Raw genomic sequence first — 521,165 nt, forward strand, 5'->3', positions numbered from 1 at the left:
CCCCTTAGTGTCCCTTAGTCTGTCCTCTCCCCTCCTGGTGAAGGTGCGCTCTCTGGAGTATGAGAGGCTGGGCACGGGGAGGACCTCTCTCCTTAGTATCCCTTAGTCTGTCCTCTCCCCCCTGGTGAAGGTGCGCTCTCTGGAGTATGAGAGGCTGGGCACGGGGAGGACCTCTCTCCTTAGTATCCCTTAGTCTGTCCTCTCCCCTCCTGGTGAAGGTGCGCTCTCTGGAGTATGAGAGGCTGGGCACGGGGAGGGCCTCTCTCCTTAGTGTCCCTTAGTCTGTCCTCTCCCTCCTGGTGAAGGTGCGCTCTCTGGAGTATGAGAGGCTGGGCACGGGGAGGGCCTCTCTCCTTAGTGTCCGTTAGTCTGTCATCTCCTCTCTTGGTGAAGGTGCGTTCTCTGGAGTATGAGAGGCTCGGCACGGGGAGGGCCTCTCTCCTTAGTATCCCTTAGTCTGTCCTCTCCCTCCTGGTGAAGGTGCGCTCTCTGGAGTATGAGAGGCTGGGCACGGGGAGGGCCTCTCTCCTTAGTGTCCGTTAGTCTGTCCTCTCCCCCCTGGTGAAGGTGCGCTCTCTGGAGTATGAGAGGCTGGGCACGGGGAGGACCTCTCTCCTTAGTGTCCCTTAGTCTGTCCTCTCCCCTCCTGGTGAAGGTGCGCTCTCTGGAGTATGAGGGGCTGGGCACGGGGAGGACCTCTTTCCTTAGTGTCCCTTAGTCTGTCCTCTCCCCCCCTGGTGAAGGTGCGCTCTCTGGAGTATGAGAGGCTGGGCACGGGGAGGGCCTCTCTCCTTAGTGTCCGTTAGTCTGTCCTCTCCCCCCTGGTGAAGGTGCGCTCTCTGGAGTATGAGAGGCTGGGCACGGGGAGGGCCTCTCTCCTTAGTTTCTCTTAGTCTTTCCTCTCCCCTCCTGGTGAAGGTGCGCTCTCTGGAGTATGAGAGGCTGGGCACGGGGAGGACCTCTCTCCTTAGTGTCCCTTAGTCTGTCCTCTCCCTCCTGGTGAAGGTGCGCTCTCTGGAGTATGAGAGGCTGGGCACGGGGAGGGCCTCTCTCCTTAGTGTCCCTTAGTCTGTCCTCTCCCTCCTGGTGAAGGTGCGCTCTCTGGAGTATGAGGGGCTGGGCACGGGGAGGACCTCTCTCCTTAGTGTCCCTTAGTCTGTCATCTCCCTCCTGGTGAAGGTGCGCTCTCTGGAGTATGAGAGGCTGGGCACGGGGAGGGCCTCTCTCCTTAGTATCCCTTAGTCTGTCCTCTCCCTCCTGGTGAAGGTGCACTCTCTGGAGTATGAGAGGCTGGGCACGGGGAGGACCTCTCTCCTTAGTGTCCCTTAGTCTGCCCTCTCCCTCCTGGTGAAGGTGCGCTCTCTGGAGCATGAGAGGCTGGGCACGGGGAGGACCTCTCTCCTTAGTGTCCCTTAGTCTGTCCTCTCCCCTCCTGGTGAAGGTGCGCTCTCTGGAGCATGAGAGGCTGGGCACGGGGAGGACCTCTCTCCTTAGTGTCCCTTAGTCTGTCCTCTCCCCTCCTGGTGAAGGTGCGCTCTCTGGAGTATGAGAGGCTGGGCACGGGGAGGGCCTCTCTCCTTAGTGTCCCTTAGTCTGTCCTCTCCCTCCTGGTGAAGGTGCGCTCTCTGGAGTATGAGGGGCTGGGCACGGGGAGGGCCTCTCTCCTTAGTGTCCCTTAGTCTGTCATCTCCTCTCTTGGTGAAGGTGCGTTCTCTGGAGTATGAGAGGCTCGGCACGGGGAGGGGGTTTCTTAGTTTTTTTATGTTCTCCACAAGGATACAAAATGGGTTTATTAGTTCATGAGAATCTATCCTCCTGACAACCACCCAGCTTTCCCAGTGAAAGATGTAACAAAAACTTTAGCAAGGATTTTCCTTACTTTCTTCTTACGATATCTTCTTTGGCTCCTTGCACACCTGGGCTGTTCCTGGGGATAGCATACAGCCGGGTGCAGGGAGCGCTCCTCACCCCTCCCCTCTCCATAGGAAGCCAGACGCACTGGACCCAGTACAGTGAACAATAATCCCATTCAAATGAGTGACTGTATTGTCCATTGATGTGAATGTGGCCGTGTGCTACCTATACAGTGCGGTACGGGGAGCACATATAAAAAAAGTTTGTGTGCAAAGGGGCCTTATCCTTTGTGACCCGGAGGCAAGGAACATGAAGAGCCGGGAGCCGCTGACACTTGAGAGTGCCTCTTTAAGAATGAATAGGGAGCGCAGGATGGGCAGGGCTGGGACGCAGCAGCTATTAATACGTTGTGTCCTTCGCTTCCAGTCACACAGGAGGCTCGGGCTGCAGACAGGGACCTCGCTCCCCCAAGATGCTGCACTGACGGGAGCTGCTACTGCGGACATATGCCCGGCACAGGTAGGTACCAGGGCACTGCCCATATCACTGGGACACTCCATTACTACATATAGTGAACCCCTGGCTACATCTTCCAGTAGTGTCAGACATTGCAGACAGCCTCATACTCAGTGCTGTACACCTGTAGCTCAGGAGGGTCCGGGCTTGGGGTCAGGGTCTTGGACCGTCCTCAGGTTCGGAGCAGAATTCTGTAGGTAAAGGTGTAGGATTAGTGCTGATGGCGGAGACTCTGGCATCTGGGTTATTGGGAGATTAGAAGTTTATCCAGGGACATAATCTCTAAAGCCGCCCGAGCCCAGAGGTGCCAAGTGCCGCTCAGCCACGGGGTGTAAGGATTCCATCCTAAATGTCTGCTCTGTGTCTATAAGTATCCGTGCAAGATGGGTCTGTATCTCCAAGACAGTATCACACATGATAAGCTTAGATACAATGTCCCGGCAGACAGTATCTCACATGATAGGCTTAGATACAATGTCTCGGCGGACAGTATCACACATGATAGGCTTAGATACAATGTCTCTGGGGACAGTATCACACATGAAAGGCTTAGATACAATGTCTCTGGGGACAGTATCACACATGAAAGGCTTAGATACAATGTCTCTGGGGACAGTATCACACATGAAAGGCTTAGATACAATGTCTCGGGGGACAGTATCACACATGAAAGGCTTAGATACAATGTCTCTGGGGACAGTATCACACATGAAAGGCTTAGATACAATGTCTCGGGGGACAGTATCACACATGATAGGCTTAGATACAATGTATCAGCGGACAATATCACACATGAAAGGCTTAGATACAATGTATCAGCGGACAGTATCACACATGATACACTCAGAATGGTTCAATGGACAGTGTCACACATGATAGGTTTAGATACAAGGGATCAGTGGACAGTATCACACATGAAAGGCTTAGATACAATGGCTCAGTGGACAGTAACACACATAATTGTTTTAGATACAAGAGCCCGGTAGAAAGTATCACACATGAAAGGCTTAGATACAATGTCTCGGGGGACAGTATCTCACATGATACACTCAGTATGGTTCAGTGAACGGTGTCACACATGATATGAGGGCAGGCAGTATCACATAGGATAGGATTAGATACACAGCTCAGCGATACGAGGGCAGGCAGTATCACATAGGATAGGATTAGATACACAGCTCAGCGATACGAGGGCAGGCAGTATCACATAGGATAGGATTAGATACACAGCTCAGCGATACGAGGGCAGGCAGTATCACATAGGATAGGATTAGATACACAGCTCAGCGATACGAGGGCAGGCAGTATCACATAGGATAGGATTAGATACACAGCTCAGCGATACGAGGGCAGGCAGTGTCACATAGGATAGGATTAGATACACAGCTCAGCGATACGAGGGCAGGCAGTATCACATAGGATAGGATTAGATACACAGCTCAGCGATACGAGGGCAGGCAGTGTCACATAGGATAGGATTAGATACACAGCTCAGCGATACGAGGGCAGGCAGTATCACATAGGATAGGATTAGATACACAGCTCAGCGATACGAGGGCAGGCAGTATCACATAGGATAGGATTAGATACACAGCTCAGCGATACGAGGGCAGGCAGTATCACATAGGATAGGATTAGATACACAGCTCAGCGATGCGAGGGCAGGCAGTATCACATAGGATAGGATTAGATACACAGCTCAGCGATACGAGGGCAGGCAGTATCACATAGGATAGGATTAGATACACAGCTCAGCGATACGAGGGCAGGCAGTATCACATAGGATAGGATTAGATACACAGCTCAGCGATACGAGGGCAGGCAGTATCACATAGGATAGGATTAGATACACAGCTCAGCGATACGAGGGCAGGCAGTATCACATAGGATAGGATTAGATACACAGCTCAGCGATACGAGGGCAGGCAGTATCACATAGGATAGGATTAGATACACAGCTCAGCGATACGAGGGCAGGCAGTATCACATAGGATAGGATTAGATACACAGCTCAGCGATACGAGGGCAGGCAGTATCACATAGGATAGGATTAGATACACAGCTCAGCGATACGAGGGCAGGCAGTATCACATAGGATAGGATTAGATACACACCTCAGCGATACGAGGGCAGGCAGTATCACATAGGATAGGATTAGATACACAGCTCAGCGATACGAGGGCAGGCAGTATCACATAGGATAGGATTAGATACACAGCTCAGCGATACGAGGGCAGGCAGTATCACATAGGATAGGATTAGATACACAGCTCAGCGATACGAGGGCAGGCAGTATCACATAGGATAGGATTAGATACACAGCTCAGCGATACGAGGGCAGGCAGTGTCACATAGGATAGGATTAGATACACAGCTCAGCGATACGAGGGCAGGCAGTGTCACATAGGATAGGATTAGATACACAGCTCAGCGATACGAGGGCAGGCAGTATCACATAGGATAGGATTAGATACACAGCTCAGCGATACGAGGGCAGGCAGTATCACATAGGATAGGATTAGATACACAGCTCAGCGATACGAGGGCAGGCAGTATCACATAGGATAGGATTAGATACACAGCTCAGCGATACGAGGGCAGGCAGTATCACATAGGATAGGATTAGATACACAGCTCAGCGATACGAGGGCAGGCAGTATCACATAGGATAGGATTAGATACACAGCTCAGCGATACGAGGGCAGGCAGTATCACATAGGATAGGATTAGATACACAGCTCAGCGATACGAGGGCAGGCAGTATCACATAGGATAGGATTAGATACACAGCTCAGCGATACGAGGGCAGGCAGTGTCACATAGGATAGGATTAGATACACAGCTCAGCGATACGAGGGCAGGCAGTATCACATAGGATAGGATTAGATACACAGCTCAGCGATACGAGGGCAGGCAGTATCACATAGGATAGGATTAGATACACAGCTCAGCGATACGAGGGCAGGCAGTATCACATAGGATAGGATTAGATACACAGCTCAGCGATACGAGGGCAGGCAGTATCACATAGGATAGGATTAGATACACAGCTCAGCGATACGAGGGCAGGCAGTATCACATAGGATAGGATTAGATACACAGCTCAGCGATACGAGGGCAGGCAGTATCACATAGGATAGGATTAGATACACAGCTCAGCGATACGAGGGCAGGCAGTATCACATAGGATAGGATTAGATACACAGCTCAGCGATACGAGGGCAGGCAGTATCACATAGGATAGGATTAGATACACAGCTCAGCGATACGAGGGCAGGCAGTATCACATAGGATAGGATTAGATACACAGCTCAGCGATACGAGGGCAGGCAGTATCACATAGGATAGGATTAGATACACAGCTCAGCGATACGAGGGCAGGCAGTATCACATAGGATAGGATTAGATACACAGCTCAGCGATACGAGGGCAGGCAGTATCACATAGGATAGGATTAGATACACAGCTCAGCGATACGAGGGCAGGCAGTATCACATAGGATAGGATTAGATACACAGCTCAGCGATACGAGGGCAGGCAGTATCACATAGGATAGGATTAGATACACAGCTCAGCGATACGAGGGCAGGCAGTATCACATAGGATAGGATTAGATACACAGCTCAGCGATACGAGGGCAGGCAGTATCACATAGGATAGGATTAGATACACAGCTCAGCGATACGAGGGCAGGCAGTATCACATAGGATAGGATTAGATACACAGCTCAGCGATACGAGGGCAGGCAGTATCACATAGGATAGGATTAGATACACAGCTCAGCGATACGAGGGCAGGCAGTATCACATAGGATAGGATTAGATACACAGCTCAGCGATACGAGGGCAGGCAGTATCACATAGGATAGGATTAGATACACAGCTCAGCGATACGAGGGCAGGCAGTATCACATAGGATAGGATTAGATACACAGCTCAGCGATACGAGGGCAGGCAGTATCACATAGGATAGGATTAGATACACAGCTCAGCGATACGAGGGCAGGCAGTATCACATAGGATAGGATTAGATACACAGCTCAGCGATACGAGGGCAGGCAGTATCACATAGGATAGGATTAGATACACAGCTCAGCGATACGAGGGCAGGCAGTATCACATAGGATAGGATTAGATACACAGCTCAGCGATACGAGGGCAGGCAGTATCACATAGGATAGGATTAGATACACAGCTCAGCGATGCGAGGGCAGGCAGTATCACATAGGATAGGATTAGATACACAGCTCAGCGATGCGAGGGCAGGCAGTATCACATAGGATAGGATTAGATACACAGCTCAGCGATACGAGGGCAGGCAGTATCACATAGGATAGGATTAGATACACAGCTCAGCGATACGAGGGCAGGCAGTATCACATAGGATAGGATTAGATACACAGCTCAGCGATACGAGGGCAGGCAGTATCACATAGGATAGGATTAGATACACAGCTCAGCGATACGAGGGCAGGCAGTATCACATAGGATAGGATTAGATACACAGCTCAGCGATACGAGGGCAGGCAGTATCACATAGGATAGGATTAGATACACAGCTCAGCGATACGAGGGCAGGCAGTATCACATAGGATAGGATTAGATAAACAGCTCAGCGATACAAGGGCAGGCAGTATCACATAGGATAGGATTAGATACACAGCTCAGCGATACGAGGGCAGGCAGTATCACATAGGATAGGATTAGATACACAGCTCAGCGATGCGAGGGCAGGCAGTGTCACATAGGATAGGATTAGATACACAGCTCAGCGATGCTAGGGCAGGCAGTATCACATAGGATAGGATTAGATACACAGCTCAGCGATACGAGGGCAGGCAGTATCACATAGGATAGGATTAGATACACAGCTCAGCGATACGAGGGCAGGCAGTATCACATAGGATAGGATTAGATACACAGCTCAGCGATACGAGGGCAGGCAGTATCACATAGGATAGGATTAGATACACAGCTCAGCGATACGAGGGCAGGCAGTATCACATAGGATAGGATTAGATACACAGCTCAGCGATACGAGGGCAGGCAGTATCACATAGGATAGGATTAGATACACAGCTCAGCGATGCGAGGGCAGGCAGTGTCACATAGGATAGGATTAGATACACAGCTCAGCGATACGAGGGCAGGCAGTATCACATAGGATAGGATTAGATACACAGCTCAGCGATACGAGGGCAGGCAGTATCACATAGGATAGGATTAGATACACAGCTCAGCGATACGAGGGCAGGCAGTATCACATAGGATAGGATTAGATACACAGCTCAGCGATACGAGGGCAGGCAGTATCACATAGGATAGGATTAGATACACAGCTCAGCGATACGAGGGCAGGCAGTATCACATAGGATAGGATTAGATACACAGCTCAGCGATACGAGGGCAGGCAGTATCACATAGGATAGGATTAGATACACAGCTCAGCGATACGAGGGCAGGCAGTATCACATAGGATAGGATTAGATACACAGCTCAGCGATACGAGAGCAGGCAGTATCACATAGGATAGGATTAGATACACAGCTCAGCGATACGAGGGCAGGCAGTATGACATAGGATAGGATTAGATACACAGCTCAGCGATACGAGGGCAGGCAGTATCACATAGGATAGGATTAGATACACAGCTCAGCGATACGAGGGCAGGCAGTATCACATAGGATAGGATTAGATACACAGCTCAGCGATACGAGGGCAGGCAGTATCACATAGGATAGGATTAGATACACAGCTCAGCGATGCTAGGGCAGGCAGTATCACATAGGATAGGATTAGATACACAGCTCAGCGATACAAGGGCAGGCAGTATCACATAGGATAGGATTAGATACACAGCTCAGCGATACGAGGGCAGGCAGTATCACATAGGATAGGATTAGATACACAGCTCAGCGATACGAGGGCAGGCAGTATCACATAGGATAGGATTAGATACACAGCTCAGCGATGCGAGGGCAGGCAGTATCACATAGGATAGGATTAGATACACAGCTCAGCGATACAAGGGCAGGCAGTATCACATAGGATAGGATTAGATACACAGCTCAGCGATACGAGGGCAGGCAGTATCACATAGGATAGGATTAGATACACAGCTCAGCGATACGAGGGCAGGCAGTATCACATAGGATAGGATTAGATACACAGCTCAGCGATACAAGGGCAGGCAGTATCACATAGGATAGGATTAGATACACAGCTCAGCGATACGAGGGCAGGCAGTATCACATAGGATAGGATTAGATACACAGCTCAGCGATACGAGGGCAGGCAGTATCACATAGGATAGGATTAGATACACAGCTCAGCGATGCGAGGGCAGGCAGTATCACATAGGATAGGATTAGATACACAGCTCAGCGATACAAGGGCAGGCAGTATCACATAGGATAGGATTAGATACACAGCTCAGCGATACGAGGGCAGGCAGTATCACATAGGATAGGATTAGATACACAGCTCAGCGATACGAGGGCAGGCAGTATCACATAGGATAGGATTAGATACACAGCTCAGCGATACGAGGGCAGGCAGTATCACATAGGATAGGATTAGATACACAGCTCAGCGATACGAGGGCAGGCAGTATCACATAGGATAGGATTAGATACACAGCTCAGCGATACGAGGGCAGGCAGTATCACATAGGATAGGATTAGATACACAGCTCAGCGATGCGAGGGCAGGCAGTATCACATAGGATAGGATTAGATACACAGCTCAGCGATACAAGGGCAGGCAGTATCACATAGGATAGGATTAGATACACAGCTCAGCGATACGAGGGCAGGCAGTATCACATAGGATAGGATTAGATACACAGCTCAGCGATACGAGGGCAGGCAGTATCACATAGGATAGGATTAGATACACAGCTCAGCGATACGAGGGCAGGCAGTATCACATAGGATAGGATTAGATACACAGCTCAGCCATACCAGGGCAGGCAGTATCACATAGGATAGGATTAGATACACAGCTCAGCGATACAAGGGCAGGCAGTATCACATAGGATAGGATTAGATACACAGCTCAGCGATACAAGGGCAGGCAGTATCACATAGGATAGGATTAGATACACAGCTCAGCGATACGAGGGCAGGCAGTATCACATAGGATAGGATTAGATACACAGCTCAGCGATACGAGGGCAGGCAGTATCACATAGGATAGGATTAGATACACAGCTCAGCGATACAAGGGCAGGCAGTATCACATAGGATAGGATTAGATACACAGCTCAGCGATACGAGGGCAGGCAGTATCACATAGGATAGGATTAGATACACAGCTCAGCGATCCGAGGGCAGGCAGTATCACATAGGATAGGATTAGATACACAGCTCAGCGATCCGAGGGCAGGCAGTATCACATAGGATAGGATTAGATACACAGCTCAGCGATACGAGGGCAGGCAGTATCACATAGGATAGGATTAGATACACAGCTCAGCGATACAAGGGCAGGCAGTATCACATAGGATAGGATTAGATACACAGCTCAGCGATACGAGGGCAGGCAGTATCACATAGGATAGGATTAGATACACAGCTCAGCGATACGAGGGCAGGCAGTATCACATAGGATAGGATTAGATACACAGCTCAGCGATACGAGGGCAGGCAGTATCACATAGGATAGGATTAGATACACAGCTCAGCGATACAAGGGCAGGCAGTATCACATAGGATAGGATTAGATACACAGCTCAGCGATACGAGGGCAGGCAGTATCACATAGGATAGGATTAGATACACAGCTCAGCGATACGAGGGCAGGCAGTATCACATAGGATAGGATTAGATACACAGCTCAGCGATACGAGGGCAGGCAGTATCACATAGGATAGGATTAGATACACAGCTCAGCGATACGAGGGCAGGCAGTATCACATAGGATAGGATTAGATACACAGCTCAGCGATACGAGGGCAGGCAGTATCACATAGGATAGGATTAGATACACAGCTCAGCGATACGAGGGCAGGCAGTATCACATAGGATAGGATTAGATACACAGCTCAGCGATACGAGGGCAGGCAGTATCACATAGGATAGGATTAGATACACAGCTCAGCGATACGAGGGCAGGCAGTATCACATAGGATAGGATTAGATACACAGCTCAGCGATACGAGGGCAGGCAGTATCACATAGGATAGGATTAGATACACAGCTCAGCGATGCGAGGGCAGGCAGTATCACATAGGATAGGATTAGATACACAGCTCAGCGATGCGAGGGCAGGCAGTATCACATAGGATAGGATTAGATACACAGCTCAGCGATACGAGGGCAGGCAGTATCACATAGGATAGGATTAGATACACAGCTCAGCGATACGAGGGCAGGCAGTATCACATAGGATAGGATTAGATACACAGCTCAGCGATACAAGGGCAGGCAGTATCACATAGGATAGGATTAGATACACAGCTCAGCGATACGAGGGCAGGCAGTATCACATAGGATAGGATTAGATACACAGCTCAGCGATACGAGGGCAGGCAGTATCACATAGGATAGGATTAGATACACAGCTCAGCGATACGAGGGCAGGCAGTATCACATAGGATAGGATTAGATACACAGCTCAGCGATACGAGGGCAGGCAGTATCACATAGGATAGGATTAGATACACAGCTCAGCGATACGAGGGCAGGCAGTATCACATAGGATAGGATTAGATACACAGCTCAGCGATACGAGGGCAGGCAGTATCACATAGGATAGGATTAGATACACAGCTCAGCGATACGAGGGCAGGCAGTATCACATAGGATAGGATTAGATACACAGCTCAGCGATACGAGGGCAGGCAGTATCACATAGGATAGGATTAGATACACAGCTCAGCGATGCGAGGGCAGGCAGTATCACATAGGATAGGATTAGATACACAGCTCAGCGATGCGAGGGCAGGCAGTATCACATAGGATAGGATTAGATACACAGCTCAGCGATACGAGGGCAGGCAGTATCACATAGGATAGGATTAGATACACAGCTCAGCGATACGAGGGCAGGCAGTATCACATAGGATAGGATTAGATACACAGCTCAGCGATACGAGGGCAGGCAGTATCACATAGGATAGGATTAGATACACAGCTCAGCGATCCGAGGGCAGGCAGTATCACATAGGATAGGATTAGATACACAGCTCAGCGATACGAGGGCAGGCAGTATCACATAGGATAGGATTAGATACACAGCTCAGCGATACAAGGGCAGGCAGTATCACATAGGATAGGATTAGATACACAGCTCAGCGATACGAGGGCAGGCAGTATCACATAGGATAGGATTAGATACACAGCTCAGCGATACGAGGGCAGGCAGTATCACATAGGATAGGATTAGATACACAGCTCAGCGATACGAGGGCAGGCAGTATCACATAGGATAGGATTAGATACACAGCTCAGCGATACAAGGGCAGGCAGTATCACATAGGATAGGATTAGATACACAGCTCAGCGATACGAGGGCAGGCAGTATCACATAGGATAGGATTAGATACACAGCTCAGCGATACGAGGGCAGGCAGTATCACATAGGATAGGATTAGATACACAGCTCAGCGATACGAGGGCAGGCAGTATCACATAGGATAGGATTAGATACACAGCTCAGCGATACGAGGGCAGGCAGTATCACATAGGATAGGATTAGATACACAGCTCAGCGATACGAGGGCAGGCAGTATCACATAGGATAGGATTAGATACACAGCTCAGCGATACGAGGGCAGGCAGTATCACATAGGATAGGATTAGATACACAGCTCAGCGATACGAGGGCAGGCAGTATCACATAGGATAGGATTAGATACACAGCTCAGCGATACGAGGGCAGGCAGTATCACATAGGATAGGATTAGATACACAGCTCAGCGATGCGAGGGCAGGCAGTATCACATAGGATAGGATTAGATACACAGCTCAGCGATGCGAGGGCAGGCAGTATCACATAGGATAGGATTAGATACACAGCTCAGCGATACGAGGGCAGGCAGTATCACATAGGATAGGATTAGATACACAGCTCAGCGATACGAGGGCAGGCAGTATCACATAGGATAGGATTAGATACACAGCTCAGCGATACGAGGGCAGGCAGTATCACATAGGATAGGATTAGATACACAGCTCAGCGATACGAGGGCAGGCAGTATCACATAGGATAGGATTAGATACACAGCTCAGCGATACGAGGGCAGGCAGTATCACATAGGATAGGATTAGATACACAGCTCAGCGATGCTAGGGCAGGCAGTATCACATAGGATAGGATTAGATACACAGCTCAGCGATACAAGGGCAGGCAGTATCACATAGGATAGGATTAGATACACAGCTCAGCGATACGAGGGCAGGCAGTATCACATAGGATAGGATTAGATACACAGCTCAGCGATACGAGGGCAGGCAGTATCACATAGGATAGGATTAGATACACAGCTCAGCGATACGAGGGCAGGCAGTATCACATAGGATAGGATTAGATACACAGCTCAGCGATACGAGGGCAGGCAGTATCACATAGGATAGGATTAGATACACAGCTCAGCGATACAAGGGCAGGCAGTATCACATAGGATAGGATTAGATACACAGCTCAGCGATACGAGGGCAGGCAGTATCACATAGGATAGGATTAGATACACAGCTCAGCGATACGAGGGCAGGCAGTATCACATAGGATAGGATTAGATACACAGCTCAGCGATACGAGGGCAGGCAGTATCACATAGGATAGGATTAGATACACAGCTCAGCGATACGAGGGCAGGCAGTATCACATAGGATAGGATTAGATACACAGCTCAGCGATGCGAGGGCAGGCAGTGTCACATAGGATAGGATTAGATACACAGCTCAGCGATACGAGGGCAGGCAGTATCACATAGGATAGGATTAGATACACAGCTCAGCGATACAAGGGCAGGCAGTATCACATAGGATAGGATTAGATACACAGCTCAGCGATACAAGGGCAGGCAGTATCACATAGGATAGGATTAGATACACAGCTCAGCGATACGAGGGCAGGCAGTATCACATAGGATAGGATTAGATACACAGCTCAGCGATACGAGGGCAGGCAGTATCACATAGGATAGGATTAGATACACAGCTCAGCGATGCGAGGGCAGGCAGTGTCACATAGGATAGGATTAGATACACAGCTCAGCGATACGAGGGCAGGCAGTGTCACATAGGATAGGATTAGATACACAGCTCAGCGATACGAGGGCAGGCAGTGTCACATAGGATAGGATTAGATACACAGCTCAGCGATACGAGGGCAGGCAGTGTCACATAGGATAGGATTAGATACACAGCTCAGCGATACGAGGGCAGGCAGTGTCACATAGGATAGGATTAGATACACAGCTCAGCGATACGAGGGCAGGCAGTGTCACATAGGATAGGATTAGATACACAGCTCAGCGATACGAGGGCAGGCAGTATCACATAGGATAGGATTAGATACACAGCTCAGCGATACGAGGGCAGGCAGTATCACATAGGATAGGATTAGATACACAGCTCAGCGATACGAGGGCAGGCAGTATCACATAGGATAGGATTAGATACACAGCTCAGCGATACGAGGGCAGGCAGTATCACATAGGATAGGATTAGATACACAGCTCAGCGATACGAGGGCAGGCAGTATCACATAGGATAGGATTAGATACACAGCTCAGCGATACGAGGGCAGGCAGTATCACATAGGATAGGATTAGATACACAGCTCAGCGATACGAGGGCAGGCAGTATCACATAGGATAGGATTAGATACACAGCTCAGCGATACGAGGGCAGGCAGTATCACATAGGATAGGATTAGATACACAGCTCAGCGATACGAGAGCAGGCAGTATCACATAGGATAGGATTAGATACACAGCTCAGCGATACGAGGGCAGGCAGTATCACATAGGATAGGATTAGATACACAGCTCAGCGATACGAGGGCAGGCAGTATCACATAGGATAGGATTAGATACACAGCTCAGCGATGCGAGGGCAGGCAGTATCACATAGGATAGGATTAGATACACAGCTCAGCGATCCGAGGGCAGGCAGTATCACATAGGATAGGATTAGATACACAGCTCAGCGATCCGAGGGCAGGCAGTATCACATAGGATAGGATTAGATACACAGCTCAGCGATCCGAGGGCAGGCAGTATCACATAGGATAGGATTAGATACACAGCTCAGCGATCCGAGGGCAGGCAGTATCACATAGGATAGGATTAGATACACAGCTCAGCGATACGAGGGCAGGCAGTATCACATAGGATAGGATTAGATACACAGCTCAGCGATACGAGGGCAGGCAGTATCACATAGGATAGGATTAGATACACAGCTCAGCGATACGAGGGCAGGCAGTATCACATAGGATAGGATTAGATACACAGCTCAGCGATGCGAGGGCAGGCAGTGTCACATAGGATAGGATTAGATACACAGCTCAGCGATACGAGGGCAGGCAGTATCACATAGGATAGGATTAGATACACAGCTCAGCGATACGAGGGCAGGCAGTATCACATAGGATAGGATTAGATACACAGCTCAGCGATGCGAGGGCAGGCAGTGTCACATAGGATAGGATTAGATACACAGCTCAGCGATACGAGGGCAGGCAGTATCACATAGGATAGGATTAGATACACAGCTCAGCGATACGAGGGCAGGCAGTATCACATAGGATAGGATTAGATACACAGCTCAGCGATACGAGGGCAGGCAGTGTCACATAGGATAGGATTAGATACACAGCTCAGCGATACGAGGGCAGGCAGTATCACATAGGATAGGATTAGATACACAGCTCAGCGATACGAGGGCAGGCAGTATCACATAGGATAGGATTAGATACACAGCTCAGCGATACGAGGGCAGGCAGTATCACATAGGATAGGATTAGATACACAGCTCAGCGATACGAGGGCAGGCAGTATCACATAGGATAGGATTAGATACACAGCTCAGCGATGCGAGGGCAGGCAGTGTCACATAGGATAGGATTAGATACACAGCTCAGCGATACGAGGGCAGGCAGTATCACATAGGATAGGATTAGATACACAGCTCAGCGATACGAGGGCAGGCAGTATCACATAGGATAGGATTAGATACACAGCTCAGCGATACGAGGGCAGGCAGTGTCACATAGGATAGGATTAGATACACAGCTCAGCGATACGAGGGCAGGCAGTATCACATAGGATAGGATTAGATACACAGCTCAGCGATACGAGGGCAGGCAGTATCACATAGGATAGGATTAGATACACAGCTCAGCGATACGAGGGCAGGCAGTGTCACATAGGATAGGATTAGATACACAGCTCAGCGATACGAGGGCAGGCAGTATCACATAGGATAGGATTAGATACACAGCTCAGCGATACGAGGGCAGGCAGTATCACATAGGATAGGATTAGATACACAGCTCAGCGATACGAGGGCAGGCAGTATCACATAGGATAGGATTAGATACACAGCTCAGCGATACAAGGGCAGGCAGTATCACATAGGATAGGATTAGATACACAGCTCAGCGATACGAGGGCAGGCAGTATCACATAGGATAGGATTAGATACACAGCTCAGCGATACGAGGGCAGGCAGTATCACATAGGATAGGATTAGATACACAGCTCAGCGATACGAGGGCAGGCAGTATCACATAGGATAGGATTAGATACACAGCTCAGCGATACGAGGGCAGGCAGTATCACATAGGATAGGATTAGATACACAGCTCAGCGATACGAGGGCAGGCAGTATCACATAGGATAGGATTAGATACACAGCTCAGCGATACGAGGGCAGGCAGTGTCACATAGGATAGGATTAGATACACAGCTCAGCGATACGAGGGCAGGCAGTATCACATAGGATAGGATTAGATACACAGCTCAGCGATACGAGGGCAGGCAGTGTCACATAGGATAGGATTAGATACACAGCTCAGCGATACGAGGGCAGGCATTTATCAATATTGGCGCAGGATGAGCGATATCATTTTGACAAGGATATAAGTTTGTGGCGCACGGGATTCATGATTTGGCGCACAAATAAAAGGGCTTAGAACTGTTTCCCCATTCATGAAGGTGAAATAAGACTCGCTGGTCCAGCTTTTAGCTGCTGTGTGAGCCGAAAATTGTGCCAGAAAAGTGTTGTATTCACAAGCATGCGCCCAAAAAGAGGAAAGATGAGTGTCGGAAAATCAGCAATAACGTGATGCTGACACTTTATAAATAAGGCGCAAAGAGGGAAAAAAATTCCGCCAGTTTCTGTTTGAATGTTGATAATAAATGCCCCCCATTGTATCAGTGGACAGTATCTCACATGAGAGGCTTAGATACAATGTCTCGGCGGACAGTATTACACATGAGAGGCTTAGATACAATGTCTCGGCGGACAGTATCACACATGAGAGGCTTAGATACAATGTCTCGGCGGACAGTGTCACACATGATAGGTTTAGATACAAAGGCTCAGTGGACAGTATCACACATGGTAGGTTTAGATACAAGGGCTTAGTGGACAGTATCACACGTGAGAGGCTTAGATACAATGTCTCAGTGGACAGTATCACATGTGATAGGTTTAGATACAAGGGCTCAGTGGACAGTATCACACATGATAGGTTTAGATACAAGGGCTCAGTGGACAGTATCACACATGATAGGTTTAGATACAAGGGCACAGTGGACAGTATCGCACATGATAGGCTTAGATACAAGGGCTCAGTGGACAGTGTCACACATGATAGGTTTAGATACAAGGGCACAGTGGACAGTATCACACATGGTAGGCTTAGATACAAGGGCTCAGTGGACAGTGTCACACATGATAGGTTTAGATACAAGGGCTCAGTGGACAGTATCACACATGGTAGGCTTAGATACAAGGGCTCAGTGGACCGTATCACACATGGTAGGCTTAGATACAAGGGCTCAGTGGACAGTATCACACATGATAGGTTTAGATACAAGGGCACAGTGGACAGTATCACACATGATAGGCTTAGATACAAGGGCTCAGTGGACAGTATCACACATGATAGGCTTAGATACAAGGGCTCAGTGGACAGTATCACACATGGTAGGCTTAGATACAAGGGCTCAGTGGACAGTATCACACATGGTAGGCTTAGATACAAGGGCTCAGTGGACAGTATCACACATGGTAGGCTTAGATACAAGGGCGCAGTGGACAGAATCACACATGGTAGGCTTAGATACAAGGGCTCAGTGGACCGTATCACACGTTAAAGGCTTAGATACAAGGGCTCAGTGGACCGTATCACACGTTAAAGGCTTAGATACAAGGGCTCAGTGGACAGTATCACACCTGATAGGCTTAGATACAAGGGCACAGTGGACCATATCACACATGATAGGTTTAGATACAAGGGCTCAGTGGACAGTATCACACATGGTAGGCTTAGATACAAGGGCTCAGTGGACAGTATCACACATGGTAGGCTTAGATACAAGGGCTCAGTGGACAGTATCACACATGGTAGGCTTAGATACAAGGGCTCAGTGGACAGTATCACACATGGTAGGCTTAGATACAAGGGCGCAGTGGACAGAATCACACATGGTAGGCTTAGATACAAGGGCTCAGTGGACCGTATCACACATTAAAGGCTTAGATACAAGGGCTCAGTGGACAGTGCCACCACGCATGATAGGCTTAGATACAAGGGCACAGTGGACCATATCACACATGATAGGTTTAGATACAAGGGCTCAGTGGACAGTATCACACATGGTAGGCTTAGATACAAGGGCACAGTGGACCGTATCACACATGATAGGGTTAGATACAAGGGCTCAGTGGACAGTATCACACATGGTAGGCTTAGATACAAGGGCACAGTGGACCATATCACACATGATAGGTTTAGATACAAGGGCTCAGTGGACAGTATCACACATGGTAGGCTTAGATACAAGGGCACAGTGGACCGTATCACACATGGTAGGCTTAGATACAAGGGCACAGTGGACCGTATCACACATGGTAGGCTTAGATACAAGGGCTCAGTGGACAGTATCACACATGGTAGGCTTAGATACAAGGGCTCAGTGGACAGTATCACACATGATAGGTTTAGATACAAGGGCTCAGTGGACAGTATCACACATGGTAGGCTTAGATACAAGGGCACAGTGGACCGTATCACACATGGTAGGCTTAGATACAAGGGCACAGTGGACCGTATCACACATGGTAGGCTTAGATACAAGGGCTCAGTGGACAGTATCACACATGGTAGGCTTAGATACAAGGGCACAGTGGACCGTATCACACATGATAGGGTTAGATACAAAGTCTAACAAGACACTATTAAATATGATAGGTTCAGAAACGCTGATTCTGCACACAGTGTGAAACATGATGAGCTTAGATACAACACGCAGGGACAGTATTAAACTTGGGAGACTTAGATACAATAATAACTCTTAATAATTAATTTTTATTTAATAAATAATCATATTCTATTGTGCAGTACAGATCATGGGGATATATACAAACAATATAAGACTTAGATACAGCAGCTAATCAGCATTTAGATACAGAGACTCGATTAAGATACACAGCACAGCAGACAGGATCACATATAAAAGGGATCGGTATACCAGTCAACTGCCAGTATCACATGACAGGATTAGATACACAGCTCAGCAGACAGTATCACACAGGATAAGATTAGATACTCAGCTCAGCAGAGAGTATCACACCGGATAGGATTAGATACGCATCTCAGCAGGCAGTATCACAAAGGATAGGATTAGATACTCAGCTCAGCAGGCAGTATCACACAGGATAGGATTAGATACTCAGCTCAGCAGGCAGTATCATGCAGGAGAGGATTAGATACACAGCTCAGCAGGCTGTATCACACAGGAGAGGATTAGATACACAGCTCAGCAGACAGTATCACACAGGATAGGATTAGATACACAGATCAGCAGGCAGTATCAGATAGGAAAGGATTAGATACGCAGTTCGGAATCCAGTATCACAAAGGATAGGATTAGATACTCAGCTCAGCAGGCAGTATCACACAGGATAGGATTATATACACAGCTCAGCAGGCAGTATCACACAGGATGGGATTAGATACACAGCTCAGCAGCCAGTATCACACAGGATAGGATTAGATACACAGCTCAGCAGACAGTATCACACATGATAGGATTAGATACACAGCTCAGCAGGCAGTATCACACAGGATAGGATTAGATACACAGCTCAGCAGGCAGTATCACACAGGATAGGATTAGATACACAGCTCAGCAGACAGTATCACACAGGATAGGATTAGATACACAGCTCAGCAGACAGTATCACACAGGATAGGATTAGATACACAGCTCAGCAGACAGTATCACACATGATAGGATTAGATACACAGCTCAGCAGGCAGTATCACACAGGATAGGATTAGATACACAGCTCAGCAGGCAGTATCACACAGGATAGGATTAGATACACAGCTCAGCAGACAGTATCACACAGGATAGGATTAGATACACAGCTCAGCAGACAGTATCACACAGGATAGGATTAGATACACAGCTCGGCAGGCAGTATCACACAGGATAGGATTAGATACGCAGCTCGGCAGGCAGTATCACACAGGATAGGATTAGATACACAGCTCGGCAGGCAGAATCACACAGGATAGGATTAGATACGCAGCTCGGCAGGCAGTATCACACAGGATAGGATTAGATACGCAGCTCGGCAGGCAGTATCACACAGGATAGGATTAGATACACAGCTCGGCAGGCAGTATCACACAGGATAGGATTAGATACGCAGCTCGGCAGGCAGTATCAGATAGGAAAGGATTAGATACGCAGATCGGCAGGCAGTATCACACAGGATAGGATTAGATACACAGCTCAGCAGGCAGTATCAGATAGGAAAGGATTAGATACGCAGATCGGCAGGCAGTATCACACAGGATAGGATTAGATACGCAGCTCGGCAGCCAGTATCAGACATGCAATTTAGAGCCGCAAGCAGAAATATACATGATAACTGCCATTTAACCCCTTTATGATGCTGTCTATTCTGACCGCAGCATCTCAGGCATTTGTTGGCACGTGGCTGCCTTTTTTACCCTGTTCTCTGGCATGACAATAGGCAGAGCGTAACAGGACATTGGTAAACTGGTAAAACAATAAAATACTGTAACACAGAGGAATTATCAGACACTTTGTGAACAAGTGACCCCATGTGCAAACTTTACCCAACTTTATACAATTTTAGGATTTTATTATTATTTTATATAAAAATAAACAGTAAAAAATCTCCCCAGCATCACATTAGATAACAATATAGAAATATTATATGACGTAAAAAAAACATCACATTGCCCAAATCACCGCTTTTGGAAATTCCTTCCTTTCATTACTATGGATGTTTTAGATTTAAAGAGAACCCGTCATGCAAAATAACCCCCCTAAACTAAATATATTTTCATAAACTGCCATTAGAGAGCATTGCCTCTATCCCTTCATTGTCCCTCTACATGCCTGTAACCCTAAGCAATGAGGTCCTAAAGCTGTATGCAAATGACCTGTGAAATGTCCAATGAAGCATTAGCATATTCAAGCTGTCCAGCTTATTCATGAGTGGGAGGCACAGCCACACCCCCAGTGCATGACTGACAGCCTGTATAATGATGTGAGGCTGTCTAATGATGTGCTTCCTGGTGCTGGCGCCCCCTGCAGCCTGTGTGTGTATAGGAGAGATACACCTATACACATGACTGACAGCCTGTATAATGATGTGAGGCTGTATAATGATGTGCTTCCTGGTGCTGGTACTCCCTGCAGCCTGTGTGTATGAGATACACCTATACACATGACTGACAGCCTGTATAATGATGTGAGGCTGTATAATGATGTGCTTCCTGGTTCTGGTGGACCCTGCAGCCTGTGTGTATGAGATACACCTATACACATGACTGACAGCCTGTATAATGGTGTGAGGCTGTATAATGATGTGCTTCCTGGTGCTGGTGGCCACGCCCCCAGTGCATGACTGACAGCCTGTATAATGATGTGGGGCTGTATAATGATGTGCTTCCTGGTGCTGGTGGCCACACCCCCAGTGCATGACTGACAGCCTGTATAATGATGTGGGGCTGTATAACGATGTGCTTCCTGGTGCTGGCGCCCCCTGCAGCCTGTGTGTGTATAGGAGAGATACACCTATACACATGACTGACAGCCTGTATAATGGTGTGAGGTATAATGGTGTAATGGCTCCTCCATGTACTTCCTGGTGCTGGCGCTCCCTGCAGCCTGTGTGTGTATGAGATACTCCTATACACATGACTGACAGCCTGTATAATGATGTGAGGTATAATGGTGTAATGGCTCCTCCATGTGCCTCCTGGTGCTGGTGACCCCTGCAGCCTGTGTGTGTATAGGAGAGATACACCTATACACATGACTGACAGCCTGTATAATGATGTGGGGCTGTATAACGATGTGCTTCCTGGTGCTGGTGACCCCTGCAGCCTGTGTGTGTATAGGAGAGATACACCTATACACATGACTGACAGTCTGTATAATGATGTGAGGTATAATGGTGTAATGGCTCCTCCATGTGCTTCCTGGTGCTGGTGACCCCTGCAGCCTGTGTGTGTATAGGAGAGATACACCTATACACATGACTGACAGCCTGTATAATGATGTGAGGTATAATGGTGTAATGGCTCCTCCATGTGCTTCCTGGTGCTGGTGCCCCCTGCAGCCTTTGTGTATGAGATACTCCTATACACATGACTGACAGCCTGTATAATGATGTGAGGTATAATGGTGTAATGGCTCCTCCTGGTGCTGATGCCCCCTGCAGCCTGTGTGTGTATGAGATACTCCTATACACATGACTGACAGCCTGTATAATGATGTGAGGTATAATGGTGTAATGGCTCCTCCATGTGCTTCCTGTTGCTGGTGCCCCCTGCAGCCTGTGTGTATGAGATACTCCTATACACATGACTGACAGCCTGTATAATGGTGTGAGGTATAATGGTGTAATGGCTCCTCCATGTGCTTCCTGGTGCTGGTGCCCCCTGCAGCCTTTGTGTATGAGATACTCCTATACACATGACTGACAGCCTGTATAATGATGTGAGGTATAATGGTGTAATGGCTCCTCCTGGTGCTGATGCCCCCTGCAGCCTGTGTGTGTATGAGATACTCCTATACACATGACTGACAGCCTGTATAATGATGTGAGGTATAATGGTGTAATGGCTCCTCCATGTGCTTCCTGTTGCTGGTGCCCCCTGCAGCCTGTGTGTATGAGATACTCCTATACACATGACTGACAGCCTGTATAATGGTGTGAGGCTGTATAATGATGTGCTTCCTGGTGCTGGTGGCCACACCCCCTGTGCATGACTGACAGCCTGTATAATGATGTGGGGCTGTATAATGATGTGCTTCCTGGTGCTGGTGGCCACACCCCCAGTGCATGACTGACAGCCTGTATAATGATGTGGGGCTGTATAATGATGTGCTTCCTGGTGCTGGCGCCCCCTGCAGCCTGTGTGTGTATAGGAGAGATACACCTATACACATGACTGACAGCCTGTATAATGGTGTGAGGCTGTATAATGATGTGCTTCCTGGTGCTGGTGGCCACACCCCCAGTGCATGACTGACAGCCTGTATAATGATGTGAGGCTGTATAATGATGTGCTTCCTGGTGCTGGTGGCCACGCCCCCTGCAGCCTGTGCATGTGTGTGTGTATAGGAGAGATACAGCAGCTCCAGGCAGCCATGTTACAGCAGAACATGTCAGGTACTTGTGTAGCTGATGTCTGTGTCTCTCACCTGTATATTAGGAGGATGCAGCATGTCAGCAGATGCAGCACACACACCAGCAATGCTTTACTATACATTACACACAGACCTGAGCAGGGGGAGGAGAGGGGAGGGGGAACAGGGGTGACATCACTGCCTCTGACCATGTGACCAGCCTCATTTACATAATAAAGAATAGATGATTTTACAATGAATAATGTATGAAATAACTAGATAAAGGCTGGGATGGGATCCTTGTGAGCTGCTCCAACAGGTAGAGGTGACAGGACAAGTGACACAGACCTGATGACAGGTGTCCTTTAAGTAAATCTCAATCTTTCCTTCAATTTCCAGGAGGGAAATGGTCACCTGGGTAATGGCTGCTGGCTGCAGGGATTAATGGGTTAACAGTAAAGGCACAGGGGCAAATAATAAGGGCATCAGTCAGCAGCAGACGTCTGGTGACATTTGTTTCTACATTGCAGCAAAAGTAAAATAAGAGACTGATGTGTTGTGGCTCCATGGCATATAGATGATACAAAAGAGACTAAGCTAGGGGTGTGGCCATAGACTTTACTATCGAAAGCAACGCCCGCTATATTTATACAATACCAAAGACAATCCACTTGTCTGGCACTTTTTGATTTATGATTTTTCTATTTTTGATCCAAAACTTTGGTGGTATTCCATGGCATATAGGCACAATAGCGCCCTGCACTCCTGTGAGATAGATTTCAGCTTCTGGAAGTAAACATGAAGGTTTCCATTCCCTGACAGCAAGCGATAAACCAGGGACACTTACTCATAGATTCATGCACAATGCAATCTACTATTTGTTATCAATGACCTCTTTCCCACTAGAATCAACTATTAAAATTATGCTAATGAGTTAGAAGGGCTCTGGGGTTACCAGAGTCCCCCTCAAATTGTAGCTTCACATGCTGTTACACTGAACTTTGCATCAGGTAGACGGAGAGGGGAAGTAGGGGGGAGCAGGGAAGGAGACAGTGGGGCTCATTTACTTACCCGGTCCAGTCGCAATCCAGAGGCGCGTTCTCCGCCCGAGGATTTGGGTCTGCCGGCATTCACGAAGATCGTGCGCCTGAGTACCCGCAGGTGTCGCTGCTGCGCCGAGGTCCGCCGGAGTTCACCTGCTTCTTCCTGGTGCACGTGAGTGTTTGATCTTGCGACACAAATGGCTTTTTAAATTCCGCTTTTTTTCCGAATCCGTCGGGTTGTCCGACGGCCACGCCCCCCCCACCCCCCCCGATTTCTGTCGGGTGCGCCAAAATCCCGGCGGAATTCGTCGCAAAGCGGAAAAATTCGGGAAACCCGACTGAAATGTGCGAATCCGACCCTTAGTAAATGAGCCCCAGTGTAGGAGGAGCTTTGGTAATGCCCCATGAGCCTTCTCCCTTATTAGCATAATTATAATAGTTGATTTTAGAAGATTTCCACAGCCACTGTGCCTGGATCTATGAGTAATGTCTCTGGTTTACCATGGATTTTGATAGGAGATTTAATTTAATAAATGGAAAACTTGCAGATATGTAAATAGTAACAACCAGAAAAGATACAATGTATCCATGTATGGAAATACATGGGGTTTACCCCCGGCTTCAGCGTAGCTCACAATGGTATCAGATTTGCGGGATGTTCCCAGATTTTGGATTTTCATCAAGAGTTATTATAATACCATGTATTATAATGATTGGGGGAATTAAAGGGGCATTACACTATGTTGGGGGGCACCATAACTGCATGTTACATAGGGGAGGTGCTTATAGTGTATGTGGCCACAAATGGACTGGGTGAGATGGGGTCATGTGTGCTGAGGGTTTGCCCCCTTTACATCCTCTCGTAGCTGAGGGTTTGCTGCAGTGTATGCCTATCCCCTGCTCAGTATGGGATTATTATAGGATCATCCTCGGTAACTGCCGGATAATCCCATTCCAATGTCTGGTCCTATTCATTCACACTGGCAGCTCGTAGCAGTGACTGATGGATACGGCGGTGATTTATACGTCTTGTTGTAGAAGTCATGAGTAATCAGAAGACAAATCATTACGATTGTTCCTGCAGCTGACACATCTCATACATCTCCCCGCATCCCGGAATCCGGACTAATCAAATTCCCTTACTTATAGCAAAGGCGCGGCCTGTATCCTGGCTACAGCCATAGTGTCCCTCCAGCTGCTGTGGAATCCAGGGCACGCTGGGAGTTGTAGTTACCCAACAAGCCATATGTAGCGGACGATTTATTGACTTGGTTTAGGACGACTATCCCCATGGATGAGCCCCTAAATAGATGTCCATAGGGACTTATAAGTTGCTGACATTAAATGACAGTGTAACACTGCTGTGCTCTTGGCTCTCTGCTCTGATCTTCTCCATAGCTCATCCTTTCTGTTGGGAATAAAGTCTGTAGTAAGATTCTGAATGAATACTACATGAGACACTCAGAGCAGAAGAAGGGGATGTGGGCTGCTCAGGAGCAGCACAGCAGTGTGAGGAGCTGCCTCCATCAGGGGTTGGACATACCTCGGTGAAGCTACAATCCTGGAATATAAATGCATATTTTACAGTCCTGCTGCTACCGACAATATAAACATGTCTGATTACACATCTCTCCAGGGCAACACAAAAAAAAAAACATTTAAGGGGAGCACAGAGCAAAGCAGTGTGAGGACACATCCCCAGTACACTGGGAAAAGCTACAATCCTTGAATGTACAATATACAAAAAGGTATGATGACACATCTCTCCAGGGCAATACGAAAAAACCATCTAGGGGGAGCACAGAGCACAGCAGTGTGAGGACACATCCCCAGTGTACTTGGAGAAAATACAATCCTGGAATCTAAATCCATATTTCACAGTCCTGCTGCTACTTACAACATCACAAAGGTATGATTAAACAGCTCTCAAAGAACAATAATTGACATTGGCTGCAGAGAGCACAGAGCACAGCAGTGTAAGGACCCCCTTCCCAAAAGCTACAATGCTTGAATTTTAATCCATATTTCACAGTCCTGCTGCTACTTACAACATACACAAAGCTATGATTACACATCTCTACAGGGACAATAACTAACACTGGCTGCAGAGAGCACAGAGCACAGCAGTGTGAGGACTGATTACACATCTCTCCAGGGACAGTACATAACACTGGCTGCAGAGAGCAGAGAGCACAGCAGTGTGAGGTCTGATTACACATCTCTCCAGGGACAATACATAACACTGGCTGCAGAGAGCACAGAGCACAGCAGTGTGAGGTCTGATTACACATCTCTCCAGGGACAATACATAACACTGGCTGCAGAGAGCACAGAGCACAGCAGTGTGAGGACTGATTACACATCTCTCCAGGGACAGTACATAACACTGGCTGCAGAGAGCAGAGAGCACAGCAGTGTGAGGTCTGATTACACATCTCTCCAGGGACAATACATAACACTGGCTGCAGAGAGCACAGCAGTGTGAGGACTGATTACACATCTCTCCAGGGACAGTACATAACACTGGCTGCAGAAAGCACAGAGCACAGCAGTGTGAGGTCTGATTACACATCTCTCCAGGGAGAATACATAACACTGGCTGCAGAGAGCACAGAGCACAGCAGTGTGAGGTCTGATTACACATCTCTCCAGGGACAATACATAACACTGGCTGCAGAGAGCACAGAGCACAGCAGTGTGAGGTCTGATTACACATCTCTCCAGGGACAATACATAACACTGGCTGCAGAGAGCACAGAGCACAGCAGTGTGAGGTCTGATTACACATCTCTCCAGGGACAGTATATAACACTGGCTACAGAGAGCACAGAGCACAGCAGTGTGAGGTCTGATTACACATCTCTCCTGGGACAATACATAACACTGGCTGCAGAGAGCACAGAGCACAGCAGTGTGAGGTCTGATTACACATCTCTACAGGGACAATAACTAACACTGGCTGCAGAGAGCACAGAGCACAGCAGTGTGAGGTCTGATTACACATCTCTCCAGGGACAATACATAACACTGGCTGCACAGAGCACAGAGCACAGCAGTGTGAGGTCTGATTACACATCTCTCCAGGGACAATACATAACACTGGCTGCAGAGAGCACAGAGCACAGCAGTGTGAGGTGTGATTACACATCTCTCCAGGGACAATACATAACACTGGCTGCAGAGAGCACAGAGCACAGCAGTGTGAGGTGTGATTACACATCTCTCCAGGGACAATACATAACACTGGCTGCAGAGAGCACAGCAGTGTGAGGTCTGATTACACATCTCTCCAGGGAGAATACATAACACTGGCTGCAGAGAGCACAGAGCACAGCAGTGTGAGGTCTGATTACACATCTCTCCAGGGACAATACATAACACTGGCTGCAGAGAGCACAGAGCACAGCAGTGTGAGGTCTGATTACACATCTCTACAGGGACAATAACTAACACTGGCTGCAGAGAGCACAGAGCACAGCAGTGTGAGGTCTGATTACACATCTCTCCAGGGACAATACATAACACTGGCTGCACAGAGCACAGAGCACAGCAGTGTGAGGTCTGATTACACATCTCTCCAGGGACAATACATAACACTGGCTGCAGAGAGCACAGAGCACAGCAGTGTGAGGTGTGATTACACATCTCTCCAGGGACAATACATAACACTGGCTGCAGAGAGCACAGAGCACAGCAGTGTGAGGTGTGATTACACATCTCTCCAGGGACAATACATAACACTGGCTGCAGAGAGCACAGCAGTGTGAGGTCTGATTACACATCTCTCCAGGGAGAATACATAACACTGGCTGCAGAGAGCACAGAGCACAGCAGTGTGAGGTCTGATTACACATCTCTCCAGGGACAATACATAACACTGGCTGCAGAGAGCACAGAGCACAGCAGTGTGAGGTCTGATTACACATCTCTCCAGGGACAATACATAACACTGGCTGCAGAGAGCACAGAGCACAGCAGTGTGAGGTCTGATTACACATCTCTCCAGGGACAATACATAACACTGGCTGCAGAGAGCACAGAGCACAGCAGTGTGAGGTCTGATTACACATCTCTCCAGGGACAGTATATAACACTGGCTACAGAAAGCACAGAGCACAGCAGTGTGAGGTCTGATTACACATCTCTCCAGGGACAATACATAACACTGGCTGCAGAGAGCACAGAGCACAGCAGTGTGAGGTCTGATTACACATCTCTACAGGGACAATAACTAACACTGGCTGCAGAGAGCACAGAGCACAGCAGTGTGAGGTCTGATTACACATCTCTCCAGGGACAATACATAACACTGGCTGCAGAGAGCACAGAGCACAGCAGCGTGAGGTGTGATTACACATCTCTCCAGGGACAATACATAACACTGGCTGCAGAGAGCACAGAGCACAGCAGTGTGAGATCTGATTACACATCTGCCCAGGGACAATACATAACACTGGCTGCAGAGAGCACAGAGCACAGCAGTGTGAGGTCTGATTACACATCTCTCCAGGGACAATACATAACACTGGCTGCAGAGAGCACAGAGCACAGCAGTGTGAGGACACAATCCCAATGCAGATGCTACAATTCTGGATTATGAATCCATATTTCACAGTCCTGCTGTGTGCTGTGTGTTCCCTGCGACTCATTGTGGGATTTGTGTGCGGTTGATACTTTGTAAAAAAAACATTTAATCCAAAAACTTCAAATCAATCCGGAGAATCCCCTATAATTGAACAAATGTCATGAAATATTAACGATGATTATTCTTATTAATATTATAAACCGCATGTTGTGGCTATTAATGATTGCCCTGCCCGCCGTATAGTGCCGCCACATCCATCCCTCGCGTTCTGTTCCTCCGGCGATGCCTTTTAATGCAATTACACTAAATTCTGCCGTAAGTGCAGAAATAAATCACCCATAATGCACCAGTGACACAGCGACCTGCACAACGCCCCTGCTTTTATGGATCTAGTTACAAAAATAACAATGTAACAGCAAAATTAGATTCTGTAATACCGCCATATAGTGTCTTAGTAATAAGGGGACTTGTGCCATACGATGCAGTAATAATCCCACTGTAACCCCACATAAAACTTTACCGCACATATATGATATCATATGCATGGGATACTAAATCTTATCAGCATACAGTATGTAAATAATACCGCCACTGGGTCTTAGTGGAATTTTAGAAGTTGATGTTAGAAGTAAGGAGTCCATGGGAAACACATATAAGAAGATACCGCAGTCCCGGTGCCCGGATCTATGAGTATACGTCGGCGGTATATACGTCCCCCATACGGTTGCCATAAACACCTAAAATACCTGGATCTCAAAGTTTACTGATGCTAACACTAAAGGGAATCATATGTGGCCCCCGGCAGGTGATGGGCCCCTAGATTGTGATTAGTTACATATATTGGTCCAGGACGGTGCACTATGTGGCGGTAGATATTTTGGGAGATGTTATGTACAGCCCGTTCTTTCCTATTCTTTTTATTACTATGCGCCATTATTTTCATCCCTTCATATGTGGCGTCGTACATTATGCAGATCGCCCCAGAGTCATCCCGAGTATTGATCGTCTGCGCTCAGAGGAACGACTCGTGATCGATAGCACTCAGGTCCGATCCTGGAAAGTGCCGCCACATCTGCCGCCCTCATCCAAGACATCACTGCTGTATAACTAACCCCATGGCATCATGGCCTCTAGGAATGTATCACACCTGCAGAGCTTAGATACAAGAGAGAACAGATACACAGCCCCGGCAGACTGTATCACACCTGAAAAGCTTAGATACAGAGAGAACACATACACAGACTGTATCACACCTGCAAAGCTTAGATACAAGAGAGAACAGATACACAGACTGTATCACACCTGAAAAGCTTAGATACAAGAGAGAACAGATACACAGCCCCGGCAATCTGTATCACACCTGAAAAGCTTAGATACAGAGAGAACACATACATAGGCTGTATCACACCTGCAAAGCTTAGATACAAGAGAGAACAGATACACAGCCCCGGCAATCTGTATCACACCTGAAAAGCTTAGATACAGAGAGAACACATACATAGACTGTATCACACCTGCAAAGCTTAGATACAAGAGAGAACAGATACACAGACTGTATCACACCTGCAAAGCTTAGATACAAGAGAGAACAGATACACAGACTGTATCACGCCTGCAAAGCTTAGATACAAAGAGAACAGATACACAGACTGTATCACGCCTGCAAAGCTTAGATACAAGAGAGAACAGATACACAGACTGTATCACGCCTGCAAAGCTTAGATACAAGAGAGAACAGATACACAGCCCCAGCAGACTGTATCACGCTTGCAAAGCTTAGATACAGAGAGAACAGATACACAGACTGTATCACGCCTGAAAAGATTAGATACAAAGAGAACAGATACATAGCCCCAGCGGACTGTATCACGCCTGCAAAGTTTAGATACAAGAGAGAACAGATAAACAGCCCCAGCAGACGGTATCACGCTTGCAAAGCTTAGATACAGAGAGAACAGATACACAGACTGTATCACGCTTGCAAAGCTTAGATACAGAGAGAACAGATACACAGACTGTATCACGCCTGCAAAGCTTAGATACAGAGAGAACAGATACACAGCCCCAGCAGACTGTATCACACATGGAAAGCTTAGATAGAGAAGAGTATCACACCCAACACTCTTAGATACACAGACCCTATGTGTATCACACATAAAGAAATTAGATACAAAACCATTACAAATACATGGGCGCAGCAGACGGTATCACACAATAAGCTACAATGGGATAACTATAGCTCCGCATCAGAAGAGACAGTATCACCCAATATGTGCTTAGATACACTGGCTCGGCTACATGTGTAAGGTTTTGATACAGTCTCTGAGCAAATAGTATCAGACATAATAGGATAAAGTCTCATTTAAGAGCATAACACACAGATTAGATACACAGACCTCGTGCATAGTCTCTCCTATGACAGGCTTAGATACTGTTGCATAGCAAAGTGTATCACACATAATATAATTAGATACATGGCTCAGCAGACAGTATCACACAGGATAGGATTAGATTAGATACCTTCGCTCTGAAGACAGTATCATACATCTTAGGCTTAGATACACCAAGTCAGCAGAACTCTGACCCCGGAAAGTATTTATTATGAAGGGGAAGCAAAACATGATGGGAGTTGTAGTTCTGTGGGTTTTTTTTAGAAGGTGATTTTTAAGATTCTGCAAAATATCAGTTATGTATTATGATGTGCTGCAGCAGCTGTGATGTGCATGGTGATTTGTGCATTATAAGGTTCTGCAGCAGCTGAGGTGTCTTTTGTGAGGTGTGTATTATGATGATCTGCAGCAGCTGTGGTGTGTATTATGATGTTCTGCAGCAGCTGTGGTGTGTATTATGATGTCCTGCAGCAACTGTGGTGTGTATTATGATGTTCTGCGGCAGCTGAGGTGTGTATTATGAGGTTCTGCAGCAGCTGTGGTGTGTATTATGATGTTCTGCAGCAGCTGAGGTGTGTATTATGATGTTCTGCAGCAGCTGAGGTGTGTATTATGATGTTCTGCAGCAGCTGTGGTGTGTATTATGATGTTCTGCAGCAGCTGTGGTGTGTATTATGATGTTCTGCAGCAGCTGTGGTGTGTATTATGATGTTCTGCAGCAGCTGAGGTGTGTATTATGATGTTCTGCAGCAGCTGTGGTGTGTATTATGATGTTCTGCAGCAGCTGTGGTGTGTATTATGATGTTCTGCAGCAGCTGAGGTGTGTATTATGATGTTCTGCAGCAGCTGAGGTGTGTATTATGATGTTCTGCAGCAGCTGTGGTGTGTATAATGAGGTTCTGCAGCAGGTGAGGTGTGTATTATGATGTACTGCAGCAGCTGAGGTGTGTATTATGATGTTCTGCAGCAGCTGTGGTGTGTATTATGAGGTTCTGCAGCAGCTGTGGTGTGTATTATGATGTTCTGCAGCAGCTGAGGTGTGTATTATGATATTCTGCAGCTGCTGTGGTGTGTATTATGAGGTTCTGCAGCAGCTGTGGTGTACATTATGAGGTTCTGCAGCAGCTGTGGTGTGTATTATGAGGTTCTGCAGCAGCTGTGGTTTGTATTATGAGGTTCTGAAGCAGCTGTGGTGTGTATTTGATGTTCTGCAGCAGCTGAGGTGTGTATTATGATGTTCTGCAGCAGCTGTGGTGTGTATTATGAGGTTCTGCAGGAGCTGTGGTGTGTATTATGAGGTTCTGCAGCAGCTGAGGTGTGTATTATGAGGTTCTGCAGCAGCTGTGGTGTGTATTATGAGGTTCTGCAGCAGCTGTGGTTTGTATTATGAGGTTCTGAAGCAGCTGTGGTGTGTATTATGAGGTTCTGCAGCAGCTGTGGTGTGTATTATGATATTCTGCAGCAGCTGTGGTGTGTATTATGAGGTTCTGCAGCAGCTGTGGTGTGTATTATGAGGTTCTGCAGCAGCTGTGGTTTGTATTATGAGGTTCTGAAGCAGCTGTGGTGTGTATTATGATGTTCTGCAGCAGCTGTGGTGTGTATTATGAGGTTCTGCAGCAGCTGTGGTGTGTATTATGATGTTCTGCAGCAGCTGTGGTGTGTATTATGAGGTTCTGCAGCAGCTGTGGTGTGTATTATGAGGTTTTGCAGGTGTTCGCTCTTGGTCACATTGTACGGAGATGTTGATGTCTCCTCTCGGTGGTTGTAATCGGAGCCGTCTTTCCACTGCAGATACTCTGTTACTGTGTAACCCTGTACGTGTAGCACTCGGCCGTCACTCATCGGGTTGGGGTATTCCCTGTGCTGGTGGCTGGAGTCCTCCATGCTGAACATGCCGCTCCTTCTCCCCTTCCCCAGGAGACGCGCTCTCTGGACCCCTCCTAATTAAACGCCGGACAATGGCGAACGCCGCACGGAAAACTCATTAAGCCTCTGCTCATCGACGTGTGGGATACATGATCCAGACGGAGTCCTGAACCCTGGGAGGAGGCCAGCGCCCCCCCGTCAGGTCAGTCTCACCCAGGAACTGCAGCTAATAATAGAGCCGGAGCGTTCTAAGAGTCACATGTCATGTATATGGGGGTCCTCCGCACTGGAGATCGGGCACAGAGGAGTTATTAGGGGGGCACACAGGTTTCTGCACTCAGAACTGGCAGATAACAGAGAATAGATTGTATTCTTCACTGTACATTGGAGTATGTTATACCTGAGGGCACCAAGACTGGGAATGTGAACTGTACTACTCCACCACTGCATATGGGGGCACCATAGCTATTTTCTGGATACCAGTACACATGGCACACACAGGCCGGCATGACACCTCACATGGGGGGGGGTTCTGGCATTAAACTTGGGGAATCGGGCTGCCCCTATAGTTTGGAGTACTCCAGCTTACAATACGGGGGCACTCTAGCATTTCTCTACACATCACAGCATTTAGGCTGGCACTATATATAAGGGCGCCCTGGCACTAGCTATGGGGGCACTCAGACTGCCTTACACACTGTGGTACGCAGGTAATATGTATGGGGGTACTCTAGCTGTCACTACACATTGGAGTATACTGACCAGCCCTATACATGGCGACACTCTAACTGGCAATATACTTGGGGGCACCCAGGCTGCCAATACACATTGGAGAACCATGATTGGCACTATACTTGGGGGCACTCTGGCTGTCATTGTACATTGGAGAAGCATGCTTGGCACTATACATGGGGGCACTCTGGCTGTCATTATACATTGGAGAAGCATGCTTGGCACTATACATGGGGGGCACTCTAACTGGCACTATACTTGGGGGTACCCAGGCTGCCAATATACATTGTAGTGCTCTGGGGCTATGGGGGCACTCTGGCTGTCATTATACATTGGAGATGCATGCTTGGCACTATACATGGGGGCACTCTGGCTGTCATTATACATTGGAGAAGCATGCTTGGCACTATACATGGGGGCACTCTAACTGGCACTATACTTGGGGGTACCCAGGCTGCCAATATACATTGTAGTACTCTGGGGCTATGGGGGCACTCTGGCTGTCATTATACATTGGAGGTGCATGCTTGGCACTATACATGGGGGCACTCTGGCTGTCATTATACATTGGAGAAGCATGCTTGGCACTATACATGGGGGCACTCCAACTGGCACTATACTTGGGGGTACTCTGGCTGTCATTATACATTGGAGAAGCATGCTTGGCACTATACATGGGGGCACTCTAACTGGCACTATACTTGGGGGTACCCAGGCTGCCAATATACATTGTAGTACTCTGGGGCTATGGGGGCACTCTGGCTGTCATTATACATTGGAGAAGCATGCTTGGCACTATACATGGGGGCACTCTAACTGGCACTATACGTTGGGGCACCCAGGCTGCCAATACACATTGGAGAACCATGATTGGCACTATACATGGGGGCACTCTGGCTGTCATTATACATTGGAGAAGCATGCTTGGCACTATACATGGGGGCACTCTGGCTGTCATTATACATTGGAGAAGCATGCTTGGCACTATACATGGGGGCACTCTGGCTGTCATCATACATTGGAGAAGCATGCTTGGCACTATACATGGGGGCACTCTGGCTGTCATCATACATTGGAGAAGCATGCTTGGCACTATACATGGGGGCACCGAGGCTGCCAATACACATTGTAGTACACTGATACTATGTATGGGGGCACTCTGGCTGTCATTATACATTGGAGAAGCATGCTTGGCACTATACACGGGGGCACTCTGGCTGTCATCATACATTGGAGAAGCATGCTTGGCACTATACATGGGGGCACTCTGGCTGTCATCATACATTGGAGAAGCATGCTTGGCACTATACATGGGGGCACTCTGGCTGTCATTGTACATTGGAGAAGCATGCTTGGCACTATACATGGGGGCACTCTGGCTGTCATTGTACATTGGAGAAGCATGCTTGGCACTATACATGGGGGCACTCTGGCTGTCATTGTACATTGGAGAAGCATGCTTGGCACTATACATGGGGGCACTCTGGCTGTCATTATACATTGGAGAAGCATGCTTGGCACTATACATGGGGGCACTCTGGCTGTCATTGTACATTGGAGAAGCATGCTTGGCACTATACATGGGGGCACTCTGGCTGTCATTGTACATTGGAGAAGCATGCTTGGCACTATACTTGGGGGCACTCTGGCTGTCATTATACATTGGAGAAGCATGCTTGGCACTATACATGGGGGCACTCTGGCTGTCATCATACATTGGAGAAGCATGCTTGGCACTATACATGGGGGCACCGAGGCTGCCAATACACATTGTAGTACACTGATACTATGTATGGGGGCACTCTGGCTGTCATTGTACATTGGAGAAGCATGCTTGGCACTATACATGGGGGCACTCTGGCTGTCATTGTACATTGGAGAAGCATGCTTGGCACTATACATGGGGGCACTCTGGCTGTCATCATACATTGGAGAAGCATGCTTGGCACTATACATGGGGGCACTCTGGCTGTCATTGTACATTGGAGAAGCATGCTTGGCACTATACATGGGGGCACTCTGGCTGTCATTGTACATTGGAGAAGCATGCTTGGCACTATACTTGGGGGCACTCTGGCTGTCATTATACATTGGAGAAGCATGCTTGGCACTATACATGGGGGCACTCTGGCTGTCATCATACATTGGAGAAGCATGCTTGGCACTATACATGGGGGCACTCTGGCTGTCATTGTACATTGGAGAAGCATGCTTGGCACTATACATGGGGGCACTCTGGCTGTCATTGTACATTGGAGAAGCATGCTTGGCACTATACTTGGGGGCACTCTGGCTGTCATTATACATTGGAGAAGCATGCTTGGCACTATACATGGGGGCACTCTGGCTGTCATCATACATTGGAGAAGCATGCTTGGCACTATACATGGGGGCACCGAGGCTGCCAATACACATTGTAGTACACTGATACTATGTATGGGGGCACTCTGGCTGTCATTGTACATTGGAGAAGCATGCTTGGCACTATACATGGGGGCACTCTGGCTGTCATTGTACATTGGAGAAGCATGCTTGGCACTATACTTGGGGGCACTCTGGCTGTCATTGTACATTGGAGAAGCATGCTTGGCACTATACACGGGGGCACTCTGGCTGTCATTGTACATTGGAGAAGCATGCTTGGCACTATACACGGGGGCACTCTGGCTGTCATTGTACATTGGAGAAGCATGCTTGGCACTATACACGGGGGCACTCTGGCTGTCATTGTACATTGGAGAAGCATGCTTGGCACTATACATGGGGGCACTCTGGCTGTCATTGTACATTGGAGAAGCATGCTTGGCACTATACATGGGGGCACTCTGGCTGTCATTGTACATTGGAGAAGCATGCTTGGCACTATACACGGGGGCACTCTGGCTGTCATTGTACATTGGAGAAGCATGCTTGGCACTATACATGGGGGCACTAAACATTAAACTACTATGGCACTACACATGGGTAAACTCTTGGCTTTCACTACACATTGGATTACTGCGACTGGCACCATATATAGGGGCACTCTATCACTATACATAGCTACTACTAGATATAGGTGTGCTCTAGCTGCAAGTATGGACTGGCATTTTACAAATTTATACTTTTGATACCAATATAATATACTATGACTGGCACTGTAGAGTGGGCACTGGCACTAGCCATGGCACCTGCTGTCTGATCTGTGTAACTTCCCTCTCCTTGCATTGCAGATGCCGGCAGATCTTAGGGTGTAACGGGTACACGATGACCTCTCCGTGCTGCGCCCGTGAGTATCAGGTGGGTAGAGGGCAGTGCCATGTGTGCCAGTCTTCTCTCTGCTGATGTCCCTGTGTTTGCAGGTCTGCAGCTGGATGACAATCTGCAGCTAATGCAGGCTGGCTCCGTCATGAGGAAAGTAAAATCACGAAACTGGAAGAAGCAGCGATACTTCAAGCTCCAGGAGGATTGTATGACCATCTGGTACAAGTCCAAGAAGACGGGCAACACCAAGTCCACCTGTAAGTGGCAGCATGCCCAGGCATTAAGATAAAGGGGAACCACTGAAAAGTTCTGGAACTTTCTCATAGACGTTGGGGGAGATTTACTTACCTGTCCAACGAAGTTCCCCCGAAAGTGCATTGTCTGTGTGTAATTCGCTGTGCCCCATATCCTGCATGTGTCGCTTCCCCGCTCAGGTTCCCGGAGTTCACCTTCTTCTTCCTGGTGCATGTAAGTGCATTGTCTGTGTATAATACGCTGTGCGGGGAGTCACTAGGATCATGCCCCCGATATCCTGCATGTGTCGCTTCCCCGCTCAGATCCCTGGAGTTCACCTTCTTCTTCCTGGTGCATGTAAGTGCATTGTCCGTGTATAATGCGCTGTGCGGGGAGTCACTAAGATCCTGCACCCGATATCCTGCATGTGTCGCTTCCCCGCTCAGGTCCCCGGAGTTCACCTTCTTCTTCCTGGTGCATGTAAGTGTAATTGTCCATGTATAATGCGCTGTGCGGGGAGTCACTAAGATCGTGCCCCGATATCCTGCATGTGTCGCTTCCCCGCTCAGGTCCCCGGAGTTCACCTTCTTCCTGGTGCATGTAAGTGCATTGTCCGTGTATAATGCGCTGTGCGGGAGTCACTAAGATCCTGCGCCCGATATCCTGCATGTGTCGCTTCCCCGCTCAGGTCCCCGGAGTTCTCCTTCTTCTTCCTGGTGCATGTAAGTGCATTGTCCGTGTATAATGCGCTGTGCGGGGAGTCACTAAGATCCTGCATCTGATATACTGCATGTGTCGCTTCCCCGCTCAGGTCCCTGGAGTTCACCTTCTTCTTCCTGGTGCATGTAAGTGCATTGTCTGTGTATAATACCCTGTGCGGGGAGTCACTAAGATTGTGCACCCGATATCCTGCATGTGTCGCTTCCCCGCTCAGGTCCCTGGAGTTCACCTTCTTCTTCCTGGTGCATGTAAGTGCATTGTCCGTGTATAATGCGCTGTGCGGGGAGTCACTAAGATCCTGCGTCCGATATCCTGCATGTGTCGCTTCCCCGCTCAGGTCCCCGGAGTTCACCTTCTTCTTCCTGGTGCATGTAAGTGCATTGTCCGTGTATAATGCGCTGTGCGGGGAGTCACTAAGATCGTGCCCCGATATCCTGCATGTGTCGCTTCCCCGCTCAGCTCCTGGAGTTCACCTTCTTCTTCCTGGTGCATGTAAGTGCATTGTCCGTGTATAATGCGCTGTGCGGGGAGTCACTAAGACCGTGCACCCGATATCCTGCATGTGTCGCTTCCCCGCTCAGGTCCCCGGAGTTCACCTTCTTCTTCCTGGTGCATGTAAGTGCATTGTCCGTGTATAATGCGCTGTGCAGGGAGTCACTAAGATCCTGCACCCGGTATCCTGCATGTGTCGCTTCCCCGCTCAGGTCCCCGGAGTTCACCTTCTTCTTCCTGGTGCATGTAAGTGCATTGTCCGTGTATAATGCGCTGTGCGGGGAGTCACTAAGATCGTGCGCCCGATATCCTGCATGTGACGCTTCCCCGCTCAGGTCCCTGGAGTTCACCATCTTCTTCCTGGTGCATGTAAGTGCATTGTCCGTGTATAATGCGCTGTGCGGGGAGTCACTAAGATCCTGCACCTGATATCCTGCATGTGACGCTTCCCCGCTCAGGTCCCTGGAGTTCACCTTCTTCTTCCTGGTGCATGTAAGTGCATTGTCCGTGTATAATGCGCTGTGCGGGGAGTCACTAAGATCCTGCCCCCGATATCCTGCATGTGTCGCTTCCCCGCTCAGGTCCCCGGAGTTCTCCTTCTTCTTCCTGGTGCATGTAAGTGCATTGTCCGTGTATAATGCGCTGTGCGGGGAGTCACTAAGATCCTGCATCTGATATACTGCATGTGTCGCTTCCCCGCTCAGGTCCCTGGAGTTCACCTTCTTCTTCCTGGTGCATGTAAGTGCATTGTCTGTGTATAATACCCTGTGCGGGGAGTCACTAAGATTGTGCACCCGATATCCTGCATGTGTCGCTTCCCCGCTCAGGTCCCTGGAGTTCACCTTCTTCTTCCTGGTGCATGTAAGTGCATTGTCCGTGTATAATGCGCTGTGCGGGGAGTCACTAAGATCCTGCGTCCGATATCCTGCATGTGTCGCTTCCCCGCTCAGGTCCCCGGAGTTCACCTTCTTCTTCCTGGTGCATGTAAGTGCATTGTCCGTGTATAATGCGCTGTGCGGGGAGTCACTAAGATCGTGCCCCGATATCCTGCATGTGTCGCTTCCCCGCTCAGCTCCTGGAGTTCACCTTCTTCTTCCTGGTGCATGTAAGTGCATTGTCCGTGTATAATGCGCTGTGCGGGGAGTCACTAAGACCGTGCACCCGATATCCTGCATGTGTCGCTTCCCCGCTCAGGTCCCCGGAGTTCACCTTCTTCTTCCTGGTGCATGTAAGTGCATTGTCCGTGTATAATGCGCTGTGCAGGGAGTCACTAAGATCCTGCACCCGGTATCCTGCATGTGTCGCTTCCCCGCTCAGGTCCCCGGAGTTCACCTTCTTCTTCCTGGTGCATGTAAGTGCATTGTCCGTGTATAATGCGCTGTGCGGGGAGTCACTAAGATCGTGCGCCCGATATCCTGCATGTGACGCTTCCCCGCTCAGGTCCCTGGAGTTCACCATCTTCTTCCTGGTGCATGTAAGTGCATTGTCCGTGTATAATGCGCTGTGCGGGGAGTCACTAAGATCCTGCACCTGATATCCTGCATGTGACGCTTCCCCGCTCAGGTCCCTGGAGTTCACCTTCTTCTTCCTGGTGCATGTAAGTGCATTGTCCTGTGACACAATTTGAAATTTAAATCCCGCGCTTAGTCTAAATCAGTCGGATCGTCAGACGACACCCCCTCCCTCAATTTCACGTGAAAGCCTCTGCAGCTGCGCCAAAATCTGATTGTTTGCTACACAATCCCAGCACAGACACCTGTTAAATACCTGTGCGAGCCACGCAAATCCCGAAAACGTTGGAAAGTCTGGTGAAAAAGGGTCACGTGGACCTTTAGTAAATAAGCCCCGTTGTGTTTCAATTCTTCACCATTTTCAAGACCTCTGCTTGCTGTCATACATCGACATGGGAAATATTTCTTATATAACACACTGTATATGTCTCACAAATGATGGTTTGCCACAGTCGCATCCGCTCCAAACCATGTAGGCTGGGAAAAATATTTGCCTTTCAATACTAGAATTTTCCTCTTTGCTGACAGCAAGCAGAGATCTTGAAAATGTTGAATAATGGAAACTAAAAGTTTATTGGAAAGTTGCAGAACTTTTCTGTTACAGCCATGAAGTTTCCAGTCTTCAGTCTCCTCCTGGGTAGATGTTTCTGATAATATTGGCCTCCAGATAGTCGTTTGTTGGATCTTTGCTTTTTGGACGGAGATCAGATGTGGCGGTGAAGGCGTTATCAACGACTCCGCACTTCCATTACCTCGTCCCCACAGGCAGTAAAATGTAGAGCAGAGAGTTTTCTGCAGAGGTGAAGCCTTGCCAGGGATGTCCTGTGAGTCTGAGCTTCCAATAATCAGTCTGCAGGAGTAGTGGGGGGAGTAATAGTCTGCAAGCTCAGGGGCTCAGTGCACTGCGGAACCGGAGTTCATCCAAAAATGTGCATTACTGATAAATATCAGGAGAGATGTTTCCAATGTGACCGTCCGTGACTACATCACTATAGACAGAAACCTGCAAATAGCTAATTGTATCATTCTCAGCAGAATAGTGAGTGCAGCTCTGGGGTATAATACTGGATGTACAAACAGTCAGACTACAAACAGTTTGCCCGTAGTCTGTTACTATGGAAATAGATACATGTAAATGATAAAAATGAATGAATTGTTTTTGGATTGCGATGGGAATTTTGTAGATGAATTGAAGCCATGAAGATTTGTCGTTAAGCAGCCATGTTTTTCCTTGTAGTTTCCATCAGCGACATAGAGACGGTGCGGGAGGGGCATCAGTCGGAGGTGCTGCAGAGCATCGCAGATGAGTTTGAGGCCGAGCTTTGCTTCACCATTGTCTTCTATGGGCGCCGGGCAAACCTTGACCTGGTTGCAAACACGTCAGAGGAGGCTCAGAGCTGGATCCAGGGGCTGGAGAAACTCATCGAGACTGTGAGGAACATGGACCAGAAGGAAATCCTCGATCAGTATCCTTCACTATAAATCTACTATGGGGACTGCTAGAATAATATGGAGCAGCGCCATTCCCATGGGTCTGGATAGAATTAAAGGGGGTTTCCATTCCATAGTCCAGACTGGATGGGAAGTGCGGAGGATCAATCAGTGGACTCAGTGGTCACAGGAGAAAGAACAGTGATGAACCTGGGACCATTGAGGCCGGTGAATGTCCAGAGCGCTCGGTCACCCCTTTCTCCTTGACAAACCACCAGATGGATCTGTGACTGGTTCCAAAAAGCCGACAAGAACCGAGATGGGAGGATGAATTTCAAGGAGGTCCAGGATCTTCTGAAGATGATGAATGTGGACATGAACGAGCAGCACGCCTATCGTCTGTTTCAGGTAATGGGGGGGATACTTGTGCACTCCCAAGGCGGCCTCGTGCTGCACTGCTTTGGGTGCAATGAGTTATCAAGCCCCAGTTATTGGTAGTATTAGTAATATAAGCCAGAGGAGATATGGAACAGCTGAATGCACAGAGCACAGCAGTGTGAGGACACGCCCCCCAGTGCACTTTGAGAAGCTACAATCCTAGAATGTAAATTCATATATCACAGTCCTGCTGCTACTAACAACATACACAAAGGTCTGATCACACATCTTTCCAGGGACAATACCTAACATTGGCTGCAGTGATCACAGAGCACAGCAGTGTGAGGAAACGCCCACAGTGCACTTTGAGAAGCTACAATCCTAGAATGTAAATACATATATTACAGTCCTGCTGCTACTTACAACATACGCAAAGGTATAATTACACTTCTCTCCAGGGGCAATACCTAACACTGGCTGCAGAGATCACAGAGCACAGCAGTGTCAGGACACGCCCCCTAGTGCACTTTGAGAAGCTACATTCCTAGAATGTAAATACATATATTACAGTCCTGCTGCTACTAACAACATACACAAAGGTCTGATTATACATCTTTCCAGGGACAATACCTAACACTGGCTGCAGAGATCACAGAGCACAGCGGTGTCAGGACACGCCCCCAGTGCACTTTTAAAAACTTAAATACTGGAATATAAATCTATGTATCACAGTTCTGCTGTTACTTACAACATACACAAAGGTATAATTACACTTCTCTCCAGGGACAATACCTAGCATTGTCTGCAGAGAGCACAGAGCACAGCAGTGTGAGGTCACGCTCTCAGTGCGCTACAATCCAGGATTTTGATCTCCAGGGTTAATAACTAACACAGGCTGAAGATTTGCTGCTGCAGTTGTAGGGGATTATTGTCAGATGTCCAGTCATACGATTAGGGAGCAGAGCAACAACTCCTATCATTCTGTGATGAATAATGCAGGTATGTGACCCGGAATATCAATCCCTAGTAGACCGCCAGTGACCCGGCTGTGGTCACATGACCCTCAGCCAGTAAGATGGGAGATCATTACGATCCTAATTAGTCAGTAAGTAAGTGACCCCCATTTGGATTGTTTTGTGGGGGCGGCTGATACCTGGAACATATACTGAATAATAGAAGCAGACTTTGGACCCAACCTTTTAGTTACGGTGGTCGGATCTGGTGTGGATAAGGGGGCGACCAATAAGGCTCAATAGCGATAGATTTCTTCTCTAAAAGAGGAAGGAACTTGTAATCTGTAACATAATAAGAACATCGAGCCGCAACTATCAGAACTATTCATCTCAGAAACCCGATGCAGATCCGTCCGCAGCGCTCCTGCAGTTCTTGTACATGGACCCAGATGCATATATTTCTCATGAGGTTGGATCTTATACCGCCATATAGTGCACAGAAAGAGCATAGCTACCATTCAGCGTCTATATGGCCGCACTCTGGCCAAGTAACACCATTACCTAAATAACAGTGGGGCTCATTCACTAAGGGTCCTTTGGCCGCAATTCTGTTGGGTTTTTCCGATCATTTCGGATTAGCGCCGTTTTGCACTGAATTGCCCCGGGTTTTGGCGCACGCATCGTCGCCGGCTTGCATGCGACGGAAATCGGGGGGGGGGGGGGGGAGTGGCCGTTGGAAAACCAGATGGATTCGGAAAAACCGCAGTATTTAAAAAAAAAAAAATTATGTCGCTTGACACGCACTTACATGCACCAGGAAGAAGATGGTGAACTCCGGCGGACCTCGGCGCAGCAGCGACACATGCAGGATATCGGGCGACGACCTTAGTGAATCCCGACAGGACGCGAATCCACGTCGGACAACGCACCCCTGGATCACGAATGGACCGGGTAAGTAAATGAGCCCCAATGTCACACTACATAATAAATACTGCCATATAGGGCACAGTAAGAATACCGTACAGAGCTGCACAGTGGTAAGCCTTCACTAGTTACATGGCAATGTCACACTGCTAATAGTGAGATACCGAATAGTGCTACATAAAAGAAATACTGCCATATAGTGCACCGTATTGGCCGATCTAAATCTTGCTGTAAAATTAGACTAAGTAATTCTGATAAATATTTAATATTTAGGCCATCTGAAGCCATCGCCCCCTATGGCCAGGACATCCCTAAATAGTAGCATCACCACTAACCATGTATTGTAGATTGTAGCTCACGTTGCACACAAAAAATACCGTAAATACTTGCCAAAACTCTACCCCAAGTGTCAAATCCAACACTTTCCCATCCCCAAGCCTAAACATCCTTATATATATTCACCCAGAACACCCAATACCAATGTCCTAAGATTTACTCCTATACTACTGCTACATGAGCCGCGGCATCCCCAGCCCTGCCAGCGGCCATCACAGCACAGCTCATTATCATGTAGTAACATTGTCCAGACGAGTCTCTAAATATAGACCGAATATACTGCTGATATTATAGCGCGCCAGCAGTGTATAATAGTACCGCCATCTAGTCACATACTCAAGACGCATCACAGCAAAAACAAATCCTGTAATCTGACATTCATAGGGGGCAGTATTATAGTAGTTATATTCCTGTACATAGGGGGCAGTATTATAGTAGTTATATTCTTGTACATAGGGGGCAGTATTATAGTAGTTATATTCCTGTACATAGGGGGCAGTATTATAGTAGTTATATTCTTGTACATAGGGGGCAGTATTATAGTAGTTATATTCTTGTACATAGGGGGCAGTATTATAGTAGTTATATTCTTGTACATAGGGGGCAGTATTATAGTAGTTATATTCCTGTACATAGGGGGCAGTATTATAGTAGTTATATTCTTGTACATAGGGGAGTATTATAGTAGTTATATTCTTGTACATAGGGGACAGTATTATAGTAGTTATATTCTTGTACATAGGGGAGTATTATAGTAGTTATATTCTTGTACATAGGGGACAGTATTATAGTAGTTATATTCCTGTACATAGGGGGCAGTATTATAGTAGTTATATTCTTGTACATAGGGGGCAGTATTATAGTAGTTATATTCCTGTACATAGGGGGCAGTATTATAGTAGTTATATTCCTGTACATAGGGGGCAGTATTATAGTAGTTATATTCCTGTACATAGGGGGCAGTATTATAGTAGTTATATTCTTGTACATAGGGGGCAGTATTATAGTAGTTATATTCTTGTACATAGGGGGGCAGTATTATAGTAGTTATATTCTTGTACATAGGGGATAGTATTATAGTAGTTATATTCCTGTACATAGGGGATAGTATTATAGTAGTTATATTCTTGTACATAGGGGGCGGTATTATAGTAGTTATATTCCTGTACATAGGGGGCAGTATTATAGTAGTTATATTCTTGTACATACGGGCAGTATTATAGTAGTTATATTCCTGTACATAGGAGGCAGTATTATAGTAGTTATATTCCTGTACATAGGGGGCATTATTATAGTAGTTATATTCCTGTACATAGGGGGCAGTATTATAGTAGTTATATTCCTGTACATAGGAGGAAGTATTATAGTAGTTATATTCCTGTACATAGGGGGCAGTATTATAGTAGTTATATTCCTGTACATAGGGGGCAGTATTATAGTAGTTATATTCCTGTACATAGGAGGAAGTATTATAGTAGTTATATTCCTGTACATAGGGGGCAGTATTATAGTAGTTATATTCTTGTACATAGGGGGCAGTATTATAGTAGTTATATTCCTGTACATAGGGAGCAGTATTATAGTAGTTATATTCTTGTACATAGGGGGCAGTATTATAGTAGTTATATTCCTGTACATAGGGGGCAGTATTATAGTAGTTATATTCCTGTACATAGGGGGCGGTATTATAGTAGTTATATTCCTGTACATAGGGGGCAGTATTATAGTAGTTATATTCTTGTACATAGGGGGCAGTATTATAGTAGTTATATTCCTGTACATAGGGGGCAGTATTATAGTAGTTATATTCTTGTACATAGGGGGCAGTATTATAGTAGTTATATTCTTGTACATAGGGGGCAGTATTATAGTAGTTATATTCTTGTACATAGGGGGCAGTATTATAGTAATTATATTCTTGTACATAGGGGCAGTATTATAGTAGTTATATTCTTGTACATAGGGGGCAGTATTATAGTAGTTATATTCCTGTACATAGGGGGCAGTATTATAGTAGTTATACTCCTGTACATAGGGGGCAGTATTATAGTAGTTATATTCCTGTACATAGGGGGCAGTATTATAGTAGTTATATTCTTGTACATAGGGGGCAGTATTATAGTAGTTATATTCTTGTACATAGGGGGCAGTATTATAGTAGTTATATTCTTGTACATAGGGGGCAGTATTATAGTAATTATATTCTTGTACATAGGGGCAGTATTATAGTAGTTATATTCTTGTACATAGGGGGCAGTATTATAGTAGTTATATTCCTGTACATAGGGGGCAGTATTATAGTAGTTATACTCCTGTACATAGGGGGCAGTATTATAGTAGTTATATTCTTGTACATAGGGGGCAGTATTATAGTAGTTATATTCCTGTACATAGGGGGCAGTATTATAGTAGTTATATTCCTGTACATAGGGGGCAGTATTATAGTAGTTATATTCCTGTACATAGGGGGCAGTATTATAGTAGTTATATTCTTGTACATAGGGGGCAGTATTATAGTAGTTATATTCCTGTACATAGGGAGCAGTATTATAGTAGTTATATTCTTGTACATAGGGGGCAGTAGTATAGTAGTTATATTCCTGTACATAGGGGGCATTATTATAGTAGTTATACTCCTGTACATAGGGGGCAGTATTATAGTAGTTATATTCCTGTACATAGGGGCAGTATTATAGTAGTTATATTCTTGTACATAGGGGGCAGTATTATAGTAGTTATATTCTTGTACATAGGGGGCAGTATTATAGTAGTTATATTCCTGTACATAGGGGGCAGTATTATAGTTGTTATACTCCTGTACATAGGGGGCAGTATTATAGTAGTTATATTCCTGTACATAGGGGGCAGTATTATAGTAGTTATATTCCTGTACATAGGGGGCAGTATTATAGTAGTTATATCCTTGTACATAGGGGGCAGTATTATAGTAGTTATATTCCTGTACATAGGGAGCAGTATTATAGTAGTTATATTCTTGTACATAGTGGGCAGTATTATAGTAGTTATATTCCTGTACATAGGGGGCAGTATTATAGTAGTTATATTCCTGTACATAGGGGGCAGTATTATAGTAGTTATATTCCTGTACATAGGGGGCAGTATTATAGTAGTTATATTCTTGTACATAGGGGGCAGTATTATAGTAGTTATATTCTTGTACATAGGGGGCAGTATTATAGTAGTTATATTCCTGTACATAGGGGGCAGTATTATAGTAGTTATACTCCTGTACATAGGGGGCAGTATTATAGTAGTTATATTCTTGTACATAGGGGCAGTATTATAGTAGTTATATTCCTGTACATAGGGGGCAGTATTATAGTAGTTATATCCTTGTACATAGGGGGCAGTATTATAGTAGTTATATTCCTGTACATAGGGAGCAGTATTATAGTAGTTATATTCTTGTACATAGGGGGCAGTATTATAGTAGTTATATTCCTGTACATAGGGGGCAGTATTATAGTAGTTATATTCCTGTACATAGGGGGCGGTATTATAGTAGTTATATTCCTGTACATAGGGGGCAGTATTATAGTAGTTATATTCTTGTACATAGGGGGCAGTATTATAGTAGTTATATTCTTGTACATAGGGGGCAGTATTATAGTAGTTATATTCTTGTACATAGGGGGCAGTATTATAGTAGTTATATTCTTGTACATAGGGGCAGTATTATAGTAGTTATATTCTTGTACATAGGGGGCAGTATTATAGTAGTTATATTCCTGTACATAGGGGGCAGTATTATAGTAGTTATATTCCTGTACATAGGGGGCAGTATTATAGTAGTTATATTCCTGTACATAGGGGGCAGTATTATAGTAGTTATATTCTTGTACATAGGGGGCAGTATTATAGTAGTTATATTCCTGTACATAGGGGGCAGTATTATAGTAGTTATATTCTTGTACATAGGGGGCAGTATTATAGTAGTTATATTCTTGTACATAGGGGGCAGTATTATAGTAGTTATATTCTTGTACATAGGGGGCAGTATTATAGTAGGTATATTCTTGTACATAGGGGGCTGTATTATAGTAGTTATATTCCTGTACATAGGGGGCAGTATTATAGTAGTTATATTCCTGTACATAGGGGGCAGTATTATAGTAGTTATATTCTTGTACATAGGGGCAGTATTATAGTAGTTATATTCCTGTACATAGGGGGCAGTATTATAGTAGTTATATTCCTGTACATAGGGGCAGTATTATAGTAGTTATATTCCTGTACATAGGGGGCTGTATTATAGTAGTTATATTCTTGTACATAGGGGGCAGTATTATAGTAGTTATATTCTTGTACATAGGGGGCAGTATTATAGTAGTTATATTCCTGTACATAGGGGGCAGTATTATAGTAGTTATATTCTTGTACATAGGGGGCAGTTGTCACGGGTGGTCCCGCGACCCACATCGCGGGTCGCGGGCTCACCCGTGCCGCCCTGCCCCCGCCAGCGCGCCGCCAGCGCATCTCACCCGTCCCGGCTCCTGGCTCGCTCCCCTCCGCTGTGCGCGTGCGTCCCCGACTGCTAGGGCGCGCGCGGCACCTTCTCCAAATTTAAAGGGCCAGCGCGCCATTAATTGGCGCTGGCCATATTGCCCAATTCTTCATTAGCCTGCCTCTTCCTGTTACCCTTGCCGGATCTTTGTGCCTCATAGCCTTAGAGAAAGCTTACAAGCGATTATTCCTGCGTTCCTGTGTATTCCCGCGTTCACGTGTATTCCTGTGTGTTCCCGCTCCTGTGTCCTGTGTTACCCAAGTTCCTCCGTGTTGCTGTGTTCCGTGTGCCTGTGTTCCCGTTCCCACCTGCCTGGACCTCCTGTTGCTGACCCCGGACTTGGACCTGACGTTGCACCTCTGCCGCCTGCCCTGACCCTGTGCCTGGACCTGTCTACGAGATTGTCATCCGCTAAGGTACCTCGACCTCGGCTGCCACCGTGGGCTAGTCACACCTGGGAACGACCTAGTGGTATCCTGCCGCAACAAATCCAACCCGCTTTGCGGCAGGCTCTGGTGAATACCAGGTGCCGCTAGGCTCCGGTTCCGGGTGTTGGCTAGTTACATCTCCCGCGGTGGTCCAGAGGATCCACTGATCCTAACAGTAAGATCCGGCCATGGATCCCGCCGAGGCTCCTTCTCCCAGTCAGCCTGATCTTGCCACCATCGTGATCCACCAGTCCCGGCAGATTGCTGCACAACGGAATCAACTGGAGCAAGTCACCGCCATGCTGCAACAGCTGCTAGCTACCCAGCATCAGCAACAGTCTCCTGAGGTGGCCGCTGCGACTCCTGCTACCCCGGCTTATCTTCCTGCTGCTGAACCCAGGCTATGTCTCTCTTTGCCCGGCAAGTATGACGGGGATCCCAAGATGTGCAGGGGCTTCATCACCCAGTGCTCCCTGCACATAGAACTTATGCCGTCGCAATTTTCCACAGAGCGGTCCAAGGTGGCATTTGTCCTCAGCCTCCTTTCCGGGAAGGCCCTGGCCTGGGCTACTCCTCTTTGGGACAGGGACGACCCGGTTGTCGCTACCCTCTCGGAATTTCTGGCAGAGTTCCGGTCAGTCTTCGAGGAACCGGCCCGAGCTTCCTCTGCGGAGTCTGCATTATTGAACCTGCGCCAGGATAACTCATCTGTGGGAGAGTACGCAGTTCAGTTCCGCACCCTGGCTTCTGAACTTGCCTGGAACGATGCGGCCCTCATTGCTACCTTCAAGAAAGGACTTTCTGCGCAGGTCAAGGACGCGCTGGCAGCACGGGACCTGCCGTCAACTCTGAGTGGTCTAATCACCCTGGCCACTCAAATTGATGTGCGGTTTAAGGAGCGCGCTGAGGAACTACGCTCCGAGTACCCCCAAGGCCGTGTTAGACGTCTTCCTCGCCTGGCACCTGTATTCCAAAAGCCGCTTCAGCCCCCGGCTGAATCTTCTGCTGATGAACCTATGCAGGTGGACCGAGTCCGGCTTTCTCTACAAGAGCGTTCCAGGCGACGTCAGGAGAACCTGTGCATGTATTGTGCCAGCCCAGGGCACTTCGTCGGGGCTTGTCCTGTCCGCCCCCAACGTCCGGGAAACGCCAGCACCTAGGCTTCTCAGGAGAAGCGTTCCTAGGTGAGAATAAAGCTTCTCCACGCTTGACTCTCCCCGTACTCCTCAGCGTTGGCACTGGCACCCAGATCCAAGTTTCCGCCTTCCTGGATTCGGGCTCTACAGCGAACTTTATGGATGCTGCCCTGGTCTCCCAGCATCACTTCCCGGTGGTTCGTCTCAGGAAGCCATTGTCTATTGCCTCGGTCAGTGGCCAAATTCTCTCCGTGCTCATCCGGTTTCGCACAGAACCCCTGCTCCTGCAAGTTGGAGCATTACATAGAGAAAGACTGTCCTTTTTTGTGCTGCCCCAGTGCACTTCCACTCTCCTGCTGGGCCTCCCCTGGTTGCAACATCATGCCCCTGTTCTGGACTGGTCTTCTGGGGAGATTCTCCGTTGGGGGTCCGGATTGTTCATCACACTGTATGAAGGTTCTACATCCGCTCCCTGTCGGGACTTCTACCTTGTCTCCTAAGCCTTTGGGGGGGCTTCCCGCTCCATACCAGGACTTCGCGGATGTGTTCTCCAAGAAACAAGCTGAGACCCTTCCTCCACATCGTCCCTACGATTGCCCCATCGACCTGCTGCCTGGATCTTCTCCTCCTCGGGGTCGGGTGTACCCGCTCTCGGTACCTGAAACAGCCGCCATGTCCAAGTATGTCCAGGAGAATCTGCAAAGAGGCTTCATTCGCAAATCCGCCTCTCCGGCAGGCGCCGGCTTCTTTTTTGTCACCAAGAAAGATGGCTCTCTCCGCCCCTGTATTGACTATCGCGGTCTTAACAAAGTCACTGTTAAGAATCGCTATCCTCTGCCGCTGATCACGGAGCTGTTTGATCGCCTACGGGGTGCGAGAGTCTTTACCAAGCTGGATCTTCGTGGGGCCTACAATCTTATCCGCATCAGGAGGGGCGACGAATGGAAGACCGCCTTTAACACCCGTGATGGGCATTTTGAATATTTAGTTATGCCTTTCAGACTCTGTAATGCGCCAGCCGTTTTCCAAGAGTTTGTCAACGATATCTTCAGGGACTTATTGTACCGCTGTGTTGTGGTTTACCTGGATGACATCCTTGTGTATTCTGCTGACCTCGAGTCCCACCATTCCCATGTACGGCAAGTGCTTAGCCGCCTCAGGGCCAACCATCTCTACGCCAAACTGGAGAAGTGCCTGTTTCATCAAAAAAGCCTTCCATTCCTCGGCTACATTATTTCCGATAAAGGCTTGCAAATGGATCCTGACAAGTTATCTGTGGTTCTTCAGTGGCCACGCCCAGTGGGACTACGGGCTATTCAAAGATTCCTGGGCTTCGCAAATTATTATAGACAATTCATTCCTCACTTCTCGACTCTGGTAGCTCCTATGGTGGCGCTAACGAAGAAAGGTGTCAATTCTCGTGCCTGGCCCCAGCGGCTGACCAGGCCTTCACGAGACTAAAGTCTGCTTTTTCTTCTGCATCTGTCCTTACCAGACCAGATACCGAGAAGCCATTTTTTGTGGAGGTTGATGCCTCCTCCGTAGGAGCTGGAGCGGTCCTTACTCAGAAGGGGCCTAGGGGCCCTACTCTATCTTGCGGCTTCTTCTCCAAAATTTTCTCCCCTGCAGAGAAGAATTATTCTATTGGAGATCGTGAGCTTCTGGCCATCAAGCTTGCCTTGTAGGAGTGGCGTCATCTGTTGGAGGGAGCCAGATTTCCAGTCAGCATCTACACGGACCACAAGAACCTCCAATACCTACAGTCGGCTCAGCGGTTGAACCCGCGTCAAGCCCGGTGGTCTCTCTTCTTTTCCCGTTTTGACTTCCAAATCCATTTTCGCCGTGCCGAGAAAAACATCAAGGCTGACGCCTTGTCCCGTGCTTCGGATGTTATGGGGGAGGACTGTGCCCCGAGATACATCGTTCCTCCTGAGAGACTTGTGCTGGCAGCGCCGGTGGACCTCCGGCAATTACCTCCCGGCAAGACTTATGTGCGACCTGGACTTCGAAAGAGGATTCTGACCTGGGGACATTCCTCTCGTGTGGCTGGGCACCCTGGGGTGCAGCGCTCTGTGGTCCTAATTTCCCGATTCTATTGGTGGCCTGATTTGGTCAAGGACGTTCGGGATTTTGTGCGGTCCTGTATCTCTTGTGCTCGTAATAAGCCCTCACGACAAAAACCAGCTGGTCTTCTGTTGCCGTTACCCGTGCCTACCTGCCCGTGGTCTCACGTGGCTATGGACTTTATTACAGATCTGCCACCATCATCTGGCAATACCGTTATCTGGGTGGTAACCGACCGCTTTTCCAAAATGTCTCATTTTGTTCCTCTGCCAGGCCTGCCGTCTGCTCCACACCTTGCCAGCCAGTTCTTCACCCACATCTTTCGCCTACATGGACTTCCGTTGCACATCGTCTCGGACCGAGGGGTCCAGTTTGTCTCCCGCTTCTGGCGAGCCCTGTGTAAGCAACTGCAGATAAAACTGGACTTCTCTTCTGCGTACCATCCTCAGTCTAATGGACAGGTTGAAAGAGTTAACCAGACTCTGGGCTGTTACCTGCGTCACTTTGTCTCTGCCCGTCAGGATAACTGGTCCACTTTGCTACCTTGGGCAGAGTTCTCATATAACTCCCTGGATTCGGAGTCTGCTGGTGCATCACCCTTCTTTGTTCTATATGAAAGACATCCACGTCCACCCCTACCTCTCTCCATGTCTGCTGATGTTCCTGCTGTGGAAGAGTTGGTAACGGACCTTAAAGCTATTTGGGAACAGACTCGTCAGTCCCTGCTTCAGGCCTCTGCCCGCTCCAAGACTCAGGCCGATAAAAAACGCAGGTCTCCTCCCATCTTCTCTCCAGGGGATAAAGTGTGGCTGTCTTCAAAATATGTCCGGTTGAAGATTCCCAGCTACAAGCTTGGCCCTCGCTATCTGGGTCCATTTGAGGTGCTGAAGCGTATTAACCCTGCTGCCTATAAGCTGCGCCTTCCTCCCACCATGCGCATCCCGAACTCCTTTCATGTCTCCCTGCTCAAGCCTGTCATCTTGAATCGCTTCTCCCAGCAAGATCCTCCTCCTACTCCAGTGGCGGACTCTACCAACACCTATGAGGTAAAAGAGATCTTGGACATGAAGACGGTGAGGGGGAAGCGGTTCTTCTTGGTTGACTAGAGGGGGTTCGGGCCTGAAGAAAGGTCGTGGGAGCCAGAGGACAACATATTGGATCGTAGTCTTCTGCAGAGGTTCCTCCAGCCTAGGTGGAGGGGGGGGGGGGTACTGTCACGGGTGGTCCCGCGACCCACATCGCGGGTCGCGGGCTCACCCGTGCCGCCCTGCCCCCGCCAGTGCGCTGCCAGCGCATCTCACCCGTCCCGGCTCCTGGCTCGCTCCCCGACTGCTAGGGCGCGCACGTGGCACCTTCTCCAAATTTAAAGGGCCAGCGTGCCATTAATTGGCGCTGGCCATATTGCCCAATTCTTCATTAGCCTGCCTCTTCCTGTTAGCCTTGCCGGATCTTTGTGCCTCATAGCCTTAGAGAAAGCTTACAAGCGATTATTCCTGCGTTCCTGTGTATTCCTGCGTTCCCGTGTATTCCTGTGTGTTCCCGCTCCTGTGTCCTGTGTTACCCGAGTTCCTCCGTGTTGCTGTGTTCCGTGTGCCTGTGTTCCCGTTCCCACCTGCCTGGACCTCCTGTTGCTGACCCCGGACTTGGACCTGACGTTGCATCTCTGCCGCCTGCCCTGACCCTGTGCCTGGACCTGTCTACGAGATTGTCATCCGCTAAGGTACCTCGACCTCGGCTGCCACCGTGGGCTAGTCACACCTGGGAACGACCTAGTGGTATCCTGCCGCAGCAATTCCAACCCACTTTGCGGCGGGCTCTGGTGAATACCAGGTGCCGCTAGGCTCCGGTTCCGGGTGTTGGCTAGTTACATCTCCCGCGGTGGTCCAGAGGATCCACTGATCCTAACAGCAGTATTATAGTAGTTATATTCTTGTACATCGGGGCAGTATTATAGTAGTTGTAGTTATATTCCTGTACATAGGGGGCAGTATTATAGTAGTTATATTCCTGTACATAGGGGGCAGTATTATAGTAGTTATATTCTTGTACATAGGGGGCAGTATTATAGTAGTTATATTCTTGTACACAGGGGGCAGTATTATAGTAGTTATATTCTTGTACATAGGGGCAGTATTATAGTAGTTATATCCTTGTACATAGGGGGCAGTATTATAGTAGTTATATTCCTGTACATAGGGGGCAGTATTATAGTAGTTATATTCTTGTACATAGGGGGCAGTATTATAGTAGTTATATTCTTGTACATAGGGGGCAGTATTATAGTAGTTATATTCTTGTACATAGGGGGCAGTATTATAGTAGTTATATTCTTGTATATAGGGGGCAGTATTATAGTAGTTATATTCTTGTACATAGGGGGCAGTATTATAGTAGTTATATTCCTGTACATAGGGGGCAGTATTATAGTAGTTATATTCTTGTACATAGGGGCAGTATTATAGTAGTTATATCCTTGTACATAGGGGGCAGTATTATAGTAGTTATATTCTTGTACACAGGGGGCAGTATTATAGTAGTTATATTCTTGTACATAGGGGCAGTATTATAGTAGTTATATCCTTGTACATAGGGGGCAGTATTATAGTAGTTATATTCCTGTACATAGGGGGCAGTATTATAGTAGTTATATTCTTGTACATAGGGGGCAGTATTATAGTAGTTATATTCTTGTACATAGGGGGCAGTATTATAGTAGTTATATTCTTGTACATAGGGGGCAGTATTATAGTAGTTATATTCTTGTATATAGGGGGCAGTATTATAGTAGTTATATTCTTGTACATAGGGGGCAGTATTATAGTAGTTATATTCTTGTACATAGGGGGTTGTATTATAGTAGTTATATTCTTGTACATAGGGAGCAGTATTATAGTAGTTATATTCTTGTACATTGGGGCAGTATTATAGTAGTTATATTCCTGTACATAGGGGGCAGTATTATAGTAGTTATATTCCTGTACATAGGGGGCAGTATTATAGTAGTTATATCCTTGTACATAGGGGGAGTATTATAGTAGTTATATTCCTGTACATAGGGGCAGTATTATAGTAGTTATATTCCTGTACATAGGGGACAGTATTATAGTAGTTATATTCTTGTACATAGGGAGCAGTATTATAGTAGTTATATTCCTGTACATAGGGGGCAGTATTATAGTAGTTATATTCTTGTACATAGGGAGCAGTATTATAGTAGTTATATTCTTGTACATAGGGGGCAGTAGTATAGTAGTTATATCCCTGTACATAGGGGGCAGTATTATAGTAGTTATATTCTTGTACATAGGGGGCAGTATTATAGTAGTTATATTCTTGTACATAGGGGGCAGTGTTATAGTAGTTATATTCTTGTACATAGGGGCAGTATTATAGTAGTTATATTCCTGTACATAGGGGGCAGTATTATAGTAGTTATATTCCTGTACATAGGGGGCAGTATTATAGTAGTTATATCCTTGTACATAGGGGGAGTATTATAGTAGTTATATTCTTGTACATAGGGAGCAGTATTATAGTAGTTATATTCCTGTACATAGGGGGCAGTATTATAGTAGTTATATTCCTGTACATAGGGGGCAGTATTATAGTAGTTATATTCTTGTACATAGGGGGCAGTATTATAGTAGTTATATTCTTGTACATAGGGGGCAGTATTATAGTAGTTATATTCCTGTACATAGGGGGCAGTATTATAGTAGTTATATCCTTGTACATAGGGGGAGTATTATAGTAGTTATATTCCTGTACATAGGGGCAGTATTATAGTAGTTATATTCCTGTACATAGGGGACAGTATTATAGTAGTTATATTCTTGTACATAGGGGGCAGTATTATAGTAGTTATATTCTTGTACATAGGGGGCAGTATTATAGTAGTTATATTCTTGTACATAGGGGGCAGTATTATAGTAGTTATATTCTTGTACATAGGGGCAGTATTATAGTAGTTATATTCCTGTACATAGGGGGCAGTATTATAGTAGTTATATTCCTGTACATAGGGGGCAGTATTATAGTAGTTATATCCTTGTACATAGGGGGAGTATTATAGTAGTTATATTCCTGTACATAGGGGGCAGTATTATAGTAGTTATATCCTTGTACATAGGGGGAGTATTATAGTAGTTATATTCTTGTACATAAGGGGCAGTATTATAGTAGTTATATTCCTGTACATAGGGGACAGTATTATAGTAGTTATATTCCTGTACATAGGGGGCAGTATTATAGTAGTTATATTCTTGTACATAGGGGGCAGTATTATAGTAGTTATATTCTTGTACATAGTGGGCAGTATTATAGTAGTTATATTCTTGTACATAGGGGGCAGTATTATAGTAGTTATATTCTTGTACATAGGGGGTAGTATTATAGTAGTTATATTCTTGTACATAGGGGGCAGTATTATAGTAGTTATATTCCTGTACATAGGGGGCAGTATTATAGTAGTTATATTCCTGTACATAGGGGGCAGTATTATAGTAGTTATATTCCTGTACATAGGGGGCAGTATTATAGTAGTTATATTCCTGTACATAGGGGACAGTATTATAGTAGTTATATTCCTGTACATAGGGGGCAGTATTATAGTAGTTATATTCCTGTACATAGGGGGCAGTATTATAGTAGTTATATTCCTGTACATAGGGGGCAGTATTATAGTAGTTATATTCCTGTACATAGGGGCAGTATTATAGTAGTTATATTCTTGGATATAGGGGGCAGTATTATAGTAGTTATATTCCTGTACATAGGGGGCAGTATTATAGTAGTTATATTCTTGTACATAGGGGGGCAGTATTATAGTAGTTATATTCCTGTACATAGGGATAGTATTATAGTAGTTATATTCTTGTACATAGGGGCAGTATTATAGTAGTTATATTCTTGTACATAGGGGGCAGTATTATAGTAGTTATATTCCTGTACATAGGGGGCAGTATTATAGTAGTTATATCCCTGTACATAGGAGCAGTATTATAGTAGTTATATTCCTGTACATAGGGGGCAGTATTATAGTAGTTATATTCTTGTACATAGGGGGCAGTATTATAGTAGTTATATTCCTGTACATAGGGGGCAGTATTATAGTAGTTATATTCTTGTACATAGGGGGCAGTATTATAGTAGTTATATTCCTGTACATAGGGGGCAGTATTATAGTAGTTATATTCCTGTACATAGGGATAGTATTATAGTAGTTATATTCTTGTACATAGGGGGCAGTATTATAGTAGTTATATTCCTGTACATAGGGGGCAGTATTATAGTAGTTATATCCCTGTACATAGGGGGAAGTATTATAGTAGTTATATTCTTGTACATAGGGGGCAGTATTATAGTAGTTATATTCGTGTACATAGCGGCGGTATTATAGTAGTTATATTCCTGTACATAGGGGGCAGTATTATAGTAGTTATATTCCTGTACATAGGGGGCAGTATTATAGTAGTTATATTCCTGTACATAGGGGGCAGTATTATAGTAGTTATATTCCTGTACATAGGAGCAGTATTATAGTAGTTATATTCCTGTACATAGGGGGCAGTATTATAGTAGTTATATTCTTGTACATAGGGGGCAGTATTATAGTAGTTATATTCCTGTACATAGGGGGAAGTATTATAGTAGTTATATTCTTGTACATAGGGGGCAGTATTATAGTAGTTATATTCGTGTACATAGGGGGCAGTATTATAGTAGTTATATTCCTGTACATAGGGGGCAGTATTATAGTAGTTATATTCCTGTACATAGGGGGCAGTATTATAGTAGTTATATTCCTGTACATAGGGGACAGTATTATAGTAGTTATATTCCTGTACATAGGGGCAGTATTATAGTAGTTATATTCCTGTACATAGGGGGCAGTATTATAGTAGTTATATTCCTGTACATAGGGGGCAGTATTATAGTAGTTATATTCCTGTACATAGGGGCAGTATTATAGTAGTTATATTCTTGGATATAGGGGGCAGTATTATAGTAGTTATATTCCTGTACATAGGGGGCAGTATTATAGTAGTTATATTCTTGTACATAGGGGGGCAGTATTATAGTAGTTATATTCCTGTACATAGGGATAGTATTATAGTAGTTATATTCTTGTACATAGGGGGCAGTATTATAGTAGTTATATTCTTGTACATAGGGGGTAGTATTATAGTAGTTATATTCCTGTACATAGGGGGCAGTATTATAGTAGTTATATTCTTGTACATAGGGGGCAGTATTATAGTAGTTATATTCCTGTACATAGGGGGCAGTATTATAGTAGTTATATCCCTGTACATAGGGGGCAGTATTATAGTAGTTATATTCCTGTACATAGGGGGCAGTATTATAGTAGTTATATTCTTGTACATAGGGGGCAGTATTATAGTAGTTATATTCCTGTACATAGGGGGCAGTATTATAGTAGTTATATTCTTGTACATAGGGGGCAGTATTATAGTAGTTATATTCCTGTACATAGGGGGCAGTATTATAGTAGTTATATCCCTGTACATAGGAGCAGTATTATAGTAGTTATATTCCTGTACATAGGGGGCAGTATTATAGTAGTTATATTCTTGTACATAGGGGGCAGTATTATAGTAGTTATAGTCTTGTACATAGGGGGCAGTATTATAGTAGTTATATTCCTGTACATAGGAGGCAGTATTATAGTAGTTATATTCTTGTACATAGGGGGCAGCATTATAGTAGTTATATTCTTGTACATAGGGGGCAGTATTATAGTAGTTATATTCTTGTACATAGGGGGCAGTATTATAGTAGTTATATTCCTGTACATAGGGGGCAGTATTATAGTAGTTATATTCCTGTACATAGGGGGCAGTATTATAGTAGTTATATTCCTGTACATAGGGGACAGTATTATAGTAGTTATATTCCTGTACATAGGGGGCAGTATTATAGTAGTTATATTCTTGTACATAGGGAGCAGTATTATAGTAGTTATATTCTTGTACATAGGGGGCAGTATTATAGTAGTTATATTCTTGTACATAGGGGGCAGTATTATAGTAGTTATATTCCTGTACATAGGGGGCAGTATTATAGTATTTATTTTCCTGTACATAGGGGACAGTATTATAGTAGTTATATTCTTATACATAGGGGGCAGTATTATAGTTTTGCTCTTTGTTCCCTCAGATGGCTGATAAATCAGAGTCTGGGACCCTGGAAGGTGATGAGTTTGTGCTGTTCTATAAAGCTCTGACACAGAGAGATGATGTCCTAAAGATATTCCAGGACTTCTCTAAGGACGGTAAGAAGCTGACGCTGCTGGAGTTTGTAGATTTCTTGCATCAGGAGCAGCTTGAGACGGAGAACACTGAGGAGTTTGCTATGGATCTCATCGCTAGATATGAACCCTCAGAAACAGGTAAGAAATGAAAAGATTGGGACATAAATAAATATATTATAGATCAAAAATTAGAACATTCTTAATGTGTATTTTCTATTCGCATTACTGTTACTGTCTTCCCCTTGTCATCAGGGAAGTCATCAGGGAAGAATCCCAGTAGTAGTTATTCTGTTTTGCTACAGCACCCCCACAGGGGAATTGAAGAATTACACTTTCAGGTCCTCCAAGATATATGAAAATGGGACAACCCCTTTAATAAAACATTTAACTTATTTGTAGCTCAGAAGCTTCATGCACTGAGTATCGATGGCTTCCTGGCTTACCTGTGCTCCGTGGAGGGCTGTATCTTCAGTGTGAGCCATGTACCTCTGTACCAGGACATGTCGCAGCCGCTGTGCCATTACTTCATCTCCTCCTCACACAACACCTACCTGATGGAGGACCAGCTGCGGGGGCAGAGCAGTGTGGAGGGGTATATCAGGTGAGGGGCAGCAGGGATCCCCTGATTTCTATCATTGGGGTGAGGGATGTGGCTCATTCTGGATTTGTCTCATTCATTGCAGGGCATTAAAGAGGGGCTGCCGCTGCGTGGAGGTGGACACCTGGGACGGCCCCAATGGAGAACCCATTGTATATCATGGCCACACCTTCACCTCCAAAATCTTCTTCAAAGATGTTATATCAGCCATCAACAAGTATGCATTCAGGGTGTGTAGCTTATAAGAAAAGCTATTTGTATTGACCTGGGGGTAGGAAGGGGTTAAATGGTTGAAATAGGGTTATTTTTAGTAAATCCTGCCCAGGCACTAACACCAATGACCTGTCCTCACACTGCTGTGCTCTTCTCTTTCTGCATTAAACTGCTTAAATGCCATGTACCTATGCTCTGAGCAACCACTATATGAAACCAGAACCAGGCTAAGTGGATGAGCTGAGATGCAGTGCAATGCAGCAAACTAAAGGCACAGCAGTGTGAGGACACCTGATCCATAATCCAGGAATATGATTCCATAGTTAAAAAGTCCTGTTGGTACTATCATCATATACAAAGGTATGATTACACATTTCTCCAGGGACAATACAGAATGCTTTCTGCACAGAGAACAGCAGTGTGAGCTACAATTCTGGCATATAAATCAATATTTCACAGTCCTGCTGCTACTAACATGTAATTAAACAGCTCTCCTGGGCCTAACACTGTCTACATAGAGCTATAAGCACAGCAGTGTGAGGACACCCCCCCCCCCCCATGGTGCACATGGAAAATCTCCAATCCTGGAATATAAATCCATATTTCACAGTCCTGCTGCTACTAATATGTGATTAAACAGCTCTCCAGGGCCTAACACTGTCTACATAGAGCTAAGAGCACAGCAGTGTGAGGACACATCCCCAGTGCACGTGGAAAAATCTCCAATCCTGGAATATAAATCCATATTTCACAGTCCTGCTGCTACTAACATCATAGACAAAAGTACAATGTTTAAGTTTTTCATCACATTGGCTTCACTTTACATATAAGAAAGCGGAGCAGAACTATTAACACCGTGGATGCAGACATGATGGATTGTGGGAATACTTTTCAGCAGTGATTGGCTGACATTGGCGGGGTCATAGGTAGATGCACCAGTCTGTGTGTATGTCAGGGTGACTGCTATGTTATCAGTGATATCACGGGCCAGCAGCCAGGCGTCCGTGCTGCAGACACCGAGCGTCCGATGGTGTCATTACCACTTATCTACCACGCCGAGGCTCAGACGGAGGAAAGGCAATATGTCGTCTCCATGAATATTACATTGTTCCTTAAAAGTGAGATACAGTAAATGAGCAGGTGGTGAAAACACTCTCCCCGCAGTGGCTACAGTACACCTATGACTTATAGCGCTCTCCGCAGGTCTCAGACTACCCAGTCATCCTGTCCCTGGAGAACCACTGCAGCGTGGAGCAGCAGGACACTATGGCACAGCACCTGAAAAGCATTCTGGGAGAAAAACTGGTGACCAGAACACTGGATGGACGGGTACCGGTACAATTACCATCTCCGGAGGTAAGAAAGTCTACTGCTTCCAAACAAATACTATGGGGCACATTTACTTATTACCGTCCTGATGAGTTCCCCCAAAGTGCATTGTCCGTGTATAATGTGCTGTGCCGGGAGTCACTAAGATCCTGCGTCCGATATCCTGCATGTGTCTCTTCCCCGCTCAGGTCCCCGGAGTTCACCTTCTTCTTCCTGGTGCATGTAAGTGCATTGTCCGTGTATAATGCGCTGTGCGGGGAGTCACTAAGATTGTGCGCCCGATATCCTGCATGTGTCGCTTCCCCGCTCAGGTCCCTGGAGTTCACCTTCTTCCTCCTGGTGCATGTAAGTGCATTGTCCGTGTATAATGCGCTGTGCAGGGAGTCACTAAGATCCTGCGCCCGATATCCTGCATGTGTCGCTTCCCCACTCAGGTCCCCGGAGTTCACCTTCTTCTTCCTGGTGCATGTAAGTGCATTGTCCGTGTATAATGCGCTGTGCGGGGAGTCACTAAGATCCTGCACCCGGTATCCTCCATGTGTCGCTTCCCCGCTCAGGTCCCTGGAGTTCACCTTCTTCCTCCTGGTGCATGTAAGTGCATTGTCCGTGTATAATGCGCTGTGCGGGGAGTCACTAAGATCCTGCGCCCGATATCCTGCATGTGTCGCTTCCCCGCTCAGGTCCCTGGAGTTCACCTTCTTCCTCCTGGTGCATGTAAGTGCATTGTCCGTGTATAATGCGCTGTGCGGGGAGTCACTAAGATCCTGCGCCCGATATCCTGCATGTGTCGCTTCCCCACTCAGGTCCCCGGAGTTCACCTTCTTCTTCCTGGTGCATGTAAGTGCATTGTCCGTGTATAATGCGCTGTGCGGGGAGTCACTAAGATCCTGCGCCCGATATCCTGCATGTGTCGCTTCCCTGCTCAGGTCCCCGGAGTTCACCTTCTTCTTCCTGGTGCATGTAAGTGCATTGTTCGTGTATAATGCGCTGTGCGGGGAGTCACTAAAATTGTGCGCCCGATATCCTGCATGTGTCGCTTCCCCGCTCAGGTCCCCGGAGTTCACCTTCTTCTTCCTGGTGCATGTAAGTGCATTGTCCGTGTATAATGCGCTGTGCGGGGAGTCACTAAGATCCTGCGCCCGATATCCTGCATGTGCCGCTCTCCCGCTCAGGTCCCTGGAGTTCACCTTCTTCTTCCTGGTGCATGTAAGTGCATTGTCCGTGTATAATGAGCTGTGCTGGGAGTCACTAAGATCGTGTGCCCGATATCCTGCATGTGTCACTTCCCCGCTCAGGTCCCTGGAGTTCACCTTCTTCTTCCTGGTGCATGTAAGTGCACTGTCTGTGTATAATGCGCTGTGCGGGGAGTCACTAAGATCGTGAGACCGATATCCTGCATGTGTCGCTTCCCCGCTCAGGTCCCTGGAGTTCACCTTCTTCTTCCTGGTGCATGTAAGTGCACTGTCTGTGTATAATGCGCTGTGCGGGGAGTCACTAAGATCGCGCACCCGATATCCTGCATGTGCCGCTTCCCCGCTCAGGTCCCTGGAGTTCACCTTCTTCTTCCTGGTGCATGTAAGTGCACTGTCTGTGTATAATGCGCTGTGCGGGGAGTCACTAAGATCGTGAGACCGATATCCTGCATGTGTCGCTTCCCCGCTCAGGTCCCCAGAGTTCACCTTCTTCTTCCTGGTGCATGTAAGTTCTTGAGCTTCCGACACAATTTGAATGTTAAATCCTGTGCGCTGTCCGAATCAGTAGAATCGTCCAGTGGCCTGCGCCCTGATTTCTGTCGTATAAAGCAGCTCAGCTGCACCACAATCCGATCGCGTGCGACACAATCCCCAATTAAATACCCTTCACAGCGGCGCAAGTCCCGAAAACGACGGAAAATCAGACGAAAGTGCGTCCACAGACCTCTAGTAAAAAAGCCCCTATATGTAGGGGACAGAGTGGAAAGGTGTAACACATGACTGCAGGATCTGACTACACAGTGCTTGTTTGTAGTCTGTTACCATGGAGATGGATTAGACATATGTCTTCGATTCATATATAATTGAATATAGTAAATGGGAGTTATCGTCACTATGGTCCATGTGTATCCCCCGTTTACCCGCGTGATCACGGCTCTAGTCAATTCTATGGGACATCACCAGAAGGTGCACTCAGACATTTCCATCATTGAAGAGCGGTGGTCTCCAATCCTCCAATCTCATGGGGAGAACATGTCAGAACACTGTCCTCACACTGCTGTGCTCTTAGCTCTTTGCATTATTGCCATGTAACCAAAAGCCTGCTACACCTTTTACTTAGAGTAGAAGGGAGGAGCTGTGGCGCAGTCCAATGCGGTGAAGTAAGGGCACAGCAGTGTGAGGACACATGGGGCACTGGGGGTCCTCTTCTCATGATCACCCATTGTTTAGCCACTTACACTTATAGAATCCTCATAAACATTGTATCAGGAGTGAAGTCTGAATACTAATCGATTCTGATGGTCGGTGGAGCCCATTGGGGTCCACAAGTTACAAAACATCTCTGCTCACTAAGATCCACTAGTGATCTACTGACTGTCCTCATCTTCTCCTGTTCACACTATCTTCAGGAATTACGAGGGAAAATCATCCTGAAAGGAAAGAAAATCGGGAGACTGGAGGACTCCCTAGCGGAACCGTCTGAAGACCCTTCCATGGGAGAAATATCCGAGGAAGAAGATGGCGGCGAAGTGGACGAGGAGAACATCCGCAATGAAGACAAAAAGAGATCCAAGGCAGGTTCTATGTCAGTGATGGCGAACCTTTAAGAGGCCGAGTGCCCAAACTGCAACCCAAAACCCCCCTTATTTATGGCGAGGTGCCAACCAAAAATTAAAGCAGTAACTTACTGCTCCCTGTTCAACATCTTTCAATCATATTTGCCTCCTGAGGACAGCAACACAGTAGAAAGATGGAAATTTTCATCATTTTAGCTTCTTTCCAGTTTCCCTCTGTGCACAGAGAATCGTGGGGCCACCAGAAGGTCCTCCAAAAATAATTCTGCCCTGTCTATTCATTCTCCCTTTTCCTACAGTCCCAAGTAGAGAAGCAAGTATCAAAATATGTCTGAAAGCAGCATCTCTTAAGTTGCTTGGAACTGCAGGAAGATACTTTGAGTCCTGTCTGGTGCGCTGGGGTGATGGCCCGGGTGCCCACAGAAAGGGCTGTGAGTGCCGCCTCTGGCACCCGTGCCATAGGTTCGCCACCACTGTTCTATAGGACATTACATATTCATCTACACGGGCGGGGGGCCGACATATAGGACCCCTAACAATCATCTGTAATCATGACACAGCACGGGACGTCTCTCTAAGTTATGGGTGGCTTTAGTTGAAGACATTCTGACCAGTCTTATCCTTATGATACTACGTTATTTAAATTTTTCTGTAATTTTGTTGCCGGTATATTAGAAGTCCAAGGATCGCCTCTCCCAGGAATTATCTGACTGCATCATCTACTGTAAGAGCGTCCCCTTCGAGAGCTTCAGGCACTCTAGGACACACTACAAGCTCTACGAGATGTCCTCCTTCACCGAGTACAAAGCCCGGAAGCTCGTCAGAGAGCCAGGTGACCCAACTAGGGATGATGAGAGTATTAATCCGCAAGATCTGGAAGTAAGGCCTGAGCAATGGAATGTTCTATGAGCGTCTAATGTAATGTATAACTACAACTGTACAACGCAGAAAGGTAGAGAGACCAATTCATGCACCTGACCCAAAGATCACTGATGTTATTATCTGGTCTGTCTCTATTAATGGTATTTATTCACATGTAGAAACTTCAGTCCTTGGCTTTCCTGTAATTGTAGGGAATGAATTTGTTAGACACAATGCCTGGCAGCTGACACGGGTTTACCCGACGGGCCTGCGGACGGACTCCTCCAATTATAACCCTCAAGACATGTGGAACGTGGGATGTCAAATGGGTAAATTATTAAAAACCATAATACTGCCCCCTATGTACAAGAATATAACTACTATAATACTGCCCCTATGTACAGGAATATAACTACTATAATACTGCCCCCTATGTACAAGAATATAACTACTATAATACTGCCCCCTATGTACAAGAATATAACTACTATAATACTGCCCCTATGTACAAGAATATAACTACTATAATACTGGCCCCTATGTACAAGAATATAACTACTATAATACTGCCCCCTATGTACAAGAATATAACTACTATAATACTGCCCCCCTATGTACAGGAATATAACTACTATAATACTGCCCCCTATGTACAAGAATATAACTACTATAATACTGCCCCCTATGTACAGGAATATAACTACTATAATACTGCCCCCTATGTACAAGAATATAACTACTATAATACTGCCCCCTATGTACAAGAATATAACTACTATAATACTGCCCCCTATGTACAAGAATATAACTACTATAATACTGCCCCCTATGTACAGGAATATAACTACTATAATACCGCCCCCTATGTACAGGAATATAACTACTATAATACTGCCCCCTATGTACAGGAATATAACTACTATAATACTGCCCCCTATGTACAGGAATATAACTACTATAATACTGCCCCCTATGTACAGGAATATAACTACTATAATACTGCCCCCTATGTACAGGAATATAACTACTATAATACTGCCCCCTATGTACAGGAATATAACTACTATAATACTGCCCCCTATGTACAGGATTATAACTACTATAATACTGCCCCCTATGTACAAGAATATAACTACTATAATACTGCCCCCTATGTACAAGAATATAACTACTATAATACCGCCCCCTATGTACAGGAATATAACTACTATAATACTGCCCCCTATGTACAGGAATATAACTACTATAATACTGCCCCTATGTACAAAAATATAACTACTATAATACTACCCCCTATGTACAAGAATATAACTACGATAATACTGCCCCCTATGTACAAGAATATAACTACAATAATACTGCCCCCTATGTACAGGAATATAACTACTATAATACTGCCCCCTATGTACAGGAATATAACTACTATAATACTGCCCCCTATGTACAGGAATATAACTACTATAATACTGCCCCCTATGTACAAGAATATAACTACTATAATACTGCCCCCTATGTACAGGAATATAACTACTATAATACCGCCCCCTATGTACAGGAATATAACTACTATAATACTGCCCCCTATGTACAGGAATATAACTACTATAATACTGCCCCCTATGTACAGGAATATAACTACTATAATACTGCCCCCTATGTACAAGAATATAACTACTATAATACTGCCCCCTATGTACAAGAATATAACTACTATAATACCGCCCCCTATGTACAGGAATATAACTACTATAATACTGCCCCCTATGTACAGGAATATAACTACTATAATACCGCCCCCTATGTACAGGAATATAACTACTATAATACTGCCCCCTATGTACAAGAATATAACTACTATAATACTGCCCCCTATGTACAAGAATATAACTACTATAATACCGCCCCCTATGTACAGGAATATAACTACTATAATACTGCCCCCTATGTACAGGAATATAACTACTATAATACTGCCCCCTATGTACAGGGATATAACTACTATAATACTGCCCCCTATGTACAGGAATATAACTACTATAATACTGCCCCCTATGTACAAGAATATAACTACTATAATACCGCCCCCTATGTACAAGAATATAACTACTATAATACCGCCCCCTATGTACAGGAATATAACTACTATAATACTGCCCCCTATGTACAGGAATATAACTACTATAATACTGCCCCTATGTACAAGAATATAACTACTATAATACTGCCCCCTATGTACAAGAATATAACTACAATAATACTGCCCCCTATGTACAGGAATATAACTACTATAATACTGCCCCTATGTACAAGAATATAACTACGATAATACTGCCCCCTATGTACAAGAATATAACTACAATAATACTGCCCCCTATGTACAGGAATATAACTACTATAATACTGCCTCCTATGTACAAGAATATAACTACTATAATACTGCCCCCTATGTACAGGAATATAACTACTATAATACCGCCCCCTATGTACAAGAATATAACTACTATAATACCGCCCCCTATGTACAGGAATATAACTACTATAATACTGCCCCCTATGTACAGGAATATAACTACTATAATACTGCCCCTATGTACAAGAATATAACTACTATAATACTGCCCCCTATGTACAAGAATATAACTACTATAATACTGCCCCTATGTACAGGAATATAACTACTATAATACTGCTCCCTATGTACAGGAATATAACTACTATAATACTGCCCCCTATGTACAAGAATATAACTACTATAATACCGCCCCCTATGTACAGGAATATAACTACTATAATACTGCCCCCTATGTACAGGAATATAACTACTATAATACCGCTCCCTATGTACAGGAATATAACTACTATAATACTGCTCCCTATGTACAGGAATATAACTACTATAATACTGCCCCCTATGTACAAGAATATAACTACTATAATACTGCCCCCTATGTACAAGAATATAACTACTATAATACTGCCCCCTATGTACAAGAATATTACTACTATAATACTGCCCCCTATGTACAAGAATATAACTACTACAATACTGCCCCCTATGTACAGGAATATAACTACTATAATACTGCCCCCTATGTACAAGAATATAGCTACTATAATACTGCCCCCTATGTACAGGAATATAACTACTATAATACTGCCCCCTATGTACAAGAATATAACTACTATAATAGTGCCCCCTATGTACAGGAATATAACTACTATAATACTGCCCCCTATGTACAGGAATATAACTACTATAATACTGCCCCCTATGTACAGGAATATAACTACTATAATACTGCCCCCTATGTACAAGAATATAACTACTATAATACTGCCCCCTATGTACAGGAATATAACTACTATAATACTGCCCCCTATGTACAGGAATATAACTACTATAATACTGCCCCCATGTACAAGGATATAACTACTATAATACTGCCCCCTATGTACAAGAATATAACTACTATAATACTGCCCCCTATGTACAAGAATATAACTACTATAATACTGCCCCCTATGTACAGGAATATAACTACTATAATACTGCCCCCTATGTACAAGAATATAACTACTATAATACTGCCCCCTATGTACAAGAATATAACTACTATAATACTGCCCCCTATGTACAGGAATATAACTACTATAATAATGCCCCCTATGTACAGGAATATAACTACTATAATACTGCCCCCTATGTACAAGAATATAACTACTATAATACTGCCCCCTATGTACAGGAATATAACTACTATAATAATGCCCCCTATGTACAGGAATATAACTACTATAATACTGCCCCCTATGTACAAGAATATAACTACTATAATACTGCCTCTTATGTACAGGAATATAACTACTATAATACTGTCCCCTATGTACAAGAATATAACTACTATAATACTGCCCCCTATGTACAAGAATATAACTACTATAATACTGCCCCCTATGTACAAGAATATAACTACTATAATACTGCCCCCTATGTACAAGAATATAACTACTATAATACTGCCCCCTATGTACAAGAATATAACTACTATAATACTGCCCCCTATGTACAGGAATATAACTACTATAATACTGCCCCCTATGTACAAGAATATAACTACAATAATACTGCCCCCTATGTACAGGAATATAACTACTATAATACTGCCCCCTATGTACAAGAATATAACTACTATAATACTGCCCCCTATGTACAAGAATATAACTACTATAATACTGCCCCCTATGTACAAGAATATAACTACAATAATACTGCCCCCTATGTACAGGAATATAACTACTATAATACTGCCCCCTATGTACAAGAATATAACTACAATAATACTGCCCCCTATGTACAAGAATATAACTACTATAATACTGCCCCCTATGTACAAGAATATAACTACTATAATACTGCCCCCTATGTACAAGAATATAACTACTATAATACTGCCCCTGTACAAGAATATAACTACTATAATACTTCCCCCTATGTACAGGAATATAACTACTATAATACTGCCCCCTATGTACAAGAATATAACTACTATAATACTGCCCCCTATGTACAAGAATATAACTACTATAATACTGCCCCCTATGTACAGGGGTATAACTACTATAATACTGCCCCCTATGTACAGGGGTATAACTACTATAATACTGCCCCTGTACAAGAATATAACTACTATAATACTGCCCCCTATGTACAGGAATATAACTACTATAATACTGCCCCCTATGTACAGGAATATAACTACTATAATACTGCCCCCTATGTACAGGAATATAACTACTATAATACTGCCCCCTATGTACAAGAATATAACTACTATAATACTGCCCCCTATGTACAGGGGTATAACTACTATAATACTGCCCCCTATGTACAGGGGTATAACTACTATAATACTGCCCCTGTACAAGAATATAACTACTATAATACTGCCCCCTATGTACAGGAATATAACTACTATAATACTGCCCCCTATGTACAGGAATATAACTACTATAATACTGCCCCCTATGTACAGGAATATAACTACTATAATACTGCCCCCTATGTACAAGAATATAACTACAATAATACTGCCCCCTATGTACAGGAATATAACTACTATAATACTGCCCCCTATGTACAAGAATATAACTACTATAATACTGTCCCCTATGTACAAGAATATAACTACTATAATACTGCCCCCTATGTACAAGAATATAACTACAATAATACTGCCCCCTATGTACAGGAATATAACTACTATAATACTGCCCCCTATGTACAAGAATATAACTACAATAATACTGCCCCCTATGTACAAGAATATAACTACTATAATACTGCCCCCTATGTACAAGAATATAACTACTATAATACTGCCCCCTATGTACAAGAATATAACTACTATAATACTGCCCCTGTGTACAGGAATATAACTACTATAATACTGTCCCCTATGTACAGGAATATAACTATTATAATACTGCCCCCTATGTACAGGAATATAACTACTATAATACTGCCCCCTATGTACAAGAATATAACTAATATAATACTGCCCCCTATATACAGGAATATAACTACTATAATACTGCCCCCTATGTACAAGAATATAACTACTATAATACTGCCCCCTATGTACAGGAATATAACTACTATAATACTGCCCCCTATGTACAAGAATATAACTACTATAATACTGCCCCCTATGTACAGGGGTATAACTACTATAATACTGCCCCTGTACAAGAATATAACTACTATAATACTGCCCCCTATGTACAGGAATATAACTACTATAATACTGCCCCCTATGTACAAGAATATAACTACTATAATACTGCCCCCTATGTACAGGGGTATAACTACTATAATACTGCCCCCTATGTACAGGGGTATAACTACTATAATACTGCCCCTGTACAAGAATATAACTACTATAATACTGCCCCCTATGTACAGGAATATAACTACTATAATACTGCCCCCTATGTACAGGAATATAACTACTATAATACTGCCCCCTATGTACAGGAATATAACTACTATAATACTGCCCCCTATGTACAAGAATATAACTACTATAATACTGCCCCCTATGTACAGGGGTATAACTACTATAATACTGCCCCCTATGTACAGGGGTATAACTACTATAATACTGCCCCTGTACAAGAATATAACTACTATAATACTGCCCCCTATGTACAGGAATATAACTACTATAATACTGCCCCCTATGTACAGGAATATAACTACTATAATACTGCCCCCTATGTACAGGAATATAACTACTATAATACTGCCCCCTATGTACAGGAATATAACTACTATAATACTGCCCCCTATGTACAGGAATATAACTACTATAATACTGCCCCCTATGTACAAGAATATAACTACTATAATACTGCCCCCTATGTACAAGAATATAACTACTATAATACTGCCCCTATGTACAAGAATATAACTACTATAATACTGCCCCCTGTGTACAAGAATATAACTACTATAATACTGCCCCCTATGTACAGGAATATAACTACTATAATACCGCCCCCTATGTACAGGAATATAACTACTATAATACTGCCCCCTATGTACAAGAATATAACTACTATAATACTGCCCCCTATGTACAGGAATATAACTACTATAATACTGCCCCCTATGTACAAGAATATAACTACTATAATACTGCCCCCTATGTACAAGAATATAACTACTATAATACTGCCCCCTATGTACAAGAATATAACTACTATAATACTGCCCCCTATGTACAGGAATATAACTACTATAATACCGCCCCCTATGTACAGGAATATAACTACTATAATACTGCCCCCTATGTACAGGAATATAACTACTATAATACTGCCCCCTATGTACAGGAATATAACTACTATAATACTGCCCCCTATGTACAGGAATATAACTACTATAATACTGCCCCCTATGTACAGGAATATAACTACTATAATACTGCCCCCTATGTACAGGAATATAACTACTATAATACTGCCCCCTATGTACAGGATTATAACTACTATAATACTGCCCCCTATGTACAAGAATATAACTACTATAATACTGCCCCCTATGTACAAGAATATAACTACTATAATACCGCCCCCTATGTACAGGAATATAACTACTATAATACTGCCCCCTATGTACAGGAATATAACTACTATAATACTGCCCCTATGTACAAAAATATAACTACTATAATACTACCCCCTATGTACAAGAATATAACTACGATAATACTGCCCCCTATGTACAAGAATATAACTACAATAATACTGCCCCCTATGTACAGGAATATAACTACTATAATACTGCCCCCTATGTACAGGAATATAACTACTATAATACTGCCCCCTATGTACAGGAATATAACTACTATAATACTGCCCCCTATGTACAAGAATATAACTACTATAATACTGCCCCCTATGTACAGGAATATAACTACTATAATACCGCCCCCTATGTACAGGAATATAACTACTATAATACTGCCCCCTATGTACAGGAATATAACTACTATAATACTGCCCCCTATGTACAGGAATATAACTACTATAATACTGCCCCCTATGTACAAGAATATAACTACTATAATACTGCCCCCTATGTACAAGAATATAACTACTATAATACCGCCCCCTATGTACAGGAATATAACTACTATAATACTGCCCCCTATGTACAGGAATATAACTACTATAATACTGCCCCCTATGTACAGGAATATAACTACTATAATACTGCCCCCTATGTACAAGAATATAACTACTATAATACTGCCCCCTATGTACAAGAATATAACTACTATAATACCGCCCCCTATGTACAGGAATATAACTACTATAATACTGCCCCCTATGTACAGGAATATAACTACTATAATACTGCCCCCTATGTACAGGGATATAACTACTATAATACTGCCCCCTATGTACAGGAATATAACTACTATAATACTGCCCCCTATGTACAAGAATATAACTACTATAATACTGCCCCCTATGTACAAGAATATAACTACTATAATACCGCCCCCTATGTACAGGAATATAACTACTATAATACTGCCCCCTATGTACAGGAATATAACTACTATAATACTGCCCCTATGTACAAGAATATAACTACTATAATACTACCCCCTATGTACAAGAATATAACTACGATAATACTGCCCCCTATGTACAAGAATATAACTACAATAATACTGCCCCCTATGTACAGGAATATAACTACTATAATACTGCCTCCTATGTACAAGAATATAACTACTATAATACTGCCCCCTATGTACAGGAATATAACTACTATAATACCGCCCCCTATGTACAAGAATATAACTACTATAATACCGCCCCCTATGTACAGGAATATAACTACTATAATACTGCCCCCTATGTACAGGAATATAACTACTATAATACTGCCCCTATGTACAAGAATATAACTACTATAATACTGCCCCCTATGTACAAGAATATAACTACTATAATACTGCCCCTATGTACAGGAATATAACTACTATAATACTGCTCCCTATGTACAGGAATATAACTACTATAATACTGCCCCCTATGTACAAGAATATAACTACTATAATACCGCCCCCTATGTACAGGAATATAACTACTATAATACTGCCCCCTATGTACAGGAATATAACTACTATAATACTGCTCCCTATGTACAGGAATATAACTACTATAATACTGCTCCCTATGTACAGGAATATAACTACTATAATACTGCCCCCTATGTACAAGAATATAACTACTATAATACTGCCCCCTATGTACAAGAATATAACTACTATAATACTGCCCCCTATGTACAAGAATATTACTACTATAATACTGCCCCCTATGTACAAGAATATAACTACTACAATACTGCCCCCTATGTACAGGAATATAACTACTATAATACTGCCCCCTATGTACAAGAATATAGCTACTATAATACTGCCCCCTATGTACAGGAATATAACTACTATAATAGTGCCCCCTATGTACAAGAATATAACTACTATAATAGTGCCCCCTATGTACAGGAATATAACTACTATAATACTGCCCCCTATGTACAGGAATATAACTACTATAATACTGCCCCCTATGTACAGGAATATAACTACTATAATACTGCCCCCTATGTACAAGAATATAACTACTATAATACTGCCCCCTATGTACAGGAATATAACTACTATAATACTGCCCCCTATGTACAGGAATATAACTACTATAATACTGCCCCCATGTACAAGGATATAACTACTATAATACTGCCCCCTATGTACAAGAATATAACTACTATAATACTGCCCCCTATGTACAAGAATATAACTACTATAATACTGCCCCCTATGTACAGGAATATAACTACTATAATACTGCCCCCTATGTACAAGAATATAACTACTATAATACTGCCCCCTATGTACAAGAATATAACTACTATAATACTGCCCCCTATGTACAGGAATATAACTACTATAATAATGCCCCCTATGTACAGGAATATAACTACTATAATACTGCCCCCTATGTACAAGAATATAACTACTATAATACTGCCCCCTATGTACAGGAATATAACTACTATAATAATGCCCCCTATGTACAGGAATATAACTACTATAATACTGCCCCCTATGTACAAGAATATAACTACTATAATACTGCCTCTTATGTACAGGAATATAACTACTATAATACTGTCCCCTATGTACAAGAATATAACTACTATAATACTGCCCCCTATGTACAAGAATATAACTACTATAATACTGCCCCCTATGTACAAGAATATAACTACTATAATACTGCCCCCTATGTACAAGAATATAACTACTATAATACTGCCCCCTATGTACAAGAATATAACTACTATAATACTGCCCCCTATGTACAGGAATATAACTACTATAATACTGCCCCCTATGTACAAGAATATAACTACAATAATACTGCCCCCTATGTACAGGAATATAACTACTATAATACTGCCCCCTATGTACAAGAATATAACTACTATAATACTGCCCCCTATGTACAAGAATATAACTACTATAATACTGCCCCCTATGTACAAGAATATAACTACAATAATACTGCCCCCTATGTACAGGAATATAACTACTATAATATTGCCCCCTATGTACAAGAATATAACTACAATAATACTGCCCCCTATGTACAAGAATATAACTACTATAATACTGCCCCCTATGTACAAGAATATAACTACTATAATACTGCCCCCTATGTACAAGAATATAACTACTATAATACTGCCCCTGTACAAGAATATAACTACTATAATACTTCCCCCTATGTACAGGAATATAACTACTATAATACTGCCCCCTATGTACAAGAATATAACTACTATAATACTGCCCCCTATGTACAAGAATATAACTACTATAATACTGCCCCCTATGTACAGGGGTATAACTACTATAATACTGCCCCCTACGTACAGGGGTATAACTACTATAATACTGCCCCTGTACAAGAATATAACTACTATAATACTGCCCCCTATGTACAGGAATATAACTACTATAATACTGCCCCCTATGTACAGGAATATAACTACTATAATACTGCCCCCTATGTACAGGAATATAACTACTATAATACTGCCCCCTATGTACAAGAATATAACTACTATAATACTGCCCCCTATGTACAGGGGTATAACTACTATAATACTGCCCCCTATGTACAGGGGTATAACTACTATAATACTGCCCCTGTACAAGAATATAACTACTATAATACTGCCCCCTATGTACAGGAATATAACTACTATAATACTGCCCCCTATGTACAGGAATATAACTACTATAATACTGCCCCCTATGTACAGGAATATAACTACTATAATACTGCCCCCTATGTACAAGAATATAACTACAATAATACTGCCCCCTATGTACAGGAATATAACTACTATAATACTGCCCCCTATGTACAAGAATATAACTACTATAATACTGCCCCCTATGTACAAGAATATAACTACTATAATACTGCCCCCTATGTACAAGAATATAACTACAATAATACTGCCCCCTATGTACAGGAATATAACTACTATAATACTGCCCCCTATGTACAAGAATATAACTACAATAATACTGCCCCCTATGTACAAGAATATAACTACTATAATACTGCCCCCTATGTACAAGAATATAACTACTATAATACTGCCCCCTATGTACAAGAATATAACTACTATAATACTGCCCCTGTGTACAGGAATATAACTACTATAATACTGTCCCCTATGTACAGGAATATAACTATTATAATACTGCCCCCTATGTACAGGAATATAACTACTATAATACTGCCCCCTATGTACAAGAATATAACTAATATAATACTGCCCCCTATATACAGGAATATAACTACTATAATACTGCCCCCTATGTACAAGAATATAACTACTATAATACTGCCCCCTATGTACAGGAATATAACTACTATAATACTGCCCCCTATGTACAAGAATATAACTATTATAATACTGCCCCCTATGTACAGGAATATAACTACTATAATACTGCCCCCTATGTACAGGGGTATAACTACTATAATACTGCCCCTGTACAAGAATATAACTACTATAATACTGCCCCCTATGTACAGGAATATAACTACTATAATACTGCCCCCTATGTACAAGAATATAACTACTATAATACTGCCCCCTATGTACAGGGGTATAACTACTATAATACTGCCCCCTATGTACAGGGGTATAACTACTATAATACTGCCCCTGTACAAGAATATAACTACTATAATACTGCCCCCTATGTACAGGAATATAACTACTATAATACTGCCCCCTATGTACAGGAATATAACTACTATAATACTGCCCCCTATGTACAGGAATATAACTACTATAATACTGCCCCCTATGTACAAGAATATAACTACTATAATACTGCCCCCTATGTACAGGGGTATAACTACTATAATACTGCCCCCTATGTACAGGGGTATAACTACTATAATACTGCCCCTGTACAAGAATATAACTACTATAATACTGCCCCCTATGTACAGGAATATAACTACTATAATACTGCCCCCTATGTACAGGAATATAACTACTATAATACTGCCCCCTATGTACAGGAATATAACTACTATAATACTGCCCCCTATGTACAGGAATATAACTACTATAATACTGCCCCCTATGTACAGGAATATAACTACTATAATACTGCCCCCTATGTACAAGAATATAACTACTATAATACTGCCCCCTATGTACAAGAATATAACTACTATAATACTGCCCCCTATGTACAAGAATATAACTACTATAATACTGCCCCCTATGTACAAGAATATAACTACTATAATACTGCCCCCTATGTACAAGAATATAACTACTATAATACTGCCCCCTATGTACAAGAATATAACTACTATAATACTGCCCCCTATGTACAGGAATATAACTACTATAATACTGCCCCCTATGTACAAGAATATAACTACTATAATACTGCCCCCTATGTACAAGAATATAACTACTATAATACTGCCCCCTATGTACAGGAATATAACTACTATAATACTGCCCCCTATGTACAGGAATATAACTACTATAATACTGCCCCCTATGTACAAGAATATAACTACTATAATACTGCCCCCTATGTACAAGAATATAACTACTATAATACTGCCCCCTATGTACAAAAATATAACTACTATAATACTGCCCCCTATGTACAAGAATATAACTACTATAATACTGCCCCCTATGTACAAGAATATAACTACTATAATACTGCCCCCTATGTACAAGAATATAACTACTATAATACTGCCCCCTATGTACAGGAATATAACTACTATAATACTGCCCCCTATGTACAAGAATATAACTACTATAATACTGCCCCCTATGTACAAGAATATAACTACTATAATACTGCCCCCTATGTACAGGAATATAACTACTATAATACTGCTCCCTATGTACAGGAATATAACTACTATAATACTGCCCCCTATGTACAAGAATATAACTACTATAATACTGCCCCCTATGTACAGGAATATAACTACTATAATACTGCCCTCTATGTACAGGAATAATAATTATGATAACTATGTGGTATTTTTTCTTAGTGGCGCTCAATTTCCAGACAGCGGGAGTAGAGATGGATCTTAATGATGGACTCTTCCAGCAAAATGGACGCTGCGGTTACATTCTGAAACCTTCCTATATGAGACATGTAGAAACCAGGTTTAACCCTGATCTGCCACAAGACACTGAAGGCTACTCACCTCTCAGCCTGTCCATACTGGTAATATACATCTCCTCTAATACTGGGGCTGTAATAACTCAGTGAACCAAGATGTCCAGAAACAGTTTTTCCTTACAGAGACTGCCTATTAAGGCCACGATGTAGCCATGGAGGCTCCACTATGGGGAATCTGGGAAAATATGAAAAGTTTTCCAAGATGGGATAAGGAAAACCGCGCTTTTCTTTCGCTACCTTATAGAGCAGCTCCCTTGACATCAAGCATGACCTTCAGGAAGCCTATGACATGATGTGGGATTAAAACCAAACCAGTCTATCTATTCCAGAAGGAACAGACTCCCAGCTGTAGATGGCGCTGTACAATGTTTCGACCTGATTGGGTCTCCTCAGTACAGTGTAGGGTTTGGTTGGGTGAGAGGCTTGTGACTAGGGTCAGGAAGTAAGAATGCTCCTTACGGAAAATGGCAATTCAGTCCACCATGTAGGCGTGTGGAGTCTTATAGCCATGTAGCCTAGTTATAAGCCTAGTAGATTCTCCACTAGGACTCCACACGCCTACATGATGGACTTAATTGCCATTTTCCGTAAGGAGAACTCTTACTTCCTGACCCTAGTCACAAGCCTCTCACCCAACCGAACCCTACACTGTACTGAGGAGACCCAATCAGGTCGAAACATTGTACAGCGCCATCTACAGCTGGGAGTCTGTTCCTCCTGGAAAAGATAGACTGGTTTGGTTTTAATCCCACATCATGTCTTAGGCTTCCTGAAGGTCATGCTTGATGTCAAGGGAGCTGCCTTACAAAGTAGCTAAAAGAGGCGGGGTTTTCCTTATCCCATCCTGGAAAACTTTGCATATTTCCTCATATTACTATATACTTAGATGTCTATTGAACACTGGAATGACTTTGCAGGTGATCAGCGCTCAGCAACTGCCCAAGGATGAGAACAGTAAAGAGGCCTCCATTATAGATCCTCTGGTTCGGGTGGAGATATTTGGGGTACCCATTGACCAATCAAAGCAGGAGACCAAATACATAGAAAATAATGGTAAGTTCTAGAATGTCCCGTTATATTTATGTCCCGGATAGCAGGGACTGCAGCAATAGAACTGTGCACCCCACGAGGCCGAGTCCACCAGACACTATTGTATCTTCAGATCCAAAAAGAAACAAGTTTTCAAAAAATCGAGATAGAAAGATCGCGCCTTATCTTGTGTATACTGCTGATATGCACATCTATGTGTCCCCATCTGCCTCCTCTACTCTCAGGAGGTTATCAAGCAGACGAGGGAGAGAGAGAAAGCAGCGTAAAACGGGGGCAGCAGGATCTGACTACTACTATTTGTAGTCTGTAACCATGGAGACACATAACTGTAACATAACATTTCGTCTGTATACACACAACACAACCCCTTGGCTGGTCCTGTGTCCGACCGGACTCAGTAATGAGTATGGACGATGGCCACCTCCTAAACCATCGACCCCTGGAAGTAGGTCCTAGTATTCGCCAAATTTGGTTCCTTCTGCAGGACCTCTCATATCTGTGAATCCTATAGTTCTCCAAATTTACAGCGTATACGTATATATATTCGCTTTGTAAAGAGCATTAAGCGCAAGTTCAGGATTCATGTCCCCAGCATTGTGGTCTCCTAGTGAATCTGTAGTCTGCAGATCTCATGAATATTTCACCAGGCCGGCATAGGCGAGAGGTAACCCTACACCCATGTCTGTCCTTCCATCTAAAGGATTTAACCCCATGTGGTATGAGACGCTGCAATTCAAGATCCACGTGCCTGAGTTGGCCCTGGTGAGGTTTGTGGTAGAAGATTACGACAAGACGTCAAGAAATGATTTCATCGGACAGTACACCCTGCCCTTCAAGAGCGTCAAGTCAGGTGAGCGCCCATGCTGACCCCTGACCACTGCTGGCTATGATAGAAAGGTATCAGGACACACAGGACATAGCAGCTCGCTGTGTATGGGGGGGTGTAGTCACAGAGGGGTCAGAGGGCCCATGCTGACCCCTGACCACTGCTGGCTATGGTAGAAAGGTGTCAGGATACACAGGACATGGCAGCTCGCTGTGTATGGGGGGTGTAGTCACAGAGGGGTCAGAGCGCCCATGCTGACCCCTGACCACTGCTGGCTATGATAGAAAGGTGTCAGGATACACAGGACATGGCAGCTCGCTGTGTATGGGGGGTGTAGTCACAGAGGGGTCAGAGCGCCCATGCTGACCCCTGACCACTGCTGGCTATGGTAGAAAGGTGTCAGGATACACAGGACATGGCAGCTCGCTGTGTATGGGGGGTGTAGTCACACAGGGGTCAGAGCGCCCATGCTGACCCCTGACCACTGCTGGCTATGATAGAAAGGTGTCAGGATACACAGGACATGGCAGCTCGCTGTGTATGGGGGGTGTAGTCACACAGGGGTCAGAGCGCCCATGCTGACCCCTGACCACTGCTGGCTATGATAGAAAGGTGTCAGGATACACAGGACATGGCAGCTCGCTGTGTATGGGGGGTGTAGTCACAGAGGGGTCAGAGCGCCCATGCTGACCCCTGACCACTGCTGGCTATGGTAGAAAGGTGTCAGGACACACAGGACATGGCAGCTCGCTGTGTATGGGGGGTGTAGTCACAGAGGGGTCAGAGCGCCCATGCTGACCCCTGACCACTGCTGGCTATGATAGAAAGGTGTCAGGACACACAGGACATGGCTGCTCGCTGTGTATGGAGGATGTAGTCACAGAGAGGTCAGAGCGCCCATGCTGACCCCTGACCACTGCTGGCTATGATAGAAAGGTGTCAGGACACACAGGACATGGCAGCTCGCTGTGTATGGGGGGTGTAGTCACAGAGGGGTCAGAGCGCCCATGCTGACCCCTGACCACTGCTGGCTATGATAGAAAGGTGTCAGGGCACACAGGACATGGCTGCTCGCTGTGTATGGGGGTGTAGTCACAGAGGGGTCAGAGCGCCCATGCTGACCCCTGACCACTGCTGGCTATGATAGAAAGGTGTCAGGACACAGGACATGGCAGCTCGCTGTGTATGGGGGTGTAGTCACAGAGGGGTCAGAGCGCCCATGCTGACCCCTGACCACTGCTGGCTATGATAGAAAGGTGTCAGGACATGCAGGACATGGCAGCTCGCTGTGTATGGGGGTGTAGTCACAGAGGGGTCAGAGCTCCCATGCTGACCCCTGACCACTGCTGGCTATGATAGAAAGGTGTCAGGACACACAGGACATGGCAGCTCGCTGTGTATGGGGGGTGTAGTCACAGAGGGGTCAGAGCGCCCATGCTGACCCCTGACCACTGCTGGCTATGATAGAAAGGTGTCAGGACACACAGGACATGGCAGCTCGTTGTGTATGGGGGGTGTAGTCACAGAGGGGTCAGAGCGCCCATGCTGACCCCTGACCACTGCTGGCTATGGTAGAAAGGTGTCAGGATACACAGGACATGGCAGCTCGCTGTGTATGGGGCATGTAGTCACAGAGGGGTCAGAGCCCCCATGCTGACCCCTGACCACTGCCGGCTATGATAGAAAGGTGTCAGGACACAAACGGACATGGCAGCTCACTGTGTATGGGGGGTGTAGTCACAGAGAGGTCAGAGCGCCCATGCTGACCCCTGACCACTGCTGGCTATGATAGAAAGGTGTCAGGACACACAGGACATGGCAGCTCACTGTGTATGGGGGGTGTAGTCACAGAGGGGTCAGAGCGCCCATGCTGACCCCTGACCACTGCTGGCTATGATAGAAAGGTGTCAGGACACAGGACATGGCAGCTTGCTGTGTATGGGGGATGTAGTCACAGAGGGGTCAGAGCACCCATGCTGACCCCTGACCACTGCTGGCTATGATAGAAAGGTATCAGGACACACAGGACATGGAAGCTCGCTGTGTATGGGGGGTGTAGTCACAGAGGGGTCAGAGCGCCCATGCTGACCCCTGACCACTGCTGGCTATGATAGAAAGGTGTCAGGACACACAGGACATGGCAGCTCGCTGTGTATGGGGGGTGTAGTCACAGAGGGGTCAGAGCGCCCATGCTGACCCCTGACCACTGCTGGCTATGATAGAAAGGTGTCAGGACACACAGGACATGGCAGCTCGCTGTGTATGGAGGGTGTAGTCACAGAGGGGTCAGAGCACCCATGCTGACCCCTGACCACTGCTGGCTATGATAGAAAGGTGTCAGGACACACTGGACATGGCAGCTCACTGTGTGTGTGGGGATGTAGTCACAGAGGGGTCAGAGCTCCCATGCTGACCCCTGACCACTGCTGGCTATGATAGAAAGGTGTCAGGACACACAGGACATGGCCGCTCGCTGTGTATGGGGGGGGGGGGGTGTAGTCACAGAGGGGTCAGAGCGCCCATGCTGACCCCTGACCACTGCTGGCTATGATAGAAAGGTGTCAGGAAACAGGACATGGCAGCTCGCTGTGTATGGGGGATGTAGTCACAGAGGGGTCAGAGCGCCCATGCTGACCCCTGACCACTGCTGGCTATGATAGAAAGGTGTCAGGGCACACAGGACATGGCTGCTCGCTGTGTATGGGGGTGTAGTCACAGAGGGGTCAGAGCGCCCATGCTGACCCCTGACCACTGCTGGCTATGATAGAAAGGTGTCAGGACACAGGACATGGCAGCTCGCTGTGTATGGGGGTGTAGTCACAGAGGGGTCAGAGCGCCCATGCTGACCCCTGACCACTGCTGGCTATGATAGAAAGGTGTCAGGACACACAGGACATGGCAGCTCGCTGTGTATGGGGGATGTAGTCACAGAGGGGTCAGAGCGCCCATGCTGACCCCTGACCACTGCTGGCTATGATAGAAAGGTGTCAGGACACACAGGACATGGCAGCTCTCTGTGTATGGGGGGTGTAGTCACAAAGGGGTCAGAGCACCCATGCTGACCCCTGACCACTGCTGGCTATGATAGAAAGGTGTCAGGACACAGGACATGGCAGCTCGCTGTGTATGGGGGGTGAAGTCACAGAGGGGTCAGAGCACCAATGCTGACCCCTGACCACTGCTGGCTATGATAGAAAGGTGTCAGGACACAGGACATGGCAGCTCGCTGTGTATGGGGGGTGTAGTCACAGAGGGGTCAGAGCGCCCATGCTGACCCCTGACCACTGCTGGCTATGATAGAAAGGTGTCAGGACACACAGGACATGGCAGCTCGCTGTGTATGGGGGGTGTAGTCACAGAGGGGTCAGAGCACCCATGCTGACCCCTGACCACTGCTGGCTATGATAAAAAGGTGTCAGGACACAGGACATGGCAGCTCGCTGTGTATGGGGGGTGTAGTCACAGAGGGGTCAGAGCACCCATGCTGACCCCTGACCACTGCTGGCTATGATAGAAAGGTGTCAGGACACAGGACATGGCAGCTCGCTGTGTATGGGGGGTGTAGTCACAGAGGGGTCAGAGCGCCCATGCCGACCCCTGACCACTGCTGGCTATGATAGAAAGGTGTCAGGACACAGGACATGGCAGCTGGCTGTATATGGGGGATGTAGTCACAGAGAGGTCAGAGCGCCCATGCTGACCCCTGACCACTGCTGGCTATGATAGAAAGGTGTCAGGACACACAGGACATGGCAGCTCGCTGTGTATGGGGGGTGTAGTCACAGAGGGGTCAGAGCTCCCATGCTGACCCCTGATCACTGCTGGCTATGATAGAAAGGTGTCAGGACACACAGGACATGGCAGCTCGCTGTGTATGGGGGGTGTAGTCACAGAGAGGTCAGAGCACCCATGCTGACCCCTGACCACTGCTGGCTATGATAGAAAGGTGTCAGGACACACAGGACATGGCAGCTCGCTGTGTATGGGGGGTGTAGTCACAGAGGGGTCAGAGCGCCCATGCTGACCCCTGACCACTGCTGGCTATGATAGAAAGGTGTCAGGACACACAGGACATGGCAGCTCGCTGTGTATGGGGGGTGTAGTCACAGAGGGGTCAGAGCACCCATGCTGACCCCTGACCACTGCTGGCTATGATAGAAAGGTGTCAGGACACACAGGACATGGCAGCTCGCTGTGTATGGGGGGTGTAGTCACAGAGGGGTCAGAGCACCCATGCTGACCCCTGACCACTGCTGGCTATGATAGAAAGGTGTCAGGACACACAGGACATGGCAGCTCGCTGTGTATGGGGGGTGTAGTCACAGAGGGGTCAGAGCCCCCATGCTGACCCCTGACCACTGCTGGCTATGATAGAAAGGTGTCAGGACACACAGGACATGGCAGCTCGCTGTGTATGGGGGATGTAGTCACACAGGGGTCAGAGCGCCCATGCTGACCCCTGACCACTGCTGGCTATGATAGAAAGGTGTCAGGACACACAGGACATGGCAGCTCTCTGTGTATGGGGGGTGTAGTCACAAAGGGGTCAGAGCGCCCATGCTGACCCCTGACCACTGCTGGCTATGATAGAAAGGTGTCAGGACACAGGACATGGCAGCTCGCTGTGTATGGGGGGTGAAGTCACAGAGGGGTCAGAGCACCCATGCTGACCCCTGACCACTGCTGGCTATGATAGAAAGGTGTCAGGACACAGGACATGGCAGCTCGCTGTGTATGGGGGGTGTAGTCACAGAGGGGTCAGAGCGCCCATGCTGACCCCTGACCACTGCTGGCTATGATAGAAAGGTGTCAGGACACACAGGACATGGCAGCTCGCTGTGTATGGGGGGTGTAGTCACAGAGGGGTCAGAGCACCCATGCTGACCCCTGACCACTGCTGGCTATGATAGAAAGGTGTCAGGACACACAGGACATGGCAGCTCGCTGTGTATGGGGGGTGTAGTCACAGAGGGGTCAGAGCACCCATGCTGACCCCTGACCACTGCTGGCTATGATAGAAAGGTGTCAGGACACACAGGACATGGCAGCTCGCTGTGTATGGGGGGTGTAGTCACAGAGGGGTCAGAGCACCCATGCTGACCCCTGACCACTGCTGGCTATGATAGAAAGGTGTCAGGACACACAGGACATAGCAGCTCGCTGTGTATGGGGGTGTAGTCACAGAGGGGTCAGAGGTCCCATGCTGACCCCTGACCACTGCTGGCTATGATAGAAAGGTGTCAGGACACACAGGACATGGCAGCTCGCTGTGTATGGGGGGTGTAGTCACAGAGGGGTCAGAGCCCCCATGCTGACCCCTGACCACTGCTGGCTATGATAGAAAGGTGTCAGGACACACAGGACATGGCAGCTCGCTGTGTATGGGGGATGTAGTCACACAGGGGTCAGAGCGCCCATGCTGACCCCTGACCACTGCTGGCTATGATAGAAAGGTGTCAGGACACACAGGACATGGCAGCTCGCTGTGTATGGGGGATGTAGTCACAGAGGGGTCAGAGCCCCCATGCTGACCCCTGACCACTGCTGGCTATGATAGAAAGGTGTCAGGACACACAGGACATGGCAGCTCGCTGTGTATGGGGGTGTAGTCACAGAGGGGTCAGAGCACCCATGCTGACCCCTGACACACAGGACATGGCAGCTCGCTGTGTATGGGGGGTGTAGTCACAGAGGGGTCAGAGCACCCATGCCGACCCCTGACCACTGCTGGCTATGATAGAAAGGTGTCAGGACACACAGGACATGGCTGCTCGCTGTGTATGGGGGTGTAGTCACAGAGGGGTCAGAGCCCCCATGCTGACCCCTGACCACTGCTGGCTATGATAGAAAGGTGTCAGGACACACAGGACATGGCAGCTCGCTGTGTATGGGGGTGTAGTCACAGAGGGGTCAGAGCGCCCATGCTGACCCCTGACCACTGCTGGCTATGATAGAAAGGTGTCAGGACACAGGACATGGCAGCTCGCTGTGTATGGGGGTGTAGTCACAGAGGGGTCAGAGCGCCCATGCTGACCCCTGACCACTGCTGGCTATGATAGAAAGGTGTCAGGACACAGGACATGGCAGCTCGCTGTGTATGGGAGGTGTAGTCACAGAGGGGTCAGAGCGCCCATGCTGACCCCTGACCACTGCTGGCTATGATAGAAAGGTGTCAGGACACACAGGACATGGCAGCTCGCTGTGTATGGGGGATGTAGTCACAGAGGGGTCATAGCACCCATGCTGACCCCTGACCACTGCTGGCTATGATAGAAAGGTGTCAGGACACACAGGACATGGCAGCTCTCTGTGTATGGGGGGTGTAGTCACAAAGGGGTCAGAGCGCCCATGCTGACCCCTGACCACTGCTGGCTATGATAGAAAGGTGTCAGGACACAGGACATGGCAGCTCGCTGTGTATGGGGGGTGAAGTCACAGAGGGGTCAGAGCACCCATGCTGACCCCTGACCACTGCTGGCTATGATAGAAAGGTGTCAGGACACAGGACATGGCAGCTCGCTGTGTATGGGGGGTGTAGTCACAGAGGGGTCAGAGCGCCCATGCTGACCCCTGACCACTGCTGGCTATGATAGAAAGGTGTCAGGACACACAGATCATGGCAGCTCGCTGTGTATGGGGGGTGTAGTCACAGAGGGGTCAGAGCGCCCATGCTGACCCCTGACCACTGCTGGCTATGATAGAAAGGTGTCAGGACACACAGGACATGGCAGCTCGCTGTGTATGGGGGGTGTAGTCACAGAGGGGTCAGAGCACCCATGCTGATCCCTGACCACTGCTGGCTATGATAGAAAGGTGTCAGGACACACAGGACATGGCAGCTCGCTGTGTATGGGGGGTGTAGTCACAGAGGGGTCAGAGCACCCATGCTGACCCTTGACCACTGCTGGATATGATAGAAAGGTGTCAGGACACACAGGACATGGCAGCTCGCTGTGTATGGGGGGTGTAGTCACAGAGGGGTCAGAGCACCCATGCCGACCCCTGACCACTGCTGGCTATGATAGAAAGGTGTCAGGACACACAGGACATGGCAGCTCGCTGTGTATGGGGGGTGTAGTCACAGAGGGGTCAGAGCCCCCATGCTGACCCTTGACCACTGCCGGCTATGATAGAAAGGTGTCAGGACACACAGGATATGGCAGCTCGCTGTGTATGGGGGGTGTAGTTACAGAGGGGTCATAGTGCCCATGCTGACCCCTGACCACTGCTGGCTATGATAGAAAGGTGTCAGGACACAGGACATGGCAGCTCGCTGTGTATGGGGGTGTAGTCACAGAGGGGTCAGAGCTCCCATGCTGACCCCTGACCACTGCTGGCTATGATAGAAAGGTGTCAGGACACACAGGACATGGCAGCTCGCTGTGTATGGGGGGGGGTGTAGTCACAGAGGGGTCAGAGCTCCCATGCTGACCCCTGACCACTGCTGGCTATGGTAGAAAGGTGTCAGGACACACAGGACATGGCAGCTCGCTGTGTATGGGGGTGTAGTCACAGAGGGGTCAGAGCACCCATGCTGACCCCTGACCACTGCTGGCTATGATAGAAAGGTGTCAGGACACACAGGACATGGCAGCTTGCTGTGTATGGGGGATGTAGTCACAGAGGGGTCAGAGCCCCCATGCTGACCCCTGACCACTGCTGTCTATGATAGAAAGGTGTCAGGACACAGGACATGGCAGCTCGCTGTGTATGGGGGTGTAGTCACAGAGGGGTCAGAGCGCCCATGCTGACCCCTGACCACTGCTGGCTATGATAGAAAGGTGTCAGGACACACAGGACATGGCAGCTCGCTGTGTATGGTGGTGTAGTCACAGAGGGGTCAGAGCGCCCATGCTGACCCCTGACCACTGCTGGCTATGATAGAAAGGTGTCAGGACACACAGGACATGGCAGCTCGCTGTGTATGGGGGATGTAGTCACAGAGAGGTCAGAGCACCCATGCTGACCCCTGACCACTGCTGGCTATGATAGAAAGGTGTCAGGACACACAGGACATGGCAGCTCGCTGTGTATGGGGGATGTAGTCACAGAGGGGTCAGAGCCCCCATGCTGACCCCTGACCACTGCTGGCTATGATAGAAAGGTGTCAGGACACACAGGACATGGCAGCTCGCTGTGTATGGGGGTGTAGTCACAGAGGTGTCAGAGTGCCCATGCTGACCCCGACCACTGCTGGCTATGATAGAAAGGTGTCAGGACACACAGGACATGGCAGCTCGCTGTGTATGGGGGTGTAGTCACAGAGGGGTCAGAGCACCCATGCTGACCCCTGACCACTGCTGGCTATGATAGAAAGGTGTCAGGACACACAGGACATGGCAGCTCGCTGTGTATGGGGGTGTAGTCACAGAGGGGTCAGAGCACCCATGCTGACCCCTGACCACTGCTGGCTATGATAGAAAGGTGTCAGGACACACAGGACATGGCAGCTCACTGTGTATGGGGGGTGTAGTCACAGAGGGGTCAGAGCGCCCATGCTGACCCCTGACCACTGCTGGCTATGATAGAAAGGTGTCAGGACACACAGGACATGGCAGCTCGCTGTGTATGGGGGTGTAGTCACAGAGGGGTCAGAGCACCCATGCTGACCCCTGACCACTGCTGGCTATGATAGAAAGGTGTCAGGACACACAGGACATGGCAGCTCGCTGTGTATGGGGGTGTAGTCACAGAGGGGTCAGAGCACCCATGCTGACCCCTGACCACTGCTGGCTATGATAGAAAGGTGTCAGGACACACAGGACATGGCAGCTTGCTGTGTATGGGGGATGTAGTCACAGAGGGGTCAGAGCCCCCATGCTGACCCCTGACCACTGCTGGCTATGATAGAAAGGTGTCAGGACACACAGGACATGGCAGCTCGCTGTGTATGGTGGTGTAGTCACAGAGGGGTCAGAGCGCCCATGCTGACCCCTGACCACTGCTGGCTATGATAGAAAGGTGTCAGGACACACAGGACATGGCAGCTCGCTGTGTATGGGGGTGTAGTCACAGAGGGGTCAGAGCACCCATGCTGACCCCTGACCACTGCTGGCTATGATAGAAAGGTGTCAGGACACAGGACATGGCAGCTCGCTGTGTATGGGGGATGTAGTCACAGAGAGGTTAGAGCACCCATGCTGACCCCTGACCACTGCTGGCTATGATAGAAAGGTGTCAGTACATTACTTTTTAAAAATATTTATTTTGTGTTTTCTGCAGGTTACCGCCACGTCCATCTTCTTTCCAAGGACGGCACTAAAATCCCACCGGCTTCGCTGTTTGTTTACATCCGTATAACAGACATGTCCAATCCAGTGCAGGAAGCGGAGGGTTAATTGAGTCACAAGCCCCGCCTTACTGCTGTTGCATTATATTTTGCACTCCCCCACAGAACGCTACTTGTATATACTTGTATATTGTGTTATTTTTTTTACATATTTATTGTACAGTTGTATATTCGGTGCTATTTATTGTGCTGATTAACCTATGACGATAGTGTTACCGCCGTATCCCAAGCCACGTGCTGTACTGCGGTGCTGCCCCCTGCGGCATGAACAGTGTTAATGATTTTGCAATAGGAACTCTATTAATGGGGGTGTCCACTTTGCATATTGTGGGGGCCCCTTGCAGTAACGACAATTGATGGGACCCTAAATGTGCCCTATTTGGGTTTTTGTCAAGGGGTCCTCGTCATTGCCTACGTTATGGAGAAATTTTGCAAAAATCCACCGTAAAGTATTACACACCCTAATATTGTATTGATTGTGGGTTGAGGACATGTGATTTTCGTCTGGGTTCTGCTGTATAAAAATCATTGCAATACAGCCATCACCCTAAGGGGTATTCCAAAAACACCTTGGGGGTCATTTGCTAAGGGCCCGAATCGCGTTACACGAATATTTCCGATTTGCACGATTTTCCCTGAATTGCCTCGGGATTGTGTCGCATGCGATCGGATTGTGTCGCATCGGCGTTGGGTTGAACGCAACGGAAATCGGGGGGCGTGGCCGTAAGAAAACCCGACTGATTAGGAAAAACCGGCGCATTTAAAAAAAAAAGTGTCGCTTGACACACGCGCTTACCTGCACCCGGCCCGGCACTGAGAACTCCAGTGCATTCAGCGCAGCAGCGACACCTGGTGGACATCGGGCAAACTACCTTAGTGAATCGCTGGAAGCACCGAATCCGCCACAGAGAACGGATCGCGACAGGATCGGGTAAGTAAATCTGCCCCCTTGTGTACAGTCAGGGGTAGATTTACGTTTATGTGCCCCCATCCTTCAGATGTGTTATGGGCAAATCCACCTCTTTGCACAATAATTTAAAGATCCCCCTACAAAGGCGTCCCTTGTACATCAGTAACTTGGTTAGCTCCCCCTAGTGGAGACTAAACGCAGGCAGAATAGTGACTGCAACATTTTAGATGTTACAATCTTTTGGTTCCCTGTATCTTGACTGAAAGCTGCCAAATGGTGTGCACGGCTGTCAGGGGTCTAATAAAGACCCCCTAGGTGTGCCAATGGCTGTAATGCAATGCTTATGTCAGTGGGGCCGTAATAGGCTACAACCCTCTTCTCCGCCACCAAGTAGCCTTATTCTCAGATGTATTATTTTTTAGATACAAGACCTTGGCTGGACCTTGAGTGATGATTGTCATGTGTCTGTATCCTCCGCCTAGGAATCAGTGTGTGACATTGTTCTTTGTGATTATTAATGTCAAATATTCATTGTAATAATACGCATAGGTTGCACTTACCGTATGTTACCAGTAGTAGGTGTGCGGCTGTAGCTATCTGGGGCGGATCCCTTGCACTATATATCTGCACTTCTGGGTCCCATCGTCCTCTGTACCAAGTGGGACAAAGAACATGAATTGTCATCCAGATAATCAAACATCAGATATTACTGTATCTCTATAGGGCTCCTAATCATTGGGCTTCCTAAGCTGCCATTTTTTAACGTCTGACCCCAAATATTTCCCAATGATTTTTAAAAAAAAAAAAAAACATTTTAAATACGGTTTGTTTTCCCCTCAATACTTTTACATTATACATTCAATATTTCATAGATTTATGATATTTTAATTTCTCAAGGGACCGTAATGGGCACCCACCACAGCCCCCGAAACCAAATCTCAGGCTTGTCACTTTCTATCAAGTTTTTAACTTATTTCTTGTTAACATTTTAGCTTATTTAGTGAAGTTTTGGGCTGAATATTAGATTTTAAAAGCAATCTGCAGACGTTCCCCACACTACAGCATGCTACTTTATATCTTTATATCTTCCTTATTCAAGACTTAAAGTGCAGTTCCAGTCTTGAAGGCCAATTTGGAAAGGTGTTACAGTATTCCTATTCTTATACATTGGAGCAGTATTATCATAGAGTCTTGCACATAGGGGGCAGTATTGTACAGGTTATATTGACGAACACAGTAAAAGTTGTTATATTCTTGACTATAGGAGTCAGTTATTTAGTCTTCCATTACCATGGCTTTATGGGGTTTTTAAAGTGGTAAGAACTTTTTTTGGACTTTGTATAAAAGATTTAGAAGGAAGGAAAAGATAAAAGGACATTTGCTCCTAAACGATTGTTGCTGGGTCTTAAAGGGAACCTGTTACCAGGGACCTCATTTTCATTAGAGACAGATTGTAAAAGCCCATCCCCCTGCAGTGCACATCTGCCTCTCTGCCTTTTCTAAGCATTGGCATCACAATATAATTGTGTGTTATATCTTACTCTTGCATCCTGGCAAAATCCTGGGGTAGTCACAGGGGTTGGACTTTGGTTTGCATGCATTTCAAAAAACATGTGACTTGTCTGAGCTGCAGGCTGTCTCCATGTTTGTGCTCCTGTACAGCTTGTCCCTCCCCCACTGATGTCATCTCACCAGGCTGTGACCTCTGAGAAGAAGGAGGTGGAGCTTTACATGATCACAAAGGTGGGGGCCAAGCTCTGAGGAGGAAGTAACACAGAAAAGTCACATGTTGTTTTTTGAAATGCATCCAAACCAAAGTCCAACCCCTGTGACTACCCCAGGGAGCAAGGTAAGTTATAACACACAATTATATTGTAATGCAAATGCTCAGAAAAGGCAGATTTGCACTGCAGGTGGGATGCGCTTCTGCAACCTGCCTTTAGTGAAAATGAGGTCCCTGGTGACAGGTTCCCTTTAATAACAACTTTCAGCAGCCCCCATTTATGACCCCCAAATACCCTTTAAATGTTATTTATATGTTACTTTCTCCATACATTGTAATTGGAGTCTATATTCACTATGACTGGAACTGCCCTTTAAATGTTACCCTCCACCATCCATACATAACCGCTATGTGTTGCTGCCACTTGTTGTTCACGTAAAGGTATAGTTAATGATAGAAAAGCCATAGTAATATACTCTCTTACCAATACAGTATCTCACATAAGCAATGAATGTAACATATTGCTGTGGATGACTTGGGTTTTGCATGTTTGGCAGAATCTTCTTTGAGAATTGTCCACAAGGACAACTAGCACCAGGATGGAAGATTGTATGCAAATGAGCATGAGGGGCTCCATGCTCCATTAACACCGATGGAGCCTGAAGCCCCTCAGGTCCTTCACCCTGGTGGTCGATGACCTTTAAAGGGAACCTGTCATCAGATATTCGCCTAACAAACCACTACCAGTATGTTGTCCAGCTTCTAGATCATGACCCAGCTCGGTGGCATCATCCAGAAAATTAACTTTGAAGTTTAATGTAATTTAGATGTATGAAGTCAGGGAGGCGGAGAACTTACCAATGAAGTCAAGCTCTCCCTGCCTCTGCACACCTCCTCCCATGTGATTGACATCAGGCACCGCACCGGACAGGAGATCGGATCAATGATGTCCCTGGAAGCAAATCCAATCCATCAATTACAGTGAAGGGAGCATTTTAAGGCAGGGAGAGCTTGACTTCAGTGTTAAACTCTCCGCCTCCTTGACTTTATAAAACCAATTTACATCTCAAAATTGATTTTCTGGGTGATGCCACCGCACCAGGCCATGAGAAAATCATCATCTAGAAGCTGCTCAGCTGCTTGACAACATACGGCTGGTGGTTTATTAGGTCAATTTCTGATGACAGGTTCCCTTAAGATGCATCTTGTGTGATGTTGTCTTTCTGTTTGGCCATGGAATATTTTTAATAAAGTACCTTCTCCACGTCGGTCTCTGTCTTTTTGCTTCTTCAGGATGACAGCGGATCACGGTCCTACACTGGAAAACAGACAGAACACTCTCCTTAATGGCCGTCCTCTCTGTTGTGGACTATTTGTTGAATGATTTATATTTCCTGGAGCTTTTAGACTAAGAGCGATTTAAAGGGGGAACTTTCACCACTTCAATCAATTCCTTAAATAGACACCGTAAAACAGATTCCGGCGTAGTTAGAATTTTTTCCGTTGCCTCCACCATTCCCAGGCAATCATTATCGTTACTTGTGACATCCAATATGGTTATAGATTGTCAAGTGGGCGTTGCTGCGGTTAATTGCTCGAGCCTGGGACCGCCCATTTGACACTTAAGAGCATAAAAAACCATATTAGATGCCAAAACGGACAGCGCGGAGAGCCTGGGGAATAAAGGAGGCGAGAGAAAATATTCCAACTGTGCCGGAGTGAGTGGTGGAAGAGGTCAAAGGTCATATGTAAAAGGCAATGGAAAGGAATAGGGAACCTAGAATGGACACAATCACATAATAAAATTATTAAAAAAAAATTCTAAAAGGAAACTAAAAGATGTGTAAAAACAAGACCTGGATATTCCGATACACCGACAAGAAGCAGCAGCGTTATAGTCAGGAAGAAAAGAAACAAACAGCAACACGCGGAGATTTTTTAATTATTTATTTTATTATTTTTCTGCCTTTTGAACCCCTAAAAATTTTTGCCAGTCAAATATTAAAAAGGAACCTGTCAGCAGGTGTGACCATGTAGATTGCAACATTGTCCCTGGAGAGATGTGTAATCAGACCTTTGTGTGTGCTGTTAGTAGCAGCAGGACTGTGATATATGGTTTGTGTTCCACAATTATTGGTTCTGGGGGGGGGGGGGGGCACACTCTGCTTTTATTTGCTCATGTAGCAAGTTCTGGTTAAATACTACAGCAGTCAAAAGTCATCAGAGCCAAAGGGAAAGGCAGAGAACTAAGAGAACAACAGTGTGAGGACACAGCTCCAGTGCAGATTGTATTGTCACACTGCTGTGCTCTCCGCTCTCTGCTTTGAAACACTCTATAGGCACTCCCCTCTGTGTTAATACTGTAGTATGCAACCAGAAGCCCGCTACAGATATTACTCAGTGCAGTGGAGTGGGGCTTTGGAGAAGTTCAGCTTCAAGAGCACAGAGCGCAGCAGTGTGAGGACACACCCCCTAATGCACCTGAAGCAGCTACAATCCTGGAATATTAATCCACAGTCCTGCTGCACCAAGGTATAATTACACACCCCTCCAGGAACAATACCTAACCCTGGCTGCAGTATTCGCATGATCCCTATAAATTCCATAGGAACACCCAGGGAATCTCATCCCTCCTCTTCTCTTAATGAAAGGGAACTGGCCAGGCCGATTGGGACCCCAACGATTCCAGTAAATTCGGATCAAATCCAGTCTGATTAATACTGAAAAATGTGCAAATAAGAAAAAAAAAACATAAACCAATAATAATAATAAATACTTAGACATAATGCATGTTATTGGCTTTGAAAAAGAAATAAACCATGAAAGGAAAATAAAAACTGAGCAAAATTTGTGAGCACTAAGGAGGTGCTGGGCCTCTTAAAGGGGAGGTCTATGTACACATCCTGATCTACTGGGGCTTCACACTTATACATTTATCTTTCTCCCCTCCATATGTGGACTAGAACGACACTAGAATCTCAGCAGAGGAAGCCCTCGCTATTGCAAATCACAGGTAACGTTGCCCTTCACAGCGCCCCCCCCCCCCCAGGCGAGAGGTCCAAATCTCAGATATTACAGGTGCAATCTATCAATTTGGTTTCCTGCAGTCCAGACCATCCCCCAATCTCTGCACCTGCAGCTTTATTGACTAATAAACCAATACACAAAATATCTATGTCTCACTGTATACAGCTCCTGTGCGGGCCTATGCGTCTACATGGTTACAGACAACAGAATCTGTAGTCCTGTGTCCCCAACATAATAGGGGGGGGGAGCTGAAAACAGGAACACCTGACTGCAGGATTGTTTGTAGTCTGTAATCATGGAGATGCACAGGGGCGTATACACATTTGCATAAAATTTCCATAATTTTTTGTTTTCTAAGAAGAGAACAAAATGTAGAGGAAGCCCTAGATTCAGTCACTTAGGGGTTAATGTCCGGTTCCTCCTCCAGGTTGTCCATCGCATTCTGGGATCGGCTGAAACGTTGCATCGTGTCCATGGACAGAGAATAGATAGGGCTCCTTCCCGACGCCCTGGGTCAGGTCTGGGTTATTGGGGTGATGCCGCTGGATGTGTTTGACCACCTGGAACTTCTGCTTGGCCCGGTACGAGCAGTACTGGCAGAAGAACGGCTGCTGGTTGGTGTGGGTGAGGTAGTGGTGGCGCAGGCCGGCGGGCCAGCGGAAGCCTCGTTGACACACGTTGCAGACGTATGGTTTTTCCTCGCTGTGTTTTTTAAGATGAGTTTTGAGCAGGAAGCGAGTCTTGAAGGCTTTGCCGCACTGCTCACAGATGAAGGAACGCACGTCCCGGTGGCGGGTCTCCCGGTGCACCCGGAGGGCATCGGCTCTGTTGGTGCAATAGTCACATTCCTCACATTGGTATGGCTTCAGACCTGCAAATAACCACAGGAGACTATCAAGGTCCGGTGCCAATTTCTCTCCATAGCTGTACGGTCAAAGGTCAACTCATAACCAACATGAAAACTTTTATAGACAGTCAGGAAGGGGTAAAAATAAAGCCAACTCCCCCCCCCCCCCCCTCCTGGACCCCCACACCAACTTATATTGACACATTGGGGCACATTTACTTACCCGTCCCTTCGCGATCCCCTAGGTGTGTTGTCCGACGAGGATTCTGGTCTGCCAGGATTCACTAAGGTCATGCGCCTGATATCCTGCATGTGTCGCTTCCCCCACTGAGGTCCACCAGAGTTCACCTTCTTCTTGTGAGTGCTGTGAGTGCTTGCGACAAAATTAGCTTTTTAAATTCCGCGGTTTGTTCGAATGAGTCAGGTTGTCCGACGTCCACGCCCCCCGATTTCTGTCGCATGCAGGCTGGCACAGATGCGCCAAAATCTGATTGCGTGCACCAAAAACCAGGGGCAATTCAGGGCAAAACGGAAAAAAAAATCTCGAAACCCGACGACAATGCGTCCGACTGACCCATTTTATCCATAATTTACAATAAAGCAACTTTGTGAGCTAGGTCCTATTTTGCGTATACAGCTCTGACTACGCATACATTTGTCTGTAGTCTGTCGCCATGGAGAGGAGAATTGTAAAGTTGTAATCACAACCGATTGCAAAGTGGCTGCATATTTTAGAATGGGCAAAATGGGTAAAAACAAACAAACAAACATTCTCCTATTAATGTGAATAATGTTAGAAGGCTTAGTCTGACCTTGGACCATCAAGGTTTTTTAGAATCTGGCACCACTCTTGGGTTACCTGTGTGTTTGGTCATGTGATACTTGAGCTGGTTGACCCATTTGCATTTGTAGCCACATTCAGGGCACAGGTAGTTCTTCTCGTCTTTGTGGATGCGCATGTGGTACTACAGAAAAGAAAAAAAGCACAAGCTACTTTATATAGGTTGATAGCAATCACTTAAAGGGGTTGTCTAATTTGGAAATATTAAGGCTCCCCACACATACTGTGGTCCCCCCTGCTAGACTATTCCCCCCAGTATTACACATTCTCGAAAAGTCTACTTACTTTTAGACGTGAAGGGTCTGCGCATGCGTAAGTGCAGAGGTGACACTTGTACGGTTTTTCTCCTGTGTGGATCCGGCTATGCCATGTGATCTTCTGCTTATTCCGAGTGCTGTAGTCACAGTCTGAGCACTTGTAGACACGCGTGGCCCCGTGTCCTTTGACGTGATGGTCATACACAAGTTGATGTCGGCAAGAGAAAGAGCAGAATGGGCAGCGCAGGGGCGCCTGGTCCACCTCAGCACCAGGTAGGGGGCTGCTCTCATGCTCCTCCGCATAGTGGCTGATCAGCTGCTGGCGATCTTTGGTGGCATACTGGCACTGTTGGCAGTGGTGGGAAAAATGGGTTTTCCGATGTTCTTCCATCTGTTCCCGGCAAGAGAAGGTCTCCCTGCAGACGGTGCAGTCCAGCTGAGGGTGCTGCTTCTGAATATGGCATCGCAGTGTGGCCTGGCTGTGGCAGGAGAACTGGCACTGGAGACATTCATGAGTGGCCTTTTCTTGGTGTTTCCTCAGGCTGTGCTGCTTCAATGCAGCCTCAGAGCTGAAACTCGCCTGACAAACCGTGCAAGGGAAGACGGCCTCGCCGCTGTGGCAGCTGCCCATGTGCCGTACAACGTCATTCTGACTATACCCGCTATAATCACAGAGCTTACAGAAGTGAGTGGGCATCTTCTCGTGGACTCTCCTCTGGTGTAGTCTCAGTTTAGAGTTTGTGCCAAAGGTTCTGCTACAAGAATCGCAAGCTATCCGGCCGACCCCGGTGTGCAGAGACTCATGGGCTTCGAGGCGGTAACGCCTGGTGGTGCTGAAGTCACAATATCGGCAACAGTGAGGTTTGACGCCTTCGTGGCGGATGCGCACGTGCTGCTTCATGCATCGCGGCTGTTTGCAGGTGAAGTCGCATTGCTTGCACTGGAGCTGTACTCGACTCTGCGAATATTTCTTGTGCAGCTCTCGATGACGTTTTAGAGCTCCTGGGGACATGCATCGGAAAGAACACAAGGGGCACTGGAGCTCGCCAGGTTTTAAACAACCTTTCTTCTTGTGGGTTTTCATCGCTCGTTCTTGGGTGCAGGTAAAGGCGCAGGACGGGCAAGAAAGCCGTCGGATGATGGTTGAGTCATACAGGTTTTTGCCATCTCCTACACTTTCTTGAGCCTCTCGTTCTGGGTTTTGGATGCCTTCAACCATTTCTTCAGTATTCTCTAGTTCTAGAAGTGCCTCCTTTCTCAAAGTGGCCTCAGACTGTAGACATGGAAGCTTCTGCAACTCCGGGCAGTTCTGGTTGACATGAGATGTCATGGTGCACTCCCTGGAGCAAGAGTACGAGCACAGCGAGCAGTGAAACTTTCCTCCTTCAATTCGGTACTTCTCAACGACCAATGCAGAGCTTCTCTGATCACCGGAGGATAAAGATGCCACTGCACTTGCTTCCTCACTATCTAATAACCTTTCAGAAATATTTTTGTTACACTGATTTTGGAATAAACTATGACTTGAAGGTAAAGCTTCGTTAGGTTCAAATGATTCTTCAACTAAGCCTACACCTGCAAGACCATCTGTGATAGTAGTTTCTCTCTCGACCAATATGGCCGTCTTAAGACAAGTTCTTTTCTTTTTAGGCCTCATGGGGCACTTCTTGAGAACATGAGTATTAAGTCCCCTCTGCTGCTTGAAGCTGGCTCCACACTCCTTACACTCCAGAGACAATCTCCGCAGATGGCAGCCAGTCTTGGTGTGTTGAATGATGCTTCCTTCCTTCTTAGTGATGTAGGAACACTTCTCACATTTGTAAACCTGAGCGTTGGTCTGGACCACCAGCATCTGGACCCTCCCTTCCAAGACAAGTGTTTCTGCTTGCTCCTTATCCTGTTTCCTCAACGCCTTTAAGATGGACTCTGGCTGATTGCTCTCATCCACTGGTTCATCCAGAGAAACGGTGGTGGCTTCAACTTCTTCTACGTTGGTTTCATGAAGTTCGCCAGACTTGCATACTATGGTCAGCTGGACACCACCCTTCACAACATCTGCCCAGGACTCCTGCACTACCACTGGGATGTCTCCTGGTTGGAGTTCTAGATTTGCATTTACATGGACGGGCATCTCATCAGCTTTCTCATTGATTTCGCAGGGGGCCGAGTCTTGGTTATATTGTACGGTGATGCAGACTCTGCTTTCCACCTTCTCCTGATCATCCCCCACATGCGGATCTGCTTCTTCCTCATAATCTTGTCCACAGTTGACATGGTCCTCTACTGCCATGGACTCAGGGAAACAGAGAATTTCCTCTCTGGTAGGAAGAGGGTCTTCACAAGACTCTTTGGCTAAGAGTTCATTAGATTCGGTAAGCTCAAGCCTCACCGGGAAGTCCTCCATTTCTATGCTGCAGGTCTCTACTGGCTCAAGGGTAATGGCCGCCAGCAAGGACTCATCTGCTACTGACATCCCATTGTTTCCAGCTGGTTCAGTAAGACCATCAACCTGCAAGCATTCGGAGGTGTGATCACTGACGGTTTCCTCCACCGCTGCGCAGTTCCTATTCATCGCCTGTTTTTCGGCCGAGGAATCTTCTTTGTAAGGAAATAGCAAGTCCAGGCTTCTGTTCTCCTGCTGCTTGCTGGCGTACCTCTCCAACCATTCCTGATCGCCAGGTATGTATCCATGGGACTTACGCTTGTGGAAGAAGAGGCTGGTATTACTGAAGGTACGGAAGGGGCACAGGGCACAGCGGTACTCCCGGTGCTTTGTGTGTTTGCCATTCTCATGGTTGCGCAGCGTCTGCTTGTACCTCGTCTGGTAGCTGCAGTGCTGGCACTGGTACATGGGGACCTGGGAGGACTGGGAATGCTTTACTTGCATGTGTTTCTGAAGCTCAGTTTTACGTTTGCACCCGAATCCACAGATCTCACAGATGAGGGTCTTTCCCTGGTGTCGGAGCTTATGGCTGCTGAGCTGATCTGCCCGATGACAGCGGTAGGAGCACTGGTTACAATGGTACCTGATGAATAAAGAACAACAAATTGGATATAATTAAACAATCGGATATTCATATAATTCATTTATAACTTAAAGGGAACCTGTCATCAGAAATTGACCTAATAAACCAATAGCAGTATGTTGCCCGGCAGCTGAACACCTTCCAGATCATGTTTCTTTCATGACCCAGTGCGGTGGCTTCATCCAGAAAATCTACTTTAAAGTTGGTTGTATAAAGTCAAGGAGGCGGAGATTTTAACACTGAAGTCAAGCTCTCCCCGTCTCAAAGCCCCTTCATTTTAATTACTGGTCCTGCATCCAGGGACATCACTGACCAGATCTCATGAAGAACAATGCACAATGTCAATCACAGAGGAGGAGGCGATCAGAGTTAAACACTTCGCCTCCTGTTACAGCTCCCTTCAAAGTAGATTTTCTGGATGATGCCACCGCACTGGACCATGAAAGAAACAAAAACTAGAAGGCATTACACTGCCTGACAATATACTAGTAGTGGTTTATTAGATCAATTGATGACCGATTCCCTTTAAAGGGAACCTGTCACCAGGTTTCAGAACCCCATTACATATGTCTTTCTGCTTTCTCTATTACAATATAATTGTGTGTTATATCTCTGAAATATCATATGGGATGTAACTCAGGATCAGTACAGGATAAGTAATGTCATGTATGTACACAGTGACTGCACCAGCAGCAGAATAGTGAGTGCAGCTCTGGGGTATAATACAGGATGTAACTCAGGATCAGTACAGGATAAGTAATGTCATGTATGTACAGTGACTGCACCAGCAGCAGAATAGTGAGTGCAGCTCTGGAGTATAATACAGGATGTAACTCAGGATCAGTACAGAATAAGTAATGTCATGTATGTACACAGTAACTGCACCAGCAGCAGAATAGTGAGTGCAGCTCTGGAGTATAATACAGGATGTAACTCAGGATCAGTACAGGATAAGTAATGTCATGTATGTACACAGTGACTGCACCAGCAGCAGAATAGTGAGTGCAGCTCTGGAGTATAATACAGGATGTAACTCAGGATCAGTACAGGATAAGTAATGTCATGTATGTACACAGTGACTGCACCAGCAGCAGAATAGTGAGTGCAGCTCTGGGGTATAATACAGGATGTAACTCAGGATCAGTACAGGATAAGTAATGTCATGTATGTACACAGTGACTGCACCAGCAGCAGAATAGTGAGTGCAGCTCTGGAGTATAATACAGGATGTAACTCAGGATCAGTACAGGATAAGTAATGTCATGTATGTACAGTGACTGCACCAGCAGCAGAATAGTGAGTGCAGCTCTGGGGTATAATACAGGATGTAACTCAGGATCAGTACAGGATAAGTAATGTCATGTATGTACACAGTGACTGCACCAGCAGCAGAATAGTGAGTGCAGCTCTGGAGTATAATACAGGATGTAACTCAGGATCAGTACAGGATAAGTAATGTCATGTATGTACACAGTGACTGCACCAGCAGCAGAATAGTGAGTGCAGCTCTGGAGTATAATACAGGATGTAACTCAGGATCAGTACAGGATAAGTAATGTCATGTATGTACACAGTGACTGCACCAGCAGCAGAATAGTGAGTGCAGCTCTGGGGTATAATACAGGATGTAACTCAGGATCAGTACAGGATAAGTAATGTCATGTATGTACACAGTGACTGCACCAGCAGCAGAATAGTGAGTGCAGCTCTGGGGTATAATACAGGATGTAACTCAGGAGTTCATCACTCACCTGAGGTCCCCGCTGTGCTTGCGCATGTGCACGTTCAGGTAGTGTTTCCATTTAGTGATGTATCCGCATTCGGTGCACATGTAGTTCTTGTCCGTGGAGTGCGTCAGCATGTGTTTGGAGAGGTAACTGATGTCTCTGCACACAAAGTCACACTGGCTGCACTTGTGAGGCTTCTCCCCTGAGGGAAAAGAGAGAATATTAAATTCTAATGTCCCTGGTTGTGCAGAACTCTAGTGTTATAGAAAGGTTCTGCATGTCCCGGTACCTGTGTGCAGCAGCATGTGACGCATTAGCACCCTCTTATGAGCGGTGGCAAAGTGACAGTCTCTGCAGCGGTGGATCTTCTCGTTGGCGTGCATCTTGCCCACGTGGTCAGAGTATTCCACCGGGTTGAAGCTCTTGTAGGGGCAGAAGTGGCACAGCAGCTCCTCTTTGCCCGGATGGCCGCGCATCTTGTGTTTCCGGAAGACGTGTTTGTTGGAGCAGACAAAGTCGCACTCCTGGCAGTGGAAGGCGTAATGGTTCCTGCGGTGGAGCTCCATCTCCTCGCGGCTCCTGAAGAGTAAGGAGCAGGCGTGGTAGCGGCATTCCACCCCCTGAATCCCGTGGGCCTCCTTAAGGTGTCGCAGGAAGTCTTTGCGATCGGACAGGGCTTGGTCACATCCTTGCTCGAGGCATCGCATCTTCTGCTCCGTCTTGTGCCCCTTCATGTGGTCCTTCAGTGCTTGGCTCAGTTTAAAGGCTTCTTGGCACACGGGGCAGGAGTAGGTGTCGGAGTAGAAGTTGGATACTCCTTCGTGAATACTCGCCATGTGGCGATTGAGAGCGTTCTTCTCCACGGCGCTGTAGTCGCACAGGGGGCAGCGATGGACTTTCTCCCCGGCCTCCCGCATCATGTGGATCTTCAGCTTATTGCGGCTGGTGAAGAACTTGCCGCAGTTTGGACACTGAAGGTTCGGGTCAGGAAAGTGAAGATGGAGATGGTCGGCTAAGTGAGTCCGTTTCTTAAAGCATCGCTTGCACTCCGGGCACATGTGCGTCTTATACAGATGCTCCTTGTCATTCTCTATGTCTCCTACATACAGAGAGATGAACGGTTCAGAAAAACAGAGACAGAGATAGAAACAGAGACAGAGACGTCTGGACTGGAGATACAGGAAGGTAAAGAAATGAGCGGAACTGGATAATTATCTGCTGATCACATTTACAACCATTATGTAATTGTCTGTATCAATAATATGAAAGATGTGATTCATATCTTTAAAGGGAACCTGTCAGCACATTTGCACATACACAGCCAGTGACAGGTTCCTATAGAGCCCTAATAACGGACTGACCCCCTTCTTTTAGCTGAAAATAGTTTCGCTTACATCCACATATATCACCTGTTATCTTATAATACCTGGCATCAGAGGGGGGAGTGTCCTGCTCGTCCGGCCCCTCCCATCTAAATTCTACCCCCAAGCCTTATGCCTCCTTACTGGTCACAGTTCATATCATGTGACCAGAGTGACACCATCACAGGTCCTTTAGCCTCTTAACAAAAGCAAACTGTACCCCATGCACGTATCTGACCACATGAAGTCAAAGCGGCCTCCATGGACTTCTACTCCTCTCCATCCTCCATGGAGGTTGCTGTGATTTCATATAATCACATACATGGGAACTGTTTGCTATTATAATAAGGCTAAAGGACCTGCAATGATGTCACTGGTCACATGTCATGAATGTAACACAATGCACCATGTAAAAAAATTGACAAAATATTTCCCATCTGTACAAAGAGCTTTATGTGTCTATAGTTGAATATTAGCAGACGGTCCCTAAGTACAAGGAGGCAGAGCAGTGATGTGAAGAGACACAGAGCTGTCAGTCACAATAGTGGGGCGTGGCTCACTGCCAGCCTGAGAAAGAGTCACAGATACCAGACATAACTCACAAAAGATTAGAAAAAAAAGAATAAAAATTGTGTAACATGTAAACTCTAGACTTTACTCCGGATTGATTGCAGGCGTCACCTTTGCTTCCATAATAGTAATTGGATATGGTGCAGATATTAAACGTCCATTTCCACGCAGTAAAATTATGTAGCACTTTAATTAGATTTGTAAACGTTCTCCTACATGACAGGTTATATAATCAAAGCTGCAGGTACAATCTATAGCTCAAGAGTGTGGATCAATGCAAAAGACAGGGGATAACATGCGGGACCCCATACTATAACAAAAACAGGGGTCCTGCTGCCCGGCCTGTATGAAGCTGCAGGGGATAACATGGTGATCAGCAGCAGGAGTGTATGCATAGAGCCCCGCAGATGAGTTTCCATAGGACTGTAGAGGAGTCCTGCACAATGCCATAGACATGAGCAGCCCCTCATCTACTATCCAGGGGAAAGTGGAGAACATTTATACTTTGGACAACCCCTATAAAGAGGCTTTTCAGGACTAAACTGAGATAAGCAGATTTTTCATGGTGACTGCTAGAAGATCCTGTATCTTACGTGTAGCCTGCGGGCCACTTTCCGTGGCATTGTTCTGGTTTTCCTCATTGCTGTTCCTCTCTGGATTCTCCATCTCTACTCTCTGTGACATTTTTCGCCGTTTTTGCCCTCTAACCACAGCGGATGAATTGTGATTGGTGACATCTGAAAAACAGACACATAGAAAAGTGATAAAACAAAAGCAAAATATAACATAAAATAATCTGCATCGCGTGTACTGCGCCGATACATAATGATAAGTGATTGAGATATTATATAGGAACTTATAAACCATAGAAGGTTTCCACAAGGTCAGACAGGTCTATAAGGAGGAGCAGAGAGTAATACAGAGGACAGGGGACGGGTGCAGAAGGAGGAGCAGAGAGTAATACAGAGGACAGGGGACGGGTCTATAAGGAGGAGCAGAGAGTAATACAGGGGACGGGGGACGGGTGTAGAAGGAGGAGCAGAGAGTAATACAGAGGACAGGGGACGGGTCTATAAGGAGGAGCAGAGAGTAATACAGGGGACAGGGGACGGGTCTATAAGAAGGAGCAGAGAGTAATACAGGGGACAGGGGACGGGTCTATAAGGAGGAGCAGAGAGTAATACAGGGGACAGGGGACGGGTCTATAAGGAGGAGCAGAGAGTAATACAGAGGACAGGGGACGGGTGTAGGAGGAGGAGCACAGAGTAATACAGAGGACAGGGGACGGGTCTATAAGGAGGAGCAGAGAGTAATACAGGGGACGGGTCTATAAGGAGGAGCACAGAGTAATACAGAGGACAGGGGACGGGTCTATAAGGAGGAGCAGAGAGTAATACAGAGGACAGGGGACGGGTCTATAAGGAGGAGCAGAGAGTAATACAGAGGACAAGGGACGGGTCTATAAGGAGGAGCAGAGAGTAATACAGAGGACAGAGGACGGGTCTATAAGGAGGAGCAGAGAGTAATACAGGGGACAGGGGACGGGTCTACAAGGAGGAGCAGAGAGTAATACAGAGGACAGGGGACGGGTCCATAAGGAGGAGCAGAGAGTAATACAGGGGACGGGTCTATAAGGAGGAGCAGAGAGTAATACAGAGGACAGGGGACGGGTGCAGAAGGAGGAGCAGAGAGTAATACAGGGGACAGGGGACGGGTCTACAAGGAGGAGCAGAGAGTAATACAGAGGACAGGGGACGGGTCTATAAGGAGGAGCAGAGAGTAATACAGGGGACGGGTCTATAAGGAGGAGCAGAGAGTAATACAGAGGACGGGTCTATAAGGAGGAGCAGAGAGTAATACAGAGGACAGGGGACGGGTGTAGAAGGAGGAGCAGAGAGTAATACAGGGGACAGGGGACGGGTCTATAAGGAGGAGCAGAGAGTAATACAGGGGACGGGGGACGGGTGTAGAAGGAGGAGCAGAGAGTAATACAGAGGACAGGGGACGGGTCTATAAGGAGGAGCAGAGAGTAATACAGGGGACAGGGGACGGGTCTATAAGGAGGAGCAGAGAGTAATACAGAGGACAGGGGACGGGTGTAGGAGGAGGAGCACAGAGTAATACAGAGGACAGGGGACGGGTCTATAAGGAGGAGCAGAGAGTAATACAGGGGACGGGTCTATAAGGAGGAGCACAGAGCAATACAGAGGACAGGGGACGGGTCTATAAGGAGGAGCAGAGAGTAATACAGAGGACAAGGGACGGGTCTATAAGGAGGAGCAGAGAGTAATACAGGGGACGGGTCAATAAGGAGGAGCAGAGAGTAATACAGGGGACAGGGGACGGGTCTACAAGGAGGAGCAGAGAGTAATACAGAGGACAGGGGACGGGTGCAGAAGGAGGAGCAGAGAGTAATACAGGGGACAGGGGACGGGTCTATAAGGAGGAGCAGAGAGTAATACAGGGGACAGGGGACGGGTCTATACGGAGGAGCAGAGAGTAATACAGGGGACAGGGGACGGGTGCAGGAGGAGGAGCACAGAGTAATACAGAGGACAGGGGACGGGTCTATAAGGAGGAGCAGAGAGTAATACAGAGGACAGGGGACGGGTCTATAAGGAGGAGCAGAGAGTAATACAGGGGACAGGGGACGGGTGCAGAAGGAGGAGCAGAGAGTAATACAGAGGACAGGGGACGGGTGCAGAAGGAGGAGCAGAGAGTAATACAGGGGACAGGGGACGGGTCTATAAGGAGGAGCAGAGAGTAATACAGGGGACGGGTCTATAAGGAGGAGCAGAGAGTAATACAGGGGACGGGTCTATAAGGAGGAGCAGAGAGTAATACAGAGGACAGGGGACGGGTGCAGAAGGAGGAGCAGAGAGTAATACAGAGGACAGGGGACGGGTGCAGAAGGAGGAGCAGAGAGTAATACAGGGGACAGGGGACGGGTCTATAAGGAGGAGCACAGAGTAATACAGAGGACGGGTCTATAAGGAGGAGCACAGAGTAATACAGAGGACAGGGGACGGGTGTAGAAGGAGGAGCAGAGAGTAATACAGGGGACAGGGGACGGGTCTATAAGGAGGAGCAGAGAGTAATACAGGGGACGGGTCTATAAGGAGGAGCACAGAGTAATACAGAGGACAGGGGACGGGTCTATAAGGAGGAGCAGAGAGTAATACAGGGGACAGGGGACGGGTCTATAAGGAGGAGCAGAGAGTAATACAGGGGACAGGGGACGGGTCTATAAGGAGGAGCAGAGAGTAATACAGAGGACGGGTCTATAAGGAGGAGCAGAGAGTAATACAGAGGACGGGTCTATAAGGAGGAGCAGAGAGTAATACAGAGGACAGGGGACGGGTCTATAAGGAGGAGCAGAGAGTAATAAAGAGGACGGGTCTATAAGGAGGAGCAGAGAGTAATACAGAGGACAGGGGACGGGTGTAGAAGGAGGAGCAGAGAGTAATACAGAGGACAGGGGACGGGTCTATAAGGAGGAGCAGAGAGTAATACAGAGGACAGGGGACGGTCTATAAGGAGGAGCAGAGAGTAATACAGAGGACAGGGGACGGGTGTAGAAGGAGGAGCAGAGAGTAATACAGAGGACAGGGGACGGGTCTATAAGGAGGAGCAGAGAGTAATACAGAGGACAGGGGACGGGTCTATAAGGAGGAGCAGAGAGTAATACAGAGGACAGGGGACGGGTCTATAAGGAGGAGCAGAGAGTAATACAGAGGACGGGTCTATACGGAGGAGCAGAGAGTAATACAGAGGACAGGGGACGGGTCTATAAGGAGGAGCAGAGAGTAATACAGGGGACGGGTCTATAAGGAGGAGCAGAGAGTAATACAGGGGACGGGTCTATAAGGAGGAGCAGAGAGTAATACAGAGGACAGGGGACGGGTGCAGAAGGAGGAGCAGAGAGTAATACAGAGGACAGGGGACGGGTCTATACGGAGGAGCAGAGAGTAATACAGAGGACAGGGGACGGGTCTATACGGAGGAGCAGAGAGTAATACAGAGGACAAGGGACGGGTCTATAAGGAGGAGCAGAGAGTAATACAGGGGACAGGGGACGGGTCTATACGGAGGAGCAGAGAGTAATACAGAGGACAGGGGACGGGTCTATACGGAGGAGCAGAGAGTAATACAGAGGACAGGGGACGGGTGTAGGAGGAGGAGCACAGAGTAATACAGAGGACAGGGGACGGGTGTAGAAGGAGGAGCACAGAGTAATACAGAGGACAGGGGACGGGTGTAGAAGAAGGAGGAGCAGAGAGTAATACAGAGGACAGGGGACGGGTCTATAAGGAGGAGCAGAGAGTAATACAGAGGACAGGGGACGGGTGTAGAAGGAGTAGCAGAGAGTAATACAGAGGACAGGGGACGGGTGTAGAAGAAGGAGCACAGAGTAATACAGAGGACAGGGGACGGGTCTATAAGGAGGAGCAGAGAGTAATACAGGGGACAGGGGACGGGTCTATAAGGAGGAGCAGAGAGTAATATAGAGGACAGGGGACGGGTGTAGAAGGAGGAGCAGAGAGTAATACAGAGGACAGGGGACGGGTCTATAAGGAGGAGCAGAGAGTAATACAGAGGACAGGGGACGGGTCTATACGGAGGAGCAGAGAGTAATACAGAGGACAGGGGACGGTCTATAAGGAGGAGCAGAGAGTAATACAGGGGACAGGGGACGGGTGTAGAAGGAGGAGCAGAGAGTAATACAGAGGACAGGGGACGGGTCTATAAGGAGTAGCAGAGAGTAATACAGAGGACAGGGGACGGGTCTATAAGGAGGAGCAGAGAGTAATACAGAGGACAGGGGACGGGTCTATAAGGAGGAGCAGAGAGTAATACAGGGGACAGGGGACGGGTCTATAAGGAGGAGCAGAGAGTAATATAGAGGACAGGGGACGGGTGTAGAAGGAGGAGCAGAGAGTAATACAGAGGACAGGGGACGGGTCTATAAGGAGGAGCAGAGAGTAATACAGAGGACGGGTGTAAAAGGAGTAGCAGAGAGTAATACAGAGGACAGGGGACGGGTCTATAAGGAGGAGCAGAGAGTAATACAGAGGACAGGGGACGGGTCTATAAGGAGGAGCAGAGAGTAATATAGAGGACAGGGGACGGGTGTAGAAGGAGGAGCAGAGAGTAATACAGAGGACGGGTCTATAAGGAGGAGCAGAGAGTAATATAGAGGACAGGGGACGGGTGTAGAAGGAGGAGCAGAGAGTAATACAGAGGACAGGGGACGGGTCTATAAGGAGGAGCAGAGAGTAATACAGGGGACAGGGGATGGGTGTAGAAGGAGGAGCAGAGAGTAATACAGAGGACAGGGGACGGGTGTAGGAGGAGCAGAGAGTAATACAGAGGACAGGGGACGGGTGTAGAAGGAGGAGCACAGAGTAATACAGGGGACAGGGGATGGGTGTAGAAGGAGGAGCAGAGAGTAATACAGGGGACAGGGGATGGGTGTAGAAGGAGGAGCACAGAGTAATACAGGGGACAGGGGATGGGTGTAGAAGGAGGAGCAGAGAGTAATACAGAGGACAGGGGACGGGTGTAGAAGGAGGAGCACAGAGTAATACAGGGGACAGGGGATGGGTGTAGAAGGAGGAGCAGAGAGTAATACAGAGGACAGGGGAAGGGTGTAGGAGGAGCAGAGAGTAATACAGAGGACGGGTCTATAAGGAGGAGCAGAGAGTAATACAGAGGACAGGGGACGGGTGTAGAAGGAGGAGCAGAGAGTAATACAGAGGACAGGGGACGGGTGCAGAAGGAGGAGCAGAGAGTAATACAGAGGACAGGGGACGGGTGTAGGAGGAGCAGAGAGTAATACAGAGGACAGGGGACGGGTGTAGGAGGAGCAGAGAGTAATACAGAGGACAGGGGACGGGTCTATAAGGAGGAGCACAGAGTAATACAGAGGACAGGGGACGGGTGTAGAAGGAGGAGCAGAGAGTAATACAGAGGACAGGGGACGGGTGTAGAAGGAGGAGCAGAGAGTAATACAGAGGACAGGGGACGGGTCTATAAGGAGGAGCAGAGAGTAATACAGAGGACAGGGGACGGGTGTAGAAGGAGGAGCAGAGAGTAATACAGGGGACAGAGGACGGGTCTATACGGAGGAGCAGAGAGTAATACAGAGGACAGGGGACGGGTGTAGAAGGAGGAGCAGAGAGTAATACAGAGGACAGGGGACGGGTGTAGAAGGAGGAGCAGAGAGTAATACAGAGGACAGGGGACGGGTGTAGAAGGAGGAGCAGAGAGTAATACAGAGGACAGGGGACGGGTGCAGAAGGAGGAGCACAGAGTAATACAGAGGACGGGTCTATAAGGAGGAGCAGAGAGTAATACAGAGGACAGGGGACGGGTGTAGAAGGAGGAGCAGAGAGTAATACAGAGGACAGGGGACGGGTGCAGAAGGAGGAGCACAGAGTAATACAGAGGACGGGTCTATAAGGAGGAGCACAGAGTAATACAGAGGACAGGGGACGGGTGCAGAAGGAGGAGCACAGAGTAATACAGAGGACGGGTCTATAAGGAGGAGCACAGAGTAATACAGAGGACAGGGGACGGGTGTAGAAGGAGGAGCAGAGAGTAATACAGAGGACGGGTCTATAAGGAGGAGCAGAGAGTAATACAGGGGACAGAGGACGGGTCTATAAGGAGGAGCAGAGAGTAATACAGAGGACAGGGGACGGGTGTAGGAGGAGCAGAGAGTAATACAGAGGACAGGGGACGGGTCTATAAGGAGGAGCAGAGAGTAATACAGAGGACAGGGGACGGGTGTAGAAGGAGGAGCACAGAGTAATACAGAGGACAGGGGACGGGTGTAGGAGGAGCAGAGAGTAATACAGAGGACAGGGGACGGGTGTAGGAGGAGCAGAGAGTAATACAGAGGACAGGGGACGGGTGTAGGAGGAGCAGAGAGTAATACAGAGGACAGGGGACGGGTGTAGGAGGAGCAGAGAGTAATACAGAGGACAGGGGACGGGTGTAGGAGGAGCAGAGAGTATTATACAGGACAGTGAGACCAGAGGGGGAAGTAGAACCCTTTAAGGGGGGCAATCGATCCAGGTTTAACCCTCAGCCGCAACAAGGGGGCACTATCGATATCTTCCGGAAACTAGTAATGAAAGACATAGACGCGTTAATATACAAAAAAGAGAGCCAGAATATGACAGAACAAGAACGCAGGGCATTAGAAGACCTAAAGAAGAACGAGGGGCTGATAGTGAAATCAGCGGATAAAGGGGGCAATATAGTGATTATGGACAGTGCCTACTATAGGACGGAAGCCAATAGATTATTGGGCGACGAACGGACATACCGAAAATTAGATGGGGACCCCACTAATAAATATAGAGAACAATTAAAGACATTCCTGAGAACACAGGTAGAAAAGGGTATTCTATCCAAAAAAACAGCAGAGAGATTGTTACCCCTGTACCCCAAGAAGCCTGACTGGTATTTCTTGCCCAAAGTCCATAAAAGCCTAGAAAGACCCCCCGGTCGACCGATCGTGGCAGGCATTGGCTCGGTGACTGAGCCGCTGTCACAGTACATTGACTGGCTGCTGAGACCGATACTGAAAGACATCCCCTCGTATCTTAAGGACACGAACGATTTCCTGTCCTCCCTGAGTGAGCAGACCTGGCAAGATACGTGGCTTTTAGCATCTATTGATGTAGAAAGCTTATATACAAGAATACCACACAAAGAAGGAGTACAGGCAGTCCGAGATGTGGTCCAGAAAGCAGAGAAAGGAGAGGACTACACAAACTTTGTTTGTGGGGCTTTATATTTTATCCTATCCCACAACGCATTTGTTTTTGATGGAAACTGGTTTGTGCAGAGGGACGGGACTGCGATGGGCACTCCCGTCTCCTGCACATACGCAAATATATTCCTCGCAGTTTTTGAGAACATCTACATATATAGCGAAAGGAACCCATATGCTAAGTTCATCCAGATGTACCGAAGGTACGTGGATGATGTCTTTATATTGTGGTCTGGTACGAAAAATGAATTTAGGGAGATGGTGGACTCCCTTAATTTAGAGAATAACATGAATATGCTCTTTACACACACAATAAGTGACAAAGCTTTGGAGTTCTTGGACGTACTGGTTGAAATACAGGATGGGAGGATCACCACCTCCGTACATAGGAAAAAGACAGCTACGAACGCCCTCCTCCACTTCGACAGTTATCACCCTATGCATGTTAAACGGGCCATTCCTTACGGGCAGTTCCTCAGACTTAGGCGTATTAACAACACCGAGGAGGGATTCACAAGACAGGCAGGGGAACTAAAGGAGAGATTTTTGAGAAGGGGATACCCTGCCAAATTGGTGGACGAGGCTTATCAGAAAGTTAGAGAGAAGAGACAACAGGACTTATTAAGAAACACCAAAAGAAGTAATAGGGGGAAGAAAAGGAAACCCAACAAATTCTCCTTTACTTTTGAGTTCTCCCCCATGGCTGACCTCATAAAGAAAGCATTCAGAGACAACTGGCACGTGATAGAAAATGATAGGGACCTAGCTAAATTAGCGGAAGGTGGTCCAGTGGTGAGTTTCAGAAGGGGAAGGACTATTAGATCAGAATTGGTCAGTAGTGCCTATAGATCAGCACAGAGTAATTCTTGGTTGGAGAGAAACCCAATAGTGGGGAACTTTAGATGTGGAAGGTGTAAATGTTGCCCATATAACTCAGGAGAAAAAACGGTAGATTTTGGGGGCCTGAAAGTCAAAGTGAGAAGTTTTATTAACTGTAAAACCACATTCGTGGTATACGTCTTGAAATGTACTTGCCAGAGATATTATGTCGGGAAGACGATCAGGAATTTACATTTAAGAGTGAAAGAGCACCTCAGATCGATCGAAACTGGTGCAGGGGCCCCACGTCTCATACAGCATATTAGAGAGGAACATGGAGGGGACATTGGGACGCTTAAGTTCTCAGGCATAGAAGTGGTTAAAAACCCGGCCAAGGGAGGGGACAGACAGCGCCTCCTGCTACAAGCAGAGAGCAGATGGATTCTGCGCTCGGACGCTATGGGACCGGTGGGTCTTAATGACAAAATTGACTTTGGAGTTTTCTTATGATATTTAAAATACTATTCCCGTATGAAAATATAAATATATACTGTGTGATTTTAGTGACTTATTCAGGTGCATGATCGATTACTTTCATCACCTTTTTGCTTTTAATTATCACGGGATATGTATAGTTCACAGCCTTGTGTCTACTACCTGTTATTATGTCCATCTTGTTTATGCCAACAAGAATATTCTCATATAGGCTTCGTATCACCCTACTGGTCAGTGGTTCCAGCTCGCCTTTCCCCCCCCTCGATTCTCGCCGCTGATCCGCAGATGTGATGACGCCGCACCTGTATCCGTGGTAACGCGTCATGTGATCGGGAGGCGCGGCAGACGGAGAGGGAGTCACGTGATGCATCCCAAGCAGCTGAGCGTGCTAGGGGCGGTACGGCGTTCTAGCTTCCGGATGGAGGCATGGGACGCCTCGCCAGGCGCGTCGCTACACGGGAGCGATTGCACCACAGGATTGGCTGAGCTCCACGCACCTGGGTGAGTTTTAGCCTTTAGAGACGTGCTATTGGTGGAATATGTTATGTGAGGCAAGACACGCCTCTCGAACCGCAGGTGTTTTGAATAATTTGGTTGTCTGACACAATATTTATACCCCTCGTGAATGTATAGTCACTATGCACGGAGGCCGGAAGAAGCGCAGGCTACGCGAAACGGCCGTTGCCTTTATGTAGCATCACTCTCCACTTCCTCCCTTGCCTGTCCGATATTTTGTGAGTATCCCTATATGTTCAATAAAGAAGAATGATCCTTTTTACTGGATTTTGGTGAGTGCCTTCCTCTCTACATTACCTTGCTCGTTTCATTTTCTATTATACAGGACAGATGATGGGTGTAGGAGGAGCAGAGAGTAATACAGAGGACAGGGGACGGGTGTAGGAGGAGCAGAGAGTAATACAGAGGACAGGGGACGGGTGTAGGAGGAGCAGAGAGTAATACAGAGGACAGGGGACGGGTGTAGAAGGAGGAGCAGAGAGTAATACAGAGGACAGGGGACGGGTCTATAAGGAGGAGCAGAGAGTAATACAGGGGACAGGGGACGGGTCTATAAGGAGGAGCAGAGAGTAATACAGAGGACGGGTCTATAAGGAGGAGCAGAGAGTAATACAGAGGACAGGGGACGGGTGTAGAAGGAGCAGAGAGTAATACAGAGGACAGGGGACGGGTCTATAAGGAGGAGCACAGAGTAATACAGAGGACAGGGGACGGGTGTAGAAGGAGGAGCAGAGAGTAATACAGAGGACAGGGGACGGGTCTATAAGGAGGAGCAGAGAGTAATACAGAGGACAGGGGACGGGTCTATAAGGAGGAGCAGAGAGTAATACAGAGGACAGGGGACGGGTGTAGGAGGAGCAGAGAGTATTATACAGGACAGATGATGGGTGTAGTAGTGGTGACATAAATAAAACATTCATTGTAATAACTCGGCTGTGAGTGTGTCCTCACCATTCCCAGGAGCCTCCTGCCCGGGGCTAATTTCAGGCTCCGCAGAACTAACGTGAGATTTCTTGTGGTGGGAAAAAACCTTGGAGTTGGAGCTGAAGAAGTCGCACTGGTCACAGTGGAAGGGGAAGTGGCTGCGGAAGTGCAGGGACATCTCCTCGCGGCCGGGGAAGAGGAGACAGCATGCGCGGTGCGAGCAGGTCACCGGGGTCAGCCTGTGCTCCCGCCTCAGGTGAGACTGGAACTTTTTCAAGTTTTCAGCCACAAAGGGGCAGCCGCTCTGCCAGCACCGGACGTCCTGCACCGGGGGAGGGTGACCCCGAAAATGTTCCTTGAGTTCACTTGGGGTCTTGAAGTCAGTACCACATATGGGGCAGGTGAAGGCGGACTTCTTGCCCCGATGAGAGTTCTCCTCCTGCCGGATGACTTGGTCAGTGATGAGGATTTGGGATTCAGACATTGAGATTCTTGGACATTCTGGTATCGCTGAATCCCCAAGCTGATGGCAGATGTCCTGGGGCAGCAGACTGGCCACGGGCACCGCCGACTTACCTGTATAGAGAAAAAGGAAACTGCGTGGGTGACATTTTAAAGGGTGCGTCCAGGCCCATATACTACTGACCTATCCATAGAAGGGAAGACGTGTTACAGTGTGGCGGGGAGGCCCAAAGACGATGGACGGAGATGTCGTCCCCCCCCCCCCCCCATCTACTACCAGAGTGTGTACCAGGTGTCAACCACTCTGCAAAACTCTTTTATTCAATGTCTTATGGCCACAACTACTTACCAATCTCATCACAACATTCCCCATCACAGATCCCAAATATCTCCTGCTCAGCCGTATTCACAGGGGCAGCGTCATGCAGGGGAGAGTCCTTGTCCTGGATATAGACAGACTGAAGCTCCACTCTGTCCTCAGCCAGGGAATTATCTTCTAGAAAAACCTCCATCTGGCTCTGAGCAACTGGTAATGTCTGGAGAACCACTTCACATGAATGTCCACTCCAATCAGTGGCCACCAATAGCCTGGACTCCGACATTTCCTGCAAGGCAGCAGCTACACCCTCCAATATAGACTCACTGCAGCCTGGGGTATGGTAACTGAAAATATAGAAATTTATATATATCATCATGTATAATACTGCCCCCTATGTACAGGAAGATAACTACTATAATACTGCCCCCTATGTACAGGAATATAACTACTATAATACTGTCCCCTATGTACAGGAATATAACTACTATAATACTGCCCCCTATGTACAGGAATATAACTACTATAATACTGCCCCCTATGTACAAGAATATACCTACTATAATACTGCCCCCTATGTACAGGAATATAACTACTATAATACTGCCCCCTATGTACAGGAATATAACTACTATAATACTGCCCCCTATGTACAAGAATATAACTACTATAATACTGCCCCCTATGTACAGGAATATAACTACTATAATACTGCCCCCAATGTACAGGGATATAACTACTATAATACTGCCCCCTATGTACAAGAATATAACTACTATAATACTGCCCCCTATGTACAAGAATATAACTACTATAATACTGCCCCCTATGTACAGGGATATAACTACTATAATACTGCCCCCTATGTACAAGAATATACCTACTATAATACTGTCCCCTATGTACAAGAATATAACTACTATAATACTGCACCCTATGTACAGGAATATAACTACTATAATACTGCCCCCTATGTACAAGAATATAACTACTATAATACTGCCCCCTATGTACAAGAATATAACTACTATAATACTACCCCCTATGTACAGGAATATAACTACTATAATACTGCCCCCTATGTACAGGAATATAACTGCTATAATACTGCTCCCTATGTACAGGAATATAACTGCTATAATACTGCCTCCTATGTACAGGGATATAACTACTATAATACTGCCCCCTATGTACAGGAATATAACTACTATAATACTGCCTCCTATGTACAAGAATATAACTACTATAATACTGCCCCCTATGTACAGGAATATAACTACTATAATACTGCCTCCTATGTACAAGAATATAATTACTATAATACTGCCCCCTATGTACAAGAATATAACTACTATAATACTGCCCCCTATGTACAGGAATATAACTACTATAATACTGCCCCCTATGTACAGGAATATAACTACTATAATACTGCCCCCTATGTACAGGAATATAACTACTATAATACTGCTCCCTATAGAGCTGTATAGATATGACCGATGTTCCAGGACTGTACATATTGGGATCTCCCATTCTCTGGGTAGCAGATCTCCTCTCCTCATCCCCTTGTTACCCGGGCAACCGTTAGTACCTGATGTTTTGGGGCCCGTGGACATCTCTGCTTTAAGTCCCCCGGATCGTACAATTACAGTTATGTCGGAGGCTGCAGGGCACAATCCCCTCAGGTCACCTCCTCCTGCTGCCGCATTACTCCCGGCTCAGGAGCAGATCAGTAGCCGAAGCTGACACAGGTTTTGGAACGCAACCGGAAAATGTAGGTGGAACGCAGAGGAAGTAACGTGTACCACGTGACCCACCGCCTGTTAGCGGTGGCGAGGCATGGAACGCAGAGGCTGCAGGGGATGGAGTCGTGGAACGCATGGAGCCGGAAGTGGCGGACACATGCTGCACAGAGACTGGAGCAGGGAAGGAGCTGTGACCTCTGCACTGATAGGAGCCATCCAGTGACAGGTTGTACTGCACCCCCTGTGTGACACTCTGCTGGGAGAGGGGCACCAACATGTTATATGGAAACTGCGTTTAAATCTTTCTACCATAATTGTAATGTAGTAAATGTTACTATTTGTGTTATCTTTTATATTGTATCCACCAAAAATCATTCATCTCCACAGAGATTCTCCAAAACAAGAAATACCTTTTGAATTCAGGACATTTATGTGATAGGAATCTGAGATGGGGACATTTAAAAAAAAAAAAAATTTAGTATTTTATTTTAATGAAAACTTTGGAATAATATTGTTATTGCAATTCACCATTTTTGTCCAGGCCACGTTCGGATCATATCAACACGACATCTTGTGACTGTAACATCCGACTTACAGATAAGAAGGGAACCCGTCAGCAGGTGTGATTAGGTAGAATTTTCCCATTGTTGATGTGCAGTCATAGCTTTATGTATGGTAGTAGCAGCAGGACTGTGAAAATACGGATTTATACTCCAGGATTGTAACTTGGTGTGTGTCCTCCTACAGTATTCAACCAGAAACCTGTTGCAGCTTTTTCTTACAGCAGAGGAGATGAGCAATGGAGGTGGTTAAAGGAACACTCCAGGTAGAGCCTATTCATTGAATAATGCATGGTGCAGGATCTATATGGAGGATCATGACTCTAGGTTCTAGCACGGTTTCGGGATTTCAATGAAAACTTATCTTTCTCCTCCCTTCAGGCTTTGCACCATGTATTATGCAATGAATTAGCTTTGACAGGAGTGTTTCTTTAAAGGGGTTTTCCCACAAACGCAAGTTAGGTCCTATGCTGTGGACAGGGTCTAACTTGTTGATCAGTGGGGGTCTCAGTGCTGAGACCCCCACAGATCGCAAAAATGAGGAGTGCTGCTCTCAGCGATCTCCGTCAGCTCCATAGAGATTAATGGAGCAGAACGGTCATGCGTGGCTGTCTGCTCCATTAGTCCGATGGACCCCTCGTTTTCGTGATCTGTAGAGTTCTCAGCACTGATCAGCAAGTTAGTCCCTATCCTGTGTGTTCGAGGGAAAACCCCTGTAATGCAGAGAGGTAAGAGCACTGCAGTGTGATCACCAAAGTCACCAGTGCACCTGGTAAAGCTACAATCCTGGAATATAAATCCTTATTTCACTGTCCTGTTGCTACTAACAACATACACAAAGGTCTAATTACACATCTCTCCAGGGACAGTACATAACACTGGTTGCAGAGAGCACAGAGCACAGCAGTGTGAGGTCTGATTACATATCTCTCTAGGGACAATACATAACACTGGCTGCAGAGAGCACAGAGCACAGCAGTGTGAGGTCTGATTACACATCTCTCCAGGGACAATACATAACACTGGCTGCAGAGAGCACAGCAGTGTGAGGTCTGATTACACATCTCTCCAGGGACAGTACATAACACTGGCTGCAGAGAGCACAGAGCACAGCAGTGTGAGGTCTGATTACACATCTCTCCAGGGACAATACATAACACTGGCTGCAGAGAGCACAGAGCACAGCAGTGTGAGGTCTGATTACACATCTCTCCAGGGACAGTACATAACACTGGCTGCAGAGAGCACAGAGCACAGCAGTGTGAGGTCTGATTACACATCTCTCCAGGGACAATACCTAACACTGACTGCAGAGAGCACAGAGCACAGCAGTGTGAGGTCTGATTACACATCTCTCCAGGTACAATACATAACACTGGCTGCAGAGAGCACAGAGCACAGCAGTGTGAGGTCTGATTACACATCTCTCCAGGGACAATACATAACACTGGCTGCAGAGAGCACAGAGCACAGCAGTGTGAGGTCTGATTATACATCTCTCCAGAGACAATACATAACACTGACTGCAGAGAGCACAGAGCACAGCAGTGTGAGGTCTGATTACACATCTCTCCAGGGACAATACATAACACTGGCTGCAGAGAGCACAGAGCACAGCAGTGTGAGGTCTGATTACACATCTCTCCAGGGACAATACATAACACTGGATACAGAGAGCACAGAGCACAGCAGTGTGAGGTCTGATTACACATCTCTCCAGGGACAATACATAACACTGGCTGCAGAGAGCACAGAGCACAGCAGTGTGAGGTCTGATTACACATCTCTCCAGAGACAATACATAACACTGGCTGCAGAGAGCACAGAGCACAGCAGTGTGAGGTCTGATTACACATCTCTCCAGAGACAATACCTAAGACTAACTGCAGTCTACAAGGATATCGCTGCTGATGGGTTCCCTTTAGATCACTATTGATACCACATCACTCAGATCTACAGCCACCGGTCCACGCAGTTATATGACAATGATAAACCTAAGATATGACATCACTGCAGCCTTTGCAAGATATAGAAACTGCAGGAGGAATGAAAGGAGACCTGAAGAGGTAACGATAATAAGAAGCTTTCGCCCTGACAAATCTCTCCCTCTCTCCAGACAGGATGCTACAGAGGAGGTGACTGCAGCGCCATTGAATTTATCATTGGTAAAAAATGCCGCTATCAGATTTCCTGGCGGCTCTGAAGGACAACCCTTACTTTGGTGCAGGGTTTGGTCTGGTCGGTGTGGGCACAGCCTTGGCACTAGCCCGTAAAAGTGCCCAATTGGGGATGGTGGCCTTCAGGAGGCATTACATGATAACCCTGGAGGTCCCCAGTAAAGACAAGAGCTACCACTGGCTCCTGAGCTGGATCTCTCATCACGCCAAGCGCACCCAACACCTCAGCGTGGAGACGTCCTACCTACAGCACGAGAGCGGGCGCATCAGCACCAAGTTTGACTTTGTGCCCAGCCCTGGAAATCACTTCATATGGTAAGTGCTTCCGACTTCTCCTTGAAGTTGTCCCATCAATGTAGGAGAGAAGATGAGTGTCAGATCGCTGCAGATTTAACAACTGGGAACATGTGAAAGTCATAGAAGGGTCTTCATTAGAACAGATGCAGGTGGATCTACTGCTCATACTAAATGATCTTCCCATTCATTGAACTGGCCGAAAATTTTTAAAAGATTTTATTATGCAGCTAAATGTACTTATATAATCATCTCAGCACTACCAGGTGGAGGATTGTAACACATTTCCATGTTTTCCTAAGGTATCGAAATAAGTGGATTCGCATAGAGCGGAATCGTGAAAAACAGATGATTGACTTACACACCGGAACTCCCTGGGAATCTGTCACTTTTACTGCAATAGGGACCAATCGTGACATTTTCATCAACATCCTGCAGGAAGGTACAACTAAGGGAGTCTATTATACTCCTGTACTTTGTGCAAACGAATATAATTACTATAATAAAGCCTGTACGTTCAAGAAAATAACTACTATAATACTGCCCCCTATGTACAGGAATATAACTGCTATAATACTGCCCCCTATGTACAGGAATATAACTACTATAATACTGCCCCCTATGTACAATAATATAACTACTATAATACTGCCCCCTATGTACAGGAATATAACTACTATAATACTGCCCCCTATGTACAAGAATATAACTACTATAATACTGCCCCCTATGTACAGGAATATAACTACTATAATACTGCCCCCTATGTACAGGAATATAACTACTATAATACTGCCCCCTATGTACAGGAATATAACTACTATAATACTGCCCCCTATGTACAGGAATATAACTACTATAATACTGCCCCCTATGTACAGGAATATAACTACTATAATACTGCCCCCTATGTACAATAATATAACTACTATAATACTGCCCCCTATGTACAAGAATATAACTACTATAATACTGCCCCCTATGTACAAGAATATAACTACTATAATACTGCCCCCCTATGTACAGGAATATAACTACTATAATACTGCCCCCTATGTACAGGAATCTAACTACTATAATACTGCCCCCTATGTGCAGGAATATAACTACTATAATACTGCCCCCTATGTACAGGAATATAACTACTATAATACTGCCCCCTATGTACAGGAATATAACTACTATAATACTGCCCCCTATGTACAAGTATATAACTACGATAATACTGCCCCCTATGTACAAGAATATAACTACGATAATACTGTCCCCTATGTACAGGAATATAACTACTATAATACTGCCCCCTATATACAGGAATATAACTACTATAATACTGCCCCCTATGTACAGGAATATAACTACTATAATACTGCCCCCTATGTACAGGAATATAACTACTATAATACTGCCCCCTATGTACAGGAATATAACTACTATAATACTGCCCCCTATGTACAGGAATATAACTACTATAATACTGCCCCCTATATACAGGAATATAACTGCTATAATACTGCCCCTATATACAGGAATATAACTACTATAATACTGCCCCTATATACAGGAATATAACTACTATAATACTGCCCCCTATGTACAAGAATATAACTACTATAATACTGCCCCCTATGTACAGGAATATAACTACTATAATACTGCTCCCTATATACAAGAATATAACTACTATAATACTGCCTCCTATGTACAGGAATATAACTACTATAATACTGCTCCCTATGTACAAGAATATAACTACTATAATACTGCCCCCTATGTACAGGAATATAACTACTATAATACTGCCCCCTATGTACAGGAATATAACTACTATAATACTGCTCCCTATGTACAGGGATATAACTACTATAATACTGCCCCCTATGTACAGGAATATAACTACTATAATACTGCCCCCATGTACAGGAATATAACTACTATAATACTGCCCCCTATGTACAGGAATATAACTACTATAATACTGCCCCCTATGTACAGGAATATAACTACTATAATACTGCCCCCTATGTACAGGAATATAACTACTATAATACTGCCCCCTATGTACAGGAATATAACTACTATAATACTGCCCCTATGTACAAGAATATAACTACTATAATACTGCCCCCTATGTACAGGAATATAACTACTATAATACTGCCCCCTATGTACAGGAATATAACTACTATAATACTGCCCCCTATATACAGGAATATAACTACTATAATACTGCCCCCTATGTACAGGAATATAACTACTATAATACTGCCCCCTATGTACAAGAATATAACTACTATAATACTGCCCCCTATGTACAGGAATATAACTACTATAATACTGCCCCTATGTACAAGAATATAACTACTATAATACTGCCCCCTATGTACAAGAATATAACTACTATAATACTGCCCCCTATGTACAGGAATATAACTACTATAACACTGCCCCCTATGTACAAGAATATAACTACTATAATACTGCCCCCTATGTACAGGAATATAACTACTATAATACTGCCCCCTATGTACAGGGATATAACTACTATAATACTGCCCCCTATGTACAGGAATATAACTACTATAACACTGCCCCCTATGTACAGGAATATAACTACTATAACACTGCCCCCTATGTACAGGAATATAACTACTATAATACTGCCCCCTATGTACAAGAATATAACTACTATAATACTGCCCCCTATGTACAGGGATATAACTACTATAATACTGCCCCCTATGTACAGGAATATAACTACTATAATACTGAGCCCTATGTACAGGAATATAACTACTATAATACTGTCCCCTATGTACAAGAATATAACTACTATAATACTGCCCCCTATGTACAGGAATATAACTACTATAATACTGCCCCCTATGTACAGGAATATAACTACTATAATACTGCCCCTATGTACAAGAATATAATTTATTTCTTTGCTCCATGCAGCTAGAGAACTTGCTCTCCGCCAGCAGGAGGGGAAGACGATTATGTACACCGCTCTGGGCTCTGAATGGCGACCCTTTGGTTTCCCGAGGCGCCGGCGCCCTCTCACCTCTGTGGTGCTGGAAGAAGGAATTTCAGATAAGATTGTTCAGGATGTTAAAGGATTTATTGACAATCCCAAGTGGTACAGTGAGCGCGGTAAGTGGGGTGGGGGGGGGCTCTATAAACATATGGGGGTGCAGTATTTTATACATTGTGCTACTAGTATTTAATATTTCACTTACATTTGACTTATATTTCAGGAATCCCCTACAGAAGAGGATATCTCCTGTATGGGCCACCTGGGTGTGGGAAGAGCAGCTTCATGTAAGTGCCGTAATAGTTACAACTTGTCCATTGGTGCAGAGGAGAGGGGGGGATTTTTTTAACGTTCCTGTCCTGGTGGATGTATCATCTCAGCACAGCCCTGGCCGGAGAGCTGGAGTACAGCATCTGTCTAATGAGCCTGAGTGACAACAGCCTCTCCGACGATCGTCTCAATCACCTCCTGAGCGTCGCTCCGCAGCAGAGCATCATTCTCCTAGAAGACGTGGACGCTGCTTTTGTCAGTAGGGACCTGGCCAAAGAAAGTAAGTAACAGTGTAACACAGTCACTGTGTATATACATGACATTACTTATCCTGTACTGATCCTGAGTTACATCCTGTATTATACCCCAGAGCTGCACTCACTATTCTGCTGCTGGTGCAGTCACTGTGTACATACATGACATTACTTATCCTGTACTGATCCTGAGTTACATCCTGTATTATACCCCAGAGCTGCACTCACTATTCTGCTGCTGGTGCAGTCACTGTGTACATACATGACATTACTTATCCTGTACTGATCCTGAGTTACATCCTGTATTATACCCCAGAGCTGCACTCACTATTCTGCTGCTGGTGCAGTCACTGTGTACATACATGACATTACTTATCCTGTACTGAACCTGAGTTACATCCTGTATTATACCCCAGAGCTGCACTCACTATTCTGCTGCTGGTGCAGTCACTGTGTACATACATGACATTACTTATCCTGTACTGATCCTGAGTTACATCCTGTATTATACTCCAGAGCTGCACTCACTATTCTGCTGCTGCTGGTGCAGTCACTGTGTACATACATGACATTACTTATCCTGTACTGATCCTGAGTTACATCCTGTATTATACCCCAGAGCTGCACTCACTATTCTGCTGCTGGTGCAGTCACTGTGTACATACATGACATTACTTATCCTGTACTGATCCTGAGTTACATCCTGTATTATACCCCAGAGCTGCGCTCACTATTCTGCTGCTGGTGCAGTCACTGTGTACATACATGACATTACTTATCCTGTACTGATCCTGAGTTACATCCTGTATTATACCCCAGAGCTGCACTCACTATTCTGCTGCTAGTGCAGTCACTGTGTACATACATGACATTACTTATCCTGTACTGATCCTGAGTTACATCCTGTATTATACTCCAGAGCTGTACTCACTATTCTGCTGCTGGTGAGGTCACTGTGTACATACATGACATTACTTATCCTGTACTGATCCTGAGTTACATCCTGTATTATACCCCAGAGCTGCACTCACTATTCTGCTGCTGGTGCAGTCACTGTGTACATACATGACATTACTTATCCTGTACTGATCCTGAGTTACATCCTGTATTATACCCCAGAGCTGCACTCACTATTCTGCTGCTGGTGCAGTCACTGTGTACATACATGACATTACTTATCCTGTACTGATCCTGAGTTACTTCCTGTATTATACCCCAGAGCTGCACTCACTATTCTGCTGCTGGTGCAGTCACTGTGTACATACATGACATTACTTATCCTGTACTGATCCTGAGTCACATCCTGTATTATACTCCAGAGCTGCACTCACTATTCTGCTGCTGGTGCAGTCACTGTGTACATACATGACATTACTTATCCTGTACTGATCCTGAGTTACTTCCTGTATTATACCCCAGAGCTGCACTCACTATTCTGCTGCTGGTGCAGTCACTGTGTACATACATGACATTACTTATCCTGTACTGATCCTGAGTTACATCCTGTATTATACCCCAGAGCTGCACTCACTATTCTGCTGCTGGTGCAGTCACTGTGTACGTACATGTAATTACTTATCCTGTACTGATCCTGAGTTACATCCTGTATTATACTCCAGAGCTGCACTCACTATTCTGCTGCTGGTGCAGTCACTGTGTACATACATGACATTACTTATCCTGTACTGATCCTGAGTTACTTCCTGTATTATACCCCAGAGCTGCACTCACTATTCTGCTAAACATTTCTTCCCTTTATAGATCCCACTGCATATCAAGGATTTGGCCGGCTGACCTTCAGTGGTCTGTTAAACGCTCTGGATGGTGTCGCTTCTACTGAGGCTCGCATCGTATTCATGACAACAAATCACATTGACAGGTAGGAGGTGTTTACCCAATTCTACTTTTGTTTTGTTACTTTATGTAATTAGTTTGTGTCATGATCAAAGTTTTTAGGTGTGTAATGTTATGTAACTCATTATATTTTACGTTTTCTTGTCTTACACTGACCTGACACCATGTTACTTGTATTCTGTAGTCCCTTCCAGAGCTGCATTCAGAATTTTGCTGCTTTGTGGAAGCCATTACCTCTGTGCAGATGTAATTATTACATTCCCTGCACCACATCTTTGTGTATAGACACTGAACAAGCAGGAGGCAGCTGGGGAGTTGAGCTCCTCAGTGCTGGAAGTCTGAACGCAGCTTTGGATGTGACTAGAGTATAATAAGCTTTTCTGTATATGGCAGGAGTCCTTACCTCTGTGTGTGGCATTGTAGGTTGGACCCAGCGCTGATCCGTCCCGGCCGTGTGGATGTCAAGCAGTATATAGGACACTGCACCAGGTGGCAGCTGGCCCAGATGTTTGTGCGGTTTTACCCCGACCAGCCCAGCTCTGCCGCAGAGGAATTCGCGGACGCAGCGCTCATTGCCTTTAAGAAGATCAGTGCAGCCCAAATGCAAGGTCACTTCATGATGCACAAAAATGACCCGACGGCGGCCATTACTAACATCCACTCTCTGGCTGCATAATTGAACATCACTACTGTGTACAATGCCAATGCGAAGGTCTGGGCTCCCTTAAAGGGATGTTCCAGGTTATCGGTCAGCTGGTGTGACCATGCACTGTTGATCTTAGAGACATGTGCCATCATACTGTTAAGTATCTTGTGGGTAGCAGCAGAATTGTGATACATATGGATTTATATTCTATGATTGCAGCTTCTTCAACTGCACTGGGGGCAATTCCTCACACTGCTGTGCTCTGTGCAGCCAGTGTTCTGTATTGTCCTTGCAGAGAGATGTCTACTGAAATTATTTGTTATTATACTTTTGTGTATATAATATTGGTAGCAGCAGGACTGTGACATATTGATTTATTTTTGAGGAGTGCACTGGGGAGCGGGTCCTCACACTGCTGTGCTCTGTTCTCTCTAAGTTGAGCTTCTCTAAAGCCCCATTACTATGAGCAATGGCTGTAGCTTTGCGTACTACAATGATAACACAAAGAGGAGTGGCTCAATGCAGAGAGCTGAGAGCACAGCAGTGTGAGGACACACCCCTAATGCACCAGTCCAGCTACAATCTTGGAATATAAATCCATATAGCACAGTCCTGCTGCTACTAACAACTTACATAAAAGTCTATTTACACATCTCTCTGGGGACAATGTATCACAATAGCTGCAGTCTGTATGATCAGACCTGATGGTACATTTCCTTTAAGGAAGATTACGACTTTTATGTTTAAAATTTTGACTAAGGCCGCGAGACTCATTTTAGGAATGGAAGGAAAATTGAAAGCAACATTGCAAGTAAAAGGCGGCGCGATGCAGCGAGGATCGGAACATGTCATTTTTCTGATTTCCATTTTAGTAAATAGTGGAGTGCAGACATCAGATAATAATGGTCTCCTCCAATCAGCAGCCGCCAATCAGGACCAGAGGAGGCTCCAGGGTCCATTCCCAGTGACTGCGGAAAATTGTCCTGGAAAGAAACATTCTGTTCCAGGAGCAGCAACTATCAGCTGCCTCATAATGAGGTTTATTTATAGAATGTGACATTGTCCAATAAAATACCATTTATTATTAACAGGATTTATAGTCTTCTCTCTACTGACATCACATGTAGCCTGCACAGACCCTGGGGGGCAGAAGTATTATAGTAGTTATATTCCTGTACATAGGGGGCAGTATTATAGTAGTTATATTCTTGTACATAGGGGACAGTATTATAGTAGTTATATTCTTGTACATAGGGGGCAGTATTATAGTAGTTATATTCTTGTACATAGGGGGCAGTATTATAGTAGTTATATTCCTGTACATAGGGGGCAGTATTATAGTAGTTATATTCTTGTACATAGGGGGCAGTATTATAGTAGTTATATTCCTGTACATAGGGGGCAGTATTATAGTAGTTATATTCTTGTACATAGGGGGCAGTATTATAGTAGTTATATTCTTGTACATAGGGGGCAGTATTATAGTAGTTATATTCTTGTACATAGGGGGCAGTATTATAGTAGTTATATTCTTGTACATAGGGGGCAGTATTATAGTAGTTATATTCTTGTACATAGGGGGCAGTATTATAGTAGTTATATTCTTGTACATAGGGGGCAGTATTATAGTAGTTATATTCTTGTACATAGGGGGCAGTATTATAGTAGTTATATTCTTGTACATAGGGGGCAGTATTATAGTAGTTATATTCTTGTACATAGGGACAGTATTATAGTAGTTATATTCTTGTACATAGGGGGCAGTATTATAGTAGTTATATTCTTGTACATAGGGGGCAGTATTATAGTAGTTATATTCTTGTACATAGGGGGCAGTATTATAGTAGTTATATTCTTGTACATAGGGGGCAGTATTATAGTAGTTATATTCTTGTACATAGGGGGCAGTATTATAGTAGTTATATTCCTGTACATAGGGGGCAGTATTATAGTAGTTATATTCTTGTACATAGGGGCAGTATTATAGTAGTTATATTCTTGTACATAGGGGGGCAGTATTATAGTAGTTATATTCTTGTACATAGGGGGCAGTATTATAGTAGTTATATTCTTGTACATAGGGGGCAGTATTATAGTAGTTATATTCTTGTACATAGGGGGCAGTATTATAGTAGTTATATTCTTGCACATAGGGGGCAGTATTATAGTAGTTATATTCTTGTACATAGGGGGCAGTATTATAGTAGTTATATTCCTGTACATAGGGGGCAGTATTATAGTAGTTATATTCTTGTACATAGGGGGCAGTATTATAGTAGTTATATTCCTGTACATAGGGGGCAGTATTATAGTAGTTATATTCTTGTACATAGGGGGCAGTATTATAGTAGTTATATTCTTGTACATAGGGGGCAGTATTATAGTAGTTATATTCTTGTACATAGGGGGCAGTATTATAGTAGTTATATTCTTGTACATAAGGGGCAGTATTATAGTAGTTATATTCCTGTACATAGGGGGCAGTATTATAGTAGTTATATTCTTGTACATAGGGGGCAGTATTATAGTAGTTATATTCTTGTACATAGGAGGCAGTATTATAGTAGTTATATTCTTGTACATAAGGGGCAGTATTATAGTAGTTATATTCCTGTACATAGGGGGCAGTATTGTAGTAGTTATATTCTTGTACATAGGGGGCAGTATTATAGTAGTTATATTCTTGTACATAGGGGGCAGTATTGTAGTAGTTATATTCCTGTACATAGGGGGCAGTATTATAGTAGTTATATTCTTGTACATAGGGGGCAGTATTATAGTAGTTATATTCTTGTACATAGGGGGCAGTATTATAGTAGTTATATTCTTGTACATAGGGGGCAGTATTATAGTAGTTATATTCTTGTACATAGGGGGCAGTATTATAGTAGTTATATTCTTGTACATAGGGGGCAGTATTGTAGTAGTTATATTCCTGTACATAGGGGGCAGTATTATAGTAGTTATATTCTTGTACATAGGGGGCAGTATTATAGTAGTTATATTCTTGTACATAGGGGGCAGTATTATAGTAGTTATATTCTTGTACATAGGGGGCAGTATTATAGTAGTTATATTCTTGTACATAGGGGGCAGTATTATAGTAGTTATATTCTTGTACATAGGGGGCAGTATTGTAGTAGTTATATTCCTGTACATAGGGGGCAGTATTGTAGTAGTTATATTCTTGTACATAGGGGGCAGTATTATAGTAGTTATATTCTTGTACATAGGGGGCAGTATTGTAGTAGTTATATTCCTGTACATAGGGGGCAGTATTATAGTAGTTATATTCTTGTACATAGGGGGCAGTATTATAGTAGTTATATTCTTGTACATAGGGGGCAGTATTATAGTAGTTATATTCTTGTACATAGGGGGCAGTATTATAGTAGTTATATTCTTGTACATAGGGGGCAGTATTATAGTAGTTATATTCTTGTACATAGGGGGCAGTATTGTAGTAGTTATATTCCTGTACATAGGGGGCAGTATTATAGAAGAAAGTTAATCCTAGGCTGATGTGAAAAATCTCTGCTTCTCTAATCATCATAAGATATACTATCTGAATGAATGAGTTTATATTGTAACATCCTCAGTAGTCATGCTGTCAGGAGGTTTGTAGTTGCCCCCATAGTCTCTCCAGTCTCCACATCAGTAGAAAAAAAAATCTACCAGGATTTGTCTTCAGATTTTCTCTCCCCAGGATCACAATTTTTACCCTAACATTTAAAAAAAATTTTTATTACATTTTAATTTTTTTTGCGATCAATAAACTGCAGGTTAATTGGTCTTTGTGGCACGAGGACAACGCGGTTCTTTGGGTTCACATCCCCCAGCTTCGGGTCGGGCAGCACTTGGAACCTCCTTATTAACTAATGATTTAAAAGAGAACACAATCATCAGAAGTCTGTAATGTCACATTATTTGCAATCTTATATCTTTTACAATATTCTTTCCTAATACAAAACTTATCTGATGCAATAATATGGGAATTTAGGAGGATGGTTGATATGTCTTTCTCTAGCAACAAAAAGGAAAGCTGCGCCTCTAGCGCCACCTGTTGGAAGCTGTAACTCTACATTAGGTCACAAGTTAGAATGGAGCTAAAGGAGTATTTCATCTGCATGACCAGTTCCAGGGTTATTGTCCTTCATCAGTGCAGAGCAGAGGTCTGGGCTGTCAATGCTCTGTCTGATACATTGTAGCCGTCTCTATGCAGCTCACAGAGCATTGTCTAGACCGGATACTATTGTCTCCACTTCTCAGCTGAGAGCAGGAGGAGTTATGTACAGGGATACTACAGCTTTTCGTTTTCTATAACAGCAAGCAGAGGTCTGGAAATTAGCAAGGCATTGAAGGATTAAGTATATTGCAAAACTTCTCATTATGCATTTATAAGAGGGGGTTTCCAGAATGGGGGTAGGTTATATCTAAAGGATATAAGTTTTAAGTTTCAGGGCAGTGGGGGGTCTGACACACGGATCCTGGACTTATCAAACTGGCCAAAAGCTGTTCTGGGAATACAGGAAGGTGCAATCCACTGTATAGCAGCTATGCCAGGGCAATGCAATAGGTGCAGTACCCTGCACAGCCACTATACAGTGGATGGCGCTTATTCATGGGTCCATACAGATACAATACATAGCTCCAAAGCTGGAGGTTCTTTATCAGTGTGGGGTCCAGGTGTCAGACCCCCAACAATCCAATACCAGTAACTTAAGCTAAGCAGAGTTCATATTTATTTTCCTGAAACTGGAATCTCCCCTTTACAATCTATTTTGCTGGTGACCTCTGACCTGAGAAAGCACCAAGTGCATTTCCAGCTCCGCCACCCGACGCCCCAAACATCCTCTGACCCCGAAGCCAAAGGGTATAGAGCTGAAGGGGTGATGCCTGATGCCCTCGCTGCGCAGCCACCGCCGCGGGAGGAAGCGGTCAGGGTCAGGGAAGCTGCTCTCATCCCTGGAGAGGACGTAGTGACAGAGGAGGAACTGGGTCTGGAAGAGAAGAGACGGACGTCACCTCTATATCACTCTGTATGTGGTCACAGGACACTTTAGTATTTTTGTTTATTTTTATGGTGATTATTTTTTACAAAACTTACATTTTTGGGGAATATGTAGCCGTCTAGAACAACTTCCTTCTCTACTGTAACTCTGCCGTTCTCTGGAACCACTGGATACATCCTGAAAAATAATAGGGAAGGAAAATGTGTTTGGGTCAGTTTTAAGAGGGATGTAAACTCATACACTGGAGTGTGTCCCTCACACTGCTGTGTTCTGGGCTCTGTGCATTGATCTGCCTTTTAGACCCTTCCCATGGAGCTCAGTGACTGCTGTATTACTCAACTAGATGTCTGCAGATTGGCAGAGCTGAGGAACAGTTCAATATAGAGGGCTAAGAGCAAAGCAAGCCTAGAAGAAGCTGCCATCCTATATTTCAGAGCCCAACTGCTGCTTCTCATAACATACACAGATTTATATTCCAGGATTGTAGCTGGACTGGAGCATTGGGGGGTGTCCTTACACTGCTGTGCTCTCAGTTCTCTGCATTAAGCCACTCTACAACAGGTGACAGTTTTATAGTGTCGGGAGTGAAGTTCAGCCGGCAGATGGGAAGTCCTGGCATCATATTTGGGTATAAAGAAGGGCTCCCATTGTGTACGGTGTGTGTTGTTTGTGGGATCGGGGCATCGGGCCAACATATGGGCTCATTTCCACACGCTGCAATCGCTCTTGTGCATTCAGGCCTAACACTGCCTGCAGACTGCCTGGTCACAACTCTGACTGTTTGCTTTTAGGGTAAATGGGTCAGAGCTGTAATACTTATCACACCCGGTGGACAATGGTCATTTCATTTACTTACCGCAGGGTCTCCTTGATAACTGCTTTCAGCAGGGGCATTTTGGAGATATCATCAGTGCCTGGAATAGTATCCCCCGGAATAACCCGGGTCACCTCCTCGTACAGAGACTGCTGAGCCTCGGGGTTCTTTGCCAGTTGATATAAGACCCAGGTCAGTGTATTAGACGTCTAGGATAAGAACATAGAGATGACATCAATATTGCTTCTACTTGGAGGTCGTGATGGATCCTGCAGGGGTGGACCAGGGTCTCATGATAGATCCTGCAGGGGTGGACCAGGGTCTCATGATAGATCCTGCAGGGGTGGACCAGGGTCTCATGATAGATTCTGCAGGGGTGGACCAGGGTCTCATGATAGATCCTGCAGGGGTGGACCAGGGTCTCATGATACATCCTGCAGGGGTGGACCAGGGTCTCATGATAGATCCTGCAGGGGTGGACCAGGGTCTCATGATAGATCCTGCAGGGGTGGACCAGGGTCTCATGATACATCCTGCAGGAGTGGACCAGGGTCTCATGATACATCCTGCAGGGGTGGACCAGGGTCTCATGATAGATCCTGCAGGGGTGGACCAGGGTCTCATGATACATCCTGCAGGGGTGGACCAGGGTCTCATGATAGATCCTGCAGGGGTGGACCAGGGTCTCATGATAGATCCTGCAGGGGTGGACCAGGGTCTCATGATACATCCTGCAGGGGTGGACCAGGGTCTCATGATACATCCTGCAGGAGTGGACCAGGGTCTCATGATAGATCCTGCAGGAGTGGACCAGGGTCTCATGATAGATCCTGCAGGGGTGGACCAGGGTCTCATGATAGATCCTGCAGGAGTGGACCAGGGTCTCATGATACATCCTGCAGGGGTGGACCAGGGTCTCATGATACATCCTGCAGGGGTGGACCAGGGTCTCATGATAGATCCTGCAGGGGTGGACCAGGGTCTCATGATAGATCCTGCAGGGGTGGACCAGGGTCTCATGATAGATCCTGCAGGGGTGGACCAGGGTCTCATGATACATCCTGCAGGAGTGGACCAGGGTCTCATGATAGATCCTGCAGGAGTGGACCAGGGTCTCATGATAGATCCTGCAGGGGTGGACCAGGGTCTCATGATAGATCCTGCAGGAGTGGACCAGGGTCTCATGATACATCCTGCAGGAGTGGACCAGGGTCTCATGATAGATCCTGCAGGAGTGGACCAGGGTCTCATGATAGATCCTGCAGGAGTGGACCAGGGTCTCATGATACATCCTGCAGGGGTGGACCAGGGTCTCGTGATAGATCCTGCAGTGGTGGACCAGGGTCTCATGATAGATCCTGCAGGGGTGGACCAAGGTTTCATGATAGATCCTGCAGGGGTGGACCAGGGTCTCATGATAGATCCTGCAGGGGTGGACCAGGGTCTCATGATACATCCTGCAGGGGTTGACCAGGGTCTCATGATAGATCCTGCAGGGGTGGACCAGGGTCTCATGATAGATCCTGCAGGGGTGGACCAGGGTCTCATGATACATCCTGCAGGGGTGGACCAGGGTCTCATGATAGATCCTGCAGGGGTGGACCAGGGTCTCATGATAGATCCTGCAGGGGTGGACCAGGGTCTCATGATACATCCTGCAGGGGTGGACCAGGGTCTCATGATACATCCTGCAGGGGTGGACCAGGGTCTCATGATAGATCCTGCAGGGGTGGACCAGGGTCTCATGATAGATCCTGCAGGGGTGGACCAGGGTCTCATGATAGATCCTGCAGGGGTGGACCAGGGTCTCATGATACATCCTGCAGGGGTGGACCAGGGTCTCATGATAGATCCTGCAGGGGTGGACCAGGGTCTCATGATAGATCCTGCAGGAGTGGACAAGGGTTTCATGATAGATCCTGCAGGGGTGGACCAGGGTCTCATGATACATCCTGCAGGGGTGGACCAGGGTCTCATGATACATCCTGCAGGGGTGGACTAGGGTCTCATGATAGATCCTGCAGGGGTGGACCAGGGTCTCATGATACATCCTGCAGGGGTGGACCAGGGTCTCATGATACATCCTGCAGGGGTGGACCAGGGTCTCATGATACATCCTGCAGGGGTGGACCAAGGTTTCATGATACATCCTGCAGGGGTGGACCAGGGTCTCATGATAGATCCTGCAGGGGTGGACCAGGGTCTCATGATAGATCATGCAGGGGTGGACCAGGGTCTCATGATAGATCATGCAGGGGTGGACCAGGGTCTCATGATAGATCCTGCAGGGGTGGACCAGGGTCTCATGATACATCCTGCAGGGGTGGACCAGGGTCTCATGATAGATCCTGCAGGGGTGGACCAGGGTCTCATGATAGATCCTGCAGGAGTGGACAAGGGTTTCATGATACATCCTGCAGGGGTGGACCAGGGTCTCATGATACATCCTGCAGGGGTGGACCAGGGTCTCATGATACATCCTGCAGGGGTGGACCAAGGTTTCATGATACATCCTGCAGGGGTGGACCAAGGTTTCATGATAAATCCTGCAGGGGTGGATCAGGGTCTCATGATAGATCCTGCAGGGGTGGACCAGGGTCTCATGATACATCCTGCAGGGGTGGACCAGGGTCTCATGATAGATCCTGCAGGGGTGGACCAGGGTCTCATGATACATCCTGCAGGGGTGGACCAGGGTCTCATGATAGATCCTGCAGGGGTGGACCAGGGTCTCATGATAGATCCTGCAGGGGTGGACCAAGGTTTCATGATACATCCTGCAGGGGTGGACCAGGGTCTCATGATAGATCCTGCAGGGGTGGACCAGGGTCTCATGATAGATCCTGCAGGGGTGGACCAGGGTCTCATGATACATCCTGCAGGGGTGGACCAGGGTCTCATGATAGATCCTGCAGGGGTGGACCAGGGTCTCATGATAGATCCTGCAGGGGTGGACCAGGGTCTCATGATACATCCTGCAGGGGTGGACCAGGGTCTCATGATACATCCTGCAGGGGTGGACCAGGGTCTCATGATAGATCCTGCAGGGGTGGACCAGGGTCTCATGATAGATCCTGCAGGGGTGGACCAGGGTCTCATGATAGATCCTGCAGGGGTGGACCAGGGTCTCATGATACATCCTGCAGGGGTGGACCAGGGTCTCATGATAGATCCTGCAGGGGTGGACCAGGGTCTCATGATAGATCCTGCAGGAGTGGACAAGGGTTTCATGATAGATCCTGCAGGGGTGGACCAGGGTCTCATGATACATCCTGCAGGGGTGGACCAGGGTCTCATGATACATCCTGCAGGGGTGGACTAGGGTCTCATGATAGATCCTGCAGGGGTGGACCAGGGTCTCATGATACATCCTGCAGGGGTGGACCAGGGTCTCATGATACATCCTGCAGGGGTGGACCAGGGTCTCATGATACATCCTGCAGGGGTGGACCAAGGTTTCATGATACATCCTGCAGGGGTGGACCAGGGTCTCATGATAGATCCTGCAGGGGTGGACCAGGGTCTCATGATAGATCATGCAGGGGTGGACCAGGGTCTCATGATAGATCCTGCAGGGGTGGACCAGGGTCTCATGATACATCCTGCAGGGGTGGACCAGGGTCTCATGATAGATCCTGCAGGGGTGGACCAGGGTCTCATGATAGATCCTGCAGGAGTGGACAAGGGTTTCATGATACATCCTGCAGGGGTGGACCAGGGTCTCATGATACATCCTGCAGGGGTGGACCAGGGTCTCATGATACATCCTGCAGGGGTGGACCAAGGTTTCATGATAGATCCTGCAGGGGTGGACCAAGGTTTCATGATAAATCCTGCAGGGGTGGATCAGGGTCTCATGATAGATCCTGCAGGGGTGGACCAGGGTCTCATGATACATCCTGCAGGGGTGGACCAGGGTCTCATGATAGATCCTGCAGGGGTGGACCAGGGTCTCATGATACATCCTGCAGGGGTGGACCAGGGTCTCATGATAGATCCTGCAGGGGTGGACCAGGGTCTCATGATAGATCCTGCAGGGGTGGACCAAGGTTTCATGATACATCCTGCAGGGGTGGACCAGGGTCTCATGATAGATCCTGCAGGAGTGGACCAGGGTCTCATGATACATCCTGCAGGGGTGGACTAGGGTCTCATGATAGATCCTGCAGGGGTGGACCAGGGTCTCATGATAGATTCTGCAGGGGTGGACCAGGGTCTCATGATAGATCCTGCAGGGGTGGACCAAGGTTTCATGATACATCCTGCAGGAGTGGACCAGGGTCTCATGATAGATCCTGCAGGGGTGGACCAGGGTCTCATGATAGATCCTGCAGGGGTGGACCAGGGTCTCATGATAGATCCTGCAGGGGTGGACCAGGGTCTCATGATACATCCTGCAGGGGTGGACCAGGGTCTCATGATACATCCTGCAGGGGTGGACCAGGGTCTCATGATAGATCCTGCAGGGGTGGACCAGGGTCTCATGATAGATCCTGCAGGGGTGGACCAAGGTTTCATGATACATCCTGCAGGAGTGGACCAGGGTCTCATGATAGATCCTGCAGGGGTGGACCAGGGTCTCATGATAGATCCTGCAGGGGTGGACCAGGGTCTCATGATAGATCCTGCAGGGGTGGACCAGGGTCTCATGATAGATCCTGCAGGGGTGGACTAGGGTCTCATGATAGATCCTGCAGGGGTGGACCAGGGTCTCATGATAGATCCTGCAGGGGTGGACCAGGGTCTCATGATAGATCCTGCAGGGGTGGACCAGGGTCTCATGATTCATCCTGCAGGGGTGGACCAGGGTCTCATGATACATCCTGCAGGGGTGGACCAGGGTCTCATGATAGATCCTGCAGGGGTGGACCAGGGTCTCATGATAGATCCTGCAGGAGTGGACCAGGGTCTCATGATAGATCCTGCAGGGGTGGACCAAGGTTTCATGATAGATCCTGCAGGGGTGGACCCACCAGAAGGTCATAATAGATCCTGCAGGGGTGGATCAGGTTCTCATGATAGATCCTGCAGGGGTGGACCAAGGTTTCATGATAAATCCTGCAGGGGTGGATCAGGGTCTCATGATAGATCCTGCAGGGGTTGGACCTGGGGGTGATAATAGATCCTGCAGGGGTGGACCAGGGTCTCATGATAGATCCTGCAGGGGTGGACCAGGGTCTCATGATAGATCCTGCAGGGGTGGACCAGGGTCTCATGATAGATCCTGCAGGGGTGGACCAGGGTCTCATGATAGATCCTGCAGGGGTGGACCAGGGTCTCATGATACATCCTGCAGGGGTGGACCAGGGTCTCATGATAGATCCTGCAGGGGTGGACCAGGGTCTCATGATAGATCCTGCAGGGGTGGACCAAGGTTTCATGATACATCCTGCAGGAGTGGACCAGGGTCTCATGATAGATCCTGCAGGGGTGGACCAGGGTCTCATGATAGATCCTGCAGGGGTGGACCAGGGTCTCATGATAGATCCTGCAGGGGTGGACCAGGGTCTCATGATAGATCCTGCAGGGGTGGACTAGGGTCTCATGATAGATCCTGCAGGGGTGGACCAGGGTCTCATGATAGATCCTGCAGGGGTGGACCAGGGTCTCATGATAGATCCTGCAGGGGTGGACCAGGGTCTCATGATTCATCCTGCAGGGGTGGACCAGGGTCTCATGATACATCCTGCAGGGGTGGACCAGGGTCTCATGATAGATCCTGCAGGGGTGGACCAGGGTCTCATGATAGATCCTGCAGGAGTGGACCAGGGTCTCATGATAGATCCTGCAGGGGTGGACCAAGGTTTCATGATAGATCCTGCAGGGGTGGACCCACCAGAAGGTCATAATAGATCCTGCAGGGGTGGATCAGGTTCTCATGATAGATCCTGCAGGGGTGGACCAAGGTTTCATGATAAATCCTGCAGGGGTGGATCAGGGTCTCATGATAGATCCTGCAGGGGTTGGACCTGGGGGTGATAATAGATCCTGCAGGGGTGGACCAGGGTCTCATGATAGATCCTACAGTGGTGGACCAGGGGGCCATGATAGATCCTGCAGGGGTTGGACCTGGGGGTGATGATAGATCCTGCAGGGGTTGGACCTGGGGGTGATGATAGATCCTGCAGGGGTGGACCAGGGTCTCATGATAGATCCTGCAGGGGTGGACCAGGGTCTCATGATAGATCCTGCAGGGGTGGACCAGGGTCTCATGATAGATCCTGCAGGGGTGGACCAGGGTCTCATGATACATCCTGCAGGGGTTGGACCTGGGGGTGATGATAGATCCTGCAGGGGTGGACCTGGGGGTGATGATAGATCCTGCAGGGGTTGGACCAGGGGGTGATGATAGATCCTGCAGGGGTTAGACCTGGGGGTGATGATAGATCCTGCAGGGGTGGACCAGGGGGTGATGATAGATCCTGCAGTGGTGGACCAGGGGTTCATGATAAATCCTTCAGGTGTGGACCATGGGGTCTATCACTGATTGACTGGTGATTTTCCTTGGGGGATTGTAGAGTTAGTACCAGGTTCTTGAGCCTAAGAGAGTACATAGTGGGGGGGGCTGGGTATAGATTTTGCACTTGGACTCTTGATCTACAAGTGACTTCTCTATGTCCAATATTACAAACCGTGTCCACGCCAGCCTGTAGCATCTCTGGCAGAGCCCCATAGATCCCCTTCATATCCAAATTCCCACTGGTGAGCAGATGCGTGAGATAAGCTCCTCCCAGGTCATCGCCGCTCTGGAGACGTTCTTCAATGTCCGCTTTTTTCTTATTAATTAATTTTGTGGCTAGAAATCATGTGACAATACATAAATATTAGCTGAACTAAAGTTTTAAAAAATATTTTATAAATACTTGTATTTATTTTTTTTGATTCAATCTTTTTTTTAATTGTTTAACTTTTTGGAGACATTTATCTTAAACAAACATATATTCCTAATTTATTTTTGAGTATTTAAAAATATAATATTCAAAAAAATAATACAAATAAATTATCAGTAGATTAAAATGGACAAATGTTTGTGGCTGATATTAACTTTTTTTTTTTTTTTAAATATCTTTTTCAATTTTTAAAAATATTTTTTTAATTTTTTAAGAAAAAATATTATTAATTTTAACACCTAAATGCGAATAATGTGAAATAATAAAAAAAAATTTTTAAATTGTAAAAATTCTAAAAAAGATGACGATGAACATGGACAATTGTTGCTATAGTCAATAATGACTTTTTGGAGAACTTTTATGAGACATTTATCTAAAAATTTTCTATAAATTAGCTTTTTATTTTTTTTTAGATTTTTTTTATATTAAAAACTCCTGTATATTAATGTATAAACATAAAAATTAAATATAAATTAAAAGGTCTAAAAATATTTACAAAATAAAAAATTTTAGGAATGAATTACAATTTAATTCCTAAAAATTCTTGTTTACACTTATCTTAAAATATTCTATAAATCAGTGTCTTCTGTAATTTTTTTTTTAATATTATAAAAATATTTAATAAATAAATGGAAACCGATAGATTTAAAATTAAAAAAAAAAATATTAAAACATTTTACAAATGAGGATGAATGAAAAAGATTCATTTATTCTATTCTTTTCCACTCCTTGGGTCACATGACTCATTGTCACTCACCATAATTAAATATAATGTCCCAGGATTCCAGGAATCGCCCCCAGTACGGCAGCCACCCCCAGGCCCATCTCGGCAGCCGCTCCAGCACACTCTGACTTTCTAGCATTATGGTGATGGAGTTGATGAATTTCTGGTTTTCCTCAGGTATATCTTTACTTAAACATCCGAGGCGAGTCTCAAATATCACAGTACTTATACCTGGACACACAAATGACCAAGATGAAGATTCATTGTATCAACTCTCCCTCTTTGTGCTATTTAATGATGTCGCCCTCTAATCCTACTGCATTTGTGATTTCCGCACCATCCCCTGTGTCCTATGCAATCAGTGCTGATAGTTTTGCTAATGCCAACTAGGCTCTCTACTGACAGGTGGGCGGTGCCAGACTGTCTCCTCCCACCTGACAGTTGAGAACCAGGAGATGAAATACAGTATATCCATCATCCAGGCTTGAAATACTTAAAGAGGACCTGTCACCCATAATTTCGGCAATAGGAGATATTACCAAAGTAAGCAGCTGCTAGTGCCTGAACAAACGCAGCAGTGTTAGAGTGATAGCGATACCGGAAACCTCCCATAACGCTGGCCAACACTGCGGCGGGGTACAATGTAATGCCTCTTCCCCGGACTGCCCCGCTCGCTCCATAGGCCGGCGGTGACTGCTGCGCGTGATGCGGCAGTCACCGCCCCTAACCACGCCCCAACTCCGCCCCCTCATGAATACGTCGGACAGCTTTGCAAGCGGTCCGACGATTACATTGTACCCCGCTGCAGTGTTGGATAGCGTTACCGGAGGTTTCCGGTAACACTATCCTTCTAACACAGCGGCGTTTGTTCAAGCACTAGCAGCTGCTTACTTTAGTAATATCTCCTATTGCCGAAATTATGGGTGCCGACCAACTAAAAAAAAACATCGTAGCATGGGTTAAAAGCAAAAAAACCTTTTCCTTTTTGACAGTAAAGTACCCAAAAAACTAAAACTAAAGTAGTGATTCATTGAGAACGGTGAAGGATAGAGAAAAAACTTCTAATTGCACCAGAATTCAGGCCCCTTTAGTTATTTGGAATCACAACGGGGGCGTAACCTGTGGATAAGCCATAAAGGTCTAAGATAGGAATATCCCTTTAAGAGATGCTGAATTTCGGCACTTACTTTCGAAGGCAAATTTATACATCAGGCCGGCAATGTTTTCCACCATGTGCCCCGATGGACTCTGTGCTCTGACCTCTTCGATCTTGTTGAACAGATCAGGGATGATCTCGTTCAGGGAGTCGGCGTAGTGCGCGGCATCGGTGGGTTTCAGCATCTTCTGGTTGAGGGCTGAACGCTGGGTCTGCCACTGGTGCCCCTCTCTATAGTCAGCAGCAAGCACAGGGTTAATCTCTTCCCACCACAAGCACCATTCTCCATTCTCTGCTGCAATCCCATAATGCCTCAGCACAGCACAATATGGTCAGGTAGAAAGTACTGATACCCAGTAGATAGTCTTGTCTTATAAGGAGGACAGGGTCATTTTCTCTATATTTTCCTTAATGATCTTAAAGGAAACCTATCATTTGTTTTATGCTATATCTTGTTTGATCCCTGATCCAAGTAGTTTTGCTCAAAAAACAATTATAAAATTCAGGACCTTGGAAAAGCTGGGTGCAGACATAAACACATTACACGGAGCTTCCTGAACTGTCTAGACATGACTAATCAACCTGAGCTGGATGACTCATACACAGCAGCTGGGGGATGGTGCAGCAATTGATTACTTCTACCTGCCAGGGATAACACAATGGGGCTTATTTACTAAAGGTCGTGGATCGCACTTTCGTCGGTTGGTTTGCTGGTTTCGGGATTTGCGCAGCTTTGACAGGTATTTAATAGGGGTTTGTGCTGGGATTGTGTTACACGCGATCAGATTGTGGCGCAGCTATGCTGCTTTCTTGCAACAGAGGTCGGAAGGTGGGCCGTCTGACGATCCGACTGATTTGGACTGAGAGCAGGATTTAGGTTTCAAATTGTGTCGCAAGACAATGCACTTACATGCACCAGGAAGAAGATGGTGAACTCCGGGGACCTGAGCGGGGAAGCACACACATGCAGGATATCGGGTGGACGATCTTAGTGACTCCCCGCACAGCGCATTATACACGGACAATGCACTTACATGCACCAGGAAGAAGAAGGTGAACTCCGGGGACCTGAGCGGGGAAGCACACACATACAGGATATCGGGAGCACGATCTTAGTGACTCCCCGCACAGCGCATTATACACGGACAATGCACTTACATGCACCAGGAAGAAGAAGGTGAACTCCGGGGACCTGAGCGGGGAAGCGACACATGCAGGATATCGGACGCATGATCTTAGTGACTCCCCGCACAGCGCATTATACACGGACAATGCACTTACATGCACCAGGAAGAAGAAGGTGAACTCCGGGGACCTGAGCGGGGAAGCGACACATGCAGGATATCGGGCGCATGATCTTAGTGACTCCTCGCACAACCCATTATACACGGACAGTGCACTTACATGCACCAGGAAGAAGATGGTGAACTCCGGGGACCTGAGCGGGGAAGCACACACATACAGGATATCGGGAGCACGATCTTAGTGACTCCCCGCACAGCGCATTATACACGGACAATGCACTTACATGCACCAGGAAGAAGAAGGTGAACTCCGGGGACCTGAGCGGGGAAGCGACACATGCAGGATATCGGGGGCTCGATCTCAGTGACTCCCCCGCACAGCGCATTATACACGGACAATGCACTTACATGCACCAGGAAGAAGAAGGTGAACTCCGGAGACCAGAGCGGGGAAGAGACACATGCAGGATATCGGCGCACGATCTTAGTGACTCCCCGCACAGCGCATTATACACGGACAATGCACTTACATGCACCAGGAAAAAGAAGGTGAACTCCGGGGACCTGAGCGGGGAAGCGACACATGCAGGATATCTGGCGCAGGATCTTAGTGACTCCCCGCACAGCGCATTATACACGGACAATGCACTTACATGCACCAGGAAGAAGAAGGTGAACTCCGGGGACCTGAGCGGGGAAGTGACACATGCAGGATATCGGGCGCAGGATCTTAGTGACTCCCCGCACAGCGCATTATACACGGACAATGCACTTACATGCACCAGGAAGAAGAAGGTGAACTCCGGGGACCTGAGCGGGGAAGCGACACATGCAGGATATTGGACACAGGATCTTAGTGACTCGCCGCACAGCATATTATACACCAATAATGCACTTACATGCACCAGGAAGAAGAAGGTGAACTCCGGGGACCTGAGCGGGGAAGCGACACATGCAGGATATCGGGCGCAGGATCTTAATGACTCCCCGCACAGCGCATTATACACGGACAATGCACTTACATGCACCAGGAAGAAGAAGGTGAACTCCGGGGACCTGAGCGGGGAAGTGACACATGCAGGATATCGGGTGCAGGATCTTAGTGACTCCCCGCACAGCGCATTATACACGGACAATGCACTTACATGCACCAGGAAGAAGAAGGTGAACTCCGGGGACCTGAGCGGGGAAGCGACAAATGCAGGATATCTGGCGCAGGATCTTAGTGACTCCCCGCACAGTGCATTATACACGGACAATGCACTTACATGCACCAGGAAGAAGAAGGTGAACTCCGGGGACCTGAGCGGGGAAGCGACACATGCAGGATATCGGTCGCAGGATCTTATTGACTCCCCGCACAGCGCATTATACACGGACAATGCACTTACATGCACCAGGAAGAAGAAGGTGAACTCCGGGGACCTGAGCGGGGAAGTGACACATGCAGGATATCTGGCGCAGGATCTTAGTGACTCCCCGCACAGCGCATTATACACGGACAATGCACTTACATGCACCAGGAAGAAGAAGGTGAACTCCGGAAACCTGAGCGGGGAAGAGACACATGCAGGATATCAGGCGCAAGATCTTAGTGACTCCCCGCACAGCGCATTATACACGGACAATGCACTTACATGCACCAGGAAGAAGGAGGTGAACTCCGGGGACCTGAGCGGGGAAGCGACACATGCAGGATATTGGACACAGGATCTTAGTGACTCGCCGCACAGCATATTATACACCAATAATGCACTTACATGCACCAGGAAGAAGAAGGTGAACTCCGGGGACCTGAGCGGGGAAGCGACACATGGAGGATATCTGGCGCAGGATCTTAGTGACTCCCCGCACAGCGCATTATACACGGACAATGCACTTACATGCACCAGGAAGAAGAAGGTGAACTCCGGGGACCTGAGCGGGGAAGCAACACATGCAGGATATTGGGCGCACGATCTTAGTAACTCCCCGTACAGCGCATTATACACGGACAATGCACTTACATGCACCAGGAAGAAGAAGGTGAACTCCGGGGACCTGAGCGGGGAAGCAACACATGCAGGATATTGGACGCAGGATCTTAGTGACTCTCCGCACAGCGCATTATACACGGACAATGCACTTACATGCACCAGGAAGAAGAAGGTGAACTCCGGGGACCTGAGCGGGGAAGCAACACATGCAGGATATTGGACGCAGGATCTTAGTGACTCCCCGCACAGCACATTATACACGGCCAATGCACTTACATGCACCAGGAAGAAGAAGGTGAACTCCGGGGACCTGAGCGGGGAAGCGACACATGCAGGATATCGAGCGCACGATCTTAGTAACTCCCCGTACAGCGCATTATACACGGACAATGCACTTACATGCACCAGGAAGAAGAAGGTGAACTCCGGGGACCAGAGCGGGGAAGAGACACATGCAGGATATTGGACGCAGGATCTTAGTGACTCTCCGCACAGCGCATTATACACGGACAATGCACTTACATGCACCAGGAAGAAGAAGGTGAACTCCGGGGACCTGAGCGGGGAAGCAACACATGCAGGATATTGGACGCAGGATCTTAGTGACTCTCCGCACAGCGCATTATACACGGACAATGCACTTACATGCACCAGGAAGAAGAAGGTGAACTCCGGGGACCTGAGTGGGGAAGCGACACATGCAGGATATCGGGTGCGCGATCTTAGTGACTCCCCGCACAGCGTATTATACACGGACAATGCACTTACATGCACCAGGAAGAAGAAGGTGAACTCCGGGGACCTGAGCGGGGAAGCGACACATGCAGGATATCGGACGCAGGATCTTAGTGACTCCCCGCACAGCGCATTATACACAGACAATGCACTTACATGCACCAGGAAGAAGAAGGTGAACTCCGGGGACCTGAGTGGAGAAGAGACACATGCAGGATAACAGGCGCAGGATCTTAGTGACAATGCACTTTCTGTGAACTCTTCGGACTCGGTAAGTAAATGTGCCCCATTGACGTATTCTCGGCTTATGCTGGGCAGGACAATGCTGGAGCAGTACATAATTGGGGTGGTAGGAGAAGCGCTGGAGCAGCCACAGGATCAACAGAGCCTCTTTATCATAATTTGATAATTGTTTTTTGAGCAAAACCGTTCGGATCCGGGATTAAACAAGATATGTTTCTGCATCATTGTAGTTCCAACAAAGTCATCTACCTTGTAATATATAATGTTATGAGTGGAAGCAGTCTTATCAGCAGGTAAGTCCTAGCAGCTATAAGTTGGATCATACGATTCAACTGGAGAGAGAATCCCATGAGCTTATATAATGTCACATCACAGAATTATCCTTCCAAGTAACATTTCATTAACTATATCTCAAGTGTAAAGCTGTAGGGGGAGGCCCACGTTACCTATAGGGAGTTGTATAATCCCCATGGGATGGTCCATATATACAACACCCCAAGCAGCATTGGGGACATTGACCCTCCGATCCCTCATACTCACTCGGTCAATGGTCCGTAGGGATACCCCCTAAGGTCCCGGTGCTCCTTCCACAGATTGATGTCTGCCCTCATTGGATACTTTCCTTCTTGCTTTAATAAAGCCTCCAGGAGTTGAGGACTGGCTATACTGACCAGGCGATGGTCTCCTATGTTCCACACCCACATGGGTCCATACTTCTTTTTCAGTTTTACCTTAAAAAACAATAAATAAAAAATCCTCGAAAGTAAAATATTAGAAACATCAAAAAAAACAAATATTTGTCTTTGACCTCGGCTTGTTATCTGACTCTTCTCCTGACTTATCCCCTGTTCTCCCAGATTGTGGTAACTCTGTAGCTACTCCGGCTATATGATAGCACTGTACTACAAGTATTGGAATATACAAGGTAAGTGACATCACCATTACTGAGAGAGGTCATCCCAGGGTAGGAGGGATCACAGTCTTGTCCTGGGATGACCTCTGCACATAGACCTGCTGGCTGCCCGCCATGTAGTGCTGATATGTATCACATTGGATGGGAAGCAATAAAATACATGGATTTTGCTCCTATTCAGAATGAGAAGACCTGACCCGGGTGATGGGGGGAGCTGTGACCTGGGATGATATTTTGCATGTGGTGCCCTTTGTCCCCTCTATGATTTGGCTGCAGTCTGTACGAGCCTGGTATTGATCTTGTGCTTGGCTGTGCCTACCTGTTAGGTTAGTGAATAGAAAAATAATGATTTGTATAAAGGCAGATAGTCTGGGAGAGAGAAGAATATAGCGATGGCCGCACAGGTGCAGCACCGCCCCATTCATACAGGGAAGACCTATGGGTCCCAATCTGTACATTGCCCCAGCCTGAGCCCTTGTGCCTCCCGCAATGATAAGGCAATGATTGACATGGTCAGCAAAGATCTCTTTGGAACCTTTTATCCAGTTCTAGGACTCCATTACATTTACTGGGGGAGAAAGAGGGAAGGTAAATCATATATTAAAATTATTATAATGGGCCAAAACGGAGGATTCATTCCCAAAGGGACGTTGTCTAGCTCTGCCCCATTAGTACAGGGCTATAATCTGTGGCCTCAGCTTAGCTGCGTCGTCTAATCTACCGTCCTGTCTCATTTTAAGGCTGCTGCAACATCCATCATATTTTACACTGCAGCTCAACTTCAGCTGCTATGCACACTCACAGCACGGAGAGACAGACAAGGTTATAGCAAAGACTGAGATTAAGAGGGCATCACTAAGACGAGGGGAGGACCTTAGGTATTGTCCCTGGAGAGATGTGTAATCAGACCTTTGTGTATGGTGTAGGGCAGCGATGGCAAACCTTTTAGAGACCGAGTGCCCAAACTACAACCAAGACCCGCTTATTTATCGCATAGTGCCAACACAGAAATTTAATTCATGATTTATACTCCCTTCTCTGTCACAGCTTTCATTGATACCAGCCCCTGAGGACACCGATAAAGCAGAAAATAGAAGACATTTGGATGATCATTGTAGTTTCCCTCCAGGGTCCCATAAACAAGAAGAATTGTCAGGGCCGGAGCAGGAGCTACAATAATCCAGATCTGTCCGCACCTTCCCATTCCTCCAGTAGTCCCAGGTAGCACTGTCACTTTAAAATAGCAAGTCCTGGGCTGTCTGGGACTGCAGGAAGATACCTGGAGTCCTCTCTGGTGATGGCCTGAGTGCCCACAGAGAGGGCTCCGAGTGCCACCTCTGACACCAGTGCCATAGGTTAGCCATCACTGGTGTAGGGTATCCTAAACACTGCCTGGAAGTATTGTCCTTGAATATTGTAGCAGCAGGACTGTGAAATATGCATGTATATAGAGGATGAGTTGCGGATGAGTTGTGATTGGGGATCAATGTTTCAGGAAATAGAAAGTGAAATCACTTATCCAGGAGAAAGACAAAGACCTCCTCCAGATGTGGCATTTGTGTATCCAAATCTTACTTCAATAAGTGATCGCAGGAGAAGTTTGTGTGTTGGGTTTGGAAATGCAATGCGGTGTCCCAGCGCTTGGACTGTGTAACTTGCGCCAATGTTGTGTCATTCTGCACATTACAGTTTCGCTGTCGTCTGCAGTGTGTGTGATACAGAGTTGTGTCATTTGTGGTTTATTGTACATTTACTCTTCGTTCTTCTAACAGTTTCTTATCTTTTCAACCTCTTTGCACCATTATCCCAACCAAGCCTGGTATATACCCAGGGGCGTAACTAGGAAAGACGGGGCCCATAGCAGACTTCTCCCCCTCCCCACTTTAAAATATGCATATTACACTCACATATATATATATATATATATATATACACACACATTTATACACATAAACATCCAGTTCTGCACTCATACACACACATTTATACACTTTCACACACAACATATAGTGCCACTTTCACACACATCACATATACACCCACATATAGTGCCATATACAGACGTACAGCATATATACATCAGATAGATGTTATATACATATTATGTACATATAATGGTGCACATCCTTCATTCTTTAGTTTTAGCTTGGATGACGGGGCCCCCTGACACTGTGGGCCCCATAGCGACTGTTATGGCTGCTACCACTGTAGTTACGCCCTTGTATATACCGTATACCCGCTACTATCACAAAGGATTCTTTATACCAGATTGTATCCGTATCTGTATCGCACTGGATTTCTGTTTCTTCCTGCTGGAATTCCTTGCTCTTGGCTGAACCCTATTTACTCACCTTACGATAATAAGTGTTTTATCATTATCTCTTGTGGACGTGGGCTGAGTTTAGGCAGGGATTACCCGAGGCAACCTCTGGCAGAAGAGGAGAACCTTCCAGCGCACCTACAGAGCTCCGAGTAAGATTTGTGTGGAAACCCTGCGTCATATTGATTGTAAAGTTACTATACGTCTCCCTGCACAGCTTGGCCTGAAGGTATGTTACATATCATTACATAGCTCTCTGGGGACTATATGTAATATTGGCTGCAGAGAGCGCAGCAGTGTGACCCCAGGGCCCATAGAGCAGCTACAATCCTGGAATATATAGTGCTGTGGTCACTCCTATAACTATATGGACTAGAACTGTTACCTTATAGGGTTAATCAGTATTTCAGCTGTATGGTTATATGGGCTGTCCCCGGGTTACATACAAGATAGGGGCCGTAGGTTTATTCTTAAGTTGAATGTGTATGCAAGTCGAAACTGTATATTTTATAATTGTAGATCCAGAAAAAAATTTTTTTTGTCGCAGTGACAATTGGAGTTTCAACATTTTTTGCTGTAATTGGACCAAGGATGATCAATAAAGCTTCATTACAGACTCCTTACAGCTGATTATTGCAGCCTGGGACTATAGTAACATCCAGAGAGGTCACCAGAGGTCACAGAGAGGGGGCAGAGGGGTCCGTCTGTAACTAGGGGTCGTCTGTAAGTCGGGTGTCCTTAAGTAGGGGACCTCCTGTAATTGATTTGGTATATAAAAGAAATATTATATGTTGGACTTTGCAGGATTTGCACCACTAACTCTGTCTCTTTAATGGATGTTTTAAGTCCTAGTGGCCATGTAATGTATCAAATAAATGTATATTTTGGATTAAATTTTAATTTATTTCATTTTTTCGGAGACATTCACTGCATAGTCTATCTCTAGGTGCGTATTGATTATATTTGTGATCTGGTCTGTAGGTATTTATAATACGTATTATTGGCTGCAGAGAGCACAGAGCGCAGCAATGTGACCCCCAGGGCCCTTAGAGAAGCTACAATCCAGTATAATTCACAGTCCTGCTGCTACACAAAGGTACGATTACACATCTCACGAGGGACAATACCTAACACAGGCTGCAGAGAGCACAGAGCACAGCAGTGGGAGGACACAGCCTGCAGTGCACTTGAAGAGGCTACAATCCTGGAATATAAATCCATAATTAACAGTCCTGCTGTTACTCACAGCATACACAAAGTTATGATTACACATTTCATTACGGCCAATACCTAACATTCACTGCAGAGAGCACAGAGCACAGCAGTGTGAGGGCATGTCCCTAAATGATTTGTAGAAGCTACAACCCTTGATTTATAAATCCATAAATCACAGTCCTGCTGCTACTTACAACATACACAAAGGTCTGATCACACATCTTTCCATGGACATTATCTCACACTGACTGCAGTCTGAATGGTCACTTTAACTCCTAAAATATTAAACAATTTTAATATTTTATGTTGAATCAATTTTATTGCAAATTACAAAACACAATGTAACAATTGTGCATAACATACAGAATACAATGTAAGATGTACACAGGGTCTGGGTCATTTGCTCACAATCAGAAGGGTCCGAGATAAGTGCCAAAAAACGAACCTCTTAAAATTTTATTATTTTAGTGGGTGAAACATTTTACATTATATGTACATGACATACAGTGAAAAATGTATCACCCACATATATAACAAAAGTATACAAACTTAGATCCTGAGTTATACACTCAGCTACGTGGGATTTACTGTCATGTCAGCTGTCCATTGTCCCTTCCCTTCCCCTGTCCCACGCTGTGTACATTAATAACTTTGCGGATCCGCCTGATTAATAACTTTGCGGATCCCCCTGATTAATAACTTTGCGGATCCCCCCGATTAATAACTTTGCGGATCCCCCTGATTAATAACTTTGCTGATCTCCCTGATTTATAAATTTGCTGATCCCTCTGATTAATAACTTCACTGATCCCCCTGGTTAATAACTTCGCTGATCCCCCTGATTAATAACTTTGCGGATCTCCCTGTTCAATAACTTTGCGGATCCCCCTGATTAATAACTTTGCGGATCCCCCTGATTAATAACTTTGCGGATCCCCCTGATTAATAACTTTGCTGTTCTCCCTGATTAATAACTTTGCGGATCCCCCTGATTAATAACTTCGCTGATCCCCCTGGTTAATAACTTCGCTGATCCCCCTGATTAATAACTTTGCGGATCTCCCTGTTCAATAACTTTGCGGATCCCCCTGATTAATAACTTTGCGGATCCCCCTGATTAATAACTTTGCGGATCCCCCTGATTAATAACTTTGCTGATCTCCTTGATTAATAACTTTGCGGATCCCCCTGATTAATAACTTTGCGGATCCCCCTGATTAATAACTTCGCTGATCCCCCTGGTTAATAACTTCGCTGATCCCCCTGATTAATAACTTTGCGGATCTCCCTGTTCAATAACTTTGCGGATCCCCCTGATTAATAACTTTGCTGATCCCCCTGATTAATAACTTTGCGGATCCCCCTGATTAATAACTTTGCTGATTTGCCTGATTAATAAGTTTACGGATGCCCCTGATTAATAACTTCGCTGATCCCCCTGGTTAATAACTTCGCTGATCCCCCTGATTAATAACTTTGCGGATCTCCCTGTTCAATAACTTTGCGGATCCCCCTGATTAATAACTTTGCGGATCCCCCTGATTAATAACTTTGCGGATCCCCCTGATTAATAACTTTGCTGATCTCCCTGATTAATAACTTTGCGGATCCCCCTGATTAATAACTTTGCGGATCCCCCTGATTAATAACTTCGGTGATCCCCCTGGTTAATAACTTCGCTGATCCCCCTGGTTAATAACTTCGCTGATCCCCCTGATTAATAACTTTGCGGATCTCCCTGTTCAATAACTTTGCGGATCCCCCTGATTAATAACTTTGCGGATCCCCCTGATTAATAACTTTGCGGATCCCCCTGATTAATAACTTTGCTGATCTCCCTGATTAATAACTTTGCGGATCCCCCTGATTAATAACTTTGCGGATCCCCCTGATTAATAACTTCGCTGATCCCCCTGGTTAATAACTTTGCTGATCCCCCTGATTAATAACTTTGCTGATCCCCCTGATTAATAACTTTGCTGACCCCCTGATTAATAACTTTGCTGATCCCCCTGATTAATAACTTCACTGATACCCATGATTAATAACTTTGCAGATCCCCCTGATTTCCCCATAGTTGTCATTGCTTCTCCTGTGACTTACCTCCAGCTCATGCATATAGAAGATGTAGCCCCTCAGCAATATCCAGTACAGTGACTCCAGCTGGCTGGGACCAGGTAAGTCATCAATAGTCTTTAGTCTTCCCCCATGATCCACCCGCACAGGTGAGACCCCCAGAGAGGCCTTGTACCTGACTGCAGGGCGCCTGGAGGAGGTTTGGAGCAGGGAGCGGGCGCCTCTGCCGAGCCTGACTGCCATCATCTTGTAGAACTGAATGTTTCCTCTGAACTGGCGATAACAAACACGGATCCTGCCCAGAACCAACCCCGGGATAAAGGGAGTGTTGTGTAATCCTACAATCACATGGAACCCTATATGTGCCCAGGACACGGGTGCTGTAATCGCCTCCATCTGTTTCGTAGGAATTCTGGGTGGGAAGTAACAGAATTGCCATTACATCAGTTGTTGTTCTGAGAATCAGAATTCTGAGGAGCAATTTTACTTGTTGTAATATTTTATTATAGAACGGAGGGAGATGGATTCCTGATTCCGCTTTTGTTTCTGGAATTATTTTCTTATGAAACGTGCAGGAAAGGAGGAGAGAAGAAGGAGGAGAGAAGGAGGAGAGGGAGGGAGCCAAGCTAGAAGGAAAGATTGGGAAAGAAGAGGCAGAGAGGGGAAGAGATTAGAGGAGGAGAGGAGACTATATATGGGAAAAGAGCATAATAGAGAGGCGTGGAGAGATAAGGGAGTGAGAGGAGAGGTGAGTACATGAAGGTAAGAGGAGCTCCAGAGCTGCACTCACTATTCTGCTGCTGGTGCAGTCACTGTGTACATACATGACATTACTTATCCTGTACTGATCCTGAGTTACATCCTGTATTATACCCCAGAGCTGCACTCACTATTCTGCTGCTGGTGCAGTCACTGTGTACATACATGACATTACTTATCCTGTACTGATCCTGAGTTACATCCTGTATTATACCCCAGAGCTGCACTCACTATTCTGCTGCTGGTGCAGTCACTGTGTATATACATGACATTACTTATCCTGTACTGATCCTGAGTTACATCCTGTATTATACTCCAGAGCTGCACTCACTATTCTGCTGCTGGTGCAGTCACTGTGTACATACATGACATTACTTATCCTGTAATGATCCTGAGATACATCCTGTATTATACCCCAGAGCTGCACTCACTATTCTGCTGCTGGTGCAGTCACTGTGTACATACATGACATTACTTATCCTGTACTGATCCTGAGTTACATCCTGTATTATACCCCAGAGCTGCACTCACTATTCTGCTGCTGGTGCAGTCACTGTGTATATACATGACATTACTTATCCTGTACTGATCCTGAGTTACATCCTGTATTATACCCCAGAGCTGCACTCACTATTCTGCTGCTGGTGCAGTCACTGTGTACATACATGACATTACTTATCCTGTACTGATCCTGAGTTACATCCTGTATTATACCCCAGAGCTGCACTCACTATTCTGCTGCTGGTGCAGTCACTGTGTACATACATGACATTACTTATCCTGTACTGATCCTGAGTTACATCCTGTATTATACTCCAGAGCTGCACTCACTATTCTGCTGCTGGTGCAGTCACTGTGTACATACATGACATTACTTATCCTGTAATGATCCTGAGATACATCCTGTATTATACCCCAGAGCTGCACTCACTATTCTGCTGCTGGTGCAGTCACTGTGTACATACATGACATTACTTATCCTGTACTGATCCTGAGTTACATCCTGTATTATACCCCAGAGCTGCACTCACTATTCTGCTGCTGGTGCAGTCACTGTGTATATACATGACATTACTGATCCTGTACTGATCCTGAGTTACATCCTGTATTATACCCCAGAGCTGCACTCACTATTCTGCTGGTGCAGTCACTGTGTACATACATGACATTACTTATCCTGTACTGATCCTGAGTTACATCCTCTATTATACCCCAGAGCTGCACTCACTATTCTGCTGCTGGTGCAGTCACTGTGTATATACATGACATTACTTATCCTGTACTGATCCTGAGTTACATCCTGTATTATACCCCAGAGCTGCACTCACTATTCTGCTGCAGGTGCAGTCACTGTGTACATACATGACATTACTTATCCTGTACTGATCCTGAGTTACATCCTGTATTATACCCCAGAGCTGCACTCACTATTCTGCTGCTGGTGCAGTCACTGTGTACATACATGACATTACTTGTCCTGTACTGATCCTGAGTTACATCCTGTATTATACCCCAAAGCTGCACTCACTATTCTGCTGCTGGTGTAGTCACTGTGTACATACATGACATTACTTATTCTGTACTGATCCTGAGTTGCATCCTGTATTATACTCCAGAGCTGCACTCACTATTCTGCTGCTGGTGCAGTCACTGTGTACATACATGACATTACTTATCCTGTACTGATCCTTAGTTACATCCTGTATTATACCCCAGAGCTGCACTCACTATTCTGCTGCTGGTGCAGTCACTGTGTACATACATGACATTACTTATCCTGTACTGATCCTGAGTTACATCCTGTATTATACCCCAGAGCTGCACTCACTACTCTGCTGCTGCAGTCACTGTGTACATACATGACATTACTTATCCTGTACTGATCCTGAGTTACATCCTGTATTATACCCCAGAGCTGCACTCACTATTCTGCTGCTGGTGCAGTCACTGTGTACATACATGACATTACTTCTCCTGTACTGATCCTGAGTTACATCCTGTATTATACCCCAGAGCTGCACTCACTATTCTGCTGCTGGTGCAGTCACTGTGTACATACATGACATTACTTATCCTGTACTGATCCTGAGTTACATCCTGTATTATACCCCAGAGCTGCACTCACTATTCTGCTGCTGGTGCAGTCACTGTGTACATACATGACATTACTTATCCTGTACTGATCCGGAGTTACATCCTGTATTATACCCCAGAGCTGCACTCACTATTCTGCTGCTGGTGCAGTCACTGTGTACATACATGACATTACTTATCCTGTACTGATCCGGAGTTACATCCTGTATTATACTCCAGAGCTGCACTCACTATTCTGCTGCTGGTGCAGTCACTGTGTACATACATGACATTACTTATCCTGTACTGATCCTGAGTTACATCCTGTATTATACTCCAGAGCTGCACTCACTATTCTTCTTTTCAGTGACTCCATCAGCGGAATAGAGAGTGCAGCTCTGTAGTCAAACTTTGTGTAATCTTTTAAGCCATGTGACAATCAGTTTGAAATAAAATTATCTTCTATTAAACTTCATATGTAGATTCTTCATCTTGTGAAAGTAAATGTCGTATTCGAAATCCCAGTGATGGAGGCTGCGCATTTATCATTAGCTTTGGTCATACTTAGATTCTTATGGATGTTTAACCTATTGTTTCCTAGTCCCGGTCTAAACAAGGAACAGCTTTTTCTTTTAATTTTGGGAATAAAAATCATTTTGTAGGAAAAATATTATTTTATTTCTTGAGACAAAATGTTTTTTATTTTACTTAGGATTTAGCAGAGTGTGACCTCATGTATACATCCTCCTCCTGTAGTGTTCTGCACAGTCCAGAGGAGATCCCATAGGAAACCCATGGTGCTCAGCTCCACCCGCCTGCGACTTTAGTAGCTTTCTTCTGCCGTCAGATCACTAGAGAGACGTTCTTTCCAGGAACTTAAGATTTATAGGTTTACTTGGAATAAGAACAATTCTTGCCATTGGTTTAATTTCTCCGATTTGAGGATCTGGCTGGATCTGATACTTCTTAATAATCTGATGATAAAGTGACATGAAGGCGTTAAACAAACAGCTACATGAAGGGTTACAATGGGAGAGATACATAGTAAATCAATTGAAATTCCAATATCAGCCGATTGCACACCGGTTATACTAAGCCCCGCCCATATTTTTTCTCTGTAGCACAAAAGGGGGAGTGGCTTACTGCCATTAAAGGGGTTGAATGGAGCAAAATGCTGAGCTTACACCTTGCTGCTCCCTTCACTACCAATATGACTTCAACAGAGAATGAATGGAGCAGCAGTGAGTATGATCCATTATTATAATTATAATAATTCCTTTATTTCTATAGCGCACACAGATTACGAAGCGCCGCACAGAACTTGCCAAATTGGCTCCTGTCCCCAATGGGGCTCACAATCTAATCATCCTACCAATATGTTTTGGAGTGTGGGAGGAAATTGGAGGAACCGGAGGAAACCCACACAAACACGGAGAGAACATACAAACTCTTTGAACATGTTGACCTTGATGGGACTTGAACCCAGGACCCCAGCACTGCAAGGCTGTAGAGCTAACCACTGAGCCACCGTGCTGCTTATCCATCACTCCAGACCATCAGGGCAAAGGGCCCCATTCTGCTGTTCAGCCCTTTAAATATCAGTATGTTATAACCTTTCCTGTGGATTGGTGGATAACACAGAGTTTGTGGTCAACCCCTTTAAGCTATTTTGCTCCATATACCAAGATCTATATGGACCACCAGTAGATAAGCCACTAGACCCAAGGCTTTGCAAGAAAATCTCATATAGGATTTTACCATTTCTGGCCATTATATGACTTCCATTTTGCAGCAGTTTTCTCCTTTACAGCCTATGCCAGACATTGCAACTAGTTCAACTCAACGGAGCTAAACACTAAGACCAAACACAGCCCATGGACAGTGCTGGTGCCATTTATGGGAGAGGAAGATTTCATTAAGGTAAGACTCGGCCATTGGATGATGGTAACTTACCCGTGACAAGGCCAAATGCATCTCTAGTTCAGCAATCCGTCGCCCGACACACGCCCTAATGCCATAGCCGAATGGGATGGAGCTGAACGGGTTATTTTTTATCCTCTGGTCTCGGAGCCAGCGCTGTGGGAGGAATTTGTTTGGTTCTGGAAAATTGTTCTCGTCTCGAGCTATGACGTAATGGTGCAAGGCAAAGAGGGTCTAAGGCAGGGAGAGAGAAAAACAAAATTGGGAGATGATTCGGATACACGGTGGTTGGTGCAGGTAAGAGCATATGCATAAGGGAACCCAATGAAGCTACTATAGGACTCTATTCACTCTCCTATGTGTAGCATGAGACTTGCTCCACCCAACTATCTACCAAGCCATGATTGGCAACTCTAGCTTGGGCCATCCCAAAAATCTAGGGTGTGATGGGGCAAATTTATACCAATAACGGGTATAGCTGCCCAACAAGGTCTACCTCTACTCTGTGTATATGACTGGGCCACAGATGTCCATATATGGACCAGGTTTACCCACAAAAGCAATGGAGATGCCACCAACTGGAGAAGGTCAACATGGCGCCCGGACTCACAAGTGACTTCATGCACTTACATCTTTGGGAAAAATGTAGTCACCGATGATGATCTCCTTCTCGACAGCTACTCTGGAATTAGTTGGGACGACTGGATACATCCTGGAGAACCAAGGCGGCACCATTAGCAGGACATTTTTATAATAATAATATCCCCAAAATTACCCGACTGTGACTTTAGAATCAGCACGGAAACAGTTGTCATTCTTGATAAGATCCATCAACCTGGATTACAACTTTTGGAACTGTGATAGCTGCTATTATTTGCCTCTTGAAGGGGTTTCCAGCTTATATGTATTGATGCCCTAAGGATAGGTCATACAGGGGCTTAACTACAGGGGTAGCAGCTGCTAAATTTTAAACCCTAAACTATCTTTAGCTAATACTAGACGACACTAAACTAGATCTTATCTAACTAATATGCAAATTTCTGGAGAGGCTACTGGGGCGTGGTGTAGCATTTCCATGGAGCAGCAGCAAAGTCTACTCCACACCCCAGTAGCCCGGTGGCCTCTCCTGTCCCTGCCTACCTGCTCGTCCTCATGAGTCTATGCAGAGCGCATGCTTAAAATGGCGTTGAGGAAGCGTAATCATGGAGGCAGCGCGTCAGAGAATGAGCAGGTAGGTAGGAACAGGAGAGGCTATTGGGGCGTGGAGTAGCCTTTGCTCCCGAACCATGAAGAGGCTACTCCACGCCCCAAAAGCCTTTCCAGAAATGTGCACATTAGTTAGATAATATGTGGTTTGGTGTGCATAGTAGTCTAGTATTAGATAGATTAGGGCTTAGGATATAGGTGGCAACCTACCATCAGATATACTTTAATAGGTAGATATCTGATGGTAGGTTTCCTTTAAGAGGAAGGGAGTGGGCATGCAGAAATCTGCTATTGGACCCAGCCTAGTTTTGCTCCTGAGGTCATCAAAATCAGATCAGTGGCGGTCCCGAGTACCGATCAGCTGCTTCTACAGATACTGTAATAACCCATAGGTACCCTGGGACTGAGGGGGTGACATGTATTACCTCATCAGCCAGAGATACCAGTCCATAAAATGGCTTCAGATGGAAGGTCATGTGATCTCTAAATGTCCATGAACAATCACCCTGCCAGGACCTTAATGTTATATTCATGAATACCATCCTAAGGTACTGGCAGGGCGATTGCTCATGAACAGATGAGATCACATGACCCTCCATCTGCGGCCATCTTTTGGTCAGAAATCTCTGGCTGATGAGGTAAAAGATAAGAGGACTTTACATATCAAGAAAGTGGAGGAGAACTATTAATAGATGTATATTGGTAAATGACCTAATATTCTGCCCCCCACACATTGCAAAAACATAAGGTAAAGTGGCTAAAATTGTCTAAAAGAAAAAAAAATATATATAAAAAATGGCAGATTAAAGAATCAAACCCACCTTAGTGTCTCCTTAATAATGGCCTTCAGCAGCGGCATCCTGGCGATATCATCAGCAGTGGGAATGGCGTCTCCGGGGACAATGGCTGACACCTCCTGATAGAGCGATTGCTGAGTTTCCTGGTCCTTTGCGAGGTGGAACAGGGCCCAGGATAAGGTGTTTGAGGTCTGAGATGAAGAAATATAAGGATATTATCACAGCAGTACAGATGAGAAAGCAGTCAGGATCTGGATATGGTCGGATGGTGTTCGGTGCAGGACAATTTTGGCCACAATTTAAATACAGTTAGGGCCAGAAATATTTGGACAGTGACACAATTTTCGCGAGTTGGGCTCCGCATGCCACCACATTGGATTTGAAATGAAACCTCTACAACAGAATTCAAGTGCAGATTGTAACGTTTAATTTGAAGGGTTGAACAAAAATATCTGATAGAAAATGTAGGAATTGTAGACATTTCTTTACAAACACTCCACATTTTAGGAGCTCAAAAGTAATTGGACAAATAAACATAACCCAAACAAAATATTTTGATTTTCAATATTATGTTGCGAATCCTTTGGAGGCAATCACTGGAACCCATGGACATCACCAAATGCTGGGTTTCCTCCTTCTTAATGCTTTGCCTTTACAGCCGCAGCCTTCAGGTCTTGCTTATTTCCGTCTTAAGTCTGGATTTGAGCAAGTGAAATGCATCTGGTGATTGACTTGGCCATTGCAGAATGTTCCACTTTTTTGCACTCATGAACTCCTGGGCAGCTTTGGCTGTATGCTTGGGGTCATTGACCATCTGTACTATGAAGCGCCGTCCGATCAACTTTGCAGCATTTGGCTGAATCTGGGCTGAAAGTATATCCCGGTGCACTCAGAATTCATCCGGATACTCTTGTCTGCTGTTATGTCATCAATAAACACAAGTGACCCAGTGCCATTGAAAGCCATGCATGCCCATGCCATCACGTTGCCTCCACCATGTGTTACAGAGGATGTGCTGCACCTTGGATCATGTGCCGTTCCCTTTCTTCTCCAAACTTTTTTCTTCCCATCATTCTGGTACAGGTTGATCTTTGTCTCATCTGTCCATGGAATACTTTTCCAGAACTGAGCTGGCTTCTTGAGGTGTTTCGGCAAATTTAATTCTGGCCTGTCTTTTTTTGGAATTGATGAATGGTTTGCATCTAGATGTGAACCCTTTGTATTTAGATGTGAACCCTTTGTATTTACTTTCATGGAGTCTTCTCTTTACTGTTGACTTAGAGACAGATACACGGACTTCACTGAGAGTGTTCTGGACTTCACTGAGAGCGTTCTGGACTTCACTGAGAGCGTTCTGGACTTCACTGAGAGCGTTCTGGACTTCACTGAGAGCGTTCTGGACTTCACTGAGAGCGTTCTGGACTTCACTGAGAGCGTTCTGGACTTCACTGAGAGCGTTCTGGACTTCACTGAGAGCGTTCTGGACTTCACTGAGAGCGTTCTGGACTTCACTGAGAGCGTTCTGGACTTCACTGAGAGCGTTCTGGACTTCACTGAGAGCGTTCTGGACTTCACTGAGAGCGTTCTGGACTTCACTGAGAGCGTTCTGGACTTCACTGAGAGTGTTCTGGACTTCACTGAGAGTGTTCTGGACTTCAGTTGATGTTGTGAACGGGTTCTTCTTCACCAAAGAAAGTATGCGGCGATCATCCACCACTGTTGTCATCCGTGGACGCCCAGGCCTTTTTGAGTTCCCAAGCTCACCAGTCAATTCCTGTTTTCTCAGAATGTACCTGACTGTTGATTTTGCTGCTCCAAGCATATCTGCTATCTCTCTGATGGATTTTTTCTTGGGCCGTTTTTACTAAGTGCGTTTTCAGATCGTTAAAAACGCATCAGATCGTTAAAAACGTTTTTTTTGAAAACGCATGCGTTTTTGTCCGTTTTTCATTGCGCAATTTCGGGAAAACGGACAAAAACGGATGCGTTTTCAAAAAACGCATGCGTTTTTAAAAAACGGATGCGTTTTTTAACGCATGCGTTTTTAACGATCTGAAAACGCACTTAGTAAAAACGGCCCAAAAACGGCCCAAAAACGGCCCAAAAACGCCATGTGTGTCTTCACCCTTAGGGGTCCATTGTCCAATTACTTTTGGTCCCTTGAAAAAGAGGAGGCTATGCATTACAGAGCTATGATTCCTAAACCCTTTCTCCGATTTGGTTGTGGAAACTCTCATATTGCAGCTGGGAGTGTGCACTTTCAGCCCATATTATATATAGAATTGTATTTCTGAACTTGTTTTTGTAAACAGCTAAAATAACAAAACTTGTGTCATGGGCCAGATCACGACACTATAGCAGAAATGAGAAAAGTGTGAATCCACTGTAACCAGTTTTCGATTTGCATTCCCCTGGTGGTTACTCTTTAACCTCTATGCAAAGATCTGGAGCCACCAGGTTGCTACTTCTTTAAAAGTTCCCAGTGTTGGTGACGGATTCTCTAGGACCAAGAGACTCCGGTGCAAAGTAATAGGGGTCAGACAGAGGGTCATCAGAAACAAGCCACCATCGTGCCAGGGGTGGCTTTAGAAAGGTCAAGTGTGAGACCATAGGTTGGCGGCCATCTGATTCGGATTTACGAATCTCAAGATTATCTTACCGTGTCCACTCCAGCGAATAGCAGCTCAGCAATGCTGCCGTACACTTCCTTCATGGTGAGTTTACCACTGGACAGCAGGTAGGTCAGGTACTCCCCCTGCACCTCCTCCCCCCGATCCAGACGCTCTTGTATCTTCTGCATCTTCTGGTCAATCAGATCGTTACCTAGGAAGGTTAGAGGGTTTTCAAAATTGAGCAAAGCTTTGAACTTATGAGTTATAGGACCTCCGTTATGTCCAGAAAAGGCTTTGCCAACCTCTAGCACTGGATTAAGCGGTGATAGAACTGACTGTAGCCAGTGGTTGGGTAGCATAAGCAGCACAGAGTATTTCAGGAGAAGAAGACTTCTCACATGATCACGGGACTGCATGTCACAAAGGAAGAGACAAGTCAAAGGAATGAAAGAAATAATATACACCAGCAGTGGAGAGCATATAAGCAGAGGAGTGTATTTATCTTCTAGAAGATTAATGATGGAGGGTTATATAGTTAAAGGAGCAGCATTTACCTACCTGGTCCTGTCGCGAACCAGTGGTGCGTTCTCTGCCGAAGATTCGGGTCTTCCGGCGATTCACTAAGGCAGTTCCCCCGATGTCCACTAGGTGTCGCTGCTGCGCTGAAGTCCGTCGGAATTCCCTGAACTCCACCAAGCTAGGCCGGGTGCAGGTAAGTGCGTGTCAAGCGACACATTTTTTATTTTAAATACGGCGGTTTCTCCGAATCCGACGGGTTTTCCGACAAGCACGCCCCTGATTTCTGTCGCGTGCATGCCGGCACCGATACGCCACAATCCGATCGCGTGCGCCAAAATCCCAGGGTAATTCAGGGCAAATCGACGCAAAACGGTAAAATTCGGGTAACCCGAAGTAAAAACGCAATTCGGGCCCTTAGTAAATGACCCCCATTATGTCTGAAAAATGAGCTGCTCTTATGGAGAACACTTATCTAGAGGGAACAGCAGGGTTCCCAGCAGAACTGAGTATTTCAGAAGAAATGCATTGGTCAGAAATCTGTAATGAAGTCTCTGAGCAAAAGTCTGCAACCGTCAAGCGGAGAGTCATGAGGAGGAGAGGGAAGGGAGGTAAGTGACAGGTCACAGAGTGAGAATGACATAGTAACATGTACAGGGTCCTTCAGCTGCGCAGAACATGAGTCTGCAGATTTTTGTAAGAGTTACAGAAAGTTACAGAATAGAATCAACAGGGTCTTGAGCAGTGCAGAGTATTTCAGGAGCGAAACTCGATCTTCTGGAAAACAGGCAGTTACTTTGTATAGCAGGAAGGACAGGGTCCCTGCAGCACAGAGGATGTCAGGAGATCAGTGTGTAGAGGGGTTAGATCATGAACATGGGTCCCTGCAGCACAGAGGATGTCAGGAGATCAGTGTGTAGAGGGGTTAGATCATGAACATGGGTCCCTGCAGCACAGAGGATGTCAGGAGATCAGTGTGTAGAGGGGTTAGATCATGAACATGGGTCCCTGCAGCACAGAGGATGTCAGGAGATCAGTGTGTAGAGGGGTTAGATCATGAACATGGGTCCCTGCAGCACAGAGGATGTCAGGAGATCAGTGTGTAGAGGGGTTAGATCATGAACATGGGTCCCAGCAGCACAGAGGATGTCAGGAGATCAGTGTGTAGAGGGGTTAGATCATGAACATGGGTCCCAGCAGCACAGAGGATGTCAGGAGATCAGTGTGTAGAGGGGTTAGATCATGAACATGGGTCCCTGCAGCACAGAGGATGTCAGGAGATCAGTGTGTAGAGGGGTTAGATCATGAACATGGGTCCCTGCAGCACAGAGGATGTCAGGAGATCAGTGTGTAGAGGGGTTAGATCATGAACATGGGTCCCTGCAGCACAGAGGATGTCAGGAGATCAGTGTGTAGAGGGGTTAGATCATGAACATGGGTCCCTGCAGCACAGAGGATGTCAGGAGATCAGTGTGTAGAGGGGTTAGATCATGAACATGGGTCCCAGCAGCACAGAGGATGTCAGGAGATCAGTGTGTAGAGGGGTTAGATCATGAACATGGGTCCCAGCAGCACAGAGGATGTCAGGAGATCAGTGTGTAGAGGGGTTAGATCATGAACATGGGTCCCTGCAGCACAAAGGATGTCAGATCAGTGTGTAGAGGGGTTAGATCATGAACATGGGTCCCAGCAGCACAGAGGATGTCAGGAGATCAGTGTGTAGAGGGGTTAGATCATGAACATGGGTCCCTGCAGCACAGAGGATGTCAGGAGATCAGTGTGTAGAGGGGTTAGATCATGAACATGGGTCCCAGCAGCACAGAGGATGTCAGGAGATCAGTGTGTAGAGGGGTTAGATCATGAACATGGGTCCCAGCAGCACAGAGGATGTCAGGAGATCAGTGTGTAGAGGGGTTAGATCATGAACATGGGTCCCTGCAGCACAGAGGATGTCAGGAGATCAGTGTGTAGAGGGGTTAGATCATGAACATGGGTCCCTGCAGCACAGAGGATGTCAGGAGATCAGTGTGTAGAGGGGTTAGATCATGAACATGGGTCCCTGCAGCACAGAGGATGTCAGGAGATCAGTGTGTAGAGGGGTTAGATCATGAACATGGGTCCCAGCAGCACAGAGGATGTCAGGAGATCAGTGTGTAGAGGGGTTAGATCATGAACATGGGTCCCAGCAGCACAGAGGATGTCAGGAGATCAGTGTGTAGAGGGGTTAGATCATGAACATGGGTCCCAGCAGCACAGAGGATGCCAGGAGATCAGTGTGTAGAGGGGTTAGATCATGAACATGGGTCCCTGCAGCACAGAGGATGTCAGGAGATCAGTGTGTAGAGGGGTTAGATCATGAACATGGGTCCCAGCAGCACAGAGGATGTCAGGAGATCAGTGTGTAGAGGGGTTAGATCATGAACATGGGTCCCTGCAGCACAGAGGATGTCAGGAGATCAGTGTGTAGAGGGGTTAGATCATGAACATGGGTCCCTGCAGCACAGAGGATGTCAGGAGATCAGTGTGTAGAGGGGTTAGATCATGAACATGGGTCCCTGCAGCACAGAGGATGTCAGGAGATCAGTGTGTAGAGGGGTTAGATCATGAACATGGGTCCCAGCAGCACAGAGGATGTCAGGAGATCAGTGTGTAGAGGGGTTAGATCATGAACATGGGTCCCAGCAGCACAGAGGATGTCAGGAGATCAGTGTGTAGAGGGGTTAGATCATGAACATGGGTCCCTGCAGCACAGAGGATGTCAGGAGATCAGTGTGTAGAGGGGTTAGATCATGAACATGGGTCCCTGCAGCACAGAGGATGTCAGGAGATCAGTGTGTAGAGGGGTTAGATCATGAACATGGGTCCCTGCAGCACAGAGGATGTCAGGAGATCAGTGTGTAGAGGGGTTAGATCATGAACATGGGTCCCAGCAGCACAGAGGATGTCAGGAGATCAGTGTGTAGAGGGGTTAGATCATGAACATGGGTCCCAGCAGCACAGAGGATGTCAGGAGATCAGTGTGTAGAGGGGTTAGATCATGAACATGGGTCCCTGCAGCACAGAGGATGTCAGGAGATCAGTGTGTAGAGGGGTTAGATCATGAACATGGGTCCCTGCAGCACAGAGGATGTCAGGAGATCAGTGTGTAGAGGGGTTAGATCATGAACATGGGTCCCAGCAGCACAGAGGATGTCAGGAGATCAGTGTGTAGAGGGGTTAGATCATGAACATGGGTCCCTGCAGCACAGAGGATGTCAGGAGATCAGTGTGTAGAGGGGTTAGATCATGAACATGGGTCCCTGCAGCACAGAGGATGTCAGGAGATCAGTGTGTAGAGGGGTTAGATCATGAACATGGGTCCCTGCAGCACAGAGGATGTCAGGAGATCAGTGTGTAGAGGGGTTAGATCATGAACATGGGTCCCAGCAGCACAGAGGATGTCAGGAGATCAGTGTGTAGAGGGGTTAGATCATGAACATGGGTCCCTGCAGCACAGAGGATGTCAGGAGATCAGTGTGTAGAGGGGTTAGATCATGAACATGGGTCCCAGCAGCACAGAGGATGTCAGGAGATCAGTGTGTAGAGGGGTTAGATCATGAACATGGGTCCCTGCAGCACAGAGGATGTCAGGAGATCAGTGTGTAGAGGGGTTAGATCATGAACATGGGTCCCTGCAGCACAGAGGATGTCAGGAGATCAGTGTGTAGAGGGGTTAGATCATGAACATGGGTCCCAGCAGCACAGAGGATGTCAGGAGATCAGTGTGTAGAGGGGTTAGATCATGAACATGGGTCCCTGCAGCACAGAGGATGTCAGGAGATCAGTGTGTAGAGGGGTTAGATCATGAACATGGGTCCCAGCAGCACAGAGGATGTCAGGAGATCAGTGTGTAGAGGGGTTAGATCATGAACATGGGTCCCTGCAGCACAAAGGATGTCAGATCAGTGTGTAGAGGGGTTAGATCATGAACATGGGTCCCAGCAGCACAGAGGATGTCAGGAGATCAGTGTGTAGAGGGGTTAGATCATGAACATGGGTCCCTGCAGCACAGAGGATGTCAGGAGATCAGTGTGTAGAGGGGTTAGATCATGAACATGGGTCCCTGCAGCACAGAGGATGTCAGGAGATCAGTGTGTAGAGGGGTTAGATCATGAACATGGGTCCCTGCAGCACAGAGGATGTCAGGAGATCAGTGTGTAGAGGGGTTAGATCATGAACATGGGTCCCAGCAGCACAGAGGATGTCAGGAGATCAGTGTGTAGAGGGGTTAGATCATGAACATGGGTCCCTGCAGCACAGAGGATGTCAGGAGATCAGTGTGTAGAGGGGTTAGATCATGAACATGGGTCCCTGCAGCACAGAGGATGTCAGGAGATCAGTGTGTAGAGGGGTTAGATCATGAACATGGGTCCCAGCAGCACAGAGGATGTCAGGAGATCAGTGTGTAGAGGGGTTAGATCATGAACATGGGTCCCTGCAGCACAGAGGATGTCAGGAGATCAGTGTGTAGAGGGGTTAGATCATGAACATGGGTCCCTGCAGCACAGAGGATGTCAGGAGATCAGTGTGTAGAGGGGTTAGATCATGAACATGGGTCCCTGCAGCACAGAGGATGTCAGGAGATCAGTGTGTAGAGGGGTTAGATCATGAACATGGGTCCCTGCAGCACAGAGGATGTCAGGAGATCAGTGTGTAGAGGGGTTAGATCATGAACATGGGTCCCAGCAGCACAGAGGATGTCAGGAGATCAGTGTGTAGAGGGGTTAGATCATGAACATGGGTCCCTGCAGCACAGAGGATGTCAGGAGATCAGTGTGTAGAGGGGTTAGATCATGAACATGGGTCCCAGCAGCACAGAGGATGTCAGGAGATCAGTGTGTAGAGGGGTTAGATCATGAACATGGGTCCCAGCAGCACAGAGGATGTCAGGAGATCAGTGTGTAGAGGGGTTAGATCATGAACATGGGTCCCTGCAGCACAGAGGATGTCAGGAGATCAGTGTGTAGATCTTGTAAGGGGTTAGATCATGAACATGGGTCCCAGCAGCACAGAGGATGTCAGGAGATCAGTGTGTAGAGGGGTTAGATCATGAACATGGGTCCCTGCAGCACAGAGGATGTCAGGAGATCAGTGTGTAGAGGGGTTAGATCATGAACATGGGTCCCTGCAGCACAGAGGATGTCAGGAGATCAGTGTGTAGAGGGGTTAGATCATGAACATGGGTCCCAGCAGCACAGAGGATGTCAGGAGATCCGTGTGTAGAGGGGTTAGATCATGAACATGGGTCCCAGCAGCACAGAGGATGTCAGGAGATCAGTGTGTAGAGGGGTTAGATCATGAACATGGGTCCCTGCAGCACAGAGGATGTCAGGAGATCAGTGTGTAGAGGGGTTAGATCATGAACATGGGTCCCTGCAGCACAGAGGATGTCAGGAGATCAGTGTGTAGAGGGGTTAGATCATGAACATGGGTCCCAGCAGCACAGAGGATGTCAGGAGATCAGTGTGTAGAGGGGTTAGATCATGAACATGGGTCCCTGCAGCACAGAGGATGTCAGGAGATCAGTGTGTAGAGGGGTTAGATCATGAACATGGGTCCCTGCAGCACAGAGGATGTCAGGAGATCAGTGTGTAGAGGGGTTAGATCATGAACATGGGTCCCAGCAGCACAGAGGATGTCAGGAGATCAGTGTGTAGAGGGGTTAGATCATGAACATGGGTCCCAGCAGCACAGAGGATGTCAGGAGATCAGTGTGTAGAGGGGTTAGATCATGAACATGGGTCCCTGCAGCACAGAGGATGTCAGGAGATCAGTGTGTAGAGGGGTTAGATCATGAACATGGGTCCCTGCAGCACAGAGGATGTCAGGAGATCAGTGTGTAGAGGGGTTAGATCATGAACATGGGTCCCTGCAGCACAGAGGATGTCAGGAGATCAGTGTGTAGAGGGGTTAGATCATGAACATGGGTCCCTGCAGCACAGAGTATGTCAGGAGATCAGTGTGTAGAGGGGTTAGATCATGAACATGGGTCCCAGCAGCACAGAGGATGTCAGGAGATCAGTGTGTAGAGGGGTTAGATCATGAACATGGGTCCCAGCAGCACAGAGGATGTCAGGAGATCAGTGTGTAGAGGGGTTAGATCATGAACATGGGTCCCAGCAGCACAGAGGATGTCAGGAGATCAGTGTGTAGAGGGGTTAGATCATGAACATGGGTCCCTGCAGCACAGAGGATGTCAGGAGATCAGTGTGTAGAGGGGTTAGATCATGAACATGGGTCCCTGCAGCACAGAGGATGTCAGGAGATCCGTGTGTAGATCTTGTAAGGGGTTAGATCATGAACATGGGTCCCGGCAGCACAGAGGATGTCAGGAGATCAGTGTGTAGAGGGGTTAGATCATGGACATGGGTCCCAGCAGCACAGAGGATGTCAGGAGATCCGTGTGTAGAGGGGTTAGATCATGAACATGGGTCCCAGCAGCACAGAGGATGTCAGGAGATCAGTGTGTAGAGGGGTTAGATCATGAACATGGGTCCCTGCAGCACAGAGGATGTCAGGAGATCAGTGTGTAGAGGGGTTAGATCATGAACATGGGTCCCTGCAGCACAGAGGATGTCAGGAGATCCGTGTGTAGAGGGGTTAGATCATGAACATGGGTCCCAGCAGCACAGAGGATGTCAGGAGATCAGTGTGTAGAGGGGTTAGATCATGAACATGGGTCCCTGCAGCACAGAGGATGTCAGGAGATCAGTGTGTAGAGGGGTTAGATCATGAACATGGGTCCCTGCAGCACAGAGGATGTCAGGAGATCAGTGTGTAGAGGGGTTAGATCATGAACATGGGTCCCAGCAGCACAGAGGATGTCAGGAGATCAGTGTGTAGAGGGGTTAGATCATGAACATGGGTCCCAGCAGCACAGAGGATGTCAGGAGATCAGTGTGTAGAGGGGTTAGATCATGAACATGGGTCCCTGCAGCACAGAGGATGTCAGGAGATCAGTGTGTAGAGGGGTTAGATCATGAACATGGGTCCCAGCAGCACAGAGGATGTCAGGAGATCAGTGTGTAGAGGGGTTAGATCATGAACATGGGTCCCTGCAGCACAGAGGATGTCAGGAGATCAGTGTGTAGAGGGGTTAGATCATGAACATGGGTCCCTGCAGCACAGAGGATGTCAGGAGATCAGTGTGTAGAGGGGTTAGATCATGAACATGGGTCCCAGCAGCACAGAGGATGTCAGGAGATCAGTGTGTAGAGGGGTTAGATCATGAACATGGGTCCCTGCAGCACAGAGGATGTCAGGAGATCAGTGTGTAGAGGGGTTAGATCATGAACATGGGTCCCAGCAGCACAGAGGATGTCAGGAGATCAGTGTGTAGAGGGGTTACATCATGAACATGGGTCCCTGCAGCACAGAGGATGTCAGGAGATCAGTGTGTAGAGGGGTTAGATCATGAACATGGGTCCCTGCAGCACAGAGGATGTCAGGAGATCAGTGTGTAGAGGGGTTAGATCATGAACATGGGTCCAAGCAGCACAGAGGATGTCAGGAGATCAGTGTGTAGAGGGGTTAGATCATGAACATGGGTCCCTGCAGCACAGAGGATGTCAGGAGATCAGTGTGTAGAGGGGTTAGATCATGAACATGGGTCCCTGCAGCACAGAGGATGTCAGGAGATCAGTGTGTAGAGGGGTTAGATCATGAACATGGGTCCCAGCAGCACAGAGGATGTCAGGAGATCAGTGTGTAGAGGGGTTAGATCATGAACATGGGTCCCTGCAGCACAGAGGATGTCAGGAGATCCGTGTGTAGAGGGGTTAGATCATGAACATGGGTCCCTGCAGCACAGAGGATGTCAGGAGATCAGTGTGTAGAGGGGTTAGATCATGAACATGGGTCCCAGCAGCACAGAGGATGTCAGGAGATCAGTGTGTAGAGGGGTTAGATCATGAACATGGGTCCCTGCAGCACAGAGGATGTCAGGAGATCAGTGTGTAGAGGGGTTAGATCATGAACATGGGTCCCAGCAGCACAGAGGATGTCAGGAGATCAGTGTGTAGAGGGGTTAGATCATGAACATGGGTCCCAGCAGCACAAAGTATTTCAGCACATAGATTGTGTCACACTTAGCATCTCCTCTACTGTAACTCACCAAACCCAAAGATATTGTCCCAGCTTTCTATGTACAATTTGTTGAAAGGTAAAATATTTTTGGTCCAAGCGGGGAAAACAGAGAGAAAGACGGAATATTTCAGCATGGCTCCTATGGAATCAATGAATTTCTTGGTCTTGGGAGGGATGTTCTTCTCTAAGCAGCCGATGCGCGTCTCAAAGAGAATGTAAGAAATTCCTAAAAATAGAAAAAAAAGCATCAGAGGAACATCCAAAAAATGTCGCTCCTATATTACCTGCACAGTCTGCATAATACAGGTATCATCCTGTTTGATAGAAATGGTGCTCAATGGGAACGTGTCCTCACACTGCTGTGCTCTGTGCCTCTCTATAAACAACATATACATACAAGATAGGGTCCATAGGTTTGTTCTTAAGTCGAATTTGTATGTAAGTGGAAACTGTATATTTTATAATTGTAGATACAGACAATTTTTTTTTTTTTTGCTCCAATTTCAAATTTTTTTGCTGTAATGAGACCAAGGATTATCAATAAAGCTTCATTACAGACACCTTACAGCTGATCATTGCAGCCTGGGACTATAGTAACATCCAGAGAGGTCACCAGAGGTCACAGGCGGCAGAGCGGTCTGTCTGTAACTATGGGTTGTCTGTAAGTCAGGTGTCCTTAAGTAGGGGACCGCCTGTACAACATTCCAAAAAAGGTAAAGTGACCACAAGCTATATCTCTCTCACCTTCAAACGCAAACCTGTAGAATACGTTTGCAATGTCATTGACCATGACCCCAGATGCTGATTCCTTCCTTATGTCCTCCAGGGTGTCCAGGAAATCGGTCACCACTTCATTCACCACCCCGGTGTACAGGACAGCCTCTGCTGGCTTCAGCATCCTCTTGTTGAGGGTGGAGCGTAGACTATGCCATCGGTGACCTTCCCTGCAGGAACACAATTTCCATGGTGTGTTATGTAATTTCCTAGTCCTGTTATGTAATGCTGCAGTGTTCACTATAATACTCAACATCTCTGCTGCGCACTCCCATATACCTGCATCCATTGGGTCCTAATGCTAGTTGTGTACCCAGCGCACATGCTAATGCCTTGTCTGTTTCTTAAAAGGCCAGTTCACTGATCACCAAACAGCCCTGGCTATTAAAATTTCTCCCATGAGAAGGTGCCTAACTTCCTAGTTTCTTGCAGAATGGCTCAGTTTCTGTGTTAGACCCCTCCCTGGTTATCAGATTCTGTGTCCGTCTTGTCTGTCTTAATCACCATATTGAATCCACTCCACCTGCCCTGAGATGAAACCCATCTACTATTGTGACTGTCTTCCCTGACCTTGGCTTGTCCCTTGACCACGTCACTGTCTGTTCCATTGGTGCCATGTATTGGCATTCGTCTGCTGTCCCTGAACAGAGACTACTCCAATGGGAAGTAATCTGATTGGAAGGCGATTACACAAAGCCCTTAGGAGTAGCCTCTCACCAAATCTGCCCCTCCCCCCCCCTCCTGCTAGGTTACAACCCTCTGCTTTTTCAGTATGTCTACAGAAACTCATAACCTACTCAGTAAAAGGCCCCATAGCCAAGTCTCGGAGTTCACGATAATCCCTCCATAGCTTCATGTCACTCCTCATTGGATACTTCCCCTCCTGACGCAGCACTGTCTCCAATAGTTCAACATCTGCAATATTCACAGTGGAGTACATTCCTAAGGAGGATTTCCATATTGGGCCGTACTTCTTCTTAAAGACAGACTGCAATACAAAATGGATAGTTTACTCCAGCAAAGAGGATATCAGGAGATCCATTGGTTGATATGGTAGTAATTTTAGAATGGTGAGATATATAATGTACATTAGTTACAGAGGGGTTCATCATAACTATATGGGTAGTCCAGAGTGCCTCATCCCAATGGGTACCGAGTACCTAAGTTTATCTCTCTTAACCACCACAATTTATTCTCGCATGACCCTATTTCAGTGGTGGCAAACCTATGGCACGGGTGCCAGAAGTGGCACTTGGAGCCATTTCTGTGGGCACTCAGAACATTGCCCCAGTTTACCAAATTGAGAAGGTGTGGACAGAGCTGCAATATCTTTGGAGGTCTTCCGGCTGGACTCACCATTCTTCCTCTACAGAGAGACCCTGGAGAGAAGCTACAATGAGAGTCTGAATTTGCCTTCCTTCTTTCAATTATATTGGTGGCTTCAGGGGCTGATAGATGTGGAAGAACAGGTAGCAATAAGTTACTGCTTAAGAAGCCATGTTGGCACTTCTGGGTAAATAAGTGGATTTAGCTTGTAGTTTGGGCACTCGGTCTATAAAAGGTTCACCATCACTGCCCTATTCTATTCTCCAAAACAATTCTTCATTAGGACAACTTTTAAATACAGTCCTGTGGGACCGCGATGGGCACCAACATGACCCCAATATATGAAAACATTCACATGGTGATTATTGTGAGTAATGTTGCATACTCCTACCCTTAAATAAAGCACAATCACAGTGGCCGAGATATATGAATGATATATTTGTTACTTGGGGGCACATGTATGATTTTTTTTCTAAATCTTCAGGACTTCTAAATTTATCTTTAATAGAAGTATACACTAACTAGTTTCCTGAAGTCATTGTTTATGCGAATGAACAGAAATTCATCTGTATTTTAATGTATGCACTGGGTATATCATATAGGATGAGAGGTGAGTCTTTATGAAAGTATTAAGGCTTTGGTCCCAGGATTCCTACCATTACTAATCATGGTGTAAAGGAGGGTAAAAAGAGACACTTAAGTAAAAACAGCTTGGGTTCTATACAACAGGATGTGCAAGTTTATCTGTGAAATTCCAGAAAAAGCAGATCCCTTGTAATAATACGTGTCCACGGGTTCAGTTTTTCAGATCCAGTTTTTGATGCACAAACCAGGAGTGGAGTGAAAATAGAGACGGAGCAGCTCTTCTTAATGATAGTCCTCTCCCATTATGATCCCCACCTGCTTTAAGCTTCAAAAACTGCATCTGAAAAACTGAACGTGTGGCTGCACCCTCAGATTTACAAGTGATAAGCTTGTCCATTACAAGTGAAGGGGCCGTGAAAACCCCTATAATAAACTGATGTTATTACCATTTATTTAACATAGTACACTGCATACATTTTAGGGCGCAGTCACGAAACGTTCCAGGAGCGGTTGCTGAATATTTGCATATTTGGACTTATTTCCAGAGGTTACAGGCACACATTGATGTAAACCTAAAGTAGTGAACCACAAATCCACATATACAGGCAGTCCCCTAATTAAGGACACCCGACTTACAGACAACCCCTTATTAAAGACGACCCCTCTGCTCCCTGTGACCTCTGGTGAAGCTCTCTGTATGCTTTACTATAGTCCCAGGCTGCAATAATCAGCTGTAAAGTGTCTGTACTGAAGATTTATTGATCATCCTTGGTAAAAATTTTGAAAATTCAATTGTCACATTCCCTAACCTCATATCTCTACACCCTCTGTTTGTCCCTTCTCTCTATGTAATCCCAATATCAATATATAGGCTGTAGGCCCATGCAATGAGTATATAGAGAGATGGCTAGGAAATGATGACTATGTTATTACTCTGTAATGTCTAATTTTGTCTATATATTCACCCAGATGTATATGCTGATGCTATTTTTATTTCCTATACCATATTCCATGGCCTAGAAATGGCGCTGGTGCGGTCAGACCTTGACTTGGTAATCGACTGGTTGTTGCCAAAACTTTAACCCAACACATCACATGACGTTGTCGGCGTCCAGTTGGGTTCTGCCATATCTGTAAACTTTGGTGGCAGTTTTAGAAGTTGGTAATACAGGTTGGTAGGCAGGAAGGCGCTCAGATGTCACCAGGGCTAATAGGAAGGTAGAATGGAGGATATACAGGGGCCAATGCTGAACCAAGGGGTGATACAAGCCGTAGCTTGAAGAATTGAAATTTTGGTAAAGAGGTGTATAGTACATGTATCATGTTTTTATATAATAGTGTAATCTGGAATAAGGTGGAAATCATTGTGAAGGGGCGCAGTATAAAAAAGGGGGGGGGGGGTATGATCATGTGGTTGGTCCTCAGTTACAGCATATGGAGCCATGGAGTCAACCAAGTGCAGACAGGTCCTGCCTGACATGTAGGTGTGGTGCACAGAAGGTGTGGTCCCCATGGGGTGAAATGTCAAGACTCCAGTCCGGCTCCTTATAAGTAATATAATATATAATTATCATGTATATATAATGAATTATACCTCTTGTGTCACCCCATCATCCTCATAGACTGTAAGCTCTTGTGTCGCCCCCTCATCCTCATAGACTGTAAGCTCTTGTGTCTCCCCCTCATCCTCATAGACTGTAAGCTCTTGTGTCTCCCCTCATCCTCATAGACTGTAAGCTCTTGTGTAATCTCCTCATCCTCATAGACTGTAAGCTCTTGTGTCCCCCCTCATCCTCATAGACGATAAGCTCTTGTGTCCCCCTCATCCTCATAGACTGTAAGCTCTTGTGTCATCCTCTCATCCTCATAGACTGTAAGCTCTTGTTAACCCTCATCCTCATAAACTGTAAGCTCTTGTGTCACCCCCTCATCCTCATAGACTGTAAGCTCTTGTGTCACCCCCTCATCCTCATAGACTGTAAGCTCTTGTGTCACCCCTCATCCTCATAGACTGTAAGCTCGTGTCATCCCCTCATCCCCATAGACTGTAAGCTCGTGTCCCCCCTCATCCTCATAGACTGTAAGCTCTTGTGTCACCCTCTCATCCTCATAGACTGTAAGCTCGTGTCACCTCCTCATCCTCATAGACTGTAAGCTCTTGTGTCACCCCCTCATCCTCATAGACTGTAAGCTCTTGTGTCACCCCTCATCCTCATAGACTGTAAGCTCTTGTGAGCAGAGAACTAGTGTCCCATATGACTGTTTGTACTGCGCTACAGAATTTGATGGCGCTATGTACATAAAGATTATTATTATTATTATTAATAATTCTGGATATGGGGGCTGGTTTGGAATCATAGAAAGTGCAGGTTTCGCCCTTATAGAAGTTCTCTAACACAAAGAAACAATGTAACAACAAAGTAAACAAAATGTAACTAAGTAACAGACATCCAATGACAGACCTGTATCTCCTGGCCATACAGTATGTAGCCCCTGATGAAGAACCAGTAGAGGTTGGTGAGGAGGGAAGGTCCAGGTAAATCATCGAAGGTCTTCATCTTCTTGTCCCCCTGTGTCACTCCAGCTGCTGCAGCCCCATGTAAGACTCTTGCCTGGGTCCTCCTGCATGTCTGCAGCAAGAGACTTCTGCCCCCCAGGTGATAGCAGCCCCTGACAGCAGCTCTGATCATGGCTGCAGAGGGGACAGCTCCTCCTGCACAGGGATATGGCTGCTCCTTGCTTCTTACATCAGTCCCCTCCCTCCTATAACCCTTTCATTGCCAAGTGCCTGCAGACCTGTGCGCCTTCCCCTGACCTCAGTGCTGCCATTACAGGGCGGTGGGTCATACAAACAAGAAAAGTAAGTACAAAGGAGAAGAACCAGTGACAGTATTGTATGATTTTTTTTTCACTTAAAGGGGAACTCCATGTTGCATTTCAAAAAATATAAAGGTATATATAGCAAACCCTTAAATATGTTTTAATATGAAAAGTGGCAGTGATCTCCAACATCTGGTTACAAAACTACCTAGGGCCAGATGAAGGGAGCCTGGGAGTTGTAGTAGGTAGGAGCTCGATTCATAATAAGGCAGCGTTCACATGGTGCAAAGTAAATAGTCCTAAAAGTGTCTGCAATTTATAATGTTGTGTTTGTAGTGTTCTGGAGCAATGTAACAGTTTTATACTAATCAGAGTTAATGGAGAGGATATGTCCCAAGAGTTTATAATATCCCACAGGGTGAGGAGTAACATGCTGATTTATTTGCATTTGGAGAAAGTTTGGACAAGCCCTTTAAGAACTTCCTGTTTTGCATTCTCAAAACTCAACATTTCAATGCAAATCCTGGTTGTTGAAGAGTTAAAGGAAGTGGAGCTTCCCCCCAGTGAGGGAAACAAAGATCACAACATAGCTGGGAGCCATCCAGAGGAGGCTGAGGGGAGTGCGAGCAGAGGAGGCTGAGGGGAGTGCGAGCAGAGGAGGCTGAGGGGAGTGCGAGCAGAGGCGGCTGAGGGGAGTGCGAGCAGAGGCGGCTGAGGGGAGTGCGAGCAGAGGCGGCTGAGGGGAGTGCGAGCAGAGGCGGCTGAGGGGAGTGCGAGCAGAGGCGGCTGAGGGGAGTGCGAGCAGAGGAGGCTGAGGGGAGTGCGAGCAGAGGAGGCTGAGGGGAGTGCGAGCAGAGGAGGCTGAGGGGAGTGCGAGCAGAGGCGGCTGAGGGGAGTGCGAGCAGAGGCGGCTGAGGGGAGTGCGAGCAGAGGAGGCTGAGGGGAGTGCGAGCAGAGGAGGCTGAGGGGAGTGCGAGCAGTGGAGGCTGAGGGGAGTGCGAGCAGAGGAGGCTGAGGGGAGTGCGAGCAGAGGCGGCTGAGGGGAGTGCGAGCAGAGGAGGCTGAGGGGAGTGCGAGCAGAGGAGGCTGAGGGGAGTGCGAGCAGAGGCGGCTGAGGGGAGTGCGAGCAGAGGAGGCTGAGGGGAGTGCGAGCAGAGGCGGCTGAGGGGAGTGCGAGCAGAGGAGGCTGAGGGGAGTGCGAGCAGAGGCGGCTGAGGGGAGTGCGAGCAGAGGCGGCTGAGGGGAGTGCGAGCAGAGGAGGCTGAGGGGAGTGCGAGCAGAGGCGGCTGAGGGGAGTGCGAGCAGAGGAGGCTGAGGGGAGTGCGAGCAGAGGCGGCTCAGGGGAGTGCGAGCAGAGGCGGCTCAGGGGAGTGCGAGCAGAGGCGGCTGAGGGGAGTGCGAGCAGAGGAGGCTCAGGGGAGTGCGAGCAGAGGAGGCTCAGGGGAGTGCGAGCAGAGGCGGCTCAGGGGAGTGCGAGCAGAGGCGGCTGAGGGGAGTGCGAGCAGAGGCGGCTGAGGGGAGTGCGAGCAGAGGAGGCTGAGGGGAGTGCGAGCAGAGGCGGCTGAGGGGAGTGCGAGCAGAGGAGGCTCAGGGGAGTGCGAGCAGAGGCGGCTCAGGGGAGTGCGAGCAGAGGCGGCTCAGGGGAGTGCGAGCAGAGGAGGCTCAGGGGAGTGCGAGCAGAGGAGGCTCAGGGGAGTGCGAGCAGAGGCGGCTCAGGGGAGTGCGAGCAGAGGAGGCTCAGGGGAGTGCGAGCAGAGGCGGCTCAGGGGAGTGCGAGCAGAGGCGGCTGAGGGGAGTGCGAGCAGAGGCGGCTGAGGGGAGTGCGAGCAGAGGCGGCTGAGGGGAGTGCGAGCAGAGGCGGCTGAGGGGAGTGCGAGCAGAGGCGGCTGAGGGGAGTGCGAGCAGAGGCGGCTGAGGGGAGTGCGAGCAGAGGCGGCTGAGGGGAGTGCGAGCAGAGGCGGCTGAGGGGAGTGCGAGCAGAGGCGGCTGAGGGGAGTGCGAGCAGAGGCGGCTGAGGGGAGTGCGAGCAGAGGCGGCTGAGGGGAGTGCGAGCAGAGGCGGCTGAGGGGAGTGCGAGCAGAGGCGGCTGAGGGGAGTGCGAGCAGAGGCGGCTGAGGGGAGTGCGAGCAGAGGCGGCTGAGGGGAGTGCGAGCAGAGGCGGCTGAGGGGAGTGCGAGCAGAGGCGGCTGAGGGGAGTGCGAGCAGAGGCGGCTGAGGGGAGTGCGAGCAGAGGCGGCTGAGGGGAGTGCGAGCAGAGGCGGCTGAGGGGAGTGCGAGCAGAGGCGGCTGAGGGGAGTGCGAGCAGAGGCGGCTGAGGGGAGTGCGAGCAGAGGCGGCTGAGGGGAGTGCGAGCAGAGGCGGCTGAGGGGAGTGCGAGCAGAGGCGGCTGAGGGGAGTGCGAGCAGAGGCGGCTGAGGGGAGTGCGAGCAGAGGCGGCTGAGGGGAGTGCGAGCAGAGGCGGCTGAGGGGAGTGCGAGCAGAGGCGGCTGAGGGGAGTGCGAGCAGAGGCGGCTGAGGGGAGTGCGAGCAGAGGCGGCTGAGGGGAGTGCGAGCAGAGGCGGCTGAGGGGAGTGCGAGCAGAGGCGGCTGAGGGGAGTGCGAGCAGAGGCGGCTGAGGGGAGTGCGAGCAGAGGCGGCTGAGGGGAGTGCGAGCAGAGGCGGCTGAGGGGAGTGCGAGCAGAGGCGGCTGAGGGGAGTGCGAGCAGAGGCGGCTGAGGGGAGTGCGAGCAGAGGCGGCTGAGGGGAGTGCGAGCAGAGGCGGCTGAGGGGAGTGCGAGCAGAGGCGGCTGAGGGGAGTGCGAGCAGAGGCGGCTGAGGGGAGTGCGAGCAGAGGCGGCTGAGGGGAGTGCGAGCAGAGGCGGCTGAGGGGAGTGCGAGCAGAGGCGGCTGAGGGGAGTGCGAGCAGAGGCGGCTGAGGGGAGTGCGAGCAGAGGCGGCTGAGGGGAGTGCGAGCAGAGGCGGCTGAGGGGAGTGCGAGCAGAGGCGGCTGAGGGGAGTGCGAGCAGAGGCGGCTGAGGGGAGTGCGAGCAGAGGCGGCTGAGGGGAGTGCGAGCAGAGGCGGCTGAGGGGAGTGCGAGCAGAGGCGGCTGAGGGGAGTGCGAGCAGAGGCGGCTGAGGGGAGTGCGAGCAGAGGCGGCTGAGGGGAGTGCGAGCAGAGGCGGCTGAGGGGAGTGCGAGCAGAGGCGGCTGAGGGGAGTGCGAGCAGAGGCGGCTGAGGGGAGTGCGAGCAGAGGCGGCTGAGGGGAGTGCGAGCAGTGGAGGCTGAGGGGAGTGCGAGCAGAGGCGGCTGAGGGGAGTGCGAGCAGAGGCGGCTGAGGGGAGTGCGAGCAGAGGCGGCTGAGGGGAGTGCGAGCAGAGGCGGCTGAGGGGAGTGCGAGCAGAGGCGGCTGAGGGGAGTGCGAGCAGAGGCGGCTGAGGGGAGTGCGAGCAGAGGCGGCTGAGGGGAGTGCGAGCAGAGGCGGCTCAGGGGAGTGCGAGCAGAGGCGGCTGAGGGGAGTGCGAGCAGAGGCGGCTGAGGGGAGTGCGAGCAGAGGCGGCTCAGGGGAGTGCGAGCAGAGGCGGCACTGAGTGTGAGCGGCTCTGCTGGGCTGTCATAGCTGCTGGACAGGATTCCTTCCAGGTCTGGTTCATGTTACATTGTGCAGGGAGGGGGTGACCTATGGCAGAGCTATGGGGGATCCTGCCTCTTGTGTAAGGCGCAGCCGCAGTGTTTGTATTTGATGGTGATATAGGAATAAAGATTATTATTATTATAGGGAACCAGTTGATGTTATAATTACAGGTTATTAATGTGTAATCACAGGTTCTATCCACCTGGAGGAATGACTGCGAGGGTTAATGGTCAGGTGAAGCTGATGACTACATCTAATTGTTAGAGAGACCCTATTTTCTCATGTATCTGATCTGATACATTGTAACAGACCTTCTGCTGCTGAGGTGCTTAGTTCAGAATGAATTGTCTAAACTGAGAACAATTGTAACAAAACCTCATCTGTGATAACTATTTTGTTTTTCAACCCCTAGATGTAATATGATTACAGGAGCCTGTCCGTGAGAAGGGTTCCAGAAGATCCCTTGAAGTGCTCCATGGGCATGGGTGCTAGTGTGTGTAGCACCCACTCCCTTGGAGCACTTCAGCCTAGAAGGCTGTCCTAGAAGTCCTAAAGGAGTTAATAAAGAACAGGCTGAGATGTGTACAGACTCTCCATAGAGATGGGGAACTTCAAGGGACTTGTGGGCCCTAATCTATCCTATTTCTGGGGGCCTCAATGGTCAGACCCCAGCATTAGTGCTGTGGGGGTATGTTGCTGCAGCTTCACATGCTGTTACACTGTCTCCCTATGCTCCCTCAGCACTTCCGTCTCTCTCTGAATTATGTAATCTTACATCAGAGGATGTTTCAGCACACAGTAGAAGCAGGGAAGTGCTCATGCACAGTGTAACAGCCTGTGAATCTACAACATGGAACTTCCCCCAGAGCCCATGAGGCTCATTAGCATAACGTTATACATTGATTTGATCTGGTTTATCCATGCTTCATTTTGATGGTAGGTCATGTGATGGACATGCAGGTGAAGAAGCAGTTATATCACACACCTCCTATTACTCTCTGTGATAATAACGGCTCGTGCACCAGTATGTCCATCACATCACAGGAACAGATTTCTATCCAGTGGAGTAAAAACAAAAGCTTCCTATAGCAGGACAGCAAGCAGAGATCTAGAAAAACGTGAGGAATTGATACAGAAAGGATATTGGAAAACTGTATAACTTTTCATCATTCAAACAATATTTGGTGAAAGTGGACAAGTGGTGCCTTCAAGTAACTGTCCGCCACCATATTTAACTGATAATTGTTATATCCCATAGATGTCGGATAGGGCATAAATAAAGAGTAGAGGAGGAGCCATAAGTCCTCATGTGAATACGGAGCCATTGGCTGCGCCACTTCTTTAGCGCTGCATGAGAAAAATAAAAAGCGAGTAAAAAAAAAAAATAGGTCACAAAGTGAAATTGAATAAGATTAGACATTGCCCTTTTAATACATTTGTTGCAGATCTCTTCTTTGCAAAACATATATCTACATGTAATCTTCTCTCAGCCAATCAGAAGACTTTATGGAGGTCACATGACACTACCTGAACTTCTTAAGGAGGAGAATAACAATGGCTTTTATTGCTCGTGGGGCAATGAGAGGTTGGTGAACTATTAGGGTGATGTCACACATGCCGTTTTTGGGCCGTTTTAAGCACGTTTTTGTCCGGTTTTCTGAATTTGCGGAATTAAAAACGGACAAAAACTAATGCATTTTTTACGATCTGAAAACGCACTAACTAAAAACAGCCTAAAAACACCATGTGTGACATCACCCTTAGGCACAGATGCAAAGACAGGACATTATGTGAGTACTCTGATCTTAAAGAGCCCAATCCTGGGGACACCGTCCCTTTAACATACTGAGCACAGGAGGCCATTTTTAGATTACGGTCTGGGATGTCTTTCCAGTAATTGCAGATTGAGTTGTTTCTGTGGGGCAAGGACCACACGGTCCACGGCTCTGATCTCCGGAGCACCGGGTTCTGGTCTCAGCTCGTATCTCTTAATAATCTGCAAATGAAGAAGAAAGTAATAAAGACGTGAATACAGAGCCCAGAACTGGTCCACCAAACAAATACAGAATCCTAAGTACACACCAAGAACATCTAATCAAATATAGACCCCGGACCCATAGACAGGCACAGGTCCATTCCAGAACCGCTAAATACTAACCTGAAAAAGTACAGACCATCTAAGCAAATACAAGTCAAGACCCATAAAAAAAGTACACACCCTGAGCACATAAATGCAGACCCCAGACAAAATACACTAAGGCCCCTTTTGACGCGCAGAACTTGCATTGCACTCTGACCCATTGTAATCAATGGGTCTTTTCAGACTTGCATTTTCTTTCACGCACACTCGCGCGTTTTTTTTTAAGAACGCACCATACAAGTCTATGGAGATGCATCAAAAACGCATCGCGCTCTGAGACACTTGCAAGTGCAGTGCGTTTTTCACGCATCAATTGCCATAGAAAAGATAGAGATCAGCCCTGAGTCCATTTCACGCGCATTTTCTGCGCATTGAAATTGCATTGAAAAAGTGCGTGAAAAACTGAGACACTGAACAAACTCTGACTGAAAACTGATTGAACTCTGATGCAAAATGTGCGTTTTTCACTGACCAAACCCTGATCGCCCCCTGATCAGACTCTGACGTGATCTGCAACGCAAGTGTGGAAGGGGCCTAAGACAAACTAATACACACACTCGACCCCACACCAGGTTCACCAAATAAATTCTGACCCCCTAAATACAGAAATCAGTTGACAACATTGTGCACACTTACTTACCCGTCCCGTTGACGCCGTCGATCCGGAATGTCCGATCAGGGTTCGGAGCTGCCGCGATTCACTAAGATCGAGCGCCCGATATCCTGCATGCGTCACTTCCCCGCTCAGGTCCCCGGAGTTCACCTTCTTCTTCCTGGTGCATGTAAGTGCATTGTCCGTGTATAATGCGCTGTGCAGGGAGTCACTAAGATCCTGCGCCCGATATCCTGCATGTGTCGCTTCCCCGCTCAGGTCCCTGGAGTTCACCTTCTTCTTCCTGGTGCATGTAAGTGCATTGTCCATGTATAATGCGCTGTGCGGGGAGTCACTAAGATCGTGCGCCTGATATCCTGCATGTGTCGCTTCCCCGCTCAGGTCCCCGGAGTTCACCTTCTTCTTCCTGGTGCATGTAAGTGCATTGTCTGTGTATAATGCGCTGTGCGGGGAGTCACTAAGATCCTGTGCCTGATATCCTGCATGTGTCGCTTCCCCTCTCAGGTCCCCGGAGTTCACCTTCTTCTTCCTGGTGCATGTAAGTGCATTGTCCGTGTATAATGCGCTGTGCGGGGAGTCACTAAGATCCTGCGCCCGATATCCTGCATGTGTCGCTTCCCCGCTCAGGTCCCCGGAGTTCACCTTCTGCTTCCTGGTGCATGTAAGTGCATTGTCCGTGTATAATGCGCTGTGCGGGGAGTCACTAAGATCGTGCTCCCGATATCCTGCATGTGTCGCTTCCCCGCTCAGGTCCCTGGAGTTCACCTTCTTCTTCCTGGTGCATGTAAGTGCATTGTCCGTGTATAATGCGCTGTGCGGGGAGTCACTAAGATCCTGCGCCCGATATCCTGCATGTGTCGCTTCCCCACTCAGGTCCCCGGAGTTCACCTTCTTCTTCCTGGTGCATGTAAGTGCATTGTCCGTGTATAATGCGCTGTGCGGGGAATCACTAAGATCGTGCACCCGATATCCTACATGTGTCGCTTCCCCACTCAGGTCCCCGGAGTTCACCTTCTTCTTCCTGGTGTATGTGTGTGCATTGTCCGTGTATAATGTGCTGTGCGGGGAGTCACTAAGATCCTGCGCCCGATATCCTGCATGTGTCGCTTCCCCACTCAGGTCCCCGGAGTTCACCTTCTTCTTCCTGGTGCATGTAAGTGCATTGTCCGTGTATAATGCGCTGTGCGGGGAGTCACTAAGATCGTGCACCCGATATCCTACATGTGTCGCTTCCCCGCTCAGGTCCCCCGAGTTCACCTTCTTCTTCCTGGTGAATGTAAGTGCATTGTCCGTGTATAATGCGCTGTGCGGGGAGTCACTAAGATCATGCGCCCGATATCCTGCATGTGTCACTTCCACGCTCAGGTCCCTGGAGTTCACCTTCTTCTTCCTGGTGCATGTAAGTGCATTGTCCATGTATAATGCGCTGTGCGGGGAGTCACTAAGATCCGTGCGCCCGATATCCTGCAGGTGTGGCTTCCCCGCTCAGGTCCCTGGAGTTCACCTTCTTCTTCCTGGTGCATGTAAGTGCATTGTCCATGTATAATGCGCTGTGCGGGGAGTCACTAAGATCGTACACCCGATATCCTGCATGTGTCGCTTCCCCACTCAGGTCCCTGGAGTTCACCTTCTTCTTCCTGGTGCATGTAAGTGCATTGTCCATGTATAATGCGCTGTGCGGGGAGTCACTAAGATCGTGCACCCGATATCCTGCATGTGTCGCTTCCCCGCTCAGGTCCCCGGAGTGAACCTTCTTCTTCCTGGTGAATGTAAGTGCATTGTCCGTGTATAATGCGCTGTGCGGGGAGTCACTAAGATCGTGCACCCGATATCCTGCATGTGTCGCTTCCCCACTCAGGTCCCCGGAGTTCACCTTCTTCTTCCTGGTGCATGTAAGTGCATTGTCCGTGTATAATGCGCTGTGCGGGGAGTCACTAAGATCCTGCGCCTGATATCCTGCATGTGTCGCTTCCCCACTCAGGTCCCCGGAGTTCACCTTCTTCTTCCTAGTGCATGTTAGTGCATTGTCCGTGTATAATGCGCTGTGCGGGGAGTCACTAAGATCCTGCGCCTGATATCCTGCATGTGTCGCTTCCCCACTCAGGTCCCCGGAGTTCACCTTCTTCTTCCTAGTGCATGTTAGTGCATTGTCCGTGTATAATGCGCTGTGCGGGGAGTCACTAAGATCCTGCGCCTGATATCCTGCATGTGTCGCTTCCCCGCTCAGGTCCCCGGAGTTCATCTTCTTCCTGGTGCATGTAAGTGTATTATCCGTGTATAATGCGCTGTGCGAGGAGTCACTAAGATCGTGCACCCGATATCCTGCATGTGTCGCTTCCCCACTCAGGTCCCCGGAGTTCACCTTCTTCTTCCTGGGGCATGTAAGTGCATTTTCCGTGTATAATGCGCTGTGCAGGGAATCACTAAGATCGTGCACCCGATATCCTGCATGTGTCGCTTCCCCGCTCAGGTCCCTGGATTTCACCTTCTTCCTGGTGCATGTAAGTGGATTGTCGGTGTAAAATGCGCTGTGCGGGGAGTCACTAAGATCCTGCACCCGATATCCTGCATGTGTCGCTTCCCCGCTCAGGTCCCTGGAGTTCACCTTCTTCTTCCTGGTGCATGTAAGTGCATTGTCCGTGTATAATGTGCTGTGCGGGGAGTCACTAAGATCCTGCACCTGATATCCTGCATGTGTCACTTCCCCGCTCAGGTCCTCAGAGTTCACCTTCTTCCTGGTGCATGTAAGTGCATTGTCCGTGTATAATGCGCTGTGCGGGGAGTCACTAAGATCGTGCGTCCGATATCCTGCATGTGTCGCTTCCCCGCTCAGGTCCCTGGAGTTCACCTTCTTCTTCCTGGTGCATGTAAGTGCATTGCCCGTGTATAATGCGCTGTGCGGGGAGTCACTAAGATCGTGGGCCCGATATCCTGCATGTGTCGCTTCCCCGCTCAGGTCCCTGGATTTCACCTTCTTCTTCCTGGTGCATGTAAGTGCATTGCCCGTGTATAATGCGCTGTGCGGGGAGTCACTAAGATCGTGCGTCCGATATCCTGCATGTGTCGCTTCCCCGCTCAGGTCCCTGGAGTTCACCTTCTTCTTCCTGGTGCATGTAAGTGCATTGTCCGTGTATAATGCGCTGTGCGGGGAGTCACTAAGATCGTGGGTCCGATATCCTGCATGTGTCGCTTCCCTGCTCAGGTCCCCGGAGTTCACCTTCTTCTTCCTGGTGCATGTAAGTGCTGATCTTGTGACACAATTTGCTCTTTAAATTACGCGGTTTGTCTGAATCAGTCGGGTTGTCCAACGTCCCCGCCCCCGATTTGTGTTGCATGCAAGATGGCGCCTATGCACCACAATCCGATCGCGTGCGCCAAAACCCCGGGGCAATTCAGGGCATAATGGTAAAAAGACGTGAAACCTGTCGAAAATGCAGCGTTCGGACCCTTAGTAAATGTGCCCCACTGTGTTACTATTCTCCTAAAAATGGCTCCATACACAGTTCGGCAGCACTGATTGGATGGTGTCTGTGTGGTACACACCCCATTGACAAGATAAATGGTAACACCCAGTTGTCCATCTACTCATGCATTTGCAGGAGGAATAACAATGGGACGACACAATCCAGATGTTTCATAATTGTCATTTCATGCATTTACTAGCACAGCAAATATCAGGAGGGAGCATAAGTCTAATTATAGAGGGTCCGTTCTTTACCACCGTCCCCCATATTGTAATTGGGGTCCCACCCCTCCTCATCAGGGCCCATCCTAATGGTGGTTTATTGATTTGTACTTACCCGGGATATTATCAGATACATTTCCAGTTCAGCAACTCGTCGCCCCACACAGGCTCTGACCCCGTACCCAAAAGGGATGGAGCTGAACGGGTTGTTCTTTACCCTTTGCTCCCGGAACCAGCGCTGGGGAATAAACTTTTTTGCTTCTGTGAAATTTTTCTCGTCTCGAGAGATTTCGTAGTGATTTAAAACGAAGAGGGTCTGAAAAAGAAGATGGAGATTATTTTCCCATCATTATCAATCCCATGATGCCTCAGCTGTGAATCAAGCAAACAAGCAACTATACAATTTGTGCCTTCTGGGAGGACAGTGGGGCACATTTACTTACCCGGTCCTGTTGTGATCCAGCGGCGGGTTCTCAGTCGAGGATTCGGGTCTTCCGGCAATTCACTAAGGTAGTGCGCCCGATGTCCACCAGGTGTCACTGCTGCGCTGAAGTCCGCCGGAGTTCACTATCCTGTGCAGGTAAGCGCATGCCAAGCGACACTTTTTTTTTTCCTTAAATTCAGCGGTTTTTCCGAATCCGTTGGGTTTTCTGCCAGCCATGCTGCCAACCCCCCCCCCCCCCCCCCCGATTTCCATCATGTGCATGCCGGCTCCGTTGCGACACAGTCCGATCGTGCGTGCGCCAAAAACCCGGGGCAATTCAGGGAAAGACGCCGCAAATTGGAAATATTCGGGAAACCCGACGAAAAAGAACGATTCGGGCCCTTAGTAAATAACCCCCATTGTGTTTATCATTCTCTCTTTATGTAAGTATATAGTGAGATAATCTGCATTGTCATTGTATATCATAACTGTGACAGGAGCCTATAGCAGTAGCTGTGATAGTAGTTGTATTTTCCGGCTATATTTATGTAGAAGAGTGGACTAAGTGGCTACTGCTCCTGTTTGTTAAATGTCCAGATAAAATGCTGTAGACATACGACAAGATGACATCTATTACTGCTACAGTATCGGTGGCACAATGATGCCATACTCACAACATGTGTAACATTGTAGTTGTCTCCCGCCAACAACAATGTTACACATATTGGGGCAGATTTACTTACCCGGTCCATTCGCGATCCAACGGCGTGTTCTCTGCGCTGGTTTCGGGTCTGACCGGGATTCATTAAGGTAGTTCCTCCGCCGTCCACCACGTGGCGCTGCTGCGGTGAAAAGCATCGGAACGTGCTGGAGTTCACCGAGCCGGGCTGAGTGAAGGTAAGTGCAAGCTCCGCAACAGATTTTTTTAAAAAAATGCGGCGGTTTTTCCGAATCTGCCGGGTTTTTGTTCGGCCACGCCCCCCCCCCCGATTTCCGTCGCGTGCATGCCAGTGCCGAAAATCGGCGAAATTGGCGCAAATCGGAAATATTCGGGTAACACGTCAGAAAAACGCGAATCGGGCCCTTAGTAAATGACCCCCGTTGTATGTTTTTTGAATAAAGCAACAAAAAGACACAAAGACTCTGGTGGGAGCCATTCTATTACTTTCTACAAAGTTTGTATTTTTCAAAGACTTTAGTGTCTCGGGGATAGTGACCCTCATGAGACAACACAAAGGCATATAATACAAGGGGGTGACCATAAGACTACAGGACCTAAATGTACAACTCAATACAGTTGAAATAAATTATTTTAGGAATCATCATCTAAAGGAAACCTACCAGTTAGAATGGTAGGTGTAAGCTGTAAGTACCGAGCACCAGCTCAGGGTGAGCTCAGGGTGAGCTGGTGCCGGTACTTACTTTCGTTAGTGTTATAAACCGCGGTATTGCGGTTTTAACACTTTTTAAACTTTAGAGCAGAAGGGGCTTCGGCGCTGCGTGCGCACGATCGTGTGAGCGCCTACATAGGAAATAGCGGAGACGTTGCGCACGCACGGTCGCGCGCAGCGCCGAAGCCTCTCCTGCTCTAAAGTTTAAAAAGTGTTAAAACCGCGATACCGCGGTTTATAACACTAACGAAAGTAGGTACCGGCACCAGCTCACCCTGAGCTCACCCTGAGCTGGTGCTCGGTACTTACAGCTTACACCTACCATTCTAAATGGTAGGTTTCCTTTAAAGAGGACCTGTCACCCAGAAATTGGGCACTAGGAGATGTTACTAAAGTAAGGAGCTTCTAGTGCTAAAACAAACACCGCAGTGTTAGAGTGATAGTGTTACCGGAAAGGAGCGTGGTACAATGTAATCGTTGGACCGCTTCAAAGCGGTCCGATGTATTCATGAGGAGGGCGGGATTAGGGGCGGTGACTGCGGCATGACGCGCGGCAGTCACCTCTGCCCTATGGAGCAAGCGGAGCGGTCCCGGGAAGAAGCAGCATCTCGGACTGCCCCCTCATGAATACATCGGACCGCTTTGAGAGCAGTCCAGCGTTTACATTGTACCCCGCTGTTTCCAATAACGCTATCATAGCACTGCAGCGTTTGTTGGAGCACAAGGAGCTGCTTACTTTAATAAGCAGCTCCTATTGCCGAATTTCTTGGTGACAGACTGCAAAAACCCTTTTGTTACCTGCAGTCATAGATTATGCCTCTACTTTCTCTTCTTGGCTACTTACAGAGTAGAAAGGAGAAGCAGGATCAGACTACATCAAGTCTGTCTGTAGTCTGTTGGTATAGAAACACATAAGTCGGCTTGAGAGCTGCATACACTTAATGTTCACAGATTCTAATGACAAAATATACCATTAATTGCTAAGTATTTATTATATTTTAGATGGTCCAATGAGTGCAATTGCCCCTTTTAAGAAAAAATTAAGACTAATAAATTGGGGGTCATTTATCAGGACTTCTATGCAAGAAAACTTGCGTATAAGCCCTAAAATAATGGGGGGTATATGGAGGGGAGTGAAGGGGGTGCACCATGTAAACGTTCACTAAAACTATGGCAGCCTAAGCCTCTTTATGTATCTGGCGGCGCTGGAGGGGGGGACTTTCACCATATGCCGGAGCACAATAAATCTTCCCCATCGTATCGGTAAAGGAGTAACATTTGTTGCTCTACTTACACCTTTAGGAAAGAAGTAATCTCCGATAATGACATCACTTTCCACGGCCAATCTGGAGTTGCCAGGCACAACAGGATACAGCCTAAAAAATTGAACGAAAGGAAAAAAAAAGTGAAATTTATGTAGAGCAGGGTCCACAAACTATGACCCGTGGGCTGGATGTGGCCACCGGAGGCCATTTATCCGCCATCCCGGGTCCATTGGCGGATCTTTGTACAGGTGGGCCCTAGGTGAAGATTGGCAGGTCAAAATAAAACCCTAAAACGCTACAGTCGCCTCTGGCTTCTTCTCCCCGTGGGTCCGCCATCTCCTCTTGCTGCCCGGGCACACACACTAAGACGTGGCAGGGTTGTGTCTATGTGCCATCATAGTGTTGTGCGTGGTCTGAGTCTCTCTGTGGACTTTTATGTAAAGGGAAGGGCCCTGCTGTGGATATTACATTGAATGGGGGCCCTGCTGTGGATATTACATTGAATGGGGGCCCTGCTGTGGATATTACATTGAATGGGGGCCCTGCTGTGGACATTACATTGAATGGGGGCCCTGCTGTGGACATTACATTGAATGGGGGCCCTGCTGTGGACATTACATTGAATGGGGGCCCTGCTGTGGATATTACATTGAATGGGGGCCCTGCTGTGGACATTACATTGAATGGGGGCCCTGCTGTGGACATTACATTGAATGGGGGCCCTGCTGTGGACATTACATTGAATGGGGGCCCTGCTGTGGACATTACATTGAATGGGGGCCCTGCTGTGGACATTACATTGAATGGGGGCCCTGCTGTGGACATTACATTGAATGGGGGCCCTGCTGTGGACATTACATTGAATGGGGGCCCTGCTGTGGACATTACATTGAATGGGGGACTCTGCTGTGGACATTTCTGTAAATGGGGGACTCTGCTGTGAACATTACATTGTAGGGCTGGGGCCCATGTGACACTCAATCTCCCACACCCCGGGTCCCCTGGTAGTGAGTGAGAGGAGCACAGGATTTAGACGCATGCTGTGCTCCTCTCACTCACTACCAGGGGACCCGGGGTGTGGGAGATTGAGTGTCACATGGGCCCCAGTCCGGCGGGGCCGGATTATCAATAGTGCTGCTGGAGCACCTGTGCACAGCAGCTCCTTTCATGATCTGACCCTCAGTGATTCAATAATTGCCTGCCAACGGTCTGAGGGACAGTGAACTGGCCCATTGTGTAAAAAGTTTGGGGACCCCTGATGTAGAGATTGTCACGGACAGGCCATTTTAGGAGACACCCAGTGCTCGGTGAATAATGCTATGGGGGGCTCCTGCAGCAGAGAGGAGGCACCAGGTATATTGACTATCCATGCCTTATATTTAGAGGAACACTTATAGAAGTGCCATTCCCAAGTGATCTCAAAGGGATCCTCGTTTGGTAACATAAAGGGACCCTGTCACCAGATTTTACCCCATTAAACCACCAGCCCGGCTATCTCCAGCCTTCCCATAGAAATGGATTGCCGCTTCAGCTATTAGTGAGAAGGGGACCCCTGTTTTCTGGATCCCGTTGGTGGGGGTCCTGGCAGTCAGACCCTCAATGATCTCCTGGTAATCCCCTATATTGTTCCCCATTACCTGTGTATTACCTGTACTGTATGAATCTCTCTATCCTCCCAGGATCTTAAAAGGAACCTGTCACCACATGTTTCACAAATACAGCTGATGGCAGGTTCCCATAGAGCCCTAATAACTAACTGACACCCTTCTTTTAGCTAAAAAGTCTTCCACTCCGATCCCCATATATTCAACTTTATAATTTCACCTGGTATCCAGGGATATCTGTAGTGAGTTGAGGTGGGCGTGGCCTCAGGCTGAATCCAGCAGCTCCTCCCCATGCTTTTTAGGTCACTAACATGACATCATCGCAGGTCCTTTAGCCTCCTAACATTACCGAACTGTACACCAAGCATATATCTCATGAAATCACAGCAGCCTTCATGGAGAGGAGTAATAATAACAATCTTTATGTATATAGCGCCATCAAATTCTGTAACACTTAGAAGTCCATGGAGGCTGCTGTGATTTTTTTTTATGTGGTCAGATATGTGCATGGGGTACAATTTGCTAATGTTAAGAGGCTAAAGGACCTGTGATGATGTCACCCTGGTCACTTGACATTAGGTCACGCCCCGACTCGCTCTATAGATCCCTAAATACCAGGCAAGTTTATGTTAGGTAAACAATTTTTAGCTGAAAGATGGGTGTTTGTTAGTTACTAGGTACCTGCCACTAGGGGTATTTGTGAAACATGTGGTGACAGGTTCCCTTTAATCCATGTAACTTAGTTTTGACATTTTACATGCTGATTGATTTCTATCATCTAATGTCTTTTTGGCCTCCCTTCCCCCCTCCAGTTTTAACCTTAATGTCTCCTTGACCACTGCCCTTAGAAGTGGCATCCTGGCAATATCATTCCCAGTAGGCACAGCATCGCCGGGCACAACAGACGTCACCTCCTGGTACAAGGCATCCTGGATGTCCGGGCTTCTGGAGAGCTCATACAAGCCAAAGGATAGAGTATTCGATGTCTAAAGAAGAGGAAAGGACAAAAACATCTTTAGTATTTTCATTTATGTGCAAATGTGCAACTTATACATGTCAGTAGTGATTTGTGGATGCAGCTTTGGGTGTGACTAGTGTGTAGGATGCAATTTAATGAAGGTGAAGCACAATATATCTAAAGGTAACAATAAAACTTGAAACGTTAGTGCCCCAGTATAACATATGTAATGGCGACAGTTTCCTCCCACAATCCATAACATACTGGTAGGTTGATAAGATTGTGAGCCCCATTGGGGACAGGGACTGATGTGACAATCTATGTGCAGCGCTGCGGCATCTGTGTGCGCTATATACATAAAGAATTATTATTATTAATTATTACCGTGTCCACTCCAGCAAGAAGCAGCTCAGCAATGCTGCCGTACACCTCCTTCATGGTGAGATTACCGCTGGACAGCAGGTAGGTCAGGTACTCCCCCTGCACCTCCTCCCCCCGATCCAAACGCTCTTGTATATTCTGCATCTTCTGGTCAATCAACTTGTTCCCTATAAAATGTATTCAAATATTTATTTTATGTTATTGTGGATTAAAGAATATGAAAGGTGCAGTGATGACAAAGAATTTGTGTATGTACAGTACAGGCAGTCCTCGGGTTACATACAAGATAGGGTTTGTTCTTAAGTTGAATTTGTATGTAAGTCGGAACTGTATATTTTATAATTGTAACCCAGACAGAACTTTTTTGGTCTCTGTGACAATTGGATTTTAAAAATGTTGGGTTGTCATAAGAACCAGGATTAACAATAAAGCTTCACTATAGACGCCTGTGATAACTGTTATAATTGTTTATTGTAGCCCAGGACTAAAGCACAATAAATTACCAAAATCCGGAGGTCCGTTTGTAACTAGGGGTCGTCTGTAAGTCGATTGTTCTTAAGTAGGGGACCGCCTGTATTGAGGTATATTATTTCTACAGTCACAATAAGAGCTGTGTTCAAGTCTAAATACTTCATTCCTAATAATCTACAAGAATATAACTACTATAATACTGCCCCCTATGTACAAGAATATAACTACTATAATACTGCCCCCCTATGTACAAGAATATAACTACTATAATACTGCCCCCTATGTACAGGAATATAACTACTATAATACTGCCCCCTATGTACAAGAATATAACTACTATAATACTGCCTCCTATGTACAGTAATATAACTACTATAATACTGCCCCCTATGTACAAGAATATAACTACTATAATACATCCCCCTATGTACAAGAATATAACTACTATAATACTGCCCCCTATGTACAAGAATATAACTACTATAATACTGCCCCCTATGTACAGGATATAACTACTATAATACTGCCCCCTATGTACAAGAATATAACTACTATAATACTGCCCCCCTATGTACAAGAATATATCTACTATAATACTGCCCCCAATGTACAAGAATATAACTACTATAATACTGCCCCCTATGTACAAGAATATAACTACTATAATACTGCCCCCTATGTACAAGTATATAACTACTATAATACTGCCCCCTATGTACAAGAATATAACTACTATAATACTGCCCCCTATGTACAAGAATATAACTACTATAATACTGCCCCCTATGTACAAGAATATAACTACTATAATACCGCCCCCTATGTACAAGAATATAACTACTATAATACTGCCCCCTATGTACAGGAATATAACTACTATAATACTGCTCCCTATGTACAAGAATATAACTACTATAATACTGCCCCCTATGTACCAGAATATAACTACTATAATACCGCCCCCTATGTACAAGAAGATAACTACTATAATACTGCCCTCTATGTGCAGGAATATAACTACTATAATACTGCCCCCTATGTACAGGAATATAACTACTATAATACTGCTCCCTATGTACAAGAATATAACTACTATAATACGGCCCCCTATGTACAAGAAGATAACTACTATAATACTGCCCCCTATGTACAAGAATATAACTACTATAATACTGCCCCCTATGTACAAGAATATAACTACTATTATACTGCCCCCTATGTACAAGAATATAACTACTATAATACTACCCCTATGTACAGGAATATAACTACTATAATACTGCCCCCTATGTACAGGAATATAACTACTATAATACTGCCCCCTATGTACAGGAATATAACTACTATAATACTACCCCTACTATGTACAGGAATATAACTACTATAATACTGCCCCCCTATGTACAGGAATATAACTACTACAATACTGCCCCCTATGTACAGGAATATAACTACTATAATACTGCCCCCTATGTACAAGAATATAACTACTATAATACTGCCCCCTATGTACAAGAATATAACTACTATAATACTGCCCCCTATGTACAGGAATATAACTACTATAATACTGCCCCCTATGTACAAAAATATAACTACTATAATACTGCCCCCTATGTACAAGAATATAACTACTATAATACTGCCCCCTATGTACAAGAATATAACTACTATAATACTGCCCCCTATGTACAAGAATATAACTACTATAATACTGCCCCCTATGTACAAGAATATAACTACTATAATACTGCCCCCTATGTACAGGAATATAACTACTATAATACTGCCCCTATGTACAGGAATATAACTACTATAATACTGCCCCCTATGTACAAAAATATAACTACTATAATACTGCCCCTATGTACAGGAATATAACTACTATAATACTGCCCCCTATGCACAAGAATATAACTACTATAATACTGCTCCCTATGTACAAGAATATAACTACTATAATACTGCCCCTATGTACAGGATATAACTACTATAATACTGCCCCCTATGTACAGGAATATAACTACTATAATACTGCCCCCTATGTACAGGAATATAACTACTATAATACTGCCCCCTATGTACAAGACTATAACTACTATAATACTGCCCCCTATGTACAGGAATATAACTACTATAATACTGCCCCCTATGTACAGGAATATAACTACTATAATACTGCCCCCTATGTACAAGAATATAACTACTATAATACTGCCCCCTATGTACAAGAATATAACTACTATAATACTGCCCCCTATGTACAGGAATATAACTACTATAATACTGCCCCCTATGTACAGGAATATAACTACTATAATACTGCCCCCTATGTACAAGAATATAACTACTATAATACTGCCCCCTATGTACAGGAATATAACTACTATAATACTGCCCCCTATGTACAGGAATATAACTACTATAATACTGCCCCCTATGTACAGGAATATAACTACTATAATACTGCCCCCTATGTACAGGAATATAACTACTATAATACTGCCCCCTATGTACAGGAATATAACTACTATAATACTGACCCCTATGTACAAGAATATAACTACTATAATACTGCCCCCTATGTACAGGAATATAACTACTATAATACTGCCCCCTATGTACAGGAATATAACTACTATAATACTGCCCCCTATGTACAGGAATATAACTACTATAATACTGCCCCCTATGTACAGGAATATAACTACTATAATACTGCCCCCTAAGTACAAGAATATAACTACTATAATACTGACCCCTATGTACAGGAAACTCACCGAATTCAAACATGATGTCCCAGCTCTGCACATATTTCTTCCAGTAAGGTAAGATGTTTTTGGTCCAGCTGGGCAGGATAGTCACGTGCATTGTGTACTTCAGCATATCTCCAACGGATTGAATGAACTTTTTGGTTTCTGGGGGGATGTCCTTCTGTAAACATCCTATACGGGTCTCAAACAAGATGTAGGATATTCCTGAAGGTAAGTGAGAGACAAGACAATCCATGACCTATATCCTTGTATACAAGTCGGTACTAGAAAAGTCCTGGAGTCAAAAGGAAGGCAAGTTACCGCCCCCTTGGCTAATATGAGCTCATTCTTACAAAAACTTTTAGGGCCATACCTACAACTTTTGGATGGATAAAAAACGTAGCCAAATTGATTGTGGCACAGCCGTACTCACAGAAGGTACTGACTGGCCCTCCTTAAAGGGGTTATGCCATGTTTCCATATCATCCCCTAGAAGCAGATGATTGGTAAAGATCCAACTATTGGGACCTCACGGATTATGAGAACTGGACCCCTAGCAAGAAGGGGAAGTAAGAAGGTCCCATTCTTCCTAATATGGAGGTATGTATTTAGCATGTGTCCTGCTGCTCCATTCAGTAGTATTGGAATGTCGTAAATTGCCCAGCACAGCGGGCAGGTATCTCTGGCACTACCATAGACAGTAAATGTGAGTATATGAGTTATCAGGCGCTGAGTGTATGAAACCTCTGTACTATTGAATAGAGTGGCATGACACATACTCAGCCTTCCACTCCATCGATTAGTAAAAATAGGATCCTCTTTCTTCAGATCCCTGGCGGAGCCAATTTTGTTCCCAGCAGTTACACCCTAATCGATCAGCTTGTTATCCCCTATTCTGCGGAAAGGCAATAACCTTCACCTCACCTTCAAAGGAGAACCTGTAGAGGGCATTAGATAAGTCGTTGACCATCACTCCTGATGGCGATGCCTTCCTCATATCATCCAGCATATCCAGGAAATCGGTCACCACCTCGTTGATCACCTCCGTGTAGAGCACGGCCTCCTTAGGTTTCAGCATCCTCTTATTGAGCACAGACCGCAGCGAGTGCCAGCGCTGCCCTGCCCTAAAGGAAAAGGTAACATATTATCAGGGCTGGATTATGGGGAGGGCCCCAGGGGTGAATGCCCCAGGGCCCCCACCACTTTACCTATAAGGGGCCCCCACCAGCAGTGTCTGACAGTCAGCTCATAGCTACAGATCGTTACTTGGTAGTGATTGTGTCCTATGTCTTATGTTACTGCCCTTGATGTACAAAAATGTCATTACTATAACACTTTCTCCTAAGTTCAGGAGTATCAGTGCCGTAATACTGTCCCAAAGTACACGAATAAACCAACATTAATAACTGCCAATGTGTCTATTACAACACTGTGTTGTCCGACAAAGATTCTGGTCCGACGCGATTCACTAAGGTCGTGTGTCCGATATCCTGCATGTGTCGCTTCCCCGCTCAGGTCCCTGGAGTTCACCTTCTTCTTACCGGTGTATGTAAGTGCTTATCTTGCGACACAATTAGTTTTTTAAATTCCGCGGTTTTTCCGAATCCGTTGGGTTGTCCGACGCCCCCCCCCCCCCCCCCCCCGATTTATGTCACGTGCATGCCGACACGGATGCGCCACAATCTGATCGCGTCCGCCAAAATCCCCGGGACAATTCAGGGCAAAATAGAAATATTCGGGAAACCCGACGAAAGTGCGGCGTTCGGACCCTTAGTAAATGAGCCCCATGGACTCGCCCGCTCCAAAGTCTTCACTTATTTCTTAACACCTTAACGTCATGTGACATACTAATTTTTTGTCGAGCAAGATCAATACTATTATAGATTTTTAGCCTGGGTTGAGACGGGTGTGTAAGTACAAAATGTGTGTGATTTGTTTTATTTTTAAAGCGGCAAAGGATTTTTGTGTGTTTGTGTTTTTTTTAACTTTTATTATTTACATAAACTTTATTTTTAAAGTTTTATACTTTAGTTTTATACTGCACTGCACAAATTATTAGTCCATTATCCTGTCCCATACTTACAGGCTTTCTATTAGGCCATAGAAAGCTACTACAGGCAGCCCCTGGGGTCCCTCAAAGGACCCCCTGTCTGCCTGGGATGTCATCAGCATCCATGACCGCTGCTGTGGGGTGATGATGGGTGCAGAGGGAGCTCGCTCCCTCAGCACCCACTTAGAAACTCACTCCCTCAGCATGCACTTATCTTCTGGGGGTGTCAGTGTATCTACAGGGGGTCTGGTATATATAAGAAATTGTGGGTGCCGCACATTCTATAATTTATTTGGGGGAATATATATAAGATGTTTTGTGTGGGAAATAGTGTGTTCAGTCATGTGAAGATAATACATATGCAGGATCACATTCCATTATACTGTGACTGTGGTTTTTTTTAGGGGCGCAGTGTGGAGATGTGCGGCACGGAGCTGGAGACATTTGGCAGGAAATTCAACCATGGCTGGGCAAAACCATAATTAAGTCCTGGTCCGGATGGAGCAGATTGTATTCTGTAAGGTACTAGATGCCACTAATGCCCGTGTCACTGACTTATACTAGTGTGAATGTGACCTGAGGGTCCAACCAGTTATTTGGTTTAGTGGGCAATTACTTCTCACTCAGAGAACCGAAGGTTCTGATTATTTTCACCTTGACATTACAGGATTTTGTGTAACTTGTGTTATGTTTGTCCAATATTTGAAGAGGACCTGTCGCCCTTAAAAAAACGCATTAGGAGCTGTTTACTAAAGTAAGGGTGTCAGGTCCTCTTTAAATTTATTTGGAGATCTGGAACATTTTAGTGTGACAAAGATCCAAAAGATTAAGAAATTATGAAGGGGGCAAGTACTACTGCCGTGACTGATATAATGCTGCCCCCTATGGATAACATAATGGATAAATAATTTATGTGATGTAACTTGACAATATCCTACTCTGTGAAGGGGCCTAATCCGAGGTCTCTAAGCCGCCTGTACATCTTCCAAATCTCCATGTCCAGCCTGACGGGATATTTTCCCTCTTGTCTCAGTACAGACTCTACTAGATCAACATCAGAGATGTTCACCGAAACGTATCGTCCTAGAGAGGATTTCCACATAGGACCATACTTCTTCTTGAAGATGTCCTGAGAATGAAACAAATTATATTATCAGAAAAACTTCAATGTTTTCATAGCTCCTACCTGAATGATGTCTCCTAAGCTGCCCCCTATGTACAAGAATATAACTACTATAATACCGCCCCCTATGTACAAGAATATAACTACTATAATACTGCCCCCTATGTACAGGAATATAACTACTATAATACTGCCCCCTATGTATAGGAATATACCTACTATAATACTCCCCCCTATGTACAAGAATATAACTACTATAATACTGCCCCCTATGTACAGGAATATAACTACTATAATACTGCCCTCTATGTACAAGAATATAACTACTATAATACTGCCCCCTATGTACAGGAATATAACTACTATAATACTGCCCCCTATGTACAAGAATATAACTACTATAATACTGCCCCCTATGTACAGGAATATAACTACTATAATACTGCCCCCTATGTACAGGAATATAACTACTATAATACTGCCCCCTATGTACAGGAATATAACTACTATAATACTGCCCCCTATGTACAGGAATATAACTACTATAATACTGCCCCCTATGTACAGGAATATAACTACTATAATACTGCCCCCTATGTACAGGAATATAACTACTATAATACTGCCCCCTATGTACAGGAATATAACTACTATAATACTGCCCCCTATGTACAGGAATATAACTACTATAATACTGCCCCCTATGTACAAGAATATAACTACTATAATACTGCCACCTATGTACAAGAATATAACTACTATAATACTGCCCCTATGTACAGGAATATAACTACTATAATACTGCCCCCTATGTACAGGAATATAACTACTATAATACTGCCCCCTATGTACAGGAATATAACTACTATAATACTGCTCCCTATGTACAAGAATATAACTACTATAATACTGCCCCCTATGTACAGGAATATAACTACTATAATACTGCCCCCTATGTACAGGAATATAACTACTATAATACTGCCCCCTATGTACAGGAATATAACTACTATAATACTGCCCCCTATGTACAGGAATATAACTACTATAATACTGCCCCCTATGTACAGGAATATAACTACTATAACACTGCCCCCTATGTACAGGAATATAACTACTATAATACTGCCCCCTATGTACAGGAATATAACTACTATAACACTGCCCCCTATGTACAAGAATATAACTACTATAATACTGCCCCCTATGTACAGGAATATAACTACTATAATACTGCCCCCTATGTACAAGAATATAACTACTATAATACTGCCCCCTATGTACAGGAATATAACTACTATAATACTGCCCCCTATGTACAGGAATATAACTACTATAATACTGCCCCTATGTACAGGAATATATCTACTATAATACTGCCCCCTATGTACAGGAATATAACTACTATAATACTGCCCCTATGTACAGGAATATATCTACTATAATACTGCTCCCTATGTACAGGAATATAACTACTATAATACTGCCCCCTATGTACAGGAATATAACTACTATAATACTGCCCCCTATGTACAAGAATAATAATCTTCAATATTAATAACACAGATGAGAAGTGTGAGAGATGATTGGCTGTCGCGATCCCTTCTTGTGATGACACTACCTGTAGCTCGTGGGTGTACATGAGATATCCTCTGAAGAACACCCAGTATATGTTGGTGAGGAGTGAGGGTCCGGGCAGGTCATTGAATGTCTTGTATTTCTTCCCCTCTTGCAGGGCTGTGACCCCCGTTGCACTCCTGTGCTGGGCCCCGGTGACCCCCGTTACACTCCTGTGCTGGGCCCCGGTGACCCCCGTTACACTCCTGTGCTTTGCCCCGGTGATCCCCGTTGCACTCCTGTGCTGGGCCCCGGTGACCCCCGTTACACTCCTGTGCTGGGCCCCGGTGACCCCCGTTACACTCCTGTGCTGGGCCCCTGTGACCCCGCATGCCCGCTGCAGTAGGCGTCCGCTTCCTTTGACCAGGTGGGCAGAGACACATTTGATAGCAGGGGGGATCATGGCGGCTCAGTGGTTAGATGTCCCTTCTCACTGCTCTCTGTAACACAGAACTATATTGCAGTTGCACCTGGCTGGATGCGCCTCCCATAGGTGACAGGGGACAGAGGTCAGACGCTCAGCTTACAGCGCTATAGACTTTGTTCTGCACTCGTTTCTCTGGTATTATATGTCGTTTTTACTACATTCATCTGCATATGTTTTATAAAGATCCCACATTGGCATAATGAGGAACCTAAGTGCGCTGAGATTACGCAGCACTGCACAGAGTTTGCCAAATCAGTCCCTGTCCCCAATGGGGCTCACAATCTAATCATCCTACCGGTATGTTTTGGATGGTGGGAGGAAACCGGAGGACCCAGAGGAAACCCACACAAACACGGAGAGAACATACAAACTCTTTGCAGATGTTTACCTGGATGGGACTTGAACCCAGGTCCTCAGCGCTGCAGGGCTGTAGTGCTAACCACTAATTTCATCTACTATGTATACAACAGAGATCACTGGAGAAATTAGAGAATAACACACAATTTCCTCAATGTCAAGGTCATCGTGTAGTCCTATATGAATATGTCCTTACATAAGAAGAGTAGTAGTCGTATTATAAGCTTATTCCCTTAATTGTATATATTCTAAAGTAGAGAATAAAAAAAGTGATCAAAATTAGAGAACACTTTCAGATACTTGCAAGTTATTGATATGAATCTGGCACCTGGTGCTAATTTCCTTAATTATCTGGAAAACCTTATTGACCCGGCACCTAACTTTCCAGGTTTCAGTGACTTTGGATGTTGTGCTTTTCCCAAGTGACTGAAACCCCCCTGCAGCAGGTTGTCCAGATGAAGGCCAAAGGTGTGACCCCTATCAGCCATAGCAAGACAAGTCGGTTGTCACAAGTCTGTGATTTCTAGAATTTAGCATCTTTATAACATCACACACTCACTCAAGTGCCCCAAGAAGGCTGCCCTCCCTTGAAAGACAAATGCAAGAGAGGACAGGATAATGCAGAGACTCTCCATGGGTAATCGTTTCATCAATGCAGCTGGAATTATTCGCCAGTTCAGCCCTGAACAAGGTAAGGATCTGTCTCGTCATACAATGTATCAATGTTTAAAGAGCGCTTGGACTGAAAGCCCACTGTGCAGTGACCATAGCGCTCATTAGCAGAAAGAATCAAAAGACTAGACTCACCTCTTCTGAGGAGCATGATGTGTGGACAGAGGAGAAGTGTCCACCGTTGATTTTAGTGATAAACACAAATTTATGTCTTTGGATCTGATGTGAAACATTGGGGCACATTTACTTACCCGGCCCATTCGCGATCCAGCGGCGCGTTCTCTGCACAGGATTCGGGTCCGGCTGGGATTTAAGATGGTAGTTCCTCCGCCGTCCACCAGATGGCGCTGCAGCGCCGAAAATAAACTTAACGCCCCGGAATGCACCATCCCATAGAAGGTGAAGGTGAGCGCTCCCCAAGCGACATATTTTCGGTTTTTAAATGCGGCGGTTTTTCCGAATACGTCGGGTTTTCGTTCGGCCACGCCCCCCCGATTTCTGTCGCGCGCATGCCGGCCCCGATGCGCCACAATCCGATCGCGTGCGCCAAAAACCCGGGGCAATTCATGTACAAGCGGCGCAAATCGGAAATATTCGGGTAACACGTCGGGAAAACGCGAATCGGGCCCTTAGTAAATGACCCCCATTATGTTTTTTGACCAACTGGGGAAAGACTGAACCCAAAGTGTATAGAGAAGTCAGTGAAAGGTGGTGGAGGAAGTGTCATGGTTTAGGAAATGTTATTTGCTGCAGAGTGCATGTGTATCACAACTTTCTTTTACACTTTATCAGCCAGCGCAGCCTGATACATACCCAATAGTAAACCTCTGGAAAATCATTGATGACAAAGTTATCATCAGGAAACCCACAACAGTCACAGAACTGTAGAATAAGGAGCAGATCCCAGCAGATCCGTGTAAGAGACCAGTGATGTCCTGTGCACAAAAGAAATGCAGTATGTGCTATGTGCAGTGTCCTGTGTAGTGTGCAGGGGGTGTACTATGTGCAGTGTCCTGTGTAGTGTGCAGGGGGTGTACTATGTGCAGTGTCCTGTGTAGTGTGCAGGGGGTGTACTATGTGCAGTGTCCTGTGTAGTGTGCAGGAGGCGCCAGATTCAGGATTTCTGGTGCACGTTCTTCATGAATCTGGCACCTCCTGCACTGCCCCAACAGAGTGCACAAACTTTTATTTGGTGCACGTTTAACATGGGGCGAGCTCCGGAACGCCCCCTTCAGTGCAGAAATTTCTGTTGTGTCGGGTATAGTGCACAATACAAATGTGTCACTGACACTTTATAGAACACGTGCAAGCTGTTTGCGCTGAAAAAAACAAGCATAGTCAGATGAAAAAATGGCGCAGCGGCTTTAATAAATGTAAGGCAATGGGACACATTTACTTACCCGGTCCTGTGTGATCCTCGATCCAGAATGTACGCCCGAATGCACATTGTCCTGTACCCAGCGTATCAGTGTGTCTCCGTCCTGTCCTCCAAGTGTCAATGTGTCATCATCCTGTACCCCAAGCCTCAGCATTTCATTTTCCAGTACCCCAAGTGTCAGTCTGCCTTTGTTCTGTACCCAAAATATCAGTGCGTCATTGTCCTGTAGCCCAAATATAAGTTTGTCATTGCTGTGCATTGGAAGTATCAGTTTGTCACTAAGTGTCATTATTCTGTACCCCAAGTGAGTGACTGTCCTGTACTGTCAGCAGACCATTGTCTCCTACCCCTAATGTAAGCTCCTTTTCTTTTATAACTTCTTCATATACTGTTTGCACAAAACCTTTCTCAAATTTTTTTGTGTGTAAATTTTATTTTTTAGCTTTATTCATAGTCATTTCACATTTTTCAGGTTTTCTTCTCCTGATCCTTGGAATCACATCACATTTGGAAAGGACAGGATCTTCCCGAATCATCTCTCTACGAACTCCAGGTTGATGGGTTTGCTGGGTACAAGGACAATCCTCACCATTGGTTTTATTTCTTCCCCTTGGGGCTTGTAGTGAACCTCAAACATCTTTATTATCTGCGAAATATATATAGAAAAAAAATCCAATTGTTATAGAAATTCTATGTGTAATGTCACGGGGAAATGTGATACGAATCCAGTCTATTCTTCACTCTCCCCACACTATTCTATCAGCTTTCTCCCCAGATCCCTGACATTACTAGATGCAAAAGGGTTAATAGTTTGGGTACTATTGCACTTTAAAGGAAACCTACCAGTTAGAATGGTAGGTGTAAGCTGTAAACACCGAGCCCCAGCTCAGGGTGAGCTCAGGGTGAGCTGGTGCCGGTGCTTAGTTTCGTTTTAAACTTTACAGCAGAAGCCGCTTCGGCGCTGCGCGCGACCGTGCGCGCACAACGCCTGCGGCATTTCCTATGTAGGCGTGCGCACGATCGTGCGCACGCAGCGCCGAAGCAGTTTCTGCTGTAAAGTTTAAAGAGTGTTAAAAGCGCGATACCGCGGTTTTAACACTAACTAAACTAAGCACCGGCACCAGCGCACCCTGAGCTCACCCTGAGCTGGTGCTCGGTGTTTACAGCTTACACCGATGATCTGAAATGGTAGGTTTCCTTTAATAGGGTTGGTGATCTGTACCTTTAAGATGTCTTCTCCCCCCTCTCCTGTTGCTTACCTAATGACGTCCTCTCCTCCTACAGGATGTGGGGCATTATATGGCTGATCACTCAATATTATCACCTTCTTTGAGGCGACACTCAAGCTGTCCCTCCCTCCTTATGTTATTGAGATGTTATATTTTTTTGTAATGTTTTTCCTTTCTATTTTATAGTTAATTTTTAAGTCACAGGCGTAATGGTAGAAGATGTGAGATGGTGGTTGCTCGGTTGGCCGACTTGCCAGCTAGGAGTCCAGCTGGGCATGCAGCTTCCAGAGCTCCCAAGTACCCGATTCGTGCATATTCCTGGGATAATATTTATAAATAATAAAGCTGTGACCTAATTTTCCACCCAGCAAGAAGTGTCTGTCATATTTTGGAAGTTACTTATACAGTTAAAGTTTACTGATATTTGTGTTACGGGTAATTTAAGTGCACTTACAGGTGGTTTACATAAGGTGTTGTGTTGCCTTCCAGTCTTCCTATGTGTGTAAGTAAGGAAATGTAGGAGAGCCTTCCAATCATTTACACATCACCCACTCTTGCCTTAGTTACATCCCTGTACTACTGCCCTCCCAGGACCTTCCACATCACAAACAAAACTTTACACCTAGTTTTTGGTGCCGCCTTTTGTTGTAGTTTTGCTTTTATGTAAGATAAAAGATATAATTTACTTACCCGAGCCAGAGCCAAATGCATCTCCAACTCAGCGATTCTCCTGCCAACGCATGCGCGGACCCCATACCCAAATGGAATGGAGCTGAAGGGGTGGTGCTTCATCCCTCCGCTGCGCAGCCATCTTTGTGGCAGGAACCTCTCTGGCTGCTCAAAGTTTTTCTCATCCCGGGAAATGGCATAGTGATTCAGAACAAAGAGAGTCTGTGGGATAAGAAGACCAAGAAGGAGGGGCGTTACTTGAGGGGGTGCAGAGGTTGCGGTCGCAACCGGGCCCAAGAGGATTAGGGGGCCCTCTCTCATGTGAGAAGACTATTACTATAAACCATACATTATAGTCGGGAGCCCGGCACCGACTTTGCACTGGGGCTCATCAGCTTCTATTTACGCCATTGCGAAGAAGGATAAGTACCTACCTACTACAAAGGCAATGACCCCAGTGCAAGTCCACATGATACTGCAGTGATGCCCTTGCGTCTGTCACATATTGTTAACCTACTCCCACCACTAGGAGGAGCTCAACTCATACACAAAGCTCCTGCCCAGTGCTGCAGCAGTTGTACATGTCTGTGTAGTAAGGTGCCCCTAGTGGTGGGGAATGGAACCTTAATTTGTAAAAAGGGAGAGACCAAGAAATATTTTCTCAAAATACTGTAAATCATATGAGGGATTAACTTTAATATTGAGGATGTTATTAGGATAACAGGGGAGCGGAGGGGCAAGTCATGCTGAACTTTGCATTTAGGGGTTGGTAGTAAGTTTTGCAGTTTTTAAAGAGAGTGTGCTATACTCCCATGTGTAGTGTATGGGAGACCTCATAGTAACCAGTCTCCAGCCTAAAATCACAGATAGAACCTGCAGGGGGAAAAACTGCTGCACAATGCAGGATACAAGTCTTATCATGAGGAGATGTAGTGTTACCATCTATAAGGTCAGGTGTGGTTTACAGGTCATGGGAATGATCTCAGACAACCCCTTTTAAGAGTTAAAGTCCAACAATAATTACCTCTTTTGGAAATAGATAATCTCCAATTGTCACCTCCTTCTCAGTTATAATTCTGCCATTGAACGGGACAACAGGATACAATCTGAAAAAGATATCCCAATATGTAACAGTCATCTCACATGTCTATATGCAGAAATGAAAGGCAGTAAGACACATGAAAGATATTTTGCACTGTTGAGGGTTTGGTACAATTGCATCCAGAATGGGAAAGCAGCTCTGGATGTGACTAGAGGATACAATGCAGAGTCACCATCCAGATGTCATTGCAGAATAAAAAGTTCTGAAAGTTTGTATTATACTTTGTGTTTCAATTCCATGTTATTCGTAAGAGCTCTGCTTGCTGTCAATAATTTTTATATCCACTAAGTGAAAACCTGCAAAGACCTAATATCAATACTGAGAGTTTGTCACAGATGTACGGAGTCTAAAAAATCCTCTGTGAGAAAAACTCATTAGCAGCACAAGTTACTCTCCTGTTCTGTTACAATGGGGCTTATTTACTAAGGGTCCCGCGGATCGCACTTTCAGCAGATTTTAGAATTTTTGGGGATTTGTGCCGCTGGGACAGGTATTTAGTGGGGGGATTGTGTCGTACGGGATTGGATCTTGAAGCAGCTGCGTTGCTTTCATGCGACCGAAATTGGGGGAGGGCCGTCGAAAGATCTGACTGATTCGGACTGAGAGCAGGATTTAATATTCAAATTGTGTCGCAAGCCCAAGCACGTACATGCACCAGAAAGAAAAGGTGAACCCCAGGGACCTGAGTGGGGAAGTGACACATGCAGGATATCGGCGCGCGATCCTAGTGACTCCCCGCACAGCGCATTATACACGGAAAATGCACTTACATGCACCAGGAAGAAGAAGGTGAACTCCGGGGACCTGAGCGGGGAAGTGACACATGCAGGATATCGGGCGCTCGATCTTAGTGACTCCCCGCACAGCGCATTATACACGGACAATGCACTTACATGCACCAGGAAGAAGAAGGTGAACTCTGGGGACCTGAGTGGGGAAGCGACACATGCAGCATGTCGGGAGCACGATCTTAGTGACTCCCCGCACAGCGCATTATACACGGACAATGCACTTACATGCACCAGGAAGAAGAAGGTGAACTCCGGGGACCTGAGCGGTGAAGTGACACATGCAGGATATCGGGCGCAGGATCTTAGTGACTCCCCGCACAGCGCATTATACATGGACAATGCACTTACATGCACCAGGGAGAAGAAGGTGAACTCCGGGGACCTGAGCGGAGAAGTGACACATGCAGGATATCGGGTGCATGATCTTAGTGACTCCCGCACAGCGCATTATACACGGACAATGCACTTACATGCACCAGGGAGAAGAAGGTGAACTCCAGGGACCTGAGCGGGGAAGTGACACATGCAGGATATCGGGCGCATGATCTTAGTGACTCCCGCACAGCGCATTATACACGGACAATGCACTTACATGCACCAGGGAGAAGAAGGTGAACTCCAGGGACCTGAGCGGGGAAGCGACACATGCAGGATATCGGGTGCACGATCTTAGTAACTCCCCGCACAGCAAATTATACACGGACAATGCACTTACATGCACCAGGAAGAAGAAGGTGAACTCCGGGGACCTGAGCGGGGAAGCGACACATGCAGGATATCGGGTGCACGATCTTAGTAACTCCCCGCACAGTGCATTATACACGGACAATGCACTTACATGCACCAGGAAGAAGAAGGTGAACTCCAGGGACCTGAGCGGGGAAGTGACACATGCAGGATATCGGGCGCAGGATCTTAGTGACTCCCCGCACAGCGCATTATACACGGACAATGCACTTACATGCACCAGGAAGAAGAAGGTGAACTCCAGGGACCTGAGCGGGGAAGCGACACATGCAGGATATCGGGTGCACGATCTTAGTAACTCCCCGCACAGTGCATTATACACGGACAATGCACTTACATGCCCCAGGAAGAAGAAGGTGAACTCCAGGGACCTGAGCGGGGAAGTGACACATGCAGGATATCGGGCGCAGAATCTTAGTGACTCCCCGCACAGCGCATTATACACGGACAATGCACTTACATGCACCAGGAAGAAGGAGGTGAACTCCGGGGACCTAAGCGGGGAAGCGACACATGCAGGATATCGGGCGCACGATCTTAGTGACTCCCCGCACAGCGCATTATACACGGACAATGCACTTACATGCACCAGGAAGAAGGAGGTGAACTCCGGGGACCTGAGCGGGGAAGCGACACATGCAGGATATCGGGCGCAGGATCTTTGTGACTCCCCGCACAGCGCATTATACACAGACAATGCACTTACATGCACCAGGAAGAAGAAGGTGAACTCCAGGGACCTGAGCGGGGAAGCGACACATGCAGGATATCGGGTGCACGATCTTAGTGACTCCCCGCACTGCGCATTATACACGGACAATGCACTTTCAATGAACTCCGCAGACCGGGTATGTAAATCTGCCCCAAAGTATCAGTGCAGGCAAATGTATCAGCGGATTGTTGCAGCATACCCTACTGGAGGGAAGGTTCAGGAGGAGCTACCTTAGGGTCTCTTTGATGACAGCCCTCAGTAATGGCATCTGACTGATATCATCGGCTGCAGGGATGCGATCCACAGGAACAGCCTTTGTAATCTCATCGTACAGGGAACGCTGGAGATCGGGGTCTTGTGCCAGATGATACAGAGACCAGGATAATGTGTTTGATGTCTGTAAGAAAGGAGAAAACATCAGAATTTAGGTTAACAAAATATGCAGGAAGTTGTGTGAAATGACACAGCTGCCCATCCCCCATTGACTACAGACTGTAGTCAGTGTGAGGTTAACATTGGCTTCTAAACTACATGTGGGATCAGACAGGAGGCGTATTTTGGGCAAAACAAGCTACTGCAGGTAATTTCCTAATAGTTTGATTACGCACAGTGTCCACGCCGGCCAGCAGCAGCTCGCACACGCTGCCGTACACCTCCGGTAAGCTGAGTTTTCCACTGGACAGTAGGTAGGTCAGATACTCTCCCTGCACCTCCTGCCCCTTCTCCAGCCGGGACTGGATCTCACTCATCTTCTTATCCACCAGCTTCTTTCCTGCAACAAATTACAAAACATATACAGTATATATAATAATTTCTATAGCGCGCACAGATAACACAGCGCTGCACAGAACTTGCCTAATCAGTCCCTGTCCCAGATGGGGCTCACAATCTAATCACCTACCAGTCTGTTTTGGAGTGTGGGAGGAAACCAGAGGACCCAGAGGAAACCCACACAAACACAGAGAGAACATACAAACTCTTTGCAGATGTTGACCCTGGGACTTGAACCGAGGTCCCAGGCGCTGCAAGGCTGTAGTGCTAACCACTGAGCCACCATGCATATACCCTTTTACGCTCCTCACAGGCTGCCATATACAGTGCCTTGATGGCAAACTGGGTACACATACTCTTCATCCACCCTAAAGGAAATCTATCATCAAAATCCATCCTGATAAACCAGGGACATTACTCATAGACCCAGGCACTGGGACTGTGGTGATCTTCTTATATTTGTCATCCATGGCCTCCTTCCTTCTAAAATCAACTTTTAAAATTATGCCAATAAGCCAGAAGGTCACTGGGGGGAAGGATGTTACCAGTGCCCTTTCATACTTTAGCTTCACAGGTTGTTGGTTTCTCCAGGGGTTGAGAAGACCTGCTCTGCTCATTGTAACAGCTATTGAAGCTGCAGCGTGGAGGGGCTCTGGAAACAGCACCCAGAATCCTTCAGGCTCATTAGCATAATCATAAAAGTTGATATTAGAAGGAAGGAGGCCATGGAGAGCAATGTATGAGAAGATCACCAGTCACTGTGCCCCACAGGGCCGGATTAAGGTTGGTGGGGGCCCCTGGGCGCAAAGTCTGGTGGAGGCCCCCATTGAGTGTAGCGTGCATACACGTCCTCCTGCTCACTTTCCACTATCCCAGCTGTAACACAGCTACATACAGCCGCCTCATCCCCAGTAACACAGCTACATACAGCCGCCTCATCCCCAGTAACACAGCTACATACAGCCGCCTCATCCCCAGTAACACAGCTACATACAGCCGCCTCATCCCCAGTAACACAGCTACATACAGCCGCCTCATCCCCAGTAACACAGCTACATACAGCCTCCTCACCCCCAGTAACCCAGCTACATACAGCCGCCTCATCCCCAGTAACACAGCTACATACAGCCACCTAGCCCCCAGTAACACAGCTACATACAGCCACCTAGCCCCCAGTAACACAGCTACATACAGCCGCCTCACCCCCAGTAACACAGCTACATACAGCCGCCTCACCCCCAGTAACACAGCTACATACAGCCGCCTCCCCCCCAGTAACACAGCTACATACACCCGCCTCACCCCCAGTAACACAGCTACATACAGCCGCCTCACCCCCAGTAACACAGCTACATACAGCCGCCTCACCCCCAGTAACACAGCTACATACAGCCGCCTCACCCCCAGTAACACAGCTACATACAGCCGCCTCATCCCCAGTAACACAGCTACATACAGCCGCCTCACCCCCAGTAACACAGCTACATACAGCCGCCTCACCCCCAGTAACACCGCTACATACAGCCGCATCACCCCCAGTAACACCGCTACATACAGCCGCCTCATCCCCAGTAACACAGCTACATACAGCCGCCTCATCCCCAGTAACACAGCTACATACAGCCGCCTCGCCCCCAGTAACACCGCTACATACAGCCGCCTCTTCCGTAGTAACACAGCTACATACAGCCGCCTCACCCCCAGTAACACAGCTACATACAGCCGCCTCATCCCCAGTAACACAGCTACATACAGCCGCCTCACCCCAGTAACACAGCTACATACAGCCGCCTCATCCCCAGTAACACAGCTACATACAGCCGCCTCATCCCCAGTAACACAGCTATATACAGCCGCCTCACCCCAGTAACACAGCTACATACAGCCGCCTCACCCCCAGTAACACAGCTACATACAGCCGCCTCACCCCCAGTAACACCGCTACATACAGCCGCATCACCCCCAGTAACACCGCTACATACAGCCGCCTCATCCCCAGTAACACAGCTACATACAGCCGCCTCATCCCCAGTAACACAGCTACATACAGCCGCCTCGCCCCCAGTAACACCGCTACATACAGCCGCCTCTTCCGTAGTAACACAGCTACATACAGCCGCCTCACCCCCAGTAACACAGCTACATACAGCCGCCTCATCCCCAGTAACACAGCTACATACAGCCGCCTCACCCCAGTAACACAGCTACATACAGCCGCCTCATCCCCAGTAACACAGCTACATACAGCCGCCTCATCCCCAGTAACACAGCTACATACAGCCGCCTCATCCCCAGTAACACAGCTACATACAGCCGCCTCACCGCCAGTAACACAGCTACATACAGCCGCCTCGCCCCCAGTAACACCGCTACATACAGCCGCCTCTTCCGTAGTAACACAGCTACATACAGCCGCCTCACCCCCAGTAACACAGCTACATACAGCCGCCTCATCCCCAGTAACACAGCTACATACAGCCGCCTCATCCCCAGTAACACAGCTACATACAGCCGCCTCATCCCCAGTAACACAGCTACATACAGCCGCCTCATCTCCAGTAACACAGCTATATACAGCCGCCTCACCCCAGTAACACAGCTACATACAGCCGCCTCACCCCCAGTAACACAGCTACATACAGCCGCCTCACCCCCAGTAACACCGCTACATACAGCCGCATCACCCCCAGTAACACCGCTACATACAGCCGCCTCATCCCCAGTAACACAGCTACATACAGCCGCCTCATCCCCAGTAACACAGCTACATACAGCCGCCTCGCCCCCAGTAACACCGCTACATACAGCCGCCTCTTCCGTAGTAACACAGCTACATACAGCCGCCTCACCCCCAGTAACACAGCTACATACAGCCGCCTCATCCCCAGTAACACAGCTACATACAGCCGCCTCACCCCAGTAACACAGCTACATACAGCCGCCTCATCCCCAGTAACACAGCTACATACAGCCGCCTCATCCCCAGTAACACAGCTACATACAGCCGCCTCACCCCCAGTAACACAGCTACATACAGCCGCCTCATCCCCAGTAACACAGCTACATACAGCCGCCTCATCCCCAGTAACACAGCTACATACAGCCGCCTCACCGCCAGTAACACAGCTACATACAGCCGCCTCGCCCCCAGTAACACCGCTACATACAGCCGCCTCTTCCGTAGTAACACAGCTACATACAGCCGCCTCACCCCCAGTAACACAGCTACATACAGCCGCCTCATCCCCAGTAACACAGCTACATACAGCCGCCTCATCCCCAGTAACACAGCTACATACAGCCGCCTCATCCCAGTAACACAGCTACATACAGCCGCCTCACCCCAGTAACACAGCTACATACAGCCGCCTCACCGCCAGTAACACAGCTACATACAGCCGCCTCGCCCCCAGTAACACCGCTACATACAGCCGCCTCTTCCGTAGTAACACAGCTACATACAGCCGCCTCACCCCCAGTAACACAGCTACATACAGCCGCCTCATCCCCAGTAACACAGCTACATACAGCCGCCTCATCCCCAGTAACACAGCTACATACAGCCGCCTCACCCCCAGTAACACAGCTACATACAGCCGCCTCATCCCCAGTAACACAGCTACATACAGCCGCCTCACCCCAGTAACACAGCTACATACAGCCGCCTCATCCCCAGTAACACAGCTACATACAGCCGCCTCATCCCCAGTAACACAGCTATATACAGCCGCCTCATCCCCAGTAACACAGCTACATACAGCCGCCTCATCCCCAGTAACACAGCTACATACAGCCGCCTCGCACCCAGTAACACAACTACATACAGCCACCTCAGCCCTAGTAACACAGCTACATACAGCCACCTCGCCCCCAGTAACACAGCTACATACAGCCGCCTCACCCCCAGTAACACATCTTTATATCTACCTTCACCCCTACCAGATATGCAGTCCCATGTAACATACACCTCAGCCCGCACAGCCACACACACACATTCACTGTATAGAGCATATACATACATACCATATACACAGCATATACAAAAACACACATCATATATATACATACATTTTAAGGTGTATATGCTGATATAAATGTATGCGTGTATAAATACATCTATGCATATATCCACAGCATATACATATATACACAGTAGATTCATATATACACATATATACACATATACACAGCATATACATATATACACATTTATACACAGCATATACACGGTAGATGCATATATACACATTTATACACAGTATATACATATTTAGGGCTCATTTACACGGCCGTCTGGGGGGACGTACATACGGCCGCAAATTTGCGGCCGCATATATGTCCCCATAGAGGGCAATGGCGGGCCGGCAGCGGTAGGGTGCTGATCCGCGCTGTACACCGCAAAAAGATAGAGCATGCTCTATCTTTTTACGAGTGTGCAGCCGTGCACCGCTGTTTTCTATGGAGGGAGAAGGGATCACCTCCTCCTCCTATCCAGCACATGGCGGTATGTCCGCATGGCGGGCATACCGCGTGTGAATGTACCCATACACAGTATATACACAGTAGATGCACATATACACAGTATATACGCAGTAGATACACATATACAGAGTATATACACAGTAGATGCACATATACAGAGTATATACACAGTAGATGCACATATACACAGTATATACGCAGTAGATACACATATACAGAGTATATACGCCGTAGATGCACATATACAGAGTATATACACAGTAGATGCACATATACAGAGTATATACACAGTAGATGCACATATACAGAGTATATACACAGTAGATGCACATATACAGAGTATATACACAGTAGATGCACATATACACAGTATATACGCAGTAGATGCACATATACAGAGTATATACACAGTAGATGCACATATACAGAGTATATACGCAGTAGATGCACATATACAGAGTATATACACAGTAGATGCACATATACACAGTATATACGCAGTAGATGCACATATACAGAGTATATACACAGTAGATGCACATATACAGAGTATATACACAGTAGATGCACATATACAGAGTATATACACAGTAGATGCACATATACAGAGTATATACACAGTAGATGCACATATACAGAGTATATACACAGTAGATGCACATATACAGAGTATATACACAGTAGATGCACATATACAGAGTATATACACAGTAGATGCACATATACAGAGTATATACGCAGTAGATGCACATATACAGAGTATATACACAGTAGATGCACATATACAGAGTATATACACAGTAGATGCACATATACAGAGTATATACACAGTAGATGCACATATACAGAGTATATACACAGTAGATGCACATATACAGAGTATATACGCAGTAGATGCACATATACAGAGTATATACGCAGTAGATGCACATATACAGAGTATATACACAGTAGATGCACATATACAGAGTATATACACAGTAGATGCACATATACAGAGTATATACGCAGTAGATGCACATATACAGAGTATATACACAGTAGATGCACATATACAGAGTATATACACAGTAGATGCACATATACAGAGTATATACACAGTAGATGCACATATACAGAGTATATACACAGTAGATGCACATATACAGAGTATATACACAGTAGATGCACATATACAGAGTATATACACAGTAGATGCACATATACACAGTATATACGCAGTAGATGCACATATACAGAGTATATACACAGTAGATGCACATATACAGAGTATATACGCAGTAGATGCACATATACAGAGTATATACGCAGTAGATGCACATATACACAGTATATACGCAGTAGATGCACAAATACAGAGTATATACACAGTAGATGCACATATACACAGTATATACGCAGTAGATGCACATATACAGAGTATATACGCAGTAGATGCACATATACAGAGTATATACACAGTAGATGCACATATACAGAGTATATACGCAGTAGATGCACATATACAGAGTATATACGCAGTAGATGCACATATACAGAGTATATACGCAGTAGATGCACATATACAGAGTATATACGCAGTAGATGCACATATACAGAGTATATACACAGTAGATGCACATATACAGAGTATATACACAGTAGATGCACATATACAGAGTATATACACAGTAGATGCACATATACAGAGTATATACACAGTAGATGCACATATACAGAGTATATACACAGTAGATGCACATATACAGAGTATATACACAGTAGATGCACATATACAGAGTATATACACAGTAGATGCACATATACAGAGTATATACACAGTAGATGCACATATACACAGTTTATACACAGTAGATGCACATATACACAGTTTATACACAGTAGATGCACATATACAGAGTATATACACAGTAGATGCACATATACACAGTTTATACACAGTAGATGCACATATACACAGTTTATACACAGTAGATGCACATATACACAGTTTATACACTGTACATACACATATACACTGTATATACACTGTACATACACATATACTCTGTATATACACATATACACTGTATATACATATATACACTGTATATACATATATATATACACCTACATATACACACACAAATACATATTTATATACATACATTTCCAGGTGACTGTTCGTGGTGTCAGACGGGTGTTCGAGCAGGGGTGGAGGGCGCGGGACGGACTGTTGCTTGTGCGGGGGGGGGGGGGGGCTGGGCGGACTGCTGCTTGTACCGGCGGGGGGGGGGGGGCGGACTGCTGCTTGTCCCGGCGCGGGGGGGGGGGCGGGCCGGACTTCTGCTTGTACGGGGGGGAGGGGGGGGAGGGGGGGGCGGGAGATAGGGGCGCGGACCGGACTGTTGCCTGTAAGGGCGCGCGGGGGGGAGGGGGGTCGCATGTTTGGCGGGGGAGGAGGGGGCGGGGGGACCGTGTTCGGGTGGGTGGAGTTGCTGAGGGTGGGTGATTTTTCGGGCGGGGGGCGGCGGGAGTTGCGTATTCGGCCGGGGGAGGGGAGCGGTGTTCTTCATCCAGGTGCTTTTTCCGGCGGGGGGGAGTTGCGGAGGGCGGGGGTGGCGCGAGTACTAGCGGGGCTGCTTGGATGGCCATGCGTGTGGGCGGGCGTGGAGGCGGTCAACTTTTCCGGGGGGGCGTGTGGCTCAGCCTTGCAGGGGAATAGGCGGAGGGCTGGCGTGGGGCGGTAGGCTTGAATATGCAAGCAGATGGGAGGGTGGGGAGGCTGTGACCTGTGCCGGGGGGCGGAAAGGTGGCACTAGCAGTCTCCTGTGCCGGGGATGCGGCCCGGCTTCAGGGAGATGTCGGCTCAGGAGGGGAGGCGCAGGGGGTGGCATCTGGTGGGGGCCCCCTGGGGGGGCAATATGGTGGGGGCCCCGGGGCTCGAGCCCCGGGAGCCCCGCCTATAATCCGGCCCTGGTGCCCCATGGTGATCACAGCTTTCATTTCTCAAACTGCTCTGGAAAAATGAAAGTTGTGCTCTGATTGGTTAGTACAAACATTCATCCAGATGATTCATGCGGCCTCTTGTTTTCCTATGATATTAGGAGGTTTAGTACTTTATATGCGATTTTTTGACATTTTCATTCAAATAGCAGGATTTACATTTTGGGGGACTCAAAAGGAGGAGCAATTTAGAAAATTGTCATTTGGGGGGGGGGGGGGGGGGATGGATTAATTCAGGCCAAAAAAAATCTGCATTCATTATGGATTAAATGACAAAATGCGCTGTTTTCGGCAAGTATTTTTTTTTACATTCACCATCCAAATCCAGTAAGGTGGTTTTTTTTTTTGTTTATTTGTGTTTTTTATCCTACTATACTACTAGATTGTTATGTATTTTTATGAAAATGTACTTTTATACAGGACTTTTACTTTATTTTAATTTATTTTCAAAGGTTTTAACTTTTTTTCACCGTTTTTACCTCATTTTATACTTGAACTTGCCGGGTTATCTGATTTTTTCCATGGCAGCTTTGGGGTCTTATGAGTTCCCTGGGGCTGCCCAGAGTCAGGATAGCCGGGAGGAGTGTGTTGGAAATATGACATGATGTGGCTTGAGACAGTTTAAGGGTCTTTGTGGACAGAGGAAGAACTAAGCCATAAATGCCTACATTGCCCCTAATAAAGATTGCAGAGACAGCTGCATGTGATTACAATGGACTGTGCTATTACACCTGGAGGCTGGGGCTATCCTGACCACACAGAGGACAGCTGCTTGTCATTGCCCCTGGGGATTCTTGCAGATCTTGTGGGAAACAAAGACTCAAGTTACTTGTCCTGCAAGTTTGTGTGATAAGAATATATTGACTCTACATCATCATTGGATTGGCCAAGACAGTGGTGGAGGTGGGATGATGGGCAAGTGTGTGTGGGATACGTGTGTATGTATATAAGATGGTATACAGATCTATAGTTAGAGCACTTCCTTCCCTACCATCTCTGTCCCTTAGTTAGTTTACCCTCTATGTATATTCCCCTGTATTGTACCCTTAATAAATCCCCTGTAAAGATCCATTGAATATTGTTGTTAATTTAATATTAACTGGCACCCCAAGACCAAGCAGATTTTACATTTGGCACCCCAGTCTGGACCTGTAATTTAAATTCTACAGAGAATCCATGTAAACATATCTGCGCTACTTCAATCTATGAATGGAATTTGGATCTTTGGTACAAAGAAAATCCTGGTAAGTAACAAGTTTTCATATTACATTACTATCTTTGATAAGCCAGGTTGTTTTATGTGAATGTATAGGAAGTCGCCTGTTGAGATTGTAGGTTAACGTTAAGTGTGAGCGGTTGTGTTTTAGTGTACAGAGGTAAAGTTGTAGGAAAAAGTGTGTTCCTTGATATAGCTGTACATTTTCCTAGATTGAATGAGTATAAAGGTGTAAGCAGTGTGTGTTTCGGAACGTTAGTATAGTAGATAATTACACAAACTGTGTTTGCTTAGTTTGTCATTTGTGTGTTTGTCAGTGTATTGTGGTAACAGAGATGGAACTTGTTCAAAAGTTTGTGAAAAAGTATTCCTCTGCTAGATACCAGTCATGTGCAGATGGGTCACTGGAGGAGCAATATAAGGAGCTGATGATGCAGTGTAAGGCCCATAATAAGAAGTTAGATAGGAAAGTGCTCAGTAAGAGAGGGAAGAAAGAAAGGTTGGGCAATGAAATTATGATGCTCATTAAGATGAAAGAATTGGCTGAGGTAAAGGAAGTAAATTGGTCCATACAAAGGCTCCAATGTAAGGAAAGTATAGACAGAATCAGTGACTCTGTGATTGAAATTTCTGCTAAAACAACTAGTGAGATGGATAATCTACAAGCAGAGGTGGATGAGCTGACTTTAAGAAATGAAGATTTGGATAAGCAGCTACATGAGTGTAGATTGAGTTCTGTATCTACTGAAACTCATACACAGTCCTTAGAAAGGGAGATCCATCAGAGGGACATGATAATTACCTCACTAAAGGGTCAGTTGTCTGAAACAATGGCCCAACTGTGTAAACAAGAAGAGCAGATCCGGTCCCTCCAAGTACAGAACCAGACCTGCCATAAAGCAGCAGATGTCTGCATTGTCACACCCGGGGGTTGGAGTGATGAACACAATCTAATACCTGCAGAAAAGTCTCCAACACTCACCATCCAGGATAGACTACATCTGTGTCAGGTCATTGGAGAATGGGATACAAATGAATCACCAATAATTGTATCCAATAAATTTGAAGCTGTGGTGAGGCAATACAACTTGTGTAATAAGGATGCCTGGTCTCTGCTCCAAGCATGGCTTCCTGGGCCTCTGGCCGCACAATTGTCATCTACACACATGGGAGATGATGATAGTGGTGCGGACTTAAGAAGGAAGGAATTGCAGCGTATCATGGGAGGGAGAGATGTAAGGGGTGAGAATACCATGAGAAGATATAGGTTCAGGACAGGTGATGACCCTCTTATTTTCTGTAACAAGTACCTGACCTTATTTAGGAGTGTTTACAACTGCCCGGATATGTCTCAGGATGACTCTGATTTCCTCTATTCAATGGCAAATCAGTGTAATGTGGATTACACCACAAAAATTGGCCTGAGGAATGCCACATCCCTAGAGAACTTTATTAATATACTCAGGGACTGGTGTGATGAGTCTGACAATAAGGATGAACCATCAGAATATCTGTCTACAGAGTACAGAGCTAGGAGGACGAGATATGTCCGGTATTGCTATGGATGTGGGAGGCCAGGACATATTAAACGTTTCTGTAATGTAAATTATGAAAACCATGAGACACATTATAATTCATTGCATGCAGAAATTGATGCCATTGAGCCTGAGACCAACCAGAGCACGGTGATCACGGAGACATGTGAGGAGGCCATGGCACCTCCTGGAAATAGCCACATAGAGACATGTGAGGAGGCCATGACACCTCCTGGAAATAGCCACATAGAGACATGTGAGGAGGCCATGACACCTCCTGGAAATAGCCACATAGAGACATGTGAGGAGGCCATGACACCTCCTGGGACTAGCCATACAGGGACACGTGAGGAGAATACATTACAGGCAAATAAGATTCCCAATACACACAGGGATAAGAAAAAACAGCCTCCCCCTCATGGCAAAGAGCGCAAGGAAGGTGCTAATGTCCCAGTGTACAATCCATGGGCAGGGCTGCCATTCTGGCTATTCTGGAGCTGGTCACAGATCGCCCTCCCCCTGCTAATAAACAGTGCACAGTACAGCAGCAGCATGGCTTATTAATGTGTGGCTATAGCGATATACATTATGAATGAATGGATTTGGAATTGTGTTAATGGTATGAATTGTTTGGTTTCTAACTATGTTTTCTTTCTCTTGTAGACTGGATTTCCTTTGTCACATGACTCCAGGACAAAGAAACTAACACTTTGTTTTGTTTCTACAGGTTCCATTCTTTGATCTCGTGTTTTACATATCTGTTTTGAGTATTGTTTGTGTGATAACTGTCATTGTGTTTTTGTTTTAGGCAACAAGGTGGTTGGCTGAAGAAACAAGTTATTAATATTGACATTTTTGTTTACAGGTCATAGAAAAGGTAGTATGTGAAAGATATTGTTTGTATCATGAATAATGGTTAAAGTTTTATGTTGTTACAAATAAAACCACGTGGTGTAATGAGCTCAAAGTTTATGAGGGTTAATTGTTTGCAAACAATTAAAAAAATGAAGTAACATCCCATTGTGATGTGTAGCTCCTGTATGTAATATAATTGTTGTTGTTTTTTGTGCTATGTCTGTTCTTTATCTTGTCCCATAGATGACCTTACTTAATCATTGACAGAAGAAGAATTGGAAACTGCCTGCTGTCCCACCCTAAAATGTGTAGAAGCTGAATTAGCTCTCATTATTTTATGTTGTCTGTTTGTGTTCTGTTAAATGTAGTATGTAAACCGTGTCAATACACATTTTTTTTGTTTAAGTTCCTGATGCTCAGGAATGTTGGATTTTATTTTATTATTTTTTTTTTCTCATTTTTTTTTATGAAGCATTTTTTTTTTCTTCCTTGATTAAAGTATTATTTTTTTATACAGTGTTTGGTACCATTTTGTGGTACCAAAGGGGCATGGTTTTAGAGAGTAATGCAGTAACAAAGGGGCAGACTATAGTGAATTCACATCAATATTTAATTTTTTTTTTTTTTATAAAAAAAAATATATAAATAAGGAGGATGAGGATCATTTGATATTTAGCTTTATTTTTTCCTGTTATGCATTTACCAGAGGACTGTAAACAAGACAGTCTCAGATACATTCTGATATGTAGATGTGTGCGTATATATATATATATATTTTTTAATTTAAGGTTTTTTCTCTGATACATTTGTCTCACTGGCAACTTAATTTTAAGTTTCTCAAACAAACTGCACGCTCCTTTATACCAGTAAAGCATCTAAATGAAGAACATAGGGTATTAAAAGCAGCATTCAGTTTGAATTTTTTTAATTTTAATGTTCTTAATCTATGTGTGTGTCTTCAAGATTGCGTAAAACATATAGTAATTAATGGCTCAGTATACGGTTACTATATAGTATATTGTATAATGCACAAGTAAGATTACCAATATAAGAGATTAGATGGACACCTACTCTAAAGGTTGATTAGTGGAATGACTTTTTTTTTTTTTTGCTATGTGTTTTATGCACTTGATATACTATTGGTTAATTTATAAGTCAGGACAATGGGAGACCTATATAAGGTGTGATATGAACATTTCTGTGGAGTGTAAATATAAAACCTGGTAAACTTACAGAATTAGATTTGGTAATGGGAAAAAGCTAAATGAAAGTTTATGTTTAAACTAAATATATTTGAAGTCAAGTAAATCTGGAAACCCTTAGATAAACCACCCTGCAAACTTCTACTTGAAATCAATCTTTGATTTACTATTGGTAATGTTTTATAGTTCTGTTTGGGTTTCCTTTTATGTAATTGCATATCTATAGCTTATGTTGATATCTAAGATGTTATTGCCAGCTTGCATTCTATATAACGTGGGATTTATATTTGCATATTGTAAATATGACAGTTATTAGCATATATGGAGATCTATATTTGTTGGATAATTGGTATAGATGGAAAAATGTCATTCAAGAAATGGATATGAGAATGAATGTGAGTGAATGGTGTGATGACCATTGGTGCCCTATCCCTTACCCATAAAACCTTCAACTACTTTGCCTTGAGGAAAAACCAGAAGAAGAAAGATCATTTCCACACCCAAAGAAGATAATGGTGGAGAAATGGATTTTATTTCTAAACGTGGTCTAATGGTTTGTGGGCCTTTCAGGCCCAAAGGGGCATAATGTTGGAAATATGACATGATGTGGCTTGAGACAGTTTAAGGGTCTTTGTGGACAGAGGAAGAACTAAGCCATAAATGCCTACATTGCCCCTAATAAAGATTGCAGAGACAGCTGCATGTGATTACAATGGACTGTGCTATTACACCTGGAGGCTGGGGCTATCCTGACCACACAGAGGACAGCTGCTTGTCATTGCCCCTGGGGATTCTTGCAGATCTTGTGGGAAACAAAGACTCAAGTTACTTGTCCTGCAAGTTTGTGTGATAAGAATATATTGACTCTACATCATCATTGGATTGGCCAAGACAGTGGTGGAGGTGGGATGATGGGCAAGTGTGTGTGGGATACGTGTGTATGTATATAAGATGGTATACAGATCTATAGTCAGAGCACTTCCTTCCCCACCGTCTCTCTGTCCCTTAGTTAGTTTACCCTCTATGTGTATTTCCCTGTATTGTACCCTTAATAAATCCCCTGTAAAGATCCATTGAATATTGTTGTTAATTTAATATTAACTGGCACCCCAAGACCAAGCAGATTTTACAAGTGTATGGTGGTTTATGGGAAGGGGTAAAGTCATTTGAGTTCTGATTGTTTGTGATGAAAGACTGTGGGACAGAGTTACCCGGTCCAGTCACGATCCCGCGGTGCGTTGTCCGACGAGGATTTGGAGCCGCCCCGATTCACGTAGCTTGTGCGCCCGAGTTCCTGTATCCGTCGCTTCTGTACTGAGGTCCCCGGAGTTCACCTGCTTCTTCCCGGGGTATGTAAGTGCTGATCTTGCGACACAATTCTGTTTTAAAATTTCGCGGTTTGTCCGAATCCATTGGGTTGTCCGACGGCCACGCCCCCGATTTCTGTCACGTGCAAGCTGGTGCCGATGCGCCAAAATCCGACCGCGTGCACCAAAATCCCGGGGTAATTCGGCGCAAAATGGAAATCGCCGGGAAACCCGACAAAAAGGCGTCCGGTGGACCCTTAGTAAATGAGCCCCTGTGTGTATTCCATAAGAACCAATCACGACACAGCTTTTGCTTCACTAGAGCAGCTTAAGCAATGAAACACAAGTGCTGATTGGTTGCTATGAAAAGCTGTGTGTAATCCCATAGCAACCAATAACAACACAAATATTATTTCACTAGAGCCATTTAAGGAATGAAAGCTGAGCTCTGATTGGTTGCTTTTTGCCTTTGCTTTGAGGCCGATTGTTTAGACTATAGGTGACAGGAAATACATTACACCCCCCAGTATCTGGTATTGGCGGTGATACGGTCACTGCTGAAGGGTCTGCACAGCAGTAGGGAGGTCCGGTGAGGGATTTTTAAAAATCTTTTTATCCCATTGGGGCATGCAGTTTTAAACAGACTGCTCAAAAAACGGTCCAAAAACAGGTTCAAAGCGCCACGTGTGACATCACCCTCAGGCCACGGTCTCACGTTCATAACACAACGTTAGTGCACGGGAGGCGGGCATTGTCCCATCACATATGCGTTTCCAGGGAAACACATGCTATCGATAACCAGGCCCCGATGCAGGGGCGTAACTCGGAGAGGCAGGGCCCCATAGCAGATGTTTGAATGGCGCCCTGTACACCCTTAGAAAATATACACATTTGTATACGCAAACATTTATTTATATTATATATTATGTATATAATGGTGCACATCTTCTATTCTTTAATGTGTCAGATCAGATGCCGGGGCCCCCTAACACTATGGGCCCCATGGCGGCTGCTATCGCTGTAGTTACGCCCCCGCCCCGGTGTATTGTTTTGTATAAATGCAAGACACCAGGGCCTAGTTATCCATCGCATGCGTTTCCCTGGAAACTATATGCAATCGGGCTGATGCCTGCCCCCCGTGTGCTAGCGTTGCTTTATGAACGCTGGCGCAACGTGTGACCGCGGCCTAAGGGAGGAGTTTATTTGGTTCTTATCTGTGAACTATAATAGTTATGGCGTCTGGGGTTGGTATAAAATTCAGCAGGTTATTAGGTCTTTGGTTACACTGGGATGTGATCTGATGTATGTTGTTGTTGTTGTTGTTGTTGTTGTATCTGTGGAGGTTGAGGTGTTAAAAATTTTTTTCGGAGTAAACGCAGCAGAAAACAGGAGAAGTTTGTGGTCTGGGAAGTCATGATGTCTATAATCAGATGATCCCACTTACCAAAATCAAAGATATTATCCCAGCCTTGAATGTATCGCTTCCAATATGGCAGAACCTTCCTCGTCCACACTGGCAGGTAGGTGACGTATGCCGAATTCTTTAGCATGAAGCCGATGGAGTCAATGAATTTCTGGGCCTCAGGAGGAATCTCTTTGCTCATGCCACCGATCCGCGTCTCAAATAGAATATAAGAGGCTCCTGAGATAAAGCGGAGACACATCAGGATCACGCAGTGTACGTCTGCTAGACCTGGCAAACTTCTCCAACTAAGGCTACATTCACACACACGTATGGGGGACGTATAGATGGCCGACGTATATACATCTCCTATAGCCGGAAATTGGTGCACAGCGCCATGCGGGAACGGTTCCGGAGCAGCACACGTGCGGCACCATACTGTTCCGTAGCTGGGAGAGAGCAAGAACATGTCTTATCTTTTTGCCGGAATACGGTGCCGTGCGCCATATATTACTATGGGGAAGGGCGGGGGCTCACTCCTCCTCCTCTCCCTGGCACCGACATGTGCCTGCCGTGCTAATGTAGGGCGGGCACACGTCTGTGTGAATGTAGCCTTACACAGGCCGTTTTCTTATTCTAGGCATTTCTCGAAATCACTGAGAATTTTTATACACAGGGACTGACAAAAACCTGTGCACACCCCAAACTTCTAACAGCGGAGAGTTTGTTACAGTGTTTCTCAGACAAGACAATCCAATATTGAATTATTTTTCTCCACTCTGAAACATTGTAACAAAACGTAACAAGCTTTGTACGGCTGAAGTACTTAACTGGCGAATTGTGTAGCCTGGGTACAATTGGAGCAAACCTGCAGCTGTGAGTAGTATTAGGTGTGTATAGGATTTTTGGCTACTGGAAGTTAATAAAACAGATTTTCCCGTTCAAGAGGTAAAGGTCTGGACTACACATTAGGGACACGTACATTGTGGAACATGATCCAAGTTAAAAGGATACTGGATAGTTGTGAAGGCCTTTTCTAAGAAGGGATTGAACCTAATCTTCACGACCAGGTATCTATCAGCTTTCTAGATAAGAGAGACCAGGGGCGTAACTTGAGGGGGTGCAGAGGTTGCGGTCGCACCCGGGCCCAAGAGGTTTAGGGGGGCCTTATGGTGTCACTTTCCCATATGAGAAGACTATTACTATAAACCACACATTATAGTCGGGGGCCTGGCACAGACTTTGCACTGGGGCCCCTCAGCTTCAAGTTACACCACTGATAGAGACCAACTACTCCCATCATTGTTACATCTTCCTTTGGATTCTCACCTTCAAAAGCAAATCTGTAGAAAACATTTGCGATGTCATTGACCGTGTTTCCGGACAGACTCTCTCTGCGCAGGTCCTGGATCCTCTCGATCAGGTCGGACACCACTTCGTTAATACTCCCGGCGTATAACTTGGCTTCTGAAGGCTTTAACATCTTTTTATTAAGGACGGTCCGGAGGGTTTGCCACCTGTGACCTTCCCTGAAGAGAGTTATAGGGAAGCTGTGATATATGGATTTATATTCCAGGATTGGAGTTTCTCCAAGTGCACCGGGGGTCTGTCCTCTAAGCTCTCTGCACAAAGCTGCTCCCCAGTCCCCCCTCCCCCCTGTCTTAGTAAAAACAATAGCAGCTATGATTATACACATCTCTCCAGGGACAATACCTAACACTGGATGCAGAGAGCACAGGCACAGGAGGGTGAGGAGAAGCTACAATCCTGGAATATAAAGCCATGTATCACTGTCATGCTGTTACTAGCAAAACACAAAGGTTTGATTACACATCTCTCCAGGGACAATACATAACACTGGCTGCAGAGAACACAGAGCACAGCAGTGTGAGGTCTGATTACACATCTCTCCAGAGCCAATACATAACACTGGCTGCAGAGAGCACAGAGCACAGCAGTGTGAGGTCTGATTACACATCTCTCCAGGGACAGTACATAACACTGGCTGCAGAGAGCACAGAGCACAGCAGTGTGAGGTCTGATTACACATCTCTCCAGGGACAATACATAACACTGGCTGCAGAGAGCACAGAGCACAGCAGTGTGAGGTCTGATTACACATCTCTCCAGGGACAATACATAACACTGGCTGCAGAGAGCACAGAGCACAGCAGTGTCAGGTCTGATTACACATCTCTCCAGGGACAATACATAACACTGGCTGCAGAGAGCACAGTGCACAGCAGTGTGAGGTCTGATTACACATCTCTCCAGAGCCAATACATAACACTGGCTGCAGAGAGCACAGAGCACAGCAGTGTGAGGTCTGATTACACATCTCTCCAGGGACAGTACATAACACTGGCTGCAGAGAGCACAGAGCACAGCAGTGTGAGGTCTGATTACACATCTCTCCAGGGACAATACATAACACGGGCTGCAGAGAGCACAGAGCACAGCAGTGTGAGGTCTGATTACACATCTCTCCAGGGACAGTACATAACACTGGCTGCAGAGAGCACAGAGCACAGCAGTGTGAGGTCTGATTACACATCTCTCCAGGGACAATACATAACACTGGCTGCAGAGAGCACAGAGCACAGCAGTGTCAGGTCTGATTACACATCTCTCCAGGGACAATACATAACACTGGCTGCAGAGAGCACAGTGCACAGCAGTGTGAGGTCTGATTACACATCTCTCCAGAGCCAATACATAACACTGGCTGCAGAGAGCACAGAGCACAGCAGTGTGAGGTCTGATTACACATCTCTCCAGGGACAGTACATAACACTGGCTGCAGAGAGCACAGAGCACAGCAGTGTGAGGTCTGATTACACATCTCTCCAGGGACAATACATAACACGGGCTGCAGAGAGCACAGAGCACAGCAGTGTGAGGTCTGATTACACATCTCTCCAGGGACAGTACATAACACTGGCTGCAGAGAGCACAGAGCACAGCAGTGTGAGGTCTGATTACACATCTCTCCAGGGACAATACATAACACTGGCTGCAGAAAGCACAGAGCACAGCAGTGTGAGGTCTGATTACACATCTCTCCAGGGACAATACATAACACTGGCTGCAGAGAGCACAGAGCACAGCAGTGTGAGGTCTGATTACACATCTCTCCAGGCACAATACATAACACTGGCTGCAGAGAGCACAGAGCACAGCAGTGTGAGGTCTGATTACACATCTCTCCAGGGACAATACATAACACTGGCTGCAGAGAGCACAGAGCACAGCAGTGTGAGGTCTGATTACACATCTCTCCAGGGACAATACATAACACTGGCTGCAGAGAGCACAGAGCACAGCAGTGTGAGGTCTGATTACACATCTCTCCAGGGACAATACATAACCATGGCTGCAGAGAGCACAGAGCACAGCAGTGTGAGGTCTGATCACACATCTCTCCAGGGACAATACATAACACTGGCTGCAGAGAGCACAGAGCACAGCAGTGTGAGGTCTGATTACACATCTCTCCAGGGACAATACATAACCATGGCTGCAGAGAGCACAGAGCACAGCAGTGTGAGACCATGCCTCCAGTGCAATCCTGAAATATCGTCCTGCTGCTACTAACAACATGATAAGACATCTCTCCAGGTACAATATATAGTAATGGCTGCCACCTGCATGGTTACACCTTCTGACAAGTTCTTTTAAAGGTTAAAAAAGCATATTACTTTCCAGGATTGGGCATTGGGAGAAGTCAACTACACAGCTGTGCTCTGTGCATTGAGCTGCTCTCCAGCGCCACCTCTCCGCTCTTAGGGAGAGCTGTGGTATTCAACCAGTGACCTGCTAAAGCTTTGACTCAGAGCTCAGGGGTGAGGGTGGGAAGCAGCTCATTGTAGAGAGCCAAGAGCACAGCAGTGGCAGCAGTATTGCACGGCAGGTCCCTTAATGGAAACCTACCACCACGGATCTACCTACTTAGGTAGATCGGGTGGTAGGTGCCTCTATTGTACGTGAGGATAGCCCTTTTAAGGGCTAATCCTCATGTCACCCGGAATCTTTTTATAACTTTTATTTCCCTAATATGCTAATTTTCTAAAGAGGCTACTGGGGCGTGGAGTAGCCGGAGAAGAGGCTACACGGCGCGGCTACTCCACCCCCCAGTGGTGTAGCCGTGCCGTGTAACCTCAGCTACAGCTACTCCACACCCCCGTAGCCTCTTTAGAAAATCTGCATATTAGGGGAATAAAAGTAAAAAAAAGATTATGGGGACGTGAGGATTAGCCCTTAAAAGGTCTATCCTCATGTACAATAGAGACACCTACCCCCCAATCTACCTTAATATGTAGATCTGTGGTAGGAAGGATTCCTTTAAAATGAACGATGCTCAGTTGTAAAACCAGGCTGAACCTGTTTACTGAGGTGGCGCTGTTTATCGTAGGCAGCACCAGTGAATCTAAAACTTGAAGATGACAAAAGTCACAATGTAAAGAGACCATACAATAAGTTCTTACTCTGTCAGGGGTCCATAGGACAAGTTCCTCTGGTCCCGATGTTCCTTCCATATGTCCATGTCGTTCCTCATGGGATACTTCCCCTCTTGTCTCAGCAAGGTTTCCAATATCTCTGGGTCCATAATGTTCACCATCTTTAGGCGCCCAATGACAGATTTATGGATTGGTCCATAGTGCTTGTATTTTATCTGCCATGAGATATGATCAGACATGAACAATCATCATCAGTGAGGACTCACCCCCAGTGCACTTGGTGAAGCTGAAATCCTGCAAAATAAATCCATATTTCACAGTCCTGCTGTTACTAACACAGTGGGGCTCATTTACTAAGCCTGGGATTTTGGCTCATGCGATCGGATTTTGGCGCATTGGCGCCGGCTTGCATGTGACAGAAATCGCTGGTCGTCGAACAACCCGACGGATTCGGACAAAGCTGGATTTAAGATTTAGAATTGTGTTGCAAGACAATGCACTTACAAGCACCGGGAAGAAGAAGGTGAACTCCGGCGGACCTGAGCGCGGAAGCAACTGATGCAGGAACTCGGGCGCACGATCTTAGTGAATTGCGGCAGACCCGAATCCTCACCGGACAACGTACCGCAGGATCGCAACAGGACCAGGTAAGTAAATCTGCCCCAATATGCAACACATCTGCAACACCCTCGTCGATGCAAGGCGGAGGAGTGGTTGCGAATACGTCCCACAGCATGTCACTACATCACACTACATAGTCCTTATAGGACACAAGGGAACATTGCAGTGGTAGATCCTGCGTGGCAAGGCAGGAGTTAACTGTTTTATGTGATGTAAGATGTGTCAGCCAATCACATGTGTTATACTTTGTCTCTGTGAGCTGAGATGTGAGCTGAGATGTAATTGGAGGAGTAGCCACCACCTGACCAGGGGAGTTACAAGACCCTGTCAGGAAACTTCCAGAAGAGTGAGTCTCTCTCAGGAGAGAGAAGAGACCAGTTCCCGCCAGACCTAGGAGTCTGCAGAAGCAGACTGGAGTAACTCCAGTCTAAATTCTATACAGCTAGCATACCAGACCAGAGCAGGAAGAGCCTAGCCCCTGCCTGAAGAGTGGAGCTAATAGATAAGAGTTAGTTAGAGAGGAAAGGGGTATCATCCTACCTTTAAGGGTGATATCTGAAGCACTCCAGGACAAGCTGAAGCATCCTACTAGGACACAGCTACCTCCCAGCCTGCCCTCTGCATCCAGGCTGGCGCTCTACCTCCTGTGGCTCCCTCCAACTGCATCTCAGCACTCCACCATTCTGTTAAAGGCACGTTGCTGCGGTTCCTGTCGGTTCCAATAAAGAACTGTAAGTTGTTTTTGTTCAACCTCTGCCTCCGTCTGGTCCCTGCTACTACAGCTGCCATCATCACAGGCACCCTGTCCACTACACAGAGACTTATACTCTAGACACCCAAAGGGTTGCCCCAGGGAGATCCGCTATAGCAGCCTCTCCCTCATCATTTCTTGCCAACACCACCCTGCTGGAGACCTGCCAGGCTGTAGGACAGCCCTCCGGTTCCCCATACCAAGCACCGTGACACTAGCGTGCCTAGGCCGCAACCGCCAGCCACTCAGGTACTGCGGGCTGACTCCAGGCCCCGAGATAAGGCTAGGCCCCGGTGGGGGATGTTGCAAGTGGCGTCACGAACAGGATATATACTTCTGTGCCTTATTCTGGCACTATAGACTGTACTTTATTACAAAGACTGTGCTGCCTAACCCTGCTGCCATTCGGGTTTAGGCCCCAAGTGATTGTGTGTTTCTGCATTGAACTGTATTACTGCTGCCACGTGCTGTCGAGCACCACTTCAGCACTCAAGAGGTTAATCCCTGCAAAGAACTTTGTCAGCTCTGCCGCGCCTGAGGATTTTACCTCAGAAACTGTGGCGCAGCAAGTAATTCCAGCCCGCCAAAACCTTCACTGGCGGGAAACCCAGATGACACACCAAGCTCCACCCATGTGCGAATGGCGCGAACCCGCAGAAAAAAATAGAGCCCGCCACAGCGGGAAGGACTTGGACTCCTCCCTCTGGCACGAAGCGGACTTCCTGCCCCGCCTCAACGAAACGCCAGAACTCGTGTGGATCTTGTGCAGTGAGGTCAACACCATGTGGGGTCCTCAGCCATTCCCTTCCGTGGAACAACCGGAGTTCTTGGAAGTTCTGGAGACCATGGTTGTGGTCTCTGCTCAGCCGGTCCGGAGGCCCTTTGCTGGGCACCGGCTGCATCGTGGACTGACCCGAGCCTTCATCACCAGGACGTACTTCCAGACGGTGACGGAGCGCCAAGTACCACCCGGGCGGTTCTTAGTGCCTCTCACGGCTACCATGCTGGTGCCGCGGGCCCACGTGGAGGCGCCACGTGGGGAGGCTCCGACCCCTGTCGAGCCAGTGCCTGGGCCTACTGCTGCCGTGCAACCTGCACCGAGGCCTACTGCTCCTGCCGACCAGCCTGCCAGACCTGCTGTTGTGGTTCCTGACCCTCCGGCTGCTCCTGCTCCCGTTCCGGCACCTGCCCGACAACCTGCGAGACCAGAGCCTACACCGGAGAGACCTACTCCAGCACCGGCACCTCCGCAGCCTCGAGGCCGAGGTGAGGCCCTCCGCCGGCAAATCCGAGACGCTGTCTCGGAACAGCGACGCCGGGAGAAGGAGGCCCAGCGCTACATGGCCGGCCGGTCTAAAGAGGGAGCCTGGGTGAAGCAGAACCGCACCACCGGCATGGTCCGGTACTTTGACCGGCAGCGTGGCTATGGCTTTGCCACTCAGGACTATACCAGACGGGAGGTATTTATTCCCCGCCGGTCCGTCAAAAGGCCTGATTTGCCGGAGAGACTCCATAATCTGAGGCCGGGGGAATGCATTGAGTTTTCCCTGCAGGAAGGACCTCGAGGGCCGTGGGCAGCTGGCGTGATCCGGATCCCGGACTCTGATGAGGACCGCTACCCATCGTGTGATGAGCTATACGAGGACGACGAGTGGCCGGAGTCTCCTAACACATCTTCTTCCTCGGCTGCGAGTCCCCGGGCGGTGACCCACGTGAATGCTCCATCCACGGTGATCGTGAGTACAGTCCCAATTTCTATTCATGGGCCGGGCATGATCCAGGGCGCCACCCCCACCGTCTCCCCTGCAGGGAGCGTTGCCAGATCCCGCAGTTCTTCCGTGGGAGAGGATATCCCGGTTGGTGAGCCTTATCTGGAGGCTCCAACTAGACCCTCATCTCCACCTGCCGGTTACCAGTGGGGTGACGACCCAGCCCCAGAAGAATCGGAGCTGGAGGGAGCCGTGGCGCTGCCGCAGGTTCCTATTTGTCTATTTCTGGACCCCTCCGTGGACCCTGGCTCTGTTGAGCCCCCGGCTGGAACAGCCGGCACCCCGGGCGACAGCGCTCCTCCCCCTGAATGTCAGGAGGATGCTGCTGAACCTGCAGTACCTGCTACTGCCACCGGGTGTCCCCAGCCAGCTCCTACCACCACTGAGGATACACAGGATTCCCTGCTGGAGCTGGATCCTGTCCCTGCTGAAACCAGCGAGGCATCTGATTAACCCCTGATGGGCTGTAGCCCTCTTCAGGTACTCTGCCTAGTGTAAATATTTATTTCTGCCTATCCCTAAAGAGCCAGAAACTGTCCTGAGACTCTCACCCTTATTTATCTCAATCAAGAGACATCTCTTGCGCTGCCTACTGTCATGTGCTATGATAGCACCCCTTCCTCTGCCACAGCAGAGATTCCTACCAAAGGACTCTGTCCCTCTACACAAAGAGGAGACCCTTTGCATCTTTTATTGCACTTTTCCCCACATCAAGGGCTGTACCCAGAAGATGGACTTTGCTATTAAAGACCTTCTGTGAGACTTTTGCCAGATACTCCAAGGAAAAGTTGCTACCTCATTGACTAATTATATTGCACTTAATGCCTTCCTTTTAGGTATGGACATTCTGCATGCACTTTTATGCCTTTTCATTTCCAGGTAGAGACATTTTATCCTGCTACCTTGAGTAGTCTACCCATGTAACGTTTGTAACGTTCAAGATGTGTACCCATTGGGCTCCTAAGCCAATGTGAGTTTACCAAATGTTTGCACACTGTCAATTTATGTCAGTAGTTTGCACTAACCTTTTATAGGCTTTTCAGGTTGTAGTGTGGCTGTGTCGGACCGTCTCTATGTAAAACCCTGACCGCTACCTTATCCCTCAAACCGAGGTTTGCACGTGGGGGTAGTCCGTGAACTGCAGGTCTTTAGGGGACCGGGGGTGTTACAGAGATAGCACCTGGATGCCACTCATACAAGGGTAAGAATGTCAGTCGGCAGGTACTTGTACATTGTACAATGTCTCATTGTGTCACATATGCCAATGTAATGCATATATACACACTATATATTTGTCGCCAGGGAAGAAGTGTTTATATAACAAATATACAGGCCTTGGTGCAAGGAGTGGATTACAGTACATGACACCACACCTTTCCTACTGTACAGTTCGGTTTAATGGCGTTAGCAATCAACTGTCATACTTCGCATTTACATGTCCTTGTCTTAGTCCGACACCAACCCAGGTGCCTGTCTCCAGGACCATGGGCGGTTTGTCCCTACATATCATATAGCCTGCACTTCTCAGAAATGCCCTTATCTACCTCTGTGCCCCAAACCATCTGTAGTCGAGCCGAGGGCGGCTCTTTCAATTGCCCCGGGGGTATGCAACACCCTCGCCGATGCAAGGCGGAGGAGTGGTTGTGAATACGCCCCACAGCATGTCACTACATCACACTACATAGTCCTTATAGGACACAAGGGAACATTGCAGTGGTAGATCCTGCCTGGCAAGGCAGGAGTTAACTGTTTTATGTGATGTAAGATGTGTCAGCCAATCACATGTGTTATACTTTGTCTCTGTGAGCTGAGATGTGAGCTGAGATGTAATTGGAGGAGTAGCCACCACCTGACCAGGGGAGTTACAAGACCCTGTCAGGAAACTTCCAGAAGAGTGAGTCTCTCTCAGGAGAGAGAAGAGACCAGTTCCCGCCAGACCTAGGAATCTGCAGAAGCAGACTGGAGTAACTCCAGTCTAAACTCTATACAGCTAGCATACCAGACCAGAGCAGGAAGAGCCTAGCCCCTGCCTGAAGAGTGGAGCTAATAGCTAAGAGTTAGTGAGGAAAGGGGTATCATCCTACCTTTAAGGGTAATACCTGAAGCACTCCAGGACAAGCTGAAGCATCCTACTAGGACACAGCTACCTCCCAGCCTGCCCTCTGCATCCAGGCTGGCGCTCTACCTCCTGTGGCTCCCTCCAACTGCATCTCAGCACTCCACCATTCTGTTAAAGGCACGTTGCTGCGGTTCCTGTCGGTTCCAATAAAGAACTGTAAGTTGTTTTTGTTCAACCTCTGCCTCCGTCTGGTCCCTGCTACTACAGCTGCCATCATCACAGGCACCCTGTCCACTACACAGAGACTTATACTCTAGACACCCAAAGAGTTGCCCCAGGGAGATCCGCTATAGCAGCCTCTCCCTCATCATTTCTTGCCAACACCACCCTGCTGGAGACCTGCCAGGCTGTAGGACAGCCCTCCGGTTCCCCATACCAAGCACCGTGACACTAGCGTGCCTAGGCCCCGAGATAAGGCTAGGCCCCGGTGGGGGATGTTGCAAGTGGCGTCACGAACAGGATATATACTTCTGTGCCTTATTCTGGCACTATAGACTGTACTTTATTACAAAGACTGTGCTGCCTAACCCTGCTGCCATTCGGGTTTAGGCCCCAAGTGATTGTGTGTTTCTGCATTGAACTGTATTACTGCTGCCACGTGCTGTCGAGCCACTCAGGTACTGCGGGCCCCGGCTGACTCCAGGCCCCGAGATAAGGCTAGGCCCCGGTGGGGGATGTTGCACATCCACCACCGTGTAGGGGCAGATGTAAACTGGTAACGGAGTAGCTGGTGCAACACCCCTGCAGATGCAAAGGGTTAGTTAGGTGTTGTGAAAGTCTCCCTCTTCATGTCAGAAGCTGTAACATGGGAAACTTTGTAATTCTAGCTGGTAAGGCAAGAGTTAAAAATGTGAAATGTTGTTGACCAATAAGAATCTTTTTACTATTGGGAAGTAAGCAGGAAGCTGGTTGGAGGGTACTACCACCTGACCAAGGCAGTATAAAAACCCCTGGTGGGCTGGAGCACAATGTCTGTAAGTCCTTGAGAGACTCCATCTTGGAGCACATGTCAGCAAAGGAACCAGAGGAGAGTGCTGCTCCTGCAGAGCTGCACCAGCCAGGGTCATAATAGCAGGAAGAAGAGACTGCCTGACACATTAGGGCAAGTAATGGAGACTTAAGCCCCAGAGCTGAGGTCCCCCAGCTGGACTCGGCTCCATCTCTACCAGCCCAGCCTGAAGCTGCTACCAGGATGTGTGTAGCCTTCCTGTGGACCTGCTCTCCATCACACTTCCAGCTTGTTGCATCTGCTTATCTGTTTGGCCGTTGCCTGCTGTTTTAAGTTCCATAAAGAACTGTAGGTTCACCGCCATGGGCTCCCCATCCTCCATCATCCAGGGACTCCTAGATATTGCATCAGGCTCACCCTCCATATTTCTTGCACACCAGGCAGTAGGACAGCCCTCCGGTCCCCATACCAAGCACCGTGACATCAGCGCGCCCTGGGCCGCAACCGCCAGCCACTCCGGTATTCAGTAAACGGAATAGGAATACATAAATAATGCACATTTTACATACCTAATATCCATTTGTAACCCTAGGTGGTGGGGTTATTACCCAAATGCAGCCTACTAGAGGTAATTACAAGGGAAAAGCGGAGTTCTATTCCCTAGAAGGTGGAATTTGTGAGGTACAGAGCAGAGTAGGGTGATCAGTCCTGCGGGGTCCACTCCAGCAAGATTTCATAATTTCATAATGACCCCAACTCTGGGACATTACAGATACAATACTGAACTCTACAGCATTCTACTATTATGCAGCAATACATGATCCAGAGCTGTCCCCAGGATTATTTTTAGAACAGTTTCTCACCAGCTGATATCCATCTCATCTCTGGCGAAAACATAAGTGCAATCATCTGATCTCTGCAGAAAACTCACTGTATTCTGTCACATAGTAACGCTGTCCATGTAGTGCATGTCAGCCAAACCGGAGACTATGTAACAGTATATCATCCACAGGTCCCCCATTACATTGTCATCCACAGGTCCCCCATTACAATCTCCTCTACAGATCCCCTATAACAGTGTCATCCACAGGTCCCCCATAACAGTGTCATCCACAGGTCCCCCATTACATTGTCATCCACAGGTCCCCCATAACAGTGTCATCCACAGGTCCCCCATTACAATCTCCTCTACAGATCCCCTATAACAGTGTCATCCACAGGTCCCCCATAACAGTGTCATCCACAGGTCCCCCATTACAATCTCCTCTACAGATCCCCCATAACAGTGTCATCCACAGATCCCCCATAACAGTGTCATCCACAGGTCCCCCATTACAATCTCCTCTACAGATCCCCTATAACAGTGTCATCCACAGGTCCCCCATAACAGTGTCATCCACAGGTCCCCCATTACAATCTCCTCTACAGATCCCCTATAGCAGTGTCATCCACAGATCCCACATAACAGTGTCATCCACAGGTCCCCCATTACAATCTCCTCTACAGATCCCCCATAACAGTGTCATCCACAGATCCCCCATAACAGTGTCATCCACAGATCCCCCATAACAGTGTCATCCACAGGTCCCCCATTACAATCTCCTCTACAGATCCCCTATAGCAGTGTCATCCACAGATCCCACATAACAGTGTCATCCACAGGTCCCCCATTACAATCTCCTCTACAGATCCCCTATAGCAGTGTCATCCACAGATCCCACATAACAGTGTCATCCACAGGTCCCCCATTACAATCTCCTCTACAGATCCCCCATAACAGTGTCATCCACAGATCCCCCATAACAGTGTCATCCACAGATCCCCCATAACAGTGTCATCCACAGGTCCCCCATTACAATCTCCTCTACAGATCCCCTATAGCAGTGTCATCCACAGATCCCCCATAACAGTGTCATCCACAGGTCCCCCATTACATTGTCCTCTACAGATCCCCCATAACAGTGTCATCCACAGATCCCCCATAACAGTGTCATCCACAGGTCCCCCATTACAATCTCCTCTACAGATCCCCTATAACAGTGTCATCCACAGATCCCACATAACAGTGTCATCCACAGGTCCCCCATTACATTGTCCTCTACAGATCCCCCATAACAGTGTCATCCACAGATCCCACATAACAGTGTCACCTACACATCCCCCATAACAGTGTCATCCACAGGTCCCCCATTACATTGTCCTCTACAGATCCCCCATAACAGTGTCATCCACAGGTCCCCCATCCGCAGATGCCCCCATAGCACCGTGTCCTCTCCATAACCCCGATAATGTATGTACTACTTACCTGTAGCTCATGAGTGTGGAGCAGGTAGCCCCTGATGAAGAACCAGTAGAGGTTGGTGAGGAGGGAAGGTCCAGGTAAATCATCGAAGGTCTTCATCTTCTTGCCCCCCTCTGTGACACCAGCTGCTGCAGCCCCATGTAAGGCTCTGGCCTGGGTCCTCCTGGTCCTGCATGTCTGCAGCAAGGGACTGACCCTGCCCTTGAAGAGCTGGGATAACCTATGGTCCATGTCTGACCCTGATGTCTAGTGACAATTTGTTAGTTGGAGGGAAGAATAATTTTCTAACACCCACTATTAACCGCTTGGGTGCCGGAAAGGATTTTGCTAAACAAAACCTGACAAGGCGACGTTCCATTCTTAGTTCGAGTTGAGGCTAAGACTAGGAGGCGGCTGCTAGGTGACTACAATACCTGTGAGTGCACCAGCTGAGCCCAGGTGTACACAGAGATTGGGTTACCAGCGACTCTCACCTGGCCCCTTGTAAGCTCTTAGATGCCTTAAAGGGATCACCTAGTTTCATGTCATTGGCAGACTATCACTATATCCTATAAACTCATGCAACTTTCTCACAGACAGTATGTTTCTGCTTGCTGTCAGTGAATAGAATCTGCTTTTTTTTTTTTCTTACTTCCAGAGGCTAAATATCCATCCGATAGGTTTCAAGTACAAGCAACCATCAGCGGTGGAAACATGATCCACAGAAAAATGAGAGGAGGCTAAAAATGTGGAAGATCTGGTAGAACTTGACCTCATCCCCTATTTCTGTTATTGGAAGAATGTAAGAGAGAGAAGGACGGTGAGTGGTCGTGACACGCCAGAGATTTCATGTTCGGGTGAACTTGGCAGAAAAATTTTAGTAAGGAATTAAGAGAAGAGCGATCTTGTTATTGTATCATTTATACTGGGGGTCATTTACTAAGGGCCCGATTCGCGTTTTCCCGACGTGTTACCCGAATATTTCCGATTTGCGCCGATTTCCCCTGAATTGCCCCGGGATTTTGGCGCACGCAATCGGATTGTGGCGCATCAGCGCTGGCATGCACGCGACGGAAATCGGGGGGCGTGGCCGAACGAAAACCCGACAGATTCGGAAAAACCACCGCATTTAAGAAAAATAATGTGTCGCGAAAATTACACTTACCTTCACCAGGAATAGGCCGGTGAATTTCAGGGCATACCAGCGCGCCTCCGGGGAACTTCAGCGCAGCAGAGCCACCTGGTGGACAGCGGAGGAACGGACCGGGTAAGTAAATCTGCCCCAATGACTCCAGGATTGTGCACGGGGGGGGGGGGGGGAAGTCCTTACACTGCTGTGCTCTGTGCTCTCTATACTCAGTTACTCTGCAGCTCTTCTCTAAGAGGATTTGAGTTCTTTGCATCTGATTGAATACTACGGAGGTCACTTAGAGCAGAGAAGAGGAGCCCTGGTGCAGTTCAACGCTAAGGCCGGCGGCACACGTGGCGTTTTGAACCCTGTTTTTAGGCTGTTTTTGGGTCGTTTTTAAGCAGTCCGTTAAAAAAACGTATGCGTTTTTGAAAACGCACCCCTTTTTTTGACCGTTTTTCATTTATCCTCAATAAGATAATTGGAAAAAACTGTCAAAAACGGATGTATTTTTTTACCGGACTGCTTAAAAACGGCCTCAAAACGCCGGCCTAAGAAAACAGCAGTGTGAGGATATACTCCCGTGAACTTGAAAAAGCCCCAATCCTGGCATATAAATCCATATTTCACAGTTCTGCTGCTACTAAAAATATACACAAAGGTATAATTACACATCTCTCCAGGGACAATACATAGCACTTGCTGCAGTACTGCCTGGTCACACCTGCTGACAGGTTCTCCATTTCTCTGGTTGTAGCCAGCAGTGTAAAGAATGGAGGATTTATCTGCAGTTAGTCTTGGAGACACCCAAGGAGCTGGATTATACTATAGCAGTGACCAGACAGGATCCAGGTAGTAAAAACCTCCATTCTTTACACTGCAGCCTGAACTTAGAGCAGGAAATTGCTGCAAATTAGTAAGAAAAGCGAAGACCGAAGCAGCTTTATTTATCAAAACCTTTTATCAATTGGATCAGCGAACTGTTCAATAAAATATAGGAGGTAAGGAAAGCAAAATAGAAATTCTCTTCACCTTTTCACCTGGTCGTCAGTATTGTATTTGCTGAGCGCGGGTCCTTCCTCGCTCTGGGGGCGCACAGACAAAATATAAGGTCCAGCTCCAGCTTTAAATCCAAACTAATTTTTAATGTGCTTAAAACCACATTACAGCCCAAAGTTACATCTTAGACCACGAGTGGCCAATATCGTGGTCTAACTTTAGGCTGTAATGTGGTTTTAAAGGGAACCTGTCACCAGGAGCCCCTTTTCTGGCTCCCCCATGTCCCCATAGGGCAGTGATGGCAAACCTTTTAGAGGCCGAGTGCCCAAACTAAAACAAAGACCCGCTTATCTATTGCAAAGTGCCAACACAGAAATGTAATTAGTGATTTATACTCCCTTCTCTGTCACAGTTTTCATTGATACCAGCACCTGAGGCACCAATAACGCAGAAAATAGTCCCAGGTACAGCTGTCACTTTAAAATACCTCTGCACAGCAAGTCCTGGGCTGTCTGGGACTGCAGGAAGATACTGTGAGTCATCTCTGGTAATGGCCTGAGTGCCCACAGAAAGGGCTCCGAGTGCCACCTCTGTCACCAGTGCCATAGGTTAGCCATCACTGCCATAGGGAGTAATGTACACATTGCCAAAGAGTTTTTATTGTAAAACTGGCTTTCCCGAAAGAAAAGTTGGATGAAAGTTTACTCTTCTGTATGCAGAACTGTGTCCGTAGTCCCATGGGAGGGGCCAGTGAGGAGTGTGGTAGACATGTATGACGTCCTGAGGGGGAAAGCCGGGGGAAGAGGGGAGATATGGGGGACATGGGAGATTTAAAAAAATTTGAAATTGATGCATGACGGAGCGACTTCCTGAGGGTGGGTGGGTTGGTTGGTTGGTTGGGGGAGACCGTTCCCCATTCCCATGGGAGCAGCGACACAGCTCTGCCTACAGAAAGGTAAACTTTGATCTAGCTTCTCCTTTTCTCGAAAAAAGACAGTTTTACTATAAAAACTCTTTGACAGAGTGTACACTATTCTCTATGGGGACATGGGGGAGCCAGAAAAAGGCCTCCTGATGACAGGTTCCCTTTAAATAAAAACAAAGTTGGAGCCAGAAGAGGAAAGGAGAGCCCCAGACTAAACTTCTATATTTTATACCCCCCCCCCCCTCCCAGAATGTGGCCCCCTGGGCCTGAGGTGGTTACAGCTCCTGCTCATTCAGTGCTTTGGCTCTTGCAATAGGTGAAAGTTACCCAGTATGGCGGTAGTATTTATATACTGTATATTGGTGGTATTTGGGCTGTATACTGTAAGGCACAATTATTCAGAACCGTGTGGCGGTAATATTTGGGCTCAGTATAATCATATAGTAGTAGCCTGGACCCATCACTGAGCAGGTCCCTGCCCATAGGGGGCGCCAGGCAGCCCGAGTGTCCGTATTCATCTCTCAGACTTTCTCTCTATAAAGCGCAGGTTGATCTTCTTGCTGGGCGACAGCACGATCCGTGCGATGGATTTGATATTCTCGAGCTTGGCGTCCGGTTTAATCTCGAACATCCGGATAATCTGCAGGAGGGAGAAAGAAAGTTACTAATCAGAAGAGAAACCTATTATTTAGCACTAATAATCGTGCACTATATGGCCCTTTTATCTTCTGTTTATACACAGATACGGGTACTTTATGTTGGCACTCTATGGCAGTATTACCTGCTACTTTAGTATTCTGATACTGGAGCGCAATTATATAGTTTTTTTTTGTTTTTTTTTTATCTTGACATTATACTATTATATGGGCACTATATAGCGGTATTCTTTGTACAGTGTATGAAACTATTATTTGCTCTTAGTATAGTGTAGACCAGCGGTGGCGAACCTATGGCACGCGTGCCGGAGAGGGCACGCACAGCTCTCAGTGCTGGCACGTGGGTCCTTTGAATTTAACTCAGCTTTAAGCAGTATCGGAGCCGCGCTCCGATACTGCTAAAAGCCATGACAGAGCAGGGCGCTGACACTGCCTACTCTGTCACACTGATGACTGCAGCGCACAGGACGGTAAGCGTCCCAGCGCTGGCAGCGTAATGATGTCATTATGCTGCCAGCGCTGGGCACCTTACTCTGTGTGCAGAACAGAAGAAGCCGGAGGAACGCGGAGTCTGAGGTAAGTTTATTATTTTTTTATTCAGGGCATAATATACCAGCAGGAGGGCGGATTTCCTGCCCGCTCCCGCCCCTCCCCTAAAACTCCGCCCGCAAGCCGCCGAAACTCCAAGCCCTCCCCCCCGCCTGGACCCCAGCCCGCTATCGCAAACCCACTTTTGCGAACCACCCTGCCCACTACTGCAAATCCCACCGCCGGGGGAATTCTGCCCGCTACCACAAACCCAACCTCGGCCCAAACCTCGCCCGCTGCCACAACCGACTCCGAACGCTACCATACGCATACCCCCCCCCCCCGCGCCCGGACTCCACCCGGACTCCGCTCGCTAGACACTCCGCCCGGACTCTGCCCACTACTGCAATTGAAGTCCGGACGCTCTCGCTATTCCCCCCCCCCAACTCCGATCACTGCACCCCCCCCCATTACCCCCCCCGGAACTCATGCCTCATGAACCCACTGCCCAGATCCCCAGATGCCGCATTACCCCCCCCCCCCGACCCCCCCGCAGCCCTAACTCTGGCCACCCACCCTCTACCAATCTACCCTAACAACCCTCCTCCCCCCCTGGAAGATCAGACACCTGAACTCAATAATTAAAACAGTGTACGAAAAAGAAACTAGTTTCGCCATCTTGTGACGCTAATAACCTTAGTGCACGGAGCTGGGGAGGGGTGATTTTTTCTTAATGAGCCGTTGTTTTCATTGCTACCATTTTGAGGACTGCGTGACCTTTTGATAACTTTTTATTACTCTTTTATATGATGTAAAATGGTGTAAAAGTGGTGTTTCAGTGTGTACAGGACTGCTGCCTCTTCCTCAATGTCACAACAAGTATAGGAGTTTTGAAATGCGAATAAAACACAATGGGAGGGAAGCTTCCTCTGATTGGGAATGTATCATTTTATTGATTCTAAACTAAACCGTCAGTTTTCAGGTTAAATTGCCGTACTGGCACTTTGCAATAAGTAATTAGGTTTTGGGTTGCAGTTTGGGCACTCGGTCTCTAAAAGGTTCGCCATCACTGGTGTAGACTAATATATAAATACTTTGGTATTGTTAGTGTTAACACCATATGGCTGCATTAAATGGTCACTGTGAAAAAAATATCCAAATTCTGTCTGTTTTTATCATTTGGTGACCATATGATTCCATTATTTACGCACAATATGGTGTTTTTATTGACTGCTGTAAGAATCTCATATTGGAGCACAATTATTTAGAATCTCTTAGAACACTATGGGGGTCATTTACTAAGGGCCCGATTCGCGTTTTCCCGACGTGTTACCCGAATATTTCCGATTTGCGCCGATTGTACCTGAATTGCCCCGGGTTTTTGGCGCACGCGATCGGATTGTGGCGCATCGGTGCCGGCATGCGCGCGACGGAAATCGGGGGGCGTGGCCGAACGAAAACCCGACGGATTCGGAAAAACCGCCGCATTTAAAAAAAAAATTGTGTCGCGAAAATTTCACTCACCTTCATCCTGGATAGGCCGGTGTATTTCGAGGCATTCCAGCGGACTTCAGTGCAGCAGCGCCACCTGGTGGACGTCGGAGGAACTGCTTTGATGAATCCCGGCCGGACCCGAATCCAGCGCAGAGAACGCGCCGCTGGATCGCGAACGGACCGGGTAAGTAAATCTGCCCCTATGAGACTTTTATATTGTCACCACCTAGTGGTCTTCTTAGGACACTACATGAAGCTATTATTGTTTCACTCTATAGTGGAGTATGTAACCACAATGTTGGGGCTCATTTACTAAGGGTCCGTGGTCGGCACTATCATCGGAATACCCAACGATTTCCGATGTGAGACGCATTTAGAAAGGGTTTCTGGCGCACGCGATCGGATTTTGACGCATCGGCGCCGGCTTTCAAGCTACACAAATCGGGGGTGGGGGGTGGGGGGGTCTACGTGGGGGATTTAACAAAGCAATTTGTGTCGCAAGCCACGCACTTACATGGACTGGGAGGAAGCAGGTGAACTCCGGCCGACCTCAGCGGGGAAGCGACAGAGGCAGGAACACGGGCGCACGATCTTCATGAATCGCGGCAGATGTGGATTCCGATGGACAACGCAACTCAGGGATCGCACAGGGACCAGGTAAGTAAATGTGCCCCATAGTCTGGCAGTATTAATTTACCTTCAGGGATGCTATTATTTAGAAATGAGGGAGTGTAACTATGTGGACATGAGACTATTACTTATGAACTGTATAGTGACATTGTTGATACTCTATGAAACTATTATTATTTGGGAAAATTATAATGGCATTATTTGATCACTGTATATTGTTACTATTTTGGTGGTGCTGAATAAATGCTGCAGTCCTGAAGAGATCCTGACCCCTGAGTCCCAAACTGAACATGACCGAGGGGCTGAATCTCTGTAGTACAACAGATTAATCCAGAGATGCCCCAACAGTTGAGATAGGGAGATGAATAAGCATTAAGCAGTGGAAAGATGTTGCATTGTTGGTCATTTAGCAAAAAGTAGGATAGGACTTTTCCTGAAATCAATGGACGTGGGATTTTGGCCATAAACCAACCCTAGTAAATGTATTTCTCCTCCAATACAAACTTACCCGAGACAATGCCAGGTGCATCTCTAGTTCTGCGATCCGCTTCCCCACACAGCTCCGCAGCCCGTATCCGAAGGGTAAGGAGCTGAAGGGGTGGTGCGCCATGCCCTCGCCCCTCAGCCACCGCTGGGGATAAAACTTTCCAGGGTCTTTAAAATTGGCTTCATCTCTAGAGATGGCGTAATGGCTCAGAACAAAGAGGGTCTGCAGAGAGGGACGGAGACATGAGATGTGACGTGTGTCCAGTAGCGCCAGGAGTCACGTGTATACGGCAACTTACATTTTTGGGGAATTGATAATCTCCGATCACCACCTCATGTTCATGGACAATTCTTGCATTGGTTGGGATGACAGGATAAAGTCTGTAGATAGAAGAAGAAATGATGATGTTCAGCCAAATCTACCTGGTTCACAAATAGAATGCTGAAACTACGGTAAAGACCGTCAGGAAATAGAAAGCTAGAAAGTATAAAACTTCATAATACAAATGTGTATGTCATTCAGGGTCTATGAAAAGCTGAGTGATGACCCCACAATGTAACACATCTATGATCCCTTATATACAAGGTATATGATCCCACCTCAGGGTCTCCTTGATCACCGCTCTCAGTAACGGCATGTGGGTGATATCATCCGCTACAGGGATACGGTCCATCGGGGCGGCCATAATGACCTCTTCATATAAGCTTTGCTGCAGCTCGGGGTCTCGGGCCAAGTGGTACAGAGACCAGCACAGAGTGTTCGATGTCTGGAAACAGGGAAGGAATATAGATTAATAGTTTTGTATATATCATTAAATACATCCATGTGAAAAAGGAGCCCGAAAGTAAGGGTTACGTGGTACTGTGCAAGGACACTGAGTTAGTAGGGTGGCACCAGCGGCCATTACTCTTAGTCCTGCTACACTACAGTGGATTTTTTTAACCTCAAAGTATCAGTATTAACCTCCATAAATAACATTTGCCTTGCCAGAGTTTGTATCAATGTATCAGTATACCTGTAATGCAGGGCCTGGGGACAGACTTTGGACAAAGACCAGCACTGGCCCTGCCTACTTACTAGAGAACCATCCTAAATGGCGGCGTGAAACTGGGCGACGCTCACGACCCTGTGTCTTAGTGCAAACACAGACAAAACAACATGAACAACACACACAGAAAAGGACGTTTATCAGAGCCAGATAGTAACAGAGAGAGAGAGAGAGAGAGAGAGAGAGAGAGAGCTTACTACTGCTACTACTACCACCACTACTACCACTACTACTACTTCTACTACTACTGCTATCACTATGCTACTACTACTAGATGTAAAGACTTAGACTATAATAGCCACAATTCCCTGAACAAATCTGTATATATTGAAGAAGAAAAAGAGGGGAATTGTATGCAATCGGCTGTAGTAACCAATTCTAGGTAGTTGAATTTCCAAAAAAAAAGGGAGCTGAGCCCCTATTCCTCTCTATTGGACATGGTGATATCTGACCTTTAATCACTTGTGATACATATATATTTTTTATACATGCTGCTGTTTTCGAATGTGGGAGCATAATACATCCCAAGACTCAATATATAGGACACTAAATTCAATATATAGGACACTAAATTCAATATATAGGACACTAAATTCATGCTCACACAATACCACACAGCACGCATAGGTCACCACTGCCAACAGACATATCAGGGGATAGGAGAGGCATTGCATGAACTAGAGACACACAAAAATAGTTCATGCCTGGAACATTGCACACATTTTCTGTGCGGTTTTAAATGTTTTTAAATGTCTGTTAAATGTGAGATTAGTAAGAAACAATAAAGAATAATTTATATTTTTTGAAATTCAACTACCTAGAATTGGTTATTACAGCCGATTGCATACAATTCCCCTCTTTTTCTTCTTCAATATATATACTACTACTACTACCACTACTCCTACTACCACCACTACTACCACTACTACTACTTCTACTACTACTGCTATCACTATACTACTACTACCACTACTGCTTGTACTACTACTACTACTACCACCATTACTACCACTACTGCTTGTACTACCATTACTGCTACTACTACTGCTACTACCACTACTGCTACTACTACTACCACTACTACTTCTACTACTACTACTACCACTACTACTACCACCACTACCACTTAAAAAATATACATATTAGTATACTTACACATGCGAGTTACAATCGCACATTTATACACTAATGCACACACATATAGAATATACACACACACACACACAGTGCCATATACGAACATAAAATATATACTCATATACAGTATATACAGACACTATACACATATATACATCACATACAGTATATGTTATACACAAATTATGTTGCATAATATGTATGTAATAGTGCACATCCTCCATTCATTAGTGTGTCAGGTCAGATGCTGGGGCCCCCTGATAATGCGGGCCCCATTGTAAATGCTGTGGCTGCAAACGCTGTAGTTACCCCCCTGCTTGTACACTACATTGCGGATAAGATGTGAGAACATGAATGATTACGCACAGTGTCCACGCCGGCCAGTAACACCTCGCAGATACTGCCGTACACCTCCGGTAAGCTGAGTTTCCCGCTGGACAACAAGTACGTTAGGAATTCTCCCTGCACCTCCTGCCCCTTCTCCAGCCGGGACTGGATCTCACTCATCTTCTTATCCACCAGCTTGTTACCTGGAATGGAAGAGACATTGTTTAATGATACCATGGGGCTTATTTTCTACGGGTCACAGATCGCACTTTCGTAGGACTGTTTGGCGGTTTCGGAATTTGCGCAGCTTTGATAGATATTTAACAGGGGTTTGTGCTGGGATTGTATCACACGATCGGATTTTGATGTAACTGCGCTGCTTTCACGCGTCAGAAATCGGGGGGAGGGGTGACGGGGGGTGGGGGGTAGGTTGCAGTCAGACTATTCCACTGAATCAGACTGAGCGCGGGATTTAATTTTCAAATTGTGACGCAAGACGATGCACTTACATGCACCAGGAAGAAGAAGGTGAAATCCAGGGACCTGAGTGGGGAAACGACACATGCAGGATATCGGGCGCATGATCTCAGTGACTCCCCGCACAGCGCATTATACACGGACAATGCACTTACATGCACCAGGAAGAAGAAGGTGAACTCCGGGGACCTGAGCGGAGAAGTGACACATGCAGGATATCGGGCGCAGGATCTTAGTGACTCCCCGCACAGCGCATTATACACAGACAATGCACTTACATGCACCAGGAAGAAGAAGGTGAACTCCGGGGACCTGAGTGGGGAAGCGACACATGCAGGATATCGGGCGCAGGATCTTAGTGACTCCCCGCACAGCGCAGTATACTCGGACAATGCACTTACATGCACCAGGAAGAAGAAGGTGAACTCCGGGGACCTGAGCGAGGAAGCGACACATGCAGGATATCGGGGGCAGGATCTTAGTGACTCCCCGCACAGCGCATTATACACGGACAATGCACTTACATGCACCAGGAAGAAGAAGGTGAACTCCAGGGACCTGAGCGGAGAAGTGACACATGCAGGATATCAGGTGCACGATCTTAGTGACTCCCCGCACAGCGCATTATACACGGACAATGCACTTACATGCACCAGGAAGAAGAAGGTGAACTCCGGGGACCTGAGCGGGGAAGCGGCACATGCAGGATATCGGGCGCAGGATCTTAGTGACTCCCCGCACAGCACATTATACACGGACAATGCACTTACATGCACCAGGAAGAAGAAGGTGAACTCCGGGGACCTGAGTGGGGAAGCGACACATGCAGGATATCGGACGCATGATCTTAGTGACTCCCCGCACAGCGCATTATACATGGACAATGCACTTACATGCACCAGGAAGAAGAAGGTGAACTCCGGGGACCTGAGCGGGGAAGTGACACATGCAGGATATCGGGCGCACGATCTTAGTGACTCCTTGCACAGCGCATTATACACGGACAATGCACTTACATGCACCAGGAAGAAGAAGGTGAACTCCAGGGACCTGAGCGGGGAAGCGACACATGCAGGATATCGGGCGCAGGATCTTAGTGACTCCCGCACAGCGCATTATACACGGACAATGCACTTACATGCACCAGGAAGAAGAAGGTGAACTCTGGGGACCTGAGCGGGGAAGCGACACATGCAGGATATCGGGCGCACGATCTTAGTGACTCCCCGCACAGCACATTATACACGGACAATGCACTTACATGGACCAGGAAGAAGAAGGTGAACTCCAGGGACCTGAGCGGGGAAGCGACACATGCAGGATATCGGGCGCAGGATCTTAGTGACTCCTCGCACAGCGCATTATACACGGACAATGCACTTACATGCACCAGGAAGAAGAAGGTGAACTCCGGGGACCTGAGCGGGGAAGCGACACATGCAGCATATCGGGCGCACGATCTTAGTGAATCACGGAAGAGAGCATTATCGTCGGACAACGCACTTTAGGTGAACTCCAAGGAATGGATAAGTAAATGTGCCCCCATATGTTGACCCAGTGTATCTAAGCTTGTAATGTGTGATACAGCTACAGCATCACTATATCTTAGCCTGTGTGATACCCCCTGCTTAGCTCATGTATCCTAGATAATCCTAAGACAGTGCTGTGTGATACCTGGAGCCTGCTCAGTACTACAAGCCCATCATACACTGTCAGTAGGTAAGGAATCTACACAAACCAAAGTCAAATACGTTGTCCCAGCCTTCCATGTATCGCTTCCAGTAGGGGAGGATCGGTCTGGTCCACTGGGGCAGGTAGGTCGCATACACCGAATTCTTGAACATTTGGATGATGGAGTTGATGAACTTCTGGGTTTCGGGGGGGATGTGTTTTTCCAAACACCCGATTCGAGTCTCAAACACGATGTAGGACACCCCTGAGAGAGGAGACACCGGGTTATAGCGGAGACATGTTCTTGTAAATCATCGGGTGCAACACTTCTAATGGAAGACTAAACGGCATAGCCACAAGGGAATGTCCTCACACTGTGGTGCTCTGTGCTCTCTGCATTTACAGTCCCTTTTCTCTGCTGTAAGTAATCACTGGAGCAGTTTTCTGGTTGAAAACTAAAGCAATCCCCACAGGCAGAGCGGAGAGGGTATAAGGTGGCGCTATTCAGAGCACTAAGAACACAGCAGTGTGAGGACATGTCACTAGTTTACTGGGAGAAGCTGTATTACACATCTCTCCAGGGACAATACCTGCATGGTCACGCCTGCTGACAGGTTCCCTTTCATATCTATTTCACTTTAGCAGCATTATGTGCATGACATCAGTATATACAGACCCTGTTTAATGACCGGCCTGTGATATGGGTAAAAATTTATATTATTTTCAGAATTATCACCCGTCCATTATACATTGATCGATACCTTCAAAAGCGAATCTGTACAGCTCGTTGGCCATGTCAGTGACGGTGTCACCGGAGGGGCTCTGCCGGCGCAGCTCCTGCAGTCGGGTCATGAAGTCAGAGATGACCTCGTTGATGCTCCCGGCATAGTTTTTCGCTTCCTTGGGTTTCAGCATCTTCTGGTTTAGGACTGTCCTGAGAGCGCGCCACTTCTCCCCGCGCCTGGAACAACAACAGCAAGAGCTTAGATAATCTGCAGACTATCACTGATTCTCCAAAATCACTGCTGGATTTAAGTAGGTGAACAGGTTCTTTCTCAAACCTGACAGCCTCACACCTCTGTGCTCTGTGCAGCCAGTGCTGGGTATTGTCTCTGGAGAGATGTGTAATCAGACCTCACACTGCTGTGCTCTGTGCTCTCTGCAGCCAGTGTTATGTATTGTCCCTGGAGAGATGTGTAATCAGACCTCACACTGCTGTGCTCTCTGCAGCCAGTGCTAGGTATTGTCTCTGGAGAGATGTGTAATCAGACCTCACACTGCTGTGCTCTGTGCTCTCTGCAGCCAGTGTTATGTATTGTCCCTGGAGAGATGTGTAATCAGGCCTCACACTGCTGTGCTCTGTGCTCTCTGCAGCCAGTGTTATGTATTGTCCCTGGAGAGATGTGTTATCATACCTCACACTGCTGTGCTCTGTGCTCTCTGCAGCCAGTGTTATGTATTGTCCCTGGAGAGATGTGTAATCAGACCTCACACTGCTGTGCTCTCTGCAGCCAGTGCTAGGTATTGTCTCTGGAGAGATGTGTAATCAGACCTCACACTGCTGTGCTCTGTGCTCTCTGCAGCCAGTGTTATGTATTGTCCCTGGAGAGATGTGTAATCAGGCCTCACACTGCTGTGCTCTGTGCTCTCTGCAGCCAGTGTTATGTATTGTCCCTGGAGAGATGTGTTATCATACCTCACACTGCTGTGCTCTGTGCTCTCTGCAGCCAGTGTTATGTGTTGTCCCTGGAGAGATGTGTAATCAGACCTCACACTGCTGTGCTCTGTGCTCTCTGCAGCCAGTGTTATGTATTGTCCCTGGAGAGATGTGTAATCGGACCTCACACTGCTGTGCTCTGTGCTCTCTGCAGCCAGTGTTATGTATTGTCCCTGGATAGATGTGTAATCAGACCTCACACTGCTGTGCTCTGTGCTCTCTGCAGCCAGTGTTATGTATTGTCCCTGGAGAGATGTGTAATCAGACCTCACACTGCTGTGCTCTGTGCTCTCTGCAGCCAGTGTTATGTATTGTCCCTGGAGAGATGTGTAATCAGACCTCACACCTCTGTGCTCTGTGCTCTGTGCAGCCAGTGTTATGTATTATCCCTGGAGAGATGTGTGATCATACCATTCAGTTGTTCCAGAAACCATAGCCATGTAGCAGGCTTCCTTTTGATACTACCGTAGAGGATAAGGCCTGTGTCTTGCAGAGAGCCGGGAGCACAGCAGTGTGAGGACGCGTCCTGAGTGCACTTGGAGAAGCTATAATCCTGGAATATGATTTCATGTGGTCACATCAGAGCCTAAACATTGTCTGCAGCCTCCGGGCACTGAACTCACTCTGTGAAAGGTCCGTAAGTAAGATCCCGAAGTTCCCGATGTGTCCTCCAGAGGTCAATCTCGTTCCTCAGGGGGTATTTACCCTCCTGCCGCATTAAAACCTCCAAAATGGCGGGATCTGCAATGTTAACCATGCGATACTTGCCGATCTCTGACTTCCACCAGGGTCCATAGCGCTTCTTGTAGATGAGCTGATGTTATATATGGAGAGAGAATAACATCTTATTACAGCAGTTTTCTGACGGGTCTATATGGTGCTAATGTTTAGTTACTTTATGGCAATGATATGTGTGTGCTCTATGGGTCTCATTGTTGTTATTGTTGGATTATATTACAGAAGAGTTTATTAGACTATTTTGGTTCTATATGGTGCTGATATTTGGCTGTTGTATGAGAGTATTATCCATACATTATATGGCGCTATCCACTGGTCAGCAATATAGAGATGTATGACATTTGTAATGTATGTTATGTACCAATCCATAATAACTAACGGTAATAGATTGGGTTCTACTCCTGGTCTATTAAGGTCATATGTGGCACTGCTCCTGGCTTTTACATTTAGGTCACTGACAGCAGCCCTGAGTGAAGTTGCCCCCCACCCCCCCCTTGTTCAAATCAAACAAAACTGGTGTCAAACGTTTGTGCAGCAGAAATTTTCGTTTGTGCAGCTATCGTTTTTAAGATATTAATGAAAGTTTCCAGAGGTCATCGGAGGTCAACCAGCCAACCCCCCCCCCCCCACATTGCCCAAACCAAACCAAACTGGTGCCGAACAATTCTGCGACGTTTGTGCTGCTCAAATTTTTGTTTGTGCTGCTTTTGTTTTGAATAAATGAACAAAAAATGAAAGTTCAAAAGTTCAAGCAGCCCCCCCACATTAACCGAATCGAACAAAACTGGTGTCAAACGTTAGTGCTGCGTTTGTGCTGGTTTGTGCAGCAAAAATTTTCGTTTCTGCCGTTATCATTTTTACGGTATGTTCAGGGGTTTACATCGGTTAAAGGTGTTTAGGATGAACTGGTAAAAAACAAACCTAGTGACACTTCCCTGGATTGATCACCAGGGGGAGCTAGCAAACACATTTTACTTTGGAAGAAATTAACTCTGATGACCTCTGCAAAAAAGTATGAATATATTAAAAATGATAGCGGCACAAACAAAATTTTTTGCTGCACAAACCAGCACAAACGTAGCACTAATGTTTGACACCAGTTTTGTTGGATTTGGTTAATGTGGGGGGGGGGCTGCTTGAACTTTTGACCTTTAATTTTTTCTTCATATACTCAAAACAAAAGCAGCACAAACAAAAATTTGAGCAGCACAAACGTAACAGAATTGTTCGGCACCAGTTTTGTTTGGTTTGGACAATGTGGGGGGGCTGGTTGACCTCTGATGACCTCTGGAAACTCTCATTAATATCTTAAAAACGATAGCGGCACAAACGAAAATTTTCGCTGCACAAACCAGCACAAACGTTTGACACCAATTTTGTTTGATTTGAACAAGGTGTGTGTGGTGGGGGGGGGGGGGGCAACTTCACTCAGGTTGACAGCAGTACTCCTGGTCTGCACATTTTGGTCATGGACGCCACTAATCCTGGTCTGTACATTGAGGTCAAGGCCAGTACTACTCCTGGTCTGGACATTGAGGTAACATCCGGCACTACTCATGACCTACACATTGAGGTCACATCCGGCACTACTCATGACCTATACATTGAGGTCATAGCCAGCACGACTCTTGATCTATACATTGAGGTCACGGCCATAACCTCTGTCAGATATAATTGACTCTTAGTTCATTGCCCTTTCCTTATCTCATCATAGAACATTCTGTATCAGAACATCCCATTGCAATCTCTAGAATTATTAACCAGTTATTTACTACTACGGCCACATTATATTACATTTATTTGTTGGACTTTTTGGAACAAAATTGGCAAAGATTATGGGGCACATTTACTTACCCGGTCCAGTCAAGATCCTGTGGTGTGTTGTCTGTCGAGGATTCGGAGCTGCCGCGATTCACTAAGATCGTTGAGGTCCGCCGGAGTTCACCTTCTTCTTCCCGGTGCATGTGAGTGCTGATCTTGCGAACAATTTGCTTTTTAAATTTCACGGTTTGTCCGAATCAGTTAAGTTGTCCGACGTCTACACCGCGGCCCCCCCGATTTGTGTCGCATGCAAGCCGGTGCTGATGGGACACCGTCCGATCGCGTGCGCCAAAAACCCAGGGCAATTTAGGGGAAAAAATAGTGAAACCTGACGAAAATGCAGCGTTCGGTCACTTAGTAAATGTGCCCCAATGTTTTTAGCAGAGTTAAAGACAACCTTCGATCACCTCCATCCCCAGTTGTCCTGTTTCTAGAGATAGGGATGTATGTTCACAGCTCATTCTCTATGGAGCCGAGTGTGCGTGTGTATGAGTGACTGAGAGGCCCCAGATATCCAAACTGCACAGTCAGCTAAAAATATTTCCACCCTTAGACCTAAAATCTTCCTGCTTAACTCCATATAAAGGGAATGTGAGATAACAGACATGTTTCCTAACCTCTGCACAATCTAAATGATCACTCTACCTTCACATTATGAGATAAACCCTGGCAGGACCCTTGACCCCTGTAAACATCATTCTAGTCATTTTCTCTCCCTTCCTCCTCCAATTACATTCACTCATTTTGGGTTTCAAATATTTTCTATATTTCAGGATTATATCTTCTCTAGGTGCACTAGGGGCATGTCCTCACACTGCTGTGCTCTTAGCTCTTTGAACTTGGCGGCATTCAGAATTTAAAGGAAGTAAAATTTTTGTTCTTTGACTTTATCTTATGATACTTATTGTGGCGCCATTCATCGGTAAGGGGCATCCTCATAATGTGGTGGCTGCACTGTCAGGGGTATTCTCCTGCTCTCTTCTTCTTAGCTGCAGTTTTTGGTATTTCAGGTATGTGATTATGTGGGCAGAAACCCACAGCTAAAAATTCTACTAAAACTGAAAGTGAAATATACTACTCGTACAGAAGAATATATGATCTATAGGACAAAGAGAATATACACAGTATGTAGGGTATACACTCACCGGCCACTTTATTAGGTACACCTGTCCAACTGCTCGTTAACACTTAATTTCTAATTAGCCAATCACATGGCGGCAACTCAGTGCATTTAGGCATGTAGACATGGTCAAGACAATCTCCTGCAGTTCTCCCGAGCATCAGCATGGGGAAGAAAGGTGATTTGTGGCCTTTGAACGTGGCATGGTTGTTGGTGCCAGAAGGGCTGGTCTGAGTATTTCAGAAACTGCTGATCTACTGGGATTTTCACGCACAACCATCTCTAGGGTTTACAGAGAATGGTCCGAAAAAGAAAAAACCTCCAGTGAGCGGCAGTTCTGTGGGCGGAAATGCCTTGTTGATGCCAGAGGTCAGAGGAGAATGAGCAGACTGGTTCGAGCTGATAGAAAGGCAACAGAGACTCAAATCGCCACCCGTTACAACCAAGGTAGGCAGAAGAGCATCTCTGAACGCACAGTACGTCCAACTTTGAGGCAGATGGGCTACAGCAGCAGAAGACCACACCGGGTGCCACTCCTTTCAGCTAAGAACAGGAAACTGAGGCTACAATTTGCACAAGCTCATCGAAATTGGACAGTAGAAGATTGGAAAAACGTTGCCTGGTCTGATGAGTCTCGATTTCTGCTGCGACATTCGGATGGTAGGGTCAGAATTTGGCATCAACAACATGAAAGCGCGGATCCATCCTGCCTTGTATCAGCGGGTCAGGCTGGTGGTGGTGGTGTCATGGATCCATCCTGCCTTGTATCAGCGGCTCAGGCTGGTGGTGGTGGTGTCATGGATCCATCCTGCCTTGTATCAGCGGCTCAGGCTGGTGGTGGTGGTGTCATGGATCCATCCTGCCTTGTATCAGCGGGTCAGGCTGGTGGTGGTAGTGTCATGGATCCATCCTGCCTTGTATCAGCGGGTCAGGCTGGTGGTGGTGGTGTCATGGATCCATCCTGCCTTGTATCAGCGGCTCAGGCTGGTGGTGGTGGTGTCATGGATCCATCCTGCCTTGTATCAGCGGCTCAGGCTGGTGGTGGTGGTGTCATGGATCCATCCTGCCTTGTATCAGCGGCTCAGGCTGGTGGTGGTGGTGTCATGGATCCATCCTGCCTTGTATCAGCGGCTCAGGCTGGTGGTGGTGGTGTCATGGATCCATCCTGCCTTGTATCAGCGGCTCAGGCTGGTGGTGGTGGTGTCATGGATCCATCCTGCCTTGTATCAGCGGCTCAGGCTGGTGGTGCTGGTGTCATGGATCCATCCTGCCTTGTATCAACGGTTCAGGCTGGTGGTGGTGGTGTCATGGATCCATCCTGCCTTGTATCAGCGGGTCAGGCTGGTGGTGCTGGTGTCATGGATCCATCCTGCCTTGTATCAACGGTTCAGGCTGGTGGTGGTGGTGTCATGGATCCATCCTGCCTTGTATCAGCGGGTCAGGCTGGTGGTGGTGGTGTCATGGATCCATCCTGCCTTGTATCAGCGGGTCAGGCTGGTGGTGGTGGTGTCATGGATCCATCCTGCCTTGTATCAGCGGGTCAGGCTGGTGGTGGTGGTGTCATGGATCCATCCTGCCTTGTATCAGCGGCTCAGGCTGGTGGTGGTGGTGTCATGGATCCATCCTGCCTTGTATCAGCGGGTCAGGCTGGTGGTGGTGGTGTCATGGATCCATCCTGCCTTGTATCAGCGGGTCAGGCTGGTGGTGCTGGTGTCATGGATCCATCCTGCCTTGTATCAGCGGCTCAGGCTGGTGGTGGTGGTGTCATGGATCCATCCTGCCTTGTATCAGCGGGTCAGGCTGGTGGTGGTGGTTTCATGGATCCATCCTGCCTTGTATCAGCGGGTCAGGCTGGTGGTGCTGGTGTCATGGATCCATCCTGCCTTGTATCAGCGGCTCAGGCTGGTGGTGGTGGTGTCATGGATCCATCCTGCCTTGTATCAGCGGGTCAGGCTGGTGGTGCTGGTGTCATGGATCCATCCTGCCTTGTATCAGCGGGTCAGGCTGGTGCTGGTGGTGTCATGGATCCATCCTGCCTTGTATCAGCGGGTCAGGCTGGTGGTGGTGGTGTCATGGTGTCTTTGGGCCCCTTGGTACCACGCCACAGCCTACCTGAGTATTGTTGCTGCCCATGTCCATCCCTTTATGAGCACAATGTACCCTGTAACATCTGATGGCTACTTTCAGCAGGATAATGCGCCATGTCATAAAGCTGGAATCATCTCAGACTGGTTTCTTGAACATGACAATGAGGTCACTGGACACAAATGGCTCCACAGTCACCAGATCTCAATCCAATAGAGCATCTTTGGGATGTGGTGGAACGGGAGATTCGCATCATGGATATGCAAAATGCATATAGCATGCCGCTATGTAGTATAAAATGTATACAGTATACCGCCATGTAGTATTAAATGCATACAGCGTACCACCATGTAGTATAAAATACATACAGCGTCCCCCATGTAGTATAAAATGTATACAGTGTATCGCCATGTGGTATAAACTGCATACAGAATATTGCCATGTAGTATAAAATGCATACAGCGTATCGCCAAGTGGTATAAAATGTATACAGCGTATCGCCATGTAGTATAAAATGTATACAGCGTATCGCCATGTAGTATAAAATGTATACAGTGTATCGCCATGTAGTATAAAATGCATACAGCGTATCGCCATGTAGTATAAAATGTATACAGCGTATCGCCATGTAGTATAAAATGTATACAGTGTATCGCCATGTAGTATAAAATGCATACAGCGTCCCCCATGTAATATAAATTGCATACAGAATATGGCCATGTAGTATAAATTGCATACAGAATATGGCCATGTAGTATAAAAAACATACAGAATATGGCCATGTAGTAGAAAATACGTACAGCATATCGCCATGTAGTAGAAAATACGTTCAGCATATTACCATGTAGTAGAAAATGCATGTAGTGTACTGCCATGTAGAATAAAATGCCTACAGCGTGCTACCATGTAGTTTAAAATGCATACGGAATACATATATACACATACATATACACATACACACATCACATACATGTACACACATCACATACATATACACATACATTACATACACACATCACATACATATACACAGATAAACTTACTTTTTTTCTTTTATTCTCCAGAAAGGTTCTCCAGGAGCAGAGGGGGGGGGGGGGCGGAGGAGAGGGGGGATGGAGCGGAGGAGGGAGCGGAGCATAGCAGAGGAAGTGGGGAGCAGAGAGGAGATGAACGGGACAGAGGGAGCGGAGTGGAGTGGAGGAGAGGGGGGAGCGGAGATGAACGGGGCAGAGGGAGCGGAGTGGAGGAGGGGGGGAGCTGAGCGGAGATGAACTGAACAGAGGGAGCGGAGATGAACGGAACAGAGGGAGCGGAGCGGAGGAGGGGGGGAGCGGAGCGGAGATGAACGGAACAGAGGGAGTGGAGCGGAGGAGGGGGGGAGCGGAGCGGAGATGAACGGAACAGAGGGAGTGGAGCGGAGGAGGGGGGGAGCGGAGCGGAGATGAACGGAACAGAGGGAGTGGAGCGGAGGAGGGGGGGAGCGGAGCGGAGATGAACGGAACAGAGGGAGTGGAGCGGAGGAGGGGGGGAGCGGAGCGGAGATGAACGGAACAGAGGGAGTGGAGCGGAGGAGGGGGGGAGCGGAGCGGAGATGAACGGAACAGAGGGAGTGGAGCGGAGGAGGGGGGGAGCTGAGCGGAGATGAACTGAACAGAGGGAGCGGAGATGAACGGAACAGAGGGAGCGGAGCGGAGGAGGGGGGGAGCGGAGCGGAGATGAACGGAACAGAGGGAGTGGAGCGGAGGAGGGGGGGAGCGGAGCGGAGATGAACGGAACAGAGGGAGTGGAGCGGAGGAGGGGGGGAGTGGAGATGAACGGAACAGAGGGAGTGGAGCGGAGGAGGGGGGGAGCGGAGCGGAGATGAACGGAACAGAGGGAGTGGAGCGGAGGAGGAGGGAAGCGGAGCGGAGATGAACGGAACAGAGGGAGCGGAGCGGAGGAGGGGGGGAGTGGAGATGAACGGAACAGAGGGAGTGGAGCGGAGGAGGGGGGGAGTGGAGGTGAACGGAACAGAGGGAGTGGAGCGGAGGAGGGGGGGAGCGGAGCGGAGATGAACGGAACAGAGGGAGTGGAGCGGAGGAGGGGGGGAGCTGAGCGGAGATGAACTGAACAGAGGGAGCGGAGATGAACGGAACAGAGGGAGCGGAGCGGAGGAGGGGGGGAGCGGAGCGGAGATGAACGGAACAGAGGGAGTGGAGCGGAGGAGGGGGGGAGCGGAGCGGAGATGAACGGAACAGAGGGAGTGGAGCGGAGGAGGGGGGGAGCGGAGCGGAGATGAACGGAACAGAGGGAGTGGAGCGGAGGAGGGGGGGAGTGGAGATGAACGGAACAGAGGGAGTGGAGCGGAGGAGGGGGGGAGCGGAGCGGAGATGAACGGAACAGAGGGAGCGGAGCGGAGATGAACGGAACAGAGGGAGTGGAGCGGAGGAGGAGGGAAGCGGAGCGGAGATGAACGGGACAGAGGGAGCGGAGCGGAGGAGGGGGGGAGCGGAGCGGAGATGAACGGAACAGAGGGAGTGGAGCGGAGGAGGAGGGAAGCGGAGCGGAGATGAACGGGACAGAGGGAGTGGAGCGGAGGAGGAGGGAAGCGGAGCGGAGATGAACGGGACAGAGGGAGCAGAGGAGGAGGGAAGCGGAGCGGAGATGAACGGGACAAAGGGAGTGGAGCAGAGATGAATGGGACAGAGGGAGCGGAGCAGACAGGTGCTCAGGAAGGTGTGGCGGCCAACGGGTAAAAGGATGTGCAGGCTGGTGGGAAAGAGGATGTGCCAGCCGGCATGCAGGGGGGTGTCAGCCTGGGCGGGTGGTCAGGCGGACGGCAGGACGGTCCGGTGGGCGGCAACATGGCAGCACAGGTGGGGGATCCAGAGGCAGCATAGGCAGACTGGCGGGTGGCAGCATGGACGGGCGGGTGCACAATGCCGCCCGGTCGTCCAGCAGGTGGCACGCCGCCTGAGGCGAGATTCTCAACTCGCCTCATGGCAGGTGCGCCCCTGGATAGATAGATAGATAGATAGATAGGAGAGTAGTTTATCTGACCTGTAGCTCATGAGAATGGAGCAGGTAGCCCCTGATGAAGACCCAGTAGAGGTTGGTGAGGAGGGAAGGTCCAGGAAGATCATCAAAGGTCTTCATCTTCTTGTCCCCCTGTGTCACTCCAGCTGCTGCAGCCCCATGTAAGGCTCTGGCCTGGGTCCTCCTGGTCCTGCATGTCTGCAACAAGGGACTGACCCTGCTGCTGGGGAGGAGGCAGCGTCTCAGAGAAGTGGATATCATGGCTGAAGTGAGGACTGCTGTTTCCTAGTTTTAGGGAGGAAGAACCTGAGACACCTCCTTCCATGCGGGTGTAGAAGAGGAGATGGTGTGAACATGACTTATCAGAGGAGCAAAGTCCATATAGGATCTGTGTATAGTGACGTCACCTGCCAGTGTCATGTATCTGTCTATACTGTACTACATGCAGATGCTATGGATTCCATGCAAGCAGTAAAAACCTGGGGGCGTCTCATGGCAGCCTGTTCTCTGCATTGGTCCCTTAAAGGGATCAAATATTCTCCATTTATCCCGGCTATTGCCATTGCTCTGCATTTCTATACTCTATTTCTGCAGTGTGCAAGAATTTGTGATTATTTTATGCGACTATAACACCTCCACCCCAGCCTCTCGATGCATCCGGCGGGAAATAATAATCATCATTGTTTATAAAACTCCATCAAATTCCGCAGCGCTTGACAGATTCTGGGGAACACATACAAATAAGACGTTACAGAGTACAAACTGTCATATGGGACAATAGGAGTGAGGATCCTGCTCTTAAAGGAAACCTACCATTAGATTTGATGCATTATGAGGCAAACATACCTTGAGAATGCTGTAGCTACACTGATGCAGGATTATATCTTGGTTAATCCCTGAGCTGAGTAGTTTTGCTGAAAAAAAAATTAAAACATTCAGGACCTTGAGAAAGCTGGGTCAGGCTGGCTGCCTAGATCAACATATTACACACAGAACTTGTTATTACAAATGGAGGATAGTCCAGACAGGACTAATCAACCTGAGCTGGATGACTCATACACAGCAGCTGGGGGATGGTGCAGCGATTGATTATTCTTCCTTCAGACACAACCCAGGAGTTACATCATCCTGTGAAGAAATGAATAACTCACGTGCTAGGAGAAGCGCTGAAGGAGCCATAGAAGCGACAGAGCTTCATTATCATAATGTTATATCTGTTTTATCAGCAAAACCACTCAGCTCAGGGAATAAACAACATATGATCCTGCAATCTGAGAATGTGCCATTAATGACCACCCTCTGTTTTCTATCACTAAGCCAATACACAGATTTCCCCCTATTCCCAGCAGTCTCATTTTATATACCAACCTTTTATGTGGCACGGTGTCAAATGCCTTTGAAAAGTCCAGATATACAACATCCACAGCGTCCCCCAGATCCAGTCTTGAACTTACCTCCTCAGATTAGTCTGACAGGACCGATCTCTCATAAACCCGATGCTGACGCTGGGTTATAAGGTTGTGCACAGTGAGATACTCCAGGATAGCATCTCTAATAAACCCCTCAAATATTTTCCCTACCACAGCAGTTAGACTCACGGGTCTGTAGTTTCCAGGATCGCTTTTTGATCCTTTTTTTTATATGAGGGTGAGAGGGGTGACACAAGAGCTTACAGACTATGAGGATGAGGGGAGGACACAAGAGCTTACAGTCTATGAGGATGAGGGGGTGACACAAGAGCTTACAGTCTATGAGGATGAGGGTGACACAAGAGCTTACAGTCTATGAGGATGAGGAGGTGGCACAAGAGCTTACAGTCTATGAGGATGAAGGGGGGGACACAAGAGCTTACAGTCTATGAGGATGAGGGGGGGACAATAGCTTACAGTCTATGAGGATGAGGGGGGACACAAGAGCTTACAGTCTATGAGGATGAGGGGGGACACAAGAGCTTACAGTCTATGAGGATGAGGGGACACAAGAGCTTACAGTCTATGAGGATGAGGGGGTGACACAAGAGCTTACAGTCTATGATGATGAGGGGGTGACACAGGAGCTTACAGTCTATGAGGATGAGGGGGTGACACAAGAGCTTACAGTCTATGAGGATGAGGGGGTGACACAAGAGCTTACAGTCTATGAGGATGAGGAGGTGACACAAGAGCTTACAGTCTATGAGGATGAGGGGGTGGCACAAGAGCTTACAGTCTATGAGGATAAGGAGGTGACACAAGAGCTTACAGTCTATGAGGATGAGGGGGTGGCACAAGAGCTTACAGTCTATGAGGATGAGGGGGTGGCACAAGAGCTTACAGTCTATGAGGATGAGGGGGTGGCACAAGAGCTTACAGTCTATGAGGATGAGGGGGGACACAAGAGCTTACAGTCTATGAGGATGAGGAGGTGACACAAGAGCTTACAGTCTATGAGGATGAGGGGTGACACAAGAGCTTACAGTCTATGAGGATGAGGGGGTGGCACAAGAGCTTACAGTCTATGAGGATGAGGGGGTGGCACAAGAGCTTACAGTCTATGAGGATGAGGGGTGACACAAGAGCTTACAGTCTATGAGGATGAGGAGGTGACACAAGAGCTTACAGTCTATGAGGATGAGGGGGTGGCACAAGAGCTTACAGTCTATGAGGATGAGGGGGTGGCACAAGAGCTTACAGTCTATGAGGATGAGGGGGGACACAAGAGCTTACAGTCTATGAGGATGAGGAGGTGACACAAGAGCTTACTGTCTATGAGGATGAGGGGGGACACAAGAGCTTACAGTCTATGAGGATGAGGAGGTGACACAAGAGCTTACAGTCTATGAGGATGAGGGGGTGGCACAAGAGCTTACAGTCTATGAGGATGAGGGGGTGGCACAAGAGCTTAGTCTATGAGGATGAGGGGGGACACAAGAGCTTACAGTCTATGAGGATGAGGGAGTGACACAAGAGCTTACAGTCTATGAGGATGAGGGGTGACACAAGAGCTTACAGTCTATGAGGATGAGGGGGTGGCACAAGAGCTTACAGTCTATGAGGATGAGGGGGTGGCACAAGAGCTTACAGTCTATGAGGATGAGGAGGTGACACAAGAGCTTACAGTCTATGAGGATGAGGGGTGACACAAGAGCTTACAGTCTATGAGGATGAGGGGGTGGCACAAGAGCTTACATTCTATGAGGATGAGGGGGTGGCACAAGAGCTTACAGTCTATGAGGATGAGGGGTGACACAAGAGCTTACAGTCTATGAGGATGAGGGGACACAAGATCTTACTGTCTATGAGGATGAGGGGGTGGCACAAGAGCTTACAGTCTATGAGGATGAGGGGGGTGACACAAGAGCTTACAGTCTATGAGGATAAGGGGGTGACACAAAAGCTTACAGTCTATGAGGATGAGGGGTGACACAAGAGCTTACAGTCTATGAGGATAAGGGGGTGACAAAAGAGGTATAAGAGCTTGTATAATGGTTCAGCCATTCTTTATAAGGGAATGGAATACAAATAATGTAATCATCCACCATGTTACATACAGAGTCAATGGGACTGCAGAGAAGCCTGGAGCTTGGTATCTATCTGGTGCCTGCTGGACAAATTCTTGTGTCTTCAGCCTGAGCACCACCTACACATCACTGCACTGACCTTCAGACCCTACAAATGGCAAATATTTATTTAGGGATTGGGAGTTGGAGTACTACAGCCAAATAACAGGTAATCTAGTGATGTAACATCATCTGTGATAGGTCAGCGCACACACGGCCAGCCAGTGGCTGCAAACAGGGAATTAAAGGAATTGGTCCTAAATCCATGGATCAGCTGCTGATACACAGAGAGTGGGACGGGAAGCAGACAGCGCCCTCCTCTGTGTAGTGGTGAGACCCCTAGAGCACTTCTGGCTCATTAGCATAATTATAAAAGATGATTTTAGAAGGAAGGAGGCTATGCAGAACAAATCTAAGGATTTATAATATTGTAAGACCTAGTGCTGGGCAGTCCTTCTCTTTATAGCGAAGCCGGAGCATTAGGTTCCGGTCACTATAAAGATCCGGCTCACTATGTAATTACATAGGGAGAGATTTTCAGGCAGCCAGCCATCCATCCCTACATCTCAACCCAAATTTTTTGGGTTAAATAAGGTGTGGTCTGAAATAAGGGGCGGGGCTATGTGGCTCTCAGACGATCATCTTCACTAGAAAGAGGCGGCTCGTTTGCAAATGAAACATTATGGGGCTCATTTACTTACCCGGTCGTGCGCCTGATGTCCACCAGGTGTCGCTGCTGCGCCGAGGTCCACCGGAGTTCACCTTCCTATTCCTGGTGCAGGTAAGCGCGTGTCAAGTGACTTTTTTTTTTAAATACCGCGGTCTTTGCGAATCCGTCAGGTTTTCCGGCGGCCACGCCCCTGATTTCCGTCACATGCAAGCCTGTGCCGATGCGACACAATCCGATCGCGTGCGCCAAAAACCCGGGGCAATTCGGCGCAAACCAGTAATTTTCGGGAAACCTGACGAAAATGTGCGATTCGGGGCCCTTAGTAAATGAGCCCCTTTGTGTCCTTTTTTGTTTTCTGGGTGGAGCATGCAGTGTAAAGCATGGAGGTTTCCACCCGGATGGCCACGACCAGCTCAGGGTGTAATACACAAAACTCCATTCCTACAAGATAGTCCTGCCTATGGTCATAGTAACTACATTGTAACCCTCCCTGCTTTACACTGCAGGCTCACGCGAACTAGAAATGGTGCGCGGCAGAAATAATATTCACGTTACAAAGTAACTTAACACAAATATTTTATTTCACAAGTAAAACTGACATTACGTATTAAAAAATAAAAATCTTACAGCTTTCCTTTATGGAAACCAATCTGTGAAAGTTCATTAGAATTAATATCATAACATTTAAGGGGAGTTGGGGGGCAAAAAATATTGCATAGGTCCTCAATATTAGATAGATTGAGGTCCAACACCCAGCACCATCACAGATCAATTGATACACAGAGAGTAATAGAGGAAGTAGAAAGCGCCGTTCTCTGTGCAGTGGCTGAACTGAGGTACTGCAGCTTAAAGGGCATCTAACACCAGGATGAAGGACTGTATGTGTTAATGGAGCCCCTCAGGCTCATTTGCATACAGTCTTTCATCATGGTAGGAGATGTCCTTTAAAGGAAATCTACCATCACAATCATCATGATATCCAGGGACACTTACTCATTGATCCAAGTGTTATATTTATGGCTTTCTTCCTTCTAAAATCTGAAGCTGCATCATGGGCGTCCGTCTCATTAGCATAATTGTAAGAGTTGATTTTAGAAGGAATTAGGCCATGGATAACAAATATAAAAGGATGAGGTGCCTGAATAACTGTCCCTGGATTATAAGGATGCATTTCTTTTAATGCATATGAGCAGATCTGCACTAACCAGGTCTCACCATTACACAGAGAATGGCGCTGTCTGCTTCCTGTTCTATTCCCTGCCCGTCAACTACTGAGAACCAATCTCATATTGAGGACCTATCCTTAGGACAGGATCAATCAACACTATAATAAATCTACAGTAAATTACTTAAAACTCATTATTATATCCTAAAATATATTCTAGGAAGGAAAAGTCCAAGTGCTTGAAAATTAAAGAAATATCAGAAATAATTCCCTGGTCGTGTAGTGTATCGGCACCAGTGTGTGGCCCCTCGGCTACTGTGGGGCCGATACATTGTATCCTGCCAGAGGCTGAGGTAGAATCTAATCTATAAAATCAAACAGAAATGTCAGTAATACCGCCATACGGTGCTAATATCACACCCCCATACGATGTCAAAGGGGTTGACCCACCACGGACACTTAGGAGACAACTGTCAGATCACTGGGGGTGAGACAATTTCTTGAATGAGACAACTGAATTGTATAATTGATGTAGTAGCCGAACACACTATAGCGGTAGTATGTGGGCACTGTGTGTCCCTGTTATACATTATTAGCACTGTATTTCGGCACATTAAGTCACAGTTCTTGGTCTGCTGTAATCCGGTATTATTTAGGCGCAGGTTTGCAGTATTAAGGCAGTAGTGTCATACAGATGGATTACTACCCCTGGAAGAGACTCCATTAGCAACAGGTCACAAAACTGAGCAAATGACACTACAACTAGTCAAATGGGAGGAGCCTGGAGGCCAGGAAAGGTGGAGCTCTTCCATAGTTCAGACACAATGATAGAGGGTAGATCCGGATGGGCAGCAGACATTTAGCTGTGTTCAGAGCACACAACCGGTGTAATTGCGCATGTTGTCAGTGAATAGGCCCTTTAAAGGGGTTGTCCACTCTCCAAAAAGAATCGATTTTGTTTGTGTAATGAAAAGCTATACAATTTACTTTCTGTATTAATTCTTCATGGTTTTCTAGATCACTGATTGCTGTCATTCAACAGGACCCTTCCTGATCTAACGAGCCGTGCTCCTGTGTGACATCACATGACAGAGGATATAACAAGCCGTGCTCCTGTGTGACATCACATGACAGAGGATATAACAAGCCGTGCACCTGTGTGATATCACATGACATCGTGGTCATGTGAGGTCACACAGGTGCATGGCTGATTTTATCCCCTGTCATGTGATGTCACACAAGTGCACAGCTTGTTATATCCCCGGTCATGTGATGTCACACAGGTACACAGCTTGTTATATCCCCGGTCATGTGATGTCACATAGGTACACGGCTTGTTATATCCCCTGTCATGTGATGTCACACAGGTGCATGGCTTGTTATTTCCCCTGTCATGTGATGTCACACAGGTGCACGGCTCGTTATATCCCCTGTCATGTGAAGTCACACAGGTGCACGGCTTGTTATATCCCCTGTCATGTGATGTCACACAGGTGCACGGCTTGTTATATCCCCTGTCATGTGATGTCACACAGGTGCACGGCTCGTTATATCCCCTGTCATGTGATGTCACACAGGTGCACGGCTCGTTATATCCCCTGTCATGTGATGTCACACAGGTGCACGGCTCGTTATATCCCCTGTTATGTGATGTCACACAGGTGCACGGCTTGTTATATCCCCTGTCATGTGATGTCACACAGGTGCACGGCTTGTTATATCCCCTGTCATGTGATGTCACACAGGTGCACGGCTCGTTATATCCCCTGTCATGTGATGTCACACAGGTGCACGGCTCGTTATATCCCCTGTCATGTGATGTCACACAGGTGCACGGCTCGTTATATCCCCTGTTATGTGATGTCACACAGGTGCACGGCTCGTTATGTCTCCTGTCATGTGATGTCACACAGGTGCATGGCTCGTTATATCCCCTGTCATGTGATGTCACACAGGCGCACGGCTTGTTAGATCAGGTCATCCTGTTGAATGACAGCAAGCAGAGATCTAGAAAACCATGAAGAATTGATACAGAAAGTACATTGTAACATTGTATAACTATTCATCACACAAACCCTATCAATTATTTGATGGATATTGTTAAAAGCGGACAATTATTGCAAAAATTACGGTAAAATATTTGTCATGTGGGAGGAGCTTGGCGAGTCTCTGCCCATAGAGGGCGTCGAGCAGCACAGATTACATGGCAGGATAAGATTCGTGATGGGAGGTGAGCGTTTCTCAGGGCAGTTACAATGTGGCGGTATTCTTTATACCATCCTCAGACAGACTTCCTCTCTATGAAGCGCAGGTTGATCTTCTTGTTCGGTGACAGGACGATGCGCGAGATGGATTTGACATTTTTGACTGTCGGGTCCGGTTTAACCTCAAACATCCGGATAATCTGCAGGAAGAAAAGTCCCTAAAGATCAATTATCCCAAAGATGTAACACATTAATTACGGTATTTTTATAGGAGCCCTATAGCACATTATCATGTATGGGGCTATGATGTGGACTCCATATGGGGCTATTATGTGGACTCTATATGGGGCTATTATGTGGACACTATATGGGGCTATTATGTGGACACTATATGGGGCTATTATGTGGACTCCATATGGGGCTATTATGTGGACTCCATATGGGGCTATTATGTGGACTCCATATGGGGCTATTATGTGGACACTCTATGGGGCTATTATGTAATCACTATATGGGGCTATTATGTGGTCACTATATGGGGCTATTATGTAATCACTATATGGGGCTATTATGTGGACACGATATGGGGCTATTATGTGGACACTATATGGGGCTATTATGTGGACTCTATATGGGGCTATTATGTGGACACTATATGGGGCTATTATGCGGACACTATATGAGGCTATTATGTGGACACTATATGGGGCTATTATGTGGACACTATATGGGGCTATTATGTAATCACTATATGGGGCTATTATGTGGTCACTATATGGGGCTATTATGTAATCACTATATGGGGCTATTATGTGGACACGATATGGGGCTATTATGTGGACACTATATGGGGCTATTATGTGGACACTATATGGGGCTATTATGTGGACACTATATGGGGCTATTATGTGGACACTATATGGGGCTATTATGTAATCACTATATGGGGCTATTATGTGGTCACTATATGGGGCTATTATGTAATCACTATATGGGGCTATTATGTGGACACTACATGAGGCTATTATGTGGACACTATATGGGGCTATGATGTGGACACTATATGGGGCTATTATGTGGACACTACATGAGGCTATTATGTGGACACTACATGAGGCTATGATGTGGACACTATATGGGGCTATGATGTGGACACTATATGGGGCTATTATGTGGACTCTATATGGGCCTATTATGTGGACACTACATGAGGCTATTATGTGGACACTATGGGGCTATTATGTAATCACTATATGGGGCTATTATGTGGACACTATATGGGGCTATTATGTGGACACTATATGGGGCTATTATGTGGACACTATATGGGGCTATGATGTGGACACTATATGGGGCTATGATGTGGACACTATATGGGGCTATGATGTGGACACTATATGGGGCTATGATGTGGACACTATATGGGGCTATTATGTGGACACTATATGGGGCTATGATGTGGACACTATATGGGGCTATGATGTGGACACTATATGGGGCTATGATGTGGACACTATATGGGGCTATTATGTGGACACTATATGGGGCTATTGTGTGGACACTATATGGGGCTATTGTGTGGACACTATATGGGGCTATGATGTGGACACTATATGGGGCTATGATGTGGACACTATATGGGGCTATGATGTGGACACTATATGGGGCTATGATGTGGACACTATATGGGGCTATGATGTGGACACTATATGGGGCTATGATGTGGACACTATATGGGGCTATTGTGTGGACACTATATGGGGCTATTGTGTGGACACTATATGGGGCTATTGTGTGGACACTATATGGGGCTATTATGTAATCACTATATGGGGCTATTATGTGGACACTTTATGGGGCTATGATGTGGACACTATATGGGGCTATTATGTGGACACTATATGGGGCTATTATGTGGACACTATATGGGGCTATTATGTGGACACTATATGGGGCTATTATGTGGACACTATATGGGGCTATTATGTGGACACTATATGGGGCTATTATGTGGACACTATATGGGGCTATTATGTAATCACTATATGGGGCTATTATGTGGACACTATATGGGGCTATGATGTGGACACTATATGGGGCTATTATGTGGACACTATATGGGGCTATTATGTGGACACTATATGGGGCTATTATGTGGTCACTATATGGGGCTATTATGTGGACACTATATGGGGCTATTATGTGGACACGATATGGGGCTATTATGTGGACACTATATGGGGCTATTATGTGGACTCTATATGGGGCTATTATGTGGACACTATATGGGGCTCTTATGCGGACACTATATGAGGCTATTATGTGGACACTATATGAGGCTATTATGTGGACACTATATGGGGCTATTATGTGGACACTATATGAGGCTATTATGTGGACACTATATGAGGCTATTATGTGGACACTACATGAGGCTATGATGTGGACACTATATGGGGCTATGATGTGGACACTATATGGGGCTATTATGTGGACACTATATGAGGCTATTATGTGGACACTACATGAGGCTATTATGTGGACACTATATGGGGCTATGATGTGGACACTATATGGGGCTATTATGTGGACACTACATGAGGCTATGATGTGGACACTATATGGGGCTATCATACCTCCCAACATTTGGGAAAAGGAAAGAGGGACAAAATGGCGGCACGCGTAGCGTGCCGCGGCGATCCCCCTAAGCCACACCCCCAATCACTCCCTGGCCACGCCCCAAATTTTAACCATATTAAAAATAATAAAAATCATAATTTAAAAAAAAAATAAAATTATCCTCATTGGGATTTGAACCCAGAACCTGCAGTGTCCATGTACAATAATAACACAGCGCCTCAACCCACTGAGCTATAACCTCAGTGATTAACAAGTAGAGAATTTTGGTAACTAAGAACTATATACTGCCTTGGTATATAGGGAGGGATCTTCTCAGATTATTGTAATTATTGAGACTATTATTATTATTATTATTATTATTGAGATGATTATTATTATTTTTACCATTATTAATAATCATCTCCATAATAATAAAATTTATAATAATAATAATAATAATAGTCTGAATAATTACAATAATAACCTCTGAGAAGATCCCTCTCTATATATCGGTGCATTAGTCTGTGTCACAGTGTAAATGGCTGATAACATGTCTTACTTACCAGAAATCCTCAGCTCTGTATCACTGGGCTTATAGCTCAGTTAGTTAAGCTCCTGTCTGCAGTGCACAGGGTCCCAGGTTCGAATCTCAGCCTGGCCAAAACTTTATTTAATGGAGACCATATATGGAGAGATGGTGATCTGACCTGATGACGTGGTCCCTGCTCTCCGGCTGAGCCGACACTTCTCTGAAAAGGATTCCCTCCCAATGTCTGCTCTGGGGAACCCTAGGAGATGCAGTGACCATATATGGACAGATACTGATCTGACCTGATGACATGGTCCCTGCTCTCTCAGCTAAGCCGACACTTCTCTGAAAAGGATTCCCTCCCGATGTCTGCTCTGGGGAACCCTAGGAGATGCAGTGACCATATATGGACAGATCTGAAGCTGATGACGTGGTCCCTGCTCTGCGCTAAGCCCGACACTTCTCTGAAAAGGATTCCCTCCCGATGTCTGTAGAAGCCATTCTGTACTGTGAGTTCAGACTTTCAAAGTATTTACTATGCGGACACAGCGCCGGGACAAAGCGGGACCTGGGGGGAAAATTCGTGACAATATCATAGCTGCCCGGGACGCGGGGCAGGGGTACGAAAAGCGGGAAAGTCCCGGCAAAATCGGGACGGTTGGGAGCTATGGGCTATGATGTGGACACTATATGGGGCTATTATGTAATCACTATATGGGGCTATTATGTAATCACTATATGGGGCTATTATGTGGACTCTATATGGGGCTATTATGTGGACACTATATGGGGCTATTATGTGGACACTATGGGGCTATTATGTAATCACTATATGGGGCTATTATGTAATCACTATATGGGGCTATTATGTGGACTCTATATGGGGCTATTATGTGGACACTATATGGGGCTATTATGTGGACACTATATGGGGCTATGATGTGGACACTATATGGGGCTATTATGTGGACTCTATATGGGCCTATTATGTGGACACTACATGAGGCTATTATGTGGACACTATGGGGCTATTATGTAATCACTATATGGGGCTATTATGTAATCACTATATGGGGCTATTATGTGGTCACTATATGGGGCTATTATGTGGACACTATATGGGGCTATGATGTGGACACTATATGGGGCTATGATGTGGACACTATATGGGGCTATTATGTGGACACTATATGGGGCTATTATGTAATCACTATATGGGGCTATTATGTAATCACTATATGGGGCTATTATGTAATCACTATATGGGGCTATTATGTGGACTCTATATGGGGCTATTATGTGGACACTATATGGGGCTATTATGTGGACACTATGGGGCTATTATGTAATCACTATATGGGGCTATTATGTAATCACTATATGGGGCTATTATGTGGACTCTATATGGGGCTATTATGTGGACACTATATGGGGCTATTATGTGGACACTATATGGGGCTATGATGTGGACACTATATGGGGCTATTATGTGGACTCTATATGGGCCTATTATGTGGACACTACATGAGGCTATTATGTGGACACTATGGGGCTATTATGTAATCACTATATGGGGCTATTATGTAATCACTATATGGGGCTATTATGTGGTCACTATATGGGGCTATTATGTAATCACTATATGGGGCTATTATGTGGACACGATATGGGGCTATTATGTGGACACTATATGGGGCTATTATGTGGACTCTATATGGGGCTATTATGTGGACACTATATGGGGCTATTATGCGGACACTATATGAGGCTATTATGTGGACACTATATGGGGCTATTATGTGGACACTATATGGGGCTATTATGTAATCACTATATGGGGCTATTATGTGGTCACTATATGGGGCTATTATGTAATCACTATATGGGGCTATTATGTGGACACGATATGGGGCTATTATGTGGACACTATATGGGGCTATTATGTGGACTCTATATGGGGCTATTATGTGGACACTATATGGGGCTCTTATGCGGACACTATATGAGGCTATTATGTGGACACTATATGAGGCTATTATGTGGACACTACATGAGGCTATTATGTGGACACTATATGGGGCTATGATGTGGACACTATATGGGGCTATTATGTGGACACTACATGAGGCTATGATGTGGACACTATATGGGGCTATGATGTGGACACTATATGGGGCTATTATGTGGACTCTATATGGGCCTATTATGTGGACACTACATGAGGCTATTATGTGGACACTATGGGGCTATTATGTAATCACTATATGGGGCTATTATGTGGACACTATATGGGGCTATTATGTGGACACTATATGGGGCTATTATGTGGACACTATATGGGGCTATTATGTGGACACTATATGGGGCTATTATGTGGACACTATATGGGGCTATTATGTGGACACTATATGGGGCTATGATGTGGACACTATATGGGGCTATGATGTGGACACTATATGGGGCTATGATGTGGACACTATATGGGGCTATGATGTGGACACTATATGGGGCTATTATGTGGACACTATATGGGGCTATTGTGTGGACACTATATGGGGCTATTGTGTGGACACTATATGGGGCTATTGTGTGGACACTATATGGGGCTATTATGTGGACACTATATGGGGCTATTATGTGGACACTATATGGGGCTATTATGTGGACACTATATGGGGCTATTATGTAATCACTATATGGGGCTATTATGTGGTCACTATATGGGGCTATTATGTAATCACTATATGGGGCTATTATGTGGACACGATATGGGGCTATTATGTGGACACTATATGGGGCTATTATGTGGACACTATATGGGGCTATTATGTGGACTCTATATGGGGCTATTATGTGGACACTATATGGGGCTCTTATGCGGACACTATATGAGGCTATTATGTGGACACTATATGAGGCTATTATGTGGACACTACATGAGGCTATTATGTGGACACTATATGGGGCTATGATGTGGACACTATATGGGGCTATTATGTGGACACTACATGAGGCTATGATGTGGACACTATATGGGGCTATGATGTGGACACTATATGGGGCTATTATGTGGACTCTATATGGGCCTATTATGTGGACACTACATGAGGCTATTATGTGGACACTATGGGGCTATTATGTAATCACTATATGGGGCTATTATGTGGACACTATATGGGGCTATTATGTGGACACTATATGGGGCTATTATGTGGACACTATATGGGGCTATGATGTGGACACTATATGGGGCTATTATGTGGACACTATATGGGGCTATTATGTGGACACTATATGGGGCTATTATGTGGACACTATATGGGGCTATGATGTGGACACTATATGGGGCTATGATGTGGACACTATATGGGGCTATGATGTGGACACTATATGGGGCTATGATGTGGACACTATATGGGGCTATTATGTGGACACTATATGGGGCTATTGTGTGGACACTATATGGGGCTATTGTGTGGACACTATATGGGGCTATTGTGTGGACACTATATGGGGCTATTATGTGGACACTATATGGGGCTATGATGTGGACACTATATGGGGCTATGATGTGGACACTATATGGGGCTATTATGTGGACACTATATGGGGCTATTGTGTGGACACTATATGGGGCTATTGTGTGGACACTATATGGGGCTATTGTGTGGACACTATATGGGGCTATTATGTAATCACTATATGGGGCTATTATGTGGACACTTTATGGGGCTATGATGTGGACACTATATGGGGCTATTATGTGGACACTATATGGGGCTATTATGTGGACACTATATGGGGCTATTATGTGGACACTATATGGGGCTATTATGTAATCACTATATGGGGCTATTATGTGGACACTATATGGGGCTATTATGTGGACACTATATGGGGCTATTATGTAATCACTATATGGGGCTATTATGTGGACACTATATGGGGCTATTATGTAATCACTATATGGGGCTATTATGTGGACACTATATGGGGCTATTATGTGGACACTATATGGGGCTATTATGTAATCACTATATGGGGCTATTATTTGTGCACTGCATAGCTGTATGATATGTGTACTGTATGACCTGAGCAGGCACCAGCACCCGGCAAGTGCTGGGGCCCAATGGTGCTAAGGGGCCCACTCTGCAACGCTGCATTGTTGCTTTTGGATTGGCACTGTAGCTACTGAGGGGTAGTGTAGGGGCTCTGTGACTGCTGGGAGGGCACTGTGGCTATTCTGGGGGGGGGGGGGGGGGCAATGTGACTATATTGGCTACTGTGGGGCACTGAAACTATATTAGCTACAGTGGTTCTGGTTATTTATGTAGTGAGCTTCGTTCCTTTGCTGTTTCTTTGTAGTAGGCTTGGTTCTGTTAGCATATCTATGTGGTAGGATTGGTTCTGGCCCTGTATCTATATAGTAAGCTTTAATCTGGTCCTGTATGTATGTAGTAATCTTGGTTCTGGTAATGTATCTACATAGTAATCTTTGTTCCGATGCTCTATCTATGCAGTAATCTTGGTTTTGGTAATATACATGTCATATATATGTAATATGCTTAGTTATGGTATAGTTCTTATATAACAAGGATTGTTACTGTACTTTTATGCACCTAGCATCAGATCATGTAAATATATACTAAACTGGTGTGGGAAGGCCCAAAATTTGATAAGATTTCCAGAAAGAGGGTGAGCAAAGTCCCCCGGCACACTTTTATGCATTACACCCCTCTCCCAGTACCCTCTACCTATAGTCTGCCCTCTTCATGTAGCCCACGCAACACGGAAGAGGGAGATTTGCCCGAACCCAATTAAAGGGGCCACGTAACATTTCCACCTTTATCTGGGGCTGTTTTCTGAGAAGTGTTTGGCGCTCTTGTATGGCCCCTCTATAGAGCAGCACTGGGCTTTCATCAGAGCAATGTTAATTGCCATTATTGGGGTACATTATTGTAGTATCATTTGAATACTATATAGGTGTATTATTTTTGACACCATAAACAGTAGTTGTATTATTTAAGCTCAATAAAGTTGTATTGTTCGGGCACTGTTTAGTTGTATTATTTAGACAGCATATACAGTAGTTTTATTATTTGAGTACAATATAATGTATTAGAATGATCTGGGCACCATAAAGTTGCATTATTTAGCGCCCTATACAGTATAGCGGTTGTATTTTTTTGCATTATATAGTTTATAGTTAGTAGTTGTATTATTTGGGCACTATATAGTTTCTATTATTATATACATTAATAGTATTATCTAGACACTATATAGTTGTATTATTTAGGCACTATATAGTAGTAGTATTACCTAGACACTATATAGTTGTATTTTATGGGCACTACATAGTAGTAGTATTATCTAGACACTATATAGTTGTATTATTTGGGCACTATAGAGTTGTATTATATGAATACTATATAGTAGTAGTATTATCTAGACACTATATAGCGGTATTATTTGGGCACTATATACTAGTAGTATTATCTAGACACTATATAGTTGTATTATATGAGCACTATATACTAGTAGTATTATCTAGACACTATATAGTTGTATTATATGAGCACTATATACTAGTAGTATTATCTAGATACTATATAGTTGTATTATATGAGCACTATATACTAGTAGTATTATCTAGACACTATATAGCGGTATTATTTGGGCACTATATAGTAGTAGTATTATCTAGACACTATATAGCTGTATTATTTGGGCACTATATAGTAGTAGTATTATCTAGACACTATATAGCGGTATTATTTGGGCACTATATAGTAGTAGTATTATCTAGACACTATATAGCTGTATTATTTGGGCACTATATAGTAGTAGTATTATCTAGACACTATATAGCGGTATTATTTGGGCACTATATAGTAGTAGTATTATCTAGACACTATATAGCGGTATTATTTGGGCACTATATAGTAGTAGTATTATCTAGACACTATATAGCGGTATTATTTGGGCACTATAGAGTTGTAGTATTATCTAGACACTATATAGTTGTATTATATGAGCATGAGGAACTGTATTGCGGGGTCACAGCATTAGAAAGGTTGAGAACCACTGATCTAGACACTATATAGCGGTATTACCGTATTTGGGCACTATATAGTAGTAGTATTATCTAGACACTATATAATTGTATTATGTGAATGTTATCAGGTCAGTGATTTTCCACACTCTGGTATAACCCTGTGCACATGACATGATACTAATCTTTAGGCCCATGGTTATATTACGCGGCACTGTATGGTGGTATTATTTGGGATCAGTTGTTCGGTCACACGATGTCTGATTAGGGGTGGAGCTGAATTGCCGCCTGTTTCCAGGGACACACATCAGAATTGTATAGGCAGCTTTGGGTGTGAATAAAATACATTGTTATATGGAAGGTCAAAGTCCGAGCCAATACAGTAAATAGGTAAAATCCCCCCATGTAGAGTCTTACCCTAGACAGCGCCAGGTGCATCTCCAGTTCTGCGATCCGCTTCCCCACGCAGGCCCGCAACCCGTATCCGAAGGGAATGGCACTGAAGGGGTGGTGGGTCATGACCTGGCCGCGCAGCCACCGCTGGGGAGAGAACTTTTCAGGGTCTTTAAAGTTGGCTTCATCTCTGGCGATGGCGTAATGGTTCAGTACAAAGAGGGTCTGCAGAGAGGGACGGAAACATACGACTGTAACTGTGCACAGACATGGGGAAGCACATGGAAGCCAAAGAACTTACATTTTTGGGGAATTTGTAATCTCCTATTACCACTTCATTCTCAGTGATATATCTGGCATTGGTCGGAACCACGGGATAAAGTCTATGGATAGGAAAGAGGAACAGAGATTCAGTTTATTTACCCCTTTTCTGTTAGCAGACCCTCTGATCTGTATCGGGGGACAGTCAGACCCCAAGACGCCTTTAAATAATACAGGCAATTTATAGAGAGGTATCAGAGGCAGCAACATAGTGAGCCGTGAGCCGTCGTGTCATTATAGAGGTAACTACATGCCTCTGTATAGCAAGAAATATACCTCCTAATACCAGTGCTTTGTGCCTGTAACGGGGAAGGATGTTATTAAGGCAAAGAAAATTATTGTTCTAATAAAAGGGCAGATTTACTTAGCCGGTCCCGCTGCGATCCCGCTGTGCGTTGTCCAACGAGGATTTGGGTCCGGCGCGATCAGGGGTGTACCAAGCCTGTCTGCTGCCTGAGGCGAGCCCCCCCCCCCCGCCCATATATGTAATATTTCAGGGAGTTTCAGGACCAGATCCATAATATTGGTTTGGTGTGAAAATAAAGCAATGCAAAATGCATACAGCGTACCGCCATGTAGTTTAAAACGCATACAGCCTACCGCCATGTAGTATAAAATGCATACAGCCTACCGCCATGTAGTATAAAATGAATACAGCTTGCCACCATGTAGTATAAACTGCATACAGCATATTGCGATGTGGTATAAAATGTATACGGTGTGCCGCCATGTAGTATTAAATGCATACAGCATGCCGCCATGTAGTATAAAATGCATGCAGCATACTGCCATGTAGTATTAAAGGCATACAGCATACTGCCATGTAGTATTAAATGCATACAGCATACTGCCATGTAGTATTAAATGCATACAGCGTACCACCATGTAGTATTAAATGCATACAGCGTACCACCATGTAGTATAAAATACATACAGCGTCCCCCCATGTAGTATAAAATGCATACAGCATACCGCCATGTAGTATAAAATACATACAGCGTCCCCCCATGTAGAATAAAATACATACAGCGTCCCCCCATGTAGAATAAAATACATACAGCGTCCCCCCATGTAGTATAAAATACATACAGCGTCTCCCCATGTAGTATAAAATACATACAGCATATCGCCATGTAGTATAAAATGCATACAGCGTCCCGCCATGCAGTATAAAATACATACAGCGTCCCCCCATGTAGAATAAAATACATACAGCGTCCCCCATGTAGTATAAAATACATACAGCATATCGCCATGTAGTATAAAATGCATACAGCTTCCCCCCCATGTAGTATAAAATGCATACAGCATATCGCCATGTAGTATAAAATGCATACAGCGTCCCGCCATGTAGTATAAAATACATACAGCATATCGCCATGTAGTATAAAATGCATACAGCTTCCCCCCCATGTAGTATAAAATGCATACAGCATATCGCCATGTAGTATAAAATGCATACAGCGTCCCGCCATGTAGTATAAAATGCATACAGAGTGCCGCCATGCAGTATAAAATACATACAGCGTCCCCCCATGTAGAATAAAATACATACAGCGTCCCCCATGTAGTATAAAATACATACAGCATATCGCCATGTAGTATAAAATGCATACAGCTTCCCCCCCATGTAGTAAAAAATATATACAGCGTCCCCCATGTAGTATAAAATACATACAGCATATCGCCATGTAGTATAAAATGCATACAGAATATCGCCATGTAGTATATAATGCATACAGCATATCGCCATGTAGTATAAAATGCATGTAGTGTACCGCCATGTAGAATAAAACGCATACAGCGCACCACCATGTAGTATAAAATGCATATGGAATACATATATACACATATAAACACATACACATCACAAACATATACACATTACATACACACATCACATACATGTGCACATACACATACATACACACATCACATACATATATATGTGTATATATATATATATATATATATATTGTAGGACAGCGGCTGGAAAGGTAATAGATGGTGTATATATTCCTTTCAGGTTACTTCCATACCTGGGGTAAAGGGTTAATGCTCTGACCAGAGACTGCACAGCCCTAATTACCAGGTGCAGCTGGGAGAAGGGGTTTTATCCCAGAGCTGCATCCTGGGCTGGAGCTCTGTGTGAGAGACATTGCTCTGGAAGGCTTGCCAGCCGTGTGTCACTAGCCGCTGTGAGTACGCTGTTTTGCTAGAGAGGGACTTACCGATGTGCAGGTAGCGCTCAGACGAGCCCGTTTTTTGTTTCCCCGCTTTGTTTTATGTTACTTGCCTGTAAAGCTGCATTGTTTTGGCTGCCAATAAAAGCCGCAAGGAAACCGCATTTCTGCTGTCAAGCCTGTCTGTGTCTCTGGACTTTGTCACATTAAAACTGACCCCGCTACATCTTGGTGGAGGATGCGGGCAGTTTCTTAAAGAGACAGTACTCTTAAAGGGACGGTTGCAACAGACAAAGGCCTGACTAAACATGGAGGAGCTTATAAAGCAGCTGGTGCAGTCCAACATCAACCTCCAACAAGCAAACGCTCTGCAGTGACAAGTGCATGAGGAAGCGGTAAAGATGCACCAGACATCGGTGAGAGAGCAACAGCAGCTGAACCAGTCCCTCCAGCAGCAGTTACAAGTCTTGGCTGAGAGACAAGTGACAGCTCCAGCATTGCAGTCTATGCCACGCCATTTGGTGCAAAAGACGCTAAGAAAGATGACTCCGGAAGATGACATTGAGGCGTATCTGGGTACCTTTGAAAGGATTGCCGAGAGAGAGAGTCTACCCCAGGACCAGTGGGCGGATGTGTTGGCCCCATTTTTGTCAGGAGAACCCCAAAAAGCCTACTTTGACCTGCGAGTGCAGGATGCAAAAGTTTATGCAAAGCTGAAAGGGGAAATCCTGGCTAGGCTAGGGGTTACCTTGGCTGTCCGAGCCCAGCGTGTCTACAACTGGGAATATGATCCTGACAAGCCTGTACGGTCTCAGATGTATGACCTCTACAATCTCACCAACAAGTGGTTGCAGCCGGAAGCCCTCTCCACAGACCAGATTGTGGACCGTGTGGTCTCTGATCGTTTCATCCGCGCCCTACCAGTGAGGATGCAGCGCGGCCTTGGATATACGAATCCTAAAAGCATTGATGATTTGGTTTCTGCAGTTGAGAGGTTCACCGCTACAGAAGAGTACCTGCAGGATGTGCGTAACCCTGGGAACAAAAGAAAAACATCCAGTGGTAAGACTGTTCCTATTGTTAAAGGGATGAGACTGTCTGTTAAAGAGGGTGGTGTCCCCTCAGAGGGCCAAGCCAAAAGACTATCAAATCCCCGAAGGGACACGGTGCCTGGTGCTCGGGCACAGATAGTTTGCTGGCGTTGCGGTGGTTTAGGACATGTTGCTGCAAGTTGTCCAGAACTAACTGAACCCATGGACTGTGATTTGGGCAGGCGCAGGTCTTATTTTGCAAGGCCCTCATATGCTGCCCAAAAAGACATTGTAAGTGAGCGGCAAGTGTGCCCAGTCAAGATTGGAGGGCGTCATGTGATGGCCCTGCTGGACTCGGGAAGTCTAGTGACTTTGTTGCATGCCAGCCTGGTCGACCCTGACCGAGTTCAGACCCACTGGATGGGGGTGGTGTGTATACATGGTGATTCAAAAGACTATCCCACAGCCTTGGTGAAACTGGAGACTCCATGTGGGTCAGTGAGGCATGAAGTGGGCGTGGTTAAAGACTTGATGCACCAAGTCATACTGGGGTGTGATTTTCCTCTGTTTTGGAACCTGTGGGAAAATAAGCAAGCTAAGGTGTGTAGGTCAAATCAAAATGTGAAAAATCTGTGTAAACTTTCAAACACGGTGACAGAAGCATCAAGGGAAATGGAGAACTTTCCTTTAGAGGTCCTCGCTGGAGACTCAGAGGAAACTTCGCCTGAGACTGAGTTCTCTGCCCTACAAATTGCAAAGGGAAACTTTGGTACAGAACAGTTGAGGGACCCCAACCTAGCTAATGCCTGGAAGAATGTAAAGGTGATCAATGGTGTTTCCCAAGAACCAGGTAGAGAGTTGGTGTATCCACATTTTATGGTAAATAATGATTTGCTGTATAGAGTCAAGAAAACCGACTCTGAGGTTGTGGAGCAACTTGTGGTACCACAGTCCCACATACGCTTGGTATTGGAGCTGGGCCATTCACATGTACTGGGTGGGCACCTGGGGACAGAAAAGACCAGGGAACGTATAGAGCGGAGGTTCTTTTGGCCCGGTATCTATAAGGCAATAGAGGACTTCTGCCAGTCTTGCCCAGAGTGTCAAATACACACCCCTAGACCACACTTCCGTAGTCCGCTGATCCCACTACCCATAATTGAAATACCCTTTGAGCGCATAGCTATGGATTTGGTTGGGCCCCTTCCTAAGTCTGCCAGGGGGCACCAGCATATTTTGGTCGTACTTGACTATGCCACACGTTATCCTGAGGCCATCCCTCTCAGAAACACCTCTTCAAAAGCAATAGCAAGGGAACTATTCCAAATGTTCACTCGAACGTCGATCTCTAAAGAGATACTAACCGACCAAGGGACACCGTTTATGTCAAAAGTCACCAAAGAGCTGTGTCATCTCCTAAATATTGCCCAATTACGTACGTCTGTATATCACCCACAGACGGACGGTCTGGTTGAAAGGTTTAATAGAACCTTAAAGGGGATGCTCCGGAAGGTAATTGACGAAGATGGGAAAAACTGGGACCGCCTTTTGCCCTACTTGATGTTCTCTATAAGGGAGGTGCCACAGGCATCCACAGGGTTTTCCCCGTTTGAATTGTTATACGGTAGACACCCCAGGGGGCTATTGGATATAGCCAAGGATACCTGGGAACAGGAACGCACACCACACCGTAGCCTTATTGAACATGTGAGTGAAATGCAGGAAAGGATGGCCGCCATAATGCCCATTGTGAAAGAGCACATGTTGCAGGCTCAAGAAGCTCAAGCTAGGGTGTACAATAAGTCTGCAAAAGTCAGGTCCTTTCAACCCGGTGACCGTGTGTTAGTGCTTGTGCCGATAGTTGAAAGCAAATTTTTGGCAAAGTGGCAAGGCCCCTATGAGATTCGGGAAAAACTAAGTGAGGTAAACTATAGGGTGCATCAACCAGGGAAAAGAAAGCCACTCCAAATTTACCATGTGAACTTGCTTAAGCCTTGGAAAGACAGAGAGGTGCTGACTGCTGGAAGTTGGCCTAGAGATTCACCTAGTCATGAACTACCAGCAGTCCACATATCAGAAGCCTTGTCTGCAGTACAGGTACAGGAGGTCAAGGAGTTCCTACAGAGAAATAGAGAGACTTTTTCTGACCTGCCAATGTCATACAGCATGACATAGTGACAGAGCCAGGCCAAAAGGTACGGTTGAGACCTTATAGGGTACCACAGGCTCAAAGACAGACTATTTCAGAGGAGGTGGGAAAAATGTTGTCTCTGGGGGTTATAGAGAAGTCCAAAAGTGGTTGGTCAAGCCCCATAGTTCTGATTCCCAAACCTGATGGCAGTCTTAGGTTCTGCAATGACTTTAGAAAGTTAAATGAAGTTTCAAAATTTGACGCCTACCCTATGCCACGAGTAGACGAACTAATTGAAAGATTAGGCCCGGCAAGATATATTACTACTTTGGATCTGACCAAAGGCTATTGGCAAGTGCCACTTACTGAAGCGTCGAAGGAGAAAACAGCATTTTCCACGCCTGATGGTCATTTCCAATATGTAGTTCTCCCCTTTGGCCTGCATGGTGCACCGGCTACATTTCAAAGACTGATGGACCTTATTTTACAGCCTCACAAGGAGTATGCGTCTGTATATTTGGACGATGTGGTTATTTTTAGCCCAGACTGGGAGTCGCATTTAAAAAAGGTCCAAAGGGTGTTAAACTCAATTCGAGAGGCGGGCTTGACAGCTAACCCAAAAAAATGTGCCATAGCCCTGGAGGAAGCCAGATATTTGGGATATACCATTGGGCGAGGTGTCATTAAGCCCCAAATGGATAAGGTTGAGGCTATAAGAAATTGGCCTAAACCTGTTTCAAAAAAGCAGGTAAAGGCTTTTTTAGGACTAGCCGGGTATTATAGAAGGTTTGTGCCAAACTTTGCCACAATTGCAGCACCCCTCACAGACCTTACCAAAGGGTCAAAATCTGCTATGGTTAAGTGGGATGAGAAAGTAGACAAAGCGTTCCAACAGTTAAAGGAGATGTTGTGCAAAAGGCCAGTGTTGATAGCCCCAAATTTCAGAGAAGAATTTGTGGTCCAGGCAGATGCCTCTAATGTCGGCTTGGGAGCTGTCCTCTCACAGATAGTCAATGGAGAAGAACATCCTGTTGTTTATCTGAGTAGGAAATTGTCTTCTGCAGAAAAGAATGATACCATCATAGAGAGGGAATGTCTTGCACTTAAGTGGGCCATTGAGTCCCTAAGATATTACCTGCTAGGGAGACAGTTCAGGTTGGTGACGGATCATTCTCCCTTAAAATGGATGGCTCAGAATAAAGGGAAAAATGCCAGGGTAACCAGGTGGTTTTTAGCCTTGCAGGACTATAAGTTCTATGTGGAACACCGCCCAGGGTCTAAGCTAAGGTAATGCTGATGCCTTGTCCCGTGTCCACTCTCTAGGGGCACAAAGTGCTCCTCCCCACAGGTCTGAGCAGAGGGGGAGGGTATGTAGGACAGCGGCTGGAAAGGTAATAGATGGTGTATATACTGTATATACTCGAGTATAAGCCGACCCGAGTATAAGCCGAGACCCCTAATTTTACCACAAAAAAATGGGAAAACCTATTGACTCGAGTATAAGCCGAGGGTGTAGTATACAGCCAGCTAGCCCCCTGTAGTATACAGCCTGTCCCAAGTAGTATACAATCAGCCTGCCCCCATGAAGTATACAGCCTGCCCCCATGAAGTATACAGCCTGCCCCCATGAAGTATACAGCCTGCCCCCATGAAGTATACAGCCTGCCCCAATGAAGTATACAGCCTGCCCCAATGAAGTATACAGCCTGCCCCCATGAAGTATACAGCCTGCCCCCATGAAGTATACAGCCTGCCCCCATGAAGTATACAGCCTGCCCCAATGAAGTATACAGCCTGCCCCAATGAAGTATACAGCCTGCCCCCATGAAGTATACAGCCTGCCCCAATGAAGTATACAGCCTGCCCCAATGAAGTATACAGCCTGCCCCCATGAAGTATACAGCCTGCCCCAATGAAGTATACAGCCTGCCCCAATGAAGTATACAGCCTGCCCCCATGAAGTATACAGCCTGCCCCAATGAAGTATACAGCCTGCCCCCATGAAGTATACAGCCTGCCCCCATGAAGTATACAGCCTGCCCCCATGAAGTATACAGCCTGCCCCCAAAAAGTATACAGCCTGCCCTCAGTATAATAAAAAAATAAACTTAATACTCACCCTCCGACGATACTCACCTTTGAATTGAAGTGGCGGCTCCCGGTCCTCGGCGGCGGCTCCTGGTCCTGGGCGGCGGCTCCCGGTCCTCGGCGGCAGCTCCCGATCCATTGTGGCGGCTTCTCTCTTCGATCTTCACGTGCCGGCAGTCACGTCCATGCAACTTGCCGGCGGGCGCACAGTGCGATGCGGCGGTGTCGCCGCTGATGACGTCATCAGCGGCGACACCGCTACATCATATTGTGCGCCCGCCGGCAAGTCGCATAGACGCGACTGCCGGCACGTGAAGATCGAAGAGAGAAGCCGCCACAGAGGATTGGGAGCCGCCGCCGAGGACCGGGAGCCGGAGGGTGAGTATTAATTTTTTTTTTTTATTAACTCGTGTATAAGCCGAGATTAGGTTTTTCAGCACATTTTTTGTGCTGAAAAACTCGGCTTATACACGAGTATATACGGTATTCCTTTCAGGTTACTTCCATACCTGGGGTAAAGGGTTAATGCACTGACCAGAGACTGCACAGCCCTAATTACCAGGTGCAGCTGGGAGAAGGGGTTTTATCCCAGAGCTGCATCCTGGGCTGGAGCTCTGTGTGAGAGACATTGCTCTGGAAGGCTTGCCAGCCGTGTGTCACTAGCCGCTGTGAGTACGCTGTTTTGCTAGAGAGGGACTTACCGATGTGCAGGTAGCGCTCAGACGAGCCCGTTTTTTGTTTCCCCGCTTTGTTTTATTTTACTTTCCTGTAAAGCTGCATTGTTTTGGCTGCCAATAAAAGCCGCAAGGAAACCGCATTTCTGCTGTCAAGCCTGTCTGTGTCTCTGGACTTTGTCACATTAAAACTGACCCCGCTACAATATATATATATATATATATATATATACACACATCACATACATATACACAGATATATACACATTACATACACACTCAAATACATATACACAGATAAACTTACTTTATTTTCTTTTATTCTCCAGGAAGGTTCTCCAGGAACCAGGGGGGGGGGGGGGGAGCGGAGTGGAGTGGAGGGGGGGGAGCGGAGTGGAGTGGAGGGGGGGGGGCGGAGTGGAGTGGAGGGGGGGGAGCGGAGTGGAGGAGAGGGGGGGCGGAGCGAAGGAGGGGGGGAACGGAGCATAGCGGAGGAAGTGGAGGGAGCGGAAATTAACAGGACAATTAACTCCGAGCGGAGTACAGCGGAGCAGACAGCTGCTCAGGAAGATGTGGCGGCCAGCAGGTAAAAGGATGTGCCGGCTGGCAGGAAAGAGGATGTGCCAGTGTGTGGCAGCACGGTCCAGTGGGCGGCAGCACGGGTGGGGGTTCCAGCGGCAGCATAGGCAGACTGGCAGCATGGACGGGCGGGCGCACAATGCCGCCCCCTCGTCCAGCAGGTGGCGTGCCGCCTGAGGCGAGATTCTCAACTCGCCTCATGGCAGGTGCGCCCCTGGGTGCGATTCACTAACATTGTCCGAGTTCTTGCATGTGTCGCTACTGCGCCAAAGGTCCGCCGGAGTTCACCTTCTTCCTGGTGCTAGTGCTTGATCTTGCGACACAAATCGTTTTTTAAATTGCGCGGTTTGTCCAAATCCGTCGGGTGCGCCACCATACGATCGCGTGCGCCAAAACCCCGGGGCAATTCGGTGCAAAGCGGTAATATTCGCAAAACCCGACGAAAGTGCTGCGTTCTGACCCTTAGTAAATAAGCCCTATTATGTTTCTGCCTCTAACACCCAGGGTCCAGAGTTTAAAGGGGTTATCCGGGTTTTAAAAATTTCTTATGGCCGGGCTGGGGAGGGATATTTAAACATAATAAACATGTACTTACCTCCTCCGGCGGCGCCGATGTCCCGCGCCGCGGTCCCTACGATCCATGCCCCTGTTTGTTTACAAGGGCACGGAAGCCGCGCACAAGGAGCTTCCGGTCCGGATGTGGCCGGCTCCTCCTATCCGTCCCTATCTCTTAGCGTTGTAAGCGCTGAGAGATGGTGTCGGATAGGAGCTTCCAGCCGTCCGGAAGCTCCCTGTGCGCCCCTGTAATGAAACCGGCGCACAGAGAAGACCGGCCGCGGGGCGGGACATCGGCGGCGCCGGACGAGGTAAGTAGATGTTTGTTATGTTTAACTAGCCCACCCCAGCCCGGGCCTCAGTTATTTTTAAAACCCAGATAACCCCTTTAAATGTTTGCATATCTAATATCTGTCGGCATGTCAGGAGCAGTGTGAGTGCTGACAGGAGACTGTGCCTAGGGGGAGCAGAGTGAAGCTTCCCGTCAACAAAGAAAAGGCTGAAAAACTGTCAAATTTTTGTTACATTATATGAAGTGTATGTCATAAAAGGAAACCTACCATTTGATTCTATGCATTGTGAACCAAACATACCCTGAGATTGCTGTAGCTACACTGATGCAGGAACATATCTTGTGTAATCCCTGTGCTGAGTGGTTTTGCTGAAAAAATAATTATATAATTATGATAATGAGGCTCTGTCACTCCTGTGGCTGCCCCGGCGCTTCTCCTCTTACCCTAATTATGCAGAGAACTCGTTATTCACTGTGTTGTCCCTAACAGACAGAAGTAATCAATCACCGCACCATCCCCCAACTGCTGTTAATGAGTCATCTAACTCAGGTTGATAAGTCCTGTCTGGACAGTTCAGGAAGCTCCGTGTAATGTGTTTATGAACATCAGCCTGTATGCAACCCAGCTTTCCCAAGGTCCTGAATTTTCTATTTTTTTTTTTAGCAAAACCACTCAGTTCAGGGAATAAACAAGATCTGTTTCTGCATCTGCTGCATAGAAGTACAGCAAGCAGAGATCTGGAAAACCATGAGGAATTGATACACAAAGTATATTGAAAAATTGTATAACTTTTCATTACACAAACCATATCAATTATTTACTAAAAGTGGACAGCCCCTTTAAGGATTATGATGGCATTGTCACTTACTATGTGTTACATGTGGCGGGATAAATTAGTCTTTGCATTTATAAATGTATATGATCCCACCTCAGGGTCTCCTTGATCACGGCCCTCAGTAACGGCATGTGGGTGATATCATCCGCTACAGGGATACGGTCCATCGGGGCGGCCATAATGACCTCTTCATATAAGCTTTGCTGCAGCTCGGGGTCTTGTGACAGGTGATACAGAGACCAGCACAGAGTGTTCGATGTCTGGAAAGGCAGAAGAATATTATATACACAGGCGATTATTTTGGGATCTGTATAGGGTGCAATATTATGGACATTATATAACAAGGGTGCAGCATCCTATCTGTGGATGGTCACGTGGCTTATGATACAATGTAAATGATTACGCACAGTGTCCACGCCTGCCAGCAGCAGCTCGCACACGCTGCCGTACACCTCCGGTAAGCTGATTTTACCGCTGGACAGTAGGTAGGTCAGATATTCTCCCTGCACCTCCTGCCCCTTCTCCAGCCGCGACTGGATCTCACTCATCTTCTTATCCACCAGCTTGTTACCTGGAATAAAATATAACGGGAACACATCTTCATACATATAGGATCATGTGCAGCCTGAGATTCTCAAACATGCCACATGGGGGCATGGGGAGCCGAGCTGCGTATCTAATCCTATCCTGTGTGATACTGTCTGCTGAGCTGTGTATCTAATCCTAACCTGTGTGATACTGTCTGCCGAGCTGCGTATCTAATCCTATCCTGTGTGATACTGTCTGCTGAGCTGTGTATCTAATCCTGTCCTGTGTGATACTGTCTGCAGAGCTGTGTATCTAATCCTGTTCTGTGTGATACTGTCTGCTGAGCTGTGTATCTAATCCTATCCTGTGTGATACTGACTGCTGAGCTGTGTATCTAATCCTATCCTGTGTGATACTGTCTGCTGAGCTGTGTATCTAATCCTGTCCTGTGTGATACTGTCTGCTGAGCTGTGTATCTAATCCTATCCTGTGTGATACTGGCTGCAGAGCTGTGTATCTAATCCTGTTCTGTGTGATACTGTCTGCTGAGCTGTGTATCTAATCCTATCCTGTGTGATACTGGCTGCTGAGCTGTGTATCTAATCCTATCCTGTGTGATACTGGCTGCTGAGCTGTGTATCTAATCCTATCCTGTGTGATACTGTCTGCCGAGCTGCGTATCTTATCCCATCCTGTGTGGTACTGGCTTCCAAGCTGAGTATCTAATCCCATCCTGTGTGATACTGGTTGCTGAGCTGTGTATCTAATCCCATCCTGTGTGATACTGGCTTCCAAACTGCATACCTAATCCCATCCTGTGAGATACGGTCTGCCGAGCTGTGTATCTAGTCCTATCCTGTTTGATACAGTCTGCTGAGCTGTGTATCTAGTCCTATCCTTCGTGATACTGTCTGCTGAGCTGTGTATCTAATCCTATCCTGTTTGGTACTGGCTGCAGAGCTGCGTATCTAATCCCATCCTATGTGATACTGACTGCTGAGCTGTGTATCTAATCCTACCCTGTGTGATACTGCCTGCTGAGCGGTGTATCTAATCTTATAATTTGTGATACACATCTCAACAGACAGTATCTAATCAAATTATGTGTGATCAGGGTCGGACTGGACCTCTGATGTAGCAATTAATGCAGCAGTGGATCCCGACACTCGCTGACCCCTCCCCTGCCTCAGCTTACCCCGCCCCTGTCTTACCTGACCCCGCCCCTGTCTCACCTGACTGTCCTCATCGCCACTTACTCCGCCCCCCACTGGACACAGGTAGCAGAGTGAGGTCAGTTCCCCACATCATCAATGTGCATCTCTGCTGCCTTGTGCAGGAGACCGGCAGATAATATTAATAAAAATCATCTTCTCAATAATATTACAATTTTTCAAGTTGGGATTTGAACTCAGAACCAGCACAGTCCATGGGCCATAATGACACAGAGCCTCTAATAATAACTGTCTCAATAATTACAATAATAATCTCTGAGAAGATCCCTCTCTATATATCAGTGCATTAAGTCTGTGTCACAGTGTAACAGTCACAGGTAACAGCTCTTAGTTACCAAAAATCCTTAGCTAGCTAATCACTGTGCTCATAGCTCAGTGGATAGAGGTTGTGTCTCTATAGCAGTTGGACTGCAGAGGGTCTGAGTTTCGAATCCCGGGCTGGGCAAAAATTTATTTAATTAAACTTTGTGTCTGGAGAAGCCCTAGGTACACACCATATATGGACAGATGGTGATCTCAACCTGATGACGTGGTCCCTGACATATCTCTCAAAAGGATTCCCTGTACTATGAGTTCTGGCTTTGAAAGTATCTACTATGTGGGACACAGAGCCGGGACAACCACAGACTGTCACGGATATTCCTTCTAGATCCCGCACTATCTCCCAGCTGCCCGTGACGAGGGGCAGAGGTAAAAATACAGGACTGTCCCAGCCAATCCGGGATGGTTGGGAGCTATGTAATCTGACCATGAGTGATACAGACTGTGTATCTAATCTGCCCATGTGTGATACAGACTGTGGGGCGTATGATAGCCCCGCCGCTGTAAATTCGCAGCCCGATACATGAAGAGGCTTCTGCCTCTTCATGTATCGGGCTGCCAGTTGCGCAGCGTTTTTCCTACGCCAGGCAGGGCCTGGCATAGAAAAAAACGCAACCGGCGACTTTTCACGTTTGAAAAGTCGCCGGCAGTTGCAAGTGCGCAGGCGCGGGGACAGTAACGCCCTGCGCCGGCCCACTCCAGTCCGGCCGCGCCCCCCGATCGGCCGGCCGCGCCCCCCCTTCACGCCCCTTCACGCCCCACTGGCGTGAAGGTGGCGGATTGTGAAAAATAATCGCAAAAGCTAGCAATAAGCAAGCATTTGCGATTATTTCAGGGCCTCTGCGCCAGTAGCGGTGCGCAGAGGTCCTGATAAATATCCCCCTGTGTATCTAATCTGCCCATGTGTGATACAGACTGTGTATCTAATCTGCCCATGTGTAATACAGACTGTGTATCTAATCTGCCCATGTGTGATACTGTCTGATGAACTACTGAGTCCGTTATCTGTGATACTGAATTGCAAAATGTCCTTGTTTTTTGTGGATGTGAGGAATCTACACAAACCGAAATGAAAGATGTTGTCCCAGTTGTCCAGGTATCGCTTCCAGTAGGGGAGGAGGTTCCTTGTCCACGGGGGCAGGTAGATGACGAATACAAAATTCCTGAACATTTGGGCAATGGAGTTGATGAACTTCTGGGTTTCGGGGGGAATGTGTTTATCCAAACAACCGATTCGAGTCTCAAACACGATGTAGGACACCCCTGAGAGAGAGGAGAGACCGGATAAGGCACGGGATGAGACACAACACTCAGGAATCGCCAGCTTTTATCATCAGGTCATTTTTAGGTCCACAATTCTTTGACAAATTATTTCTTAAAGGGGTGTTCCCATTTTGGTAAATTAATGTTATTGTTTATATGATGAAAGTTATACAATTTTTCCATATACATTCTGTTTCCATTCCTAGTAGTTTTCTAGATCTCTGCTTGCTGTCATTCTATAGAAAGCTTCATTGTTTACTTCCAGAGGACAGAAATCTGACCATGGTGCACGGTTATATCACACAGGTGCATAAGACACGGCTCTGTTTACTCTCCATGATACTAACGAGCCCCGCACCTGTGTGATACTAACGAGCCGCGCACCTGTGTGATATAACGAGCCGCGCACCTGTGTGATATAACGAGCCGCGCACCTGTGTGATATAACGAGCCGCGCACCTGTGTGATATAACGAGCCGCGCACCTGTGTGATATAACGAGCCGCGCACCTGTGTGATATAACGAGCCGCGCACCTGTGTGATATAACGAGCCGCGCACCTGTGTGATATAACGAGCCGCGCACCTGTGTGATACTAACGAGCCGCGCACCTGTGTGATATAACGAGCCGCGCACCTGTGTGATATAACGAGCCGCGCACCTGTGTGATATAACGAGCCGCGCACCTGTGTGATACTAACGAGCCGCGCACCTGTGTGATATAACGAGCCGCGCACCTGTGTGATATAACGAGCCGCGCACCTGTGTGATATAACGAGCCGCGCACCTGTGTGATATAACGAGCCGCGCACCTGTGTGATATAACGAGCCGCGCACCTGTGTGATATAACGAGCCGCGCACCTGTGTGATATAACGAGCCGCGCACCTGTGTGATATAACGAGCCGCGCACCTGTGTGATATAACGAGCCGCGCACCTGTGTGATATAACGAGCCATGCACCTGTGTGATATAACGAGCCGGGCGCCTGTGTGATATAACGAGCCGCGCGCCTGTGTGATATAACGAGCCGCGCGCCTGTGTGATATAACGAGCCGCGCGCCTGTGTGATATAACGAGCCGCGCGCCTGTGTGATATAACGAGCCGCGCGCCTGTGTGATATAACGAGCCGCGCGCCTGTGTGATATAACGAGCCGCGCGCCTGTGTGATATAACGAGCCGCGCACCTTTGTGATATAACGAGCCGCGCGCCTGTGTGATATAACGAGCCGCGCACCTTTGTGATATAACGAGCCGCGCACCTGTGTGATATAACGAGCCATGCACCTGTGTGATATAACGAGCCGCGCACCTGTGTGATATAACGAGCCGTGCACCTGTGTTACCATGGTCAGATTTCTGTCCCTTGGAAGTAAACATAGAAGCTTCCTATAGAAGAACAGCAAGCAGAGATCTAGAAAACTGTGAGGAATTGATACAGAAAGTACATAGGAAAATGTAATAACTTTTCATTACACAAACAATAACATTTATTTGCTGAATTGGGAACACCCCTTTAAAGGCAATGGTGTTGGGTATTGTCTGCGGAGGGATGTGCAATCACCTTTGTGTTTTTTTGTTAGTAGTAGCAGCACTGTGAACTATTTGGATTCAGATTCCAGGATTTTGGCTTCAATAAGTGCACTGATGATGTGTCCTCACACTGCTGTGCTCTGTGCAGCCAGTGTTATGTATTGTCCCTGGAAAGATGTATAATAACTTTTTGTATGTTGTTAGTACTGGCAGATCAGATTACTCATCTGCAACACCCCTGCCAATGCATAGGCATTGGTATTTGTGAATAGCGCCCTCTCCATGTTAGGAGCTGTTATGGAGACTGATCGCCTCTCTAGGAGGTCTCTCACTACTGGAGAACATTGTAATTACAGCTGTAGCCACTGCCTGGTAAGGCAAGCGTTAACACTGTGAAATGTATTGTCCAATGATATTTCTTGTGATTTTGTAAAGTAAGCTGGAAGCTGATTGGAGAGGTGCTACCACCTGACCAAGGGAGTATATAAACCCCTGGTGGGCAGGAGCACATGGTCTTGGAATCCAGTGAATAGATAGAGAAGCAGGTCCACCATCCGGACTCAGCTCCATCTCTACCAGCCTGCAGTTCCTACCAAAGTTGAATAAAAAACTGTAAGTTGATTTGCACAACGTTGTCTCTGTCTGATCCCTGGATACGGCTGTTACCACCATGGGCTTCCCATCCATTACCCAGGGACATACATTACGAACACTCAGGGTTTGCTCCAGGGAAAACCAGTACATCAGCCTCTCCCTCCATATTTCTTGCACATACTACCTGCTGGAGACCTGCCAGGCTGTAGGACAGCCCTCCGGTCCCCATACCAAGCGCCGTGACACTAGCGCGCCCTAGGCCGCAGCCACCAGCCACTCCGGTATTCCGGACCCCGGCTGTTTCCAGGCCCCAAGAAAAGGCTGGGCCCCGGTGGGGGATGTTGCAGATCCCTCCAGGGACAGTACACAACAGACTGCAGTCTGCATGGTCACACTTGCTGACAGGTTCCCTTCTATTTATCTTCATAGCAGTCAGCACTTTGTTTTTCCCATAGAGGGCTCCAAATCCCCTGATAAGATTAAAATTAAATATACACTACCTTTTATCTTGTACTTAAAGTAAATCCACCATCCAAATCCATCGTGATAAACCAGGGACATTACTCATAGATCCAGGCACCGGGACTGTGGGATCTACTTATATGTGTTATCCATGGCCTCCTTCCTTCTAACATCTACAGAGGACCTCTGGAGTTACCGTAGATCCTCCATGCTGATAATTCGGACTGTTACATTGTCTCCCCCTTTAAAACTCCCCCCCCCCCCCTTCCGGCGCCCTTCTGGCTCATTAGCATAAAAAAGTTGATTTTAGAGCGCGGAGGCCATGGAAAACAAATATAAGAAGATACCACAGTCATGGCACCTGGATCTATGAGTAATGTTCTTCTTTGCACCTCCTGTTAGTTGGTCTAGTTTGTTGAACCACAACATTGAATTTTTCTGATATTCTCTATCTGATCACACCCCTCGGTTACTGTGGACACGCCCCTTTTTTTCCACAAGTTGGAAAACTGCCTAAAAATGGTGCAACAGCATTTCAGGTGCAAATGACTCTGGTTTTCTGGTGTAGACAGGTTTATCCCCCTCCTTCATCGTGTGCACATAATCAGCCCTGCACTAGGACATTCGGGTGAGGACTGACCATGATAAAGGTGGAATATTCATCAAATCCCTATTTTACAATCCTGCATGATATCCGTCCATCCATCATCGATACCTTCCAAAGCGAATCTGTACAGCTCGTTGGCCATGTCTGTGACGGTGTCACCGGAGGGGCTCTGCCGGCGCAGCTCCTGCAGTCGGGTCATGAAGTCGGAGATGACCTCATTGATGCTCCCGCCGTAGTTTTTCGCTTCCTTGGGTTTCAGCATCTTCTGGTTTAGGACTGTCCTGAGAGCGCGCCACTTCTCCCCGCGCCTGGAACAACAACACCAGGAGCTTAGCCTTCCCGCAATGAGCACTGATGGTTTTCCAACTTAACACTAATACTTGCTGGTAAAGGGTTAACGGACCTCCCCATATCACCTATAATGATCTACTGCTGAGGCACTGTAGCTTAAAGGGGTTGTTCGAGAGTATAAAAATCCCTTGGGTGGCCGGGATGGGACGGGTAAAAAAAAAGAAAACCTCTGCGGTCCCTCCCGGCCTATAGTGCTGCGATCTCTCCGGTCCGTGCCCCATGTAAATAAACAGGGTGCCCACCCGTCCTGCATGATTCAACACTGGAAATAGGGATGGGTGGGGGTGGCCGGACGAAAGCTGAGGTGCCCCTGTTTGTTTACATGGGGCACAGACCGGAGCGATGGCAACGCTGGACATTTTTCTGATATGCAAATGAGGAGACATGAGTCAACTTCTGAAGAAGAGAGTCAGGTTTTCTCCAGGCTCAGTGTCTCTTCAGATCTTGGCCTGAGCAGACAGAAAGTCCTCTCCCTGTCCTTAGCAGAATACTGTCCCTATCACTGCCTGGTGTATGTAACAGTGAGCACTGTGTGGGAAACTGCAGATATTCTCACAATTACACATGATGGGCGGAGTCACGTGCCAGTGGGCGGGGCCAACATAGACATAGGCGGAAAAAGTTTGGGGAATGATTCTACAGGTTGGAGGAGGCACCACACTGCAGCTTCTTCTCCCCTTCAGGTGCTGGTTGTATGTAGAGGCAACAGAAACTGGAGCAGAACTGCTCCAGCAACAGGAGAGGACCCAGTAGCGGTAGAATTCAGTTGATATGTTCTGGTTCCTCTCCTGGGGGTGCTCTGCTCTCGGTCCTGACCTCTACACATAGAACCAGTGTCAGGAGTCAGGACACAGAGCGGAGCAGCAGGAGAGAACTTCTCAGCTGCAATCACCACTACCCGGCCTCCTGCACCAATGATCAACTCACGGCTTAACAGGCTGCATGTGGCCTGTGCACCCCTGACACTGCAGAAGAATGTGGCTGCACTTTATGTACATGCTCAGTGGTGAAGCTCCTCTGCTATAGATCAGAGGAATCAGGCACTGGGAAGGAATGGCTGCACTTTTCTCAGTCCTGCTAGAGTGACCAGGAAAACCGTCAGGGACCATTTTGGTGGAGCTGGAGTCGGAATCGGTTTTGAGTTTTGGCTTACTGACTCCACAGCAAGAAGGCTCCCGTCGTCTTCACCACAAGTGCCCAAAAATACTCTCTGCAAGCCGAGCTCACATAGAAACTCTTCACATTTATTTTCAAACTTCATTAAAACAAGGGATACATCAGGACACTTCTACCACGGTAATTCAGCATCCGTGGTAACGTATTACAGCGTCCCGCTGTCCTTGGGGGTTACACGGAGTGAACAGGAGTAAGCTGTGACGTTTCGGAGGCTTGCAGAGAGTTTTTTGGGCACTTAAATTCCAGGATTAAATTTTTATCAAGGGTGTTGGGGGCATTTCCTCACACTGCTGTGCTCTGTGCATGGAGCTGCTCCACAGTATCCGCCTTGTCCCTGGAGACTGCTGTAGTAACCAACAAGGAGCCTTCCATATGGAGCACAGGGATGTAATAAGCAGCTAGAAGCTGATAGAGCTACAGTGTGCACACGGACCTGTAATCTATGTTACTTGCCTGGAATTTAGGTGAGAGGTGCAGAACTAGAAGCAGGTGACAAACATCTCTCTTGTCAACAAGCAGAGGGTCATTACCTGGATTTGAGTCCTTACACTGCTGTGCTCTGAGCACTATGTATTGTACTGCTCTGTGCTATAGCAGGTGCTTGTCCTCACCCAGCTGTGCCCTTAGCGCTCTGGGAGGAGCTGCTGGATATCCCCTCCCATCTGCTCTTAGTAGCAGCAGAATTAGATGTTTGTGAGCAGTTACTAACAACGTGCACATCTCTCCAGGGACCGGACACATTTCTATATTCCCTATGGGTCTGGGCTGGGACTCACTCAGTGAAAGGTCCATAAGAAAAGTTCCGCATTTCCCGGTGTGTCCTCCAGAGGTCGATATCATTCCTCAGGGGGTTCTTCCCCTCCTGGCGCAGCAGGACCTCCAGAATTGCTGGATCGGTGACAATCACTGCCTTGTTGTCCCCCAGGACTGACTTCCACCAGGGTCCATAGCGCTTCTTGTATATCACCTGCACACAGATGGCGGGTTTTTTCTGATTATTAGATACACACTAAGCCCTATATTCATTCCTTATTGCAAATAATTGGTAAATATGGTCTCCTTTTTAACCCAAAACCAGATGGGGAGGCCCAGCTAACAGGACAGAGGGAAGGACAAATCTATATGGGGCACGTACCCCATACTACAGGATTTTCCACATCATCTATTACAATGATCAATGGCAAATGATGGGCTAAAAGCAGACAGCCGGGGTCTTCGTATAGTAACAGATCGCTGATCAAGTCATGGGGGGGGCGTCAATCTAAGCCAATCTGGTGCTGCACGCGTCTGTGAATATTTGTTTGCGAGTTTTTTACGTACAACTACACCGGGTCACAGGCTTGTGGAAGGAGCCTGACAATGTTACCGAGCAGAGGGAAAGGATAGAACATGCTGTATCTTTTCCCGTGTTGGTGAACTAGGCCTAACGTGTATGTAATAGGTATGAATGTGTAATGTGTACAGATGTGGAACGTTTCTGTGTGTATATGAGCAAGTAATGTGTGAAAATGTGTATATACAGGAAATGTGTGCAGGAACATCAGATGTTCAAAGCACATTTACAGTACATTATGTACTATGTGCAGTGTCCTGTGTAGTGTGCCGGGGGCGCTAGAGTCAGGATTTCTGGTGCAATCTGGCACCTCCTGCACTGCCCTGAAAGAGTGCGCGACTATTTTTGGTGCACCTTTAACATTGGGCGTGAGACAGACTTGGCGCTTGGTCCGACTGCGCACCGCCAAGCCCACAATTTGTGTTGCATGGCACATAGTGCAGCTGCGCCTCAAGAGGGTCACATGCGACACAAATGTGGCGCGGACACTTCTTTAATACCTGTACAAGCAGTTTGCACCTAAAACAATGGGGTATGGCCATATATACCGCTAGCACAGGGGGCCGTACCTCGGCCCGATTTGATTAGCGGTACCATTAAAACGCATGCGATTGCTTACCGATTCCATGAGTTTCACTGCAAATGCAAATGCGTTCGGCCCCAGGCGCGCCCCGATTTTGCTAGCGCTACATGTGACCGCACCCTTATAATTTTTCCCAAGGCCACTTTAATTTCCCAATTTGCTGGATCTAACCATTTCATGTATGATACTGTCCATCAAGACGTGTATCCATGACTGACATGTTTAGGGCGCGTTCACACCTCGCGTTATATAGCTGCATGTGTTTCCAAACGCATCACAACAACTGAGAAGAGCCGATTTGCCTAATGACATATATGTCAAGATAATGTTTACAAAACAGGTGTTAATGCAATGTTAACACACTTGTTAACATCGTGTTAACACAAGCAGTTGCAAACACTGTGTTAAAGCATGCTCTTTGTAAACTCAATGTTGACGGCAACATAATTAGGAAAAATCTCCTCTTCTCAGCTGTCGCATATGTGAAAGCAGCCATAATGAGATCTGCTGAGCTGCTGTATCTAAGCCTAATATATGCGATCACGTGTGTGGAGCTGTTTATCTAATCTATCCCCTGCGCTGCGCTACTGTATCTAATCACATAGCTACATTACTATACTTGTAACAAAATGGGAACACCCTCCAAACAATTCTAAATTTCACTGGACACACATTAGGGTGGGATGGGACGGAGGAGCCTGACCTGTAGCTCATGAGTGTGGAGCAGGTAGCCCCTGATGAAGAACCAGTAGAGTTCTGTGAGTCCGGAAGGTCCAGGTAAATCATCGAAGGTCTTCATCTTCTTGTCCCCCTGTGTCACTCCAGCTGCTGCAGCCCCATGTAAGGCTCTGGCCTGGGTCCTCCGGGTCCTGCATGTCTGCAGCAAGGGACTGACCCTCCTGCTGGGGAGGAGGCAGCGTCTCAGAGAAGTGGATATCATGGCTGACATGAAGGCATCTAGGAAGTGATCCGGAGGCCTCCTCCCCGGTCACACACAGGAGGCGGAGAACAGCAGATGGTGTGGACAGAGCAGAGTCCAGCCACGGGCAGCACCCTACCCTGACACCCTAGCGCTGGAGCCCTTTAAGGCTGTGTACATGGCCGGTTTTAAACAAAGTGGGGCCCCAAAATAAAACTATTTTATGAACAGTCACAGTCAGTAAGAGGCTCCTTTATCCCTGCACAATGGTAACACTTTGTAATTGCACACAGTGGTAGGTAAGTATCTGTAATATGGGACTGTAGGTGGATTATATAGAAGACAGACAGATGATAGGGAGATGGATGATAGAAGATAAATATGAAAGATGATATAGATGATAGATTCATAGATGCATGAATATATAGTAGATTATATATACAGATAGATGATAGAGTAGAAGAGAGATAGAAGCTCGATTGATAGATAATAGATATAGTAGATAGACAGATATATAGATATGAAATAGACACATTATAGGAGATGATAACTAGACGGATAGATGATATATAGACAGGAGATGATGAGCATCTGCACCCGGACATTCAACCAAGGGGTAATAAAGCAACACATCCTCTGCCCACAAAGGTCTACATGCATGGGGGCCCTATATGACAGCGGGTCCTGGGCTAATGCCCAGTTTTCCACCCCTAATGCCGGCCCTGGCTACGCTCACGTGCAGATTTTCTGGAAATACCCAGAATAGTTTTTGAGCCAAAGAAGTGGATTTAAAATAAATGCGCAACATATACATCTTCATCCTGACATATGCACTTATGGCTTTGGTTCCAAAACTGGGGGCAGTTTTCCAAAAATGTTTTGTGAATGCAGCCTAAGGATTTACCAGCTGACAGCCACCAGATAATCAGGATAATTTGCTGCCCCTATCTCTGTGGAGAAGTGGGAATTAGCTGCCCCCAACTCCCATAAAGGTAAATGTAGCGCAGGACAGAAAGCGCTAAATTCCCAGAAATCTCCACTTTGGTGATTTCTGTGAATAGTATTTACTGGACCCCGAGCGATCAGACATATAGCCCCCACCCTGTGCATAGGCAATAAGTCTCATTAGAGACGCTGCTTCATTAAAGGGGTTTCCCCACAAAGACAAATTCGACCCTATCCACGGTATAGGGCCTAACTTACTGATCAGTGGGGGCTAACGCCATGTGCGAACCCGCCCTCAGACTATACATTTTGTGATGCTTTGAAGCTATAGCTACGACAAAAGGCTTTAAGATATAGCAAGCCAATTCAGTTGTACAACTCGTCCATTGACTCCAATTTGCAATTGGAAAATTTGCATGTAGGAAAGTGCAGTGCGCTGTCCCTTCATATAGGGGAATAGAAAGGGGTAGAGCAATGGGTCTATGCCTAATCTCTTTTGCTGGAAAAACTTTGCACTATGGGTTCCCCCTCTATGACCCTGGTGTGTGTAGGTAGATACCACCAGGCACTGTGTGCAGGAATAAAGATGTATTGCTGAGCAGCCAGAGCCGTTATTCTAAACCTTCTGCTTCTGCGTCTACACTATATTATACTTTTCTAGCCTGATGTCTCCACTAGAGGGAGCTCACTGCTTGTGTACAGCCCGCATTAGCCTCTACTCAATGTAAAAAGGCAGGGAGCTCCCTCTAGTGTTGTTCCTTTATAGTTGCAGTCTGGCTGTGCAGCTTTTTCTGTTTCACTAACTGCGGTACATGATTGAGCTAAAGAAGGACTCCAGCTATGTTTTCCAACCCTGCACCCCCAATCTGATTGCAGTGTATGATAGGTGACATAATGTTAGAGATACTCATCTCCCTGAAGTGCTGCCTACTCTGTTAATAGACCATCCTGACTGTCAGATGTTTGTGCTGTCTGTTATCTTCTCATGATGCCTCAGCAGGAGTAGCGCATCGGCATCAAACAGTGATGGATACACAGAAAGAGGGTAGGTAGTGGCGGGTCAACATGAAATCACATGATCCAAATGAAGAAAAGGAGCCAAGGAATATATTTTAATATATCTTAATTCTTACTTTCAAAAAGTTAGGGATCTTTGGCCAGTGAGTGAAATTTTAAGATGAACCTAAAAATTATTCTAACCGTAACAGGTGAACTTAATGTGATCTTATCTAAAATGTGAAAGTATATATCCAACTGTTCAATGTTTCATGAGTTTTCGTACAACTGCCTGTGGTAATGGTAAAATCCACAATGGGCGTTTCATCCATGAAACATCCCCAGTAAATTTCCTAGTTCAATTAGAATTAGTATTTAGACAGTCCTCCTCATCATGCTGTTCACATTTGGACATCATGAGACCAAGGCGACACCGAACAATAGATCAGCAATACCCCGCCATTGTGAGGCATCTCAGAAAGTGGTCACTGTGAAGTCCATACTACTTGTTTGATTTCATCAAAACAGTATATGGGGGGGGAGGGGGGGGGGCGCAATGACCAAAGGGCCCCCCTATAAGAAGTGTGGGTGCCACTTCAGAAGACAAAAAGCAAGAAACATTGTTGTCAGTTGTTATTGTTGCGCAAAGCCACAGGACAAGGTAGTGAGACAGTGACAATTTGGGACCCAGCGTTGGTGTTGGCTTTTGGTTCAATGAATTGAGATGAGGCTTCCACTTACATGACAAGATATCTCTGCAGTGGGAACTTTTTTACGCTTAATATAAATAGCCCCCAAAAGTCAAATATCCCCAAACTATTAGTGAGTGTTCATAGGGATAAAATAGAATGAAACCTGGTTCAATTTTGCAGGTAATTTGCAACATCCGCCACTAGATGGCGCAGCAGCCTTTACAATGGGGGGCACTGAGCTGCAGAATGATTACAGGGGTTCTGTTGGGTCAGTGTTAAGGGGATGGACACAGTGCAGTATAGAGAAAGAATCTGTTTCCCCCCAAACTAATGAAAATAGAACAATTAGTAAACATCATATTAGACTTTACAGTAATGTACAGATTTTGGATCCATTCTAAATGTCTTTCCCTTTAAGGTGCTGCCTCCCAAAATCAGCCCCACTGGCTCATAGAGCAGATCACTAAGGCGCTGTCTATATAGGGGTGCATGTGTGTGATAGGGGTGATGGTTCCATGATGGTCCAGGGCTGGTTACATTAAAAGGTCTCTTTATTAGAGACCCCCATCTAGTAGCAGAACAGACCCCCCCCTTTTCCTTGTCATATCATCCAGGGTGTACCAGGAGATCAGGGGTACAGGGGTGTAAACAGGTTTTTTAAATAATTTTATTGGCTTATTGCTTATGTGCTGTTTGTAAGATCGTGGAGGCTGGTGACTACTTCCAGCACAATGTGATTATATATGTGATGTCATCAGTACTGGCAGGAAACAATGGGACTGGAGCAGAGGTCATAGCAACGGGAGAATATTGGTTATTTTTAGAGATGAGCGAACACTAAAATGCTCGGGTACTCGTTATTCGAGACGAACTTTTCCCGATGCTCGAGTGCTCGTCTCGAATAACGAACCCCATTGAAGTCAATGGGAGACTCGAGCATTTTTCAAGGGGACCAAGGCTCTGCACAGGGAAGCTTGGCCAAACACCTGGAAACCTCAGAAAAGGATGGAAACACCACGGAAATGGACAGGAAACAGCAGGGGCAGCATGCATGGATGCCTCTGAGGCTGCTTAATCGCACCATTATGCCAAAATTATGGGCAACAGCATGGCCATGACAGAGTGACAGAATGAAGCTAGATAGTATCTAAAACATGCAATAATTGACCCTGACACTATAGGGGACGGCATGCAGAGGCAGCGGCAGCAGTGCCAGGCTAGAGAGTGTCATGGCGACATACCCTAAATGGACTCAGGCTTCAAACCAATGGGTGGCAGAGAGGAACCAAAGGAGGTGAGCAAGAAGTGCTCAAATAATATCGGTACATGATAAAAGTTTGCCAGTATATTTTGTGGATTACACAGCAGGGTGGCGACAAAGTTAACATGGAAGCCATGAAAACAACCCAAAATTCTGCCTGACACAGCTCGTTTGATAAGGGGACCATGTATGGAGGCAGTGAACTAGTAGTAGATTAAAGGTGCTGCAGTTAAAACTATGTTAGTTGGATCTTGGCATGGAGCTGGCGCTCCGCTGCCAGACGAGCTTTCGCCAATCCAAGCCCCTGTCTCTAGGCTACTCCCCAAACAGCACTTTTGTATAAGATCAAGTGTAGTAGCGTTCTTATAAGTTTAGGATATGGCGGGTGAGGGGAATGTAAACAGATGCGCAAGAAGCGCTGAAATAATATCCCTAAATGGTAAAAGTTTGCAAGTATATTTTGTGGATTACACAGCAGGGTGGCGACAAAGTTAACAACTTTGATGTGGAATGCCCTGTAATAGCTCTTGGGCGGTGTGCCTTTTATCGCCTAGGCTCAGCAGTTTCAGCACCGCCTGCTGTCGCTTAGCGACGGCACTGCTGCTGTGCCTAGAGCTACCGACTGATGGCGCCATGCCCACGGATGGTAATTCGGAGGAGGAGGTGGAGGAGGGGTGGGAGGAGGTATAGTAGGCCTTTGAGACCTGGACCGAGGTAGGCCCCGCAATTCTCTGCGTCGGCAGTATATGACCAGCCCCAGGGTCAGACTCGGTCCCAGCCTGCACCAAGTTAAGTGTAGTAGCGTTCTTATAAGTTTGGGATATGGCGGGTTAGGGGAATGTAAACAGATGCGCAAGAAGCGCATGATGCGCATGGAGCTGGCGTTCCGCTGCCAGGCGAGCTTTCGCCAATCCAAGCCCCTGTCTCTAGGCTACTCCCCAAACAGCACTTCTAAGAACCTTTTGTATAAGATCAAGTGTAGTAGCGTTCTTATAAGTTTAGGATATGGCGGGTGAGGGGAATGTAAACAGATGCGCAAGAAGCGCTGAAATAATATCCCTAAATGGTAAAAGTTTGCCAGTATATTTTGTGGATAACACAGCAGGGTGGCGACAAAGTTAACAACTTTGATGTGGAATCCATGAAAACAACCCAAATTTCTGCCTGACACACCTCGTTTGATAAAGGGACGATGTATGGAGGCAGCTATATGGACGACTTTTGGAGGTAGCAATGGAGACAACGTGTGGAGGCTGCTATGGAGACAATTTAATTTGGATAGTGCCTGTATGTGGCAGTCCCAAACATTTTTCAAACCAGAGGAGCAGGTAGGTGGCCCTCCAGTAAAATGGAATAGATTGAGTGCCTGTATGTGGCAGTCCCAAAAATTCTTCAAACCAGAGGAGCAGGTAGGTGGCCCTCCAGTAAAATGGAATAGATTGAGTGCCTGTATGTGGCAGTCCCAAAAATTCTTCAAACCAGAGGAGCAGGTAGGTGGCCCTCCAGTAAAATGGAATAGATTGAGTGCCTGTATGTGGCAGTCCCAAAAATTGTTCAAACCAGAGGAGCAGGTAGGTGGCCCTCCAGTAAAATGGAATAGATTGAGTGCCTGTATGTGGCAGTCCCAAAAATTGTTCAAACCAGAGGAGCAGGTAGGTGGCCCTCCAGTAAAATGGAATAGATTGAGTGCCTGTATGTGGCAGTCCCAAAAATTCTTCAAACCAGAGGAGCAGGTAGGTGGCCCTCCAGTAAAATGGAATAGATTGAGTGCCTGTATGTGGCAGTCCCAAAAATTGTTCAAACCAGAGGAGCAGGTAGGTGGCCCTCCAGTAAAATGGAATAGATTGAGTGCCTGTATGTGGCAGTCCCAAAAATTGTTCAAACCAGAGGAGCAGGTAGGTGGCCCTCCAGTAAAATGGAATAGATTGAGTGCCTGTATGTGGCAGTCCCAAAAATTGTTCAAACCAGAGGAGCAGGTAGGTGGCCCTCCAGTAAAATGGAATAGATTGAGTGCCTGTATGTGGCAGTCCCAAAAATTGTTCAAACCAGAGGACCGGGTAGGTGGCCCTCCAGAAAAATGGAATAGATTGAGTGCCTGTATGTGGCACTCACAAAAATTGTTTCAAACAGAGGACCGGGTAGGTGGCCCTCCAGAAAAATTAAATGCATGAAGTATAGCAAGAGCCAGTGGGCCCTGTCAAAAAATAGCCATTTTCCTCTGCTTTACTGTACAAAGAGGAGGAGAAGGAGGAAAATGAGGAGGAGGAGGAGGAGTGGATCAATTATTCAGGTTGAGCTTCCTTCACCTGGTGGAGATTGGAAATTCTGAGAAATCCAGCCTTTATTCATTTTAATAAGCGTCAGCCTGTCAGCGCTGTCAGTCGACAGGCGTGTACGCTTATCGGTGATGATGCCACCAGCTGCACTGAAAACCCGCTCGGACAAGACGCTAGCGGCAGGGCAGGCAAGAACCTCCAAGGCGTACAGCGCCAGTTCGTGCCACATGTCCAGCTTTGAAACCCAGTAGTTGTAGGGAGCTGTGTGATCATTTAGGACGATGGTATGGTCAGCTACGTACTCCCTCACCATCTTTCTGTAAAGATCAGCCCTACTCTGCCGAGACTGGGGACAGGTGACAGTGTCTTGCTGGGGTGACATAAAGCTGGCAAAAGCCTTGTAAAGCGTACCCTTGCCAGTGCTGGACAAGCTGCCTGCTCGCCTACTCTCCCTCGCTACTTGTCCCGCAGAACTACGCACTCTGCCGCTAGCGCTGTCAGAAGGGAAATACTGTTTCAGCTTGTGCACCAGGGCCTGCTGGTATTCATGCATTCTCACACTCCTTTCCTCTGCAGGGATGAGAGTGGCAAGATTTTGCTTGTACCGTGGGTCCAGGAGAGTGAACACCCAGTAATCGGTGCTGGAATAAATTCTTTGAACGCGAGGGTCACGGGATAGGCAGCCTAGCATGAAATCTGCCATATGCGCCAGAGTACCAACGCGTAAGAATTCACTCCCCTCACTGGCCTGACTGTCCATTTCCTCCTCCTCCAACTCCTCCAACTCCTCTTCTTCTGCCCATACACGCTGAACAGTGAAGGACTCAACAATGGTCCCCTCTTGTGTCTCGCCAACATTCTCCTCCTCTTCCTCCTCATCCTCCTCCACCTCCACCTCCTCCGATATGCGCTGAGAAACAGACCTCAGGGTGCTTTGGCTATCAACAAGGGAATATTCTTCCCCCGTCTCTTGTGACGAGCGCAAAGCTTCCGACTTCATGCTGACCAGAGAGTTTTTCAACAGGCCAAGCAGCGGGATGGTGAGGCTGATGATGGCGGCATCGCCACTGACCATCTGTGTTGACTCCTCAAAGTTACTCAGCACCTGACAGATATCAGACATCCACGTCCACTCCTCATTGTAGACTTGAGGAAGCTGACTGACCTGACTACCAGTTCTGGTGGAAGTTGACATCTGGCAGTCTACAATCGCTCTGCGCTGCTGGTAAACTCTGGATAACATGGTCAGTGTTGAATTCCACCTCGTGGGCACGTCGCACAACAGTCGGTGAGCGGGCAGTTGGAGGCGGCGCTGCGCTGCCCTGAGAGTGGCAGCATCTGGGCTGGACTTCCTGAAATGCGCACAGATGCGGCGCACCTTCGTGAGCAAATCAGACAGATTGGGGTATGTCTTGAGGAAACGCTGCACTATCAGATTTAACACATGGGCCAGGCATGGCACATGTGTCAGTCTGCCGAGTTGCAAAGCCGCCACCAGGTTACGGCCGTTGTCACACACAACCATTCCCGGCTTGAGGTTCAGCGGTGCCAGCCACAGATCAGTCTGCGCCGTGATGCCCTGTAATAGCTCTTGGGCGGTGTGCCTTTTGTCGCCTAGGCTCAGCAGTTTGAGCACCGCCTGCTGTCGCTTAGCGACGGCACTGCTGCTGTGCCTAGAGCTACCGACTGATGGCGCCGTGCCCACGGATGGTAGTTCGGAGGAGGAGGTGGAGGAGGGGTGGGAGGAGGAGGAGGCATAGTAGGCCTGAAACACCTGGACCGAGGTAGGCCCCGCAATCCTCGGCGTCGGCAGTATATGAGCAGCCCCAGGGTCAGTCTCGGTCCCAGCCTCCACCAAGTTAACCCAATGTGCCGTCAGCGATATATAGTGGCCCTGCCCGGCAGCACTCGTCCACGTGTCCGTGGTCAGGTGGACCTTGTCAGAAACGGCGTTGGTCAGGGCACGGATGATGTTGTCTGACACGTGCTGGTGCAGGGCTGGGACGGCACATCGGGAAAAGTAGTGGCGGCTGGGGACCGAATACCGAGGGGCGGCCGCCGCCATGAGGTTGCGAAAGGCCTCGGTCTCTACTAGCCTATAGGGCAGCATCTCCAGGCTAAGCAATCTGGAGATGTGCACATTAAGGGCTTGGGCGTGCGGGTGGGTTGCACTATATTTGCGTTTCCGCTCCAGCGTCTGGGGTATGGAGAGCTGAACGCTGGTGGATGCTGTGGAGGATCGTGGAGGCGACGATGGGGTTTTTGTGGCAGGGTCCTGGGCAGGGGGCTGACTAGCAGCTGACACAGGGGAAGGAGCAGTGGTGTGCACGGCCGGAGGTGAACGGGCTTGTTGCCACTGAGTGGGGTGCTTAGCATTCATATGCCTGCGCATACTGGTGGTAGTTAAGCTAGTAGTGGTGGAACCCCTGCTGAGCCTGGTTTGGCAAATGTTGCACACCACAGTCCGTCGGTCATCCGGTGTTTCCTTAAAGAACCTCCACACTTCTGAAGATCTAGCCCTCGCCGCAAGAGCCCTCACCACGGGAGCTTCACTAGTTGACAGTGGCGCTGATGCACCAGCTCTGGCCCTGCCTCTCCGTCTGGCCCCACCACTGCCTCTTCCAACCTGTTCAGGTCGAGGACTCTCCTCCGTCTCAGAAGCACTGTGTTCACCCGGCCTCTCAACCCAGCTTGGGTCTGTCACCTCATCCTCCTCCGATCCCTCAGTCTGCTCCCCCCTCGGACTTCCTGCCCTGACAACAACTTCCCCACTGTCTGACAACCGTGTCTCCTCATCGTCGGACACCTCTTTACACACTTCCACTACGTCAAGAAGGTCATCATCACCCACAGACTGTGACTGGTGGAAAACCTGGGCATCGGAAAATTGCTCAGCAGCAACCGGACAAGTGGTTTGTGACTGTGGGAAGGGTCCAGAAAACAGTTCCTCAGAGTATGCCGGTTCAAATGGCAAATTTTCCTGGGAGGGGGCAGACTGGGGGGGAGGAGGCTGAGGTGCAGGAGCTGGAGGAGTGGGGATTTCGGTGACATGGGTGGACTGCGTGGAAGACTGACTGGTGGTGGACAAATTGCTCGAAGCATTGTCAGCAATCCACGACATCACCTGTTCGCACTGTTCTGGCCTCAACAGTGCTCTACCACGAGTCCCAGTAACTTCAGACATGAACCTAGGGAGTGTAGCTCTGCGGCGTTCCCCTGCTCCCTCATCAGCAGGTGGTGTCTCACCCCGCCCAGGACCACGGCCTCTGACCCCTGCAGTAGTTGGACGCCCACGTCCCCGCCCTCGTCCTCTACCCCTAGCCCTGGGGTTAAACATTTTTAAAATGAGAGTTATAACTTTTTTTTTTTTTTAACTTTTTTTTTTTTTTTTTTTGTGTTTTTTTGTGTTTTTTGTTTTTTTTTGTGTTTTTTGTTTTTTTTTGAGTTTTTAGAACCAAACAATCCTATCCTATTGCTATGGCTATTTTCTAGCCAAGTATCAAAGGAAGCACACTACTATGCCAGATGAGATGACACTGAGTTATTGCCTAATAGAAATCCAACCCCTACTGAATTTTCCCACTTCAGCCTTTGCTATGTATATGTGCGTTACTAAGCGCAGAACACAGCGGTCGCAAGTCTCACTACAAATTGCTCAGAATTGGCAAGTACATGCACTGCAGAAACTACAGCCACCAGCAGATCAACCAGAAATCAAATATATAGAACGCTACTGTAGGCTTCAAGAAGCTGTTTGTATTCTCCTATGGCTATTTTCTAGCCAAGTATCAAAGGAAGCACACTACTATGCCAGATGAGATGACACTGAGTTATTGCCTAATAGAAATCCAACCCCTACTGAATTTTCCCACTTCAGCCTTTGCTATGGATATGTGCGCCACTAAGCGCAGAACACAGCGGTCGCAAGTCTCACTACAAATTGCTCAGAATTGGCAAGTACATGCACTGCAGAAAGTACAGCCACCAGCAGATCAACCAGAAATCAAATATATAGAACGCTACTGTAGGCGTAAGTAAGCTGTTTGTATTCTCCTATGGCTATTTTCTAGCCAAGTATCAAAGGAAGCACACTACTATGCCAGATGAGATGACACTGAGTTATTGCCTAATAGAAATCCAACCCCTACTGAATTTTCCCACTTCGGTCTTTGCTATGGATATGTGTGCCACTAAGAGCTAAACACAACGGTAGCAAGTCCCCCTGCTAATTCCTCACAAAATGGTAAAAGATGCAAATTAAAATAAAAAAAGTAGAACGTTATTGTAGCCCTAAGAAGGGCTGTTGGGTTCTTTGAGAATCACTCCTGCCTAACAGTAAGCTAATAGAACACCCTAACGCTTTCCCTGACCAGCAGCAGCTCTCTCCCTAGCGGCATCCAGACACAGAATGATCCGAGCAGCGCGGGCAGCGGCTAGTCTATCCCAGGGTCACCTGATCTGGCCAGCCAACCACTGCTATCGACGTGTAAGGGTACCACGTCATGCTGGGTGGAGTGCAGAGTCTCCTGGCTTGTGATTGGCTCTGTTTCTGGCCGCCAAAAAGCAAAACGGCGGGAGCTGCCATTTTCTCGAGCGGGCGAAGTATTCGTCCGAGTAACGAGCAGTTTCGAGTACCCTAATGCTCGACCGAGCATCAAGCTCGGACGAGCATGTTCGCTCATCTCTAGTTATTTTCTATTCAATGTAACGTCTTTCATGTCAATTACAATACATGGACACTAGGTGGCGCTTCAGACCTAGTAATAAGGGCATCAGACTGAAGTACATGAGCCCCATTATCAATACAATGTAATATATTCTACGAAAAGGATATAACCTTTCTTTTAAAGCAGGGTGTGTATAACCCCTGTACTGTGACATCACTGTGTGTATTATCCCTGTACTGTGACATCACTATGTGTATAACCCCTGTACTGTGACATCACTATGTGTATAACCCCTGTACTGTGACATCACTGTGTGTATTATCCCTGTACTGTGACATCACTGTGTGTATTATCCTGTACTGTGACATCACTGTGTGTATTATCCCTGTACTGTGACATCACTGTGTGTATAACCCCTGTACTGTGACATCACTGTGTGTATAACCCCTGTACTGTGACATCACTATGTGTATAACCCCTGTACTGTGAAATCACTGTGTGTATTATCCCTGTACTGTGACATCACTGTGTGTATTATCCCTGTACTGTGACATCACTATGTGTATAACCCCTGTACTGTGACATCACTGTGTGTATTATCCCTGTACTGTGACATCACTGTGTGTATTATCCCTGTACTGTGACATCACTATGTGTATAACCCCTGTACTGTGAAATCACTGTGTGTATTATCCCTGTACTGTGACATCACTGTGTGTATAACCCCTGTACTGTGACATCACTGTGTGTATTATCCCTGTACTGTGACATCACTGTGTGTATAACCCCTGTACTGTGACATCACTGTGTGTATTATCCCTGTACTGTGACATCGCTGTGTGTATTATCCCTGTACAGTGACATCACTGTGTGTATTATCTCTGTACTGTGACATCACTGTGTGTATTATCTCTGTACTGTGACATCACTGTGTGTATTATCTCTGTACTGTGACATCACTGTGTGTATTATCTCTGTTCTGTGACATCACTGTGTGTTACCCCTGTACTGTGACATCACTGTGTGTATTATCCCTGTACTGTGACATCACTGTGTGTTTTATCTCTGTACTGTGACATCACTGTGTGTATTATCTCTGTACTGTGACATCACTGTGTGTATTATCCCTGTACTGTGACATCGATGTGTGTATTATCCCTGTACTGTGACATCACTGTGTGTATTACCCCTGTACTGTAACATCACTGTGTGTATTATCTCTGTACTGTGACATCGCTGTGTGTATTATCCCTGTACTGTGACATCACTGTGTGTATTATCCCTGTACTGTGACATCACTGTGTGTATTATCCCTGTACTGTGACATCGCTGTGTGTATTATCTCTGTACTGTGACATCACTGTGTGTATAACCCCTGTACTGTGACATCACTGTGTGTATTATCTCTGTACTGTGACATCACTGTGTGTACTATCCCTGTACTGTGACATCACTGTGTGTATAACCCCTGTACTGTGACATCACTGTGTGTATTATCCCTGTACTGTGACATCACTGTGTGTATTATCCCTGTACTGTGACATCAATGTGTGTATTATCCCTGTACTGTGACATCGCTGTGTGTATTATCCCTGTACAGTGACATCACTGTGTGTATTATCTCTGTACTGTGACATCACTGTGTGTATTATCTCTGTACTGTGACATCACTGTGTGTATTATCTCTGTTCTGTGACATCACTGTGTGTTACCCCTGTACTGTGACATCACTGTGTGTATTATCCCTGTACTGTGACATCACTGTGTGTATTATCTCTGTACTGTGACATCACTGTGTGTATTATCTCTGTACTGTGACATCACTGTGTGTATTATCCCTGTACTGTGACATCGCTGTGTGTATTATCCCTGTACTGTGACATCACTGTGTGTATTACCCCTGTACTGTGACATCACTGTGTGTATTATCTCTGTACTGTGACATCGCTGTGTGTATTATCCCTGTACTGTGACATCACTGTGTGTATTATCCCTGTACTGTGACATCACTGTGTGTATTATCTCTGTACTGTGACATCGCTGTGTGTATTATCCCTGTACTGTGACATCACTGTGTGTATTATCCCTGTACTGTGACATCACTGTGTGTATTATCTCTGTACTGTGACATCACTGTGTGTATTATCTCTGTACCGTGACATCACTGTGTGTATTATCCTTGTACCGTGACATCACTGTGTGTATTATCCCTGTACTGTGACATCACTGTGTGTATTATCCCTGTACTGTGACATCACTGTGTGTATTATCCCTGTACTGTGACATCACTGTGTGTGTTATCCCTGTACTGTGACATCACTGTGTGTATTTTCTCTGTACTGTGACATCACTGTGTGTATTATCCCTGTACTGTGACATCACTGTGTGTATTATCTCTGTACTGTGACATCACTGTGTGTATTATCCCTGTACTGTGACATCACTGTGTGTATTATCTCTGTACTGTGACATCACTGTGTGTATTATCTCTGTACTGTGACATCACTGTGTGTATTATCCCTGTACTGTGACATCACTGTGTGTATTATCCCTGTACTGTGACATCACTGTGTGTATTATCCCTGTACTGTGACATCACTGTGTGTATTATCCTGTACTGTGACATCACTGTGTGTATTATCCCTGTACTGTGACATCACTGTGTGTATTATCCCTGTACTGTGACATCGCTGTGTATATTTTCTCTGTACTGTGACATCACTGTGTGTATTATCCCTGTACTGTGACATCACTGTGTGTATTATCCCTGTACTGTGACATCACTGTGTGTGTTATCCCTGTACTGTGACATCACTGTGTGTATTTTCTCTGTACTGTGACATCACTGTGTGTATTATCCCTGTACTGTGACATCACTGTGTGTATTTTCTCTGTACTGTGACATCACTGTGTGTATTATCCCTGTACTGTGACATCACTGTGTGTATTATCTCTGTACTGTGACATCACTGTGTGTATTATCCCTGTACTGTGACATCACTGTGTGTATTATCTCTGTACTGTGACATCACTGTGTGTATTATCTCTGTACTGTGACATCACTGTGTGTATTATCTCTGTACCGTGACATCACTGTGTGTATTATCCCTGTACCGTGACATCACTGTGTGTATTATCCCTGTACTGTGACATCACTGTGTGTATTATCCCTGTACTGTGACATCACTATGTGTATTATCCCTGTACTGTGACATCACTGTGTGTGTTATCCCTGTACTGTGACATCACTGTGTGTATTTTCTCTGTACTGTGACATCACTGTGTGTATTATCCCTGTACTGTGACATCACTGTGTGTATTATCTCTGTACTGTGACATCACTGTGTGTATTATCCCTGTACTGTGACATCACTGTGTGTATTATCTCTGTACTGTGACATCACTGTGTGTATTATCTCTGTACTGTGACATCACTGTGTGTATTATCCCTGTACTGTGACATCACTGTGTGTATTATCTCTGTACTGTGACATCACTGTGTGTATTATCCCTGTACTGTGACATCACTGTGTGTATTATCCCTGTACTGTGACATTACTGTGTGTATTATCCCTGTACTGTGACATCACTTTGTGTATTATCCCTGTACTGCGACATCACTGTGTGTATTATCCCTGTACTGTGACATCACTGTGTGTATTATCCCTGTACTGTGACATCACTGTGTGTATTATCCCTGTACTGTGACATCACTGTGTGTATTATCCCTGTACTGTGACATCACTGTGTGTATTATCCCTGTACTGTGACATCACTGTGTGTATTATCCCTGTACTGTGACATCACTGTGTGTATTATCCCTGTACTGTGATATCACTGTGTGTATTACCCCTGTACTGTGACATCACTGTGTGTATTATCCCTGTACTGTGACATCACTGTGTGTATTATCCCTGTACTGTGACATCACTGTGTGTATTATCCCTGTACTGTGACATTGCTGTGTGTATATTATTCCTGTACTGTGACATCACTGTGTGTATTATCCCTGCACTGTGACATCACTGTGTATTATCCCTGTACTGTGACATCACTGTGTGTATTATCCCTGTACTGTGACATCACTGTGTGTATTATCTCTGTACTGTGACATCACTGTGTGTATTATCCCTGCACTGTGGCATCACTGTGTGTATTATCTCTGTACTGTGACATTGCTGTGTGTATATTATTCCTGTACTGTGACATCACTGTGTGTATTATCTCTGTACTGTGACATCACTGTGTGTATTATCCCTGTACTGTGACATCACTGTGTGTATTATCCCTGCACTGTGACATCACTGTGTGTATTATCCCTGTACTGTGACATCACTGTGTGTATTATCCCTGTACTGTGACATCACTGTGTGTATTATCCCTGTACTGTGACATCACTGTGTGTATTATCTCTGTACTGTGACATCACTGTGTGTATTATCCTTGTACTGTGACATCACTGTGTGTATTATCCATGTACTGTGACATCACTGTGTGTATTATCTCTGTACTGTGACATCACTGAGTGTATTATCCCTGTACTGTGACATCACTGTGTGTATTATCTCTGTACTGTGACATCACTGTGTGTATTATCCCTGCACTGTGGCATCACTGTGTGTATTATCTCTGTACTGTGACATTGCTGTGTGTATATTATTCCTGTACTGTGACATCACTGTGTGTATTATCTCTGTACTGTGACATCACTGTGTGTATTATCCCTGTACTGTGACATCACTGTGTGTATTATCCCTGTACTGTGACATCACTGTGTGTATTATCCCTGTACTGTGACATCACTGTATGTATTATCCCTGCACTGTGGCATCACTGTGTGTATTATCTCTGTACTGTGACATTGCTGTGTGTATATTATTCCTGTACTGTGACATCACTGTGTGTATTATCTCTGTACTGTGACATCACTGTGTGTATTATCCCTGTACTGTGACATCACTGTGTGTATTATCCCTGTACTGTGACATCACTGTGTGTATTATCCCTGTACTGTGACATCACTGTGTGTATTATCCCTGTACTGTGACATCACTGTGTGTATTATCCCTGTACTGTGACATCACTGTGTGTATTATCCCTGTACTGTGACATCACTGTGTGTATTATCCCTGTACTGTGACATCACTGTGTGTATTATCCCTGCACTGTGGCATCACTGTGTGTATTATCCCTGTACTGTGACATCACTGTGTGTATTATCCCTGTACTGTGACATCACTGTGTGTATTATCCCTGTACTGTGACATCACTGTGTGTATTATCCCTGTACTGTGACATCACTGTGTGTATTATCCCTGTACTGTGACATCACTGTGTGTATTATCCCTGTACTGTGACATCACTGTGTGTATTATCTCTATACTGTGACATCACTGTATGTATTATCCCTGTACTGTGACATCACTGTGTGTATTATCCTGTACTGTGACATCACTGTGTGTATTATCCCTGTACTGTGACATCACTGTGTGTATTATCCCTGTACTGTGACATCACTGTGTGTATTATCCCTGTACTGTGACATCACTGTGTGTATTATCCCTGTACTGTGACATCACTGTGTGTATTATCCCCTGTACTGTGACATCTCTGTGTGTATTATCCCCTGTACTGTGACATCACTGTGTGTATTATCCCTGTACTGTGACATCACTGTGTGTATTATCCCTGTACTGTGACATCACTGTGTGTATTATCCTGTACTGTGACATCACTGTGTGTATTATTCCTGTACTGTGACATCACTGTGTGTATTATCCCTGTACTGTGACATCACTGTGTGTATTATCCCTGTACTGTGACATCACTGTGTGTATTATCCCTGTACTGTGACATCACTGTGTGTATTATCCCCTGTACTGTGACATCACTGTGTGTATTATCCCTGTACTGTGACATCACTGTGTGTATTATCCCTGTACTGTGACATCACTGTGTGTATTATCCCTGCACTGTGGCATCACTGGGTGTAGACTAATAATAATGTTACTGGTGGAGGTGATCCTAGATTCATCCTGTCTTGGGGACCGCGTGTTTTGTGCTCTGCTGCCTCTAGTGGTCGCAATTGGTACTGAGCGTTTTCTCTCTTCTTTCCTGCACAGGGAGGGGGATAGGGAGCAGTGTAAAAGCAGCATAGTGCAAAATTATTGGAAATTGAGAGACCTATAAATCTGTGAATTGTCTCTATAGAGGAAGATTATGTAAAGACTGATTTAGCAGCAAGGAGGGTCCTTAAGACGTCCACTAAGTCCCATTTCTAGTATAGTCAGGGGGTGACTGACACTGAGGGGCCTCTGCTGCCATCTCCCTATTGCAGGGCTCTCCATGTAGAGTTAACCTCTTGTATGCCTCTATAAGGGATGATTGTCTCTCTCTCTATATACAGTACACGTGTACTGTCAGAATCCCCCTGGAGATGGGCCGGGGCTCGGTGTGAAGTTTTGGTACTCGGTGACATATTTCTGGTAATTTGCACTAAGAGGATATTTTAAGACTGATGTGTGAAATTGCTGCATCCGGAACAAGAGCTTAAGAGATTGATGGTGTCATTTACAGCGTGCAGTAAAGTGTGTGACACTGGCGCTGCTCTCCACGCGCCTCCAGGTTTAGGTCTGATGGGGACAAGAAGTCTCCTAGCGAGCGCATACTCTAGTCCCACCCAAAGCTGCTCTGATGAGTTCTCTGTATGAAATGTCCTATTCCGTGTAAATCAGGACTGAATAGCGACGAGTTAGATGCAATCATATAACATATAGAGCCATGAAAGAGTTAAATCATTAGGAACTTAGGCAACTGGGGTAGTGGCACAGAATGATAATGCAACTACAGGTCCTGTGCACACCACACAATGGGGCACATTTACTAAGAACAGTTCAGTGTGTACAATGTGCAGTTACCTGTGTAGTCTGCAGGGGGCGCCAGATTCAGGATTTCTGGCGCACGTTCTTCATGAATCCGGCGCCCCCTGCACTGCCCTGGAAACTTCTTTTTGGTGCTCCTTTAACACAATTCTGATGGACTTGATTTTTACAATCTATGGTTTCCTACGGTTACAACTTGGCAGTTACATTATATACAGTCTCCAAGAGCACAGAGCTTGATGGTTACAATCTATACAGCCCCCTACAGTGCACACTTAGACGGTAACATACTATGGGGCACGTTTACTAAGGGTCTGAATCGCATTTTTCCGCCTGGTTTCCCAAATTTTTTTGATTTGCAGCACACGCGATGGGATTGTGGCACATAGGCGCCGGCTTTCACGCTACAGAAATCGGGGTGGGTGGTTGGCGGAAAACCCAACGGATTGTGTCACAAAAATAGCACTCGCACACACCGGGACGAAGGAGGTGAACTCCAGCGAACCTTGACGCAGCAGGTAAATCTACCGCTATAAGTCTACTACAGTGAACAACTGTGATTAAAACTATAGTTTCCTACACCTGACAGCTTGGCGGTTACAATCCTCAACCAACTTGGTGGTTACCATCTGTAGAGTCTGCTATGGATGGGCCATGTAATTTTGCAGGATAAGGCCTCTTCCACACTAGCGTTGCGTTTCACGTCAGGGTGCAATGCGTGAAAAACTGACGTTTTTGGCTGCGTTTTTGTTCCATTTTTCCTTGGAGTAATTAGCGTTTTTGCGTTTTTCACGCGCGTGTTGTTAGCGTTTTTTTTTGCGTTTTCGGCGCATTTTTCACGCGCGATTCAATGGGAGACTCGAGCATTTTTCAAAGGGACCATGGTTTGGGATTAAAATGTGTTATTTAATTGAAAAATAATGTCTTCTGATAATTTGCAAACATCTGCGATCTATTCTTCACTGTTCCGCGCGTATATTATCTCCCGACAATTTAGCAGATGTGAAGAACAGTGAAGAATAGAATAAAAACAGTGACCACAGGATCATTTAAGATAAAAACACAGTGCAGAATAGATTACAGATGTTCGGCACATCTGCTTACTTGTTGGGAGATACGCACGGAACGGCGCGAACAAAATAGCATGTGAAGAACAATATATATGTGTGAAGAACACATTGCAGGGGTTTCCATACATCTGCAATGTGTTCTTCACACATATATATTGTTCTTCACATGCTATTTTGTTCGCACCGTTCCGCGCGTATCTCCCGACAAGTAAGCAGATGTGCCGAACATCTGTAATCTATTCTGCACTGTGTTCTGCACTGTGTTTTTATCTTAAATGATCCTGTGTTCACTGTGTTCACTGTTTTTATTCTATTCTTCACTGTTCTTCATTGTGTTTTTTTAATTAAATGCTCGATCGCGAGCAGGGGAAATAATGTTATTCTGGTCACCTAGCAACCCTTACGTTTAAAACGCATTGCACTCGCATTGCACTTGCAATGATTACGAGTGCAATGCGTTCTTGATGCATCTCCATAGACTTGAATGGGGCGTGAAAAACGCGCGTGACCCGCAAAAATAGAGCATGCTGCGATTTTGACGCGCGTGTAAACGAACGCAAGCACGCGCGTCAAAAACAACGCTAATGGAGAAAGACCCATTGAATACAATGGGACAGAGTGCAATGCGAGTTCTGCGCGTGAAAAACGCCAGTGTAGAAGGGGCTTAAGATGGAACAAGGGTCCTAAATGCAGCTTTAGCTGTGACTGGAGTATAATTATATAAAGCCCATCCTGATGATTTCACCTGTTCTTAACAAGAGCTATTGCCGCTCTCAGCGCAGCTTTCAGGAAACTCATTATGAGTGATGGTGTCTTTATTTCTGCCGCAGCCCCCAGGACAGATTTGTACTTGACGCTTCGGGTTTTATGGTTGGGTGACGGCTCCACTCCAGCGTATTAACTGCGCACAGCCGGCAGAGCAGGGCGGGCAGAGATCGGCGGAAAAACTTTGCAATGTGTATAAAAATGTCAGTTTGTGTAGAAAAGCTGTAACTGGTGAGTAAGGGTTTATACACAGAGCGGCAAGTCAGACCCCGAGCAGAGGGCAAATGGAGCGTATGATGGCGCCCAGCGCCCGCCTGTGTGATACTCTAAATACACAAGGTGAATCACAGCTTCAGTGCAAAACTACAGAGGCAAACGCGGGTCAGATAGAAGAAAAAGTGACTTAAAGGGTAACTCCACCAAAATCATATAATCCACCCATTATTTCTGCTAACCCTTGGCTCGTCTTACGAGCTAGTTTAAATTTGAGTTATGAGTTCATGAAACCCAATAACTGCTAAAAATACCTGTGCCCGCCCCTTTAAGTAGCGACATAACATAGTAATAATATAATACTTACCTGAGATGCTCCTAGAGGAAATTGTGGCCCACATAATACTGCTCTATAGTGTCAGCATAATACGGCCAATTACAGCTCATATAATAGTAGTATATAGTGTCAGTATAACACTGCTCTATAGTGTCAGCAAAATACTGCCAGTTACAGCTCATATAATAGTAGTATATAATGTCAGGATAATACTGCTCTATAGTGTCAGCATAATACTGCCAAATACAGCTCATATAATAGTAGCATATAGTGTCAGGATAATACTGCTCTATAGTGTCAGCATAATACTGCCAAATACAGCTCATATAATAGTAGCATATAGTGTCAGGATAATACTGCTCTATAGTGTCAGCATAATGCTGCCATATTCAGCTCATATAATAGTAGTATATAGTGTCAGGATAATACCGCTTTATGAAGCCCATATAATGCTGCTATATAAAGTTAAGGCAATACTACCAGTTGCATCTCATATAATAGCACGGCTATCAAGATAATACCACTTACTACAGCTCACATAACACTGCTCTATAGTGTCAGAATTATACTGCCATATGCTGCTCATAATAATAGTATTATATAGTGTCAGGATAATAACTCTTTTTGAAGCCCACATAATGCTGATAAATAGTGACATATGCAGTGTACATAGTACCGCTATCTGATGCCATGATAATACTGCAACATGCAGCCTACATAATGCCGCAACATAATATCGCCACTTAATGTTATACAGTAACCATATAATACTTTCACATACAGAACAAATAGGTCCACATAAAGGGCATGAAATCTAGATAATACTGCCCATAAAACCTTGCTACAGTATATAGTGGTTGCCGTATATTACTACCACTAATATAATAATACCGCCATACACATCTAAATAATATACAAGAGAGGAAAATTGATCATTTTTCAGCACTGTAGCCCCCCTGGGGATGCAGCATGTGATCGAGGCTGAAGTCTCAAAAACGCATCAAAAAACGTGAGCAACGCATCCTGTGAATGCGCCCTCAGTGTAATGGAGGGTGGTCATTGAAGTGTCCTCACACTGCTGTGCTCTTAGCTCTCTGAACAGATCTGTTCTGCAGCAATTCTCCTCTACTCTGGGCCACTACTGTAGTGTTCAACCAGAAGCCTGATGCAGTCTTACTAAAGGAAGGGCTGTGGACCAGCACTATGCAGAGAGTGAAGAGCCCTGCAGTGTAAGGACACAACCCCCTGTAATATAAACCCATATCAGTGACCTCCATGGCTGAGAGAGACAACCTTTACCCCCCCCCCCCCCCCCATTTCCGCAGCAGGTCTTGGACAGTAAGACAGACAATACTCTATCAGCAACAAATGTCAGCAGGACACATCCTGCACCTGTCCTGAGGGTTTGCTACAATGTATCAGCTCTGGTAATATGTATCAGTCTGAATTCTGAAATCTGTTTATATTTCTAAGGATTTTCTAGACTGGATACAATTGTGACAACCGCTCTGCAGTGACAACTACCAGGAGCCTCTGTCTATAAATGCATCTATTCACTGACAGTAAGCAGAAATCTTGAAGAATGTGACCATTTTCATATGACCAGCCATAGACTATAGGACACTGTTCCCTACCCCCACAAGTCTTGTGTGGACCCCGTGGTCTTGTAGTGGGGCCCCCACTGATACCTTAGCATGTTCTCATTGGCGTTATGGCCCCCCACTCTGGATATCATTCTAGTCGTCCCTCCGTCAGGCTGCAGGGGATTAGTGGGGTCTGGTAATCCCATCTAATAAAACAGTTCCTCTTCAGTTCCCATTTAAGACGCCATTAACTCCTCGGTGACAGGTGAAGCCATCGGAATTGCTGCCAGGTAAAGCGGTGTAGCACTCTCTGGCATAAGAGGGGTTAATCCCCAGCATCCTAAAGTCACCAAGTACTCACAGGCCTTAAATGATTAAAGTCGGATTATCCGAATCCTGTAATCTCCCTACAAAGGTACAAATTGTGTCCGGGCCCCGTTACACTGCTCTCATTATAGGACGCGCTTCCTATAGTCACACACTTCCAGGGTCTCCCAGAGGGGTCCGCACGGGTCCTCAGCACAAATCAGGGAGATTTCTCAATGAAAAAAATGGTTTGATCCATTATATAATAATGTCATATGCAGAACATGCCCTACCATACACTGCCAGGGTAGTACAGTCATATGCTGCACTTATAATACCACTATCTGGTGTCAGATACTAATCTGCAGCCCATGTAATATATTTATATAGTGTCAACATAATACTGCCATATACAACTCCTAAATTACTGCTATCTGGTGTCAATTCACTGCCTGTTCAATATCGTTCTATAGTTCCTACATAATAGCGCTATATGGCAGGGGTGTAACTACAGCGATAGCAGCCATAGCAGCCGCTATGGGGCCTGCAGTGTCAGGGGGCCCCGTCATCCGAACTGACACAATAAAGAATGGAGGATGTGCACTATTATATCTATATTGTACTGCACATGTCCAGCATAATATGTATATAACATATACTGTGATGTATACATGCAGTATCTGTGATGTGTATATGATGTCTGTATACACTGTATGTGAGTATGTTGCATATGGCACTGTATGTGTGTGTATATGCTGTGTGTGCACATGAGTGTATTTATATGTGATTATAACTCGCATGTGTGAGTATACTGATATGTATATTTTTTGAGTGGGAAGGGGGGCCCCATGCAGTAGCCTGGTAGGGGGCCCTTTCTCTCCTAGTTACGCCACTGCTATATGGTATCAAGAAACTACTGCCATAAGCTCATATTATATGTACAATCTGGGGTATTATGTACTGCCATAAGAAGCCCACATAATACTACTATCTTGTGTCATAATATCCCAATCTAATGTACTATAATGTACTGCAGCCCACATAATACTGCCAAACATGGCCTACATAATACTGCTACCTGGCGCCTACATAATACTGATATTTAGGGCCATGTGCTGCTCCTATGATACCACTTTATGGTGTCAGGATAATACTACCATATACAGGCCACGTATTACTGTATATCCATATAGATCTAGGCCGGACTAGCAGGAGCCCTGGATCATTGACCACATTATATTATATTACATATTATAGTCTATTCCGTAATCCAGAACGCTTGATAATCCAGAAATGAATGGAGACTTAAGAGTTAACATTTCCCTCCTGTATTATGTTCAGGTCTCATAGAGAGACCATGGGAAGACTAAACCCTGCGACCCCCCCACAGCCCCCCCCCGCTCCTCCACACACTTCTTCCCACCAGGAGATCCAAGGTCACCCAGATACGGCTCGGCTTGTGGTGGCGAGGAAGGTCGATGCTGAGACTCCCAGCATGGAAGCAGCTACATAAACACGCCAGTCGGGGTGTCCCGGCCCCATCACTCCCATCATCCTCTGAGACAGGGGAAATATTTGCAGAAATAGTGATATTAGTATATACCGTATAGTAGCAGTATATCGTCATCATACAGGAGGTACCTCTATATAACAGCGCAAAACAACCTGCTATACTGCACCTCTACCGCCATAAAGGCACAGACAATCAGATACCTCTATGACTCTGGAGTCCCCCTATAATACCTCTATGATTCTGGAGTCTCTCTATAATACCTCTATGATTCTGGAGTCTCCCTATAATAACTCTATGATTCTGGAGTCTCCCTATAATACCTCTATGACTCTGGAGTCTCCCTATAATACCTCTATGATTCTGGAGTCCCTCTATAATAACTCTATGACTCTGGAGTCTCCCTATAATAACTCTATGATTCTGGAGTCTCCCTATAATACCACTATGACTCTGGAGTCTCCCTATAATACCTCTATGATTCTGGAGTCTCCCTATAATACCTCTATGACTCTGGAGACCCTCTATAATACCTCTATGACTCTGGAGTCTCCCTATAATACCTCTATGACTCTGGAGTCTCCCTATAATACCTCTATGACTCAGGAGACCCTCTATAATACCTCTATGACTCTGGAGTCCCCCTATAATACCTCTATGACTCTGGAGTCTCCCTATAATACCTCTATGACTCTGGAGTCTCCCTATAATACCTCTATGATTCTGGAGTCCCTCTATAATACCTCTTTGACTCTGGAGTCCCTCTATAATACCTCTATGACTCAAGAGACCCTCTATAATACCTCTATGATTCTGGAGTCCCTCTATAATAACTCTATGACTCAGGAGTCCCCCTATAATACCTCTATGACTCTGGAGTCCCCCTATAATACCTCTATGACTCTGGAGTCCCCCTATAATACCTCTATGACTCTGGAGTCTCCCTATAATACCTCTATGACTCTGGAGTCCCCCTATAATACCTCTATGACTCTGGAGTCTCTCTATAATACCTCTATGATTCTGGAGACCCTCTATAATACATCTATGACTCTGGAGTCCCCCTATAATACCTCTATGATTCTGGAGTCTCCCTATAATACCTCTATGACTCTGGAGACCGTCTATAATACCTTTATGATTCTGGGGTCTCTCTATAATACCTCTATGATTCTGGAGTCTCTCTATAATACCTCTATGATTCTGGAGCCCCCCTGTAATACCTCTATGACTCTGGAGTCTCCCTATAATACCTCTATGATTCTGGAGTCCCCCTGTAATACCTCTATGACTCTGGAGACCCTCTATAATACCTTTATGATTCTGGAGTCTCCCTATAATACCTCTATGACTCTGGAGACCCTCTATAATACCTCTATGACTCTGGAGTCTCCCTATAATACCTCTATGACTCTGGAGTCTCCCTATAATACCTCTATGACTCTGGAGTCTCCCTATAATACCTCTATGACTCTGGAGTCTCCCTATAATACCTCTATGATTCTGGAGTCCCTCTATAATACCTCTTTGACTCTGGAGTCCCTCTATAATACCTCTATGACTCAAGAGACCCTCTATAATACCTCTATGATTCTGGAGTCCCTCTATAATAACTCTATGACTCAGGAGTCCCCCTATAATACCTCTATGACTCTGGAGTCCCCCTATAATACCTCTATGACTCTGGAGTCCCCCTATAATACCTCTATGACTCTGGAGACCCTCTATAATACATCTATGACTCTGGAGTCCCCCTATAATACCTCTATGACTCTGGAGTCTCCCTATAATACCTCTATGATTCTGGAGTCCCCCTGTAATACCTCTATGACTCTGGAGTCTCTCTATAATACCTCTATGATTCTGGAGACCCTCTATAATACATCTATGACTCTGGAGTCCCCCTATAATACCTCTATGATTCTGGAGTCTCCCTATAATACCTCTATGACTCTGGAGACCCTCTATAATACCTTTATGATTCTGGAGTCTCCCTATAATACCTCTATGATTCTGGAGTCCCCCTATAATACATCTATGACTCTGGAGTCCCCCTATAATACCTCTATGATTCTGGAGACCCTCTATAATACATCTATGACTCTGGAGTCTCCCTATAATACCTCTATGATTCTGGAGACCCTCTATAATACATCTATGACTCTGGAGTCCCCCTATAATACCTCTATGATTCTGGAGTCTCCCTATAATACCTCTATGACTCTGGAGACCCTCTATAATACCTTTATGATTCTGGAGTCTCCCTATAATAACTCTATGACTCTGGAGACCCTCTATAATACCTCTATGATTCTGGGGTCTCTCTATAATACCTCTATGATTCTGGAGTCTCTCTATAATACCTCTATGATTCTGGAGTCCCCCTGTAATACCTCTATGACTCTGGAGTCTCTCTATAATACCTCTATGATTCTGGGGTCTCTCTATAATACCTCTATGACTCTGGAGTCTCCCTATAATACCTCTATGATTCTGGAGTCTCCCTATAATACCTCTATGACTCTGGAGTCCCCCTATAATACCTCTATGACTCTGAAGACCCTCTATAATACCTTTATGATTCTGGAGTCTCCCTATAATAACTCTATGACTCTGGAGACCCTCTATAATACCTCTATGATTCTGGGGTCTCTCTATAATACCTCTATGATTCTGGAGTCTCTCTATAATATCTCTATGATTCTGGAGTCCCCCTATAATACCTCTATGATTCTGGAGTCTCCCTATAATACCTCTATGACTCTGGAGACCCTCTATAATACCTTTATGATTCTGGAGTCTCCCTATAATACCTCTATGATTCTGGAGTCTCTGTATAATACCTCTATGACTCTGGAGTCCCCCTATAATACCTCTATGACTCTGGAGTCTCCCTATAATACCTCTATGATTCTGGAGTCCCTATATAATACCTCTATTACTCTGGAGTCCCTCTATAATAACTCTATGACTCAGGAGTCCCCCTATAATACTTCTATGACTCTGGAGTCCCCCTATAATACCTCTATGACTCTGGAGTCCCCCTATAATACCTCTATGACTCTGGAGTCCCCCTATAATACCTCTATGACTCTGGAGTCTCCATATAATACCTCTATGACTCTGGAGTCTCTCTATAATACCTCTATGATTCTGGAGACCCTCTATAATACATCTATGACTCTGGAGACCCTCTATAATACCTCTATGATTCTGGGGTCTCTCTGTAATACCTCTATGATTCTGGAGTCTCTCTATAATACCTCTATGATTCTGGAGTCCCCCTGTAATACCTCTATGACTCTGGAGTCTCTCTTTAATACCTCTATGATTCTGGGGTCTCTCTTTAATACCTCTATGACTCTGGAGTCTCCCTATAATACCTCTATGATTCTGGAGTCCCCCTATAATACCTCTATGACTCTGGAGTCTCCCTATAATACCTCTATGACTCTGGAGTCCCCCTGTGATACCTCTATGATTCTGGAGTCCCCCTGTAATACCTCTATGATTCTGGGGTCCCCCTATAATACCTCTATGATTCTGGGGTCTCTCTATAATACCTCTATGACTCTGGAGACCCTCTATAATACATCTATGACTCTGGAGTCTCCCTATAATACCTCTATGACTCTGGAGTCCCCCTGTGATACCTCTATGATTCTGGAGTCCCCCTGTAATACCTCTATGATTCTGGAGTCCCCCTGTAATACCTCTATGATTCTGGGGTCCCCCTATAATACCTCTATGACTCTGGAGTCTCTCTATAATACCTCTATGATTCTGGGGTCTCTCTTTAATACCTCTATGATTCTGGAGTCCCTCTATAATACCTCTATGACTCTGGAGTCCCTCTATAATACCTCTATGACTCTGGAGACCCTCTATAATACCTCTATTACTCTGGAGACCCTCTATAATACCTCTATGACTCTGGAGTCCCCCTATAATACCTCTATGACTCTGGAGTCTCCCTATAATACCTCTATGACTCTGGAGTCTCTCTATAATACCTCTATGACTCTGGAGTCCCTCTATAATACCTCTATTACTCTGGAGTCTCTCTATAATACCTCTATGACTCTGGAGTCTCCCTATAATACCTCTATGACTCTGGAGTCTCTCTATAATACCTCTATGACTCTGGAGTCCCTCTATAATACCTCTATTACTCTGGAGTCTCTCTATAATACCTCTACGTCTCTGGAGTCCCTCTATAATACCTCTATAACTCTGGAGTCCCCCTATAATACCTCTATGACCCTGGAGTCTCTCTATAATACCTCTATGACTCTGGAGTCCCCCTATAATACCTCTATGACTCTGGAGTCTCTCTATAATACCTCTATGACTCTGGAGTCCCCCTATAATACCTCTATGACTCTGGAGTCTCTCTATAATACCTCTATGACTCTGGAGTCCCCCTATAATACCTATAGGACTCTGGAGTCTCTCTATAATACCTCTATGACTCTGGAGTTCCTCTATAATACCTCTATGACTCTGGAGTCCCCCTATAATACCTCTATGACTCTGGAGTCCCTCTATAATACCTCTATTACTCTGGAGTCCCCCTATAATACCTCTATGACTCTGGAGTCTCCCTATAATACCTCTATGACCCTGGAGTCTCTCTATAATACCTCTATGACTCTGGAGTCCCTCTATAATACCTCTATGACTCAGGAGACCCTCTATAATACCTCTATTTCTCTGGAGTCCCTCTATAATACCTCTATGACTCAGGAGACCCTCTATAATACCTCTATTTCTCTGGAGTCCCTCTATAATACCTCTATGACTCTGGAGTCTCCCTATAATACCTCTATGACTCTGGAGTCCCCCTATAATACCTCTATGACTCTGGAGTCTCTCTATAATACCTCTATGATTCTGGGGTCTCTCTATAATACCTCTATGATTCTGGGGTCTCTCTATAATACCTCTATGATTCTGGGGTCTCTCTATAATACCTCTTTGATTCTGGAGTCCCTCTATAATACATCTTTTACTCTGGAGTCCCTCTATAATACCTCTATTACTCTGGAGACCCTCTATAATACCTCTATGACTCTGGAGTCCCTCTATAATACCTCTATGACTCTGGAGTCTCCCTATAATACCTCTATTACTCTGGAGTCCCTCTATAATACCTCTATTACTCTGGAGTCTCTCTATAATACCTCTACGTCTCTGGAGTCCCTCTATAATACATCTATGACTCTGGAGTCCCCCTATAATACCTTTATGACTCTGGAGTCCCTCTATAATACCTCTATGACTCTGGAGTCCCTCTATAATACCTCTATTACTCTGGAGTCCCTCTATAATACCTCTATGACTCTGGAGTCCCTCTATAATATCTCTATGACTCTGGAGTCCCTCTATAATACCTCTATTACTCTGGAGTCCCTCTATAATATCTCTATGACTCTGGAGTCCCCCTATAATACCTCTATTACTCTGGAGTCCCTCTATAATACCTCTATTACTCTGGAGTCCCTCTATAATACCTCTATGACTCTGGAGTCCCCCTATAATACCTCTATGACTCTGGAGTCCCCCTATAATACCTCTATGACTCTGGAGTCCCCCTATAATACCTATATGACTCTGGAGTCCCCCTATAATACCTCTATTACTCTGGAGTCCCCCTATAATACCTCTATTACTCTGGAGTCCCCCTATAATTCCTCTATTACTCTGGAGTCCCCCTATAATACCTCTATGACTCTGGAGTCTCCCTATAATACCTCTATGACTCTGGAGTCTCCCTATAATACCTCTATGACTCTGGAGTCCCCCTATAATACCTCTATGACTCTGGAGTCCCCCTATAACACCTCTATTACTCTGGAGTCCCCCTATAATACCTCTATTACTCTGGAGTCCCCCTATAATTCCTCTATTACTCTGGAGTCCCCCTATAATACCTCTATGACTCAGGAGTCCCCCTATAATACCTCTATGACTCAGGAGTCCCCCTATAATACCTCTATGACTCAGGAGTCCCCCTATAATACCTCTATGACTCTGGAGTCTCCCTATAATACCTCTATTACTCTGGAGACCCTCTATAATACCTCTATTACTCTGGAGTCCCTCTATAATACCTCTATGACTCTGGAGTCCCTCTATAATACCTCTATTACTCTGGAGTCTCCCTATAATACCTCTATTACTCTGGAGTCCCCCTATAATACCTCTATTACTCCGGAGTCCCCCTATAATTCCTCTATTACTCTGGAGTCCCCCTATAATTCCTCTATTACTCTGGAGTCCCCCTATAATACCTCTATGACTCTGGAGTCCCCCTATAATACCTCTATGACTCTGGAGTCTCCCTATAATACCTCTATGACTCTGGAGTCCCCCTATAATACCTCTATGACTCTGGAGTCCCTCTATAATACCTCTATGACTCTGGAGTCATAGTAGAGGGCATTGCCCCCTTCTTTGCACAGTAGCGCCCCAACTGCACCCCCCTAAAATGATTGGCTCAATTTCAAGGTAATTCTGTATGTGGTTGTCACCATATAATGTAGCGGCTATCCCTATAGATGTGGGGGGCTGTCACTATACATGTCAGGGGTCCATGCGTCTCTCTGTATTAGGAGCTGTCACTATAACTGCCAGGGGTCCATGCATATCTCTGTATTAGGAGCTGTCACTATAACTGCCAGCGGTCCATTCGTCTCTCTGTATTAGGAGCTGTCACTATAACTGCCAGGGGTCCATGCGTCTCTCTGTATTAGGAGCTGTCACTATAACTGCCAGGGGTCCATGCATATCTCTGTATTAGGAGCTGTCACTATAACTGCCAGGGGTCCATGCATATCTTTGTATTAGGAGCTGTCACTATAACTGCCAGGGGTCCATGCATATCTCTGTATTAGGAGCTGTCACTATAACTGCCAGGGGTCCATTCGTCTCTCTGTATTAGGAGCTGTCACTATAACTGCCAGGGGTCCATGCATATCTCTGTATTAGGAGCTGTCACTATAACTGCCAGCGGTCCATTCGTCTCTCTGTATTAGGAGCTGTCACTATAACTGCCAGGGGTCCATGCGTCTCTCTGTATTAGGAGCTGTCACTATAACTGCCAGGGGTCCATGCATATCTCTGTATTAGGAGCTGTCACTATAACTGCCAGGGGTCCATGCATATCTTTGTATTAGGAGCTGTCACTATAACTGCCAGGGGTCCATGCATATCTCTGTATTAGGAGCTGTCACTATAACTGCCAGGGGTCCATTCGTCTCTCTGTATTAGGAGCTGTCACTATAACTGCCAGGGGTCCATGCATATCTCTGTATTAGGGCTGTGATGACATGGGGGATGGGCATGGGATGGCGGTCCTGTATCTCGGTTATTAGTTAGGGGGCACAGTCATCTCTGCTTCCCATGTAGAATGAAGGATTAGAGGTGGGAGACAGATAAGCGGTGGCTCTGGCAGTGGGAAGGGCCCGGACGTTGTCCTGACAAGTGCTGATAAGACTCTTCATGGAGGATGTGAGATTCAGGTTCCCACATTTACACTTCTTCCAGCTGAGCCTGCATGCTGACTGTTCCCCTGGATGTGCCCTGTATACAGCGCATGCTGACTGTTCCCCTGGATGTGCCCTGTATACAGCGCATGCTGACTGTTCCCCTGGATGTGCCCTGTATACAGCGCATGCTGACTGTTCCCCTGGATGTGCCCTGTATACTGCGCATGCTGACTGTTCCCCTGGATGTGCCCTGTATACAGCGCATGCTGACTGTTCCCCTGGATGTGCCCTGTATACAGCACATGCTGACTGTTCCCCTGGATGTGCCCTGTATACAGCGCATGCTGACTGTACCCCTGGATGTGCCCTGTATACAGCGCATGCTGACTGTTCCCCTGGATGTGCCCTGTATACAGCGCATGCTGACTGTTCCCCTGGATGTGCCCTGTATGCAGCGCATGCTGACTGCTCCCCTGGATGTGCCCTGTATACAGCGCATGCTGACTGTTCCCCTGGATGTGCCCTGTATACAGCGCATGCTGACTGTTCCCCTGGATGTGCCCTGTATACAGCACATGCTGACTGTTCCCCTGGATGTGCCCTGTATACAGCGCATGCTGACTGTACCCCTGGATGTGCCCTGTATACAGCGCATGGCTGACTGTTCCCCTGGATGTGCCCTGTATACAGCGCATGGCTGACTGTTCCCCTGGATGTGCCCTGTATACAGCGCATGCTGACTGTTCCCCTGGATGTGCCCTGTATACAGCGCATGCTGACTGTTCCCCTGGATGTGCCCTGTATACAGCGCATGCTGACTGTTCCCCTGGATGTGCCCTGTATACAGCGCATGCTGACTGTTCCCCTGGATGTGCCCTGTATACAGCGCATGCTGACTGTTCCCCTGGATGTGCCCTGTATACAGCGCATGCTGACTGTTCCCCTGGATGTGCCCTGTATACAGCGCATGCTGACTGTTCCCCTGGATGTGCCCTGTATACAGCGCATGCTGACTGTTCCCCTGGATGTGCCCTGTATACAGCGCATGCTGACTGCTCCCCTGGATGTGCCCTGTATGCAGCGCATGCTGACTGTTCCCCTGGATGTGCCCTGTATACAGCACATGCTGACTGTACCCCTGGATGTGCCCTGTATACAGCACATGCTGACTGTTCCCCTGGATGTGCCCTGTATACAGCGCATGCTGACTGTTCCCCTGGATGTGCCCTGTATACAGCGCATGCTGACTGTTCCCCTGGATGTGCCCTGTATACAGCGCATGCTGACTGTTCCCCTGGATGTGCCCTGTATACAGCGCATGCTGACTGTTCCCCTGGATGTGCCCTGTATACAGCGCATGCTGACTGTTCCCCTGGATGTGCCCTGTATACAGCGCATGCTGACTGTTCCCCTGGATGTGCCCTGTATACAGCGCATGCTGACTGTTCCCCTGGATGTGCCCTGTATACAGCGCATGCTGACTGTTCCCCTGGATGTGCCCTGTATACAGCGCATGCTGACTGCTCCCCTGGATGTGCCCTGTATGCAGCGCATGCTGACTGTTCCCCTTGATGTGCCCTGTATACAGCGCATGCTGACTGTTCCCCTGGATGTGCCCTGTATACAGCGCATGCTGACTGTTCCCCTGGATGTGCCCTGTATGCAGCGCATGCTGACTGTTCCCCTGGATGTGCCCTGTATACAGTGCATGCTGACTGTACCCCTGGATGTGCCCTGTATGCAGCGCATGGCTGACTCCCTCCAATCATATTGTATGTACATTGTATCAGACGATAGTTGTGTCACATGACTATGTAGCAGCAGATACTTCCATGATTCATGAGACAGCGCTATACTTGTATATGGCAAAAATTATACTTCTAAATGTGAAATTCAAGGCACAGACATCTATGGCCGCCTTATTATACACATCCTTAGTGTCTCCCTCTACAGTCAGGACTGTACAGTGACCACTGCAGGGCAGCCAATAGAAATAGCTTCCTGCCCTGCCTGTCAGGACAGGAGCAGATCCTCTGCAGTACATGGTGCAATGGCTGGGCAGACTCCTCCTATAGTTGAAGTAAGTAAGAAAATACTATAGTGATAGCTGCCAGAGGGGGAAGGAGACTGATCCTGCAAGAGAAACAGAAGAGAGCTCTAGAGACAATCTGAGTTGTTATCGGGCGGAGGAAAGACACAGAAGCGTTGGCCCACATTTACTAAGGCCAGTTTTGTGTCGGACTTTGCAGGTTCTTTTAGATGTAAGCTGCTATTTAGGAAACGTCTGCACCATATTTGTGTCGTGCGCGACGTTGCACTATTTTTCATGCGACACAAATTTATGCACCGAAATAGGTGTTACAGTGCTCAGTAGGACCATGCGCCAAATTAATCACGAAAAGTCCCACAGAAATGAGTCACACGCCCCATGTTAAAGGTGCCCCTCCCCCCCAAAAAAGTGGTGCCCTCTGTCGGAGCAGTGCAGGGAACGCAAGATTAATTCAGAACGTGCGCCAGAAATCCTGAATCCAGCGCCCCCTGCACACTACACAGGTAACTGCACATAGTGGGGCTCTTGTAGTTTTAGGTAAATGTGGTAATTGGGTGTTATAATTGGGTTTTGTACTCATCAGTTATTAGTAGTCACATTCTCAGGGAAACTCCAAAGACTGTATTGTCAGCTGCCTCAGGGGGAAGGAGATTTTCAACAACCTACCTCAAAGCAGATAAAAGAAGCAACAATTGCTGATATTTTTATTCTAGAAACACAAAAATCTCATAGATCCAGGCACCGTGACTGTGGTATCTTCTTATATTTGTTATCCATGGCCTCCTGCCTTCTAAAAACAATTATTTTAATGAGCCTGAAGGGCTTCTGTGGGCAACCAGAGCCCCTCTGGGCTGTAGCTTCATGGGCTGTTACACTGTCTCACTCTCCCCTCTGCTCCATCAGCACTGCCCCCTCCCTCTTCATGCTGTTATATCAAACAGTGGTAGGGGTATGTGCTCGTATACATTGTAACAGCCTGTGAAGCTACAGCACAGAGGGGCTCAGGTAATGGCCCCGGGGAGCCCTTCTGACTCATTAGCATAGTTTAAAAGTTAATTTTAGAAGGCAGAAGGCCATGGATAACAGATATAAGAAGATTACCGCAGTCCCGGTGCCTGGATCTATGGGTAATGTCCCTGGTTTATCAGGATGGGTTCTGATGGCAGATTTCCTTTAAACATTGTGCAATATTTCTAGCATGACTTCTCCATCATTCTCCAGATCTCTGCTTGCTGACAGTGAATGAAAAAGATTAAGTGAGCAAGTAAATCAGGTGCTACGGGCTGAAGCTGCATATGATGATGTCTTGTTACCCCCCTGGTGTACGGCCCCCCGCGCTGCCCTGTGATGGTATACAGAGTATACGTGCTGCTACATCCACCTGAACACGTGTCACATAGACAGATGATCCCCATGTCCTGACTTCCTCTCCCTGATATATTGGAGCTGCAGACATAATCTCCTCTCCTGATAATTTATGACCCGGCACATCTGCTTTCAATACTGGGGAACACTGCCGCCGCGATGGCAAGGGGCAAATAATGGGGGCCAATTCCCAGATTTACCACATTGTCATGTAGAAATGCGCAGGTCCGCTCTTCCACCTCGCCCCGGGTCATAAATCCCCATTGTTACAGTAATTTGCACCTGGGCCTTTCAGCCGCTCCGTCCCATTAATATTTATAGATAAACTTATGTAAGGTTGATGCTCTGCAGGCGCGCTCTGCTGCAGCGCTATAACTTATGATTACGCTATATATGGTATGTGAAAACAATGCGCTCGAGGGCCAGATAAGACGTGCGTGGGTAAATTGTGCTGCCTGCCAGCCTATCTGCCAGGGGTTAACAGCCTCTCAGCCCCTGGCACCGAGCGCTGGGGATGGCAGGGGCTCAGGGGTTATCTGCACAGCAGTGTCAGGCGAGTGTCAGGCTGTTAGCAGGAAGAGCTGCTCACCCCGCACACTTCAGCACACGGCCCCGGCTATCAGACACATGGCTCACTAAGTACCCACATGTCTGGACCATGAGAGTGATGTGCATACCTGTGCGCTGCGGATGAGCCGGGCAGAGAATGATGGGTGCCAAGGGTCCAGGATGGCTCTCTGTACATGTCCACCAATAGCCCTAATATACAACTACCCGTCATACAACCCATACAGTCACTTGGGATCCTCAAGATCAGTGGTGGGATACCACCTCACATGCACCCACTGGGTGCCCATACATTATAAAGTTATGGCGGACCAGAGAGCAATAGATTCCATTTGGAGCAGAGCTGTCACATGACACATCTGCCCCTGTATACATGCCCTGGCTGACTACTATATAGTGGAGAGAAATTTGGGAAGCGCCACAGTCCGTACCTGTGGACCTTCCCCTCAGAGGTCTGTGCCCAGCCAGTGATAGGCACTACATGGCCAATAAGGCACACACATCGCTGATCAGGGCCGGGTATTGTGGACGTAAAAAAAAATAAAATCATTACTCACCTTCCGGCACTCCTATGCAGCTCCTCTTCTCTACAGGATTCCAAAGCGGGCAGCACGTGCACAGTATGGTGTCATGTCGCTTCATAGTTTGTTTTTACGTGTTGGGGCAGCTTGTGCTGAGCTACTTATCAACTGGGGAAGGGCAGCTCATGCTGGGCTACCAATCCACAGAGAGAAGGGAAGCGTGTGCTGGCCATGTATCTATAGGGGAAAGGCCAGCATGTGCTGGGCTACGTATCTACTGGAGGGAAGGGCAGCGTGTGCTGGGCTACCTATCTACTGGGGGAAGGGCAGCGTGTGCTGGGCTACCAATCCGCAGAGGGAAGGGAAGCGTGTGCTGGCCATGTATCTATAGGGGAAAGGCCAGCATGTGCTGGGCTACGTATCTACTGGAGGGAAGGGCAGCGTGTGCTGGGCTACCTATCTACTGGGGGAAGGGCAGCTCATGCTGGGCTACCAATCCACAGAGGGAAGGGAAGCGTGTGCTGGCCATGTATCTATAGGGGCAAGGCCAGCATGTACTGGGCTACGTATCTATTGGAGGGAAGGGCAGCGTGTGCTGGGCTACCTATCTACTGGGGGGCAGAGTATTCTGGCTACCACTGGGGGACAGAGTCTGCTGGGCTACCTAACTTCTGGGGGAAGAGCAGATAGAGGACAGAGTGTGCAGGGGCTACCTATCTACTGGGGAAAGGTATGTTCTAGGGATACCTATCTACTGAGGGCAGTGTATGCTGGGGCTAAATAGCTACTGGGGGCAGTGTGTGCTGGTGCTACCTATCTACTGGAGGCAGTGTGTGCTTGGGCTACCTATCTACTGGGGTGCAGTGTGTTCTGGGGCTACCTATCTACTGGGAGACAGTGTGTGCTGGGGATACCCATCTACTAGAGGCAGTGTGTTCTGGGGCTACCTATCTAGTGGGGCAGACAGTGTATGCTAGGACTACCAATCTAATGGGGAGCAGGGCAGTAGGTGCTGGGTCTACTGATATACTCGGGTGGGGGGGGGGGTGCTATGTCCTGGGGCTACTAATCTATTGGGTGGGCCAGTGTGTGCTGGGGCTACCTATTTGCTGAGGGGCAGTTTGTGCTGGGGTTACCTATCTACTGGGGTGCAGTGTGTTCTGGGGCTACCTATCTACTGGGGGGCAGTGTGTGCTGGGGCTACTAATCTACTGGGGGGCAGTGTGTGCTGGGGCTACTAATCTAGTGGGGCAGACAGTGTGTGCTGGGGTTACCTATCTACTGGGGTGCAGTGTGTTCTGGGGCTACTAATCTACTGGGGGGCAGTGTGTGCTGGGGCTACTAATCTAGTGGGGCAGACAGTGTGTGCTGGGGCTACCTATCTACTGGGAGACAGTGTGTGCTGGGGATACCTATCTACTAGAGGCAGTGTGTTCTGGGGCTACCTATCTAGTGGGGCAGACAGTGTATGCTAGGACTACCAATCTAATGGGGAGCAGGGCAGTAGGTGCTAGGTCTACTGATATACTCGGTGGGGGGGGGGGGTGCTGTGTGCTGGGGCTACTAATCTATTGGGTGGGCCAGTGTGTGCTGGGGCTACCTATTTGCTGATGGGCAGTGTGTGCTGGGGCTACTAATCTACTGGGGTGCAGTGTGTGCTGGGGTTACCTATCTACTGGGGTGCAGTGTGTTCTGGGGCTACTAATCTACTGGGGGGCAGTGTGTGCTTGGGCTACCTATTTACTGAGGGGCAGTGTGTGCTGGGGGCTACTTATCTATTGGGGGGAAGTGTGTGCTTGGGCTACTTATCTATTGGGGGGCAGTGTGTGCTGGTGCTACCTGTCTACTGGGGGGCATAGTGTGCTGTTGTACCTGTCTACTGGGGGGCATAGTGTGCTGTTGTATCTGTCTACTGGGGGGCAGTGTGTGCTGTTGTATCTGTCTACTGGGGGGCAGTGTGTGCTGGGGATTCCTATCTACTGGGGGGGCAGTGTGTGCTGGGGGCTACTTATCTATTGGGGGGCAGTGTGTGCTGGTGCTACCTGTCTACTAGGGGGGCATAGTGTGCTGTTGTATCTGTCTACTGGGGGGCAGTGTGTGCTGGGGATTCCTATCTACTGGAGGCAGTGTGTTCTGGGGCTACCTATCTAGTGGGGCAGACAGGTGGGCAGATTTATCAAGTGTCTGAAAGTCAGAATATTTCTAGTTGCCCATAGCAACCAATCACAGGTCCCCTTTAAAATATTCATGAGCACTGATAAAATGAAAGCTGAGCTATGATTGGTTGCCATGGGCAACTAGAAATATTCTGACTTTCAGACACTTGATAAATCTGCCCCAGTGTGTGCTAGGGCTACCAGTCTAATGGGGGGCAGGGCAGTGGGTGCTGGGTCTACTGATATACTCGTGGGGAGGGGGTGTGCTGTGTGCTGGGGCTACTAATCTATTGGGGGGGGCAGTGTGTGCTGGGGCTACCTATTTGCTGAGGGGCAGTGTGTGCTGGAATTACCTATCTACTGGGGTGCAGTGTGTTCTGGGGCTACCTATCTACTAGGGGGCAGTGTGTGCTGGGGCTACTACTCTACTGAGGGGGCAGTGTGTGCTGGGGCTACCTATTTACTGAGGGGCAGTGTGTGCTTGGGCTACCTATCTACTGGGGGCAGTGTGTGCCGGGGGCTACTTATGTACGGGGGGCAGTGTGTGCTTGGGCTACCTATCTACTGGGGGGTAGTGTGTGCTGGGGCTACCTATCTACCGGGGTGCAGTGTGTTCTGGGGCTACCTATCTACTGGGGGGCAGTGTGTGCTTGGGCTACCTATCTACTGGGGGGCAGTGTGTGCTGGGGGCTACTTATCTATTGGGGGACAGTTTGTGCTGGGGCTACCTATCTACCGGGGTGCAGTGTGTTCTGGGGCTACCTATCTACTGGGGGGCAGTGTGTGCTTGGGCTACCTATCTACTGGGGGGCAGTGTGTGCTGGGGGCTACTTATCTATTGGGGGACAGTGTGTGCTGGGACTAACTATTTGCTGAGGGGCAGTGTGTGCTTGGGCTACCTATCTACTGGGGGCAGTGTGTGCTGGGGCTACCTATCTACCGGGGTGCAGTGTGTTCTGAGGCTACCTATCTACTGGGGGGCAGTGTGTGCTCTGGCTACCTATCTACTGGGGGGCAGTGTGTACTCTGGCTACCTATCTACTGGGGGGCAGTGTGTGCTCTGGCTACCTATCTACTGGGGGGCAGTGTGTGCTGGGGCTACTAATCTACTGGGGGCAGTGTGTTCTGGGGCTACTTATCTACTGGGGGGCAGTGTGTTCTGGGGCTACCTATCTACTGGGGGGCAGTGTGTGCTCTGGCTACCTATCTACTGGGGGGCAGTGTGTACTCTGGCTACCTATCTACTGGGGGGCAGTGTGTGCTCTGGCTACCTATCTACTGGGGGGCAGTGTGTGCTGGGGCTACTAATCTACTGGGGGCAGTGTGTTCTGGGGCTACTTATCTACTGGGGAGCAGTGTGTTCTGGGGCTACCTATTTACTGGGGGGGGGGGCAATGTGTGCTCGGGCTACCTATCTACTGGGGGGCCAGTGTGCGCTGTGGCTAGCTATCTAATGGGGGGCAGTGTGTTCTGGGGCTACTAATATATTGGGGGGCCAGTGTGTGCTGGGGCTACCTATTTACTGGGAGGCAATGTGTGCTGGGTCTACATATTTACTGGGGAGGCATGTGCGGGGGCTCCATTCAGTATATACTAATGATACAGTGTTCATGTAATTTGTGCTTTTGTTACTGAATTAGGGGGTGCTGTATATATAATAATTTGTGGGTGCTGTACTGGCTACAATTCTACAATCTACAATTGTACAATCAGTCAGGGGCCCCAAAATTCCTAGTGGTGGCACTGCTCTCTGCAGCCAGTTTTAGGTATTAGTCCCTGGAGAGATGTGTAATCATACATGTATGCATGGTGTTAGTAGCAGCAGGACTGTGAGATCTGGATTTATATTCCAGGATAGTGCTCTGGACTCTTCCATAGCCTCACTTCCCCGCAGGCTTCTGATTGAATACTAAAGTAATGAGTCAGAGTAAAAGGAGCACAGCAGTGTGAGGACCTGCAGGTATATGGATAACCAGGGCTGCAAAATCAATTTTTCTCACTTTGGCCACTAGATGGCAACACAATATTGTCCAGCAGATGGCGTGGTGTTGGTAGCATGAGGCCCCATCCAGCAGTGAGGGTATACAGTCATATAGGAGTATACAGCAGCTATAAGTGGATAGAGACCACATGATGCTACAGATGGCGCAGCTCTGGATGCAGTCCATGCGAAGTCCTGATATAAAGAAGGAAAATATTATCAGACATTTTATATTTTCCTCTTTACATAAGACAAAACATTTCCAGCCCCAGGAATGTGAGCAATGACTTGTCTGCGGAGCCTGAGGCTGCAGGACTGGACCTCACCGGACTTGTCCTCCGCTGTGTGTGGTCTGATCCCAATCTAATAACTCAGGGATACCTGCTAAATACCATCCTGAGCCAGACAGGACTACTGCCCCCATCATCCTCCAGGGCCAAGCTCTGTATCTAAGTTATCATGTGGGATACTGCTGAGCTGTGTATCTAATGATGTGGGCTCTTGTCTGCTTAGTCATTGTATCTAATCCTATCATATGTGATACAGTCTGCTGAGCTGTATATCTAATCCTTACATACAGTATCTAAACCTTTCAGTAGTTCCATCCATACTTGTTGTATTGCTGGGGTGAGGTATCTAAGCCCAACCTGTGTAATATTGTGTTACTGAACTCATGTATCTAATCCTATCATGTGTGATATTGGCTGCTGAACTGATGTATCTAAGTCTATCATGTGTGGTACTGTCTGCTGAGCTTGTGTAACTAAGCCTGTCTTGTGCAATACTTTCTGCAGATGTATTGTATCTAAGCACGTTATGTTTGATATGTTTGATTTGTTGCTGAACTTCTGTATCTAAGCCCAGCATATGTGATACTTTCCGCTGACTAGCTACATTAAAGCTTGTGATACAGCGCACCCATGCGTATGACATGTTATGCCAGAGAAGAGTAGGTGTATCTAACCTTGTGTGTTGTTGAGCGGATGTATCTAAGCCTAGCTTGTGAGATACTTTCTGCAGAACTACTGTATCAAAGGCTATAATGTTTGATACAATGTAGCCAAGCCTATGAGGTGTCACACTGAGTGACTGTGATGCATCAATCATGTGTGATACTGTCTGAGAGCAGATGTATCTAATCCTATGTTGTGTGATTCCTTCTGCACAACTACCGCGTCAAAGGCTATAATGTTTGATACAATGTAGCTAAGCCTATGAGGTGCCACACTGTGTGGATGATGGGATGTATCCAATCCTATGTAGCGTGATACAGCCGCACGCAGCTGTACATTCCCCCATACATAATGTAATATATGAATCTTGTATCCTTCTTCTTTCTGCCTCCGGGGGTCTTAGCATGTAATTCCCGGCTCCTATGGATTGGATGAAATACCAGTGGTCTCCGGGACACATAATTGGAGCTGCATACTTGGGCTGTCAGAATGCAATGCAATAAGTTGCTTGCCCCCGGGGGTCTGCAGAGGTCAGGAGAAGCCCCTCACATGTCCCACTGATATTGAATCTGCCAGGATCTTGGGAATTCTGAGGATGAGCCGCACTCATCTGCCTCACGGGGGCTTAACATCAAAAGACCTCTCACCTCCTGATAATGAGCCTGCAGGTGATTGCACACAATTGTCTGCTCTGCAAAGGAATCCTGCAGCTGGCGAGGGCGGCATCAGCCAGGAATGTTCTCTGCCCACCACAGGTGTGCAGAAAGACCTCATTGTGGGGGACATGGGGGGGTCGTGAGACCCCCAAATGGGCAGTTTTAGGTGCATTGAGGTCAATGGGTGGTAGTATTCCCAACTTTGGCAAGCACAGTGCCCAGTTTCACTTAGCAGAGACTAATGGGTGCCCCCAGAGTTTGTTTGGGGTCTTCGGTTCAAAGGTTTTTATTTTCGGTGTACGATCTGTGGTCTTAGGGAATATGATGTGGAATATGATTAAGTTTTTAAAAAACTGTACTTCTAGGGGAACCATGACCACCCAAACCCAACCCGAGCGTGATCAAGTTTTGTAGACTTAACCTCCGGTCCTGAGATCCTCACACGTGTCAACCCACTTCCATACAGGAAGCCTTCCAGGACCTTTAAAGATCCTACCAAGGTCCATGAACTGCAGAACTAAAAGCGGGTCAGAAGGGATCCCCCTCCACTCCCCAAAAAGCTTGGATCTGGTACAAGATGTAAGCAGTAAATGTCAAGCCATTAAAAAAATGGGGACTCAGGGTCCAGTCCTAATCTGCTCTTATGTTTGGGGTCTGTGTTCCCTGATGTAGGGCGTGGGGATTGGCTTTGGGACATGTAATCATTTTGGTTCTGGTCTGGGGTCTGTAGTACTTTAGAGGGTCATCTCTAATTCTGCACTTGATGCTGCTTTGAGGGGTCTGTATAGGTGAAGGCGGCCTTGACTAGTGTCTGTACAGGCAGTCCCCGGGTTACATACAAGATAGGGACTGTAGGTTTGTTCTTAAGTTGAATTTGTATGTAAGTCGAAACTGTATATTTTATCATTGTAGTTCCCGACAATTTTTTTTTTTGCCCCAGTGACAATTGGAGTTTCACATTTTTTTGCTGTAATAGGACCAAGAATTATCAATAAAGCTTCATTGCAGACAATTTTAAGCTGATTATTGCAGTCTGGGACTATAGTAACATCCAGAGAGCTTCACCAGAGGTCACAGTGGGCAGAGGGGTCTGTCTGTAACTATGGGTTGTCTGTAAGTCGGGTGTCCTTAAGTAGGGGACCGCCTGTATTTTATTTTAATGGGGTCTGATCTTGGATCTGTATTAATAATGAAGGAATTATTATTATTATTATTATTTTAGGGGGGGTGGTCTGGGGTCTGTATTTATTCAAGACACTTTATCTGGCTTGTGTCTTAGTTTAGAGGGTCTGTATAGGCTTTGTATTTGTGTATAACAATTTGGGACTTTACTTTTTTGAGAGTCTGGATTCTATATTTATTCCTGAGGTCTGGATGCAGTTTAGGGGTCCGGTCTGGGTATAATAGGTCTGGGATCTACATCCATTTTGTGGTGTGATAAAGGGGGTCATATATACTTAAATGATGCTCCAATGCCCCAATTTGAGCACAAGAAGAGTTAATCCTGGAGGTCACCAGGGGTCGCCCGGCCTGTACTTCCCAGGTAATCAGATGCAGCAGGGTCTGGGCTGGGGGAGTGCAGATCCATGGGCTGCAGCCGGGGACCCCCTGGAGCTGAGCCTGTAAATTAGGATGACATGAGTTTTCTTATCGCCATGTTTCAGCAGCTCTTCAGGGGGACTTGGCGGGGCGACCCTCCTGCTCACCCGGCAGTCCTCAAACATAAATACATTAAAATTCTTCCACTGGGCTCAAGAATGTGCGAGGCCGTGAGGAAATAATGGATTTATAATTTATAACAACAAAGTCACTAAAGGAAGAGGGGAGAGTCCGGTTAGAGAAGCAAAGAGGGAGCCGCAGACCCCCACCCCACCGAGGGGTCATCTGCATAGACCTGTCCGCACTGCCATCAATCACCAGGGCGTATCACCTAAACGAGGGCTACCTGTCCATCATGGATGAAGAGCCTTAAGGCATATTCCAGTGATTTCAAATAATCCCATTTTCACAGGTTAACAATTAGGACCCCCAATACTCGTAAGCGCCATGTACCTTTAAGTAGAAGAAGCTGAGCCTGACAGTATAAGTATACAGATTGGGGAACAGGACCCCCGACTCTCGTAATCAATGGGGGTCCCTGAAGTCAGTTTGCCACTTATCGGAAAGTTTCCCCTATTATTCTGTAGATGCCGTAAAATGACTGGAGTGCCCCTTTAAAGGGTTAATCCCAGTTTACAATCTAACAGCAGCTTCTGTCACATTCTGGGGGTCAGTCCTCCGATCCCGATCATGAAGGGTCCATGACTCTCCCTTACAGTCCCTACTGGCAGATGGGGCAGGACCCGTCACTCACATGGCGGTGCGCGGATAATGTAAGCGGCTCGGCAGGTGTCGCCCAGATCTGGCAGCGCTTGTGTTTTCCCTCCAGTGTTTAGCTTGGATCCTAGGTTTTGTTTCGGTTATGGACATTAACTCATAATTCTCCACGTTGTTTAGATTCTGGGGTGTAATATCCGCAAGGTCCTGGAATAGCCTTAAGGGTGTCCAGATTTAAAGGATGAGAGAGACGGTTAAAGGCCCCGTGCACACGAATGTCGGGGGGACGTATGACGTACATACAGACAGCAATGGTCGCACGGAGTAATATGGTGCTGCATGTACCGCTCCTATCTTTCCCCATGTCACGGCGCAGTGCACCATGCATCTCTATGGAGAGGGGAGGGGTCACCCCGCCTCCTCTCCGTGGCGCCAGACATGTGCCTACGTGGCTACGGCCGGCCAATCACACGCTCGTGTACAGCCTTAGGGTGCATTTACATGTGGCGTAAAACGCAGAGAGAAATGAAGAGAGATTTGCCTATTTAAATTGCTGTTAACATTTGCGTTAACAAAACACAACAGTTAACACGTGTTAACATTATGTTAATAAATAATAATCTTTATTTCTATAACGCCTTCAAATTCCATGCATTAGCACATTGTTAACAAATGCGTCATGCGGTTGTGTTTTGTAAACTGTTGCATTTAGTTTTGAAATACATTAAACGCCACGTGTGAATGCTCCCTCATAAAACCATTTGTGGTCTGTTCTCGCTGTTGTATGTAGGTTTCAGCTGATTAAAGGGAAACTCCAGCCAATCATCCTATTCAAGGGACACAGGGTGTGAAACGGGAGGATCTGTGGGGGTCCGACTGCCGGGACGCAACGATCACAAGGTTCTCACTAATTCATGGAGCGGAATCCAATGCTCTTACCTAATGATCTGTATAGAGAAAGCTGCGGCCGCAGTATAACATTATCTCATGGTATAAGATACTTCTAAGAATCACGAGCAATTAATATTAATAATATTCTATCAAACCTATTTATATAAACTATAAATTATTATACAAAACAAAATAATGACAACCTAATTTCATCATATGAGATAATCCTCTATTAGTCCCACAGTGGGGAAATTCACGTAGTAATACTATATGATAGAATGTAAAGTCATATAGAAGTATAGAATATTTACGGATAGAATTCAGTGATATAAGACGGGGGGGGGGGGGGGGTCACAGATTGGACAATTGCTGTATATTGGGAAGTTGTACCAGTGATTTCTGTCCTGACAAGTACAAGCTCTCTGCCTCCCTCTACTGGCAGTACAAGAGAAGTACAGCTACACTGATGTATCTGATTGATCTGTTTCTAATATCTATGTAATTTCATATATATATATTGCCTATGTATATCTATTTATTTCTCTTTTTCTCTTTCTCATATCTATTTATCCAGGTGCCATGTACCGAGCTGTAGAAGCCGAGCAGATTGATATATAGTTTTGTGGGAAAGGTATCATTAACAGTATTAATTGTCCTTTATTGCTTGGGAGTCCAGTAGTAGGAGTGTAGATAGAGAATCTTTCCTGCATCTCTTTCCAGTGTGATGTTCCAGCCCCTTGTTACAGTACGGTATCTACATTGTAGCAGCAGCAGGGGACCCCCTGGAGAGGAGATACCCCCATTTACATTGTAGCAGCAGCAGGGGACCCCCTGGAGAGGAGATACCCCCATTTACATTGTAGCAGCAGCAGGGGACCCCCTGGAGAGGAGATACCCTCATCTACATTGTAGCAGCAGGGGACCCCCTGGAGTAAAGATACCCCCATCTACATTGTAGCAGCAGCAGGGGACCCCCTGGAGAGGAGATACCCCCATTTACATTGTAGCAGCAGCAGGGGACCCCCTGGAGAGGAGATACCCTCATCTACATTGTAGCAGCAGGGGACCCCCTGGAGTAAAGATACCCCCATCTACATTGTACCAGCAGCAGGGGACCCCCTGTAGTAGAGATACCCCCATCTACATTGTAGCAGCTGCAGAGGGGACCCCCTGGAGAGGAGATACCCCCATCTACATTGTAGCAGCAGGGGACCCCCTGGAGTAAAGATACCCCCATCTACATTGTAGCAGCAGCAGGGGACCCCCTGGAGAGGAGATACCCTCATCTACATTGTAGCAGCAGGGGACCCCCTGGAGTAGAGATACCCCCATCTACATTGTAGCAGCTGCAGAGGGGACCCCCTGTAGTAGAGATACCCCCATCTACATTGTAGCAGCTGCAGAGGGGACCCCCTGTAGTAGAGATACCCCCATCTACATTGTAGCAGCTGCAGAGGGGACCCCCTGGAGTAAAGATACCCCCATCTACATTGTAGCAGCAGCAACACTAATATAACAGACTCCACCCATTAGATCATTAGTTTTTCTTTTGTACTCTGCTCCTACCCGGATTTAGCAAATATCAGTTTGAACAGATGCATTATGGGACATCATTCCGCTATATTTAAAAAAAAAAATTCCAAAAATAACTACCGTACATTTGTGTTGTACAGCGTTTGGGTCCTAGGGGTACGTCCATGTAGCGTGATGTGATAAGGGACTGAAGACGCGGCCGTTGATTCTTTGAATGGACCACATTGACATCAGTCAGCCGCGGCCTCCTGCACCTGCTATGAGGATTTTTGGTTCTTGACCCCCCCCCCCTCTCTCCCATCCCATTATAAAATCCCAGTGCCGAAAATCAAAGGGATTATTTCATTCGCCTGCAGATCTGATAACCATTTACACCTGTCCTCCTGTCTCTGGCCACACCATTCACTATAAGGGGGGACCAGAGGCGCCCTCCCCCTCCTCCGCAGAAGAAGATCCTGGGATTTCAGCACTGGCTGCTGTCGCCCCATGTCAGGGTTATCTCTCACATGAGGACAGATCGCTCTTCAGGTGCACAATGAGCCCACCCGTAGCCTTCAAATACAGGATTGTTCCCCGGCTAAACGTGCAGCAGCCATATTATTAGTACGGACAAGAGCTCCTTCATGGGGGTGCACCCCCGGCCGGCCGCTCGCCCCCGCTGTGCACAGCTGTATTTGGCTGCAGGTGTTTAGTCTAGCACATAAAAAGCCATGGAGGTGCCGGACACCTGAGCGGACGGAGACCTTTGCCCTGGCATCTACTGGTGGTCATTAGAAAACAGGAACATGGAGACTAATCCGACACTGCCGCAATGTTGTCACAACACAAACAACAACAACAACCAGAGATTCCCAAACCCCTGACGCCCCAGGAGCCGGGCTGCAAGGGGTTAATGACGTGGGGGGGGGGGGGAAATCCATATTCTGAAAACAAATTTTATTAGAATTATCTTTGGTGTTTTCCAGGATTAGAAGAAAAAAAAACAAACCAAAAAAAAATCTCACAATATATAAAGTTTGTTTTCTAGAATAATATTTTTATGAACCTGGAAGTGGAAGAATTAAGCCAAAAAATTGGAGTCAAATGACTGAAAATGGAGATGTGACTATTTCTGAGAAAATTTGGATTGCTAATAAAGTTATTGGAATGTAGGAAAAAGTAAAAGAAGATAGAAGTCTGCAAAAATATATGAGAAAAATGACAAAAACTGAGACTCCTAATAACTAGGAGATAGAAAGAGCCAACTGCACAACGCAGCGCCAGCCGGTGTATAGTGGCCACTCCTGGTTATTGCAGGTCAGTAGTTATTGAGGTGAATGGGATCAGGAATACAGAGAACGGAGCAGTGAACTCCTGACTCCCTGAATGATGGGGGTCCCAAGGTGTCAGCCCCACACTAATCTGATACTGATGATCTATCCTGTGGATAGGTCGTTGATATCTAAATCTTGGAAAACATATCGCCCTCTAGACACCAGGGCCGGATGATATTTTACCCCTATGGTGTCACCCTCTCTATGATCAGCCAGGGTCATGGCGATTCCCATTCACATAAGATCGTGGTCCTGAATTTTGTACATTTTTGGTATTTCTTAGCGCCCCCTATGGACTCTAATCACACATCACTATCTGGATACATTGATGATTTGTATTGGAAAATTCCTCGAATGGAAAAAGTACATGTACCCGTCCGGACGTTGTTTCTTCATGTGATTGGGATCCCTTCATCCTCCGCAGATTTTGTGTCCTGCCTATTTGGCAAAGAATTCTTTTTTCCGACAATTTCTTTTTCCTATAAGCCGGAGGAGGATTCACCGGTGTCACTGCTTGTGCTGTAGACGTGCAATGTGGATCTATGTATCCCCTATTAGAGTATACGGGGGTTATACTCGGGATCCCTGCACTGACCCTTGTCTTTGAGGGATGACCCACTTATCCCCCATAAAAGCGCTGCAGACCCAATCTCTACAGGGGTCACAGTCAGGTGCGTCTCAGGCTCCTCCCATATTTTCCAGGTGTTGATGCCTCGGCTATGGGAGATGTAGGAAATTTACCCCTTTGTGTCCCAATAGAAGATCTGCAGAGACGTTCCAGCGCTGAGAGTATCCGGGTCAAAGTTCTCCATTATATCCATTTATCACGTTATTAATAAGAATTCCGGAAGAGTCTGAAACAAATGAACTTGTATCTGTCGTGTTCTGTATCTCTGGAAGAAAATTGATACTACTAAAGGGATATTCTCAATGCTAGAAGTTCTCTACTATTATGTACTTGTATCTATCCTGCTGGGCCGGTGGAGTTCTGTTTCCCAGGATATACTGCTCTGTGGCGGGTTTTAAGTCTCATTGTCACACAAATGCTGATACTGATGATGTCACCACGGAGAGACTGATGACATCACTGCATCACAGCCAGACACACAAGGATCTGATCCGGGCCACTTTCACCTGCATTGTCAGGAGAGATCAATGTCCTGGTGGGCTGGTGGTTCCATATAGCTAGTGTGTCTTGGTATCTTCTGAGGCTTCTTAGTTTAGCAGTGATAGATATTGGGGAGACTGCTCTCTTAATTTCAGAGTTGGTTATGTCACACAGTGTCGACTGGAGTTACATAGAAAAACTTGTCCTGGGGGTCCCACTCTTCATCAGGCCTTAGGAAATAGACCCTTGTAACCTCCAAAAGGTGGTCTGCAAGATTGCTGAAGCTCTTTATTGGGTAAGAGCCTGGAGCCGTCCTCTAGTGGGCAGGTCTGACACTGAGGTGACATAGATAAGCATGATGACATCACCCAGCCTGCAGTGTGACATCATCACAGCTTCGGCTGCAGCCAAGTCTCCAAACAGAATCCAATCTAGTCCACTGTCCCCTGAATGTTTGCGTAGCTTACTGCCCAGGTGGGCTGGTGGTTCCCACAGTCATGTGACCCCTAGTGTATCAGGCGCTGATGCCATGACCCTTTGGACATTTTCGGTCCAGCAATTCTTGGCCGTCTTCTAGTAGCAGCCATGATGTTTGGTCCTACAGTGTGACACTCCAGCTACTGGTTATTGTGCTGGGTTACAGGATGAAGTCTGGGGCCCATATCGAAAGAAGTGCAGATCGTGTAAATTAGATTGCTAGCTCTTGGTACGCAGTTGTCTCTCACCCTGCTTTACACAGAAGAAACAATGGCTCTTCCACAGATCATAAAATATCCGCCGACTGCAGAACGTGAATGGAAGAAATAAACATTTATATGAATATTTCGTAATCCGGGGGCGAGCTCCATAAATCTCCGGGACTGGGGGGGTATGTGCCCGGCTGGTGAGGATTTATCCCCGTCCGCTCGCTCACAGCCAGTGTTTGTGTAATGGAAGACACAAAAAAATGGATTTTCTAAACTGATTCATAGAAAAAGTGGAATCTTAACAGGTCGGGAATTGTGAAATTGTACATTGTATCCAAAGGGTTTGCAGGGGCACTTAAAGGGGAACTCTGCCTGTAAGTAACTAAAGGTGAGAAATAATTTACAACTTCGGGCCATATTTATTAAGTGTTTGAGCCAGTTTTCTGTTTGACTCTGCGCTCCGGCCCACATTTATCAAAACCAGTGCAGTCTGTGCTATGTGCAGTTTGCCTGTAAAGTGTACAGGGGGCGCCAGATTCATCAAAACTGGTGGCGGGTCTTCAGTAACCTGGTGCATTGCTGGCACCTGTGGCCCTCTGTGTTAAAGGTGCACCACAAAAAAGTTGGTGAACAATTCCCGATCAGTGCAGGGGCGCCAGATTCATTAAGACCTTGGGCCAATTTTGATGAATCTGGCGCCCCCTGCACACCCCACTGGCAAATTGCACATAGTACAGACTGCACTGGTTTTGATAAATGTGTCCCAAATGTGTTTGAATTCCTTTTCATTGTTAAGATCTCTGCTTGCTGCCCTGGTATAGGAACATACTAGTTCCAAACTCACCATAGACTTCTCACAGTTGGGTATTTGTTACAGTTGCATTATGTCTCTTTTGTTTCCTGCTCATCAGTGATCTGTAGTTCAGGGTCATAAGTGATCAATATCTGATCTGTTGGGGGCAAGACGATCATCCAAGATTGCTATGTCCTTTTCATTCTTTATCTAACACAGCGCCATACATTGCATAGTGGCCATACTTGGTATTGCATTGACTTTAATATGACTGAGCTGAGAGCGGGCCACATTAAGAATTGAGGGGTCAGGTGTGAGAACCCCACCGAGCTGATACTGATCACCTATGTGTAGGATAGATGAATACCCCGGTAAGATCACAGAGGATTGTCTAGACAATTGTAGCTGATTTAGTATCTTGTAGCGGTTCTGTTATATCTGCTGATTTACATAGGACTCGCTTAGATCCAATTCATGAAAACATCACCATGACAAATCCAGCTCGTCCTGACCTGTTATCATTGGGGATCCCCTGAATGCACGTCCTCCTATACAGATGTTCGTCACTTGGCACCATGTGATGTGACATTGTAATAATTTACATAGGACTGCAGGTAAAGCGGCTGCACTATCCTAAATGCAATCAAAGACAAATTCATCTCTGCTGCATCTTCACTGTGAGTAGTATAATCCACTACAAGACATGTTAGGTCTGTGTATACATAGATGGGGGAGGGAGAAGTCCTGTTGGTATTAGATCCATTTTTCAGATGTTATTGCTGAGCAGCAAATTACTGCCCCCCCCCCCCCCCCATATGTACAAGATCCGGCCCGGGGCTACAGGTGAATCACTGACAGGCGGCAGGAGGCAAAACCCATTTTTAATAGACTGACAGAGAAAATGATTGACATATTCACAGGGCGACCTCTGCTCTCCGAATTTACACAACCGCTGCTACCTGGAGACATCATGGAGGATCGTTGGGTTTACGAAACAATCATGTGATCATATAACCTGCCATTATATGACACAAGGAAAATCAGGGGTTAAATCGGGTCCTTGCAGGACTACAAGTTGCAGCATGGCTTTGAATGACATCACCTGTCGCTGCAGTTTTTGGAGGTGCTTCACGTACAAGAATTTGGCGCCGTTGCTGTGCTGCACAGACCTGTCGGAGCAGGGCACATACATGCTGGGAAATGCTGCAGCTACACACCAGCAGATACATCAGACATGTCCACAGGACTCCATACACATGACCGAGGTGTCCTTCTAGCCTCTGCGTGTGCAGCTAGGAAATTACCGCAGACGGCTAAGACCCTGTTCACATCTGTCCTCTAACTTCCATTGTTCTGCTCCGGTTAGACAACAGCGATAATGTCCGATAATTAAAATTATGGACACAAACACAGCCCAAAACATCCCACTGACTAAAATGGGGTTTTGCTGATTCCGTATAATAATGTTTGTTACTTAAAAGGCAATTTTTTTACAATGAGACCTCCAGTTCTTGAAGGTTCTTGAAGGTGTACAGATTCCATATAGTACCCAATATATATATTACATCCCAGATTACATGCCAGAGGTATACAGTACATCCATATATACACACAGTAATTTTCCCATTGTATACATGGAAAGCCTCATTGACATTTATACTATAACTTTTTACTTAATGGAAAATCCTTCTTCACTTTATTCCTGATTGTCAGATTGGAGACCAATAACAGAGATCCCATCGTGTTATGATGTGAACTCTATGAATGAGGCACAGAACTATCCAGAATTACAGCCTGGATTATCCTCCAGAGCAGAATTCACACTGCAGCTGACTGATGGAAGTGATTAGATATCTTGTATCATGCAGGAGCCTGTACTCCCCATCATATTCTACCATGTCTGATGTAGATATTATTATATCATTATATTGTGCAGACCCTGAACAAGCAGCACATCCTGGGAGATTCTGAACTGATTGCTGAATTCCTATAGGCAGAATACTTGTATTTTGTTAATGGTCACTCATTGATTCATGTAATGGGGGCAGACACCCAATTAAAGGACCATCATTCACAATATCCCTGCTCCTAAATTCCTCCACCCCCCCCCCCCCAGCAGGTCTCCCCATGTCTGACCTGCTGCTCTTATCTCTCCTTCTCCTCTTCCATCAGTAGATAACCTCTGCCCAGGAGCTGCCACCTGCAGGGACTTCATTCCTGGGAAGTTTGCGGCCCCTCTGATTCCTCCCCTTACCATCTCACTGATGGGGGTTTGTTACTTTGTAGCATTTTTTCCCCTCTACCTTCATTTATCATCTGTTGCAGTTTGGAGAAATGTATTTTATTTAATCCTCCCATTCTCTCCTCCCTGCAGGAGGAAGACACTGCCAAGTCTCTGCATTCTTCTACAAACTTGTGAATGACAGGGGGAGATTTTGGGTCTGGTAGCTGGGGAGCAGTGCATTTCACCTGTGCCACCCCCCTGCTGCTGCCACACCCTGCCCTACCTGTATAGTGCCCATGCCATGTGCATTGTCCCACTATCTGCCCCCTCACCATGCAGGGCAATGCACAATTAATAATTCTTATCCACCTCCCTCTATCTCTTCCCTCCTCCTTGTCTTTCATCTCTCCACCCACGACCCTTGTGTGTTCCTCCCAAATCTTGCTCCCCTTTCTTAGCTCTGCGCTTGCAGGACAGTCTATGCTACCTGGATCCTGCAGCCCCCTGTCCCCAGCACTTGCTGAGTGTCCTCCCACCTCTTCTCCATCCCCATAGGGAGAAAAAGTGAACAATCCAGGCATTCCTAGGAGTCTTCTACTTGTTGATGTAGCTCCTTGTGAGTTCTTGGCTGCCTCCCCTTTGGAAGAAGCAGAAGGAGCTATAAATCCATCTCATCTGTCTGGGGAAATTGTCTTAGCTCACCTTTCCCAGAGCCACCATGATGCCCCTGTCCAGGACTCAGCTGGGTCTCTTCTTCATCCTCCTGTGTCCTGCCAACATCATAGGACTGTGGTGGTGAGTAGATCCCAGCAGCAATGGTGATGATGATGATGATAACCCTGGCTGACTTATCCCACAAGCTCTCACTTGTCCCTCTCCACATGCCCAAGATATTTGATGAAGGTTCTCCACAGCAAGCAGAGATCTGTTTGGGGTTAGTCCTCAATGTTTTGTCAGGAGCAGAGTGAGGAGATGTCTAGGAGCTCTAGAGATCAGTGACATAATGCTCAGGACGCAGACACTGGAGCTGATGAAAGACTGGGGAGCAATGCTCTGCTGCGCCCTGACAGCCCTGGGATTACATGTGATGGCTAAAAATAACAAATACTCTGCAGCGGCTGATGGAGATGGAGCAATCCTCTGCAGTGGTGGAATGGTCTGGCACTGAAGGGTTAGACACGGCAGATGCTTTGGCATTGGAACTACACCTCTCAGCAGCTGTTTGACAACTTGATGGGAGTGGTAGTTCTAATAGTAGAGATAGAACTATCTGGGAATTGTAGTCCTGATAGAGAATGATAGGTGTTGTAGTTCTGAAAGTAAAGACTAAACGAGCTGGGATTTGTAATTCTTATTGCAGAGATAGAATTTGATGGGAGTCGTAGTTCTCATAGTAGAGATAGAACTCTGGGAATTGTTCCTATTGATAGTGATGGGAGTTGTAGTTCTGATAGAGATAGAAAGTGATGGGAGTTGTAGTTCTGATAGAGATAGAAAGTGATGGGAGTTGTAGTTCTGGTATTAGAGATACAACTTGATGGGAGGTGTAATTCTGATAGTAGAGGTAAATCTAGGTGGGAGTTGTAGTCCGGATCTGTGGTTATGGGCAGGTTACACAGATGGAATGTAATATTTTACAGTAATTATATGTACATTATTGTTTGCAATAAAACTGTGAATAAAGTTATTTGGGATCCCAGAGCCACCACAATGCTGAGAGTTGTAGTTCTTCTATGCACATTGCGCTGGCTGGAGAACTAGAAGTCTCATCATGCACAGTGACCCCATTTCTCCTGACAATTGCACTATGGGATATTTGGACTACAGTCCTCAGCATCCAGTGCCTCCTGGGGGTGAGGAATCCACACATTGCAATGTTCTAGAGCTTAAAGGGCATTTACCACCAGGATGAAGCACTGTATGCAAATGAGTCCGAGTGGCTCCTGGATTCATAGGTGTAAATAGTGCCTGGAGCCCCTCAGACTCATTTGCATACAGTCCTTCATCCTGGTGATGAGTGTCCTTTAATGAATGGAGGAAACATTGACTCGTTGCAACGTTATTGCAACAGGAAATGCTGGAGCTTGTAGTTCCATCCACATGAGAAATAGAATCAATGACCCTCTTGCTTCTGGGCACCAGCACTGGCACTGGTGGCATAAAGTAAAAGGAGAATGCACTGCTAAGCATGCTGGGACTTGTAGTTCAGTCACTGTCTGGAAGCCAGTTGCCACTGTGCAATGGTTATGTTGTGTATGCTGCAGCACTACAAGATTCAGCATGCCCAGCACTGATGGGGGAGGGAGCAGGTGGTTAGTGAAATCCTCACAGTATTTTTTTATCTCTTCAGTAAATTAATTATTAGCCAGAAAAGTTTATAAAATATTTTATCTCTCAAACAAGTTCAGACGAGTCTGGAAATAAACGGGTTAAACCACTTTGTGGCCACATCAGGCAGGGGAAGGGTTAACCATGAGGGTGACCTGGGAGAGGGGTCTCCTACATAGATCCGCAGGTCTTCATTTTAGACTTGGGGAGGAATGATCAGATCAATAAACCTAGAGAGATAAAGGGGGTGAGGGGCTCAGGTTTCCTCTCCCCAAGAGCTTGCACTCTAGTCTGTGCCTCATTGGGTTGATCATGGTATTGCTTTGCCACCTGTATGCCCCTATACAATTCCTGAAAATGATCATAACTTTTGCCAAGGAGGATCAGATATATCTATATATAGGTAACAATCTATCCGACTGCTGTGTATGTGCACACGTTGCGGTATAGTTACAGAATACGGTAGATTGTAGTGTATGTGCACACGTTGCGGTATAGTTACAGAATACGGTAGATAGTAGTGTATGTGCACACGTTGCGGTATAGTTACAGAATACGGTAGATTGTAGTGTATGTGCACACGTTGCGGTATAGTTACAGAATACGGCAGGATTGTAGTGTATGTGCACACGTTGCGGTATAGTTACAGAATACGGTAGATTGTAGTGTATGTGCACACGTTGCGGTATAGTTACAGAATACGGTAGATTGTAGTGTATGTGCACACGTTGCGGTATAGTTACAGAATACGGTAGATTGTAGTGTATGTGCACACGTTGCGGTATAGTTACAGAATACGGTAGATTGTAGTGTATGTGCACACGTTGCGGTATAGTTACAGAATACGGTAGGATTGTAGTGTATGTGCACACGTTGCGGTATAGTTACAGAATACGGTAGATTGTAGTGTATGTGCACACGTTGCGGTATAGTTACAGAATACGGCAGGATTGTAGTGTATCTGCACACGTTGCGGTAAAGTTACAGAATACGGTAGGATTGTAGTGTATGTGCACACGTTGCGGTATAGTTACAGAATACGGTAGATTGTGGTGTATGTGCACACGTTGCGGTATAGTTACAGAATACAGTAGGATTGTAGTGTATGTGCACACGTTGCGGTATAGTTACAGAATACGGTAGATTGTAGTGTATGTGCACAAGTTGCGGTATAGTTACAGAATACGGTAGGATTGTGGTGTATGTGCACACGTTGCGGTATAGTTACAGAATACGGTAGATTGTAGTGTATGTGCACACGTTGCGGTATAGTTACAGAATACGGTAGGATTGTGGTGTATGTGCACACGTTGCGGTATAGTTACAGAATACGGTAGGATTGTGGTGTATGTGCACACGTTGCGGTATAGTTACAGAATACGGTAGATTGTAGTGTATGTGCACACGTTGCGGTATAGTTACAGAATACGGTAGGATTGTGGTGTATGTGCACACGTTGCGGTATAGTTACAGAATACGGTAGATTGTGGTGTATGTGCACACGTTGCGGTATAGTTACAGAATACAGTAGGATTGTAGTGTATGTGCACACGTTGCGGTATAGTTACAGAATACGGTAGATTGTAGTGTATGTGCACAAGTTGCGGTATAGTTACAGAATACGGTAGGATTGTAGTGTATGTGCACACGTTGCGGTATAGTTACAGAATACGGTAGGATTGTGGTGTATGTGCATACGTTGCGGTATAGTTACAGAATACGGTAGGATTGTGGTGTATGTGCACACGTTGCGGTATAGTTACAGAATACGGTAGATTGTGGTGTATGTGCACACGTTGCGGTATAGTTACAGAATACGGTAGGATTGTGGTGTACGTGCACACGTTGCGGTATAGTTACAGAATACGGTAGATTGTGGTGTACGTGCACACGTTGCGGTATAGTTACAGAATACGGTAGATTGTGGTGTATGTGCACACGTTGCGGTATAGTTACAGAATACGGTAGATTGTGGTGTATGTGCACACGTTGCGGTATAGTTACAGAATACGGTAGATTGTAGTGTATGTGCACACGTTGCGGTATAGTTACAGAATACGGTAGATTGTGGTGTATGTGCACACGTTGCGGTATAGTTACAGAATACGGTAGGATTGTGGTGTATGTGCACACGTTGCGGTATAGTTACAGAATACGGTAGATTGTGGTGTATGTGCACACGTTGCGGTATAGTTACAGAATACGGTAGATTGTGGTGTATGTGCACACGTTGCGGTATAGTTACAGAATACGGTAGGATTGTAGTGTATGTGCACACGTTGCGGTATAGTTACAGAATACGGTAGGATTGTGGTGTATGTGCACACGTTGCGGTATAGTTACAGAATACGGCAGGATTGTAGTGTATCTGCACACGTTGCGGTAAAGTTACAGAATACGGTAGGATTGTAGTGTATGTGCATACGTTGCGGTATAGTTACAGAATACGGTAGGATTGTGGTGTATGTGCACACGTTGCGGTATAGTTACAGAATACGGTAGATTGTGGTGTATGTGCACACGTTGCGGTATAGTTACAGAATACAGTAGGATTGTAGTGTATGTGCATACGTTGCGGTATAGTTACAGAATACGGTAGATTGTAGTGTATGTGCACACGTTGCGGTATAGTTACAGAATACGGTAGGATTGTAGTGTATGTGCACACGTTGCGGTATAGTTACAGAATACGGTAGGATTGTGGTGTATGTGCACACGTTGCGGTATAGTTACAGAATACGGTAGGATTGTGGTGTATGTGCACACGTTGCGGTATAGTTACAGAATACGGTAGGATTGTAGTGTATGTGCACACGTTGCGGTATAGTTACAGAATACGGTAGGATTGTGGTGTATGTGCACACGTTGCGGTATAGTTACAGAATACGGTAGGATTGTAGTGTATGTGCACACGTTGCGGTATAGTTACAGAATACGGTAGGATTGTGGTGTATGTGCACACGTTGCGGTATAGTTACAGAATACGGTAGGATTGTGGTGTATGTGCACACGTTGCGGTATAGTTACAGAATACGGTAGGATTGTGGTGTATGTGCACACGTTGCGGTATAGTTACAGAATACGGTAGGATTGTAGTGTATGTGCACACGTTGTGGTATAGTTACAGAATACGGTAGATTGTAGTGTATGTGCACACGTTGCGGTATAGTTACAGAATACGGTAGATTGTAGTGTATGTGCACACGTTGTGGTATAGTTACAGAATACGGCAGGATTGTAGTGTATGTGCACACGTTGTGGTATAGTTACAGAATACGGTAGATTGTAGTGTATGTGCATACGTTGCGGTATAGTTACAGAATACGGCAGGATTGTAGTGTATGTGCACACGTTGCGGTATAGCTACAGAATACGGTAGGATTGTAGTGTATGTGCACACGTTGCGGTATAGTTACAGAATACGGTAGATTGTAGTGTATCTGCACACGTTGTGGTATAGTTACAGAATACGGCAGGATTGTAGTGTATGTGCACACGTTGTGGTATAGTTACAGAATACGGTAGATTGTAGTGTATGTGCACACGTTGCGGTATAGTTACAGAATACGGTAGATTGTAGTGTATCTGCACACGTTGCGGTATAGTTACAGAATACGGTAGATTGTAGTGTATGTGCACACGTTGCGGTATAGTTACAGAATACGGTAGGATTGTGGTGTATGTGCACACGTTGCGGTATAGTTACAGAATACGGTAGATTGTAGTGTATGTGCACACGTTGCGGTATAGTTACAGAATACGGTAGATTGTAGTGTATCTGCACACGTTGCGGTATAGTTACAGAATACGGTAGATTGTAGTGTATGTGCACACGTTGCGGTATAGTTACAGAATACGGTAGGATTGTGGTGTATGTGCACACGTTGCGGTATAGTTACAGAATACGGTAGGATTGTAGTGTATGTGCACACGTTGCGGTATAGCTACAGAATACGGCAGGATTGTAGTGTATGTGCACACGTTGCGGTATAGTTACAGAATACGGTAGATTGTAGTGTATGTGCACACGTTGCGGTATAGTTACAGAATACGGCAGGATTGTAGTGTATGTGCACACGTTGCGGTATAGCTACAGAATACGGCAGGATTGTAGTGTATGTGCACACGTTGCGGTATAGTTACAGAATACGGCAGGATTGTAGTGTATGTGCACACGTTGCGGTATAGTTACAGAATACGGCAGGATTGTAGTGTATGTGCACACGTTGCGGTATAGTTACAGAATACTGGAGAAGTGTGTATGGGATTGATGACAATCTTATACACATATCACTGCTGATTTTTCACAGCAAATAAGTGACCCGACAATCTTTGCAGTGAACAGTTAGAGCTCCACCTACTGGCTGCGGCAGAATTGGGATTTTAGCTTGTTAGCTGATGCTTACAGAATGGCTGCGGGAGTACAGCAACACAACATGTGCAGACACCCTAAAAGGGAAGTTTAGTATAAGATAACAAAAGCTGCTATATAAAAACAGCGCCACACCTGCCTATAGGCTGGATCCTGTATTGCAGTGAAGTCCCATTCACAACACCAGACACAAGCCATGGACAGGTGTGGAGCTACTTCTGGAACATAGAAGTCATGTTTTTCTAATGATGGACTTATTCCCTTTTAACCTCAACCTGTCATGTGATGAGCTCTGACCCATTGGTTCACAATGTAACCTTATGGTATAAATACTGACTTGTTACTTTATGTTACATTGTGTATTCAATGCAGAGTGTGTATTACCCTGGCCCTGTGCGCCATCCCCTCTCCTCACCTGTAGGTGGCGCTGCTGCTGTTATAGCCATTGCAGAGATTCAATCACTGACTACCAATAGTGGCAACAATAGTCATAATAATAGAAATAACAATAGTAATAACAATAGTAATAACAATAGTCATAATAATAGAAATAACAATAGTAATAACAATAGTAATAACAATAGTGATAACAATAGAAATAACAATAGACATAACAATAGTAATAACAATAGAAATAACAATAGCAACAACAATAGTCATAATTATAGAAATAACAATAGTGATAATAATAGTAATAACAATAGTGATAATAACAATAGTCATAATTATAGTGATAACAATAGGAATAACAATAGTGATAACAATAGAGATAACAATAGAGATAACAATAGTGACAGACATTGAGGCTGCTGAACATCTTATGACAAATATTATAGAAAAGATTTTTTTGAACAGCTAAAACTGAGTGTATAATGTATCCGCGGAGCGAGTGTTATCAGGATTACTGGTAATAATACTAATATTATTCCCCTGTCACCCTGTGTATTATTAATGTAACTTTTGTCATGGAAGTATAGAAGAGCCCTGCTACCAGGAAAGAGAAATGGATAGATAGATAAATGCAGTAGATACATGTGAGATGGATGATAGATAGTGAGAGATATTCTCTTTATTGGGAACAGGGTGATATTTCGGGGTCTCTGATGTCTCGTATAGCATCTCCAGCTGTGGAGAATGAGAGAGGAACGTTCCATCGGATTCCATCACATTCTGTCACGTTTTTAATTGATACCAAAAAGAATTCTGGGAAATGTCACATCCTGCGATCGCTCTGTCTCCGCCTCTTCTGGGAACATGTATGAAATATGGACTAGTCACACATGGCCCGGATTATAGCAGGACGTGACCGGGGGACAGGCGGCGCTGAGTCACCCACTAATGTAACATTGCATGATGGGGGGAGACAGTATCACACAGGATAGGATTAGATACACAGCTGAGCAGACAGTATCACACAGGATAGGATTAGATACACAGGTGCAGCAGGCAGGATCACGCAGGATAGGATTGGATACACAGGTGCAGCAGGCAGGATCACACAGGATAGGATTAGATACACAGGTGCAGCAGGCAGGATCACACAGGATAGGATTAGATACACAGGTGCAGCAGGCAGGATAGGATTGGATACACAGGTGCAGCAGGCAGGATCACACAGGATAGGATTAGATACACAGGTGCAGCAGGCAGGATCACACAGGATAGGATTGGATACACAGGTGCAGCAGGCAGGATCACACAGGATAGGATTAGATACACAGGTGCAGCAGGCAGGATCACACAGGATAGGATTGGATACACAGGTGCAGCAGGCAGGATCACACAGGATAGGATTGGATACACAGGTGCAGCAGGCAGGATCACACAGGATAGGATTAGATACAAAGGTGCAGCAGGCAGGATCACACAGGATAGGATTAGATACACAGCTCAGCAGTCAGTATCACACAGGATAAGATTAGATACACAGCTTCGCAGACAGTATCACACAGGATAGGATTAGATACACAGGTGCAGCAGGCAGGATCACACAGGATAGGATTGGATACACAGGTCCAGCAGGCAGGATCACACAGGATAGGATTAGATACACAGGTGCAGCAGGCAGGATCACACAGGATAGGATTAGATACACAGGTGCAGCAGGCAGGATCACACAGGATATGATTAGATACACAGGTGCAGCAGGCAGGATCACACAGGATAGGATTAGATACACAGGTGCAGCAGGCAGTGTCACACAGGATAGGATTAGATACACAGGTGCAGCAGGCAGGATCACTATTGGTGCCTATAGATACTTGTACAGTATCTTGCCATACAGTCTGAGGTCATGTACACAATCTGCACAGAGGGAAGTGACCATTACACCAGGATATAGGAGAGAGAAAAGTGTCACCATACTGTACAATGTGTGAGCGGCGAGTGCAGCTCTGGAGCATATGATAAGTAATGTCATGTATGTACACAGTGACTGCACCAGCAGCAGAATAGTGAGTGCAGCTCTGGAGCATATGATAAGTAATGTCATGCATGTACATAATGTCCACGTGTACCAAAAACAGGGCAAACAGTTTGCTTGTGTATAATGTAGGGAGTTGTCCGACAGAAAACTGGCGCAGGGCCCTTAGTGAATGAGCCCCATTGTATCTGAGAAGGAGTCACTGACCATCACTGTCAGGTTTGTGTTAGTGGCTGAGGTGGGAAGGGAAGGTGGAAGGCAGAAGATGTGGAACAGGTAGCGTCAGGAAGGGATTATCTGTCAGTCACCGAGACCTTGAGCAGCGTCCAGGTCAGATCAGGTATGTGACCCTTCAGGAGGTCACGGTCCCTGAGTCATGGTGGGCCCTGAAGAAGGAGCATCACTGGGTCTGACTCATAGCACAGGTGGTGGGATCCTCCATAAATATGAATGAAACATTCATTTTTGAGATCTTTATCAAAAAGTTGGGCTCTATGTAGAGAAAACCTCTTGTACCAAATTGGAAACCATCAGCAAGTGCCTGTTGATGGATCTCTCTAACTCTTAAATTACTTTGATAAATTTACAAGCTGTTATGATCTCGTATTAAACATTGGTCTGAATGTAGAAATCTCTTATTATAAATCAAAATAAATCTCTTGTAGCAAGTTGCTGTTGACGGATCCATCACTATTTTTCAGTGTCTGTTCAGAAATTTATTTTGCCAGTTTTGATCAAATAACAAAGTGTTAAAGATCTTCCAATAGACATTGGGTTGTGCATGGAAAAGAATCTCTTGCCGTAGCTTGAAAACTATCCAGAAGGTGCTGTTGACGGATCTGTTATCCATATATACGGTGCCTTGGTTAAAAAAAATTAATGTTGTCATTTTGATGAGTTTATTTCTGTCTTTGAGATCTAAAATTACACATTGGTCCTTGTGGACAATAACAATAAAGTATCAACTTGGAAACTATCAACCCGGTGCTGTTGACAGATCTTCTATTTTTAGTCTCTGCCTTGATATTTATATTGTTATTTATATGGTAATTTTGTTACATTTTGCTTAATTTTGAAATCTTCCAGTAAACTTTGGTCTGTATGTAGAAAGGGATCTATTGTATTAACCTGGAGACCATCAGCGAGGTGCTGTTGACGGATCTATTATCCATATCCTATGACTTTATTTACTTTGATTTTTTTTTCAAATAGAATGATAATTTATGAAGTAAAAAAAATCTTATGTAAGAAATTGGAAACTGTTAACAAGTTGTTGTTGATGAATCTACTGTCTTATTCCTGTGTCTCTCCTTTGTACGTTGCAAGTTTGTTTTGTATCGGTCTGTGAGTTAAGTAGAATCTCTTGTAACAACTTTGTTAGTTATTAGTCTTTATGTGGACATTTAGGGTCAATTGCAAAGTAATTTTGAAATGAACTCTTGTGGCCATATGGAAACCATCAATAAGTTGCTTTTGACTGATCTATATTTCTTATGATTGTATGTTTTTACTACTTTTGAGTATATAATTATGTCTTGTTGTAAATTGACGGTGGATGTGATCAACACCCTGACACCTCATTCCCCCCTGTCCGCCCGCTCATTAACCAATGAATACCTGTCTTGGATATTTTAGACTATATATATGTCATGTGTTCCCCCGAGTTCCCCAGGTCATGAGCCAGGTCATCCAGGCACTCTCCTGTTAAGGCTAAGGATACAGTCATATCAAGCCTGCTTGCTGATGGTTTCCTAGTTCTGGTTTTACACTACAGAAAGTGGAAGTTAAGTGATATCTGTATAGAGTAAGAGTAGAGCCTTTGTTATCCTGCGCAGTCACAATGGGTTAATGGACTGATCCACCTCTGCTACATCTGTACATGTGATCAATTACAGGACATATTGGACTTGGGAGATAAGATGCAGATGGATGGTTTGCGGATTCTCTGCTGTAGGATAACAGATAGTAACTTTCCAAATAGATTCTATACACATGTATATTGTAGACGGCATGTATATTGGTTAGCATTACAGCCTTGCAGCGCTGGGTTAGGGTTAGCCTCCGGATCTGTCACAGCTATATGCTGTACAATGTGGACTGAACAGCAGCAATGCAAGAGCAAAGCAAAGTCACCTAATAGAACTAAAAAAAAAAGTGAGTACAAATACTGAAAAAAAAATAAAAAAAATAAAATAAAAATAAAGAAGCATTGTAAAAATCGAAAAAAAATGGATTTTATTAAAAAGTAGCACTTCCCCCATATAAAAGTAATAAATGTATATAAAAAAAAAATCCAAAATGTGATAACCCAGGGACATTACTCATAGATCCAGGCACCGGGACTGTTGTATCATCTTATATCTGTTATCCTTGACTTCCTGCCTTCTAATAACAACTTTTATAATTATTCTAATGAGCCTGAAGGGCTCTGGGGGGGCATTACAAGAGCCTCTCTATGCTGTAGCTTCACAGGTTGTTACACTGTATCCCCCTGCCCCATCAGCATTCCCTCTTCCTGATGCAATCTCACACAGTGGAAAGGGGAAAAGTGTTCCGGCACAGTATAACAGCCTGTGAAGCTTATGCATGAAGAGGCTTTGAGAGCACTTCTGCCTCATTAACATAATTCAATTTAAAGTTGATTTTAAAAGGAAGACACCAAGACTGTGGTAATCTTCTTATCTTTGTTATCCATGGCCTCCTCCCTTCTAAAATCAACTTATAAAATTATGCTAAAGAGCCTGTAGGGCTACCCTGGGCCGCTCTAACATGTGGCTTTTTACACTGTTACACTGTCTCACCCTCCCCCCCCTGCTCCCTCAGCACTTGTGCAGTGACCACTTCCTGCAGGGCTGAGGGAGCAGGGGGGGGGGAGGGTGAGACAGTGTAACAGTGTAAAAAGCCAGATTAACCTTTGCAATGCTGACGCTACAAGATAAAGAAGCTGACCAGCATCTGGGGTGGAAACACATAAACCAGACGTGTAGAGTACAAAATCCAAACATAAATGAATATTTATCTGGAGAGATGGAAGCGCTGGATTCTGTCGCACGGACAGTTATAGGTTCAGAAATTCTACAAAACCTAATGAGCAGCGATGTAACCCCCGGGAAACGAGACGGAAGTTTGTCCGGTTGTGGGATGATGGTGGGAGGAGTCATTACCCGGGTCACAGCAGGTATATCCCGGCTCCCTGCACCGGTACCTGTCATAACATGAACTCTCTAAATCTATTAAGAATTTAATCCATCCTCCAGAGTAAGTGCTATTCTAGCCGCAACCTGCAATTGTACACAATTTATTATCTAAGGTGATCCATCCCGGCCGCACACCCTCCCCCACCGCACATCCCTGCCAAATACAGCCTCATCCCAACCCCTCCATGGCTCCCATCCCAAAATGATTTATTAAATGCCACATATACAGGTGTCACTGCCAGAGGCGCAGTCATAGAAACCAGGGACTACTGATAGGAAAAGGCACGAGCCAGGTCACAAGAATAATTTTAAAAGGGGCTGTCTACTTTGGGAAACCTATTAAAACATATAAAGGTAACCCCCAAGGAAATGACCTCTATTAAGCTTATAGTAGTTATATTCCTGTACATAGGGGGCAGTATTCTAGTAGTTATATTCTTGTACATAGGGGCAGTATTATAGTAGTTATATTCTTGTACATAGGGGCAGTATTATAGTAGTTATATTCTTGTACATAGGGGCAGTATTATAGTAGTTATATTCTTGTACATAGGGGCAGTATTATAGTAGTTATATTCTTGTACATAGGGTGCAGTATTATAGTAGTTATATTCTTGTACATAGGGGGCTGTATTATAGTAGTTATATTCTTGTACATAGGGGGCAGTATTAAAGTAGATATATTCCTGTACATAGGGGGCAGTATTATAGTAGTTATATTCCTGTACATAGGGGGCAGTATTATAGTAGTTATATTCCTGTACATAGGAGGCAGTATTATAGTAGTTATATTCCTGTACATAGGGGGCAGTATTATAGTAGTTATATTCCTGTACATAGGGGGCAGTATTATAGTAGTTATATTCCTGTACATAGGGGGCAGTATTATAGTAGTTATATCCCTGTACATAGGGGGCAGTATTATAGTAGTTATACTCTTGTACATAGGGGCAGTATTATAGTAGTTATATTCTTGTACATAGGGGGCAGTATTATAGTAGTTATATTCCTGTACATAGGAGGCAGTATTATAGTAGTTATATTCTTGTACATAGGGGGCAGTATTATAGTAGTTATATTCCTGTACATAGGGGGCAGTATTATAGTAGTTATATCCCTGTACATAGGGGGCAGTATTATAGTAGTTATACTCTTGTACATAGGGGCAGTATTATAGTAGTTATATTCTTGTACATAGGGGGCAGTATTATAGTAGTTATATTCCTGTACATAGGGGGCAGTATTATAGTAGTTATATTCCTGTATATAGGGGGCAGTATTATAGTAGTTATATTCCTGTACATAGGGGGCAGTATTATAGTAGTTATATTCTTGTACATAGGGGGCAGTATTATAGTAGTTATATTCCTGTACATAGGAGGCAGTATTATAGTAGTTATATTCTTGTACATAGGGGGCAGTATTATAGTAGTTATATTCCTGTACATAGGGGACAGTATTATAGTAGTTATATTCTTGTACATAGGGGGCAGTATTATAGTAGTTATATTCCTGTACATAGGAGGCAGTATTATAGTAGTTATATTCTTGTACATAGGGGGCAGTATTATAGTAGTTATATTCCTGTACATAGGGGACAGTATTATAGTAGTTATATTCTTGTACATAGGGGGCAGTATTATAGTAGTTATATTCTTGTACATAGGGGGCAGTATTATAGTAGTTATATTCTTGTACATAGGGGGCAGTATTATAGTAGTTATATTCCTGTACATAGGGGGCAGTATTATAGTAGTTATATTCCTGTACATAGGGGGCAGTATTATAGTAGTTATATTCCTGTACATAGGGGGCAGTATTATAGTAGTTATATTCCTGTACATAGGGGGCGGTATTATAGTAGTTATATTCCTGTACATAGGGGGTAGTATTATACTAGTTATATTCATGTACATAGGGGGCAGTATTATAGTAGTTATATTCCTGTACATAGGGGGCAGTATTATAGTAGTTATATTCCTGTACATAGGGAGGAGTATTATAGTAGTTATATCCTTGTACATAGGGGGCAGTATTATAGTAGTTATATTCCTGTACATAGGGGGCAGTATTATAGTAGTTATATTCCTGTACATAGGAGGCAGTATTATAGTAGTTATATTCCTGTACATAGGGGGCAGTATTATAGTAGTTATATTCCTGTACATAGGAGGCAGTATTATAGTAGTTATATTCCTGTACATAGGAGGCAGTATTATAGTAGTTATATTCCTGTACATAGGGGGCAGTATTATAGTAGTTATATTCTTGTACATAGGGGGCAGTATTATAGTAGTTATATTCCTGTACATAGGGGGCAGTATTATAGAAGTAATATTCCTGTACATAGGGGGCAGTATTATAGTAGTTATATTCTTGTACATAGGGGGCAGTATTATAGTAGTTACATTCTTGTACATAGGGGGCAGTATTATAGTAGTTATATTCCTGTACATAGGGGGCAGTATTATAGTAGTTATATTCCTGTACATAGGGGGCAGTATTATAGTAGTAATATTCCTGTACATAGGGGGCAGTATTATAGTAGTTATATTCCTGTACATAGGGGCAGTATTATAGTAGTAATATTCCTGTACATAGGGGGCATTATTATAGTAGTTTTATCCCTGTACATAGGGGGCAGTATTATAGTAGTTATATTCCTGTACATAGGGGGCAGTATTATAGTAGTTATATTCTTGTACATAGGGGGCAGTATTATACTAGTTATATTCCTGTACATAGGGGGTAGTATTATACTAGTTATATTCTTGTACATAGGGGGCAGTATTATAGTAGTTATATTCCTGTACATAGGGGGCAGTATTATACTAGTTATATTCCTGTACATAGGGGGCAGTATTATAGTAGTTATATCCTTGTACATAGGGGGCAGTATTATAGTAGTTATATTCCTGTACATAGGAGGCAGTATTATAGTAGTTATATTCCTGTACATAGGAGGCAGTATTATAGTAGTTATATTCCTGTACATAGGGGGCAGTATTATAGTAGTTATATTCTTGTACATAGGGGGCAGTATTATAGTAGTTATATTCCTGTACATAGGGGGCAGTATTATAGAAGTTATATTCCTGTACATAGGGGGCAGTATTATAGTAGTTATATTCCTGTACATAGGGGGCAGTATTATAGTAGTTATATTCTTGTACATAGGGGGCAGTATTATAGTAGTTATATTCCTGTACATAGGGGGCAGTATTATAGAAGTTATATTCCTGTATATAGAGGGCAGTATTATAGTAGTTATATTCCTCTACATAGGGGGCAGTATTATAGTAGTTATATTCTTGTACATAGGGGGCAGTATTATAGTAGTTACATTCTTGTACATAGGGGGCAGTATTATAGTAGTTATATTCTTGTACATAGGGGGCAGTATTATAGTAGTTATATTCCTGTACATAGGGGGCAGTATTATAGTATTTATATTCTTGTACATAGGGGGCAATTTTTATTAGTATAAAACAAACAAAAATACAGAAATACTTTTCCATCAAATAAATCAAAATCAGAAGTCATTCAGTACAAATCATACAAGAGCATAAGAGAGAAAAATTAGATCAACTTTAACTTGAGTCCATTTTGGCTACAAAAAGGGGGAAAAAAAACATAAGAAAACAAACACAATCACATATACAATCATATGTCAGTCTAGATGAATGTTCCTCCATAGACTCATATTCTCCTCCTTTTTCTTGACCTCCAATGACCTGATCCACCTGAGCTCTGACATGATGAGGCTTATGGCTTTGTCATGATGGAAGGTCTCACCATGTATGGACACCCTAGTCCTGATTTGCCAGTGATAATACTTTATGACCTGGATAACTATATACATGGTCTCCCGGTTGATGTTGCTTACATTAGATGTTATACCATAGAGGATTTCCGGGTACTGTAGGGACTGCAACAAGGGACTCCTAAGCTTGGTGGATATGTCATGCCAGATATTCCGACCACCCCAGCACTGAGAGATAAAATGGACCATAGTCTCCTCCTGCTGGCACCCGAGGGGACACATGCGGTCTGTCACACTCAGGAACTTTAGGTTCCCCCTAACAAAGAGCTTCCCTTGTAATGAGAGCCAGGCAATGTCCCAGAACTTGGGGGGAAGCCTCCGACCATTCAGAAACCTCAGACTGTCCTTTAGGGTGGTGGTTGGACAATCTGGAAGTGCCAGCTGTAGAGAGTAGAAGGTCCTACATATTCGGGAGTACAGATCTTTCCTGGTCTTACTCTCAATAAAACCCTTGTCTATCCCCCATTTCTTCAGACACCGTATTCCATACTCCAGATACTGGGGGAGGAAGCCAGGAGTCCATCGGCCCCTCTTGAGACTGCCGCCTCGCATCCAGGATTCTGCAGAAGGCAATATCCAGTCCCTGACACTACTTACCCACAGGAGACCATTGTTTGAGTCCAGGCAACCAAAATTAACTTTCAGAAACATGGAGTCAAAAAATACCCTAGGATTTAACATATCCAGTCCACCCTCTCTCCTCTGCAGGTAGGTGATCCCTCTTTTTACTGGGTTCAACCTGTTGCCCCATAAAAGCTGGAAGAACAGGCTAAAGAGCCGAGCGGAGAAAGATTCTGGCAAAGAAAAGACGACAGAGACATAGAGGAAGACAGGGACCAGGTAAGTCTTCATCAGAGTAACCCTTTCTCTATAGGTCAGCCTCCAGTTCTTCCATCGCTGAACCTTTACATTTCCGGCTTCCAACTTCTCCTCCCAATTAAGTTTGGCATTATCTTCCCTCCCGAATTTAACCCCAAGGATCTTAATATGGGTGGAGGCCTTGGCGAACTGTGGTAGATCAAAGCCAGGAGCAGCATCCAATGTCCAGAAAGCTTGACTCTTCTCAAGGTTAACCAGAGACCCGGAGGCCTCTGAGTAACTTCTGATGGCTGCAGACAACATCTCCACCTCTCGAGGTTCAGATATCACCACAGTCACATCATCCGCATAGGCAACAACATCCAGGGGCAAGCAACGGGGGACCGGCACCCCCTGAAATTCACACCGCTGCAGTGATCTCAGGAACGGATCGATAGCAAACACATACAGAAGTGGACTCAGGGGGCAGCCCTGTCGCACCCCTGCCTCTACCCCGAAAGTGTCCCCCTGCCAACCATTGATCAGAGGAAAGCTCTTCGCCTCTCTGTACAAAGTTCTCAGCCAATCTATAAATTGTCCCGGAATACCGTACTTTGATAAAGTGGCCCATAGATACTCATGATCAACCCTGTCAAAGGCTTTAGCCTGGTCCAGACCTACAACATATCTCCCACACCTCAGAGCTTTACATCTCTCAAACATCTCCCTTATCGAGATGACTGCTCCAGAGATGTTCTGCCCTCTTACTGTGCCGTACTGAGAGCCTGCCAACAGTGCCGGGGACAAACACACTAATCTAGAGAATAGAATTTTTGCCAGAATTTTCCTGTCGACATTCAAGAGGGCGATCGGCCTCCAGTTCTTGATGTCACTAGGCTCCTTACCTTTAGACAGCAGAATAAGGGAGGACACTCTCATGGATGGAGGCATCAGGTGATTTTCTAGACAATTTCTGTAAACATCCACGAGGATTGGAGCCAAGAGGTCTCTGAATTTCTTATAAAATTCAGCTGTTATACCATCAGGACCTGGTGCCTTCTTCAGATTTAACTTATCAATAGCCTCTTTTATCTCCTCCACCGTTATTTCTGCTGTCAAAGGAGAAAAGTCCAATTCTCTAGTATCAGGGCCTGGAGTTGCCTCCAAGAATTGGGTCACTTTTTCCTTATCCAAAGCTTTCTTCTGAAACAAGTCAGTATAGTACGATCTCACCACTCCCAGGATACCCTCCCGAGATTCCTGCAAAACTCCCTGGGAGTCAGTGAGACCTGCGATCAGTTTTTTCTCCACACGCTCCCGGCAATTCTCAAACGGATCCGGTGCCCCTCGGGTGCCATAGTCACGTTCGACCACCAGGGAGGTGTACCTACTGTACTGATACTGCCTTATCTCAGATTTCAGCCGGTCAATCCTTTGTTGGTCATCCCCACCCGCCGAATAGAGTGACTCCAATTCTTTACGCAGTCTCAGATACTGGCTGTACTTACTTCTCCCCTTCTTAATTGACAGTCTCTGTAAGAGGGACCGGATCTCCTCCTTGATGTCCTCCCACCAGTCGGCCATGTTGTCATAAAAATCCACTCTGTCCAGTTGATGCTGCAAAAAAAATGAAATATATTCCTGGACCGAGTTATCATCTAGTAGACTAGAATTTAGTCTCCACAGCCCTCTACCAGCCTCAGGATACTTTGTAGCACCCAAACAAAAATATAAGGCCAAGTGATCCGAATATGGGACATTCCTTTCCATTCTCTTACTGATGGCTTCAGTAGGACTCACCAGAGCTAGATCTATTCTACTTCTGCGTCCTGCACAGGTATAAGTAAACTTAGGACTCCTACCACCTTGTTCAAAAACATCGGACAGGCCAGTCTGCTGAATTATGTTATTAAGGACCTTACAGTCCCTGGTAAGGGGCCTACTGTTCCTGTCCCTGGTGGTAGTGGTGGCATTAAAGTCCCCGGCCATGATGACAGGAATAGAAGTGAAAAGATAAGGCTTTACATCATTAAAGAGCTGAGTCCTTTCGGTCACTGTCTGTGGGCCATAGATGTTAATGAGCCGGAGTCTTCTGCCTCTGATGGTGATCTCTAGCAGCAGGCACCGTCCCATCGATACCTCGGTGAGTCTGTGGACGGTGACATCATGGGTGTTAAACAAGATGGAGACTCCGGCATAAGGCTCCACAGCCAGCGACCAAAAGGAAGGACCAGACTGCCAATCTCTCTCCGACTCTCGTATGAGACCCAAGGTGTTTAAACGGGTCTCCTGTAAGAAAAACACATCGGCATTGAGATACTTTAGATGTTCGTACACAACATGTCTGGTCCTTCTAGCCCTAATACTATTCACATTACTGGTGATCACAGAAAGATGGAAGTCTGCCATCATGAGAAGAAACAAAAAGATCATCCCCATCATCATAAGTCAGAGTCAGAGTTATCTTCCTGACTACCGGCTTCCATATCCCATACAGACTGAGACTCGGCATGAAGGGGTCTCCTTTTTGTCGGAGGATCTCCCCCTGGATCATCGTCATATTCCTCCATCATGCGCTTCAATTCTCTCTCTATCTCCTCCTCTCCATCTGACTCTGATAGTACACTGTACCTGTTTGTTGTAACAGTAACGTCCGCCTGACTCTCAACTCTCATTTTAGAGGGTTTTTGAACAGTGGTCCATGCACTCTCGGGTTTGCGGGAGCTCTTGTCCTTCTTTCTCTTTTTAACAACATTATAATTATCCACGGTGGTAGGTGCTGAGGCAGGGGAAGGGACGGGCACTGGCTGCACTAATGGCTGTTCTACTACCTCCATGTCCCCCTCTGTGTTACCTGTCCCTGGATGGTCCGGGGCAGCACCACTAATATCTGGGGTCTCTGGCACAGTACACACTGACCCTGACAATAGGGCCTCCTCCTCCTGCTCCTCATCTGGCACATCTGCCCCTTCCATCAGGTCTTCATCAGGCAGGTCCCTACAAATGTTGTGCCAGGCATCAGGGCAGTCCCTATGGGGGTGACCAATCTGACCACAAAGGTTGCACCTGATGGTCTGGCAGTTGGCGCTCACATGGCCGAGGTCCCCGCACAGGGTGCACTTCACTGTGGTGCAGTTACTCGCCATGTGACCTGATCTCCCACACCTAAAACATAACCTGGGCTGACCGACATAAAAGCACACACCCTTCTCTCTGCCGATAAAGAAGGAATTGGGGAGGTGATGGGTGATGTTCTGGTGTTGATGCAATTTAACAAGGACCCTCCACCCCCCGGTCCAAATCCCATCCTCATCCCTGGTCTTGGTCATGTCTGACATGAGGGTGCAATGTCTCTTGAGCCAGGTAATGATATCCTGAGGGGGGACAGACTCGTTCCAGAACATGATGGTGACAATTGCAGTATCTGGTTTGGAGATGGAAATAAAACTAAACTTGTTCCACCCCTCAGTATGTCTGTAGCGGGGTTGTTGAGCCCAGAACCGGTCCAGATTAGACATCAGCTTGAAGCTGATATCATACCCCTGTCTATCAGGAAGATTTATTACGGCCAGGATGTCGGCTGGCTGGAAACCCATCTGGGTGCACAACATGTCCCTGACCACATGCCTCCTGTCAGGTAGATCCTCCTTAGCCCCTCTATGCCTAAACCGGACAACATTTCTCCTCTTGAAGGCCTGGCCGGTATAGCTGGTATTAGAGGAGAAGAATGGGGAACCCCGACTCCATGCATTACCTGATGACAGACCCCTGTCCTGCTGTGGGGGATGTGTGGGCTGTGGACCATCAGTACTAGGGGGCTGCTGAAACCCCGGAACATGGGGTTGCTGATCATCTGCACCATGGGGGTCTACTGTCTGTGGTATAACTAGAGGGTGGAACTCCTCAGCTTTAGATTGTCCCGCACCCTCCATAACAACACCAGGGCTCTCGGTGTCACCAGCTGCCATAGAAAGCTCCATGGATGACTCCACAGCTAGGACATTACCTCCCACAGAACCTTCAGCAATAACAGACCCTTCAGCAATAACAGAACCTTCAGCAATAACAGAACCTTCAGCAATAACAGACCCTTCAGCAATAACAGAACCTTCAGCATTAACCCCTTGCATAGTACAGTCCCGAATGTCCTGCTCAAAAACACTCTGCACATCACAGTCCTGAGTAGGAACCCCCTGAGGTGCTACAGAATTACCTTCAGGTGTTAGTCCATTGTCCTCCTGCTGTGCGCTGCCACCTGGGACTTGTGGTGCCTGCACCACCACTTCACTGCTGTCATCAGTTTTACTTGCAGCTGGGACTTGTAGTACCTCGTCAGGGACTGCTGGGACTTGTAGTGCCTTACTGGGGGCTGCTGGAGAACTTGGCTGCTGTTGCTTTCTCTTGTATACTTCACCCTCCTGGAAAGGCAGAGTAGCTGGTTGCAGTATGGGTCTTGCTTGTGCCTGCTGGCTCTCAGACCTGGATGTTGAGGCCTTGTCTTTCTCAAACCTCTGCTGGTTTCTGTAGGTCTCTCCCACCGGTCCCATTTGGTCAATAGTGGCCTCCATCTCCTGCACAACGTCAGCCAGTTGTTTGGCCAGTGAGTCCAGCTTCTTGTCTAGCAGGGCCTGCTTCCCCGGGTTTGCGGTCTTTAGCTTATATGTGCAGTCTATCTGTTTCTGCATATACAGTTTGTGTTTCTTCAGTGTCTCCAATTTTCTTACCAGTGCTGGTATCTGAGCGGCCAGCTGGAGCTCTGCTGATGGCTCTGGGGGCTGCAGTTTGCTGCGGGGGGCTTGCTCAGGGTTGCTTGCAGTACTGGATCCTCTAGGTGCACTGCCACCGCTTTTCCCTTGCACTGGACCCTGCGTTTTTGGCGCAGAGCACTGTGATCCCTGGAGTTTTGCGGTCATTGCTGCTGCACGGGCCTCACAATCTCCTGGTGGGCGACTGGATCCCAGATGTCTTGCAGATTCACCTGTAACACCTTTTGGTCTTCCCTCATGGCTGCTTCTGGTCACAGCCTGCATTCCCCCAGACCTGGTGCGCTCAGAAGGTAACACCACACTCTGCTGCAGGTTCTCCTGGATGGTCTGCCTCTCCAGTGATGTCCTCCTCTGCCTGCCCGGGGTGGAGGTGGATTGTCCACCTGAGGCCTGGGATGGAGGCTGCTGCACACTCTCACTGTTTCTTTCTGTTTGTCTTTCCACCATTGTTTCTTTACATACAGACACAGATTGCTTCACCAGACTCTTACTTTTTGCCGTTTCTTGTTCCACAACAACTTTCACCAGATTTCTTGGACTGCAGACATTTGCTGAATCTTTGGGATTAAAATCCCTTGCTGAATGTGTCTGGGTATTAGTTCCCAGTTTAGGCCTTGAAGCCTGGGCCTTGGCTGGGGAATCTCCCCGCCCAGGGTGGCCCCGCCCTGGGCTAGCTCCAGACATTGCAAAGTCTCACGAGCACCACTTGCACACGTCCTCACAGCTAGGAGGCAGTATTATAGTAGTTATATTCCTGTACATAGGGGGCAGTATTATCGTAGTTATATTCTCGTACATAGGGGGCAGTATTATAGTAGTTATATTCTTGTACATAGGGGGCAGTATTATAGTAGTTATATTCTTGTACATAGGGGGCAGTATTATAGTAGTAATATTCCTGTACATAGGGGGCAGTATTATAGTAGTAATATTCCTGTACATAGGGGGCAGTATTATAGTATTTATATTCTTGTACATAGGGGGCAGTATTATAGTAGTTATATTCCTGTACATAGGGGGCAGTATTATCGTAGTTATATTCTCGTACATAGGGGGCAGTATTATCGTAGTTATATCCTTGTACATAGGGGGCAGTATTATAGTAGTTATATTCTTGTACATAGGGGGCAGTATTATAGTAGTTATATTCTTGTACATAGGGGGCAGTATTATAGTAGTTATATTCTTGTACATAGGGGGCAGTATTATAGTAGTTATATTCTTGTACATAGGGGGCAGTATTATAGTAGTTATATTCCTGTACATAGGGGGCAGTATTATAGTAGTTATATTCTTGTACATAGGGGGCAGTATTATAGTAGTTATATTCTTGTACATAGGGGGCAGTATTATAGTAGTTATATTCCTGTACATAGGGGGCAGTATTATAGTAGTTATATTCTTGTACATAGGAGGCAGTATTATAGTAGTTATATTCCTGTACATAGGGGGCAGTATTATAGTAGTTATATTCCTGTACATAGGGGGCAGTATTATAGTAGTTATATTCCTGTACATAGCGGGCAGTATTATAGTAGTTATATTCCTGTACATAGGGAGCAGTATTATAGTAGTTATATTCCTGTACATAGCGGGCAGTATTATAGTAGTTATATTCCTGTACATAGGGGGCAGTATTATAGTAGTTATATTCTTGTACATAGGGGGCAGTATTATAGTAGTTATATTCTTTTACATAGGGCAGTATTATAGTAGTTATATTCCTGTACATAGGGGGCAGTATTATAGTAGTTATATTCTTGTACATAGGGGGCAGTATTATAGTAGTTATATTCTTGTACATAGGGGGCAGTATTATAGTAGTTATATTCTTGTACATAGGGGCAGTATTATAGTAGTTATATTCTTGTACATAGGGGGCAGTATTATAGTAGTTATATTCTTGTACATAGGGGGCAGTATTATAGTAGTTATATTCTTGTACATAGGGAGCAGTATTATAGTAGTTATATTCTTGTACACAGGGGGCAGTATTATAGTAGTTATATTCCTGTACATATGGGCAGTATTATAGTAGTTATATTCTTGTACATAGGGGGCAGTATTATAGTAGTTATATTCCTGTACATAGGGGGCAGTATTATAGTAGTTATATTATTGTACATAGGGGGCAGTATTATAGTACTTATATTCTTGTACATAGGGGGCAGTATTACAGTAGTTATATTCCGGTACATAGGGGGCAGTATTATAGTAGTTATATTCTTGTACATAGAGGGCAGTATTATAGTAGTTATATTCCTGTACATATGGGCAGTATTATAGTAGTTATATTCTTGTACATAGGGGGCAGTATTATAGTAGTTATATTCCTGTACATAGGGGGCAGTATTATAGTAGTTATATTATTGTACATAGGGGGCAGTATTATAGTACTTATATTCTTGTACATAGGGGGCAGTATTATAGTAGATATATTCCTGTACATAGGAGGCAGTATTATAGTAGTTATATTCCTGTACATAGGGGGGCAGTATTATAGTAGTTATATTCCAGTACATAGGGGCAGTATTATAGTAGTTATATTCCTGTACATAGGGGGCAGTATTATAGTAGTTATATTCTTGTACATAGGAGGTAGTATTATAGTAGTTATATTCTTGTACATAGGGGGCAGTATTATAGTAGTTATATTCCTGTACATAGGAGGCAGTATTATAGTAGTTATATTCTTGTACATAGGGGGCAGTATTATAGTAGTTATATTCCTGTACATAGGGAGCAGTATTATAGTAGTTATATTCCTGTACATAGGGAGCAGTATTATAGTAGTTATATTCTTGTACATAGGGGGCAGTATTATAGTAGTTATATTCCTGTACATAGGAGGCAGTATTATAGTAGTTATATTCTTGTACATAGGGGGCAGTATTATAGTAGTTATATTCCTGTACATAGGGAGCAGTATTATAGTAGTTATATTCCTGTACATAGGGAGCAGTATTATAGTAGTTATATTCTTGTACATAGGGGGCAGTATTATAGTAGTTATATTCCTGTACATAGGAGGCAGTATTATAGTAGTTATATTCTTGTACATAGGGGGCAGTATTATAGTAGTTATATCCCTGTACATAGGGGGCAGGATTTTATATGTATTTTTGATGTTCTTGTTTCCTTTTTAATAAATGTTATTAGTTCTCATTCACATAATAAATATTTTAAAAAAATTACAATATGTAATAACAACAATAAATACATCCCACCCCCAGGCACCAGACAGCTTAGAACTACCATTTTTTTTTGCACAGTTGAACCTGAAGAATAATCCCTCTTACACCACACTTAGAGTGTATTATGTCCAAGCCTCCGCACTCTTCCCATCACCATTCTATGGCCGCCTGTTGCTCTGCTGCCACCATAGTTGTACTTTCCCCTCCCATGGTTTGGATGCTGGAGGTATGAGCTGCGTTGTGATGTTCTTATATGATACGTTGCTTTGTCCCTTTAAGCTTCTGGGTTAATACACTTGTTTTTGTGATATAATCTGTGATGCTTTCAGCCCTATGTATCAGTGAGTAAACACTTCGGATCAGTCTATTCGCACGGATTGGAGCTCTCTGACCTCATCTGTATGTGGCAATCCAGGATTTACGGACCACGTCTCTGTAGGCCACTTACTCGCTGTCTGCCCTGTGCTGTAACTCGTGGTGGGATCCAGCAGTGACACAACGTATCAGACAAACATGAGGATGTGATTCATCAGATGCCGGCCCTGACCTCCGCACAATACAAGGAAATCTTAGGATATTATTTGCTTTCTTTTCCTCTTGGATGACGTTTATTGAAGTTTTTCGGGTGTGAATACTACTATAGGGTGCCCCTTCATACAGCCCCTGATACAAAGGAGTTGATGTGCCCATGGCTGTATGCGCTGTAATAACATCTATATATCTAGCCACCCAACTTTCCCAGACTCCTGAATGGCAAAGTATTGGTTTGACCTTACATTATACGACTATATATGAGTCACTGTCGGGACACCTGTCATGCACGAGGGGTTAAATCCAGATTGCAGGAATGGAAAGGCCCTGGGAGGGAGACGTTGAAACAGGCTTGTCATGATAATTATAGATTTTGGATGATTCCTAAAATTGTGTCAGATAGAACAAGCTCCGACAGACCCTAAGCTACTGGTAGAGAGGCAGAAGTTGGCAGCTGCTGGGCCCCCCCACACCCCACCTCCCTGTGCACACAAATATACTATCGACACGCGCAGCTTATACAAACAGCCCAGGATACGGTATATACACACAGTACATGTGCCGCTCAGTGCCAGAGGCTGCAGGAACAACAGGGACCCCAGAAGTATTGTCTGATAATCTCCAGAGAAGCTGCAATGTATACTGGAGCCTATAGTAGTGTAACTATGAGCTGGAGCCTATAGTAGTGTAACTATGAGCTGGATCTATAGTAGTGTAACTATGAGCTGGATCTATAGTAGTGTAACTATGAGCTGGATCTATAGTAGTGTAACTATGAGCTGGAGCCTATAGTAGTGTAACTATGAGCTGGAGCCTATAGTAGTGTAACTATGAGCTGGATCTATAGTAGTGTAACTATGAGCTGGATCTATAGTAGTGTAACTATGAGCTGGAGCCTATAGTAGTGTAACTATGAGCTGGATCTATAGTAGTGTAACTATGAGCTGGATCTATAGTAGTGTAACTATGAGCTGGATCTATAGTAGTGTAACTATGAGCTGGATCTATAGTAGTGTAACTATGAGCTGGAGCCTATAGTAGTGTAACTATGAGCTGGATCTATAGTAGTGTAACTATGAGCTGGAGCCTATAGTAGTGTAACTATGAGCTGTATCTATAGTAGTGTAACTATGAGCTGTATCTATAGTAATGTAACTATGAGCTGGATCTATAGTAGTGTAACTATGAGCTGGATCTATAGTAGTGTAACTATGAGCTGGATCTATAGTAATGTAACTATGAGCTGGATCTACAGTAGTGTAACTATGAGCTGGATCTATAGTAGTGTAACTATGAGCTGGATCTATAGTAGTGTAACTATGAGCTGGAGCCTATAGTAGTGTAACTATGAGCTGGATCTATAGTAGTGTAACTATGAGCTGGAGCCTATAGTAGTGTAACTATGAGCTGTATCTATAGTAGTGTAACTATGAGCTGTATCTATAGTAGTGTAACTATGAGCTGGATCTATAGTAGTGTAACTATGAGCTGGATCTATAGTAGTGTAACTATGAGCTGGATCTATAGTAGTGTAACTATGAGCTGGATCTATAGTAGTGTAACTATGAGCTGGATCTATAGTAGTGTAACTATGAGCTGGATCTATAGTAGTGTAACTATGAGCTGGATCTATAGTAGTGTAACTATGAGCTGGAGCCTATAGTAGTGTAACTATGAGCTGGATCTATAGTAGTGTAACTATTAGCTGGATCTATAGTAGTGTAACTATGAGCTGGATCTACAGTAGTGTAACTATGAGCTGGATCTATAGTAGTGTAACTATGAGCTGGATCTATAGTAGTGTAACTATTAGCTGGATCTATAGTAGTGTAATTATGAGCTGTATCTATAGTAGTGTAATTATGAGCTGGATCTATAGTAGTGTAACTATGAGCTGGATCTATAGTAGTGTAACTATGAGCTGGATCTATAGTAGTGTAACTATGAGCTGGATCTATAGTAGTGTAACTATGAGCTGGATCTATAGTAGTATAACTATGAGCTGGATCTACAGTAGTGTAACTATGAGCTGGATCTATAGTAGTGTAACTATGAGCTGGATCTATAGTAGTGTAACTATGAGCTGGATCTATAGTAGTGTAACTATGAGCTGTATCTATAGTAGTGTAACTATGAGCTGGATCTACAGTAGTGTAACTATGAGCTGGATCTACAGTAGTGTAACTATGAGCTGGATCTATAGTAGTGTAACTATGAGCTGGATCTATAGTAGTGTAACTATGAGCTGTATCTATAGTAGTGTAACTATGAGCTGGATCTATAGTAGTGTAACTATGAGCTGGATCTATAGTAGTGTAACTATGAGCTGGATCTACAGTAGTGTAACTATGAGCTGGATCTATAGTAGTGTAACTATGAGCTGGATCTATAGTAGTGTAACTATGAGCTGGAGCCTATAGTAGTGTAACTATGAGCTGGATCTATAGTAGTGTAACTATGAGCTGGATCTATAGTAGTGTAACTATGAGCTGGATCTACAGTAGTGTAACTATGAGCTGGATCTATAGTAGTGTAACTATGAGCTGGATCTATAGTAGTGTAACTATGAGCTGGATCTATAGTAGTGTAACTATGAGCTGGATCTATAGTAGTGTAACTATGAGCTGTATCTATAGTAGTGTAACTATGAGCTGGATCTATAGTAGTGTAACTATGAGCTGGATCTATAGTAGTGTAACTATGAGCTGGATCTACAGTAGTGTAACTATGAGCTGGATCTATAGTAGTGTAACTATGAGCTGGATCTATAGTAGTGTAACTATGAGCTGGAGCCTATAGTAGTGTAACTATGAGCTGGATCTATAGTAGTGTAACTATGAGCTGGATCTATAGTAGTGTAACTATGAGCTGGATCTACAGTAGTGTAACTATGAGCTGGATCTATAGTAGTGTAACTATGAGCTGGATCTATAGTAGTGTAACTATGAGCTGGAGCCTATAGTAGTGTAACTATGAGCTGTATCTATAGTAGTGTAACTATGAGCTGTATCTATAGTAGTGTAACTATGAGCTGGATCTATAGTAGTGTAACTATGAGCTGGATCTATAGTAATGTAACTATGAGCTGGATCTATAGTAGTGTAACTATGAGCTGGATCTATAGTAGTGTAACTATGAGCTGGATCTATAGTAGTGTAACTATGAGCTGGATCTATAGTAGTGTAACTATGAGCTGGATCTATAGTAGTGTAACTATGAGCTGGATCTATAGTAGTGTAACTATGAGCTGTATCTATAGTAGTGTAACTATGAGCTGGATCTATAGTAGTGTAACTATGAGCTGGATCTATAGTAGTGTAACTATGAGCTGGATCTACAGTAGTGTAACTATGAGCTGGATCTATAGTAGTGTAACTATGAGCTGGATCTATAGTAGTGTAACTATGAGCTGGAGCCTATAGTAGTGTAACTATGAGCTGGATCTATAGTAGTGTAACTATGAGCTGGATCTATAGTAGTGTAACTATGAGCTGGATCTACAGTAGTGTAACTATGAGCTGGATCTATAGTAGTGTAACTATGAGCTGGATCTATAGTAGTGTAACTATGAGCTGGAGCCTATAGTAGTGTAACTATGAGCTGTATCTATAGTAGTGTAACTATGAGCTGTATCTATAGTAGTGTAACTATGAGCTGGATCTATAGTAGTGTAACTATGAGCTGGATCTATAGTAATGTAACTATGAGCTGGATCTATAGTAGTGTAACTATGAGCTGGATCTATAGTAGTGTAACTATGAGCTGGATCTATAGTAGTGTAACTATGAGCTGGAGCCTATAGTAGTGTAACTATGAGCTGGATCTATAGTAGTGTAACTATGAGCTGGATCTACAGTAGTGTAACTATGAGCTGGATCTATAGTAGTGTAACTATGAGCTGGATCTATAGTAGTGTAACTATGAGCTGGATCTATAGTAGTGTAACTATGAGCTGTATCTATAGTAGTGTAACTATGAGCTGGATCTATAGTAGTGTAACTATGAGCTGGAGCCTATAGTAGTGTAACTATGAGCTGGAGCCTATAGTAGTGTAACTATGAGCTGGATCTATAGTAGTGTAACTATGAGCTGGATCTACAGTAGTGTAACTATGAGCTGGATCTATAGTAGTGTAACTATGAGCTGGATCTATAGTAGTGTAACTATGAGCTGGATCTATAGTAGTGTAACTATGAGCTGGATCTACAGTAGTGTAACTATGAGCTGGATCTATAGTAGTGTAACTATGAGCTGGATCTATAGTAGTGTAACTATGAGCTGGATCTATAGTAGTGTAACTATGAGCTGGATCTACAGTAGTGTAACTATGAGCTGGATCTATAGTAGTGTAACTATGAGCTGGATCTATAGTAGTGTAACTATGAGCTGGATCTACAGTAGTGTAACTATGAGCTGGATCTATAGTAGTGTAACTATGAGCTGGATCTACAGTAGTGTAACTATGAGCTGGATCTATAGTAGTGTAACTATGAGCTGGATCTATAGTAGTGTAACTATGAGCTGGATCTATAGTAGTGTAACTATGAGCTGGATCTACAGTAGTGTAACTATGAGCTGGATCTACAGTAGTGTAACTATGAGCTGGATCTATAGTAGTGTAACTATGAGCTGGATCTATAGTAGTGTAACTATGAGCTGGATCTATAGTAGTGTAACTATGAGCTGGATCTACAGTAGTGTAACTATGAGCTGGATCTATAGTAGTGTAACTATGAGCTGGATCTATAGTAGTGTAACTATGAGCTGGATCTATAGTAGTGTAACTATGAGCTGGATCTATAGTAGTGTAACTATGAGCTGGATCTATAGTAGTGTAACTATGAGCTGGATCTATAGTAGTGTAACTATGAGCTGGAGCCTATAGTAGTGTAACTATGAGCTGGATCTATAGTAGTGTAACTATGAGCTGGATCTACAGTAGTGTAACTATGAGCTGGATCTATAGTAGTGTAACTATGAGCTGGATCTATAGTAGTGTAACTATGAGCTGGATCTATAGTAGTGTAACTATGAGCTGGATCTACAGTAGTGTAACTATGAGCTGGATCTATAGTAGTGTAACTATGAGCTGGATCTATAGTAGTGTAACTATGAGCTGGATCTATAGTAGTGTAACTATGAGCTGGATCTATAGTAGTGTAACTATGAGCTGGATCTATAGTAGTGTAACTATGAGCTGGATCTATAGTAGTGTAACTATGAGCTGGATCTATAGTAGTGTAACTATGAGCTGGATCTACAGTAGTGTAACTATGAGCTGGATCTACAGTAGTGTAACTATGAGCTGGATCTATAGTAGTGTAACTATGAGCTGTATCTATAGTAGTGTAACTATGAGCTGGATCTATAGTAGTGTAACTATGAGCTGGATCTATAGTAGTGTAACTATGAGCTGGATCTATAGTAGTGTAACTATGAGCTGGATCTATAGTAGTGTAACTATGAGCTGGAGCCTATAGTAGTGTAACTATGAGCTGGATCTATAGTAGTGTAACTATGAGCTGGATCTATAGTAGTGTAACTATGAGCTGGATCTATAGTAGTGTAACTATGACCTGGAGCCTATAGTAGTGTAACTATGAGCTGGATCTATAGTAGTGTAACTATGAGCTGGATCTATAGTAGTGTAACTATGAGCTGGATCTATAGTAGTGTAACTATGAGCTGGATCTACAGTAGTGTAACTATGAGCTGGATCTATAGTAGTGTAACTATGAGCTGTATCTATAGTAGTGTAACTATGAGCTGGATCTATAGTAGTGTAACTATGAGCTGGATCTATAGTAGTGTAACTATGAGCTGGATCTATAGTAGTGTAACTATGAGCTGGATCTATAGTAGTGTAACTATGAGCTGGAGCCTATAGTAGTGTAACTATGAGCTGGATCTATAGTAGTGTAACTATGAGCTGGATCTATAGTAGTGTAACTATGAGCTGGATCTATAGTAGTGTAACTATGAGCTGGAGCCTATAGTAGTGTAACTATGAGCTGGATCTATAGTAGTGTAACTATTAGCTGGATCTATAGTAGTGTAACTATGAGCTGGATCTATAGTAGTGTAACTATGAGCTGGATCTATAGTAGTGTAACTATGAGCTGGAGCCTATAGTAGTGTAACTATGAGCTGGATCTATAGTAGTGTAACTATGAGCTGGATCTATAGTAGTGTAACTATGAGCTGGATCTATAGTAGTGTAACTATGAGCTGGATCTACAGTAGTGTAACTATGAGCTGGATCTATAGTAGTGTAACTATGAGCTGTATCTATAGTAGTGTAACTATGAGCTGGATCTATAGTAGTGTAACTATGAGCTGGATCTATAGTAGTGTAACTATGAGCTGGATCTATAGTAGTGTAACTATGAGCTGGATCTACAGTAGTGTAACTATGAGCTGGATCTACAGTAGTGTAACTATGAGCTGGATCTATAGTAGTGTAACTATGAGCTGGAGCCTATAGTAGTGTAACTATGAGCTGGATCTATAGTAGTGTAACTATGAGCTGGATCCTTAGTAGTGTAACTATGAGCTGGAGCCTATAGTAGTGTAACTATTAGCTGGATCTATAGTAGTGTAACTATGAGCTGGATCTATAGTAGTGTAACTATGAGCTGGATCTATAGTAATGTAACTATGAGCTGGATCTATAGTAGTGTAACTATGAGCTGGATCTATAGTAGTGTAACTATGAGCTGGATCTATAGTAATGTAACTATGAGCTGGATCTATAGTAGTGTAACTATGAGCTGGAGCCTATAGTAGTGTAACTATGAGCTGGATCTATAGTAGTGTAACTATGAGCTGGATCTATAGTAGTGTAACTATGAGCTGGATCTATAGTAGTGTAACTATGAGCTGGATCTATAGTAGTGTAACTATGAGCTGGATCTATAGTAGTGTAACTATGAGCTGGATCTATAGTAGTGTAACTATGAGCTGGATCTATAGTAGTGTAACTATGAGCTGGATCTACAGTAGTGTAACTATGAGCTGGATCTATAGTAGTGTAACTATGAGCTGGAGCCTATAGTAGTGTAACTATGAGCTGGATCTACAGTAGTGTAACTATGAGCTGGATCTATAGTAGTGTAACTATGAGCTGGAGCCTATAGTAGTGTAACTATGAGCTGGAGCCTATAGTAGTGTATTTATGAGCTGGATCTATAGTAGTGTAACTATGAGCTGGATCTATAGTAGTGTAACTATGAGCTGGATCTATAGTAGTGTAATTATGAGCTGGATCTATAGTAGTGTAACTATGAGCTGGAGCCTATAGTAGTGTAACTATGAGCTGGATCTATAGTAGTGTAATTATGAGCTGGATCTATAGTAGTGTAACTATGAGCTGGATCTATAGTAGTGTAACTATGAGCTGGATCTATAGTAGTGTAACTATGAGCTGGAGCCTATAGTAGTGTAATTATGAGCTGGATCTATAGTAGTGTAACTATGAGCTGGATCTATAGTAGTGTAACTATGAGCTGGATGTACAGTAGTGTAACTATGAGCTGGATCTATAGTAGTGTAACTATGAGCTGGATCTATAGTAGTGTAACTATGAGCTGGATCTACAGTAGTGTAACTATGAGCTGGATCTATAGTAGTGTAACTATGAGCTGGATCTATAGTAGTGTAACTATGAGCTGGAGCCTATAGTAGTGTAACTATGAGCTGGATCTATAGTAGTGTAACTATGAGCTGGATCTACAGTAGTGTAACTATGAGCTGGATCTATAGTAGTGTAACTATGAGCTGGATCTATAGTAGTGTAACTATGAGCTGGATCTATAGTAGTGTAACTATGAGCTGGATCTATAGTAGTGTAACTATGAGCTGGATCTATAGTAGTGTAACTATGAGCTGGATCTATAGTAGTGTAATTATGAGCTGGATCTATAGTAGTGTAACTATGAGCTGGATCTATAGTAGTGTAACTATGAGCTGGATCTATAGTAGTGTAACTATGAGCTGGATCTATAGTAGTGTAACTATGAGCTGGATCTATAGTAGTGTAACTATGAGCTGTATCTATAGTAGTGTAACTATAAGCTGGATCTATAGTAGTGTAACTATGAGCTGGATCTATAGTAGTGTAACTATGAGCTGGATCTATAGTAGTGTAACTATGAGCTGGAGCCTATAGTAGTGTAATTATGAGCTGGATCTATAGTAGTGTAACTATGAGCTGGATCTATAGTAGTGTAACTATGAGCTGGAGCCTATAGTAGTGTAACTATGAGCTGGATCTATAGTAGTGTAACTATGAGCTGGATCTATAGTAGTGTAATTATGAGCTGGATCTATAGTAGTGTAACTATGAGCTGGATCTATAGTAGTGTAATTATGAGCTGGATCTATAGTAGTGTAACTATGAGCTGGATCTATAGTAGTGTAATTATGAGCTGGATCTATAGTAGTGTAACTATGAGCTGGATCTATAGTAGTGTAACTATGAGCTGGATCTATAGTAGTGTAACTATGAGCTGGATCTATAGTAGTGTAACTATGAGCTGGATCTATAGTAGTGTAACTATGAGCTGGATCTATAGTAGTGTAACTATGAGCTGGATCTATAGTAGTGTAACTATGAGCTGGAGCCTATAGTAGTGTAACTATGAGCTGGAGCCTATAGTAGTGTAACTATGAGCTGGATCTACAGTAGTGTAACTATGAGCTGGATCTATAGTAGTGTAACTATGAGCTGGATCTATAGTAGTGTAACTATGAGCTGGATCTATAGTAGTGTAACTATGAGCTGGATCTATAGTAGTGTAACTATGAGCTGGATCTATAGTAGTGTAACTATGAGCTGGAGCCTATAGTAGTGTAACTATGAGCTGGATCTATAGTAGTGTAACTATGAGCTGGATCTATAGTAGTGTAATTATGAGCTGGATCTATAGTAGTGTAACTATGAGCTGGATCTATAGTAGTGTAACTATGAGCTGGATCTATAGTAGTGTAACTATGAGCTGGATCTATAGTAGTGTAACTATGAGCTGGATCTATAGTAGTGTAACTATGAGCTGGATCTATAGTAGTGTAACTATGAGCTGGATCTATAGTAGTGTAACTATGAGCTGGATCTATAGTAGTGTAACTATGAGCTGGAGCCTATAGTAGTGTAACTATGAGCTGGATCTATAGTAGTGTAACTATGAGCTGGATCTACAGTAGTGTAACTATGAGCTGGATCTATAGTAGTGTAACTATGAGCTGGATCTATAGTAGTGTAACTATGAGCTGGAGCCTATAGTAGTGTAACTATGAGCTGGAGCCTATAGTAGTGTAACTATGAGCTGTATCTATAGTAGTGTAACTATGAGCTGGATCTACAGTAGTGTAACTATGAGCTGGATCTATAGTAGTGTAACTATGAGCTGGATCTATAGTAATGTAACTATGAGCTGGATCTATAGTAGTGTAACTATGAGCTGGATCTATAGTAGTGTAACTATGAGCTGGATCTATAGTAGTGTAACTATGAGCTGGATCTATAGTAGTGTAACTATGAGCTGGATCTATAGTAGTGTAACTATGAGCTGGATCTACAGTAGTGTAACTATGAGCTGGATCTATAGTAGTGTAACTATGAGCTGGATCTATAGTAGTGTAACTATGAGCTGGATCTACAGTAGTGTAACTATGAGCTGGATCTATAGTAGTGTAACTATGAGCTGGATCTACAGTAGTGTAACTATGAGCTGGATCTATAGTAGTGTAACTATGAGCTGGATCTATAGTAGTGTAACTATGAGCTGGATCTATAGTAGTGTAACTATGAGCTGGATCTACAGTAGTGTAACTATGAGCTGGATCTACAGTAGTGTAACTATGAGCTGGATCTATAGTAGTGTAACTATGAGCTGGATCTATAGTAGTGTAACTATGAGCTGGATCTATAGTAGTGTAACTATGAGCTGGATCTACAGTAGTGTAACTATGAGCTGGATCTATAGTAGTGTAACTATGAGCTGGATCTATAGTAGTGTAACTATGAGCTGGATCTATAGTAGTGTAACTATGAGCTGGATCTATAGTAGTGTAACTATGAGCTGGATCTATAGTAGTGTAACTATGAGCTGGATCTATAGTAGTGTAACTATGAGCTGGAGCCTATAGTAGTGTAACTATGAGCTGGATCTATAGTAGTGTAACTATGAGCTGGATCTACAGTAGTGTAACTATGAGCTGGATCTATAGTAGTGTAACTATGAGCTGGATCTATAGTAGTGTAACTATGAGCTGGATCTATAGTAGTGTAACTATGAGCTGGATCTACAGTAGTGTAACTATGAGCTGGATCTATAGTAGTGTAACTATGAGCTGGATCTATAGTAGTGTAACTATGAGCTGGATCTATAGTAGTGTAACTATGAGCTGGATCTATAGTAGTGTAACTATGAGCTGGATCTATAGTAGTGTAACTATGAGCTGGATCTATAGTAGTGTAACTATGAGCTGGATCTATAGTAGTGTAACTATGAGCTGGATCTATAGTAGTGTAACTATGAGCTGGATCTACAGTAGTGTAACTATGAGCTGGATCTATAGTAGTGTAACTATGAGCTGTATCTATAGTAGTGTAACTATGAGCTGGATCTATAGTAGTGTAACTATGAGCTGGATCTATAGTAGTGTAACTATGAGCTGGATCTATAGTAGTGTAACTATGAGCTGGATCTATAGTAGTGTAACTATGAGCTGGAGCCTATAGTAGTGTAACTATGAGCTGGATCTATAGTAGTGTAACTATGAGCTGGATCTATAGTAGTGTAACTATGAGCTGGATCTATAGTAGTGTAACTATGAGCTGGAGCCTATAGTAGTGTAACTATGAGCTGGATCTATAGTAGTGTAACTATGAGCTGGATCTATAGTAGTGTAACTATGAGCTGGATCTACAGTAGTGTAACTATGAGCTGGATCTATAGTAGTGTAACTATGAGCTGTATCTATAGTAGTGTAACTATGAGCTGGATCTATAGTAGTGTAACTATGAGCTGGATCTATAGTAGTGTAACTATGAGCTGGATCTATAGTAGTGTAACTATGAGCTGGATCTATAGTAGTGTAACTATGAGCTGGAGCCTATAGTAGTGTAACTATGAGCTGGATCTATAGTAGTGTAACTATGAGCTGGATCTATAGTAGTGTAACTATGAGCTGGATCTATAGTAGTGTAACTATGAGCTGGAGCCTATAGTAGTGTAACTATGAGCTGGATCTATAGTAGTGTAACTATTAGCTGGATCTATAGTAGTGTAACTATGAGCTGGATCTATAGTAGTGTAACTATGAGCTGGATCTATAGTAGTGTAACTATGAGCTGGAGCCTATAGTAGTGTAACTATGAGCTGGATCTATAGTAGTGTAACTATGAGCTGGATCTATAGTAGTGTAACTATGAGCTGGATCTATAGTAGTGTAACTATGAGCTGGATCTACAGTAGTGTAACTATGAGCTGGATCTATAGTAGTGTAACTATGAGCTGTATCTACAGTAGTGTAACTATGAGCTGGATCTATAGTAGTGTAACTATGAGCTGGATCTATAGTAGTGTAACTATGAGCTGGATCTATAGTAGTGTAACTATGAGCTGGATCTACAGTAGTGTAACTATGAGCTGGATCTACAGTAGTGTAACTATGAGCTGGATCTATAGTAGTGTAACTATGAGCTGGAGCCTATAGTAGTGTAACTATGAGCTGGATCTATAGTAGTGTAACTATGAGCTGGATCCTTAGTAGTGTAACTATGAGCTGGATCTACAGTAGTGTAACTATTAGCTGGATCTATAGTAGTGTAACTATGAGCTGGATCTATAGTAGTGTAACTATGAGCTGGATCTATAGTAATGTAACTATGAGCTGGATCTATAGTAGTGTAACTATGAGCTGGATCTATAGTAGTGTAACTATGAGCTGGATCTATAGTAATGTAACTATGAGCTGGATCTATAGTAGTGTAACTATGAGCTGGAGCCTATAGTAGTGTAACTATGAGCTGGATCTATAGTAGTGTAACTATGAGCTGGATCTATAGTAGTGTAACTATGAGCTGGATCTATAGTAGTGTAACTATGAGCTGGATCTATAGTAGTGTAACTATGAGCTGGATCTATAGTAGTGTAACTATGAGCTGGATCTATAGTAGTGTAACTATGAGCTGGATCTATAGTAGTGTAACTATGAGCTGGATCTACAGTAGTGTAACTATGAGCTGGATCTATAGTAGTGTAACTATGAGCTGGAGCCTATAGTATCGTAACTATGAGCTGGATCTACAGTAGTGTAACTATGAGCTGGATCTATAGTAGTGTAACTATGAGCTGGAGCCTATAGTAGTGTAACTATGAGCTGGAGCCTATAGTAGTGTATTTATGAGCTGGATCTATAGTAGTGTAACTATGAGCTGGATCTATAGTAGTGTAACTATGAGCTGGATCTATAGTAGTGTAATTATGAGCTGGATCTATAGTAGTGTAACTATGAGCTGGAGCCTATAGTAGTGTAACTATGAGCTGGATCTATAGTAGTGTAATTATGAGCTGGATCTATAGTAGTGTAACTATGAGCTGGATCTATAGTAGTGTAACTATGAGCTGGATCTATAGTAGTGTAACTATGAGCTGGAGCCTATAGTAGTGTAATTATGAGCTGGATCTATAGTAGTGTAACTATGAGCTGGATCTATAGTAGTGTAACTATGAGCTGGATGTACAGTAGTGTAACTATGAGCTGGATCTATAGTAGTGTAACTATGAGCTGGAGCCTATAGTAGTGTAACTATGAGCTGGATCTATAGTAGTGTAACTATGAGCTGGATCTATAGTAGTGTAACTATGAGCTGGATCTATAGTAGTGTAACTATGAGCTGGATCTATAGTAGTGTAACTATGAGCTGGATCTATAGTAGTGTAACTATGAGCTGGATCTATAGTAGTGTAACTATGAGCTGGAGCCTATAGTAGTGTAACTATGAGCTGGATCTATAGTAGTGTAACTATGAGCTGGATCTATAGTAGTGTAACTATGAGCTGGATCTATAGTAGTGTAACTATGAGCTGGATCTATAGTAGTGTAATTATGAGCTGGATCTATAGTAGTGTAACTATGAGCTGGATCTATAGTAGTGTAACTATGAGCTGGATCTATAGTAGTGTAACTATGAGCTGGATCTATAGTAGTGTAACTATGAGCTGGATCTATAGTAGTGTAACTATGAGCTGTATCTATAGTAGTGTAACTATAAGCTGGATCTATAGTAGTGTAACTATGAGCTGGATCTATAGTAGTGTAACTATGAGCTGGATCTATAGTAGTGTAACTATGAGCTGGAGCCTATAGTAGTGTAATTATGAGCTGGATCTATAGTAGTGTAACTATGAGCTGGATCTATAGTAGTGTAACTATGAGCTGGAGCCTATAGTAGTGTAACTATGAGCTGGATCTATAGTAGTGTAACTATGAGCTGGATCTATAGTAGTGTAATTATGAGCTGGATCTATAGTAGTGTAACTATGAGCTGGATCTATAGTAGTGTAATTATGAGCTGGATCTATAGTAGTGTAACTATGAGCTGGATCTATAGTAGTGTAATTATGAGCTGGATCTATAGTAGTGTAACTATGAGCTGGATCTATAGTAGTGTAACTATGAGCTGGATCTATAGTAGTGTAACTATGAGCTGGATCTATAGTAGTGTAACTATGAGCTGGATCTATAGTAGTGTAACTATGAGCTGGATCTATAGTAGTGTAACTATGAGCTGGATCTATAGTAGTGTAACTATGAGCTGGAGCCTATAGTAGTGTAACTATGAGCTGGAGCCTATAGTAGTGTAACTATGAGCTGGATCTACAGTAGTGTAACTATGAGCTGGATCTATAGTAGTGTAACTATGAGCTGGATCTATAGTAGTGTAACTATGAGCTGGATCTATAGTAGTGTAACTATGAGCTGGATCTATAGTAGTGTAACTATGAGCTGGATCTATAGTAGTGTAACTATGAGCTGGATCTATAGTAGTGTAACTATGAGCTGGATCTATAGTAGTGTAACTATGAGCTGGATCTATAGTAGTGTAACTATGAGCTGGATCTATAGTAGTGTAACTATGAGCTGGATCTATAGTAGTGTAATTATGAGCTGGATCTATAGTAGTGTAACTATGAGCTGGATCTATAGTAGTGTAACTATGAGCTGGATCTATAGTAGTATAACTATGAGCTGGATCTATAGTAGTGTAACTATGAGCTGGATCTATAGTAGTGTAACTATGAGCTGGATCTATAGTAGTGTAACTATGAGCTGGATCTATAGTAGTGTAACTATGAGCTGGATCTATAGTAGTGTAACTATGAGCTGGATCTATAGTAGTGTAACTATGAGCTGGATCTATAGTAGTGTAACTATGAGCTGGATCTATAGTAGTGTAACTATGAGCTGGATCTATAGTAATGAGAATGATACAAATGTAATTGTTACAAAGTCTCCGGCATCAGGTGTTATAATGGCAATTTGCATATAGTCCAGAATGTTATACAGAGGGATCAGCATAACAGCAATTCATTGCAGAGTGAATATTTGCCTAGAAAATGAACTTTTTCCCCAAAAACACATTTCACCTTCATTGCAGGCGCCTGAAAAGGAGCAGATAACATGGTGTCAGTGATGTCTCCAGTAACACAGGTGCGGGTGCTGATGGGGACAGGGCTGGAGATCAATCTGTCAGGATTAAGTAACAATCTCACCCCTGGACACTTTACAAGGAGGCTGGTGCTTGGCATCATTGTTTCTCTTCTGTTACCCATGGTTATCTCTAAAGAAACATGTGCAGTCATCATTGCACTGCACAAAACTGGCCGAACAGGGAAGAGTATCGCAGCTAGAAAGATTGCACCTCAGTCCCCAATCTATCACATTATCAAGGAATCCAAGGAGAGAGGCTCCAGTGTTACCAAAAAGGCTCCAGGAGCCCAAGAAGGACCAGCAAGCGCCAGGAGCGTCTCTTACAAGTGTCTCAGCTTGGGGATGGGGCTCCCAGCATCGCAGAGCTCAGGAATGGCAGCAGCAGGTGTGAGGCATCTGCACGCACTGTGACACTGCGGAGACTCCTGGAGCGAGGCCTGGTGTCCAGGAGGGCAGCACAGAAGCCGCTTCTCCCGACCCTCCAGGAGCAGATGGTGATGAGCAGAGCCTCCTCCAGCATGATGGAGCACCGGCCATAAAGGGGAGAACTAAATGGCTCTGGGAACAGAACACAGAGATTCTGGGTCCATGGCTCCGGGAACAGAACACAGAGATTCTGGGTCCATGTCCTGGAAGCAGGTCATGTGACATTATCATATTTGTGTCATTCTCAAAACTTATGGCCATGACTGTAATGTAACTATTAGCTGGAGTCTGTGGTAATCCTGCTTAGTGGCAAAGTATAATGGGGTTTAATCTACAGTAGTCTATCCCGGCTGTATTGTATGTTGGAGTCTCTGTTGGTTTAACTTATCTGCATTGTCCCTCCTCAATAATGCCATATAGTACATACATAATGGTGCCATACAGTACATACATAATGGTGCCATACAGTACATACATAATGGTGCTATACAGTACATACATAATGGTGCCATACAGTACATACATAATGGTGCTATACAGTACATACATAATGGGGCCATACAGTACATACATAATGGGGCCATACAGTACATACATAATGGGGCCATACAGTACATACATAATGGTGCCATACAGTACATACATAATGGTGCTATACAGTACATACATAATGGTGCCATACAGTACATACATAATGGTGCTATACAGTACATACATAATGGGGCCATATAGTACATACATAATGGTGCTATACAGTACATACATAATGGTGCTATACAGTACATACATAATGGTGCCATACAGTACATACATAATGGTGCTATACAGTACATACATAATGGTGCTATACAGTACATACATAATGGTGCTATACAGTACATACATAATGGTGCCATATAGTACATACATAATGGTGCCATACAGTACATACATAATGGTGCTATACAGTACATACATAATGGGGCCATACAGTACATACATAATGGTGCTATACAGTACATACATAATGGGGCCATACAGTACATACATAATGGTGCCATACAGTACATACATAATGGTGCTATACAGTACATACATAATGGTGCTATACAGTACATACATAATGGGGCCATACAGTACATACATAATGGTGCTATACAGTACATACATAATGGGGCCATACAGTACATACATAATAGTGCTATACAGTACATACATAATGGTGCTATGCAGTAGATACATAATGGTGCTATACAGTACATACATAATGGTGCTATACAGTACATACATAATGGGGCCATACAGTACATACATAATGGTGCTATACAGTACATACATAATGGGGCCATACAGTACATACATAATGGTGCCATACAGTACATACATAATGGGGCCATACAGTACATACATAATGGTGCTATACAGTACATACATAATGGGGCCATACAGTACATACATAATGGGGCCATACAGTACATACATAATGGTGCTATACAGTACATACATAATGGTGCCATACAGTACATACATAATGGTGCCATATAGTACATACATAATGGGGCCATACAGTACATACATAATGGTGCCATACAGTACATACATAATGGTGCTATGCAGTACATACATAATGGTGCTATACAGTACATACATAATGGTGCCATATAGTACATACATAATGGTGCCATACAGTACATACATAATGGTGCTATACAGTACATACATAATGGGGCCATACAGTACATACATAATGGTGCCATACAGTACATACATAATGGTGCTATACAGTACATACATAATGGGGCCATACAGTACATACATAATGGTGCTATACAGTACATACATAATGGGGCCATACAGTACATACATAATGGGGCCATACAGTACATACATAATGGTGCTATACAGTACATACATAATGGGGCCATACAGTACATACATAATGGGGCCACACAGTACATACATAATGGTGCTATACAGTACATACATAATGGTGCTATACAGTACATACATAATGGTGCCATACAGTACATACATAATGGGGCCATACAGTACATACATAATGGGGCCATACAGTACATACATAATGGGGCCATACAGTACATACATAATGGTGCTATACAGTACATACATAATGGTGCCATACAGTACATACATAATGGTGCCATATAGTACATACATAATGGGGCCATACAGTACATACATAATGGTGCCATACAGTACATACATAATGGTGCTATGCAGTACATACATAATGGTGCTATACAGTACATACATAATGGTGCCATATAGTACATACATAATGGTGCCATACAGTACATACATAATGGTGCTATACAGTACATACATAATGGGGCCATACAGTACATACATAATGGTGCCATACAGTACATACATAATGGTGCTATACAGTACATACATAATGGGGCCATACAGTACATACATAATGGTGCTATACAGTACATACATAATGGGGCCATACAGTACATACATAATGGGGCCATACAGTACATACATAATGGTGCTATACAGTACATACATAATGGGGCCATACAGTACATACATAATGGGGCCACACAGTACATACATAATGGTGCTATACAGTACATACATAATGGTGCTATACAGTACATACATAATGGTGCCATACAGTACATACATAATGGGGTCATACAGTACATACATAATGGTGCCATACAGTACATACATAATGGGGTCATACAGTACATACATAATGGGGCCATACAGTACATACATAATGGGGTCATACAGTACATACATAATGGGGCCATACAGTACATACATAATGGGGCCACACAGTACATACATAATGGTGCTATACAGTACATACATAATGGTGCCATACAGTACATACATAATGGGGTCATACAGTACATACATAATGGTGCTATACAGTACATACATAATGGTGCCATACAGTACATACATAATGGGGTCATACAGTACATACATAATGGGGCCATACAGTACATACATAATGGGGCCACACAGTACATACATAATGGTGCTATACAGTACATACATAATGGTGCCATACAGTACATACATAATGGGGTCATACAGTACATACATAATGGGGCCATACAGTACATACATAATGGGGCCACACAGTACATACATAATGGTGCTATACAGTACATACATAATGGTGCTATACAGTACATACATAATGGTGCCATACAGTACATACATAATGGGGTCATACAGTACATACATAATGGTGCTATACAGTACATACATAATGGGGCCATACAGTACATACATAATGGGGCCATACAGTACATACATAATGGTGCTATACAGTACATACATAATGGTGCTATACAGTACATACATAATAGTGCTATACAGTACATACATAATGGGGCTATACAGTACATACATAATGGTGCCATACAGTACATACATAATGGTGCTATACAGTACATACATAATGGGGCCATACAGTACATACATAATGGTGCTATACAGTACATACATAATGGTGCTATACAGTACATACATAATGGGGCCTTACAGTACATACATAATGGTGCTATACAGTACATACATAATGGGGCCATACAGTACATACATAATGGGGCCAAACAGTACATACATAATGGTGCCATACAGTACATACATAATGGGGCCATACAGTACATACATAATGGTGCTATACAGTACATACATAATGGTGCTATACAGTACATACATAATGGGGCTATACAGTACATACATAATGGGGTCATACAGTACATACATAATGGTGCTATACAGTACATACATAATAGTGCTATACAGTACATACATAATGGGGCTATACAGTACATACATAATGGGGCCATATAGTACATACATAATGGGGCCATACAGTACATACATAATGGTGCTATACAGTACATACATAATAGTGCTATACAGTACATACATAATGGGGCTATACAGTACATACATAATGGGGCCATATAGTACATACATAATGGTGCCATACAGTACATACATAATGGTGCTATACAGTACATACATAATGGGGCCATATAGTACATACATAATGGGGCCATACAGTACATACATAATGGTGCTATACAGTACATACATAATGGGGCCATACAGTACATACATAATGGGGCCAAACAGTACATACATAATGGTGCCATACAGTACATACATAATGGGGCCATACAGTACATACATAATGGTGCTATACAGTACATACATAATGGTGCTATACAGTACATACATAATGGGGCTATACAGTACATACATAATGGGGTCATACAGTACATACATAATGGTGCTATACAGTACATACATAATAGTGCTATACAGTACATACATAATGGGGCTATACAGTACATACATAATGGGGCCATATAGTACATACATAATGGGGCCATACAGTACATACATAATGGTGCTATACAGTACATACATAATAGTGCTATACAGTACATACATAATGGGGCTATACAGTACATACATAATGGGGCCATATAGTACATACATAATGGTGCCATACAGTACATACATAATGGTGCTATACAGTACATACATAATGGGGCCATATAGTACATACATAATGGGGCCATACAGTACATACATAATGGGGCCATACAGTACATACATAATGGTGCTATACAGTACATACATAATGGTGCTATACAGTACATACATAATGGTGCTATACAGTACATACATAATGGGGCCATACAGCACATACATAATGGGGTCATATAGTACATACATAATGGTGCCATACAGTACATACATAATGGTGCCATACAGTACATACATAATGGGGCCATACAGTACATACATATTGGTGCCATACAGTACATACATAATGGGGCCATACAGTACATACATAATGGGGCCATACAGTACATACATATTGGTGCCATACAGTACATACATAATGGGGCCATACAGTACATACATATTGGTGCCATACAGTACATACATAATGGGGCCATATAGTACATACATAATGGTGCCATATAGTACATACATAATGGTGCTATACAGTACATACATAATGGGGCCATACAGTACATACATAATGGTGCCATACAGTACATACATAATGGTGCTATACAGTACATACATAATGGTGCTATACAGTACATACATAATGGTGCCATACAGTACATACATAATGGTGCCATACAGTACATACATAATGGTGCTATACAGTACATACATAATGGGGTCATATAGTACATACATAATGGTGCTATACAGTACATACATAATGGTGCCATACAGTACATACATAATGGTGCCATACAGTACATACATAATGGGGCCATACAGTACATACATAATGGTGCTATACAGTACATACATAATGGTGCCATACAGTACATACATAATGGGGCTATACAGTACATACATAATGGTGTTATACAGTACATACATAATGGTGCCATATAGTACATACATAATGGTGCCATATAGTACATACATAATGGTGCCATATAGTACATACATAATGGGGCCATACAGTACATACATAATGGTGCCATATAGTACATACATAATGGTGCCATATAGTACATACATAATGGGGCCATACAGTACATACATAATGGTGCTATACAGTACATACATAATGGCGCCATACAGTACATACATAATGGGGCCATACAGTACATACATAATGGTGCTATACAGTACATACATAATGGTGCTATACAGTACATACATAATGGGGCCATACAGTACATACATAATGGGGCCATACAGTACATACATAATGGTGCTATACAGTACATACATAATGGGGCCATACAGTACATACATAATGGGGCCATACAGTACATACATAATGGTGCTATACAGTACATACATAATGGTGCCATACAGTACATACATAATGGTGCCATACAGTACATACATAATGGTGCTATACAGTACATACATAATGGGGCCATACAGTACATACATAATGGGGTCATATAGTACATACATAATGGTGCCATACAGTACATACATAATGGTGCTATACAGTACATACATAATGGGGCCATACAGTACATACATATTGGTGGCATACAGTACATACATAATGGTGCCATACAGTACATACATAATGGTGCTATACAGTACATACATAATGGGGCCATACAGTACATACATAATGGTGCCATACAGTACATACATAATGGGGCTATACAGTACATACATAATGGTGCTATACAGTACATACATAATGGTGCCATACAGTACATACATAATGGGGCCATACAGTACATACATAATGGTGCCATACAGTACATACATAATGGTGCTATACAGTACATACATAATGGGGCCATACAGTACATACATAATGGTGCCATACAGTACATACATAATGGTGCTATACAGTACATACATAATGGTGCCATACAGTACATACATAATGGTGCTATACAGTACATACATAATGGTGCTATACAGTACATACATAATGGGGCCATACAGTACATACATAATGGTGCTATACAGTACATACATAATGGTGCTATACAGTACATACATAATGGGGCCATACAGTACATACATAATGGTGCTATACAGTACATACATAATGGTGCCATACAGTACATACATAATGGTGCTATACAGTACATACATAATGGTGCCATACAGTACATACATAATGGTGCTATACAGTACATACATAATGGTGCTATACAGTACATACATAATGGGGTCATACAGTACATACATAATGTTGCCATACAGTACATACATAATGTTGCCATACAGTACATACATAATGGTGCCATACAGTACATACATAATGGGGCCATATAGTACATACATAATGGGGCCATATAGTACATACATAATGGTGCTATGCAGTAGATAAATAGTGGTGCTATACAGTACATACATAATGGTGCTATACAGTACATACATAATGGTGCCATACAGTACATACATAATGGGGTCATACAGTACATACATAATGGTGCTATACAGTACATACATAATGGGGCCATACAGTACATACATAATGGGGTCATATAGTACATACATAATGGGGCCATACAGTACATACATAATGGTGCTATACAGTACATACATAATGGTGCCATACAGTACATACATAATGGTGCTATACAGTACATACATAATGGGGCCATACAGTACATACATAATGGTGCTATACAGTACATACATAATGGTGCTATACAGTACATACATAATGGGGCCATACAGTACATACATAATGGGGTCATATAGTACATACATAATGGGGCTATACAGTACATACATAATGGTGCCATATAGTACATACATAATGGGGCCATACAGTACATACATAATGGTGCCATACAGTACATACATAATGGTGCTATACAGTACATACATAATGGGGCCATACAGTACATACATAATGGTGTTATACAGTACATACATAATGGGGCCATACAGTACATACATAATGGTGCCATATAGTACATACATAATGGTGCTATACAGTACATACATAATGGGGCCATACAGTACATACATAATGGGGCCATACAGTACATACATAATGGTGCTATACAGTACATACATAATGGGGCCATACAGTACATACATAATGGTGTTATACAGTACATACATAATGGGGCCATACAGTACATACATAATGGTGCCATACTGTACATACATAATGGTGCTATACAGTACATACATAATGGTGCCATACAGTACATACATAATGGGGTCATATAGTACATACATAATGGGGCCATACAGTACATACATAATGGGGTCATACAGTACATACATAATGGTGCTATACAGTACATACATAATGGGGCCATACAGTACATACATAATGGGGCCATACAGTACATACATAATGGTGCTATACAGTACATACATAATGGGGCCATACAGTACATACATAATGGTGTTATACAGTACATACATAATGGGGCCATACAGTACATACATAATGGTGCTATACAGTACATACATAATGGTGCCATACTGTACATACATAATGGTGCTATACAGTACATACATAATGGTGCCATACAGTACACACATAATGGGGTCATATAGTACATACATAATGGGGCCATACAGTACATACATAATGGGGTCATACAGTACATACATAATGGGGCCATACAGTACATACATAATGGGGCCATACAGTACATACATAATGGTGCTATACAGTACATACATAATGGGGTCATATAGTACATACATAATGGTGCCATACAGTACATACATAATGGTGCCATACAGTACATACATAATGGTGCTATACAGTACATACATAATGGTGCTATACAGTACATACATAATGGGGCCATACAGTACATACATAATGGTGCTATACAGTACATACATAATGGTGCCATACAGTACATACATAATGGTGCTATACAGTACATACATAATGGGGCCATACAGTACATACATAATGGGGCCATACAGTACATACATAATGGTGCTATACAGTACATACATAATGGTGCCATACAGTACATACATAATGGGGTCATACAGTACATACATAATGGTGCCATACAGTACATACATAATGGTGCCATACTGTACATACATAATGGTGCCATACAGTACATACATAATGGTGCTATACAGTACATACATAATGGTGCTATACAGTACATACATAATGGTGCTATGCAGTACATACATAATGGTGCTATACAGTACATACATAATGGGGCCATATAGTACATACATAATGGTGCTATACAGTACATACATAATGGGGTCATATAGTACATACATAATGGGGCCATACAGTACATACATAATGGTGCCATACAGTACATACATAATGGTGCTATACAGTACATACATAATGGGGTCATATAGTACATACATAATGGTGCCATACAGTACATACATAATGGTGCCATACAGTACATACATAATGGTGCTATACAGTACATACATAATGGGGCCATACAGTACATACATAATGGTGCCATACAGTACATACATAATGGTGCTATACAGTACATACATAATGGGGCCATACAGTACATACATAATGGTGCTATACAGTACATACATAATGGTGCCATACAGTACATACATAATGGGGTCATACAGTACATACATAATGGTGCCATACAGTACATACATAATGGTGCCATACAGTACATACATAATGGTGCCATACTGTACATACATAATGGTGCCATACAGTACATACATAATGGTGCCATACAGTACATACATAATGGTGCTATACAGTACATACATAATGGTGCTATACAGTACATACATAATGGTGCTATGCAGTACATACATAATGGTGCTATACAGTACATACATAATGGGGCCATATAGTACATACATAATGGTGCTATACATAACATACATAATGGGGTCATATAGTACATACATAATGGGGCCATACAGTACATACATAATGGGGCCATACAGTACATACATAATGGGGCCATACAGTACATACATAATGGGGCCATACAGTACATACATAATGGGGTCATATAGTACATACATAATGGGGCCATACAGTACATACATAATGGGGCCATACAGTACATACATAATGGGGCCATACAGTACATACATAATGGTGCTATACAGTACATACATAATGGGGTCATATAGTACATACATAATGGGGCCATACAGTACATACATAATGGTGCCATACAGTACATACATAATGGTGCCATACAGTACATACATAATGGGGTCATATAGTACATACATAATGGGGTCATACAGTACATACATAATGGTGCTATACAGTACATACATAATGGGGTCATATAGTACATACATAATGCTGCTATACAGTACATACATAATGGGGCCATACAGTACATACATAATGGTGCCATACAGTACATACATAATGGTGCTATACAGTACATACATAATGGGGCCATACAGTACATACATAATGGTGCTATACAGTACATACATAATGGTGCCATACAGTACATACATAATGGGGCTATACAGTACATACATAATGGTGTTATACAGTACATACATAATGGTGCCATATAGTACATACATAATGGTGCCATATAGTACATACATAATGGTGCCATATAGTACATACATAATGGGGCCATACAGTACATACATAATGGTGCCATATAGTACATACATAATGGTGCCATATAGTACATACATAATGGGGCCATACAGTACATACATAATGGTGCTATACAGTACATACATAATGGCGCCATACAGTACATACATAATGGGGCCATACAGTACATACATAATGGTGCTATACAGTACATACATAATGGTGCTATACAGTACATACATAATGGGGCCATACAGTACATACATAATGGGGCCATACAGTACATACATAATGGTGCTATACAGTACATACATAATGGGGCCATACAGTACATACATAATGGTGCTATACAGTACATACATAATGGTGCCATACAGTACATACATAATGGTGCCATACAGTACATACATAATGGTGCTATACAGTACATACATAATGGGGCCATACAGTACATACATAATGGGGTCATATAGTACATACATAATGGTGCCATACAGTACATACATAATGGTGCTATACAGTACATACATAATGGGGCCATACAGTACATACATATTGGTGGCATACAGTACATACATAATGGTGCCATACAGTACATACATAATGGTGCTATACAGTACATACATAATGGGGCCATACAGTACATACATAATGGTGCCATACAGTACATACATAATGGTGCTATACAGTACATACATAATGGGGCCATACAGTACATACATAATGGTGCTATACAGTACATACATAATGGGGCTATACAGTACATACATAATGGTGCTATACAGTACATACATAATGGTGCCATACAGTACATACATAATGGGGCCATACAGTACATACATAATGGTGCCATACAGTACATACATAATGGTGCTATACAGTACATACATAATGGGGCCATACAGTACATACATAATGGTGCCATACAGTACATACATAATGGTGCTATACAGTACATACATAATGGTGCCATACAGTACATACATAATGGTGCTATACAGTACATACATAATGGTGCTATACAGTACATACATAATGGGGCCATACAGTACATACATAATGGTGCTATACAGTACATACATAATGGTGCTATACAGTACATACATAATGGGGCCATACAGTACATACATAATGGTGCTATACAGTACATACATAATGGTGCCATACAGTACATACATAATGGTGCCATACAGTACATACATAATGGGGTCATACAGTACATACATAATGGGGTCATACAGTACATACATAATGGGGTCATACAGTACATACATAATGGTGCTATACAGTACATACATAATGGTGCCATACAGTACATACATAATGGTGCTATACAGTACATACATAATGGTGCCATACAGTACATACATAATGGTGCTATACAGTACATACATAATGGTGCTATACAGTACATACATAATGGGGTCATACAGTACATACATAATGTTGCCATACAGTACATACATAATGTTGCCATACAGTACATACATAATGGTGCCATACAGTACATACATAATGGGGCCATATAGTACATACATAATGGGGCCATATAGTACATACATAATGGTGCTATGCAGTAGATAAATAGTGGTGCTATACAGTACATACATAATGGTGCTATACAGTACATACATAATGGTGCCATACAGTACATACATAATGGGGTCATACAGTACATACATAATGGTGCTATACAGTACATACATAATGGGGCCATACAGTACATACATAATGGGGTCATATAGTACATACATAATGGGGCCATACAGTACATACATAATGGTGCCATACAGTACATACATAATGGTGCTATACAGTACATACATAATGGGGCCATACAGTACATACATAATGGTGCTATACAGTACATACATAATGGTGCTATACAGTACATACATAATGGGGCCATACAGTACATACATAATGGGGTCATATAGTACATACATAATGGGGCTGTACAGTACATACATAATGGTGCCATACAGTACATACATAATGGTGCTATACAGTACATACATAATGGGGCCATACAGTACATACATAATGGTGTTATACAGTACATACATAATGGGGCCATACAGTACATACATAATGGTGCCATATAGTACATACATAATGGTGCTATACAGTACATACATAATGGGGCCATACAGTACATACATAATGGGGCCATACAGTACATACATAATGGTGCTATACAGTACATACATAATGGGGCCATACAGTACATACATAATGGTGTTATACAGTACATACATAATGGGGCCATACAGTACATACATAATGGTGCCATACTGTACATACATAATGGTGCTATACAGTACATACATAATGGTGCCATACAGTACATACATAATGGGGTCATATAGTACATACATAATGGGGCCATACAGTACATACATAATGGGGTCATACAGTACATACATAATGGTGCTATACAGTACATACATAATGGGGCCATACAGTACATACATAATGGGGCCATACAGTACATACATAATGGTGCTATACAGTACATACATAATGGGGCCATACAGTACATACATAATGGTGTTATACAGTACATACATAATGGGGCCATACAGTACATACATAATGGTGCTATACAGTACATACATAATGGTGCCATACTGTACATACATAATGGTGCTATACAGTACATACATAATGGTGCCATACAGTACACACATAATGGGGTTATATAGTACATACATAATGGGGCCATACAGTACATACATAATGGGGTCATACAGTACATACATAATGGGGCCATACAGTACATACATAATGGGGCCATACAGTACATACATAATGGTGCTATACAGTACATACATAATGGGGTCATATAGTACATACATAATGGTGCCATACAGTACATACATAATGGTGCCATACAGTACATACATAATGGTGCTATACAGTACATACATAATGGTGCTATACAGTACATACATAATGGGGCCATACAGTACATACATAATGGTGCTATACAGTACATACATAATGGTGCCATACAGTACATACATAATGGTGCTATACAGTACATACATAATGGGGCCATACAGTACATACATAATGGGGCCATACAGTACATACATAATGGTGCTATACAGTACATACATAATGGTGCCATACAGTACATACATAATGGGGTCATACAGTACATACATAATGGTGCCATACAGTACATACATAATGGTGCCATACTGTACATACATAATGGTGCCATACAGTACATACATAATGGTGCTATACAGTACATACATAATGGTGCTATACAGTACATACATAATGGTGCTATGCAGTACATACATAATGGTGCTATACAGTACATACATAATGGGGCCATATAGTACATACATAATGGTGCTATACAGTACATACATAATGGGGTCATATAGTACATACATAATGGGGCCATACAGTACATACATAATGGTGCCATACAGTACATACATAATGGTGCTATACAGTACATACATAATGGGGTCATATAGTACATACATAATGGTGCCATACAGTACATACATAATGGTGCCATACAGTACATACATAATGGTGCTATACAGTACATACATAATGGGGCCATACAGTACATACATAATGGTGCCATACAGTACATACATAATGGTGCTATACAGTACATACATAATGGGGCCATACAGTACATACATAATGGTGCTATACAGTACATACATAATGGTGCCATACAGTACATACATAATGGGGTCATACAGTACATACATAATGGTGCCATACAGTACATACATAATGGTGCCATACAGTACATACATAATGGTGCCATACTGTACATACATAATGGTGCCATACAGTACATACATAATGGTGCCATACAGTACATACATAATGGTGCTATACAGTACATACATAATGGTGCTATACAGTACATACATAATGGTGCTATGCAGTACATACATAATGGTGCTATACAGTACATACATAATGGGGCCATATAGTACATACATAATGGTGCTATACATAACATACATAATGGGGTCATATAGTACATACATAATGGGGCCATACAGTACATACATAATGGGGTCATATAGTACATACATAATGGGGCCATACAGTACATACATAATGGGGCCATACAGTACATACATAATGGGGCCATACAGTACATACATAATGGTGCTATACAGTACATACATAATGGGGTCATATAGTACATACATAATGGGGCCATACAGTACATACATAATGGTGCCATACAGTACATACATAATGGTGCCATACAGTACATACATAATGGGGTCATATAGTACATACATAATGGGGTCATACAGTACATACATAATGGTGCTATACAGTACATACATAATGGGGTCATATAGTACATACATAATGCTGCTATACAGTACATACATAATGGGGCCATACAGTACATACATAATGGTGCCATACAGTACATACATAATGGTGCTATACAGTACATACATAATGGGGCCATATAGTACATACATAATGGGGCCATATAGTACATACATAATGGTGCCATACAGTACATACATAATGGGGCCATACAGTACATACATAATGGTGCCATACAGTACATACATAATGGGGCCATACAGTACATACATAATGGGGCCATACAGTACATACATAATGGGGCCATACAGTACATACATAATGGGGCCATACAGTACATACATAATGGTGCCATACAGTACATACATAATGGTGCTATACAGTACATACATAATGGGGCCATACAGTACATACATAATGGGGCCATACAGTACATACATAATGGGGCCATACAGTACATACATAATGGTGCCATACAGTACATACATAATGGTGCTATACAGTACATACATAATGGGGCTATACAGTACATACATAATGGTGCCATACAGTACATACATAATGGTGCCATACAGTACATACATAATGGTGCCATACAGTACATACATAATGGGGTCATATAGTACATACATAATGGGGCCATACAGTACATACATAATGGTGCCATACTGTACATACATAATGGTGCCATACAGTACATACATAATGGTGCTATACAGTACATACATAATGGTGCCATACAGTACATACATAATGGTGCTATACAGTACATACATAATGGTGCCATACAGTACATACATAATGGGGCCATACAGTACATACATAATGGTGCTATACAGTACATACATAATGGTGCTATACAGTACATACATAATGGGGCTATACAGTACATACATAATGGTGCCATATAGTACATACATAATGGTGCCATACAGTACATACATAATGGTGCTATACAGTACATACATAATGGGGCCATACAGTACATACATAATGGGGCCATACAGTACATACATAATGGGGCCATACAGTACATACATAATGGTGTCATACAGTACATACATAATGGTGCCATACAGTACATACATAATGGTGCCATACAGTACATACATAATGGGGCCATACAGTACATACATAATGGTGCCATACAGTACATACATTCCCTATGCAATAATATTATTCAGCCTGTATCTTGTAGTGCCATAATCTGACCAGTATGTGCTTATATATTGTATACATAATGATGCCATACATCATAGTGATACAGTCTCAAGATAATAGTGCCCTACAGAACATATGACATTAGTATAATATGGCGGTGGTATTAGTGCCATACACGTATGAGGACTATGCGGGGTCTCCTGAATCTGGGGGACGTGCCCCTCTAGCATGGCCCCCGGGGTAATGGTTGTACTTTCTAGCACTTGTCTTCTCCCTGGAAGGGTTAAGGGCGGCCATTCCCGCTGAGCGCCGCTTCTGCTCTTACGGGAAAACAGATGCGTTTGTTATTGAGTAGTGGGCACAGCGCCCAGCAGCAGGAATGGGTAACTGAGTCCTAACACAGGCTGCATGGGCACACATGTAGCGGCATTACTCACTGACAGCGGCTGAATCATGATGGCCCCCCCTGGATGATGGGTGCAGTGCTCCGTGCCAGCGCTGGGTGAAAAGGTTATTATAATCCTCCGATCGGGAATTTAGGAGCAAATATGAAATTCCTGGGGAGTGCCAACCTGCCCGCCATGTCAGATGGTATCGATAAGGGCGATGTGCGCCAACCTGTCCTCACACCACACATGTATAGCGGGCAGCACCCATGGGTGGGGGGTCCTTTAAGGTGGCGATGCCCCAGGAGACATTGGCAGCAGCGCAGGCATGAGATTGTTTTGCCCCTTAGCGCCGGGATTTTTGCTGATTCATGTATCTAAATCTGCGTGATACATAGACTCGTACTGTAAAGTCCCCATTATGTAATGATTCTTCTGTGATGTATCTGAACCTCTCATGTGATACTGTCTGTGTATCTAATTTTACCCTGTGTGATACTGTCTGCTGAGCTGTGTATCTAATCCTATCCTGTGTGATACTGGCTGCCGAGCTGTGTATCTAATCCTATCCTGTGTGATACTGACTGCTGAGCTGTGTATCTAATCCTATCCTGTGTGATACTGTCTGCTGAGCTGTGTATCTAATCCTATCCTGTGTGATACTGTCTGCTGAGCTGTGTATCTAATCCTATCCTGTGTGATACTGTCTGCTGAGCTGTGTATCTAATCCTATCCTGTGTGATACAGTCTGCTGAGCTGTGTATCTAATTCTACCCTGTGTGATACTGCCTGCTGAGCTGTGTATCTAATCCTATCCTGTGTGATACTGTCTGCTGAGCTGTGTATCTAATCCTATCCTGTGTGATACAGTCTACTGAGCTGTGTATCTAATCCTATCCTGTGTGATACTGTCTGCTGAGCTGTGTATCTAATCCTCTCCTGTGTGATACTGTCTGCTGATATGTGTATCTAATCCCATCCTGTGTGATACAGCCTGCTGAGCTGTGTATCTAATCCTCTCCTGTGTGATACAGTCTGCTGAGCTGTGTATCTAATCCTATCCTGTGTGATACAGTCTACTGAGCTGTGTATCTAATCCTATCCTGTGTGATACTGACTGCTGAGCTGTGTATCTAATCCTATCCTGTGTGATACTGTCTGCTGAGCTGTGTATCTAATCCTATCCTGTGTGATACTGTCTACTGAGCTGTGTATCTAATCCTCTCCTGTGTGATACTCCCTGCTGAGCTGTGTATCTAATCCTATCCTGTGTGATACTGACTGCTGAGCTGTGTATCTAATCCTATCCTGTGTGATACTGTCTACTGAGCTGTGTATCTAATCCTCTCCTGTGTGATACTCCCTGCTGAGCTGTGTATCTAATCCTCTCCTGTGTGATACTGTCTACTGAGCTGTGTATCTAATCCTCTCCTGTGTGATACTCCCTGCTGAGCTGTGTATCTAATCCTATCCTGTTTGATACAGTCTGCTGAGCTGTGTATCTAATCCTATCCTTTGTGATACTGTCTGCTGAGCTGAGTATCTAATCCTATCCTTTGTGATACAGTCTGCTGAGCTGTGTATCTAATCCTATCCTTTGTGATACTGTCTGCTGAGCTGTGTATCATGTGTGATACAGTCCATGAGCTGTGTATCTAATCCTATCCTGTGTGATACTGACTGCTGAGCTGTGTATCTAATCCTATCCTGTGTGATACTGTCTGCTGAGCTGTGTATCTAATCCTATCCTTTGTGATACTGTCTGCTGAGCTGTGTATCTAATCCTATCCTTTGTGATACTGTCTGCTGAGCTGTGTATCTAATCCTATCCTGTGTGATACTGACTGCTGAGCTGATGTATTAAAGCCCAGTTTGTTTAAAATTGAAAATGTGTATCTAAGCCTGTAATGTTTGATACTGATTCCTAGATGTGAGTGCCTCTAAGGATGTGTCTAGGGCTGTGTTCACACCACCTGATCCATGAAGCGGATGGATCCAGCCAGTTACTGGCCCCGCTCCCAGCTGCCATATAGGATGTTACATGTGATGTGTCCATTATTTATGTATATTACAGGGTTATTTTGTGTACAGCACAATGTGTGTGCGGTATAGTTGTTGTGCACGGTATGGCAGCACTATTGTGCCATTATGTCTATGGCATATAATGTTTGTGTAATGTGGTCAGCGTACTGTATGGGGGGTATTATCTCTGGATTGTATGATGATATGAGTGGTATAATACTGTATTGTAGAATGGTTTCTGAGTACAGTATGGCATCATTACGTTGTGTACTCTTATAATCCTCCCCTGTGTGTACAGCACCAAACCTAGATCCCATTTATTATGTGTTTCCTACAGTTTATTGTTCTCTGTTATCAGCCCTTTTAGAAGACATGCAAATCAATATGTGACTGATATCTTCCCCTCCCCCTGTAGCGCCCCCGCACTGTTACTAGCCCTGATATTGGGTTTGGTAGCCTCTACCACCACCTGCAGCAGGAGGACGACCGGGACGGGGATCTGCTGCAATGGAAATCTGAGAATGAGCGTGCTGTGCCGAAGACATAGCCGGGGGCGCCCCGCGTCCTGTTATGTGTCACACACAGGGGGAGCAGACATGGGTGCCTTGGGTTTATTCCAGGATCCATTTAAAGGGGACACACCCTCAATTTTTGGGGGTATTCTAAACCCTAATAACCTGCAGGTGCCCTCTGTGCAGAGCAGGGGAGGTGACCATAGATCATTTACACCCACAGTGTAGAGTTTCGCTTAAAGGAATTGTCCAGTGATACGTAAATACAGTTTGATCACCGCGTGACGCAACTTCCTAACGTGTTGTGATTCCATTCCTCACCCTCTTTATGATCTCTGCTTGCTGTCAGTGAACAGAAAGATCCAGATGTATATTCAGAGGCTGAAAACTTGTTCTAAATGAAATATTCTTACAGTACAGCGTTAGAAAGTTATACAAATTGGGTTTTCATGCTGTTTTTATTGGTAAATTCTTTTTTTTTTTCGGGGTCAAAAATGCAGCCACCATGTGTTTCCCGTTTAAATCTGTACTAAAAGAGACAGGATTTCTGAGAGCTTTTGGTGTTTTCATTATGTAAAACGGCTGCTCTGTGTATCGTCTGCTTTTTGGTTACCATAATCCCCCCCCCTAGGTAAACACCCCCCAAAAAACCCTGTAATAATATTAATAATAATAATACATTTAATGTCCCCGAAAGGGGGGAAAGAAGATAACAAATTTATCAAAATAACACTCGCCTTTAAAGGAAAAAAAAAAAAAAAAAGATTACAAAAAATTTCAGAAATTCACAGCTTTTTACAATTAAAAAAATAAAAAATAAAAAATCAGGCCGAAGGGTGAGTTCACACTCGACAGATCTGTAGATGCGGCTGATAACCAGATCGATAGATGGAGCCTCGTTCATGCAGAGGGAACAGCGGTCTGCGTGGAAGGATGCGACAAGTCACACTCAGGGTGGGGTCACACGTGGCGTTTTGAACCCGTTTTAGGGCCGTTTTTAGGCTGTCCGTTAAAAAACACATCCGTTTTTGTCTGGTTTTTTCAATTACCTTTATTAAAACTGGTCAAAAACGGATGTGTTTTTTAACGGACTGCCTAAAAACGGGCCAAAAATTGGTTCAGAATGCCACGTGTGACCCCAGCCTCAGGGCGCGTTCACTCGTTGCGTTTTGGTCGCGTTTTCAATGCGTTTGAAACGCATATACAACAGCTGATGAGAGGTGATTTGCCTAATTACATTACCGTTTACGTTTGTAAACGCAATGTTAACGCATGCGCATCGCGTTTACGATGCGTTTTGTAAACGGAAACGTTAGCAGTGATGTAATTAGACAAATAACCTCTCCTCAGCTGTTGTATATGCGTTTCAAACGCAATGAAAACGCAGGTCAAAACGCAACGTGTGAACGCGACCTCAGGGATGGAAACCACCGTTACCATGGTCCAGGGTACAACTCTGGTGTCAATACCGCTCCTTTATGCATCCTACTGGCTACATCCATTACTGATCCCAATATTGTGCATTCCAGGGGCCATCGGCAGCATTGGATCAGGGCTCTTTGGGGCCATCAGATAAAATTATCCTGGAGGCCGATGCTTCCTCCAGCCCCAGGACAGTGGTCCCCAACTACACGTGTCCCTTAATGTGGGGCAGTGCAGCCTGACCGCGCTCTTTTGTGTAAACAGGGCTACAGGGGGGTCGGACCACCACCAATCTGAAACGGATGATCTATCCCAAAGATAGAAAAGTTTCTTGGAAAGGCCAGACCCATGCGTGTAATCTGCCTGGAAATGCGCTGCAATAATCTGCAGCGTATACACGGAGCTCCCTCTGTCTTTATGTGGTAGATTTATACTGGATTCCTGATACAATGTAACAGATAAGATGCTGTGTTATGGATCTGCAGTATATTATGTGGTAGATTTATACTGGATTCCCGATACAATGTAACAGATAAGATGCTGTGTTATGGGTCTGCAGTATATTATGTAGTAGATTTATACTGGATTCCTGATACAATGTAACAGATAAGATGCTGTGTTATGGATCTGCAGTATATTATGTGGTAGATTTATACTGGATTCCTGATACAATGTAACAGATAAGATGCTGTGTTATGGGTCTGCAGTATATTATGTGGTAGATTTATACTGGATTCCTGATACAATGTAACAGATAAGATGCTGTGTTATGGGTCTGCAGTATATTATGTGGTAGATTTATACTGGATTCCTGATACAATGTAACAGATAAGATGCTGTGTTATGGGTCTGCAGTATATTATGTGGTAGATTTATACTGGATTCCTGATACAATGTAACAGATAAGATGCTGTGTTATGGATCTGCAGTATATTATGTAGTAGATTTATACTGGATTCCTGATACAATGTAACAGATAAGATGCTGTGTTATAGATCTGCAGTATATTTTGTAGTAGATTTATACTGGATTCCCGATACAATGTAACAGATAAGATGCTGTGTTATGGATCTGCAGTATATTATGTGGTAGATTTATACTGGATTCCTGATACAATGTAACAGATAAGATGCTGTGTTATGGATCTGCAGTATATTATGTGTAGATTTATACTGGATTCCTGATACAATGTAACAGATAAGATGCTGTGTTATGGGTCTGCAGTATATTATGTGGTAGATTTATACTGGATTCCTGATACAATGTAACAGATAAGATGCTGTGTTATGGGTCTGCAGTATATTATGTGGTAGATTTATACTGGATTCCCGATACAATGTAACAGATAAGATGCTGTGTTATGGATCTGCAGTATATTATGTGGTAGATTTATACTGGATTCCCGATACAATGTAACAGATAAGATGCTGTGTTATGGATCTGAAGTATATTATGTGGTAGATTTATACTGGATTCCTGATACAATGTAACAGATAAGATGCTGTGTTATGGATCTGCAGTATATTATGTGGTAGATTTATACTGGATTCCCGATACAATGTAACAGATAAGATGCTGTGTTATGGATCTGCAGTATATTATGTGGTAGATTTATACTGGATTCCTGATACAATGTAACAGATAAGATGCTGTGTTATGGATCTGCAGTATATTATGTAGTAGATTTATACTGGATTCCTGATACAATGTAACAGATAAGATGCTGTGTTATGGATCTGCAGTGTATTATGTGGTAGATCTATACTGGATTCCTGATACAATGTAACAGATAAGATGCTGTGTTATGGATCTGCAGTATATTATGTGGTAGATTTATACTGGATTCCTGATACAATGTAACAGATAAGATGCTGTGTTATGTGTCTGCAGTATATTATGTAGTAGATTTATACTGGATTCCTGATACAATGTAACAGATAAGATGCTGTGTTATGGGTCTGCAGTATATTATGTGGTAGATTTATACTGGATTCCCGATACAATGTAACAGATAAGATGCTGTGTTATGGATCTGCAGTATATTATGTGTAGATTTATACTGGATTCCTGATACAATGTAACAGATAAGATGCTGTGTTATGGGTCTGCAGTACATTATGTACTAGATTTATACTGGATTCCTGATACAATGTAACAGATAAGATGCTGTGTTATGGATCTGCAGTATATTATGTGGTAGATTTATACTGGATTCCTGATACAATGTAACAGATAAGATGCTGTGTTATGGGTCTGCAGTATATTATGTGGTAGATTTATACTGGATTCCCGATACAATGTAACAGATAAGATGCTGTGTTATGGATCTGCAGTATATTATGTGTAGATTTATACTGGATTCCTGATACAATGTAACAGATAAGATGCTGTGTTATGGGTCTGCAGTGTGTTATGTGGTAGATTTATACTGGATTCCTGATACAATGTAACAGATAAGATGCTGTGTTATGTGTCTGCAGTATATTATGTAGTAGATTTATACTGGATTCCTGATACAATGTAACAGATAAGATGCTGTGTTATGGGTCTGCAGTATATTATGTGGTAGATTTATACTGGATTCCCGATACAATGTAACAGATAAGATGCTGTGTTATGGATCTGCAGTATATTATGTGTAGATTTATACTGGATTCCTGATACAATGTAACAGATAAGATGCTGTGTTATGGATCTGCAGTATATTATGTGGTAGATTTATACTGGATTCCTGATACAATGTAACAGATAAGATGCTGTGTTATGGATCTGCAGTATATTATGTGGTAGATTTATACTGGATTCCCGATACAATGTAACAGATAAGATGCTGTGTTATGGATCTGCAGTATATTATGTGGTAGATTTATACTGGATTCCTGATACAATGTAACAGATAAGATGCTGTGTTATGGATCTGCAGTATATTATGTAGTAGATCTATACTGGATTCCTGATACAATGTAACAGATAAGATGCTGTGTTATGGATCTGCAGTATATTATGTAGTAGATCTATACTGGATTCCTGATACAATGTAACAGATAAGATGCTGTGTTATGGGTCTGCAGTATATTATGTGGTAGATTTATACTGGATTCCCGATACAATGTAACAGATAAGATGCTGTGTTATGGGTCTGCAGTATATTATGTGGTAGATTTATACTGGATTCCTGATACAATGTAACAGATAAGATGCTGTGTTATGGATCTGCAGTATATTATGTGGTAGATTTATACTGGATTCCTGATACAATGTAACAGATAAGATGCTGTGTTATGGATCTGCAGTATATTATGTGGTAGATTTATACTGGATTCCCGATACAATGTAACAGATAAGATGCTGTGTTATGGATCTGCAGTATATTATGTGGTAGATTTATACTGGATTCCTGATACAATGTAACAGATAAGATGCTGTGTTATGGGTCTGCAGTATATTATGTGGTAGATTTATACTGGATTCCTGATACAATGTAACAGATAAGATGCTGTGTTATGGGTCTGCAGTATATTATGTGGTAGATTTATACTGGATTCCCGATACAATGTAACAGATAAGATGCTGTGTTATGGGTCTGCAGTATATTATGTGGTAGATTTATACTGGATTCCTGATACAATGTAACAGATAAGATGCTGTGTTATGGGTCTGCAGTATATTATGTGTAGATTTATACTGGATTCCTGATACAATGTAACAGATAAGATGCTGTGTTATGGGTCTGCAGTATATTATGTGGTAGATTTATACTGGATTCCTGATACAATGTAACAGATAAGATGCTGTGTTATGGATCTGCAGTATATTATGTGGTAGATTTATACTGGATTCCTGATACAATGTAACAGATAAGATGCTGTGTTATGGGTCTGCAGTATATTATGTAGTAGATTTATACTGGATTCCTGATACAATGTAACAGATAAGATGCTGTGTTATGGATCTGCAGTATATTATGTGGTAGATTTATACTGGATTCCTGATACAATGTAACAGATAAGATGCTGTGTTATGGGTCTGCAGTATATTATGTGGTAGATTTATACTGGATTCCTGATACAATGTAACAGATAAGATGCTGTGTTATGGATCTGCAGTATATTATGTAGTAGATTTATACTGGATTCCTGATACAATGTAACAGATAAGATGCTGTGTTATGGATCTGCAGTATATTATGTGTAGATTTATACTGGATTCCTGATACAATGTAACAGATAAGATGCTGTGTTATGGATCTGCAGTATATTATGTGGTAGATTTATACTGGATTCCCGATACAATGTAACAGATAAGATGCTGTGTTATGGGTCTGCAGTATATTATGTGTAGATTTATACTGGATTCCCGATACAATGTAACAGATAAGATGCTGTGTTATGGATCTGCAGTATATTATGTGGTAGATTTATACTGGATTCCCGATACAATGTAACAGATAAGATGCTGTGTTATGGGTCTGCAGTATATTATGTGGTAGATTTATACTGGATTCCCGATACAATGTAACAGATAAGATGCTGTGTTATGGGTCTGCAGTATATTATGTGGTAGATTTATACTGGATTCCTGATACAATGTAACAGATAAGATGCTGTGTTATGGATCTGCAGTATATTATGTAGTAGATTTATACTGGATTCCTGATACAATGTAACAGATAAGATGCTGTGTTATGGATCTGCAGTATATTATGTGTAGATTTATACTGGATTCCTGATACAATGTAACAGATAAGATGCTGTGTTATGGATCTGCAGTATATTTTGTAGTAGATTTATACTGGATTCCCGATACAATGTAACAGATAAGATGCTGTGTTATGGATCTGCAGTATATTTTGTAGTAGATTTATACTGGATTCCCGATACAATGTAACAGATAAGATGCTGTGTTATGGATCTGCAGTATATTATGTGGTAGATTTATACTGGATTCCTGATACAATGTAACAGATAAGATGCTGTGCTATGGATCTGCAGTATATTATGTGGTAGATTTATACTGGATTCCTGATACAATGTAACAGATAAGATGCTGTGTTATGGGTCTGCAGTATATTATGTGGTAGATTTATACTGGATTCCCGATACAATGTAACAGATAAGATGCTGTGTTATGGGTCTGCAGTATATTATGTGGTAGATTTATACTGGATTCCTGATACAATGTAACAGATAAGATGCTGTGTTATGGGTCTGCAGTATATTATGTGGTAGATTTATACTGGATTCCTGATACAATGTAACAGATAAGATGCTGTGTTATGGATCTGCAGTATATTATGTGGTAGATTTATACTGGATTCCTGATACAATGTAACAGATAAGATGCTGTGTTATGGATCTGCAGTATATTATGTAGTAGATTTATACTGGATTCCTGATACAATGTAACAGATAAGATGCTGTGTTATGGATCTGCAGTATATTATGTGGTAGATTTATACTGGATTCCTGATACAATGTAACAGATAAGATGCTGTGTTATGGATCTGCAGTATATTATGTAGTAGATTTATACTGTATTCCTGATACAATGTAACAGATAAGATGCTGTGTTATGGGTCTGCAGTATATTATGTGGTAGATTTATACTGGATTCCCGATACAATGTAACAGATAAGATGCTGTGTTATGGATCTGCAGTATATTATGTGGTAGATTTATACTGGATTCCTGATACAATGTAACAGATAAGATGCTGTGTTATGGATCTGCAGTATATTATGTAGTAGATTTATACTGTATTCCTGATACAATGTAACAGATAAGATGCTGTGTTATGGGTCTGCAGTATATTATGTGTAGATTTATACTGGATTCCTGATACAATGTAACAGATAAGATGCTGTGTTATGGATCTGCAGTATATTATGTGGTAGATTTATACTGGATTCCCGATACAATGTAACAGATAAGATGCTGTGTTATGGGTGTGCAGTATATTATGTGGTAGATTTATACTGGATTCCTGATACAATGTAACAGATAAGATGCTGTGTTATGGGTCTGCAGTATATTATGTGGTAGATTTATACTGGATTCCTGATACAATGTAACAGATAAGATGCTGTGTTATGGGTCTGCAGTATATTATGTGGTAGATTTATACTGGATTCCTGATACAATGTAACAGATAAGATGCTGTGTTATGGATCTGCAGTATATTATGTGGTAGATTTATACTGGATTCCTGATACAATGTAACAGATAAGATGCTGTGTTATGGGTCTGCAGTATATTATGTGGTAGATTTATACTGGATTCCTGATACAATGTAACAGATAAGATGCTGTGTTATGGATCTGCAGTATATTATGTGGTAGATTTATACTGGATTCCTGATACAATGTAACAGATAAGATGCTGTGTTATGGATCTGCAGTATATTATGTGTAGATTTATACTGGATTCCTGATACAATGTAACAGATAAGATGCTGTGTTATGGATCTGCAGTATATTATGTGGTAGATTTATACTGGATTCCCGATACAATGTAACAGATAAGATGCTGTGTTATGGGTGTGCAGTATATTATGTGGTAGATTTATACTGGATTCCTGATACAATGTAACAGATAAGATGCTGTGTTATGGGTCTGCAGTATATTATGTGGTAGATTTATACTGGATTCCTGATACAATGTAACAGATAAGATGCTGTGTTATGGATCTGCAGTATATTATGTGGTAGATTTATACTGGATTCCTGATACAATGTAACAGATAAGATGCTGTGTTATGGATCTGCAGTATATTATGTGGTAGATTTATACTGGATTCCCGATACAATGTAACAGATAAGATGCTGTGTTATGGATCTGCAGTATATTATGTAGTAGATTTATACTGGATTCCCGATACAATGTAACAGATAAGATGCTGTGTTATGGATCTGCAGTATATTATGTGGTAGATTTATACTGGATTCCTGATACAATGTAACAGATAAGATGCTGTGTTATTGATCTGCAGTATATTATGTGGTAGATTTATACTGGATTCCTGATACAATGTAACAGATAAGATGCTGTGTTATGGATCTGCAGTATATTATGTGGTAGATTTATACTGTATTCCTGATACAATGTAACAGATAAGATGCTGTGTTATGGATCTGCAGTATATTATGTGTAGATTTATACTGGATTCCTGATACAATGTAACAGATAAGATGCTGTGTTATGGATCTGCAGTATATTATGTGGTAGATTTATACTGGATTCCCGATACAATGTAACAGATAAGATGCTGTGTTATGGGTGTGCAGTATATTATGTGGTAGATTTATACTTGATTCCTGATACAATGTAACAGATAAGATGCTGTGTTATGGGTCTGCAGTATATTATGTGGTAGATTTATACTGGATTCCTGATACAATGTAACAGATAAGATGCTGTGTTATGGATCTGCAGTATATTATGTGGTAGATTTATACTGGATTCCTGATACAATGTAACAGATAAGATGCTGTGTTATGGATCTGCAGTATATTATGTGTAGATTTATACTGGATTCCTGATACAATGTAACAGATAAGATGCTGTGTTATGGGTCTGCAGTATATTATGTAGTAGATTTATACTGGATTCCTGATACAATGTAACAGATAAGATGCTGTGTTATGGATCTGCAGTATATTATGTGTAGATTTATACTGGATTCCTGATACAATGTAACAGATAAGATGCTGTGTTATGGATCTGCAGTATATTTTGTAGTAGATTTATACTGGATTCCTGATACAATGTAACAGATAAGATGCTGTGTTATGGATCTGCAGTATATTATGTAGTAGATTTATACTGGATTCCCGATACAATGTAACAGATAAGATGCTGTGTTATGGATCTGCAGTATATTATGTAGTAGATTTATACTGGATTCCCGATACAATGTAACAGATAAGATGCTGTGTTATGGGTCTGCAGTATATTATGTGGTAGATTTATACTGGATTCCTGATACAATGTAACAGATAAGATGCTGTGTTATGGGTCTGCAGTATATTATGTGGTAGATTTATACTGGATTCCTGATACAATGTAACAGATAAGATGCTGTGTTATGGATCTGCAGTATATTATGTGTAGATTTATACTGGATTCCTGATACAATGTAACAGATAAGATGCTGTGTTATGGATCTGCAGTATATTTTGTAGTAGATTTATACTGGATTCCCGATACAATGTAACAGATAAGATGCTGTGTTATGGATCTGCAGTATATTATGTGGTAGATTTATACTGGATTCCTGATACAATGTAACAGATAAGATGCTGTGTTATGGGTCTGCAGTATATTATGTGGTAGATTTATACTGGATTCCTGATACAATGTAACAGATAAGATGCTGTGTTATGGATCTGCAGTATATTATGTGGTAGATTTATACTGGATTCCTGATACAATGTAACAGATAAGATGCTGTGTTATGGATCTGCAGTATATTATGTAGTAGATTTATACTGTATTCCTGATACAATGTAACAGATAAGATGCTGTGTTATGGGTCTGCAGTATATTATGTGGTAGATTTATACTGGATTCCTGATACAATGTAACAGATAAGATGCTGTGTTATGGATCTGCAGTATATTATGTGTAGATTTATACTGGATTCCTGATACAATGTAACAGATAAGATGCTGTGTTATGGATCTGCAGTATATTTTGTAGTAGATTTATACTGGATTCCCGATACAATGTAACAGATAAGATGCTGTGTTATGGATCTGCAGTATATTATGTGGTAGATTTATACTGGATTCCTGATACAATGTAACAGATAAGATGCTGTGTTATGGGTCTGCAGTATATTATGTGGTAGATTTATACTGGATTCCCGATACAATGTAACAGATAAGATGCTGTGTTATGGGTCTGCAGTATATTATGTGGTAGATTTATACTGGATTCCTGATACAATGTAACAGATAAGATGCTGTGTTATGGGTCTGCAGTATATTATGTGGTAGATTTATACTGGATTCCCGATACAATGTAACAGATAAGATGCTGTGTTATGGGTCTGCAGTGTATTATGTGGTAGATTTATACTGGATTCCTGATACAATGTAACAGATAAGATGCTGTGTTATGGGTCTGCAGTATATTATGTGTAGATTTATACTGGATTCCTGATACAATGTAACAGATAAGATGCTGTGTTATGGGTCTGCAGTATATTATGTGGTAGATTTATACTGGATTCCTGATACAATGTAACAGATAAGATGCAGTGTTATAGATCTGCAGTATATTATGTGGTAGATTTATACTGGATTCCTGATACAATGTAACAGATAAGATGCTGTGTTATGGATCTGCAGTATATTATGTGGTAGATTTATACTGGATTCCTGATACAATGTAACAGATAAGATGCTGTGTTATGGATCTGCAGTATATTATGTGGTAGATTTATACTGGATTCCCGATACAATGTAACAGATAAGATGCTGTGTTATGGGTCTGCAGTATATTATGTGGTAGATTTATACTGGATTCCTGATACAATGTAACAGATAAGATGCTGTGTTATGGATCTGCAGTATATTATGTGTAGATTTATACTGGATTCCTGATACAATGTAACAGATAAGATGCTGTGTTATGGGTCTGCAGTATATTATGTGGTAGATTTATACTGGATTCCTGATACAATGTAACAGATAAGATGCTGTGTTATGGATCTGCAGTATATTATGTAGTAGATTTATACTGGATTCCCGATACAATGTAACAGATAAGATGCTGTGTTATGGGTCTGCAGTATATTATGTGGTAGATTTATACTGGATTCCTGATACAATGTAACAGATAAGATGCTGTGTTATGGATCTGCAGTATATTATGTGTAGATTTATACTGGATTCCTGATACAATGTAACAGATAAGATGCTGTGTTATGGGTCTGCAGTGTATTATGTGTAGATTTATACTGGATTCCCGATACAATGTAACAGATAAGATGCTGTGTTATGGATCTGCAGTATATTATGTGGTAGATTTATACTGGATTCCTGATACAATGTAACAGATAAGATGCTGTGTTATGGATCTGCAGTATATTATGTGGTAGATTTATACTGGATTCCTGATACAATGTAACAGATAAGATGCTGTGTTATGGATCTGCAGTATATTATGTAGTAGATCTATACTGGATTCCTGATACAATGTAACAGATAAGATGCTGTGTTATGGATCTGCAGTATATTATGTGGTAGATTTATACTGGATTCCTGATACAATGTAACAGATAAGATGCTGTGTTATGGATCTGCAGTATATTATGTGGTAGATTTATACTGGATTCCTGATACAATGTAACAGATAAGATGCTGTGTTATGGATCTGCAGTATATTATGTAGTAGATCTATACTGGATTCCTGATACAATGTAACAGATAAGATGCTGTGTTATGGGTCTGCAGTATATTATGTGGTAGATTTATACTGGATTCCTGATACAATGTAACAGATAAGATGCTGTGTTATGGATCTGCAGTATATTATGTGTAGATTTATACTGGATTCCTGATACAATGTAACAGATAAGATGCTGTGTTATGGGTCTGCAGTATATTATGTAGTAGATTTATACTGGATTCCCGATACAATGTAACAGATAAGATGCTGTGTTATGGATCTGCAGTATATTATGTAGTAGATTTATACTGGATTCCCGATACAATGTAACAGATAAGATGCTGTGTTATGGGTCTGCAGTATATTATGTAGTAGATTTATACTGGATTCCCGATACAATGTAACAGATAAGATGCTGTGTTATGGGTCTGCAGTATATTATGTAGTAGATTTATACTGGATTCCCGATACAATGTAACAGATAAGATGCTGTGTTATGGATCTGCAGTATATTATGTGGTAGATTTATACTGGATTCCTGATACAATGTAACAGACAAGATGCTGTGCTATGGATCTGCAGTATATTATGTGGTAGATTTATACTGGATTCCTGATACAATGTAACAGATAAGATGCTGTGTTATGGGTCTGCAGTATATTATGTGGTAGATTTATACTGGATTCCTGATACAATGTAACAGATAAGATGCTGTGTTATGGATCTGCAGTATATTATGTGGTAGATTTATACTGGATTCCTGATACAATGTAACAGATAAGATGCTGTGTTATGGGTCTGCAGTATATTATGTGGTAGATTTATACTGGATTCCTGATACAATGTAACAGATAAGATGCTGTGTTATGGATCTGCAGTATATTATGTGGTAGATTTATACTGGATTCCTGATACAATGTAACAGATAAGATGCTGTGTTATGGATCTGCAGTATATTATGTGGTAGATTTATACTGGATTCCTGATACAATGTAACAGATAAGATGCTGTGTTATGGATCTGCAGTATATTATGTGGTAGATTTATACTGGATTCCTGATACAATGTAACAGATAAGATGCTGTGTTATGGATCTGCAGTATATTATGTGTAGATTTATACTGGATTCCTGATACAATGTAACAGATAAGATGCTGTGTTATGGATCTGCAGTATATTATGTGGTAGATTTATACTGGATTCCTGATACAATGTAACAGATAAGATGCTGTGTTATGGGTCTGCAGTATATTATGTGGTAGATTTATACTGGATTCCTGATACAATGTAACAGATAAGATGCTGTGTTATGGATCTGCAGTATATTATGTGTAGATTTATACTGGATTCCTGATACAATGTAACAGATAAGATGCTGTGTTATGGATCTGCAGTATATTATGTGGTAGATTTATACTGGATTCCTGATACAATGTAACAGATAAGATGCTGTGTTATGGGTCTGCAGTATATTATGTGGTAGATTTATACTGGATTCCTGATACAATGTAACAGATAAGATGCTGTGTTATGGATCTGCAGTATATTATGTGGTAGATTTATACTGGATTCCTGATACAATGTAACAGATAAGATGCTGTGTTATGGATCTGCAGTATATTATGTGTAGATTTATACTGGATTCCTGATACAATGTAACAGATAAGATGCTGTGTTATGGATCTGCAGTATATTATGTGGTAGATTTATACTGGATTCCTGATACAATGTAACAGATAAGATGCTGTGTTATGGGTCTGCAGTATATTATGTGGTAGATTTATACTGGATTCCTGATACAATGTAACAGATAAGATGCTGTGTTATGGATCTGCAGTATATTATGTAGTAGATTTATACTGGATTCCTGATACAATGTAACAGATAAGATGCTGTGTTATGGATCTGCAGTATATTATGTGGTAGATTTATACTGGATTCCCGATACAATGTAACAGATAAGATGCTGTGTTATGGATCTGCAGTATATTATGTGGTAGATTTATACTGGATTCCTGATACAATGTAACAGATAAGATGCTGTGTTATGGATCTGCAGTATATTATGTGTAGATTTATACTGGATTCCTGATACAATGTAACAGATAAGATGCTGTGTTATGGATCTGCAGTATATTATGTGGTAGATTTATACTGGATTCCTGATACAATGTAACAGATAAGATGCTGTGTTATGGATCTGCAGTATATTATGTGGTAGATTTTTGCTTGCATATTAGATTTTGAGCTGTGAGATGTAGGTCGCAGGGATGGAGGATGGGAATCCATTCACTGACAGGAAGCGCAGTGCCTGAAAATTGCAACAATATTGACACAATCTATAACAGAAAGTTCCAGAACTGTCCAAGACGGGAAAATCGCACTTTGCTAGAAAACTCCTTGAAGCAAAGTGGAGTCTGTGCCTCTACTAATTGTAAGGGGAGGAGCTTAGACTGCCAGGTGCAAGTAGTCACCCAGCTTTCCCAGAAGCAGATATACATCTTACCTTTATCTAGTGTGATTCAAAGAATTATGTAACAGATTTTAGGGATATGCTCTTCCATCCAGAGTACAGAGGCTGCGGAATGTGGAGTAGCCCTTTAAGAATGACCTCCATTGCCTTCATGACAGTGTGGCAGGTTACTAAGCCGCGTCCTGGGAAGGGTTAATGGTGCAGCTGCTTATTAGCCGCTGGTTCAGAACAAAAGACGAGTTCAGAGAGAGGGGAATCCGCTCCAGAAAATAAATTGTTTTTAATAAAGAGGGAGCACTTTATCTCCGCCGCGAGCTACCGGGCACCGCCATTGTTACCCGACCCAAACCCCCCCCCCCCCCCATGTATGTGTGTATGTGTGTATGTGTCTGTATCTGTATCTGTATCTGTATCTGTATCCACAAGTCATCAAAATATACCACCACCTACTGGTCACATGGAGTACTGCACCTGTACAGAACATAAGAGAACCGGTCACCAGGAATGTGATTTCTAGCTGGTGACAGGTTCCAATAGCCTCTGCTGTGCCTGTTCCGCATTCTGTATCATTACTTTATAATAGTTTATTTTACATTACCTGGCTCCCTGCCAGCAGCGTGTGTCCAGGGGCAGCTGCAGTCTTTGTGTGCCTGTGTCTCCTCTCCTCCAGAGGGAAGGATGAGGAGACATAGAGGGGCACATTCACTAAGACTAGTGCAAACTGCACTAAAGGGGTTTTGCCTGTTTATAATGCAGCATGCGCCAGATTCATGAAGATCCTGCACCAGAAATCATGAATCTGTCACTTTCCTGCACTGGCCCAGCAGAGTTCACCAACTTTTTTGTTGTGCACCTTTAACATAAGGCGTGCGACAGACTTAATGGGACTTATTTACTAAGGTCCCGCGGCCACATCCGTCGGGTTTTCCGGCATTTTCGAGAGAAGATCCGACGGATTCGGACAACGTGCTGCAAGACACGCACATACATGCACCAGGAAGAAGAAGGTGAACTCCTGGGACCTGAGCGGGGAAGCGGCACATGCAGGATATCTGGCGCACGATCTTAGTGACTCCCCGCACAGCGCATTATACACGGACAATGCACTTACATGCACCAGGAAGAAGAAGGTGAACTCCGGGGACCTGAGCGGGGAAGTGACACATGCAGGATATCGGGTGCAGGATCTTAGTGACTCCCCGTACAGCGCATTATACACGGACAATGCACTTACATGCACAAGGAAGAAGAAGGTGAACTCCGGGGACCTGAGCGGGGAAGCGACACATGCAGGATATCAGGCGCAGGATCTTAGTGACTCCCCGCACAGCGCATTATACACGGACAATGCACTTACATGCACCAGGAAGAAGAAGGTGAACTCCGGGGACCTGTGCGGGGAAGCCACACATGCAGGATATCGGGTGCAGGATCTTAGTGACTCCCCGCACAGCGCATTATACACGGACAATGCACTTACATGCACCAGGAAGAAGAAGGTGAACTCCGGGGACCTGAGCGGGGAAGCGACACATGCAGGATATCGGGCGCAGGATCTTAGTGACTCCCCGCACAGCGCATTATACACGGACAATGCACTTACATGCACCAGGAAGAAGAAGGTGAACTCCGGGGACCTGAGCGGGGAAGCGACACATGCAGGATATCGGGCGCAGGATCTTAGTGACTCCCCGCACAGCACATTATACACAGACAATGCACTTACATGCACCAGAAAGAAGAAGGTGAACTCCGGGGACCTGAGCAGAGAAGCGACACATGCAGGATATCGGGCACAGGATCTTAGTGACTTCCCACACAGCGCATTATACACGGACAATGCACTTACATGCACCAGGAAGAAGAAGGTGAACTCCGGGGACCTGAGCGGGGAAGCGACACATGCAGGATATCTGGCACAGGATCTTAGTGACTCCCCGCACGGCACATTATACACGGACAATGCACTTACATGCACCAGGAAGAAGAAGGTGAACTCCGGGGACCTGAGCGGGGAAGTGACACATGCAGGATATCGGGCGCACGATCTTAGTGACTCCCTGCACAGCGCATTATACACGGACAATGCACTTACATGCACCAGGAAGAAGAAGGTGAACTCCGGGGACCTGAGCGGAGAAGCGACACATGCAGGATATCAGGCGCAGGATCTTAGTGACTCCCCGCACAGCGCATTATACACGGACAATGCACTTACATGCACCAGGAAGAAGAAGGTGAACTCCGGGGACCTGAGTGGGGAAGTGACACATGCAGGATATCGGGCGCAGGATCTTAGTGACTCCTCGCACAGTGCATTATACACGGACAATGCACTTACATGCACCAGGAAGAAGAAGGTGAACTCCGGGGACCTGAGCGGGGAAGTGACACATGCAGGATATCGGGCGCAGGATCTTAGTGACTCCTCGCACAGCACATTATACACGGACAATGCACTTACATGCACCAGGAAGAAGAAGGTGAACTCCGGGGACCTGAGCGGGGAAGCTACACATGCAGGATATCGGGGGCAGGATCTTAGTGACTCCCGCACGGCACATTATACACGGACAATGCACTTACATGCACCGGTAACAAGAAGGTGAACTCCGGGGACCTGAGCGGGGAAGCGACACATGTAGGATATCAGGCGCACAATATTGGTGAATTGCGACAGGACCAGGTAAGTAAATTTGCCCCAATGTCTGACTTTGCATGAGTTTGGCACAGGGTCCGGTTGAGCACAGGAATGTCCCCTAATTTGTGTTGCATGATGCCCAGTGCAGCTGCGCCACAAAAGGGTTGCATGCGCCAGAAATGTGTCTCAGACACTTCTTATACCTGTGAAAGCAGTTTGCACCAAAGAACGTGCAAAGCCCTTAGTAAGTGTGGTCCACAGACTGCTGCACTAACCCTCAGGACTCACCACACGCTGCTGGCATGGACCCGGATAATGTGAAATAAACTTATAGAAAGTACTGAAAGGATTCAGAATTCTGACAAAAGCATTTTTAAAATCAGCATAGCACAGGCTACTGGAACCTGTCACCAGCTAAAATCACGTTTCCTGGTGACAGGTTCACAACTGTATTCACATATACATATGTATAATATATGTACAGCTTTTATGACCTGGGATCTCCTGTATATAGTTCTATATGTACAGCTGCCATACATTATGTTAATTCTGTTCACAGCATGACATGGATTTTTTCATTATTTTGATTATATAATTATGAATATTTATATATGACTTTATAGAATTAGTAATCATCTATTTGTTTATATTACATTTATACTTCTTAGAATTGATATTGTTGGCGGTAACACAATGTCATATATTGTAATGTGGGTTTCACTGAGAGCTATAATCACTGCAGATCTGAGGATAATTGAGTGTGATATTAGGAGCCAGGACGAGGGCAGCTCTAGGAGATACATATTTCCACCAGCAGAATAGTGAGTGCAGCTCTGGAGGATGTAACTCAGGATAACTAATGTCATGTATGTATGTACACAGTGACTGCACCAGCAGCAGAATAGTGAGTGCAGCTCTGGAGTATAATACAGGATGTAACTCAGGATCAGTACAGGATAAGTAATGTCATGTATGTACACAGTGACTGCACCAGTAGCAGAATAGTGAGTGCAGCTCTGGAGTATAATACAGGATGTAACTCAGGATCAGTACAGGATAAGTAATGTCATGTATGTACACAGTGACTGCACCAGTAGCAGAATAGTGAGTGCAGCTCTGGGGTATAATACAGGATGTAACTCAGGATCAGTACAGGATAAGTAATGTCATGTATGTACACAGTGACTGCACCAGCAGCAGAATAGTGAGTGCAGCTCTGGGGTATAATACAGGATATAACTCAGGATCAGTACAGGATCAGTAATGTCATGTATATACACAGTGACTGCACCAGCAGCAGAATAGTGAGTGCAGCTCTGGTGTATAATACAGGATGTAACTCAGGATCAGTACAGGATAAGTAATGTCATGTATGTACACAGTGACTGCACCAGCAGAATAGTGAGTGCAGCTCTGGGGTATAATACAGGATGTAACTCAGGATCAGTACAGGATAAGTAATGTCATGTATGTACACAGTGACTGCACCAGCAGCAGAATAGTGAGTGCAGCTCTGGGGTATAATACAGGATGTAACTCAGGATCAGTACAGGATAAGTAATGCCATGTATGTACACAGTGACTGCACCAGCAGCAGAATAGTGAGTGCAGCTCTGGGGTATAATACAGGATGTAACTCAGGATCAGTACAGGATAAGTAATGTCATGTATGTACACAGTGACTGCACCAGCAGCAGAATAGTGAGTGCAGCTCTGGAGTATAATACAGGATGTAACTCAGGATCAGTACAGGATAAGTAATGTCATGTATGTACAGTGACTGCACGAGCAGCAGAATAGTGAGTGCAGCTCTGGGGTATAATACAGGATGTAACTCAGGATCAGTACAGGATAAGTAATGTCATGTATGTACACAGTGACTGCACCAGCAGCAGAATAGTGAGTGCAGCTCTGGGGTATAATACAGGATGTAACTCAGGATCAGTACAGGATAAGTAATGTCATGTATGTACACAGTGACTGCACCAGCAGCAGAATAGTGAGTGCAGCTCTGGGGTATAATACAGGATGTAACTCAGGATCAGTACAGGATAAGTAATGTCATGTATGTACACAGTGACTGCACCAGCAGTAGAATAGTGAGTGCAGCTCTGGAGTATAATACAGGATGTAACTCAGGATCAGTACAGGATAAGTAATGTCATGTATGTACACAGTGACTGCACCAGCAGCAGAATAGTGAGTGCAGCTCTGGAGTGTAGTACAGGACATGAATACTATTGAGTAGCTACATTCACACGTGGAGCGTCGCCTCTCCTGTTGGCTCTGTGATCAGTTTGTATGTTGGTGACGATCCCTCCGCATGCGCTGCGCTCCTCAGACAATAACACAGATGTTGTCACTTAATCTTTGCCCCCTGATGCATCATCCGTACTCCGGGGACGGGCGGCAGTCAGCCCTGCAGGTGGGATTAGCTTCTTGCAGGTGGTCCGAGGAGCGGAGATGTCGCCTGCAGTAGACAGTAGAATTGCAGTAATTATGTCAAGTCCCTCAAAATCTTATTCTTCTTAAAAGACATTAACCCCTTACAGTCAAACACAACTCCCTACACCCTGTGCACACCGTGGGTTACTCTCTCCTCTGTTACTGGAGCGACGTCATACCCGTGTGGCTGTGCCTGGTACTGCAGCCCCCCTTATGGAATGGGTCATGATACCAGCCCAGTCATACTCGTATGGATATTACTGTGCCTGGTGCTGAACCCAGCGCTGTTACCCCTTCATTCTAGTGATTGCTGGTTACCACGGAGATGATGTTCCTCCAATCCTACAACATTGACCTCTCCTGAAGATCATCTGTTTTGTCAGGAGGGCTCCTTGATGCCACCCACATCTTTCTGGTAGGTTTATTATAGGAGACAGCTTTTAAGGTAACTGCTAGATAAGCAATTGTCCAATATAATCTGCAGAGTGGATCAGGGGTCCGCGGTGTCTGGTGGAGTCTGGTCACTCTTAACACTTCACCTCCCGAGCTGTCATCCATCGTCAGCCCCCGCGAAGGGCCTCAGGGAGAGGACGATTTGTTTGCATTTTTCAGAAGACAAAGTGACAGAGGAGAGAGAAAATGTAAGAGAGAGTGGGGAAAGACAGAAGAATGAGGAGAGAGAGATCTCCCGAGGCTAGGACTCTGCTCAGTGACTGACAGCTGACATGAGACTGACATCAGACCCGTGCACGCTCCAGGAATGTAAGATATGAGCAGAAGGGGAAGACACCGGCAGATCAATGGTTAACAAGGCAAGAAAGATGATTGTGGTGTAAGCAATGGCGCCACCTGGTGTTCACAGTGTGTATGAATGCGCAAGGCCTCCTAATGAGCGCAGTGCTGGTGGACACACATGCTTTGTCCCCCTCCATAAGAAATAGACTCTTTGCCTGCTTGTCAGGAGAGGAGCAGAGCCTCTGCAGAACATGGCTGTATGCTGAAAAGATATTGTATTGTCAGCTGTCAGAAGGGAGAGGAGACTGATTCTATTCAGATCCTGCCATCTTACTAATTTAAGGGGGCACATGAAAGTATACGAGTCTGCCAGAAGGGGAAGGAGACTGATTCTATTGAGATCCTGCCATCACTAGCATGTTAGAGGCACATGAAAGTATACAAGTCTGTAAGAAGGGACTATAGTGTTGTCTGCCAGAAGGGGAAGGAGACTGATTCTATTGAGATCCTGCCATCACTAGCATGTTAGAGGCACATGAAAGTATACAAGTCTGTAAGAAGGGACTATAGTGTTGCCTGCCAGAAGGGGAAGGAGACTGATTCTATTGAGATCCTGCCATCACTAGCATGTTAGAGGCACATGAAAGTATACAAGTCTGTAAGAAGGGACTATAGTGTTGCCTGCCAGAAGGGGAAGGAGACTGATTCTATTGAGATCCTGCCATCACTAGCATGTTAGAGGCACATGAAAGTATACAAGTCTGTAAGAAGGGACTATAGTGTTGCCTGCCAGAAGGGGAAGGAGACTGATTCTATTTAGATTCTGCCATCAGCGGAATTTTAGGGGGCACATGAAAGTATACAAGTCTGTAAGACGACACTATAGTGTTGCCTGCCAGAAGCGGAAGGAGACCGATTCCCTCTTTAGCACCCAGGGGAGAATGTGGGAGAAGAGCACCTGCGGCTTATGGCCTTATAGTAAAATCCCCCCTGCTGGAATTATGTATTGAGCGACATTTATTGAAGAGGACCTGTCACCTGTAAAAACTGCACTAGGAGCCGATTACTAAAGCTAGTCGCTCCTAGTGCTACAGCAGAGGCCGCAGTGTTACACCGCTAGCGTTATCAGAAACCTCCGATAACGCTAACAAACACTGCAGCGCTGTACCCTAGAAAACACCCGCTTCACCCGGCATTTTCCAGTGTACAGCGCAGCGGTGGTTGTAAGCGTTATCGGAGGTTCCCGGTAACGCTATCATTGTAACACTACTGCGTCTGTAGTTGGAAGAGGTTAGGGAGCAGGGAGAGGGTGAGACAGTACAACAGCCTGTGAAGCTACACCATGGAGGTTTCTGGTAGCGCCCCCCAGTGTCCTTCTGGGTCATTAGCATAATTGATATTAGAAGGAAGGAGGCCATGGAGAACACATATAAGAAGATCACACAGTCCCTGGCTGGATCTATGGGTAATGTCCATGGTGTATCAGGACCACTGGGTCAGTGCTTTGTTTACAAGCCTTCATCCTGGTGGTAAATGTCCTTTAATTGTGACAACCAGTAATTCTGACAATGAACAAGTTGTGACCCAAATAGGAGAGGAGCTAAACATCAGGTTGGCCAGGTCAGTTTTTGGACAAAAGCAGCCCTGTAAATCTACAGCATGGAGGGGCTCTGGTAACATCCCCAGGGCCATTAGCATCATTTGAAAAGTTGATTTTCGAAGAGACCATGGGTAGGAACTATAAGCAGATATCACAGTCCCGGTGCCTGGATCTATGAGTAATGTCCCTGGTCTATCAGGATGGAGTTTGATGGGAGGAAGTACTGACTACATTTAGCTTGTTTATAGTCTGTTACCATGGAGACACATAGCTTGTTACACTGTGAACACAATTTCTCGATTTCTTTTTTAATTAATTACTTATTTTGTTTTCCTTCATTAATTTTAGTATTTGTTTCCGGAGTGCTCCTCCAGGACATGGTTTCTCCCGTTCTATTATCACCATATTAGGGAATTTCTCACGCCGGTACTGATCCGGCCTCCCCTCATGGTTCTAATTCTCTTGCGGCCGCGTAAACCGCACAATAGCTGGACGCCTCGTCGTTTGCCGAGACAGAGAAAATATTGCTTTATCTTTCTATATTTGACTAATATTATTTCACAGCGTCCAAATAATAGGCGGCACTGTCTGCTTTGTTGTGTTTTTCCCTTCTGCGGAGGACAGGCGGGGCGGTGTCTGAGGGCGAGGAGGGAAGCGCACCGCGGGGGGCGCTGTTTCTCCGGCCGCAGAGATCGGAGGTCCCTTGGCAAGGACCTGGATAGAATAACATTGTGCGGCTTGTAGAGAACATTGAGTCACATGATTGTAACAAGCGGGGCTTTGTGCACCGCGCCGCGCGCTCTTCTCTCCTCCACTTATTTTTCTCTCTCTCTCTCTCTTTTTTCTACTAATTTGGCAGGGCAGTCGGCAGCCCCTTGGTGATGGACCCCAACAGCATCTGCAGGAAAACCAAGCGCCTGGCCGGCAAACAGGCCGAGCTGTGCCAGACCGAACCCGAGATCGTAAGCGAGGTGGCCAAGGGAGCCAAGATGGCGGTGCGGGAGTGTCAGTACCAGTTCAGGTCCAGGAGGTGGAACTGCACCAGTCACAACAAGTATTTTGGAAAGATCCTGCAGCAAGGTAACCAAATTCATGTCAGCGCCCCCCCGAGGAGCTGGAGATTAAGTGCAGTAATGGTTGTATCTGCCCCCGGGCCGGAGTCATCAGCGCTGGTTCTGGAAGAGACTATTGTTATATTATTGTGGTGACTAAGAGCTGGAGAAGGAGGCGATGACAGAAGATTTCCAGGAAAGATACTAAGACATGAACACTACAGGAGACAACTGCTTATATAGCAATTACTTTATATGATACATGTCACAACTACAACTCCCAGAGCAGCCTGACAGCAACATCAGTGCTAGGAGCTAAATACTATGTAACCAATGCATTGTAACAAACATTTTGCTGCACCATATTACAGCACTGAGGACAGGTAGTATGTCACAGTACAGATAATACACACAGTGATGTCACAGTACAGAGATAATACACACAGTGATGTCACAGTACAGGGATAATACACACAGTGATGTCACAGTACAGAGATAATACACACAGTGATGTCACAGTACAGATAATACACACAGTGATGTCACAGTACAGAGATAATACACACAGCGATGTCACAGTACAGGAATAATACACACAGTGATGTCACAGTACAGATAATACACACAGTGATGTCACAGTACAGGGATAATGCACACAGTGATGTCACAGTACAGGGATAATACACACAATGATGTCACAGTACAGAGATAATACACACAGTGATGTCACAGTACAGGGATAATACACACAGTGATGTCACAGTACAGGGATAATACACACAGTGATGTCACAGTACAGGGATAATACACACAGTGATGTCACAGTACAGGGGATAATACACACAGTGATGTCACAGTACAGAGATAATACACACAGTGATGTCACAGTACAGGGATAATACACACAGTGATGTCACAGTACAGGGATAATACACACAGTGATGGCACAGTACAGGGGATAATACACACAGCGATGTCACAGTACAGGGATAATACACACAGCGATGTCACAGTACAGGGATAATACACACAGTGATGTCACAGTACAGGCATAATACACACAGTGATGTCACAGTACAGGAATAATACACACAGTGATGTCACAGTACAGGGATAATACACACAGTGATGTCACAGTACAGGAATAATACACACAGTGATGTCACAGTACAGGGATAACACACACAGTGATGTCACAGTACAGGATAATACACACAGATATGTCACAGTACAGGGATAATACACACAGTGATGTCACAGTACAGGGGATAATACACACAGTGATGTCACAGTACAGAGATAATACACACAGTGATGTCACAGTACAGGGATAATACACACAGTGATGTCACAGTACAGGGATAGTACACACAGTGATGTCACAGTACACACAGTGATGTCACAGTACAGGGATAATACACACAGTGATGTTATAGTACAGGGATAATACACACAGTGATGTTATAGTACAGGGATAATACACACAGTGATGTCACAGTACAGATAATACACACAGTGATATCACAGTACAGAGATAATACACTCAGTGATGTCAAAGTACAGAGATAATACACACAGTGATGTCACAGTACAGGTATAATACACACAGTGATGTCACAGTACAGAGATTATACACACAGTGATGTCACAGTACAGAGATAATACACACAGCGATGTCACAGTACAGGGGTAATACACACAGCGATGTCACAGTACAGGGGTTATACACATAGTGATGTCACAGTACAGGGATACTACACACAGTGATGTCACAGTATAGAGATAATACACACAGTGATGTCACAGTACAGAGATAATACACACAGTGATGTCACAGTACAGGGATAATACACACAGCGATGTCACAGTACAGGGATAATACACACAGTGATGTCACAGTACAGGGATCATACACACAGTGATGTCACAGTACAGGGATAATACACACAGTGATGTCACAGTACAGGGATAATACACACAGTGATGTCACAGTACAGATAATACACACAGCGATGTCACAGTACAGGGATAATACACACAGCGATGTCACAGTACAGAGATAATACACACAGTGATGTCACAGTACAGGGATAATACACACAGTGGTGTCACAGTACAGAGATAATACACACAGTGATGTCACAGTACAGGGATAATACACACAGTGATGTCACAGTACAGGATAATACACACAGTGATGTCACAGTACAGGATAATACACACAGTGATGTCACAGTACAGGGATAATACACACAGTGATGTCGCAGTACAGAGATAATACACACAGTGATGTCACAGTACAGGGATAATACACACAGTGATGTCACAGTACAGGGATAATACACACAGTGATGTCACAGTACAGATATAATACACACAGTGATGTCACAGTACAGGGATAATACACACAGTGATGTCACAGTACAGATATAATACACACAGTGATGTCACAGTACAGATATAATATACACAGTGATGTCACAGTACAGAGATAATACACACAGTGATGTCACAGTACAGGGATAATACACACAGTGATGTCACAGTACAGAGATAATACACACAGTGATGTCACAGTACAGGGATAATACACACAGTGATGTCACAGTACAGAGATAATACACACAGTGATGTCACAGTACAGGGATAATACACACAGTAATGTCACAGTACAGGGATAATACACACAGTGATGTCACAGTACAGGGATAATACACACAGTAATGTCACAGTACAGAGATAATACACACAGCGATGTCACAGTACAGAGATAATACACACAGTGATGTCACAGTACAGGGATAATACACACAGTAATGTCACAGTCCTGAGATAATACACACAGTGATGTCACAGTACAGGGGATAATACAGTGATGTCACAGTACAGGGATAATACACACAGTGATGTCACAGTACAGGGATAATACACACAGCGATGTCACAGTACAGGGGATAATACACACAGTGATGTCACAGTACAGGGATAATACACAAAGTGATGTCACAGTACAGGGATAATACACACAGTGATGTCACAGTACAGAGATAATACACACAGTGATGTCACAGTACAGGGATAATACACACAGTGATGTCACAGTACAGGGATAATACACACAGTGATGTTACAGTACAGAGATAATACACACAGTGATGTCACAGTACAGGGATAATACACACAGTGATGTCACAGTACAGGGATAATACACACAGTGATGGCACAGTACAGGGGATAATACACACAGTGATGTCACAGTACAGAGAAAATACAACACCATAATGACCCCATAGTACCGGCTATAGATGCTATGTTTGTAGATACGTCCATTGTGTAATATATACAATAAATAAGGCGGCAGTATAATAATTGGTGGCCTGTGGTTGGTCTATGTACCAGATGTGCAAACAGTGTTCCAATTCACTGACAGCTGGCAGAGATGTTGGAGAATGATGAATGATGTCACTTCCCTGCTGCGGCTGGACAGAGCTCTGCACTGAGGGACATTTCCTTGCCACCGTTTACCTCTGTCTTGTCATCCGCATCTGATCCCATCGCTGCTGATACTTTCATTGCTAAAAATATCCTAAATTATTGGTTGCTGAGGAGGAAGCAGAAGTTTGGGAGCAAGCGGTGTCCTGCTGGGATCCCCTTCTTCCTGCCCCTGTCCTGCTGGGATCCCCTTCTTCCTGCCCCTGTCCTGCTGGGGTCCCCTTCTTCCTGCCCCTGTCCTGCTGGGATCCCCTTCTTCCTGCCCCTGTCCTGCTGGGATCCCCTTCTTCCTGCCCCTGTCCTGCTGGGGTCCCCTTCTTCCTGCCCCTGTCCTGCTGGGATCCCCTTCTTCCTGCCCCTGTCCTGCTGGGGTCCCCTTCTTCCTGCCCCTGTCCTGCTGGGGTCCCCTTCTTCCTGCCCCTGTCCTGCTGGGGTCCCCTTCTTCCTGCCCCTGTCCTGCTGGGTCCCCTTCTTCCTGCCCCTGTCCTGCTGGGGTCCCCTTCTTCCTGCCCATGTCCTGCTGGGTCACTTCTTCTTGACCCTATCCTGCTGGGGTCCCCTTCTTCCTGCACTTGCCCTGATGTGGTCCCCTTCTTCCTGCCCCTATCCTGCTAGGGTCCTCTCCCCTTCTTCCTGTCCCTGTCCTCGTGGGGTCCCTTCTTCCTGCCCCTGTCCTGCTGGGGTCCCCTTCTTCCTGCCCCTATCCTGCTGGGGTCCCCTTCTTCCTACCCCTGTCCTCGTGGGGTCCCTTCTTCCTGCCCATGTCCTGCTGGGTCACTTCTTCCTGCCCCTATCGTGCTGGGTCCCCTTCTTCCTGCCCCTGTCCTGCTGGGGTCCCCTTCTTCCTGCCCATGTACTGCTGGGTCACTTCTTCCTGCCCCTATCCTGCTGGGATCCCCTTCTTCCTGCCCCTGTCCTGCTGGGGTCCCCTTCTTCCTACCCCTGTCCTCGTGGGGTCCCTTCTTCCTGCCCATGTCCTGCTGGGTCACTTCTTCCTGCCCCTATCCTGCTGGGTCACTTCTTCCTGCCCCTGTCCTGCTGGGGTCCCCTTCTTCCTGCCCATGTCCTGCTGGGTCACTTCTTCCTGCCCCTATCCTGCTGGGATCCCCTTCTTCCTGCCCCTGTCCTGCTGGGGTCCCCTTCTTCCTGCCCCTGTCCTGCTGGGTCACTTCTTCCTGCCCCTGTCCTGCTGGGGTCCCCTTCTTCCTGCCCCTGTCCTGCTGGGGTCCCCTTCTTCCTGCCCCTGTCCTGCTGGGTCACTTCTTCCTGCCCCTGTCCTGCTGGGGTCCCCTTCTTCCTGCCCATGTCCTGCTGGGTCACTTCTTCCTGCCCCTATCCTGCTGGGGTCCCCTTCTTCCTGCCCATGTCCTGCTGGGTCACTTCTTCCTGCCCCTGTCCTGCTGGGTCACTTCTTCCTGCCCCTATCCTACTGGAGTCCCCTTCTTCCTGCCCCTGTCCTGCTGGGATCCCCTTCTTCCTGCCCCTGTCCTGCTGGGGTCCCCTTCTTCCTGCCCATGTCCTGCTGGGTCACTTCTTCCTGCCCCTATCCTACTGGAGTCCCCTTCTTCCTGCCCCTGTCCTGATGTGGTCGCCTTCTTCCTGCCCCTATCCTGCTGGAGTCCCCTTCTTCCTGCCCCTGTCCTACTGGGGTCCCCTTCTTCATGCCCCTGTCCTACTGGGGTCCCCTTCTTCCTGCCCCTGTCCTGCTGGGGTCCCCTTCTTCCTGCCCCTGTCCTACTGGGGTCCCCTTCTTCCTGCCCCCTACTTCGTCTCTGACAGGACAGGGGCAATAACGGGGAACAAAAGCCAGGTCAGAGGTAATATTGAGGTGCTCTGAGGATAATTCTTGCACTGTACAGCAGGATTATTTAGGTATTATGTGGTGCATGACAGATGTGCACTGTAATTGTCCTTAGGACCTCCGGGGAAGTTCCTGACCCAATCCTGCCCAGAATAGATCCAGTACATGCAGGTCCTGGCCCGTTACTGGGCATCACTACTAATCCCGCTACCTCTAAAGATAAAGGATCAGTATAAAGTGTGATACAAAGGGGCAGATTTACTTACCCGGTCCATTCGCGATCCAGCGGCGCGTTCTCTGCGGAGGATTCGGGTTCGGTCGGGATTTATGAAGGTAGTTCCTCCGACGTCCACCAGGTGGCGCTGCTGCGCTGAAGTTCCCCGGAACGCACTGGAGTTCACCGGCTCGGGCTGAGTGAAGGTAAGTGCAAGCTCCGCGGCGGTTTTTCCGAATGCGTTGGGTTTTCGTTTGGCCACACCGCCCGATTTCCGTCGTGTGCATGCCGGCGCCAATGCGCCACAATCCGATCGCGTGCGCCAAAAACCCCGGGACAATTCAGGGAAAATTGGCGCAAATATAACGGGTAACGCGTCGGGAAAACGCGAATCGGGCCCTTAGTAAATGACTCCCATTGTCTGATCACCCCCGGAGAGGGTACATCATCCCTGAGACCAGGGGGGTCTGTCCTAAAATATGTGCTGTAAACCCTTGTAAGGGCACCTGAAGCCCCTTCCCATCAGACAAATCCCAGGGAGGCATCAATGGTGGATGAAAGGATTAGGGGATGAAGAGGAGTCGTGACCCCTAGGATGCCGTGTGACAGGGAGACCGCCAGAGATACTTGTACCCCGGGGGTCCCAGACTATTAAACATTCTCTGTATATTGAAGCCGCACATTGTTAATGACTTCATCACATCTATGGGGGGACACGTCTCAGCAGTAATCCGGGGGCTCAGAGGAGAGGGAGCACGAGGCACAAGGACCCCTAATGTCCCAGCAGCTATTTGCATCTGAGGCTGCGTCATCTGTCATACTCCTGCCACAGTCAAAGCTGCATCAAAAGTCTTTGCTTTGCTATTCTGAATCCACTACTTTTAAGGGAACCTGTCAGTAGGGGTAACAGTAGAGGAGACAGGAAGTGTTAGGTATTGTCCCTGGAGACGTGTGTAATCATACCCATATTGTGCATGTTGTTAGTAGCAGCAGGGCTGTGAATTGATATTTCTAGATCATAGCTTCTCCAAGTGCATTAGGGGGCACGTCCCCTCACACTGCTGTGCTCTGTGCTCTCTGCAGCCAGTTCTGGGTATTGTTCCTGGAGAGATGTGTGATCAGAGCTTTGTGTTTGCTATTAGTAGCAGCAGGACTGTGATATATAGATTTAAATTCCAAGACTATAGCTTCTCCAAGTGCACCGGGGATGCTCACACTGCTCATCTGCTTAATGCTGTAGTATTCAACCAGACACCTGTTACATCTTTTGCATAGAGGAGGAGGGTGGAGCAGTTTAATGCATAGAGCCAAGAGCACAGCAGTGTGAGGACACACCCTCAGAGCACTTGGAGAAGCTACAGTCCTGGAATATAAATTCATATTTCACAGTCCTGCTGCTACCGACAACATGCACAAAGGATAACGTGTTGATTAGTGGGGTCCAACTTCTGGACTCCCATTGATTAGGTAAAAAGGGGTCCAGTTTTTCTCAGGTCAGCATGCGCACTGCCACTCCATCCATTCCATACGAGAGGAGGTAGTACAGCGTACAGCTCTCCCCGATAATCCCACACATAGGAGCTCATCTTCAGCCATTAGGGAACAGGATCCTCATTCTTAGGATCATTGGAGGTTATGCCAAGTTGGAACAACCCGTTAAATAGAATGGAACTGAGATGCAATACCATACAAGCCCTGTGATCAGGTGTGGCACTGTTCTGGGGAGACAACAGCCATGTTATCCTAATAGGGGACAACCTGCTGCTGGAGGACTCTTGGATGAGTTATGGGGTCACTGGAGCCTGTATACTGGTCCTGACAAATGCAGGACACGGGCCACATATAGTAGTACCCCTGCAGGTGGGGCCTCCGTGCAGCGCACCCAGAGCTCCTCACACCTTCCTACATCCAGATGCAATCCTTCTCCATAGAACATTTTTTCTCCTATTTGATGGACATAAAAAGTGCGTTTGTAAAGTGAAAGGAATGTCCCCGACGCCTTCCTCAACGTCTGCTCCCTGACTGATAATGTAGCCTTAGGGGACCTGCTAAATCATCCGCAGAGAAGCTCCACAGCCATGGCTTCCAACTCTCCAGCTGTCACAAGACTACAACTCCCAGCATGCCCTCACAGCCAATGTATGCAGAGAGTGGGAGAGGAACGGGTTGGAGACTCTTCTTAGTACACTCATAGAACATGGCTTGTACCAGACGCCCGGAGTATGACTGTCAGGGTCTCATTCAGGAATATCTGTATTGGGGGGAAAACCCCTTTCAATTATTCCTGATGGCTTCCCACTTCCACCACTAGAGGGAGCTCAGGAGCTTACTGTTGATACATTGACAATACAGTATTCTATTGGCTGTTGAGCTCCCCCTAGTGGTGAATACAGGCAGCATTTTATTGGATCTTTACCATTTTAGTAAGATAACGTTTTTAGATCTAATTTTGCATTAAAATACTCTGTTTTTGAAAATAGTTATTTTTTTTATATGCAAAGATCCACAACATTATACAATGGGCATCTGCAAGTGATGGCACCACTACTGCCACTAGTAGTATGACAGTGAGGACTAAAGGGGTTATCCCACTAAGGAAACTAATTCATCATCCACACCATGGAGTATAAATGTCAGATGCCGGTGGTCCGCCTGAGAGAACTGAAGACCAGCATTGTCCTCGTGCTAGCCCCCTCCATCTCGATTAATGGAGGTCCTGCCTATTGTGTACTGGAGTACATCCTGCTTAATGCTACACCCTGCCCTTTGCTATGATGTGGAGCTGCCCGGTGCAGCTATCCTCCCTTCTCCTTGGTCTTGCTTGTGGGAGAGGGTCAGGGAGAATGAGGGTCTTCATAATTTTTTAAGCATCCCCCCCCACTGTGTGGTGCTTCCTGAGATGCATTATGGGTAAATTTGCCCCCTATTGTATGGAAAACCCCTTCAAATACCTTCTCGCCACAATATACTATTATCTGACTGCGTTATATTTACTAGTTTTTTTTTTAAAATCCGAACTAGTATAGTCCATTATGCCAATGCCAGGGCCAAGGGGGTTCTGTGGTGTCCTGCTCCACCCCCAGGTCCTGCACCTGATTTGTCATAACACTATGGGGCAGATTTACTTACCCGGTCCTGTCACGATCCGCCGGTGCATTGTCCGACGAGGATTCGGAGCTGCCGCGATTCACTAAGGTTGTGCGTCCGATATCCTGCATGTGTGGCTTCTGCGCTGAGGTCCGCCAGAGTTCACCTTCTTCTTCCCAATGCATGTAAGTGCATGGCTTGCAACACACTCCTAAATTTTAAATCTTGTGCGTTGTCCGAATCCGTCGGGTTGTCTGACAGCCCGCCCCCGATTTCCGTCGCGTGCAAGCCGACGCTGAAAATCCGATTTGCGTGTGGCAAAATCCTGGGGCAATTCGGCGTAAAACAGAAATCGCCGGGAAACCCGACGAAAATGCGCTCCACGGACCCTTAGTAAATAAGCCCCAATGTATCACTTTTACCTGAAATGTTCCTGTAGTAGAAAATCTATTTGTAGATCTTCCTAATGAAACATAACTCCCATCATCCAACTGGATCCATAGTCAGTGTCTGCAATAAACTTCTGACATCCTGAGATGATTCTTATTGCTTTGCAATGACAACAGCTTCGGGCGTTGGCACAAGTCACGATTAATTGAGCGTAATAATGGCGGATGGATGCGGTCGCCATAACGGTATACAATGAGACGATGAAGCCATAATTGTCACAGACCTGGAGCGATGTGACAGATACTATTGTGTCCTGGGGCAATTATTAGGAGATGCAATAAGTCCGGCAGGATCCTGTTACCCCCTCCCTATATTGTGACTGGCAGCGCCCCTTCTTTGGCAAAACCAAAAAATACAAACTTCTGAGCCGGGGCCAAGAGCGGAAGAGCGATAGCGAAACCCGAGAGGATCCAATTTGCTCCAGTTTAGTTCCGAGCTTGTATAATATGTATCGTGATTTGCAGTCAGTCATCTGTGAATATTTAGGAAATTGATTAGGATCTGGATGTGGTTGGCTAACGGTTGGTTTCATTCCCACAGATATCCGAGAGACGGCGTTCGTTTACGCCATAACGGCGGCCGGGGTGATCCACGCGGTGACACAAGCCTGCAGCATGGGGGAGCTGATGCAATGCGGGTGTGAAGTGACCCGGAACTGGGCGCCGCCATCACCTCTTGCCATTGGACCGGGAGCGGATGGATCCGCATGGGAATGGGGAGGCTGCGGAGATGACGTGGATTATGGCTACGAGAAATCCCGACAGTTCATGGACGCAAAGAGGAAGAAGGGGAAAAGCGACATCCGCACCCTGATAGATCTCCATAATAACGAGGCAGGGAGGCTGGTAAGGATTCTCTGCATCTGGATATCTTCATCATCTTCAATGGCTCAGGCTCCGCCCACATAGATTAATTAAGGGGATTAATTAATGCATATTCATATCTACCAGCGCTGCAAGGGTTTAAAAGGGTTGTAGGGGTTGATTTCATTCTGTCAAAGAAACCCTCATGTATCCACAGCTACTATGTAGTACCAGATTGCAGTACCAGGCACAACCTATGGACAGGGGGGCGCTGTTTTGGAAGAAGGAATCCAGGTTCTTCTTATTTAGTGTGTAGTTACTTTAAGATACTTCTCAGGCAAGGAAACTCCTCTACATTCAGATTTGAGTCTCACCTTCGATTACTAGATTAAGAATTTGGAACGTGTCTAACATATAGGGTTATATAGGTTATATCTACTGGCTTTGGAATCAGTCATGGCCCTAAAAAACACCCAGACCATTTCTTCAATGGGGTTATCCAGGATTCTAAACAATATGGCTGCATTCTTACAGAACAGCGCCACCTCTGTCAACAGGTTGTGTGCGGTACTGCTATTGTTCTCCATTAACACTAGGGGAGCTAAGCCGCAATACCACAGTGATGAATCCCCTAATCCACCATGGACAGACCCTTTAAGTGGTAATAGTCACCACCAAGTTGATGTCCCAGCGCTGTAGCTTGCACCTCCGCCGTACTCCCACCTACTGTGCTGATAGCCCCCAGAGTATCTGATAAACTTCTGTGCAATATCCCTTTAATTGCATCAAGAAACAAAACAAAAACCGGAGAAGTGCCATAAAACCCTGTGATTTATGGGAAGGGTCTGACAGAAATGTCTGCGCTCGTTCCCCGCTGTCACTCACAGCCACCCAGCAGCATCAGGACAATGGATTTTGGCTCCGTGCTCAGAGATCTGCGGTTTCCTATCATAGAAAAGTATTTTAATTAAAGAGCCAGGAGAAGGAAGAAGCCGCCATGAATCATGAATTAATTAGCAATGAGCGATGGATTGGGGAGGCACAGGCAGCCGAGTGGCCATGAGAATTCCTGGGGGTGGTGGGTTTTGCCTGCAGGGGATCCAAGGTGCATTCCATAAGAGAAGCATGGAGGTGTTATCTCACCCATCCATCTCCACCTCCTCCTCCGCCTGTGTCCTCCACATCTCTCACTCCCTCTTCCTGGGTCTTCTGCTTCACCCGACACTCAGTATGAATTTGCTTGACTCATTAATTAATGGAAGTGGAAAATATCCGTAACATACAGAACGTTATATTACATCCTGTAGATCTTTTATTAAAATATATAATATAAAACAGAACAAAAACAGAAAACATAAAACAAACATAATGTACAATATATACTAAATATTTACAACAACTCACCTGCTGGTCCAGCCCCATGCACACCGAGCCAACATAAGATATCATTAACATATATGAACATAACCCTCTGATAACAGACCACCCCACACAAATAACACATCCTGCACCCAAAAACATTTTTTTTTTTAAAATTATTTATTTATTTTTAATTAAACAAAATGCACCCTACACTAAACTGAATCCCATGCCCACTCCCTCCCTCAGGCACTGGTCTAATGTCCAAAGTTTTCATTAAGAAGTCCAGACCAGTGTCCAATATCAGTTCCAAAATCCCACCACCATCACCCCCCTCCCAACACTAGATCCCAGACCACACTATATACAATATATACATACAATATAAACACTATTTACAACATGATAAAAATATAACACAATCATATAAACCAACCACATAAAGCCCAGGTTCGGCGCCTGCAAGCCCCACATCACTACATGCCCAGAACACAAAACAAAAATCTACAGTGTCAGCCTCAGCCCAACACCAGGAGAGGAGATGACAGACTAAGGGACACTAAAGGACAACCCCCTCCAAAGGAGAGAGGCCCTCCCCGTGCCCAGCCTCTCATACTCCAGAGAGCGCACCTTCACCAGGAGGGGAGAGGATAGACTAAGGGACACTAAGGAGAGAGGCCCTCCCCGTGCCCAGCCTCTCATACTCCAGAGAGCGCACCTTCACCAGGAGGGAGAGGACAGACTAAGGGACACTAAGGAGAGAGGCCCTCCCCGTGCCCAGCCCCTCATACTCCAGAGAGCGCACCTTCACCAGGGGGGAGAGGACAGACTAAGGGGCACTAAGGAGAGAGGCCCTCCCCGTGCCCAGCCTCTCATACTCCAGAGAGCGCACCTTCACCAGGAGGGGAGAGGACAGACTAAGGGACACTAAGGAGAGAGGCCCTCCCCGTGCCCAGCCCCTCATACTCCAGAGAGCGCACCTTCACCAGGGGGGAGAGGACAGACTAAGGGACACTAAGGAGAGAGGCCCTCCCCGTGCCCAGCCTCTCATACTCCAGAGAGCGCACCTTCACCAGGAGGGGAGAGGACAGACTAAGGGACACTAAGGAGAGAGGTCCTCCCCGTGCCCAGCCCCTCATACTCCAGAGAGCGCACCTTCACCAGGAGGGGAGAGGACAGACTAAGGGACACTAAGGAGAGAGGTCCTCCCCGTGCCCAGCCTCTCATACTCCAGAGAGCGCACCTTCACCAGGAGGGGAGAGGACAGACTAAGGGGCACTAAGGAGAGAGGCCCTCCCCGTGCCCAGCCTCTCATACTCCAGAGAGCGCACCTTCACCAGGAGGGAGAGGACAGACTAAGGGACACTAAGGAGAGAGGCCCTCCCCGTGCCCAGCCCCTCATACTCCAGAGAGCGCACCTTCACCAGGAGGGAGAGGACAGACTAAGGGACACTAAGGAGAGAGGCCCTCCCCGTGCCCAGCCTCTCATACTCCAGAGAGCGCACCTTCACCAGGAGAGGAGATGACAGACTAAGGGACACTAAGGAGAGAGGCCCTCCCCGTGCCCAGCCTCTCATACTCCAGAGAGCGCACCTTCACCAGGAGGGAGAGGACAGACTAAGGGACACTAAGGAGAGAGGCCCTCCCCGTGCCCAGCCTCTCATACTCCAGAGAGCGCACCTTCACCAGGAGGGAGAGGACAGACTAAGGGACACTAAGGAGAGAGGCCCTCCCCGTGCCCAGCCTCTCATACTCCAGAGAGCGCACCTTCACCAGGTCACCCAGAATGTTCCTAACCACCTCATCCACCGGGAGGATTTTACGCTGCGTCGATACTAAACACCGTGCGTTCCACGTGTGGTACCTGACCACTAGACTGACTAGGAATAACGTGCAACGGTCCCGGCCACCCAGGCCTCTAAATGCTCCATAGGCCCACTCCGCATAGGAGAGACCGGCCAGATCCCGACTTGGGCAATCCCTGAGGGCCAGAGGCTTCTGGAAATGGGTCAACAGAACCCTCTTGTCAAGGACTTTCCTCCACTTGGTCCTGATCTCCCTCAGAAGCCTCTGAGCAGCGGTCGACCTCTGACATCACCCATTGCGCCTCCCTTCTCGAGGACACGAAAACAGTGACATCATCGGCATACGCTACCACTCTAAGAGTGGCTTCCGGTGCTGCCCGATCCATCCCGACTCCCACAAACGGCCCACGATCAACCCTCCTAAGGAATGGGTCAATCGCGAACACGTATAAAAGTGGGCTCAGAGGACAACCCTGGCGAACACCAGACCCGACCTCAAAAGAGCGGCCAATCCAACCGTTCACAAGCGGGAAACTCTCTGCCCCTGCGTACAAAACTTTCAGCCAATTGACAAACTCCCCCGGCAGGCCATACCTCAGAAGGACAGACCAGAGGTACTCGTGGTTAACCCGATCAAACGCTTTTGCCTGATCCAAGGACAGCAAATACCCCTTCCAGTTACCAGCCCTGCCCTGCTCCACTGCCTCCCGGACACAAAGCACAGCACTAAATGTACTGCGGCCTGGAACAGAGCAGTGCTGGGTCCCCGAAAGGAGCCGGGGCGCAAACTGCACCAGCCGATTAAACAGCACCTTTGCCAAAACCTTTCTGTCCGTATTGAGAAGCGCTATGGGACGCCAGTTCTCAATACGAGATCGGTCCTTACATCCTGTATTATACTCCAGAGCTGCACTCACTATTCTGCTGCTGGTGCAGTCACTGGCCCACATTTATCAAAAACAGTGCAATTTGACAGATTCATGAATTGTGGTGCACATTATTCATAAATCTGTCGGAATTTGGGGAGTCTGCACCAGTTTTAATAGTGCACTTTGTCCATGGTGCAGAATTGTGGTACACGGTCAGACTCGGGCAGTAACTCGCCCCTTAAGATGCACATATTTTCTGCGTCTTGTTGGACACTGGCGTAAAAACTTTATAAATGCATTTGTGTTTAGTGCAAAGTCATACAGAAAACTGGTGTAAACACCTTAGTAGACGTGGGCCTCTGTGTACATCCAGGACATTGCATCTTCCATTATACTTCAGAGCGCAGTGCAGAGACGGGGAGGCCGCAATACTATTTATGACCACTAGGTGCTACAAAATTTCATTAAATGTCTGCTGGTTCGGTATGTTGCAGTACCTGGTGTGACCAGTAGAGAATTCCCGTGGACCATTCATGTGACCTGTGATGGTCTCTGGGTTTGTGACCTTCCCCCTGACCTCACGCTACTTCCCATGTGTCGCCCCCTGATCGTCACTAATCACATGCAGCGCTATCCGACAGCTTCTATCTGCTGACACGTCGCTTATATATTCCACACTCAGCAGCTTCTTCTTCCAGAACACGACCGATCCAACATGTGGCTTCTGCTCCCACTGATTACCGAAAAATATTAACGCCATTTCCTTAAGACTTCATATAATAGAGGAGGAACACTCCCATCATCCTCAGTGCATTCTGCAGGCGGAATCCTGCTGATTCCTGGCTTTTTATACCACTGATAATCAGATAGTAAAAATGTATCAGGTGGCAGTAGTGATGAGCGCCCAGCGATATCTGATTGGTGGGTCGGATCTGGGTCACCCCTGATCAGCTTTGGGTACTATGACCTTTGGTGCAGGTATTGCAACTCCATCCTATTCACATGCAGACCACCACTAGTATATGACACATGCAGTACCAGGGTAAACCTCAAGGGGGCCACAGTGCTCCAACAAGCAGCAATGACACCTGTAAGTGATCACAGTGTGGGGCCGGGATCTATCTACCTTATCTACAGGGGGTACGGAAAGTATTAAGCGCCTCAACATTTTTCACTTTGTTCTATTGCTGCCAATTGGTGAGATCCAAAAAAGTACTTTCTTTTGCTCATTAATGTGCCCTCTGCCCCCCAGTAATGTGCCCTCTTCCCCCCCAGTAATGTGCCCTCTGCCCATCAGTAATGTGCCCTCTGCCCCCCAGTAATGTGCCCTCTGCCCCCCAGTAATGTGCCCTCTTCCCCCCCAGTAATGTGCCCTCTGCCCCCCCCAGCAGTGTGCCCTCTGCCCCCCAGTAATGTGCCCTCTGCCCCCCAGTAATGTGCCCGCTGCCCCCCCAGTAATGTGCCCTCTGCCCCCCAGTAATGTGCCCTCTGCCCCCCCAGTAATGTGCCCTCTCACCTCCAGTAATGTGCCCTCTGCCCCCCAGTAATGTGCCCCCTTAGTAATGTGCCCTCTGCCCCCCCCGCAGTAATATGCCCTCTGCCTCCCCCAGTAATGTGCCCTCTGCCCCCCAGTAATGTGCACTCTGCCCCCCCAGTAATGTGCCCCCTAAGTAATGTGCCCTCTGCCCCCCCCCCGCAGTAATGTGTCCTCTGCCCCCCCCAGTAATGTGCCACTCAGTAATGTGCCCTTGCCCTCTGCCCCCCAGTAATGTGCCCTCTGCCCCCCCAGTAATGTGCCCTCTGCCCCCCCAGTAATGTGCCCTCTGCCCCCCCCCCTTAGCAATGTGCCCTCTGCCCCTCCAGTATTGTGCCCCCTTAGTAATGTGCCCTCTGCCCCCTCAGTAATGTGCCCCCTCAGTAATGTGCCCTCTGCCCCCCAGTAATGTGCCCTCTGCCCCCCCAGTAATGTGCACTCTCCCCCCCCCCCGTAATGTGCCCCCTCAGTAATGTGCCCTCTGCCCCCCGCAGTAATGTGTCCTCTGCAACCCCCCGCAGTAATGTGCCCTCTGCCCCCCCCAGTAATGTGCCCCTCAGTAATGTGCCCTCTGACCCCCCAGTAATGTGCCCTCTGCCCCCCCCGCAGTAATGTGCCCTCTGCCCCCCCAGTAATGTGCCCTCTGCCCCCCAGTAATGTGCCCTTTGCCCCCCAGTAATGTGCCCTCTGCGCCTGCCAGTAATGTGCCCTCTCACCTCCAGTAATGTGCCCTCTGCCCCCCAGTAATGTGCCCTCTGCGCCCCCCAGTAATGTGCCCTCTGCGCCCCCCAGTAATGTGCCGTCTGCGCCTGCCAGTAATGTGCCCTTTGCCCCCCAGTAATGTGCCCTCTCACCTCCAGTAATGTGCCCTCTGCCCTCCAGTAATGTGCCCTCTGCCCCCCAGTAATGTGCCCTCTGCCCCCCAGTAATGTGCCCTCTCACCTCCAGTAATGTGCCCTCTGCCCCCCCCCCAGTAATGTGCCCTCTGCCCCCCAGTAATGTGCTTACTTTATCAAGCCCAATCAGTTTAATTAAACACAGCTGGACTCCAATGAAGGAGTAGAACCATCTCAAGGCAGATCAGAGGGAAATGGACAGGGAGTTAAATATGAGTGTCACGGCAAAGGTTCTGAATACTTATGACCTTGTGATATTTCAGTTTTTCTTCTTTAATAAATTAGCAAATATACCTACATTTCTATTATTTTCATTGTAGATGGGGCAGAGGGGATATTACTGGGGGGGCAGAGGGCACATTACTGGAGGGCAGAGGGCACATTACTGGAGGGCAGAGGGCACATTACTGGGGGGCAGAGGGCACATTACTGGAGGGCAGAGGGCACATTACTGGGGGGCAGAGGGCACATTACTGGAGGGCAGAGGGCACATTACTGGGGGGGCAGAGGGCACATTACTGGAGGGCAGAGGGCACATTACTGGAGGGCAGAGGGCACATTACTGGGGGGTAGAGGGCACATTACTGGAGGGCAGAGGGCACATTACTGGGGGGGCAGAGGGCACATTACTGGGGGGCAGAGGGCACATTACTGGAGGGCAGAGGGCACATTACTGGGGGGGCAGAGGGCACATTACTGGAGGGCAGAGGGCACATTACTGGAGGGCAGAGGGCACATTACTGGGGGGTAGAGGGCACATTACTGGAGGGCAGAGGGCACATTACTGGGGGGGCAGAGGCCACATTACTGGAGGGCAGAGGGCACATTACTGGAGGGCAGAGGGCACATTACTGGGGGGGCAGAGGGCACATTACTGGAGGGCAGAGGGCACATTACTGGAGGGCAGAGGGCACATTACTGGAGGGCAGAGGGCACATTACTGGGGGGCAGAGGGCACATTACTGGGGGGCAGAGGGCACATTACTGGGGGGCAGAGGGCACATTACTGGAGGGCAGAGGGCACATTACTGGGGGACAGAGGGCACATTACTGGAGGGCAGAGGGCACAGTACTGGAGGGCAGAGGGCACATTACTGGGGGGCAGAGGGCACATTACTGGAGGGCAGAGGGCACATTACTTGGGGGCAGAGGGCACATTACTGGGGGGCAGAGGGCACATTACTGGAGGGCAGAGGGCACATTACTGGAGGGCAGAGGGCACATTACTGGGGGGCAGAGGGCACATTACTGGGGGGCAGAGGGCACATTACTGGAGGGCAGAGGGCACATTACTGGGGGGAGCAGAGTGCACATTACTGGGGGGCAGAGTGCACATTACTGGGGGGCAGAGTGCACATTACTGGGGCGGGGGGCAGAGTGCACATTACTGGGGGCAGAGGGCACATTACTGGGGGGCAGAGTGCACATTACTGGAGGGCAGAGTGCACATTACTGGGGGGAGCAGAGTGCACATTACTGGGGGGCAGAGTGCACATTACTGGGGGGCAGAGTGCACATTACTGGGGCGGGGGGCAGAGTGCACATTACTGGGGGGCAGAGGGCACATTACTGGGGGGAGCAGAGTGCACATTACTGGGGGGCAGAGTGCACATTACTGGGGCGGGGGGCAGAGTGCACATTACTGGGGGCAGAGGGCACATTACTGGGGGGCATAGGGCACATTACTGGGGGGCATAGGGCACATTACTGGGGGGCATAGGTCACATTACTGGGGGGCAGAGGTCACATTACTGGGGGGCAGAGGGCACATTACTGGGGGGTACATTACTGGGGGGCAGAGGGCACATTACTGGGGGGGCAGAGTGCACATTACTGTGGGGGGCAGAGTGCACATTACTGTGGGAGGCAGAGGGCACATTACTGGGTGCAGAGGGCACATTACTGGGTGCAGAGGGCACATTACTGGGGGGCAGAGGGCACATTACTGGGTGCAGAGGGCACATTACTGGGGGGCATAGGGCACATTACTGGGGGGCATAGGTCACATTACTGGGGGGCAGAGGTCACATTACTGGGGGGCAGAGGGCACATTACTGGGGGGCAGAGGGCACATTACTGTGGGAGGCAGAGGGCACATTACTGGGTGCAGAGGGCACATTACTGGGTGCAGAGGGCACATTACTGGGTGCAGAGGGCACATTACTGGGGGGTACATTACTGGGGGGCAGAGGGCACATTACTGGGGGGGCAGAGTGCACATTACTGTGGGGGGCAGAGTGCACATTACTGTGGGAGGCAGAGGGCACATTACTGGGTGCAGAGGGCACATTACTGGGTGCAGAGGGCACATTACTGGGGGGCAGAGGGCACATTACTGGGTGCAGAGGGCACATTACTGGGGGGCAGAGGGCACATTACTGGGTGCAGAGGGCACATTACTGGGGGGCATAGGGCACATTACTGGGGGGCATAGGTCACATTACTGGGGGGCAGAGGTCACATTACTGGGGGGCAGAGGGCACATTACTGGGGGGCAGAGGGCACATTAATGAGCAAAAAATAAAACTTTTTTGATTTTACCAATTGGCTTCAATGAAACAAAGAGTGAAAAATGTAAAGGTGTCTGAATACTTTCCGTGCCCACAGTATTTATCTTACACCTATAATCCCTATATCACCTATACTGTCTATACTGCCCCATGTCTTGTGTCTTATTTGGACAGTGCATCTCCTCCTCCTGTCTGCAGACATCTTATCGCGCTCTATAACATTACCCCACAGAGCTGACAGTATTTTGTCTGGATACACTTTGAGTAACGGCACTTGGCACAGCACCCGGACCCCTCCGGGCCATCGCACTTTCTGGTTGAGCATTTATATGTCAGGATAATTGTAGGTTCAGAATTGTTTGGACTTGTCTGACTGATAATATATATTGTACAGAGATCCAGCCTTCCAGTACAGAGGATACAAATCCTTATCTCATTACTGTAAAGTATGTCGGGAAACTGAGCCACAGGGGTAGATTATCCTACAGGGAACCAGGTCAAAAACTCAACAGCGCCCCCTTGTATTCAGAAGCAGTAGAAAAAGGAAACAAAACATAAATATATCTTTATCTAGATAGTTGTGTTGTTTTCATAATTGCAACTGTAACCATTAATTACATCCTGTATTATACCCCAGAGCTGCACTCACTATCTGCTGCTGGTGCAGTCACTGGGTACATACATGACATTACTTATCCTGTACTGATCCTGAGTTACATCCTGTACTACACTCCAGAGCTGCACTCACTATTCTGCTACTGGTGCAGTCACTGTGTACATACATGACATTACTTATCCTGTACTGATCCTGAGTTACATCCTGTATTATACCCCAGAGCTGCACTCACTATTCTGCTGCTGGTGCAGTCACTGTGTACATACATGACATTACTTATCCTGTACTGATCCTGAGTTACATCCTGTATTATACTCCAGAGCTGCACTCACTATTCTGCTGCTGGTGCAGTCACTGTGTACATACCTGACATTACTTATCCTGTACTGATCCTGAGTTACATCCTGTATTATACTCCAGAGCTGCACTCACTATTCTGCTGCTGGAGCAGTCACTGTGTACATACATGACATTACTTATCCTGTACTGATCCTGAGTTACATCCTGTATTATACTCCAGAGCTGCACTCACTATTCTGCTGCTGGTGCAGTCACTGTGTACATACATGACATTACTTATCCTGTACTGATCCTGAGTTACATCCTGTATTATACTCCAGAGCTGCACTCACTATTCTGCTGCTGGTGCAGTCACTGTGTACATACATGACATTACTTATCCTGTACTGATCCTGAGTTACATCCTGTATTATATCCCAGAGCTGCACTCACTATTCTGCTGCTGGTGCAGTCACTGTGTACATACATGACATTACTTATCCTGTACTGATCCTGAGTTACATCCTGTATTATACTGCAGAGCTGCACTCACTATTCTGCTGCTGGTGCAGTCACTGTGTACATACATGACATTACTTATCCTGTACTGATCCTGAGTTACATCCTGTATTATACCCCAGAGCTGCACTCACTATTCTGCTGCTGGTGCAGTCACTGTGTATATACATGACATTACTTATCCTGTACTGATCCTGAGTTACATCCTGTATTATACCCCAGAGCTGCACTCACTATTCTGCAGACTTTGCAGTTGAACTCTCACATTAATCTTATAGTGGAAATACAGCATCAGTCTTGTAGTCCTTATATATGGGGTGATTTATGTTTTTCTCCTGCTGTTTTGCAGGCAGTGAAGAACTACATGAGGACGGAGTGTAAGTGCCACGGTCTCTCGGGTTCCTGCACTCTCCGCACCTGCTGGAAGAAGATGCCGCACTTCAGGGAAGTAGGTGACCGGCTGCTGGAACGATTTAATGGAGCCTTTAAGGTCATGGGAGGGAATGATGGGAAGACGATTATACCGGTGGGACACAACATCAAACCCCCCGACAAACAAGACCTGATATACTCTGCCGACTCCCCCGATTTCTGCCAAGCGAACCGAAAAACCGGCTCCCCGGGGACGCGGGGTCGTGTATGTAACAGCACTGCTCTGGACGTTGGGGGGTGCGACCTGCTCTGCTGCGGCAGGGGGTACCGGGAGGAGACTGTGGTGGTAGAGGAGAGCTGCCTGTGCCGCTTCCACTGGTGCTGCGTCGTAAACTGCAACAAATGCACTGAAAGGAAAGAGCTCAGCGTGTGCCTATGAGACAGAGCCCGAAGAGGAGGGAACGGATCTGCTGAGGCACCTGGGTGCCGACCGAGGACGTAGATGTCCCCTCTAATAACAGAGCTGGATGACTAATGTGACAAGGGAACAAAAACTCAGCTCTGAGAAGGGGGCGCCTGACTCAGAGGGGATGCAGGTCAGATGACTGCGACCCTCACTACACTGCGACTTTAAGAGGGATCGGCCACATCCTCAAAAGACTCATCAATATGAGTAGGGGGCTACAAAGCAGTATCAATCTATAGATAATATATATATATATGTGTGTATGTAATTGTATACAGGAGTATAATTATGGTATTTCCACTAAAGATGGAGCTTCGTTCTCATCAATCCTACAGAATTCATCCCAATGTCTTGGGATATCATTACCCGGAGCAGGACTTGGATCATGGGTCTAGTATCAAGTGATATGAAGTGATTCCCATATCCCGGCCCCCGGGTTCTGCCCCTGATCTGCAATGCAGATAGATGGTGATTGGTGCCCAATATGTGGACAGACGACTGCGTGTCATTGGATAATGTCCGGAGACTCGTACTGATGGGGATCTCACATTTTAACAAACTTTGCATAGATCCCTAGTCCAGTGTGTGTACCTGAGGAGTAACATTATACCAGCTCATTATAAGACTAGAATCTGTTTCATTAGTATCTCACTCAGAAGCCTCAGCAGGATCATATAGGACATTATAGAGACAGTACCTGACCTGCACTGATGGGAATAAAGCACTTGGGGTGAGATAGATACTTACTATTAGCTGCAGCAGCCTCTGAGTTGGTCTCTCCTTTTTCACTCAGTTCCTGCTCCTTCCTCCCCCTCTCCATAGACTTAGGAAACTAAACAAGAGTTCAGTTTCGGTACCAATTTCGGACTGAATGTCAATTGAGAGAGGTGAAGGAATGGAGCCGGATAAGTGGAGGAAGAGGCATGTATGCAAAGTTTGTTGAAAAATTGCAACCCATAAAGTTTCCCCATACAGATTAGATGCACGTCGGACTCGTTATCGCTGCCTTTACAGGGGCATATAACAGGTTAATCTATGATGATATTACCCAGAGAAAATCCAAATCATATGATGTACCACGTAATTTGGGGGGATCTTCATTCCTCCTCTATGCTCCGGGCACCCCTACCCATCAGACTCCTGCTCCGGGGCCAGCATGGCAGCCTCTACACTGCTCACAGAGCCGCACATTGTATAGTGGCTGCCCTGGATATTGCAGCTCAATTGGAGCACTTTAATAGAGAGGGTTGGTGGCGCGGGGGTCCGTGTGTCAGACCCCCAACAACTAAAACTGTCACAAAAATTCTAGTGAACCCCATTAAAGGGATTTGGATCATTTTGTCTGGCATACGGCTTGTGTGTGCATTCAGTGATCTCTGTGACACCGCCTGATAATAAGGATAACGGTGAGAGGTCCTCCGTTTTGCCATCCACCTCCCACACCCAAATGTTACTCCCAGCCCCTTACAATAAACCCCCAGCCCCTCAGGTAGAGGATGAAATGTCCTTTCTAGAATTCTCACAGGTAAATCTCACCCGTTTACCTATAAAAAAAAAAGCACCTCCAAAGTCTTGAGAAAACGAGCAGAGAAGAGTCATATTTTGCCAAAGAAAAGTTAAGTTTAGAGGTTGCAAGGGGAACGTCGCTTCAGATGCCCCTATCCTAGGGTGCGGCCACACATTCAGGTTTTCAGATGCAGCCAAAAGCCGGTGCGGATCATGATGGGGGAGGACATCATGTAAAGGAGAGAAGCGGCTCCTCTTCTTTTTTTTTTGCTCCACTCCTGCTTTAGACATCAAAAACGGCATCTGAAATTATGAACCTGTGGACGCTCCCTCCTAGAAACATGTTGCTGGTGTCATTTTAAAGATAAGAATCTCATGGTTTGCATGGGTTTCCTCCGGGTCCTCCAGTTTCCTCCCACACTCCAAAACATACTGGTAGGGTGATTAGATTGTGAGCCCCATTGGGGACAGGGACTGATGTGACGAGCTCTGTGCAGCGCTGCGGCATCTGTGTGCGCTGTATAAATAAAGGAATTATTATTCATTATCTTTCAGATCATATCAGTCTTGTAGTCCTGTGATCCGAGATAGAGACAGTTAAAGAAAAATGTGGGAACTGGACTTTAACCTGCAGCTCACATTCCCACAATCCTGATGTGATCTGAAAGAATCATTTCTTTTATATGACACCATGCAGCATGTTTCTAGGTGCTACAGAACTGACACCGACACTCCCTCTGCAGCCTCTAGACTTGACTTATCTCTGTTAAAATATGACTCTTCTCTGCTCATTTGTACATGACTTTGGAGGAGATTTCACATAGAGGGAATTCTAGAGAGTACATGTCATCCCCTACCTCGGGGGGGCTGGTGGTCTAATGGGGTGAAATCTGGCGACAGAAATGGGGACTCAACATAATGCCTTTATTCCCAGGGTAGGTGGGGTCCCAAACTTCATAATACCAGTATGGGGGACACCCCCTGCTTTCCATAATCAGTGGTTCCGCCATTAGGGAGAGGAATTCTGGAGATATCTTGTGGATCCACTACTGAGGACACGGACTGCACCATCAGGTGCCAGACTGATGCACGAGGAGACGTTCACTACTTACAATAAGATACTGGAGCCGCCATCTCCTCAGACCCCCCACTCATATACCCCCAGCACTTATCCTCCACAGGAGGGGTCCGGCTCCATCCTCACACCTAATTAGGGTTTGAACTGTGAATATAAAATTCTGCCACTTTCTGATAGATTACCGAGGGTTTTCAAGACCTCTCCTTGCTGTCAGTGAATAGACTCCTAATCCTATAGAATAAAACTCTGATCCTACCAGTAAACAGAGACAGAGAATGATACATTGTAACAAACTTTAGGGCAGGGAAGAGATTTGATATTTTTCCTGCACTGGATACAACTGTCTATCAGAAAGTTTTTAGGTCCATGTAAGTTTTCTTACCATTAGATGTAAACAAGAATGTTCCTATTCACCGACAGCAAGCGGAAATCGTGAAATGTATAAAGTATATTGAAAAGTTAGCAATGTAAGAATTAAAGGGGTTGTCCAAGATCGATGACAGTTCGGTGCCAAATCTCTGCACAGGTCGTGTCCTAAATGAAAGAGCGCGGGAATAGGCTGCAATACCACACACAACCTCATCATATGTGGGGCGCTGTTGTTTTCCTGACTCTGGACATTCCCTTTAAGCTTTACACAGGGGACACCATGAGAATGTCTTGTATATTGTATCTTTATGCGTTGATCCCCCGATGTACAGGTTTTATCTTCCTTATTTGTCTCGTGTAATCTCCATTACTGGTCACTGTACAGATTCAGAGGAAATGTGTGTACAATAATCTTGTATTTTTAGTAATAAAGTTATTTAATATGTTCCTACTACAAATGTGTGAGATCTCAAGAAAATAAGTTTTAAAGCTGCAGTCGGATTCTCCGCTAGATTCCTGTTACCAGAAAGCCGTGCATTATGGGAGAGCACGCTATACAGACTTTAACGCAGCTCTGGAGGTGACTAGAGTAGAGAAACCTACAAACCGTTGCACCAAGTGTCCCAGATAGGTGGTAAGTGTCCTGCCGGGAGCATTGAGAGGTGGGGGTCATCTGTAGATCCTAATGTATACAGTATATGGAGAGTCAAAGGGTAAGACATAACAAAGTAACCAATGGGATTGCACCAATCATCTTTACAATCAGTGCACCAATCTGATTGAATGTTATGGGGAATGTACATAGAGCATGTGTTATGTGCCAGGCTATATGACCGTGAGCGGCAGAAGACGCCATAAATAATACTTCCATATAAAACTAAAGCATCAAATGTACCAGAATAAATGACCCGAATATACCCCAGAGTATATAATATATATAATATAATAATGCTATATATGCCCAGAGAACACAGCGGAGAGCAACTGGCAGAAACGGACAAGACAATGTACATCGCTACAAGGTGTGTATATAATACCGCCACACAGTGTCCTGTGTTATAACCTAAGGACTGGACCCAATGGGGCAGACTTACTTACCCGGTCCATTCGCGATCCAGCGGCGCGTTCTCTGCGGTGGATTCGGGTCCGGCCGGGATTCACTAAGGTAGTTCCTCCGACGTCCACCAGGTGGCGCTGCTGCTCTGAAGTTCCCCGAGGCCCGCTGGAATGCCCTGAAGTTCACCGGCCTATGATGAAGGTAAGTGCAAGCTCCACAACACTTTTTTTTTTTTAAATGCGGTGGTTTTTCTGAATCCGTCGGGTTTTCGTTCGGCCACGCCCCCCGATTTCCGTCACGTGCATGCCAGCGCCGATGCGCCACAATCCGATCGCGTGCGCCAAAATCCCGGGGCAATACAGGGAAAATTGGCGCAAATCGGAAATATTCGGGTAACACGTCGGGAAAACGCGAATCGGGCCCCTAGTAAATGACCCCCATAGGCCAGTAATATATGGCACAGCAGCACAGAGTACAATGTACCAGGCTACACCCCTCTGCCATGGGGGACCCCCACACCCCATCTCCCTGCTGCCGAGAGGGTTGTATCTTCACCAAGTGCACTGGGGGTACGCGGGGACATGGGATAATATATAACACTGACTGTAGAGGGCTAAGAGCACAGCAGTGTGAGGACACACCCACAGTGCACTTGGAGAAACTACAATCCTGGAATAAATTCATACAGTAAATTCACAGTCCTGTTGCTACTAAAAATATACACAAAGGTCTGATTACACATGTCTCCAGAGATAATATTTAACATTGTTTGCACTTGAAGTAGTATCAGAATATCAATGCATAAAGTATATCAGTGTCCTGCTGCTACTAACAACATACAGAAAGTTCTGACTACACATTTCTCCAGGGACAATATGTAACACTGCCGGAGAGAGCACAGAGCAAAGCAGGGTGAGGACACAACCCCAGAGGACTTGGAGAAGCTACAATGTCAGAATATAAATGTATACAGTATATCAGCGTCCTGCTGCTACTAACAACATACACAAAGGTCTGATTACACGTTTCTCCAGGAAAAATATCTAACACAGGCTGGAGAGGGCACAGAGCACAGCAGGGTGAGGACATACTGCAAGTGCACTTGGAGAAGCTACAATCCTGGAATGTAAATGCATATATATCAGTGTCCTGCTGCTACCATCAAGGCACAAAGGTATGATTACACAGCTCTCCAGGAAAAATATCTAACACTGGCTGCAGAGAGCACAGAGCACAGCAGGGTGAGGTCTGATTACACATCTCTCCAGGGATAATACATAACACTGGCTGCAGAGAGCACAGAGCACAGCAGTGTGAGGTCTGATATCACATCTCTCCAGGGATAATACATAACACAGGCTGCAGAGAGCACAGAGCACAGCAGGGTGAGGACATACTGCAAGTGCACTTGGAGAAGCTACAATCCTGGAATGTAAATGCATATATATCAGTGTCCTGCTGCTACCATCAAGGCACAAAGGTATGATTACACAGCTCTCCAGGGACAATATATAACTGCAGCTGCATGGTCAAAACTGCTGACAGATTCCCTTTAAGACTACAACTTTTAAGGGGTCTAAAAGTGATGTTCACCCTGTGAATTTATAGAAAATCTACAACTCACACACACTGGAAGATTTAGGATTCCAAATGCCAATGACTTCCCAGATTCCTTGTCCTATTCCCAGTCTGCTATTCCCATCTTGTCCACAAGAGGGAGCACCGTACCTGCTGATAAAGCTGAGTGCACACAGTGCAGCGCTCACTACCTGCACAGGTTACCGGGATTAAGGACAATAAGTCACATTTTGGCATCAATTAGATTATGTTCATCTACCCCCCCCCCCCCCGCCCCCCGAATACGGTGGCATCTGCCTGGACAGCGGCCATAAGAGCCGGTCCATGGCTGACTGCTGCAGCGGCTCTTTAAAGGCTAATGGAATATAAGATCTTGGCATTTTAATCAATATAATAGTGAGCGGCGATATTAGTGGGGGAGAAGGTTACACAATGGAGCGAGCGCTGCCAACTGGGAACGCGCTCATGTCAATGGGAGTTTTCAGGCGTTGCTGCCAAATCGTCGCAATCATATAAGTATGAGACAAGTGACATGTTTTCCAATCGTCCAGGCTGGGCAGATGAGGACAGAGCGCAGGATCTCCAAATACAGGGCGGGAACTGCACATTCTGAGCCCCATGTGGGCGGGGGCCCCCGATACATTGCATCTGATACTGGTCATAGGTCATCTGGGGGTCCCTGATGGTCAGTGCACTGATGAGGTGCATCACAGCTGCGCTGTAGCCCCCCCAGACCCTGGACTCTCCATCTACCTGATCTCGTGAGTGCACTCCATATCCCTGCACATTCCTCCTTCCTTATGTCATGTCCCCCAAGTACACTCCGCACGCACCGCGCTCCATGGCGTGTCTCGTATCACGGTGTCAGATGTGTCATGGATGAATCACAAGGAACTTACATGCAGAGAACCGCAATATTTTTCATAGAAATTGGAAATTAAAGCAAGAAATTAATAAAAAATTAACACAGTTTAGAGGAGGGATCACAGAAAAATACACCGCCAATGCTGAAGGGGGCGCCATACACTGAATACACTGAAGGGGGCGCCATAGAGGGCATTAAAATGATTTAAAAATTTATGGAATATTAGTACAATTCATTAATAATAATTATTTTTTTTACATTTTTACATTTATAGAAAATAACATATAGATTTTAGACTTACTCATATCCAAAACAACACCAGGAGGGAGATGCCAGACTAAGGACATTCCCAGACCCCACCGGCGAATCACCTTCAGAACCGGGGTAGCGTAAGCCGGAAGATGCCCATGCGGTGTGCGGAGATCCTTCACTTGTCCTCCTGTCTCCCATTCCTGGAAGAAAGGCCGAAACCATCCCCTACAGGAGTATACCCACGGAGGAGCCCTCTCTTTCCAGAGGTTTGCTACATTGATCTTAAGAAAGGTATTCACTAGGAACACCACAGGGTTGACCATACACAACCCTTCTTGTCTCCTCGTGCGGTAAGTAACCTCCCTCTTGATAAGGTTCAGCCTATTCCCCCATAACAGCTGGAAGAACAGACTGTAGACCCGAGTCCAGAGGGGTTCTGGCAACATGCACACACTGCCCAGATAAATCAGCAATGGGAGCAGGTAAGTTTTGATCAGGTTAACCCTTTCTCTGAGGGTCAAAGACCAACCCTTCCACTGGTCCACCTTCTGAGCGGCGATCTTAAGCCTGCCGTCCCAGTTTTGCATGGGGTAATCCCCCTGGCCGAATTCGATGCCGAGAACTTTGGCAGAGTCTTGGGGCCCTGGAAGAGTGTCCGGGAGATCAAAGCCTGGATCCCCCTCTCCCAGCCAGAGACTCTCACACTTATCCTGGTTGATCTTGGACCCAGAAGCCTCTGAGTAGCGGTCAACCTCTGACATCACCCATTGCGCCTCCCCTCCCGAGGACACGAAAACGGTGACATCATCGGCATACGCTACCACTCTAAGAGTGGCTTCCGGTGCTGCCCGATCCATCCCGACTCCCACCAACGGCCCACGATCAACCCTCCTAAGGAATGGGTCAATCGCGAACACGTATAAAAGTGGGCTCAGAGGACAACCCTGGCGAACACCAGACCCGACCTCAAAAGAGCGGCCAACCCAACCATTCACAAGCGGGAAACTCTCTGCCCCTGCGTACAAAACCTTTAGCCAATTGACAAACTCCCCCGGCAGGCCATACCTCAGAAGGACAGACCAGAGGTACTCGTGGTTAACCCGATCAAACGCTTTTGCCTGATCCAAGGACAGCAAGTACCCCTTCCAGTTACCAGCCCTGCCCTGCTCCACTGCCTCCCGAACACAGAGCACAGCACTAAATGTACTGCGGCCTCCGAAAGGAGCCGGGGCGCAAACTGCACCAGCCGATTAAACAGCACCTTTGCCAAAACCTTTCTGTCCATATTGAGAAGCGCTATGGGATGCCAGTTCTCAATACGAGATCGGTCCTTACCCTTTGACAGAATGATCAGGGACGACCCCAGACCAAGATCTCTGTCAAAACATCAAGAGAGGGGTCTACTCCTGGCTCAGGGACAGTTTCAGCCAGGAAAGCCGACATCACATCCCGATCTAGATCCTTCCTGCCCAAGAGGTGCGAGTAGAAGGATCTGACGACCTCCAGAATCCCTGATCTGGACCTTTTCAGGGATCCCGTACTGTCAACCAGTCCTGTGACAACTTTACCATTCACTGACATCTTGCAGTTTCTGTAAGGGTCGGGCGAGCGGTATTTCCCGTAATCCCTCTCAAAAACCAAAGATGCGTGTCTATTGTACTGACACCTCTTCAGCAAGGATTTCACTCTGGAGATGTCCTCACGACTACCTCCAGTCGAGACGAGATGCTCGAGTTTCCTCCTCAGGCCCTGATACAGGCGGTACCTGTCCAGGCTCCTGAGGCTCGAGAGCTGGCGGAAGAATCTCGCCACCCTTTTCTTGAGCATCTCCCACCACTCTGACTTACTGCTACAAAGGCCCAGCAATGGTACCTGGCTCTGAAGAAAGTCCTCAAAGGATTGTCTGATCTCCGCTTCTTCCAGGAGAGACGAATTGAGCTTCCAGTAGCCTCTTCCCATCCGGGGGGTCTCTGTAACATTCAGAGAAAACAAAATTAAAGTCCCCTCCAAAGACCACCTGCCGACTTGTAAAAAGGTAGGGCTTGATCCTCATAAAGAGACACTTTCTGTCCCACTTGGACTGGGGACCATAGATGTTAATTAGGCGAAGTTCTTGTCCCTTCATGAGGACATCCAGGATCAGGCACCTCCCCATTTCTAACTCAATAATTCGTCGGCATTCTACCGGTGCGGTAAAGAGGACCGCCACTCCGCTATACGGCTCGGCCGCAAGAGACCAATAGGAAGGCCCATGTCTCCATTCCCTCTTAGCTTTAAACACAGCCGCCAAATCTGGCAGCCTGGTCTCCTGCAAAAATAAAATGTCGGCTTCAACACGGCCGAGAAAATCAAAGCTCGCAAATCTAGCCGCATCAGACTTAATGCTGGCGACATTAATGGACGCCAGCGTCAACGGAGTGGGTGCCGCCATCATGAGTGATTGAGTTAGACGGCTTTCTTTTTACCCATCTTACCACCACCCTCGGGAAATGAACACCCCCTTTTTAGACATATTGTGGTGTCCATCTCCCGCACCTCTGATGCTTCAGGGGCAGATCCAGGACCTGCCCCCTCATCCTCGTCTCCAGACTCTGGGCCAGTCTCCCCTCCTGAGGACCCTGACTCCCCAGGGGGAGACTCGGCACCCCCTGCAGGCTCCGCCACCTCTGGCCCTTCGCCCTCAGCCCCTCCATCGGCAGGAGAGGCTCCATCCAGGGCCAGGAATCGATTTGAAAGTTCGACCAGCGGGGGGTTGGTTGCACCTTCCTTGGGTACCTTAGTCAGGGTGGGAGAAGATCTTACACCTCCCTTCTTTTTACCCTTTTTCTTCTTTTTGGCGCCACGCTTACGCTTTTCCTCTAGCCACGCCCTATTATCCTCGTCCATACTCTCATAATGAGAGGAGTCTGAGGACGTGGCAACTTCCTCTCGATCCTCCTGACCTCCTCATCCAGTACATCATCCCCTGGGGCCTCAGCGACAGGTGTGGTCTCCAGGACAGCGCCAGAGGTTGTCCCAGCAGCCCGAGACTCCCCCCGCTCTCTCTCCTGTTGACGCTTCTCTAGACGCCTTAGCTGGGCAGGCGTCTTTTTCCTGTCTTTCTTCCTTGGCCCCTCCATTCCTCCGCCTCTGCTAGTCCCCTCCCCAGCAGATTCAGCCTCATGGTTTTCATCCGCTGAGGTTGAGCCTGCATTAGCGAAGGAAAGAGGACAACGACTGTACGGGTGACCGAGATCACCACACAGGTTACACCTAATCTGCCCTGTACAGGATGCAGCGAGATGGCCGACACCCCCACACAACGCACACTTCTGCACGGTGCAGTTTGCGCTGAAATGTGTGGGGTCACCGCACCTGTGACACAGCTTAGGCTGCCCCCGGTAGAAGATCAGGATCCGATCCCTCCCCAGGAAGGCTGATGAAGGGATGTGGGCGACTGAGTTACCTGAATGCCTCAACTTCACCATGGAGGTCCACGTCCCTGACCAGATACCATATTCGTCACGATTTTTTTCTGGTAATCCCAGTACCTCTCCATAACGATTTATCCAGGTCATGATGTCAAAGCAAGATAGTGATTCGTTACGGGTAAGAACGGTCAATTTCTTGACTTCGCTCTGGCGGGACACTGCTTGCACAGCAAAGTCCCGCCACTCGGGCTCGTTGTATCTCAGCTCATAGTTGGACCAGAAGAGCTCAAGCCCCTCCGGCCGAACAAAGCTGATATCAAACTCAGATGTACCATAGGGATGGATCAAGGCAAAGATGTCAGCCGCCTTGAAGTCCATCTTCAGCAGCAGCTCAACTACCCGTGCCCGAGGGGGACACACATCACTGCCACGCCACCGAAGACGGACCACATTCCTACGGTTAGCACCCGGCCCGGTTGTCGGGAGCGACCATGATGTCTCCCTGCCTCTTTGCTCTCGGAAGGCAGACAGGCCGTGCCTCTCTATCCAAAACGACAAATCAACCTCCTGCCCCGCTACATTGATCGTCCTTTCTCCCTTCTGTAAGGCCTGCAGGAGGCGCCGTTGCAAAAAGCCGTCCCCAGAGCCCAGAGACGAGGATGATGGAACCCTATGTCCCCCAGCAGCGACACTGGCACAGCTCTTAATAGGGGCCGCCACTGGGGGAGCAACCGGACCAACCCTTGCACCCACAACATTACCCACCTCCATGTTACACTCAGCCGCGCCACTCACACCACCAGTCCACTCACTCCATCACTCACCCCAATAACTGGTAATGTTTTTGCACCACTCACACCAGCATTTGCTCCAGCTGGACCAGCAGCAACATTAGGGGCCATAAGGGAAATAGGGGGCATAACCACCTCCGCATCTTCAGGCACAAGGGACAAGGGTCCCCCTTTAGGGCATTGCCCTGAGGGGACCCCAACTTTTGTCACACTTGTGCCCTCTGCATCATCGGTAGCAGATGTTAATTTAGCTTTCTTAAAATTGGGTAAAATTCACAGCTGATCCTTCACAAGTATAAGGCGCCGCTTTTCTTCACCTGCATCCGAACTTGGATCATCCCCAACACCAACACAAAACAAAATTTTACTGTCCTGTCTGGGAGGTCCGGAGCCCTCAGCCTCAGCGACCCCTCCACACTGCCGCCGCCCCTCACCTAAGTGATCAGCAGCGACAGCATGAAGAGGCGCCGAGGCACCAGATTTTGATGGCAACACCACTGCCGAGCCACCCTGACTGTCCGGCCTTGCGGCCGATGCCTCCCCTGCTCCCCCACTGTTACCACAAACAGAGACGGGGCCCATCGCCACATCAGATGTCACACCTGTAATCTCCCTGCACCTTTGCACCGGGTCCACAGCAGAACTCGGGGGGGTTTGGGTAGCAGGGTTTGCACAGTGAGCTGACCCTGCGCTTTGCCCGGGGGGGTGCACAGGGAGGGGGGTAAAGATGAAACGTACCTCTTCTTGCTGCTTTGGCCTGGTCTTCTTACTCTTCCTCCGGGAGTTCGTCACCAAAAGAAAAGTTCTCCATGCGCACTGGGGACTCGAGCAGCCGGATCTCTGCCATGAGCGCCCCTCCCTGGCTGCCGGTGTCACTGTCCTCCCCCGAGCGAGGTGTTACTGCTGGCTGTCCTGCAGGGGGCCCACTGCACGAGGCCTGCTGATCTTCCTGCAGACCGCCAGGTGGGAACTGCTGCTCGTTATCATCATCATCCTCCTCCTCCTCCACCTGGCTCGCAGGCTGCAACCCCTTCAGCCTTTGGGTGAAGACACACATGGCGTTTTTGGGCCGTTTGTACTAAGTGCGTTTTCAGATCGTTAAAAACGCATGCGTTAAAAAACGCATGCGTTTTTGTCAGTTTTTCCGAAATTGCGTAATGAAAAACGGAAAAAACCCATGCGTTTTCAAAAAAGGCATGCGTTTTTAAAAAACGGATGCGTTTTTTAACGCATGCGTTTGTAACGATCTGAAAACGCACTTAGTAAAAACGGCCCAAAAACGGCCCAAAAACGCCATGTGTGTCTTCACCCTTTGCTCTCTGTTATCAGCCATCTGAGCAAATCTATCATCATTAACAAGTTTTTCTTTAAACGGCCCACTGTTATCTAATATGAAAGTTTTTCTTTTTATCAGCTTAGCAATCTCTGCCTTCAGGTGGTTAATTTCTCCATTAATCTCTATTTTTCGTTTCTTTGGCGCCGTGTTCGCCCTGGCGCGGGCACAACGCAGCTCCTCCCGGAGCCTCCTGATGGTCTTAGTCGCCTCTTCGTACTCACAGAGGTGGCTCTGGACCCGGGAGGCATAGGTGGACAAAGACTCCCGGGGCCCCTGCACCGCCCAGCCTCCCCCCGCATGGTCAGCCTTACCTCTGTGAGCACTCCGCTTCATGGCTCCAGCCCCGGAAGGACCGCTCTCACCCGCACCGACATCCAGGTTCTTGCTGCGCCGCCTCACACCAGACTCAGGGGGAGCAGGAGCAGTATTACTACGACTCCTGGTGGAACGCCTCACCCCTGAGTCCTCCATAGCACTGGCCGGTTCCTGGCTACCCCTGCCCCCCGCCGGCCTGGCCCGGGAAGCAGGAGCCTGGGGCTTGCCGCTCTGGCTCATGCCTGGAAACCCACCCCCTCCCTGGGAAGGGAGAGAGCAGGCCCCAGGTGGAGATGGAACCTGCCTGGAGCTCAGAGCAGCAGCAGCACACAGCCTCTCACAGCAACAGACAGAGCTTAACGATGTAACGAGCTCCAGAGATGCACTCACTATCTGCTGCTGGTGCAGTCACTGTGTACATACATGACATTACTTATCCTGTACTGATCCTGAGTTACATCCTGTATTATACTCCAGAGCTGCACTCACTATTCTACTGCTGGTGCAGTCACTGTGTACATACATGATATTACTTATCCTGTACTGATCCTGAGTTACATCCTGTATTATACCCCAGAGCTGCACTCACTATTCTGCTGCTGGTGCAGTCACTGTGTACATACATGACATTACTTATCCTGTACTGATCCTGAGTTACATCCTGTATTATACCCCAGAGCTGCACTCACTATTCTGCTGCTGGTGCAGTCACTGTGTACATACATGACATTACTTATCCTGTACTGATCCTGAGTTACATCCTGTATTATACCCCAGAGCTGCACTCACTATTCTGCTGCTGGTGCAGTCACTGTGTACATACATGACATTACTTATCCTGTACTGATCCTGAGTTACATCCTGTATTATACCCCAGAGCTGCACTCACTATTCTGCTGGTGCAGTCACTGTGTACATACATGACATTACTTATCCTGTACTGATCCTGAGTTACATCCTGTATTATACCCCAGAGCTGCACTCACTATTCTGCTGGTGCAGTCACTGTGTACATACATGACATTGCTTATCCTGTACTGATCCTGAGTTATATCCTGTATTATACTCCAGAGCTGCACTCACTATTCTGCTGCTGGTGCAGTCACTGTGTACATACATGACATTACTTATCCTGTACTGATCCTGAGTTACATCCTGTATTATACCCCAGAGCTGCACTCACTATTCGGCTGCTGGTGCAGTCACTGTACATACATGACATCACTTATCCTGTACTGATCCTGAGTTACATCCTGTATTATACCCCAGAGCTGCACTCACTATTCTGCTGCTGGTGCAGTCACTGTGTACATACATGACATTACTTATCCTGTACTGATCCTGAGTTACATCCTGTATTATACCCCAGAGCTGCACTCACTATTCTGCTGCTGGTGCAGTCACTGTACATACATGACATTACTTATCCTGTACTGATCCTGAGTTACATCCTGTATTATACTCCAGAGCTGCACTCAGTATTCTCCTGGTGCAGTCACTGTGTACATACATGACATTACTTAACCTGTACTGATCCTGAGTTACATCCTGTATTATACCCCAGAGCTGCACTCACTATTCTGCTGCTGGTGCAGTCACTGTACATACATGACATTACTTATCCTGTACTGATCCTGAGTTACATCCTGTATTATACTCCAGAGCTGCACTCACTATTCTGCTGCTGGTGCAGTCACTGTGTACATACATGACATTACTTATCCTGTACTGATCCTGAGTTACATCCTGTATTATACCCCAGAGCTGCACTCACTATTCTGCTGCTGGTGCAGTCACTGTGTACATACATGACATTACTTATCCTGTACTGATCCTGAGTTACATCCTGTATTATACCCCAGAGCTGCACTCACTATTCTGCTGCTGGTGCAGTCACTGTGTACATACATGACATTACTTATCCTGTACTGATCCTGAGTTACATCCTGTATTATACTCCAGAGCTGCACTCACTATTCTGCTGTTGGTGCAGTAACTGTGTACATACATGACATTACTGATCCTGTACTAATCCTGAGTTACATCCTGTATTATACTCCAGAGCTGCACTCACTATTCTGCTGCTGGTGCAGTCACTGTGTACATACATGACATTACTTATCCTGTACTGATCCTGAGTTACATCCTGTATTATACTCCAGAGCTGCACTCACTATTCTGCTGCTAGTGCAGTCACTGTGTACATACATGACATTACTTATCCTGTACTGATCCTGAGTTACATCCTGTATTATACCCCAGAGCTGCACTCACTATTCTGCTGGTGCAGTCACTGTGTACATACATGACATTACTTATCCTGTACTGATCCTGAGTTACATCCTGTATTATACCCCAGAGCTGCACTCACTATTCTGCTGGTGCAGTCACTGTGTACATACATGACATTACTTATCCTGTACTGATCCTGAGTTACATCCTGTATTATACTCCAGAGCTGCACTCACTATTCTGCTGCTGGTGCAGTCACTGTGTACATACATGACATTACTTATCCTGTACTGATCCTGAGTTACATCCTGTATTATACTCCAGAGCTGCACTCACTATTCTGCTGCTAGTGCAGTCACTGTGTACATACATGACATTACTTATCCTGTACTGATCCTGAGTTACATCCTGTATTATACTCCAGAGCTGCACTCACTATTCTGCTGCTGGTGCAGTCACTGTGTACATACATGACATTACTTATCCTGTACTGATCCTGAGTTACATCCTGTATTATACTCCAGAGCTGCACTCACTATTCTGCTGCTGGTGCAGTCACTGTGTACATACATGACATTACTTATCCTGTACTGGTCCTGAGTTACATCCTGTAAATCTTTTATTTTATATAAAAGTGAAAAACATAACAATAATAAACATAAATAAAGCCATAACTTCTGGCAAAAGAATTACAAAAGAACAAATATAAACGAAAATAAACTTACAAAATCTCCTGGCCCAGCCACACACACACCACACACTCAGCATGAAAACAAACAAAACCTTCACCCAGTCCCACCACCTAATTTTTTTATTTTTTTTTTTTTTTTTTTTTTTTTATATCGAAATACACAGCAAAATACACATAAATAAATAAACAATAAATAAACACAGAAATAACAATGAATATAACGGAAATAACATTAACATTAAATAACAATAAATATAACTAACTAAATCCCACGCCCATCACCCTCCCACCCAGACACTGGTCTAACGTCCAAAGTTTGCGCTATATAGTCCAGACCAGTGCCCAGGATCGTATAGTCCAAGTCCCGTCCACCCCCCTCCCAACCTAACACCCTAACACCAACACCCCAAAACCAACCAACCTATATACACACAAGAACTATAACTACATATAACACAAGATACAAACACATTAAACATACCAACATATATCAAAACCACATAAAGCCCAGGTTCGGCGCCTGCAAGCCCCTACATCTCTATAACCTCAGATACAAAACAAAAATCTACAGTGCAACATCAGCCCAACACCAGGAGCGGAGATGACAGACTAAGGGACACTAAAGGAGAACCCCCTCCAAAGGAGAGAGGCCCTCCCCGTGCCCAGCCTCTCATACTCCAGAGAGCGCACCTTCACCAGGTCACCCAGAATGTTCCTAACCACCTCATCCACCGGGAGGATTTTACGCTGCGTCGACACTAAACACCGTGCGTTCCACGTGTGGTACCTGACCACTAGACTGACTAGGAATAACGTGCAGCGGTCCCGGCCACCCAGGCCTCTGAATGCTCCATAGGCCCACTCCGCATAGGAGAGACCGGCCAACCCGGGCCAATGGATGGAAGCGCCCACCCGGTTGTACACCTCTGTGTTAAAGGGGCACTGAAGCAGGAAGTGGTCCATGCTCTCCAGCAGGCCACCGCACTCCTCCCGGGGACAACCCCTTTCCTCAGAGCTCCTACACTTCAGATTGTCCCTCACACACAGCTTTCCATGGAAGCAGCGCCAAGTCAAGTCCCAAAACTTCAAGGGGATCCGGATAGAATTCAATAAACTCAAACCCACCCCCAGATCCCGACTTGGGCAATCCCTGAGGGCCAGAGGCTTCTGGAAACGGGCAAACAGAACCCTTTTGTCAAGGAGTTTCCTCGACATGGTCCTGATCTCCCACATTCCCAGACCCCACCGGCGAATCACCTTCAGAACCGGGGTAGCATAAGCCGGAAGATGCCCATGCGGTGTACGGAGATCCTTCACTCGCCCTCCTGTCTCCCATTCCTGGAAGAAAGGCCGAAACCATCCCCTGCAGGAGTATACCCACGGAGGAGCCCTCTCTTTCCAGAGGTTTGCTACATTGATCTTAAGAAAGGTATTCACTAGGAATACCACAGGGTTGACCATACACAACCCTCCTTGTCTCCTCGTGCGGTAAGTAACCTCCCTCTTGATTAGGTTCAGCCTATTCCCCCATAACAGTTGGAAGAACAGACTGTAGACCCGAGTCCAGAGGGGTTCTGGCAACATGCACACACTGCCCAGATATATCAGCAATGGGAGCAGGTAAGTTTTAATCAGGTTCACCCTTTCCCTGAGGGTCAAAGACCAACCCTTCCACTGGTCCACCCTCTGAGCGGCGATCTTAAGCCTGCCGTCCCAGTTTTGCATGGGGTAATCCCCTTGGCCAAATTCGATGCCGAGAACTTTGGCAGAGTCCTGGGGCCCTGGAAGAGTGTCCGGGAGATCAAAGCCTGGATCCCCCTCTCCCAGCCAGAGACTCTCACACTTATCCCGGTTGATCTTGGACCCAGAAGCATCTGAGTAGCGGTCAACCTCTGACATCACCCATTGCGCCTCCCCTCGCGAGGACACAAAAACAGTGACATCATCGGCGTATGCTACCACCCTTAGAGTGGCTTCCGGTGCCGCCTGGTCCATCCCGACTCCCACCAACGGCCCACGATCAACCCTCCTAAGGAATGGGTCAATCGCGAACACGTATAAAAGTGGGCTCAGAGGACAACCCTGGCGAACACCAGACCCGACCTCAAAAGAGCGGCCAATCCAACCGTTCACAAGCGGGAAACTCTCTGCCCCTGTGTACAAAACCTTTAGCCAATTGACAAACTCCCCCGGCAGGCCATACCTCAGAAGGACAGACCAGAGGTACTCGTGGTTAACCCGATCAAATGCTTTTGCCTGATCCAAGGACAGCAAGTACCCCTTCCAGTTACCAGCCCTGCCCTGCTCCACTGCCTCCCGGACACAAAGCACAGCACTAAATGTACTGCGGCCTGGAACAGAGCAGTGCTGGGTCCCCGAAAGGAGCCGGGGTGCAAACTGCACCAGCCGATTAAACAGCACCTTTGCCAAAACCTTTCTGTCCGTATTGAGAAGCGCTATGGGACGCCAGTTCTCAATACGAGATCGGTCCTTACCCTTTGACAGGATGATCAGGGCAGACCTCCTCATTGACTTCGGCAGAGCGCCCGAGGAAAGACACTCATTATATACCTCAGTCAAGAGGGGAACCAAGGCGTCCTTAAAGGTCTTATAAAACTCAGATGTTAAGCCATCCGGACCTGGCGATTTCTTGAGGGCGAGCCCTTCAATCGCCCGGCTGACTTCCTCCTCACTGATCATCTCTGTCAAAACATCAAGAGAGGGGTCTACTCCTTGCTCAGGGACAGTTTCAGCCAGGAAATCCGACATCACATCCCGATCTAGATCCTTCCTGCCCAAGAGGTGCGAGTAGAAGGATCTGACGACCTCCAGAATCCCTGATCTGGACCTTTTCAGGGATCCCGTACTGTCAACCAGTCCTGTGACAACTTTACCATTCACTGACATCTTGCAGTTTCTGTAAGGGTCGGGCGAGCGGTATTTCCCGTAATCCCTCTCAAAAACCAAAGATGCGTGTCTATCGTACTGACACCTCTTCAGCAAGGATTTCACTCTGGAGATGTCCTCACGACTACCTCCAGTCGAGACGAGATGCTCGAGTTTCCTCCTCAGGCCCTGATACAGGCGGTACCTGTCCAGGCTCCTGAGGCTCGAGAGCTGGCGGAAGAATCTCGCTACCCTTTTCTTGAGCATCTCCCACCACTCTGACTTACTGCTACAAAGGCCCAGCAATGGTACCTGGCTCTGAAGAAAGTCCTCAAAGGATTGTCTGATCTCTGCTTCTTCCAGGAGAGACGAATTGAGCTTCCAGTAGCCTCTTCCCATCCGGGGGGTCTCTGTAACATTCAGAGAAAACAAAATTAGACAGTGGTCGGAGAACTCCACCTCAACAACGGACACTGCTGAAGAAATGGCTTCCTCCTTTAAATAAAACCTGTCTATTCTAGACCTACAGCTACCCCTATAGTAGGTGAACCCCGCGTGGCCTGGGGTGTGCCGGATGTGGACATCCACCAGGCGAGCCTCACTGGCTATGCTATTAAGAGCGACGCTATCATAAGTCAGCTTGTCTCTGGAACCTCCCCTATCCTGGGACCTCGTGACAGCATTGAAGTTCCCTCCAAAGACCACCTGCCGACTTGTAAAAAGGTAGGGCTTGATCCTCATAAAGAGACACTTCCTGTCCCACTTGGACTGGGGACCATAGATGTTAATAAGACGAAGTTCTTGTCCCTTCATGAGGACATCCAGGATCAGGCACCTCCCCATTTCTAACTCAATAACTCGTCGGCATTCTACCGTTGCGGTAAAAAGGACCGCCACTCCGCTATACGGCTCGGCCGCAAGAGACCAATAGGAAGGCCCGTGTCTCCATTCCCTCTTAGCTTTAAACACGGCCGCCAAATCTGGCAGCCTGGTCTCCTGCAAAAATAAAATGTCGGCTTCAACGCGGCCGAGAAAATCAAAGGCCGCAAATCTAGCCGCATCAGATTTAATGCTGGCGACATTAATGGACGCCAGCGTCAACGGAGTGGGTGCCGCCATCATGAGTGATTGAGTTAGACGGCTTTTTTCTTACTATTCCCCTTCCCTCTACTGTCCTCTGAGGATGATCCCTTTTCCATTTTACCTTCAGAATTGGGGCAACTTCTCTTTAACGAAATTGAGGTATCCATATTATTATTGGCCCCCAAGGACCCACCCGGACCACCCTCTCCTTCATCCTTGTCTCCTGACTCTGAGTCAGTCTCCCACTCTGAGGACCCAGCATCCCCAGAGGATAGAGACTCGGCGCCCCCTGCAGGCTGCTCCGCCGCCACCTCCAGAACCCCACCCTCAGCCCCTCCTTCCGAGGAGGCGATCTCATCGAGGGTGAGGAACTGGTTGGAAAGCTCAACCAGAGGGGAGGAAGTTTTCCCTTCCTTAGGTACCTTAGATAGGCCGCGTTTTTTCTTTTTCTGCTTGCGCTTATTTTCTAGCCAAATCCTGTTATCCTCATCCATACTCTCATAATGGGAGGACGTGGAGGACATGGCACCTTTCTCGCGCTCCATCCTCCTGACCTCCTCATCCAACTCATCATCCCTCAGGGCCTCAATAGCATGACCAGCCTCTGAGGAAGGAACAAGGGTCACCCCAGCAACCTGAGGCTTCCCCAGGTCTCTCCTTTTTTGTCTGGCTTCAAGCCGCCTTAACTGAGAAGGTGACTTATTCTTACTTTTCTTCACAGGCCCCTCAGCTCCTCCACCTCTGCTGGTACCTTCCCCAGCAGAAGCAACCTCATGGCTCTCCTCCACTGGGGTCACAACCGCATTGGCAAAGGAGCGAGGACAACGGCTGAAAGGGTGACCGAGCTCACCACACAGGTTACACCTAATGTCCTTACAGGATGCAGCGAGATGACCTAGCCCACCACACAAAGCGCACTTCTGCACTTGGCAGCTGGCGCTAAAGTGTGTGGGGTCACCGCACCTGTGACAGACCTTCGGCTGCCCCTGGTAGAAAATCAGGATTCTGTCCCGCCCAAGAAAGGCTGAAGAAGGAATGTGGGCGACTGTGCCGCCTGAACACTTCAACTTCATCATGAAGGTCCAGGCTCCAGACCAAATGCCAAATTCATCGCGGTTTTTCTGAGGTACCTGTACAACCTCACCATAACGACTTAGCCAAGTCATGATGTCCATGCAAGAAAGTGACTCGTTACGGGTCAAAACGGTCACCTTCTTGACTGTGTTTTGGCGAGACACTGCTTGCACAGCAAAGTCTCGCCATGCGGGCTCGTTCCTTGCCAGCTCATAATTCGACCAGAAGAGCTCTAAGCCCTCCGGCCGAACAAAGCTGACATCGAACTCCAGAGTACCATAAGGATGTATCAGGGCAAAGATGTCACTAGCCCTGAAGTTCATCTTCAGGAGGAGCTCCACCACCCTTGACCTGGGTGGGCATGCGTCACTGCCCCTCCAGCGAAGACGAACCACATTCCTACGGGCAGCTCCGGGCCCGGTTGTGGGTAAAGACCATACAGTCTCTCCCCCCCTTTTCTCTTGGAAGGCTGCCAGGCCATGCCTGTCTGTCCAGAAGGACAGATCAACATCTCTCCCCTCTACATTGATTGACTTTTCCCCTCTCCTGAGAGCCTCCAGAAGACGCCTTTGCAAAACGCTATTCCCAGAGTCAGGAGACAAGGAGTTAACCCCACTTGCCCCAGCGGTGACATTCGCATAGCTCCTTATGGGAGCGGCCACCACTGGGGGTGCAGATGGACCAGCACTCACACCAGGATCCCCCTCAGCACCATTCACCACCCCCACATTCACCACACTATGTGCATTACTGCCTCGCTTCCCTGCATCACTCACACCAGCTGGGCCAGGAGGACCTGGGGTTGCCTCGGCGTCACTGGACACTGGGGGTAGAGCCACCTCCATAGCTGATACAGCCTGAGAAGAGGCAGCTCCAACCCCGATCTTACTTGTGCCCTCTGCCTCATTGGCATTAACCCCTTGTTGACCAGCTATTTTAATGTTTGTGCACCGCTGCTCACTAGATGCATGAGGTCTCTTATCTTTATGAAGTCCGGAAAGTCTCTTGTTACCATCTCCTGGGTCTGATGACCCAATGCAAAATAATATTTTTCCTGCGCCCTTTCCTGCAGGCTGCACAGGACGCTTGGGAGGCGCTGCACCACAAGCCCCAGCAGCCCCATCACACTGCCGCTGCTTACCGGAGCAAGCAACAGCCACAGCGCTAGGGGCCACAGGAGCCACCGCCACTGCCCCTGGCACAGGGCCACCCCCCCCTCCCACTGGGGGGCAGCGCACAGTACCAGGACCTGCTGGATCGCCCTCACTGTCCGGCCTTTCGGCCGATTCCTTCCCTGCACCATCCTTGCTACTACAAACAAGGCTGGTGCTCTGCGCCATGATGGAACGTGGCTTTGCAATCTCCCCGCACCCTGGCACCGAGTCCACTGCAGGATTCGTGCTGGGCTGGGCAACGGGGCCTACACGACAGGCTGGCACTGCTGCCCGCCCGGAGGGAACAGGGAGGGGACGAAACACCAGATGCACCTCCTGAGACGCCTTGATCTTCTTGGCTCTCTTCTTTCTCTTTAGGTCGTCATCTGGCAAATCATCGCCGAAGGAGAAGTTCTGGAGGTGAACTGGGGACTCGAGCTGTCGGATCTGAGCCATTAGCGCCCCCCCCTGGCCGCTGTCATCACTTTCCTCCTCCAGGTTGGCAGAGCCGCAGCCTGATGGTAATGGCGCTTGCTCTGCAGGCAGCCTGTCGTGCGAGGCCTGCTGGTGTTGGTGCAGGCCACCAGACGGACACGGCAGGTCTTCCTCATCCTCCTCATCATCGCCATCGCCTTCATCCGCCTGGATCTGAAGCCCCTTCAGCTTTCTCAGCTTCTCCTGGCGCATCTCCTCAAATCTGGCGTCGTTCTCCAACTTTTCCCTGAACGGACCGCTGTGCTCCCGGATCAACCGTCGTTTTTCCTGCAGAGCGGTGACCTCGGCTTTAAGTCTGTCAATGGTGTTAAGAAGATCAGACTTTTTCTTCTGTGTAGCCACCCCCGCTAGGGCCAAGGTCTCACGTATCTCCTCCTGGAGCCTATTCAGCGCCTTGCCAGCTTCCTCGTACTCACGGAGGTGCTCAGCAATCCGGGAGCCATAGATGGTAGCAGACTCCCGGGCCTTTAGATGTCCCCATGCTTTTTGCACACCTCCGTGAGCACCCAGCTTTCCAGCTGAACCACCCAACTTTCCCGCACAGTCACTCAGCTTTCCAGGAGGAGCACTCAGGCTGATGTTACTTGCCTTGATCTTCTGTGATCTGGAGACCTTGCAGCTTCCCTGGGTCTTGGGGGTGGCAGCCGAGGTCACATCGCTGCGTCCTTGGGTCCGGGCAGATCTTCTCACCCCCTCCATGTTGGCCGGTATCTGGCTTTTCCTGCCCCCCGCCGGCCTGGTCCGAGAGGCAGAAGCCTGGGATTTGCCTGGTTCACTCATCCCAGAAAACCCACTCCCTCCCTGGGGAGGAGAGAGCAGGCCTGGGTGGATTGGTCTTCCACCAGGTGGTGCAGGAGCTCAGCCACAGACAACCACACCCGTCAGCAGTTCACAGGGGAATGAGCCAGCACTCACTATTCTGCTGCTGGTGCAGTCACTGTGTACATACATGACATTACTTATCCTGTACTGATCCTGAGTTACATCCTGTATTATACCCCAGAGCTGCACTCACTATTCTGCTGCTGGTGCAGTCACTGTACATACATGACATTACTTATCCTGTACTGATCCTGAGTTACATCCTGTATTATACTCCAGAGCTGCACTCAGTATTCTCCTGGTGCAGTCACTGTGTACATACATGACATTACTTAACCTGTACTGATCCTGAGTTACATCCTGTATTATACCCCAGAGCTGCACTCACTATTCTGCTGCTGGTGCAGTCACTGTACATACATGACATTACTTATCCTGTACTGATCCTGAGTTACATCCTGTATTATACTCCAGAGCTGCACTCACTATTCTGCTGCTGGTGCAGTCACTGTGTACATACATGACATTACTTATCCTGTACTGATCCTGAGTTACATCCTGTATTATACCCCAGAGCTGCACTCACTATTCTGCTGCTGGTGCAGTCACTGTGTACATACATGACATTACTTATCCTGTACTGATCCTGAGTTACATCCTGTATTATACCCCAGAGCTGCACTCACTATTCTGCTGCTGGTGCAGTCACTGTGTACATACATGACATTACTTATCCTGTACTGATCCTGAGTTACATCCTGTATTATACTCCAGAGCTGCACTCAGTATTCTCCTGGTGCAGTCACTGTGTACATACATGACATTACTTAACCTGTACTGATCCTGAGTTACATCCTGTATTATACCCCAGAGCTGCACTCACTATTCTGCTGCTGGTGCAGTCACTGTACATACATGACATTACTTATCCTGTACTGATCCTGAGTTACATCCTGTATTATACTCCAGAGCTGCACTCAGTATTCTCCTGGTGCAGTCACTGTGTACATACATGACATTACTTAACCTGTACTGATCCTGAGTTACATCCTGTATTATACCCCAGAGCTGCACTCACTATTCTGCTGCTGGTGCAGTCACTGTACATACATGACATTACTTATCCTGTACTGATCCTGAGTTACATCCTGTATTATACTCCAGAGCTGCACTCACTATTCTGCTGCTGGTGCAGTCACTGTGTACATACATGACATTACTTATCCTGTACTGATCCTGAGTTACATCCTGTATTATACCCCAGAGCTGCACTCACTATTCTGCTGCTGGTGCAGTCACTGTGTACATACATGACATTACTTATCCTGTACTGATCCTGAGTTACATCCTGTATTATACCCCAGAGCTGCACTCACTATTCTGCTGCTGGTGCAGTCACTGTGTACATACATGACATTACTTATCCTGTACTGATCCTGAGTTACATCCTGTATTATACCCCAGAGCTGCACTCACTATTCGGCTGCTGGTGCAGTCACTGTACATACATGACATCACTTATCCTGTACTGATCCTGAGTTACATCCTGTATTATACCCCAGAGCTGCACTCACTATTCTGCTGCTGGTGCAGTCACTGTGTACATACATGACATTACTTATCCTGTACTGATCCTGAGTTACATCCTGTATTATACCCCAGAGCTGCACTCACTATTCTGCTGCTGGTGCAGTCACTGTGTACATACATGACATTACTTATCCTGTACTGATCCTGAGTTACATCCTGTATTATACTCCAGAGCTGCACTCAGTATTCTCCTGGTGCAGTCACTGTGTACATACATGACATTACTTAACCTGTACTGATCCTGAGTTACATCCTGTATTATACCCCAGAGCTGCACTCACTATTCTGCTGCTGGTGCAGTCACTGTACATACATGACATTACTTATCCTGTACTGATCCTGAGTTACATCCTGTATTATACTCCAGAGCTGCACTCAGTATTCTCCTGGTGCAGTCACTGTGTACATACATGACATTACTTAACCTGTACTGATCCTGAGTTACATCCTGTATTATACCCCAGAGCTGCACTCACTATTCTGCTGCTGGTGCAGTCACTGTACATACATGACATTACTTATCCTGTACTGATCCTGAGTTACATCCTGTATTATACTCCAGAGCTGCACTCACTATTCTGCTGCTGGTGCAGTCACTGTGTACATACATGACATTACTTATCCTGTACTGATCCTGAGTTACATCCTGTATTATACCCCAGAGCTGCACTCACTATTCTGCTGCTGGTGCAGTCACTGTGTACATACATGACATTACTTATCCTGTACTGATCCTGAGTTACATCCTGTATTATACCCCAGAGCTGCACTCACTATTCTGCTGCTGGTGCAGTCACTGTGTACATACATGACATTACTTATCCTGTACTGATCCTGAGTTACATCCTGTATTATACTCCAGAGCTGCACTCAGTATTCTCCTGGTGCAGTCACTGTGTACATACATGACATTACTTAACCTGTACTGATCCTGAGTTACATCCTGTATTATACCCCAGAGCTGCACTCACTATTCTGCTGCTGGTGCAGTCACTGTACATACATGACATTACTTATCCTGTACTGATCCTGAGTTACATCCTGTATTATACTCCAGAGCTGCACTCAGTATTCTGCTGCTGGTGCAGTCACTGTGTACATACATGACATTACTTATCCTGTACTGATCCTGAGTTACATCCTGTATTATACTCCAGAGCTGCACTCAGTATTCTCCTGGTGCAGTCACTGTGTACATACATGACATTACTTAACCTGTACTGATCCTGAGTTACATCCTGTATTATACCCCAGAGCTGCACTCACTATTCTGCTGCTGGTGCAGTCACTGTACATACATGACATCACTTATCCTGTACTGATCCTGAGTTACATCCTGTATTATACCCCAGAGCTGCACTCACTATTCTGCTGCTGGTGCAGTCACTGTGTACATACATGACATTACTTATCCTGTACTGATCCTGAGTTACATCCTGTATTATACCCCAGAGCTGCACTCACTATTCTGCTGCTGGTGCAGTCACTGTACATACATGACATTACTTATCCTGTACTGATCCTGAGTTACATCCTGTATTATACTCCAGAGCTGCACTCAGTATTCTCCTGGTGCAGTCACTGTGTACATACATGACATTACTTAACCTGTACTGATCCTGAGTTACATCCTGTATTATACCCCAGAGCTGCACTCACTATTCTGCTGCTGGTGCAGTCACTGTACATACATGACATTACTTATCCTGTACTGATCCTGAGTTACATCCTGTATTATACTCCAGAGCTGCACTCACTATTCTGCTGCTGGTGCAGTCACTGTGTACATACATGACATTACTTATCCTGTACTGATCCTGAGTTACATCCTGTATTATACCCCAGAGCTGCACTCACTATTCTGCTGCTGGTGCAGTCACTGTGTACATACATGACATTACTTATCCTGTACTGATCCTGAGTTACATCCTGTATTATACCCCAGAGCTGCACTCACTATTCTGCTGCTGGTGCAGTCACTGTGTACATACATGACATTACTTATCCTGTACTGATCCTGAGTTACATCCTGTATTATACTCCAGAGCTGCACTCACTATTCTGCTGTTGGTGCAGTAACTGTGTACATACATGACATTACTGATCCTGTACTAATCCTGAGTTACATCCTGTATTATACTCCAGAGCTGCACTCACTATTCTGCTGCTGGTGCAGTCACTGTGTACATACATGACATTACTTATCCTGTACTGATCCTGAGTTACATCCTGTATTATACTCCAGAGCTGCACTCACTATTCTGCTGCTAGTGCAGTCACTGTGTACATACATGACATTACTGATCCTGTACTGATCCTGAGTTACATCCTGTATTATACCCCAGAGCTGCACTCACTATTCTGCTGGTGCAGTCACTGTGTACATACATGACATTACTTATCCTGTACTGATCCTGAGTTACATCCTGTATTATACTCCAGAGCTGCACTCACTATTCTGCTGCTGGTGCAGTCACTGTGTACATACATGACATTACTTATCCTGTACTGGTCCTGAGTTACATCCTGTAAATCTTTTATTTTATATAAAAGTGAAAAACATAACAATAATAAACATAAATAAAGCCATAACTTCTGGCAAAAGAATTACAAAAGAACAAATATAAACGAAAATAAACTTACAAAATCTCCTGGCCCAGCCACACACACACCACACACTCAGCATGAAAACAAACAAAACCTTCACCCAGTCCCACCACCTAATTTTTTTATTTTTTTATTTTTTTTATTTTTTTTTATATCGAAATACACAGCAAAATACACATAAATAAATAAACAATAAATAAACACAGAAATAACAATGAATATAACGGAAATAACATTAACATTAAATAACAATAAATATAACTAACTAAATCCCACGCCCATCACCCTCCCACCCAGACACTGGTCTAACGTCCAAAGTTTGCGCTATATAGTCCAGACCAGTGCCCAGGATCGTATAGTCCAAGTCCCGTCCACCCCCCTCCCAACCTAACACCCTAACACCAACACCCCAAAACCAACCAACCTATATACACACAAGAACTATAACTACATATAACACAAGATACAAACACATTAAACATACCAACATATATCAAAACCACATAAAGCCCAGGTTCGGCGCCTGCAAGCCCCTACATCTCTATAACCTCAGATACAAAACAAAAATCTACAGTGCAACATCAGCCCAACACCAGGAGCGGAGATGACAGACTAAGGGACACTAAAGGAGAACCCCCTCCAAAGGAGAGAGGCCCTCCCCGGGCCCAGCCTCTCATACTCCAGAGAGCGCACCTTCACCAGGTCACCCAGAATGTTCCTAACCACCTCATCCACCGGGAGGATTTTACGCTGCGTCGACACTAAACACCGTGCGTTCCACGTGTGGTACCTGACCACTAGACTGACTAGGAATAACGTGCAGCGGTCCCGGCCACCCAGGCCTCTGAATGCTCCATAGGCCCACTCCGCATAGGAGAGACCGGCCAACCCGGGCCAATGGATGGAAGCGCCCACCCGGTTGTACACCTCTGTGTTAAAGGGGCACTGAAGCAGGAAGTGGTCCATGCTCTCCAGCAGGCCACCGCACTCCTCCCGGGGACAACCCCTTTCCTCAGAGCTCCTACACTTCAGATTGTCCCTCACACACAGCTTTCCATGGAAGCAGCGCCAAGTCAAGTCCCAAAACTTCAAGGGGATCCGGATAGAATTCAATAAACTCAAACCCACCCCCAGATCCCGACTTGGGCAATCCCTGAGGGCCAGAGGCTTCTGGAAACGGGCAAACAGAACCCTTTTGTCAAGGAGTTTCCTCGACATGGTCCTGATCTCCCACATTCCCAGACCCCACCGGCGAATCACCTTCAGAACCGGGGTAGCATAAGCCGGAAGATGCCCATGCGGTGTACGGAGATCCTTCACTCGCCCTCCTGTCTCCCATTCCTGGAAGAAAGGCCGAAACCATCCCCTGCAGGAGTATACCCACGGAGGAGCCCTCTCTTTCCAGAGGTTTGCTACATTGATCTTAAGAAAGGTATTCACTAGGAATACCACAGGGTTGACCATACACAACCCTCCTTGTCTCCTCGTGCGGTAAGTAACCTCCCTCTTGATTAGGTTCAGCCTATTCCCCCATAACAGTTGGAAGAACAGACTGTAGACCCGAGTCCAGAGGGGTTCTGGCAACATGCACACACTGCCCAGATATATCAGCAATGGGAGCAGGTAAGTTTTAATCAGGTTTACCCTTTCCCTGAGGGTCAAAGACCAACCCTTCCACTGGTCCACCCTCTGAGCGGCGATCTTAAGCCTGCCGTCCCAGTTTTGCATGGGGTAATCCCCTTGGCCAAATTCGATGCCGAGAACTTTGGCAGAGTCCTGGGGCCCTGGAAGAGTGTCCGGGAGATCAAAGCCTGGATCCCCCTCTCCCAGCCAGAGACTCTCACACTTATCCCGGTTGATCTTGGACCCAGAAGCCTCTGAGTAGCGGTCAACCTCTGACATCACCCATTGCGCCTCCCCTCGCGAGGACACAAAAACAGTGACATCATCGGCGTATGCTACCACCCTTAGAGTGGCTTCCGGTGCCGCCTGGTCCATCCCGACTCCCACCAACGGCCCACGATCAACCCTCCTAAGGAATGGGTCAATCGCGAACACGTATAAAAGTGGGCTCAGAGGACAACCCTGGCGAACACCAGACCCGACCTCAAAAGAGCGGCCAATCCAACCGTTCACAAGCGGGAAACTCTCTGCCCCTGTGTACAAAACCTTTAGCCAATTGACAAACTCCCCCGGCAGGCCATACCTCAGAAGGACAGACCAGAGGTACTCGTGGTTAACCCGATCAAATGCTTTTGCCTGATCCAAGGACAGCAAGTACCCCTTCCAGTTACCAGCCCTGCCCTGCTCCACTGCCTCCCGGACACAAAGCACAGCACTAAATGTACTGCGGCCTGGAACAGAGCAGTGCTGGGTCCCCGAAAGGAGCCGGGGTGCAAACTGCACCAGCCGATTAAACAGCACCTTTGCCAAAACCTTTCTGTCCGTATTGAGAAGCGCTATGGGACGCCAGTTCTCAATACGAGATCGGTCCTTACCCTTTGACAGGATGATCAGGGCAGACCTCCTCATTGACTTCGGCAGAGCGCCCGAGGAAAGACACTCATTATATACCTCAGTCAAGAGGGGAACCAAGGCGTCCTTAAAGGTCTTATAAAACTCAGATGTTAAGCCATCCGGACCTGGCGATTTCTTGAGGGCGAGCCCTTCAATCGCCCGGCTGACTTCCTCCTCACTGATCATCTCTGTCAAAACATCAAGAGAGGGGTCTACTCCTTGCTCAGGGACAGTTTCAGCCAGGAAATCCGACATCACATCCCGATCTAGATCCTTCCTGCCCAAGAGGTGCGAGTAGAAGGATCTGACGACCTCCAGAATCCCTGATCTGGACCTTTTCAGGGATCCCGTACTGTCAACCAGTCCTGTGACAACTTTACCATTCACTGACATCTTGCAGTTTCTGTAAGGGTCGGGCGAGCGGTATTTCCCGTAATCCCTCTCAAAAACCAAAGATGCGTGTCTATCGTACTGACACCTCTTCAGCAAGGATTTCACTCTGGAGATGTCCTCACGACTACCTCCAGTCGAGACGAGATGCTCGAGTTTCCTCCTCAGGCCCTGATACAGGCGGTACCTGTCCAGGCTCCTGAGGCTCGAGAGCTGGCGGAAGAATCTCGCTACCCTTTTCTTGAGCATCTCCCACCACTCTGACTTACTGCTACAAAGGCCCAGCAATGGTACCTGGCTCTGAAGAAAGTCCTCAAAGGATTGTCTGATCTCTGCTTCTTCCAGGAGAGACGAATTGAGCTTCCAGTAGCCTCTTCCCATCCGGGGGGTCTCTGTAACATTCAGAGAAAACAAAATTAGACAGTGGTCGGAGAACTCCACCTCAACAACGGACACTGCTGAAGAAATGGCTTCCTCCTTTAAATAAAACCTGTCTATTCTAGACCTACAGCTACCCCTATAGTAGGTGAACCCCGCGTGGCCTGGGGTGTGCCGGATGTGGACATCCACCAGGCGAGCCTCACTGGCTATGCTATTAAGAGCGACGCTATCATAAGTCAGCTTGTCTCTGGAACCTCCCCTATCCTGGGACCTCGTGACAGCATTGAAGTTCCCTCCAAAGACCACCTGCCGACTTGTAAAAAGGTAGGGCTTGATCCTCATAAAGAGACACTTCCTGTCCCACTTGGACTGGGGACCATAGATGTTAATAAGACGAAGTTCTTGTCCCTTCATGAGGACATCCAGGATCAGGCACCTCCCCATTTCTAACTCAATAACTCGTCGGCATTCTACCGTTGCGGTAAAAAGGACCGCCACTCCGCTATACGGCTCGGCCGCAAGAGACCAATAGGAAGGCCCGTGTCTCCATTCCCTCTTAGCTTTAAACACGGCCGCCAAATCTGGCAGCCTGGTCTCCTGCAAAAATAAAATGTCGGCTTCAACGCGGCCGAGAAAATCAAAGGCCGCAAATCTAGCCGCATCAGATTTAATGCTGGCGACATTAATGGACGCCAGCGTCAACGGAGTGGGTGCCGCCATCATGAGTGATTGAGTTAGACGGCTTTTTTCTTACTATTCCCCTTCCCTCTACTGTCCTCTGAGGATGATCCCTTTTCCATTTTACCTTCAGAATTGGGGCAACTTCTCTTTAACGAAATTGAGGTATCCATATTATTATTGGCCCCCAAGGACCCACCCGGACCACCCTCTCCTTCATCCTTGTCTCCTGACTCTGAGTCAGTCTCCCACTCTGAGGACCCAGCATCCCCAGAGGATAGAGACTCGGCGCCCCCTGCAGGCTGCTCCGCCGCCACCTCCAGAACCCCACCCTCAGCCCCTCCTTCCGAGGAGGCGATCTCATCGAGGGTGAGGAACTGGTTGGAAAGCTCAACCAGAGGGGAGGAAGTTTTCCCTTCCTTAGGTACCTTAGATAGGCCGCGTTTTTTCTTTTTCTGCTTGCGCTTATTTTCTAGCCAAATCCTGTTATCCTCATCCATACTCTCATAATGGGAGGACGTGGAGGACATGGCACCTTTCTCGCGCTCCATCCTCCTGACCTCCTCATCCAACTCATCATCCCTCAGGGCCTCAATAGCATGACCAGCCTCTGAGGAAGGAACAAGGGTCACCCCAGCAACCTGAGGCTTCCCCAGGTCTCTCCTTTTTTGTCTGGCTTCAAGCCGCCTTAACTGAGAAGGTGACTTATTCTTACTTTTCTTCACAGGCCCCTCAGCTCCTCCACCTCTGCTGGTACCTTCCCCAGCAGAAGCAACCTCATGGCTCTCCTCCACTGGGGTCACAACCGCATTGGCAAAGGAGCGAGGACAACGGCTGAAAGGGTGACCGAGCTCACCACACAGGTTACACCTAATGTCCTTACAGGATGCAGCGAGATGACCTAGCCCACCACACAAAGCGCACTTCTGCACTTGGCAGCTGGCGCTAAAGTGTGTGGGGTCACCGCACCTGTGACAGACCTTCGGCTGCCCCTGGTAGAAAATCAGGATTCTGTCCCGCCCAAGAAAGGCTGAAGAAGGAATGTGGGCGACTGTGCCGCCTGAACACTTCAACTTCATCATGAAGGTCCAGGCTCCAGACCAAATGCCAAATTCATCGCGGTTTTTCTGAGGTACCTGTACAACCTCACCATAACGACTTAGCCAAGTCATGATGTCCATGCAAGAAAGTGACTCGTTACGGGTCAAAACGGTCACTTTCTTGACTGCGTTTTGGCGAGACACTGCTTGCACAGCAAAGTCTCGCCAGCCAGGCTCGTTCTTTGCCAGCTCATAATTCGACCAGAAGAGCTCTAAGCCCTCCGGCCGGACAAAGCTGACATCAAACTCCGGAGTACCATAAGGATGTATCAGGGCAAAGATGTCACTAGCCCTGAAGTTCATCTTCAGGAGGAGCTCCACCACCCTTGACCTGGGTGGGCATGCGTCACTGCCCCTCCAGCGAAGACGAACCACATTCCTACGGGCAGCTCCGGGCCCGGTTGTGGGTAAAGACCATACAGTCTCTCCCCCCCTTTGCTCTTGGAAGGCTGCCAGGCCATGCCTGTCTGTCCAGAAGGACAGATCAACATCTCTCCCCTCTACAGTGATTGACTTTTCCCCTCTCCTGAGAGCCTCCAGAAGACGCCTTTGCAAAACGTGATTCCCAGAGCCAGGAGACAAGGAGTTAACCCCACTTGCCCCAGCGGTGACACTCGCATAGCTCCTTATGGGAGCGGCCACCACTGGGGGTGCAGATGGATCAGCACTCCTACCAGGATCCCCCCCAGCACCATTCACCACCCCAACATTCACCACACTATGTGCATTACTGCCTCGCTTCCTTGCATCACTCACACCAGCTGGGCCAGGAGGACCTGGGGTTGCCTCAGCGTCACTGGACACTGGGGGTAGAGCCACCTCCATAGCTGATACAGCCTGAGAAGAGGCAGCTCCAACCCCGATCTTATTTGTGCCCTCTGCCTCATTGGCATTAACCCCTTGTTGTCCCACAGTTTTTTTAATGTTTGTGCATCGCTGCTCGCTGGCTGCTAGAGGCCGCTTGTCCTTATAAATTCCAGACAGTCTCTTTGTCCCATTCATATCTCCAGGGTCTGATGTTCCAATACAGAATAACACGTTTCCTGCGCTTTTTAATGCAGGCTGCACCGGATGCTTGGGAGGCGCTGCACTACAAGCCCCAGCAGCCCCATCACACTGCCACCGCCGCTCACCGGAGCTAGCAGCAGCCACAGCGCTAGGGGCCACAGGAGCCACCGCCCCTGGCACTGGGCCACCCCCCCCTCCCACTGGGGGGCAGCGCACAGTACCAGGACCTGCCGGATCGCCCTCACTGTCCGGCCTTTCGGCCGATGCCTTCCCTGCACCATCCTTGCTACTACAAACAAGGCTGGTGCTCTGCGCCATGATGGAACGTGGCTTTGCAATCTCCCCGCACCCTGGCACCGAGTCCACTGCAGGATTCGTGCTGGGCTGGGCAACGGGGCCTACACGACAGGCTGACACTGCTGCCCGCCTGGAGGGAACAGGGAGGGGGACATACACCAGATTCACCTCCTGAGACGCCTTGGTCTTCCTGGCTCTCTTCTTTCTCTTTAGGTCGTCATCTGGCATATCATCGCCGAAGGAGAAGTTCTGGAGGTGAACTGGGGACTCGAGCTGACGGATCTGAGCCATTAGCGCCCCCCCCTGGCCGCTGTCATCACTTTCCTCCTCCAGGTTGGCAGAGCCGCAGCCTGATGGTAATGGCGCTTGCTCTGCAGGCAGCCTGTCGTGCGAGGCCTGCTGGTGTTGGTGCAGGCCACCAGACGGACACGGCAGGTCTTCCTCATCCTCCTCATCATCGCCATCGCCTTCATCCGCCTGGATCTGAAGCCCCTTCAGCTTTCTCAGCTGCTCCTGGCGCATTTCTTCAAACCGGGCGTCGTTCTCCAGCTTTTCCCGGAACGGACCGCTGTTGTCCCGGATAAGCCGACGCTTCTCCTCCAGAGCGGTGACCTCGGCTTTAAGCCTGTTGATGGTGGTTAGAAGATCAGACTTTTTCTTCTGTGTAGCCACCCCCGCTAGGGCCAAGGTCTCCCGTACCTCCTCCTGGAGCCTCCTCAGCGCCTTGCCAGCTTCCTCGTACTCACGGAGGTGCTCAGCAATCCGGGAGCCATAGATGGTAGCAGACTCCCGGGTTTTTAGATCTCCCCATGCCTTTTCCACACCTCCGTGAGCACCCAGCTTTCCAGCTGAACCACCCAGCTTTCCCGCACAGTCACTCAGCTTTCCAGGAGGAGCACTCAGGCTGATGTCACTTGCCTTTATCTTCAGTGTTCCGGAGACCTTGCGGCTTCCCTGGGTCTTGGGGGTGGCAGCCGAGGTCACATCGCTGCGTCCTTGGCTCCGGGCAGATCTTCTCACCCCCTCCGCTTTGGCCGGTAACTGGCTTTTCCTGCCCCCCGCCGGCCTGGTCCGGGAGGCAGAAGCCTGGGATTTTCTTGGCTCACTCATCCCAGTAACCCACTCCCTCCCTGGGGAGGAGAGAGCAGGCCTGGGTGGATGGAGATTGCTCCAGGTGGTTCAGGAGCTCTGCAGCACACAACCACACCCTCCAACAGCTCACAGCAGAATGACAATGCACGCACTATTCTGCTGCTGGTGCAGTCACTGTGTACATACATGACATTACTTATCCTGTACTGATCCTGAGTTACATCCTGTATTATACCCCAGAGCTACACTCACTATTCTGCTGCTGGTGCAGTCACTGTGTACATACATGACATTACTTATCCTGTACTGATCCTGAGTTACATCCTGTATTATACCCCAGAGCTGCACTCACTATTCTGCTGCTGGTGCAGTCACTGTGTACATACATGACATTACTTATCCTGTACTGATCCTGAGTTACATCCTGTATTATACCCCAGAGCTGCACTCACTATTATGCTGCTGGTGCAGTCACTGTGTACATACATGACATTACTTATCCTGTACTGATCCTGAGTTACATCCTGTATTATACCCCAGAGCTGCACTCACTATTCTGCTACTGGTGCAGTCACTGTGTACATACATGACATTACTTATCCTGTACTGATCCTGAGTTACATCCTGTATTATACTCCAGAGCTGCACTCACTATTCTGCTGTTGGTGCAGTCACTGTGTACATACATGACATTACTGATCCTGTACTGATCCTGAGTTACATCCTGTATTATACTCCAGAGCTGCACTCACTATTCTGCTGCTGGTGCAGTCACTGTGTACATACATGACATTACTTATCCTGTACTGATCCTGAGTTACATCCTGTATTATACTCCAGAGCTGCACTCACTATTCTGCTGCTAGTGCAGTCACTGTGTACATACATGACATTACTGATCCTGTACTGATCCTGAGTTACATCCTGTATTATACCCCAGAGCTGCACTCACTATTCTGCTGGTGCAGTCACTGTGTACATACATGACATTACTTATCCTGTACTGATCCTGAGTTACATCCTGTATTATACTCCAGAGCTGCACTCACTATTCTGCTGCTGGTGCAGTCACTGTGTACATACATGACATTACTTATCCTGTACTGGTCCTGAGTTACATCCTGTATTATACCCCAGAGCTGCACTCACTATTCTGCTGCTGGTGCAGTCACTGTGTACATACATGACATTACTTATCCTGTACTGATCCTGAGTTACATCCTGTATTATACTCCAGAGCTGCACTCACTATTCTGCTGTTGGTGCAGTCACTGTGTACATACATGACATTACTGATCCTGTACTGATCCTGAGTTACATCCTGTATTATACTCCAGAGCTGCACTCACTATTCTGCTGCTGGTGCAGTCACTGTGTACATACATGACATTACTTATCCTGTACTGATCCTGAGTTACATCCTGTATTATACTCCAGAGCTGCACTCACTATTCTGCTGCTAGTGCAGTCACTGTGTACATACATGACATTACTGATCCTGTACTGATCCTGAGTTACATCCTGTATTATACCCCAGAGCTGCACTCACTATTCTGCTGGTGCAGTCACTGTGTACATACATGACATTACTTATCCTGTACTGATCCTGAGTTACATCCTGTATTATACTCCAGAGCTGCACTCACTATTCTGCTGCTGGTGCAGTCACTGTGTACATACATGACATTACTTATCCTGTACTGGTCCTGAGTTACATCCTGTATTATACCCCAGAGCTGCACTCACTATTCTGCTACTGGTGCAGTCACTGTGTACATACATGACATTACTTATCCTGTACTGATCCTGAGTTACATCCTGTATTATACTCCAGAGCTGCACTCACTATTCTGCTGCTGGTGCAGTCACTGTGTACATAGATGACATTACTTATCCTGTACTGATCCTGAGTTACATCCTGTATTATACTCCAGAGCTGCACTCACTATTCTGCTGCTGGTGCAGTCACTGTGTACATACATGACATTATTTATCCTGTACTGATCCTGAGTTACATCCTGTATTATACTCCAGAGCTGCACTCACTATTCTGCTGCTGGTGCAGTCACTGTACATAGATGACATTACTTATCCTGTACGGATCCTGAGTTACATCCTGTATTATACCCAGAGCTGCACTCACTATTCTGATGCTGGTGCAGTCACTGTGTATATACATGACATTACTTATCCTGTACTGATCCTGAGTTACATCCTGTATTATACCCCAGAGCTGCATTCACTATTCTGCTGCTGGTGCAGTCACTGTGTACATACATAACATTACTTATCCTGTACTGATCCTGAGTTACATCCTGTATTATACTCCAGAGCTGCACTCACTATTCTGCTGCTGGTGCAGTCACTGTGTACATACATGACATTACTTATCCTGTACTGATCCTGAGTTACATCCTGTATTATACCCCAGAGCTGCACCCACTATTCTGCTGCTGGTGCAGTCACTGTGTACATACATGACATTACTTATCCTGTACTGATCCTGAGTTACATCCTGTATTATACTCCAGAGCTGCACTCACTATTCTGCTGCTGGTGCAGTCACTGTGTACATACATGACATTACTTATCCTGTACTCATCCTGAGTTACATCCTGTATTATACTCAAGAGCTGCACTCACTATTCTGCTGCTGGTGCAGTCACTGTACATAGATGACATTACTTATCCTGTACTGATCCTGAGTTACATCCTGTATTATACCCAGAGCTGCACTCACTATTCTGCTGCTGGTGCAGTCACTGTGTACATACATGACATTACTTATCCTGTACTGATCCTGAGTTACATCCTGTATTATACCCCAGAGCTGCACTCACTATTCTGCTGCTGGTGCAGTCACTGTGTACATACATGACATTACTTATCCTGTACTGATCCTGAGTTACATCCTGTATTATACTCAGTATACATGACACACAATAAATTGGGGAGGATATAATCCTTAGCACACTACATGTAAGCAGTACATATCATTAGGTATAGGCGGTCTAGCCCTGTGTGAGGCTAGCACAAGTGAGCTAACCCTATGCCTCCGGATCTTTGTGGGATTTTATTCAGGCATATACCGTACAACTAATCCCATTCTCAGCGCAGAGCCATCGCGTGGATGGAATTAGGTAATCCTCCCACTTTGCAAACAAGAACAGCCTTGGCAGTGGGATCCGCTGATCTAACCCCTGCTGTGCTGGGCGAGTCATCTCCACTCTATCACATATAGTACATGGCCACTGCCCCAGAGGCCGACATGGAGGCACATTAACCCTGTACACGATCAATACTGTTATACAACACCGAACATAGGGGGCAGTATTATATGGTTATATTCCTGTACATAGGGGGCAGTATTATATGGTTATATTCCTGTACATAGGGGGCAGTATTATAGTAGTTATATTCCTGTACATAGGGGGCAGTATTATAGTAGTTATATTCCTGTACATAGGGGCAGTATTATAGCAGTTATATTCTTGTACATAGGGGGCAGTATTATAGTAGTTATATTCCTGTACATAGGGGGCAGTATTATAGTAGTTATATCCCTGTACATAGGGGACAGTATTATAGTAGTTATATTCTTGTACATAGGGGGCAGTATTATAGCAGTTATATTCCTGTACATAGGGGGCAGTATTATAGCAGTTATATTCCTGTACATAGGGGGCAGTATTATAGTAGTTATATTCCTGTACATGGGGGCAGTATTATAGTAGTTATATTCCTGTACATAGGGGGCAGTATTATAGTAGTTATATTCCTGTACATAGGGGGCAGTATTATAGTAGTTATATTCTTGTACATAGGGGGCAGTATTATAGTAGTTATATTCCTGTACATAGGGGGCAGTATTATAGTAGTTATATTCTTGTACATAGGGGGCAGTATTATAGTAGTTATATTCTTGTACATAGGGGGCAGTATTATAGTAGTTATATTCCTGTACATAGGGGGCAGTATTATAGTAGTTATATTCCTGTACATAGGGGGCAGTATTATAGTAGTTATATTCCTGTACATAGGGGGCAGTATTATATGGTTATATTCCTGTACATAGGGGGCAGTATTATAGTAGTTATATTCTTGTACATAGGGGCAGTATTATAGTAGTTATATTCTTGTACATAGGGGGCAGTATTATAGTAGTTATATTCCTGCACATAGGGAGCAGTATTATTGTAGTTATATTCCTGTACATAGGGAGCAGTATTATAGTAGTTGTATTCCTGTACATAGGAGGCAGTATTATAGTAGTTATATTCTTGTACATAGGGGGCAGTATTATAGCAGTTATATTCCTGCACATAGGGAGCAGTATTATAGTAGTTGTATTCCTGTACATAGGGAGCAATATTATAGTAGTTATATTCTTGTACATAGGGGGCAGTATTATAGTAGTTATAGTCTTGTACATAGGGGGCAGTATTATAGTAGTTATAACCCTGTACATAGGGGGCAGTATTATAGTAGTTATATTCCTGTACATAGGGGGCAGTATTATAGTAGTTATATTCCTGTACATAGGGGGCAGTATTATATGGTTATATTCTTGTACATAGGGGGCAGTATTATAGTAGTTATATTCCTGTACATAGGGGGCAGTATTATAGTAGTTATATTCCTGTACATAGGGGGCAGTATTATATGGTTATATTCTTGTACATAGGGGGCAGTATTATAGTAGTTATATTCTTGTACATAGGGGAAGTATTATAGTAGTTATATTTCTGTACATAGGGGGCAGTATTATAGTAGTTATATTCCTGTACATAGGGGCAGTATTATAGTAGTTATTTTCTTGTACATAGGGGGCAGTATTATAGTAGTTATATTCCTGTACATAGGGGGTAGTATTATAGTAGTTATATTCTTGTACATAGGGGCAGTATTATAGTAGTTATATTCTTGTACATAGGGGGCAGTATTATAGTAGTTAAATTCCTGTACATAGGGGGTAGTATTATAGTAGTTATATTCTTGTACATAGGGAGCAGTATTATAGTAGTTATATTCCTGTACATAGGTGGTAGTATTATAGTAGTTATATTCTTGTACATAGGGGGCAGTATTATAGTAGTTATATTCCTGTACATAGGGGGCAGTATTATAGTAGTTATATTCTTGTACATAGGGGGCAGTATTATAGTAGTTATAGTCTTGTACATAGGGGGCAGTATTATAGTAGTTATAACCCTGTACATAGGGGGCAGTATTATAGTAGTTATATTCCTGTACATAGGGGGCAGTATTATAGTAGTTATATTCCTGTACATAGGGGGCAGTATTAAATGGTTATATTCTTGTACATAGGGGGCAGTATTATAGTAGTTATATTCTTGTACATAGGGGCAGTATTATAGTAGTTATATTCCTGTACATAGGGGGCAGTATTATAGTAGTTATATTCCTGTACATAGGGGCAGTATTATAGTAGTTATTTTCTTGTACATAGGGGGCAGTATTATAGTAGTTATATTCCTGTACATAGGGGGTAGTATTATAGTAGTTATATTCTTGTACATAGGGGCAGTATTATAGTAGTTATATTCTTGTACATAGGGGGCAGTAATATAGTAGTTATATTCCTGTACATAGGGGGTAGTATTATAGTAGTTATATTCTTGTACATAGGGGGCAGTATTATAGTAGTTATATTCCTGTACATAGGTGGTAGTATTATAGTAGTTATTTTCTTGTACATAGGGGGCAGTATTATAGTAGTTATATTCCTGTACATAGGGGGCAGTATTATAGTAGTTATATTCTTGTACATAAGGGGCAGTATTATAGTAGTTATATTCCTGTACATAGGGGGCAGTATTATAGTAGTTATATTCCTGTACATAGGTGGTAGTATTATAGTAGTTATTTTCTTGTACATAGGGGGCAGTATTATAGTAGTTATATTCCTTTACATAGGGGGCAGTATTATAGTAGTTATATTCCTGTACATAGGGGGCAGTATTATAGTAGTTATATTCCTGTACATAGGGAGCAGTATTATAGTAGTTATATTCTTGTACATAGGGGGCAGTATTATAGTAGTTATATCCTTGTACATAGGGGGCAGTATTATAGTAGTTATACTCTTGTACATAGGAGGCATTATTATAGTAGTTATATTCCTGTACATAGGGGGCAGTATTATAGTAGTTATATTCTTGTACATAGGGGGCAGTATTATAGTAGTTATATTCTTGTACATAGGGGGCAGTATTATAGTAGTTATATTCTTGTACATAGGGGGCAGTATTATAGTAGTTATATTCTTGTACATAAGGGGCAGTATTATAGTAGTTATATTCCTGTACATAGGTGGCAGTATTATAGTAGTTATTTTCTTGTACATAGGGGGCAGTATTATAGTAGTTATGTTCCTGTTCATAGGGGGCAGTATTATAGTAGTTATATTCCTGTACATAGGGGGCAGTATTATAGTAGTTATATTCTTGTACATAGGGGGCAGTATTATAGTAGTTATATTCCTGTACATAGGGGGCAGTATTATAGTAGTTTTATTCCTGTACATAGGGGGCAGTATTATAGTAGTTATATTCTTGTACATAGGGGGCAGTATTATAGTAGGTATATTCTTGTACATAGGGGCCAGTATTATAGTAGTTATATTCCTGTACATAGGTGGCAGTATTATAGTAGTTATTTTCTTGTACATAGAGGGCAGTATTATAGTAGTTATATTCCTGTACATAGGGGGCAGTATTATAGTAGTTATATTCTTGTACATAGGGGGCAGTATTATAGTAGTTATATTCCTGTACATAGGTGGCAGTATTATAGTAGTTATGTTCCCGTACATAGGGGGCAGTATTATAGTAGTTATATTCCTGTACATAGGTGGCAGTATTATAGTAGTTATTTTCTTGTACATAGGGGGCAGTATTATAGTAGTTATATTCCTGTACATAGGGGGTAGTATTATAGTAGTTATATTCTTGTACATAGGGGGCAGTATTATAGTAGTTATATTCCTGTACATAGGTGGAAGTATTATAGTAGTTATTTTCTTGTACATAGGGGGCAGTATTATAGTAGTTATATTCCTGTACATAGGGGGCAGTATTATAGTAGTTATATTCTTGTACATAAGGGGCAGTATTATAGTAGTTATATTCCTGTACATAGGTGGCAGTATTATAGTAGTTATTTTCTTGTACATAGGGGGCAGTATTATAGTAGTTATATTCCTGTACATAGGGGGCAGTATTATAGTAGTTATATTCCTGTACATAGGGGGCAGTATTATAGTAGTTATATTCTTGTACATAGGGGCAGTATTATAGTAGTTATATTCCTGTACATAGGGGGCAGTATTATAGTAGTTATATTCTTGTACATAAGGGGCAGTATTATAGTAGTTATATTCCTGTACATAGGTGGCAGTATTATAGTAGTTATTTTCTTGTACATAGGGGGCAGTATTATAGTAGTTATATTCCTGTACATAGGGGGCAGTATTATAGTAGTTATATTCCTGTACATAGGGGGCAGTATTATAGTAGTTATATTCTTGTACATAGGGGCAGTATTATAGTAGTTATATTCTTGTACATAGGGGGCAGTATTATAGTAGTTATATTCCTGTACATAGGGGGTAGTATTATAGTAGTTATATTCCTGTACATAGGGGGCAGTATTATAGTAGTTATATTCTTGTACATATGGGGCAGTATTATAGTAGTTATATTCTTGTACATAGGGGTCAGTATTATTGTAGTTATATTCCTGTACATAGGGGCAGTATTATAGTAGTTATATCCCTGTACATAGGGGGCAGTATTATAGTAGTTATATTCCTGTACATAGGGGGCAGTATTATAGTAGTTATATTCCTGTACATAGGGGGGGCAGTATTATAGTAGTTATATTCCTGTACATAGGGGGCAGTATTATAGTAGTTATATCCCTGTACATAGGGGGCAGTATTATAGTAGTTATATTCCTGTACATAGGGGGCAGTATTATAGTAGTTATATTCCTGTACATAGGGGGGGCAGTATTATAGTAGTTATATTCCTGTACATAGGGGGGTAGTATTATAGCAGTTATATTCCTGTACATAGGGACAGTATTATAGTAGTTATATTCCTGTACATAGGGGGCAGTATTATAGTAGTTATATTCCTGTACATAGGGGGCAGTATTATAGTAGTTATATACTTGTGCATAGGGGCAGTATTATAGTAGTTATATTCCTGTACATAGGGGGCAGTATTATAGTAGTTATATTCCTGTACATAGGGGGCAGTATTATAGTAGTTATATTCCTGTACATAGGAGGCAGTATTATAGTAGTTATATTCCTGTACATAGGGGGCAGTATTATAGTAGTTATATTCCTGTACATAGGGGGCAGTATTATAGTAGTTATATTCCTGTACATAGGGGGCAGTATTATAGTAGTTATATACTTGTGCATAGGGGCAGTATTATAGTAGTTATATTCTTGTACATAGGGGGCAGTATTATAGTAGTTATATTCCTGTACATTGGGGGCAGTATTATAGTATTTATATTCATGTACATAGGGGGCAGTATTATAGTAGTTATATACTTGTGCATAGGGGCAGTATTATAGTAGTTATATTCTTGTACATAGGGGGCAGTATTATAGTAGTTATATTCTTGTACATAGGGGGCAGTATTATAGTAGTTATATTCTTGTACATAGGGGGCAGTATTATAGTATTTATATTCCTGTACATAGGGGGCAGTATTATAGTAGTTATATTCTTGTACATAGGGGGTAGTATTATAGTAGTTATATTCTTGTACATAGGGGGCAGTATTATAGTAGTTATATTCCTGTACATAGGGGGCAGTATTATAGTAGTTATATTCTTGTACATAGGGGCACTATTATAGTAGTTATATTGCTGTACATAGGGGCTAGTATTATAGTAGTTATATTCCTGTACATAGGGGGCAGAATTATAGTAGTTATATTCCTGTACATAGGGGGCAGTATTATAGTAGTTATATTCCTGTACATAGGGGGTAGTATTATAGTAGTTATATTCTTGTACATAGGGGGCAGTATTATAGTAGTTATATTCCTGTACATAGGTGGCAGTATTATAGTAGTTATATTCCTGTACATAGGGGGTAGTATTATAGTAGTTATATTCTTGTACATAGGGGGCAGTATTATAGTAGTTATATTCCTGTACATAGGTGGCAGTATTATAGTAGTTATATTCCTGTACATAGGTGGCAGTATTATAGTAGTTATTTTCTTGTACATAGGGGGCAGTATTATAGTAGTTATATTCCTGTACATAGGGGGCAGTATTATAGTAGTTATATACTTGTGCATAGGGGCAGTATTATAGTAGTTATATTCTTGTACATAGGGGGCAGTATTATAGTAGTTATATTCCTGTACATAGGGGGCAGTATTATAGTAGTTATATTCATGTACATAGGGGGCAGTATTATAGTAGTTATATACTTGTGCATAGGGGCAGTATTATAGTAGTTATATTCTTGTACATAGGGGGCAGTATTATAGTAGTTATATTCCTGTACATAGGGGCAGTATTATAGTAGTTATATTCTTGTACATAGGGGGTAGTATTATAGTAGTTATATTCTTGTACATAGGGGACAGTATTATAGTAGGTATATTCTTGTACATAGGGGCAGTATTATAGTAGTTATATTCCTGTACATAGGTGGCAGTATTATAGTAGTTATATTCCTCTACATAGTTGGCAGTATTATAGCAGTTATTTTCTTGTACATAGGGGGCAGTATTATAGTAGTTACTGCCCCCTATGTACAAGAATATAACTACTATAATACTGCCCCCTATGTACAAGAATATATCTACTATAATGCTGCCCCCTATGTACAAGAATATAACTACTATAATACTGCCACCTATGTACAAGAATATAACTACTATAATACTGCCCCCTATGTACAGGGATATAACTACTATAATACTGCCCCCTATGTACAAGAATATAACTACTATAATACTGCCCCCTATGTACAGGAATATATTATAGTAGTTATATTCTTGTACATAGGGGGCAGTATTATAGTAGTTATATCCCTGTACATAGGGGGCAGTATTATAGTAGTTATATTCTTGTACATAGGTGACAGTATTATAGTAGTTATATTCTTGTACATAGGGGGCAGTATTATAGTAGATATATTCTTGTACATAGGGGGCAGTATTATAGTAGTTATATTCCTGTACATAGGGGGCAGTTTTATAGTAGCTATATTCTTGTACATAGAGGGCAGTATTATAGTAGTTATATTCCTGTACATAGGAGGCAGTATTATAGTAGTTATATTCTTGTACATAGAGGGCAGTATTAGAGTAGTTATATTCTTGTACATAGGAGGCAGTATTATAGTAGTTATATTCTTGTACATAGAGGGCAGTATTATAGTAGTTATATTCCTGTACATAGGGGGCAGTATTATAGTAGTTATATTCCTGTACATAGGGGGCAGTATTATAGTAGTTATATTCTTGTACATAGGGGCAGTATTATAGTAGTTATATTCTTGTACATAGGGGACAGTATTATAGTAGTTTTATTCCTGTACATAGAGGGCAGTATTATAGTAGTTATATTCCTGTACATAGGGGGCAGTATTATAGTAGCTATATTCTTGTACATAGAGGGCAGTATTATAGTAGTTATATTCTTGTACATAGGGGGCAGTATTATATTAGTTATATTCTTGTACATAGGGGTCAGTATTATTGTAGTTATATTCCTGTACATAGGGGGCAGTATTATAGTAGTTATATCCCTGTACATAGGGGGCAGTATTATAGTAGTTATATTCCTGTACATAGGGGGCAGTATTATAGTAGTTATATTCTTGTACATAGGGGGCAGTATTATAGTAGTTATATTCCTGTACATAGGGAGCAGTATTATAGTAGTTATATCCCTGTACATAGGGGGCAGTATTATAGTAGTTATATTCTTGTACATAGGGGGCAGTATTATAGTAGTTATATTCCTGTACATAGGAGGCAGTATTATAGTAGTTATATTCCTGTACATAGGGGGCAGTATTATAGTAGTTATATTCCTGTACATAGGGGGTAGTATTATAGTAGTTATATTCTTGTACATAGGGGGCAGTATTATAGTAGTTATATTCCTGTACATAGGTGGCAGTATTATAGTAGTTATATTCCTGTACATAGGGGGTAGTATTATAGTAGTTATATTCTTGTACATAGGGGGCAGTATTATAGTAGTTATATTCCTGTACATAGGTGGCAGTATTATAGTAGTTATATTCCTGTACATAGGTGGCAGTATTATAGTAGTTATTTTCTTGTACATAGGGGGCAGTATTATAGTAGTTATATTCCTGTACATAGGGGGCAGTATTATAGTAGTTATATACTTGTGCATAGGGGCAGTATTATAGTAGTTATATTCTTGTACATAGGGGGCAGTATTATAGTAGTTATATTCCTGTACATAGGGGGCAGTATTATAGTAGTTATATTCATGTACATAGGGGGCAGTATTATAGTAGTTATATACCTGTGCATAGGGGCAGTATTATAGTAGTTATATTCTTGTACATAGGGGGCAGTATTATAGTAGTTATATTCCTGTACATAGGGGCAGTATTATAGTAGTTATATTCTTGTACATAGGGGGTAGTATTATAGTAGTTATATTCTTGTACATAGGGGACAGTATTATAGTAGGTATATTCTTGTACATAGGGGCAGTATTATAGTAGTTATATTCCTGTACATAGGTGGCAGTATTATAGTAGTTATATTCCTCTACATAGTTGGCAGTATTATAGCAGTTATTTTCTTGTACATAGGGGGCAGTATTATAGTAGTTACTGCCCCCTATGTACAAGAATATAACTACTATAATACTGCCCCCTATGTACAAGAATATATCTACTATAATGCTGCCCCCTATGTACAAGAATATAACTACTATAATACTGCCACCTATGTACAAGAATATAACTACTATAATACTGCCCCCTATGTACAGGGATATAACTACTATAATACTGCCCCCTATGTACAAGAATATAACTACTATAATACTGCCCCCTATGTACAGGAATATATTATAGTAGTTATATTCTTGTACATAGGGGGCAGTATTATAGTAGTTATATCCCTGTACATAGGGGGCAGTATTATAGTAGTTATATTCTTGTACATAGGTGACAGTATTATAGTAGTTATATTCTTGTACATAGGGGGCAGTATTATAGTAGATATATTCTTGTACATAGGGGGCAGTATTATAGTAGTTATATTCCTGTACATAGGGGGCAGTTTTATAGTAGCTATATTCTTGTACATAGAGGGCAGTATTATAGTAGTTATATTCTTGTACATAGAGGGCAGTATTATAGTAGTTATATTCCTGTACATAGGGGGCAGTATTATAGTAGTTATATTCCTGTACATAGGGGGCAGTATTATAGTAGTTATATTCTTGTACATAGAGGGCAGTATTATAGTAGTTATATTCTTGTACATAGAGGGCAGTATTATAGTAGTTATATTCTTGTACATAGGAGGCAGTATTATAGTAGTTATATTCTTGTACATAGAGGGCAGTATTATAGTAGTTATATTCCTGTACATAGGGGGCAGTATTATAGTAGTTATATTCCTGTACATAGGGGGCAGTATTATAGTAGTTATATTCTTGTACATAGGGGCAGTATTATAGTAGTTATATTCTTGTACATAGGGGACAGTATTATAGTAGTTATATTCCTGTACATAGAGGGCAGTATTATAGTAGTTATATTCCTGTACATAGGGGGCAGTATTATAGTAGCTATATTCTTGTACATAGAGGGCAGTATTATAGTAGTTATATTCTTGTACATAGGGGGCAGTATTATAGTAGTTATATTCTTGTACATAGGGGTCAGTATTATTGTAGTTATATTCCTGTACATAGGGGCAGTATTATAGTAGTTATATCCCTGTACATAGGGGGCAGTATTATAGTAGTTATATTCCTGTACATAGGGGGCAGTATTATAGTAGTTATATTCTTGTACATAGGGGGCAGTATTATAGTAGTTATATTCCTGTACATAGGGAGCAGTATTATAGTAGTTATATCCCTGTACATAGGGGGCAGTATTATAGTAGTTATATTCTTGTACATAGGGGGCAGTATTATAGTAGTTATATTCCTGTACATAGGAGGCAGTATTATAGTAGTTATATTCCTGTACATAGGGGGCAGTATTATAGTAGTTATATTCCTGTACATAGGAGGCAGTATTATAGTAGTTATATTCCTGTACATAGGGGCAGTATTATAGTAGTTATATTCCTGTACATAGGAGGCAGTATTATAGTAGTTATATCCCTGTACATAGGGGGCAGTATTATAGTAGTTATATTCTTGTACATAGGGGGGATAGGGGGGATTGATTCTGTAGTTGTCTGTGTGTTCAATAAAGGTCTATTTAATTTACTGACCTCCATGGGTATTAGGAAAAATCTGATCCATAGCCCAAGTCTCTAGTGATGGTGCCGCACTATAAGCGGATGCCTTAGGCTATAAGCACTATGCTGCAGCCTAGCAATAGCAGGAGGGGACATTGCTATTTGGTCCTCCCCAGCCCTATTATAGCGGCCAGCCTATACATCATTAGATATTCAGGTAGTGAGCTGCACTCCGTTCTTGCCCATTGCCCCTGTCAGTGGCGAACACTAAGCCACCAAGTCCTGTCACAGAGATTGTGGTTATTATTAAAGAAGTAGTAACACAGTTTTTGGATTTACCCCCACCCCCCACCCTTCCTTCACAACCCTCGTTCACCAACTTTTTTAAATGATTGATATCAATATCTTCTACAAAATCAGACCTACTCAAGATACAACGTCCCAAGATATACTTAGATGCAGTAGATTAACAATGAGACAAAATATTGGATGCGCTTTTCATCATCCGGGGCAAAGATGAAGCTCGATGTCCTAGTCCTGTTTCCAGCGCCCGGTCTGCATTCCTCTATCTTACAATAATAATAATAATTCTTTATATAGCGCACACAGATTCCGCAGCGCTGCACAGAACTTGCCAAATCAGTCCTTGTCCCCAATGGGGCTCACAATCTAATCACCTACCAGTATGTTTGGGAGTGTGGGAGGAAACCGGAGGACCCAGAGGAAACCCATGCAAACACGGAGAGAACAAACAAACTCTTTGCAAATGATGATCTGGATGGGACTTGAACCCAGGACCCCAGCGCTGCATGGCTGTAGTGCTAACCACTGAGCCACCGTGCTCCCCTAGAGTGATGCATACTCAGCATTTCCATCTACATACACTGAGCTTGTATCACACATAAACAGACATCGATACAATGTTGCCATAGGATCGTTACCACAAATGGTGAAAAGTCAAGTCAACAAATGGATGGAAATTCTCATCTTTGTGGTTGATATTGTAGGACGAATCCAGAGCGGAGAACATAGCAGGCTCAGGAATCCTAGGAATATTTGGGGTTAGTTTGGATTGGGTCCCAGTCACCAGAGATAATAAGCAGCCATCATTTTTGTGCTGAGACTCTCACCCAGCGACCAATCAACAACCTGCTATTATGTGACTTCAAACAAGGCGGCGGCTTTACCCCGACAGTCAAATTATTGCCAGATCCCTGCATCCGCTGAGCCGCAGGATGGAGAGAAGCCAGGAGCCAGGGCTGGGGTGGCAAAGCAAACATTATATAACCTCCAGAGCTTCCTGCAGCACCCGGTCACCTGACAGGGGCACCCGTCCCATCTCATACATGGCACCCCTGTTTCTGTAGCCAGTGGGGGTTTCAGAGGTCAGATCTCTAATCTTCAACATGTGATCCCCCATTGGCTGGTTAGTGAATAACCTGAGCCCCTCTGGTAACAGCACAAAACCCTATCCCATCGTGACAATTTGTTACAATGTATCAGTGCACGGATTCCATTAAATAAAAAGGTTTATTTATAATGATTGATCAAATGTAGGGTACAGACTGTACTTTTTAAGAGCAAAAGTGCGGCCTCTGTTAGCAAGAGCTTACAATCTGTAATGTCATAGTGACAAAGGAGGAAGGCTTATGCCAGTGCTGTATCCATCCTAAGAATGGGTGACAATAATCAAGCTTTAGAAAACCCCTTCAATGGCACTGAACTCGACTCTATTCACAGTCACAGCCGCAAGGATTCTTAAATTGTATATTTTATCTGCATTGATACACTCTACCAAACAGGGAAGATGATTTTACCACTTTGCTGTTTTATTCCAATGCAGTGAGGTGCAATTCTTAATTTGGCCACTAGGGGGATTCCTTGCTAATTTTTACTCTGATGTAATCTGAGGTTTGTGATGATCTGTTATTGTTACTGGGGTTTTTGTCACCCCAGGGGGTTGTCTTCCCAATACTAAAGCCTTTTCACAGCTGAGAGTTTGGTGCAAAATTTCATCAATAGCATTATATGATATTTTGATAGTTAGCTTACTAAAAGTGCATTGTCCAATGATAATACACTCTGCCGAAATTCAGAAAGATTGTGCGGTTCCTGCATGTGTCGCTTCCCCGCTCAGGTCCCCGGAGTTCACCTTCTTCTTCCTGGTGCATGTAAGTGCATTGTCCGTGTATAATGTGCTGTGCGGGGAGTCACTAAGATCCTGCGCCCGATATCCTGCATGTGTCGCTTCCCCGCTCAGGTCCCCGGAGTTCACCTTCTCCTTCCTGGTGCATGTAAGTGCATTGTCCATGTATAATGTGCTGTGCGGGGAGTCACTAAGATCGTGCGCCCGATATCCTGCATGTGTTGCTTCCCCGCTCAGGTCCCCGGAGTTCACCTTCTTCTTCCTGGTGTATGTAAGTGCATTGTCCGTGTGTAATGCGCTGTGCAGGGAGTCACTAAGATCGTGCGCCCGATATCCTGCATGTGTCGCTTCCCCGCTCAGGTCCCCGGAGTTCACCTTCTTCTTCCTGGTGTATGTAAGTGCATTGTCCGTGTGTAATGCGCTGTGCAGGGAGTCACTAAGATCCTGCACCCGATATCCTGCATGTGTCGCTTCCCCGCTCAGGTCCCCGGAGTTCACCTTCTTCTTCCTGGTGTATGTAAGTGCATTGTCCGTGTATAATGCGCTGTACGGGGAGTCACTAAGATCGTGCACCCGATATCCTGCATGTGTCGCTTCCCCGCTCAGGTCCCCGGAGTTCACCTTCTTCTTCCTGGTGCATGTAAGTGCATTGTCCGTGTATAATGTGCTGTGCGGGGAGTCACTAAGATCCTGCGCCCGATATCCTGCATGTGTCGCTTCCCCGCTCAGGTCCCCGGAGTTCACCTTCTCCTTCCTGGTGCCTGTAAGTGCATTGTCCGTGTATAATGCGCTGTGCGGGGAGTCACTAAGATCCTGCGCCCGATATCCTGCATGTGTCGCTTCCCCACTCAGGTCCCCGGAGTTCACCTTCTTCTCCCTGGTGTATGTAAGTGCATTGTCCGTGTATAATGCGCTGTGCGGGGAGTCACTAAGATCGTGCGCCCGATATCCTGCATGTGTCGCTTCCCCGCTCAGGTCCCCGGAGTTCACCTTCTTCTTCCTGGTGTATGTAAGTGCATTGTCCGTGTGTAATGCGCTGTGCAGGGAGTCACTAAGATCCTGCACCCGATATCCTGCATGTGTCGCTTCCCCGCTCAGGTCCCCGGAGTTCACCTTCTTCTTCCTGGTGTATGTAAGTGCATTGTCCGTGTATAATGCGCTGTACGGGGAGTCACTAAGATCCTGCGCCCGATATCCTGCATGTGTCGCTTCCCCGCTCAGGTCCTGGAGTTCACCTTCTTCTTCCTGGTGCATGTAAGTGCATTGTCCGTGTATAATGCGCTGTGCGGGGAGTCACTAAGATCCTGCGCCTGATATCCTGCATGTGTCGCTTCCCCGCTCAGGTCCCCGGAGTTCACCTTCTTCTTCCTGGTGCATGTAAGTGCATTGTCCGTGTATAATGCGCTGTGCGGGGAGTCACTAAGATCCTGCGCCCGATATCCTGCATGTGTCGCTTCCCCGCTCATGTCCCCGGAGTTCACCTTCTTCTTCCTGGTGCATGTAAGTGCATTGTCAGTGTATAATGTGCTGTGCGGGGAGTCACTAAGATCCTGCGCCTGATATCCTGCATGTGTCGCTTCCCCGCTCAGGTCCCCGGAGTTCACCTTCTTCTTCCTGGTGCATGTAAGTGCATTGTCTGTGTATAATACGCTGTGCGGGGAGTCACTAAGATCGTGCGCCCGATATCCTGCATGTGTCGCTTCCCCGCTCAGGTCCCTGGAGTTCACCTTCTTTTAAACGGTGCATGTAAGTGAATTGTCTTGCGACACAAAATTTGAGAATCAAATGCCGCGCTCAATCCGATCCAGTCGTCCAAATCCGATGCCACCGCCCCCAATTTGTGCCACATGAAAGAAGCACCAATAGGTTGATTGCGTACGCCAAAATCCCAGTGCAGACTCTTGTGATACTGGTGAAAAAGGCACACAGTCCGACGAAAGTGCGATCCCCGACCCTTAGTAAATGAGCCCCAATCTATCAGTTCAGAGAAGATGTTCTAGACTGCATACAATATTAGAAAACCCCATGAGTCAAGGGGCCTGGACTTCAGACTATTACAATTTCAATCAAATTTTATCTGCTGTGAAACAATGTAACAAACTGTCAGGACAGGAGGGATGTTATGTGTGCGCTGCTCATCTGCTTAGCCCACAGAGGATTGACGTGCTATTGTAACAAACTCTCAGCTTTTCCAAGTCTGGATGTGTCCATGGCTTTTTTATGAAAATTACTCGGTTTCTATTGATTGTCAGCGTACAGAGATCTTGAAAATAATTGAACTTTTTTATACTTTACTTATTTTCCCTTCCTCTATAACTCCTCCTGTCAGCCAATCATATTGTATCTAAAAAATGCTCCCCCCCCCCCGTTTTATCACTGGGGGCCCCATAGGTGATCATCTATCCCGTAACGCGTATGACTCCCGTGCACTCCCATCATGCTCAGCCTGGTGAGACGCTCTAATTACTCTGAAACCTTGCACCCTAGGACTATCATTAGCCAATAATGGTATCACTTTAATGATACGTTTCCTCCGCAGACATCCCATAATTTAGCGCAGTTTACACTGACACAGGTCCGGCTGTCAAGTGTAACCAGTAACATAATGACGATCCATTATGTCACAAGATATGGCAATTTATTTTATGTCTTTTACTCCAGTTACATCCAAAGCTGCATTCAGAGCTCTCCCTGACAAGGTATAGCAGCACACTGCTCCCTGCTATCAGGACGGAAGGAGGACGCAGCTTTAGGCCTGATTGGAGGAGAAAACATTGTACAGTTAGTTCAGGATAAGTTTCATGGGGATTGTCAGGTTATGGACACAGTCAATTGCTGCTCCATGATTTGTTTTAGGGATTATTAGGTTTACAGTATACATTGTGTCCTGACACTGCTGTGCTACCTCTCTGCATTGAGCTGCTAACACAGACCCTTCCTTTTCTGTTAAATTATTGTTGTCCTATCAGAATCTTGCTACAGCTTTTACTCAGGGCAGTGGGGAGGGACTGTAGAACATCTCTTCATAGAGAACACAGAGCACAGCAGTGTGAGAACACGCCACCAGGTACAACCCTGGAATATAAATCCATATTTCACAGTCCTGCAGCTAGTAACAAAATACGATTACACATCTCTCCAAGGACAACACCTAACACTGGCTGCAGAGAGCACAGAGCACAGCAGTGTGAGGTCTGATTACACGTCTCTCCAGGTACAATACATAACACTGGCTGCAGAGAGCACAGAGCACAGCAGTGTGAGGACTGATTACACATCTCTCCAGGGACAGTACATAACACTGGCTGCAGAGAGCACAGAGCACAGCAGTGTGAGGTCTGATTACACATCTCTCCAGGGACAATACATAACACTGGCTGCAGAGAGCACAGAGCACAGCAGTGTGAGGTCTGATTATACATCTCTCCAGGGACAATACATAACACTGGCTGCAGAGAGCACAGAGCACAGCAGTGTGAGGTATGATTACACATCTCTCCAAGGACAACACCTAACACTGGCTGCAGAGAGCACAGAGCACAGCAGTGTGAGGTCTGATTACACATCTCTCCAGGGACAATACATAACACTGGCTGCAGAGAGCACAGAGCACAGCAGTGTGAGGTCTGATTACACATCTCTCCAGGGACAATACATAACACTGGCTGCAGAGAGCACAGAGCACAGCAGTGTGAGGTATGATTACACATCTCTCCAGGGACAATACATAACACTGGCTGCACAGAGCACAGCAGTGTGAGGTCTGATTACACATCTCTCCAGGGACAATACATAACACTGGCTGCAGAGAGCACAGAGCACAGCAGTGTGAGGTATGATTACACATCTCTCCAGGGACAATACATAACACTGACTGCAGAGAGCACAGAGCACAGCAGTGTGAGGTCTGATTACACATCTCTCCAAGGACAATACATAACACTGGCTACAGAGAGCACAGAGCAGCAGTGTGAGGTCTGATTACACATCTCTCCAGGGACAGTACATAACACTGGCTGCAGAGATCACAGAGCACAGCAGTGTGAGGTCTGATTACACATCTCTCCAGGGACAATACATAACACTGGCTGCAGAGAGCACAGAGCACAGCAGTGTGAGGTCTGATTACACATCTCTCCAGGGACAATACATTACATTGGCTGCAGAGAGCACAGAGCACAGCAGTGTGAGGTCTGATTACACATCTCTCCAGGTACAATACATAACACTGGCTGCAGAGAGCACAGAGCACAGCAGTGTGAGGTCTGATTACACATCTCTCCAGGGACAATACATAACAGAGCACAGAGCACAGCAGTGTGAGGTCTGATTACACATCTCTCCAGGTACAATACATAACACTGGCTGCAGAGAGCACAGAGCACAGCAGTGTGAGGTCTGATTACACATCTCTCCAGGGACAATACATAACACTGGCTGCAGAGAGCACAGAGCACAGCAGTGTGAGGTATGATTACACATCTCTCCAAGGACAACACCTAACACTGGCTGCAGAGAGCACAGAGCACAGCAGTGTGAGGACCTGTTCCCAGTGCACTTGGGGTAGCTCCAATCCTGGGATATAAAGCCATAATTCACAGTCCTGCTACTACTAACAACACACAAATGTATAATTACACATTTTCAAGGACAATACTTTTCACCGTCTGCAGAGAGCCCAGCAGTGTGAGGACACATCCCCAGTGCACTCGGAGAGGCAACAATCCTGGAATATAAATATATATATATCAAAGTCCTGCTGCTACTAACAACATACACAAAAGGTATGATCTGTACAGGTCCAGCGACAATACCTAACATTGGATACAGAGAGCAAAGAGCACAGAAGTGTGAGGACAGTGTACTTGGAGAAGCTACAATCCTAGACTATAAAACCATATTTCACTGTCCTGCTGCTACTAGCAACACAAATAAAGGTAGGATTACACATCTCTCCAGAGACAATACCTGACATTGTCTGCAGAGAACAGAGAGCACAGCAGTGTGAGGACATGTTCCCAGTGCACTTGGCCTAAAATCCTGTAAAACAAAAAATCATATTTCACAGTCCTGCTGCTACTAACAATATACCCAAAGGTCTGATTACACATCTCTCCAGGGATGATACCTCACACTGCCTGCAGTCTGCATGGTGAGGGTGCGTTCACACGTGACGTTTTTGGATGTGCTTTTATATGTTACCACGCCATTGGCAGATGTCAAAGTGTTTTCATAATTGCTGGAAGTGTAATAACATTGGGACAGAGCTGGTTACACTTCCAGCAATGAAGAAAAAAACTTTCAAACCATTCAAAGGCACGGTAACATGTAAAAGCGCAACCAACAATGCAACCATGTATCCAAGGAGGTGATATTGTGGTTGGATACCATCCATATCCCCTGGACCGGTGTAGCACTATTTGTGTATGTGGTAAACATATTTTTTCCTAAACCTGGACAATCCCTTTAATACAAATATAAAGTGCAAATGATCTTGTCTATACACAAATATTTTAAAATCAATTTCCTGTTGTCACCACTAGAGGGCGCTATCAGTACATCTGTATACGGCACTGGTATAGAAGATGCACAGTTCTCCCTCTCCGCATTGGAGACCTATGAAGGGGAATGTCTTGCGGCTGTGATGTCTCTGTAATTAGTGGCGGAGCAGTAAATATGTGAGCGATGTAATTACACATTGTGCCGCGCTCTTTCATCCTACATCACAAGGTCTGTACAAGTGACACAGCGCACATTACAGAAAACCCGGCTCTGTTACATTGTTGCAGAAATTCCTACGATGTTGTTGACGCAGATTAAAGCATATTTTTGGCTGCGCGGAAGCGTGATTTATGAGCGAGCGGCGGGGTCTGGTGCAGCGCGGCATCACAAGGACACGTCAAGCTTTACACGCTAATGTATGATGTAATGAGAGGAGCAGGTGACAGGTATGTGACCTCCTGGAGAGGAGCTTCCTCAGCGCGGAGTCATGCGTCCAGTGTCTGAGGAAGTTCTACTTTACATATTTATGGTGGGAGAGGGGCAGATATGTGCACAGCTGTGCTAGTACTCCTCACACTGCTGTGTGCTTAGCTCTCTGCAATGACCTCTCTGATATGAGCTAATAGCAATATGAGGACCCCAACTACAACCCTGGTACATACACTGGAGATCAAAATTAGAGAACATCACACATTGGGGCTCATTTACTAAGGGTCCTGCGGCCGCACTTTGGTCGGATATTCCGACGATTTCCGATCCGCGCCAAGGATTACGCACGAGCTACGTGAATCGTGCCGGACTTCATCTTCGTCGGACCGTCCGGATCGGGGATTGCGACAGGACCGGGTAAGTAAATGTGCCCCAAAATGTCTAAATGTCAAGGTTACTGTGTCCCCCTCTGTGAATACATCCGGACATGAGTAATAAGGGCGGTCCCCTACTTAAGGACACATGACTTACAGAAGACCCCAAGTTAAATACGGACCCCTCTGCCCACTGTGACCTCTGGTGACCTCTCTGGATGTTACTATAGTCCCAGGCTGCAATGATCAGCTGTAAGGTGTCTGTAATGAAGCTTTATTGATAATCCTTGGTCCAATTACAGCAAAAAATGTTGAAACTCCAATTGTCACTGGGACAAAAAAAATTTTTGTCTGGATCTACAATTATAAAATATAGAGTTTCGACTTACATACACATTCAACTTAAGTACAAACCTATGGAACCTATCTTGTATGTAACCTGGGGGCTGCCTGTATATCAGTATTTTAAGCTGATTTTATACATTATTTATATAATAAAGCACAGAATAAAAATGTAAATGAGATAACTGTAAAAAAGCCCTGATCAAAATTAGAGAACACTTTCAGATACCTTCATGTTATTGGTATTAATCCGGCATCTTGTGCTAATTTCCTTAATAATCTGACAAACCCTATGTAACTGGCGCCCAACTTTCCAGTTTTCACTGACCTTGAAAACATGTTGTGCTGTTCCAAGTGACTGCAACCCTCCATCAGCAGGTTGTTCAGATGAAGGCCAAAGGGGTGACCCCATCAGCCATAGCAAGAGAAGGTGGTAGTTCCACTAGAATTTTGCATCTTTACAACATCACAAACTCATTCAAGTCCCCCCAAGAAGGATGATCCCCCTTGAAAGACAATGCAAGAGAGGAAAGGATAATGCAGAGAATCTCCATGGGTAATCGTTTCAACACTGAAGCTGAAACTGTTTGCCAATTTAGCAGTGAACAGGGGAAGGATCTGTCCAATCATATATTGTCATGAAGTTCTAGAGCATTTGGAATGAAAGCTCACTCTGTGGTGACCAAACCTCTTGTTAGCAAAAAAGAATCAAAAGGCGAGACTTACCTTTGCTGAGGAGCAGGTTGTGTGCACAGAGAAGAAGTGGTCCATAGGTTGTTTTAGTGATGAAAACAAGTTTAATTTATCTGATGGGAAACATTATGTTCGTCAACAAAATGGAGAAATACAGAACCCAAAGTGTGTAAAGAAGTCAGTGAAAAGTGCTGGAGGAAGTGTCATGGTTCGGGGAATGTTTTCTGCAGCAGGAGTTGGACCTCTCATACAGCTACACGACAGAGTGCATGCAGGTGTATCAGAACAACTCCTGGTTCCTTCCTTGTGTTCACCACTCAATCAGCAATTTTCAAGCGCCCTGCACACAGCAAAATGCAAAAAGCAGTTCCTTGAAACAATTGGCACATCCCACACTAAGGAGTAACTTTTTAGCTTGGAGGCAGTTGGAATCCTCTATTACTTGAGCTCAGCCTAGTGCTCTACTGGGTCACGGTCCAGGTGGAACAGGCCACGGCCACGCCAGACAGGTATCTAACAGGTGGATTGCAAGAAAGAGGGAGATGGAAACAGTTCTCTCTGGGGCACTCCAGATGTGTGTATGTGTGAGGATCCCCAGGCAGATGGTAGAGGAAAGGCCCTTGATGTTATGCGGCTTCCAGGGATCACACTGAGACAAGGGATGTGAAACATGGAACTCAACAGCTCAAGGTAACAGTCTAACTGGTCAGGGTCCCAGGTCACTGGTTGGATTGTGATGGGCAAAGAGTTCTCACAGCCTGGTATAGGAACAGACAGGCTGGAGAGACCTACAGGACGCAGAACAATGACATCCTATAGGTTACAATATAAACATTTCCTTCCCAGGCAGGTGTTATGCAGCTGCAATACCAAACATAGACAGTAGATGGCGCACAGAGGTGATCAGGCTCTATAGGACACATGCAACCTAATAGGAGCAATACTTTGTGATTGCTGCATTGGGCAAGCGAGTATACAATGGCCACAGTCCTGATATAAACCTAATAAGAAACCGGTGCAAAATTCTTTGTGACAAAGTTATGGCCAAGAAACCCACAACAGTCACAGAACTGTGGAAGAGACTGGAAGAAGAGAGGAGCAGAATCCCAGCAGATCCATGTGAGAGACCAATGAGGTCCTATGGCCGGTGCTGAGGTCCTATGGCCGGTGCCGAGGTCCTATGGCGGGTGCCGAGGTCCTATGGCGGGTGCCGAGGTCCTGTGCTCTCCCTAATGACTGGTGACTGGTGGGACCTACAGAAAATGTAGTATTAATTATATAATTTAATAATTATATCTTTGTCTGTGCTACAGTCATTGCTGTTCTCTAATTGGGATTATGTATTTTGAAAAATAAAGGGTTAATGTTGATAACTTTGGTTACTTTGTAGAAACACTGTTCTAGGGGCCCGGTGACACCTTACAAAAATGCATTTCTCATAGCCCTGCTGATTACACAGCGCCCCAGGGACAATAACTAACACGAATTGCAGAGAGCACAGAGCACAGCAGTGTGAATGCATGTCCCTCCTGTGCACTTGTAGGAGTTGCGATCCTAGATATATATTACATATTTATATACATATATATACACATATTTAACAGTCCTTCTGCTACTAACACCATCTACAAACATCTGCTTACACATCTCTCCAGGGACAATACATAGCAGGTGTGACCATGCAGACAGCAGCCACTGTTGACAGGTTCCCTTTCATTTTCTTCTTCACTCAGATTTACAGAACTTGCACTGATATAATCAGGACAACGGAAAGATTTGTGTCAGGATTGGATACAATTGTAACAGAACTTCATCTAGATGTAGTAATGACAAGTAGAGATGCTACAAGTGAACTGTATCTAACTATTTATTAGAGAGTTGTCAATCATTACACAATGATTAAAGGGATTTTCTCATTGCAGACAACCCCTTTAATGTTAGTACTAGTTATTTCACCAGTACCTTATAAATCACCCTTTGAGCACAGGCTTCAGAGTAATAATCCAGCACTGGCAATGAATAGGTTAACCAGAATCCTCGAGTGCAGGTCCTGCATCCATACAAGTCTGGCTGTGAATTCCTAGGAAATTGTCCATGACAAGCAGAGCCCATCCTGAGACTTTCTCCTCCGGTGCCTGCACCCTCCCTGTCACTTACTGTCAGGACACATTAACCCATTCATTTCCAGAAGCTCACTTTCTTGCAGTCCAGTGTGATGCCAGAACCGTCCTGGGTGCCCTGATCCAATAAGATGTTTCCTTCTTACAGCGAGCAGTCTCTAAGCCATTAAAAGAGCATCTGCAGCTGCATCCCCCTCTTCTCCCCTCGTACCTGTTATTGATGCAGCTGCATCCCCCTCTTCTCCCCTCGTACCTGTTATTGATGCAGCTGCATCCCCCTCTTCTCCCCTTGTCCCTGTCATTGATGCAGCTGCATCCCCCTCTTCTCCCCTTGTCCCTGTTATTGATGCAGCTGCATCCCCCTCTTCTCCCCTCGTCCCTGTCATTGATGCAGCTGCAACCCCCTCTTCTCCCCTCGTACCTGTTCTTGATGCAGCTGCATCCCCCTCTTCTCCCCTCGTACCTGTTATTGATGCAGCTGCATCCCCCTCTTCTCCCCTCGTACCTGTTCTTGATGCAGCTGCATCCCCCTCTTCTCCCCTCGTCCCTGTTATTGATGCAGCTGCATCCCCCTCTTCTCCCCTCGTCCCTGTTATTGATGCAGCTGCATCCCCCTCTTCTCCCCTCGTACCTGTTATTGATGCAGCTGCATCCCCCTCTTCTCCCCTCGTCCCTGTCACTGATGCAGCTGCATCCCCCTCTTCTCCCCTCGTACCTGTTATTGATGCAGCTGCATCCCCCTCTTCTCCCCTCGTCCCTGTCACTGATGCAGCTGCATCCCCCTCTTCTCCCCTCGTACCTGTTATTGATGCAGCTGCATCCCCCTCTTCTCCCCTCGTACCTGTTATTGATGCAGCTGCATCCCCCTCTTCTCCCCTCGTCCCTGTTATTGATGCAGCTGCATCCCCCTCTTCTCCCCTTGTCCCTGTTATTGATGCAGCTGCATCCCCCTCTTCTCCCCTTGTCCCTGTCACTGATGCAGCTGCATCCCCCTCTTCTCCCCTCGTCCCTGTCATTGATGCAGCTGCATCCCCCTCTTCTCCCCTCGTACCTGTCATTGATGCAGCTGCATCCCCCTCTTCTCCCCTCGTCCCTGTCATTGATGCAGCTGCAACCCCCTCTTCTCCCCTCGTACCTGTTCTTGATGCAGCTGCATCCCCCTCTTCTCCCCTCGTACCTGTTATTGATGCAGCTGCATCCCCCTCTTCTCCCCTTGTCCCTGTTATTGATGCAGCTGCATCCCCCTCTTCTCCCCTCGTCCCTGTCATTGATGCAGCTGCAACCCCCTCTTCTCCCCTCGTACCTGTTCTTGATGCAGCTGCATCCCCCTCTTCTCCCCTCGTACCTGTTATTGATGCAGCTGCATCCCCCTCTTCTCCCCTCGTACCTGTTCTTGATGCAGCTGCATCCCCCTCTTCTCCCCTCGCCCCTGTTATTGATGCAGCTGCATCCCCCTCTTCTCCCCTCGTCCCTGTTATTGATGCAGCTGCATCCCCCTCTTCTCCCCTCGTACCTGTTATTGATGCAGCTGCATCCCCCTCTTCTCCCCTCGTCCCTGTCACTGATGCAGCTGCATCCCCCTCTTCTCCCCTCGTACCTGTTATTGATGCAGCTGCATCCCCCTCTTCTCCCCTCGTCCCTGTTATTGATGCAGCTGCATCCCCCTCTTCTCCCCTTGTCCCTGTTATTGATGCAGCTGCATCCCCCTCTTCTCCCCTTGTCCCTGTCACTGATGCAGCTGCATCCCCCTCTTCTCCCCTCGTCCCTGTCATTGATGCAGCTGCATCCCCCTCTTCTCCCCTCGTACCTGTCATTGATGCAGCTGCATCCCCCTCTTCTCCCCTCGTCCCTGTCATTGATGCAGCTGCAACCCCCTCTTCTCCCCTCGTACCTGTTCTTGATGCAGCTGCATCCCCCTCTTCTCCCCTCGTCCCTGTTATTGATGCAGCTGCATCCCCCTCTTCTCCCCTCGTACCTGTTATTGATGCAGCTGCATCCCCCTCTTCTCCCCTCGTCCCTGTCACTGATGCAGCTGCATCCCCCTCTTCTCCCCTCGTACCTGTTATTGATGCAGCTGCATCCCCCTCTTCTCCCCTCGTCCCTGTTATTGATGCAGCTGCATCCCCCTCTTCTCCCCTTGTCCCTGTTATTGATGCAGCTGCATCCCCCTCTTCTCCCCTTGTCCCTGTCACTGATGCAGCTGCATCCCCCTCTTCTCCCCTCGTCCCTGTCATTGATGCAGCTGCATCCCCCTCTTCTCCCCTCGTACCTGTCATTGATGCAGCTGCATCCCCCTCTTCTCCCCTCGTCCCTGTCATTGATGCAGCTGCAACCCCCTCTTCTCCCCTCGTACCTGTTCTTGATGCAGCTGCATCCCCCTCTTCTCCCCTCGTCCCTGTTATTGATGCAGCTGCATCCCCCTCTTCTCCCTTCGTACCTGTTATTGATGCAGCTGCAACCCCCTCTTCTCCCCTCGTACCTGTTCTTGATGCAGCTGCATCCCCCTCTTCTCCCCTCGTCCCTGTTATTGATGCAGCTGCATCCCCCTCTTCTCCCTTCGTACCTGTTATTGATGCAGCTGCATCCCCCTCTTCTCCCCTCGTCCCTGTCACTGATGCAGCTGCATCCCCCTCTTCTCCCCTCGTACCTGTTATTGATGCAGCTGCATCCCCCTCTTCTCCCCTCGTCCCTGTTATTGATGCAGCTGCATCCCCCTCTTCTCCCCTCGTCCCTGTTATTGATGCAGCTGCATCCCCCTCTTCTCCCCTCGTCCCTGTTATTGATGCAGCTGCATCCCCCTCTTCTCCCCTTGTCCCTGATGCAGCTGCATCCCCCTCTTCTCCCCTCGTCCCTGTCATTGATGCAGCTGCATCCCCCTCTTCTCCCCTCGTACCTGTCATTGATGCAGCTGCATCCCCCTCTTCTCCCCTCGTACCTGTTATTGATGCAGCTGCATCCCCCTCTTCTCCCCTTGTCCCTGATGCAGCTGCATCCCCCTCTTCTCCCCTCGTCCCTGTCATTGATGCAGCTGCATCCCCCTCTTCTCCCCTCGTACCTGTCATTGATGCAGCTGCATCCCCCTCTTCTCCCCTCGTCCCTGTCATTGATGCAGTTGCATCCCCCTCTTCTCCCCTCGTCCCTGTCATTGATGCAGCTGCATCCCCCTCTTCTCCCCTCGTCCCTGTCATTGATGCAGCTTTTCACCCATCCTCCATGTCAGGGGTGTAACTAGGAGAGGCAGGGACCTATAGCAGAATTCTTACCCTCACAAAAAATATACAGATTTGTACTGTTACATAAGTTTATACACACAAACACATTTATTCACTCAAATATAAACAAAAGTTAAACTTTACTTATTATCCATATGTAATCAAACATAATTGAACAAATTAATGTAAAAAACTCAATAATAAAAATATTGAACTAGAGAGAAATATACATTTATATAGTACAGTAAAGACACATCGTATACGCACAGTCCTACATACAGTATATACAAATCAAATACAGACATAGTATATACACACCATATATAGTCAAATACATACAGTATTATATATACATCACAAACAGATGTGTACTGTGAAGAAGTGCACTGTTATATACACTCACTGGCCACTTTATTAGGTACACCAGTCCAACTGCTCGTTAACACTTAATTTCTAATCAGCCAATCACATGGCGGCAGTGCATTTAGGCATGTAGACATGGTCAAGACAATCTCCTGCAGTTCACACCGAGCATCAGTATGGGGAAGAAAGGTGATTTGTGGCCTTTGAACGTGGCATGGTTGTTGGTGCCAGAAGGGCTGGTCTGAGTATTTCAGAAACTGCTGATCTACTGGGATTTTCACGCACAACCATCTCTAGGGTTTACAGAGAATGGTCCGAAAAAGAAAAAACATCCAGTGAGCGGCAGTTCTGTGGGTGGAAATGCCTTGTTGATGCCAGAGGTCAGAGGAGAATGGGCAGACTGGTTCGAGCTGATAGAAAGGCAACAGTGACTCAAATATCCACCCGTTACAACCAAGGTAGGCAGAAGAGCATCTCTGAACGCACAGTACGTCCAACTTTGAGGCAGATGGGCTACAGCAGCAGAAGACCACAGCGGGTGCCACTCCTTTCAGCTAAGAACAGGAAACTGAGGCTACAATTTGCACAAGCTCATCGAAATTGGACAGTAGAAGATTGGAAAAACGTTGCCTGGTCTGATGAGTCTCGATTTCTGCTGCGACATTCGGATGGTAGGGTCAGAATTTGGCGTCAACAACATGAAAGCATGGATCCATCCTGCCTTGTATCAGCGGGTCAGGCTGGTGCTGGTGGTGTCATGGATCCATCCTGCCTTGTATCAGCGGCTCAGGCTGGTGGTGGTGGTGTCATGGATCCATCCTGCCTTGTATCAGCGGGTCAGGCTGGTGGTGGTGGTGTCATGGATCCATCCTGCCTTGTATCAGCGGGTCAGGCTGGTGGTGCTGTCATGGATCCATCCTGCCTTGTATCAGCGGGTCAGGCTGGTGGTGGTGGTGTCATGGATCCATCCTGCCTTGTATCAGCGGCTCAGGCTGGTGGTGGTGGTGTCATGGATCCAGCCTGCCTTGTATCAGCGGGTCAGGCTGGTGGTGGTGCTGTCATGGATCCATCCTGCCTTGTATCAGCGGGTCAGGCTGGTGGTGGTGGTGTCATGGATCCATCCTGCCTTGTATCAGCGGCTCAGGCTGGTGGTGGTGGTGTCATGGATCCATCCTGCCTTGTATCAGCGGGTCAGGCTGGTGCTGGTGGTGTCATGGATCCATCCTGCCTTGTATCAGCGGGTCAGGCTGGTGGTGGGGGTGTCGTGGATCCATCCTGCCTTGTATCAGCGGCTCAGGCTGGTGGTGGTGGTGTCATGGATCCATCCTGCCTTGTATCAGCGGCTCAGGCTGCTGGTGGTGGTGTCATGGATCCATCCTGCCTTGTATCAGCGGCTCAGGCTGGTGGTGGTGGTGTCATGGATCCATCCTGCCTTGTATCAGCGGGTCAGGCTGGTGGTGGTGGTGTCATGGATCCATCCTGCCTTGTATCAGCGGCTCAGGCTGGTGGTGGTGGTGTCATGGATCCATCCTGCCTTGTATCAGCGGGTCAGGCTGGTGCTGGTGGTGTCATGGATCCATCCTGCCTTGTATCAGCGGCTCAGGCTGGTGGTGGTGGTGTCATGGATCCATCCTGCCTTGTATCAGCGGGTCAGGCTGGTGGTGCTGTCATGGATCCATCCTGCCTTGTATCAGCGGGTCAGGCTGGTGGTGGTGTCATGGATCCATCCTGCCTTGTATCAGCGGCTCAGGCTGGTGGTGGTGGTGGTGTCATGGATCCATCCTGCCTTGTATCAGCGGCTCAGGCTGGTGGTGGTGTCATGGATCCATCCTGCCTTGTATCAGCGGCTCAGGCTGGTGGTGGTGTCATGGATCCATCCTGCCTTGTATCAGCGGGTCAGGCTGGTGGTGGTGTCATGGATCCATCCTGCCTTGTATCAGCGGCTCAGGCTGGTGGTGGTGGTGTCATGGATCCATCCTGCCTTGTATCAGCGGCTCAGGCTGGTGGTGGGGGTGTCATGGATCCATCCTGCCTTGTATCAGCGGCTCAGGCTGGTGCTGGTGGTGTCATGGATCCATCCTGCCTTGTATCAGCGGGTCAGGCTGGTGGTGGTGGTGTCATGGATCCATCCTGCCTTGTATCAGCGGCTCAGGCTGGTGGTGGTGGTGTCATGGATCCATCCTGCCTTGTATCAGCGGCTCAGGCTGGTGGTGGTGGTGTCATGGATCCATCCTGCCTTGTATCAGCGGCTCAGGCTGGTGGTGGTGGTGTCATGGATCCATCCTGCCTTGTATCAGCGGGTCAGGCTGGTGGTGGTGGTGTCATGGATCCCTCCTGCCTTGTATCAACGGGTCAGGCTGGTGGTGGTGGTGTCATGGATCCATCCTGCCTTGTATCAGCGGCTCAGGCTGGTGGTGGTGGTGTCATGGATCCATCCTGCCTTGTATCAGCGGCTCAGGCTGGTGGTGGTGGTGTCATGGATCCATCCTGCCTTGTATCAGCGGCTCAGGCTGGTGGTGGTGGTGTCATGGATCCATCCTGCCTTGTATCAGCGGCTCAGGCTGGTGGTGGTGGTGTCATGGATCCATCCTGCCTTGTATCAGCGGGTCAGGCTGGTGGTGGTGGTGTCATGGATCCATCCTGCCTTGTATCAGCGGGTCAGGCTGGTGGTGGTGGTGTCATGGATCCATCCTGCCTTGTATCAGCGGCTCAGGCTGGTGCTGGTGGTGTCATGGATCCATCCTGCCTTGTATCAGCGGGTCAGGCTGGTGGTGGTGGTGTCATGGATCCATCCTGCCTTGTATCAGCGGCTCAGGCTGGTGGTGGTGGTGTCATGGATCCATCCTGCCTTGTATCAGCGGGTCAGGCTGGTGGTGGTGGTGTCATGGATCCATCCTGCCTTGTATCAGCGGCTCAGGCTGGTGGTGGTGCTGGTGTCATGGATCCATCCTGCCTTGTATCAGCGGCTCAGGCTGGTGGTGGTGGTGTCATGGATCCAGCCTGCCTTGTATCAGCGGGTCAGGCTGGTGGTGCTGTCATGGATCCATCCTGCCTTGTATCAGCGGGTCAGGCTGGTGGTGGTGGTGTCATGGATCCATCCTGCCTTGTATCAGCGGCTCAGGCTGGTGGTGGTGGTGGTGTCATGGATCCATCCTGCCTTGTATCAGCGGGTCAGGCTGGTGCTGGTGGTGTCATGGATCCATCCTGCCTTGTATCAGCGGGTCAGGCTGGTGGTGGGGGTGTCGTGGATCCATCCTGCCTTGTATCAGCGGCTCAGGCTGGTGGTGGTGGTGTCATGGATCCATCCTGCCTTGTATCAGCGGCTCAGGCTGGTGGTGGTGGTGTCATGGATCCATCCTGCCTTGTATCAGCGGGTCAGGCTGGTGCTGGTGGTGTCATGGATCCATCCTGCCTTGTATCAGCGGCTCAGGCTGGTGGTGGTGGTGTCATGGATCCATCCTGCCTTGTATCAGCGGCTCAGGCTGGTGGTGGTGGTGTCATGGATCCATCCTGCCTTGTATCAGCGGCTCAGGCTGGTGGTGGTGGTGTCATGGATCCATCCTGCCTTGTATCAGCGGGTCAGGCTGGTGGTGGTGGTGTCATGGATCCCTCCTGCCTTGTATCAACGGGTCAGGCTGGTGGTGGTGGTGGTGTCATGGATCCATCCTGCCTTGTATCAGCGGGTCAGGCTGGTGGTGGTGTCATGGATCCATCCTGCCTTGTATCAGCGGCTCAGGCTGGTGGTGGTGTCATGGATCCATCCTGCCTTGTATCAGCGGGTCAGGCTGGTGGTGGTGTCATGGATCCATCCTGCCTTGTATCAGCGGCTCAGGCTGGTGGTGGTGGTGTCATGGATCCATCCTGCCTTGTATCAGCGGCTCAGGCTGGTGGTGGTGGTGTCATGGATCCATCCTGCCTTGTATCAGCGGCTCAGGCTGGTGGTGGTGGTGTCATGGATCCATCCTGCCTTGTATCAGCGGCTCAGGCTGGTGGTGGTGGTGTCATGGATCCATCCTGCCTTGTATCAGCGGGTCAGGCTGGTGGTGGTGGTGTCATGGATCCCTCCTGCCTTGTATCAACGGGTCAGGCTGGTGGTGGTGGTGTCATGGATCCATCCTGCCTTGTATCAGCGGCTCAGGCTGGTGGTGGTGGTGTCATGGATCCATCCTGCCTTGTATCAGCGGCTCAGGCTGGTGGTGGTGGTGTCATGGATCCATCCTGCCTTGTATCAGCGGCTCAGGCTGGTGGTGGTGGTGTCATGGATCCATCCTGCCTTGTATCAGCGGCTCAGGCTGGTGGTGGTGGTGTCATGGATCCATCCTGCCTTGTATCAGCGGGTCAGGCTGGTGGTGGTGGTGTCATGGATCCATCCTGCCTTGTATCAGCGGGTCAGGCTGGTGGTGGTGGTGTCATGGATCCATCCTGCCTTGTATCAGCGGCTCAGGCTGGTGCTGGTGGTGTCATGGATCCATCCTGCCTTGTATCAGCGGGTCAGGCTGGTGGTGGTGGTGTCATGGATCCATCCTGCCTTGTATCAGCGGCTCAGGCTGGTGGTGGTGGTGTCATGGATCCATCCTGCCTTGTATCAGCGGGTCAGGCTGGTGGTGGTGGTGTCATGGATCCATCCTGCCTTGTATCAGCGGGTCAGGCTGGTGGTGGTGCTGGTGTCATGGATCCATCCTGCCTTGTATCAGCGGGTCAGGCTGGTGGTGGTGGTGTCATGGATCCATCCTGCCTTGTATCAGCGGCTCAGGCTGGTGGTGGTGTCATGGATCCATCCTGCCTTGTATCAGCGGGTCAGGCTGGTGGTGCTGGTGTCATGGATCCATCCTGCCTTGTATCAGCGGGTCAGGCTGGTGCTGGTGGTGTCATGGATCCATCCTGCCTTGTATCAGCGGCTCAGGCTGGTGGTGGTGGTGTCATGGATCCATCCTGCCTTGTATCAGCGGGTCAGGCTGGTGGTGGTGGTGTCATGGATCCATCCTGCCTTGTATCAGCGGCTCAGGCTGGTGGTGGTGTCATGGATCCATCCTGCCTTGTATCAGCAGGTCAGGCTGGTGGTGCTGGTGTCATGGATCCATCCTGCCTTGTATCAGTGGGTCAGGCTGGTGGTGGTGGTGTCATGGATCCATCCTGCCTTGTATCAGCGGCTCAGGCTGGTGGTGGTGGTGTCATGGATCCATCCTGCCTTGTATCAGCGGCTCAGGCTGGTGCTGGTGGTGTCATGGATCCATCCTGCCTTGTATCAGCGGCTCAGGCTGGTGGTGCTGGTGTCATGGATCCATCCTGCCTTGTATCAGCGGCTCAGGCTGGTGGTGGTGGTGTCATGGATCCATCCTGCCTTGTATCAGCGGCTCAGGCTGGTGGTGGTGGTGTCATGGATCCATCCTGCCTTGTATCAGCGGCTCAGGCTGGTGGTGGTGGTGTCATGGATCCATCCTGCCTTGTATCAGCGGGTCAGGCTGGTGGTGGTGGTGTCATGGATCCATCCTGCCTTGTATCAGCGGCTCAGGCTGGTGGTGGTGGTGTCATGGATCCATCCTGCCTTGTATCAGCGGGTCAGGCTGGTGGTGGTGGTGTCATGGATCCATCCTGCCTTGTATCAGCGGCTCAGGCTGGTGGTGGTGGTGTCATGGATCCATCCTGCCTTGTATCAGCGGCTCAGGCTGGTGGTGGTGCTGGTGTCATGGATCCATCCTGCCTTGTATCAGCGGGTCAGGCTGGTGGTGGTGGTGTCATGGATCCATCCTGCCTTGTATCAGCGGCTCAGGCTGGTGGTGGTGGTGTCATGGATCCATCCTGCCTTGTATCAGCGGCTCAGGCTGGTGGTGGTGGTGTCATGGATCCATCCTGCCTTGTATCAGCGGCTCAGACTGGTGGTGGTGCTGGTGTCATGGATCCATCCTGCCTTGTATCAGCGGGTCAGGCTGGTGGTGGTGGTGTCATGGATCCATCCTGCCTTGTATCAGCGGCTCAGGCTGGTGGTGGTGTCATGGATCCATCCTGCCTTGTATCAGCGGGTCAGGCTGGTGGTGCTGGTGTCATGGATCCATCCTGCATTGTATCAGCGGGTCAGGCTGGTGGTGGTGGTGTCATGGATCCATCCTGCCTTGTATCAGCGGGTCAGGCTGGTGGTGGTGGTGTCATGGATCCATCCTGCCTTGTATCAGCGGGTTAGGCTGGTGGTGGTGGTGTCATGGATCCATCCTGCCTTGTATC

The 521,165-nt window shown here is 46.0% G+C and overlaps 10 protein-coding genes across 18 annotated transcripts; 3 read left to right on the forward strand and 7 right to left on the reverse strand.

Moving 5' to 3' along the window:
* The first annotated feature begins 2,261 nt into the window (after positions 1–2,261).
* On the forward strand, positions 2,262–92,487 carry PLCD4 (phospholipase C delta 4). Of its 3 annotated transcripts, none has more exons than XM_072122309.1 (17): positions 2,274–2,373; positions 33,165–33,315; positions 37,058–37,113; positions 37,187–37,345; positions 41,283–41,511; positions 41,755–41,884; positions 59,400–59,631; positions 59,893–60,094; positions 60,177–60,321; positions 61,508–61,660; positions 64,236–64,400; positions 65,076–65,232; positions 65,474–65,590; positions 78,471–78,649; positions 79,522–79,657; positions 80,355–80,504; positions 89,703–92,487. In XM_072122309.1, the coding sequence occupies exons 3-17, from the start codon at positions 37,092–37,094 to the stop codon at positions 89,816–89,818; spliced, it is 2,292 nt and encodes a 763-aa protein (XP_071978410.1). In that variant the 5' UTR covers positions 2,274–2,373; positions 33,165–33,315; positions 37,058–37,091; the 3' UTR covers positions 89,819–92,487. The 3 variants fall into 3 exon arrangements, with proteins under 3 accessions (XP_071978411.1, XP_071978410.1, XP_071978412.1); XM_072122311.1 differs by having other exon boundaries at positions 59,898–60,094; positions 60,177–60,308; XM_072122310.1 differs by lacking the exon at positions 33,165–33,315 and having other exon boundaries at positions 2,262–2,373.
* A 1,858-nt stretch (positions 92,488–94,345) lies between these two features.
* On the reverse strand, positions 94,346–117,170 carry ZNF142 (zinc finger protein 142). The gene is made up of 9 exons (XM_072122312.1): positions 116,965–117,170; positions 115,407–115,720; positions 114,623–115,171; positions 104,652–104,795; positions 102,417–103,226; positions 102,152–102,329; positions 97,403–100,400; positions 97,136–97,241; positions 94,346–96,300 (listed from the first exon to the last, which is right to left on the reverse strand). The coding sequence occupies exons 2-9, from the start codon at positions 115,657–115,659 to the stop codon at positions 95,834–95,836; spliced, it is 5,505 nt and encodes a 1,834-aa protein (XP_071978413.1). The 5' UTR covers positions 115,660–115,720; positions 116,965–117,170; the 3' UTR covers positions 94,346–95,833.
* A 28-nt stretch (positions 117,171–117,198) lies between these two features.
* Positions 117,199–127,295, forward strand: BCS1L (BCS1 homolog, ubiquinol-cytochrome c reductase complex chaperone). Of its 2 annotated transcripts, none has more exons than XM_072122319.1 (8): positions 117,199–117,344; positions 119,799–120,170; positions 120,452–120,591; positions 123,108–123,302; positions 123,407–123,470; positions 123,564–123,733; positions 125,469–125,586; positions 125,985–127,295. In XM_072122319.1, exons 2-8 carry the CDS (start codon positions 119,851–119,853, stop codon positions 126,235–126,237), a joined length of 1,260 nt encoding a protein of 419 aa, XP_071978420.1. In that variant the 5' UTR covers positions 117,199–117,344; positions 119,799–119,850; the 3' UTR covers positions 126,238–127,295. The 2 variants fall into 2 exon arrangements, with proteins under 2 accessions (XP_071978420.1, XP_071978419.1); XM_072122318.1 differs by having other exon boundaries at positions 117,201–117,344; positions 119,795–120,170.
* LOC140075904 (sterol 26-hydroxylase, mitochondrial-like) lies at positions 123,590–151,923 on the reverse strand. 2 transcript variants are annotated; one of them, XM_072122315.1, is made up of 10 exons: positions 151,553–151,923; positions 145,542–145,732; positions 140,835–141,034; positions 139,681–139,878; positions 138,666–138,829; positions 132,076–132,242; positions 131,315–131,396; positions 131,007–131,207; positions 129,957–130,082; positions 123,590–123,720 (listed from the first exon to the last, which is right to left on the reverse strand). In XM_072122315.1, exons 1-9 carry the CDS (start codon positions 151,919–151,921, stop codon positions 129,960–129,962), a joined length of 1,695 nt encoding a protein of 564 aa, XP_071978416.1. In that variant the 5' UTR covers positions 151,922–151,923; the 3' UTR covers positions 123,590–123,720; positions 129,957–129,959. The 2 variants fall into 2 exon arrangements, with proteins under 2 accessions (XP_071978416.1, XP_071978415.1); XM_072122314.1 differs by lacking the exon at positions 123,590–123,720 and having other exon boundaries at positions 129,567–130,082.
* Positions 151,924–155,025: 3,102 nt separating this feature from the next.
* On the reverse strand, positions 155,026–174,984 carry LOC140075905 (sterol 26-hydroxylase, mitochondrial-like). The gene is made up of 9 exons (XM_072122316.1): positions 174,680–174,984; positions 171,104–171,294; positions 170,277–170,476; positions 169,561–169,758; positions 160,940–161,103; positions 158,305–158,471; positions 156,908–156,989; positions 156,311–156,511; positions 155,026–155,331 (listed from the first exon to the last, which is right to left on the reverse strand). The coding sequence occupies exons 1-9, from the start codon at positions 174,905–174,907 to the stop codon at positions 155,209–155,211; spliced, it is 1,554 nt and encodes a 517-aa protein (XP_071978417.1). The 5' UTR covers positions 174,908–174,984; the 3' UTR covers positions 155,026–155,208.
* Positions 174,985–180,077: 5,093 nt separating this feature from the next.
* Positions 180,078–199,593, reverse strand: LOC140075902 (sterol 26-hydroxylase, mitochondrial-like). The gene is made up of 9 exons (XM_072122313.1): positions 199,128–199,593; positions 197,322–197,512; positions 195,258–195,457; positions 194,361–194,558; positions 191,113–191,276; positions 190,590–190,756; positions 188,196–188,277; positions 185,202–185,402; positions 180,078–180,644 (listed from the first exon to the last, which is right to left on the reverse strand). Exons 1-9 carry the CDS (start codon positions 199,524–199,526, stop codon positions 180,519–180,521), a joined length of 1,728 nt encoding a protein of 575 aa, XP_071978414.1. The 5' UTR covers positions 199,527–199,593; the 3' UTR covers positions 180,078–180,518.
* A 2,792-nt stretch (positions 199,594–202,385) lies between these two features.
* LOC140075910 (sterol 26-hydroxylase, mitochondrial-like) lies at positions 202,386–236,186 on the reverse strand. Its single transcript, XM_072122323.1, has 9 exons — positions 235,934–236,186; positions 227,447–227,634; positions 224,292–224,491; positions 223,005–223,202; positions 207,816–207,979; positions 207,438–207,604; positions 204,880–204,961; positions 203,877–204,077; positions 202,386–202,603 (listed from the first exon to the last, which is right to left on the reverse strand). Exons 1-9 carry the CDS (start codon positions 236,159–236,161, stop codon positions 202,490–202,492), a joined length of 1,542 nt encoding a protein of 513 aa, XP_071978424.1. The 5' UTR covers positions 236,162–236,186; the 3' UTR covers positions 202,386–202,489.
* Positions 236,187–236,649: 463 nt separating this feature from the next.
* WNT6 (Wnt family member 6) lies at positions 236,650–453,200 on the forward strand. Of its 4 annotated transcripts, none has more exons than XM_072122325.1 (4): positions 236,650–236,729; positions 430,367–430,587; positions 440,144–440,448; positions 451,143–453,200. In XM_072122325.1, exons 2-4 carry the CDS (start codon positions 430,389–430,391, stop codon positions 451,602–451,604), a joined length of 966 nt encoding a protein of 321 aa, XP_071978426.1. In that variant the 5' UTR covers positions 236,650–236,729; positions 430,367–430,388; the 3' UTR covers positions 451,605–453,200. The 4 variants fall into 4 exon arrangements, with proteins under 4 accessions (XP_071978426.1, XP_071978428.1, XP_071978425.1 ...); XM_072122327.1 differs by lacking the exon at positions 236,650–236,729 and adding an exon at positions 349,124–349,574 and having other exon boundaries at positions 430,372–430,587; XM_072122324.1 differs by lacking the exon at positions 236,650–236,729 and adding an exon at positions 349,125–349,574.
* CYP27A1 (cytochrome P450 family 27 subfamily A member 1) lies at positions 239,087–261,493 on the reverse strand. Of its 2 annotated transcripts, none has more exons than XM_072122322.1 (9): positions 261,443–261,493; positions 249,758–249,948; positions 248,179–248,378; positions 247,485–247,682; positions 245,309–245,472; positions 243,357–243,523; positions 243,056–243,137; positions 242,779–242,979; positions 239,087–239,602 (listed from the first exon to the last, which is right to left on the reverse strand). In XM_072122322.1, the coding sequence occupies exons 2-9, from the start codon at positions 249,889–249,891 to the stop codon at positions 239,477–239,479; spliced, it is 1,272 nt and encodes a 423-aa protein (XP_071978423.1). In that variant the 5' UTR covers positions 249,892–249,948; positions 261,443–261,493; the 3' UTR covers positions 239,087–239,476. The 2 variants fall into 2 exon arrangements, with proteins under 2 accessions (XP_071978423.1, XP_071978422.1); XM_072122321.1 differs by lacking the exon at positions 261,443–261,493 and adding an exon at positions 257,938–259,716.
* LOC140075908 (sterol 26-hydroxylase, mitochondrial-like) lies at positions 264,432–296,850 on the reverse strand. The gene is made up of 9 exons (XM_072122320.1): positions 296,459–296,850; positions 294,616–294,806; positions 292,421–292,620; positions 288,920–289,117; positions 286,181–286,344; positions 285,867–286,033; positions 275,385–275,466; positions 275,108–275,308; positions 264,432–265,690 (listed from the first exon to the last, which is right to left on the reverse strand). Exons 1-9 carry the CDS (start codon positions 296,702–296,704, stop codon positions 265,568–265,570), a joined length of 1,572 nt encoding a protein of 523 aa, XP_071978421.1. The 5' UTR covers positions 296,705–296,850; the 3' UTR covers positions 264,432–265,567.
* Positions 453,201–521,165: the final 67,965 nt, after the last annotated feature.

This window comes from Engystomops pustulosus, chromosome 8 (genome assembly GCF_040894005.1).
Source record: "Engystomops pustulosus chromosome 8, aEngPut4.maternal, whole genome shotgun sequence".
In the NCBI taxonomy this organism is placed as follows: domain Eukaryota; kingdom Metazoa; phylum Chordata; class Amphibia; order Anura; family Leptodactylidae; genus Engystomops; species Engystomops pustulosus.

Coding starts and splice junctions, on each gene's coding strand:
- PLCD4 (XM_072122310.1), top strand. CDS start 37,092: ATGACCTCTCCGTGCTGCGCCC. Junction 41,512..41,754: donor CAGAAGGAAATCCTCGATCA/GTATCCTTCACT, acceptor ACAAACCACCAG/ATGGATCTGTGACTGGTTCC. Junction 80,505..89,702: donor CTTCAAGAGCGTCAAGTCAG/GTGAGCGCCCAT, acceptor TGTTTTCTGCAG/GTTACCGCCACGTCCATCTT.
- ZNF142 (XM_072122312.1), bottom strand. CDS start 115,659: ATGTCGGAGTCCAGGCTATTGGTGGCCACTGATTGGAGTGGACATTCA. Junction 102,330..102,416: donor TCACATGCTGCTGCACACAG/GTACCGGGACAT, acceptor CTTTTCCCTCAG/GGGAGAAGCCTCACAAGTGC. Junction 97,242..97,402: donor CAGACCCTTCACGTCTAAAA/GTAAGTAGACTT, acceptor TCTTTTCTGTAG/TACCACATGCGCATCCACAA.
- BCS1L (XM_072122319.1), top strand. CDS start 119,851: ATGCCGCTATCAGATTTCCTGGCGGCTCTGAAGGACAACCCTTACTTT. Junction 123,303..123,406: donor CAAGTGGTACAGTGAGCGCG/GTAAGTGGGGTG, acceptor CTTATATTTCAG/GAATCCCCTACAGAAGAGGA. Junction 123,471..123,563: donor TGTGGGAAGAGCAGCTTCAT/GTAAGTGCCGTA, acceptor GTATCATCTCAG/CACAGCCCTGGCCGGAGAGC.
- LOC140075904 (XM_072122315.1), bottom strand. CDS start 151,921: ATGGAGGCGATTACAGCACCCGTGTCCTGGGCACATATAGGGTTCCAT. Junction 141,035..145,541: donor CCCTACGGACCATTGACCGA/GTGAGTATGAGG, acceptor TGCTGACTATAG/AGAGGGGCACCAGTGGCAGA. Junction 132,243..138,665: donor TACAGGCTGGCGTGGACACG/GTTTGTAATATT, acceptor TTCTTATCCTAG/ACGTCTAATACACTGACCTG.
- LOC140075905 (XM_072122316.1), bottom strand. CDS start 174,907: ATGATCAGAGCTGCTGTCAGGGGCTGCTATCACCTGGGGGGCAGAAGT. Junction 171,295..174,679: donor TGTATGGCCAGGAGATACAG/GTCTGTCATTGG, acceptor TTTGTATTGCAG/TCTGTCTTTAAGAAGAAGTA. Junction 155,332..156,310: donor TGCATTTGGCCTTGTCACGG/GTAAGTTACCAT, acceptor CTTTATCATCAG/ATTATTAAGAAGTATCAGAT.
- LOC140075902 (XM_072122313.1), bottom strand. CDS start 199,526: ATGATCCCCCCTGCTATCAAATGTGTCTCTGCCCACCTGGTCAAAGGA. Junction 190,757..191,112: donor TTCTTGCTGGAGTGGACACG/GTAATAATTAAT, acceptor CCTCTTCTTTAG/ACATCGAATACTCTATCCTT. Junction 185,403..188,195: donor ATTACTTCTTTCCTAAAGGT/GTAAGTAGAGCA, acceptor CTTCTTTTTCAG/ACCCTCTTCGTTTTAAATCA.
- LOC140075910 (XM_072122323.1), bottom strand. CDS start 236,161: ATGGACCATAGGTTATCCCAGCTCTTCAAGGGCAGGGTCAGTCCCTTG. Junction 207,980..223,004: donor GGATAATATCTTTGATTTTG/GTAAGTGGGATC, acceptor AATTTGTTGCAG/GAAAGAAGCTGGTGGATAAG. Junction 207,605..207,815: donor TGCTGGCCGGCGTGGACACT/GTGCGTAATCAA, acceptor CCTTTCTTACAG/ACATCAAACACATTATCCTG.
- CYP27A1 (XM_072122321.1), bottom strand. CDS start 258,174: ATGATATCCACTTCTCTGAGACGCTGCCTCCTCCCCAGCAGCAGGGTC. Junction 242,980..243,055: donor ATTATCAATTCCCCAAAAAT/GTAAGTTGCCGT, acceptor CCCTCTCTGCAG/ACCCTCTTTGTTCTGAGCCA. Junction 239,603..242,778: donor TGCACCTGGCATTGTCTCGG/GTAAGTTTGTAT, acceptor TCCCTCCTGCAG/ATTATCCGGATGTTCGAGAT.
- LOC140075908 (XM_072122320.1), bottom strand. CDS start 296,704: ATGTCAGCCATGATATCCACTTCTCTGAGACGCTGCCTCCTCCCCAGC. Junction 286,345..288,919: donor GGACAACATCTTTCATTTCG/GTTTGTGTAGAT, acceptor ATTTTATTCCAG/GTAACAAGCTGGTGGATAAG. Junction 286,034..286,180: donor TGCTGGCAGGCGTGGACACT/GTGCGTAATCAT, acceptor CTGCCTTTCCAG/ACATCGAACACTCTGTGCTG.
- WNT6 (XM_072122324.1), top strand. CDS start 349,498: ATGATGCCCCTGTCCAGGACTCAGCTGGGTCTCTTCTTCATCCTCCTG. Junction 430,588..440,143: donor TGGAAAGATCCTGCAGCAAG/GTAACCAAATTC, acceptor TCATTCCCACAG/ATATCCGAGAGACGGCGTTC. Junction 440,449..451,142: donor ATAACGAGGCAGGGAGGCTG/GTAAGGATTCTC, acceptor GCTGTTTTGCAG/GCAGTGAAGAACTACATGAG.